Below are 410263 nucleotides of genomic sequence, written 5' to 3'. Positions count from 1 at the left end.
GAACAAACATAGAATTCCCAGATTTTAAATCCATTTGGATTAAAAAAAACCAATTCATCGAGGTAAAACATTCCATATAAGGTCCATTATTTTATGTTTTGCTAAAATTACCGCTCCTGGTAACCAATACTAACAACCCCTTTCACTTTTAAGCTGATTTTGTAAAATTAATTTTTGTCCAAATTTTCGCTTTTTTTGTAAGGGGTACCATCATCAAAATTTGCAAAAAAATGAAACATCCTAGAATTGCCAAACTTGAATGATCGATTGGGATTTAAGAAACAAACTCAACGAGGTATGACATTCCATATTTGGGTAATTATTTCGAATGTTTTGATCAAAATACCAAATATTTTTTTGACAAAAAATCTGGGAAAATATTTTTGGCAAAAAACTGAAATTTCAAATTGGCTTTTTTGCCTATAACTTGACTAAAAATGGTCACAGAGCAAAAAGGAGAACCATTTTGTACTCCTTACAACCAATACTAACAACCCCTTTCACTTTTAAGCTGATTTTGTGAAATTAATTTTTGGCCAAATTTTCGCTTTTTTTGTAAGGGGTACCATCATCAAAATTTGCAAAAAAATGAAACATCCTAGAATTCCCAAACTTAAATGCAGATCGATTGGGATTTAAGAAACAAGCTCAACGAGGTATGACATTCCATATTTGGGTAATTATTTCGAATGTTTTGATCAAAATACCAAATATTTTTTTCACAAAAAATCTGGGAAAATATTTTTGGCAAAAAACTGAAATTTCAAATTGGCTTTTTTGGCTATAACTTGACTAAAAATGGTCACAGAGCAAAAAGGAGTACCATTTTGTACTCCTTACAACCAATACTAACAACCCCTTTCACTTTTAAGCTGATTTTGTGAAATTAATTTTTGGCCAAATTTTCGCTTTTTTTGTAAGGGGTACCATCATCAAAATTTGCAAAAAAATGAAATATCCTAGAATTGCCAAACTTGAATGCAGATCGATTGGGATTTAAGAAACAAACTCAACGAGGTATGACATTCCATATTTGGGTAATTATTTCGAATGTTTTGATCAAAATACCAAATACTTTTTTCACAAAAAATCCTGGAACATATTTTTGGCAAAAAACTGAAATTTCAAATTGGCTTTTTTGGCTATAACTTGACTAAAAATGGTCAGAGAGCAAAAATGAGTACCATTTTGTACTCCTTACAACCAATACTAACAACGCCTTTCACTTTTAAGCTGATTTTGTAAAATTAATTTTTGGCCAAATTTTCGCTTTTTTTGTAAGGGGTACCATCATCAAAATTTGCAAAAAAATGAAACATCCTAGAATTCCCAAACTTAAATGCAGATCGATTGGGATTTAAGAAACAAACTCAACGAGGTATGACATTCCATATTTGGATATTTTTGGGAAAAAACTGAAATTTCAAATTGGCTTTTTTGGCTATAACTTATCTAAAAATGGTCAGAGAGCAAAAAGGAGTACCATTTTGTACTCCTTACAACCAATACTAACAACCCCTTTCACTTTTAAGCTGATTTTGTGAAATTAATTTTTGGCCAAATTTTCGCTTTTTTTGTAAGGGGTACCATCATCAAAATTTGCAAAAAAATGAAACATCCTAGAATTCCCAAACTTAAATGCAGATCGATTGGGATTTAAGAAACAAACTCAACGAGGTATGACATTCCATATTTGGGTAATTATTTCGAATGTTTTGATCAAAATACCAAATATTTTTTTCACAAAAAATCTGGGAAAATATTTTTGGCAAAAAACTGAAATTTCAAATTGGCTTTTTTGGCTATAACTTGACTTAAAATGGTCAGAGAGCAAAAAGGAGTACCATTTTGTACTCCTTACAACCAATACTAACAACCCCTTTCACTTTTAAGCTGATTTTGTGAAATTAATTTTTGGCCAAATTTTCGCTTTTTTTGTAAGGGGTACCATCATCAAAATTTGCAAAAAAATGAAACATCCTAGAATTCCCAAACTTAAATGCAGATCGATTGGGATTTAAGAAACAAACTCAACGAGGTATGACATTCCATATTTGGGTAATTATTTCGAATGTTTTGATCAAAATACCAAATATTTTTTTCACAAAAAATCTGGGAAAATATTTTTGGCAAAAAACTGAAATTTCAAATTGGCTTTTTTGGCTAGACCTTGACTAAAAATGGTCACAGAGCAAAAAGGAGTACCATTTTGTACTCCTTACAACCAATACTAACAACCCCTTTCACTTTTAAGCTGATTTTGTAAAATTAATTTTTGTCCAAATTTTCGCTTTTTTTGTAAGGGGTACCATCATCAAAATTTGCAAAAAAATGAAACTTCCTAGAATTGCCAAACTTGAATGATCGATTGGGATTTAAGAAACAAACTCAACGAGGTATGACATTCCATATTTGGGTAATTATTTCGAATGTTTTGATCAAAATACCAAATATTTTTTTGACAAAAAATCTGGGAAAATATTTTTGGCAAAAAACTGAAATTTCAAATTGGCTTTTTTGCCTATAACTTGACTAAAAATGGTCACAGAGCAAAAAGGAGAACCATTTTGTACTCCTTACAACCAATACTAACAACCCCTTTCACTTTTAAGCTGATTTTGTGAAATTAATTTTTGGCCAAATTTTCGCTTTTTTTGTAAGGGGTACCATCATCAAAATTTGCAAAAAAATGAAACATCCTAGAATTCCCAAACTTAAATGCAGATCGATTGGGATTTAAGAAACAAGCTCAACGAGGTATGACATTCCATATTTGGGTAATTATTTCGAATGTTTTGATCAAAATACCAAATATTTTTTCACAAAAAATCTGGGAAAATATTTTTGGCAAAAAACTGAAATTTCAAATTGGCTTTTTTGGCTATAACTTGACTAAAAATGGTCACAGAGCAAAAAGGAGTACCATTTTGTACTCCTTACAACCAATACTAACAACCCCTTTCACTTTTAAGCTGATTTTGTGAAATTAATTTTTGGCCAAATTTTCGCTTTTTTTGTAAGGGGTACCATCATCAAAATTTGCAAAAAATGAAATATCCTAGAATTGCCAAACTTGAATGCAGATCGATTGGGATTTAAGAAACAAACTCAACGAGGTATGACATTCCATATTTGGGTAATTATTTCGAATGTTTTGATCAAAATACCAAATACTTTTTTCACAAAAATCCTGGAACATATTTTTGGCAAAAAACTGAAATTTCAAATTGGCTTTTTTGGCTATAACTTGACTAAAATGGTCAGAGAGCAAAAATGAGTACCATTTTGTACTCCTTACAACCAATACTAACAACGCCTTTCACTTTTAAGCTGATTTTGTAAAATTAATTTTTGGCCAAATTTTCGCTTTTTTGTAAGGGGTACCATCATCAAAATTTGCAAAAAAATGAAACATCCTAGAATTCCCAAACTTAAATGCAGATCGATTGGGATTTAAGAAACAAACTCAACGAGGTATGACATTCCATATTTGGGTAATTATTTCGAATGTTTTGATCAAAATACCAAATATTTTTTTCACAAAAAATCTGGGAAAATATTTTTGGCAAAAAACTGAAATTTCAAATTGGCTTTTTTGGCTATAACTTGACTAAAAATGGTCAGAGAGCAAAAAGGAGTACCATTTTGTACTCCTTACAACCAATACTAACAACCCCTTTCACTTTTAAGCTGATTTTGTGAAATTAATTTTTGGCCAAATTTTCGCTTTTTTTGTAAGGGGTACCATCATCAAAATTTGCAAAAAAATGAAACATCCTAGAATTCCCAAACTTAAATGCAGATCGATTGGGACTTAAGAAACAAACTCAACGAGGTATGACATTCCATATTTGGGTAATTATTTCGAATGTTTTGATCAAAATACCAAATATTTTTTTCACAAAAAATCTGGGAAAATATTTTTGGCAAAAAACTGAAATTTCAAATTGGATTTTTTGGCTATAACTTGACTTAAAATGGTCAGAGAGCAAAAAGGAGTACCATTTTGTACTCCTTACAACCAATACTAACAACCCCTTTCACTTTTAAGCTGATTTTGTGAAATTAATTTTTGGCCAAATTTTCGCTTTTTTTGTAAGGGGTACCATCATCAAAATTTGCAAAAAAATGAAACATCCTAGAATTCCCAAACTTAAATGCAGATCGATTGGGATTTAAGAAACAAACTCAACGAGGTATGACATTCCATATTTGGGTAATTATTTCGAATGTTTTGATCAAAATACCAAATATTTTTTTCACAAAAAATCTGGGAAAATATTTTTGGGAAAAAACTGAAATTTCAAATTGGCTTTTTTGGCTATAACTTATCTAAAAATGGTCAGAGAGCAAAAAGGAGTACCATTTTGTACTCCTTACAACCAATACTAACAACCCCTTTCACTTTTAAGCTGATTTTGTGAAATTAATTTTTGGCCAAATTTTCGCTTTTTTGTAAGGGGTACCATCATCAAAATTTGCAAAAAAATGAAACATCCTAGAATTCCCAAACTTAAATGCAGATCGATTGGGATTTAAGAAACAAACTCAACGAGGTATGACATTCCATATTTGGGTAATTATTTCGAATGTTTTGATCAAAATACCAAATATTTTTTTCACAAAAAATCTGGGAAAATATTTTTGGCAAAAAACTGAAATTTCAAATTGGCTTTTTTGGCTATAACTTGACTTAAAATGGTCAGAGAGCAAAAAGGAGTACCATTTTGTACTCCTTACAACCAATACTAACAACCCCTTTCACTTTTAAGCTGATTTTGTGAAATTAATTTTTGGCCAAATTTTCGCTTTTTTGTAAGGGGTACCATCATCAAAATTTGCAAAAAATGAAACATCCTAGAATTCCCAAACTTAAATGCAGATCGATTGGGATTTAAGAAACAAACTCAACGAGGTATGACATTCCATATTTGGGTAATTATTTCGAATGTTTTGATCAAAATACCAAATACTTTTTTCACAAAAAATCTGGGAAAATATTTTTGGCAAAAAACTGAAATTTCAAATTGGCTTTTTTGGCTATAACTTGACTAAAAATGGTCAGAGAGCAAAAAGGAGTACCATTTTGTACTCCTTACAACCAATACTAACAACCCCTTTCACTTTTAAGCTGATTTTGTGAAATTAATTTTTGGCCAAATTTTCGCTTTTTTTGTAAGGGGTACCATCATCAAAATTTGCAAAAAAATGAAACATCCTAGAATTCCCAAACTTAAATGCAGATCGATTGGGATTTAAGAAACAAACTCAACGAGGTATGACATTCCATATTTGGGTAATTATTTCGAATGTTTTGATCAAAATACCAAATATTTTTTTCACAAAAAATCTGGGAAAATATTTTTGGGAAAAAACTGAAATTTCAAATTGGCTTTTTTGGCTATAACTTGACTAAAAATGGTCAGAGAGCAAAAAGGAGTACCATTTTGTACTCCTTACAACCAATACTAACAACCCCTTTCACTTTTAAGCTGATTTTGTGAAATTAATTTTTGGCCAAATTTTCGCTTTTTTTGTAAGGGGTACCATCATCAAAATTTGCAAAAAAATGAAACATCCTAGAATTCCCAAACTTAAATGCAGATCGATTGGGATTTAAGAAACAAACTCAACGAGGTATGACATTCCATATTTGGGTAATTATTTCGAATGTTTTGATCAAAATACCAAATATTTTTTTCACAAAAAATCTGGGAAAATATTTTTGGCAAAAAACTGAAATTTCAAATTGGCTTTTTTGGCTATAACTTGACTAAAAATGGTCAGAGAGCAAAAAGGAGTACCATTTTGTACTCCTTACAACCAATACTAACAACCCCTTTCACTTTTAAGCTGATTTTGTGAAATTAATTTTTGGCCAAATTTTCGCTTTTTTTGTAAGGGGTACCATCATCAAAATTTGCAAAAAAATGAAACATCCTAGAATTCCCAAACTTAAATGCAGATCGATTGGGATTTAAGAAACAAACTCAACGAGGTATGACATTCCATATTTGGGTAATTATTTCGAATGTTTTGATCAAAATACCAAATACTTTTTTCACAAAAAATCTGGGAAAATATTTTTGGCAAAAAACTGAAATTTCAAATTGGCTTTTTTGGCTATAACTTGACTAAAAATGGTCAGAGAGCAAAAAGGAGTACCATTTTGTATTCCTTACAACCAATACTAACAACCCCTTTCACTTTTAACCTGATTTTGTGAAATTAATTTTTGGCCAAATTTTCGCTTTTTTTGTAAGGGGTACCATCATCAAAATTTGCAAAAAAATGAAACATCATAGAATTCCCAAACTTAAATGCAGATCGATTGGGATTTAAGAAACAAACTCAACGAGGTATGACATTCCATATTTGGGTAATTATTTCGAATGTTTTGATCAAAATACCAAATACTTTTTTCACAAAAAATCTGGGAAAATATTTTTGGCAAAAAACTGAAATTTCAAATTGGCTTTTTTGGCTATAACTTGACTTAAAATGGTCAGAGAGCAAAAAGGAGTACCATTTTGTACTCCTTACAACCAATACTAACAACCCCTTTCACTTTTAAGCTGATTTTGTGAAATTAATTTTTGGCCAAATTTTCGCTTTTTTTGTAAGGGGTACCATCATCAAAATTTGCAAAAAAATGAAACATCCTAGAATTCCCAAACTTAAATGCAGATCGATTGGGATTTAAGAAACAAACTCAACGAGGTATGACATTCCATATTTGGGTAATTATTTCGAATGTTTTGATCAAAATACCAAATATTTTTTTCACAAAAAATCTGGGAAAATATTTTTGGGAAAAAACTGAAATTTCAAATTGGCTTTTTTGGCTATAACTTGACTAAAAATGGTCAGAGAGCAAAAAGGAGTACCATTTTGTACTCCTTACAACCAATACTAACAACCCCTTTCACTTTTAAGCTGATTTTGTGAAATTAATTTTTGGCCAAATTTTCGCTTTTTTTGTAAGGGGTACCATCATCAAAATTTGCAAAAAAATGAAAAATCCTAGAATTCCCAAACTTAAATGCAGATCGATTGGGATTTAAGAAACAAACTCAACGAGGTATGACATTCCATATTTGGGTAATTATTTCGAATGTTTTGATCAAAATACCAAATATTTTTTTCACAAAAAATCTGGGAAAATATTTTTGGCAAAAAACTGAAATTTCAAATTGGCTTTTTTGGCTATAACTTGACTAAAAATGGTCAGAGAGCAAAAAGGAGTACCATTTTGTATTCCTTACAACCAATACTAACAACCCCTTTCACTTTTAAGCTGATTTTGTGAAATTAATTTTTGGCCAAATTTTTGCTTTTTTTGTAAGGGGTACCATCATCAAAATTTGCAAAAAAATGAAACATCATAGAATTCCCAAACTTAAATGCAGATCGATTGGGATTTAAGAAACAAACTCAACGAGGTATGACATTCCATATTTGGGTAATTATTTCGAATGTTTTGATCAAAATACCAAATATTTTTTTCACAAAAAATCTGGGAAAATATTTTTGGCAAAAAACTGAAATTTCAAATTGGCTTTTTTGGCTATAACTTGACTAAAAATGGTCAGAGAGCAAAAAGGAGTACCATTTTGTATTCCTTACAATCAATACTAACAACCCCTTTCACTTTTAAGCTGATTTTGTGAAATTAATTTTTGGCCAAATTTTGCTTTTTTTGTAAGGGGTACCATCATCAAAATTTGCAAAAAAATGAAACATCTAGAATTCCCAAACTTAAATGCAGATCGATTGGGATTTAAGAAACAAACTCAACGAGGTATGACATTCCATATTTGGGTAATTATTTCGAATGTTTTGATCAAAATACCAAATATTTTTTTCACAAAAAATCTGGGAAAATATTTTTGGCAAAAAACTGAAATTTCAAATTGGCTTTTTTGGCTATAACTTGACTAAAAATGGTCAGAGAGCAAAAAGGAGTACCATTTTGTACTCCTTACAACCAATACTAACAACCCCTTTCACTTTTAAGCTGATTTTGTGAAATTAATTTTTGGCCAAATTTTTGCTTTTTTTGTAAGGGGTACCATCATCAAAATTTGCAAAAAAATGAAACATCCTAGAATTCCCAAACTTAAATGCAGATCGATTGGGATTTAAGAAACAAACTCAACGAGGTATGACATTCCATATTTGGGTAATTATTTCGAATGTTTTGATCAAAATACCAAATATTTTTTTCACAAAAAATCTGGGAAAATATTTTTGGCAAAAAACTGAAATTTCAAATTGGCTTTTTTGGCTATAACTTGACTAAAAATGGTCAGAGAGCAAAAAGGAGTACCATTTTGTACTCCTTACAACCAATACTAACAACCCCTTTCACTTTTAAGCTGATTTTGTGAAATTAATTTTTGGCCAAATTTTCGCTTTTTTTGTAAGGGGTACCATCATCAAAATTTGCAAAAAAATGAAACATCCTAGAATTCCCAAACTTAAATGCAGATCGATTGGGATTTAAGAAACAAACTCAACGAGGTATGACATTCCATATTTGGGTAATTATTTCGAATGTTTTGATCAAAATACCAAATATTTTTTTCACAAAAAATCTGGGAAAATATTTTTGGCAAAAAACTGAAATTTCAAATTGGCTTTTTTGGCTATAACTTGACTAAAAATGGTCAGAGAGCAAAAAGGAGTCCTTACAACCAATACTAACAACCCCTTTCACTTTTAAGCTGATTTTGTGAAATTAATTTTTGGCCAAATTTTTGCTTTTTTTGTAAGGGGTACCATCATCAAAATTTGCAAAAAAATGAAACATCCTAGAATTCCCAAACTTAAATGCAGATCGATTGGGATTTAAGAAACAAACTCAACGAGGTATGACATTCCATATTTGGGTAATTATTTCGAATGTTTTGATCAAAATACCAAATATTTTTTTCACAAAAAATCTGGGAAAATATTTTTGGCAAAAAACTGAAATTTCAAATTGGCTTTTTTGGCTATAACTTGACTAAAAATGGTCAGAGAGCAAAAAGGAGTACCATTTTGTACTCCTTACAACCAATACTAACAACCCCTTTCACTTTTAAGCTGATTTTGTGAAATTAATTTTTGGCCAAATTTTTGCTTTTTTTGTAAGGGGTACCATCATCAAAATTTGCAAAAAAATGAAACATCCTAGAATTCCCAAACTTAAATGCAGATCGATTGGGATTTAAGAAACAAACTCAACGAGGTATGACATTCCATATTTGGGTAATTATTTCGAATGTTTTGATCAAAATACCAAATATTTTTTTCACAAAAAATCTGGGAAAATATTTTTGGGAAAAAACTGAAATTTCAAATTGGCTTTTTTGGCTATAACTTGACTAAAAATGGTCAGAGAGCAAAAAGGAGTACCATTTTGTACTCCTTACAACCAATACTAACAACCCCTTTCACTTTTAAGCTGATTTTGTGAAATTAATTTTTGGCCAAATTTTCGCTTTTTTGTAAGGGGTACCATCATCAAAATTTGCAAAAAAATGAAACATCCTAGAATTCCCAAACTTAAATGCAGATCGATTGGGATTTAAGAAACAAACTCAACGAGGTATGACATTCCATATTTGGGTAATTATTTCGAATGTTTTGATCAAAATACCAAATATTTTTTTCACAAAAAATCTGGGAAAATATTTTTGGCAAAAAACTGAAATTTCAAATTGGCTTTTTTGGCTATAACTTGACTAAAAATGGTCAGAGAGCAAAAAGGAGTACCATTTTGTACTCCTTACAACCAATACTAACAACCCCTTTCACTTTTAAGCTGATTTTGTGAAATTAATTTTTGGCCAAATTTTGCTTTTTTTGTAAGGGGTACCATCATCAAAATTTGCAAAAAAATGAAACATCCTAGAATTCCCAAACTTAAATGCAGATCGATTGGGATTTAAGAAACAAACTCAACGAGGTATGACATTCCATATTTGGGTAATTATTTCGAATGTTTTGATCAAAATACCAAATATTTTTTTCACAAAAAATCTGGGAAAATATTTTTGGCAAAAAACTGAAATTTCAAATTGGCTTTTTTGGCTATAACTTGACTAAAAATGGTCAGAGAGCAAAAAGGAGTACCATTTTGTACTCCTTACAACCAATACTAACAACCCCTTTCACTTTTAAGCTGATTTTGTGAAATTAATTTTTGGCCAAATTTTTGCTTTTTTTGTAAGGGGTACCATCATCAAAATTTGCAAAAAAATGAAACATCCTAGAATTCCCAAACTTAAATGCAATCGATTGGGATTTAAGAAACAAACTCAACGAGGTATGACATTCCATATTTGGGTAATTATTTCGAATGTTTTGATCAAAATACCAAATATTTTTTTCACAAAAAATCTGGGAAAATATTTTTGGCAAAAAATGAAATTTCAAATTGGCTTTTTTGGCTATAACTTGACTAAAAATGGTCAGAGAGCAAAAAGGAGTACCATTTTGTACTCCTTACAACCAATACTAACAACCCCTTTCACTTTTAAACTGATTTTGTGAAATTAATTTTTGGCCAAATTTTCGCTTTTTTGAAAGGGGTACCATCATCAAAATTTGCAAAAAAATGAAACATCCTAGAATTCCCAAACTTAAATGCAATCGATTGGGATTTAAGAAACAAACTCAACGAGGTATGACATTCCATATTTGGGTAATTATTTCGAATGTTTTGATCAAAATACCAAATATTTTTTTCACAAAAAATCTGGGAAAATATTTTTGGCAAAAAATGAAATTTCAAATTGGCTTTTTTGGCTATAACTTGACTAAAAATGGTCAGAGAGCAAAAAGGAGTACCATTTTGTACTCCTTACAACCAATACTAACAACCCCTTTCACTTTTAAACTGATTTTGTAAATTAATTTTTGGCCAAATTTTCGATTTTTTGTAAGGGGTACCATCATCAAAATTTGCAAAAAATTGAAACATCCTAGAATTCCAAAACTTGAATGCAATTCGATTGGGATTTAAGAAACAAACTCAACGAGGTATGACATTCCATATTTGGGTAATTATTTCGAATGTTTTGATCAAAATACCAAATATTTTTTTCACAAAAAATCTGGGAAAATATTTTTGGCAAAAAAATGAAATTTCAAATTGGCTTTTTTGGCTATAACTTGACTAAAAATGGTCAGAGAGCAAAAAGGAGTACCATTTTGTACTCCTTACAACCAATACTAACAACCCCTTTCACTTTTAAACTGATTTTGTAAATTAATTTTTGGCCAAATTTTCGATTTTTTGTAAGGGGTACCATCATCAAAATTTGCAAAAAATTGAAACTCCTAGAATTCCAAAACTTGAATGCAATTCGATTGGGATTTAAGAAACAAACTCAACGAGGTATGACATTCCATATTTGGGTAATTATTTCGAATGTTTTGATCAAAATACCAAATATTTTTTTCACAAAAAATCTGGGAAAATATTTTTGGCAAAAAAATGAAATTTCAAATTGGCTTTTTTGGCTATAACTTGACTAAAAATGGTCAGAGAGCAAAAAGGAGTACCATTTTGTACTCCTTACAACCAATACTAACAACCCCTTTCACTTTTAAACTGATTTTGTAAAATTAATTTTTGGCCAAATTTTCGAATTTTTTGTAAGGGGTACCATCATCAAAATTTGCAAAAAATTGAAACCTCCTAGAATTCCAAAACTTGAATGCAATTCGATTGGGATTAAGAAACAAACTCAACGAGGTATGACATTCCATATTTGGGTAATTATTTCGAATGTTTTGATCAAAATACCAAATATTTTTTTCACAAAAAATCTGGGAAAATATTTTTGGCAAAAAAATGAAATTTCAAATTGGCTTTTTTGGCTATAACTTGACTAAAAATGGTCAGAGAGCAAAAAGGAGTACCATTTTGTACTCCTTACAACCAATACTAACAACCCCTTTCACTTTTAAACTGATTTTGTAAAATTAATTTTTGGCCAAATTTTCGAATTTTTTGTAAGGGGTACCATCATCAAAATTTGCAAAAAATTGAAACCTCCTAGAATTCCAAAACTTGAATGCAATTCGATTGGGATTCAAGAAACAAACTCAACGAGGTATGACATTCCATATTTGGGTAATTATTTCGAATGTTTTGATCAAAATACCAAATATTTTTTTCACAAAAAATCTGGGAAAATATTTTTGGCAAAAAATGAAATTTCAAATTGGCTTTTTTGGCTATAACTTGACTAAAAATGGTCAGAGAGCAAAAAGGAGTACCATTTTGTACTCCTTACAACCAATACTAACAACCCCTTTCACTTTTAAACTGATTTTGTAAAATTAATTTTTGGCCAAATTTTCGAATTTTTTGTAAGGGTACCATCATCAAAATTTGCAAAAAATTGAAACCTCCTAGAATTCCAAAACTTGAATGCAATTCGATTGGGATTCAAGAAACAAACTCAACGAGGTATGACATTCCATATTTGGGTAATTATTTCGAATGTTTTGATCAAAATACCAAATATTTTTTTCACAAAAAATCTGGGAAAATATTTTTGGCAAAAAAATGAAATTTCAAATTGGCTTTTTTGGCTATAACTTGACTAAAAATGGTCAGAGAGCAAAAAGGAGTACCATTTTGTACTCCTTACAACCAATACTAACAACCCCTTTCACTTTTAAACTGATTTTGTAAAATTAATTTTTGGCCAAATTTTCGAATTTTTTGTAAGGGGTACCATCATCAAAATTTGCAAAAAATTGAAACCTCCTAGAATTCCAAAACTTGAATGCAATTCGATTGGGATTCAAGAAACAAACTCAACGAGGTATGACATTCCATATTTGGGTAATTATTTCGAATGTTTTGATCAAAATACCAAATATTTTTTTCACAAAAAATCTGGGAAAATATTTTTGGCAAAAAAATGAAATTTCAAATTGGCTTTTTTGGCTATAACTTGACTAAAAATGGTCAGAGAGCAAAAAGGAGTACCATTTTGTACTCCTTACAACCAATACTAACAACCCCTTTCACTTTTAAACTGATTTTGTAAAATTAATTTTTGGCCAAATTTTCGAATTTTTTGTAAGGGGTACCATCATCAAAATTTGCAAAAAATTGAAACCTCCTAGAATTCCAAAACTTGAATGCAATTCGATTGGGATTCAAGAAACAAACTCAACGAGGTATGACATTCCATATTTGGGTAATTATTTCGAATGTTTTGATCAAAATACCAAATATTTTTTTCACAAAAAATCTGGGAAAATATTTTTGGCAAAAAAATGAAATTTCAAATTGGCTTTTTTGGCTATAACTTGACTAAAAATGGTCAGAGAGCAAAAAGGAGTACCATTTTGTACTCCTTACAACCAATACTAACAACCCCTTTCACTTTTAAACTGATTTTGTAAAATTAATTTTTGGCCAAATTTTCGAATTTTTTGTAAGGGGTACCATCATCAAAATTTGCAAAAAATTGAAACCTCCTAGAATTCCAAAACTTGAATGCAATTCGATTGGGATTCAAGAAACAAACTCAACGAGGTATGACATTCCATATTTGGGTAATTATTTCGAATGTTTTGATCAAAATACCAAATATTTTTTTCACAAAAAATCTGGGAAAATATTTTTGGCAAAAAAATGAAATTTCAAATTGGCTTTTTTGGCTATAACTTGACTAAAAATGGTCAGAGAGCAAAAAGGAGTACCATTTTGTACTCCTTACAACCAATACTAACAACCCCTTTCACTTTTAAACTGATTTTGTAAAATTAATTTTTGGCCAAATTTTCGAATTTTTTGTAAGGGGTACCATCATCAAAATTTGCAAAAAATTGAAACCTCCTAGAATTCCAAAACTTGAATGCAATTCGATTGGGATTAAGAAACAAACTCAACGAGGTATGACATTCCATATTTGGGTAATTATTTCGAATGTTTTGATCAAAATACCAAATATTTTTTTCACAAAAAATCTGGGAAAATATTTTTGGCAAAAAAATGAAATTTCAAATTGGCTTTTTTGGCTATAACTTGACTAAAAATGGTCAGAGAGCAAAAAGGAGTACCATTTTGTACTCCTTACAACCAATACTAACAACCCCTTTCACTTTTAAACTGATTTTGTAAATTAATTTTTGGCCAAATTTTCGAATTTTTTGTAAGGGGTACCATCATCAAAATTTGCAAAAAATTGAAACCTCCTAGAATTCCAAAACTTGAATGCAATTCGATTGGGATTCAAGAAACAAACTCAACGAGGTATGACATTCCATATTTGGGTAATTATTTCGAATGTTTTGATCAAAATACCAAATATTTTTTTCACAAAAAATCTGGGAAAATATTTTTGGCAAAAAAATGAAATTTCAAATTGGCTTTTTTGGCTATAACTTGACTAAAAATGGTCAGAGAGCAAAAAGGAGTACCATTTTGTACTCCTTACAACCAATACTAACAACCCCTTTCACTTTTAAACTGATTTTGTAAAATTAATTTTTGGCCAAATTTTCGAATTTTTTGTAAGGGGTACCATCATCAAAATTTGCAAAAAATTGAAACCTCCTAGAATTCCAAAACTTGAATGCAATTCGATTGGGATTCAAGAAACAAACTCAACGAGGTATGACATTCCATATTTGGGTAATTATTTCGAATGTTTTGATCAAAATACCAAATATTTTTTTCACAAAAAATCTGGGAAAATATTTTTGGCAAAAAAATGAAATTTCAAATTGGCTTTTTTGGCTATAACTTGACTAAAAATGGTCAGAGAGCAAAAAGGAGTACCATTTTGTACTCCTTACAACCAATACTAACAACCCCTTTCACTTTTAAACTGATTTTGTAAAATTAATTTTTGGCCAAATTTTCGAATTTTTTGTAAGGGGTACCATCATCAAAATTTGCAAAAAATTGAAACCTCCTAGAATTCCAAAACTTGAATGCAATTCGATTGGGATTCAAGAAACAAACTCAACGAGGTATGACATTCCATATTTGGGTAATTATTTCGAATGTTTTGATCAAAATACCAAATATTTTTTTCACAAAAAATCTGGGAAAATATTTTTGGCAAAAAAATGAAATTTCAAATTGGCTTTTTTGGCTATAACTTGACTAAAAATGGTCAGAGAGCAAAAAGGAGTACCATTTTGTACTCCTTACAACCAATACTAACAACCCCTTTCACTTTTAAACTGATTTTGTAAAATTAATTTTTGGCCAAATTTTCGAATTTTTTGTAAGGGGTACCATCATCAAAATTTGCAAAAAATTGAAACCTCCTAGAATTCCAAAACTTGAATGCAATTCGATTGGGATTAAGAAACAAACTCAACGAGGTATGACATTCCATATTTGGGTAATTATTTCGAATGTTTTGATCAAAATACCAAATATTTTTTTCACAAAAAATCTGGGAAAATATTTTTGGCAAAAAAATGAAATTTCAAATTGGCTTTTTTGGCTATAACTTGACTAAAAATGGTCAGAGAGCAAAAAGGAGTACCATTTTGTACTCCTTACAACCAATACTAACAACCCCTTTCACTTTTAAACTGATTTTGTAAAATTAATTTTTGGCCAAATTTTCGAATTTTTTGTAAGGGGTACCATCATCAAAATTTGCAAAAAATTGAAACCTCCTAGAATTCCAAAACTTGAATGCAATTCGATTGGGATTTAAGAAACAAACTCAACGAGGTATGACATTCCATATTTGGGTAATTATTTCGAATGTTTTGATCAAAATACCAAATATTTTTTTCACAAAAAATCTGGGAAAATATTTTTGGCAAAAAAATGAAATTTCAAATTGGCTTTTTTGGCTATAACTTGACTAAAAATGGTCAGAGAGCAAAAAGGAGTACCATTTTGTACTCCTTACAACCAATACTAACAACCCCTTTCACTTTTAAACTGATTTTGTAAATTAATTTTTGGCCAAATTTTCGAATTTTTTGTAAGGGGTACCATCATCAAAATTTGCAAAAAATTGAAACCTCCTAGAATTCCAAAACTTGAATGCAATTCGATTGGGATTCAAGAAACAAACTCAACGAGGTATGACATTCCATATTTGGGTAATTATTTCGAATGTTTTGATCAAAATACCAAATATTTTTTTCACAAAAAATCTGGGAAAATATTTTTGGCAAAAAAATGAAATTTCAAATTGGCTTTTTTGGCTATAACTTGACTAAAAATGGTCAGAGAGCAAAAAGGAGTACCATTTTGTACTCCTTACAACCAATACTAACAACCCCTTTCACTTTTAAACTGATTTTGTAAAATTAATTTTTGGCCAAATTTTCGAATTTTTTGTAAGGGGTACCATCATCAAAATTTGCAAAAAATTGAAACCTCCTAGAATTCCAAAACTTGAATGCAATTCGATTGGGATTTAAGAAACAAACTCAACGAGGTATGACATTCCATATTTGGGTAATTATTTCGAATGTTTTGATCAAAATACCAAATATTTTTTTCACAAAAAATCTGGGAAAATATTTTTGGCAAAAAAATGAAATTTCAAATTGGCTTTTTGGCTATAACTTGACTAAAAATGGTCAGAGAGCAAAAAGGAGTACCATTTTGTACTCCTTACAACCAATACTAACAACCCCTTTCACTTTTAAACTGATTTTGTAAAATTAATTTTTGGCCAAATTTTCGCATTTTTTGTAAGGGGTACCATCATCAAAATTTGCAAAAAATTGAAACCTCCTAGAATTCCAAAACTTGAATGCAATTCGATTGGGATTAAGAAACAAACTCAACGAGGTATGACATTCCATATTTGGGTAATTATTTCGAATGTTTTGATCAAAATACCAAATATTTTTTTCACAAAAAATCTGGGAAAATATTTTTGGCAAAAAAATGAAATTTCAAATTGGCTTTTTGGCTATAACTTGACTAAAAATGGTCACAGAGCAAAAAGGAGTACCATTTTGTACTCCTTACAACCAATACTAACAACCCCTTTCACTTTTAAACTGATTTTGTAAAATTAATTTTTGGCCAAATTTTCGAATTTTTTGTAAGGGTACCATCATCAAAATTTGCAAAAAATTGAAACCTCCTAGAATTCCAAAACTTGAATGCAATTCGATTGGGATTAAGAAACAAACTCAACGAGGTATGACATTCCATATTTGGGTAATTATTTCGAATGTTTTGATCAAAATACCAAATATTTTTTTCACAAAAAATCTGGGAAAATATTTTTGGCAAAAAAATGAAATTTCAAATTGGCTTTTTTGGCTATAACTTGACTAAAAATGGTCACAGAGCAAAAAGGAGTACCATTTTGTACTCCTTACAACCAATACTAACAACCCCTTTCACTTTTAAACTGATTTTGTAAATTAATTTTTGGCCAAATTTTCGCATTTTTTGTAAGGGGTACCATCATCAAAATTTGCAAAAAATTGAAACCATCCTAGAATTCCAAAACTTGAATGCAATTCGATTGGGATTTAAGAAACAAACTCAACGAGGTATGACATTCCATATTTGGGTAATTATTTCGAATGTTTTGATCAAAATACCAAATATTTTTTTCACAAAAAATCTGGGAAAATATTTTTGGCAAAAAAATGAAATTTCAAATTGGCTTTTTTGGCTATAACTTGACTAAAAATGGTCAGAGAGCAAAAAGGAGTACCATTTTGTACTCCTTACAACCAATACTAACAACCCCTTTCACTTTTAAACTGATTTTGTAAATTAATTTTTGGCCAAATTTTCGAATTTTTTGTAAGGGGTACCATCATCAAAATTTGCAAAAAATTGAAACATCCTAGAATTCCAAAACTTGAATGCAATTCGATTGGGATTTAAGAAACAAACTCAACGAGGTATGACATTCCATATTTGGGTAATTATTTCGAATGTTTTGATCAAAATACCAAATATTTTTTTCACAAAAAATCTGGGAAAATATTTTTGGCAAAAAAATGAAATTTCAAATTGGCTTTTTTGGCTATAACTTGACTAAAAATGGTCACAGAGCAAAAAGGAGTACCATTTTGTACTCCTTACAACCAATACTAACAACCCCTTTCACTTTTAAACTGATTTTGTTAAATTAATTTTTGGCCAAATTTTCGAATTTTTTGTAAGGGGTACCATCATCAAAATTTGCAAAAAATTGAAACATCCTAGAATTCCAAAACTTGAATGCAATTCGATTGGGATTAAGAAACAAACTCAACGAGGTATGACATTCCATATTTGGGTAATTATTTCGAATGTTTTGATCAAAATACCAAATATTTTTTTCACAAAAAATCTGGGAAAATATTTTTGGCAAAAAAATGAAATTTCAAATTGGCTTTTTGGCTATAACTTGACTAAAAATGGTCAGAGAGCAAAAAGGAGTACCATTTTGTACTCCTTACAACCAATACTAACAACCCCTTTCACTTTTAAACTGATTTTGTAAAATTAATTTTTGGCCAAATTTTCGCATTTTTTGTAAGGGGTACCATCATCAAAATTTGCAAAAAATTGAAACATCCTAGAATTCCAAAACTTGAATGCAATTCGATTGGGATTTAAGAAACAAACTCAACGAGGTATGACATTCCATATTTGGGTAATTATTTCGAATGTTTTGATCAAAATACCAAATATTTTTTTCACAAAAAATCTGGGAAAATATTTTTGGCAAAAAAATGAAATTTCAAATTGGCGTTTTTGGCTATAACTTGACTAAAAATGTAAAAAAAGTAGTACCATTTTGTACTCCTTACAACCAATACTAACAACCCCTTTCACTTTTAAACTGATTTTGTAAATTAATTTTTGGCAAATTTTCGCATTTTTTGTAAGGGTACCATCATCAAAATTTGCAAAAAATTGAAACATCCTAGAATTCCAAAACTTGAATGCAATTCGATTGGGATTTAAGAAACAAACTCAACGAGGTATGACATTCCATATTTGGGTAATTATTTCGAATGTTTTGATCAAAATACCAAATATTTTTTTCACAAAAAATCTGGGAAAATATTTTTGGCAAAAAAATGAAATTTCAAATTGGCGTTTTTGGCTATAACTTGACTAAAAATGGTCACAGAGCAAAAAGGAGTACCATTTTGTACTCCTTACAACCAATACTAACAACCCCTTTCACTTTTAAACTGATTTTGTTAAATTAATTTTTGGCCAAATTTTCGCATTTTTTGTAAGGGTACCATCATCAAAATTTGCAAAAAATTGAAACATCCTAGAATTCCAAAACTTGAATGCAATTCGATTGGGATTTAAGAAACAAACTCAACGAGGTATGACATTCCATATTTGGGTAATTATTTCGAATGTTTTGATCAAAATACCAAATATTTTTTTCACAAAAAATCTGGGAAAATATTTTTGGCAAAAAAATGAAATTTCAAATTGGCGTTTTTGGCTATAACTTGACTAAAAATGGTCACAGAGCAAAAAGGAGTACCATTTTGTACTCCTTACAACCAATACTAACAACCCCTTTCACTTTTAAACTGATTTTGTAAATTAATTTTTGGCAAATTTTCGCATTTTTTGTAAGGGGTACCATCATCAAAATTTGCAAAAAATTGAAACATCCTAGAATTCCAAAACTTGAATGCAATTCGATTGGGATTTAAGAAACAAACTCAACGAGGTATGACATTCCATATTTGGGTAATTATTTCGAATGTTTTGATCAAAATACCAAATATTTTTTTCACAAAAAATCTGGGAAAATATTTTTGGCAAAAAAATGAAATTTCAAATTGGCGTTTTTGGCTATAACTTGACTAAAAATGGTCACAGAGCAAAAAGGAGTACCATTTTGTACTCCTTACAACCAATACTAACAACCCCTTTCACTTTTAAACTGATTTTGTAAATTAATTTTTGGCAAATTTTCGCATTTTTTGTAAGGGGTACCATCATCAAAATTTGCAAAAAATTGAAACATCCTAGAATTCCAAAACTTGAATGCAATTCGATTGGGATTTAAGAAACAAACTCAACGAGGTATGACATTCCATATTTGGGTAATTATTTCGAATGTTTTGATCAAAATACCAAATATTTTTTTCACAAAAAATCTGGGAAAATATTTTTGGCAAAAAAATGAAATTTCAAATTGGCGTTTTTGGCTATAACTTGACTAAAAATGGTCACAGAGCAAAAAGGAGTACCATTTTGTACTCCTTACAACCAATACTAACAACCCCTTTCACTTTTAAACTGATTTTGTTAAATTAATTTTTGGCAAATTTTCGCATTTTTTGTAAGGGGTACCATCATCAAAATTTGCAAAAAATTGAAACATCCTAGAATTCCAAAACTTGAATGCAATTCGATTGGGATTTAAGAAACAAACTCAACGAGGTATGACATTCCATATTTGGGTAATTATTTCGAATGTTTTGATCAAAATACCAAATATTTTTTTCACAAAAAATCTGGGAAAATATTTTTGGCAAAAAAATGAAATTTCAAATTGGCGTTTTTGGCTATAACTTGACTAAAAATGGTCACAGAGCAAAAAGGAGTACCATTTTGTACTCCTTACAACCAATACTAACAACCCCTTTCACTTTTAAACTGATTTTGTTAAATTAATTTTTGGCAAATTTTCGCATTTTTTGTAAGGGTACCATCATCAAAATTTGCAAAAAATTGAAACATCCTAGAATTCCAAAACTTGAATGCAATTCGATTGGGATTTAAGAAACAAACTCAACGAGGTATGACATTCCATATTTGGGTAATTATTTCGAATGTTTTGATCAAAATACCAAATATTTTTTTCACAAAAAATCTGGGAAAATATTTTTGGCAAAAAAATGAAATTTCAAATTGGCGTTTTTGGCTATAACTTGACTAAAAATGGTCACAGAGCAAAAAGGAGTACCATTTTGTACTCCTTACAACCAATACTAACAACCCCTTTCACTTTTAAACTGATTTTGTAAATTAATTTTTGGCAAATTTTCGCATTTTTTGTAAGGGGTACCATCATCAAAATTTGCAAAAAATTGAAACATCCTAGAATTCCAAAACTTGAATGCAATTCGATTGGGATTTAAGAAACAAACTCAACGAGGTATGACATTCCATATTTGGGTAATTATTTCGAATGTTTTGATCAAAATACCAAATATTTTTTTCACAAAAAATCTGGGAAAATATTTTTGGCAAAAAAATGAAATTTCAAATTGGCGTTTTTGGCTATAACTTGACTAAAAATGGTCACAGAGCAAAAAGGAGTACCATTTTGTACTCCTTACAACCAATACTAACAACCCCTTTCACTTTTAAACTGATTTTGTTAAATTAATTTTTGGCAAATTTTCGCATTTTTTGTAAGGGGTACCATCATCAAAATTTGCAAAAAATTGAAACATCCTAGAATTCCAAAACTTGAATGCAATTCGATTGGGATTTAAGAAACAAACTCAACGAGGTATGACATTCCATATTTGGGTAATTATTTCGAATGTTTTGATCAAAATACCAAATATTTTTTTCACAAAAAATCTGGGAAAATATTTTTGGCAAAAAAATGAAATTTCAAATTGGCGTTTTTGGCTATAACTTGACTAAAAATGGTCACAGAGCAAAAAGGAGTACCATTTTGTACTCCTTACAACCAATACTAACAACCCCTTTCACTTCTAAACTGATTTTGTTAAATTAATTTTTGGCAAATTTTCGCATTTTTTGTAAGGGGTACCATCATCAAAATTTGCAAAAAATTGAAACATCCTAGAATTCCAAAACTTGAATGCAATTCGATTGGGATTTAAGAAACAAACTCAACGAGGTATGACATTCCATATTTGGGTAATTATTTCGAATGTTTTGATCAAAATACCAAATATTTTTTTCACAAAAAATCTGGGAAAATATTTTTGGCAAAAAAATGAAATTTCAAATTGGCGTTTTTGGCTATAACTTGACTAAAAATGGTCACAGAGCAAAAAGGAGTACCATTTTGTACTCCTTACAACCAATACTAACAACCCCTTTCACTTTTAAACTGATTTTGTAAAATTAATTTTTGGACAAATTTTCGCATTTTTTGTAAGGGGTACCATCATCAAAATTTGCAAAAAATTGAAACATCCTAGAATTCCAAAACTTGAATGCAATTCGATTGGGATTTAAGAAACAAACTCAACGAGGTATGACATTCCATATTTGGGTAATTATTTCGAATGTTTTGATCAAAATACCAAATATTTTTTTCACAAAAAATCTGGGAAAATATTTTTGGCAAAAAAATGAAATTTCAAATTGGCGTTTTTGGCTATAACTTGACTAAAAATGGTCACAGAGCAAAAAGGAGTACCATTTTGTACTCCTTACAACCAATACTAACAACCCCTTTCACTTTTAAACTGATTTTGTAAATTAATTTTTGGCAAATTTTCGCATTTTTTGTAAGGGTACCATCATCAAAATTTGCAAAAAATTGAAACATCCTAGAATTCCAAAACTTGAATGCAATTCGATTGGGATTTAAGAAACAAACTCAACGAGGTATGACATTCCATATTTGGGTAATTATTTCGAATGTTTTGATCAAAATACCAAATATTTTTTTCACAAAAAATCTGGGAAAATATTTTTGGCAAAAAAATGAAATTTCAAATTGGCGTTTTTGGCTATAACTTGACTAAAAATGGTCACAGAGCAAAAAGGAGTACCATTTTGTACTCCTTACAACCAATACTAACAACCCCTTTCACTTTTAAACTGATTTTGTAAAATTAATTTTTGGCAAATTTTCGCATTTTTTGTAAGGGGTACCATCATCAAAATTTGCAAAAAATTGAAACATCCTAGAATTCCAAAACTTGAATGCAATTCGATTGGGATTTAAGAAACAAACTCAACGAGGTATGACATTCCATATTTGGGTAATTATTTCGAATGTTTTGATCAAAATACCAAATATTTTTTTCACAAAAAATCTGGGAAAATATTTTTGGCAAAAAAATGAAATTTCAAATTGGCGTTTTTGGCTATAACTTGACTAAAAATGGTCACAGAGCAAAAAGGAGTACCATTTTGTACTCCTTACAACAATACTAACAACCCCTTTCACTTTTAAACTGATTTTGTAAAATTAATTTTTGGCAAATTTTCGCATTTTTTGTAAGGGGTACCATCATCAAAATTTGCAAAAAATTGAAACATCCTAGAATTCCAAAACTTGAATGCAATTCGATTGGGATTTAAGAAACAAACTCAACGAGGTATGACATTCCATATTTGGGTAATTATTTCGAATGTTTTGATCAAAATACCAAATATTTTTTTCACAAAAAATCTGGGAAAATATTTTTGGCAAAAAAATGAAATTTCAAATTGGCGTTTTTGGCTATAACTTGACTAAAAATGGTCACAGAGCAAAAAGGAGTACCATTTTGTACTCCTTACAACCAATACTAACAACCCTTTCACTTTAAACTGATTTTGTTAAATTAATTTTTGGCAAATTTTCGCATTTTTTGTAAGGGGTACCATCATCAAAATTTGCAAAAAATTGAAACATCCTAGAATTCCAAAACTTGAATGCAATTCGATTGGGATTTAAGAAACAAACTCAACGAGGTATGACATTCCATATTTGGGTAATTATTTGAATGTTTTGATCAAAATACCAAATATTTTTTTCACAAAAAATCTGGGAAAATATTTTTGGCAAAAAAATGAAATTTCAAATTGGCGTTTTTGGCTATAACTTGACTAAAAATGGTCACAGAGCAAAAAGGAGTACCATTTTGTACTCCTTACAACAAATACTAACAACCCCTTTCACTTTTAAACTGATTTTGTAAATTAATTTTTGGACAAATTTTCGCATTTTTTGTAAGGGGTACCATCATCAAAATTTGCAAAAAATTGAAACATCCTAGAATTCCAAAACTTGAATGCAATTCGATTGGGATTTAAGAAACAAACTCAACGAGGTATGACATTCCATATTTGGGTAATTATTTCGAATGTTTTGATCAAAATACCAAATATTTTTTTCACAAAAAATCTGGGAAAATATTTTTGGCAAAAAAATGAAATTTCAAATTGGCGTTTTTGGCTATAACTTGACTAAAATGGTCACAGAGCAAAAAGGAGTACCATTTTGTACTCCTTACAACCAATACTAACAACCCCTTTCACTTTAAACTGATTTTGTTAAATTAATTTTTGGCAAATTTTCGCATTTTTTGTAAGGGGTACCATCATCAAAATTTGCAAAAAATTGAAACATCCTAGAATTCCAAAACTTGAATGCAATTCGATTGGGATTTAAGAAACAAACTCAACGAGGTATGACATTCCATATTTGGGTAATTATTTAGAATGTTTTGATCAAAATACCAAATATTTTTTTCACAAAAAATCTGGGAAAATATTTTTGGCAAAAAAATGAAATTTCAAATTGGCGTTTTTGGCTATAACTTGACTAAAAATGGTCACAGAGCAAAAAGGAGTACCATTTTGTACTCCTTACAACCAATACTAACAACCCCTTCACTTTTAAACTGATTTTGTAAATTAATTTTTGGACAAATTTTCGCATTTTTTGTAAGGGGTACCATCATCAAAATTTTCAAAAAATTGAAACATCCTAGAATTCCAAAACTTGAATGCAATTCGATTGGGATTTAAGAAACAAACTCAACGAGGTATGACATTCCATATTTGGGTAATTATTTCGAATGTTTTGATCAAAATACCAAATATTTTTTTCACAAAAAATCTGGGAAAATATTTTTGGCAAAAAAATGAAATTTCAAATTGGCGTTTTTGGCTATAACTTGACTAAAATGGTCACAGAGCAAAAAGGAGTACCATTTTGTACTCCTTACAACCAATACTAACAACCCTTTCACTTCTAAACTGATTTTGTTAAATTAATTTTTGGGCAAATTTTCGCATTTTTTGTAAGGGGTACCATCATCAAAATTTGCAAAAAATTGAAACATCCTAGAATTCCAAAACTTGAATGCAATTCGATTGGGATTTAAGAAACAAACTCAACGAGGTATGACATTCCATATTTGGGTAATTATTTGAATGTTTTGATCAAAATACCAAATATTTTTTTCACAAAAAATCTGGGAAAATATTTTTGGCAAAAAAATGAAATTTCAAATTGGCGTTTTTGGCTATAACTTGACTAAAAATGGTCACAGAGCAAAAAGGAGTACCATTTTGTACTCCTTACAACCAATACTAACAACCCCTTCACTTTTAAACTGATTTTGTTAAATTAATTTTTGGACAAATTTTCGCATTTTTTGTAAGGGGTACCATCATCAAAATTTCAAAAAATTGAAACATCCTAGAATTCCAAAACTTGAATGCAATTCGATTGGGATTTAAGAAACAAACTCAACGAGGTATGACATTCCATATTTGGGTAATTATTTGAATGTTTTGATCAAAATACCAAATATTTTTTTCACAAAAAATCTGGGAAAATATTTTTGGCAAAAAAATGAAATTTCAAATTGGCGTTTTTGGCTATAACTTGACTAAAAATGGTCACAGAGCAAAAAGGAGTACCATTTTGTACTCCTTACAACCAATACTAACAACCCCTTTCACTTTTAAACTGATTTTGTAAAATTAATTTTTGGACAAATTTTCGCATTTTTTGTACCATCATCAAAATTTCAAAAAATTGAAACATCCTAGAATTCCAAAACTTGAATGCAATTCGATTGGGATTTAAGAAACAAACTCAACGAGGTATGACATTCCATATTTGGGTAATTATTTCGAATGTTTTGATCAAAATACCAAATATTTTTTTCACAAAAAATCTGGGAAAATATTTTTGGCAAAAAAATGAAATTTCAAATTGGCGTTTTTGGCTATAACTTGACTAAAATGGTCACAGAGCAAAAAGGAGTACCATTTTGTACTCCTTACAACCAATACTAACAACCCTTTCACTTTAAACTGATTTTGTTAAATTAATTTTTGGCAAATTTTCGCATTTTTTGTAAGGGGTACCATCATCAAAATTTGCAAAAAATTGAAACATCCTAGAATTCCAAAACTTGAATGCAATTCGATTGGGATTTAAGAAACAAACTCAACGAGGTATGACATTCCATATTTGGGTAATTATTTGAATGTTTTGATCAAAATACCAAATATTTTTTTCACAAAAAATCTGGGAAAATATTTTTGGCAAAAAAATGAAATTTCAAATTGGCGTTTTTGGCTATAATTGACTAAAAATGGTCACAGAGCAAAAAGGAGTACCATTTTGTACTCCTTACAACCAATACTAACAACCCCTTCACTTTTAAACTGATTTTGTAAAATTAATTTTTGGACAAATTTTCGCATTTTTTGTAAGGGGTACCATCATCAAAATTTTCAAAAAATTGAAACATCCTAGAATTCCAAAACTTGAATGCAATTCGATTGGGATTTAAGAAACAAACTCAACGAGGTATGACATTCCATATTTGGGTAATTATTTAGAATGTTTTGATCAAAATACCAAATATTTTTTTACAAAAAATCTGGGAAAATATTTTTGGCAAAAAAATGAAATTTCAAATTGGCGTTTTTGGCTATAACTTGACTAAAATTGGTCACAGAGCAAAAAGGAGTACCATTTTGTACTCCTTACAACCAATACTAACAACCTCTTTCACTTCTAAACTGATTTTGTTAAATTAATTTTTGGGCAAATTTTCGCATTTTTTGTAAGGGGTACCATCATCAAAATTTGCAAAAAATTGAAACATCCTAGAATTCCAAAACTTGAATGCAATTCGATTGGGATTTAAGAAACAAACTCAACGAGGTATGACATTCCATATTTGGGTAATTATTTAGAATGTTTTGATCAAAATACCAAATATTTTTTTCACAAAAAATCTGGGAAAATATTTTTGGCAAGAAAATGAAATTTCAAATTGGCGTTTTTGGCTATAACTTGACTAAAAATGGTCACAGAGCAAAAAGGAGTACCATTTTGTACTCCTTACAACCAATACTAACAACCCCTTCACTTTTAAACTGATTTTGTAAAATTAATTTTTGGACAAATTTTCGCATTTTTTGTAGGGGTACCATCATCAAAATTTTCAAAAAATTGAAACATCCTAGAATTCCAAAACTTGAATGCAATTCGATTGGGATTTAAGAAACAAACTCAACGAGGTATGACATTCCATATTTGGGTAATTATTTAGAATGTTTTGATCAAAATACCAAATATTTTTTTCACAAAAAATCTGGGAAAATATTTTTGGCAAAAAAATGAAATTTCAAATTGGCGTTTTTGGCTATAATTTGACTAAAAATGGTCACAGAGCAAAAAGGAGTACCATTTTGTACTCCTTACAACCAATACTAACAACCCCTTCACTTTTAAACTGATTTTGTAAAATTAATTTTTGGACAAATTTTCGCATTTTTTGTAAGGGGTACCATCATCAAATTTTCAAAAAATTGAAACATCCTAGAATTCCAAAACTTGAATGCAATTCGATTGGGATTTAAGAAACAAACTCAACGAGGTATGACATTCCATATTTGGGTAATTATTTAGAATGTTTTGATCAAAATACCAAATATTTTTTTCACAAAAAATCTAGGAAAATATTTTTGGCAAAAAAATGAAATTTCAAATTGGCGTTTTTGGCTATAACTTGACTAAAAATGGTCACAGAGCAAAAAGGAGTACCATTTTGTACTCCTTACAACAAATACTAACAACCCCTTTCACTTTTAAACTGATTTTGTTAAATTAATTTTTGGACAAATTTTCGCATTTTTTGTAAGGGGTACCATCATCAAAATTTGCAAAAAATTGAAACATCCTAGAATTCCAAAACTTGAATGCAATTCGATTGGGATTTAAGAAACAAACTCAACGAGGTATGACATTCCATATTTGGGTAATTATTTCGAATGTTTTGATCAAAATACCAAATATTTTTTTCACAAAAAATCTGGGAAAATATTTTTGGCAAAAAAATGAAATTTCAAATTGGCGTTTTTGGCTATAACTTGACTAAAAATGGTCACAGAGCAAAAAGGAGTACCATTTTGTACTCCTTACAACAAATACTAACAACCCCTTTCACTTTTAAACTGATTTTGTTAAATTAATTTTTGGACAAATTTTCGCATTTTTTGTAAGGGGTACCATCATCAAAATTTGCAAAAAATTGAAACATCCTAGAATTCCAAAACTTGAATGCAATTCGATTGGGATTTAAGAAACAAACTCAACGAGTACCATTTTGTACTCCTTACAACAAATACTAACAACCCCTTTCACTTTTAAACTGATTTTGTTAAATTAATTTTTGGACAAATTTTCGCATTTTTTGTAAGGGGTACCATCATCAAAATTTGCAAAAAATTGAAACATCCTAGAATTCCAAAACTTGAATGCAATTCGATTGGGATTTAAGAAACAAACTCAACGAGGTATGACATTCCATATTTGGGTAATTATTTCGAATGTTTTGATCAAAATACCAAATATTTTTTTCACAAAAAATCTGGGAAAATATTTTTGGCAAAAAAATGAAATTTTAAATTGGCGTTTTTGGTTATAACTTGACTTAAATTGGTCACAGAGCAAAAAGGAGTACCATTTTGTACTCCTTACAACCAATACTAACAACCTCTTTCACTTCTAAACTGATTTTGTTAAATTAATTTTTGGGCAAATTTTCGCATTTTTTGTAAGGGGTACCATCATCAAAATTTGCAAAAAATTTAAACATCCTAGAATTCCAAAACTTGAATGCAATTCGATTGGGATTTAAGAAACAAACTCAACGAGGTATGACATTCCATATTTCGGCAATTATTTCGAATGTTTTGATCAAAATACCAAATATTTTTTTCAAAAAAAATCTGGGAAAATATTTTTGGCAAAAAAATGAAATTTAAAATTGGCGTTTTTGGCTATAACTTGACTAAAAATGGTCACAGAGCAAAAAGGAGTACCATTTTGTACTCCTTACAACCAATACTAACAACTCCTTTCACTTTTAAACTGATTTTGTAAAATTAATTTTTGGACAAATTTTCGCATTTTTTTTAATCATCAAAATTTTCAAAAAATTGAAACATCCTAGAATTCGAAAACTTGAATGCAATTCGATTGGGATTTGAGAAACAAACTCAACGAGGTATGAGATTCCATATTTCGGTAATTATTTCGAATGTTTTAATCAAAATACCAAATATTTTTTTCACAAAAAATCTGGGAAAATATTTTTGGCAAAAAAATGAAATTTCAAATTGGCGTTTTTGGCTATAACTTGACTAAAAATGGTCACAGAGCAAAAAGGAGTACCATTTTGTACTCCTTACAACCAATACTAACAACTCCTTTCACTTTTAAACTGATTTTGTAAAATTAATTTTTGGCCAAATTTTCGCATTTTTTGTAAGGGGTACCATCATCAAGATTTGCAAAAAATTGAAACATCCAAGAATTCCAAAACTTGAATGCAATTCGATTGGGATTTCAGAAACAAACAAACGAGGTATGACATTCCACATTCCATATTTGGGTAATTATTTCGAATGTTTTGATCAAAATACCAAATATTTTTTTCACAAAAAATCTGGGAAAATATTTTTGGCAAAAAAATTAAATTTTAAATTGGCGTTTTTGGTTATAACTTGACTTAAATTGGTCACAGAGCAAAAAGGAGTACCATTTTGTACTCCTTACAACCAATACTAACAACCTCTTTCACTTCTAAACTGATTTTGTTAAATTAATTTTTGGGCAAATTTTCGCATTTTTTGTAAGGGGTACCATCATCAAAATTTGCAAAAAATTTAAACATCCTAGAATTCCAAAACTTGAATGCAATTCGATTGGGATTTAAGAAACAAACTCAACGAGGTATGACATTCCATATTTCGGTAATTATTTCGAATGTTTTGATCAAAATACCAAATATTTTTTTCAAAAAAATCTGGGAAAATATTTTTGGCAAAAAAATGAAATTTCAAATTGGCGTTTTTGGCTATAACTTGACTAAAAATGGTCACAGAGCAAAAAGGAGTACCATTTTGTACTCCTTACAACCAATACTAACAACTCCTTTCACTTTTAAACTGATTTTGTAAAATTAATTTTTGGACAAATTTTCGCATTTTTTTAATCATCAAAATTTTCAAAAAATTGAAACATCCTAGAATTCGAAAACTTGAATGCAATTCGATTGGGATTTAAGAAACAAACTCAACGAGGTATGAGATTCCATATTTCGGTTATTATTTCGAATGTTTTAATCAAAATACCAAATATTTTTTTCACAAAAAATCTGGGAAAATATTTTTGGCAAAAAAATGAAATTTCAAATTGGCGTTTTTGGCTATAACTTGACTAAAAATGGTCACAGAGCAAAAAGGAGTACCATTTTGTACTCCTTACAACCAATACTAACAACTCCTTTCACTTTTAAACTGATTTTGTAAAATTAATTTTTGGCCAAATTTTCGCATTTTTTGTAAGGGGTACCATCATCAAAATTTGCAAAAAATTGAAACATCCAAGAATTCCAAAACTTGAATGCAATTCGATTGGGATTTCAGAAACAAACAAACGAGGTATGACATTCCACATTCCATATTTGGGTAATTATTTCGAATGTTTTGATCAAAATACCAAATATTTTTTTCACAAAAAATCTGGGAAAATATTTTTGGCAAAAAAATGAAATTTCAAATTGGCGTTTTTGGCTATAACTTGACTTAAATTGGTCACAGATCAAAAAGGAGTACCATTTTGTACTCCTTACAACCAATACTAACAACCTCTTTCACTTCTAAACTGATTTTGTTAAATTAATTTTTGGCCAAATTTTCGCACAAAAAATTGAAACTTCCTAGAATTCCAAAACTTGAATGTAATTCGATTGGGATTTAAGAAACAAACTCAACGAGGTATGACATTCCATATTTGGGTAATTATTTCGAATGTTTTGATCAAAATACCAAATATTTTTTTCACAAAAAATCTGTGAAAATATTTTTGGCAAAAAAATGAAATTTCAAATTGGCGTTTTTGGCTATAACTTGACTAAAAATGGTCAGAGAGCAAAAAGGAGTACCATTTTGTACTCCTTACAACCAATACTAAAACCTCTTTCACTTCTAAACTGATTTTGTTAATTAATTTTTTAAATTAATGTTTTAATCAAAATACCAAATATTTTTTTCACAAAAAATCTGGGAAAATATTTTTGGCAAAAAAATGAAATTTCAAATTGGCGTTTTTGGCTATAACTTGACTAAAAATGGTCACAGAGCAAAAAGGAGTACCATTTTGTACTCCTTACAACCAATACTAACAACTCCTTTCACTTTTAAACTGATTTTGTAAAATTAATTTTTGGCCAAATTTTCGCATTTTTTGTAAGGGGTACCATCATCAAAATTTGCAAAAAATTGAAACATCCAAGAATTCCAAAACTTGAATGCAATTCGATTGGGATTTCAGAAACAAACAAACGAGGTATGACATTCCACATTCCATATTTGGGTAATTATTTCGAATGTTTTGATCAAAATACCAAATATTTTTTTCACAAAAAATCTGGGAAAATATTTTTGGCAAAAAAATGAAATTTCAAATTGGCGTTTTTGGCTATAACTTGACTTAAATTGGTCACAGATCAAAAGGAGTACCATTTTGTACTCCTTACAACCAATACTAACAACCTCTTTCACTTCTAAACTGATTTTGTTAAATTAATTTTTGGCCAAATTTTCGCACAAAAAATTGAAACTTCCTAGAATTCCAAAACTTGAATGTAATTCGATTGGGATTTAAGAAACAAACTCAACGAGGTATGACATTCCATATTTGGGTAATTATTTCGAATGTTTTGATCAAAATACCAAATATTTTTTTCACAAAAAATCTGTGAAAATATTTTTGGCAAAAAAATGAAATTTCAAATTGGCGTTTTTGGCTATAACTTGACTAAAAATGGTCAGAGAGCAAAAAGGAGTACCATTTTGTACTCCTTACAACCAATACTAAAACCTCTTTCACTTCTAAACTGATTTTGTTAAATTAATTTTTGGCCAAATTTTCGCACAAAAAATTGAAACATCCTAGAATTCCAAAACTTGAATGCAATTCGATTGGGATTTAAGAAACAAACTCAACGAGGTATGACATTCCATATTTGGGTAAATATTTCGAATGTTTTGATCAAAATACCAAATATTTTTTTCACAAAAAATCTGGAAAAATATTTTTGGCAAAAAAATGAAATTTCAAATTGGCGTTTTTGGCTATAACTTGACTAAAAATGGTCACAGAGCAAAAAGGAGTACCATTTTGTACTCCTTACAACAAATACTAACAACCCCTTTCACTTTTAAACTGATTTTGTTAAATTAATTTTTGGACAAATTTTCGCATTTTTTGTAAGGGGTGATGATGATGATTTTCAAAACTTGAATGCAATTCGATTGGGATTTAGGAAACAAACTCAAAGAGGTATGACATTCCATATTTGGGTAATTATTTAGAATGTTTTGATCAAAATACCAAATATTTTTTTCACAAAAAATCTGGGAAAATATTTTTGGCAAAAAAATGAAATTTCAAATTGGCGTTTTTGGCTATAACTTGACTAAAAATGGTCACAGAGCAAAAAGGAGTACCATTTTGTACTCCTTACAACAAATACTAACAACCCCTTTCAACTCTAAACTGATTTTGTTAAATTAATTTTTGGACAAATTTTCGCATTTTTTGTAAGGGGTAAGGGGTCATCAAAATTTTCAAAAAATTTAAACATCCTAGAATTCCAAAACTTGAATGCAATTCGATTGGGATTTAAGAAACAAACTCAACGAGGTATGACATTCCATATTTGGGTAATTATTTCGAATGTTTTGATCAAAATACCAAATATTTTTTTCACAAAAAATCTGGGAAAATATTTTTGGCAAAAAAATTAAATTTCAAATTGGCGTTTTTGGCTATAACTTGACTAAAATTGGTCACAGAGCAAAAAGGAGTACAATTTTGTACTCCTTACAACCAATACTAACAACCCCTTTCACTTTTAAACTGATTTTGTAAAATTAATTTTTGGACAAATTTTCGCATTTTTTTTAAGGGGTATAATCAAAATTTTCAAAAAATTGAAACATCCTAGAATTCCAAAACTTGAATGCAATTCGATTGGGATTTAAGAAACAAACTCAACGAGGTATGACATTCCATATTTGGGTAATTATTTCGAATGTTTTGATCAAAATACCAAATATTTTTTTCACAAAAAATTTGGGAAAATATTTTTGGCAAAAAACTGAATTTTCAAGTTGGCTTTTTTGGCTATAAATTTACTAAAAATGGAAAATGGTTTGAAAAACTGCATCATAATTTGATACTGTTTTCATTTTCACTCCCAGTAACATATACTATTTAAATATTATTATTTTAATATTATAACTTCCAAGCTGTAACCAGTTTCAGCTTCTCTTTCGACGTACTTAACTATTACACTGGCCAACAAAAGAGTAAGACTTCGCGGGAATGTGTTTCCTTTTCGCCGCCTGGCAATTAAATAGTTGTCGCCTACCTATAAAAGCGAGATATCGAGTTAGAATGGTGGAGCAAATTAAATTAAGCGAAAACTTTTGTCCAATCGAGAGTATACAGTCGTCGCAAGAAGTCCACAGACCTTCTCGTGAAGAATTGAGAATGTAGGATCAGGGCAGTGCTTTATTCGCTAAATTTCAGGAAAAGCTAAATTTTGAAAAACATATGTGTAACATCGCCATTGCGTCCGCCATTTAAATCAGTTGATCAGTTCGTCAAGAAACCACGGCACCCAAGTGACACAGCAGAACGCAGTAAAAAGAATCAGCGCGGGTCGCAGCCTTATCCTGCCCTGTATGCGATTTACTGCCATGAAGATGCCGGAAATCCCCATTGCGATTATAATGAAATGCGTCTTGACATTGCTTACAGAAAGCTTAGAATGGTAAAAAATATTTCAATGAGTATGTATAGAATTTTGGCTTATGTTTGCAGGGTCCTAATTACCACGGATATCAAGACGTAGATCATCTTCGCCCAAGTCCTTAAACCTAAAAGGCAATTGTAGATATGCAGGCGTCTCGCTTGGTGGTCAGTCAAAACCGTAAAATTTCTTGGCCGCCGCATTATCGTCATGGAAACTTCGACGAAATCTATAAAATGCACAATCTGCAAGTTTAGGGTTAGTGTGTAGTGAGTCCATCACTTGCTGCCCCACCAAATAAAGCAGGGCTTTCATTTACTCACCTTTGCAAGGGCACCGCTGGGGAAGGGTGCTGTGTAACTGGATACGGTTACCTTCATGTAGGTGCGCATAATGTAGTAAAACACACTACCGAACCACTCGATGGAACACATGGCGAAATGATGAAAGTTAGTACCAATAAATTTACAAATTTTATAAAAGATCTCGAAAATATTTTATAAATATATGTTCAGTGCTGAGTAAAAGCGATCACTGAATGAAAGGCAACGAATGGAAAACGAATAAGATTAGGGCACTAAATCATGGCCAACTAGTCCAGCTGGCTGTACTAGTGTCTCTAGGAGCTCCAATCCCAGCTCCAAAATTGGTCAAAGTTTGAAATCTTGGAAATCAGCAGAAATCTTTTTAAGTACTTAAGTACTTGTATACTATTTGCCTTTCACTTATCCTCTAATAATATAAAGAGACTCCTAAACCGCTCAACATAACCTTAAATAGAGCTCCAAGTTTTTATTTAATCTAGTTTCTTTTCGTCGTCGAAGTAAACTGATCGCAATAATGTAAAGTAACTTATCGAGGTACTAAGAATCTGAAAGAGATGTAATTAATTGTGTAATTGCTATATTTTCTTATTTTTGTAGACATACGGCCGTAAAACTCTGCAAGGACAACGTTGAGAACTTGAAAGCCGTAATCCTTACGGGCTGTTGGCTGCAGAGGATCATAAACCAAATCTGGTTTCGGATTCGCTTGCTGGTTGGCGTGAAGGAATGTATCTCAATGCGATCGGATCCTTCCCACTGGCATTCATATAGAATTTGCGCTGTTAAGGTAGACTGTTTATGGGAAATAGTTAATTAATAGCTTTAAAAAAACAATCTACATTCTTGCCTGTTTTATCAGTGCGTCGCCATTCTCGCAAAGAACGTATAATTGTGAAAGGGCCGATGATATGTAAATTATGAACTTCACATAGTCTCCAATGAACATATTTTTTCCCTTATGAAGTTTAGAAAGAAAAGCTAGTCACTATATTAAAATATATACTTCCTATGCTTACAGTAATTATTTGAAAGCCAACCATGCAAATAAGAACAGAGGAAATCGTTAGATTGGCCAGTAGAATTGGGTTGAAAAAGTCCTCTAGGCGCTTAGCAAAACTATTGGCAAAATCAAAGTAACATGTAATAGAATCATTGTAATAGAATCGTTGTAGTGGAATCATTGTAGTTTAATTTTGTAATAGAATCGTTGTAATAGAAACATTGTAATATAATCATTGTAATATAATTATTGTAATAGAATCATTGTAATAAAATCATTGTAATAGAATCATTGTAATATAATCGTTGTAATAGAAACATTGTAATAGAATCATTGTTATAAAATCATTGTAATAGAATCATTGTAATAAAATTATTGTAATAAAATTATTGTAATTAAATATTGAGACAATACCAACCTGATAATATTGTTGTGTTTTTCCACAATACATTTAAGTCGCTCCAGCTGAATGTTCTCGGCCAATTCCTCGTTGGAACCCGCAAATAGTCATGCAATTCGTTGGTGTAGCAACTGAAATTGGCCACAGGTGTAGGTTATGAAGAAGCCAAGAATGGTGTCCTCTGCAAACAAGGTGGTGACCACGCAGATTCCCGCGTAGGAGGTGAAGATGTAGGTCATTACATAGCGGATCCAACTGCTCTGTGCATCGTACGGAAAGATCATCTTGTAGGGAAACGGCTTATTCTGTGCATCGTAGGCGGGTCCAAAGAATATCTCCACCAGCGGCAGGACACAATACATTATGATCAGGCACGACAGCAAGGATGTCATTATGCTGAAGGTAACAATGCGTCTGCGACACTCCGCGGCAACATTGTTTTTGGAAGAACTGGAATCCATTATATATGTATTTATATAAATAAAGATTTTATTACAAATCCAGTTTGAAGATAGTATAGTTCCCATAAATCTCTATTATCTCAAAACCACTTTAAGGGTCCAAAAGCATGCTTAGAAAGCAAAGCTTGTTCTTTTGAACACAACAAGGAAGCAGACTTTTCTGCGCTTTTACTTCAACAAGATTGCAAACCTTTGTAGTGTATTGGAATGATCATTAAACATAGTTTGCGATGATCATTTGACATCGTGTATAATAACCCTCATGAAAAGACTCACTCAGGTATCCAAATTTCGTAGGAAAAGTTCTCAATAAGCTGGCGGAATTTCCTCTGATTGAGGCGAAGGTGAATGAGTCGGACAAAGTTGAGGACACCCATGAAGGTGGTGCAACAGTTTTCCGTGGTGATAATGATGTCCGAAAGGTTGTTCAGCAAAAAGGCCGTCTGATAGCTGATTGTTATGGCCACGGATGCAATGACGTACCACGCCCACACGATGTAGGCGGTGGCCAAAAAGGATTGGCTCCTCCATGGCCTCGATGATTCGGTTAATGGCCAAGAACCATTCAGTTTCAGCCAAACGCACTGAATGGGAAAGCTGAGTGCCTTGTAGGGATACGAATAGAACATGACTATCTGATAAATGCCACAGCACTAGGTTCATCTTTGGGCATTTCTTTCCTTTATAGTTTACTTACTACCTACCTACCTAAAATTACCCCTTTTTTTATAATTCTCCCTAATTGCACAGTAAATATTTTAGATAGCGTTTGCACACAAGGTATGTACTTACCACCTCATTAAGTGCTTAATATGAAATTTTGATCAAACGCATGTTCCAAGGAGGTGTGTGCCTGTGAAAACCATTAAACTATACTTCTTCAACGGCCACAAATAAGTGGCTCAAATATTTGTGAACACGTGTGCATTTTAATTTGCCCTTTTAATGGCTAAACACAACTGTACTAAGCTTTATTTTGAAGAAAAAAGTGCGTTTTGCTTTCAAAAAAAAAAAAAAAAAAAACACAGCTGCACATATTTTAATTTTGTTTCCAAATTAATTTATTAAAATTAAAAAGCAAAAAAGAAAAACTAAAAGTATAAACATACTACTTCTTCACTTAATAAATATAAAAAAAATAAATAAACATATACAACTGTGCCTGAAATCCGTAAAACTTGCATATATATATTATATATATTATATATATTATATATATAATATAACTATATATTTCTTATACTATTATTTCATTGTAATTTTCCATAATAGACAGCCCATTTATGTTGGCTAACAATGCAGTCTGTATTTATTTTTAGGCTTTCATTCACCCAAACTTCATTTCGAAACCAGTTAATTTAAATCAGGTCACAGCTGGCTGGGCGTAAAGGATATATCTTCATTGAATTAGGCGACGGGGGCGTGGCCAATCTGCGGCGTGAAGCAGTGCAGACCCAGTTCCCTGTCCATTGTTCTGGCCAAGATCTCGACGGCCAGATAGACAGGCAGGCAGACAGAGATACAGAGAGACAGACAGACACGTCTAGATGGAAACGTATGTAGGCGTAGGTGTATACTACACTTCCTTTTACAATTACGCACCTTTGCACGAATACAATATACCCTTTTGCTCCACATAACGGACATAAACAGACGTACCCGGATTGTAAGACTCGTCGGGGCCAAGGAGTGGATTTTTTTCCCGAGCGTTTCGGCGAGAGAGCCAGCAGCGGTTGAGTGAGAGCAGAGAGCCAAGGAAGCCGAACACCAACGCATCCATCCGAGGACCAAACGGACATGGCCCACACAGCCCGAGAGAGCCAAGATGCTGAGCTGTGACGTGACAATGGAAACGGAGAGCGAGAGATGTGGCCACTCGGCTGGGCTTGGTTTGAGATGGGCTGGTATGGGATGGGATGGCCGGGATTGGGAATCTCCCAGTTGAGATTCCGGTGCTCTGCGACTGCGTCGAACTTGGCTGGCTGAAGAATGGCTGGTCGACTGGTTGGCTGCCTGGTTGCCTCCGGTTGGCAATCGTTTTTCGCCTGGCCAAAATCCTGCAGACGTGTTCGAGAGCTTTAGAACGTTGTTTGCAATTGCGGAAAGCGGTTTGCGAGGCACGAGACACGGCGATAGTTTTTAATAGAAGAAGCAGCAGCAATAAAAAAAATAATACAAAAATTAAAAAAAAAAAAAAGAAAAGAACCAAATAAGAAAGCAGCAGAAAAGAGTGCAGATGCAAGAAGTAACCGTATAGTTCGCAGCCAGCGGAGCAATAGTTTATTGAGGAATAATCCACGAGTCGGCGCCCAAAAGATCCAACAAATACCCCAGAAACACAACTGAATAACCAGCCCAGGCAAAAGTATATACATATATATATATATTAACAAAGAATTTCGTTTTCAAATCCCAACACACCGTGAACTTTGAATATATATATACCTACGTGTATATATATATATATATATATATATGGGAAAAAGTAAAAGAAAGGAGGAAAAACGAAATGCCGAACGGGTGGGCAAAATGTGAAAACTCAACAAATAACTACTCAGAATCAAATGTTTGATATAGTAACGTAACGAAACGCAACGCAGCGCAGCGCTAAAATCGGCTACTAAATCAGCACATTCAAATCAAATATGGGAAATACAAAAATAGAATAAATATATATATATATATATATATATATATATGTGCACATATATGCGTGTATATGTATATGCTGAAGGCGAAAGGAGGAAAGATCATAAAATACATATTTTATGAACATTTTTTGCATATTTTTTTTACTGTTTGGCCAAAATAACAAACTGAGTGTGTTCATAAAGCAGTACAATGTAAACTTAAAAAGCAAACTTAAACGCAAAACGGATAACAAATAAATCATAACTACTACTCTCAACTACTCTTTCCAATGGATTCTGGCGATTTTTTTCGAATTTCCCGAATTCCCATAGGTGAGTACCGCAATTACGTTCACGTACCCAGGGTATTTCATGTCTATCAAACATCCCATGTACATACATACGTACATATTATGGGAAAATAGTATATTTCGGTATATGTACATACATGGCCTCAAGGATTCCAAACTCTGGCCAGATGGAACTGAATAGTTAGGCTGGCTAGCTGGATAGTTGGATTGTTTTATGGCCGTAATTATAAGGGGAAAATGTATACTTGGGCCAAAACACACACCACATGCCCAACATACTTACTATTATTGCGAATATGGTCCAAACTCCCGACTCTCGAGCGGAAATGAGGCGCGGCTGACTGCGCATGACCAATGAATAATAGCGATACAGAAATGCTTTTATCCCACACTTTGTATTCCAATGCATATCTGGATATCCTCTCTCCATCTCGACGTCTCACCAGCTCTCCGTCTCTCCATCTCGTCATCCCTTCTCCATCCATGCCGCTCCATTGGCATGCGAAGGAATTTGGTTTTTTGGGAAAAAGACTCTGGCAATTCGAAGTGTGTCAGGACATCATCGCTTGCACTGGGGCGGGCGCTCCTCCACCAACGCCACCAACTGAAGACACATTTGTCCACAATTATTGGGGGTCTGGGCATGCGTTGCCATTGACCCATCTACCTACCCGTACCCATACCCAAACCCATAGTTGTGCACGGCCAGAAATCTCAACGTGCCGCAGTGCTTTCGATTGTTTTTAAACAATTAAATCCACCGCATAATCCCATGCCAGCCAAACGAAACACGTAACCGGATTTGAGACGCTGGCGAAGTGATTCCCCCCGGACTGCCTGCAGTCCTTGAGCTTGTGAGTCTCTTTTTTAATGGTTGGTTAACTCGTGAGAAATCTGCGCTGGCAGAAAAGTAAACAAGCAGCGGGCAATTTGTTTATCAATCAAAGAAATGGTATCGGAATTCCCATTCGCGAGTGGTGACAACGCCCAAATGTTTGCTGATCCATAAAGGAGAAGAGCTCCGCCATTAGATCGCCCATCCCGCATCCTTTCAAGCTCGAACTTTTTTTTGTTTTGTTGGTAGCACATTGACTCCAGATGGGCTTATTGGGGCTCTAATCAAAACGCGGCAAAACAATGGGGCAAAGGCAGAGATTAGGTCAAATAACAATGCTGCTATACACACGAAGAAAAAAGGGATGAACTTATGAGGGAAAATAAATATGAATGGTTTGAATAGTTTAGGTACAATATTGTTTACTTTACTAACGGGTTTTGTACATTTAACGGGCTAAAAAAATCTTTCAAAACTGGAAATCATTTTTTTTTTGTGATTGATTAGTTTCTGGAATCCTTGAATTTTACTTCAAGTGGCCTGAAACTTATGTCTCTGCACTAGATTAGAAGCCATGACCCACGATTTGATATAATCAATTAAGGCTTGACTTGTTGCCGGTTCCATAAATATTCAAATTACCAATTTTCAGTTGAAATCATTTACAAAACGAGCAACTCTTTTCTGCGAGTGTAAAACTACAAAATGCTAGTGAGCAGATACTGCCCAAAAACTTGTCGGTATCATGGAGTGAGCCAACTTTTTGAAACATAATAAACTTAGTTTTGTCAAAACGAATAAATTAGGAAACAGTATATACGATGGAGCTTCATGTCCCGGAGCTGTTGTTACTCCATTTGATCGGGAATAGTTCAAGTTTTAATTGGCAAAGTTGCACAATGAGTGCAATCATTAGTCAGCAGACAAAAAAAGGAGGAATAACTCATTTTATTGGCCCACAGAGCCACATCCACAGACATGTGTGCAGTTCCCATCTTTGGAATGCCGTCTAGTCGGAGGCTGCGCATTCGGTCTTTGGAGAGCCAGCCAGCCAGCCGACGACCACGACTCTCGCGTCCTTAATTTTCATCCCTTTATTTATTTATTTTCCTGTCAGCTGCCGCTGTCTGGTGTGTCTGCCCAAGGTTTCTGTTTCTGAAGCTGAATTTGATTCTGAATCTGATTCTGAATCTGAGACTGAGACCGAGACTGATTCTGAGTCCGATTCGGCCGTGGACGCCCACGACAGCGAGGAAAATGTGTAGCCATCCGGCGATTAGATTACCAGGATACACCAGTTAGGGACCTCAGCTCATCTTCATCTTCATCCTCATCTCATCTCATCTCATCTTGGGGCTTTAAATTATGCGGCTTGGGGGGTGTGTTGGTAAGATGTTGTCATATGTGTGCGACCAGCCACTTGGCCTGGAGAAGCACTCGTGAAGGTGCCCAAAAGTATGCCACAATGTATTTAAAATGTGCATTCTCATCTTCAAGTTCCTTGGTGCTTGGGATTTGCTTGGGGTGTGTTTCTGAAAAATGGTCCATGTATTTCTTATATTTCATCAGTGTTGTTAAAGCACATGAAGAACTGTCTAAAAGTATGCTAGAATTGTGCGAATGGTTAGTCATAGCAAATTATTAGTCATATACATACTATATCTGTTGGTTTAATCACTTATAAAGGTTTCTTAAAGTCTGGTTCACTGTATTCCGAATCCTAAAGTGTATATCCATGTATACATTTTAAAATATCTATATTTCATTGCATACTTTTATGTGCCTTTAAAAGAGCATACACTTCTTTCTGCGACATGCCACAATTATAATTATAAATTACCATGTTTTATACTTGCATATAATATTTATGCAATAATAGTTTAGTAATTAATAACTAATAATGGCAAAGGTTGGTAAATAAACTTTGTTTGGATACAGCTTTCTATTAGTTGAAATTGCTTGTTTATTACATTATTAAAAGTAAATAATTGGATTTCGCTGAAATTTATTAGCTAATTCAAACAATCTCGTTTGCTATTCGCAAATTGTGAAATGCTTTCATCTTTTTAATGCAATTAAATGTTATGAATAAATCTGGAAAATAAGTTACTTCTCGCATGCTGTTCTACAAATTGAAACCATTTTCGTTATTATCCTTTCTTTAGTCCTTTATTCCTTGACTTTCCATGTGGGCCAGTGTCGTCTCCTTTTGCGGCAATAAATTATCTCCCTCGCCTTCTTGCCAAAATGACCCAAATTTCAGGATGCCCTCCATATAAGGGAAAATTCAATAAACTATTGCTAAGCTTTTGGAAATTCGCAGAACCTGTTGATTCAGCCGTCGCAACTAAGAACTTAATTAACTTTTAGTCGGAATTTTTACGTATATTTGATTTGATAGTTTAGAAACAAGCTAAGTCAAAAAATGTTCTCATATGATACTGCCAATAAGATACTATTTATGTTACGTTTTATTGAAGTCGAGCACAATTTCAATATCCGCTGGATTGCATAAGCTTATGTTTGAAACAAGTAATTTGAAACTGATTGCTCGCTGGGGCAAAAGAGAAATCACAGTAATTGCAGTAAAAGCAAACATTTAATTTGCACGAACGAACACTTAAACAAATTAGCTGGCCACACTTAGAAAAAAGAATGGTATAAAACGAAAATATAACTCGAATATCATTTCAAGCCAAGTGCACGTGTTCAATATACATTTAAAAGAATTTGTAATAAATTTTGTATTTTCGAGAGCGATTCTAGCTGAGAGTTTCGCCCAGTGTATGCAATAACTGGCGTCAGCAGCGCAGCTTCCAATTTTCCCCTTTGATCCTATAAATTATGTTCGGCTCTGCTTTTTAGTCTCTGATTATCTTTCTGTGCATACGATTGCTGAATTCTGGACGGACGAGTAAATTTTCGGTTAAATTTTTATTTTTCGTTGTGATTAAATAAACCATATAAGGTGCAATAGCAGTTCTTTTTTTTCGAGTGACTACTTCAAAAAGTTTAAGATACCCAAAGCGGGCTAAGCCGATAAAAAACAGTTGAGAAATATTCGAAATGAGTGTTATTCGTTGGCAACTTGGAGGCCTAATTGTTTGAATTATTTAAACTGATTCGTAATTCGATTGTTGCAACTACTCGGCGACATTCGGAAATGCATTCCCATTCGCAATCGTCTTTCCTACCTAATGAATATTAATTATTTAATAGGATTTTTCAGCTAATTGAATCTGCTTTCTACAATTTCTCTGTCACCGCTAAATGTCTGTCCTTGCCTAATTAGCGCAAATTAAAATTATGGGCTGTGGCCTCGGAGCGCTCTTCACTGTCCGGTGCCCAACATTCAGCATTTAGCATCCAACATCCAACATTCCGCATTGAACATTCACATTCACATTCACATTCACACTCACATCCACATTCGCATTCAAATCCACACCCACAGCAACACCCACATTCACATTCAGTGAATGTTAGTGCCAACGTGGCTTCTCATTAGTTTCGCTTGGGCAATCCCCTAATGCACAGTTCCAAACAGATTTAACCTTAGCTCTATCTCAAAATCATCGAAACTCTTTGATCCCTTAGAACAAAAATATCTAGATACAGAATCAATAGATACATATGACCGGATCGAAAGAGTGATTGCTGCAGAGTGAAGCAAATATAAAAAATGCATTAAGACAGAAGAACATCAAAAGATTCGAATTTAAATAATTAATAATACAAGTCAAGAGGGTCAGAAATGTGCAACTATGTGTTTTAAATACGAGTATATCGATAGTATTGCTTAAATCTAAAATAAGTGTTGCAAAATTCCTTAGTATGCAACAAAGCAAACGTTTTAGTTTTCAACAAGGAGAAGACCGATATTTACAGTTAAGACTTGGTGTTTTTAAACATCCTCTGTATAAATATATTTGAAATGTAGTAAGCACTGTCATGGAAGTTGAAATTGAAAGAAATAAGCAAATATACCGGAAATGTACGAATACATTTGTGATTCCTGAAATGAATGAAACCTTAAAGAACTATTTTATGCCTTCCTACTAACTATTAATAATTACACTTATTTAAGGAAGTTTTTAGTTTCCAAAATCCAAATGCCTGGCTAATAATACACCCATTTTTATTCACATTACAGCTCCAAAGGATATCGCTTGCTCATAACTTGGGGCGGATTTTGATGCATTTTAATCTAGCTACGGTTGTAATAAAGAGGCGTTTGCGGAAACGTTGCGAATAGTGAATATTAGAATATCATTGTCTTGTGTATTTCCCGAGCTTTCTTGAGCCAAGCCAAGTCAGGTGTCGGTGCGCCGTGTGATGAATGCACAATCCCAGCTGAATCCATATGCCGCCATTGAGAGCCTAGCCGCAGCCCCAGTCACGAACGCAAAACCACTGCCACAGACATCCAGCAGTACCCAGATACCAGCCCGATCCAAATGAGGATGATATTAAAACTGAAATTGAATTGGAGAATGTCTGGTTGAAGCGGTGGAGCGAATTCCCATTCTCGATATGGTTTAGAACTGCAAATCAATTCAATATAGCACAGGATACCGAATACCGAATACAGGATACAGGCTACAGATACAGATATAGATACTGAACTTGCTACTGATACTGAGATACTGAGATACTGTTACTACTGGAGGGAAGTTAACTAATGCAAACAGATAGTTTTAAGTACCATATGAAGGCAGTTTTCTATAAATTATTAACGCGAGGAATTAGGAGAGAAAACTAAGACTTAGAAGTGGGGCTGGATTCGACAACTTCACTTTTAATCACAATATCGCAGCCGCCGTCATGTGGATGAACATCGCCAATTTAATCCTCATCATTGCTCAGCTGTGCGTTTTCGTCACATCTGCGGGGGGTAAGTGAATTATTGAATTAATCATAATATATCATAACAACGTTATGAAATCCGAAATAGATTTCACCATCAACCGCATAAGTATTTAAATCATGCAAACGCTGCGATAAAACAATGTTTGAGCAGATTAATTAAATCATTGCAACATTATTTTATTCATTTCAAACGAAATTATTTGCTGCGCAACGAAAAAAAATTGACATCAAGTTGAACATGACATTTTACAAATTGCTTTTGCTGCACAATCACAACGGATAAGTGTTGCACAACTGAAATGCAATTTCATTTTATGCAGAATATTTTTGATTCATTAATTAAAACAAATGGAGACGCTTATTAAATCTATGGCAATATTAAATTGTGGATGCTGTAGAGTTTTAGAATTCCTACGCTTTACCGTCGCATACGAAATTCGGCAAAGCGTTTGGATTCTGAAACCCTATCGATCCATTATCATGTTATTAACAATGAAAACACTAATAGGTTAAGGCAATTATCGCATTAATGATGTTTTAAGTGCTTTAAGTTGATTGATTGCTTTCCTGTGCAAAATGAAAGGGGGGAGGGGCACATTTCCGCCCTTTTTGTCACATAAATTAAAGGAAGTATCTAGATCGCATTCATTCAAACAAGGCAGCAAATAATTTTTACTTTATTTCCACTTCAACTTAGCGAATAGTTCAATTTCGATATCACTCAAAGTGCTAAATATATGAATATTAACTTTTTGCAGAAGCAGATTACACACTAGATGATTCATTTTGGAATGAAGAAAGTCCTGTTGGTGAGTTCAACTTTGGTTCAACTAACTGGTGAAATTCCTATTTAAATGTGTGCCGCATTTCAGGAGAAGTGGAACGTTTACTTAAGGAGTACAGGCAAAACCAAGAGCTTGTCCGTCGAATCGGTGGTCACTATTACCAAATTATATATCCAGTACAGCTGCGCCATCACGAGAAGATGGGCATATCCACGCGCGAAGTCAGTCTCCCGAAGGTAAGAACTACCAGCGGTGGTGCGCTTCGTCACTACTCAAGTGGAACTGCCTCATCAAGTGAACTACATGATTAACCTTTGGTTATTTGCAGCCGGGACAAAGACCTCGACCGCACGACGACAGCGGCTTCAACCGGGGAAGAACAAAGGTATTAAAAGGGATTATAGACTTACATAAACTTTGAAACTAATTGGCCTGCATTTATGTTGCCATTTACAGAAACACTTCCATCGCACATCGTTGCTGATTAAAGCATTTAACCACAAATTTCGCCTGGACTTGGAGCTCAATTCGTAAGCTCTTATATAAAGTTAATTTAATTTATATTCAATGCATTGCACTTGCTCCTCGCAGACAACTTCTATCGCCAAACATACAACAGAAGCACTACCACGTGGGTGGATATCTTGTGGATGGAAATCGACATGTGAGTTAAGGTTTCAATAGTTCAGTACACTTGCCTGGTTTGTGTTTCATTACCAACGATATAGTTAATACATCTCTATAACAAAATTTAAAATTAACAAATGGCTTGCTCAACTCTTTGCAGGATATCGAGCACTGCTACTATCACGGCACCGTCAAGGATTATCCCGGAGCCAGTGCAGCATTCCATACCTGCAACGGCGTAAGTGGCGTCATCCACATCGGTAACGAGACCTTTGTCATCCATCCCTTCTACGGCGGAGATCTGTCCGTAAGTAGCCCACGAATGAACAGCTGCAGCAAGCTGGAGCACGTGGCAAATGCAATTATTTTCTCAATTTTCGCCCCAGAAACATCCCCATGTCATCTTCGAGGCGCGCACAAAGGCGAACAAAGGGTGCGCCAACTCGGGCAATCTGGACTCCTGGCGGCTATCGCGCCGCACAAAGCACTTGTCCGCCGGAGTTGCGGGCGTCGTGGAGGAGATCCTCCAGGCGGGCGTGGGCCGCAACAAACGGGATGTGCGCGAGGCCACCAAGTACATTGAGACGGCCATCATCGTGGACAAGGCAATGTTCGATAAGCGCAATGGCAGCACTCGTGCCGAGGTCATCCACGATGCCATTCAGGTGGCCAACATAGCCGATCTGGTTGGTAACCATCACTCGATGCTATTAATAGCCATTGGTCAACAATTAAACATATATTTGCAGTACTTTCGCACGCTGAACACCCGCGTCTCGGTTGTCTACATCGAGACTTGGGGCAAAAACCAGGCGGTTATCGATGGCAGCAAGGATATCAGCAAGGCAATATCCAACTTCAATGACTACACCTCCCGAAATCTGTTCCAAATCGAGCGAGACACCACACAGCTGCTCACGTAAGAGATACATCGACTTGGAGATACTCACATACCATATATACTATATCTTTTCCAGTGGCGAAACATTCGCGGGCGGTGAGGCTGGCATGGCTGTTCCCGAAACTGTTTGCACGCCCCGTGCTGTGGGCATCAGCGTGGATGTGAATGTGTATGAGCCGCACCTTTTGGCCGGCACAATGGCCCACATGATTGGCCATAACATCGGCATGGGACACGACGACGGACGTAAGAATTATCTCATCAATATCTCGCTCTGCTCCCTACCAAACCGAATCTCATTTTCTCCCTCTTCTTTTTGTCCCATTTTTGCAATTTTTACCATTTTTACCATTTATACCATTTTGGCCGTAGGCGAGGAGTGCTTTTGCCGTGACTGGCATGGTTGCATCATGGCCCAGTCGATTGTCGGCCAGGAGAATGTCCAGCCATACAAATTTTCCGAGTGCAGTAAAAAAGATTACATTGACGCATTGCGGACTGGCCACGGACTGTGTTTGCTCAACAAGCCAAATGAGGTGAGGATTCGGCGAAAAATGGTTCAGCTCGTACCGGTTGGGAATTATAGACGCGTAGAGGGAATATTTTCGAAGAAACTTCTTCTTATGCTCAATTCCCTTTGTTTCTATCAATCACTTTGCACCCTGTATAGATTGAGTTACGTCGAAACTGCGGCAACAAGGTGGTTGAGGAGGACGAGGAGTGCGACTGTGGAACTTTCGAGGAGTGTGCTCTGGACCAGTGCTGTGATGGCATAACGTGCAAGTTGAAGTCGGAGGCCCAGTGTGCCAGTGGTGCCTGCTGTGACCAATGTCGCGTAAGTTATCGATTGCTTTTCTCCGATTTGTGACCCGTCTCATCGATATATTTGCCCCAATTTCAGTTGCGGCCAAAGGATTACATTTGCCGCGACTCCAATAACGAGTGCGATCTGCCCGAGTACTGCGACGGCGAGATTGGCCAATGTCCGTCGGATGTCTTCAAGAAGAACGGCTCTCCATGCGGTCTAAGCAAGACTGGCATCTCAGGTTAGAGAGCTATAGATGTACATCTACATGTGACTATATGTAGATTTGTTTTGTAGGTTACTGCTTTCAAGGATATTGCCCCACGCTGAGTCTGCAATGTGAGGCGATTTGGGGTTATGGTGGCTCTGCTGCGGATCGCCAGTGTTATGAACAATTCAATTCTAAAGGCTCAATTAACGGGCATTGCGGTCGAGATGCCAATGAACACTACATTAAGTGCGAACCAGAGTAAGTGCATAGTATTCTACACACTCGTAGAAGATAGTATATAGCAGGGCTATTACAAATCAAGAAGAATCCTTGAGCAGTTATGAATGTATGTTATGAATTTGATTATGAATCTAAAGGTGGTTCTTTCGCATCTACCATCCCACAGGAACGTCCAGTGTGGAACCCTGCAGTGCAAGGATGGGGAACGTCAGCCAGTCAACGATGGCATCGACCAGCTCTACTCGAGAACCATCATTTCGATCAAGGGCCAGGAGTTCGAATGCAAGTGCGTAGCAACTGGCCAGCTGGCTGGAGGAGAGCAGGTGATGTCCGCATAGAGATAGTCTCACAATCGTTTGAGTATTCACAGGGCGACCAGCGGGCAAGTGGGCTCCAACAGCTATCCGGAGCACGGCCTGGTCAAGGACGGAACACCGTGCGGTGATAATCTAATTTGCCTCAACCAGACGTGCGTCAGTCTCTTTCCCCACGTGGATCAGACCAAGTGCCCGGCCAATTCACAGGGTCTAGAGTGCTCAGAACACGGCGTAAGTTCAAACAAAACAGTGCCATCTAATCTACATTACTTTTTGGGCGCATGCATGACGGGCATGTGACGAAGGATAACCATATAGCTATACTACTGTGCGATATTGTAGCATTACCCCGACCACACTTTGCTTCCCATCTCCGCCTTCCAGGTCTGCACCAATACGAATCGCTGTTTCTGCGACATGGGATGGGGCGGCAACGACTGCAGTTCTGTCGTGCTGCTCACAACAGCACTGCCAACCGAAGCACTGCCCACGCCGGAAAACACCATCAAGATGGAGAAGAAAGAAACCCCATATGGTAAGAAGTGACTACGGTGTCGAGTTCAGCTTCAGATGCTTGTATCTCACCTTGCGCCAGAGCTGGAAGAGACTTCTGAACATAATGTTGAAATCCATATCGAATGGAGCTGGTCTAATCGAATCCAAACTATTCTATCCTAAGATCCTCAGTACTAGAGCTCTGCTTGAATCAGTTACATTAAAGCCTAAGCTATAAACTACCTACTGTTTTGATCAATTATTCGACACTATCCTATTGTGTTGGAATCGATTCAAGCAGGGCTCTTTTCCAATCCAACACTGTGTTGTTGAACAAGGTCAGTATCGCCTGGTTTAATGACGTTGGCAACTCACAATTGAATAATTGGGTGCAATTCAGTTTTGTTACTTGTATGACAATGGTAGTCAGGTCGGTGATTTGTCGTTTCAACAGGGTAAGCCATTAAAAAATAACTAAAATTCATTTTCAATAAAGAACTGTAGGTTAGGACATGTTAAAATAAATGATCTAAAACCCTCCATCAAATCACACTCAAGTTTGGCAATTATTTAAATTTGTTACATTTATTACTTATCTTTTCGAGTTTTACCTCCGACTTTACGATGCATTTTCGACTACTAATACTAGTTATTATTTTCGTTACCTGTAAACTTCCCTGCCTGCCTTCACTCCAACGGGAGGTAACTTTGAAAAAAGCTTTTTTTTATACTCTCGCAGCCGTACAAAAAGTTCAAGCAAAGGATATTGTATATATTCAAATATCTACAAGATTTAATCTTTAAAGTCGTAAAGACTTCCCCTAAATATGAGATACCTTCTACTCAAATAGTATACTTATAAAGTCCTAGAAACATTTGAATGCCAATTAGTTGTATATCTCTATATGATATCATTCTTTCAGGACTTTCAAATGCTGTACGCAAACGGAAATAATAATTTATTTCTTTGTTTTTATTTTCGGAAATGTTATAATGTAATTTAAAGCCGAAATACGAACAATGGCGCATATATATTTATATACTTTGATTGAAAATAAAACGCAACCACCATTTGCAGGCACCTCTGACCAAAATAGGATCAGCACATTAACCATGGTCATCATTTTAACAGTTATCGTCAAATGTGTCTTCATTAGTTTTGCAACACTGGCCGTTTGCTACAGGTAGAGTACCGAGCAAGTCAAGCTCTTCCTCTTATGAATTTAGCAACACTACAATCACCACACATAAGATTACACACACATTTAACATGCCAATACTTTTCTTCGATCTTTAACCTCAAGCTTACCATTTGTAAAGTCCGAAATATCTCTGAACTGAAACAAAGAACTTTTTGAAATATGTTTTCCTATCTGGATAAATAGCTCTTAATCCTAGTCTGGAAAATGTATATTTTAAAGTTCAAAAAGTTTAGTGGTATGGCCTGTTTCTTCTAACATTTTCATAAGATTTGTAAAAGTCAACTTTTTGACCATTTCCAATACTTCCTTTGATAAGCTTCAATGAGGTGGCCATTTAAAATATACATTCTTCAAATACATTTTTCAACACTAACGGAACAGGCCTCTGTTTTTGAAGTTCCGATAAGGGTACTCCTTCTTTTCGTACTCATGAAATGCTGTACATAAACCTTTGCCACATTCTATCTTATATTTAAACTTGGAGTTACTACATACACCACATACAAACATCAAACATTTTACTTTTTGACTGCCCTTTGGATTTAATCGCTGTGTGTAAAATATTCGTAGTGCTTTTATAAGTTTCGAAATTGTTCGTGCTTGTAATTTGTCGTCGTAATCTAAAAAATGTCTAATATCCAAATTTTTTTTTTGTATAATTTGGGTTCTTAATTCCATTATGGTTTCTGTATTGTTTATGACAATATGCATATAAGAACATATCCGCCAACATAAAATGAAAAACACAGCAAAGCATTCGAAATAAATTGAAAACAAAAATTATTCTTTATGAATTTACTTAAAAAAATTCAATTGCCAGTTAAACAAGATGATTTGCAAGGTCATATTTTTTAGATTCTGATTTTTACTCACACCTCTCGTAGGCACACTCACCAGAACACATTAATCAGCCATCATTTATCGACTTACGCACACGATGTCAGAATGGGAAAATAAATAAACTTTAATATTTAAGGACGTAAAAATCCCAAAACGGTGAGCCAAAATTTTAAAAAGAAAAAAATTCATACATAAATACCTGGTATGTGTGATATGAAACTTCTTTACATGCTAAGTTTTCGAACTTTTTATAAACCTAACTTTTTACTGCACGAATTACTCGAAGTAATTGAAAATTAATCACAGCGTATTTGAAAATCAAAAATAAACTCAATCAATCTATGTTTAGAGTAACTTTATGCAAAAAATTTGGCGTAGACGTAAAGATTCGAGGGTATAAAAAACAAGCATTGCTTGCTTTTTCAACGTTACCTTCTATTAAAGCAAAATTGATTTAGTATTTCAATTAATACTTTTCAAAAAATAATATTTCCTCAATATGTAACAAGAACTTTTATGAAAGGGACTAAACCTTTCCTAAGAAGCCTTTATCGAAAACTAATGTATACAATTGGTAGTTTACTGCTTGCCACTGCTTGACAATATTCTCCCCCTGCGCGATCCAGTTTCGAATCTTATAGCTTTAACCTGCGACCTCCCAAACAAAAATAACGTTTATAAATAATATGCGAAATGTTGGTTGTTAGTGGTAATTAGCACAAATCGATTACCATTGTCATAGAAAAGCGAACAAAAAGCAAAACATTAAACTTACTTTTAAGCAATTGTGAGAATCGTTTATCCGTTTTTTGGCCATTTTATTAACTTTGGCAATCCAAAAGAATATTTCTCAATGAGAACACATACTACAACGTATGCATGTTATCGTTGTTATAAGTTTATGTTTTATATCTTTCGTAATAGTTAAGAGAAAATGAATTGAACTAACAAATCGGTACGAACAAAAGAAGCAAATCAAAATTCCCAAAAAGATTAAGTCAGATGCCTATTTTATCTTATTTCCCCCCAAATGCAACAAAACTTTGTATTTCCTTGTTTTTTCGGCTGACTCACAACCCAACTGCAATAATGAAATGAATAACTACGATAACATCGATAACGATATCACCATCGATCAATTCGATAATCACCTGGCGCTATCGCAACGCAACCCAACTAAAAATGGTATCGTACAATAATATGAAATCAAATCAAATCAAATGATCGAATTAAAATGTATTACTCCATTATACGAAACACTCGAACGAAACTGCACACACAAATGAATACAATGGGGCACATAACGAAAAACTTGGCTGAAAATTCCTCGTATAGAGAACTACCACGGCTCAAATACAGTGTTCCTAGTCGGTGTTCTAATGTCAGTTGTAGGGTTCGTTTTTATAACATTCACCTTGATGGCATTGTGCTACAGGTCAGTTGTAGTACATAGAAACTTCTCCCTGTGTCTAAGGTTAGTTGAAAAGAAGTAATGAAAAAGCCAGCTTTAAATACAAATACAAATTACAACCACAAAAAGAACAAGCAAAAAAAGTAACATAAAAATATATTTTTTAAAACTTCCAAAAAAAAAGAAACACTTGCAAATGCAAATATGAAAAAACTTTAGTAAATTTGTTTATTTCGTTTCGCATTTTGATAAATTTGTCTGTGTCGTTGCATTTAAACCATTGTCATTGTTCATTTTTGTTAAGCTTCATATCCAAAAAAAAAAAAAGAAAAAACCCAAAACGTACTTTCTTCCACCGTGTAATATCTGAATTCCATTATCAGTAGCGTACGCTGGATTTACTTGAATATTTTATTGATTGTATTCAGTAAATTGGTCCGTGTTTTGTTTCCAAGATACAAGAAATAAATTATTTACTCTTTGCTCAATAATCTGCGTACACAACTGCCTACCTCACACTTACCGCACATCTGTATACATCTTGCGATCTCTTTGATTCGTACACTCATACAAACATTTTTCCAAATTTTAGAATTATTCCTTGTGGCAGACTTTGAATTCAGACTCTAGATCTGAGTTCCTGCAAGAAATCTGTTTTCTTAAAACTAATTTCAAAGTAACCAGTTTTGAAAACAAGAAAATTATGTGGTTTTAAGGCGATTACAATAGTAAAATATTTTTTGAGGATTATAGTGATACAAATCGGCCTAATATAATATCGATTCGTTGCTAATTTTTGTATATATGTAAAATAATTTTTTTTGCGATTTTACAAATTGTCCGATTTGAAACAAATAATTCTAAATTACTAAAATATTACCAGGTTTTCTCAGGAATTTTAATATAAACTACTTAACAACCTAAAGATGTACATATATAATATTAATAATATAATTATAACAAGGACTATTAGGATTATGTTATTACTAATGAGTTTAAAAGTAACTTAAAAAATAATTACTTATAAAAAAGTACGAAGATTGGTTCCAATAAATATGTGACTCCTGCTTTTGAGTTCATATTTTTGTTCAACGAAATGTGGAAAAGACTGAATAAGGATTAGATACATTAACAAATTAAGTAGTTACGATATTGGTTTCATATTTTTATCTAACATGTTTCATTAATTATACCTTTTAGTTAGTCACCGATTCTGGCTTTAAATTCTTATAGTTTTTGAGTCAATAGCACACAATTTGAAAGCGGCTATACAAAGGATTGCCATTTGTGTATGTTATCGTTGTCGTCAGTACGGCGGTGATCTCGTTGACGTTTTTCATTACTACTTTTGTTCAGTTTAGTCTGTCCAGCACTATAATCATGCCAAAATATATCCATATATGTATAATCAACAAGAAAAATAATGCTGTTGTTTCTGCCACCACCATTAAACATACCTGCAGTACGAAACCGATACCGAACCCGAATCAAAATCAGAATCAGAATCAGAACCAGAACCAGAATCCGTAACCGAATCCGTATCCGAACCCGATACATGGGGCATAACCGCCCCATCGATTTAGATAACTTCATATATATAGTAACTCTCGTAGACCCGAACCCAAACTATTGAGTATGTGAATATGTATTCGTATAGCTAACCCCGCTAACTTGCAGCCCAAAGCCAAGAGTAGATATATACAATATACATCCACGACCATGCCCATATATCCTCCAGTTATATGGGTACGTACATACATAAAGCCAAGCTGCAAACAATATGGCTTGCGATCGAAGTCGATCGATATCTTGACTTCTCTTTGCGCTTAGGGCCCAACATAGATGAAACTGACTTTGAGCTATGGTGGTGCTTTCTGCAGAGTAAGCCTCCTGTGTTCCGAAGAGCCGTCTTTATGAAAGCGAATACGAATACAATGTACACACATAAAGCATTTATGTTTTGTTTGTGTAATATGGTATCAACATTGGGATCAAAAACAACACGCACCGACACAGATACAGATACAAACACAGATACAGATACAGATACAGATGCATATGCAGATACAGATACGAACACGATAACATTGAAACACGAACAGGTACAGTTACAAATTTCAGAACAGATACAACAGAAACAGATACAGATACAGATACTGTGGCCCAGCCCACAACCGATATGGAAACCGAATACACCCATATCTTACTACTGTCGCAATGCATTTAAATTGGATACACCCAGAGTACAAAATAACGACATAGCAATCAGTAACCGTTACCGATCATACCCGGTTCAACATTTCGAACATCCAAAACTTCTCGTGCATGCCGAACAAAATGAAACACATCCGCTGAGAATGTATGTTTTGAGAACTTGCCGTGCGAAGAACGTCGGCGGCTTTTCAGTACATGAACAAAGCAATTACATTTGAATTTCAATTACAATTATTTACATTTCGAATCAAAATTTTTTCCTTCCTTGGACGTTCACTTAAAGTTTGTGCCGCACTATGCGTAGAGTTGCATGTGCCTTTTCATTGAATTTTCGGTACTAGTTTCTTTATCCATATACCATATACCAGATTCCGCATGCGAAACATCTGCTAATTTGCTGTCCTTGTACTCTCATCGGTATTTTCATTTAATCTATCTATACATTCTCGAAATTTTACTTTTGTATTATTTACAAAGGAACTTCAAAGATTTAATACCTTTTTCTATCAACTTGGCGTGCATTTTACTTTGTGTATAGTTTTGAATGGCTTTCAACTTTTATATATATATATATCTAAGTGCCTTTGCATTGAAAATGTCAAATGTTAATGTTAAAACATGAAAATTGAATTTAGAGTAAAAGTCAATATAAGTCTGTGATGCAAATGTCAAATGAAACCTAAAAGATTGATGATTTTAGTAAATTTTATTGACTGCAAAGGCATTTGCTCTTCGGTTTACTGAAGCCATGTAGTTTTTTATCCTTTTTTTAAGACCCTCTAAAAAATATGCATGTTTGGGTGTAAATATATATTTTGAAAGACCAGGCGTATATCTCTGTGTGTTCATTTTTACAAAACATATATATACAATTCATAACAAGAATCTTTATATTCAACCCAAAATGTTTATTCAAAATCTGTAAGCATTTGATTAATTAAGACTCTCATTGCAACATTTCGTTTCCAAACAACAATCAACAACAACATCAATATAATGATCCAACAAAACAAAATCAACAAAAAACCAAATTAAACCTATTCAAATCGGTATTTATCAAATCCAAATCGAATCCATAATAAAATCCCTTTGCAATCAAAACATTTTTCAACGGGCCATTTCAATACACACGCATGCACACGCGATTATTTATGCAAATATAATTAAATAATAATATAAATAAATCCAAATAAAACAAATCGGGTGCATGCGTGTGTATGTGTGCACGTCTTTACCTCGTACTCTTCAAATAAACCATAAACATTGTTTATTTATTTACTAACCGAACCAAACTGAACCAACCCGAAACCAAACCAAAAACCAAACCAAAACCAAAACCAAAAACCAAAAAAAAAACATATACAAACCAACGAATTACCCATCCTGCCCCCATAATTACAAAACACTCTGACGTAAAATTGATTTTGCTGCATAATTCAATAAAATAAATACGATAACTGACTTCATATATCTGTAAAACACGCATAACCTTACGCCTTAAATTATTACACATACTATATACATTGGAGTGTATGCAAAATCTATAATATATATAACGCATATAAATGAATAAACAACGACAACAACTACACCGTGAATGTGGGCAACCCGATGGCCACCACATAGGCGAAAGACCACTACGCTCAAGTACGATCCGCCCTATTCGAAGAAGCCAATTGCCAAGAGCTACGGCGGAGCGGCGACGGCACCCAATCACCACTCCGTGGAGGAGGTCTCCTTGGACGGATCCAGCAAGTTAGTCTATGCCAATCAGACTGGCTTCAGGTGTGTATCCACAAAAGACAACATCCCAAATGGATTGTAAACGATGCAGCAGTCACTTGATCATGATAACCAGCTGATTAACTCGTTTACAGCCATCATATCTTTAAATGTCTGTTAGTGCACAGTGATGTACGATGCATCAGCAAGGCGACAAAATCTAACGGAACTTGCAAGCTGATACATCGTTTCTTATCGATATCGATATTCCTATTATATAAACGATGATAAAACTATTTGTAGGCTGCTGCTGGCTGATTCATCGTTTACCAACACCACAAGTAGCTTGGTTCCTCTTTTCCAACCGATACCATATGATATGCCCCCAATTTCATTATTATCCTTCACAGGGACAAGGGAATCCATGGACGACGCTACACGACATGTGGCGAGGACGATCAGTCACATGCAGGTTAATACATTATGTTTACAATTATTACATAACTTGTGGTTAGATTAGATTCACAAACAAAGTGGCTAAGGGGTGTCACCGAAACCTCTCAAATTCGAATTTCGACTAAAAGTCCCGAAACGGTGTCACAGAAATCGAAAATATGATAAAAAATTACAAATGCTTGCTATACTTTCCGGTTAAAAAGATATAGTTCAAATTATAACTTTACAGAACTGAAACACCAAAGGATTTTTAAGAGATTTTTCATACCTCTTGAGATTTCAGTGAGATCCCTGATTTCAATTTGTAATTGTATTTTAGGGGAGGTTCTCGTTCTATGGCCTCAAAAAGTTTTCATTTTCAAAAAAACAATATTCTAAATCTTGTAGGGAACACATTAGGTAACATCAAAGCAACATTTCTTACACATATTCACGGAAATTAGGGATAAAATCAGTTTTTGCAATACAGTGAACGGGAATTTCCCCCTAAAAACTAAGTAATCGTATATTAATGGAAGAACGGTTTGCAATAATTTGTGTTCCTATGTTTCCCGCTTAACAGTTTAGATGCCTTCCATGTTAACGAGCTAAATTTGAATAGACTAACTCTTGATTATCGTTTACTGCTTGTACTCTTCAGAGCTTCTATTATTGCAGTTACTGTTTGACATTTAATACTCTACTCAATAGCAATCATAAGTTTATTTTCAGCAAACATATATGTTGTTTATCTAAACATACGTACACTTTCCCAAAAAGCTTCTTTTGCCTTTTTAAGCGATCCGAGTTTTCAACTTTGTTTTTGTCGCAGCTTTTGTGAGAAGAATAAGTAAACTATTTGTGGGTTTCCTCAAGAATCTTAACCTAATTCAATTCATTCTTTATAATTCTTGTCAAAGAGGTTAACAAAACCTTTCGACCCTATTGTAGTTATATATGGGATCAGAATCAACATCCAAGTCGATCTTGTCAACTATCTTATTGAAATTACCTAAAAAGGGCTGAAAAGCATTGTCTACATATCTCTTGTGTTGGCATTTTAATATCCTGTTTTGATATTTACGTTAATAAAGATATAATTAAAAGGGCACTTTATTTATTTACTTTATGTTGTTTTTATGTCAACGGAACGCAAACCATCGAAAGCTCATGTCCAAAAATGACTTTTTAAATATTACTTTAAAGAATATGTACGCAAGACATAATAACTTTTCCGACCCTTCTTTATATACATATATATTCTTGATCAGCATCTGTCCGTATAAAACAGCATGTCCGTCCGTATAAACGCTGAAAGCTAGGCAACAAAGTATGCAAGTGTTGGAATTACAAATCACTTTTTGTTTTTAAAGATATTATAAAATTATATTTTTGAAGAAAACTAGTAGTTTTTGATCAGTTTTTTTGTTTAACCCCTTTTCAATTCTGAAAATTAGTTACCCAAAGCATATTTGACCTACTTTTATGTAACTTTGCATCGACTCGCATGATAATGGTGATCAGTAATATATAAACTTAATAGGGTTTACTACAACGAACACGCACACATACACACACAATTGACCAAGAATCGGGAATCTTTTTGCAAGGGACAAAGACTATTCACAAGTAGAAACTAATTGCTGTATGGAAATTGCATAACAAATTAGCCAAACCAACAGAGTTGAAGTGAATAACTTACATACATGTGTAGGTACACCTGTCTTGTGCAAATTAAGTATACGTACATACATAAGACAACCCCACTATAATCGCTGTTTTGCAGTCACGCGCCTATTCTCTACCTGAAAAATTTGTACTATATTCCCTTTACATGCACATTGGAACTAAATACTAACGTCAAACCTAATGCATTATTATTGGCTGCCACAGAAAAGGGTATATTAAAGAAGCACGGCTACGGTCTGGTGCACGGTGAGCAGCTAAAAGACAAATGGGGCGATGACAATCAGTCCGATAACCTCGAGCTTATTACCCAAGACGGCACCCTGGCGTCGACGAGCGGCGGTGCGGCTGCCTCCGAGGTGGAGCGGACGCTCAAGTCACTCAATGGCTATCATGAGGACATCTTGGAGGCGCTGCGGAATGCGGCCACGCACCGGGGAACCGGAACCGGAAACACGCCCGTCGGCAGCGGCAGCCTGAGCGAGGAGATGCTGCGCAAGACGCTGCAGGACTGCAACAATTCCCAGCTGGGCTACTCGGCGGAGCAGTACAAGCGTAACATTGGATCCAAGTCCAGTTCGCGGGAGAACATCTGCGACAATGCCGCCGTCCATGCGATCATCCTCGATGGCAGCGGCGGTGGACTCGGCGGCATGGGACTGGGCTCGAGCGTGGGAGCCGGCGGCGGATCGACGTCCATGTCGGGTGGTATGCCGGGCCATGGCGGCACCATGCTGCACCATCATCGATCCCAGCACCAGCTGCATCAGCCGTCGACGGTGGCGCTGCAGCCGCAGCAGCTGGATGACGATGATGCACCGTCGACGGGACCGCTGCGTATACGCAATCTGGAGGACCTGATCAGGCAGCTAGAGCACCACTCGTCCCGTCACATGAGTCCCAGCGGATCCGAGGATATACGAATGTCGGAAACAGAGGCCGATCGACACTATAGATTAGAAAGTTCCGCGGCTTGTAGTGAGTCATCTCAAGGGTTAGTGTTATTTTCTGCTTCAGAACTTAATCACCGTAAACCTCTTTAAGTATTGGCACCGAGTCAGTCAGACACCCGAAAAGCCTGTCCTGTTCTCTTCTCTTCTGTTCTGTTCTGTTCTGTCCTGTTCTGTCTTGTCTTGTCTCGTCCTGTCTTGTATTGTCTTGTCTCGTCCACATCAAACAATCGATCGAACCAATCGAACTAATCGAGCAATCGAGATATTAAGATATCGAGAAATCGAGAAATCGCACATTCGCTTTAAACACACTTCAACATATAAAATGACTAACTGCTGTGACTATGAATATATAATTCATAATTTCTTAGAAGTTTTTAACACCTACTATCTGTATTGCGCTTTGTAACATGGTAATGAACGTAGGCAGTGAACAGTTGCTTCCCATTAACCAACCGTATTCTTAATAGTCAACGCGTTTTAAGTTTCCAATAGTCAATCTATGTGATACCAAAATTTCCAATTTACCACCCACTACTAAACTAAATCGTAGAGCAAGTGATTAATAACCCAATATATATTCGATGGCTTGAGAGTATCTCACATGTTCATTCAAACAACTAACGAAGACTAAAGCCTCATTACTCATCAAAAAGCATATACAAACCACTCATGATGTTACTTTAAAACCGAAAACTACTGACCTACCTACTACCATTAAGGCATGAAAGCCACTGCTTGTTTGTACTGCAGTATATTAAAATGTAATTCAAGCCAATGCCAATTTATATTCGCATTTCTTGCAGGCTTCAGGCTGGAATACCTTGTGTGATAAAGGTTGGTTGCCCCTCTAACTAACTCACTTATGTAACTTACTACCATCTTGATCTTGTGGTCTTATTTCTTAAGGGTCTTGACTTCACATCGTTTTCCTATTTACTATTACGTAATCACTTGCACATCTCTTTTTAAACAACAACAACTACAACAACTACAACAACTAAAACAACAACAACAACAACAACAACAACTTGCATTGTAATAGATGCGTTGACATTGCTCTTAAGTTCTCCTCATGGCTATCGGTCTCTGTTTTGGTCTCGGTTTCAGGCTCCGTCCAAATCTCGTTTGCCTGTCGTTTCTACATAGCAGAACAATTAATCCAATAAAATTTCAAAAGAAAAAAAAAAAAATACTCCAAGTCCCAAGTCCGAAAAGCAGCAAATCCATAAACTCCCATGCCATTGAATAATTTGATTATTTGCTTGCCTTTTTCTTATCCTTATCGCCTACAGCTCCAATCAGCAAATACCACAATCTCAGAAAACCGCTACAATTCATGCGTCTTACAGCAGAAGCTGTCGTCCCCGTTCCGATGAGGAGTCCCGATTCACATTCGGTGGACGCTACCGACAGCCGGCATCTTCTGGACGCCATGCGCCGCACCAGTCGCACTCACCCCACGCATTCGGACACCACACGCATCACTCCCATGCCCACGGACATGCCACGCACGGTCCACACTCGTCCCATCACTCATCGCACACCCATTTGCAGCAGGAGGACGAGGGCATCTACGAGACCGCTGACCACCACGAACGCCAGGTGGTCGACGCTCGACTCGACTGCCACGAGACACCAGATAGCGAGAGGTAGGTCCGAGTCACTATTACTGTCTCTTGGTTCCATTGCCAGGCCATTATCCACAATCCTGACCACGTAGAGGGCGGCTCCTGAACGATGCAGCAGCTGAGCTATCAAATATGCTCATCCCATATGATATGATATGATAAGATATAATATAATATGATAAGCTGCTCAGAGGACCCTTCAGTTGAGAAGCTCTTATCCACCACCTCCATTTGAACCCAGCCGATCTGCTGCTGATGCATCGTTTATTGCCAGCTCAGCAGCTTGTAGCATTTGATTTATATCCAAATATGATAACCCACACACCCACAGTTTCCCCAACCCAATTGGCCTGTAACTTCTAGTTTATGGATAGTTTCATATTGATTTCATTAGATGCGTAATTCAAATTGAATAGCTTGATTGAGAACTAGACGTAGCATGTGACCATACCATATCCATCTAGCCCAATCCCAGACCCAATCCCAATCCGCTTCCTCGATGGCCCCCGTTTGATTTCTTACCATGTGCCGTTGTTCCTGCTACGATTATTATTTTCTAGTGATGACTTTATTCAAGCTCAACAACAGTTAGCCCGGTGGGCGAGTGAGGATGTGGTATCCGTCGTGGTATTGGACCAGCCGCCATCCGGTACAATGTCGGATTCCCAACCATACATCGACGTCGGACCCATTTCGGGGGCTATAGCGCAGCAGCAGCATCCGCATCAGCAGCAGCATCAGCAGCAGCATCCGCATCAGCACCACGGCGATCATCATCAATCCTCCGCAGCGGCAGCGGGATCGGGATCGGGAGCGGCAGCGGCAGCGGCGACATCGGTGGCCAACAGTTCTATAATGGCTTTGCCAATCGTCCCAAATGGTATAAGTGTAAGTCAGAGGGACTACTATCCATCCCCGCCCTCAACGGAAACGGAAAGCAGTGGAAGTGTTATCCAGCCGCCCATTCGTCGCGGTTTGCAATCGGCGGCAGCAGCAGCAGCCGCGGCAGACACGGCGGCACTAAGTCAGCATCAGCAGCAATTGCAGCTCCTTCAGCTGCCAATTTATCAGCAGCATCCGCATCAGCATCATCATCCGCAGCAATCAGGCGATACCAGCAGCAGCAACAACAGTCAGTCCGAACAAATCATCGAGAATGGCTGCTACCCGGAATATAAGCATTGATATTGTTATCTATATGATAGAGAAGATCATCCTCATGGTCCATGTGGTCCATGTGGTCCATACTGCATCCGAAATCGCGCATAGATCAACAATCAGCCACGCCCACTCCACTCACATGTGCCCGGAGCCAGCGCGCAGCTAGCTTTCTCTCTAAATAAATGAAATTTGTATCGACCTTTATGATTACTTTAGCATAGTTACCAATACGTTGCTCGTGTATAAGCACATAAATAAATGAATTTAGCCCTAAGTAGTTAAGTAAATAAATGTAAATGTGAAGACAGCAGACAAAAAACAAAAACCAAAAACCAAAAACCAAAAACCAAAACAAAACAAACCAAACTAGTTAACGTAAAATGGAGCGGAGTAAAAGTTAGCACACAAATTGAAGCGAGGTGGAAATGGAAAATGGAAAAGGGAAAATGGAAAATGGAAAAGGGAAAATGGAAAATGGAAAATGGAAAATGGGAAATGGTAAATGGAAATGAATATGGAAAAACAAACTTAACAAGCAACAAAAATGTGTATTCTTATGTGTGAGTGGTAAATAAATAGCCATACTTTATTCATAGATTAATAACAATTATTAAGTGAGTGCATCCCAATTTATATTCATAATCGTATAATGATACGTAAAATGATGAAAGACAACAAAAACCGAAACCGAAAGCAAAAGCTAACCAAAACCAAAGCAAAACCAAAACGGAAAACAACAGCAACCGCATTAACGAAATAAATAATTAAAAATTGGGAAATATTTACATATTTTTTGCATACCTCGGACCAAGCAATGCCAACGTTCGAGTAGGAAAATCTTTCAACAAAAAAAAAAAACAAAACAAAACAAACCAAAAAACAAAGACCGTAAACAGAAAACCACAAAAAAGAATAAATAACAAAAAAAAAAAAACAAAACCGAAAAGACACAAATAAAAATAAACACAAAACGCAGCTGTAAATATGAAAATTAATATTTATGCTAGTTAGTAAATTATACGATCCTTTGCTGGACGTGTAGAGAACTTGAACATTTCGATGGTCACGGATAAGCGGCAGGAAAAATACAATTGTGCACTGGGCCCAGCCCGGGCTTTAAAAAACCCCCTTATTGGGGCAATCTTACACCGACTGATAGAAAATTTTGGGCTATATTGCCAGTTCTCGTTCAATAATCTTAAAAAAGAAAAAACCGAAAAACCAAAAAACGAAAAGAAAAAAAACAACCAAATGGAATGAATAACAAAAACGCTATATACATAAAAATAATTAAAGTAATTCAAGAAAACGTGAAAACATGAAAGCGGAGAAAAATAAATCGGAAATATTAATATCTGTATGGTTAAAGTATGAATATGATCAACATAAAGTTAAGGACAATGCTAATGTTAATTTATCGGTTTTGAAACATCAGTAATATATCGTATTGTACCGTAAATTAAGCCATTTAGAATGAAACGTACGAATTAAAATTATTTTCCAGCTTTACAACATCCCTTTGTCTTCATTCGGGTGACCAGGTCTTTCTTCTCAGCTGAGTTTAAAAATATTTCGCAGCAATGATTCCCAGAATCGCACACCGATTCCAACCACTGTTGGACCACTGCCTCCGTTTGTCATCTCCTCCGCTCAATTGAGTTCATCCAGCTGCCCAAGAAACAGAATCCCTCACTGAACTCCAGTTCAAGGTGCATTGTTTCATTTTATTCGTGTGCACATGATGTCAGTAGTAGAACTTTTTACATTTTCGAAACTGGTTTAAGGCCTAGTATATAAAAGCATTGGCGCAACACAGCCGCAGTTGCCTCGCACATTAGAATCCGGCTATGATTGACCGCGATAATATCGCCTTGTTTGTTCTTTTCGATGCAATAACAAGAGTCATAGAATTCGGTGAACACTGTGCACACCTCGAAGCAAAACTCGCACAGGAAGTGCAGGAAGAGTTCCTTGGAGCACTTGATGAGTATGTCGTGGAGTTTCAGTAGAGTCTTTGCCAGCTTCCATTCCTTTTCGTGGGCCAACACAATGTTGGTCTTCTTCAGTATTTCGGGCAAATTGGTGAAATCTTCGCCAGAGTTTCGTGCAATGGAGCAAATACGTGTATAGGTGTAAAGTAAGTACACCGCAGTGTTGCCGCGATCCTCAAGCATCTTGTCAAACGAAAATATATAGTCGCTGATCCGATTGTGACATAAGTCCGAATACTTAATGCATCCATATGCCAGCGACTCTTGGGCGTCCTTCAGTTCCTGTGGCGTGAGGACCTTATCGCGGCCACGACTCTCCAATTGCTGCAGGGATCGCTTCATTCCCTCACTTTGTCTCTTAAAAAGTAACTGCGCAGGATGCGGTTTGTGTAACGATCGCCGATCGCTGGACACTTTATGCAGCGTCTTATCCTGCAACATCCGCTGCATGGTGTGCTGAATGATTGCAGCCCATCAGATTCCCACAACGATCCAATGCGCAGGATGGATGTAAATGAAAATCATCACACTATTAACTATTATTTATGTATCTGGCTTAAAAGGGAATCCCCAAAGAAAATGTCAATCTGACTGAATATCTGGTATGTATGAAGCTGTAATATAAATCTAAATAAATATAATTATATTTATTTAAATGCTAAGAAACTTAGCTAACTGTGCGTGTGAAAATTTTGTGATCAAGTGGGCCTTGAAAACAACATTTTGTGTGTTGAGACTTTCGTATCAGTAAATAGGACAGTTAACATTTGGCCAGCACCGAGGAAACAGCTCCGAAAAGGAAACAAAATTAAACCGTTGAAAATATTTTAGTAAAGTAAAAGGGCAAGAAAATTAGCCTTTTCTACGTTTATACAAATTTGGGAAAATGTACAATCAAAAGTATTTGTATCGAAGTTTATCGTAAGTTTCAAAATTGAACCAGCTACATTTTGCATTTTGTCGACACCAATCGCGCACTCTCACAACCTCAATCACAATCAAATTTTTCGGTTCCAAAAAAGAATAAAAAAAAGTGCAAATTTTCCAACTTTTTTTAGAAAAGCAAGCTTTGCGTAGATTATCGAACATTTATTTTAGTTCATCGCAGGCAGTTGTATTTTCCAGTTCGTTGTTTCGGTTCGACATTTCAAACATTTGGTTGATAACATTCAAGTGAAATAACTACTACCCCACATACACGTCTCGTACTCTTATTTCGAATTCAAAATTTCCCCAAACGAGAAAAACTAATAAGAACATATAAACCAAATCAATCAGGTGCACATTCAGTCCAAAGAAAGTGGCCAACGAAAGTAAGGCAGGACTCAGCACGGGTTCGGAGGTCTTCCAGGATACGAGTCCCAGCCAGATGGAATCGTTTGGCGAGGCTCAAATGGCAAACGCATCAACGCAACACTCCAATATGCCGATGGATGTGGATATGGATATGGATATGGATATGGATTTGGATATGGATTCGGATATGGATTGGGATATGGATTTGGATATGGATATAGATGTGGTTGTGCCTCTCCAGTCAAGGGACCGAACGGAACCCACGTTTGCCTGGTCCTAGAGGTTCTCGGTGACAATCTGCTAAAGGTCATCGAAAGATGCACTGACAAAGGTTTGCCCATCTGCAATATCAAGCAAATTGGCCAGCAGGTGCTCACGGGCAGGGTCATACACACCGATCTGAAGCCGGAGAACGTGCTGCTGGCGTCCAGCGAGGGGATCCTTCCTTGCTGCATCTGGCCGAACGTGGCCTCATCGAACCGATCACCGCCGCCATGGCCGTCTCCGATAACTTACCCTGCATTCCCTTCGGGTTCGACGGTCTTAAGATGATGAACGATAGCGATTGCCAGACGGTGCGCAATGCCAAGTTGCCCGAAATTAAGGACATGGTATACGAATGCGACAAGATAAGCCGGTGCTTAAAGAGTCCGGAGCTCTTCTTGCGACATGTGCTGGGCATTATCAAGAATTTGGATGAGAAGGAGCTTAGCACACAGGACAATCGGATGCAGGGCAGTGGACGTGGCCAGACCAAGAAGAATGCCAGAATTGAATGCCGATTGAGATCGTCATTGACTCTTCCATATACGGTATTTGTTCCACATTTTGCATCAAAAATTCCCCAATTGAATTAACCATATCTTTTTTACCTTCCAAAGACTGAAACCGGTGGCCGACCGAACAAAAGACTCAATTTGAACGATATTTACCCCATCGACCCGGCCAACAAGGAATGCAAGGTACTGGTGAAGATAGCCGACTTGACGTAATCGACGTAATCCAGACACGGGAGTATCACCTCCGGGCCTTGGAGGTGGTACTTGGTGCGGGATTTCTAAAATAATATTGATTTTTTAATGCCCGTCGGCTACACAAATTGACTTCTGATGCCGGATCCCAATTGGGCAAAGAAAATGATCGAAATGCATGTTAATCCAGTCAGGCACGTGGCACAGGAAAAGGCAGGCTGAGTTAATCGCGGCAACAGCGCTTCAAGGGCTCCTGCGCCGGTCTCTTCATTACCGCCCATCTGGACTTCGATTATCCCGGCGCCTGGGTTCACGTCGATATGGCCACGAACGTTTATTGTGGGGAGCGTGCCACAGGACACGGCCTTGCCCTGTTGCTGACCGTCTTTGGCCCCTTTGCTCCAATCCATCGCAGATTGGAGTCAGTGTGCCCGCCAAAGAGGGTCAGCAACAGGGCAAGGCCGTATCCAGTGGCACGCTCCTAACAATGAACGGGCGTGGCCATATCGACGTGGACCCAGGTGCCGGGATAATCGAAGCCAAGATGGGCTGCAATAAAGAGTCCGGCGCAGGAGGATTTGGCGTTCTGACGATCCGCCACCGAGTTTTTCATATCGGCAATGGCCGAAGCGAATTCCGAGAAATGCAATTCGGGGCAATAAATTATGGATGCCAATAAATCGCCGGACTTGCGTCGCCGGATATTCCGAGACCGCCGACATCTGGAGCGTGGCCTGTCTGTTGTGGGAGCTGGCCACCAAGACCTATCTATTCGATACCCAGTCGAAACGGGGCAAAGACGGTAAGGATGAGGCCCATCTAGCAAAAATCGTCGAGTACTGTGGTCACATACCGAGATATCTTATCCGCAATCGCCGAATTTCTTCAGGACCAACGGCGAACTATCCAACAGAGAAAGCCTGAGGCCCACTAAACTGACCAATTTGCTAATCAGATGCAAAGGATGGACGACTCGCAAAGCCACGGAATTCGTGGATTTCCTAATGCCCATGCTGAATACCGATCCATTGAAGCGCACCTCCGCTCGCAAAGCCTTGGGTAGCCTCTACTTATGCAACATTGTCGTTCGTGGCATTGACGGTTACAATTACTATAATAGTGAACGTGGAAGCAGGGACTGCACGCATACCAAGAGCGAGACATATAGCGATGAGGACAGCAGCATGTGCTCCATTGAGAGCAGTGAATTTTCTAGCAGCGAGATCGACTATGGGGATGATGATGACTCCAAAGCCGACGACAGTAAGTAATGTAAAGGAACAGCGAACTTTAACTCTTTTGGCCATCCAAAGGATGGAAACATTCATCATATATCATCCAAACTGCCAGAGAGGAACCCATATAACCCATATTAGCTATTTCAAGTCATAATAATGTGCTCCGGAAGCCATATATTATGATGAGGTTATTTTGTATCACTTTAAATGAAAATTGCTGGCTTTCGTCAGGCATAAACAATAAAATGGTATAAAGGGTATAAACATATAAAAAGATGGAAGCATTTTTAATATTTTACTAAAGTATATAAAATTCTTAAATGTCCGTATGAACGTCGAGATCTCAGAGATTCTAGAGACATAGACGCAGTGCAACTTTGGTGACCCATGATGCCACATGCCACATGCGGTAACTTTCGAACGGGGGAAGGATGCAGCACTTCGGCAAGTTTTGGCCGTCCAACTGTCCTTATCCACAGGAATAGTACGAGTATAACATTGAAGAAACCCACGAAGGATTCTCGTCAAAGAGGTAAAATCATTTTTGCCCTGCATGCGCAAAAAACTGGTGATAAACATTGCCCTGTTGGGGGAAATTCTTTTAGTAAAAGCAAAAGCGATGTCACTCTCTACCATAAGGATCCGTCGTTAACAGAACAAGGTGCTAATATACCCCTCGTTTTCCGGAAAAATTCTTTTATTAATAGAATTTTCTTCTACAGTATATACAGACGTTGTTACGACGCGGAATACCGCGATCCCAATAGGGATCAAGGAAGCCCAGGATAAATGGCATAACGCTGCGGACTCTGAGCTCTGTCAATCATATTCGTTCTTATAAAATAAAGATACCCATAATTCTGATTTAATTTATCTTCGTTTTCACGTAGAACGTTGTTGATGTTCATTTAAAAAAACTAATTGGTAGGCTAACGATTCTATCTTGTAAACCCAGTTTCATTAAGCTGTACTAACCTGACTTGTGATGAGTCGAATGCTTGTGACTGTTTTTTGGATGTGAGTGAGGAAATATCGTGTTTTCTGTACATTTTTAAATACCACTGTCATTGTCTAGCGTAATGACCAAACAAAGGCAAATGAGCCTCTTAAGCTGCTATGCTATCGAATGAAGACTTGGTGATATAAATTATTTAGGAGCTTCTTCCTTGCTTTTATTATATTGTTTTTCGGTGACCATAACTCCGTTCATGTCCACAAATCGTGTGTGGGTTCCAGCTGCGATAAATCGCTTGGCAGCGGGCATATCCAGTCTTGGCGCCGCCAGAGCTTCGTTTATTTCCTTATCGCGGGCAAGTAGGTCCCTTGTACGACGCAAATCGTGCATCACAGCATGCTGAAATGGAATCATCGAATGGTAATTGTCGCCATGTGTGTATTGTGTATTGTACTGCACTCACATTTGAGACATCTACACCCTGCAGTTTCTGGTATATGAAAAACAGTGTGCTGTTCAAGTATACCAGGTAACTATCCAATTTAATTTGTTCATTTGTGTTCAATGTGCGTGCGGCCTGTAGCGCCATTGCCTTCTCCGTTTCGGCTTCCAGGGTTTCGATGCTGCTGTAGAAGGTTTTCAGGATGCGTTGCACGTTATCGTCCTTCTGCAGGCTTGTGTCCAGGTAAGCGTTGCAGGGCAGTACATTGTCGACAGCTTGATTTTCTTGAGCCATGTTCTTTCAATGGAATTAAAATCGTGTGCGAATATTTATATCTGCGTTAGACTTACAGTGTGACCGTTGATTGAACATGAAAAGAACCCGATACTAAAAGAAGCAATTAAAAAAGCGCCGTTTCCACTTCAACATTCTACGCCTGCACTCTACTAATACACATATATGTGTACAAATTAAAAAAAAATAGCTTTTTAAATAAATTTTTATCAAACAATTTTGACGTCTTCTCGCCGCTCTCGTTTTGATTGCCAATGACAGTTCAAGCTTTAAGAAATAAATTTGGCCAAACAAAAATATCGTTATGGTAACTTTGAATGCATATAAACTTTTATTGCCCAATCTTTTCGTACACAGTACTTATGATGCATTTAATAATACTTTCACAACGTCATTTATTATAGGGATTTTTGCATTCTCTTGAAGTTATGGCCAATTAATTGTTATAATGAATAAAATAAATAAACGAACAAATGAACAGAAACAAACCGAGTTTTGAAGATTTGCGAATTCTTGTAGGAAAAGTACATGGATTTAAAATAGATCGGATGTATTTGACCAATATTAATTACTTTACATTGGTTTTTAGTTTAAGCTGTTAGCATTATGATTATGTCTTTTACGACCTTTGAGTTTATTATAAATGTTCATCTTATCTTTGCAATCACACGAATACCCAGTAAAAGTTTCCAGGTCGATTTTATTTATCTTATTAACAATACAGTAATTCCTTAAAGTACTGGGGCGACAAGAAACATAATTGAAATTTTTACGCAAGTTTTTAGTCATAATCCTTGTTGATAGCATACACTACCGTATTTTTTTATGATTGCCAGAATAAAATGAATAATGATTGAACGGCAAGAATATTTCAACCAAGGATAAAACTGTGGCATCTTCAAAGCATAATCAAGTAAACCTAAGTATAAATTGTATTTTGTTGACTATGTTATGACTAAAGATCCCACACGAGCCGATGCGTACCCCGAAATGAAAGAAAGCAGCTACTGCTTGGAAATCCCTCTCTATTAATACACGCCCTACTAGTACAGCACAGCTTGGCAAATTACGTGGTTAGATCATGTGCAGCTTCTGATCGTTGAGTTTGAATGCCGCCGCATCGCTATGGAGGTGAAAAGGCACGATATCGCCTGTTGTGGCCATATCAAATGATGGTGACATAGACGTTGCCGTAGCTGTTGCCGGACTATTGCTGCCACTGGTATTTGTGATGCCCGCCTTGAGATGTAGGCTGTCCATGGACATTTGCTGAGACTGCGTGTGAGGAAGGGGATTGGTGTGGATATGCGGATGGGCTGGGGGATGAGTTATGCTCGCTGGGACGGTTGAGAGTTTTCCTGAGTTTGTTGTGATTATTATGTTTCCGGCATGGGAAGCACCACGTCCACGTTTCCGCTTCGGAAGAATTCCTTTTCGCGCCATATAGAAACGAATGGTTGAGACAGGAATATTGAACATATTGCTGACAGTTTGGAATGTCTCGCCCTTCGAAACACATTTGGCCGCTTGTGCTAGAGATGCTTCTGAACGTCGAACGCGCTTATATGAAGTATAACCATCGATCGAGCTATGGCTCAGTCCGCCGGAAGTATTGGCCGATGTATCGAGATCAGTGTCAAGGCTGACGGATAGCCCGGATCCGCATGGCACTCCTGTCGCAAAACTGCTGTCATTGTTTTCATCATGAGCGGCCACATAGTTGTGGTCGTCCTCAACATTTGAATCCAAGTATTGCTGCTGCTGAAGCTGCATTTGCATCCTGTGAAAGGATATACATTTATCCAGAGATACTTGTTATATTAATGCAAAAACAAACCGCGATTGCTGCAGGGATAGGTGGACATTCATTTTGTTGTCAACGGCTTGCGCAGATATATTGCAATCCTCGAATTGCTCCCCGTAGGCATTCCAATTGTTCGGCACCTCGTCGCCGGAGTCGTCCTCGGTCGGTGCATTCGAGTGGCTGCCCAAAACGTTCGCAGAGGTGGCCTTAGATGGCTGTTGAGCATTACTGCCATTTATCTGGGGTCGCTGCTGTAATTGCTGCTGCTGCTGTTGCTGCTGCCGAGCATCGGGATTCTGGCGCTTCAATACTGTGGGTTGCTGATGGTTAACCGGTAGCGGTGGAGCGGAGGAGGTGGTCATTGTTGAGGTGGTTGAATTAGTGGCTGCATCGTCCGTCTCCGCGCTGTCCACATGCTTAAAACTTCGCGCTGTGGTTGCAGCTGGATCCTTAGCTGCCTCCAGACTAGCCTGCTGCAGTTTCTTGTAGTTTATCGGTGCCTCAGAGCCGTATAGACCGCGAATCTGCAGTTGTTCGGCACAGCGAAGCAACTGGCCAAGACCGGCTTGCGTGACATTGACCTCTCCCTTGTACATGAAGTCCACAAGCGCCTGGATCTCCCATAGCTTGATCTCCCTGGGCAATATGATGACCGGGTGCTTGCAAGGATGCTCCGCCAGTATCGCCTCAAAGTAGGTGGAACAGGCGGCCAACACCAGACGATGGCAGTGCACCTGTTGGCCTTCGCATGCGAGTGTTACGTCCACGAATCTCTGGCCCGCCAGCAGCTGCGGAAAAGCAGCTCCAATGCTGCCCAAATGGCTGTTCCAGCGTACACAAAATTCTTGTGTAGCGCCGCTCATCGTACTCAAAATATAGTTTGCGCCTTTAGTGTGCTCCTGAGTTTACGAAGCTATCGCTCATTTAAAGATCCTTGTATATCCTGCAATAGAGAAGTGTGTTAAAACGTGTTGGTAAATTCAAGGTTAAATTATAACTATCATGTTAATAGACAATAATTCGAGTAGACCATAATTTCGACTCTCTTGAATGAGCAAAGAATAAGGATCAAGTAATTTGACCGAATCTTTCTCGTAACATCATAATTCTAATTGGTTTCCCTTAAAAATATTGTATTGCTTATCAAGTATATATGTTATATGAACTCCTTTTCTGTGATTTTTGATATATGGAAACAAGGATATTATTTCTTTCTTTTGCATAGCATTAATATTTGCATTTCATTTAAAACTGGATTAAAAGAAAGAATATTTTAGCGAAATATATGGGTTCTACCAAGTTAAAGTTTAAAAATAGCATTGTCCCTTTTCGATTTTTTTTAATGTTTTAGCATGAGAGTTACGTTATTCCAAAGTTTTTATTTGCTTTCATTCTAGCAGTTGACCACTGTATATACATACACACACACACAAACACACGAGCATACATACAGGTGCAGAGTATATGCTTATTTACATTTGATAATCGTGCAAATAAATAATGTCCTCAGTATGAAACTAAGGGGGAGACCATGCGAATTTTCACTTGCCATGTTTTATGTACCCACATACATACGCACGCTTGCATAAATACATATGTACACCTCCACTGTAGATTTGCACAATTGGAATTACTTCTATATTTAGTAATAAGGATGTAAACAGTTGGATGTACGCGTTGTATACATGTACACATCCCTGCGAATCTGAATACATACCTGTTTGTTTGCCAAGGAACCCAAACTTCGCTGATTATTGCACTTTATTTCTCGCTTTTTGGGCGCTATGTAACACAATAGATGCGATGGCGTGAAAACGAACGAGAATTTTATGTTAGGACTGTATGTCCTGTGCGCGTGAGCTATGTACGAATGTATCAGCGCCAGAGTCTTGTTTAAAAATACACACTATTCTTGCATTAAATCGTGCACAACACAAAAAAATATGTACAATTCAGGCATTAACCGATGTCTCTATTTAAAATCCCTCATTGTTAGCCGTGCGACCCATTCAATTCGTTGCTTTATTAATGTTTATTTTAACTAGAAATGCTGCATGCGCGCGATTATATTTTCTTTTTTTTTTTGCACAACTGTTTGTTTTGACATACTATCGACAAATAAACGCCAAGTTCAAGTGCCAAATCGATTTGCGCGTTAAGCACTGAGTATCTGCCTTTTTCAACGCTGCCTTCAAACTATATTTAAATTATAAACTTAATATTGTCTTTCGCGCTGTCCGCTTCTGTAGCAATCAATTGTTATTTAAACTACGCGTTAGCCACATTTGCTGGCTATTGCAAGCGTTTCATAAACGCGTTTCTGAGTAAATGGTTCTCACGTACTGGGCTCTTATATTAAAGTTAGTATTTTTCAGTTACTTTATGCAAAATCGATGAAAATTATTTAGCTGAATTTTCAAGGAAACAAAATTATTCGTATTGTTAATAAAATATAGATAGTGATCGGTGGGATAACAGGTTTCATATGCGAATATATTCCAGTCGTTCCGCTTTGATATCCGCTGAGCGAAACTTGCCGCACGCAAACATATCGATCTTTAAATGTGAATAAGCTAACCATAAGCTAACAGGACAAATGTTAAATAATAGAATAAAAAATACAAATTAATTTTTGAGGTAGGCCGTTACAGAATGTTATTGAAGAATTATCGGTAATTATCGAAATGCCATAAGAAGTGGAAACAGCGTATTAACGGATATTTAAAAATGTATATAAAGTTTTTATACGTTGCATATATTTCTTCTATTGTTCTTTTACTAATAGATTAAGTTGCATACAAACACTTTATCCTATTAGGCGAAATATACAATAGCTCTTACATGACAAGTGTTTGCAGCTTAAAATTTGAAGTGTACATTTTTCGCTTTCAGTCGACTGGTCACACCGTTCAACCCAAACTGACTCGGGAATTTTAGGGTGAGTGCTTTTATTTTTATTTGAGGTCTAAAAAAAACTTATGGAAGTTTACCACTGGGCATCCACATATGTGTGGTTATTAAGTGCTTGGCTTTGACATTGTAAATTGTGCAGTCATAACGCAGCCGGATCCAACAAGACATTGTTGAAATTCCCAGTTTTCTGCGTTTTTAGAAGTAAACAAATGCTGATGCCTTCCACAACTTACATATCTACATTCGTATATAGTATCAATGTCTAATATTAAAAAATATTGTAAAAAATGAAGAAAACAGTTACACAGTAAGGTTTGCATATGATTTTGAATCCATTTACTTCTGCCATCTAAATGTACCGTTATGTGCTGTTCTTGCAACGATATCTGTAGGAATTAACTGTATTTTACGCATTTATTTGTTTCCAATTGGAGATCAAAAACGATCCCAAATGTATTGTAAATACACAGATGTAAAACGCACATTGGTACAATATGATAGATCGGAATGATAGTATAAGTCTAGTTAGGTGTCGAAAATGTTTTGCTACAGCATCCGCAGCTAAACTTACACTAGTTAACAAAAACGCAAATCCAAATCTAAAATAACTGCCCGAAAATGAATTTTTTGTCGGCGAACCGAAAATTCATCCATTTTATTACTCATGCCGTTTCCCTGATATTTGCATTTCTCAGTCAATTTGCGCTCAGCGGTTATCTTTAAAGACCCCTAAAACTGAATCTCATCGACAAATAAAAGCCTCGTAAGTCTGTGCCCAGTAAATCTTTATTTATTGGCCAATGCAATAATACTTTCGCACACAGTTGGATTTGCTTGATTATTTAATCAATTTTCTTTACGTACTATACGCCTCGCTCACTATGGAATTTAATAGAATATGGAATATGCGTTATAAAGTCGAGAAAAAATAGTTCCAGATGTAAAGATCCATTGAAGAAGATTGCAATATAACAATTAAAAGCTTGTTAACTTGTTAAGAGGATCCCTGAAATCAACAAGTACCATAATTACTCCCGAAACTAAATGCTGAATAGAAATATATATACATATGGTACACATATACTTCACAGGGCAAAAAAGCTTACTCTTTGAATATTACTCAGTCCCATATTACTTAGTTTTTAAGTTGAAATCTAGTTCTGCCACATTTCTGACATCTCTTTTTCTCATATATCATTGCAGGATATCATCAGTTGAAAACTATGACTTTCGCGAGCAACAAATTTAATTTGTAAACTTATAAGAAACCGAGCCGATTTACCGATTTAAAGGAGACGTATGCGATAATTTGTATTGAAGAAGTCCGCACACAACTCGTAACAATGCGAAAGAATACCATTTGGAATTACTCGTTAATATTCTTCTGCTGTGTGCTGAAGAGCATAAGTACGCTAGATCATGGCCCGCACACAGTATCAGTCGATTCGAATCGATACAACACACAGCATCAGTATAAGCAAAATCCCAATGTTGCCTCACAACGTCACTCATCCCACGAATCTGGTCAGAGTTTACACAATTCGCAGTCGGAACATGTCACCCATATCGCCGCATCGCACGCCGGAAGCGGCGGAGAGCACTCCACTCATCTGGCGCAAAATCTGCACAGGAGCTCATATAATCTTCTGAGCGAGGCCATGTCCCAGGCAGTCAGCAATGAATTTAGTAAGTTGCGCACGAGGCAAAGCACCTGCTAATCGGATCTGCCAAAACCAGTCATTAATAGCACGAACTAAGTCTATGCATAAGCTTAAGCTTGCAAGTTAAGAAGAGCATCCCATTTGTGAGCGGTACTATAAGGTAGATTTGAAGCATGTTTAAGGATATTTAGAGCCAATATATATAGCTACTGAACTTGATATACCCTTGCAGCGGGTAATGCAATCAATTTGGCCAGACGCTTGCAACGCCGCGACGAATATTCCAATCTTGTAAAGTAGATAGTTCTAGTATATATAAGCATGTCCGTATGTTTGTCTGTCTGTCCGTTGTTAAGCAAACCAGTCACTCCATTTTGAAGCCACCTGGTTGAAACTTTAAATATAGTCTTCTTTCTATTGCAGGTAGTATATAGGTCGAAACAGCCGAGATCAGACGACTATTTCATATATGTAGCTGCCATGTGAACGATCGGACTATTTACATATAGGACAATCTGGCCAAATTGGTAAAACTTCGTTTTTTTTTTTTTTTTGAAGTAATTTAAATTTTATTCCGAAATTTCTTGCTTTTTATTGATTTCTATTTCTTATCTTTGTTAAATTGATATTCGATGTGTGTTCGTTTTGTAGGAGCTCAGCAATTTATTTGTCATAGTTTAATTTCCGATGCCCATATATTATATGGGAATTTTCAGGGCGATTTTAGGACAAGATTGCAATTTGTGGGAAAATCGAACGACTATAACAAACTGCACTTTTTCTTTCCTAACTGCATCGGTATTTGAACTTTGGCTCGCCGAAGTTACCACCTTTTCATTATTATTTTTTTGTGTTATAACACAATTTCGCTAGCTATCATCTGATGGACGGGTTTTTAACAGTATGTATTATTATGTTTTGATTTAAATAGTCTCTTCTGGATTAGATTTAATAGCTTCTTTTATATATTTTGCTAACCGGATGCACTTTCAACAGGTTCCATGGGTAGTGGTTCAGCGGATGGAGCGTGTGCTGCTGATGATTTTGATTGCTACAGTGGAAGTGTTCAGGATCGCTTTGGTATGGAGGCTATTGCCAGCTTGCATCGCCAGCTGGATGATGACGATAATGGAAACATCGATCTGAGCGAGTCCGATGACGTATGTTTTAAAAGCCATTTGAACCGAAAGTCCAAAGTATATGAGAATCATGTTGCCATGACTAGAAATCGCTGCTCGTTAAGCTGACACAGATTATACACTAGAAAGCATATAGAAATTTCATTATTCAGATTATTATCATTCAATGAGCAGTGTTATAGGCGTGCGTTCTTGTTTTGCGAAGAATTTTGTTTCCCTTCATTGAAATATGTATATAGTTAAATATTACAACGATGTATCAAACTCGGCTTGCCGAACTGAGCTTCCTTTCTTGTTAATCGAAAAGTAATTTCGATAAGAATATTATAATTCATCCTAATCAACCTATATAATAGGCAGATAATATAATATCGTTCATGTTTAAAATCAATTCATTCATTCAGCATGACCTTTAATGTAGGCACACACTTGTTACTTCATCGTTCATTATTAATTTTAAATTTGCAACATTTCACATCCTTTATTTTATTTTCCCATCTTTAAACGAATTTTTCCAGTTTTTGCGGGAGGAATTGAAGTACGACTCGGGCTATGAAAAGCGGCAGAAAGCGTTTCACTTCAATGACGATATGCATATATCGGTCAAAGAACTTTGGGAGGCCTGGCTCAGATCGGAGGTGCACAATTGGACCATCGAGCAGACCACCGATTGGCTGGCTCAGTCCGTTCAGCTGCCCCAATACGTTGATCTGTTCAAATTACACAAGGTTACTGGCGCTGCCTTGCCAAGGTAGGTTATAAATCATTTTTAATTTGAGTTCAGCGTTGGGTTTTCTCATCATTTTAATGATTTCAAGTTCAGTTGTCCCATTTATAAGTAAGTTGTGCATCATAATCCATAAGTATAGGTTGTTTTACTGCTCTTCAGAAACTTTAAAATCGTGTGGCAATTGTTGAAACCAAGAAAGGAAGCTATCTTTGGCAAGCCAAAGTTTACATGTATTAATTAATCCTATGTTTTCCCTTAGGTGTCTTCTACTTTTGAAGAACTACTTATTCTTTTGGAAAAAGTTGAACAATTTTAGAAACTGTAGTTGTTAATTGTTATACTTAATGGATTTCACATTCTTTTCAACTATTTTCGACGTTTTAGATTGGCTGTGAATAATCTTCAGTATGTGGGCAATGTACTTGGCATCAAAGACCCTATACACAAACAAAAAATCTCATTGAAGGCAATGGATGTGGTTCTGTTTGGGCCACCGCGAGGTAAGAAGCTTATAGTCTCACCGAATATATAAAGTACTTATTGGATGCATATGTATTTGATATTTAATAGAAACTGGTACCCGCTGGAAGGACTACATATTGGTTACACTGTTGCTTAGTGCTATTATTGGTTGTTGGTACGCCTACCAGCAAAATAAGAATGCCAAACGGCATCTGCGTCGAATGGCCCAGGATATGGAGGGATTGCAGAGGGCTGAGCAAAGTCTACAGGAGATGCAGAAGGTTGGTAATAAGTAATTGATGATATAGAACGCTTATTTAACTAATTTAACAATACTATAGGAACTAGAACGGGCCAGAATGGAGCAGGAAAATGTGGCAACAGAAAAACTGGATTTGGAGCGGCGTCTAAAAGAAGCGCCCACTCTCAGTTCATCGAACTCGGATTTGGAAGTTCAGCAGTTGAAAAAGGAAATCGAGATGTTGCGCAACGAATTGTCTCGCGCCGAATTCGAGCTAGTGGACAACTGCTGGTCACCGCCGCCACAACTGCAATCGTGGCTCCAATACACATATGAACTAGAAAGTAAGAATCATCAGAAGAAGCGCACGTCGGCTGAGAAGCAGCTACAGTCGGCCAGAGAGGCTTGTGAGAAATTGCGTAAGAAACGGTCAAGTTTGGTGGGTGCGTTCGTTTCAACGCACGGAAAGAGTATTGATGATGTGGATCGGTCGATTGTTGAGGCACGGAATGCCCTCGGAGATGTAACAAACGAGCTGCAAGAGCGACTGCATCGCTGGAAGCAAATCGAGACGTGCCTTGGCTTAAACATTGTTAACAACAATGGTCTGCCCTACTTGGAGAATGTTCTGTACGGCCGAAATGGGGGCTTACAAAGTTCCATGGGCATGAGTTCAACCAAGGGTTCTAGAGGTGCGTATTATACTTACATAATAACTTGTAGAAACTCAAATAATATTCGTTATCTTTCATTGACAGCACGTATTACCAACAGCACCGAAGACCTGGACGATGAGTCCATACAAGGTAAGCTGAATTTTGAGAACTTTTCGCTGCTTGCCACGGAATAAGGCTTGTGCGCTCGGTCTGTGAGGACAATAAAACCCAGCTCTTCAGAAAAGCATACTACTTGACGAACTAAATAAAATTATAAAACCGCTTATTGAACCCTGAATGAAATCTGTTTTAAATTAAGCCACTGTATTAATGAAGGTCATATAACATTATGTGTGTGTATGATATTTTAATCTTTATATTTGTAATATATCCATTTTATTTTTGATGTATACAAAATGTCATCTACTTAATTTTTTGTCAAAAACAACGAAACCATAATGAGTTTTGTACGTAACAATGAACTTATGAATGGTGGTCCACTTAGTGGATTATTTGAATAAAGAAATAAAGTATTAATGGGGCCAGTATTGATTTGTTTATCAAATTTCAAAAAGCTTTTTTCGTGGGCAGGCCATTTGTTTTGTTTATTTAGTTCACTTCTAAAGGCGGAGCAGCTCAGTTTCTAACCTTTCGTGTTTGCAGGTTTTGGAATTCCATAACGGACAAACCATGGCACATTATACTGGTCCTCCGAGAAGGCTTAACTTCGATCCTCGCCCTTTTTAATTATATGCCGATTAACAAATCTTTTGCCTTGGCATGAGTTTTGTAATTGGCAATCAGCTGATCACAGATGCGTATGGATGACTGAAGAACCTTTTTTGGCGACCAGCACCTCACCCGATCCATATTCCGTAGAAAAACATAACTAAATTATTATTGATTTGATTCGAATAAACTTTTAGACTTTACCCTCAAACTCTTTATTATTGTTTACTCTTTTTAAATAAAATGAAATGTTATCGATAAGAACTGTGAGAATTCTTATGAAATATTGTTTTAGTTCCAAGAAAGTGTATATTGTAATCGGTGCATCTTCTCTTTATTATGCCAGGCTATAATAAAAATTTTAATAAGTCCTTAAAAAATCCGAAGCAGAGTGTTTTGGAACGAATGGTATTTTCAATAAATGCGAAACGTAGCAGATCTGCAGTTTTCGCGTAATGCAATACTCCCACATCGAACAACTGAAGGGAACGGATGGAATCTTTTGAAGATGTGAAGGCGGAAACGCATCCTTCTGCCTGTTACATACTTTTCAACGAATCTAGTATACGCTTTTACTCTACGAGTAACGGGTATAATTACATTACATACATAATTGCAAGTAATTATTTAAATTAATGTTTGTGTGATGATTCCTATATTAATTTAATTTAGCATTTATTTACTAATTTATTATATTAAATTTAGCAACCACGTAGTTTTGAGTACTACTTCATCTCTTATAGTAAGCAGCATACATATTTTCGACGTATCTACATTTTTTCCTTCTCTTTGGGCCATCAGCATTACTGATGGGCCAACAAACACTCGTAACCAAGATTATACTGCGTTCCTGCGTCGCAGTTCAACAAGTGCAAGAATACCGCGACTCTTTACATCTTGGCTGCCTTGGTCACACTTGCTTGTTTGTTTCCACAATTTGCAAGTTTATTTTTAAGCGAATTGCGGTGTTCAGCGTTATAGTATGGTATTTAATGCGCCTTGCTGACATAGAGTAAGTACACATAAGCTAACTAATTCCGTTCACAGGATATACAACAACTGGAGGTGCTGTGCAAGCAACTCTACGAAGCCACAGACGTCAGAATTCGTGCCGAGGCGGAAAAAGCCCTTGTCACATTCGTAAGCAGCCAGGATGCGCTGCCCAAATGCCAATTGCTGCTGCAAAGAGCCGATTCCAGCTACGCCCAGTTGCTGGCCGCCTCCACACTTACCAAACTCATTCAGGGATTGAGTCTGGAGGAGCGGATCGACATTCGCAGCTATGCCCTCAACTATCTGGCCACTGTGCAGAATCTGCAGCACTTCGTTGTCCAGGCATTGGTTACTCTGCTGGCGAAGCTCACCAAGTACGGATGGTTCGATTCGTTCAAGGAGGAAATGGTCTTCCAAAACCTTTTGGAAGATGTCAAAAAGTTCTTGCAGGTATTCCGCATATTCTCTGTGGTTAAAGAACTTATTCTAACTAGAATGATTAATCGATTTTAGGGCTCCGTTGAGCACTGCACCATTGGCGTCCAAATTCTATCACAACTGGTGTGTGAGATGAACTCACTTGTCGAGATGGACGTGCAGGTGTCCTTCTCCAAAATGCGCAAAATAGCCACATCTTTTCGGGACCAGCAACTCTTAGAAACCTTTTTGCTATCCTGCTCTCTGCTGATCTCGGCCCGTGATAACAGCAAAAACATAAACTTCATGGACGAGTCGCAGCAAACGTGAGTTAACTATGCTGTAGTATATTATCCAATGGGTCTGAATAAGATTTGCCAGTTAGTCCGTCCGTCAGTTTTAATGCATATGCTTTGCTATGCTTAATTTTTAACTAAGCTAAGCAGAAATGTGACCGACCCACAGCTTATTATAACTGAAAAGGGGTACGATTACTACTCGGTAATGCTTATTTTTTTTTGATTTTGTTATTTCAGGTTAATATCACACGTCTTACGTCTAACGAAGAATTGTCTGAGCTTCGACTTCATTGGCAGTTCGACAGATGAATCTGCGGATGATATGAACAACGTTCAGGTATGTACCCAAATGCAACTAATATATTTGGATTCTCTATTAAATTGACCTTGTACGTAGATACCCACAGCTTGGCGTCCTGCATTCTTAGATTCGAACACACTTAAACTATTTTTTGATTTATATCAAATTTTGCCCAATGGTTTAGCTAGCTACTCCATATCCTGCCTGGTTCAAATTACATCTGTGCGTCGCTCTCTTTTTAATAATTCTGAGAGAACAAAATTTCTAACCCACTTGGTCGAAGGAGTCAAAGATATTTTAACAACTCTGCACGTAAGTACTCGTCGCAACGCTACCCTAGACATATTTCGCTAACGATTTCTTACAGGGCTTGAGTGACCCAGATAACTATCACGAGTTCTGCCGTTTGCTGGCTCGCCTTAAGTCTAATTATCAATTGGGTGAACTTATAGCGGTGCCATGTTATCCAGAAGCAATCCAACTGATAGCTAAGTTTACTGTCGAATCCCTGCATGTATGTGTACTTCAATCTTGTGGGTCTGGTTAAATCTTACTCGCATTCTCTACCCTCAGCTATGGCTTTTTGCACCGAACAGTGTACATTACTTACTCACCCTTTGGCAACGTATGGTTGCGTCTGTACCATATGTTAAGTCGCCGGATCCGCATTTGCTTGGTACTTACACCCCGGAGGTTATTAAGGCGTATATAGAATCGCGCCTGGATGCTGTTCCTGTAATTATCCGTGACAATTTAGATGATCCACTCGACGATTTTTGCATGGTGCAGCAACAGCTGGAACAATTGTCGGTAATCGAAAGGTGCGAGTACAACAAGACGTGTAATCTTCTTGTCCAGCATTTCGATCAGAAGGCCCGAGAGTATGAGAATCTGTTGCAGACGCCTAACGCCAATAGCATAGATATTACCATACACGAGCTACAACTAACGTGGTTGGTGTATATAATCGGGTCGGCCATAGTGGGTCGACTCACGGTCGCGACCAGCGATGAGCATGACACAATGGACGCGGAGCTCGTGATAAGAGTCCTGCAACTGATGACCCTCACCGATGCTCGATTGCCCCAAGCTGGTTGCGAAAAGCTGGAGCTGGCGATACTGAGTTTTCTGGACCAGGTCCGAAAAATGCACAGCAGCGAGCAGGCTCAGAAAGCCAATTTGAACAAGAGACTTAGCGAAGTTTTTGGACTGACTGACGAGCAAATGCTTTTAAGTTTTATTAATCGCAAAATGTAAGTGGTATTTATATATATATTTCAAATTTGATCGGCCTAAAACCTTAACTTAACCAACATCTTTCAGCATTACAAATTTAAAGTTTTGGGGACGCTCTGAGTCGATAATCACAAAAACCCTAATGTTATTATCCGAACTCTCTGTGCATTTTAATTCTGTGCGCAAACTGGCACGTCTAGAAGAAGTCCAGTTTATGCTCACACATCACACAAGCGAACATTTCCCATTCCTAGGAACTAATTCCTCTTTAAGCGAGATGAGATGTCGCACCATGTTCTACACTTCATTGGGCCGCTTGCTGATGTTCGATTTGGGCGAGGATGAAGAAAGATTCTACAATTTTTTGGAACCCTTAACGAGTCAGTTGACGAATTGAAATGTCCTATACAATTCTTGCATTCTTTGATACTAATATCTCTTTTTTAACTAGATCAATTCGAGTCCCTAGGCTCAGTGATGATGGACAATAACATATTTTCTAATGAAGAGGCTAAGAAGGTCATTATTGGCTTGGCTCGAGACCTCCGTGGATTGGCACTGCCGCTCAACGCCCGCATTCAATACACCATGCTTTTTGAATGGCTATATTATGCGGACTATTTGCCCATACTCTTGCGTGCGATGGACCTGTGGGCTCACGATCCTGCCGTTACGACACCAATTCTCAAATTGTTTGCCGAACTGGTGCATTGCCGCACCCAAAGACTGGCAGGCAATGTATCCAGCCCAATGGGCATTCTCCTATTCCGCGAGGCCTCGAAACTTATTTGTATATATGGCAATCGCATTCTGCACCAGGAAGTTCCACGGGAACGACTTTACCCGATGAGACTCAAGGGAATTGCCATCTGCTTCTTGATATTAAAGAACTCACTTGGCGGTAACTATGTCAATTGTGGAGTATTCAAATTGTACGGAGATGATACATTGGACAGTGTACTCAATATTATCGCCAAGTTGATTCTCACCATAGAACAGAGAGATTTAATTGTGAGTAACTACTGTTCGATAAAGTGGATTATTCATGGTAAAACTATTTGTATTTGTATAATTTGCAGGAATACCCCAAATTATCAACAGCATACTACAACTTACTAAACTGTCTATCGCAAGATCATGTTTCTTATTTGGCTGCCTTGGAGCCAGCCGCATTCGTTTACATTTTGAAAAGTCTTACCAAAGGACTGGCCGCATTAGGTGTGTGTTCACAGTAAAAGGTAGCATTTAAATATATTAGTAACACATATTCAATTTCAGACTCCGCCACTTATATAAGTTGCTGCACAATTTTGGATAGTATTGTTTCGTACATCTTTAAACAGCTCCAGATGAAAGGTAAGCTGTAGAACATGAAATGTAAGACTTTGAAACTTAATCTTTATAAATTTGTTGCAGTTTCCACATTTCCAAACAAAAAGCTCCGTAGCTTAAATCAAGAAAATGTTCAATTCTTAAAAGTATGTATGAAAAGAATGAACGCGGAGCTCTATTTAATTACTTATTTCTTCACAGGTTGTTGAAATGAATTCGGAGTTACTGCAGAGTATGATGTCGTCATTACTTAACAACGTTTTGCAAGAGGATTGTCGGAATCAGTGGTCCATGTCACGTCCATTACTGGTTCTCATATTGCTCTATGAGGACTATTACCGGTAAGAATAACTCACAGCTAACGATGTAAACTAAACCTAATAAAAAATCTCTTTAATTATTGTATTAGATCGTTGAAGGACAGAATTATCTGCGCTCAACCAATTGAAAAGCAACAGACAATGGCGCAATGGTTCGATGATCTGATGGTCGGAATTGAGCGGAATGTTTCCAGCAAAAACAAAGAAAAGTGAGTCATAGAAGCTGATATTTCTGTTGCATTAATATTAATCACGTACTCTTATTTATTAGATTCACCCAAAATATGTCAACATTTCGGCGCGATGTGGTCAACTTGCCAAAGTCCACAGCAGGTGTGTAGTTTAACCTATTATCATTAGTTTGTTCCGTTTTCAAATGTTATTGTAAACTATCACTAATTTGTAAGTTACATAGGCGGTGCTGATTACATCGCGACAAACCCATCTTCTTCAACAGAGGAGCAAAATGAGAATTCCGGGAACCATTATTCCATGGTTCGGGTATGTCCGGTTGTGCAGTAGTGTTTTTTTTTTTTTTTTTATTATTTTTCCGACAGTATTTTAGAGAACTTAATGAGTAAATTCCCACAGAAACTAAAATGGTCCAATTAGGGTGCAGTGTTTTCTAGAAATTATCCAAGTTTTCTTTCTGCTGCTTTTCATTCACTTTATTTTGTTATTTATTATAATATATACTACTGCCGAAAATACTTGAGCTCTTAATATTGATTTTTGGACTTTTGGCTAGCGTTTTCGTGTGATCGACCAATGTGCGACGGTGGATTCGAACCCAGTGAGCCTGAGTCCTCGCCACATTAGTGCTAACGGAGAGCTCGAGGAGCATTGGTGGTTATTCGATTGAATTGAAGGAGCGGCTTGACAATGGATGCAGGATTATATATATATATAGAATCGCTAGACGTAAGACTATCTATAAGCGACTCCGAGTAGTAAACAGTAGAAACTGATAATCAGTGCGTTCTCAATGGAAATTTCGGGTGTCACGTAATTTGCTCATTTCCCTTTAGATTATGGATCATTAAATAGAATAGTCACATTTATCAATCATTCGGTAGTTTAAACATTTATACACCTGTGAATTTGGGGGGAGAAGCATAAAAATGCGTCGTGCTAATGATTCAGGTACGCCCAAATACTATGGCGAAGTCAATCTTTATTATGGAGGTTATAAAAAGTCGTATTTGGGATCTCATGGTTCTGTTGCTAGGGGAATTAATTACTCGTTCACGTTATACATATATATCATTCCAGAATATAAAACAGCCAGTAGCCAAGATTGAACGCAAGAAAACTGATCGGAAATATCATTCGGGAGTATTTGTCAATAATATTGACATCTTTGATCTTCGGTATGGTTGCCTTAATAGCAGAGGCGCCTCTCTTAAGGGCGTGCAACATGCGTGGGCGGGTGGAGATACCTTGAAATCGGATTTCAATATTAGTTAACAATTAGCTAATACATATACGCATAACATTCATGCATACCCCTTTGGGCGCGACGTCTAAGCTGGCTGTGTCCGGTGCCATAATTACGAGTTATTCGAAAACTTGGGGGGAACTTTCCTAGATTCATGGTCTCGGTGCCGATGGAGTCGAGGGTGGCATTGTAGGTACCTCTTCGCAAAGATGGTATAGGACTCATTCGAACGTCCTGCAGCTCGATAATGTCCTCTGTCGTTGAACACGTCTCGGATCTTTCGCTCTTTCCTGTGAGCATGGTTGGGTTTGAACAATAGTTATATTGTATGTATATTACACGAATTTTAGCGTAGACCTACCGATCTTGCCTGGACAACATTCTTTGACCTTCTTTATTTTCTTTTTAGCCCTTTTGCCCCAGTAAGTATAGTTAACGGCAGCGTATTCCAGGAGGGCTGCGAACACGAAAACGAAGCACATGACCAGATAAATGTCGATCGCCTTCACATACGAGATGCGCGGCAGCGAGCTGCGAACACCCGTGCTAATGGTGGTCATGGTGAGCACCGTGGTGATGCCCAATGCAACCCGGGCACTCGTCGCCTCGTGGTTAATCCAGAACGAGACCCACGACAGCATTACGATCAGAATGCTGGGCAAATAGGTCTGGAATACAAAGTATCCGATATTCCGTTGCAGTTTGAATGAGAGCGAGAGGCGTTGATAGACTCCAGTGGCCAGCCGCTCCTTCCGGTCATTCGTCTCGTACCCAATGATGGTGAACTGCGGCAGCTCCGCATCCTCCACTCCGCGCACTGGCGTTGGCTTCCAGTACATGACCACATCGCTGACCGTGTATCCATCTGCAATAGTTAAAGATATTTTACACACTTTTATACACTTTAGATATAAGTGAAAAAATAAGATAAGAATAATAGGAATAAGATAAGATTTTACTCGATCGAGCTGATTATAGAAACCTAATTTATCTGTCTGTAAGCTTTTTTGTCTTCTGTGTTAAACTAGCTACATATGTAGAAAGAAATTCTATTTTGATATATATATTTATAAGCATAATATCAGTTTTAGTTTATAATACCTAATAAATCTTGTGTAAGTCCTAAACTATCATAAAATGTAACAGGTAAATCCATCAACTAGGTGAGTAAATGATATTTCTATGCAACCAACGAGTGCGGAGTCTACTCACAGCTCTCAATTTCCACAGTGCAATTCTGCGAGTCCAATGGATAGTAGTGCAGATCCATCATGCAGGCGAGGGTCGTGGTGAATCTCATGCCATAGGTAACAGCTCCATCGCCGCCAAGTCGCACCAGTTTGTTCCTCTCGGTGACATCGTGCAGAAAGCTAAAACCGAATAGTTTAGAAAATTTACAAAAAAAGAAAGGAAAAGCATGGGTTTTACTCCACCTGTTTTTGTCATTGGCGAAGAACGTATCCGGTACCCATATCTTTTCAGCAAAGTCTCCGGATAATGTCAGCACATCGCTTATGCCATCGTCATTCTCATCGTCGAAATATTGTCCAAAGATATTAAATGCCAAACGCTCGTCGCGCCAGTACTGATTTAAATACATTGTTATCGTATAATCCTAATGATTTGATGGCCAAAATTTAATTAGAATTATTTGTTAACCTTTAAAAGTGTTGAATACACCTACCATGTTAACTTCTGATATGGCATCAAAGCTGGCGATGGTCAAATCCATGCCGACATGTAGTGGCTCTCCTCCGAAATTGGGCCTAAGTCGAATATCGTATCCTTGCAGTATGTTTGATATTGTTTGCGTGACGTTCTCAAGGCGGCCAGCCAGTACATCCTTTCGAATGCATCTGCAAAAATGGATTCGAAATTTGAGTTATTAGGCATAATATCTCTGATTGTAGTTATAAAATTTTTTAAATTTTAATTTTATTTTATTTTAAACTACTTAAACACATACCGTATCAATTGTAGCTGGGCGCCCAGTAGGAAAAAGAACAGGCTGCAGGATGCTCCGACGCGCGTAAAACATGTCATATTGACAGCTTTTGCTTGTGTCGTCTGTTGGGTCTCAACTTTTTGGAATCGATTGCGCTGTCATTTCCAGCTTTTGTTCTCGCATCGTGGTGGCAGAATCACAGGCATCTGGCTGTCTTACCCTGGCATGTTTCAAAAAGCTGTGGATTGCAAGGATTTCGTTGTTTTATAGTATAAGACACAGGAAATAATTAAAAACAGCAAATCTGTGCCGCGAATTCTTCAGCACTTGTGTATAATCTCTGAATGGTTTTGGGTATCAATGAAATGCATATAAATGCATTAGAACACTGCAATCCTAGCGGATACACTGTTCTTTAGTTCCTTCTCTTATGTAACGTGAGCGAAACAATTATTGTGAAGAATTTAATTGCAGCATAAGTATGTCCTTAAACTAATTGCAGTTCTTAAAACACCTGAACAAGGTGGCAACGCCAGGCGAGTGTCCTTGTTACACGCCGACTTTCTTAGTTTTTCCACCGAACACATTTTTCGAGGTCTCTCGCTTTTCATAACAACTATTGGGCCAGTTGATATTTTTTAAATGAAAACTATTATTCAAACATCAGTTCTTCTTAAACAAACACTAAATGAATGAATGCTTTCTATGCAAGCTTGCACTTTTAAAAAACGTTTCCGATTTTGGTAGACGAAAGCATTATGTTGATTTTGGGGGCACGTTACAATCGAATGCAAACAATTGAAGCTACTACTTATGCATTTGGGGCACCAGTTCCAGTTCCTCTTGCCCTTCACCCATATCAATATCAAAGCAGCAGCACCAGCGAATGCGAATAAAACGCGAATTGGCAAACGCATGGGCAAACTTTATCACTTTATCACTCTCCCGCTCGCACCTCGTTTACCCGTCTCTGTCAGTATTTTTGTATATTTGTATTTTGTATTTTGGTCCTTTGGTCCGTTCACGCGTAGCCTCGAACTGCTGCGAACTGCGTGCGAGCACCCACAGTATCTATATCTATCTAATGAATAATTGCTTATGGAGATGCTTGTGCGGGAGCTTCTCGGGTGGGTTCATTTCGCTCGGCTTGACCTGCATTGCGCATCCCTATTATTCAAGTCGTCGGTTCGTGTTATCAAATACATACGTAGGCCTGTGCTTTCCATGGATGTCCTTTTCATCCTTCATATTTGGCAATGAGGCTGTGCTTTTTGCAAAGCGACACCGCGCGATTAAGCTCGCGGAAAGCTTTGTGGCTTTTTGAAATTCTTTATATTCTGTATGCTGAATAAACACTCGAAAAATATGTATGCATCGATTTTTAGAGCTCCAAATTGTATGATTTACATTTGCAACTTTAATTTCCCAAATCCTTTTGAGGTGTTTATCCTTATTGCTTCGAGAAATGTCCTAGAAAAATGACCGACCATTGCATCTGAACACACTGACACAGATCCATAAATAAGTGCAGATTGATTGGCACTTAAACCACATCTATTGCGGTCACCCACCGCACAACGAGCTTTTTACCGGCAAAGCAGCATGCATTCAAAAAGCAATTCAATTCGGGGAAGCAACGTTTATTAATCTACTCTATGACTTCATATTGGACCATGAGAACTCCTTCTTGTACATGCCGTAGGCCCACCAGTACAGAAGGTTCAGAAATGCAAAGGACATGGGGAAGGCGATACGCGCCACCCTATCGATTAGGGATACACTATTGACATAGCAGTTGGCGCCACCTTGTTCGCTCTTTTGGGCCGCCGCGTTGCGTTCTCGTTGTTTCCGGAAACTGTTGTCGCTCTTCAGGCACATCCACATCTGATGCAAGCGGGAAACGGCCGGGGGCTCCGTTTGCGTGGTTCTCTCCATGGTGTTTGGCAGGATGTACGATGGGTCCTGATAAATACGCGAATTTCAGTTGCTTTCCGGAACATTAAAACTCACGTTACTCACGTTATATGTGGGACAAAAAATGGCATTCCTTTTGAGAAAACCAGCACCAGCTAGTGAATTCTGTAGCGAAACCTCATATTCCAGCCCGAGAGCATCGTTTTTGTTGCACACACAGACACCGCTCTTGGACTCAACGGACTCACTTGCTCCGCCCTCGTTTTCATCATTTTCGCTGCCATTACTGGAGTCCTCATCCGCAAATGGATCGGCGTCAGCTTCGCCATCGCCATCGACCTCGCCGGCATGATCCGATAATGAGTTGGCTATACAGATGTCCTCCCACTGATCCTCCAGCTGCGGACTCTCTCCGCTGCCGAGCTTGGTAAAGTAGTGGACACCGGCGAACTCCAACAGGGTGGCAATGCAGTAGAGAAAGCTCATCAATAGAAACCAATCCAAAGCTGTGGCATACTTGACTTTCGGCAAATCGGTTCGTGAGTCCAGACTAATGGTGGACAGGGTCAGCACCGAGGTGACGCAAAGACTCACTCTGTCGCTGGTGGCTTCGCGGTGTATCCAGAAGGAGACCCATGACAGCACCACGATCAGAATACAGGGTACATACACCTAAACGAAGTTCCACAAAATTGCATAGCATATTTTCAAGCACTTGCTCAATTATTAATGTGTATCTTACTTGAATGAGAAAATATCCTGTGTGTCGTTTGAGATTAAAAGCTACATGCAGGACCGAAAAATCGCCTTCCCGACGCACGGTTGTAAAATTGCGATGCATCATGCTAATCAGATCAAATTGATTTAGGGTCATTCCTGGCACAAAGGACACTGCATCGTCCTGGTTTTTCCATTCATAGATTAGCTGTTGATTGATATAGCCATCTAAGGATTAGAAAGGTTAACATGACTAGGGGAGTAAATATAAATGTTTATTAACTTACAACTTCCAATTACTAGGGGGCATGATTGTCTATCCATTGGAAAGTTTTGCAGCTCCATGGGACAAGTAGCCTTAATTGTTAGTCTATGTAGCCCAAAGTTACTAATTATTTAGGGAATTTAGGAAAAGGTTTCTTTCCTTACCTCATTGAATAAAGTATCCCGCCATTCTGATCCAGTCGCAGCAATTTATTGGGCACGGTAATCATGTGAATTTGCGAGTGCTTGCCATTGTAGAAATATGTATCTGGCCTCCAGATCTTGTCCAGCATTTTGATGCTCAGGGATAGGCTCTTGATGGGCCCCTTGAAGCTCAGCCGCTTGTCCCGCCAATACTGCCGGAAATAGCAGTCCATCGAGTAGTCCATGTCCAATTCGGACACTGGTCCCATGCTCCGGATGAGGATATTCGTTTGCACCACCGTCGGAACTCCTTGGCCATGAGTGGGTAGTTGGGATTGCTCGTAGCGCTTGAGTAGATTTTCCAAAATCATTGAGATATTACGACTGAGCATGTCGGCCGCTGCTTTTCGTCGAACTCGTCTTTGATTCGAAATCTCGGAGGAGTAACTTAAGTTCGTGGAGCTTTTACTGCGGTTAAGCGATCCATTTGTTGTTGGCTTTGAAGATGGCAATATGCGAAAAGAACTGAAAATTCTAGAACTAAACTCATTCGATATGTTCGGCATTTTTGTTAAAATCGCCGAGGGTCCCAATGTCTTCATATACAGAAGATCTGAGGATGCACCATCCTCACACGCACAGAAGTGAACCATAAATCTGAAACATGGTGATAAATTTGAATAAATGAACTGCTGTCCTTGGTTTCATTCACTTCCGCCCAGAGTGTAGGGATTATAAAATCAATCGACTGTTTGTCAACTTTTATTGATTGCTTTGCCTTTAAGCTAAATGACAAGCCATTGGGTACTTAGACATGGATTAAAATTTCATAGCTGCAAGTGTCAGTCAAACTAATTTCAGGCGGCACTTAGCTGGATTAAGTTTTGTATACCAAGAAATTTAGTACGTATACAGAAAGATACCTTCAAAACTAGAGTCTAGTTAAGAACTAACTTTTTGAAAAACTTACCCGATTATAAGGAATGGAACTAGCGATACTCGAACCATTTTCAATATCACTTTGAGCTTAAGGAATATTTTCGAATATATTTTTTACTGGATGTACTTTTCTTTTTTTTTGTTATAGCGCAGCACAGCGAAATCCTGACATTCTCATCACAATTTGGACTTTTCCGTATTGAAAGTGCTGCACGTTGTGGCATGCTTTATATAATGCAGCATCAATAGCCGCTGGCACAGTTTGTATTCGCCATGCGCAAAGCATGTTGCAATTAAGTCAAGACGCCTTTTACTTTGTGTCCATAAGTGGCAAAACCCTTTTTTTTCGCATTAGAACAGGCAGCACGCATGAAATTTAAGCGGACACCTGGTACATTAGTTCATTGCAAAAAAAACTTAGGCACAGAAAAGTTCATAAGCACGTAACATGGAATATTGAAAGTTAATTTTTTAGTAATTTATTATAAAAAAAAATTTTTTTTTTTTACATATTTACATACATCAATTTACGGTAAACTCACAATATAATCATCTATCATTATTGTTTAAATAAAAAAACTGCCCGATCGCATTTTGATCAAGCCAAGTTCCACGAACTCCAAAATGAATTCAAGATACGAATCCGCTCTAAATTGGAGCATTGACCTAGGTCCTGGCATCAACTCCCACGACGAAGACGACGAGCTTTTGCCGGCGAAACCTGTGCTCAAGCTAAGCCCAGACCAATTTCTTAAAAGCCCGATAAGTTAAAGATGTTTTTAAAATATATAAATTTAATAAAAGTATTATTTCTAAGCCAAAAATTCATCATGCTAGACAGTTTTGAAGACAAAATAGCAAAAAGGACAAAAAGCCCAGCTTTTGCAAAGCTCATCATGATAAAGCTTTGGCGACCTATTATCCTTATACAACTTGTGTATCGCCGCTTTCATTCTAATCCGTGAACTCTGCAAAACTTAATGGGATACTCAGAAATACTTACGTGCTGATACGAATGCTTTCCAATTGGTCAAATGCACTTTTATGTCGTTATTTTCGAAATGAAAGTCGAACAACACAAAAAATAAAACACACATTGGGATACACTAAGTAAATTCGTAACAACATTTAATGTAGATTTTTCCACATATATCCAGAATGATCATCCCCGATGGTAAACATAACCTTACATTTTGCATTCTCGCTACAAACACGAAACCTTTAACTCGTTTAGTACCTTTACAAAAATTACAATCTATTCTGGCCAAAACGTATGATACTCTCTCTCTCTGGATTCAGCTTAAAAATGCCAAGAACATAGGAAATTCATAAATTCGAAAAACGGATAAGACGAAAATCATGTTGCCCCGATATTGTTGAGCAAATAAAAGAATGCTTCTTTGTGTATTTAATAGTTTATACATCTGCAAGCAAAAAATATATTTACAAACACGGATAGAAAACTTAAGTTACCAGATATTTTGCCGAATCCCTGAATGGAATTAAGTCCGCGATTTTCGTATTTTGAAAAACATGTCTTAAAACAAAACCCGTTTAATAAAATGTATATGAGCCATGGTATTTTTGTATTCCTTGGACTCTGGAAATTGTTGTTAACACTTCTTCGTTTAATTACGTTGTACAATTTGGCATACAGACTTAAATCAACAGTCTAGCACATACATACATACATATATAAAATAAGAGAACTGGAAGTGTTTCGACATTTGCACTTAAAATCGCGACGCGGAAACGGAAATCGCTGAAGAACTTCCGCTTACACTGTGTTGTTTACGATTGGACTTGACAATGATTTGATCATTGGCAATCAGACATAAACATAAACCATGGTGTGTATGGTCATTTCAATTTTCAATATCAATTTCGTGATCAGCAAACAAAAAACGCGCCCAACAGTAGGATATTCTTTTGTTTCAAAGTTGAAGCACCCGAATTACTTAATAGTTATTACTTATTATTACAAAATAGGAAAATAATTTAGTGATTACATAATTGAATAATATATCATATTACATATATAATATATTCATTTTGTATTATCTTAAAACCCCCATTTTTGAGCTTTAACAGGACACGTTTGCACTTTCACAAAAAAAAAAAAAAAAAAAAAAAAAAATCGCAGAATTCTCTACTGGGGTTTCAAGATCAAATTAAAAACATTTCTAATTTTTTTTACATTTACAATCAAATCAATCACGATGATGGCATGAATCGGTAAATGGTTTCAGAGGATCCCCTTTGTGGGCCATTTGAACTATTTATGCCAACTATGTGATAGTCGAGAGCGTTGTCAGTTGGATTGTTTTGGTTGAGGGCGACGCCATCGGGGATGGAGTCGGGACGAAGAGGCTCGAGGATGCCGTCTCCGTGGTCAGACTGCGCTCTTCGTAGACGCCGGCTCGTTCCTGCTGAAAGGATTGCAATTATAATCCAGCACTTTCGATTCCATCCTATATGGTATCTTACATGGGTCTTGTCGTATTTAAAACGCTTCCATATATTCGTCTTCGGTTCCATCGGCGTGCCATCAACGTTGTAGTTTGGATTGGAGAAGGTTAGTACAGATCTGCTGGAGCCGCGGGAATTGCGTTTGTTTTTCTTCTTGCTCGTGTTGAAAGCGAGCACTGTAAGTACAGGATAATGGGTATAGTATCAAGATTAAGATCGAAACTAAATGTGGAACATTGTGAAGGTTATAGAAATCTCTAGAAGTGCTAGCATAGCTCCATTGCTCTATGGTTTCAAGGCTCCAGAGATTTCTTCAGCTCCACCGAACATCAACATTTTCTTACTGAAAATAACAAGTATAATGATGACCACCATAACAATGACCACGCCCAGCGCCACGAGGACAAAGAACTCTCGCTCCTGATCGCTCTTCTTCGTATGACCATCATCATCATGGTCATTGGACTCGCCCAGCAGCTCAGGCGGTGTGGAATCATCGGTGGACTCGTCGGAATATTCCAGCAACTGATCGTTCTCCAAGTTGGCGTGCACCAAAACTTTTGGCTTAATGGAGCATGCCACATCTTTGGGATCCATCACATCCGGACACGCACACACGTAGTCCACATTGCGATTGAGACAGAGATGCGTACAGCCTCCATTATCCTGGGCACAGTGATTCACACTCTTGGGTTGACGGCTCAGCGAGACAGCGCGAATATCGAGTGCGCCACTTAGGGCATCGCGCACCTCAAACGGATTGCCATATCCACTGCGCGCCAGTTTCTGGGATCGATACACCGACTTGTTGTACCAATCCGTCCAGAATATACTGTTTTCAAACTAAATGAATGATATATATATTATATATATTAGTGCATTTTGCTGGCTAATACATGTTAGTCAGCCTTACCAAAGTCAGACCAAAAGGATGCGGTGCATAAGGAACAATGGTCTGACGACGTTTACCATTGAAATCAACTTGACCGATGTTGTCCTCCAAGGCGTCGGCCCACAGCAATCGGCGATTGCTGCAAAATAATAATATGAATTTTGTAAATTATACAAATTAAATTACCGCATAGAGCAACTAACGTGAAATCTATTGTAAGGCCTGTTGGAAAGCCGATTCCAGATGTTATGATCACCGTGCGATTTGAGCCATCCAAGTAGCTGCGTTCGATTTTCGCCGGCGAGCTCCAATCCGACCAGAACAGGTAGCTGCAAGGGAATTGAAGTATACAAATATGAACTGCATAATAAAGTTGATCTTACGCTTTCTTTGGATGCACAATAAGCGATCGTGGGTCACCCAGGTTATCCTCGACGATCCGCTTGCGACAGCTTCCATCAAGTCGCGATACCTCGATTAGTTTGCGATCCGTGTCGGACCAATACAGATTATCCGCAATCCAGTCAACGGCTATTCCGTTGGGCGTGAGCACATCCGTACCGACAATCACCTTGCTTTCGGTTAAGTTCAACAGGTTAACTCTACGTATAACATCCAAATTAACATCGGCAAAGAAGAGTAGGTTCTTGCGGTAATGATAATCGAGCACGACTGCTCCATGCACTCCGTTTATGGGCAAAACGACGTCCATGAAATCTCCAGAGTTCAACGAGATCATGCCAATGCCCGAACGCAAGGCAATAAGAAGATAGTCCTGAAAGAAAGATCCTTTTAGTTGGTCTTGCTAATGGATAGAATAGAACATGAACTTTACCTCTGGCAGATTTTGGCACTGGGTTGTGCTATTCTGGCGCAATCGCAATCCAATGGGGCATTGACATGAATATCCGGATGGATTACGTAGACAGAGATGCGAACAGTTGCCGTTGTTGTTACCACAGGCATTTTTCATCGTTGATTGATTCTGATTCTGATAGATGATCTTGATGTCCATCAGGCCATCGATGTTGGTGATTATATCCCGCTTGGCACTGATGTTACGTCTTTCCGTCATGTGCAACGCCTTCGACTTCCAGTCGGTCCAGTAGATATTGTCATCCGATAGAGCTAGAGCGTACGGATGATGCAGAGATGACATGATCAACTTGCGTTGATTTCCGGTATAATCGCAAGAGTCGATGGTCTTCAGGCGGGCATCGACCCAGTAGATTCGCTTGCTCTTCAAATCGAGTGACAGACCATTGGGCCATCCCAGATTGGCGGTCACAATGCGAGACCTCTCGTTGCCATCCAAATGGGAGCGCTCAATCTTGCGATAGTGTCCCCAGTCGGTCCAAAACAAGAGGCCAGCTTCGTAATCCAAGGCCAGGCCACGTGGCGACTCCAGATCCTTGTAGGCAATCACATGACGATTGCTGCCATCCAGACTTGCCACCTCGATGGTGTGGCGACCGGCATCGGCCCAATATATGGTACGACCAATCGAATCGACAACGAGACCATCGGGATTCTCCAGGCTATCGCCAACGATCTTCTGAACGTGCAGACCATCTGGACTCGAGCTCATGATCACGTTCTCAATGGTGTCCGACCAATAGATGTAGCCCGTCTTCCGGTCGACATCCAGAGCCACTGCATTCGAGATCGGCGGTAGTGGAAGCACCACATCGATCAGGTGATCGAAATCCAATGATATCTGCCTTATATCGATCCTATGAGCGAACAATATGTACTGAGTAGGTCCTTCGGAGCATGTGTGCCTATCCTCCTTCAGTTGAACGCCCACCGTGCAGGCGCAGGTGTAACTGGTGGGATTCAGGAGACACAGGTGGGAGCATCCTCCATTCAGCTTGTCGCACGCATTGAAGATGCGCCTGCGGGTGCGATGGAACACCCGGATGTCCATCAGGTCTGTACTGTTGGCGATGATGACATTGGTGTCCTTGCCAGTCAGCTTATTGGCGCTCATCACCGACTTGGTATCCCAATCTGTCCAAAACACTCGGCCCTCGTTGACATCCAAGCCGAAGGGATGGCCAAGTCCATCTGTGCATAAGACGAAGTATGTTAGGATACAAGTTGTAGATACGATTATCCTTGGGTTTTATCAGTGAATACTTACTTAGAATCACCTGGCGACCGCTGCCATCGAAGTTCATGTTCTCCAACGTCTTTGTGCCACCATCGACGAAGTAGATCTTGCTCTTCTCATAATCAATCGCCAGGCCATTGGGATATATTAATTTCTTCGATGTGATGGTGACACGTTCATGTCCATCCATATTGGCACGTTCAATCATGGGATCATCACCCCAATCCGACCAAAACATGAAGCCCTCTTAAAATGGAGAGTAATAAACATTAGCACAATAGCTGTAACCATAGAAAATGCTAACTAATACTTGATTTATCTCTGGACTGAGTGTCACAGTGCCAATGATGAATCGACTTTAAGTTATAAGAGGAGTACCCAAAAGTACGTCCTTTTCATGCAGGACTTTAGCAAGTATCTTAATGAATACAAGGATCGATGGACTTTAATAAGATAAGTAATACGTGTTCAACTAACCAATTGGGTTGACAACGATATCCCGTGGCTTGTAAAGCTTCTCCCATATGAGCAAGGTTCGCATCTTTCCATTCGTGGTGGCGACCTCAATGCGATTCGTCGACGGATCTGTCCAATAGAGCTTATCGGTTATCCAGTCCAGGGCCAGACCCACTGGGGAAACTAGATTCGAGTGCACCACTCGCTGTTGGTAGCTTCCATTGAGATGCGCCTTATTGATGGTGCTGCGCTCCACGTCTGTCCAATAGATGAAGTCCGTGTCGCTGCACCAATCCAGGGCAACGGCATGCTTCAGGTTATCCAAGGGAACAATCATGTCCACATCGTTGGGATCCGCTTGATTGTCCCTCAGATGCCGCAAGCGAATGTCCTTTCGTCGCGCCACCAGCACCAGTTTATCGGCCGTACTCTTACAGGTCTTGCCGTCCTCCTTCAGAGAAAGTCCAATGGGACATCCGCATCGTCGTGATGTCTTGTTGGGTAAACAGAGATGGGAACACCCACCACGCAGACCCCGTCGATCCTTTTGGCAACGATCAGCATACTCCGGCTGACGAGCCGGATGATAGGCATGGATGTCCATCGGGAAATGGAAATTCTCATGGACCGCTCTGAACTCCTTCCCCGTTATCTTGTCCGCCGCCGACACAGTCTTCGTATTCCAGTCCGTCCAGTACATGGTGTCCTCGAAGAGAGTGAGGGCAAATGGGTGTGGCAAATGGGTGCTAAGGATCTTGTTTCGATCACTGCCGTCCAAATTGGAGCATTCGATGGCATGCTGCTTGGCATCGGCCCAGTAGATCTTGCTGTTGGGAAAGTCAATTGCCAAGCCATTTGGCCAGGTCACACCCTTTGATATGATTACTTTTCGCTGGGTTCCATCCATGTAAGCGCGCTCTATCTTCGGATTCGGTCCCCAGTCACTCCAGAAGGCCAACGCCTCGCCCGGATGCACCACAATGGCACGCGGCTTGTCCAGATCGTAGGATGCGATGACGGTGCGCAGGTTTCCCTGGAAGTTGGAAACCTCCACACGCCTCGTGCCCGAATCCGTCCAAAATAGCAGGTCGTGTATCCAGTCGACTGCTATGCCACCCGGCGACTCCAGACCCCATTTGATGACGTCTCGAACTCGCGTCCCGTTCATATACACCATCTTGATGACATCGGTGGACACGTCGGACCAAAACATCAGGCCCTTGCGATGGTGGAAGTCCAGTGCGATCGCATTGTGTAGTCCCTTGACAATCGCCGTGTATCGGTTATTACTCAACGTCACCCGTCGTATGTCCCATCGGTTGGCCACCAGCAGGGTCATCGCACCACCCAGTGCTTTGCAGGATCTGAGATCTGGACGAAGTATGTAGCCCGTTTCGCAGGAGCACTTAAAGGAACCCATTGTGTTGTGGCATTTTTGTGAGCAAACCGGACTGGTCAGGTACTGGCATTCATCTATATCCGTGCAGCTGATCAATCGTGGCATCACTTTAATATCATTCGGAATAGCCGGTAAACACAATCGTCTACTTACTTGACTTTGTTTTTGTCCATGACATAACCAAGTCGACAGGCACACTCGTTCAATCCTGCAGTGGTTTCAATGCAGAGTTGCTCGCAAGGACTCGGCTCCGAGCACTTTCGTTCCTTGGGACAGTCGGCCTCGTCCTCGCCGGCGGGGCATTCGTTGTGGCCATCGCAAATGTGCTTCTGATGGACACATATCCTGAAAAATGCAATCGGGAATCGGAAATGGGGAATTGGATTGCTTGCAATGAGCAATTCAACTTACTTAAGATTTGTTAGGTTTTGTTTGGTTGGGCATAAAAATTGTCCCAGGTCGCATTGTAGGTGGCACTCAACCTCATCCTCTCCAGCAGCGCAGTCTGGATAGCCATCGCAGAGCCAAGTTTTCTGGATGGACAACAGAAAACTCAATGAGGTAAAGAGGTTAAGGAGACTCCTCCAGAAGTCATACCAAAATGCAGCGGCCATTGTTGCAGGTAAACTCATCGGATCCGCAGGTCAGTGGATGCTCCGAGCCGAGACTACCGCAGTCGTTCTCGTCTTCTCCGCCGTCGCAATCCTGCTCCTTGTCGCACTTCCAGCGTTTAGGAATACAGGTGCCGTCGGCACACTTGTATTCGTTCGAGGTACATAGTGATGGCTTCTGGGGGCAGTTCTCCTCGTCACTCCAGTCGCCGCAGTCGTTGTCGCCATCGCAGCGGAAGCGATTGAGGATGCACTGGCCACTGGGACCTCCTGCTCCGCCCAATCCGCCGCGGCACTTGAACTCGCCCTCCGGACAGCTGTTGATGACCGCCGCGCACTTGAGCTCATCCGAGTTGTCATTGCAATCGTGCTCTCCATCGCAACGAAAGGCCAGGGAGATGCAGTAGCCATCGTTGCAGGTGAAGTGCTCATCCGTGCAGGTGGTGCGATTGCAGTGGGTCTCGTCGGAGAAGTCCTTGCAATCGTTCTCGCCATCGCATACCCAGGTTCGTGGAATGCAGAATCCGTTCAGACACTCGAACTGATCCTCTGTACAATTCGTCCTGGCTCCGCAGTGCGTCTCATCCGAGTAGTCACCGCAGTCATCATCTCCATCGCAGAGCCAATACTTGCTGATGCATCGAAAGGTTCGCGGGCACATCACATGTATCCCGGTCTTCTCGCAATCCCTTTGCAAATTCGGCACTGCATCCTCCTCGGGATTGCAGTTCTCGTCGGATTCATGGGAGTTCTGGCAATTGGAGTACGTCTCACCCGGTTGACTGGGATCGTCCTGCACCAGAACGGCCAGATTGACTCTAAATGGCTTCTGTTTGTTGCTCGGCCCACCTATAAAACCATCTCGACCACGTGAACTGATTCGATCAGCCTCGCGAACGCCGGCTATTTCGGTTCGACCCCTCTGGGCGCCAATGTTGCGGAACTTGGGAGTATCGTTCGAATTGGTGCCACCGGATATTCTAGTCTTGGATGGCACAGACGATTCCATCGTATGCAATTTACCCTCTCCACTATGATGCACCTCCTGGCTATCCTCGTTATTCTGCTGATACGGCGGATAGTTGGAGACGGGAAAGAGCTTCTCGCCGAACTTGCTCAGCTCCTCCGACAGCTGGTCCTCCCGCGACTCGTTGCCCGCCTCTAAATGCCCGATTCTGGCATCCGAGTGCAGCTGCTTGTGCTTATTCCAATCCCAACGACCCAGTGCGTTTGTCGGGTGAATTCCATAGTGGGGCGCGTTACGTTTCACAGCAATTTTCGTCAAGTCGCCTAGACCGAGACCTAGGATTTAAGGGATTTAAATCAGCACCATTTAACTTCTAATTAGCTCAAAATGCAGCAAAGGGTCGTGCCTTATCAAACAAGTTCAATCGTGTTAAGTTGAATTGCATGTGTCTACAAGTAGTTTAAGGGAAATCCCCCATTCTCATTCAAAGCAGATAGCAAAAGACACGTTTTGCTATTGTTCCCATGCCACTGCAATATTCTTGGAAAATACAACACCTTTCATATGAAAGGAGCATTGAATGCAATGCTTCTGATTTGATACGTACAAAGGTCATGTCTTGAGTTAAAAGGTTTTCCAATAGTTCAAAAAGATCTCACACCCATACAGCTTTACAATAACATGCATACATACATGTGTACATAGTCATGGACACCGTTTTGTATGCAAGCAATATCTTAAATAAAAAAGGTTCATTCAATTCGATGCAAGTTCTTTGATGCCTCCTGGCACATATTATAGATTGCATCTTCCTGGAAATTCGCATTACAATTAAGCCCCCTTGAGCTGGGAATTTTCTCAATTGGCTAGTTTTCGTGTGCAAGTTTTCATTGAGGAAAAGTGCTGTTGATCTGAGCGCATCGTGGGCGTTAACAGAGAGCTACCCTTCACCTGCCCCCCGAGGACGAACCATGTTGCGAGGACAATACTTACAGAGCCACACGAAGCATACCAATGGCCAAAAGGGAAAGGCTGTCAAATACATGTCCAGACATGTACACAAACTCGCCCACTCATAGGCACGTAACGTAGTAGCGCTGCGAGCTTTACTGCTTTTGCTTCCGAAGCATTTGCTGCTCTGCTAAGCGGATGCTGCTGCTGCTGCTGCTGCTGTGCTGTTGCTTTCTGCTAACTGCTGTTCCGATTCTGTTAAGAGAAAGAGAGGGAGGTAGAGAGAAGGAGGTTTTCGTATTGAGCGCTTGCGTATAACATATTTTGCTACCGAGGCGGATCTAGAGTTTTTTATTTTTTTGGGGGGGCGGGGCGTAACTTTTAAAATAATGAAATTCACTCAATGATTTTTTGTCTCTAGGTTTTGGATAATATAAAGTTAATGCAAAGTTTTGGGCTTGGGGAGGGGGGTTACTATGCGCAAAACCCGCCCACCTGATGTATATGTTGTGTATATGTTACACTTAAGCACACACTCGTTCTTTGCGTAGGTGTCACTCAATAGATTTTGCTCTATTCATCTTATTTGTAAGCACTTGGTTACTTCTGGTCTTTGTTGTTAGCTTATTGTGTCACTCGGTTTTTTTTTTAAGATTTACGTATATGTTTATTGTTAGTTAATAAATTTAAATGCCTGGCCCGTACGCCCTCAACATTTTTCACATTACGCTGTCTCACTAGACGGAAGGTTTTTATGGTGACTTTGTAGGTCCAGGAGCGACTCCTTGAATGGACCAAATATCATGCGGCACTGCACTCATGGCACTACTTCATTCAATGTATATCCTATTTATAAGTTGCGTGGGCTTGGCACTGCGTTTGCCATTTCCAGAATGTGTATAAAGGTGTTTATAACGTCCTGCGAAGTCTCCTCGCAAATGAATGCGATTTTTTCGGACTTTATTGGCATTTATGTATGTATGTCATGCGCACCACACACGCGAACATATGCATATTAAACACAGTATTATTAAACAAAAAGAACCTCCTGAAACTTTGACACTTTTCGATTCCAATTGGCAAGTGGCGGGCGAGAACAATTGAATCAGCTAATTGTTCCGCACACATTTGTGTGGGTAATTTACGTGAATGAAAAATGATTTTCGTACAGCACGTCTCTTGTCTTCTTCGGGAATATAACGAATATAAAATTTCAGGGGATTACAGCATCCCTCTGACGGAAAGCGAAGTCGGCGGACGCGAGTGTTCCACTCAACTCTCGTGTGCTGTTTCAAAGTTTTCTCTGAATCCTTAAGCTTTTTCTGCGAAGCGAGCTTTTGTCTGTGTTCCGAGAGTGGGGGTAAATTAATTTGCAACAACTAAGTTAGCAAAATGCGAACCCAATTAAGGATTGTATTATTGAAAGCATTCTCCACGCTGCAGTTATTCCAACGAACAACGAAACTGCAGCATCAAAATTAGGACAATGGACATGGAAGTCCATTTTAATCTCGATGTGTACAAATATTGGTATATCATTTCTTGGAAGGGATCCACAGGTTACTTTTGTTTATCCTCAACCTGGCATTCTTAAATCGCAAAAGCTTTTTATCATTTTATCAATTTCTTATTAACTATCAAACAAAGCAGCAAGGATTTTATCTTTTATAGGTTACAATTGCTTTTTACTTTAGTTTTGCACGTTTTTAGTGAAATGGTCTTAGGTTTCTTCTTTTAGGTTTCTAAAACTGTTAAAGTACAACCCAATATATCTAAAGAAAATACCAGCAATTGAATGCTTTTTGTAAACGATAAAGTGTCTTTAAGTGCAGCTTTCATTTATTTACGACACTTTCGAACAACCTGCCTTTTAATCAACAGGTTCCGGCCATTTAAACGGAATTTAATAAGGGTGTTTTGAACCAAGATACAACCTAGTTGGGTGAATCCGGTGAGTTTTGCATCACTGACCATTTTGTCGTGGACCAAGATCGTTGAATGTATGACATGCAGAAAGATCGACAATGCAGTACCATCCCTACATGAATTTAGTGTGGCAACGCCCTAGCATATTTTAGTATTTTTGATTTTGACAAATCCCAACTGGAGTGATTGGAACACTTGAGAGATGTGAAACTCGGATTATAAGTTGATCGAGCAACAAAAAGCTTCTTTAAGAAAAAAGTAGTGCAATTAGAAGAACTTCGTTTTTACTAAAAGGGTAAGACAGTTTTATGGTCCATCAAGCCCATTGATGGATTATAAGTTTTTAATATTCTAAAAACAACCCTAAGTGAAACATATGTTACAAGCAACAAGTTGGAAACGAAATGAGGAGGTTCCCCTTTTCAACGTGTTTCGCTTGCCTTTCATTTCATAAGATACTGCTATACTTTTATAATCGATGAAGATCGATATGTTTTCCTGATCGCAGTGAGCAAGAGATATAACTCCGACCACGGCATGCTGAACTAGTTTTTTTCAGCCACAAGGTGTAACTAGCTGGTTCACATAAATGCTTTGTCCACGCCGGTTAAGTGGCAAACGTGTGCAACTTCGAGTATACTTTTTAATAGTTAATTTATATTACTCTATGGAGTGCTGTGCCGTTTGTACATAACCAGAATTCCGAGAATAGGCGTAAGTGAAAACTTTTGTTCTCGAGCTGATCGTACATAGCCATGCATGTACATGTACATAAGTACATAATGTGAGATGAACAAGTTTTTTCTGAGCAGGTCGAAAACATATGTAAATAATGGCATGTAATGGGCATATGAATAAGTCAAGTCATTAGGGTTATATGCTATATTCTTGTGCTCACACAGGACTAAATACGCAGTGTGCCCATATTTGAGCAAATACTTGAATTAAATGTGAACAAAAGGTTGCAACATACGTATGTATGTATGTACTTATGTACGATCATTTCCTATTGTACGCAGTATTCCCATATCGGAGTTACCCAAAGTTCCTGATAAATCGGCACACATAAATGGCTTGAGAGTGAGGCAAGGAGAGAATCCATAGTTTTAAACGGAACGTATGGCCGATATAATGGATCTTTTATGCTCGGAAATCATAGTCTATGAATCAGATCCATCATTATATCGTCTGAACAAACGACAGCAGCAAATGTCCACGCCGGCGATCATTCGGGATCAATCATCGATATGTTCATCCTTGGGGGACGCGGAATCCGATTCCCATCCCGATGCCCAGAACAATGCCGTAGTGTGCAATATGAAGGAGCTGGTGTATATATACGCGTCGGTGGACTCGGCTGCGAAAAATCCAGAAGAATTGGAGCCCCCGCCGCCGCCTCCACCGCCGCCGCCACCACCACCGACAGCGACCCAATCAATCCAAAGTTATCCGCGTTACATCAGCCAGGACCCACCGACGTCACATTGCCAACGATTCGACGATCGCCTGACCACAACAGCCGATCCACCCGCAACCGACAACGTGAACACTGCCATCGGGGATCCCACATTGTACTCGGATCGTTGTCTGGAGAACTTCCTCAAGGTCGAGGAAAAGCACCACAAGATTCCCGACACGTACTTTAGCATCCAGAAGGATATTACGCCACCGATGCGCAAAATTGTCGCCGAATGGATGATGGAAGTGAGTAATCAAAATCAAATGTAGATACAGAATTCCTATCATATCAGGCTAGCCGACTGTGATATACCCTGTATTTATAATCTGTTAGAAAATGTTACCAAATAGATGGAAAAGTTTCCAATATAAATGTATTTGTTGCGACCCAATGAAATAATTCCAAGAATCTAGTTCCGGAGATATCAAAGTTCATATGCAGCTAATATGCCCAGCAAGCAGTAATGTCCGTCCATCCGTAATGTAAACAATGCATATTTTTTATGTATTTATTTTCATTTTAACTTGATTTTGGAAGAACTGTGGACTCCCAATTTCATAAATAAACTTCATTGATTAGTATTTGTTTTAGTGGTGTTTATCGCACACCCATTGCACTATTTCACTACCCTTTTCGTTCATTAATTGAATACGTGTTCACAGGTGTGTGCTGAGGAAAATTGCCAGGAAGAGGTCGTATTACTGGCATTAAATTACATGGATCGATTTCTTTCGAGCAAATCAGTACGCAAGACCCAACTACAAATTTTGGCCGCAGCTTGCCTCTTACTGGCTTCAAAGCTCCGTGAACCGAGCTGTCGTGCTCTTTCGGTGGATCTGCTCGTTGTTTACACGGACAACAGCATTTACAAGGATGACTTGATTGTAAGTACCTTCCTCGTAATACAATACCTTTCGATGGACATGCGGCTACATCATTTACTTCATTCCCAAGAAATGGGAGCTGTATGTGCTGAGCCGCTTGGGCTGGGACCTCTCATCTGTGACTCCCTTGGACTTCCTTGAGCTTCTGATGATGCGCCTGCCGATAGGCAGTAAAAACTTTCCGGACATAAACATTGGCAAAGTGCGTGGACATGCTCAGGCATTTATATCGTTGGCTGCGAAAGGTAAGCCGTATACAAAACTGGCCATCTTAAGTACTGACTTCTCTCCCTCCTTCCTTTGAAGAACATAAGTTTGCCAAGTTCTCGGCCAGCACCATAGCTGCATCGAGCATAGCTGCGTCCATGAACGGTCTAAAGTGGCATCTGCGCTCGGGACACAATCTGCACTTCCTGTTGAGTCTTATGACCGATCTGACCAGCGTGGAGCAAGTGAGTATGGCCAGGGAGCAGTGTTGTTATGTGCCACTCAATTGATTTGCAATGCACAGGCTCAGGTGCAGGATTGCATGCTGCACATGGAGGACATCTTTAAGGAGCACAGTCGGAATCTAGAGCCATATCTAGTGAACATTGACCCAGAGGAAATGTCAGCACTATACTACAAGGGGCGCTTCCAAATACATCAATCGCAGCACCTCTCGCAAATCTCAATAAGACCCTTGCCGCTGCCGAAAGCTCCAGCCGAGTGCGTGGAGCAGCACCAGCAGCAGCACAACTTTGGGTCCGCAGCGCCACATCGAACGCACACGTGCAAGATGCAGGCGCAGGCTCAGGCTCAAAACGAGATACAAGACGTTACATTTTGAGGTGTCAAATGATAGTTATACATACATGATAGTTATGTCAGACTTAAGTTGCAATTATATATAGGATCCCAATAGTCCGATCACTGTACGATTGGCCAATATCACACTATTTACATTTGAATCGATGTATTTTATATGTACCCAACTATTTTTTACCAAACTGTGGGTTTTTATCTTTAGCTATCATAAATATTTTGTATAAAATAGTTTTAAGTAATCATCATGAAACTTTGAAATGGATGAAACATAAAAACGAGACTGATTGTAAGCAGCAAAGCAACATTTTTTTGTATATATACGCTTTTCGAAATCCTACACAGATAACCAAAAAAGAACGAACTATTAAATGCAATTTTTTAAAAACCATCCAACATAAAGAGAAAAACAATATGTTAAAGTTACATTTGATAATAATTATATTAGTTGGCAAATAAATGATAGGAAAAAGCAATTTCTTTTCTGCCTATGATGATGCATGTATATTTTCGTATGATTTACTTTCAGATAAATCGCATTAGCTTACCAAATGGAATACCAGTAGTTAAAGGCAATGCGAATAATTTAATTTTCTTTATTTTCTTATTAACAAACGTCTATAAACAAGAATCGTTAAAGACCATAACCTTAACACACATAATATTTATCATTGATTAGGTTTTGTATAATTTCTTGCGGACATTGCGCTGCTAAATAATATTTGTTCGCATATAATTCATTGCTCTGAGGATAGTTTAGTTCATACAAGTTTTTAGAGTGAGTACATAGTTCGATTTTTACCATCAATGTAGAAGCATTGTAACACTGCAATTAACGATTTTCCTTTTTAGATATTTCTTCGGTTTTATTTGAGCTTTAAAAAAATACTGGCTTTATTGCATTCCTGCACTCGTCCGCCTCCTTCACTGCGATTCGAATATCATATATATGGTATATATGGTGATACCATCTGTAAACGAAAACTATGAAGCTAGGTACTGTTTTACATATACATAAATACTCGTTTTGGAAAATAAATTTTGTTTATTTCACGTTTAAATATACTTTAAAAAGTAAATGGTAAAGCCGATGAACTCAATTCGAAACCACTAAATTTCAATGTAGAATTTGTCCAAAAGATCATGTGAAAAACACCTTTAAAATTTTTTCATCGCATTTTCAAAACAACTGGATGATGAAATTGCCATCTTTTTGAGATTTGCGGGCGGTGTTACATCTTTGATAAAAATGATATGATATGGTGGAGGGGAGAGGGTAGAGGGGTCGCGTGCTGGCTCTAAGTTTCTGTAAATAATTTGCATACTCTGCGTGTTGTGCTCACAATCTCGCGGGCATTACTTGAATCGCGAACTGAAGGCGTTGGACAACTCATTGATGGCTGCCTGGCCAACCGCCTGGTTCACCTGTCCACGCATACTCTCCGGCACATAGCGATTGGCTCCCGACTGCTGGACAATGGCGCCGCCGACAGCTCCGGACACACGGCTTTGAAAATGAACAAGGGTATTATTTAGTTGTTGAAGTATGTGAAGTGCTTGAATTGAGGGAGCATATATGTATATGTAATCTATATAAATTCAAATCTTTCGGATCTGATCCGAAGTTGGATTGAGTATCACCTCTAGCACTACCCAACTTCTACTTCGCACAGACTTCGACGAGATACGCGCCAAACGTGAAGCAATAGGTAGCTGGTAGTCGAGTCGACTCGACTATTCCCCGCCAGTAAGCAATACACACTTATGTAATACGAACAATTTATGTATTTATTTATGCACTTTATTTGTGTGTATACGTAAACTGGTCATATGTAATTTAAGTTGTTGCATATTTCCATCGTCACAATCCATTTGAGTAAGTCACAAGAGTATTTTCATGACTTATATATTTGTAATCAACATTATAAATAATACATTGTACATAAAAATATTGGAAACACGTATTTCGTATATATATTTTTACATATATATATTTATATATATGTGTATATGTATATAGATATATTTAGGGTTGTTGTGGCAAAAAAGCGGTTTAATGTCAATTTAAAAGAAAATATACTTTTTGTCTTGGCTATAATTATGGTTATACATATAAATTGTTTTAAATTAGTTTTTGTTTCTTTGTATGTTCCTGGGAGGAATCGATACAAACCATGAAAAAAATCTCAGCAAATTTCGCAAATATTAACTATCGCAATCAAAATAACCAGCTTGCATCGAATTCAAATCAGTACTTTGACCTCTGACCTGAACAAACTTAAGCAAATATGTACCTACAAATACGAAGAGGAATGGACAATACAAATAAGCGTTAACTTAATCCTGTAACTTAATCGTTTCTTGGAAACGGGACAGCTGATGATTCCACAAATCCGAGCATCCGGATGGGGAATATGTACATACATACAAATAACATGTTTCTTACAGAAATTAATTGTATTTAATTCATGGCGAACAAATCATAATACGATATATAGCGATAAGCGAAAGCAAGTCCTACTTAATTAGTTTGAATCCCAATATGTAAATGCCGTGTGCATTTCCGTTAAATGGATGGGGTAATTTAGTGTTTAGTTAGTTCGCTTTTAGTTGTTAATTAATGTTAGCTTGCTTTTTAAGTTCAGGGAAATACTTTGTGACTGACTTGAAATGTTCTCAACGCTGCGTTACCTAACATTTTCTAATTTAATTGGGTTTTATAGTTTAACATCAACAACAACACAATGCAGTTAACGAAAGCTATTTATTAATAGTTAGCTATATAATTAAGATCATTGGTTAATATCGTCACTAAGCATCTGCCCATACAAATAGTTTACATAACTTTTGAGCTTATGCCGTTGATAATGGGGGGGACATCAATTACTCAATTAATCAAATAATAATAATAATAATTAATTAGGCATGCACGAACAAATGCACATACATTTGTACACATATGTATATATTGTATATATATCTACACGGGGAAGTAGACATTACGAAAAACATCTTATGGAATTAAAGAAATCATGTGCATCTCGACTAGTTGCTTTTCACATATTAAGAATTTATATCAGTTTCAACGCTTCAGATTATATATATATATATATATGACTACAATAATACGCAAGCGAATCAAATGTATCGATTTCCCATCGTTGTTGATTTCTGGATTTCTAGGATTTTGGGATCATTTTCATGGTTGTTTGTTTTTTTTTTTTTGTAAATTTCTGGATTTTGCCGGAATAATATCAAATTACAATTGTTGAAAGTATTGTTTGTGGTTGGTTAAATCGTCAGCAAGCTACGTTTTGCAGATTCATCCCCTAGATACATATGTAGATGTCTCTCGACGCTGACAACAATTTAACGACGCCTGTTCGTGTTAAATGATTTCAAATTGTATTGATATTTATGTTTTCATTATCAGTTTCGAGTTGGGTGTTGTGTGTTGAGTTGAGTGCGTTTTAATAGTGTTTTCGTTTTTAATCGTTTCACATAGAAAGAGAAAAAAGAGACAACAAAAGAGTTTTATTAAGTTGGTTCAGGAGTTCTGGTCCAAACACATTATTATTCAACTTAAATTTAACACTCATCCTCAAAAAATGACTGGCATATTCGAAAAAGATTTATTCGAAATGGGTTTTCACAGAAATCGCTTTTGATTGACTTTCTTAATCTCTTCAATTCCATTTTCCCAGTGCCACAGACAATAATTTCTTTCTTACTTTTTAATTCAAAATGAAAAGAGAATGTTATAGTCGAGTTACCAGACTATCAGATACCCGTTACTCATTTCAATATTTTTTGGAATATTGGTAGAAATTGTGAAAAAAATAATGAAATAAAAAATCCAAAATTATTGTGTTCAAACGGACGCTACATGGTCAGATTAATCCTGATCAAGAATATATATACTTTTATGGTCGGAAACACATTCTTCTGCCTGTTACATACTTTTCAACGAGTCTAGTATACCCTTTTAATGTACGAGTAACGGGTATAACAATCCGAGTCGAAATCATACTTTTTATAAATTAAGTTGAATTCCTGATTAGCAACAAAGACTTTAGATTTTAGTTAGATATTAGTACTTGAACATTTGGCGTTTTTAGTTAGTAATCATTAAGAATATAAGTGAGACACATAATGTGAATATAATCCCAAATCTACGTTAATTTCGCTTTTTCGATACCCATTTGCATGTATACCTAGGCGAAGTCAAGTTGGATAATGATAGAGTGAATACTCACGTCTTTGCTCGAGATTCACTTATTTTAATCACAAAAACCTAACCTTTAGTCATTTTTAAAAAGCAAACACACAGTAGATAAAACGAGGTCGCAACTGTCGTTTATGGATTTAAAAATATAACTTAATACACAGAGGTGCCACAAAAATCGCTTTCGATTGACTTTATGTATTATCTTTAGGTTCAATTAGGCATATGAGCAAGTTACAATGACTTAAAAGCTTGTTTATATCTACTCCCTTTGTGTTGCTCACCATGAATATAATCTCATTCACTATGCATTCATTCAATTATTCAATCAGTTCAAGGCATTTATTTATACGTAAAGGAGCTTAAAAGTTCCAGTTAAGTTGCCGCATAAAATATATTATTTTAGTTTTGTAAAAAAATAAACAAAATACAAAACCCTCTATTCTAAGCAGTCAAGTTTATGGAGCTTTGTTTTCTACGATTATTCATAAGTTGTACGTATTTTTCTGTGGCAATGCGACCATTTCGACTCATCGTGGTTTCCCAAATTGGTAAGGATTTCTGTGACACCCCTAATACGTGGATCATTATTGAGCGCAGAGATTTTAGGAAATGTTTCTATGAAATCAGGGTACAAATCAATACAAAAGCCAATTCAATAATCATCCACATATATCTTTGTGTATTCGGCAGTCAGAAAAGGATGGTGGATAGAAGGGTACTCACGATGGTAGCATTGGTGGGGGAAGAGATCCTCCGGGACGACCGCCGGGTAGTGGTGGTGCGCCACCTCCTGGGCGATTCGGAATCGCTGGCGCTGGGCGACCTGTAGATGGTGGCAATGGTGGGTTCCGTCCACCCAAGGAGCTCTGCAAGCGAACTTGCTATATGAAATTCCATTCAATAATGAGTAAACAAGTGGTTTTACCTGTGCGGGAGGTCCTGGCTTTCCTCGAACGCCACCCGGACTTGGAGGAGATAGACGTGGGTTGTCCAAGCCGCTGGGCAGCCAATCGTTCTTAACCGGCGGTGGCAATGGCGAGGACACGGTGGCCATTGATACATCGCCTTGAATTAGTTTCGACAATGTATTACAATCGTTTTCAATGGAACTCATGTTAGCTCTCACCTATGATCTGTAATGCATCCTTGCAAGCACGGTACATGCGCAGCATTTCCTCTCGCCGTGTGGCCGATTCAGCCGATTCCTCCATCATCTGGGACTGTAGACAAGTGGATATAGTCATGTTACAGTTACTGCCACAATCTTCTGGATTATCTGAAGCTAATTAGTTTACCTGATCGCCGGACGCGTACAGATGTGCCAGCAGCTCGCCATTGATAAAGTCCTTGGCATTGTTGATGATGAGCATCATAATTGCTTTGGGCACCATGTCACGGGTGGTCTTCGTAACGATCTTCATGTAGGAGTCGACCAGGTTACGGATGGTCTCGACCTGCCGCTCCAGCTGTGGATCGCTGGAACTCTCCTCGCTGGCCGACTGTTTAGTATTCGTATAGGGGTGGGTTGTGGGATATTGATAGTCCATAAATGATTGTTCGTAATTTTATAGAGTGCAATAAGTATTCAAAAACCCAATAGCCAACCGAATAAGTGTTTGAAAGCAAAATAACCAACTGAATCGTGCACATAAAAACGAGAAAGAACGCGCTGCAGTCGAGGGTCCGACTATAAGATACCCATTACCCACTTCCCACACTCAAAGTCAAATGCGTAACCAAAACCATTTCGAGTGGCTTTCTTCAAAAAAAAAGAGGAAAACATGCATATTGTAAATTTGCTGGCGGCGGAGGAACAAAAAGTAAAAGTTTTCGAAAATTTTAAAAAATCGTTTCAAGTTTTTCATTTTCTAGACTGGCGTAACCCCTCAACAGTCTGAATATTCCATTTCGAAGACACTGACCTTGTATTTTTCTCAACATATTTGAACATTAAGTGAAATGAAATCTATTTCGGTGATGCCACCTTTTTCGTATTCTGAATATCGGTATTATTGCAATTACTAAATAGGGAGCATTAACTAAAAAACTATACTGATACCATGGCCATTCTAAGACCTCGCCAGCATTAAAAACATTTGAGGGATTGAAAATCCCAACATTTTAACAAATGATAAACCAACGAAACTAGAAAAATACTGCAGATGTAACAGTTTGTAAACCCCAATCTTCTGAAACTTATATAACTCATAACATTTACATAAATATGATTGCGTTTTCGAATTCTCATCTTTGAATTCGAGTGCCATGCGTTTGAATATATTGATTTCAAACGTTGAGTGAAATAAAATAATCCAATAGTAAAATATAATACAAAGTGCATGCTCTCGACGACTGTCAAATTTAAGTAAAATTGGCATTAGTCATAATATAGATAGACCTTGCGTATATCTATATCTTTTATTTACTTAGATCGAAGACAAGTCATCTTGAAATTGATTAAAATCAAGGAGGAACGAAAAAGCCGAATATCCGACTACGTGATACCCGCTACTTTTAGCCCGTTTCAATATAGACTTCCCCTGCAACCAAATCAAGCCCAACTAACTTAGCTTTTATCGATCCCAAAGTCTCAACGATTATTCAGATATACGGACATGGATATATCTTGGAAATAATTACGTGTAATTGCAGTAGCGGGTATAAATGAATAATTATATTGTGAGAAAATGCAATAATTTAATAAGGAAAAGAATCAACGCAATATAAACAATTGAAATCAACATACTTTTTGCTAAATAAACCAACCGGTAGAAATTATTAATTTTGTGTGTATTTTGGCGTTTCATAGATAGATTGGTCGTTTTTTTGTTCGGTAGGTGGCGGTAAAATAGAAGAGAACAACATGTCCACAATCGTTATAAGAAACCAGTAACAATGCCATAGTCGAACAGCCGACTATCTTAATCAGTAATTCTAAGTTAGTTAAATAAACAAGATGGAAGACCGACAAACTACAACTTTGGCTGATGAAAAGAAAAGCATCACAAGCCGAGTAAAATGAATTCCAGTCAAGTGGAAAACTTTCTACAAGTTATTCAATTTCAACACAATCGTAAGTGATTTATATATAAAAATATATATCCATTTTGTAATACTCGGCTTGTGATGTGGTAATTTATCGCACCTTTAACCATTTAAGGGGTTACACCATCTGGAGATTTCGAGGTGTACTAGCTTTTAAGGAATACTCTGTTTTATAGAACTTTAATTTAATCATATGTATGATTTTTTGCAATGTGATGACATTTAAAGCCGCAGTTATTTAATTTTACCAAATCCTCAGCCGATTAACAATATGTTAGTAATTTACAATTTGGAGTTTCTATTTTCCAACAATAAAAACAATTTGTGTCTAATAACGGCTAAAATACCTCACCAGACTTTAAAAATGAAACAACAAAAATTAAACGTAAGCAAAATGATCAAAAGTATGTTAAAATAATGTATTAGTTATTAGTATTCAAAATCGCATACATTTATACGACATTTAATTGACGAGTTTACTAAATAATATATATATTCCGAAAAGTTGCAAAGATTAACAAACCTCTTGTCCTTCCTGGATGACGAATGCATATATAAAGCACCGATATTTGCGAGTTATTTTGTTGATTTGGTCAATGAAACAGTGGAAACAAAGATATATAAATATATAGATAATGTAGTAATCGGAAATGCTTTCAATTTAAGTGGAAATATCTATACGAAAAGTATGCGATCTAAAGCCCAACCTTAAACATATCAGCTTTTTAGGTCATATAGGGTCGAATTTATAATAATATAATATTTCTATAGAGCCACTAGTTCGTCTAGGGCTTCTTTCCTAAATCCAATTAGTGTCAAGTTGATGGATATTTCTAAGGATTACTGGTTACTATCTATGTACGCACCTCATCGCCGTTTTCCTGAGTCTCCTGCTTTTCGGGATAGACACCAGCTCGCAGGAAGGAAGCTTTCCAGGACTCCACATCCTCCACAGTCTCGCACGAGAGCTCCAGTTGTTTGTAGTCCTAGAATACCGGGTGTTCGAAGGCAGAGAATGAAACATTTTTGATACAACATCGCATGTTTTTGCTTAGCCTAATGGTACGCTACATTCAATTGAAAATCAGATCTGAAAGTTTGTTGATTTGCATAGTTGGGCGCGGTTCACTTTTGTCATAAAAACGCACATCCAAATGTGCTCGACCTACTCTGCTGGTCCTGAATTATAAAAGACTAACTCTTTGAAGATCCTTGAAGGCGGACGAGAATGTGGCAGATCCTGTTTTCAATGCGGACGGACTCACAGAAGAGAAAAGGTTTTCTCGATTAGTTGAAAATGGCTCAAAAACTTGTAATAAAATCAAATGGCAATATCACGTTATTTTTGTAGATATACCCATTGTGGATTTCACACTTTTCGAAAGTCGTTGTAGAGCAGTGTAGCCTTTAAAAAAGCAGGAATAGTTAATATAGTGCTGTTTCGCCTTTATTGGCAATGACAACAAAATTGGTTTATATTGCTTGATGTTTCATAAAAACGAAGGAAATTAAACGAACTAGCCTTAAAACATCCCTAGATGCTCTCAGTTTTTAATTGAATCAGACCATCAGTTCTTTTGAATCCAGGATTTCGCAGTCCGTGAAGAGCGATGCCTTGCTGAAAACGCGTTACATAATCTCAAAAACATATTTTTTAAATGTTCAGACGGTTTAGGTATTGCTTGTAGTGAGTGACTTATAAATATAAAAACCATTGACACCTTAAAGATAAACGTTTAATCTGTGTATTAAGTGATGTTTTAAGTGGTTAGACATTACACTAAGCAAAACTGTTTGTTAAGTTGTTAAGTTTAGTGTAAAATAGCCTAGCATAGTATTCAGAGGCAGGAAGGAAGTTTCTGGCATAAATGAGGGATGCTGGATGAAAGGTCGACTGGTGTACAATGAGTTGGAAGGAAACAGCATCCTAAAAGTCCCGAAAAGGAAGGAAATAGATAGTCATGTATAGCTGAAGCCTATTGCATTCACTAAGAACTAGCTCTTCATGCTGTTAATTCTATCGGAAAACTCGTTTTTTTGGCCAAAAAGTTGAAAGCTTTTAAAGAACTACACAGAGATTAAAGCAGTTTTAATGGAAATCGGGGAAAGTCACTTCTCTTAACCTTGTACAACCAGTATAAATCACAAGATTATATCATGAGCTTTATTCTGGCTGCGAACAAGGTTGTATTTCAAAAATCGTTATCGATCACTACGTTTTTGAGAGTGCAATATCGATTTGAAAATTATTTTGATGTCACAACGATTCCGTGCTGGGACGAAACAAAGTTTGTGGAAAGTATCAATAGCTTTTAATACAATCGAGAGGTTAGATAATGGATGGATGACTACTTTTTGCGCGATTCATTGTGAATCAAATAGAGCCGTGAACTTCTTAAGCTAATAGCACATCACGAAATCAAAAGGCAAAAGGAGTTTACGACGCGGCAAGCTCCTTTTCCTTTAATTCGACTTAAATGTTGATAAAAACATAGTAATTTTTATATTATACAAAAAAATAATTAATTGATCTCTTGCCCGACTATTTTAACCAAAGGATTCAAATTGGGGTTATATAATGAAGATTTGAAATATTTTGCGTAAAAATATCTTCAAAAATTGCTTTTGTTTGTTTGTTTAGTTATTTTGATTTAAAAGTTTTTCTCTGGTCTTGTTTTCTGAAATCATTTAAAATTCATTTTTTTGTATGTTAACAAAAATTACTAACCTTATAAACATTACGTCCATCGGGACTAAATAAAGCAAATGTAACACGTCTAGACATTGACATAAATCCCTGTTCAATATCACGCAATTTTAAACCATCCAACGGCAGCATAAACTTCTTCTCCTTCTCATCCTCGTCCTTATACCAGGAGATACTCTCGGATGTCAGCACAAACCAATACGGACGCGATCCACCTGCAAGACACACATGCGAAAATCAATACGTATCCATGAAATCCCTAATCAAAGAAACGAAACAGTTTTTGGGTCAGTAGATGCAACGCTCGTAAACAACTTCTTCACCTCATCAAGAAGTAATCATCTTCAATTTTGTTAGCTAAGCTGGATTTTGTACCTACGTAATCCTAATTTTATATCTTTCAATGACAAAGACAATATTCACATAAAAAATACAAATTATAAGAGGTTAAAAATGTCCACCACCAAGCGGTGACCAGTCTTAACGCACTTCATCTTCCATTTCGGAAACGTTGAAAACTAAATTTCTAACAAAGCATTCTGTCACCATTTACAAGGATACTGCCCCCCACAATCAATGTTATAGCACGTTGATTGAGAGTGTCATAGGGTGAAAGTGCATACCTTTCATGATGCCCAGGTTCTGGATGACCATGTGACCCTTGCGAATGACTTGGTTGCCCAGCTGACGAGTGCCAGTTTTGTTGGCATTCTCTGATTTGTTTTGAGCGCTATAATGAGAGCAAGATTTAGTTTTCCCTACGCTCCATCCAAAAGACCAAATACGCACTTGGCGAAGCCAATGAAGTCCTCATGGTTGGTGTTCATGTAGGCCAGCTCAAAGTCAATGAGCAGCAGGATCTGTTCCTTGCAGCTGTGCTCGCGTTGGCGCACATGTGTTGTGATAATACGTTCGGTCTCCTCACGCAGACGTGGGTATCGACTCATCTGTTCAAAGATGAAACAATATAAACTTGGTGCTTAGCTTGGGGCAGCAACTTAGCCAACTTACTTTAGCTGTGCACATGCGCACGACCACAGAAAGTTCCTGTACGACTAGATCGACACACTTGATAACCGGCTCCTTGAGCAGCGCTATCTGCCGCTTGACAATCGCCTCGAACGCCATGTCGGGTGTGAAGAGGCCAACGCGAATACCATGGATATTTCGAATTGCAAATGAGATCTCTCGTCGCAGTTCCTTTTCATCACAAGCCATCTTAACGATCTCAAAGCGCAGACTGAAGCAACGAGATGTTATCATGAGGTAGAGTTTTTTTTTTAAATGCACCACAAACACCTACCGTTCATGGAAAATGCGATTGATCTTGGCGCCACCTGAGAGCTCGTTTGTGTTCACCAAAGCTGAGCCGCTGCCCTCAATAGTTCGCTCAAAGTCTGATTGCAGCTGCTGAATCATTCTGCAGGAATGTAAATAAACCATTATAATCAATAGTTACAAACGGGAATCCCCTTTTTTTTTAACTTACTGGAGCATAGCTTTTGTTTTGATGCTGGCATCGCCTGGCTGAAAGTGCTTAAACTCCTCCACCTCCTTCTCCAAAGTGAGCATCTGCTTCTGCAACTTATCCCGCAGGCCAGGTAACGTGTCCCTGATGTGGTTGGTTAGTTGTTGGTTGAGCACGCGCTGCAAGTAGGGGGTGCCGAGACGGTCGGCCATGTGCCGATAGGAGGGATGGCTCAAGAAGAACTTGCGTTCGGCGGCCAACGCCTGGTGGATATCCTTGCGACCCTCGATATCCTTCTGGGATCTATTCACCACGCCAATGTAGCCACGTCGCAGCGGTAGCAGCTTGTTCTCCAGAATGTCGCGCGCATCGGTGCCCTCGTCCATCAGATCCAGCTTGGTTATAACGCCAATGGTTCGCACACCCTGTGGATCCACCTCCTTGGCCAGCTTGAGGGCATCCGAATTGGCCAGATCGGTATTGGCCGGGGTCACAGCCAGAATTAAACAAGTCTCTTTGCGAATAAATTGGAATATCATCTGCTTAATTTGCTGCTCAATATCCACCGGCTGATCGCCAATGGCCACCTTTGTCAGGCCGGGCAAATCGATCAGCGTTAAATTGAGTACGTGCGGCGAGTAGACGCGCAAATTAATTGGAATGTTTGAAATGCCTTTGTTACTACCGGTCACACGATCCGTTTCATCTTCGATTTCTTTTCTGATCTCATCGAAGCTGGAAAACTTCTTGCCTTTAATGTGAAGGAACTCTCCATATTCTGCAATAAATAGCAAATGTGCATTAGAAGATAGCTTCTCCTTGATCATATCAAATGTTCAGCTTACCGGTAACTCCATTGATAAGTTGCAAGATTAGTGGTCTGCGAGTCACGATGCCAGAGCCACGCGGCAAGAAATCTCTGTAAAATGGGGAAACGTTTTGTATTTAATAATGGAATTATAGAAGTATGTACTTTGGTTTTCGGATTGTGGGCTTAAGAAATATGTAGAAGGAATCAATCCATTTTGAAATTGCACTGAATAATGAGTATTTGAGTTGCCAGTACTACAAACTTAATGGAAATTCAACTTATGCCTTGCAGCTAGTGTTTAACAATCCCAGTTAAGGACAAGAGTGTTGTGTAAACATGTATTTTGTTTTGACCATGAAGGGTGTTGGGCATTGTTTAATACCTCGGAGTAATTAAAGAAAAGCTATTGGTTAGCTAGGCTAATAAATTGAGTGGGGGAAATGGGTAATTTTGACCACTCTGGTCACCTACATCCTGTTCGCACTGCCCAGTTAATAGAAGCCTTCATTTTCCATTGACATTAAGACTGTGGCCTGCTGGCCGTGGGTGGGCTGCCTCATTCGCTTCCGCCGACGGCTCAGTGGTGTCAGGTGGGCGGGGGGCGGTGGAACCACCCTAATTGACACACATACATACATACATACATATAAAGCACGGCGCATGCGAATTCTATCTGGACTATTTTGAACATAGTGGACTTATGTAAGCACAAACTTTACATGGTTTAATGCAGTTTGTAAATACATGAATGGGCATATTGATTAATGTTCTTTTTCAGCGCACCCCCCTCATTAGCAAGCAAGGCATGGAAAATTAGTAAGTCGACCCTAAAGGAGGTCAAACTTTTTCAAAATTATTCGAAAGTAAACATATAGAATGTGAGTTACTCTACAAATCGTTGGTAGGAGTGGGGGGAAAACTTAAATCGGCGACATACTATCATTGGTCTTATCTGCATTTTTTTGGGGCGTAAGCCATTGTTTTCGTTATATGTTTGTATTTAGAGTGGACACTAACAAAGAAAAATGAGAGACAGCGCAGGCTTATAGATACAAACACAAGAAATCGCATTGATACATACAATTTAGATTTCAAAATACGTATTTAGGTGTTCTTCAATGCATTTTGTGAATATAGTTTGTCGAGCTGCGGTGCTTTTGGATTTTCAACAGCTTTGTGCAGGTGGAAGATAAAATTCTTATCATCATAATTAAGTTAAGACCACTGATATGGTTTGGTCATTATGAGCAAGTGTACACATGTTTCGCAGACAGCAATTATTGATTGTTAATAAACAACCAAAAAAAACAATGGCTGAAAGCGAGTGCTATCAGCGATTAGTCATAGTGTTCCAGTAACGTTTAATTGGGCATTCCACGAAATATTTGAAATAATAGTGCTACTTTTCGCTGAGCACTGACGTGCAGAAAAATCGATTCGCGCTGCAGGCCAAAGGCGCCTTCAGGTCCATTATCAATCACCATATATGTAGGCTATATATTCGGGGTACTGATAGGGTGATATGGTATGATAGTATGATCCCATATGAGAGGGAAATATGCTGATAAGGCGTTGGGTGGGATACTCACTTGCCCACGAAGTTCTCCAAGACGGAACTCTTGCCAGCTGATTGGCCACCGACCACCGCGATCTGCGGCAGATCCAGTTGCATGTGGACGCCGAGCGATGTGAACGCATCTTGCAGCTTGTTAACAATTGTTATTAAACTATCCATTGCGGCGAGGTCCGATTTGCCACACAATTAGATTAGATTAGATATCAGATCAGATCAGATCGAACTGCGATCCCAACTCGTCCGGATGTTTGTGTTTTTGCTGCTCAGCTCCGCGGGTCTTGTTTTTCTCTTGCTGTGTTTCCTTTAATCGCTGGCTCTTCTTCACTGCACACACTCCTCTGCAAAATACAATTACTGCATTATAAATACTCTCATGCGTTCCATCACTTTTCATTTCGTTTGTAATAGATAACACAACAAAAAAAAATTGACAAAATTTGTGTGGGGCGGTGGGGTGGTGGTTAATAACAAATATGCGTAAGTCGTGGGGGAGCAGGGAAAATCGCAAACAGAAATCGTTATTGGAGAGCACTCATGAGTTACTCATTCTCCCACACGATTAACCCGATATATTGTATGTACCACCACAATAACCTTTCTTGCTTCTTCGGTTTATAATGGCGATGTAGCGAAATTTATTGAAATCGGAATTGGAATCGCGAAAAAGGTAAAGTTGGTTATGATTGCTGGGTTTGGAAGCAAAAATGTTTATCGACATTTACACGAAAAGAATTTGTATATATACTCCCAAACGAATTTATCATCGACTTTTCCAATTTTTCACTTATTTCTCAGGCGAAACTGTGTTGTGTTAGTGTAGATGTCATGTTTATCGCCACAAAGAGCGCACTGCTATTTGGGCTTTGGCTTGGTCTTTTAAACAAATATTCTTCTTATTGTGCAAAACTGACAACTATCACCACACTCCGCTTCCAAATCGGTTCAATGGATTTTTTCGACTAAAACTAGAGATGCAAGAAAGTAATCAATCTGTACCCGATAAGCTGGTCTGGTCTGATTTTTTTGGTATAATTGATAGGGCTGGGTGAATCACTCGCGATACATCGATATATCGAATAGCTTCCGTATGCCGAAGCTTAAGTGTTGGTTTCGATAACAAGTCAAGTGCTTTATCCGACATCGATATCAATTTAAGCGCAAGGTCGCCCACTATCGCAACTATTTAAAACAGCTGATTTGAATACATTAACTTGCAAGTAACTGTTAATCTATTTATTAAATTAAGTGCACAGCTACATAGGCATATCCTGATGGAAATATATTACCAATACTAAAAGCTTATAAAACTTTGCATTTTGTGCGCATGTCCGCCTCTTTGCTTTATATCGATAACGGATACAGATGCAGTGCGCAAGCTTTAAAAGCAGCATCATTCGATATAATCGATTATGGTGATGATTTGACCTTTGACATTCAATTTTAAGCCGTTAAAGCTTTTTTTTAGAAACGCAGTCGATACTCTATTTTAAAACCACTCAACATGATGAACTGGTTGGGGTCAAAAGTAGCCATCATTTCAAACTTATTGGAAAATGATCAAACGTTTACAGACCCTACACCTATTTCCAACTTAAGAACCCAATTTACATTGTATTGAATAACACTTTAATAATTAACATTATGTACATAAGTCGAGGGATTTAACAAACGTTAGGTTTTGGCAATATTTTGCCTATGATGAACCCAGGCCTCTTTGGACTTGCGCATCTTGCCGAGAATCTTGTCCATAACTAAGCTTTGGTTAAAACTGAGGAAATCCTGTCGCATCTCCGGCCATTCCTCATCCGCAGCCGGCTGACAAATCTGCGCGTCGCTTTCTTCAACTTCCACATTTGAACTAGAGTAACTATGCTGAAGATCGATCTTGGACAGCACCTCATGGACCTGATGGAGACCAGTGCTCGTTTTGTCCCGGACAAACTTGATCTTTGGCACTTCGCCCATCAGATGCAACTGCGACAATTCGTGCTGCAGTCTGCCGCTCATGCGGTTCAATGTGTTTTCGAGCTCTTGGTTCTCCCCGCCATCCTTGCCCATCCAATAGACATTGATGCGGGAGAAGTCGCTGGTGATCTTGACATAGGAAATCTGCACTCCCTGTCCCACGATGGAATCGGCAACTGCGCCGGTGGCCAGAATATCAGTGATGTTCGTCATGAACAACTTGTTCAGAACAGACATGCGTCGATTGTTGTGGCTGGCAGTTGTCTTCGAGTGTGGGGTTCCAAACTTCAAGGCGTGCATCGACTTCTGATTGCCTGATGTTCCTGCATCGGGCGATGGATACCAATGGCTTTTGCTGCCTTTAAGCCGATTTCCAAACAACGAGCCAAATATTTTTCCCTGGCGCGTTACGTTGGGTTTGCTCGAACTTTTGGAGCTCTTGTTTCGCGAAAGTGCCAATTGGCAGGCGTTGTTAAGAATGGAGTGCCCATTTTGTAGCCTTAAAACACGAATGCTCAGCATTTAGTCTAGTTGCCTTAAATATATTTGCTAGATTAGATAAACTAGAATACAATACAAAATATAATGTGGAATAACATGAGTGTGACCAGCCACTTGCGTTTTAAAAATGCGTTAGAGATGGACAATAAGTTTGAGCACTCTGGACCACTTTAATTCGGAGATAGCTTATTTGCACTTCATTTAACTTCATATCTAAGAATTAACAGAATAAAAGTTAATTTTTAACAGTAGATTGCAGAGTAACTTGCCATAAACTAGGTTATTTAAAACCAAGTTAGCTCATTTATATTAAATAATTTAAATTGTATTTTAGTAGCTCTGAATTTTCCTTCAGTGAGAACCGACGTTGATATATACAATTTTTCCCACCGTTCCATGAGAAAATTTCAGTGGAAAAACCGCGTTATATCTGCTTGGTGTTTGACAACACGCTGCTATCGCTTCTGTCGATTACTTTTCAGTAATGAAAGACCTTTAACCTACTAAAATCATTGTCACAATTTTCATAAGTAGTTCGTAAAATTGTAAATACAGTAAGTCGCAAAAGGTCGGTGCTGCTGAGCAATAAAGGTATTTATGAAATCATTGTTGCGCAGCAAAAATTGATCAGAGGAATATGAAAATAATCGAACCGAGACGGCACGTCTAAAAGGTAAGCTAATAAACTTTGGAATTTACATTGCAATTACATATGTACATATATTTTGGTCCATTACCAATGCGCTTACATATATTTACCAATTTTTCGGAATACCAAACCGATTTTTTACATAAAATCCGATCACGAAACGCATATTTATTAAATGACAGTATACACAATTCGCAGGTTGATGTACAATATTGTAACATTCAGTGCATAGCAACATCCAGTGCAGCAAGTAAATTAACCCAACAAGATGGATTCCAAAGTGGGTGCAGATCCTAGTTCGGCCTACGACAAAGAAATCGGCAACAATCTAAACAACGATGATTCCTCATTTCTGGGCAACATAATCCGCGAAATCCTGTACAGTCCAATGAACCTGGCCCTCCTGGCAATCATCTGCTTCCTGGTCTATAAAATCGTTCGGGATCGCACCGAAGTGCCATCCGTGGGCGTTGCAAAGCCATCCGAACCGGAGTTACCCAAAATCCGACGCGATTTCACCGTGAAGGAGCTTCGCCAGTACGACGGAACTCAGCCGGATGGCCGCGTTTTGGTCGCCGTCAATGGAAGCGTTTACGATGTCAGCAAAGGAAGGCGTTTTTACGGTCCAGGTTAGTGATAAGACATAAATATTTCAATTTAAGTTGTTCCTAAGCTTACAGTATAGCATATCCCATTAGCACTATTTTAGATTGATCTATTGCCGATTATAAGGAAGGGATTTTCATATTTATTATGTGTTTCATTGCCAAGATCCCCTTATTAATATCCATCGATGTCTATCTATAATTGCAGTGCTATATCACAATATTGGTTTTCCTGATATCTGTAACTTTCTTAATCGCATTTCATTTCTGTGGGAGGAGACATTTGCACGACATTTGCACGACATTTGCTCATATCTCTGCTATATTTCGTCATTTTTTTGCGCTAAGATTAACAGCTTATCAACAAGAAACTTTTCGTTTTGAGATAACGCAACTATCTAACCAAATTCAATAATTAAATAATGCCTATCAAATGTCGACTAGGTGTTTTCCGCATAATTTATTGTTAAGCATGAAATGCAAAAATAGTTCACCATGATCGTCATTTTCATAGAACTATTTATGAGATAGTGATTCAATTGTAGCCACTTTAGGTTATCCGCCCTTTCAAATCTAAATACTTCCTAATGCAAATGCCTTAATTGAAATGTTCAAACACACCATACAGAAACCAGTGGCATTTGAACAACGGATTGCACTTTTCCCTTAAGTATTTTAACTAAAACTAACAAGTGCGAGCAAGATGCACGACGCTTGTGACGTAGATGCGCAGAAAACCCTTAAGTTGCGCACTTGATTGTATACTATCTTCTATCTACGGTGCCGTGTTCATGATGACTAGACTGCTGACTCCAACAACCTAAAACTATATGATGATTATCTGGTTTTCAGGTGGACCCTACGCAACTTTTGCGGGAAGAGATGCCTCCCGAAACTTGGCCACTTTCAGCGTGGTTTCAATTGACAAGGATGAATACGATGACCTGAGCGATTTAAGTGCCGTGGAAATGGACTCTGTGCGGGAATGGGAAATGCAGTTTAAGGGTAATTAAATCGTATATATATGTATATGCTCAGATCCATAGGTAAACTAACGTTCTCATTATGTTATTTAGAAAAATATGAACTGGTTGGAAAGCTATTGCGCAAGGGCGAGGAACCAACCAACTATGACGATGATGAGGACGAGGAGAATGTTAACAATGATGAACAAGAGCGAAAGAACCTACCCAAGTCGAAAACTGAGACTGATGACACCAAACAAGAAAAGGAAAGTCACATTTTGCAAGGCAATGCAACAAACAAAAAAAACGCACAAGATCAGCCCATTTCTTCTACCGACTGTTAGCGAATCGGGTTTTTTGTTTTGCTTTTGTATGTGGCTGTAGTAGTTTATTTTCGGTTAGAAACACAACAAAACTAAATAGCATTTCCGACTCTTTTTGATGCTGCCTCTGCTCCTTTAAAATCGAGAACAAGACCTATTTGGAAAACATTTAAAGAACACGCCCCAATTTGAACCGTACAAATCAAGGCATTAAATTTATCGTGAACATTTCAGAAGAATTTAAAGCAGATAAAATCGTTTTTGAATGTTATTCTTAGAGTGCAGCCTTGACAAAAGCTATAGTTGTTACTATAATTCACGTTGTGATGTGATCTTGTTCCATATATTATAGTCGTATATTCATACAAATGTAACAAACGGAAATCATAAAATTATTTAAGGAGGAGGCCAATGTGTGGAGGGTATGGGAGTCATTTTCGTGGCAATATAAATTTAAATGTAACTATATTTGAAATACAAATTAAATACTTAAACATTCAATATCTTTATTTGGGAGGTGGGAGCATCCTGAACTGCAACAAAAACTAAAAACCGGTTTTTTCTAATAATTGATTTTATCTTATTCCATTTGTTCCCAGTATTTTTTGAAACCAACTTTTCGCATCTTGTTATCGGTGTGAAACGCCCGAAATCGCGGCCACCAGTGGAGACTGACCGCTGTTTCGATAGTTATCATAATGTTATCCCCTTGAAAATGATTTTCTGCAGCTATCGAAAATTTGGTCCGTCTCTGAGAGACTATGTTGGTTCTTTGTGGTTAACAAAATTTTCGGAAAATAATATTGGATTTTATGTAAAATATACATAATAGCCGTGATGACAGTTAGTTTGGTAGCGATGCATATAACGCGTTGATGCACAATCGATCGTTTTGGTCGTTCGTTGTGCGTTCGGTGTGTGTGGAAAATGTAAAAATGTACGAACAATCGCATACAGTTCACAAAAATTCGTCGTCGTCGTCGTCGTATTTGTATTTGTCGTTGTCGTATTTTGTATGTACGTATGTCGCAATTAGAAAAGTGTAAGTGTGAGCGAGATGACACTATTGTTTCTGTTTCTGCGCTGCTTCTGCAAATCTTTAAGAGAAAAGCCAACAAAAGTTCTGCGAAAGAGTAAAAATAAAAAGAAGCTGCTTCAAAATTTTCTCTTCTCATTAAAAAAAAAAAATTCTTTTATCGTAATTTTATTTGCAAAGGCAACGGTGTGAAACTCTGGTTAAATGGTTTGTGCACTCGCTAGCGGCAGACTTATAGACGGAACGAACACGGAGGCATAGAGAAAAAAAGGCCGAAAGAAAGAAGGAAAGCAAGAAAAAGCAACAGCAAAAGCAAAACCGAACTGGTGTATATAAATATACATACGTATACTCGTACGAATTTATATGTACGCATGCATGTACGTACATATATGTGCATACATATATTTCAAGAAGAAGAAGGAGAAGAAGCAGCAGAGGAGGAATACGAAGAAGAAGAAGAAGAGTATATGACGAATGATAAAGTGCTAGACAAAATAAATATGGACTATTTTCGGTGAATTCTCATATCGGCTTTATGTTATTTATTTTTTTTATTATATTTTACATCTGTTCTGAATTGTGTGCAATCCTGCTGACCCGAAAAAACAATAAGTGTTTGTTGTAAAAAAAAAAAGTGTGCAGAATTAAATATTATGTGTGTGTGTACAGAAAAAAGCGCAATAGGGAAGTTGACCACAAGGAAAAGAGCAAACGAAATGAAAACAACTTGTACAATTATTATTTCTAACCAAATTAGTGACTCTAATCAAATATGTTAACCGGTCGGAATGCGAAAAACCCCACAGTGGCCACCAAATAACAATATCACGTAAAAACAGTCGGCGCAGCATCGATTTTTTCAAAATACACGCGATTGAATCGGCCGTAGTAGCACCTTAAATCCAATATTTGTAAAGCTTTTGCCTTATCGATGGCATAGAAAACCCCTCCTTCCAAAGAAAAAAAAAGAAATAGAAAAGAAATATATAGATAAAAATCATAGCCGAATGCATTGGAAAAGGTTTGGTCCAGATAGCAATATACATAATAATGCTCATCGATAATTTGTATTCCCAAGGAAAAGGAACTGAAGTGTAATCCACTGGAAGCTTTACGTAGCAAAAGAAATGGACACATCAAATGCCAGCGCTAAATCAAAGACGTCTGCGTCGGGCAGCAGTAGTATTAATGGAATAGGATCCCAAATCAAGCATATATCATCGTCGCAGGACATTGGATCCTCCGTTCCCGCTGTCACAGTCCAGGATGAGAAGAGCGAGTCGCACTCCCACTCACATTCACACTCCAGCGCCAGCTCACAGTCGTCCCAGTCGCAATCGCAGTCACAGCCACAGTCCACAGTGCTTACGGTAGTGGGCCAGAGTATATCAAAGAGTTCGACCGGCGCCCTGGCGGTACTGCATCTTCCTCCGCCGACGGCGACCGCCTTAGTTCAAGCAAGTGCCAATATAGCCGATCTGGGCTCCATGCCGCGTGCTCGGCCATCGTTTGTATCGAACACCTCCTCGACGGCGGCGACGACGGCGACGTCGGCATCGGATGGCGGCAAACCAATGGCCGTGGCAGCGATTCCCCCGGCATCACCCGTCTCCATATCGGAGCCCACCTGTCCACCTGTTTCGGCGGTATCAATGGCTCCCAGTGCCTGTGACTTTGACTCCGACACGGAACTCTCGATTGTGGCAGCCGCAGCGGCAGTCTCCGCCTCAGCCGGCATAGATTCGCGATCCCCGACGTCTCCTCCGACGGCGGCGGCATCCACAATAATGCCACAACTGAATTCCAGTGCGGGAGGAGGAGGAGTAGGAGTAGGAGGCGGAGGAGGCACTGCTAGCATAGCCGGTAGTCAGTCCGGCTTCGGAGCGGGATCAGGAGCGGTGGCTGCTGGGAATACCAATGGCCACAGCACCACCTCTAGCAGCAGCACTCATCTGAGTCTGAATGCCAAGCAACAGCGCCAGCAGAAACGCCGGAGGGAACGTGCCCAGCGTTTGCAAGCGGAACGCGACAGTCGATGCAATGCCAGCTCGCTGAGTGGCACGTTCATAGCCGGATCCTCTGTGGGCAGTGCCATGAGTGCGGCCAACGGTGGTCAGGGAGGTGGAGTTGGCCTCGTCACGCCCAACAGCGGCGTCGGTGGCGGATCCTCGGCGGTTGCAATGGGCAACGGATCGGCGGCAGGACCCGGCAACAATGGGATGATCTATCACATCAACAGCGCTGGCAGCATGGGCGAGGATAGCAACAATTCAAATGGAAACTTCACCAGCAGCAGCAATGGCAGCAACAATCTGCTGCCGCCCACAGATAGTATTGCATCGTTACTCCTAAATCCACCACATTCCCCCGAGTGCAACTCGGGTCTGATGGCCACGCCTAGCGATAGCGAGGGTGAGTCGCTGGACGAGGATCTGCTCTCGACCTCGTCCTCGTCCACACTGCTCTTGCCGCGCGACAAGCCACCGCCTCGACCACCACCTCCGGTTCGAAGAAAGCTGCCACGATCTCCGGTGCTCGAGGAGGAAATCATCGATGGATTCGCTATACTGGAGTTTAAGACATACGAGGATCTTGAGGTAGGTTTCGTTGCCATTTCATTTTATCCGCGCACGCAGCCCACTGTAATAATCTTTCTCCACAACAGTTTGCCATCAAATTGGGACAGAAGCGGAAGGAGAAGCGCCTATCCGCACTGGACGAGCTAACTTGTACCTACAGTATAGAGGAAATGAAAATTCCAAAGGTTATAGATACTGGTCAATCGCAGCCGTTGCGTGTCACCAGCCTGTCCACTTTGACTGTTAACAATAACAATCTGAAGGAGAACCCGCAGCCAAGCCTTCATCGTGATCGTGGCGGCAATGTCATTAGCAACAATAATAACAATAACAGCAGCAACAACAACAACAGCATGATCAACAGCAATGGCCCCAACGCGAACAGCAATAGCAGCAGTTTATCCAACGTGGTCTACCTGCTGCCATCTGTGAACATGGTCGGCAATGTTCTGGAGACGGAAGCCGAGCCCAGGGATCACTGGCGATCCGAATATGGGCAGCAGCAAGACCAATTGCAATCGGACAATAGCGCGAACAGTAAAAGTAATAATAACATTAGTGATGATAATCAAATTAACAATAGTAGCCACCAAATAAACCACACAACCAACAACCAATCGAGCAAGCAACAACAGCTGGCGGCGGACGGTGGTTGCAATGCGTCGAAAATGCAAGTGAACAACAGTGCTACTGTTAGTACTCGATTTTTGGAGAACGACAACGATTCACTGATGTTGGATATCAGCCTGCCATCGCTGGGCGTTGGTGGCGCCGTATCGCATAGTCATGACCACATTGACGTTGGTGTGATCCACGCCAGTTGTACTGGCAGCAGCAGCAGCGACACCAAAAAATCTCACAATTCCCCCGCCACGAGTAATAACACTATTGACCAATTGCACGTAACAAAGCCGCTGCCCACGCACCAGCTCAATAATCTAATATCAAGTGATCTTAATGCCGCCGCGAATGCAAACGCAAACAGTAATCACCTGGGTGTCTGCAAACTGGGCTCGCAATCAGCACAGGTCGCAAAGGTGAGTCCTCATTAATTGTCCGATAAGATGTCATTTACTAATAGTTATCTTTACTCGTTCCCCAGAAGTCGATGGGTTTGGAGAACATTGAAACCGTGACGACATCAGCGGCCTGCCGCTCCCTGGATATCCAGGAGCTGGCCAATGTTTCGGCGCAATCCTTTGGGGCCAGCAGCAGCAGCAGCAGCAGCAGTAGCAGCATAAAGAAGGAAAACGAGCAAAGTGATCTTTTGAACGATGTAAGAATGCACTTCTTCAACGCAGCATATTTTGTTAAAACGAAACTTCTGTTTATGCAGGCTTCAACCAATTGTAGCAGCAACAGCAAAGGAAATAATATCGTAAGTATATACTGCAGCATTTTCAACGAATATGCATTCTAACATTCATTTCTTACAGTGTGATAATGTCAGCAATGATAAAAAGGTATGTCCTGCTTCTAATCGAAACTATAATATAGAAATCCTTTACATCGGTTGCACAACAATTGAACTAGGGACGCATGCATTTTATTTAGAATTAGGCTTAAATCATGCTTCTTATTGCGCATTAAAACTCGTTAATAAGTATTCTTCTCATGTCCAGGAAGGACGACACATTCATTTCTTCAGGCGTCCCAATTATTTCTATCTCATTCTTTTTCACTGCAAAAGAAATAGCTGAAGCAAACAAGCATAGAATGCCTTTTAATATATTCACAAATCGACCCAAAATGGGTTTATTTGATTTTTGCTATAAATATGAAGGTTAGCTTAAAGTTAGAGTATGCATTTTGACTTTTATTTGTGCGTAAATCTACAATGACTCGTTTTAATTGCTCGTTAAATGAAAATTACTTTTTTTACTTGCAGAATTCTGAACAAATATTTGATATTGACAACCCGCCAACGCCCATGAACATTTCAAATACTTCTTCGTGTTCGGATCGATCGTCTTCTCGCAAGTTATCCGACCTTCCACACCTGAAGAAAAAGAGTGCGGCGTGTGGAGATAGAGATAATGGCCCATATGCCGGAGTACCTTTTGCGCCAGCGATGGGCACAGTATCTCCGGACAGCGATCCAAGTAAAGCTTTAAACATCAAGAACGCATCGGAGAGCGCACCGGGCAAGGCGGTCCATGGCCATGCTGGTGCTCCGATTCCACCACCTGCGGCCAGCATGGGCGATCCTGGGAACAGAGAGCTGGGTGGTGTGCTGCAGAAATCCTCGCCCGACAAGCCGCTCTATCCCAGCTTGTGTGCTCCGCCATCGGTTTCGTCAGTGCAAGTAAGTTAAGATGCGGCATAGCCAACTGAAGTGGCATCTAATTGTTGTGTTTATCCTTGAACAGTTTCCCAACGTTGGAATATCAGCTGGAAATGAGAAAATTGCATCAACAGTTGCGTCTGACATCGATCAAAAGATTATTTTCAACAGCAAGGCAAATGCTTCCGTTTCGAACGGCTTGTCGTCGGGGGTGCAACGGTCAATTGTTCCATTACTATCTGCGGCGCCATCGCCGGCTGCAGTTACTCTAAGCAGTCCGTTTAGCGCACACATCGCAGCTGCACCGAATGCTGCCGGATTATCAATACTAACTTCGGCATCGAGTGTGATTCTAGCCAACAGCAGTATAAAATCAAACGATAGCTTTACGCGCGGTAACACCAACAATGGCAGCAACAATGGCAGCTCCAATGGCCAGGGACAACTGTCGTCGGTGGGATTGTCGAGCACTTCAGAAATTGCGAAAAGTAATTCGGTACCAACGACGTCCTCACCCCCCAATCCCATAGTCAATGGCTTCCTTAGTGTTTATCCGCCGCCTGCTACGATTGCAACGTCATCCGTAACTACAAGTGCGTTGCCACGCGTCTCGCCCAACGCAGCCAATAAATTAGTGCCACCGGTCTCCGCCACATCATCTATCTCGATAAACCCAAACTATGTTGGTATTTCTGGTGGAACGACGACAACTTCCGGCATGGGAAAGGTGGTCTTCGGCGCTGGCGGCAATGCCATTGTGGGCACAGGGTCTCCACTGCTTTTTCCTGGCGCACCGCCCGCACCCATTTCTCATGTGGCCACTGGCGTGCCGATGATCATACAGGCCCCGCCATACCGAGCACCGTACACGAATTACCCTCTCTACACTCCATATAGCGGCCTTACGCACGGGTCGTACCTGCCTCCAGTATTGCCGGTTGCCACGCCCAACTTGTCCAACTTACCGCCCACACAACACCGGAGCTCGGATAGTCGCAACAGTCGAGAGTCGCCAGCATCCTTGAAGTCAACGCCATCGAATATTGGATTAAGCGTATCCATGGCGCCGACCCTGCGATCCATCACGCCACTTAATAATAGCAGTGCAATTTCCAGCGGCGCATCGCAGCCCGTTGTGTCGGTGGTGCCTTCGGCGAACTCGGCTGCCCTTTCCATGAGCAATCCGCATATATCACATTCCCATCATGTGCCTGTCTACGCTTCAGGTGCATTCTCCTCTGCGGCCGCTGGGACGAGCACCCCGAACTCTGGACACTCAACACTGTCGGTTACCTCACTATCAACGTCGGCTGCTCCCCAACCGCACTCGCACTTCCCCCAGTCAACGCAGATGCTGCCGCAGAGCGGTAACTTTTCGTCAGTGTCCCATTTGCTGACCACGCACCCAATGTCATCGCAAAATCAGCCTATGGTTCGCTGCGGAAGTACACTATACTCATCATCGTCTGCAGTTGCAACTGCGCCGCCATCGGCTGCTGCTGCTGCTGCCGTCTCCAACTTCACGCCATCGGTTCTCGCTGTGCAAAGTTTGACGACAGCGGTCACGTCGAGCTCCTCATCTCCATCAACATTATCATCATCTGTGATCCAGAAGGTTATTTCCCCCAAAGGAGAGAGTCCTTGCAATAAAGATCGGGATTCCAGCTACAGGTGAGCGATAGCCATCTACATTTATTGATATGCAGTGTGAAAATAAATCCCTACGTTTGCAGTACAAATATCAGGTCACATGGTGCGTCAACAATGCTGCCTGGCGCATCCCAAGGCATTGGCCTGGGATCGTCGTTTTGTGGTATCGCGCCAAGTCAATATGGAGGTACAGGTACCCCAGTATTATCGTCAAGTTCTTCAATGCCGCCAGGACTGGGAAATCTCTCCTCGTACTCATCAAAGGCAGCACTGTGGTTGAAGTAATAATCAAATATTCATTTCGCTATGCATCAAACTAACGTGACCTCATTCTTGTTCTGCTGCAGCTCTCCTGCCAACGCAGTGGTGACGACATGTGCTCCCACAACGCCCATAGTATCGAGTGGTAGTGCCCGTCCGACGCCTCCGCTCTCCAACTGCACAAGCATGGGCATTGGCATGGTGAATGCGGCATCGACGGCGAGAAGTTCTTGCAATGCCATATCACCGCTATCCATACCTGCGACCGCTGGTATTCACGTGTCTGCTGCAAATCCCTCTTTTCAGTCGTCTTCATACTTCCCAGCACCTTTAGCGCCGCCACCATCCTCCCCATCACCAGCTACTTCTTCCGCGGCCATCATCAGCTCCTCCGCTTCGCAATTCAATCCAGCTGTGTCGCACTCGATGAGCAGTATTGTGACGACGGCGGGAGCCACTACGACCACGGCTTCATCTGTAACGCAGCCAACGGCTGCGGCTATATCGAACCCAGTTACCAACACGCCGCATCCCTTTTCTGCAGAATCGCTTTTTCAGCCCAGTAAAAGTATGTTGTTTGCACAGAATTTGCACTGAGCGGTGTGATCATTGAATGTATCATGTCATTGTTTTCGCAGATGATCAAGCTGATTTGCTGCGGCGCGAGCTAGATAGCCGATTTCTGGATAGATCTGGCTCGGCTGTTACCCCCACACCGCCATCATCAACATATTTACGAACTGATCTCCAGCATCAACAGCACGCACATCTACATCAGCATCCGCAGTTGCTTCCACCAGTATCGGCCTCATCAACTCCCCTAACTGCTGTGCAACCGAGCTCTGGACAAATTTTTCCCCCGCCACTATTCAAAGATATATCCAAAATCTCATCCGTCGATCCTCAGTTCTATCGCACTGGCATGGGATTGCCGCCGGGAGGCTACACTGGCTACACCTCAGCGGGCCTTTTGCACAGTGGCCTCGGTGGCCCGACGCCGTTCATGCCTCCCAACCACTTAACATCCTTTGCTCCAAAGGTAAGATGTTGCTGCTTACCAACCACATACGAGCTTTTAAATACGTATACATTCTCCACACTCGTTTCACGCAACAGAAAACTGGTCGCTGGAATGCCATGCACGTTCGTATCGCGTGGGAAATCTACTACCATCAGAACAAGCAAAGCCCGGAGAAGCAGCCAGGCTTTCCAACGGCGTCATCGAACGCAGGATCGATCAATGCACCAATACCTCCTGGCAACATGATCAGCGGCGGTGGTGGTGGTATGGCCAGCGGCGCCAGCACGCCGATCAACAATGTGGCAGCTATTCCGGCGGTCGGCGGTGGCGTGCTCGTGTCCAATGGTCCGCCCTCGGTGCTTGGCATGAAGACGACTCCCAATCTTGGCATGAGCTCGGCGCCACAGCATATTCTGCATCGAGCGAGTGAAATGCCGCCATCGGCAGCATTTCCAGGCGGTCTGCCGGGTCGCTTAGCATTTGAAACTTCTCCCCTGGCGGCGAGTTTCATTGGAGCGCCTCCTAGTCATATTGGTGAGTGGAATAGTTTGTGGCTTTAACCCAATTTCGTCAAGTAAACCAAAATCATTTGTTAACAGGAACCGCAGTGTCTCCATTTGGACGCTATGTGACTCCGTTTGGATTCACAGGGCTAACGCATTTTGGTGGCCACTTGGACTCGTGGAGGTAAATAAATGAAATTTAATTAAATAAGTGGTTTATTTATGATTAAGTAAACAAGAAATCCCATGCAGCATATTTAAGTTTTCGTTTTGCATTTCCAATAATATTAACTTCATTTTCTTTTAGAACAAATGCCATGCAACGGAGTGTCGCTTATCATCCCTCCTCCGCGGCGGCGTCACCCAACTGGCCGGTGAAGTCGGATCCTGGTCTGGACAATGCACGCCGCGAGGCGGAGGAACGCGAACGGGAGCTGCGGGATCGTGAGCAGCGGGAGCGGGACCGTCAGCGACGCGAACGCGAGGAGCGGGAAAGGAAGGAGAAGGAGGAGAAACTGAAACGCGAGCAACAGGAACGGGAGCGGGAACGAGAACGGGATCGAAAGGAGCGGGAACGCGAACGCAGGGAAATCGAGCGGCGGGAAATGGAGCGCGAGCGGATGTTGCAACAGCAGCGGATCAACGAGAGCAACAAGCAGGCTGCAGTCCAAGCTGCGGCTGCTGCGACGGCGCCCGTTCGTGACCGTTCGCCACATCGAAACGTGGGCGAGCTTAACACGGAGATTCGAATCAAGGAGGAGCATCCGCGCACAAAGGAGGAGCAGGACGTAATGCTTTTGCGAGCTTCAGCGGCGGCAGTCGGCGTTGGTGATCCGCGCTACCATTCCTCCTCGCTGGCCGCCGCACAGGCGAGTGCAGCTGCGGCAGCGGCACACCATCATCATGCCAACTTCATGGCGGCCAGTCGACACGGCTTGCCACCGCCACCCTCGCACCTCACGCGCACCATGATGCCGCCCACTCTGAGTGTCGGCGGGCCCATCACGCACTTCGGTGCACCGGCGCCTCCCGGCTGGGGAATAGATCCGTATCGCGATCCCTATCCCATTCTTCGCTACAATCCCATCATGGAGGCTGCCCTGCGACACGAGGCCGAGGAAAGGCAGAAGGCGATAAATATCTATGCAGCGCAATCTGCAGCCCATTTGCGCAGCAAGGAGCCAAGTCCTATTCCGCCTTCGGTTGGCTCTCTGGGCCCTCCGCCGCCACATCATCGCCTACAGATAGTGTCCAGTGTGGCGCAAACGGGGGTACAGCAGCCCGGTCCGCCCAGTCAGCAGCAACAGCAGCAGATGTCCAGTGGCGGCGGTATGGTAAAGAACTCAGGAGGGCCACCGGCACCAGGAAGCATTCCAGTCCAGCACATGATTAGCGTCGATTCGATGGGCCAGCAGTCTGTTAGCGCCAAGAAGGAGTCGGACCACACGATGGGCATTGTGTCGAATGCTGGTGTTGGGCTAAGTTCAGTACCTGGCGGTGTAATCGGAATATCTCCCGTGTCATCGGTGGCGCCCAGTCGATGATAGGCAAGTCGTTACTAAACACCATTGGCCAAGCGAATAAGACAAAGGAATTTTCAAAATTTCGATCATCTCCACCAAAAAATGTCATTACTGTCATGAGGAAAGCCCATGAATGAAAGTCCCATCCTAATTACCTCCTCCCAGCATCATTTTGAGCCTGAGAGAACACCGATAAATGAAGCGCAACGCTTTTGTAAACTACATAAAAATTCTTGAACAGATGAAACTGAGATTACGATGAAGATGAAGATTACGATACAGATGAAGATTACGATGCAGATGTAGATGCAGATGTTTGTGGCAAACAAAAATCAAATTAAAAGAGGTTAAGACTTCCTTATACTTCAGACCTAGCATTCAACCTAAGCACTGAGTCCCCACATTGGCAAAATACTTTCCTCGATCTTAATATGGTCGCGCGTTGAAACGTCACATAAGTAATACGAACCTTACTTATTTTTAATAAATACAAATTACAAGCATAAATGTAACTTTAGGTTCGCGTATTTAGTTTAAGTCTATTTGTATTATTTGTATAATATTAATATAAGCTTAAGAAACAGCCAAGAGACATGTTGAGCAAGAAACTAATTATAATTTGATTGTACATATACACATATACAAAGAACTCTCATAGTTATATATGACATCAACATGCAGCCTATGGAATCCAAACTATCATGCACATGATACATAACTCTATGTATATCAGTGACAGCTTCATTCCCTTTGTGCATTACGTGTTTAAGGACTAATTATCATATATGCAATTTATGTAAAAATTGATAAAACTAAAAATAGAATCATTACAAAGAAACGACGCATGTCTTTTCATTCAATTCGAATCCTTTTGGGGTCCTTGGTACCTTATTCTGACTTTTCTCAGCTTTCCATATGGAGGAACCTTCTTCGTGGATTCGGAATGAAGCACGTCTTAGCTCAGCACATCAAAATCGTGTGTTAATGGGTAGTACGTGATTGTTATCCATAAGAAATTCTGGTCTGGGAATGCATACGTACTTGGAATCGCATCCTTTGGGTTCCTAACCATATTGCAGCTAGAAAGAGGTCATTTTTTAAGCTGGCGACAAATCAATAATGTCAGCAGGACAATCCATATGGACAAGTACAAGTTTGACATGATGCAAACAAAAAAACTACAAAGCTATCTAATCTTGTTTAACTCTTCAGACGATCAGTGCCAGCTTCGAGAAAACCTTTAAAAAATAATACATATTTTCTCAACTATTTGCCTCTCGCTCATTTTCAGAACTGGGAAACCATTTTCCACGTTCTGCAGCAGTGAAAAATCAGAAGAGGATTTCCAATCCAATCGGATATGAAATTAAACTTACCTCTTTTTTTCAGTGTTGTGCAAAACCAAAAACTTGCAAAATCCCCTATTCTAAAAACCTTCAGTGATTTTGTGAATTAGAATCGATTGTTCGGATTCTTAGTAGAAATTCAAGAGTATACATTAAGGATTCCAATTAGAATCTTGAATAACGACAACAGTGAAAATTCCAATTTATAAGAACATTTTGGAGGAAAATTGTATATTTTCATCTTAGTCCAACTTATAATTTATATTGATAGATCATCGGAAAGGGGTATCATTTTGACATTTATTTAGTAGTTTGTTTTATTTATCTAGATTTTTAGTTTTAATTGTATCGGATTTTGTTTATTCAGAAAGGCATGCTAAAATAATGCCCGTGATCGGGTGCCACTCGAAATCTCTATAAAAACCTTGGTGGTCCAGAATTGTATGTCCCGGAATGTTGTGGATGTGATGTTGGCGATGGTTGTCCTTGCCGCAGGATTTCAAATGGCGAATTCGAACGCTGCATAAAGTGGTGATAGTTGTTTGTTGGCAGTTGATGCTTTAAAATAATCCAATTTAGAATTTGAATTCTATTTGAATGCAAAGAGTAGTTACTAACCTGTATATTTCGTAGAGTCATTGAACCGACAGCACTTCCGATTATATGAGGACTCGGACCATCGCCTAAATCTAGCTGCAAGCTCTCGGACATGTCGTTATTGCTGCTCACTGCGCGCCCGCCAATGTTGCCGGCGCATCCAGCTCCATTATTTGTCAAGTGGAGCTGGCCCAGCGAGGCGGTGGCCATCGCCACATCCGGCATCATTTCGGACAGATGGCTATTGGCCGTGTCCAGGCCGCAGGCACCGCCCTCGGCGCCCATGTCCAATCCCAGGCCATTGCCATGCGGGAACCGAAAGTCGCCCTCGGTGATGAGGGCGGGTAGGTCGTTGCGCTGATGCACCGACGAGGAGAGTCGCGAGTAGCTGCACTGCAGCGTCGGGCCAGAGCTGGACCCAAACGCATTGGCCACTCCGATCAGGCCATTCGAATGGTGGCGTGGGAAGGTGAGATTTCGACTGTAGCACGGGTGAGCGGCGTCGGTGCCGCAAGACGCCACGGAGGAGCCCATGGGCGATAAGAACGACGATGCAACGGTGGTGTGTCGCGACACTGAGCAAGTGGCCGCCGGCGAGGGTGGCGGACTTTGATCCTCATCCTCCAGCAGCGAGTCATCTTTCTGCGAGGTCGATGCACTTGTCTCCTCGGCGTGGCTCTCATTCCTGCCCGGATTGGTTTGCAGGGCAATTTCCAGAAGGTCGGACACCTCGTCGGGCAGATTGAATTCCCTAACAACGCGCAGCCGTATCTGCCGATCGATCTCACTCTTCGAGGAGAGCGGCAGCAGCAATGCCCGCTGGCACATGGGCGATTGGCGCAGCTTGTGCTCCCGCTTGCGCATGGCCAGCAGCGTTTGGTTGTCCGGTGGTGGAATAACAGCGGCGCCTACTAATATATCAACATTCCCGTCCGTACTACGATTTTCTACTGTGCTAAGATCACTATTCGCCTTTGAATTCATATGCGAGACCATGTACAGCGTATCGGGAATATCGGGAGGATGCCGACACCGGCGCATTCGCATTAGCTCGACCTGATGGTGTGACGATGACATGCGATCCTCCAAGAGCGCCTTCACCTCCTCGAAATAGGGCATGAACAGGCGTGGCCTCACGTACAGGCCCTGATTTTTGCCGCCGCGAATCCAGGCATTGATACGTAAATTCTCCCGATCATCGCCGATCATATGCGAAGGTGGTGTGCTGACGAGACCACGGCGGATCGCCTGGCAAAGGACCTCGCAGTGAGGCGGCAGGACGTGATCCATGCGCACCAGTGGCAACAGTTCCGAGAGTATCTCGCGTAATTCTATATCACTCAGGTCGCGTTTCTTGACACCCTTGCGCGCCACCGAGTGGGCTGTGTGGGACAGCAAGTTGGGCTCCCGATCCTCCATGCGGCGAATCAGCTCCTGCTCGCCCCATTTGAGAACGGCCTGCAGTACCTCCAGTTCGGATGCTTGTAGAAAGTTACTATGCAGAATGTGTATTAACTGAGATTTATCGAGTTGGTGCAACACCGGCGAGGAGCTAACAGCTGCGAATTCCTCGCGTAAATACTGACAAGCTTGGCGAAAGACCCAGGCGGAGCCATGCGGCTGGCAGCCCCACTTGAGGACCGTGGGTAGCGTTTCAATGGACAGCCATTCGAGAATCAAATCCTCACAGCCCTGTGCCAATATATCCAGCTCCAGAAATCGACCGATCTGATATAGCTCCATGGCCTCCTCCAGAGTCGTTGGCCGCACCCGGCCGGTATTGGTCAGTGCGTGCACCTCGCCAAGCGAACCGGCCGAGGTGCCGGAACCCACGCCACGCAAAATCAATGACAAGTCCACCGAGTCCAGGTAGATGGCCTGCAGCAATACTCGTGCATATCTTTTTGGTATAACAGTTTCGTCCAATACGATGCGCGTGGGCACGTGCAACGAGCGCTCCACATACTCGTCCATGTTGCGTGTCCGGCGCGCAATTAGATTGCGAAAGAATGGCGATCGCGCGCTCAATATCGCTTTATGGCAAGGTAGTTCGATCTTCGGCCGGAAGCCGTACTCCGAGGTTCCCGAGTCTTGTCGTAGATAGTCGTTGCTACCATCTGCCGTGAAGACGAGTGCTGCGTCAGCATAATCACCTGTTTCCAGCAGATAGCGCAGATCGTGCTCCAGTGGATTCGGAGTACCGAAATCCTTGCCCAATTGCCGCAATAGAGTGATGTCAATGTTAGGATCATGGGGGCACAGATCACCAGTGTATAGGTAGCGCAATAGCGACGAGAAGAGTTGTACATCAATGGGGGATGTGGGTAGTTCGAGACATATGCGCGCACCGAAACCAGGACATCCTGCCAGCAGGTCCCGAAAATATACACAGCGTGCCGACAATATTGCACGATGGACTGAGAATATCGTTCCACGAAAGACCAGATCACAATCGGTGCACAAGTTCTTCTCATAGATGGCAGCCAGGTCCTGTTTAAACGTTGCCGCCGGGGGTCGTGCCAGTTCAGCTTGCACCTGGAAAACGGGAATTGAACGAAAGGGAAGTGATTAACATGGGCGTACGCATTGTGTTCGATTTTCGTTTTGCTAACCGACAAATCCCTCAGAGCCGACAATGCCTCGAACTCCTCGCACAGAGCTGCCAGTTCCACGGGAGCCCAATCGGACACAAAGTCGCGCAGGACGCGAGCGTGATCACAGGCTTTCGAGGAGCGCCGTCGGCGTATAAACTTGCGTTTGAGTGTCGCAAAGCCGGTGGCACGCTTCCTTCGCTGATCCCGATGGTAGTGGGCGCCACTGATGACAATGCTCGGAGCTGCACCTGCATTCCCGCTGGGGCCACAACTACTGCTGCTTCCGAAAGCACCCGAGCATCCACCGCCGCCTCCTGGAATCTCCCCCATGCCCGGGGGCATGGCCGATAGGTTCCCGTTCGAGTTGCTGGCATTGCTATTGGCTCCGCTGCCCGACGAGGCCACCGTGGGATAGCTGCTGCTCGACGTGTTGGCTCCCATTTTGAGTGTAGTGTGCCAGGTTCAGATGCCAAATACTAAACTGTCTGCGGTACTTGGTGTAGGTGCTTCTATGCAGGACATGCACAGTGGGTAATATCTTTAAATTTCATGCTTCTAATGCCTGTATATACGGTTTGTAGCAGCGCGTTAATAACAACCTGGTTCTGAAAAAAACAATTTATAAGATATAACATAGCAACTATCCAACTTATTTGTTAGTTACCTTTTTGTGCAAGGATTCTTTCAGCATTTTATAAATTCAGCTTTTGGGAACTCCTTGAACCCTTAACAAAAAAGTATTTTCTCGTGAACATGATGACACCAGACAGGTCTATCTGAAATTAAGATAAAAACAAATACGTAATTTATTTTTAAGGAAAAGAGAAAACAATATTGTTACTATCAAAGTTCTTATATTATCTTTCTTTCTAGCTAAAAAAAAAACAGAAGGTTTCCTATAAACATCAATGTTAATCTGGTTGCTGCTAACATTTTAATGTTACGTTATCAAAAAACAAAAGTTAACAGTTGTTTTAAGTTGTGACCACGCCTTTTCCGCCCCCTCAAATGTAAAAAAAAGTCGCAGAACATGCATTTTTAATGTTTTTGGAAAAAATTTCTTGTTAATTTCGGTTATTCCCATACTTTATTTAAATAATTCAGTACAAACCTGTGCTATTGCATTCAGTCTTCGAGATCCAATTGTTTACTGTTTTTGATAAGAAGCCAACCAATTGGCCAGCTTAAAATCCTAGAGTCCCCAAAAGTTATTCATGTTTGCAGGAAAGTTTAGCCTTGAAAAATTTGTTTGGAGCCTAAATAATGTTGTTTATCTGGAAGATATTGTTTAAAAATATATAAATTAGCACACACATGCACGCATACATGGTAACATATCGACAAAATAAACAACGAAAAGAGCGACCGTTATATTATGTACATACATAGATTTTTGAATAGATGCTACATTGACCCACATATGTATGTATATATTTGAAACTAAATGGGACATTCCCACTTAGAAAAATAAGAAAATCAAATTTTAAAGCTGTTGCAGCAAATAAATTTGCATTGGAAACGAATTTGTTAAACAAAAGTAGTAATATTATGAATCTTTTAACAAACGTCCACTGTTACACTTTTAAAACCATTAAAAGCAAGCACTTTACATTCTAATATTTCGTTTCTCTCAAATCCTCATAATACATACACACATATATACACTCTTATGTACACACGAAGTTGCCAATACGACAGTGCCATATGTACATACATATGTATAAACAGTTCACATCTGCAGCCAAATACACATTCTTACAAGCGTTTTTTCAGCACCTTTAACCGTTGTTTAAATTGGACTATATTTTCCAAAACTCATTCATGAACAACATTGAAATGTTAAAATTACATACACAAAAATAGATGAGCATATGTATAGAGAAACGCACTGTTGCACATGTGCAACTGAACATCTATTAATATTTCTATACATGTGTACATTTCGCATTAAAAAACATTAAAAGTTGCGGTATAATGTTAACAAAGATATTCGAAATGTTTAGCCACCGTTTATAAATATTAATTATTAAAGCGTCCGCACATATATCTCCAACATACATACATATGTATATACCAATATGTATACAGATTTGTGTTCACTCTGCACATACGTAAGATGTGAACTCGAGATGATTTTAAACGATGCACTTATGTTTCATTATATTTCGTTGGGGAAAATGTGTACCACCTACACTGCACAATCGTTAAATTCGCTCGGAAAACATACTCTTTGTTCGCCTCGTCAGTTTTACACAAGTTATGGCGTTTTCACTCGGTAACTTTCATTTACATTCAGCAAAAACCAAAAGTCTTGAACTCTTATGCTGGTTAGTGTCCATTTGTTGCTACTGCATGTTGAATAATTCACATTTTATTTTAGGGTTTCATCAATTGATTATTTTATTTACATGCCAGTATTAAAATGTTCTGAAAATTAGTGTGCCCGTGTAAGAAAATTAATCGAAAAGTCAGTTTAGCAAGCGATTAAATATCGATAACGTCATAATGGTGAAGTGCTGTTGAAATGATGCAGTCAACAAAAATATTTTATGAGTAGCCAAGTATGCAAATATAAATCGGCAGAGAAACATTATTTTACCAGAAATGTATCCAAAAAGCAAGGCTTACATAAACAATATGTCACCGTTAGTCTCTCCGCATATCGATAACTTCTGTTTATACATTGCTTCAACTGAAGGCAACCCTGGGTTTAAGGTCGCTCTTATCGATGCCCGATTTTCGCCGATAACAATACCATCGAATCCAGCTCCTTTAAATTTATTTTAAAACTTTAACAAGTTATGTAATCATTTAAAAACCAATCGATTTAAAAAAAATACTGACACATTTCTGTCGTATATATATATAAATGTATATATATTTATATATAGTTGTTAGATATTACTTCCAAAAATAGTAACAGAAAAAAAAACAATTTAAAGTAATACTCAAACTATTTTAGGTATTTTAACGGTTTATAGCAAATAAAAACGCAAAAACAAATATTTAAATGCTTATGAGTCGGCATTTTTACAACTACACACAGAGTGAAACTTTATTCAACAACAGTAAACATATTTATGTGTATAATGAATGTATTATATTAATAATTTTCCAATGTGGCTGGTAATTGAAGAGCGAAAACAGAAGCATTTCAGAGCATAGCGCATATGTATGTAGGTGATGCTCCACCGGGGAGCTATATATATATAAGTTATGTGATGCCATTTTCCGGCCGTTTCTGAAGTGTCGCACCCCATTCTACCGCGCCCTAATATTTAACTTTTACGTAGAGTGTGGGTGGATGGTGTTCTTGGTGTTCCACATTTAATCCTTGCTCTGCATGTACTTGATCAGGTCGATGACGCGGTTGGAGTATCCAAACTCGTTGTCGTACCAAGAGATCAGCTTCACGAACTTGTCGTTCAGCGAAATGCCAGCCTTGGCATCGAACACCGACGAGTGGGTGTCGCTGAGGAAATCGGTGGACACGACCTCCTCATCGGTGTATCCCAGGATTCCCTTCAGGGGTCCGTTGGCGGCCTCCTCAACCTTGGCCTTAATTTCATCATAGGACGCACCCTTGCCCAAGCGCACGGTCAAATCGACCACGGAAACGTTGGCAGTGGGCACACGGAATGCCATTCCGGTGAGCTTACCATTGAGGGCGGGGATAACCTTGCCCACGGCCTTGGCAGCTCCGGTGGAAGCTGGAATGATGTTCTGGGCAGCGCCACGTCCATCACGCCACAACTTGCCGGAAGGTCCATCGACGGTCTTCTGGGTAGCGGTGGTGGCATGAACGGTGGTCATCAGACCCTCGACGATCTCGAAGTTGTCGTTGATCACCTTGGCCAGAGGAGCCAGGCAGTTGGTGGTGCACGATGCGTTGGAGACCACCTTCATGTCGGGCTTGTAGGCATCCAAGTTGACACCGCAAACGAACATGGGAGCATCGGCGGATGGGGCCGAGATGATAACCTTCTTGGCACCGCCCTTCAAGTGAGTGGATGCCTTGTCGATGGTGGTGAACACGCCAGTGGACTCCACGATGTATTCGGCACCAGCGCTGGCCCAGTTGATGTTGGCCGGGTCGCGTTCGCTGAAAACGGTGATCTTCTGGCCGTTGACCACCAGGAAACCGCCCTCGGCGGCAACGGTGCCCTTAAAACGTCCGTGGGTCGAATCGAACTTGAACAGGTAGACCATGTAGTTCACATCGATGAAGGGATCGTTGACGGCCACAACGTTGGCGCCCTTATCGATGGCGGCGCGCAGAACCAAGCGTCCGATGCGACCAAATCCATTGATACCAATCTTCGACATGGTTAACTATTTGTTTATCTGGAAAGTAATGTATGTATATGTAAAGCAGTTAGTACTTGGAAAGTTTTCCGCTGAATTGAGGGAAACACTACCTATCGGCTTGCTTGCAAGGAATCGACTGTGATGGCTGAGAAATTTTGAGCGCTTTCTATGGGCGAAAACTCGGGCGAAAATATTTTCAAAGTCAGATGAAGGACGTGCATGTCAAGCTGGAGAGCAGCTACCGCAATAAAAAGAGCTTTTGCTCTCAGTAATGTGAAAGCTCAATGCTACCCAATAGACTTTTAGCCACTAACATTATCTGAATACAATAAGTAGATATATACATAAGATAAACCTAACTTTAAAAACTAATGATCTTAGACAGTTAAATTGACCTATAAAGTATATGGATTTTTTAATTTATACGGGCAAGGATTTGTTGGGTTATGTTTTATGGCCATTTCACCTGCTCAATTTTGTTGACGGAAGTTGAGCTTTCTTGAGAGCTTAGTTGCCGGCAATTTTATACGTGCATACATAGCCACACCAATACATACACATATATGAGCACTTCTTGATGAACATCAATTGGTTATATTGTACATAAATACGTACATATGTAAATGCAAATGGAAAAATCCTTATACGTACATCCCTACATAAATATATATTCATCAATTTCATTAATATTAAAATTTAGGGGTCATATTCTTAGCAAATTAAATTTTCGCCGGTACGTGACATTAATCAGTACAAATACATATATGTATGTAAAAAGATACATATTCATGTATATATATTCCATGCATAACTACAATATTAGATGAAATAATTGTCTATGTAATTAAATTATCCGTTTGATGATTTCATTTAAGCAATTGAGCTGTTGTCATCCCATTGTTAAAATGAAAAACACCTGACAGCTCAACTAGGCATCCAAATTTCATGAATTTTGATCGCGAATGGTAATAAATTGTGTTAGTCACAAAATTCCATGTGCCTATAATAAAGAAATTGTATAACTTTATGATGAAATCTAAGTGAATGTGACCTTTCGAATCACGCAGAATTTATTTAGGTTTTTTATTATATATAAACATGTATATATGTATCTTCTTTAAATCAGCAGATCCCGTTTATATAAATATTAAAACATATGTATATGAAGCATACATAATCAAAATCAATTAATTGGGGAGCATTTTATTCATTCTATCATTTTTACTAAAAAAAAGTATCTACAAATTAATCATTTCTCCTTCCCCAAACTGAGTAATCGATATTGTAATCATTTGGCATTCTTTTTATTCGCTTGGTTTCATTATACTTTCCATTCAACCCAAAACAAAGCACAGCTGTTTGCTAAGCGATAGTAGGAAGCCTATCGTTATCGATAAGAGAACGGTAAATGCAATATGAATTTTGATATATGTCTATCGATTTGTGTTCAGTGCAACCCTTAAATATGGACAGAACAGTGAAAATTCAAATAAAGGCGCCAATATTAAAATGTTGAAATATGCAATTGGACAAGAACTCAACATTTCTGTTGCCTTATCTTTTACATTTCATAAATAATTTCTCACAATAAGCATCACATATTTCAGTGCGTCATGTTTATTTATTTATTTGGGCTGGGCAAATAAGTTCGTTCCTTTTCAGTGAGTCATTGGTTTTACTGATAAGCATCCATTTCACTTATTTTTAAACCTTTCATCCTTATATTGTTAAAACGATAAATGTATTTCAGCTTGGTGCTAAATTATTGCTGCAAAGTCAAAAACAATGCTTACATCTTACCATAAAGATCCATTGGAAGATGACTTCCAGATTTATACATTACCGAAAAAAAGTAACCGATTAGAAGAGTATCCCTAAGAGTGAATAAAACACCTGGCAATGTTGTGGATGTCTTACTGACCTTCGAGTTTGTGGGGTTTTTGACTTTTATGCCAGCATCCCAGGATGACTTCCTAACCTAGAAACCCCATTACAGATAGAAGCTTCTTGACGTCACAAGCTGAAGTAGGCTATCTATTTCTCTAAATAAAGAAGGATAATTCCCCCTCCCACGCGTACTATATCAGAAGATATATCTCTAGGATCTGGTCAAAGAAATAATATAATTGTGACTGCAAGCATTGATTGGTTGGAAATGAACTAAAATGAATTGCATATTGTTTGCATATCAGGTTCCTTTTAATATATCAAGCTTTCATATAAAAGATATCATATTAGTACCACATTCGGCAATAGTTTCGTTATGGATCCCCGAACTGCAAGCTAATTGCGACTACGTGGCAGGTTAAAGTTGATAGAAAATGAGCGGGTGGTTTGATTGAAAAAAAATTTAATTTGATTGCATATAAATGTATGACTATTAGCATGCCAGTTTTATTAACCCGTTAATCCTGACAGACCAAACTCTTAATTAATGTTTTCGGCATGTACATATGTGCACACGTACATTAAATGATATATGTATGTAGCATTTGCTTAACACAATTTTCTTTATTATTTATTCTAGATATAACGCTGAGTTGACGGCTATGACACAAATTATAAATTAATGTTAGTAATCTTCAGTTTTTTCATTTAAATATGTATGTTTGTATGTATGTTTATTACATGACCATGTTTTATTTTATTTAAATTTTCAATTTCTTTTTCTTGACAGCATATTCTGTTTCCACTTTTGTTTTCATCTCAATTATTGTTAATAACTAATTACAAATAAATCATTTCATTGAATTTGCCGATTTGTCGTCGGCAAATGAAAGAGTAATTAAATTACAATACATATATGCGCATATATATGATCGCGTGGCATATACATATATATATAAACATAACGTATACGTAATTAAATTTACACGGAAACACACATACATAGAGAAGGGTTCTGATATTAACATACTTGAGGGATGCGCGTTCTAATAACAAAGTACTCTTAACGAAAAAAAAATGATTAAAAAAGAAATAACACGTTACTTTGTTCCGTTTTGGGCTGTGATAGAAAAATAGTTTAATTAAACTGCTGGAGTACAAAATTCCTGACAATTCGTAAAGTGCGTTCGTAATTATGTATGTATTTTGTATTATGCATTATGTTTTATTAACCTTAGATGGACTTACTTTGGCGCATTTTTAATAATCGCAAAATAGAGCGGTTGATCAACACGTTAATTGCTCCTTGTTTAAGTTAAACAATGGGATTATCGTATTCGTATTATATTTTATTATTTAAATGTTACAAAGGTTTCTTTTCATAATTTATTCATAGTTTTGAAACAGCATTAGTTTTGAAATGGCCGTCCAGAATGTCCAGAATGTACTAAAATTAAGTAAGTCCATCTATGGCGAAAAAGCAGAGCCCAAATAACTGCAGCTGTTGTAAGCTTACCAATAGTAGTTACACATATACATAGGAATATATTCGGTTCAATATAATCAATCAAGCATCGAAAGTCGGTAGAAATACACAATAATTCTTTCCATTTGAAATGTTTTCATTTCGATATTTTGATTCGACTGGGTTTCTGGTTTTCTGGATTCTGGATTCGGTTTGGATTTGGTTTTTGTTTGCGGTTTAGGTTTAGATTTAGATTTAGGCTAATTCTCGTTGCTTGAAAAACTATTCACTTTAAATCACAATTTACCATTTACCTATCGGACCAAGATACTATAACGTTAAAGAATACTTCAAGAAGGTCAATAAACCAATCAGTTTATTACAGTTTTCAATGAATTTTGGTATTGCTAGGATCAGATTTCTTCAGATCTTTGATTTCAGAATGCTGGAATCGGTATTGGTATATCGGTATCGGTATGGGATCCGCGAATTTCCTATTACCACTTAAAATTAATTAAAAAGAACATAATAAAAATAGATAAGAACTTGATGATTCAGTATATTCGTAAGATAGCAAGACAATATCAGTATTTTCACAATATAAGCTTTAGTTTTTTGTTTGCATACTACAATCGTTTTGCTTCGCTTCGTTTCGTTTCGTTTGCTGCATTTTCAAACCTCATATAAGCCATACAGAGGTGGTCAAAAGTATTTTCACTTTTCACATTTCACTCAAATGCACTTTGTGAAAATAATTTTGACCACCTCTGTATATGTAAAACCTCATAGGAATTTAGGATAAGAATAAAATGAACAAAAATTCAACAGTATGCAATTAGAGTAAGAGTAGTGAGGTGAGGTGAGGTGAGTTGAGGTGAGTTGAGGTGAATGCTCAAATTATTTCCATGATGCTTTAATGCTTTAATGCCCTTACTGCCGCAATTCTATGAATGTATTTGTTAAGATTTTGTTAAACATTTATAAATGTATTATAAGATTTAAAGGTGTTTTTCAATTTATTGTTATAGCTTATATGGCCATCATATTATATATAAATAGTTTTCCACTTTTTCACTAATGCATAGTTTACATATATGTTATTTAAATCATTCTTATTTTTGTTTGTATATAAATTAGGGACTTAAACATAATAAGACAAAAATTTGTTATAGTGTTTTCTTTACTTTTTTTTGTTTTGTTTTGTTTTCATTACTTGATTTATAAAGTTTATTACGCAATTTTTGTTTTTGTTTCTTGTTTGGTTTCCTCCATCGTCATCTTCTTTTCTTTCTCTTTTTTGTTTTGCTTTACGTTTAGGTTGCCGTGATTCATTTTTTATTTTTTTTTTTAAATGCTTTAACTTTATTTGACTTCTCCACCATCCCACCTTGCATCAGGATCATCCACATCCACACATTCTGAAGTTTTATGTATTATACGCAAAAGAATATGTATTTACTTGTTGACATACATGATTACAATGATACCATCTTCTTTTTCTTTTACAAAGTGCAAACGACTGACTCACTGACTGACTGACTGGCTGGCCGGCCAGCACCACTCCTGCGGCTCCTGGGACTCGGATGCGGGATCAGGACCAGGATCGGGATGCCAGGAGTCCAGGGGCTGGCAGCCTTGTGCTCCCAGCTGCACGCACTCACCGCTGAAATGCGATTTGAACTAAGTTTAATTTACGTACGCTTTAAACTGTAGCTGTAACCGGAATTCTGACTAAACAACTGACTCTGACTCTTCTGACTATCAGCGGGCCGATCGTGTTACTCCATCAATTTCTTTATCGTTTTGGTTTTTTCTTGATCGCTTGTTCTTGGTTTTTCATTTTTTCTTTTCTCAATTTTCCATTTACACTAATAATATTCTTGTATGCGTGTGTATGTCTATTTGTATGTTGCTGCGTATGTCTGCGGTTTTTTTTTCGGTTTTTTGTTGTTTTTTTTTTTTGGTTTTATTTTGTTTTTTTGTATAATTTTAGTTAATAAGTATATAGCAATATAAATAATGTTGTATATAAAGTTCTTTGTTGTTGTGGTCTACGTTCTAGTCAACTAGCTGCGCCCACATATTCAAAACGTCCGGCACTCATTTAATATTTACCACAGAGGCGGTAACACCGAATCATATACATTAGATCACAATGTAGATGATGGGTGAAACACTATCCGCAGACTGCGCAACCGTTGACCTGACACCCCACCCCACCCTTTAATGCATTTTGAAGTTCTTTTTCTTTTTCCTCTTTTTTTGTTGTTCTTTGTTTGTTTGGTTTTCTCTGTTTTTTGTTTTGTTTTGTTTCTGTTTCTGCTTATGCTGCGTTTCCGTTTCTTTTTTGTTTTTAGTTCCATACACGCAAGAAGGAGTCCCACGATCCTGTTGCCACCGCCATGCCGTTCTCGGTGACGCCCAAACAGGATACACGGTTGTCGTGGCCAGCGAGTATGCCAGACCGTTCTGCCTTCATCGTGTCCCATACATTGCAGTTGAAATCGTCGTAGCCCGCTAATAACAGACGTCCGCTCTTCGAGAATGCCACCGATGTGATGCCGCATATGATGTTGTCGTGCGAATACATGGCCAACTCCTGATCGGCACGGATATCGAACAATCGACAGGTAGCGTCGTCCGAACCGGTGGCGAATGCCTGCCCATTCGGGAAAAATGTGACCGCATTGATATCGGATTCGTGGCCGGGGAAGGTTTGTTTACAGACACCCTCCCGGATGTCCCATAGCTTGGCGGACGCATCGCAGGCGCCGGATACGAACGTTTTGCATTGGGGCGCCAGTGAGAGGGCCATCACATCGCCGGTGTGGCCCAAAAACGAGGTTACCTGCAGGCCCGTCTCGATATCCCACAATCCGCACGACATATCACCGGAGCTGGTCACGATCTGATTGTCGTCCAAGAAGCGGCAGCACGATAGATAGCCACCATGGCCGGGCAGCTCACGGGACACCCGGACGTTGCCCTCGCGCGTCTTTAGGTTGTAAATTGAACACATGTTGTCGAGGCCACCGCAGGCCACATAGCTACCGGATGGGGCGTACGCACAGGTCATCACCCACGAGGATCGCAGTGGAATGGCATGGACTTTGTTCGTGGTATGCGAGTCCCAAACGATCAGTTTGCCGTCCTGTGAGGCTGATACGAGATTCCTTGAATCGTTGCCCCAATGCATGGCGTAGATTTTCGCCAAATGGCCGCGTAATGTACGACGGGTGCGCATCTGTATGCGGCCGATGGGTTCCAGCGAGGTGGCCGCTTGCAACAGTGATGTGTCGCAGGCCGCCTTCCGGGCATCCCGAATGGCGTTCTTTAGGGACTCGGCTTCCTGCCTGAGACTGTCTAGTTCATTCATCTTGTGATCGTTGAAGACAGCGGCGTCCTTATGGGATGATTTGGTTGAGGATTCGGTTACGGATACGTATTCGTATACGGAATCGGATGCGGGACTCGTCTAGCCGGCTTTCCAGATAGATCCTTCTTTGTGCGGTCGGTCGGTCGGTCGTCCAAGTCGATTCGATTCGCTCTCGTTAGATGGTGCTATACATATGGGGAAGTAGTAGATGTAGGCGTTCATTAACCTAGTTATATGGTCAGTTGTGGGTGTACTTACGCTTACTTTTTTTAAGCTGGCCAGTAGCTTAGTCGGATAATGAGCCTTGGATGATCACGCTTGCATACGGCGTTTATTTTGTGCACTCTAGTATGGATAAATCATGAACTTTGTTCTGCAAGAGTTGGTTTATTGCTTTTAGTTGGTTTGCTTTTCTTTTTATGTTTTATCGTATAGTACTATTCACGCATTATATTCTCGGTACGGTGTGCATTTATTTTAGACTTTAGTTCATAGTCGTCGTCCTGTGTTTGCTCTGCCAATTGAACTATTTGGTTTTTCTATTATTTCATTTTCATTACTTTTTGATTGGTATGTGCGATTGGTGTATTTCAGACCTCTGCAGAAAGTTCTTGGTTTGTTAAATACACATAAACTACGTTAGTGGGAGGGGAGAGAGAGGTTCCTATAGTTTTTTCGCTTTTCCGTCCCGTCTGATTTGTAATTAGGATTTTGGGCGTTTTGTTTAATACAGAACGTTATCTCGCGGATGGGATGGTATACTAAAAAAAAAAGAAAACCGAATTGGATGCATAAAAAGCGATCTGGTGCGAAGGGCAAGATAAAATTCGAATTTTTCGACGTGATTTATGCTTTTTATGTGCTGGATTTTGAATTCCGTTCTTCCGATGGATGGGTAGGATATATGGGATATATTCCTTTTGCTTTTTTTGTACACCAAAATTGCAATTTTTGCACCACCACCGCGGCGCAAGTGGCCCTTTCGATTGGAGCAAGGAGCACGACTAGTGGATGCGAGCCGTGCGCAATTGAAAGCGCGGCAGCGAAAGCAGGTCAGAAGTTCCCGAAAGCGGGCGGTGAGACAAAAACAGTCGCGGCAATCGGTTGTCTCATTCGCACGCGCAGCAACCGCGTAAGCGTACACATGACAAAGAGCAGGAGGGAAATAGATAAAAAAAAAAAATAATCAATTTTAAACGTTGAACATTTTTCGTTGGGAAGGCACTGGCACAGGCACAAAATATATAGAGCTCATTTCATTTGATTTTCCATGCCGACTGGCAATCGTTTAGAAAAAAAAACAACCAAATCTGTGCAATAGTCATACATATATGTAGGCGCAAAACTATCGAGACTGCATTTTCATCACTCGTCGTTCAGCGAGTATGAAAAATTTTTTTTCCTTTTAGCACATACACACACATTACCATAGATCAGTAATTTTTCTTTCAATTTTCATTCACTGGTCAGTTTGTTGCTGACGACAATACGTTACTTACACGCAGCGTTAACTTTTTATACGCAAAACAAATTCCCGTCTTCAACTACACAAATAACTGAAAATTTTGTTAACGAAGCCACCAATCTGTAACTTTTCATTTGCACTCTACAATTGGCAGCCAACACCTAGAAACAAATTAAGGGTGCAAGGAAGCAGTATCGATGTATGCGGTTATCGATAGCATGGATACATATTCGGCAACCAGGCTGTTCACACTGCAGGCGGAGAGAGCCGGCAAATTTACCAACTTGTCTTTATTTATTCAAAGCTTATATGTCAAAAGACGTTATATTTTGAAAGTATATTTTATTTTAATTAAGCAAGGTGTTACTCCTTTCTTTTGACCAGAGGGTGGCACGCCACCCTTTCATGAAACAAATATAACTACAACAACAAATAATAAATATACTATTTTCTTATTCCCACTCCTTATTTTTAATCTTAATTCATAAGAATATAAAAAATAAAGATCAATTATTGCTGTGAAGTGTAATGTTCCCACCTGATTATATTCCTTTGAAACACTGAGGACGTATCTTCGACCGAAAGAATGAAAACGATCACTATGAAAACGTAAACAATGAAAAAATCAGTCTCAAATCAACGAAACATTTCAAAATAGTTAAAAATAGTTGGATATCGTTCATATATCGATAACTTTATATCGATAGGAGTGGAAAATGAAATCACATATGAATCACCGCATGAAAAAAGGCTTAAAACTTTTTCTACAAAAAGGACATTCGAGTTTGTTTAGCAATGTCTCATATGAATTGCATTCATTTTTATTTTTTATATCTATCCTATAGTGTTTCCACCCCATGTATGATTTCTTAACGTGCTCAAATGCATTTAAGATTTCTCCAAGCGCAGTCACACTATTGTTATCGTTTATATTAACTTATTGTTTATATTGTGTATGAAGCATGTTCAAGCTAGTTTTTAAGCAGTATAAGTGCAAAAGTAACAGTCCCGATTTAACGGAAGTGGTTAAGATCGATGATTGTGTATTCAAGGGGAATGATCAAGAAAAGATTGATATTGTAAGTAATCGACCCATTGCAATTTAATTATGATTTATACATTTCCCTCAGAATATTGTTCAACGATTAAGTATCAGCAATGTAGAAAGCCCCCAGACAATGCCAGGCGTTAAATCGCCAAAAGATTGGCGATCCTATACATTAACTAACCATCCCGGCATTATTGTGATTCGGAATCCATTCTCGGAACGTGGCCGGCGTTATTGGATCGCCCGATGTCTGCGGGATTATCCGCGAACGCCAAATATAGTCAATTTGAATGAAAGGCTCTTCGATGAATCCGTCAGATCGGACTGGTGGAAACAGCTTAGTCTGTGCAGCGATGGCGCTGAGTTCCAACGGATAAAATCCGCGATGCGTTGGACGACATTTGGATATCATCACAACTGGGACACGAAGATCTATGATGAGGAGATGCAGTCGCCCTTTCCCGAAGATTTGAGCAGTCTATGCGGATTGTTTGCGCAAGCGTTGGGATACGCTGATTTCAAGCCAGAAGCTGCAATTGTAAATTACTATCCAGTTGGTAGTACGTTATCGGGTCACACAGATCACTCTGAACCAAACAAATCGGCCCCTTTGTTTTCTTTTAGGTAGTATATCACACAATACACATATGTGCACCTAATTTTTTTTAATTTTTATGCCTACAGTTTTGGTCAGACTGCAATATTTCTAATTGGTGGAAGATCTTTAGAAGAAAAGCCAACCGCTATCTACCTTCAATGCGGGGACGTTATGATAATGTCGGGAGAATCGCGTCTATGCTATCACGCAGTTCCCCGTATCATCAAAACTCAGACATCCGCGACTTCATCACTGATAAATGAAGATGCCGTCAATGCAGATATTAAAACTGGTACAATGGATAAAGATTTATTTCATAATGTTGGCGACCCCCAATTTTGGGAGCCTTTTTCGAGATATATGGACGATTCACGTATTAATATTAATGTACGTCAAGTGTTAAATCCAGGAGATGTTAAACTTTAACCCCTCCTTAGACAAGTTTTTAATTTTATAGCGTTTTACAAAATAAAAAATTGCATTTTAATTGAAAACTAAGAGAAACAGAAATTTACGTTGAAGTGATGCGTTCAATGGAAATATCTTAAATTTATAAGTGAAATTAACCGTTTTCTAAATATTTTTCAGTGGCTATAAGCGCTACTGACGACTTAATTTAGCAGTTCTGACAAAATTAATTTATCCGATAACCTAGGATGTCAACTTTTTAATAATATTTCCAAAAAGTTGATAGCTAAATATCGATACTATCCAAGCTATCGCACAAGAGATTGACTTCTAGTGAAAATGTGCTGATTGCCTAAGCGATTATTTATCGATATAATCGATATCGACGTTTAATCGTTTTAAATGACAACGCTAGCCCTAGTGTAACGGTCACACTAAATACTACATTTAAAATAATAAGATGCGACGCCGTAAAATTACAGTGTAAAAACGTGAATGAACTGATATAAAACACCAACATGTGTACCCATAGTCCAGCACTTTGAATTTGAAATAACCGTAGCACAAATTTAGATCGAAAAAAATGTGCGAGTGGTCATTTTTTTCCGCAGTTTTCCCCAGTGCTAAATATAGAGCATCAAAATGTTTGGCATGAACGCAATATCGTGAAACTATTATCTGCTTTTTAGTCCTCGCTGCCTGAATGAGTATGTCCACAAATATCTGTAATCTAGAAGTAATAAAGAACACAAATCCAAACCAAAATAACCGCGAGGACCAGCAAACAAAAACATTTGATTTCGACCGCACCGAGAGCGATGCGACGCACCCAATATTACGCAGAGATCATCGCCATAAGCCTGAACGGGTCGAATGCTTGACGTGCTGCTCTCAATTCGAGAGTTTCTCGTACAGCGACATTTGCTCGCACTACATATTCAACCATCCGCATAATTCGGATAATTTGCGCCATCATCTGCCCAAGTGCTTGTACTGCAAGCGCGACGTTCATCGTTTCCAGCGTAATAACAAGTCAGAGCCGGAGATCTATCACTTTTGTTCGCCCCGCAAGCAGTGTTAAAGATATACCCATACACATATATACATAGAGCGCCATTATACATATATATATTTACCTATATATACCCATAAAGTTGAGCTTAAGATGGCGAGTGCGAGCACTGAAAACGGCGAGGAGCTGATGAATTACGGCAGCAATTCGGATTCGGAGGAGTCCGAGTACTCGGAGAACGAGGATATCCAAGATGGCGACAAGGATTCGCAACAGAACAGTAATGCCGATTCGGGCTATCCACTGGACTCGCCCGAACTGCAGGACTCCAAGTCGACGGGGCAAACGCGACAGAACAAGAGCGGTAAGACGAACATCGGTGCAGTGCATCCGAACTATGGATTCGGCAAACGCTGGTCCAAGTCCGAGGATGTGCTGCTCAAGCAGCTGGTGGAGGCGCACGGTGAGAACTGGGAGATTATCGGACCGCATTTCAAGGATCGCCTGGAACAGCAAGTGCAGCAGCGTTGGGCCAAAGTCCTCAATCCGGAGCTTATCAAGGGTCCGTGGACGCGGGACGAGGATGACAAGGTTATTAAGCTTGTTCGCACTTACGGGCCGAAGAAATGGACACTAATTGCACGATATCTGAACGGACGAATTGGGAAACAGTGTCGCGAGAGATGGCACAACCACCTCAATCCGAATATCAAGAAGACGGCCTGGACCGAGAGGGAGGACGAGATCATCTACCAGGCTCACCTGGAGCTGGGCAACCAGTGGGCAAAGATAGCCAAACGTCTGCCCGGACGCACCGATAACGCCATTAAAAACCATTGGAACTCAACAATGCGTCGCAAATATGATGTCGAACGCAGGTCGGTTAATGCATCTGGTAGCGATTTGAAGAGTTCGCGAACCCATCTCATCACGCTGATCAAGTCCGGTGGCATCAGCAAGTGTATGAATAATATGCAACATAACAAGGAATCTGGTGGGGGAGCTAATAAATCCGAAAACGCCGATGGCGCTTCGGTTACTGGCGTGAAAGGCGGTGATCTGGCACAGGAATCACAAGACGATCATCAAAAGGGATCCAATCTGGCCCACCTCAGTATGCAGCATCTCATGAAGTTGACCATCCCGCGCCAAACACCGATCATATTGAAGCGTACACGCAAACACATTCCCGAAACTCAGCATCAGGCAGGATGTTCATCAAGTGGGACACTCAACCAGGAAGAAGCCGCCGGAATCGCCAGGCCGCGACCACCGAGTTCGCCCGTTATATCGCCCATTAAGTCGCTACCCTTTTCACCGAGTCACTTCCTCAAGTCGCCATGCCTGACCACCTTTGAAGATATGGATCTGCGGGCTAGCACGCCGGTAACCAAGGTCTATAATCGCGTTGGAATGGAGATCAAGAAGGAAATGGAGACATCGTCGATAGAAACTCCACACAAGAGTAAGTACAAGCCACTGTCGGCTTCAATGCATCTTGAATACACAGTCATCGTTTTATGTAGGTCAACTTGGGCCACGAACACCAACGCCCTTCAAAAAGGCACTTGCTGCCATCGGCAAGAAGAGGGACGGTCGTCGATACGAGCCATCCAGCCCATCCAGTCTGGTGGAGGATCTGGCCGAAATCATCCATGAAGAGCATCTGAGCAACTCGCTGACCGCAAACAATTCCAAAATGATGGGCGCCGCCGATCAGAACTCAACGCTAAACACCGAATACAATGCTCAGTCGCCGCCGCATATGAAACGTGCCAGGAAGTCATTGCTATCAACTTGGAGCTCCAATCATCCATACAACTCTGGCTCCGCCAAAAGGATTCAACCCTTCGAAACCGAGACGCCCAGCAAGTTTCTCACATCGCCGGGCGATATTTTGAAGGACACGCTGTGCAGCGAACAGGACCTGCCGTTCGACGAGGGCAGAAAGGAGAATCGACCATTCCATATTCGCAGAAACTACAAGTACCGCGGTGGCTTGACCTACGATCATGTCATTGATCCCAAGTGGGCACGCGTCGCTTGTGGCAAGTCCATAGATCAAATGTTTATGGAGGAGCAGGCTTATGCGTGCCTCAAAAATCTATCCTGTATTTCGCGCTCCCTGAACTTCGAGAAACAAAAGAGTTTGGGGAACCCGTTCGACCGCTTTGGTTCGCTCTAAATTCTATGTGTCTATATTAAGGTATTACAAACAAAATTATATGAGCATCATCTTTATCAAATTGTAGATATGAATCCCCAAATTTGCATCCAAACTGGATTGTTTTTAAAATTAAATTTATTGTGCTACATATTATTGGTTACATCCACCTTAAATTGTATCCCATTTTTTTCGGATATTTCATAAATAAATGCTTAAAGTAAATGATGCCTGTTTTTAACACAAGGGACTTACATACATATATTGGTTTTTGGCATTGTGGGTTACAGAAGAGAGATATATTTATTCAAAAATAAGTCCATCATATTACAGAGAATATTATTATTATTCGATTTCTAACTTTGTTCGTCTGCAATATGTTTATTAAATATGTCCAGATATTTTGGCACTAGTTCTTTCGCCGAAAAGCGATCGAAATTAAAGTTCTCAAAGAATTGATCGCGCTGCTTGCGAAAGACCCTCGGCATTCTACAGAAGTTGTAGAGCTTCTTCGTCAGCGCATTGGAGGTGTTGTAGAGGTTTTCCTTTGGGTAGATTTCCGGGTAGACCAATTTGTTGGGCGCAATGGGATAACAGCCGCAGAAAGTGGCCTCCAGCATTGCTACTCCAAAAAACTCATGGTCGGCAGTTGATATCACAATGTCCCCGGTGAGCAGGGTCTTCAAATACTCCTCACGCTCCAGATGGCCAAAGTTCACCAGCTTGCTGCCCAGCTTCTCCTGTATATGTTCAAATTCCTCTGGTATCTCCTGATAACTCTCGCCGCAAATAGTCACCTTGAAGTCCACTTGGCGCTCATGGAGCTCACAGAGCGTGTCCACCAGTAGTTTGGGATTCTTATCGTGCTCCCAGCGATGTGGCCAAATTAGATGGATGCATTTCTCATCCAGATCCTCAGCAGTCTCCCCCATTGCGCACACCCTCCGATTGGGAAACCGTTCGAAATTGACGGGAAAGTACAGCACTTGGCATTTCTTCTCGATTTGCTCGCGAATATGCTTAATTTTAAAGTCTGGCTGCATATTCAAAAAGGGCTGAACATTATCCAAAAACGAGTTGCAGTTGAATTGGGAATTGAAGAGCACCATGTCTGCGGCAAGACTAAAAATGGATGGGTTATGGATGCAAGTTGGGTATACAGAGTGGTCACCCACCAGGAGAGTATCTCATTGAAACCGTATTGAAAATCGCGTTGCTTCACCTCGCGCACCGGATAGATCAGCTGGTTCTCGTGGAAGTAGACGATCTTCCGGCAAGCGGCCAGATCCGGACGCAGACCAATCAGCTCGGCCAGGCTGAGCACGGAGCTGGCGAAGAGCACCCGGAATGCGTGATCGCGCGGAATCAGCTGGGCGAAGTAGAGGGCAGAGGTGCGTGCTCGCCAGTGCCATTTCTTGGCGGGAAGGCTGTATATCTTGCTGTCGCCGTGGTTGAGACCTGCAAATTGGCTAAGTTGGAGTGAAGTTTGTATGGCTAATTGTAATATTCTACATATATGTATATGTATATATGTACCCTCGATCAGTGCGCTGATCAGCTGTTTGTGACTGCCCCCGTAAAACGGTTCAATAATCAAAATATGCGGCTTTGCGCACGACATGATGCACGGAGTTGGTGTGTGACCAGATTGATTGACAATTTCCAAGTATATTAATTATTTTATGTGTGGCTTTAGTCAACAACAATTGGCTCAAAAAAAAAAAAATCAAAATTGTGGCCACAATAAGCTATAATTATGAAAAATTATAGGTTATTTATGTTAATAAATCTGTTTATTTTTGAATTAATAGCTTATGTATACGTTTTTAAAGCATTTATTTAACATAATTTAGTCAATTAAATTACCCCAATTGATTTAAATTAAACAATGAATGGTGTTTTTTATCAGCTGTTTGAATGCACAACCTGTGCAATACGAAAATATACCGATCAGTGGAGAACGCCTTGAATTGGCTGTTCACGCCATTCGCACGCTGGTCACACCGATTTTGTAAATGCAAAAATTGAGTATGTATAAGTATTTACCATCGTGTCGTTATAGGAAAATTAAAAATTGTGTCATCTCGGACCAAGATAAATGTTGAAGAGCAAACCAAAGTGAATCATAGGTATATTGTAGATCAAATTCTCTCTGCCTGCTGATTATGCCATCAATCGAAGCTGAAAACTCAGCGTACGAGGAAAAAAATCAAACGCGAAAGTGCTTTTTTTTTATCCAATACCAACTACACAAACACATACATACGTACATATGCATATGCGTATGTGTGTGTACAAAGGCATTGATATAAAATTGAGAAAAATTCAATAAGCTTACCATAGCATACCAAAAGCATTGATGTAATATCCGTGCTGTCGAGTGTTCGCATTCATAATCCTTGCTGTTTTTACATCATTTTAGTGTCTCCAAATTGTTCATAAACACATTCGCATATATATATACGTATATATGTGTATGCACACTGATTAGTGCGCAGATATATGAAGAAAACATTGAGAAAAAAAGAAGCAAAACAATCGGATTCATTGGAAAAGCCATTTGAACGCAATCCAATTAAAATTCAAGTGTATTTCAACCGAGCTATGTAGTCGTATTCTATTATGTACGATTGTAGAGCAGCCAGCGAATAATCGAATCGAGTTACATCAAATCCTGGTGGGTATCGCCAACGAAAAATGCTCGATGCTCCATGGAAATAGCAAAATGGCATTGGCAATTGATTGTGCTGATTACATACGACCTGGAAACTTGCCCATTTCGAAATCGGATGGGCAGTTAAGTCAGTGAATTATTGAATCACTTGAAGACACACAAAATACAAATACGAACTGCAACCCTCTCGCCATGTCGGTAACATCTTCGATTGAAAAGCCAACAACCACAGCAAGTGCAATTCAGCAACAACAACAGCATCAGCAGCAGCAGCAACAGAAGCCACAACAGCAACAACAACAGCAGCAGCAGCAGGATAAAATCAACACCATCGCAATCGCAGCAGCAGCAGCAGCAGGGCAGCAACAAAAGCGCAAATCCCTGAGTTCCAAGCGCTCGTACTCGCTATCCTCGTCGAGCGCCTCCAGTTCTGGTTCCTTTGGGGCGATAAGGTCTGCGACATCGCCACTGGTCACCACCGCCGAGAGGGAGAAAGATAAGGAGAAGAGCTCCTCCTCGGCCAGCAATAGCCACCATCAACATCATCAGCTCCATCAACACCATCACCATCATCAGCAGCAGTCGCAGCAGCAGCAATCCTTTTTGCCGTACTCATATTGCACCGATACCATAGCAGCCGTACATCATCAGCGACAGTCGTACGCGCTGGTCCAGAAGCCCCCATCGTTGCGCTACCAGGGAAAGCCCAATCATCAGCTGAGCAACTTCTCGCCCACGATGACCTCCTCGGAACCCTCATCCCCATTGGCCGCCGATGGTTGCGGATCCGGAATCCTTAGCCCATCGGAGGTCGCCACCCATTGTTGCGCCAATGTCAAGGCCAATATCACCACCCCATTGGCCACCACCACACAGAAAATGCACCGAACAATACCATCTGATAAAGTAAGTGTTATTTTAGGCATTTATTGAGCACAGTGGGTGGCTGGCTATTGAATAGTTGCAGCCAGTTACTTCTACAATTTGTGGTATAAATACCTGAGCGAAAATGCATATATGTAAAACGTAACATGAGCTAGAAGCAACCTTCGATTCCTTTTACGCAACTCTTAGCTGCAGTATGCATTTTAAATTATTTATTTACAAAGATGTTTTATTATACAAATCAGTTATCAGATTTATATTTGTGTAGTTGCGTAGCTTTAAATCTTTTTTTAATTTCATTGAGCTCTCATATTCAACTTCAACCTTAACTATATGAAATGCAACAATTTAAACGCAATAAAACTATATCATATAAAACAATTTAATTGCAATAATATCCGTTTGCTTTTCAGATTAACCTACGCCTCATTCTTGTTAGTGGTAAAACAAAAGAGTTTATTTTTAGCCCTTCAGATTCCGCAGGTGATATTGCACAAACAGTATTTGATAATTGGCCAGAAGGTGAGTGAATTCAGTGTTAAGTTTGACCCCGAATGATTTTTAATCACTAATGATTAAGTATGTAAGCTACGTAATACAAATAGAGTGAATATACTATATATACTCTACTCTCTATATCCATTTATAATGGCATGATATTGAGCTTTTCGCGTGAACTGCATTTATTTTGAGAACGCTTAAATCGTGGTCAAAATAATTACAAACAGAAAGCAATTAAGGAAGGAATAATTCCACGAAATATTTAATATTTATTGCATCTATTGGATATTCCAAATAAATGCGACTTTTGAAGTTTGTTCAAATATTGTCAGCTAATGTGCCTCTAAAATCCATTCTTTCTTAGTTGATTTGCTTTTAAAGTTAGACTATTAATGCGAAAACCGATGTAATACATTATTACGCACATATTTTGCAGATTGGACCCACGAAACTGTGTCGAAAGCCGAAATCTTGCGCTTAATTTATCAAGGTCGTTTTCTTCATTGCAATGTAACCTTAGGAGCACTGGGACTTCCATTAGGCAAAACGACTGTTATGCATTTAGTGCCACGTGATAATTTGCCAGAGCCCAATTCACAAGGTAGGTTTTCAAAAAGAAAAAGAAAAGAAAAAAGGTTTACATAATAAAGAGCTGCTCAGTTTTGAAGTCGCACTGCATACGAAAAAAAATCTTACTGAATTTCCCTCCTCTTTTAGATCAAAGACAAAATAGTAAAGGCGGTTCTGGACGATGCTGTTCGACAAATTGCTCTATTTTGTAACTAAATTATTATATAATAGCGTAATATTTAAACTAATTTGCATTAAAAGAAAAAGAAAAAGAAAACCCACAACCGAAATAAAAAGAAATATGAATGTATAAATTACATTTTTGTGCAGTCAGAAGTATATTTATTAAACTATAACAATGTATGTCTGGATCAACAAGGCGCTTTGTTTCAAATATTAATGTACATACAATATATATTTTATATATATACCACACAGGAATTCATGAGCATGAGCATGTGCAAAATGCGTATACTCTGTATTAAAGTTGCTAGACTGCATATTTATAACATGTAATATACGAATACAATGCTAATTGCTTTTAGAAACCGGACTTGTTAACCTAATTAGAGAATGGGTAATTACAACACTTATTTCAAATATGTCGAAAATATTGAAAACTAATTATGTGCAAGAATAAGTAATTTTCCCTTTGCGTTCTGCTTTTAAGTGTGCGTCAACCGAAAAACTAAATAAAATCAGCAATTACTTGTCAGATCGATTCTTTAATGCGTTAAAGAATATTGAAGCAATTTTTGTTCTGTATATATACACATTTAATTAGAACTTAAGTGTTTTCTTCTGTTAAGTTTTAAAATATTATCTGTAAAGTCTAACTTAAAGTCAATGATAAATAAATAATCTAATATATCCTTAAGCTTATCCTATTTTGGGTTGGTGGCATTTTTGGTTATTTGATTACTTGCCTAGAACTAAAAACAAATTTGAAGCAAAATTGGGAAATATTTTTTTTAAGTTAATGGTTTAATGTAATAATTTTTCAAGAAATGCTTTCTAATATGCAAGGCAGGTTGAACAATGTCTGCTAAATTATTTGTAATAGGTATGAATGTGTAGCAAGCTTCGTTCTTTCAAATAAAACAATTTGGTATATCCATCATATTTATTAGGGTTTTTTCGCAAAAGAAAAATAATAAGTAAATTAGCTTTTTGAGTATGGAAAAGTTTGAGTTTCGATATCGATTAAAAAATGTTACTAACAGTGCGTATGTTAAATAACAGAAGTCACAGACGTCGTCGCTATCTTGACGCACACTAATCTAGTACTTAAGGTATATGTGCGACAATCGACGGTATATTTCCGAGTTAAGTATGAAAAACTAGTTGGCCACACTGACCGGATTCTGAAAGGGAATATCTTATATATTTTTTGTGTAGCGTGAATATATTTCGAATAAACCGATCACAATGACTGCCTGGAGAGCTGCCGGAATTACGTAAGCATTGTATAAGTGCCTGCCGCACCAGCTGTGTTGTGGCAGCGTTCTCATGCAACTAAAAACACATTTGCTGCCCGATTACATAACAAAATTAATCCAAATATTACCGATTGCAGCTACATCCAATACTCCAACATCGCCGCTCGCATTTTGCGCGAGTCCTTGAAGACGGGACTGCGTGCGGATGCCGCCAAGCGCGACGCGAGCCATGTGAAGTTCACTCCCTGGGCAAACGGCAAGCCAGCTCGTACGTATCATAGCACTTTAGGCGGCCAAATAGCAGGCATTATATAAATTAACTTCGGATAATTGGAAATCCAAGGGGAACCGTCATCAATGAGTTATTCAGAATGTTTCGAAGTCATCCACAAGTGGTTTCCACACGATATTCTACCCAAAAGTTTCGGAAAAAAGCACCGTTTCGAAACGACAATGTGAAAAATACCGAAAATTGAACGTTTCACTCGTGTTCCCACTTTACTCCGAAAATGTTGCCAATTTAAAGGCGTAATGTCGCGCGTAGAAACTGTTCCCATCTAAAGACATTCGTATATTAGTGCATATATCATATATATTTTAAATCCTGATCAACATTGAAGCGTTCATACTCATCCACACAAATTCTAAAACTTTAAATTCAAAATTTTCTTAACTGTTTGGAATATTGAAACAAAATCTGGCAAAGTTGCTCAAAAACTGCACTTAAAGACCCATTCTTTGAAAACAAACGCTCCGTAGATTAATAGAAGTTAAATTTATGTTTCATATTGCGTCATATTTGAATATATTTTTCAGATGAAAGGGCTTAAGTGTTCCGCCGTCAAATTAATAATTTAAAAACTGGCGTAAGTGCCTGCCGCGGCAGACAAAACCCAAATTATCCCAGCGTTCACATTAAACTCAACGACAGTTTATGTATCTAACTTTGTTCCCAAAGTTTCTAACTACGCTTACGTGCTGATCTGCATGCAAATGCGATGTGTTTATATATTAATATAATATAGTTAATATGCATATATATCCCAAAGTGCCCGCCCCAAAAGTTTACAAACGACCAACTATTAACTATTTCTTTGTGATGAAAAACTATTATCCAAAGCGAATGCTGATTATTGCCATTTTTTCTGTCCGCAGAGCGTCAAACCCAATCGGAATCCTAGATGCTTTTCAGTGGCCCCTCGAGAATGATTCGCAACAACTGAGATCCCCCTAAGCTGCAATGTTGTAAAATCATGAAAAATAAATAAAATTAAATAAATGTAATTTATTTAAACACGATGACTTTAATTGTTCTTAAATGTGGCATTTATTTGGGCGTTCCGTTGAGAGATCGCGACCGATGAAACGGATTTCTAGCAAAAGATCAAAGATTCAAATATAGACTCAATAGAATATTGTATTTTTTGAAAAGAACTATTGGTCCGGTTTACCAGAGGCCTTTCAATTGGGATCAGTGATAGGTTTCTTGCTATAATTTTGTCAACGCATATTTGTATAGAATGATTTTATACACATAATGCTGAACCAATTGAATTGTTACTTATATTTTGCGCTTTAAATATACACATATAGACATTATTTATGTTAATTATTATCCAGTTAGTTTATATTTTAATTTAAATATATATATATATATTTTTAAGGTAGAGTATTTTGGATTATCCTTCAAAAATTATCGATTTACTACCACTAAGACCGATTAAATTGCTACCGAAGTGCTATTTCAATTGCAGCATGTTTATTTTTGTGTTGATGATGTCGTGTACTGTTTTCTATGTCATCGGGTGCGATCCTTCAATGGTTGGCGAGATTGCATTTCCCATCTTAGATCATAAGTCCTTTAGAATGGCACTCTTTGCGTTTTTCAACTTATCGAGGCGTTTCAACAAATGGTTGTTGGACGTTTCAGCTTCCTCCAACTTCTCCAACAGTTCCCGGTGCTGCGAAATGGAATAATAATGGAATCATAAACTGCTCATTTCGATTGGCATTCGAACCACTCACCTCGCGTTGCAGCTTGCGGCGCTCCAGCTTCAGCTCAGCCTCCGCCTTTTCGGCGGCTTCTGCGGTGCTCTTGTATCGGATTACTTGAGTTTCGGAGCGTGCTAGGCTCGACTGTAGGTTGGCGATTTCCTGTTCCGCCTTTTGCAGCTTATATTTATGGTCTGAAATGATTTTGTTTGTTTCCCCTGTCGGATAGTATAAGAAGAAGGAAGGGCTTGTAATATAGTACAAATTTGTTGCAGCTCTATAGTGCCAAACTGCAATATTTATATACAATTTATTGTTTAAAAAAACTGAAGATATATGGAGATACACAAAAGTGCGAGAGAATGTGGCCGATCAATGCGATCGGAAATATAAATGATATATATATATATATATATTACTTTAAGCCATGTTATCAAATAATGAAAACTACAAATAATAATTTAGCAAATCGTTCAAGTTTGAGCAAGAATCGGTTAGTTATAAAAAGGATAATCACTGTGGCGCACTTTACATGCTGAAAGTTTAGTTGGCATTAAGTAAGTATGGTACACGTACGTTGGGCCTCGTAATCATTCTCATCGCCGAAGGAACCTTGCGAAAGACTGCGGCGTCCGGAAATTCCATCACTTTTATACTCGTCAAGTTGTTCGTGAAGCTTTTGCACCTCCGCCAGCAGCCGCTGCTTCTCGTCACTGAACTTTTTAAGTCTAACGTCTGCAAAGAACTCCAACTGTTGTGAAGTGATCTCATCCAGGTGCAAATGGGGAATATTCACCTAAAGAACCCTGCACGGAGGCCAGCACCTTGGCATTCTCGACACTCACTAGAGCACGCTTGGCATCGCTGCCATCGGCATTTTCAACTGCTACGATTAGAAGGCCCTGTTCGGCGATCAACGAGTCGCGCTCGTTCAACTGCCCTTGTACTAGCTTAAGCTCGAGATTGGCGCGATCCAGGTTGCGTTTGAGCGCATTGCAGTCACGCATCTTCTCCTTGAACTCGCGCTGTAGTTGTGCATACGACTCTTCCATTATTTCGCATTTGTCCTTCAGTAGCTTAACTTCGTAGGCCTGCGAGGCGCGATCGTTGTCCAACTGGGCGTTCGTTATCATGGCTTTGCGAAACCGCTCCTCAACATCCTGAAAGCAGAACCACTTGAATCACATCGAAGTGATGGCTGCGATGTCAGCACCCACCTTAAGCTCGTGCTTGAAGTCGCGAAAACTTCTGCCCTCCTCCTCCACGGAGTCCTCACTGCTGCGGCGGGATGCTGATGCACGGGTCACGTTTAACAGTCCGCCGTAGGCGATGCGCACGGGATGCGCCGACAGGGTTTCGCTGCCCACTGCCGTGGAGTTTTGCATGTCGAAGACCCGATCGGCGGTGATCTCCTGCTCTTTCTGCTGCCGCTCCAGCTCCCTCATGCGAATCTCGCGGGCTTCGGCGCGCGCCTGTCGACGCGCAGCAAGTCGCGCTTCCGCCTGAAAAGAACGAATTCAGTTTCATTTGAATTACTTATGCGACCATTGTGGCTTTAATGTCCTTGTGTTTACCGAGCACGTACAAATTGCAGTTGTTAGTAACAATTTTAATATTTACATTTAATGCTATGTTTTGGGATGTAAAATACACACCTCTTTCGTAATTTGATCCAACGCATTGTCTTCGGCATTGATTCGCATGTTGTTCCGTCGCCGACCTGTGGTGCTGATACTTTCCATTGAATCTGTGCTCTATTTAACTATATTTTATATATTAATCGCAAGCGATCGCACGCTAAAAAGAAGCAACTTGTTAGTTTCAAGTCTATCAGAATGTAATAAAGTTTAGTTTCGATTTGAACCCATTGTAAGTGATAATAAGGATCATATTGCGATCATTCCAAAGGAAAGTCAATTGAAGTCAGCACTAACTTATAAACAAATATAATAGTTTAGAGATTGCAGAGACAGCATTTATAGTGCTGCTCTTTCGGTTTCCAGCTCGTTGAAACCCCCTACAATAGAAAACATTTTGGAATGTCCTAATTGATGATCGTGTGTGGTATGATAATGGATACCTTATCATCGGAACGCACTTTGTTATCTAGCAGAGCCGACTCACTTATATAAAAACCGGTGTATATATAGTCCCATTGTCACCAAGCAAGCGAACATGCAGACAAAATGCGTATCAGATGATGAAAATAAAGTAAACTTTTTTTTGCATTGCGCTGCATAATGGTTTTTTCTTTTTAACTTTTACAAATTCCCCATCGACACTTGGCAATTTTGTGGCACAGATGCAAGGAAACTAGTTTATCTCCTGTTTATAAATAGGACGTATCAGTCCGTCGTTCCCGGTGAATATGTTTTTATCCACTATTTATATTTGTAAAACAAAAAAACCGTCTGCATTGCAGTTTTAATTTTAATGGGAGCGGCGTTACACACATCTGTTTTTCCAAGTTTTCACGTACGTATCTTTCGGGGACTGTGTGCAGCACACATCAAAAAGTTTAGGTTGCGCCCCCACTAGACTTTAGGTATTTACACAAAGGTGACAAAATCTATAAATTAATTAAGCACACATACACATAAAAAATTTTAAGAGACACCTTAAGCGAAAGAACAATCACAATTAATCATAATAGAGGTGGTCGATAAATCGATCTATCGATACAAATCATAAGTGCTAGGTGCATCCGATGTGCTTTTTCCACCGCGCACAGCTGACATTTATCTAAGCAATGCTTTCTATTGTGCCATACATATATTTTCCATACTGACATCTACATTTTTAAGGCTGATTTTAAAATGCACATACAATAAAAATTGTCTTTCGCATAGTTTAACTGTCAAATGAGAAAATATTTTAAATGTCAGTGGGAAAAACGGCATCTAAGGAGTGACTGTGATGAGTGACATCACCAACAGTTATCGTCATCGATAGGCGACGTGTGCACACTACTTGCCATCCATGTGGCATCGTTGTGTTGTTGTTATTAATCAGCGGAGCAACAAGAGTCAAAATTTGGAAACATGTCCGAGCTAAATATGGAGCTGAAAAAACTCAGGGAGCTGGTAAGCGAATAGCTGATAATTTACGCCAACATTTTGACATGACATGCCGGCTTTAAAGGAACTGAAGACCCAAGGCCTTGCCGCCAGAATACAAACTGCCAAAAATGGTGAACAGTTGGACGTCGATCTTGTTCAGCTTCAAATTGAAAATAAGAAGCTGAAGAACCGCCTGTTCATCCTAAAGAAGGTGAGTTTATGGCCCCCAATGTGTTTCAGCTTAAGAATTTCATGTCTTTTATTTCCCTGTCAGTCCATTGCTGAGGAATCAAATGCCGGCGGCGGCGCCGCCGCGAAGCCCAAAGAATCTTCTTCGATCACCGAACACCTGGAAAGCGTCTTTGGCCAGGCGATTGCATCAGCTTTTCCGGAATTCAGAGATACGCCTGTTATAATTGCACCAGTTAACAGTACGTCTGCGAAATTCGGCGACTATCAGTGCAACAATGCCATGGGATTGTCCAAGAAACTGAAAGAGAAGGGCATTAATAAAGCACCACGTGATATTGCAACCGAGTTGAAAGGACACTGCCCAGCATCGCCAATCATTGAAAAGCTGGAAATTGCCGGAGCTGGTTTCGTAAACGTTTTCCTTAGCAAGTGAGTGACATAAGTACACAAAGTCCATTTTAAACTTTAAAAATGTTAATTTTTGCAGAGATTATGCATCTTCAGCCCTAAGCAATCTATTGCGTAATGGTGTCACGCCTCCAGAAGTGATCAAAAAGCGAGTCCTGGTCGACTTCTCATCGCCCAACATTGCCAAACAGATGCATGTCGGTCACTTGCGGTCCACGATCATTGGCGAGTCGTTGTGCCGCCTACTGGAGTTCCTGCAGCACGATGTGATCCGCATCAACCACCTGGGTGACTGGGGAACGCAGTTTGGCATGCTGATTGCCCATTTGGAAGATCGATTCCCCAACTACCTAAATGAAAGCCCTCCGATCAGTGATCTGCAATTGTTCTACAAGGAATCCAAGAAGCGGTAAGACTTGTAACGTTGCGAACTAATTACGATGTGCTCGAGGTAAATAATACTTCCCTGCAGATTCGATGAAGATGAGGAGTTCAAAAAGCGTGCCTACAGTCGAGTGGTTTCATTGCAGAAAGGTGTTCCGAACTCCATTAAGGCCTGGGAGCTAATTTGCAATGTGTCGCGAAAGGAGTTCCAAACGATCTACGAGCGATTAGATATTAGCGTCAAGGAACGGGGTGAATCGTTCTACCAATCACGAATGCTGTCCGTTGTGGAATACTTGCGTGGCAAGGGGCTGCTGGAAGTAGATGAAGGACGCGAGATCATGTGGCCAGACGATACGAAAACTGGCATACCTCTGACAATCGTGAAATCGGATGGCGGCTTTACGTATGACACCTCTGACATGGCAGCCATTCGCCATCGCTTGGAGGAGGAGCTTTGCGATTGGATCATCTATGTGGTCGACTCCGGACAAAGCACGCATTTCAACACCATATTCAAAGCTGCTGAACGATCTGCCATCCTGAATCCACTCAGCCATCGTGTTGACCACGTACAGTTTGGCGTCGTTCTGGGTGAGGATGGCAAGAAGTTTAAGACTCGATCGGGTGATACGGTTAAACTGGCCGATTTGCTGGATGAGGGAATGAAGCGATCCCTGCAGCAATTGGAGAGTCGTGGCCGCGATAAGGTCCTCACGCCACAGGAACTGAAGGACGCCCAAGAGTCGCTGGCATATGGATGCATTAAGTATTCGGACTTATGTCACAATCGGATCAGCGACTATATATTTTCGTTTGACAAGATGCTTGAGGATCGCGGCAACACTGCGGTGTACTTACTTTACACCTATACACGTATTTGCTCCATTGCACGAAACTCTGGCGAAGATTTCACCAATTTGCCCGAAATACTGAAGAAGACCAACATTGTGTTGGCCCACGAAAAGGAATGGAAGCTGGCAAAGACTCTACTGAAACTCCACGACATACTCATCAAGTGCTCCAAGGAACTCTTCCTGCACTTCCTGTGCGAGTTTTGCTTCGAGGTGTGCACAGTGTTCACCGAATTCTATGACTCTTGTTATTGCATCGAAAAGAACAAACAAGGCGATATTATCGCGGTCAATCATAGCCGGATTCTAATGTGCGAGGCAACTGCGGCTGTGTTGCGCCAATGCTTTTATATACTAGGCCTTAAACCAGTTTCGAAAATGTAAAAAGTTCTACTACTGACATCATGTGTACACGAATAAAATGAAACATTTTATAAAAGAAAAATGATATACCTTCAAATGATTTGGTAGTTTTATTTTCATATTGGGTTTATCTTTAAGATTACACCATATTTTGCCAAAAGCTTAACAGTGCCAAACTATTTGAAAGTTATCATCCATCTAACTATTTCTAACTTACGAGTTACGGGTATAAAAAATGGGACTTGCATTATTGGCTGCCACAGAGAAGGGTATATAATATATATTAAGCTAATCTAGGTAAACATGAAAACGAAGATAAATTAAATCAGAATTATGGGTATCTTTATTTTATAAGAACGAATATGATTGACAGAGCTCAGAGTCCGCAGCGTTATGCCATTTATCCTGGGCTTCCTTGATCCCTATTGGGATCGCGGTATTCCGCGTCGTAACAACGTCTGTATATACTGTAGAAGAAAATTCTATTAATAAAAGAATTTTTCCGGAAAACGAGGGGTATATTAGCACCTTGTTCTGTTAACGACGGATCCTCCCCCAATGGCGCTGGGTCGAGGGATCCTGGACGTCTGCGACGCCTCGCAGGATTGCGGTAAATTGCGAACGGCCAAAGCATCGAGCACTGGTCAAATTCGGACAAACCAGCTGGGGTTTTCCTTCGGAATAGTGTAAAACTTTCAGAAGTCCTTGAGGTATTGCTCATGGTAGAGAGTGACATCGCTTTTGCTTTTACTAAAAGAATTTCCCCCAACAGGGCAATGTTTATCACCAGTTTTTTGCGCATGCAGGGCAAAAATGATTTTACCTCTTTGACGAGAATCCTTCGTGGGTTTCTTCAATGTTATACTCGTACTATTCCTGTGGATAAGGCCAGTTGGACGGCCAAAACTTGCCGAAGTGCTGGATCCTTCCCCCGTTCAAAAGTTACCACAAGTCTGCGAGGCGTCCCATTCGCAGGACTCCTCGCCTCTATGGTATACGGAGCACCTGCCAACCGTTCGTTCGCCTACCTCCTCGCCCCATCCATCGTCATGCCCTAGATAAGGAAGGTATAGATTCCATCGCCGAAAGGTGCTTCAAATTGTGATACTGCTGCTTACCTTGGTTTTCCGCATGATATATACAAAAAAAAAAAGAAAATGTTAGGAGCAAATCCTAAAGGTGTTGTTTCTCGAGCACAACGAGTGTAAATGTCAAAAATAGTATTGAAAAAGAACAAAGTTAAATCATCGCCTACTTAAAAATAGTATTGGATAAGAACCTATCGCCTACTCATTATCCAGCACTTAAACAGGATACTAGATATATATTTTTTTGGAAAATTTCTTTAATGCCTCTTTTAAATTAGGATATAGCTTATTAATAAATCAATATTAACAAGAAACAACGGCGACAATCTTGGCGGGGTTTTGAGCGGTTTTAGGGCTTTATAGTGGGCGTTGCAAAAAGTATTTACATATGGCTTGGGCTTACAGTGTGACCGTTGACTAAACATGAAAAGGGAACAGATTCTAAGAGAAGCATTCAAAAAGCGACGTTTCCAGTTCAACATTCTGCGCCTGCACTGTACTAATCTACATATTAAAAAGGGGGAATAATATAGTCGAGTTCCCCGTCTATCAGATACCCGTTACACTACTCTACGAGTAACGGGTAAAATAATTTCACTTTCCAAATAGAATTGCTCTAAAAAAAAATGTTTCCAATTGGAGATTATATCCAATTGGATCAATCGATAACACCTGTTACCCACACGTATGTGCGGATATAATAAAAGAAATTTGTTGTCCCTAACAAAGTTATATTGCATTTACTGAAATAATAACCACATTTGAATACTATTATCGTGCATTACAAATATCGATTCGAATGATTAATGTGGTATCGATGTTTTTTCACTCCACGCAATTGCATATTTGCCGTATATATCGGCATTAATTGTATAACTTTCACACCTCTACCTTGTCTTGCAGTCAGTATTTAGTCAAACAAAAAAAATAAACTACATTTGTTAGAGCTTGATAAGAGCTCAGTTTGTCTTCAGTGTGTGTGCCCGTCATCTAGCAACAAACCGACGTGATTATTTCGAGTACGATAGTAACTTAGCGTACATCTTTGTTAAATTGCAGTAAGCATACGGGCTCCAAATATCTTTCGATTCATTGGGAAAAAATGTAAAGTGCCAAAGTGCGTGTGTGTGTGCGCTTGCAAATGCAATATATACATATAAATCTTGTTTATTTGATGTAAAAGCATCCGATTAATTTACCGTTTATCTAATTATGTTCTTGTTTATGTGGCATATTGCGGTACTGCAAGTGTGCGCGCTCATCTGTGAGTGTGTGTGCGCGAGTGCTGCTGTGTGCGTGTGAATTGGGAATTACCGCTACTCAATTGGATGTATATACACAGAATTTCGTTAATTTCCTGGCATTGTCCCATTGTTATCAGGCGCAAAACAGTGACATTTAAATTCGATTTTCGTTTTTCATGCACATCGCACACACAGGGGGAGGAAAAAACAAGAGCAAAATTGCCGTACATGTATTAGTCAGTGACTAATTGTTCAAAGCGCAACTCAACATGGCTGACTTTTTCTGTGGTGAGCAGCGATTTTTGATGATAATGCTGCCTCTTTTCTTTTCAAACTCTCTCTCAATTCGCTCGCTCTCTCTCTCTCTCCCTCGCTCACCTCAAATAAAATAAAGTGCTGGTAATTTTCCCGTCGACACGGCAAGTGCAAAAACGAAAAAAATACCGATACAAAGGATTAATCGTAGAAAATAAATTCGTCTATATATTTTCTTGCACAAAAGCGATTGGGCATACAATAAGAGACTCGGTGTTTTATTTTAAGGGCGTTTACATCCATATGTACATACATATAGGCCTTTATCTTTCATTTTTTCATCCGGTGACGCTGTCACTTTCTATCAACAATAAAATAACGCCCACAATTGGATTTTTCCTCATTCTTGCCGCATCAGTGCTGTCCATAACTACATGTTTTCCCAAAATCTTTTGTCTTTCGTGCAGCTAAACGTTCCAATGGAAACCGAATCTTAAACCAGAAACCGACTAAACTCGAACACAATTAAACAACAATAAATCATCGAAACAAATCAAATACAAACTGTTTGTTACCAAGTGTGCAATTCAAAAAAACATCGTATTGGCATTGTTTTCGCAAAGATACATTTACGTTGTAAAGGTCTGTCAATAACTAGACCTCACTGTAGTAGTAAAGATGACGCAACCACTGCCCATCCGCTTTCAGGAGCATTTACAGGTGAGTAATATTAAATATTTTGGATCTACCATCATTACATATCCACATACGTACAACCCACCAATATGCCACGATTACCTCCGATTATATCCAATCCATAAGCTCCCTACTTTTCTTGTGGAAATTTCACGGTTTCCAGCTCTAATTCAACGTGTAAACAGAAAATATGGGGGCTTAGGTCGAGCTTGTACTATGCTATCTATACCTTCTATTCAAGTCTATATACAGTGTATTTTCTATTGAACTAGATATAAACTTAAGCAAAGTATTGCGAATATCTAATAGTAAATGTAGGTCAATCCAGGCCAGTTCAATAATTAATAATGAATGGTTATATTGTGTAGTGAGTGCGTATGCTATGATTTTCGATTTATCAATTAACACACATTTTCAATCTCCACTACGCACAGCTCACAAATGTCGGGATCAACGCCAATTCATTTTCATTCAGCACGCTCACGATGGAATCGGATAAGTTTATTTGCGTGCGGGAGAAGGTGAATGATACCGCCCAAGTGGTCATCATTGACATGAACGATGCCACCAATCCCACGCGGCGTCCCATCTCAGCGGATTCGGCTATCATGAATCCAGCTAGCAAGGTCATTGCGCTCAAAGGTAACTGAAACCGATGGTGTCCAGTCGATCAGAATGTCCGAAGAGGATCAGATTTTAGCTTAAAGTCACGTAGACTTAGTAAACAGGTCCGCTTGATGTGACTACGTGTCTTCAATTCTTAAAACCTCAAATAATTAGAAAAGGTTCCTGTTCAGGGATGAAAGGTTTTTTCGGTCGGCTGGGATTATGCATTTTTGAACATGTATAACTTTAGAATATTTTTCTTTTAGCGCAAAAGACGTTGCAGATCTTCAACATTGAGATGAAGTCCAAGATGAAGGCGCATACCATGAACGAGGATGTGGTGTTCTGGAAGTGGATCTCCCTCAATACGCTAGCTCTGGTCACAGAAACGAGTGTGTTCCATTGGTCCATGGAGGGCGATTCGATGCCGCAAAAGATGTTTGACCGGCATTCATCGCTGAACGGGTGTCAAATCATCAACTACCGCTGCAATGCCTCCCAGCAGTGGCTACTCCTGGTCGGCATTTCGGCACTGCCAAGTCGCGTTGCCGGTGCCATGCAGTTGTATTCGGTGGAGCGCAAGGTCTCCCAGGCGATCGAGGGGCATGCGGCCAGCTTTGCCACGTTCAAAATCGATGCCAACAAGGAGCCGACCACGCTGTTCTGCTTTGCAGTGCGTACGGCCACTGGGGGCAAGCTTCATATTATCGAAGTTGGTGCTCCGCCGAGCGGCAATCAGCCGTTTGCCAAGAAGGCTGTCGATGTCTTCTTTCCGCCGGAAGCACAAAATGATTTCCCTGTGGCAATGCAAGTCTCTGCCAAGTACGACACCATCTACTTGATAACCAAGTATGGATACATACATCTGTATGACATGGAGACGGCCACGTGCATATACATGAATCGTATATCGGCCGATACGATCTTTGTTACCGCACCGCATGAGGCAAGTGGCGGCATCATTGGCGTCAATCGCAAGGGACAAGTCCTCTCCGTGACCGTCGACGAGGAGCAGATCATTCCCTACATCAACACCGTTTTGCAGAATCCCGACTTGGCCCTTCGCATGGCCGTGCGCAACAATTTGGCTGGTGCCGAAGATCTCTTTGTGCGAAAGTTCAACAAGCTCTTTACCGCCGGCCAGTATGCCGAGGCGGCTAAAGTTGCTGCCCTGGCGCCCAAGGCCATTCTGCGTACGCCACAGACGATCCAGCGTTTCCAACAGGTGCAGACACCAGCTGGCTCCACGACTCCGCCGCTGCTGCAATACTTTGGCATTCTCCTCGACCAGGGCAAGCTGAACAAGTTCGAGTCTCTGGAGCTGTGCCGTCCCGTCTTGCTGCAGGGCAAGAAGCAGCTGTGCGAGAAGTGGCTGAAGGAGGAGAAGCTGGAGTGCAGCGAGGAGTTGGGTGATCTGGTCAAGGCCTCCGATCTTACACTTGCCCTGTCCATCTATCTACGCGCAAATGTGCCCAACAAGGTGATCCAATGCTTTGCTGAGACTGGGCAGTTCCAGAAGATTGTACTCTACGCCAAGAAGGTCAACTATACGCCCGATTACGTGTTCCTTCTGCGCTCCGTGATGCGAAGCAACCCAGAGCAGGGAGCTGGTTTCGCCTCTATGTTGGTGGCCGAAGAAGAGCCACTGGCGGACATCAATCAGATTGTGGACATCTTCATGGAGCATTCCATGGTGCAGCAGTGCACTGCGTTTCTGCTGGACGCCCTCAAGCATAACCGACCCGCCGAGGGTGCCCTCCAGACGCGCCTGCTGGAAATGAATCTGATGTCTGCTCCGCAGGTGGCCGACGCCATCCTGGGCAACGCTATGTTCACCCACTACGATCGGGCCCACATTGCCCAGCTGTGCGAGAAGGCTGGACTGCTCCAGCGCGCCCTCGAGCACTACACGGATCTGTATGACATTAAGCGGGCCGTTGTGCACACGCACATGCTGAATGCCGAATGGCTGGTCAGTTTCTTTGGCACGCTGTCGGTGGAGGACTCGCTGGAATGTCTGAAGGCAATGCTTACGGCGAATTTGCGCCAGAACTTGCAGATCTGTGTGCAGATTGCCACCAAGTACCACGAACAGCTGACTAACAAGGCACTGATTGACCTGTTCGAAGGTTTCAAGAGCTACGACGGACTGTTCTACTTCCTGAGCAGCATTGTCAACTTCTCACAGGATCCCGAAGTGCACTTCAAATACATTCAGGCGGCCTGCAAGACTAATCAGATCAAGGAGGTGGAGCGTATTTGCCGCGAATCAAACTGCTACAATCCCGAACGGGTGAAGAACTTCTTGAAGGAGGCCAAGCTGACGGATCAGCTACCATTAATTATTGTTTGTGATCGTTTTGATTTCGTGCACGACTTGGTGCTTTACCTGTATCGTAACAATCTGCAGAAGTACATCGAGATCTATGTGCAGAAAGTGAATCCATCCCGCTTGCCAGTTGTAGTGGGTGGGCTTCTTGATGTTGATTGCAGTGAGGACATAATTAAAAATCTAATTCTCGTTGTCAAGGGACAATTCTCAACCGACGAACTGGTCGAGGAGGTCGAGAAGCGCAACCGTCTCAAGCTCCTCCTTCCCTGGCTGGAGTCCCGAGTTCACGAGGGCTGCGTCGAGCCAGCCACCCACAATGCCTTGGCCAAGATCTACATTGACTCGAACAACAATCCCGAGAGATTTCTTAAGGAGAATCAGTACTACGATAGCCGTGTGGTCGGTCGCTACTGCGAGAAGCGGGATCCCCATTTGGCGTGTGTGGCCTACGAGCGTGGATTGTGCGACCGCGAGCTGATCGCCGTTTGTAACGAGAATTCACTGTTTAAGAGCGAAGCACGCTACTTGGTTGGTCGTCGCGACGCCGAACTCTGGGCCGAGGTCCTTTCGGAGAGCAATCCCTACAAGCGTCAGTTGATCGATCAGGTGGTACAGACCGCTTTGTCCGAGACCCAGGATCCCGATGACATCTCGGTGACGGTCAAGGCATTCATGACCGCCGATTTGCCCAATGAGCTGATCGAACTTCTCGAGAAGATTATTCTCGACTCGTCCGTTTTTAGCGACCATCGCAATCTGCAGAACTTGCTTATTCTCACAGCCATTAAGGCTGATCGCACACGAGTCATGGACTACATCAACCGGCTGGAGAACTACGATGCACCGGACATTGCGAACATTGCGATTAGTAATCAGTTGTACGAAGAAGCCTTCGCCATCTTCAAGAAGTTCGATGTGAACACATCGGCCATTCAGGTGCTCATCGATCAAGTGAACAACCTGGAGCGGGCTAACGAGTTCGCCGAGCGGTGCAATGAGCCGGCCGTTTGGTCGCAGCTGGCCAAGGCCCAACTGCAGCAGGGTCTGGTCAAGGAGGCTATCGATTCGTACATCAAGGCTGATGATCCGAGCGCCTACGTCGATGTCGTCGATGTGGCCAGCAAGGTGGAGTCTTGGGATGACCTCGTTCGCTATCTGCAAATGGCACGCAAGAAGGCACGCGAATCTTACATCGAGAGCGAATTGATCTATGCCTATGCGCGCACTGGACGTCTGGCCGATCTGGAGGAGTTCATTTCGGGTCCCAACCATGCCGATATCCAGAAGATTGGCAACCGTTGCTTCAGCGACGGCATGTACGATGCAGCGAAGCTACTGTACAACAATGTGAGCAACTTTGCCCGTCTGGCCATCACTTTGGTCTACCTGAAGGAGTTCCAAGGGGCCGTGGACTCGGCGCGGAAAGCCAACTCAACGCGCACATGGAAGGAGGTGTGCTTCGCCTGCGTGGACGCCGAGGAGTTTAGGCTAGCCCAGATGTGTGGCCTGCACATTGTGGTGCATGCCGATGAGCTGGAGGATCTGATTAACTACTATCAGAACCGGGGATACTTCGATGAATTGATTGCGCTGCTCGAGTCGGCTTTGGGGCTGGAACGTGCGCACATGGGAATGTTCACCGAATTAGCTATACTTTATTCAAAATTCAAACCTTCCAAAATGCGCGAACACTTGGAGCTGTTCTGGTCTCGCGTTAACATTCCAAAAGTTCTGCGTGCCGCTGAATCGGCTCATTTGTGGTCGGAGCTGGTGTTCCTGTACGATAAGTACGAGGAGTACGACAACGCCGTCCTGGCCATGATGGCTCATCCCACGGAGGCGTGGCGCGAGGGGCACTTCAAGGACATCATCACCAAGGTGGCCAACATTGAGCTGTACTACAAGGCCATCGAATTCTATTTGGACTTCAAGCCGCTGCTGTTGAACGACATGCTGCTCGTGCTGGCACCCAGGATGGATCACACTCGTGCTGTTAGTTACTTCTCCAAAACCGGCTATTTGCCACTCGTCAAGCCTTATCTGCGTTCAGTCCAATCTCTCAATAACAAGGCAATCAACGAAGCCCTGAACGGACTCTTAATCGACGAGGAGGACTACCAGGGCCTGCGCAATTCGATCGATGGATTTGACAACTTTGACAACATTGCGTTGGCACAGAAACTCGAAAAGCACGAACTTACCGAATTCCGTAGGATTGCCGCCTACTTGTACAAGGGTGAGTTAACCATATGCACTTAACCATATTTGCAATTTTCAACTTATACAATATATTTGCATTGCAATTTCAGGAAATAACCGCTGGAAACAGAGCGTTGAGCTCTGCAAAAAGGACAAACTCTACAAGGATGCTATGGAGTACGCCGCCGAATCTTGCAAGCAAGATATTGCCGAGGAGTTGTTGGGTTGGTTCCTAGAACGTGACGCTTACGATTGTTTTGCAGCTTGTCTTTATCAGGTGGGTAGCAGAGTAATAATGAATGTTAATTGGATATTTGATTTTATTAATATGTATGTGTGAATTTCCAGTGTTACGACTTGCTGCGCCCTGATGTTATCTTGGAGTTGGCCTGGAAACACAAAATCGTTGACTTCGCCATGCCCTATTTGATTCAGGTACATCCATTTGGTTGCATAGCTACTGATGGCATACTAATTTGGTGTATGCTTTTCAGGTTCTGCGTGAATACACAACAAAGGTGGACAAACTTGAGTTGAACGAGGCTCAGCGCGAGAAGGAGGACGATTCCACTGAGCACAAAAACATTATTCAGATGGAGCCGCAACTGATGATCACCGCTGGCCCAGCAATGGGCATTCCTCCACAATATGCACAGAATTATCCACCCGGTGCAGCAACGGTAACGGCGGCAGGCGGACGCAACATGGGCTATCCCTACTTGTAGGACGTGCGCCCGATGATGAGAGCATCAAAACACCTTTAAAAACAAATGTATCAGCATTAAAGGAATACCAATAAAATAAGAAAAATAATCTATTAATTGCATGTGCGCCAAAAATTACCAAAACGAAACAACACGTAAACATAACTTCGAACATCATTAAATTAAAGCAATGCAATTAACAATCCAATTTTTGGTTTGTTTGTAGACAGTTAAAAATTGATTATATGTTTTGATAATTACAGCACTCTTTATTCAAATATAACAGAATATATTACTTTTTATCATAATTAACTATGTTATTGTCAGTCGGTTAAAGTATTGAGGGTGTCGAAAGGTTGGTTTTTTATTATTTTTAGTAAGTTAATTCGAAAACCAAATTGAATTTCGCTTTAGGACTGAAGCATAGGGCATTTGGGAAAGATAATTTTCTCGAAGGTTTCGTGGAGTTACTAAAACTGAAGGAAATTTACAAAATAGCTCGACCATTTACTGTTTGTCATTTTTATAAATCGTTAAAAGCGCTTTGTCTTACTAAAAAAAACTGGTTTTTGCGTTTTTCTTAGTCAATTTGTTTGTTTTTCGTGTGATTGATTGTAAAACCGTTAATCGTTTTAGATGTACAATATGGTAAAGTTTCCGTTGTTTTTGAGATGTTTTTTAAAAACGGTTTGATATTTATTCAATGTACGCATAAACTCTGTTCTCCGCATAAACGAAGCTGTTTGTGAAATGCTGCATGGTGTGAACTGGAAATTTTGCCTCACAAGCACGATTGATGGGTGTGCAGTTGATTGATTCATCGTTTTGTTTTAGTTTGGGTCCCAAAAAGGAAGTTGGAAGCTTTCTCCAATCAAGAATGGAAGCTTTTCAGCTGGCCAACATTGTATGTTGTCTTTGCTTCGATTTTAAACCAGTTTTCCTGAACGCAAATTGATCCATTATCTCCAAAAGGTTGCGTGTCAAGGTTTTCTATAATACCATCTGCCCCTTTTGCACGATATTATATGGTAGGCATATAGATACAAAAATCCAAGTACAAATTTTAAAACCAATCATTCTTGCTGCTTTTCCAGAATTTTTCGAATTTTGTGTCCATGACAGGAAAATTATTTGTTTTGTAAAATAATTGCATCTCTGATTGAAATTATATTGCTGAATTTAACTTATTCGGCTGCTACAATTTTGAAATCAAAGACTTTCGGTTAAATTTGAATTTATTATATTTACTCTCCACCTATATTTGCCAACCATATTCATTAGTGATCTTTAATAATAATATTTTTAAGTCTACAGCTTTAAAATATTTTTGTTGCTGGTTTTCTTAGCTCTCGAAATAAAATTCAACGTTCATTGTTGTGGAACTTTTTAGTATGCAATCATGTTATTCTTTTCACATTAACTTATCTTATCTACGAACAAAAAATCAAAAAATGCGTATTTGCTGTAGTCGTATATACTTTAGAGCATAAATATGTTATATTATTTGGTAAATATATATATATATATATATATATATATATATGTATATATAATCGTATTATTACTAATTAGATAATTTTAATTAGGCTGTTTTACATTCAGAATACATTTTAGTTATCTTTACCTCTTTACTTCGATCGGAAAATAAATCGGTATGCTATTTCTTCTGCATTTATGTATAATTTCTTACAGTTTTGGACATTTGATGTGTTCGAGCTTGTCTTCGGTGGATGCAGAAATGGCTAATTACATACCAGTAATTATCATATCATAATATATAAGCATTTTTAATACTAATGAATTTAAATCAGTAATCAATAATTTAATTAACGGTGGATCATTCGACACTTGCTTAATTCAATTACTTACATATCCATTTTTGCCACTACGAATACGAATGGATAGACAAAAACCATCGCGTAACACACAAGATCCTCCTACGCTCCCTCGCTCCTTGACCCTCCTCATCTCTCACCACTCGCGCTTCCACGACAGGATTTCGAAATCAATGAACAAATTTTGAATTTCACTTTCAGCTCCTCGCCAGCCAGGTGCTCGATGTCACCTTATCGCACCTTAGCTCCATATCAGCGCTCTCACTCCAGCCAGCAATCTAAACTAGTTGGCAACTTGGCCTTCCCTTCGACTGCTCAGCACAGTTGCTAAATGAAGATTAAGCTTGAGAGCTTGAATAAAATAAAACTAACGTATTATTTCTATACAATTTGTAGCCTTACGCAAGGGCTGTTATATAAAAAAAAATGGCTTAATCCTACTTGCACATGACCATGCATATCTAAATGGTAATTCGGAAAACTATATTGTATCTGTTTCTGTTGCGGCGTTCTTTGTTTCAAACATATTCAATATATATATACTCTTAGTTTGCTACTTTTTAAAATCGGCGCAGGACGACTCCTTCGTGCATTATTTTTTGTTTGTTATGCGTTTTTAGGATTTTGTAAAGTTTTCATAAAAAAAATTATACACAAAAAATATGTTTTAAGTAACTTTGAGATCATTTAAATGTATTTTTTTTTTATGTTTTTGTTTTATGTATTATAGTACAATTTTACAGAAAGCACTCTATGCTGAACTAAAGTCGGTTGTTTGAGTCTTTCAAATGATTGTAACATAAAATATGATACACTTTTTATTTTGCACAAATAAAAATCTGATTTCGATACTGAACACCAATCAATCATCTCTTGTTTTGAGGCTCTTCCATTGTCCCCTGCCATGTGGTTTTTTTCTTTTTTTTTTTTTTTTTTTTGGGTGGAAAACAAAAAGCTCTGATTGTGTCGTTCCTTGCAATCGTATTTCTAACCCTTAAAATTAGCCTCAACCTTGCTTAAAGGCTGGTGGTATTATATGGCGCTCACGGCTCACGGCCTTTGTTACTGATTCCATTGGCGTTGGGTCCTCGACGTGGATCCTCCGCCGCGGTCACTCTGACCTCTCGAAGCATCCGAAACTCTGGCGGATCTTCAAGATCCGCCTTGGATTCACCGACCAATGCCGCTTCTTTTTCGCCAATACTGCTGAGATTTAGAGCAGCCGCGGAGCGTCTGTCAGTTTCTGAATATTCATGAGCGGACAACTTCAGGAACTGCTCATAGCCCGCGTTCCCCAGTTGCTTCTGCTGTTCCTGGTCCAGTTCCAGTTCCAGTTCCTGTTCCTGGTCGTGTTCGTGTTGCTCAGCCTCGAATGGTTGTGGTTGCTTGTTGCCGATACATAGATTATACGGTGGCAGGACTGTCACTGTACGGTCCTCATAGGCGGTATGTTGCTGCTGGAGTGTTGGCTCTTGTACGTTGGGAGCAATGCTTGTTTCGGAGTCTAATTGATAACTGGTATTCCCTTGAGACTGTGTATAAATAACCTCCTCCACTTGAAGTGCTGTCAAGGCATCGATATCCGTATGATGTTGCGGTGAGGTGAGTGATTGCTTTATAATTGTGCCGCCAGCAACGGATAGGTTCCTGGTTTTCATATTGCTGTCGCCACATTTTAGTGCGATGGTGTTGCTATTGCTGCTGCCGATGCTGCTGATGTTGCCGATGTTGCTGGCGTTGCTGATGCTGCTGATACTGTTGATACTGCTGATACTGCTGATACTGCTGATGATGTTGCTTCTGGCACTCTTGGTGTTGGATATTGTGTTGGCAATTTCATTACTCGTCTTATTATCGCAATTCTTAGCCGTATTGATGATGCTACTATTATTGTTGATGCTGCTGCTGCTGTTGTTGTTGTCGGTATATTTGTGAACTTGTGTGTTGATGATGGGATTCGCAGACAGGTTGGGTTCTGCTCCATGCAGCTTTTGCTATTCCTTAATTAGACGGTATATGTGGTGGGTAGTGCCGCTGTTCTGGGCCGCCACCTCAAACACATAAGCTATGCACAACAGTGTCTCCTGCGTCTCGCGGGCCCTCATTACCTAAAATAAATTCATATATACGTGTCATTATGCGTATTTCAACCATGATGGGCCCAAGATCAAACTTACTTGCAATATTGTAAAGTTTTCCAGCACACTGTTCATCATATAGCGTTCCGGTAGGTTCTTCAGCTTCTGAATAAAGTTGATCATGTACTCGCACATGGGGGAGCGTTGGATGCGATAGACGTAGCGATTGTTCTCCAGTCGAGAGTACTCGCTTTCCACCTTCTCCACCACCTGCTTGCCAAAGGAGCAAACGATTGTGGAGCACACGAGCACGACATTCTCGTTGCTTTCGTATCTGCGGATGGAACGAGTCGCCATTTAAATCATTTTGTATTTTTGATTGTTTTTCATCAGATCACTCTAACCATATATAATCTAGGATGATCATCCAAATACATCGAATACTTACTGGCTGGTTACGCCATAGAAATCACCCGTTTCGCTGCCGGTTGTTAGATCGGTGTTCAGGTCCGCCCAGCATTTAACTAGGTAAAACGCATTCTGTGGACCCTTTTCGTAGAGATCTTTGAGTCCCCCAGATTTCTCCGGAAACTTGTCGAATATTTGCCGTATATCAACAGTCTGCGTTGGGAAAGAAGAGTAAGTAATACATTGCAGAACTACAATTTATTTGCCATGGAGTAGTACTCACCTCAAGCAATGGATCGGAAAAGGATGGCTTGCCGCCAAGTTGAACGAATAGATGCCGGTGATACTGTGGATATCGCAGATGGGGATTTATTAATAACACATTTTCGTTTGATTGATGGTGCACAGTGCAGCGCACAAGGGGATGGTGGCTTGGTAGCTTTTGGGGGAAGAGGGAGACGGTTCGTACGTACAATTTCATCTCTCTGGATTTCCATGAACGCCGTAAACTCGAGTAGGCGGAATTTGTGCGTGGCAATGGCTCGTCCTTCCCAGGGCAATTGTGAGGGCGGAATTCCAGTTTCGTCCCCGGAAACCGCAGTCGACGTTTTGCCAGCTGGATACGGCGGCTGGGGGAAGGGCTTGATGCTGTAATCATAGAAACTATTGGTCAATGCAAATGCGTTGTATAGCTAGCTCATAAAGTAGACGACGAGATGCCAACTTACTCTTGGGACGTGCTTGGCTGTAGTCCAGGTTGCCAGAATTGCTGTTGGGAAAAGTGCAAATATGCAAGTGATCAAAATCAGTTTCATACTCGTATCGATCGAATGGTTAGGCTAGCTTTGAAACTAAGACCCATCGGTGTCAGTAGATGATGTACAAGAGTGGTTAGACATATGGCGAGAGGTGATTTGTTAATCAACTGTTCACTAACCAACTGATTGTATCACTTAACTAAGGTTACCCAGCGAGTATGTTGTTACATACGATAGTACACACACAGATCTATAGCGAACTTTGAATTTGGTTTTCTTTTTTTCTTTTTTTTTTTTTTTTTTTTGGGGCGAAGCTACTTTTTTTTTTCTTCGCATAGCAAGTCAAAAGCAAGGAGTCTACTTCAAATGAGCAAGCGAGCGCATTGGGGTTTTGGCGTAGCAGTACGACGGGGGCATCTCATTTAGGCCATGATGGGCAATTTTGATGTTCGAGTGGTTTGGCGGGTGATAGGGTTGGGGAGCTCGATGGCATGGCTAGCTAGAGATGAAAACAGGAGGAGGAGAGGAGTGTGACGGTGCTGGGTTGTTTGAGATGAAAAGTGGAGTTCCTCGTCGAGGGCAGCAAGTTGGTTATATACACGGGTGCGATAGATCGAAAATCCCTTCAACAAAGTGTCCAAAAGTATGCTACAGAATATGGCGGCTATGCCATATTCTTCGTTGCGTACTCACGGACACCCAAAAGCCTACGAGGATTCGAAATCTCATTCAAAGAGGTGTCTACGTTAGTGGTCCTAAGATGATACACTTTTAAAGACCTTCCTATGAGGTTTAAAGCCCCTGAAGATGCAAGAGGTCTTTAAAAGTGAGCTTCGTTAATATATTAGTTGAAAACAAACATCTTATTGTAAGGAATCAAACCTCTTTAGATCCGAAATCTCTTGAAACGAGGTGTTCTCAAAAGCGAGCTACTTTAGACTTGGATGATGACATATCATCGAACAGCACAATAATCTAAGACACCTCTTTGAGCGATTTCAAATCTGTTGAGACTGGAGAAGCTGGGTCAGAGGTTCCTTCGGCACATTGATGTTTTTTTTTGTTTTTTGGGGTGAGCACACAAAACAGAAAGCTAAACAAGACAATTGCAAATCCTAAATGAGCATTGCGGATTATGGCAGTGATGATGGTGGTCGGTGGTGGAGCTACAATGATTCTCTTGTGCAGTTGTTTTTTTTCTTTCGATGCAACAGTAGGCGCGCAGTAGCTTGGTAAATGAGTTGCGTGTGTTTCAGTTTCTGCTTTTTGCTATTCGCTTTTTCGGCTTTTCGGTTTTTGTTTTGGATCGCGGTATGACAGCATACGGAGTGATTTGCACAAGGTTGTGGAAATCGAGAGGTGGAAATCGAGAGTTGGTTATAATAACGTTAACGTTAGCTTACGCCAGAATACAACGGCGGATGGGGCAGCGGCGGCGGAGGAGGTGGTGGCGCTGGCGGTGCTGGCGACGCCTCACTAGTGCCGCCGCCAGTACCCAGAGCCACTGGATCGTTGTCCGTATGGTTTGCCCGCTGCTGCTGCTGCTGCTGCTGCTGCTGCAGTTGCTGTTGTTGCTGCTGCTGTTGCTGCTGTAGATGGTATACCGCTGCAACGGCTGCCGCATGCTGGTGATGGTGTGGATGCATATGACTATGCGGTAGGTGCGTCAAATTGGGATGGGAATGGTGGTGGTGGTGGTGGGCGTGGGCTGGGTGGTGGTAGTGGTGCTGTTGCTGCTGCTGTATCTGTTGCTGTTGCTGCTGTCGTGGTGATGCAGAGGACGACGACGTCGACGTGGTAGACGGTATAGCCGGCGGTCCGGGGACCAACGCGGCTGAAGGGACATGGCTGCCTATTGCTGCTGCTGCGGCTGCTGCGGCTGCTGCGCCTGCTGCAGCAGCTGCTGCCGCTGCCGCCGACGAGTGTCTATGGTGGGTGGGGGGTGGTGGGAGACTGAGATTGAGATGCCTTGTGGTGTGGTGGACGCCGCCACCACCACCACCTGCTGCCGATAATGCCGAGGCAGCCAATGCCAGATTGTTGGCCGCTTGGGCGGACACGATTTGCGAACTGGTCATTGTGCTCATGACCTGCAACGCTTGTTCTTTCTCATTTAATAAATGCAAAGACACACCATTGGTTTCCTGCAAAAGAGTTTCAGTTGGTCGGAGGGTGTTCATATACGATATACGATATGGTGTTCACAGTCGGTTTGTGCTTGTGATTGCGATTGGATCGCTGGTGCAGTTTGCTGCAACATTTGCATGCTGTTTATTGCCACTAAGTGCGCATCACATCATCGCATTAACCAAGTTTGAATCGGTTGACCCTTCTGCAGTTTGAACGACCGGGAGTTCCCTATTGCTCGAATTCAATTCTTTGGGGGGATGTTAAGATGAGATGGGTGTTGCGATTTCCATCTGACACATTTGCAGCTCAACTGACAAGTCTTCCTTGCTTTTCATGCTCATCCAACCCAAGGATCTAGCTGTAAAATTCGCTTTCTATGGGCACATATCTAACCCTAGAGCCCTACAATCCCAACTACACTGTTCGTAAAACCCCCCACAGGCCACTCACCACTTTGATTTTCGCCTGGATCTCGCGGAGCTTGCGGCGAGCCAGCACTTGGATGTGCGAACTGACTTGCTTCCTGGTTCTCGTCTTGCCTGTGCGCAGTTTTATATATCGTGCGATTAGCTCGTTGCGACCTGCATTATAAAAGGATCAAGATTAAATGAGTTGAATTAATACATAGCGAATATAGCATTGTTAGTGTTACAGAACCTAGTGAAAAATGGATCTATTATGATGGAAGCACTTTCAAAATAACATTAACAGACTCAAACAGAACAGATAGTTTCCTCTGCAATGCTATAATTCCCAATGGGTTCTAGCTGCTATATGTCAGTATTCGTATGCAGAAGTATGGGTTTCCAACTATTTCTATACATTGGTAATTAGATTCCTTTGCACTTACCGTACATTTTACCCTCGTCGGATAAAATGATTTTTCTACGTCCGCACGGCGGATATATAGATAAAGCCTCTTGAAAGCTCTGCTCGATATCTGGGCTCCATACACCTTCGGCATCAGCGGATGACAAGTCCTTTTCGTCCTGGAATATTTATGAAAAATTTGTTTGCACTCAAGAGATGATAAATAGATTTGCCAGATCTTTGGCGTACAGTGCTATGTTCTTTGTTTACACAACAAGGTACTTTAAGTTTATAGTTCACCATAAACATTGCCAAAAAACTACATTTCTCAATCAGAAACAAGAAAACATTTAATTCGATTATGGGTAAATACTTTGTTCAAAATATTCCAAAATGCAGTTCCTGGACTTGATCTTAATCTTAAGAAAGCAAACTTACATCGCTCATATCACCAACATCCAGGTTTTTGCTATCCACCATGCTGCCATTTGTGTCTGCCGATCCAAGTGCGCCTGGAGGACCGGCATTCACTGGTGTCCACGGTGATGGTATGGTGCCGGGTCCAACTGAAAACATTATGAAAAATTAAATAAAATGTTTACTGTACCTATGATAGAAATGCCAAAGCACACACCTTTGAATGAAAGTGTGATCTTAGAATAAAAAAAAACATCGTATACATGATTGCAATTTGAAATACTATCGGAAATATCCTAGAAGGATCTCGGATCTTTAATGCCAAAATTCAAATAGGAATATTCGCCAACCATCTTGCAAATAATGAATAACTACTCTCAACCTTATGAAACATTTGAAACAATCCAATCAAAAGCGAGATACTTTGTTCATAAATCGGATCGAGGCTTTCGCCACACATTAAAAGTAAGATTTCCCAACTTCTCTGTCCATTGGAAAGGAAACCCATTTGGCGATTGCCTCCGCGCCCACGAGCCAATTAAAATTCTTTTCAAATGAATAGAAACTTAAATAGTTTCAACACACCATTGTTTACATTTTCGTAGTGGATATTTGGAAAGGGTTGAACGGCATTAAGCAGTGCGAATTGGATTCGAACATCCCCGGTGGACGGTGGACTCGATGAAAAATATTTGGCGCAGCTAAGGGATGGTGTATTCGCATAGGGTATTCGATGGTATGCTGTGTTTGTCGAACACCATGTAACAGGTAGAGAGGAAAGACTCAATTATAGGCAAGCCATACTGCAATGGTTTTTCAATTCGAAAAAAAGTATTTTCCAATTGAAAATAGTATTGTAGTGCTGATAAACATTACGCTTGCGTGTGTGCAACACTTTTTGAACAAGGTAATGAGTATTCTAAGAGTCGAGAGACTCCTTTTCTTCGACGATTTTAATTAAATGTTCAACGCTTTAGCATTATTGAAACTCGACTGACAAGAAAACCAATAAGATCTAGCCATAATTGTATATTTTCAAAGGAATCAAAGAATCTACATATATCCCACTGAATTGAGCATCAGATGCCAATCCACTCACCCGATAACTCCTTGAATTCCTCGAGGGAATCTAAATGATTTGAGAAGGGCGCCACTGTAAAGCCGATATCGCTTGGTGATATTCCAAAATAAGCTTCAAAAAACGCCTATGGGCTCTTTTTCGAACACGAACAAAATCTCGCTTCAGTTAAACATATCACTGCTGAGCGTACGAGTCTATATACACATCTATCGAATCATTATAATTTCAATTATTTTGTAATTTATTTTTGTTTTGTGTTCGACTTGCTTCTTCCACACAGCGTGAAAAAAAAAACAATCCCGGACGGCAGCGGCAAAGAAACAAAAACTAAAATGCGTCTGGTTAAGAGAAACGCGCACGTCAAACTGAAATGTGCCGTATAGTTTCCACATATTTCTATTCTTTGTTTTGGCCGGTTCCTTTTCTGCCCCTGGTGTTTCGCCCATATAAACCTATAGGGATGGTTGCTCTAGGCATTCGTGTTCGTGAGGCAGCGGATAGAATGCAGTGTGGCACATACCCTCGCAGCGTACTATTGATAGAATAGAATAGAATGGTAGTAGAAGCCTTCAAATAGCCAGCCTGCAGTGTGGGGCGTCAAGTGAGAGTCTGAGTTCGCAGGGGTATGATATGGTATGGCATGGTGTGGCATGGTATGGTATAGTCTATAGTCTATAGTCTATAGTCTAGCATAGGTAAAGGTGTGCTACGGAACTTCAGACAGGGGGCGAGTCAGCACAATCAAGGATCAGAGGCATGGTATGCTATGGTTATCGTATGATAAGGAATAGAATGTTATAGTGCGAGATATGGCATATAGGGTATAGTAGTTTGTAGTCAGCTATTCAGTTTGGAATAGTAGCTTATAGGTTATGTAATAGTGGAGTAAAAAATGGTATAGTATTGTATAGTTAAACTGCTATAGTAAGTAGAAACAGGGCTTAGTACGGTTCAGTTTAATAAAGTATGATATATATGGGTGTAGTTAATCATAGAATGGTGTTGTAAGGAAGCTTAGCGAACGCAGTTCTCCAGAATCAAGAGCAAGTTCAATCTATCCTAGGCACAATACCAGAAATTCCCGAAACGGAAACGACTGTATGGCTATCAAAAAAGTAGAATGCATATTGCACAGCTTGGAAATGCATGGCGCAGTGCAGGGGTTGTGATCGTTTTAGGGGGTGAATGTGCCATTTTTCATAATCTCGTAAGCACTCCACGCACACTCACACACACACACACACACACACACACACACACACACACACACACAAAAGGACGAAAAGGAGCGCAATGAAACGGACAAAATAGCTGAACCGTGCATTAATATTATCACATGGCATTTCAGAATTTCTGAATTCAAACAGCCAGCGGTTCAGTTCGGGATAATTTCCAATTAGAAAAACTAGAAACAGACTTTCGTACGCTTGAACTCAATTTCCGCCTCGAAAACTCAACACGCAGCTGCTCGTTCAGTTCTGTTCTGTTCTGTTCGGTTTTAATAAGGGAATGTGTGTTCTTTTTCCTGCCTTTTCCATTCCTACCCTTAGAAGCCGCAATTTTGTTGTGCGGCAATTGGAATTTATGGTATGCATTCTGCTTTTTCATTTTCTTTATGTATGCCCCGTCGCATACACATACATAATGTACACACATACATACATATATAAACGAAGAATGTGCCTGGATGGGATGGCAAGGAGCTCGGCGATGACGTACTTAGTACTTAGCGCACTCAGGATCAAAGTTGGGATCCGCAATCCCTATACACAGGCAAAATCATTTTGACCTTAAGCAGATACCATAACAGGTAAAAATGATTGTTCATATCTTTTCAGTGGCAAATAACATAAAAGGACAGCAGTGCAATGCATTATCAAATTATTGACAATATTTTTAGTATAGCACAATCCTTTAATTTTCTCAAAAGGATCACCTTTGGCTACATATACTACAGATCAATGTAGAATTGATTTTTTAGATCTTCAAATTATTCCCAAGTCGATAGGTTTATAGGAAAATAGGGCGACAATTCTAATTCTATAAAGTGTACATATATATATCTAATCAGCATCACAATCTGTAAACTTTAATTATTCACATATGTATTATATAACCTAAACTCCCAAGTATTACATCACTTCATATTAATTCATTGATTATTCATAGGGCATATAGAGTTCGGTGCGCTGCCCTTTCATAAATTCAACCCCTAAAACAGCGCACTCCATTTTCTGCTGCCGAAAATCTTTAGAAGTCAGCACAAACGAATTTGCAACCTGGCAAAGGTTAAAAAGGAATTTCTGTGAGGTGCAACGCCGAAATAATTAATAATACATCTTTTGTCCGCTTAGCTTCTAATGAAATTATGTGAGGCAATGTTAATAATGAACATAAAGAAATAAAGAAACTACGAAATACTTTACTCAGAGCAAGTGTTTAAGAACAGACAGCTAGAAAATGGACAACAAATGTGTGAAGGAAGTGAAAACTATAATGGTTCATTGGATATATTTACGATTTCGAGCGGATATAGGATATTTTAAGCTGAACAGCTTTACGTTTTCCTAAAACCTCTGTAGTAATAAGATCAAATATTGTTGGAAATTTACGTACGTTTAACTTAACATACGAAACTTAAGGCATAAAACCATAATTGAGTAAAGAATTCATAATAAGATGTGTTTTTTTTTTAAATTTATAATTCATCGATATGCTGGAAACACCATTATTGAGTAAGTAACGCAGCAGTCATAAGAACTAAATGGCCCGAGCTTGCTGTTTTTTTTTTAAGTAACTGCGATTAACTTTATCACAATCGGATATGTTTTCGTTGCTCTTAAAGATATTCGCCAATGACTCATGACATACTCATTTCGTAGGCTACTGAAACCCATAGCTGTGATAGCAACTGGTCAAATACCAACGTGAGTAATACATTTTGGCTGTAACTTCTAGAGTATGTGGTGTTCGGCTTATCCAAGCTGACTTCTTCATTGTTTTCACTTCATTTTTATCACTTATCAATGGTTGCGTTGTTTGGAGAAAGGTACGTGCGGGTATTACGATATTATTGTAAATATTTACAGCCCATTTAGAAATTCATTGTGTAGAATGCGATTCAGAAGTACAAGTATTAAGTGAATTAGTTTTGTTTCAAAGTTTTTGTTTAAAACCGAAAAGTTGTGAGTACGGCAAAGGATAGCCACAAGTGTGGGAAATCTTTTTCCGGTTATTTTCAACGATTCCAATAGGATATTCAGCTATTCGATCAATCTTCGTTGCCCACTATTGCCAGTAAAGTAATAAAAATAAAAGTATATGTCCATATGTATCTATTCTTAATGTGTATCTATGTGTATGTGGACAGCAGACAAGTTGATGGCTCTTAAACTGAGGTAATAAATATATCGTAAAACAGCAGATCGCGTGGACATGTCAACATATTTCGCCAAAATCCAGATCGACAAAATCCGTATGTATATGTATGATTTTTTTGATTTTTTTTGTGCTGCGAATTGTCTCCCACACTGCATTTACAAGCATCTGGCCAAAAATATGATTATGCAATGCTGTGCAAAATGAACAACACATGCGAGAAAAGCTCTTTTCGAAATCCGCTCGGTTGGCAAAATATTTTCGAGCTCCCCCCCCCCAACTTATAAGAACCATTGTGTTATCTTAAACCTGACTAATCCATTGAATTATTCATCTTGGCAATCGAAAGTTGGTGGCGGCGGCTTGCCCTCTCTATTCGGATTTAGAACGCTTAGATTTAGATTTGGGTATGTATGTTATGTATGTATGTATGGTGTATGTGTACGATATGTATGAGATATGTGCAGATGGGTGGAGAGTTTACTCTGTAGCGATGGAGAGAAGGTGCCCTGCAGTTCAGGTCTCCGTTTTCGGGTGACTTTCTCAAATGAAAACCCGCCATGCATGTGCATGTGCTTTGCATTGAGAACCCACGAGGAAAGTCACCAAAGAAAAACCAGAGATCGACAAACTTTTGGGCGGTGGATGGGGTATGGTGGGTATGGTGGGTGGGGGTGGAGGTGGAGGTGGAGGTTTATGGCTTAGCGTTTGGATTTACGAGGTGTGTCTTTGTATGACTGGGTGATTTGGATGGGCAACGGACCTGCCTGTTGTTCTGTCTTCTCGGCAACTTCCAACTCGCTGCAGCTCAGGTTGTTCTGCAATTGCAGCAGCCCGGTGCTGCAAGTGCTCGAGCTGGTGATGTTTTTCATGCAGCCAGCTTTTCTTCTTCGAAGATTTCGTTTAGGGTTCGCTATTCACGAGTGTGCCCGCCCGGAGGAATAGGAATACGACTTCGAGTATGGAACGAGTGCGGTACGAGTACGGTGCGTTGTCCACTAGTTCACGGAATTAAAAGAAATCTGTTCGCGCTAGAATTAGACTCTGATGTCACCGTCTTCACCAACAACATCAAACGTTGTCGTCGTCTCCGGCTGGTCAAAGGCAAGGCACTCACTCTTGTTATTATTATTCGCTTGTATCAGTAACTGTTTTTCAGCTTTTCAGCTTTTCAGTTTTTCAGGCTCTGCGCTGGGCGTGTTATTATCTATGTCGTTGATAACACGATGGAGCGGTTTGTTAATTTATATTATACATGTGTACAAGTTATGGCAGCGTCTTTGAGCGGGCCCGTTGGCGGGGGCGGGGGCGTGGGGATATTGTGCTGACTTTCAAACGAAAAACCGAACAAATGAAACCCTTTCGCTTTGGATTATGTGGCTCATTCGATACTTGTTTTTGCACTACTTTACTTTTCGATTCTACGCGTGCACACACACATGCAAACTCGCAATACTTACTCACATCTGCAATAATTCATGAATTGGTTCGGAGTTCTTAGGAAGTGAGAAAGATCTTTTTCGGATTCCGTTAAAGTTAAACAGGCAACACACACACACACACATCTGCATCTTCTCAATCTCACTCTATTCGCGCTCTCCCGCTCTCATCGCTCTCCCGATATATGTACATATATATATATAACTGTGTATATTGTATGAGCAGCTTTGTACAATATCGTCGTGGTCTTTGTGAAAGTGAGAATGTGTCAGTAAGCCTTTCAGTGGAAATAAGGCGCAGCTGCGGCAATAAGATGAAGAAAGAAGAATGGCCACCGGAGAGCCAACTATTGATGGGATAGGTTTGGTTTAGACTTTTTCCTACACTTCGTTAGTTAATGGAGGAGCTCGTAATTGAGATGGGGCTCCTAGGCGATGACGATTCTGATTCTGATTCTAATTACGATTCTGTTTCTGGTGATGAAGAAGACGATGACGATGACGATGGTATCCCGTACATGTGCATTTTCTCATCTGCTTGGGGCCTCAGCAAATAATCTGTTTTTCTGCACAAGTGCAATTCTAATTACATGCATGTGTGTGCACATGTGTGTATTCGCGTTTATGGGTGTGCAAAAGCGTACGCACATGTGTGCAAGCACATGTACATCTGTATTTAGATATGTATTTTTATGAAATTTTGATTTTTTTGATTTCTTTTTCGTTTTTTCTTTTTTTGGTGTGCCACCTAGAGGCATAGGATATTTTGCTTATAAAGCTACACACGTCCATATCTTGGGATGCCCTCCCCTCCCCATACACGCCTACTGTTTATGAGATAGATATAAGAAATAGATAAAACAAAAAGACCAGAGAGAGCGCAAACGAACGAGCGAGCGAGAAGGTGAACCAAAAAAGTAGCCACATCTTAAGATACATTTTCTTTAAATCTTTCCCATACAGATATTACAAACACAAAACAGAACAAAATTAAAAAAAAAAATAAAAACAAAAAAAAAGAAGCAGTAAAAAAACCAGAAGAGGCAGCAGAATATCCAAATGAAAATCGCTTTTAATAATCTTAAAAACCCACGCACACTTTTACAGCCGCTCACGGCTGTACGAAGCAAAAAAAAAAAGGGGGACGAGGCGTCTGCGGCGGTGGCAACGGCGACGGGGGGGCGCACTCACTATACACCACACACAACAACGAGGCAAACGAAACAACGATGACGACAACGAAAAATCGCGGAAACACTGCGAAAAACGCAACGCGCAGAAGCGAGAGAAACTCATCGACTGAATCCAAATTCGAATCAATACAAAGAACGACGCCGACGTCAGCGTCGATAACACACTATAGCTGGTCGGTCGGGTCTGGTTGATGTTGTTGCCGTTGTTGCTGTTGTTGTTTGGCTGGATTCGTGCCGTTGTTGTTGCCTTGCTTGGCCTGGCTAACTCAACTTTAACTCATTCTCTGCAAAATACAGCAAGAGCAGCAGCAGCAGCAGCAGCAACAACAACAATGTGGAGGACTGCCAGCATAACTATAACTGGTGGATCTGGTTGTTTAGTTTCAGTTTCCTAACACAAGTGATGACTACACTGGCCATAACACACACACACACACACACACACACGCGCGCGCGCAGAATACAACCCGATCAAAACCCAGAAAACAGCACTATATCACCTACACAAGTGCATCCCACACACGCACACACGCCCAGAATTGTGGGGCTAGAAGCAGAGCCAGAGCGTGAGAGCGCGAGAGAGAGAGCGACCGAGCGAGCGAGCGAGCGTCGCTCTGCCAGTTTAAAATACAAACACATACGCATACGCACATGCATATACGTACATTGCTCTGCGCTCTCGCGCTCGCTCTCGCTCTCGCAACGGGTGTGACTAATATCCAACGAACTCGAACTACAACTACATGCCGCTGGCGCCTTACCGCACGATTTCGATTTCGCTCACTTTGCAAGCCTTTTGCTTTTGGCTTTCGGGTGCCATAACTCTGGCCACAATTTTGCAACGGAAGTCAGGTCCTTAATCAGATCGATGGATCTGTGTGGTGACTGTGACCTCCAGCTAGCAGACTGAGCGAAGGATCAAGCGATGAAAAAGAGTACCGATATTTGCTTAGGATTTAAGTTTAAGGCGCCTTCATTAATACGCCAATGCCAATTCCACTTAGCACTTTCAAAAACTCTGTTTTCGAGACACAGCAATTACTGTGTAAATACATTTTTCGCCTGATTAATTATAAACGCGTCAATCTGCATGAGATATACACATAGAAAACGTTAGAACAAACTATACAGACAGGCCACTTCAAAAATCCCTAGTGATTTGAATTCGCGGAAAAGGCTATTTTTAAAATAATATAAACGGTTCTATTGCGAAAGCTTGGCACAATTTGACCGCGACTCGATGCAGACGAGAGAGCAACAAGATTTCCGAAATATCGATATCAAGAGTTCGTGTGAAAGCGATATTATTATTTTAAAATCCATAGTTCCAAGTTAGTTTAAACCAAAAACCGATTTGCGCCTGCGTGCAGACAAAAGTTTTGCGTCCCTTTTCCTATTCCAATAAGGTGAATTTGTTAAACATAAATAAAGCACTTTGGCAGGAAATTCGAAACACAAATTAATAAATCAGCTAGTTGGGATAACGTAAATATAAAATTCAAAAGTGCAGACCAATTTCCATGCAGTTAGCTTCCTCAGAAATTCACATATATTAATTGGATTGACATTTTAGTGACCTTAGTTGGCGAACGAAGTGAGTGAATCACGTCCTTTAACTTCGCGATCCGGGAAAAACATCTCGGAGTTTGGATCGTTCTCATCGACCAACTGTCGCATCATCCAGAGCCGCTCCTCCTCGCTATCCTCCGATTTGTTTTGAATCTTGGATCCCTGGAAGCCGAGAAAGGATTCCGGCTCCATGCTGACATATCTGCTGACCGGTGGCGATAGCTCCCATCGATTTTGCCCATGTTTCTGCTCGAGCTCATCCTCGTTATCCTTCTCATCCAGCATTAAGTGGGTGCCCAAGTATGCCCGTTGCAGAGGAATGATCGGTACAACCGCTTCGAAGGACATCAGTTCGCAGAAGATGGCTTGCTCTACGGTTCCGAACGAGGAGAGCACATGGTCGACGTAGTTGCGGTTCAATCCCCTGTAGACCTGCGGCCACGTGGGTATCGATAGGATGCTCCACAGCTGCAGGGCCACGCGGCTCAATGGACCTCTGCGTGTCTTCTGCAGGTGGTCAATGATTTCCAGCATCATGTAGTCCTGCCGATAACTGTCCATTATCTTCCCCTGCTCACACTGCATCGGCGAGAAGGGAGAATTCAGCGATAACTGGGCCGCACCCCACAGATACGGCAGAAAGTAGTAGTCTTCGATGGTGCACGCCGGATCCTTGGCAATGGTCAGTCCATAGGTGCTGATCAGGCGCCTTACCACATTCACATAGCGATTGAAGAGCATCAGTGCAGCGGCCACCGTATCCTTGGCCAGCAGGATACCGGCGCGAAATAGCCCGCAGAGAAAGAAGAGGAACATCAACTCGTTGGCGGGTCCAAAATCCAGGGTGTTCGCATTCCCAAAAGATCGACGAAGGTACTGTCCCAGTTCGTTGATGTGCTTGCAGTTCACATTGATGGCCTCGTCCAGTTTGCTGAACACATGCTGGTACATCTGCCGCATCCAAGTGCGATAGGCCTTGCTTCTGACCTGGCCGAACGGTAACGCCAGATTCGAGTCCTCCATCTTCGGTGTATGCTCCACGATCAGCTGCTCCAGTCCATCGAATATCTCGCCCAATCGACGCATCTGCTCCGTCACCGGAAAGGCCTGCGTCAAACGATGGCCCTGGATGGCCTTGCTGGTGTTGCTAATGTAGGCAATGATATCGTAATAGGCCTGCGAGCGAACCCAGCGGTCCAGATCCTCCAGGCTGCGAACCTGCTTCACTGGCCCGTTCTGCATGAACGCCGATGCCCGGAGTAATTGGACGGTGGGATCGGTCACATCGTAGCCCAGTTTGGTGCTCATTATGGCTTCAAATCGATGACTTTTTGTGTATTTTCGTGTCGAAAAAAAATGAACGTATATGGGTTGAATGCTTTCGAATCAATCGCCAGAACCTACTGTAATCAAACAAGTGCTTGATAACCATTTCCTCTATAATTGTCAGCAATCGTTTGTTTGGGTATCTATCAGATATCTCTGCTATATGTAGGTAACCGCTTTTAGTTAACCGATTTGCTATTATCACACCCTATATGCTATTATCGAATTATAATTGCAATCTCATTTGTATTTGTTATGATGACATAACATATATTTAACCAATTTGCTTTTATCACATTTTTACGCTATAGAAAAAATTAAATCGAATGCGAAGTTTCATTTTAATTACTTACTTATATAAAACACAGTTTTCAATTTTAAGTGACCATATTGTTTCTCCATAAACGTACATAAACAAACTATTTTTGGGACAAATGTTTAATGAATTCGCTAAACTTGATGGTTACCTATTAATAGTTTATGTTTTATCCGATTTTCTTCTAAATTGCATTCAATTTAGGGAATAATCATAACAAACCTGCCAAACCAAAAGTCTACACTTCTTGTGAATTATTTAAAACAACATCTTTTTAGCATATTTATATTATAAATATATACAGTTTGTCAAGAAACTGCTTACACACTGTGTAATAAGTTGAATATTTTAGTTTCTTGACATACTGTATTTATATTTCAGGCAAAGCCGCATTCTCCCATTCGAAAATAATCAGTTTCCATTGAAACAGGCTTACAGCTGTAATATATATTGCATATATGTACTATTAGCTTAGTTTTCTTGATATTTTCCAGTAACAAATGTAATGAAAAGGTGAAAAATAAAAGCGCCAAATGGTACATTACATACGTCAGATGGGCAGGCAGAAAACTGAAAGATCGTAATACAAAAACTATAGTTCGACTTTTAGAAACCAAATATTTTGTAAATGTGCTGTATTTGCCATTTAAAAGACACTGTTTTTTTTTAAGTGTAGGCATGAACACCTCTAAGTTCAAGTGAATACATTTTGATAGGTGTGCAATCCACATACATATACCATAAATACCGTAGGCGTATTGCCGAACTTGAACCACCTTCCGATACAGCTTAGTTTTAGAACACAGCATGTGTCACGTTCCGCAGACATGACAAAACGATCATTTTCAATTGTACGCGATTTACCTTTTCCATATTGGCATACAGTACAAACCGTTAAATGCCACATAACTCGCTTGGTTGTACGTCATTAAAAAAATGTACAAACTTTTCCATAGTTATACACACTATCCCCAACTCGACTTCTTCCAGATAATAATGCAATTCAAATAGAATCCTAATACAATATTTGACTTAATGTTCCTGAACCTGAACCTGAGAGCACTGGAAATGAGCATCTTTAGAATAGTTTCTAAAACGGGAGCAATTAGGAACGTTCCATTTCAGAATTATATAAATAAGGTCTTCGTTCCTCGTCATCACTGAGAAAAATAAAATCAAGCTGCACACAAAATTTTAGTTTCTCAAAGAAAGCACTTGACTTCCGTTTTTTTTGGAGTGTGTGGTCTGAAAACTTCAGATGAACCTTATGAAATCTGGTCACATTGAAGAGATGCCACTTGTTTCTCTGTTCATTCCCAGTTCATTTTCAAGTGGATTATGGCCATGGGAAGAAATCAAGACTCAGTCAGTTGAAAAGCCAGTCGATTGTGAACTTCTCGTCTGTATCCTTTGCAAGGATTCCACAAATTGGCCTGTCTCGACATGACTCTGGCCAGTTATTCACCGTTCGCCGCATGGACACACATGCACATATATGTATATATCGCATATATTTACCCCGAATGCGAGTTTCAAGCAGATCTTTGGTCCCCGGTAAGCGAACCATTTGTCTGTGTAAAAGAAATTCTTTGTGCCATACCAACGAAGATACGAGATACAACAGGAACGGCAACGGCTGAGAAGAATCGACGGACCGGGAACCAAAATAAATGCGCAATGCATACATGGAGCGCACAGCGGAGCGAGACGGCACTACAACGTGACATTCCTTAAATTTTTGTTTGTGTTCAGGGAACATTAAAAAATATTTTTATCTTGTGCAAAACCATGAGGAACCAACTTCTGATGGGAAGAATCCTTTTTTTCCAACTTGCTGCTGCTTGTGTCGCTTTGACGTTGCCGACGCTGCCGGTGCTGCTTGCTTTTCGCTTCTTCCGTCGTCTGCTTTTGTCGCTTTCAAGGGAAGCCGAAGCGAACCAAGCCGAATCCACCGAACTTTCTATGGAAGATATGGCAACAAGAAGACGCACAGTGTCCCGCTGGAATGTTTCGAAACTGAAAATACCTCTAGCGAGAAATGTGCCTACGAAATTGATAAAACCCCTTCTACTCACAGCCACATCATGGTCATCCATCCTCATTGGAAAAAAGCTAGCACGAGATTTTTATCGCGGAAAAGCAATGTGTTGTACGATTTCTGCTCTGATATTGTTATTTTCGATTATCAGATGAATTAATTTAGCATCAGAAACTGTGCTGGGGAATATGATCGAGCTAAATGTTATGTTTCAGCTAGCAACTATAGTTTTTGGGACTCCATTTTTAAATAGGCGGACAAACTTACGGACATGTCGATTTGATTCTTGACCCTTCTAGTTCTAGAACCTTGCATTCTGTTTCAATATAAAAGGTACTTGTGGCGTAGTTATGTTCTTCTGGAATCCAATTTTTAAATATGCGGACACACATACGGACAAATTAACTTGATTCGTAAAAAGCGCGAAACTAAAAGCAATATGTCTAGCCTTTTATATTCTATATTATTAGAATTTGTTTATTTCTATATTATTTCCAAAAATATGACATGTTTGTGAAACAAAATTCCCAAATTGGCGGACAAACATACGGACAGATCGAGTTGATCCTGTGAACTGAGCGACTTTTCCCATTTTATTGGTGTTTTATCAATGTATTTAACTTATGTATTGCTACTTTACGTTGCATATTAGGCAATCTACTTGAATATGTGTGTAAATATAATCTTAACAAATCCCAATAGAATTTAATTAAGACTTCTTTTATGTTTTTCCAGCGGAAAGAGACGATTTACCACCGACGCAATCCTGCTATGGCAATTTTCTAATCACTTAAAAAATCTTGTTATTTTAAGATTTGGAGAGGCACATAAAATGGGATTGTTTGTAGTGGCTAACTAGCTATTTGTTTAAAGATCTTTCGTCTTCAAGATTATTGCTTCTTATTTTATCGCAAAATTTTCAAATTTGTTTCCTCTAATCGCACTGTAAAAAGTAACATTAATCCCTCAATTATAGTATTAGTCAACATTTTTTCCACCTAATAGAACTTTTTTTGTTTTTCTCAGCATTCAAAAATTTTGTAAATAGTTGAATATTTCGTCATATTTCTAATTCTATGGCTACGACATTAAATACACTTTCATCATTTGCTTCTAAGAATTAAAATTGAAGATTATTTGAAAATTACAAATGCACAATAAATTGTAATTCTTCAAAATGAACGGGGCAAATTCAACTTTCGTTTGTGTAAGTTGCCGTCGGTAAATTCTAAATATTATCATCATACCTAATCGTAGTCTTACTTACTTTTGTACAGAAACTTCGAGTAATCACAATCCATATCGCATTGGTGTGAAGCTCCAGGATTAGATGCTACTTAGTGCGGTCGCTACGATTGGCTGGGATATGGTCTAGATGTGCGGGAAACCGAAAGCTGGAGGAGATCTCTATCTCTGGATGGAGTGCTGTGCGGATTTCGGGTATTCACAGCACCTTCTTCGGCGAACTTTTCGGATCGAGGAAGTAAACCCAAGTGCGGATGTTTATCAGTGAAAAGCGATCCATTTTCAGGACTTAACCGCACTGCACATTTTCCAACGTCGCGACTTCGATGATATTGTGCGGATTATACGGATTATGTTTATCTTTCGCGATTTACATGACCAATTGTGACATGAGCCCGGCTTTTTTGTTTTAATTTGCATTTATTTACTCGTCGCATATGTTTCTGTTTCTGTATCGGATCGCAATTGGTCGTTCATTGGCTGGCATTACTGAAACTTAAATCCACTTCCAAATAAGTGTATCGTGCGTTTTTTTGTTGTTTTTCCCCTGCAGGCTGAATTATTGTTCTTTTCGGGTTTACTTTCTGGTATTTACACAGTGGTAATGGGAGTCGAGTTTGCACTTGGCCGGTGTTTACCGAATCTAGTCGCTCGAGTCGATTGTTCGGCGGAATCGGAATTGGCTACCATATCTTTGATTTAAAGGCGGTAGTTAGGTTGTTCTGATATCAGACTGATTCCTTAATAAATGCACTGCAAAAAAAAGGCAACGTAATTATAATAGTAAAGGGCGGTGAACAATGGGCTCGGTAGCTTGGTTACTATTTATTTATTTGTATTTATACGTTTCTTCTTTTTTTTTTTTGCTGGCCCAACTCGCTTCAGTAGTTTTCCCGAAGACGATGTAAGGGTGTTTTTTGTGATCATTTATTTTTTTATTTATTTTTTTTTTGAATGGGGTGCAACAGTTGTGCTGCAATCAGCACAAATAAATCTTTGCGGGTGATTCATAAGCTGTCAAATAAACGCATACAGCACTGCACAGCACAGCAAAAAAAAGTTGAAAAAAAAGAAATAAAACAAAATAAAAACACGATGTAGAACAAAATATTGGTATTGGGCAGAATGGCCGAAAAGCGCTCCGAATTACCTGCGCATTAACAATAACGGCGCGAATCGGATAGGGATACTATCCAATCCAACACTATCCAATCCCAATCCACTCCACTCTCTATATGTAAACTTGGCACACACGAACGCAAATTTACACTGGCATACATGAAATGCAATTATTATTTTTTTGTTTCCACGGTCTGTTTCAGATCCGGTTGCAGCTTATGCGAAGCTAATTAAACTAAAACTATAACTACAACTTTGTTTACACAACACACCGCTGGCCGAATGCAACGTCGAATTGTGCTAAAGCGAACCCATTATTTAAGATTTCATTAAGACCGCGACGTTTTTTTTACTCCTCCAGGGCACATCATCTTGATGTTGATGGTTTTTCTCAAACTTTGCGCTTATTTTTACCGGCACACGGCGCAATCTGTTTGGCTTTGGACTGGGTACGAACTTGTACTTGTACGGTACACCGATAGAACAACATATCCGACGGATAGCGACGAACGAACGGAACGGGATGGATTGGCGGATGGCGGATGGCGGATGGTGGATGCGGATGTGGATGGAAATTCGGTGCGAGAAAAAAAAACCGCAATTCGATTATATCTTCTGGCTGGCGTTTGTTTTAATTTTAACTAATGTTAACTAGCTCTCGCAATCGAAATAACACAGACAGACGCAAGCGATGGCATAAACAGAACTACCAATAAGAAATTATCTCAAAATGTATTTCAGGCAAAAAGTAAAACAGTAAAAGCTCTTCTCATTGAGCATTCGCATTCGCACTCGGCTGCTTCCATCCAAAAATTTTTCGAAACTGAAAGCAGAAATATATTTTTCTGGCCATTCCAATTCGACTCGAAACTCTCTCGCTCTCTTCGTCGCTCTCTTTGTGCGCTGTTCCAATCGGAAGCAATTGTGGAACCCAAGAGAGCGTTAATTCTAAGATTTTCTCTTTCAGTTTCATACATTTTTATGTTTTCTCTTCCCTTAAATTATGTTAAAAGCTTAAACACCAAAGCTTTACTTTATTTGTACAGCTGATTCAATGAAGTTGGATTGCCGCCTTTTTCAAACTCCACTAAAAATACTTATTTTTGCATATTTGATTACGATATCTGTTGTTTACAATATATTTAAATTTTTTGTCCAATTAGCGGAAGTTATTTTTAATTTTAGTGCACTTTTTTATATGCTTTTAATTTAACTTTTAAATCAGACTGCGTCCCTGTTCGGATTACGGTCACACCGGAACAAAAACATAAACAGTCCTTTGAATGCATTCCACTGTGCAGTCAAAAGTAATAAATATAAACATCAAACTATCGCTTAAGCAATGTATCAAATGAGTTTATAAGTTCTTTACATTTTAGTTTATTCTCTTTTAATGGCTCTAAGTGAATATTAAATCCGTGTTTTGGTAGCTCTTTGGTTGGATTGAATAGCCAGCAGTAACTTAAAACAAAAATAAGGAAAGTAATTGAGAGGCTTGGAGGGAAGAACAGCGCATATGCGAGAGTGGTCGAGTGAATGTTTACAGCGCATGAATTAACTTTCGGTGGTTTATCTGAGTACCTCTAGCCCCATGACTAATGCTCAAAGATGGGCTGACTTGGGTGTAATCACTCTCCTCTACAGGTTTATTATCAAACACGGTGCAGTGTTGCAGTTAACTGCTTTGCATTAAAGCCCAATATAGGCAAGAGCGTTGGAAAGCTCGTCTTTTCCAGCACTGAGTGCATTGAACCTCTAGTCTATTTGATAGGTGAACCAAACTGGTTATATTCTAGCCGGTGATAAGGGGTTTTCAGCTCTGCACAAATCATATGACCTTTATATATTTTTATAGAAAAAAAATTTATATATGTCCAAAACGGTCAAAGAGGGATTTTTAAACTATTATTTTCGTTCGTATTTAAATTAAAATTTGTTGTAAGCTTTATAGGGTTAATCAATTACTTATCGAAATCTGAAACTCAACTAGTGGATCCGGCCCACTGTGTGTGCGATACCGTTAAGCTCGCTTCAAAGGCAGTGGAATTGTTCTATATGCGAACATCGATAATACTTATCGATATCTAGACTGATCCTCGATATCCATGACAATAATTAATACACATGACTAAATATGCAATAAAAAAAGCCCCAAGTCGACTGATATGCAATAAGGCATTTCACCACGGCACCTGCGCATATAATGGTGGATAGCCTGTGGAACGTCCTTATCTTATCGTGCGAGGTGGACACGACACGAGCACTAATCAGAGAATAGAACAGTTCTAACTCCCAATATTGATAAACAAAGTAGGGGCCAGCCGAGAGATACACGCGCATTTATTGACAGCAAACAGAAGCCAAGCTACGGACATGTCCGAATCGGGAATCAAGAAGTTGAGCCAGGAGCGGACTCGAGAATGGCTGGCCAGTCAGGAGGACGAGGAACTGGAGTCCATTGCAGAGTCCTCGGTTGTGGACAGCTTGGACTACGATTATACCGAGGAAGAGGACGATACCGATCAAAATACCAGCGAAGAAATCAGCACCATGACACTAGGCACTCAAATCGGTGCGTAGTACTTTAGATCAAGTTCCCACATTCAATTATTAAACATTCAATATCCCCTCCTTAAAGCTACCAAAAAGCACTCGATCATTAGCGACACCATAAGGGACCTTATGAACTCGATCAACAGCATTCAGACTTTGGGCAACGTTAATATAAGCAACTCCACGAACGTCCATATTGGCAATGTTACCAATATCAATGGAAATATACAAATCATAGCCGATGGCCTTACCCAAAACAGAAGAGATCGGCGGCACGTTTCGCCACCGAGAGATAGCGCTCCCAAAACTCCGACACATTTCGAAGACGACTATCAGGACGAGTCGGAGGAGAGGGTGTGCTCGGATGTGTTTATCAGGCGCCAGAGTAAGCTATCATTCAGCAGGGGATGCATACACGTTAACCATAGAATACTGATTTCACTTACAGAATTTAAAATACCCAAGGAGCTGTGTGCCATCATTCCGCGCTCTTCCTGGCTAGCACAGAAGCCCATGGACGAGCCAATGTCCTTGCAGCTGCCTGTTAAATATGTGGTTATCTGTGAGTATTCAAGTTTGCTGCACGTTTTAACGATTTGTTTGCCAACTGATTATAAATCAAGTTGTCTGTAAAAGTATGACGCAATAATTAAAACATTTTGTACTATTTGATCTGGCCATCATGCTTAGCACTCACTAACCTAAGATTATATCGTATTTTAAACCTTGATTAACTAATATTGTTCTTCCACGCAGTACACACAGCTACAGAAAGTTCAGAAAAGCGTGCGATTAACGTAAGACTTATCCGTGATATGCAGGTAGGTTAATACAATTACAATTAAATCTTATATGCTGCGAACTATGTAATAATTATGTATATATATTTCAGTGCTTCCACATTGAGTCGCGGGGATGGAATGACATTGCGTACAACTTCCTGGTCGGCTGTGATGGCAACATCTACGAGGGACGCGGCTGGCAAACGGTGGGCGCCCACACTCTGGGTTACAATAGGATCTCGCTGGGCATCAGTTTCATTGGATGCTTCATGAAAGAGCTCCCGACGGCTGACGCCTTGAATATGTGCCGCAATCTGTTGGCCCGCGGCGTTGAGGATGGCCACATATCCACCGACTATAGATTAGTTTGTCACTGCCAGTGCAATTCGACGGAGAGTCCTGGCCGGCGATTGTACGAGGAGATACAGACATGGCCCCACTTTTACCATATCGAGGAGGAGGAACAATGAAGGACAAAAGGAATGCACCATTTCACATACATGACTTAAATGCACCCGAGTTAGGTTTATAATGTTGAACATTAAATCACCTACTTTGGTATAGTTTTAATGCAGTTTCTGAAAGGTGGAAAAACCACAAGATGTTTCGGAACCAACATCGCCTACCTGTTTTAACTCACAACTGAAAGAGAAGCAACAATTATACTGCACAAATATGAGCGAGGTAGCACCACATAAATACACACATACAGTAATGCATTGGCTGAAAACAATCTATAATTAAACAAAAAATTGCGTAAAAACGCAAAAAATTGCGGTCAAGTAAACAATTAACAATTAGAAGTGATTTTCTTTAAGCTTTGGCGGAGCCGAATACTTTTCTCTAACGTGAGCGCGGTACTCCTCGTCATCATCGTGACACTCCTTATAGCACTGAGTGCAAAAGAGTTCCCCACCGCATCCGTGGCATCGGAAGTCGGCGTCTTCGTTACAAATATTACACCAGGGCAATTCTTCGATGTTGCCGGGCGACTCAGTAATATTAATTGGACTAAGTTCACTCTCGGAGGTTTCTGGTAAGCGCGATTCTGCGACATACTGGATGGGAATACGACAATGATGATTTGGCTTAAAAAAAATAATGCTAATATATAAATGCGAACCTTTTTCAATATGTTCTGTAGAAGTGTCTCGTCATCCTCTTCGTTGTCCGCGACAGTGTCCATCTGGGATCTCGATGGGCCTGCATCGGAATCGACGGGTGTGTCGCGCAGAGCTCGCAAACGTCTCTCAATGTCGGATATTGAGTCATCCCTCTGTCTGCTGATATTTTGATCCAGTTGGGCTTCGTCCACGAATTGTTCGAGCAAGTCCCTCATCTTCTCCTGATCGTTTCTTTGGTCGGTGGACAGAAGCAGATCTTTCTTATCGTAGCTTTTCGTATGCGGCATCCCAGTGAGATTGGCAAGACGGGCGCGGATCTCGTCATCGGTGGCATCAACTCGTTTATAGGCCTGCATTCGTTTGGTCAACTCACTGTCCAGGTTCTCATCAATATGATCCTTGTGGTCTTTGGAATGTGGTGACGAACTGGAACTGGGAACCAATGCCTGTGGCAGCTCCTCCACAGGCAGGCTGTCGCTGCAATAAATTGAATTATAGTTTCAGAATCGATTGTCTAATGTGGTACTCTACTTACTTGAATAGGGCATCGGCGCCCTCTGAACTTTTGGAGGGAGGAGGCAGGTTAATTTTGGTGACTAAGACCCCCGGCAAAGCCTCACAGTCTATAACTTTCTCGGCATCGGCGCTCGCCTGGAGCTTGGATAGCTTGTCGTAGCATATGAGGCACACATTGAGCACTTTTCCTGCGTGACGGGGCACGGGCATTGGTCTCTTCAAGCACTTGGAGCAGAATGAGTAGCCGCAGTTGGGGCATCCATACTACAATTTCGGTTTTAACACAATGTTAGTAGGTGATATATATTGGTTTGCATTGGCTTGATGACACTTGCCTCCTTGCAGAATAGGCCATATTTGCGACCGCATCCAAAGCAGCTCATTGCAACCAGAGGCACCAATGGAACATATAAATTGAAAAAGCTTTAAATTTCGTTTGCTTTGTTTTAAAAGAAGTCAGTTCTAATTAGGAATGGTCGCGTGATTTCTGCACAGTGGGTGAGCTATCGATTACGACTTAAACGTCTTATAGACGCATGCATCTATGATGCATGGGCATTGTACATATCAGCTGTTCCTTGTTTTTGTTTAGGCTAATATCAACAATATTTTTAAATTATTGAGCTTTGTTGTGACCAGATCGTTGGAACTAGAGATGGTCGAGTGATTCCTGGTATCGATTGTCCATCGCATGTTTTAAGTACTTTGTTTTGTGTCAATCGAGGACTGATTACTTTTCAAAAGATTCATTGAGACCCGTGATTTTTCGCCCAACTCGATAGTTATCGAACGCGAGCGTGGACTTTGGTCCGGTGGAGACGGGCTGTTATACAGGCAGCTATTTACCGATAGGGTAAAGGTCTATCGGCCTCGGTCAGGTATCGTCATTGCAATTGTTTTGAGGTGCTAAGACGTCAATTGATAAATTCCCAATTTTACCGTAACACGACGCACTTGTCCACACAAATAATTTAGCAACATTCTCTGATTCGGTTTAACAATAATTAGCACGGCAAGTAAAGGCAAACAGTGAGCGAAAACGAACAATAAAATGAGGGCAAACAAGTCAGGTTTTGCAAACAATACACTTACAATGTATGTAATTTCAAGACGTTATACTATTTGCTGTGCCCCAAGAAGTTATATATAGTATAATTAAGTTCTTATGCGTTTAAAAGCAATGGCTGGCACTCGATGTGTATTTGAGTAAACATGAGCATATAATTCCCCTTAACTCCAATAGGAAGTGCTCCATAAAAACATCATGTGACATCTTTAACAGCTATACGTACTGTATAAATAAGCATATAATCGCTTCCAATGTACATATGTAACAGGTAGATGGAAGCCTTCTCGCTCTATATACACGCGGGTGTTTGTGTGGGTATAGATGTGTACATAAGTACGAACATAGGTTCAGGTACATATGCAGGTCTACCGTCTTGTACCGTCTTGTTTGCCAGCGCAAAACAAACAAAATTGCACTTTTGCTGTTTTATTTATATGGGTGCAGTCAATGGGAATGTTCGGAGCATTATCCTTGAAGAGCTGGCGGTAAATACGCCCTTTGGGCGGTTTTCGTAGCCATAAACACCACCCCCTCGGGTCGGACAAATGCTGAATGCTGCGGAACTCGGGGGAAACCTACGCTTGAAGTATTTAATTAAATTAAGTCATATTCAAGAAAGTACGGACCCTAGTTGTCTAATCTAAGCAATCTAGGCTCTTGTCAATAGGGAGAACACAGACAGAAAATTCGGGTTTCTAAATCATCCAACCTTACGTTGCAGCTTGAACGATTAAAACTTTACCAGCATCCTGGGCAAACCATGGAGGAACCCAAAATTGCAACCCCAGCGGAGCTTCCCAGCACATCAACCGGAGCATCGTCGTCATCATCGACTTTGTCCAACAACGTGAGCTACGACAAGATCGCCTGGACTCGGGATATCACAGAACCCTTGGCTGAGGAGTCATCTACAAGTCAATTGCGCCCGCTGGGTAACTCGATTCCAACCGATTCGGCGGCATCGGAACTGAATACGTCCAACACTTCGTATTCCTTTACTGGAGACTATCTATCTGGTGGCAATAAGGCCGATCTGAAGGGTGGCTATCCATCCGGTGGCACCGATACGGACACGAAAGCCAATGAAAAGGACAAGGAGAAGGAATATAACGCAGATGACTCGCTCTACGAGTGCAACATATGCCTGGACACCGCCAAGGATGCTGTGGTCAGCATGTGCGGCCATCTGTTCTGCTGGCCGTGCCTGCATCAGTGGCTCCTGACGCGTCCCAATCGCAAACTCTGTCCCGTTTGCAAGGCTGCCGTTGATAAGGATAAGGTCATACCTCTGTACGGAAGAAATAGTACACACCAGCAAGATCCACGGTAGGTTTGGACCGCTTACAACATGAGTATTGTTCAATTACGCAACATATATGTGTTTTGCAGTAACAAAGTTCCACCACGGCCCGCTGGACACCGTACAGAACCAGATCCTGTTCCCGGGTTCCCTGGATTCGGATTCGGCGACGGATTTCACATGTCCTTCGGCATTGGAGCTTTTCCTTTCGGGTTCATAACATCTACGTTCAACTTTGGCGAACCACGTCCGCCTGGTAGGTTTTACATGACATCTCAATAGCTCTATGATTGACATTAAATAACAATTTATGTATTTAGTTGCTGTTCGGGGAACAAGGCAATACCAGAATGAACAGGCCCTGTCCAAGCTCTTTTTGTATCTGGCCCTTGTGTGCATAATGTGGCTGTTCTATGCATAGCAATCTGCGAACGCGTAGAGACATCACCCCGATAAGAAGAACCTATATTCAAATGTATATGGCAAGCGTCCGAAGTAATCATATAGCAGTATCCTCCAGTTAAATCAACAATATTCTTAAACTCGTTGGGCAATAGTCGTTGGTGTGATTAATTAACATAAAGTGTAAGCATTCGGTTATAATTGTAATTTGAGAATTCGCAAAACAGAAGTGGATTGGGTACCCCAAACTATTTCAAAAAGGCCGCGATACCCTACGACTCTCAGCGTAAAAAACTGAAATTTCGAAATCATTGGATCGTAATGATTTATTTAAAATGTAGATGTCAAAAAGTGTAAAAATATATATTTTAAACTCGATAAAACATTAAAAACATTTATTTCAATTCGTTTTCCGTGTAGATTATTATCGATGGGTGATTGGGAGCGATTAAATCAATAGTAATAAAATAAATTATGGGTATAATAGAGGGGCATTTAAAAATTAAGTTTATTGCTTAACTTAAACTACACAACATTCATTTTAACTTGAAATGGCCATTGCCTTAAGAGCAAAAAAATAAAACACAAAATAAAACTGGTGGCTACTTAAAATATTTTAGCTAAGCTAGGCGTTCGCCGAAACGGATTCCACGAACTGGATGAAACGCTGCCAGCGGGCCGCGAACTAGAGGATGTCTTCAGGTGGAGCTTGGGCTTGGCCGCAATACTTGTGGGACTGGGAAATCCGGATGAAATGCCCGATGAACTGGCCGCCGATAGCGTTGATAATGAGCCCTTCGACGACAATGGCTGTGCGTAAACAAGGTGAATTAGTGTATTAGTTTGCTTATTATTTACGTATGATTAATAAACAAAATGCACCTTCAAGTAGTTGCGATCCATGGGCGTTATCACTCTCAGCTCGAGTGTGGAGCCGCAGGATTGTATGAGCTGCACTACCTGCTGATGCGAGTACCACTTGACGTCCACGCCGGCTATCTCGACTATGAAGTCACCCTCCTTGATGCCGCCAAGCTGCAAATAATGCCTACATTATACGACGAATCGATGGAAGTGGCAATCACTTACGTCTGCCAATGAATTAATCTCAACGTGGGCAATGATAACCGGAGCATCGCCGCGCACATGGAAGCCAAAGTTCTCAAACTCCTCCTTGTACAGATTGTATCCACCATCGTGCTCCTCGTCATCATCGTTATCCAATGGGCACTTGTTGTTATTGCTGGGCACGCTGTGATACAGGGAGGAACCCTTCTGGAGACGCACACATCTGGGCGCTGTCCAGTGGCGTCTCGCCGAGAATATTGCAATCGGCCCGAGGCGCTTGAAGGGATCCTTAACCTTGTGCGATGTGAAGTCGGGTCCGGTCAGGGATAATGTGAACTTCGAAGATGCTGAGGATATGGATGTATGTACATGAAGACATCGGCTTATCTTGAGTAGGATATGTATGATATATGTACCTTCAACCGATCGCTCTAGAAGATCGCCATCTTCGATATTTTTGGCGGAAGCTTGCAGTCTGAACTTCTCGAGCTCCTCCTGCGATTTGGAGTGCACCTCCTTCATGACTTCAGTCAGCGATGCCTTGTTCTTAAAGATTCAAGTTAAAGGTTAGAATTAGGGTATAGGATATAGTAGGTATATTTACCTTTAAGAACCGACACATCCGCTGCAGTCGCTGGGCTTCCTCGATGCTGGCCAGCGCCTCCTTTAAGTGGGCCAGTTTGTTGGCAATGGAGGTGGACGCCTCATCGCTGGCTCCATAGTCGCCGGTGGTGATGCGCTCCACCTCCTGGGAATTGCCGATGAAGGATTCCTGGTTCTTTTGACTTGACTTGGATGCCTTCAGCTCGTCCGTCGCATCTATGCTCCGTGCCTTGTAGAAATGTGCGAATGCTGTTGGCGTTTACAATCCCACTTTAGTATGAATATTCCCATTTCGAGGTGATAACCCATTCTACCTTTGTAAAGTTCCGCCTTGACTGGCACTAGACCGGCCCAGCATTCCGGAAGATATGTGTGCGTATCGTTTGCCTGGATATTCTTGTGCATCTCATTGTACTCGTGCGATATTTGAGCAGCCTCGCCAGCCAGATCCCGAAACGCCTGGCAATCGTACTGTATGGTTATATAGATGGTACAATTGTACAATGCAACTACATACTATATATATATGATGACGGATACTCACGCTCATCGCCTCGATCTGCAGCTGGAGCTTCTCAAAGAGGCATTCTCGCGCCTGGGAAAGCATCAGCGAAACGAGCACGTCCAGGACCTGTGGCTTCAGGTCCATCGATGGCGCATTCGTGAACGTATCGTAAATGTGACGAAAGACCCCGGCGGCCCGTAGAAAACTATCCACGGCCAAGTCGAGACCCCGTTCCGTCGTGCGATCATGTCGAGCGCCGATCTGTGTATATATGCCACCCAGATTGAACAGGGTGCAGGCTTTCTCGAACGCGATGGTCCGCTGGCACGAGGGAACTCCCGTGAGCGAGTCGTACCACTCGAAGTACACGCCCAGGTTACGATCCGGCGGAAAGAAGCGACGCTCCACGTAATACAGCGTGTTGTAGTAGCGGAAAAGTAGCGCCACTCCCAGGGCATCTCGTGACGGTGTTTTGGATGCCTGTTAGAAATTGGATTAGTTGTGCATAAAACTCTGATATATATACAAGACATTACCTGTCTCGTGTCCGTCATATCTGCTATGGCATCTATGTACATTGAGGGCTCCTCGCTGTAGTGTTCCAGGATGAAGTCGGAGAATGGTTCCATGAAATTGATCTCCTTGGTTTCCTTCAGTCCCAGCGGTATCATGGGCATAATTCCATTGTGACTAGGTATTATTAGAGGATTATTATTATAATATCATCAAAGGAATAGCTTTAAACTGCCTGCTTCCTTGAAAGTTAGACCTTGCGGGTGGGTCTTTCCACACAGTTTCTTATCCCAGGAGCGGGCTTATTGTCTCACCTTTCGCTCTGATAGATTTCCACCGACGAATTCAACTCGGCCAGTTGCTCCTTCAGCAGTTGCAGATTTGAGTTGACAAAGCTTAATTCCAAGGCAACTGTGTCGCGCAGTTTGCGATTCGATGTGGCCTAAATATATATATATATACATAAAGATATGCATTTAGTTTTGGCATGGGCATAAATATGTAGGTTCAGAGTGATAAGGGTAGGTAAGGTGCCCACCTTATATAGATTCTCGGCACCAGCTCGAAGGCGGAGTTCCTTATTTATTTCTTTGTTTAATTTGCATCGCCTGTTTTGGAGTTTGCTGCGACAAGTGGCAGCTCGTGGATCTGAACCCTGGAAACAGGATGGCATATGATTATATAGATTATATCTAAATATATATATGTATATATATGAATTTAAGGCTATATTGTGGAGATATTTGCTTTTATTTGCGGATTCCTGTACGTCATTAGTCATGATAGCGATCCCTTAAAGTTATGACTCAGTGTTCAGAATCAAATATTCCATAACAAAGCTTTTGGGTGATACAATTATTTATGGTGTTTTAGGTGATAACAATTACAATTGGAAAATATTAATATTTAACAGTCTACATGATTAATACCACTTGGCATTTTACGCATCGCTGAATGCACAAAAACATAAATAAATAAATACTCACCCGAACAAAACAAAAGGATAACTCATTGAGCTTCTCGTCATCCTCGTTCTCCTCGCTTTTCGCCACCCGCGTCGACAATTCGTTCTCCTTTTCATCCATGGTTCAAAGATCCGAAATCCGAAATGATTATGAGCCAAAAGGACTGCCAATAAACACTGGATTACTTTTCAATTTGTGGTTAAATGCTGAAATAATAAACATCTAAACATCTAGACTTCCGACCTTCAAGACAAGACCAAGATCATGAAAATCCCATGCAGCACTTGTCGCGTTATGAATGGTGTAACTAACTAACTATTATAACACGAGCTGCTCGTTTTTCGTATGTATGCACATGGAGTAGCTAAAGATAGAACCGCATTTCTTCTTCTTCGGCTTTAGGAGGTCAAACTCATCAATCGCCTTAACGGTTTTCGATTCGAGCGAGCCATTTAAGTAGCGCCAAACATCAACATAATATAACCGTCATGGCGCTGCTCCAGGGCAAACTCATCTTGAGATATGGTGAATAAACACATAGGATTGCAATTATTCAATTATTATTATTTAATGCAACACTAGAAACTCACAAAGTGTCCGAATTTTAAAGGGTTTGAGCATAGACGAAGACCCAAACTTGTCAAGATCGTAAAAGTCCGTTTATATCTATAAAAAGTGTGGGCCAAGAACTGGAATTCTGGGACACCGAGATATGAAGCTTGTGATCGAACGGTATTTCTGGGACAGGCCGCTCGAAAACAATAGGAATTAACTGCCATTCGGTTGTCGTTGTCGTTAATTCTTTTTTGTTTCAACTAAACTATACACACATGCAAGCACGTCGGTTGGCTGGAGATTTCGATGTTGATTTCACGTATTCATGAGATCGCAGAATGCAAAGCATAAACACAGTGGTTTATCGGATCGCTCGCGATCGGAGGGGGAGGAATATACATAGTTATAGATATAGATATATATATACACATAGACATAGATATAGATGTAGACAAATATGTGGTTGGCCACTGGTTTCACTATTTTACACTGGCATTCCACAGAGTCCATGGCATATTTATGATAATCCGCGCTTGTTCCACATCATCAGTAGCATACTTTTGTACTACTTGTATGTTATGGCATAATTATTATACACATTATTATACACCACGGCTTACAACTTTATAAGCTCGATGGGCTCCACGAAAAAATAGAAGAAAATAACCGAGAAATACACTTGTTTGCCCACAAATGCTCACCGTATCCACATACTCCACGATCAATATTCAAGATTTTTCAGCACTCGCCCAACGGAATTTCGACTCAATATCAGTTGGGTTCGACTCTTGTCTGCACTACACTTTCCACTATTACCAAAAAAAAAAAATATATATATGCAACAGGTTACTGCTCCACCTTTTTGGACAACCGAAGCGCCAGGTACGAGTTCCCGAACCACCGTAAAGTCTCAAACTGGTTATTTACTCGAGCCTAACTATTCAGATCCAGTGTGACCGTCGCACGGCCGTTATAACATACCATACGGTTAGCTGGGACGTTACCGAAATAGTCAACAAGTGGTAACTTTTTTTAGCAATCCCAACTTTGAAATAGGACTATAAAGCTATTATCAAATATGTAAGACTACTATAATAAATGCGATAATACAAAATCAAGTTATTAATACATACATATTACCAGACTAAGTAAGAGCTTGAAGTGTACTTATATGGAATATCATATAAACCTTATGTTCAATTTATGATTTGGTAAAAAGATTTAAACTACCCTATAGCATTATAAACCTCTTTTACGTTCGAAAAATATTGTTCTGGTCCAGTGTAACCGCATTTCACCCACTTTTTGAGATAACTGCGGTATGTTTGCTGATAAATGAAATAAACAATGGAATCTAGAATAAATATGTGCTGCATAAACAATTAAATAATGATAACAAGCATTGCATTGGCAAGTTTTAGCATCATCAGCACTAATAATTGGCAAAATTCCAGGTATTTTTATAATCATATCTATTGGAAAGAATTTAAGATAAGAAAGACTACCTTATAAATTAACAGAAGATTTTATCGACGAACATAACAAAGTTAATAAATATATATATGTACTTTGTAAGGCACTCCCTTTAAATTTAACAAGACATTTATATTAAAAATCATTAAGATACTTAAGAAAGTTTGCGGAAAATTGAGTTAATCAAAGTTTAATGCAACTTTGTGCACCGATTCGTTCCTCCGAATCAGCAATCCTCTATTTCGCATTAAAAATGCTGCATTTTTTTAACAAGTGTAACCTTAGGAAGTGTTTATCTTTATTCATTTAAGGGTAGTACGTCTTCTTGAACCTGTTCTTATTCTTAGGGACGTCTGGTCGGACTGCCCGCGGCACATACTCCTTGTCATGTGTGTCCAGCGTTCGCTGCCAAGGATTGATGTTCAGCTCGAAGAAGCGTCTCTTAGCCTCCATGGCGCGATTTTTGTTATCGATCTTGTAAAGCTTCTCCCACAGGTAGATTTCGGGTAACTCCAAGTGTCGCGGTCGGTTTGATGCCAAATATTTGAAGGTCTTATTGATAAAGTCACGCTGTTCGGCGTTCTCATAGGCGGAAACGTCGGAGGCAACATACGGCTGTTGCTCCCCAATACTCCGCTGAATCGATGGCGCATTGGCATAGAAGTTGAGCAGGTGCCGCAGTGCGGTATCGTTGAAATCAACGCACTTGCCGCTCGCCGAAATCTCGGCGTAGAGTGGAAGTGGCTTTGTACCGCGACAGAAGTTGACACGGGGATTTTCCGCCACGTTCGTGCCGTGCAGCAGCAGCGTATTAAGCTGATACTCGTAAAAGCTCCATTCCCTGCCGTTCGTGATCACAGTTTGAGTGTTCATGGGATAGGTCAGTTCGTTGTAGGTGTTGAAGCCATTGTAGTTCGCCTGGGCCAAAAGCCAAGCGTATGACGATTTAATCGCCAGCGAATGCAGAGCCTCCAGCTGATCCTGCTCGCCGAACGATTTCGGACGGATCTGCAGGTGTGCACGCGATTGAAATGAGAGCAGGCCGAAGTTATGCTCATTTCCTTTGGGCCAATAGCCTGGCACATTGGTGGCGTGCTGATGCTTGGTGCTGTAGCCGAGGGTTCGCGGGTCGTGCTTGAAACGGGGCAGCTGTTTGCTCAGCTCGAGGTTTTCGCTTTCCGCTTCCGTTTTCCACGGCGACAATTGCTTGCGATGGCGCAGGGCAAGATACGGCGCTCCCGTATACTGAACCAGCCGATCAACGCTATCGTTTGCCATATCCTTTTGCCATTCCCGGCCCTTCTTCGATTTTTGCACGTTCTTGGGAGGATCTACGCCGCCAACCGCCCAGAAGGCTTCGTGGCGTGGATTGTAGTCGACCTCGAGCTCATCCAGGTGCTTGTACTCCTCGCTGAGCGACTGCAGCAGAGCTCTGTTCAGCTGTTCCACAATGATCTGCGTTAGGATGCGCTCACGTTCAACGGGGTTAGAATCGACAGAGTTGGGTTGCTTTTCCAGGTGCCTACGCTTGGTAATGGGGGAGAATACATTAATATCAGACGACCGAACTTGTAACTAGGGCCACTCCAACCAACCCGAGTTCTTAAGTGAGTTGGACAAGCTACTGTCCGCAAACTCGCCGGAGAACTTGGTTCGTTGGAAGACGACCTCGTTGTACCCACTTGTAGTAGTCGTGGGCAAACTCGAGGGCATCGATGACATCCCCGCGAGCCGCCTTGAAAAGACCATCCTCGCTCGGCTGCTGCTGCTCCTGCTCGGAGTCCTGAGCCTGTGCCTTCTTCTCCGTTTCTGATGGCAAATCCTCGAGCACTGTGCGCGTATAATGTTGCGTGAGCGGCAGTGCGTTGTAGGGAATTTTCGAGTCGTTGAAGTCGACCACCTTGAAGCCGTAATAGCGGGGCATATTGATTTTGATCATCTTCTCCTCCACCGTCGGCACCTGCCGGATTTCCTCGTGCCAGTTGGCCGCATCCTTCTGCTTGCGCGCCTTGAAGGACGTATCCTGAATCTCCGGATATACCGGCTCTGCGTCCGTGCTATTCAGCTGCAGCTGCGACTGGCCGGCCAAACAGCGCTTGTACGTCGTTCGCAGCTGGCGAACACGGTTAAGCTTCAACATGCCGTCGAACCTAACGCAAGTTGCGATTTATGTTTTCGAAGAAATAAAATTAACTTCAGTTTCTTTGACAATAACTAGGTTATGTCATTGCTGCAGTGTGACCGCACGCTGGATACGGAATCGGTTGCGCCAAGGTAGCGACGGAAAGTTTTGCGATGCAAGGGTAATGGTATATTGCTATTTATGCAGTTTAAAAATAATTCATGATAAATCATAGTCCTTTACCGTTTAACATGTTATCTTGCTTAATTTTAAATCTTTATATTTCTGAAATAAATCATCGTAATATTTTTTAAGCTCTCTAGAAAAAGCTAACAAAATAGTTTTGCTTCATTTATATATATTTGATATAATTAAAAAATCCAATAGTAAATAACAATTAACAGACTTCCCAACGATAACGCATTTGACAATTATACTTTGAATAAAATGCAGGTTACAAACGATAACATATGTGACCATAGAACGTTTTCGCTAACGTACCCAAATCTTATTCAGCTGTTCCAAGTGCAACACTGCTAGGCAACACTTTCCAGCCCTGGAAGAATACCAAACATCTACCATCTCTCTAAACACGAAAACATAAACGCTTACCAAGAAATCATAGAATTTCTATACCAAATTAAAATAAACTTATAAATCTTTCCAACCGTAATTCCCTGGCAATTTCCACGTACTCGAGTGTGGCCAAATAATTCCACGACATTTACGGGTGTTGATGTTAAGGTAACCTAAAACAAAAAAAAAAAAAGAAAAAAAATCTTCGCCATAAAAACGATCTATTAAAGTAAACACGGTACGGAGCTTTTTATGCTAGCGAAGATCAGTTGAATTGTTTCTCCACGACTGCAACGCTGTCACTGCAAGCCGAGCAGAACGCCCAAGTAGCCGGTAAGACTAAGCCGCAGCCGATGCCGCATTCATCCGCATGCTGAAACTGCAACTGAATCGAAATCGAAATAGGAATAGGAATCGAAATCGGAATCTTTAACTGACACTCAATCTAGATCTGCAACTGAATCTAAGCACGCCGACGAAATGAATCCCTGTGTGCTGCCCACCCCATTGCCCGATCTGGATGGCGACAAGCGTTGGCACAGCATACACCGCCGGTTCATCTCGGATTGTCGCGAAAAGGATCCGGATGTGATATTCCTCGGCGACTGCATCTTCGAGACCGTCCAGGACACGGAGGCCTGGAATCAGTACTTTGCGCCGCTGCACTGCCTTAACTTCAGCATTCGCGACGACTGCACCGAGCACGTACTGTGGCGCATCGAAAACGGTGCGCTGGACAATGTGAGTCCCAAAATCGTCGTCCTCCATGTGGGCACCAATAACGTGCGTAACAGCGCGGAGGAAGTGGCCGAGGGTGTGCTTGCGAACGTAACGAAAATCCGTCAAAAGCTGCCCAACGCCTACATCGTTTTGCCCGTAAGTAGTTGTGTTATTAGCCAGTCGCAGTAAATCCTCACCATTGCCATCTATCTCTCACTTGCAGTCGCTACTGCCGCGTGGCCAGCAGCCCAATAAGTTGCGCGAAAAGAATGCCCAAATCAATGAGGTGGTCAATGGATTGACCAAGGGCTTGTATCGCGTCCAGACGGTGGCCATTGACAAGGGTTTGGTCCAGAGCGACGGCAGCATCAGTCATCACGATATGTTCGACTATAAGAATCTGACCAATGCTGGAGCGAAAAAGATATTAGAACCACTCTACGATCTGCTTTCTCAAATTCTCAACGAAAACGAACCTGAAAACGATCTCACTCCCTCCGAATAAAAGGAACACCCAGCAGCTATCCATTATATATACATACATACACACATACATATACCACAAACAATTCCCAGAATATAACTTAAAACAAGAAATGTATTTTTTGAAATCTCAAAAGCTATAGAGCTGCGAGACTAACTCACAATTAAGCATACATTTTTCGTATCGAATAGTAAACCATCGCATATACCATTGCATAATGATATTATTTTACATTGTATTTATAAGATAAAAACCGAAATGACTGTCTCATTGGGTAAACTATAAGTTATCTTCAAGCATCAGACATTCATGGATTTTCGCTTGCATTCGTTCTTTTAACCATTTCCGTTTGAGCACCCACAAATTAACTTGTGTTTGTTTATAACATTGACAGTATTCTATATGTTTTATTACTATTTTATGCATTGACAATAAGAAGTAAAGTTGAATGCGAACCGTGGGAGACGTTTGATAAGTGTACAAGTGGTTGATTTTTTTGAAAGAGGACAAATCTTCAAATATGAAGTATGCGAACTTGGAGAAATAAAAAGAAAAAGAGTAAAACACAGTAGGCTCCGCAGGATCTGGTCTTGAATTTTCTTCAATAGTGCTCTATATTACATTTAGAGCGTACACCAAATATACAAAATATTTCCAAAAAGGTCGAAAACGGTTCAATTCTCATAAAATATACACAATGCTGCGCATTCCTGGAATGCCCCTTCTTCCGGGGACTCTCTTCCGCGATGTAAGTAGTTCGGATTGACCATCAATTGGGATTAGATAAGCATCTATGCGAGTAACAGGTATCCAAGGGACATTACCCCAAACCGCAATCGCTGGCCAATGTCCAAGGTCTGAGCATGCTGAGTGATCGACAGCAACCGCCTCCTGCGGAATCGGGCAGCGTTACGGTGGACATAAGCTGTCCCCCCGTTGGGGCATCCTCCATATATCCGCCACGTTCGGGTCCCCGGATGCCTCCATGGCTGGCGTACGACAAGAAGGTGATGTGCTTCCATGCCTACTTCAAGCAGACCCTTCAGGAGGTCTACCATGCGCCCTATCTGGTGCGCAAGGTCAAGATCTACTACTATCTGGAGGATGGTACCTTGGAGATCTACGAGCCCCGGGTGGACAACTCGGGAATTGTGCAGGGCTGTGTGGTTCACAGGCAGCGGGTCCAGAAGGCGCCGCCGTGCGACAATGAGTTCATGTCCCTCATCGATCTGAACGTGGATCAGACTGTTCAGATATTTGATCGTCAGTATCATATCACCGATTGTGATCCGTTCACAAGGAGCTTCTTGAACAAACGCGGCATAACCGTTCCCGATCCGGTCAAATCGCCATGGTAAACGATAATTGAACCGCGGAAATTACCCATTTATACTGTCCATTCTCATAGCGATCCCACCGAGGAGCAGCGCAAGCGTGAAAACCAACCGCGATCTGGAAATTTAATCCCGAAGAATCATCCATTTGCCCAGTTCCTCAAGTACGATAGGCAAATACTCAAGTTCCAGGCGTACTGGGACGATAGAACCGAGTTCGGAGACGTACGCAAGCTGGAGGTGTGCTACTACCTCTCCGACGATACCATCGAAATCAAGGAGCAGCACATTCGCAACTCAGGTCGCGACGGCCCAACCGTTTTTCTCAAACGCGGGCGCTTAGCGCGAGTAAGTAAATATAAGTATAGATGGTACCTGGTACTCACCATTACGACTTACGATACGATATTAGCAAAGTGAATTGGGATGTTGGAGCCCAGATACATGATATCTTCTTGGGATTCCCTGCTATTGAAATTTGTAGTTTCGGATCTCCTGATATTTGAAATCTCCCAATTTCCCTATAAACCTGTAGTTATAATTAAGAGTGTAGGTAATTCACCTTATTAGCAGTGCAAGACTGTAATTTTGACCAAATTATATCGTATTCCTGTCATAATATCGTATTTTTGCCATATTTATACATATTTTTAAGGAAAAATCAGTTGACAGCTTACTTGGCCAAGTTATGATGGAAAATCTGTTCGAAAAAATCATATTTTATGATTAATACTATATTTCTGTTTGTTAGGAGTTCGAAGGACTCCAGCTGCTGGGACAGATGACCCCGATGACGCTACTGAACGTCCTGGGCACCAATATGCGCAACGTGCGCTATTGCGTGGATCCGCTGAACACCGGAAACAAGGAGATCCATTACTATAGGGAAAAGGATCTCCAGATAGGCAGTGTGATAAACGTGTATGGCCGTGCGGTGGTGATAACCGAACTGGATCCCTTCACCCAGAACTATTACCGCCAGCGATATGGCATACAGGACTTTACCCCACTGCCGATCCCCGCCAGATCCGATGATTGTGCTGACCATAGATCGGAACGACAATTGCCGCCGTACAATGGATGGGGTAGCTACGAGGATTCGGTGGGCAATTGCATATCGGTGGAACCGAAGCCGCCAAAGTCCGATTTCAAGAAGTTCATCAAATACGATCGTTATGTGCTCCGCTTTGGCGCCAAAATGCTCTCGACCATTAAGGCGAACTGCGAGCGAATCTTTGTGATTAGCTACTATCTATGCGATGATACGCTGCAAATCCAGGAGATTGCGGTGCGCAACTCCGGATTCCTTGGTGGCGAGTTCATGAAGCGCACACGCTTGGAGTTGCCTGGCCAGGAGAGGTTCTCCTGCAAGCAGCCGCAGTACTATATGCCATGGAACTTCTTTGTCGGATCGACCATGTCGCTGAAGGACTTCATCTTTCACATAGTCTCGGCGGATGAGTACACGCTCGTGTACATGGAGCACCATCCGGAGACCTTTCCCCACGCAAATGTGGGTGTGATCATGGAGAAGGTGAAGAGTGCCCTGCAGAATCGCATGGCGGAGTTTGTGGGATCGTGTGTTCCGGACTGTACGGATCTTGAGAAGAAGCGTGATGTCTTTGTGTCCTTCGAGAGTTTCAAGGGCGCCCTGATCAGCATCATGGGTAACCAGATCAGCGATCACGAGATCATTAGCCTCTGCCGGCACTTTTCGGCGGAGAAGAGTCAACCAAATGCCTGCGATCGATCCACGGTGCGGGCGGCGGCTCATCTCGAGCTGAAGAGAACCCTGTGGAATGCTCGGGATGATCTGATGGAGCACTTCCATCACATCAATCCGACCAACCAGCCATTCCTGCCCGAGGTTAAGGTGAGATCGGCACTGCGGGGCTGTCGCCTGCCATTCTCCCTGGAACTGATCGACAATATACTCTCGATTCTGAATCGCAACGAGTGCGACGACATCGAGGTGTGCGACCTGATGAACTTCATCGACGTATCCTGCGGCAAGGGCTGCGACATGCTGCCCGTGAACCACGCCTTCGAGCTCTGCCCCAAGATCCCCTTCCTGAACAAGGGTCGTGTGGTGAACTTCACCTGCTTCCTGAGGGAGATCAACCTGCCCCTCAACTTGCCAGCCGGCGGCGAGAAGAACAACGATGCGATTGCCGAGGGTGGCAGGATAATGCCACCATCGGCCATGCCCGATACCGATGCCCACAAGATGCATGAGGAGGACGCACAGCACGTGGCTTGATTGAGACACGAATCCTGCAGAGCACACACACATTTTGTTCCAAATTATTTGTTGTAATTCCTAACTTTATCTTCAATCTTCAAAAAATATATTTTGAAAAATCGATTTTCTTAACTAGGATTGGAAAAAGGCAAAGATAGAATATATAGAATCTTGTTAATTTTAAATAACAATATTCAGCATTGGCAAAACTTAGTATATTTCGTACTTATATTAAAAGTTTTTAAGTTAGAATTAAAAAAAAAAAATATGCTTTTCATGCTGCATTTTTTCGAATGTTGCTTTGGTTTATTTTACCAATGGGTGTTATAATTGATTTATATATCTGATATAAACTGATATTTTGGGATCCAAGAACCAAGATCATTGAACATTAATTACGATATCCACATATGCTACTATGGCAACCATTGTATATTGTATCCGCTATTGGAAAACACGACTAATTCCGATTGACTGGGCAGTTCAGTACCAACTCGCGATCTTGGCAGGATTTCGTCTCCCGATCGAACCACTGATTCCGTGGGCAATTATGGCGCTTGACCCGATTCTTATGGCACATATAGAAACGACGGCAATGTTTGGGATCTGTCAAGTACTCGCCATCGTTTATTCCACGGCAATCGCTCTGGGATCTCAGCACATCGATTCTGTTGCTGAGTGGATACGGAGTAACATGTAACATGGAATGGCCATCATTTGCATCCTCGGCATCGAGCATAAGTTTCGATTTCTTGGTGGTCACTGCCGGTGTCACTGTCGTCGTCGGTGGATTAGTGGTGGTTTGTGTTGTCGTCGCGGTGGCCTCCTCCTTGGCCTTTCCGGTGACGTTGGCTTTGACATCACCCAGCACAGCACCGCCGCGATCCCCGTTGAAACATTTGACTAGTCCGGGCAGATTGCACGTCTGGATCTTTGGATCGTAGAACAGGCCATTGGAGCACTCGCGCCGAACGGCATTACCACGCTGGCACACAAAGAAGCTGGAGCAACTGGCGGGATCCGCGAACGACAGGCCATTGAAGCGATCCGCACACACGGTGCTGCCCAAGGCATCAGTCAATGGCACCGCCGAGGACACAAGGATCACCACAAATAGATGCTGTGCAATCCCTGAAGACGAAAGAATATGCAACAATTTTAATATAGATTTAACAATAAGATCTTTAGGCTAATGGTATATCATGTTTTATGGGCAGACATTATGATCATATCTTTGTAGTATCCATATAATCCAATCTCCTAATCCAATGATCCAATGAATGATTTAAACGATGTGCTATAATCCATTGTTCGACGTACAAACTTTCATGTTGGTAAACCGGCTTGGAGGTGCTGTTTCAAAAACGCGACAACTTTTGTCCAGACTCGCTTTTTATAGACGGCGGCGCCTCCTTATCGCCATCGCCATCGCCATCGGCAGACGGCGACGGTTACATGGACAACGTTCACTTCTTGTGTGGAAAACACGGCTTGGACAAACAGTATACTTTTCGCGCGTGCTGCCGGAACTAGCGTGTATCGCCAATGGAACCATTAGGAAATTGGCATGGAATATATATAAATATATAATGGTTTTTATCGGTGTCTGCTATTTTGGATGCTGCATCTCGAAATAGTTGCACTCGCATGTTTTACATTTGATAACAGCTTTGAAAAGAGGAAATTGAATTGATATTAGATATGAAATCCATGTTCTTAGAATAATAACACAATTACTTCCTGCACATAATTCTTTACTTAATCACTTTACACAATTCGTTTAGTAAGGATATGCATCCTTGTTGTGTTTCTGGCTATGAATGCTAAGGAACACACAGTTTACCGACGGCTGGGACACCGAGTAGGAATAGAAATCCTGCTTGTTGCGATGCAGTGTATCGACGATCCTGGCCATGGGGTACATGTGACTGGACAGCCAGAAGCAGACCCTGGGAAAACTAACATTCCTGCAGGTGTATAGAAAAGGAATGGGAATTTGAATTAGAATGGATATCTCAGATTTGCCTCACTTGATGATGGCATGTGGAAATACATTTTCGATGACTCCGCACAGCTTTAAGTACTTCCATCTGTCCGCGCTGTCAGTGAAAGCCGCGGAGAACTCCTGATGCCTGCGCCGCCATAACGTCCCAGTGGTCCCTGCCCTATCCTCCTTGGCCTCCGTCGATTGCGAGTCAAAGTCAATGGGACTGCCCAGCTTGGCCAGATGGATTCTCGTCTCCACCATGTAGTACGATGCGTAGTAGTTCTGCTGCAGCTCCTCGCGCTCGCCAATCACCGCGATGCCTGGATAGCTCAGCGTAGCCATTCGTAGGGCGGGCGTGGAGTACGCGGTGTCGCTGCATGTATAGATCACGCTGTGACCAAACCTGCGCATGTCGTGGATTATGTGCAGCATGCTGCGCTGCGACACGATGTCCAAATGGGTGAAGGGATCGTCCAGCAGGATGAGCTCGGCATCGCTTATCAGGGCTATGCCGAGACTCAGTCTTTTCAGTACGCCCTGGCTGCAGATGGACAGCGAGTAGAAGCGATACTTGTACAGCCCGAAGATTTTGCACAACTTCGTGGCCTCCGCCCGCAGGGAACTCCGCTTGGTGCGTCGAATGCGCAGTATCAGATACCACGTCTCCATTATGCTCAGCGATCGCATCGTTTGAAACTCCTGGGCACTGTAGCCCACCATATGGCAGGATTCCAAGTCCTTCGACTTGTATGGAACCCTCTTGGAGCTGATTATCCGTCCCGAACTGGGTGTGTAAATGCCGAGAATCGTCTTCAGCAGCACACTTTTCCCAGTTCCATTGGCGCCGAAGATGCTCATGACTTGATAGCTAACAGGATATGGACATTACTTAGTTGGATGGATATGGATATTATATGGATATGGTCATCCATTACCGATTGACCATGAAGTCAATGTGCTTGAGTGCCGCTTTTAGGCCAAAGAAGACGCTCAAGTGCTCCACATGCAGGGCTTTTGATTCTATGTGGTTGCGTTCCAAGGTGCTCACACGGGTTTTTTCATGGATCCAGGTGTTCTCCAGCTCGCTGGGCTCCATGATGTGCAGTATGTTCTGATTGTATTTGCTATCCGGACTTGGGAAACACGTCGGTTATAAACTATATACTGATTTTTGAAATGGAGGAGCAACACGGGAACTCGAACTCACTCACTATCCCAAAAGTACTTCGGTTGTCGTGGCCTTCGCTTCACCATATGCGATTTGAGGAATATGAAAATCGAGATCCACACCACGACGAGCAGGAGGTATACACAGCACAGGTATCGCAGGTGGTAGAACTCCTGTGCATCGTCATCTGCGGATAGTTAAAATAGTTGAGATTATGAAGGAACACTAGGTCACTAGCTGAACCCTTGATGGATGCCTCCTCACCACAACAGTTGGGAATCGTTTGGCACTGGTCCGCATAGACACTGGTCTCGTAAATCTGCCGATCGCTGCAGAGCCAAATCTTCTCCGAAATGCTGGCGATGCGCATTAGATTGTGCAGCAGGGCGTAGAACGGATGGAAGTCCAGCAATAGGAAGTGGGCTGTGTTGGGATTCGTAAATGGCCACAGTTCCTTCACTGCTATGTAAACCAAAATGCCCAGTGAGTAGGCAAGGAGCACGTTTAGATACACAAAGGGCATATCCGAGATCGGCATGATGATGGTTATCAAAATGTTCAAGCTAAACACACACGCCGCAATGAGGAACACGACATAGACGGAGTATACTGCAGATCATATTAGCAATATGCATGTATGTGTACGACGATGAACGTACTGTGTATATTGGAGTCCATAAGCAATTCCCAGTGAAAGAATATGACGGCTATGTTAATGGGGAACAAGGCGAGGAGCACCACCAACAGGTCGTAGATCAGGAAGGCCACGATGAGCACGATAGTCGGCATGCCGGCAATCAGTTCCACGTAGTTGTAGCGACCGTCCCTACTGAGCGTCATGTGGAGCAGGGGTATGCTCCAGATGCAGCAGAAGCAGAAGCTCAGGCAGCTGGCGAAGATCAAGTCGTATCCATCGATATTCAAGTGCAGTTGCAGCGTGTGAATGGTCGAGAAGGGCAGCACCTCCAGTTCCACCTTGATGCCCGCTTCGCCACCGATGAAGGCACTGAAAATGGATGCACAATGGTGAATTTGATGCGATATGACAACATGGAACATACACTGCCAGCGAGTTCAAAGCCCGAGCCAAGCTATCCGGAGCTGTGTGTGGCCACTTCGTGTTGAAGAGCACCTCGATCTGGGCATTTGAGTATATGACCGCCTCCATAATGTCCGCATCCGACAACAGACAGTTTTTGTACTCGTAGTTATAGATGAAGGTCGTGATGTCCACAGACTTGCCCACCTCTGTGACCCCCACTTTGGCATACTCCTCACTGGCCACCAGTAGTTCGCCATGTAGCAAATCCTTTTGCATGAGTATGATGCCATCGCCATGATCGGACATCGGAAAGGTAATGTGTCCCGGTTGCCGGCAGTTGTGCCAGAAATATGGCATACTCAGTGCCCAGACGACGACGAGCGATGGCAGAGTCAGCTTTAGAATTGGTATAAACCAGTTGCGCGTATCGGCGATCAGCAGCTGACGTAGCTCCTCCAGCAAGTGCATGATCGGTATGAGGAATCTCCACTTTGCGGGCTCTTCTTGTCCGCTTACTGGAAGTGTTTGTAGTCCGGGCTGGCCAAACTCTAAAGTGGACTTAACACGCGTGTATAGGCTAACTAAGATGTCATCAATGCTGCACTCATGAACTTCGAAACTATATACGTTTAGTTCATGTTTCACTCTGGCCAAGTTCTCGATCAAACTAATCAGTTCGGTATGGTATTTGTGCTTGATAAGGAAGGAAGCGCAGTCGGCCAAGATGGAGTCCATCTCCATTTCCGGTATAAAGTTCGCCATGAAGGCATACACATCCCAGAAACTGCACTTTTCGTTGCCAAAAATAAGCTGTTGGATTAAAAGTGTTTACTATTGAATATTATAATATCATATCATATCATATCACATCATACCAAACGATAGGACTCGTTTAACATCCGGCACAGCTTCTTTTCCGTTCCAAACGCCTGCAGTTTGCCCTTGGCGATTACAAAAATGCGATCGGCGATTCCGCTGGCCACTTTTTGATTGTTGGATGTGAAGAAAATGGAGCGGTTCTTCTTTTGATCCAGAATCAAAGTGTAGAACAGACTGATCCGCTGCTCATCGATTCCATCGAACGGCTTGTCCAGGATGACGATCTGCTTGCCTCCAGCGAAGGCGCATAGGAACTGCAGCACGCTCCGTTGCCCGATGGTCAGCTCATTGACCGGAGACTTTTCCCAATCCTCAAGCTTTAGATATCGAAGAAGTGCTTTAGCCTCTAGCTTGGCCTTGATCTTGCTGAGACCCCGCAGCCTGGAGAGAAACACTAGATGATCGAGCACCACGAACTCGGTGAACAGGCTTTTGTGCGACATAGAAATTGAGGCATTTTTCCGTGCCTCTTTTCGTTGCGTTACTATATTGAAACCGGACAGATAGATCTCGCCAAGCTTGGGCTTTGTCAGCCCATACAACATCTTTACGATCGTGCTCTTGCCCGATGAATTGTGTCCAAGTAGAGCGACCACCTCGCCGGAATACACACTCAGTGTGATGTCCTGCACGACAAAAGTCGATTTCGAATACCTTTGCCATACGCCACGAAATTCGATGAGAGCTTGAGCTGAAGTTTTTGAAAAACTAACTGCTGGAATCTCACGTTTCAACCTGCCCACGGCCGACTTGGTGGCATGGTACCTCTGCAGCAGATTCTTCACGCGAATCGCCAGCCAAACGTAGGTATTGTTTTCGAAAATCAGCGCGAGTAGGATGCAAAAAATGGTCTGTATGTAGAAACAAACGATCGGCACAAAGAGTCCGACATCGGAGTGGCTGACTCTGTAGAACATATACTTTCCTATTGTCACTCCCAGCGTGTAGTCCTCGATGTAGAAGATCTTCGAGAGCCCGCGACTGAATGATACGTTGCACAGAAGGACGGTGACGAATCCGTAGAACACATCTGGCCCATCGGACAGGAGTTCCTTCTTCGATAGAAGCGGCAGGGCCAGCAGTAGCCATATGATCGGTGCCATAACCATAGCTACTCTCGATCTGCGCATGGCCGATGCCATGAGTATTATCAAACTGGTGACAGCGCATCCATACGAGATGAGGAAGCATAGTAAGATGGGCCAGGGGCACTTGTTAATAGCTGCCGTCGCTCCATTCCATTGGATCTGAAAATGCCGAGCTGCATGTTGGATTCCTCATGCTGGATTCGAGAGTACATGTACATACCTTCAGCAGAATTGTGATGAGCAATGAGGTAATCAGGAAGTGTGCGAAGACATTGAGGAACCACGTTGCCATTTGCAATGTTGCACTCGCGTTGAGTGTCTCCAACATATAGCGCTGTCCCAGTTCGCGTTCCTCAACGATCAGCTAGAAAAGTGCGAAAGCGAAAGTTGAATGTAAGCTGGAATGTTTGGCTATGGAATTGGACGAACCGTAGTTAGGATGGTCACCGGGAACATGAAACCCAGAAGTATTAGCAATACGACCGAAGTTCCTATGCCCTCGGAGAGCAGCACGTTGGGATTCTCATTGAAGCGACGCATCAGGACCTTGGGTAACTTCTCCACTTTGGCAGCCGTGGCTCTCAGGAACTGCATGCTGATGTGGTACTGCAGCGGCACGAAGCCCTCGCCCATGTAGTCCGTGTAGCCATCCTCGTCGTACTCGTCGTCCTCGGCGACATCACGATCCATCAGCGTAGTGGTTTCCTTCCAGCTGTCGCCGATCCAAGTGTCCTCGTAGTTGCGCAACTCCGACGGCATGATTATGGCGAAGCTCAGCACGGTGGGCAGGCCATTCAGTGAGTCATCCACATTACGGAAGCAGACACTTGCCAAATAATGTTCGGAGGCGGCGTGGATGCGCATATCGTTGCAGTTCCCAAAGTCGACAATCTTATCTTCGGACATGGAAAGTTTGCCCAGGGCATCGGCCATCAGCTGTCGCAGTGCAGCATTTGAGTTGGGTGCGAATGCCACTCGAATGTCCGGAATGAATACGTTTGTTGTAAAACTACAAGTGGCGGAAATGGAGTGAATGATATGAGCCACTTCCATATCTAAGATATCAGATATTAGGTTCTACTTACTTTCGCTGCTTACTTGCCATTTTGGCGCGTCTCTCGTGGATTTTGTCAATGAGTGAGCTCCAGCTGAACTCCAGAAGTTCGGCTTCAGCTCGGATCGAGTAGTCTCTCATATTTGAGTCACTCGAGGAGCGAATGAATAGCAGAAATAAGGACGACATCACAGGCAAGACAAGCGACAGAACTAAGACTAGCTTGTGGTGTTTTTGTTTTTGAAAGTTCTTCCAAACCAGCAGGCAAAAGACATGGCAAATTTGGCCAGGCATTTGAATAGGCTCTACATTCACATTTATTTAAATACAAATATACAAATTAACGCCACTCACTTCTCAAGTTATAACTAATCTAACAAATGACAGATGAGGCAGTTAAACACCAGACAACACAACAAATGTACAAAAGTGCCAATTATCATTGGATCACGAAGGATACTCTCCTAAAGTATATCACTTAAGCGCACAGTCTGCAGTCCACATCCGTAGAAATACATTCGCTGATGAGCATCCAGGAGCATTCCTTTCACGTCTGCTATGCACGTATAACCAACTCGTTTATATTTATGCGTACTGAGATCTATTCTATAGATCTGCCGATCTATGCTGCAGGTATAGGCGAACAATCCGGATGCTGCGACACTTTTGGTGGAACAATGTATGGCCAGGGCATTAACTTGGGCATTGTGGAGACCCAAGTACTCGGTTTTTTGTTCCACATTATTGTTATTCAGGTTGAGTACCGTGTACTTAATGCTTTCATCATCCCCGCCGGATAGAATGTGCAACAGATGCCTATCCACATATATATCTATGGTATTTATACCAGTTACGTGCAATTGAAGCTGAACATATGTCGTTTCTAGGGTACGATCAAAACCGTAGATTCCGCCATTGGTTGTGGATACCAACAGCATTCCCTTGCTCGCAATCCACTGAATGCCCAGTGGGCATCTTTGTATATCTACAAAATGTTTTAGATCTAGTTGATTGGGTATATCAAGCGCCCACATATAGTGACTTATATTTCCATCGCCGCCTGCAACATATATGGAAAAGAGATCCTCATCCGCATGCTGGACAACATCTATGGCCATCAGTCGCGCTTCAATGGTACCCGTTCTGGATGCGACCACATTGTGCAGTGTGTGGCTGGATAGTTCACTTATCCAGCATTTATTGCTCGCATCTATGCTAAGTTGGCTAATGCACAATTGCGATCGTCCGCCGACGGAGAAAACAAGCCAAGTACTGGAGTCGCCGCCATTCGATTTGTATGGAATCGCCTGCAAACTTCGCACTGTAGAGATATGGGAATGCAATTCCGCACGTTGAGACAACGAGTCCTTGGTCACTTGGGTGACTTTTATGATATTATCATCGCCAGCGGAAAGAATAAAGGGATCGGATTGATTTCTCGGCGTAATGAGTCGAAGGACATTGCAATTTCGTACGTGCCAGTTATTGGGTTTGATATCCTTAATCCGATTGTCAACGGCATTGTAGAGCGAGTTGCGATAGAAGTACACACGCTTTTGCTTCACATACGCTATGGAAAGTTGGCTATCATCATCACTCAGTCGAAAGTCCCAGCAGCGATGGCCTCCGCCGCAGGCCAATTGCAAGAGGACATCATTTCGTCGCGACCAGGCCACAATGTGATTGTCGTTGAAGCCCAAGATCAAGTCCTCCGAGGGAGATGCTTCGACCCAAGCCAATGGAATGCCCTCACGTTGGCTGACACTTAGTGTTGAGTCAGAGAATCTCACATTTAGGTACTTTAAAAATGCCTCATGACCACCACTCATCACATGGGCATTGTCCGCATTAAGACTGAGCAACTTAAAGAAGTTCGAGCCCATTTTACCGTGTAAATACCGAATGGAGTCCTTCAATTGAAAGTCGTCGCTGGCACTGCTGCGGCAGTAGAGCATCACATGTCCCTCGCGGTTGCCCAACAATAGATATTGCTCCGAAATGAGCAGGGCCGCAGTTATCCACGGCTCGCGGTTATTGAATAGTGCGATGTGCGACTCTATATGCAGCTGGTGGGTTTGCAGTAGCAGGCAGTAGCCCAAATTATCGGACACTAGATAACGATCTCTGCTTAGGAATTTGAATGAGCGTATAGTGCCCTTCATCCTTATGCCATCGAATAATTGTTCGAAATCATTTGTATCTGTGTTATACCTGTGCAGTGTTATGCGCCGATGTCCACAGGTGGCTATAATGTTATCAAATACTTCCAAAACAGTGCGTTTGTACGACGGAAAGTCATTGACCATGAGCCACTCATTCTCACGCGAAGAATCCGTGGATATTCGGGTGTAATACAAGCGGTTTGAGCTACTCAAACCCACAATTATCTCATTATTGACAAACTTTAGATTTCTCACGAATTCATTTGCATCGCCCAGACTGCTCAACATAGCCGATTCGATTTTGGGTCGATTAAGTACTTCTTTAAGATTTTGCCCGACCAAATTTCCTGTTGAACTGGTGCTATAGAGGACTTGCGTATCCTGGCTAAAGCCTAGCCTCCAAATTGGCGCTCCGAATTGTTGACGACGCTTCAGGATTAATTCACCAAAGGAACTCCAGATGCAGACGTAGGAATCCTCACCGCCGCTGGCCACAAATGTACGGTCATCTGCAATGACAAGAATAGTTATAGAAAAACAACCAAATATAGTTATATTTCCAGCAAATCTTACCGATTTTAAGTATAACAACGCACATAACACGCGAACTGTGTCCGTAACAACTGAGCATGGGCTTTATTTTAGCTGTTGTCCAGTCGCCAGGCTTTTGTATATTCCAAAACTTGACCGAACGATCATCCGATGTGGTCACCAGTAACTGCGACTCCAAGTCAAACTCAATTGAGTGGATCACTCCATTGTGCGCTTCAAGGCGCAAGAGCAGGGGATATGTTTTCATTACAGATTTTGGATCGGATTCTGTGGGAAACTGCGTTTGCCATACCAAAAGTTCTCCAAAGGCATTGCCGCTTATGATGGCCAGTTTATCAAAGGAACTCCCATGGAGTTTAGTGTAATAGAGTATGGAACTGTCGGTGCATCGAGCCAGCTCCAAGACAGTGCAATCTGCATTCAACGTTAGATCATATTCCATATAAAGGAGAGCACTGTGCGATGTGTGAAGAACGAATCGTTTGCGATCCTCCGATTCGTTTTCATCATCCAAGAACAGAGCGGCATTAATCCAATCTTTGGTTTCGCCCTCGTAAACGAGCTGAAAGAGATCCTTTCCGGAGCTGGTGGTACACCTGATCATGGAGTATTCGTTCTCGCTATATAACAATAATAATCTTTGCGATTTACGAAAGGAACTCCACGCAAATCCTCGAACTTTTCCCTCGAGCAGCTGAACCGGCAACTCGACTTTGGCTTTTGAGCTATATACCACCGCCTGATCGCCATGACCTGTGTATATGATGTTTAATAGAAGGCGTTGCAAGGATTTGGCAATATACTTACCAACCAGAATCCCGTTTGGGGATATTTCCAGGCCAAATGCGTCAGAAATCAAAACCATAATTTAATAACAACACGTTGTTTTGATAAACAAGAGTTCAGTGTGACCATGTCGTGGCAGTTTATACATAAGCAAATGTGGAACGGCGGAATGTGAACCGCGCGGTTAATTCAAATTTGAATATACTACTAATAATAATAATTTCGTTATTTGCATAAGCAATTTCAATTCGAATTTAATTTCCGCAGCTAAGTACAATCTAGGTAAATTTGTTTAACATAGCTCGACAGAATAAAAATATGTACTATTTATTTATTTACATTTATCAGAATGATGGATCGGGCAGCTTCGATGCCCAGCGTCTGATAGATTTCGCAAATTTTGTTACTCCTGGTTTGGGAGGCCCACACCAGTATAACGTCAAGAAGGCCCGCTTCTTATGTGGTTTTGCTTGGCACCAGATTCAGGGAACTGCAGATGGTGGGCTCAATGGGTGGCACCTGTTTGTCCTCGTGGAGTTGTAGCAACTTGAAGATGCCAGTGCCAATGCACGCTGGCATTCCCAGGATAATGCGCTCCGAAACCCCATTGATGGCATCCGTCTGGCCGTAGTATGCCGCATCGAACAAGTGGTCCGCCGTCTTCTCAAACTGACGTTTCAAAAAAGAAGTACATTAATATACATACGTATGGCTTAGCAGAGTTCACTCTATCTATCCTTACCGATGCCAAATTGAAGACACTCTCACGCATTTTGGCCAAGCCGTGTCGCGTGATACCCAACACCTCGCCACGCGCCGTCATTTGGCTGGCCAGGAGCATGATGTGGCGCCAATCGACGCTCATACCGTGGCCCTCCATCACCTCGGTGATCTCGCTCATAATGATGGTTCGGGCAGCTTCGATGCCCAGCGTCTGATAGATTTCGCAAATGTTGTTACTCCTGGTGCGTTTGCCCACCACACCGTACGTGGCGATGACATCGCGAAGTCCATAGCCCTCAATGCACAGCTTATACGTGGGCGGCTGCCGTGCATCATCGACAGCAATGACGGCACGATTGATGTTTGGCAGTCCCGCCACCACGACGTTTTGCAGACAGAGCGCTAGGCGCGCCAACTCTGCATTTATGGTCGACGTTCGCGTGGCTTCCACACGAACCACAATGCGCGATTGGCTGGCAACAACCTCCACCTGCGTCGGCTTGACGCGCATACGCGACTTCAGAATGCTGAATACAATTGTGTCCAGATCAATGTGTAGGCCGAGTAGCTTAATTCTGGCCATATCGACACCGATCGCCAGGTAGCAGCTGTATGGTCCGCATACGACTTCAACGTACGAGGACAGCTCCGCCAAAGTGGTTTTCTCAATGCGCGCCTTGACTTGCCGCGCAAACTCCATGCTATGGCAATTCTCCAGCTCGGCAGTTATGATTGGCGTCGATATGGTTTTCGTCGCATTGATAATCTCCACAATACGTGGTACACCCTGGGTGATGTTCATCGATGCGACACCAGCGAAATGGAACGTCTTGAGCGTCATCTGGGTGCCCGGCTCGCCAATACTCTGCGCAGCAATGGCGCCCACTGCTGTGCCAGGCTCGGTAACAGCTCGGTTGTATCGATCATTTATCCGGCGCACAAACTGCAGCAGCTGCTCGGTGGTGAGGCACTCAATCTGGTGGCACAGGTTGATACACTTCTCGTAGCGTTTCTGCAATTGCCCAATGCGCTTGGACACTGTGTTGATGTGGTTCCTGCAATGCGAAGAGCATGGTATAGAGCATCAATTTTAGTAAATACGTTGTTGGGTTAGTTAACTCACCGCACATCCAATTTGAAATCGTCGCGGGCTTCGGCAAACTCAGGTGTTTTCAAAAGCGTTTCCAAAGCCTCAGACATTTCCTCGGCGTTAAGTGGACGATCCTTGCCCTGCGGATGCTGCGCACGCAGATTGTCATACTGATGGACTAGATCAACTGGTTTGTTGCGCGTCTCCATGGACACGGGATCCAGGCCATCGCCACCGTAGATGGTATCCACCATCTCGTTGACAGCATTGCGCACTGTGCCGTCGTAGTGGACCACCAGGTCCTCGAGGCACTTGACCAAACGTCGCTGCAGATAACCAGTCTCGGCGGTCTTCACAGCTGTGTCCACCAAACCCTCACGACCAGCCATTGTGTGGAAGAAGAACTCCGTTGGCGTCAAGCCGGAGTAGAAACTATTCTGTACGAAACCCCTGGCCGCGGGGATCGCAGCTGCAAGAAGAGATTAGTTGCTTTAAATCGGATATATATGCTGCTTTCGGCCAGACTTACAGTGCCTTTCGAAGTGGGGCAATGCACGATTCTCGAACCCATTGGGCACTCGTTTGCCACTAATGGCTTGCTGTCCCACGCACGCAATCATCTGGGATATGTTGATGTTCGAACCCTTCGAGCCGCTGAGCGCCATTATCAGTGCGCTGTTCGTGGGATGGAGCTCGGCGAAGCATGTCTTGGCAGCCTGTTCTCGGATGGCCGACAATTCCCGCAGCATGACGGACTCCAGGGTCTCCTCGGGCGTGCAACCAGGCTGGCACTGCAGGGTTCCAGCCTTGAGCAAGTCAATATACTCATTACACTTGGCGTAACCATTGTTCAGGAGCAATTCCTTGTGCTGCAGCAGTTTCTTGCTCGGCGTTACGTCGCTGATGCCAAATGAGAAGCCGCGATTCTGCAGAAAGTAGGATGCGATCTGGAAAGGAGGTTGCTATCAGTACGCTCATCCAATGCCCAATGCAAGTCAAGTATATATAATATAGCTTTCCAAATAATACGCGTGCATATAATCTTTAATCTTTGGGCAATCAATATCTGTCGCAGGCGAACGAAATACTTTTTGATAGACCCTTGAGGCAACAGCAAAAGTTAATTAGTGTTTTCCCTTCAGATAAGAAAACTGTCCATAGAAATCAGCGTTGAATACGTTATTGAGTAGCCAGATATTATAATACCCTTGGAAAGAGTACTCCTTAATGGTCGATAGCTTGGCCATGCAAAGTGCCAAATACTTACAAAAAGAAAAAAGTGGAAAGTAGCAAATGTTCCCAGAAACAATAGTCACAAATTACTTTTCCAAATGCCCATCTTCGTAGAAGTAATTAAAAATCGGTATTAATAACAATGGAATTAGCGAGATACCATTCCCTAGCGCAACCTACGTGGAAATTACTAAGTTAGCTCTTAATCTTATCAGAAAGTCACAATGTTAAAGAAAAATTCGCGCAAAATAAAGAGATAAAAGATAACTCGATCGAGTCCCTTGACTCATTTAATTGAGAAGCGTGAAATTGAAGTCAACTTCCGACAGAGCACAAGACATGGCGCTGAATAGCGAGCGATCCTTGGTGCTGGTTCTACTGGCTGCCATCTCCGTTGTTGGCCAACCATTCGATCCCGCCGACAATTCCCCGATGAAAATAGTGAGTGGTGCGCCGCATCGCTGGCCAATGCCCAGCATTTGAGTGTGTAAGCTTCAATAGTTGCGTTTCAACAGGATAATCGCATAGTGTCGGGAAGCGATGCGAAATTGGGCCAGTTTCCCTGGCAGGTCATACTGAAGAAAGATGCCTGGGATGATTTACTTTGCGGAGGATCAATCATATCGGACACCTGGGTGCTCACGGCGGCCCATTGCACAATAAACCGAAACTCCATCTTCCTGATGTTCGGCACTGTGCAGCTGTTCAACCCGAATGCCCTGAACATGACGTCCAGCAATATCATAATCCATCCGGACTACAATGACAAATTGAATAACGATGTCTCGCTGATCCAACTGCCAGAACCACTGACATTCTCGGACACCATTCGGCCCATACAACTGGTGGGCCAGTCGGCGGATTCGATCGATTTTGTGGGCAGCCTGGCGACCATCGCTGGATTCGGTTATACGGAAGATGAGTACCTGGACAGCTCGGAAACCCTGTTGTATGCCCAAGTCGAGATCATTGACAATGCGAACTGTGTGCCCGTCTTTGGTGAATATGTCGTAGTGGACTCGACCATGTGTGCCAAAGGATTCAATGGTAGCGACATGTCCACTTGCAGCGGCGACTCTGGCGGTCCTCTCATTACGTACAACAAAACCAACCAACAATGGATACAAATTGGCATCAACTCATTCGTCGCTGAGGATCAATGCACCGCCCGGCTACCATCTGGATACGCACGGGTCTCGTCCTTCCTCGGCTTCATTGCAGACAAAACGGGCATTGTTGTATGAAATAGGCACTGACTTCAATAAAAGCATTTACACTGCGCGTCACCAGGATAGCGCCCCTTGAGCAAACATTTTTGATCTGAGATATTTAGAAAACTGTTTAAGCAAGAGGTTTGGAAATTTTTTTCCATGTTTGGGAATTCAGGAAATTATTAAAACAATTAGCTGTGGCCCCATAAATCCATGAAAGGACACCAAATAAGTAGAAACTAGGTAAGCACACAAAAGAAACATGTCATACGAACCCTCGCCAGTCGCCACATGGCCTTGGTGGCATGCAATTCGCCAAAGTCTCTTAGCAGCAAGTAAAAGATGCACTGTTTGGTGCCCGAACCCATGGTGGCCTTATCCATGACGCCGCACATCAGCTCCGAGTTACGTATATGAATCCCTGGGCATAGAGCAAATACAATTTAGCATGGAACTTGTAATTTGAAATTTAATAATCAACTACTCACAGGAATCATTGCTGCAGAGATCCTTGTTGCCCGTGTAGTTGCGACCCTTGTTGACCATATTGAGACGCACTTGGGAGTCGTCATTAGGACGCATTAGCAGGCTGAACATTTGCTTGCCCGTCCACAGACGACGCGGCTTGAGAAGTGCGGGTGGTGGCAGCTTTATATGCATCGTCGAGTCTTCGTTGGCCAGAAAGCAGGCGGCCAACTGCATGGCCTCCTCTTTGGTGAGAAAGACCTCCTTTTGCGTGAGCAAATAGCCGCCGGTAATGAAGTCCTGTGTGGCGGCAATCAGAATCTCACCGTTCTTTGGCGTCACCAGGTTCGACTGGTTGCCCATCAGAATGAGTGCTTCGGCTCTGGCCTCCTCCGTTTGTGGCAAGTGTAGATTCATTTCATCGCCGTCGAAATCGGCGTTGTATGGTGTACAGGCACACTCATTGAAGCGGAATGTCCTCTGCGGCTGCACTTTGGCCCGATGGCACATAATGGACATCTTGTGCAGCGACGGCTGGCGGTTAAACAGCACGATATCTCCGTCGCGCAGATGTCGTTCCACGACATCGCCGCACTTCAGCTCCTGCGCCACCTTCTCACGATTGCCGTAGGCAAGGTACTTCTTAAAGCTCGATCCTCGCTGCTGCACATAGTTGGCGCCCGGGTGCATGCTTGGCCCGTTGCGCACCAGTTCCCGCATGTGCCTTATATTGGCTGGATTCACGCGCTCGGGGTATGTGAGAATCTTGGCCACGCGCACTGGTACTCCAACCTGGTTGATCATCAAGTTGGGATCTGGTGAAATGACAGTGCGTCCGCTGAAATCCACTCTCTTTCCCGATAGATTACAACGAAAGCGTCCCTGCTTTCCCTTCAAACGCTGTACGATTCCGCGCGTCGTCTTCTTTGGAGCCATATTAATGGGGATTCCGCTGATCTCACTGTGGAAATACAGGGCGACATGAAGTTGCAGAAAGTCCCAATCCTCGTGTATCAGCTCGATCTTTCCCCCGGTGGCCATGTGACGCTGAATTACATCATTGATGAGCAGAATTTCACTCTGTTTCATGGTCAGATCGTCCTCCGTGGTGCCGGCCTTTACTTCGGACAAAACCGACGGACGGATGCATGCGGGCGGCACAAATACGCGGGTGACAATCAAGTGCTTTGGATGAGCATCGTGCGAGCACATACCCAGCAGGGCCACGTCTCGCTGGGGTATCTGTTCGAAGAGGTCGAGCACCATGAGTGGGGTCAGCTCCTCGGCTGTGCTGTAATTGCCCAGCGTTGAGTTGAGGTCACGATTCGCCTGCGTGGAGTGCAGCATCTCGTTCATGTTGCTGGTGAAGAGCAAGTCCATTTTGCGTCCCTTGTACGGATCATGGAGGATTTTCAGGAGACCCGGCCCCTTCTTAACGCCACCATTTGGCGAGCCACAATGCGGGCATTTGGTTACCTTCTTGGCCTTGGCCAACATCTGCACATGCAGCGCCTTCTTGCCCAAATACGAGAAGTTCGGGTTGTGCAGCTTCTTCTCGTACAACTGCCGGTCCTCGGGCTTGAGCATCACATGGGCACAGACCTTGCAAATCATCTGCAGTATGTTGATGGTGGAACGAAAGTGGCCGATGTGAAAGACCGGCAGCGCCAGATCCAAGTAGCCAAAGTGGCCGATGCACTCGTTCAAGCCCTGTCCGCAGGTGTCGCACATGGCATCCTTGGTGCTGATGCCCATCCGGCGATCCAGGACGCCGTAGGGCACCGGCTGCCGCTGGGCCTGGTACAGATTCTTCGAGATAATCCGCACCAGAGCCTCCTGTTGGATTTCATCGGCGCCGCTGATTCCGAACTGCACATGTGAACTGAAGGTGTATCGGTTAATTTCTGTTATTCACTTTGCTTGGGGGCGCAACTCACATCTTTTTGTTCAGCGCAGATGCGCGAAACTGCTCCTTTGGCATGTTTCCAATTGGACAATTGTGCTCGCCTAAATAATTAATACAATTATAATATAAATAAATAAATAACCGACACGATGCTTAAGAAGTTTGATTTAGTGTGACCGCTTCGCGGCTCCACACTCGATTTCCATATCGCGGATATATCGATATACGATGGCAGTGTGACCCACGTGCGTGGCGGAACAACGGATTGGAGCTGCGATTTACGCCAATAAGAATAATAACTGTGGAGAGGGGTCGTTCAAAAATTCAATAAGCTTTAGTTCAAATGAGATTCCATTTAACAAGAATTTCATTAAAATTCCTAAAAAAATATAAATAGGACGAGTAAGAAACTTGACCATCTGAGGTCTTATTCGATTTAGTTTTGAATAAAACCTTTTAAACAAGTTGCAACCAACTTTAACACTCTGCAGGTATAAAATTAGTTATTTTTTTTTATTTCAAAACAAACAATTAGGTTTCTATAATACCTTAAGCACTAAAGTTATTCGTTTTCATACGTTATCGACTCGCTTTTGAAGTTGTGCAACTGTTCGTACCACAAATCATCCACATCTTGCTGCGGCTCGCCGTAAAACGTTGGGAACGGCGGAGCTTCCTTATTCTTTCGGAATGGCAAGATGGTATCGTATATGTAGACCAGACCGCCGGTGGGGCCGGCCACTGAGCTGCCTTGCACCCACATAACATTGTACTTGGTGTTAATGCGCCACACGCGCAGGCCCTTGATGATGCGCCACCGGTTTCCCATATGTCCCGGCATCTTTGTGCCTGGCCAGACGCGACCCTTCTCGCCACCACCCCCAATGTTGCCGGCACGTCGATGTGTTTTTGTCACACCGTGCGATGCTGGCATGCCCTTGAATCCGTGTCGCTTGACAACACCCTGGAAGCCATGGTCAACTCTGCAAAAGATAGGTAGAGTACGTACAACCAGGGTTTCCAATAATCCTCTTCAATTCTTAGACGTATGTACTTACGTTTTTCCGCGAACATCGACGAAGTCACCAATGCGAAAGTGGTTGACATTTAGTGGAGTGCCTGGCGCCAGTTGGGCCTCTGGAGAGACGATGAAGCGGGCCAGATTCTTCTTGGGGAGCACACCCGAGTTTCGGAAGATGCCCGCGTACTCTTTGGTCAACAGAGCTGGGTTCGTGGTCTCTGAGCCAACGAGAATGCAGCCGCGCTTGTGCAGATTGGCTACCTTGGGAACTTGGGCAGGTAAATACTCTTCCGGAGGAATGTATTTAATGACATGGTTGTCGGCGATTTGCAGCAGCGTGGTGCGAATCCTCTCGCCATTCTTTAGCCACAGCGGGTACTGGCCAATTTTGCGCGCTATAACGCCGCATCTTCGCAAATTCGGAGTCCACACAGCCTCATTGGCGGTTGGGGCTTCGGTCCTGACCAAACTATCCTTGATAACTGCCGGAACGCCAAAGTTATTGGTGCCCACTTCGTTGACGAACTGCTTGTTCTCCGCCGTCATCAAGTCGTTGTATTTCTGTTGAAATGTAACGCAAATTAGTGATTTGTTTATAGATAAAATGATATATGCCACATACTGTGATTTCCTTGCGCAGAAACCATTGGGGATTCCGCAGTCGAGGTCTGCTCAAATGGCCCTTATCGCGCACCTGCGTAACCAAAACACTGCAATTGCCACTGAGCCTGAATGAAGAAACCAGAATTTGGTAAATGGCCACTATAGCAACGATAAGTGTACCCACCGGAGACCCAGAAATTGATTAATAAAGCTCCGCATCATACTTATATAATATATTTTAACAATGCATAAAAACGAGCCGGTGCGGAATAACCAAAAGAGCTGTCAAAACATCGGCTACAGTATCGATATCAGCGATATTTGGGGCACGGGTGCTTGACCATCGATTATTTCTGGTTCGACTGCACATGCTTTTATACCGTTTCCCATCGGAGTAGTGGAAACATGATGTGAGACTTTCATTATCGCAACTATGTAAATCAGAAATTGTAGTTTTTAATAAATTTTTAACATTTGTAATAAAGTTTGGTAATGATTTCGCCGCTCTCTACTGTTCATTGTTGTTCATTGACAGAATAGATAATTAACAGTTCGTGCTAAGCTTTGCATTCTGCATGCTATAAACGCTTAATAAACATTTAATATCTATGAAAGAAGTTTTAGCGCTTCCATTTTGTTTTCTGTCACTGAAAGTTTGTGAAAGAGAGGGAGTAATGCGTTGAAATGCGAACAAGTAAGTAACAGGTGGTTGTTGGAACGCATGAGAAATAAATGGCACGGCAAAAGCTTATGGACACTCCAGCAAATGTTAGTGGCGCGGTGGAGACAGAGTATTTGGTGCGCTTAACAGCACAGTTAATATACCTAACAGCACGTTCAGATAACTTGTGTATTTTTATCAGACCTACATTAATTTTTTTTTTCTAATCGGAGATTTAACAGTCAAAGTAATATATATATATTGTGGTGCATTTAGAATACAATGAAACGAAATATGCAATTGATGCTGAATAATATCGCGTAATTGATGCGAAACGCGCGACACGGCACGGCCAATTTGCGTGCTTCGATCAGAGCGACATTAGATATTGGGAAATTACTCATACACTAATGTTTACTCTGTGAGTAATTTTAACACGGGCACAAATGTGTGTGCGGTTGCGGTACGCGAAAAACTACCGACGGTTGCCTTTCGTAACTAAGAGCATTTATTTTTGTACAAGTGAATTCCAATGGGCTAAAGTCATGAAAAGTGTCTAAACACGAGCCCCTCGACGATTCGTTTATAAGGATTTGATTTATTTATTTATTTGTGATTCCATTGCATTGCGTATGTATGTGTGCTGGTGTGTATCTACGTATATGTATGCTGATATATATATATTATTTAGTTTTTTAAACAACTACATGCATGCGAAATAAACAAAGGATTTGGTGCTGCAGTTGATTTTCATCCCAGGGGTATGTCCGATATCGAAATTATGGTGTTAGTGGCCTCGCAACCTGTTTTAAGATCGAATGTTTACATATGTACATCGAAATTTAACAAGTTTATGCAAAAAAAAAGAAGAAACGATATAAACTCTCGCCCACCCCTCCCTTCATAGCATTCTTATGCACATAGTGTTGTAAAGTGCGCATATGAGTTATTTATCAGTAAGCGAACATAAACTAAAGTTATTTTTAAATAACAAATGTACACAACATGCAAATACAGGCGGTGCACATCTGTATGTATGCAAGTATGCCTGTACATACATAGCTGCATGCAACAACTTTAAGCGGGCTTAACTGTAAAAAAAAACCGATAAGATAATTTAAAACGCGGAATGTTTAACTGTTTTTTAAGCCCCCAAAAATCCAGCATAAGTTCGTATTCAACAGGTATTAAGGTATATCTAGCGAAAATACATAGCAACAGCTGTGTTTTTACTCGTTGCGCATTCCATCAGTGGAAACTCGCCAGCAAAATTTCCCATGATCTTGAATTGCACTTTCTGAGCTCGGCTTTAAATAAGTACATACATACATATATATTGCATTATTTCAATGCCTAACATTTTCATATAGCCGTTGAATATATTATCTATTGCTTAGTTATCAAGGATTTTTAAAGTTGTTGTAGTCAAAGAAAGTGAAAACAGGTGATTAACTGGTTATCAGTAATCAATGGTCCTACGAGCCGGATAAAAGTACTTTGCGAATTTTAATGGAAACTACTCTATTATTGCGTAAAGGGTATATGTTTTGGGAATCGTATTAGTTGGGGTGTATATAACATATATCTGCGTCATTACTTGGGCCTGGAAGCCACTAAAATTTATTTAAAATATTTATTGATAAAGCGATTATTTCTGAGAATTCTCTATGCCTGCGCCTATCTATCTTAAGATCTGATAAGAAAGAAATCTGACAATGTAGTACAGAGGCGTCTGTAAGCAACTTTATGATTTAAATATTAGCCAATAAATCGCTTTCGCAATTTTTATTGAACATGATTTTCAATTGCCAAGTCGGTTTTGCATTTATGTAATGGCGACGACTTATCAGCCTGTGGCTGGTTTCACTGTGATAGGAAAGTGTTCGCAAGTGTATTTAAACTTGTTTTTGGTAAACGCTTGTATATGTTTGCGAAAGATAAGAAATTTACTAGAGTGTGGGTCTTGCTCGGTACACAGACGATAAGAAATAAACAATAGTCCGTTCTTGATGAAAGTTAGTCGTTGACTGCCCACTTATTATCGTCGCACATCGTTTCAAATTATCTTTTTATATAATCTCATAGGTTTACATTGCGGATCTGATATTATTTTCGAAATTTCACAGTTTACGAGTTTATCGAATGGGGAACCGCCCTTAAATCAAAATCACAATTGCCAGAATACACATAATACATAATGGACATCACTTGCTAATTATTGGTTAATTTAGGCTATTAATTATTCCAGTGATTGCTATATACTCAATATATCGTTTTAAAGCCACACAAAGCAATGGGTTCTCTAAAAGAGAGAATGCAAGTTCTTTAATACAAGGTTGATAAGACAAAAAAAAGAAAGGGAATCGAGTGAATCACGCTTTAAGATCAATTAACTACTAACAGTTAACTACTAACAGTTAAAAAAACATTTCCCAGTAACTTGGCGTATTCTTTGGCCACTCAGCCGCAATGCAAGTTGTGCGCAATTAACGCCACCTGTTGTTCAAAAACATATCTTATATCTGTTGTCTTTGCAGGAAGAATTACCAATATGCATCATCCACCAACTGATAAAACAGTATTTGGCTTGAATAGTAAATATATATAAAAGGAGCGCGATTCCAGCTGTAAATGTTGCAAGCACCGCAGTTTTCTCGCAGTCGCCCGGCAAATCTACACAATATCACAATATATCAGTCTCTGCGAATGCGCTTAACCCTGTGGACATTGGAAATTGGCATCGAAGCAAAAGCCTAAATACAACCGAAACTGAAAATCACAGCAAATATTCAAATTCAATATTATTAAAAGCAAACGCAAACATCATGGGCGGCGGCAAAAATGTACGCCGCGGCTTGGAGCCTCTGGAGTTCGAAGAATGCATCGTCGACAGTCCGGACTTTCGCGAAAATTTGAATCGACATGAAAAGGAACTGGACCACACTAGTCATCAAATCAAACGAATTATCAAAGAGGTCAAAGATCTTATGAGTGCGGCGAAGAGTAAGTGCAATCCATTTTGCCGGTGTACGTAAAATGTGTATTAAAGTAAACAAAAATGATTTATAACTAATTTGAACTTGCGAATTTAACATTAATCCAACTTCATACGTTCGATCCCCTTCATATTATTACGAATCTTGTGGTTCTTCTGATTTCCCATCCTCGGTATACTCCAAACACGCGTTGAATTCGGGTCCAAGCGTCAGGCGCTTTAGGTAATCTTGATATTCCTTTAGCGTTATGAAATGCATATTTGGACACAGCGGGGTCACCTGCCGATGGTAGGCACAGGTATGATCCTGTATCCAATGGCGTGACTCCTTTATCTTCACCTCCTTGAACTCCACTTGCGTCTTGAGTACACTCGGATCGTTGCGCACGCTTATGAGCAAACTGCTTTCGAACACTGCGTCCCGCAAATGTTGGACGACGCCGGGCGACTTGCTAAACTCCTTTAGAATGTCAATAAAATGGGGCATCTCCTGGAGTTCCTCTCCTCTGATCTTCTTAAGCATGATTGGCGGCATGAAGCAGTAGCGAATTTGATTCAAAACCGGATAGGTGCTCGAACGTCGTTCCGGCCAAAGATGCGCTAGCCACATTAGGGCGGAATATAAAAGCTGTGGATACATATATCACGGTTATACTTCTAGGTAGTTAAACAGATATATAGATATAGATATAGATATAGGACTTGCCTCTATTTCCGAATTGACTGCCAGAAAGTTGGACTTGAGTATGCTGCAAATTTGCATTTCGTTGAGGAACAGGAATTCCCGAGTCGATGCGACTGGCAAAATTGAAGTGGAGATGCGTCCCACAAGCTTATCGAATACATCCGACAAATTGGTGGCTGCCCGTAAATTAAACAATTGGCAAAACGCAGCGATCTCAGAAGATGCACACCTATCCAGGATCGCCCAACAGGCCTCGAGCAGCTCGGGTATGTCCAGGAAGTAAGCGGCCTTCAAAATGTCGTCCATATCGCACGGATTCACCTCGGCATCTGTGGATATCATCCATAGATAAGCCTCGCTGAATCCCTTCGGGGTCAAATCATTCGAATTGAAGACAACATTTTCAATGTCCTCCTGCAATATTTTCAGCATTCGTCTTGAGTAAATACAAAGTATGATAGTGTGGCACACGAAGACGCGTTCGTGAACAGTGACTAGTACATCCGCAGCCTCGTATCCCTGGATGAACGGTATCAGGTAGTCAACTGCCGGCTCATCGCGGTCTAATTTGATAATCTTGGACTGTTCCGGATCTTTCTTCCGTTTTGGTATACTTTTTGCAAAATTCACAAATGACTGTTCCAAGTGAGAAAGCCTTTGGCGTTTCGTAACATTATTGAAATGAGCATATGGACAGTGGGAATTCATTAGCTTACTTTCGTTTAGGAGCAGACCTCTTATTCTTTTCCAAAAAGGCCTTCGTATTATACATGTTTCTTTCGTTTTTGTAGATCTGTGCTGTATTTATGAGGTGCGAAGTGAGGCAAGGCTGCCTAGTTTGTTTTGTTCATTGACGTAAATTGATGTTTTCCTTTTGCTTTCATATTTATTTCAATGGCTTATCAAATTGCATTTAAATACTCTTTCAGTGCTGTCCACTCGAATGAAACAATTGGCCATTTTACTTAACGATTTTAACTTTGAGTGCATTGGCACTGCTCAGACCGACGATGAGAATGTCATTTGTGAAAGCCTGAAGCGATTTGGTGCTATAATTGGCAATATTGAAGATGAGCGCGAAAAAATGGTAAGTTGGGCTGGCTGGCTGGTTTGCTTTCCAAATTCGTTAGAGTCTGAACAATCTATTAACAATTACCAACTAGCTAACGCTCGCCGATAAACATATTATTGAGTCACTGGAGGATTTTCGAAAAAAGCAAATCGGTGGCGTCAAAGAAAACAAAAAGAAATTTGATAAAAAGACGGAGAAATTTTGTCAATCGCAGGAGCGTTTCCTCAATATGTCAACCAAAAAGCCCGAAAACACAATACAGGAGGTAAGTTATTTCAATTCAATGCAATTGCCATCGAATAGCTATAGTTTACACGCAGAACTTGTTGTGCAACGTACAAATAATGGATATAGAAAGGTTTTTTGAAACACTTCACTTAAAAATGTCATAGTTCTATAAATAAATAGTTGTACTACTTGTAATTTAGTGCTATAGTATTGATATTAATATAATTTCATTCTTTGCAGGCTGACGCCAGTTTGGGGATGCATGAACGCGAGTATATCCAGGAGTCGCTGAGCTATGTGCTGCGCATCCAGGAAGTGCAGGAACGCATCAAATTCGAATTTGTCGAAATATTGCTCGCATTTATCTCTGGCTGGCTGGTTTTCTACCACACGGCGCACGAACAGGCGGAGGATCATCGCGATTATCTGCAGGATTTGAGGCACAAAGTGCAAAAAGTAGGCGAACATTCGTTTTCCATTGTGATATATCGAAATAACGCTCCCCATTACTTTTAGACTCGGGAAAATTTTGAGGAGGCACGCGAAAAAGTGACTGAATTGAAAACAAAGTATATGGAAAAGCGCACAGTAAGTTGATACAGCATATTTCATACGCTTGAAAAGATTCTAATACTTTGTGTTAACAGAAGCCCGAGGAAATTTTTACAAAACGTGGCTACCTATTTCTAATGGAGAAAAGTACGTGTTTTCAACGATGGTTTCAATCACACATAAAAGCTTTATTTCTTTTCTGATCAAGAACTGCCTTGTTTGCAGAGATTGTTTATTTATTATTACAATTATCATTTTGATTATGCGGTCTTGTTGAACCGATAATAACTGATAGCCCATTGATAATAATATGTAAAGAATATAATATCTTTATAACTCTTGTAGTAGTCTTTTTGTGCCTATCTGCCAAACAAACAAACAAACAATGTAATAATAACGAAATTCGCTGCATACAACTAATTTATTTATTGCGAACGAATCATAGGTTCCATTCTGAAAATCTCCCTTTTAGAGCCATTCAAAGCCACCTGGACAAAATACTATTGTACATTCAAGAAGCAAAAGCGCGAGTTCACCATGCTCCAGTTCAACCAGATGAATCACAACTTCACGAGACCGGAGGCGCGTGACGACGAGAAACTGACGCTGTTCTCCTGCCAGCGACGGGCATCTGAGTTCGAGAAGAGGTTCTGCTTCGATTTGACCTTCAAGGAGAAGCCGGGCGTCGTCTACACATTTCAGGCATTGAGCGAAAAGGATCATCGCTATTGGATTAGCGCCATGGATGGCACGGAGCCGGTAAGTAGTCACTACTACTACTTAACTGAATCACTCGTTTAATTAATAATCCTTTTCGTGCCAACACAGACATATCTGGCACCCGGCAAAATCAAAGTCAGCGAGGCGTACCATCTGGATGAAGCCGGATTCATGTTCATCCGCAGATGCATTCAAGTATTAGAGATTCGAGGCCTGGAGGATGAAGGCATATACAGAAAGAGCGGCGTTGGAACCAAAATCAGCAAGCTGCTGGCACTGGGCCTCAATCAGAAGGAGAGCGACGATGTCTTCGTCGACGACAAGTACCGCGATCTGATGGAAAGCAACACCATAGCTAGCGCCCTGAAAATGTATCTTCGAAATCTGAATGAGCCATTGATGACGTATCAATACCATAGTGATTTCATTGAGGCAGCAAGTAAGCATTTCAACTAGCAGCGTCCTTGATGCACATAGTCTAAATGAGTGTTGCGTATTTTCAGAGCAAGAAACCCTCAATCAGCGCGTGAATGAGGTGCACAAGCTGGTCTACAAGTTGCCACAGCCCAATTTCCAGATGCTCGACATGGTTATTTGTCATCTGACTGAGTGAGTAACGCTGCAGAAAATGAATGGTGATAGCTTATGCAGTACTATATATATACTATATGTTTATATTCGCAGCGTTTCGCGCAAGTACGAGAAGAACAAAATGTCCGTATTTAATCTGGGTGTGGTGTTCGGGCCAACTTTGTTGCGTCCTCGAGAGGAATCAGTTGCCGCCATATTGGATATTAAGTTTAATAATATCGTCATAAACATTCTAATTGATAACTACGAGAGGATATTCAAGAACAAGCCCAGCGCCGACATCAAGTTGCCGGACGCGACGAAGGCGCCCAGCATCATGTACCCCAGTCGCAGCAGTCCACCGACCAGAATGCCACGAGCCTCTCAAATCGGCAAGGCCGCTTCTACGGGTGCCATGGGTAGCAGCGGTAATACAGCCGGCAATCCGATGTTCTTGAATCAGCAGAAAATCTACCGTGAGCCGATCTATGTGAGCAAAACCAATTGCACCGAGCCCACATTGTCATCCAGCCTGCAGAATATTCCGAATGGCGACAACTATGCCCTTGGCTCCTCGAACGCCATGAATAGCTCGGGCGGTGCTCAATGCATATCCCTGTCGCCGCCGATGCACATGCTGAACGGCATACTATCGCCGACCATTGGCAGCATCAATAATCTGCACACAATATCGAAAAATGAGGCCAGCACACGACGCTACGTGCCCAGTTCGTGCACCGACACTGAGATCGCGCCCGATTATGGTATTATAGGTGCCAACAACGGCGGTGTGACGCTGCAATCGCATCACGCCGTGCCGGTTAGTAGCACAAGTAACTTTCGACATCCCGAGTACCTGATGACCACGGCCAATCCAGTTACTCAGTCGGGCTCCAGTAGCCACATATATACGAACACGTCTAGTGCTGGTGCCAACGCAAGCAATCGGATTAGTCTAAGCAATGTATCCCCGCCAAATACTGCGATGCGCAAGGAGCGATTCCTGGGCAGCGCCAGTGGCCCGCAGCAGCATCCGCCCGTTCAACGGGGTCTGCACTCGTATGGCCAGACAAAACACTATTCACCCCTAATGCCAACGTCAACATCCAGCTCCAACGACAGCGTATGTGATTCACTATCTTCCAACAACGGCCTGGGCATCACCATTGTGGCCAATAGTGGCAACAGTGGGAATGTCGCCCAGCACTTGAGCACACGGAACACCAATGACTATGCGCTGATAACGTCACAGAATTCATCGCTGTCGCCGCATCTTGGACCCACCTGCGACGAGGTCGTCACGGCCACAACATTGCCCTCGGTTAGTTTAAGCTGTGGTGGTGGTGTTGGTGGCACCGCCAGCGAAAGCACCGAATATCCGCCTAGTAAAATGCATCGTAATCGTGACATTAACCAAATAAAACGTGATTTGTCAACGGGCACGGCGTGAGTATACAATTTAATATGGGTTCTAATTGCAAGTTAATCCCCTGAAACCTGTTGCTTTCTTCCTACAGTCGTGTGCGCACACTCTATGCTTGCATGGGAGAAAGCGAGGGCGAGCTTTCTTTCGAGCCCAACCAAATAATAACCAATGGTGAGTTTGTAGAGCAGATAGTGCAAGATTCCTTATTGACTATGATTTCACCGCTTACAGTTCGTTACTCCCACGAACCCGGCTGGCTGCAGGGCACACTAAATGGGAAAACAGGACTCATTCCGGAGAACTATGTGGAACATTTGAAGCCGCACCATTAGAATTTGGGTGCGATGAGGAGTTCGTGGAGTTCGCAACTATTTCGTGCATTCGTCGGTAGATACAATTAATAAGGAGGGTTAGGAAATCTAAACAATAATCGTTGTGTAAAAACTAATTTTGATTATGTGTACCCATGGGGGATTTACATGAGCTGCATTTTATTTTATGCTGGAAACCAGGAAACCACAATCTTACCTTATAAATATGTTAACCTTCATAATACCATGACCATACAATGTACTTATTTTTAATTATTTAATAAGGAGTATAAACTCAGTGCAACTGCAAAGATTTATTTACTAATTGTTACGCTCTTCATTTGTTGCTTATTTATACATAATTCGCGTAATTTGTGCAAAAATGGATTACCACGTATCTAATATCTACTACATATACAAATGTATAAAAATAAATAGCAGTGCTTCGCTCACTTTTAAAATGTAAACATTAAACTGAAGTCTGCCATATACCATATCAAAAAAAAAAATAATAATGATAATAAATATTTTCTTAGCAAGGCAAAGAAAACGTAGAATGTTGAAATGGTTGTTTTACTATTCACTTTTGGGCGGTTTTTTTTATCACAAGTTGCCTAAAAATGATCACAAACGTAAAAAACTGACTGTTTGCACAGAATATTACAAATGTGAACCATTTTTTAAGGATTTAGGGAAATTATCAAAATTTGCAAATTTTTAGCAAAAATAACATCAATTTTCACTTCAAAATTTTCTAAAGCAGCCGCCGTTTACTTTGCACAAAGCAATCAAATATATGTGCATAAATAAACATATTTCAAAACGCAAAATTATTATATTCAAACAAATGTTTGCCCTGCGACCCCACAAAAAGCATTCAAAATCGAAAAGAAAGAAGTTAAGTTCGTTTACAAAGCGTATTTGTTGATTTTCTATAAATAGTATAAATACAAATGCAAAATAAATATAAACCAAAGTTAGCTCAAATTGCAATTAGAATTGATTTCCGTTTTTCATAATTTTATTTAAAAATAGCCAATCATTTGTTCACCGGAATTCATAAATAAATAAAGTAAAAATAAATAAAGAGAATAAATTAAGGTGTTGCAATTGAGATATTCAAATTTGGTCACGTAAAAAAGAATAATCGTGCACATTTTAAATGTTTATATGTGCCCCATTGTACATTTTGGTCCATCCCACAATTTCGCATAAATATATTCTAAAAAATATTTCCTTTATAGAATTTCTGTGCCCTTCCTCATGCAATTCATTCTCAAAATAACTCTCATCACTCCAGCGGAAGTCCATTTATCAATAAACTATTATCAGCGCTTAATTCTCTTGGTCCTTCGCCGACTTTCGTGTGGATTATATATCTGAAAGCATTTTTAGCATGAACATCCAGTGAATCCAATTTGCTGCACTCAGCATCTTGCACTTTAGGAATGGGAAGACCTCGCAAGTAGGTGTCACCATCCGCCAGATCATTGGGGAACACCTTCTGGATAGCGCTCAAGAGATGCGGAACGTGCTCCGCCAGGACGTAAAGGCATGCATTTGGACCGGCATCGAAGGTGTACGCGGCATGATAGCTACCCATTCGATCGTTATAATCGTGAACGAAGGACACGATCCTGTGCGACACATCGTTCATGTAGACACACGGCGGATAGGTGTCCAGGGCGACGGCATGGAACTGATTTGAGTCCTTCATCGTTATCTCGGCGAATGCCTGAAAGTCATGGCTTGCGATGGCCTCCCTCAATCGGGTAATCCGGTCGGGAACCACTTGCTCCACGCGATGCTTGATCAACTGCGACGTCTTCACCGCCTGTTGCATGCCCCTTGTCGAGGCAGTCTTCTTGCGTGCATCGTTGACGACCAGGATGAGAACATGCATGTTGGGCCAGTGGTCGGAGGGAGCTATTTGCCTCGCCACCGAATCGCTGCCATCATCCAGTGCTCCGCGATGCCACTGCACAAAACCGCCATACAAACTGCGACATGCCGATCCACTGCCTTGCCGCGCCACCGTCGTCAGCTCCTCACTCAGCGGTATGTCGTAGAGTCGGGACAGGGAGTACACCAGACAGGCGTAGCCAGCCGCACTGGATGCCAGTCCGGCGGCGGTGGGGAAATTGTTAACCGATGCGATGTGCAGCTTCCAGGTTGGCGGAACCTTCTGGGAGCCATTCGCCACAGCTAGTCGATGGACTGCAAGTGCATTTTTATAATTAAGATTCTATACTTTTATATATTTAACTATAAACTCACCTTCTTTCAAACAGCGCTGCAGGCGGGAACCCTCTTCGAAGGGCACCTCCTCCCCATTCAGCCACATGCGATTCCTTTCAAAGGATTCCGATGCAGTCACTGTTGTCTTGGCGCACAGCTTGGGGTGGTGATGGGATCAAGAAAAGTAATTGTTCAAGATTTTAAAATTCTTGATAAATTGTTATTTAAAAAAAAAATTCGATATTACAGGATGTCGAACACATATTCAAAAACCCATTTTTTTAAGTTAGTAATTCCATTTTAATCTTAAAAAAATTCAGTGTCAACACAAATCGAAAGAGAATCGCTGAAAAGTGAAAATCTGTGAGATCTTCCCAAATTAAATAGAAAGTTTTCGTAATATTTACATTTGTAAGAAAATAAAAACTTCGACTACGCGCACTTTAAACATAAACCATTATTAAAAGGTATACAGCATCTAAGGTTTTTTTTTAACCACAATTTGTTGGCTTTAACACGCAAATAAATATTTAAATATCTTTCATATTTACCTCATCGGTGCTCAGAGTCATGCTAATTGAATCATTGACGGGCAGAATGAGCTCTTCGTGCCGCTTTCCCCCTTTAAAGGAATGCATATGCATAAGTTTATGCGCCTATAAGATATGTATTAATTTACCCACAATATTTGATGAGCGCTATGTTCACGGGCGCCACACAAGTAACCGAAAACATGTTTGAATATGTTTTTAACTCAGAAATTCACTTGTTTTCAGCTGCTTTCCAGCGAAAGCGACAACTGTTGACTGCGGTGTGACCAGCAGTGGACTCTTCAAATATACCATGTGCCTCCAAAGAAAAATGTTGTGGTGAGTATTCCCCAATTACCGCCCATATTAAGGTTTGCGTCACGGCTAAACCGCTATTTCCATTTATTTTTTAAACCAACGGATCGTGGTGAGTAAACATTTTTGTTAATAAAAGTAGAAAATACATTAGCGTTATATAGAATATAGTATAGAACTGTGTATGATTTTGTTTGTTTATTATTTGAATTGTATTTTTATTGTGAATACTTGCAGCCGCAACCATTCCTAGTTCATGTTTCCAAATTATTAACGTGTTAAGTTTTCTTTTGGTTGTGTGGCTTTGAGAGACGCGGGTTAAGGAGCATGTGGTGCATTAACTTAGTTAACTTGAATGGGTCGGATGAAATGATGGGGACTAGCCTTTGAGGCTCGTCATGCCCGCACGCATGACCTCGTCGACGAGAAGCAGGTTGCTGGCAATGATCGAGCAGGAGTTGAGGATCTGCTTCTTAACGATGTAGTTGTCGTAGACGCCCAGATCCACAGGCTTCATGGGCTCGCCGGTGGCCAGATCCAGGCCGACCAGTTCGGGACTCATGCGATCCTCGACTGTCAGCTTGACGATTGTGTCCTGGGCATCGTAGCCGCTGTTCACGGCCAGCGTCTTGGGAATGACCAGCAGAGCATCGGCAAAGGCCTGCACTGCCAGGCGGGACTTGCCCTTGATGGTATCCTTGAAGGCGACCAGCTCGTTGTAGGCGCGCACCTCGAAGGCTCCAGCTCCGGGCACCAGAGCCTTATCGGCAATAGTGTTGTTGATGGCACGCAGACCGTCCCTGATGGCGTCCTTGATCTGGGTGATCGTGTGCTTGTTGGGACCCTTGATCAGGATCGTGACCGACAGCGGGTTCTTGCAGTCCTCCACGAAAGTGTACTTATTCTCGCCCAGAACATGCTCGTACACCACACCGGCGTATCCCAAGTGCTCCTCCTGCAGATCGTCAAAGGAGTTCATTGCAGTGCCACCGCAGGCCAAAGCCAGACGCTCCATGTTGCGGCGCTTGGCGCGACGTAGGGCCAAGATGCCCTCCTTGGCCAGGGCGTCCAGCGAGATGGGGTCAATGCCCTTCTGGTTGATCAGGACGAAGGTTTTGTCGGTGCCATCGCACACGGAGCGCTTCAATTCGATCACCTTCTTCACACGCTGGTCGATGAATTCGCGCTCGGCGCGCACAAAGGCCTCACGCTCCTCGGCGGTCTTGTAGAAGAAGCCAGAGTTGACCTCGGCCTTCTCGTACTCCAGCGAGACATTGGCCGTAAGGATGTAGGCATTCTCCAAACGCTTCGGCATGTCCGGGTGGCGGGCACCATGGTCCATGACCAGTCCACGCACCAGCTGTGTATCGGTATCGGATTTGTGCTGCATCTCCATCAGCTCCACCATGTGGAGGTCCACGGGCTTGGTCTTATCGGCACTGGCAATGGTCAGCACAGCATTCACGCAGACGTCTGTAAGCAGATCGGCCAGGGCGGGATGCACCTTGGTCTTCAGACTTGTGTTGGCCACCTCCACCAGGTTCTTCTTGTTGATTTCCACGGGCACCTTGACCTTGTCGAGCACCTCCAATGCCTTGTCGCGTGCATTCTCGAATCCATCGGTCATGATGCGAGGATGCAGTCCCTCAGACAGATAGATATCGGCCTGCTTCAGGAGCTCGCCAATAAGCATCACAGTGGTGGTGGTTCCATCGCCGGTGGAATCATCCTGGGCCGTGCTGGCCCTGGCAATCATAGAGGCAGTCGGATGCTGAATCTGCATTTCGTGCAGCAGGACATTGCCATCCTTGGTGATCTTAATGTCGCCGGCGCCAGAAACCAACCTGCGAAGTTTCTAGAATTAGTATGTTTGTTTCACGTTTCACGGCGCGTGAGTCAAGTCACGCCTCTTTCGATGTCATTTTCTGAATCGCACGGTGCTGGATATGCCGTTAAACACACATTTCTTACTAAATTAAAACCTCAGGGCGCATCTTTCATTTAAGATTCTTTTTGAAATTGAATAAAAACACTTGGATTCTAATCTTTTTGCCGCAGACTTGCAACATTCCCTCTCTTTCTTTTGCGATGACGCATACCGCTAGTTCAAGTCTAACCTCAAACTTGCAGTCGCCGCAGCTGTGGCCAAAACGCTTGTTTTTTCGCCTATATACTTGCATTCTTACTCAAATTGCTAATGAAACGCAAAGTGAGGAATATTAGAGGCCCGTTTCAGTCACTTACATTTTGACGGTGCCCTTGGGTCCCAAATTGGAGCGCATCACATCCTGCAGTCCCTTGGCGGCACTGATATTGATGGCCAGAGCCTGAGAGGCGCGAGCAAACTCGGCCTTCGGGTTCAGCAAGCTAATCGAAGCCATCGCGTTTCGCAATTAAACAGAGATTTTCTTAACTGGGCGAATTAAATCAATAGGAATCGGCACAAATCCAAGCACGCTGAAAGTTAGCCGAATCGAAGAAATCAGATGACAAATGTGACCAGATGGAGGGAAAGACAACTAGAGACTTCAAAGCAGTACTATCGATAGTGTTGAGAACGATTTCTTAACATCATTAACGATAGTTTAAATCACTTCCAATTCGTAGCACTTTTATTTTTTTTTAATTAGATTTTTCGTTTGCACGCAACGTATTCAAGTGGTTAACATGTAAAATAACAATTTAAGAATTTGTCATATATTTCCCGCTAGTAATGGCTTCTTTCCCGCTAAATCACAGCAAAATAAGCCGCAAGATGTAATCGGCTCACCTGCGACCACCAATGGCGATTAGTGAATGAAATGCAACCGTGCGCCCAAACCCCAACACTAAAAAGTTTTTTTTTTATTGGCCAAATCGGGATAAAATCAAGTCAAAATAAGGCATAATACTAGAGTGCGCCAACCGCAGCGTAGAGTAACGAGAGACTTAATTGAATTCCGAACGTTAACCGGACAGGACGAGGATCCGCAGGCGGCGCGATGAGTGTCCTGGCGTATCCACGTACCAACGACGAGGAGATTTTCCGTCACTGTACCAAGGACTGCGGCATGGTGACGGCCACAGAGGACTTCCAGTACTTCGCCCTGCGTTGCATCTTCTGCAGCGAGAAGTTTCTCTACTTCGACTCCTTCATCGGCCACATGCAGACAGTTCACCTGGGCGACCAGTCCGTGGCGAATACCTCCTCCCGTCTCCCCTTCAATCTCGGCGAGCCCATGTCCCTGTCCGGTCGTAACGGGGATCTGCCCAACTTCCACGAGATCGAAGACTTAACGGACGCGGACACAGCGCTGCTGGAGCCCCAGATGGTCATTAAACAGGAGCTCCAGGATCTGCCCTGCAGCGATGATGATGTAGTCGCCGGCGAGGAAGACGACGATGAGCCACGGCTAAACGATTCCGAGGCCGATGAGGACGAGGCAATACTACCCGAAAGCGATGTACCGGTGATCAGTTCCAAGACGCGAGCGCGCAAAAAGGTCACAAAGCAGCGCCAGAGGAACATGTCTAGCGAGGTTCTCATCGCCGGCGACGGCGATTCCTCCATGGACGACTACGGTGATCCGGATCACAGCTATATGGACGACAATTCCGGAGAGTACATGGACTTTGCCGGATTCGACGGCGTTAACCACAGTGGCTTCGGACCCGAATCGGACTTTCTCAGCTATGATGAGATGGTGGAGGAGTCCCTGCTGGGAGTAAGTTATATTTTTATGCTATATACATACAGATATATATTTTGGGAGCGATTTTCGCCCATCGATTTAAAAGCTTCATTTATTTCACCCTTAATTTTCACTCATTTCCATATATATACCTATTTGTAATGATTTTATCATTTTCCCACCCCTTAGCGCGACCGGGAGGTTACGATGCACATCAAGGACCGCAAGATGATCCAGTTTCTCATCCATTCGTATCAGCGCAACCCCTTTCTGTGGGACCACGGCAATGCACAGTTCCGGGATCGCGTTAAGCGCGCCCGCTTCCTCGACTGGATTGTGCTGGAGTTCAAGAGCCGGTTTAACATCTCGCTGGCCAAGGACGCCATCACCCGCAAGTGGGACAACCTGCGCACGGTATACAAGCGGGAGTGCAACCGCATGGCCCTGGAGAAGACCAACATCAGTACGCTGTGGTACTTCAAGGAGCTGCACTTCCTCAACGAGGTATACAGCTACAACGATAAGATGTCCGATGCTGTTGTCAAGGTTAGTGGTTCTCCCTTGAATTCGATCCTATGCGTCCGCTTTTCTGAAATGGGGGTGGATTGAAAAGAAATCTTGTTAGCAGATTAATAAACATAAACAGGTGGGCGACTTGAGTCGAGAAATTATTTATTTATCCACCGACGTGATTAGGTGGTTAGCTACCAAATCCTTCGTTTACTTCAAACATCGTAATTAAAGTCTTGCAAATATAATGGTGGACTTTTCTACGCCACTAATTAATTTTTCAACTGAATTTCTCCTGCATATGCGCAGTAATAGATTCCTCTCCTCCTTCCCACCTCAGAATGCAACTCGTAAATGCCTAATCAAAGTTGTTAGTTTTGTGGGGCTGGCTAATCATATGGCAATCAATAACTCTCATCCTTTCGACAGGAAACCTCCTATCGCCGCCGCTTCTCGGCCATTTGGAACGATACGTCTACTGCCAAGCTGCTGAGCATGGTGAAGCGGTACCAGTGCTTCTACAACCGCTTCGATCCCGACTACCGCAGCAAGGAGCGACGCGGCGAGGGACTCCATCAGATGGCCATTGAACTGCAGCAGCTGATCGATGTGACCACCATCCAGATATCGAAGCGCATTTCCCAGCTGCGATTCGATTACTCCAAACAGAAGATGGAGCGCCTTAACAGCGAGCGGCTGGGCAAGAAATTCATTGCGAACTATCTGTACTACGATCAGATGCACTTCATGGACGACGACATTCCGCCATTTAAGTGCGCACACTGCCCGGAAATAGTGCAAACACTCAGGGAACTGGACCTCCACATGCTCACCCACCAGCCCAGTTTGGGTGGCGGTTACTATTGCAACATATGCAGCATACAGTTCCACAATGCCGGGGAGTTCGACAGCCACAAGCAGCTGCATTTGGGCGGCGTAACCGAGATCAAGTTCAACTGCGAATTGTGCACGGCCAGTTTCCGCGAGAAGGCCAACTATGATGAGCACCTGCGGCGCCATAACGAGGAGCTGTTCCTGCCCTCGCTGGCGCTTAATCACAGCATCATGGAGGGCGGCCTGGGAGATGACGAGATCGAAGTCGAGGCCGAGGAGTCCAGAGGTAGCGGCAGTCGCCGAAAAAGGAGGCACGCAGCGAAAGCAACCGATGACATGGTCGACGATGATGATCAAATTGGCGGCGGTGGTGGTGGCGGCAGTGACATTGCCAAGCCGTATGGATGCGATGTGTGTCGCCGCAGTTTCGCCACACCGGGCCACCTGAATGCGCATCGAATTGTCCACCAGGATGAGCGGGAGCGGTGCCATAAATGCGACTATCCGCAGTGCAATAAATCGTTTGTGGCACGCAACAGCCTGTTCGAGCACCTGAAGCAGCACTACAGCAACGAGGAGTTCAAGTGCGACATTTGCGGCAAGACATTCAAGTCGACAAAGAATCTGCAGAACCACAAGCAGATCCACGACAAGATCAAGCGCTACGTCTGCCAGATATGCGGTTCGGCGTTCGCCCAAGCGGCCGGTCTCTATCTGCACAAGCGTCGACACAATCGACCCAATGGTGCCGTCGGCGCTGTTGGGCGTTCGGGTCGTAGCAGTCTGTGAGATAGGGATTGGGAGAGGGACAAGGACAAGGACTGGTCCAAGGCCAAGAGTCGCGGTAGGGGGCGCGGACGTGGCCGTGGGCGTGGTCGCTATGTCAAATAGTTTTAAATTTAACTAAAATTGAAACTGTAACGTCTTTAAATTGCCAGCAACTTGGGCAACTTAGTTAGCTTTCATAATCTTAGTTTTAGACTCACTCCGATGTTCAGATATATTTTGCAATTTGATTCAGTTGAAAACCAATGCCAGGGAACTGAAATTACGCAGTAGCAATAACTAACAAATATCATATTTGTATCTCCAATATTGTCTGAATCGAAACCGCGAACAGGGTCTCATGTATTATTTTGTTTTATATTTATTAACTCTCGAAGCTACACCTAATTTAATTGTACTCTATTCGAATCCACTTACCTGTAGACGTACTTAAACGCAAAAAGTATTTAACAACAACGCCCATGAATGCAACTTTAGTTCTAAGAGTATGATAGAACACTTACACTTCCTTTGACTTCCCAATGATTTTTGAGTGAGTTCAAATTGACAGAGAAGGCGATAGGAAGGGCCAGAAAGAGAGGGGTAGAGAGGTACTTATAATTAATAACAAATGCTTAACATTTCAGTGCCAATTTCGAGTTCTTCTCCCCAGACACAAACAGCATTACAATCTGATTATTGATGTAAGAATTGTATACATTCCTTCCCGTCCCGCGATAATCGATGTGAGCGAGTAGATGCATTCCAGAACTAAGTATTTCATAAAGTATTCTATGTACTAACTATATATTTATACGCAAGAACCACAACTGCAGCAGCCAATTGCCATCAAAACTGATAGACCGAACCGAAAGCCCAGCAAGATAAGCCGTTGATTAACAGCAATAACTAAGTTACTAAGCACATCTAACAAGCAACTATGTATGTTTAAGCCACACAATGAGAAAATACAACCACACCACATAATGTGCAGCACGTTGCGTGGCCATTGGCGCATTGCCATCGCGCCTGATGGCCACGAAACGCACTGTCCACGAACGACTGAATCTGTAATACACTTCGAGGCGAATTAGGTTCTCGAACAAATATCGCGCCACTTCGTCCTGTAATCGTAACTTTAACCTATCCTACATATATGTAATCCTATCTGTAAATATATAACGCGAGCAGGCCGATTATGTAACTATAAACAGCATACGAATCGTAGCTATAGCCATGGCAATATGTATAGCGTACGGAAACGAGAGCCCAGTGTGGGACGAAGCTTCATCCTAAGCCTAAGTTCATTTAGCATAATTTCGCAGAGCATCCGGCTCGGCGGCTAACTCAGTAATGCGAAATTAGCCAAAATCCAAGCCAACGCCTATGCAAGGATTTGGGATTCGGGATTTAGGGGGCGAGCATTCAAACAAATTGTGAAATAGTTAACAGAGGCGAAATGCGAGGTGACAAAAATACAAAACAATTTAGAGCCAGAGGGAGATTATTAATCACAAGAATCGTAACAAAAGTGCGCTTCCAGGAGAATCAGAAGGAAAAGAAACAAACAAACAAAAAAAACACCACACACAACCTACAAAACAAGCAAAGAGAAACTCATCCGAAAAAAAGAACGAAATATTTAAACAAACTAGCAGCGTAATGAATATGTATTTTAAACCGTAAGAAACGTCTTCGAAACATGTAAATTAACTGAGAGAAATGATGGCAGAAGCAAATCACAATTTTATTTATCTTAGTAATATCGAATGAGATTTTAGTAACATACAATATATACACAAGCGTATTCGAAGTATTCTCGAATAAATAGGTTTAAATAATTATTTAAAAAGCAAGCCAAACTAGTTTCATTCGAGGGCGGGCTCTTACTTTAACTTTCCACAAAAACATATGTACATATGGAGGTGGAACCACCAGACGCGATGCCTTGGAATCATCTTGTTTGTTTACACCATTTAAGTAATATATTTGGAATTCTCTTGACGTCACAAAAAACGCAGCGTCATGCTGAGTTGGGTATTCGAAATTGTATGCCTATATGACACTGAAACAATCTGCTTGGTTTTTATCAAAATAATAAACAATATCTATATATCTATTTCAATATTTATTATGGCAAAGCAACAGATTGGGCTAGATCTTAAAGTTTCAAATTTATTTAATTTATTTAGATGTCAACAGTTGGTAGAACCACTTGGCATTAACTACAGACTCCGTGGGACTTACTATCTTCATTCCACGTGCCATCAGCGACCAAAATCCGTTGTTGTTAGCCCATTTGGGGGCATATCTCCCAGGGATTCGGCGCCTTAAGACGCAGAAACGATCACTCGACAGGGGCGTGTTTGTCATACTTATATTTATATATGGGGTATGCATTAGTGTCTAGCCCCAACGCCGTATCTATACCTACCAATCCGGCACATTTCACCATTGCGTCGGCAGGTCGGCAGTGTGCCAATTTTTATTGTTGCGGTAATTAGCACTCCCGGCTGTGTTTTGACCGATCCGATCAATTAGCGAGCGGCCACCGAGCCTCTCGACTTCTACCGGCTTCTAGGGCTCTCCAGATACATAAATGCGTCCACTGTTGACTGGGCGGGATTCAGAGTTTCGGGTAGCGTCTAGTATATATGCGTGTGCGTACACGGAAAAAAAAACCAGGTCAATATAGAATAGGCACGGCGTATATTGACAAAAGTGGCGGGCTTGTAGCCCAAAACTTGATGATTGTACATATACTTTAACATTTATATCAACAATTTAAGACATTTTGCTTTCTGTGTACCCTGATTAGATAGTCTACAGCGGAATAACAGATTTAGCCATATACAATGTATTTTTTTAGCTTTTGAACTGGTCGTTCCTTTAATCACTTTTTTAGGCATTACTCACGGCCCGAAACAATCAACAATTACAGTACAATTATTATATACAGCCGGCTGAGCTCGGAAACAAAATGTGGGATTCCGGTTTGCAGTTGGGTACTTGGGTGCTTGGTTGCTTGGGTTCAATGTGCCACCCCGTGTCGAGTGTGTCCTCCTCAGACACGGTTCGCAGGTTGACGGCACCAGGTTCTCACCTCTACTGATGCCCCTTTGACTAGAGTTCCTAAATCAGCTCGCCGCGCTCGTTCACCTTGATCACCCGGACGCGGGCATGCCGGTCGGCCAGCACCTGGTCGATATTCTTGCTGGTACTGATTCCAGAGCTAATGCTGCTATCGCCATCGCTGCCGGTGAACAGTCCCAGATTGTCCTTGATCAGATGGTCGACGGCACAGCCGTCGCACTGTAGGATCACCACGCCGCTGTAGTAGGCCTCCTCGCTGATGGTCTTCGTGTTGCGGGTGTTGCACAGCTTGCAGCGGTACACCAGCTCCATGCGGCGTTGCATGCGTCCGAAGCGCTTCAGTGTCGTTGGCGACAGAGAGCTATTCGCCTGGTTTCCGGACGTGGTGCGTCCCAGGTCAAACTGTTTGGCCGTGAAATGACACGCATCGAGTATGGAGCGCGGTATGGAAAGCGGTGCTGGACGCGACGATTTTAGCTGCTGCTCGGCATCGTTGGTCAACGGCACGGCGTCCACCGCCGGCTGCTGCTGGGTGGCGTTGAGGATCGCGTTTTGTCCATTCTGGCGCAAATAGTTGAGAGTTCGCGATGTGAAGATGTTGCGCAATGCGTTCATTTTATGTTGCTATTAAGCGGTGTTGCACACCCGCGTTGCTTTCTGCTCTTGTCGCCCGCTGCAGTGCGTCCTGAATTCAGGCGTCGCACGTGCTGAATGTTGGGTAGTTACTGCGCTTTGTTTTGCCCCAAATGAGGAAGAAAATGGTTAAGTGGAGCGATGAAAACAGCTGTTGGCTATCGTTATCGAAGCAGCGCAGGCGGTTGGCTGGAAAACACAGCTTTTTACCGCTAAAATTTAGTTCTCACACTTTATTTTGTAGCCAGGTTCGGTAATTTTTCTCTATTGGCAGAAGTTTATGTATTGCGAATTGAAGACTCGTAACAGCATTTCAAAAAACAAATTTGTAGTATAAATACCAAGCAATCATGGAAATTCATATCTTAGAAAAAGCTAACGGCTGAAGAACAGAGTTCACCACTGAGCACCTATCGAACCCGATAAACACAACAAAAGACAATCGGAGGCCGGCTACTATATTATATAGCCACCAGATACGATTCGTTACCAAGCCGATCTCATCCTCCAGAAATGGGCCACTAATTGCTGCTGGAGCATAAATCAAAAGCCATGAACTTTGCACGCCTGAGATTGGGGCAGATGGTCCTGGGAGGACTTCGAATTCCGCGCCAGCAGACGCAGACGCAGTGGATGATGGACCGGCGCCGATGGTTGGCCAGTGAAGCCACCTCATCGGCTGCGGCGCCACCTCAAGCAGCTTCTGCTCCTAGAACTCAAACGCAACCGCGGGTAAAACCATTGCCGCTAGCCGAGGAGCGCCTGGAGTCGATACTATCGCCCATTCGCACCAGGATCATTCGAAAGAAGCGCTTGGCCATCGATGAACTGTCCGCTTTAGGGTTTCTCAACACTCGTGGTTATACGACCGCCGAGGAGTACAATCTGGAGGATCTGCAGATAGCCCTTCGCGAGCAGAACCTGTACGAGACGAAGCGTTTCTTCTCCACAGACAATCTGGACGTGGAGCAGAATGTGCTCTTTGTGGCGGCCAAATATCCGACAGGTCAGCAGCCGCGGGAGATATTCTTTTTCCGCGAGGGCTCGGTGGTCTTTTGGAACTGCAGCGACATCGAGACGAACAATGTGCTTAGTTTCCTGCGCGCCTTCGAAAGGGAATCGTATGTGAGTGCCCTGGTTCACGGGGAGAGCGAGGTGATGCCCTATACCTACATTCCATCGACGGCGGTGGATGTCGAGGGCGATCTAGTGGCGGAGAGCAGCGACTTCAATGTCACGTCACGGGCATTCTTCCAGAATGGCAAGTTCTTTGTCACCGCCGATACGGATAGTTTTCTGTACAAGTACACCTTCTCCAATGCGATGGCACAGTCAATAAAGCTGGGCATGTGGGAGGCGACACTGGACCGCTACATAGACTCCATAGAGCATCTCACCGAGGATCTAAAGCGTGGTCGCCGATTAAGAATCTCGCGGGCGGCCATGCTGCGAAAAACCGGTGAATTATTTGCCCTGCGTCATGTAATCAACCTATCGTCGGATCTACTGGATGCACCCGATTTCTACTGGGATCGCGAGGAACTGGAGGCACTGTACCTGCAGGTGTGCTCCTACTTCAGCATCTCACGGCGCACCAAGGTAATGAACGAGAAGATCAACCACTGCGTGGAACTGGCCGAGCTGGTGTCCCACAATCTGAACGATGCCCATCATATCCGGCTCGAGTGGATGATCATAATCCTGATCATGGTGGAGGTGGGCTTCGAAGTGCTGCACTTCGTCAGCGATCACAGTGAACCGCATAAACTAGAGGTCCTGCCACTGGCTGCTCCTGCCGCCTCGATTCCCAATTAGCAAGTTGGCTTGGTCGACAGTTTTTCGTACTATATTTGTATTTTGCCGAAATATAGAATTGTTAGCGTTCCAAAAGATCGTTTGATCCGTGCTTTCATTTTATATGTTATCCTTATTTAATTTGTTGTAGACCGTTAAAAAATAACGATTTAAAAAATCTCGCCAGATCCAATCAAAAAAATGGCTAGATTAATCGACAGCACTAAAGCAGACGAAGTGTCATGCTATATGCTCTTTTTTCTCTTTTTATTAAGGTTTCAAAAGGAATCGTTCAGTAATTCCTCTGTACATAACCTAATGTGTGATAAAGATATATGAGACCAATTGGTATCTTAATTATAAAGTACAAAAGAAAGAAAAATCTAGTCTAGTTATCAATTACTTAAAATGCTATATGCTACAATACAATGCTATATTGTATATTGTATATATATTTTTATTGTATGATATTTGTATTTTGCCGAAATATAAAATTGTTAGCGTTTCAAAAAGTCGTTTCAATATAGTAAAAAACTTTGTTTGATATTTAATATGTTGTAGACTGTTAAAAACACCAAATATAACCATTTTAAAAATCTCGCTAAATTGAAAAAATTGCTAGATTAATCGACAGCACTAAAGCACCAGAAAGTGTTGTTTGTTGTCCTCTTCCGGAAAATGGTATAGATCCATGTTGAGGCCGATAAGGATGGCCAACGCTGTGGTGGTGTTGGACAACGGGGCGCACACAGCGAAAGTGGGCCTGGCCAACCAGGATGAGCCCCAGGTGGTGCCGAACTGCATCATGAAAGCAAAGAGCGAGCGGAGACGCGCTTTTGTAGGCAATCAAATAGATGAATGCCGGGACACATCGGCGCTCTATTACATTCTGGCGTTCCAGCGCGGCTACCTGCTCAACTGGCACACTCAAAAAACGGTGTGGGATTACATATTCAGCAAGGACGGCATTGGTTGTTCGCTGGAGAACCGCAATATTGTCATCACCGAGCCGCAGATGAACTTCCAGAGCGTCCAGGAGGCAACGCTAGAGATGCTGTTCGAGGAGTACAAGGTTGATGGGGTATACAAGACCACTGCTGCCGATCTGGCTGCTTTTAACTATGTGGCTGACAGCGAGGAGCGGACTACAATGGAATCGCTTAACTGCATCATCATCGATGTTGGCTACAGTTTCACCCACATTGTTCCCTTTGTGCTGGGACGGCGCGTTCTCGAGGGCATACGACGCATCGACATGGGCGGGAAGGCGCTGACCAACCACCTAAAGGAGCTAATCTCTTATCGCCACCTAAACGTCATGGACGAGAGTCATGTGGTTAACCAGATCAAGGAGGATGTCTGCTTTGTTGCGGAGGACTTCAAGCAGGCGATGCAGGTGCATTATTCGGAGGAGAAGCGACGCGAAATCACCGTTGATTATGTCCTTCCAGACTTCACCACCGTCAAACGGGGCTATGTTCGTGTTCCCGGAAAGCCACGCGAGGATGAGGAGCAGCAGCAAATGGTGTCACTGTGCAATGAACGCTTCACCGTGCCCGAGCTGCTCTTCAATCCCTCGGACATTGGTGTGCAACAGGTGGGCATTCCGGAGGCGGTGGCCGATTGTCTGAAGGCTTGCCCCTGGGAAGCGCACCGCGACCTCCTGCTCAATATTCTTATTGTGGGCGGCAGTGCCCAGTTTCCCGGATTTCTGCCGCGTCTAAAGCACGATTTACGTGCCCTGGTGCCCGACGATCTTGAAGTGTCGCTCATCTGTCCCGAGGATCCGTTGAGGTACGCGTGGTACGGCGGCAGGGAGGTGGCGACCAGCCCCAACTTTGATGAGTTTGTTTACACGCAAGACGACTACGAGGAGTACGGTTTCCTGGGTATAAATCAGCGGTAATATACACGTAGTCGAAGTATTTTTTCAATAATAAACTTGATTCGCAGATGTGTTTTCCAGAACATTCCTTGTCTATATATTGAACTAGGGCTAAAGAGGACAAACTGCCAGCCTGTGGCCAGGAAGCGGGTGCGTCACTTACCTAGCGCTACAACTAAAATTTAACTATAGAACACAACTTAACATTTAGAATTCGTTTGCGAAGTAAAATTTACAAAGGATACGGTGCTTTTGCCAACAACGCAATGAGATACAAGGTCGGGCCGCGTACTGCATTTAACTTGGTTAATTTAGGTCTGTCTGCGAGGCGGGTGCCGGCGGATCTCCTCCGGATCTCCATCGGTTTACATGCTGAACGATTCGCCGCAGCCGCATGTGCCCTTAATGTTCGGATTGTTAAACACGAACTCGCTAGACAGCTTCGATTCCACAAAGTCCATCTCGGTGCCTGAAAGCGAATTATAAAGTATATTAGCTGGCTTGTCCAATTCTATGTTGCTAAGCAGGTATGAACTTACCCAGCAGCGACAACTGCGCTTTCTTGTCGATGAAGACCTTGACGCCATCCTGGACCACCTCCTCATCCAACTTGTCTGCTGGCAAAAATTGAAACAGAAAGCTGAGTATTAGATCTTTACCGAAAAGCATTCTGTCCAGAGTGGCTTACCTTTTTGGCTGGCATAGTCCAACGTGTAGGACAGACCATTGCATCCTCGCTGCCGTACGCCCACCTTTAGGCCAACCTGTGGCAGAAACAACATCGAATTTCAGTTATTAGCTATGTGGTTTATTTATAGGCAGCCTTGGTTATTGGTCAAAAGTAAAGAACTCGAGCTTATTTGTGAAAGGCGATCTTTTGTTAAGGCCATATCCCACCATATCCCCACTAAAAGGTAGCATTGGTTCGATGACAACTTGTCAGCAGTCACTCACCATGTCCGGCTTGTCCTGCAGAAGCGTCTTGATGCGCAGCACCGCCGCGGGTGTCTGGAAAGGATTGGGTGAGATTAGAATCATCAGATCGAAGGGGACTGTTACTTCATCAGCAGCAGTACGCGCCGATTTCACCAGGTTTTAGTTTCCTTACCAGAGTCAGAGCGGCCCGCGTCGGGATTAACTTGCGGCCCTTGACCGCCCGCACTGTCGCCGTTGCAACCACACGTGTCGCCATCGGTTCACGCGCTTTATATAATTTGTTTTCCTCGAGAATTTCCACAAAAAAATTCGAAAATATGAGTGCTTTCTACCTAATGGTCGATAGTACTGTCGATAGTATCACGTGAGATGGCATTAACAGATGTCATCGATTGGCAGTGTCACGGGCTAGCGGAGAAACGGTTACTACCTATTTGAAAAATAAGTTCATTTTTAAGTCCAAGAGTCCGGGTGGACTCTTTAATTACTTAATATTTCTCAGTGGAATTTTTGTTTTAAATTTTTTTAAATGTATGTAAATTACAGCAAATTTTATCAGCACCAGTGACAGCTAAAGTAACTGTTTAAAATCGTGACTCGCGACTAATTTTGAAATGAAAGGAAGTGCCATCTCTTAGCTTAAATGAATTTCACACTTTTCGATCAGGTTAAATAATATCAACAAAATCGAGAATATGTCCGCCCTGAGACAATTTTATAAAATCAGCACAGGTGTGAGAAGAGGCGCACTACTTGCCAGTTCTCGAAAAACACAAATCGATGCCTTAAATAGTCCACAATTGCAGTTCCAAGTGCATCACTTTGCAACCAAAACACAAACAGCTGTTTTTAGCAGCAGCAACAACTACACGTGCATTTGCCGCAGTATACACTGCAGTAAACCAGTGGTATGTTTGGAAATCAGTTTTAAATATAAATAAACTATCCAATTGATATTAAAATAATAATTATTTACATGTGTAATTTAAAATATAATAAAAAATCAAATGCAATAGTTAAAATTATGTATAACAAACAAAAGTTAAGTATAACTATTTTGCTTTGCTCCCAGGATGATGCGGACAAGACGGTGGCCACGAATAGCATTCCCCTGGCGAAACTGGAGGCCAAGATGCAGCTGATCTACACCTGCAAGGTGTGCCAGACGCGGAACATGAAAACCATTTCGAAGCTGGCATACCAACGCGGCGTTGTCATCGTGACCTGCGAGGGCTGCTCCAATCACCACCTGATCGCCGACAATCTGAACTGGTTCACAGATCTGGACGGCAAGCGCAACATCGAGGAGATCCTGGCCGAGAAGGGCGAGAAGGTGGTTCGCATGACCGATGGCAACTGCGAGTTTTTGCCGAAACATGATTAAAATCGTAGTGTAGTTAAGTGAAAACGAAAGCCACTTTATTTAGCAGGTCCAGCAAATGTGTCCAGCAATTGGCGGGTAGTTGGGCACGCAGCTGCTGGGCGAACTGCCGGCGACATATGGATCCGGTGGCCAGCATCAGGTAGGTTATGTATGTGGCCTCGTTCACGGGCAGCTGCGAGACAGCCGTAACTGGCGCATCAGCGGTCAATTGCATCTCGTCCAAGTCTAAGTAGGGAAGGTGGCGATTCCAATGGTCGATTAGGTAGGCAATCAGGCTGCCAGCCAGACGTACATGCTCCATACTGGCCCAGAATCTCATCTCATTGCCGGATTGCGATACGAACAGAAAGATATTGTGCAGGAAGCCGGTGCAAGCGGTAGATCCGCCCTCCGTCAGGGTGTCGCAGATCATGTGGCGCATTAGGTAGCAATCGGTGTGAATGTCGCTGTCCTTTGGCTCCCTAAAAAGCTGCAGCCACACCTGGTACTCAATCAGCTCCATGGAGCGCTTTATTGCGGTCTGCATGTCCTCAAGGCTGGACAAGCGGCCAATCCGCTTGACTAGCCGTCGCATTTGCTGAAGATCGGGATTAATAAAATCGCTGGAAGAAAGCGCATCGGATTGGCGTATTGCCGACCAGTCCAAATCACCGATCACACTCCATGCCGGCTGAATCTCGGCCAATGTGCGATGCGAAAGGTGAAGAAGTGGTGCATGAGCTTCTCCCTTTCGTGTGTTCACAATGGTGGTGCACAGCTCACGAATGCACTTTCTCCGATCCTCCAGTGCGGAGCAGCCAGCGAAGAAGCCACGGCAATCGCAGCGCTCGGCCAGCGATTCCCCGAAGCGATCATAGCACTCGAACAGGTACAGATGAGCCTTTAGCAGGGATTCCACAACGGATTGGCTTAGTCGCAGATGCCGGTGCTCGGAGTGCATCTCCTCGTGGCAATCGTGCAGCCATGTGAGTAGCTTGCGACAGTGCGGCGCCACATCTTCAAGCGCGCTGCTCGTGGATAAGCTTAGTTCTTTTCGGATAAACAAATCCATACGGACTGCAGCTGTCAGCTGTCCGAAAATTCGATGTCACAATCGATAATGTCGATCGGTTTGCTGTGCATGAGATATCGATCTGACGTTGGACGTTGCGATAGAATCGAATTTCAAATGAAATGGCGCCCAATTCAAATAAGATCGACATTGAGACCTTATTGTATTTATAACGATGACGTACACGTACCCATCCTTTTCAGCCGCATTTATCTATGGTAAGCGTGTGAAGTGAATTCTGAAAATTTATTGTGATAAATGAGCTTGTTCTTTATTCCAGATTCTTTAAGTTACATCTGCGGCTCTTTATTTCAAAATTAAACATAAAATTCATTAACATAAGGACTTATCTCTTACATCAAAATACTTTAATCCATTTAAATGTTTTCTGTTGCCTCCCTTTATCTTCGGTACGTACATTCACTTAAGTAAACAAGTAACCCAAGTGTGTAATCTGTTTATGTGCATTTGCGATCTATATACTACGTTTAATCCTTTTCTATTCGGTTTCGCGTTTGGGTAAATGAAAATGTGTCAAATTGTGTGTTTCCTTATATAAATCCTTTTCTTTTGATAAAAATGTGCAAAACGACAGAGATAGATTCAAAAAAAATATAAAAATTAAGATGAGTTGCGCAGAGAATTTTAAATCGAATATACTGTTTCGCGTCTGTATCAGTTTTTCATTTTTTTGTTTTTTTTTTTTTTTTGTTGGGTTTCCTTAGATTTCTTCCGTTTTCTTTTGAAAATTTAAGAAAATATATATTGTATATATATAGGCGCGAAAATTAATAATTAATTCAACATTTTTATATATACTATATAACTATATGTACTGTTTATGTATGCAGTTTCTGTTGCCGATATCGCAAATTTGCAGTGGCTGTTCTGTTATTTTCCGTTCAATTCAAATCAATTATGCATTACTCGTCGTTGCGCCCGTGCATTTGATGGCGTTGTAGGAATAGTGTTGCGTCCGTAGTTGGTTGGTTACCGGTGGCTCTGCCGGCTGGTGGTTGGCGCTGTCGCCACAGTTGTCGCACCTTAGGCGAAGCCAAAGCCCTCGGAGCACTCGTGTATGGCCTTCAGCAGGCAGCTCCGCAGCTTGTCGTATGACTTGTACATGGGCAGATCCAGTTGGTTGAAGCTGCAATCGAACGATGGGTAAGTTAATACGGTCTATGGCATTGCAAACAGCTCATGCGACTTGTGGATCCCTACTCACCAGGTGTGTGCACAGGGCAAGCGATCAGTGGATCGATCGTCCCGATGGATTTGGAACTTTTGAATCCCGTTCATGCCCTCCAGCGAGCCGAAGCCCTGCAGTGGCACCTTCGATGTGCCAGTGACGAATTGCAGGAACTTGGCGCGGTCCGCTTGGTCAAAGCTACGCAGTGCACGCCAGAACCATTGAATCTAATGAATGTTTAAATAAGACATGGTTTAGAGCGGGATGGAGGATGGAGGAAGATTCACAATTATGGTCTCACCTGCGCCGATTTAGAGGTGTACTTGTGGTACTCGGTGTTCGCCTTTAGATCTTCAATGTCAATATCCGGCAGGCCGGATATCAGAAGTTCCAGTTCCTGTTCGTTGAATATCGAAATTAAATGCTTTGGAATTATGTCGTAGAAGCCTTCAAGGAATGCGTCCAATCTGTTGTGGGGAGTAGCTCGATTTAGAATCCATAGCATGGAATATAAATATATTATGTATACTTACTGCTGTCGAATGGAGCCGCTCATCTTGAGCTGGCACACAAGCTGCACATACTCAAACTTGTTCTCCTCGGTCACGGCGGTGTCGCGTCCGTTTGGCTTGAGATCCCGGATCTGGGTGACACCGAACTCCTGCACCTCGGTGGAAAAGGTCAGCTCGTAGCCCAGGGTGGAGATGTCGTTCTTCATCAGATAGTCGAGGCCCTTGTAGAACTCGTAGTCCTGCGACTCCATGTCCGTGTGCTTCACCTGCTTGCCCAGGATGTGCTTGTAAAATGAGCGAGTGAAGTAGCACTCCAGCAACTTGTTGTCGTGCACAGCCTTGGCTATTGAATAACATCAAAGGGGTTATAGAACGCCTGATATGGAAGGAGTATCTAAGAGACTTACCAATTACGCGGCCGACAAACTTGAAGTAGCTCAGGTGATTGGGGTTAGCATGGCTGGAGGGATTTATCATGTAGGTGACGCGATCGCCCGGCGATACGCAGAACAAGGCATACATCGGATTAAAGATCTCGCGCGATATGATCACATACCACTCGCGCAACAGGCCGCCAGCGTCCTGGCCTTCCTCATCTGTAAGGTAGATCGCAAGTATGAACATCGCTAGTTATTCGTTTATATTGGTCAAAAACGTACCCTCAAATACGATGTAGAAGCGGTTCTTCCACTCCTCCGGACCCAGACGGTACAGGACACGGAACGAGTCCTCAAAAACGGTTACGCGACGAACACTGACCGTGTGCTCCTCACGCCGTATGCCCTCGTCCAGCCGCTCCAGCTCCGTCTGGAAGTACTTGCGCTTGACATCAAAGTCGAGAATGCGTGTGTGGTCCACAAGCACGGCAAACGGCCCGTCGGAGAGATGAGTTGGTGACTGTCGCAGTATCTGGTTAAGCACGGTGCGGTGCTTCTCGGCGAATTGTAGGAATTTTTGCCGGTCCTGCCTGAGCTGCGCCTCGTGCGCGCTCAACGCTGTGCCGGTCGAGGCGTTGGCCAGCGGCGTATTCGTGGATGCATCTTGCATTCGCGGCTCATCTGGTGATTATAAATGTAGCAGATTGATTATATGAAGAATGTTTTGCATATTTCCTAAACTCACCATCGAAACTAGCAGAACTGGTGGTGTTGGCGCTGCTGACATCGTCCATCAAGGGACTGTACGCCTGGGCAGATGATGCGGTTGCTCCCAGTCCTCCGATTCCACCGCCGGCGGCTGCTCGCAGTCCAAAGCTCACAGTTCCAGGCATAAAGCTGCGACCCGGCTTCTTGGACGCACCGCGGTGCGAGGCGTGGATGAGGAAGAAGGCCTCCACGGTCGGTTGCAGCACCAGGACGGCGAACTCGTCCTTGGACTCCTCCAATGCCACCAGGCATTCGCTGAGCGTGTTCCACAGCACGTCCAGGCAGAGGATCTGACTCAGAGTAGGCTTGGTCGACTTGCTAGCGCTTGCCACGCCAACTCCCGGGAAAGATCTGGCCTCATCTTCTTCTTCCTCGTCGTCATCGCCATCTTGCGCGGTCTGATTGGTTTCCATTGGCGGTGGTGGAGATATTGTGCTGGCAGACCCGGGAGCCATATCCGAACTGCTGCCGCCGGAAGCACCTCCATCACCCTCAATATCGATGATATCGTCGTCGTTGTCGCCGGCACCACCAGCGATTCCACCGCCAGTGGACACGCCGTTCTGCGCCTCATACATGTCGCGTACCTGCATGAAGATCTTCAGGGTTCTCAGGAAGTACGGCTGGGCGGACGAGTTGGACATGAGTTTCTTCATCGACGGCAGCTGCAACTCGCAGGTGGGCTTGGCATTCTTTGGTGCCGAGATGATCACGTGCTCGGCGGTGAAGCGATCTTGCATTATGCCCTCGTGCACGGCCAAGTTTGGCAAGAGACTGGCTCCGGATACTGTGGGTACGTATGATGGTGTTGCTACAGCTGCCCCGGAAGTGGACGCCGCCTGTGAGGTGGTGCTGGCCACGCCTTGATGAATGTTATACATGCGAATCTCGTTGAGCAGCATCTGTATCGCTTGACGTACTTCCTCAGCCAATCCCAATATCGCAGCGGTCAAGTACTGAATGAAAATGGCAGTAGATGCCTGCGAGCACTGCGTTAGATTCACAATCAGCTTGGATACGTTGTCCAGGCCCTCGGTGGTGCCGCACTGGTGCGTCAGCACCTCAATGACCAGCTGGAGCTGCGAAAAGTTCTTCGAGTAGATCTTGCGACGCGGTTTCGATGGCGCCACCGGCAGGGCCACACTTAAAGTTGGCATTTGGGTGCGCTTCGCTCCCGCATTGCTATCACCGGAGGCAGGATTACCGCTGGCCGGAGCAGCTTGCTCCTCAATGTTAGCGGCCAGACCGTCACCAATTTCTGTAGCTGTTGCTGTGGGCTGGGTATTCTCGGCAGGTTGTGGTGGTGGTGCCGCTGCCGCTCTCGCCACCTGACTAATGGGTACCAGTGGGGGCATTTGATCGCTTAGCGGCAACAGCTCCTCCTCCTTGGGCAACTCTGTGCTGAGCGAGGCGAGCAGCTTGACCAGCATATCGGTAAGATGGGGCGATCGGCATATAACCTTGTAGGGAAGCATTTCCAGCAACTGGCCGAAGGGTGATTCGCTGAACGAGAGGAAATCAGCTGTATTCGCCTGCCATTCCCACGCCGGCTGTGAGGTGAGCGGAAACTGGGCCACATTGGCCAATCGCACTTGTGTCTGTTGATCGATGTTAAGCACAACATCCCAGAAGTTCTTCGCGTTAGTCTGGTACGGCACAGAGTGCTTATTCTGGCTCCCAGCAGTGGACACTTTGGCCGTGGCAGCTGCCTTTGCTGCCGCCGCCTTTGATGTGGAGGGTGCTTCATCCAAGGGCACTGAGGGTTTCGGGGCATGATGATCGTCGAATATGCTACGTAAACGATTAACCACCTGATAGCGACAGAATCTTGAGCGGAAGTCCAGAGTTCCACCTGGTGGCACGTCATCGTAGCCTGTCAAACCGCCAGACGCTGCAGATCCAGATCCAGATCCTGCGCCTCCACCTGATCCGGCCGTGGGCGATGGCATGCCAAATACCGCACTCAATATACGCCTGGCCTTCACATCGCGATTATAGGGCACAAAGCTGGACGGATAGTGTTTGGCCAGCACGAACAGCAGGTCCAGACAGTTTCGCACTATCATCTGTGCCGCCTGCGGATTGATGCTGATGCTCCGGGCACTACCCTCGTACAATCGGTTAATCAGGAATATGTTGCTCTTGTAGCCAAAGGCAGCGTCCACACGTAGCTTCAGCCACTCCGGCTTGCCACCCGCTTGGCCCGCACCGAAGTTTCCGTTGTCCTCGTTCGTCTTCTGAATTATGCTGATCAGGGCGCTGATGATCCAGTCGCGGGTGGGTTCGTGGTGGCACAGGTTGCGTATGACGCGATGCAGTCGCATGCTGTTTACCTTCTGATCCTCCACGAACAGGAAGAGCAGGAGTGTGGCCAACGAGTCCGGATCGAGCAGAATGTTCTCGTCCTCCATCATCAACAGGGCCAGTGGTTTGCCCATGTTTGGGGCATGATGTGCGTGGGCATGTTGATGCACAATCGTTGTATGCTGATGGTGTTGCGGCTGGGCAATGCCACTCGCATCATACCAAATGGAGCTGTGCCAGCGTGTGTCGTCCAGGCTCTGGAGCGTTGTCTGGAACCGGGCTAAAGAAATATATAGAGATCGTTAGGATTTATAAGCTATCAAGTAGGGGTCGTATAACCACACTTACATAAGGCATTGGTGGTCGGATGAGCGTCCATGCGGGCGCCGTTGCGAGATTCCCAGTCGCGACGCAGGAACTGCGCCTCGGCAGCCAGCTCCGGCGGCAAGCTGGCTATCTGTGACTCCTCCATGTCGGTGAGTATCTAAAATTGTAACCGATGTAAAGGTTTAGTTTGCTCGCAAGCTTTATTCATGAATGGAAAATGAAACTCACAGCTTGGCGCAGATTCTCTGGCAGGTTTTGGAAGAAAGCAGCTGTGTCAACGGGATCCTCCGGATTGGCAGTCTGAGCCGCCTGTCGCTGCTGCTCGATGCGCTGCTGCATCAGCACCTCCGACTGTATGTTTAGTGGCAGGGCGGCGAGAAATTCTGGGTTGACCTCGACCAGCGAGTCATGGGCAATTTGGATTGCATTCTGCTGCGCTCGCTGACGGATGCGCTGCATGCGAAGATGCTCTTGGATAACCTCTTCGCGCATCTCGCTGGGCAGAGCGGCCAGGAAGGAGGGATCCACGCCCTCGGGCACCTCGAGATCCCCGAGAGCAGCCCGCACCTCGGGACTCATGTCCGTTATGGTGGCTGTTGTTCCGCTCGCTCCACCAGTAGAGGCGGTCTCCTCTGTTGTTGATGGCGTTTGTGAAGCAACTGAGGCATCTACTGCTGCGCCTGGTTCCAATAGGGTTGGTTCTGCTGAAGGAGCCTGCGGATTTGGAGAAGTAGATTCGCTGCTTTCTGGCGTCGGTTCCGGTTGGTTTGAGTCGCTTACAGCCTCTGTGTTTTCTGTGGCTACTGCTGGAGCGGATGACTCCTCTCTAGTACCAGCACTGACCACCGTTCCGGGCCACAGTTCGTCCTCGGCGTGGACCAATGGCGTCGTATCACTGGGCGGTGGCGGCGGAGGTGGTGGCAGCAACAACTGATCGTCCTCTGGTTGCGCTTCCTGCTGCGGCAAGTCCAGAATACCAGGCAGCACATCCACATCAACCTCCAGGGAAGATGGCAAGGCAAAGTTTCTGTCTGTTCGCACCACATTCGGAGTGGTGATATTTATCTGCTCCAGTATCGCATTAGACATTGCCGTCGGGATGGACACAATAGTCGGAGCTGACGTTCTGTTCGCACTGGGTCGGGGGTAAATGGAGCCGGCCGGGTGGTCATGACGCTGCAGACAGTTGGGTAGGTCGCGATTAGGCCGGGCGTTAATTAGCGCCGAGCCTGAAGTGCGTCCGCTGGATCCTTGCATCCGGTTGCGTATCTGGCGATGACGGAATTTAAATTAGAATATGTACAAAAATCTAAACTGCACACAAATTACCTGCATGAGGAGCATCTCTCTCTCATCAAGACGCGAGTGGGGTCGCGATGGTCTTCCGCTGGACGGTAGGAGTGGCACCGGTGGATGGCGCTGATGATGATACTGAGGCACCGCCACCTGTGCCGCCGAAGAAGAGGAGTTATGCTGTGGCTGTGATTCAGCTCCATCCGCTGCTGTCCCTGTGGCCCCTTCGCTATCCTGTTCGTTAGTTAAATCAATCTCGGCGTAAATGTTGAAGGGCAGCTGACTGTGCTGACGCAATCCACCGCGTTGGCGTGACGATCGGGTTGTCGTTTGTGTCTCCGAGGTGATGCTGCTGTCAACGGACGCTGCAAGAATATGGTTACTTGAGTACATTTTTGCTTAAATGATTCGATCAGTACTCACAGAAAAGTCTGGTTGGTCCGCCAGTTGTTGTCGTGGCATCGTTGGTGGCACCGTTTCCCGTTGCACTTGTCGCGCTGCTAGCGCCACTAGGACCAAATGTTGACGGAATTAGCACAGGAATCGAACTGCGTCGGGTGCCGCCCGTGGCAGATGCTGCCACTGGTGGCACTACCAAACTGCTGTTTCCTGAGCCCGCAGAGATGGCGTTCGCCAGTAAACCGGACGCAATCGATGATGTTGCTGTGGGCGCTGCTGTGCCCACAGCTGACGTAGTGCTGGAGGATGTTGCAGATGCACTTGAACCCGTCACCGGTGATGTGGATTGGCGGGCGGCTTCCTCCTGCTTGCGCTGCTGGTGCGCTGTTTTCAGCTCCTTGATGAGATGTGGCAGCAGAAAATGTGCGGCATATAGACAGGCGTCCGTCTGGCTTTCCATATCGAGGAGCGTGGCCTCTTCTAGCCACCAGTGAAGAGCTGCGATGGGTGGGTAAGAATTAAGGTGTTCATTTGATGGCAAAGGTACGAGAATACTCACCATCCTGTGTGAAAGTCTCCATCTGGGTCTCTTCAGTGGGGTTCTGATGCGTGGGCATGCACACGCAGTACTGCTGGTCCAGATAGAGCAATCGACGCCGCACTCCGTTCGTGCAGAGCGTTGCATTCGGATGTTGTCCCGTGGTGCCACTGTTCGCACCGTTTGCCCCCACCCCGCCGACGCCGCCTCCGCCACCACCTGCGCCAGCCCCCGATGGTTGTTCGTTCAGCAGCTCACTCATAGTCTGGCCGCTGCCAGGTGCACCACCAGTGCGCTCTAGTGACATGGAGGGCGTTGGGAAGACGTTCATATCGCCACCGTTGGCGTTGCCACCAAGAGCTGGTCCGCTGCCCATGGAGTTATCCCCGATCGACATTCGAATGAAGTTAAAGTCCGGTGCCATCCACGAACCAGATGATGGGCGCAGTGCGGCAGAGGCAATTGCTCCAATACTGGCTGTTGTGCCGCCCGTAGAAGTTCTTTGGCCAGCGCCCCCGGACGATCCTGTGGCGCCCGCATTGCTTCCACTTCCCGCATTGCCGCCATTCACATCAATATCAAGTGGTTGGGCAATAGAGCTGTTCATTCGCACACGAAAACCAACCGGTGGTGTTGGCATTAGGCCGCTGCCTAATCGCTCGTACAGATAGGCCTCCGCCTGGGCTGCCGATGGTCCGCTAATTGGATCCACGTCCGGATCTTCATCGGGATCAGCATCTACATCGTCATCCTCATCGTCCACTTCGTCATCGGGATTGGTTCGATTGGCGGAACCATCGCCAGATGCATTAACCGCTGCACTGCGTCTGGGACGATTGTTTGAGGAGACCAGGGCGAGGGCGATATCGATTTGGTTCTCGATCTCTGCATCCATGACGCTCTGGACCTCCTCCCGAACAATATCGTCGTGGTCTTCGTCGTCATCATCGTCGTCGTCCACATCGTCCTCGTCATCATCATCATCGTTATCCACATCTGCATCGTTGGACGCCGTTTCAGATGATTCCGGCTCATAGATGTGATCGAAGACCTCGATAAACTGGCGCGATCGTTCTTCGTCCACATCCGTCTCACTGTGCTCATCCACATCCTCATCGGGAGCGTCATCATCCTCATCTTCGTCCTCCTCATTGCGCTCGTCGTTCTCTGTGGAAGGATCCGAATCAGATTCTGAGGTACTGACATCGCCAAGCAGTGAGGCGTTCAAATCACGAGCACCACCTGGAGCTCCCGTGTCTGAAGAGGTGGACGCACCATCACTTCCACCGCCGCCGCTGATTCCATTGTCGTTGACCACACCTGCGTTGGACCCGCTGCCGCTGCCATTGCCACTGCCTACATCAACGTCGGGATTGGTGCGCAAGCGAAGATTTCCGATCCCGGAATTGTTACCTGAGTTGGTCGAACTGGCTGTGGTGTTGCTTCCGTTCTGCTGCCCGGATGAGCTTGCTCCAACGGATCCACTGCCGGATCCGGCTCCACCGCCGCTCCGCGAAGCCAGACGCAGTCCCTCGCTCTGCAGGAAATCGTCCCACAATTGATCGAAGTTGACCACTGGACGCACTGGGCCGCCACTGGTCGAGGACTGTCCTGCACCAGATGATGCAGAGCTCACGTTTGCCGGAGGATCGTTGGTATCTCCGCCATTGCTACGCTCCTCGACTACGTCGATAACGGCTGCGGAACTGCTACCCGATACTGATCCAGACACGCCTCCTCCGACACTGCCCGGTCCAGAGCCACCTCCACCCACTCCAGATCCTGGAGCAGCTGCGTCCTCAGAGTCTACGGCCATATCGTCCGAATTGAAGATGAACTCGAAGGCATGTCGCCGATCCGACAGTACATTCCGTATGATATCTCGCAAAACGTGCTCTCCACCCATAGCATTGGAACGCTCCATAGCGGAACCGAAACCAGTGCGTGCCGCCAGACGAGGATATAGTCGCCGGTTAATAATGGTCCCGTACGTGTTGCCAGATCCTGGTCCGTTGCCACTGCTGCCGCCGGCAGTGTTGTTGCCATTGCCAGACGCATTCGGTCCGCCAGGGCCGCCACTGCCAAAGAGAATCCTCTTCGAGCCCAGCGTTGTGGTGGACACGCTGAATCTCAGCAGGATCTCCATCGGTCGCAGAATGGCCGCAAGGGTGCTTAGCGTATTGTGATTGGACAGATCCTTGTACTGCGCCACTTTCGTCAGATAGGTCATCACGCCCTGGCGTAGGAGCACCCGGTACATATTGTTGCGATGCATGTGCACCTTGTCGTAAAGCATTGGGGACTCAATGAGATTGGGGAAAAGGCTCATCAAGACCTGCAATCTTGTGTGCTTCTCGGCCGAATCCGGCTGGGCCAGGGCTCTGGCGACCGCAGCGTGCAGCTCCTCGGCGACATGCACCTGGACTCCGGGCTGCTGATAGCAGTCCGATAGGGAGCAGATCAGTACGCGGGTCATTGTGCTGACCTCGGGCACATGATGCCGTTGGGTTATGGGCAGGAAGCGATCAAGGAGCACGCCCAGGAACGTCTGTTGAGGTGCGGAGATCAGGGGGCTGTCCGCCGGTGTGTAAACGTGCGACAAGAGGACACGCGGCACCAGCGACTGGTAGGCCCGGGTTGAATCCGCCAGCAGTTTCAGCAAGGTTGCCCTCGAGATGGTCGGCTTGGCATGGGTGTGTCCGCTGGTCGGTATGTGCCAGGTGCAACAGCATGGCTCGAACTTTTCCGTCGCCTGGCCAGCTTGGCCAGCAGCTACAGCACCTCCGCCGCTGGAGGATTGCTTCTTGCTGGACACGGGTGCGGGAGTTTCCTGGAAGCGGAAATATAACTAATAAAATTTACATTTAGTGTATGAAAACTTTAAAAAATCAAAAGTAGTCAAGTATTTTAAGTACATATGCTGCATGGCTAGTAAAGTAAACTAAATGTTTCTTTGCGCAGATAGATCCGAAATCCAAGGAAACCAACTCACCTCATCATCGTGGCATCCCTGCGCCGTGCCTGGCGGCTGATCCGGCTGCAGTAGCTCCGCAGCGCCCTGTCCGCGATCGGGAGATCCAGTGCCGCCGTAATGCCAGCACGGCTGCACCAGTCCATGCAACAGTTCCTTGAGCACGGCCACCGATGACTGCACCTGAGGATCGTCCTTCAGCTCATCCTTGGCCGCTGGCGGTGGTGTCGGCGTCTGGTTATGTGGCGTGGCACCGCCAGCCGCCGCCGTCGGTTGCTGGCCAAACTTGGACTTGACCATGACACGGGCATCGTCTGTCAATGTGGTGCTGTTCGTGTTGATTAGATACTCGCCTTTAAGCATTTCCTTGGCGGCGGCCACGAAAATCTGCGGATTGCGCGACACCGCTGACGACACCTGGGTGAGCACGTAGATAAGGTCGCGATGACCCACAGGCACTATACCAGCTGCTCGCATGCCCAGTACGCGTTCCATGGCCTCCTGGAGCACGGGCGGTGCCTCCAGAACGTGACGCAGTATAATGTTCGCATAGGTAGGGAAACCCATGAAACTGCATGCCTGCTGCAGGTGCAGCAGCATTCGTACTCCGCCGCGTCGGATGAACACTTGGGCGTTATCGTAGTTCCGCGTCAATCTCGCACAGAGACGGAGCAGCGAAAGCTTCGTCTCGTTAAGCATCTGATGTGATGGCTGCAGTAGATCCACAATGCTGCCAATGATGCGGCCGCAGTCGAACTTGCTAAGGCCCACCTGCTCCTCGTTGAGTATGATTTTCTGGGTGCGCTTGGGTATGGGTGGCGAACCACCCGACTGAGACTTGTTCTTGGCAGCTGCTGCAGCAGCCGCGCTCTTCTGCCGCGTCTTGCTGCGCGTCGTCATTGTGGCTGGCGGAGATCCGCTATTGGCTGCAGCTGGGCCGTCTTCACTGGCCACCTCCTCGCTCGGATTTGCAGAATTCTCCGACTGCTGTGGTTGCTGGCCATCGGCAAAGTTGACCAGCTGTCGCAGTGAAATCAACTCATCGCTGTGCACAGTTCCTGATCCGTCGGGTGCAGTGCGCACCACGCGATTAAGTAGATGCTCTACCTTGTGGTGACCTACCGGATTGTTTAGAGAGGTAATGGCCTCGCTAAGTTTCAGGGCCGGGCAGACAGGTCGATGTGTTCCGGATGCTTCGCTCACCTGCGTCATGCAGTTAAGGCTTACGGTGCACCGCTGGCGTCCAATGTTGATGTACAGCCAGCGTTCGCCGGCCGCATAGGCATTGCGGATGAGTTCGTTGTTGGCCTCCGAGTAGGCATTCCACTTGCCTGTGGACGCGTCGTACCAGCGCCACACATCGCTGCTTACTGCACGCATGTTGGCCTTGCGCTGCAGGATGTTGCTGATGCTATCGATGGCATCGATTAGGTCCACCAGATTTTGCACCCAACGCGGCACCGTCGCACGCTGCTGGCCGGTATTCGTTTCGGTCGATTGTTCCAACATCCACTGGCTCATGCAGTCCAGCAGCTTGACCAGCGACACCATGGCATCTTGGGCGGTTATCGCCTCCACAAGAGGTCGGTGTAGATCACTGTAGTTCTCCTCAAGCAGCAGCGTAGATGTCTTGAGTCGTACAAACAGCCGGGTGGCTGTCATTCCGGTTAGGCATTCCTCTAGACGTGAGGCCTTCGATCCGGTTGTCTTGGCTGGTTCGAACAGCTGCAATGTGAAGTCCACCCACTGTATGATGTTGCGCACAAAGTTGGTGACAAAGACCTGCTTGTTGAGGTGATTGTGGCGTCTGTACAGCACGGCAATCAAATCAGCTGCACTGTTGACCGTATCCGGTATTGCCTCCATGAATTCAAAGGCCCTCGAGATGGCTTCGTCGCAGAAGCGATCAAAGATTAGCGACGGCATCAATTTAAGGTGCTTGTAGTCATAGCTAGAATTGGGCGAAGTGGAGGATTTGCTTTGCGTCGACTCCCCATCCGCGGGCACGTCCACGTCAATGTCCATCGTCGAAGCCGATGGCGGCGGCGGTGGAGCTGAGCCACCCGACTGACCGCCAGTCGTCGATAAGGAACTTGCCTCTGGGTTGTTAAGCAGGTAATCGGTTGCCTCTTCCAAAGACGCATTTGTTCTCAGCGCTTCGATTACATGGTAGTGCATGAAGCCCATGTCCGTCAACGTCTTGATGTGATCCGCATTCAGACCATCATCCGTGCTCCGGATGTAAAGGTTCTCAAACTTGATCTCCTTCATTCGCGTGTGATAGCGATCCAACAGCGTCTGGTGTGACTTGATCAGATGTTTTAGGATGAGAATCATGGTCTCAAACATGCTCGGTCCATAGTTGGGAATCGGGCGTCGTGCCCAGATTCTGCGCAGTGCTTGCATGGCTAACTGGTGGATGTGTATTAGGTAGAAGACCGGCTCAAATGGAACCGAGTCGGGCATGTAATTCAGCCGAGGACTCATCGTGTACGGCGAGTCCAACATGGCTCGAGGATTGACCATCTTCTCGAGCAGCTGCAGCCATGCATCGAGAAACTCGCCCGTGCCCTCCGGACAATCACGTTTGTCATCCTCATGGGATTGCATCAAATCCTCCATGGAAGCCCACTGATCGAACTCGAATTTCTGGGATACATTATCCAGCGACAGGGCCCAATAGAACATCTCAAAGAAGGCCTTCAGTCCGTTCTCGGCGCAGAATTGCGATATCATTAGATGGAAGGCGCTGCGCTTGTCGTCGAACAGCATTGGGCCCGTGAATCCCACCGAGCAAATGAGGAAGGTGAGCTTTAGTTTCGGCACAGGCTTGGGCAGAATGCTCTCGTGACTAAATCCGTTCACGAGGATCGAGCTGAGGATGCGGGCTATTTCGCGCGCTTCTGGTGTAGGAACTTTGCTGATATTACTGATCAAATCGTTGATGCGACGCTGCCGTGTTTGCGGTGATCCCACCGATAGTTTCACCAATGTGCCCAAAAGCTCAGCAAGGGCTCTTCCCAGCCGGGAGCTCGCCGCCAGCAGGGATTTGATATATCGGAACTGCTCCTCGGGTGTATACTTTGTACGGAATTCCGCAGCGCGTTCCAGTTTCCTCGAGAGCTCCGCCTCGGTTAGGGGATCCGCAGTACCAGCTGCCGCTGACATTTGGGCTGCGATCTCATCCCAGATAAGATCCGGATGCTGGGTGGGTTCATCGGAACATAAATTCAGCAGTATGGTGCTCTCCCACACCAGTGAGATGTACAGCTGCACGAGCTGCTGCAGCAATTGGACGCCGGTCTCGCGATTGACACCCCACCGCTTTAGAAGAATGGTTCGCATGTCGTTGGAGGCATTTCGGCAAAGATGCACCAGCATCACCACATAGCCGTGCACAAAACTCATGTTGTGCAGGATGGGTGTATATTCGGCGTTGGCAAAACCATCCTCCAGCCGCTGGCAGCAGACCAGCTCCGCCAGCAGGACACTGCCGCCGGGAAAAGTGAAGTGTTTGATCAGTGGCTTCAGCTGGGCCACAATGTCCGCCAGCTGCTTGAGTGCAACATCCAGCACCTTGGTTTCTTGCGCCTGGCTGAGTATGGCCTTGCAGACATTGGCCACCGCTTGGGAGGTGGTGGACACCGGCGAATCCACTGGAAGATTGGGCAGCGACAACAACTGCAGGATGGGCTTCAGCCCCCCATGGAGCACAAACTCGCGACAGTGATCGCCGTTAGGACTGTTGCTGAATATCGCCTCGATGAACTTCATCACATTGAGGATGTAGTCGATGAGAGGGATGGCCTCCCGCTCCGGTGGCGTCACTACTTTAACGGCTTGCGATGCGGCTGTCAGCGTTCCTGTAGAACCAGCTCCAGCTCCAACAACTCCACCCGCCTGTTGTGTCCTGGGTGTGGTTGGTCCTCCACCTTGGCCCGGTGTCGTGGGCTGCTGCTGCTGCTGTGATGCGGAGCTCATTTCGTCATCATCGTCGTCATCATCTCCGCTGCTATCGTTTGTATCCGCTGCACCCTGTAGGACCGATGAAGAACTTCCCGTGCCAGCTACCATGACCATCGGCGATGGTGTTGAGGCCACGTGATGGCCGCCGCCATGGCTCCCGGAACCAGAACCAGAGCCACTGCTTTCTTTGTTCGCTCGCCAGCAAATGAAGCTGGGATCAGAGCCAAGGCGAACCAGCTCGTTTAAGAGCCTGACAATCGCCTCAGTGGCATCGGCCCGCAAATAGGGATGGTGTTTGATCAGATCATCCATGGCATTGCCCAAGTTGGTTGCTGTATCGCCCAGCGGATCCGAGGAGCGGCGGCGTCGCATTGCCACCAAGTAGTCCGGCGAAAGCAGCACCTTGAGCACCTTGTCAAACGGATCGTAGGAAAGGAACTCGAACAATCCGCGCTCATTTAGACACAAAGCGGAAAATACGTTGGGTAGGGATCCCAGCACCTCTCGGGTTGCTGGCACATCCTTCTGGAGCAGCGCCTTTAGCATGACACTGGTAATGCCCAGATCCTGCAGCGAAGATAGCAGCGATGGTTCGTTAAACACGTACACAGTGACCACATCGGTGGCCAAGAGAAACAGCGACGGTCCGTAGTATTCCGCATTGGCGATGATATGGCGCAGCGATTGGGTCAGACTAGTCTCCATGATGTTGCGCATGTTGCTAAAGTGGGCATGATCTTGGATGCTCTTCTTCAAGAAGTTCAGCATTGACTTAAGTAGCGCCGCTCGCTGAGTGACGCAGGACGGCTTCTTCGGCGCCAGGCTGCTAGGCAGCTGCGAAGAGAGCTCCGCCTTGCGTTCGGCCAGTGGACGGGCGTAGTAGCTATTTGTGGGATACATAATAGCCGGCGGGCGAGCAGCACCCCCATCTCTGTTAATTGATCCCGCACCCATTCCGGATGTACCTGATAATCCGCCGCTAGACGAGCCGCGTGCTCCACCAATGTCCAGGAGTCCCGCTCCTGATCCAGCGCCACCCATATGCTCGTGGTAAGCTCTGTATACGATGTTGCTTGTTACGCCATCACTGTAGTTATCGCGACGCGGCGATGCATTTCCACTGGCCACGGATGCGTTCTCTCCGGAACCATCTGAAAGGGGGGAAGGGTAACCAAAAAAGGCATTATACACAGTGTTATTGATTAGATTGAAAATAAAAAATAAAAAAACGTTAGTCTACTGAGAATTTGCTATTAAATAAAATTTTATAAATTTGTATAATTGAATGTCTCATATATCAGATTACAGAACATGATTTTAATTGTTAGAAATTGCTTTTATCACTACGCACCTTCCACATCCTCGTCAACGGGGTCCAGCGAGGTGTCCAACTTGTGATCGTCGCGGAGTGTCGACTCCTTCAGCGTGATGCCAATGTCAGCCAATGCCTTGCAGCAGCTCTTTATCTCCTTCTCCAGCCGGTCAATGAACACGTTAAGTCCGTTGTTCTGGTGAAAACGGGCTATATCGATGTTGGTGATCAAATCGATCACACGCACTGCCCGCGTCACAAACGTGATGTGCTCGAGATCTACTCCTGGCCAGCTGATTACGCACAGCAGGGATTGCATCATGCCGCTTTTAACCAGAGCAGTGCCTCCCATTTCATAGCTCGCCAGGTGGTACAGCAAAGAGAAAAGCGAGGTGGCCAATATGAGCGGGTAACGCTCGGTTAACCCGTGGGTGGTTAGATTATCAATGCAGTCACGAACCAGCAGCGGCAGCGTCCCGCCCTGCCGCTCGGCTCCTGTGTAGTGAACGATCTTCATCAGACGCGACCCGGCCCTGCTGCACAGAAAACAAAAGAAGAAAAGCAATTATCGGGGAATATAAGACACAGACATCAGAGACGCTTTCAATCGCTTACCTTGGCACATTCGGATTGCGGTCGAAGTGCAGCATCGATGTGAGTGTGCGGAGAACTGCCGCCCTTATCTCTACGAGATGTACGTCCTCTTTGTCAATCAGCTCGCACAGCTCTTCGCCAAAGCCGGCATATAACACCTTGTCCGTGTTGTCCTGCAGGGCATTTGAGTAGATCAAAATGGAGACAGCCTGAAGGCGCGCCTGGACGAACTGAAGTCGCAGTTTGTAGTTGTTGAAGCCTGAGATCAAACGCACCCGATGGGCAATGCGCATCTATAGAAGACGTTCTTTAGTTTACAATCATTGAAGTGATTAATTTTTTGAAAACCCACCTTGATTGCCTCACTGGGCTTTGAGATCTGTCCGGCAATCGTTTTGATCACCTCGGGAGCTGATGCCGTATGGCAGAGGTCCATCATGTCCGGGATTTCTAGCTGGGCGGCGTGACCATGCTCGTCCACATAGTCGATACACAGCTGGTAGAGGAATTCCAGCTTTGGCTCGCCAATGCAGCAGTCCTTGAGCGACAGGCCATAATTAGGATCGCCCCAGCGCTAAAAAAAAGTATACAATTTATTATAAAAACAAGCACCGAAAAGCCACCACAACCAATATGACCCACCTCGGCTATGTTGAAGAGTTTGACGATCAGTAGCTCCTTCTTCTCGAACGGCAGGCGAGGTATAAAGTTGCTGCGCTTGGAGAACATGTAGAGCAGATTGAGGACGGCCAGGACAATGTCCATGTTCTGAGAAGAGAGCAGCACCGTCAGATGTTCGATGGAGTTGTACAGGTGACGCGAGAACGAGTGCTCGATCAGCAGTGTGGTAAAGTTGAGTACGTGCAACAGTAGTGTGACATCCTGAGAAGGATAAATGGAAATATAGATGTATATTCGTATTAACCGTAGGAACTTCAGGGTCTTTTGGCTTTCACATTCTCGGAATAAGAGCAAATTCATTTATTAACAACGTTTTGAAGAGCATACATTGATAGGTTTTAAAGAAACTGCTTTAGGTCAAATTGGGTCAAAAATAGTTCTTCTCATGCGGACTTTCTGAATTCTGCTATTCTTTTAAACAAGGAAATTTTCTCATAGATTAAAAGATAATGATATCTAATGAATCGAATGAATCCGTGGAAACCTGAAGACTTTTTCAATGGTACACCGTGAAAACTAACCGTTGTCCTTACCGTTTCCTGGAAGTTGGTGTCGCACTGCAGCACGAACTCGTTGCCGTTGACATGGCGCGATGCCTCCTCGAGGATCTTGTCGAAGCGGTCGAGGATCTCGATCCAGTGATACAGCTCGCACTTGCCATAGATCCAGACATGGACGGTGTCGAGGAACTCGAGGAGCTCGGCCCGAGTTCGCCGCTTTGTCAGCTCATCGATGAGCTCGCGGCATTCGGCCGTTAGCTCAGAGGAGCCCTTCTTCAGCTTCACGGTATCCACCTTCATTGCGGCAGTTGTTTGTGGAGCTTCTGGAGCAGCAGGTGGCCACCACTATGGGCGGTGCTCCTCCTCCTCCTCCTCCTCCGCCTCCTGCTTCCTCCTTTTGCCCCTCTTCCGTTCACTTATTGTTGAGTTAGTCGTTTGTGTAGAATATTTTTTATGGCTTAAAAGGTGTCGATTGCTTACAGCTTGGGTTCAAACGTGTACGTCCGCGTGTTCAATAAACTACAATGAAGTGAATGATAGACAAATGTAACTTGTAACTTGCGGTTGAGTATTACAAAATGGAACAAGAATTCGGGAACACAAAAAAACGAACGTAGAAAATACACTTGCGTTTGCTACGCTTCGATTGAGAGTTTCAATTCTTATTTTAAGGTTCTCCGCCGCGTTCGTTTCCTCGCGGAAACGGTCAGTCTCTTTTTCGCATTTTCGCAATCTAACTGCACTTGTCAGCTGAGCCAAGCCAATTTGACAGAAACTTTCAACTGGCAACAGCGCAAAGAATGGAAAAACAAAAGGAAACCCAAACAGAGCGCGCGCGCATTAACAGCTATTTGTTGTTGTGTTTTGGATTATAAAGGAACGAGGTGTACGACTTGGATTTCCGATTCAATTGTCGTTTTGCACTATTTTCTTTCACAAGCACGAACGCACACACAGCCACACACACACATGTAAAACGCAACATGTTTGAGCAAAATGTCAAATGAGCGCCAAGCGCAGAAAGGTGCAAGGCGAAAAGAGAGATAAAGGAGCGGAGGAATAGAGCGAAAATGAAGAGAAGTGAAGAGGAGATGCGTAAGTCAAGGTTGACTGCAGCAACTCCGTTTCCTCTCATACACGCAAGCACGCACTTTATTTCAGGGAAAACGCAAACTGTTTCCACGCCAATTTCCGCTTGATTCACAGTAAACAAGTGAAAATGAGAAATGTACGTATGTATGCCTGTGTCTGGTTCACCGAATTTTCATTATTGCAGCACTGGCAGTCACAGCAACAACAATAACACCACTTTAAACTCTCTCCACTCTCTTTGCTGCATTTCCCCTTGATTTCGGGGCTGTTTCAAGCAAACATACTCACATTTTTTTTTCACACGCGAATATATAGCGTATTTAAAAGTTTAAGAAAACTACCGTGGTGACTGTAATACAGCACTAGAAAAAAAAAATAGACGAAAAGAGAGCAGCGAAAAGAAATTGCCACTGTCAGAACAGAAACAATGCAGTGGGTGAGAGTTTGGCTGTGTGCGTGCGTGTGCCTGTTTCCGCGAGTCTTTTCTCGCACCAATGTCTGTGTGCGTATTTATGCGTTCTCGGAAATTCCACTAACGATACTCACAATTATATTTAACTGCACCAAACTGCTGCTTTTCTTACTTCGATATTAAACACTCTTATTTGCTTAACTTAACAAAGTCGGTTTTTGGGAAATGAAATTTACACAGACGAAATGCAAGCATAAATTGTGTGACCAAACACCGCAAACGCTCCAATTGACGGCAACTGTGAATTTCAATAGGCTTTGCCTATCGATGTCTATCGATATGGTTTAGTGTTAATAAATATTTTATTGTGGGAGACCAACATTAAATAACACTTTAATCGAATTTAAGCTGTAAGTCGCGGTCTGGTGACTTTTGAATAAATGTTCAATATGTATCGATAGTTATAATGCACAATAGTTTAGGGTTTTTAATATTCGCCTTTTGATTTGAAAATCGAGGAAGTTAAATAATTGCACAACTACGGTTCTTATATGTTTATATGTATGACTAAATTAGTCTTTTTATTTTGTGTCGATTTTTCAAATGTGCTTATTATTACTTCGAGTTCAGGCGAATTTAACTCCTTTTCATACAAAAATTGAACCCACATCTGTTTTACTACTTATAAAGTACTTATTTTATCTAGAAATTTTTAATTACTTATTAGAATTATATAAATAAATAAATGAATTTATTTTCGTAAAGTTTTTTTTTACATTTTATACTTAACTGTCAATCCTTAGAACTAGCTACAGACTACATACACTGAATGGCAAACGGGTTGATAAATATCCCCTGGAAATTAGACCAGGGTGGCATATTTCTGGAGATTTTGCCAAAACTGAGTACAGTGTTTAAATTTGGACTTATGGTTTAATAGGTATGCTGTAGTTGCGTGCTATTGACCTCGGTGCCCTGAAACTGCCCGGTTTCCGCCTCGAACAGCACCTGCTGGATACGCAGCTTAGCCACGGACCGAGAATATGAATCCGGAATGGTTCGCAGCTGGGAGGCGATGCTCTGGCCGAATATAATAAGATCATCATCTCCGGCCGAGTCCAGACTTGTAGTGTACTTTGATTTTCGTTTTACCGGCGGGAGAGGAAGCTGCTGGGAGCTGTTGAGCCTCTGAGGATGGTGTTCCTCCTGTGATTGGTCCGCCAGGCAGAGCGAGGACTCATCTTTGCAGATGCTTGCTGTTGGTCTGCTTTGCTCCGAAGGACACTCCTCCGGCTCGCCATTCACCTCTGCATCCTCTTCCTCTAGCGCATCCTCGCTCATAGTAATATCTGCGGCGGCAGTGCAAAGAAGCGTGCTCGTCTGCGATTTAAGCGGCGTTGATTGAGCACTGGGATTGTTTTTTCCCTGCTGGTGGTGGGTCAGAGGTTAACATTGACATAAGAATCATAGTATAGATCGCGAAATCCTACTCTTTTGCAGTGGGAGAGGGAAACGGAGCGTAGGAAGGAGTCGGCCAACTTAAACCAAAACAACTTGGGTTCGTAGCACCGGCCCAGCTCCTTCTCACGCATCCAGATGCGCAGCTCCTTAGAGTACACGGTACGCACGCTCTTGATCTTTAGCTTTATGTCCACCACGGTCAGTTGAGGTATCTTCAGGGACCGGATGATCGCTCCGTAGGCCTCCTCCCGGGACACACGATTCTTGTATGAGTCTAGCAGCGTGTTGTAGAGGCACGGCTGGCGACGGTATGCCTCCAGGAACTCCTTGATCGGGATCTTGGTGTCGCTCAGCTTCGACATGACCACCTTAGAATTGAGGCCTTTTTGGAATAATAGAAAACAAATGAACTTAAATTTTGTTTACACTTGATTAGTGAGGCCAGCCGATGCGCGTATTGGATGTGACCAACTTTCGAAAGCTTTATCAGCTGATATATCGTTTAGTATCCAAAACGAGTATTTTAACGTTCACTTCAAGCTATTTCATGTTTATAGATCTTTTGGAAACACTATAAAGAATAAGTTTCAAATGTATTTAAAGTTTTTAAGAAATTGTTATGTCTTCATTTCTTTGTTTATACTGGAAACAGCATATTAATATTATATTACTCAGAAATATAAAATGTATTCAGCTTTGGTAAAGTTTGTTTGAGCGAATCAAAACGATTGCTTTCATGAAATTATACTTATTTAAGTAATTAAAAATAACATGTTTATTTAATTTTACAAATAATTTAAGAATTTAATCCTAGCTGATCCCCTGCCCCTGCCTGTGTGCCCCAGTGTGACCCTAACGCATTGGCGACCGAATCCTCTCCCGCTTCACGGGTTCCGTGCCAAACGCCATCGCCACCACGTGGAGCCTTTCTCCCGTTCTGTTCCGTTCAGTCGTCTCTCTCTTTTTCTACCGAAAACGGTAACAGGCAGCAGGCACTTTTCAGCAGCTGCTCCGTGCGTGCGTGTGTGTGTGCGAGATCCGAACCGATCTGTTCCGTTACCGTAGCCGTACCGTTATCCTTCGCGAACTTCAAAGGAGACTCCTTCGCGCTGCTCTCGCCCATCGTCCTTGATTGTCAGTCAAGTCCAATCGACGCCAAGGTGAGTAATTGCACACCGTCGTCGTCATCTCGACGTGGAAAATTCAATAATTTGCGCAGCGCAACACACATGCAATTTTACCATTTCTGCGACTGACTGACTGCGTGTCTATGCCTGTGTTTGTGTCCGTGTGTGCGTGCTGTAACATCGGCCAGGTGTGTGTGTGGGTGCGATGGAGGTGGAGGCGATTGATGGTAACAGCAGATCGTGCAATGCAGTTTTTCCGCGTTTCCTGCAACTTCCCACTGCCATCAATGGGTTCCATTGTGGACAGTGTGTCCCAGTGAATCATGCATCCCATTCAGACATCCCGGCCGTACGAAGAAGAGGAAGAAGTATGCCCCTCGGCAACAGAGAAAGAGAGGGAGAGCGCGTGTGAGGGAGGCACAGTGGAGCGCAGCCAGCACAGTGGAAATTTTTGAGTTTTTGCTGACGCTGTCTAATTTTAAAATTGAGTTCAGATTTTATTTGTTCTTTGTTGAAACAGTTGGTTACACGTGATCTATTTGTATGCAAGTGTGGGTGGAGAGTAAGGGTGGTAGAGACAGGGAGAGAGCCAATTCCATGTGGCCATGAACATGATCCTGTTAATTGAACTGTGCTGCCCATGGAAATAATGGCGGGAAAAGACCGGGCACAGTGCTGCCCAGGATCTGCAAAATGTTCATTTAAAATCAAATGTATTTTAAAAAATACGACCATTTTATAATTTATTAGGATATGTTAACAACAAGTACCACTGTGTGTTTGATTTATGACTCCAAAACTAGGCAATGTGGACTTCTTTAGGTAGCTCACAAAGGGAAATAAACAAAGAACAATAGAACTTTTGAGTGTGCAAAGCAAACAATTTTCAATCGATATGTTGTACTTGACAATACAATTTTTAAGGGCTAAGTGCGAATGACAAAACTGCCTTTTTTCCCTTTTATTAAAAAAAAAAATTCTAAAGTTGGTGTAAACACGTTTAAACGATTAGATCGGCAATACTGAATCGTCGATGCCTCTGGGTTCTTTTATTACAATCTTTAATAAGGTAATCAACACGAAAAAAAGAGCGATCGTGTGTCTGGCTTTCGTAGATAAGGCAACCAACTACAACATAACTTGGAACCTATTCCGGTTCTACGACCTTGTGGGAAATGTCTAACCCTTTCCAGGAACTACTACTTGAAAATAAAACATTTTCAAAAAATGTAGAATTACAAAAATCGTTCGATCATAGTGTCACACACAAAACAAAATCCTACTAAAATCAGACTAAATAAGATCCCGATTTGATCCATTTGCAGCCGGAATAATGTCATCCGCCGCGAAGAAACGTGAGGCGCAGAAGAAGAAGGATGCGCGCAACAAAAAGATCCAACAGATACCCTCCACCAAGAAGGCCAATGGTGTCCCGGAACGCGAACTGACCGAGGAGGAGAAGCTGTGCGCCAAGCTGGAGGAGGAGGCCCGAATCAGTGCGGAGGCCCGATCCTGCACCGGATCGCTGGCGGTGCATCCGCGTTCCCGTGACGTCAAGATCGCCAACTTTTCGATTACGTTCTTTGGCTCCGAGCTGCTGCAGGACACCATGCTGGAGTTGAATTGCGGGCGTCGCTACGGTCTGATTGGCCTGAACGGATGCGGCAAGTCTTCGCTGCTGGCCGTGCTTGGCGGCAGGGAAGTGCCCATACCGCCGCACATCGACATCTTCCACTTGACGCGCGAAATCCCGGCCAGCTCAAAGAGTGCGCTGCAGTGCGTCATGGAGGTGGACGAGGAGCGCATTAAGCTGGAGAAACTGGCCGAGGAGCTGGCCATGAGCGAGGAGGACGATGCTCAGGAGCAGCTAATCGACATCTACGAGCGACTGGACGATATGTCCGCCGATCTGGCAGAGGTCAAGGCGGCCCGCATCCTTCACGGTCTTGGCTTCGACAAGGCCATGCAACAGAAACAGGCCAAGGACTTCTCAGGTGCGTAGAACTCTCCTTGTGCACGAATTCTTTCGTCAAGTGTAACGAATTTGTTATATTTCCCTGCCCTCCAGGTGGTTGGCGTATGCGTATCGCCTTGGCCCGCGCTCTGTTTGTGAAGCCCCATTTGCTGTTGCTGGACGAGCCGACGAATCACTTGGATCTGGACGCCTGTGTGTGGCTGGAGGAGGAGCTTAAGACATACAAGCGCATCCTGGTGCTCATCTCGCATTCGCAGGATTTCCTCAACGGTGTCTGCACGAACATCATTCACCTGACGAGCAAGCGACTCAAGTACTACACGGGTAACTATGAGGCCTTTGTGCGCACACGCATGGAACTGCTGGAGAACCAGATGAAGCAGTACAACTGGGAGCAGGACCAGATTTCGCACATGAAGAACTACATTGCTCGATTCGGTCACGGTTCCGCCAAGTTGGCGCGACAAGCGCAGTCCAAGGAGAAGACGCTGGCCAAGATGGTGGCACAGGGACTCACCGAGAAGGTGTCCGACGACAAGGTTCTCAACTTTTACTTCCCATCGTGCGGCAAGGTGCCGCCACCCGTGATTATGGTGCAGGTTGGTTATTACTTTAAATGATTTGATAATGGTTAATGGTTTCTAACTAATGAAATGCTTGCCGTAGAATGTGAATTTCCGATACAACGATGAGACACCATGGATCTACAAGAATCTGGAGTTCGGTATCGATCTAGACACACGTCTCGCTTTGGTTGGACCCAACGGAGCTGGCAAGTCGACGTTGCTGAAACTGCTTTATGGCGATCTGGTGCCCACCTCCGGCATGATCCGCAAGAACTCCCATCTGCGCATTGCCCGCTACCACCAGCATCTGCACGAGCTGCTCGATTTGGATGCCAGTCCGCTGGAGTACATGATGCGTGCCTTCCCCGACGTCAAGGAGAAGGAGGAGATGCGCAAGATCATTGGTCGCTACGGCCTCACTGGTCGCCAGCAGGTGTGTCCGATCCGGCAGCTCTCCGATGGCCAGCGGTGCCGCGTGGTGTTCGCCTGGCTGGCCTGGCAGGTGCCCCATCTTCTGCTACTTGACGAACCTACCAATCACTTGGACATGGAGACGATCGATGCGCTCGCGGATGCGATCAACGATTTCGATGGCGGCATGGTGCTAGTTAGTCACGATTTCCGTCTGATTAATCAGGTAAGCTACCTTTTCCTTTGCGAATAGTTAACACGTTTATAATCGGTGATTCTTTTTTTCCAGGTGGCTGAGGAGATTTGGGTATGCGAAAAGGAGACGGTGACCAAGTGGAAGGGCGGCATTTTGGACTACAAGGACCATCTGAAGAACAAGATCACCTCCGAGAACGAGAAGAAGGCCAAGGTGGGAAAGTAGATATATCCCATATCCAGTGGATAGATAGCTGCCAACGGCCACACACCCGCACACACACAGTCGCGCACCCAAAACACCCAAACACACAACCAAACGCATCCCCCAACCGAAAGGACATTCAGACCACTATCCCTTCTCTTCAAGAGGCGGCGGGCGACATCCGGCTATTGGGCTGCCCGTTCGTTGCAATCCATTCTGTGCGAAATTAAGTTTTGAGTTTACTCTACGTTATAGTGAAGTCACAATTCGATCGGCCAACCAGCAAAGCAATCAACAATAAAACTAGAACAGACCGAACACACCCAATCCAAACCCATCCAATCACAACCATGCGTAACACAACCGTTGACAACTCAACAGGAACACACAAATTTTAGCTGAATTTTTTTCTTTTTACGTTTCGAATTAAAGTTATAAAATTATAAATAAATACAATTACGAAGGCAGAAAGAACTATAACTTATAAATACAACCAACCAACTATATACAAAACTGCTTGTGATCTTGCGCTTATATAATTTCGTTTAATTCTTCGCTAGGTTTCATGTAAACATATATATAAAGAAAAAAGTGTACTTTATTTTTTTGTAATTTATTTAAGCCCTAACTATATATTTACAAATTAAACAATCTAAACTACAACAACAGACGTATGAATGTAATTAGAGTTCTGATTAAGCGAGTAGTCGCAGCAAATCGTTTGAGAAACGATGTTAAACTGCCCTCCCAAATCCGAACCGTGATTTAGTTGCTCGCGGATTCGAATAAGACGATGAAATATTCTTCGATTCGATTTAAAACACAAAGCAAAGTAAATGGAAATGGAAATAAGAGTGTGTAACAGGCTTAGGAAGGATTAATGGGTATTACATGAAACGTACATGCATACATATATGAAAATTTACAAATTACATAAACAAACAGATATTATAGGTTATTTAACAAATTGGAATTGTAAACTCCAGCGAAAAACAAAACGTTTTGTAAGCAAACAACACGAAGAAATCACGAAACATACTTAAAATGCGCTGTAGAAATCTATGCGATTCGATTCGGAATATCAGTTGTGGCACCCGAAGAAGAGTGTCGCATTAATTAGCTAACTTAATTGAGAAATTGCTAAGAAACAAAAACAAAAAATGAAAACAGAAGTTGCTTGACAAGGTAAATAAACAAATTAAATGACCAAAATACTGCAGTACTGCAAATCCCTTGGCTTCTTTATTAATGGTGGGTGCTTCATAGAACACATCTGTTGGGATCGATTAGAAACAAGTTGGTGGTTTGTTTAGTCATCTTTACATTCCTTCATTTATTGTACAAATCTCAAATCCATTTACATTTCTTTGCGCTTCGCACCTTCTGTTTATTGCTGCATTCACCTGGTCATTCGTTTGTTAATTTAATTCAATTTTTATGCGTGTAGGCACGTTCAAAGGTTAGTTGGTAGACTTGGTTACACTTAAGCGATAGTTACGCCATTCTCGTTCAGTGGTAATGATCCAGTAGTAAATAATGTACAGTACGATCTTAGGTCTAAAATCTAGTAGCTTCGGGCCAGTTCCGCATGCATCACCGCCAGCAGCTGCCTTTCCATGTCGCACAACGAACCAAATTCGGCTCCAAAGTCGCGCAGCAGGTGCTTTAGATCGCACATTTTACGCTCCACCCAAGCGCACGTAATCTCCGCCAGCGCATACTGCTGCTGTTCGGGCACAAATGCTCCCGGACGCTCCGCGGACCCACCGTCGTCCGCCGAGCAGGGGAGCGACTCGAACTGCGCCAGGTTGTAGTAGTACTCGATCAGCTTGATGTGGGCGGGTGACTGGCGTGCGGGAGGCAGGTTCAAATGGACTAGGAGCAGCAGACGCAGTACCTCCACGCGCCGCAATAGTTCACCGTACATGCGAGCACCGCGTCGCTCGTAAACATTGTCCACAATGTCGTCGTAATGCTGCAGTGCACTTCGAAAATCGCCGCGCTGGCCACTCGTCTCGGCGCTAATTTCCAGGTCGTGGATCTGATGGGTGGGCGAGGCGAAGCTGCTGGTACTGTCCAGCTGGCGCTGCAGCTGCTTCAACTCGCGCAGAATGGCCGCCTTGAAGACGCAACCGTCCACCGCTCGATCCGCCGCACGGTGATAGCAGTGCAGCGCTCCCTCGCGAAATCCCGAGTGGCGGGTGCGCAGATGCAGCCGCCCGGACTCGTTGTGCGCCGCCAGGAAGGATCTCGCTGCCCGCAGATAGGCCTCCGATTCGCGCTGCGGTGCGCCGCCGTAGGACTCGCACTTGGCATAGCCAATGTGGCACATTGCCGCATACTGCTGTATGCCCGACTCCTCAAAGCTGTACGCCAGTCGCTGGAAGTCCGCCTGCACATCGACCACGCTGGGCGCAAAGCGTCTGGGAATGAGAGAACCAGTGGAGTATTGAGATTGAGATTGTATTCAATGATTCAAGGGTTTCTAATACGGGTTTATATCTAAACTTGGTTTGAAGACGGAGGAAAAGCGATGAATTGGGCAATGACTTGGTAATAAAACGCAAAAAATGGAACTGCAGAGTATCTGATTGCCCAAACTTGTGCCGTAGCTACTCACTTGAAGAAGCCGGCCCGCTCGAACTTCTTTATCTTGCTGGAGGCCCTTAGATATTGCTCGATCAGGTTTTTGGGGTACTGATACTGCTCCAGTTGCTGGTGCTCCTGGCCCGGAGTCGTCGATGCCGCGCCGCTGGAGGATCCGCCGCCGACCAGACTGCCGCCGCGGAGTTTATCCATGCTACAGCATGTGGTTCACCGCGCAGGTTCCTTCGGGTCGCGCTACTTGTGCATTATATTTTCGGTTGTATTGTGTTTTTATTATTATCTGTGGAATCGTGAGTGGTGTGACCATGCCATGTGCCGCTGAGGAATATACTATCTCAGAAGCGGTATATAAAGACCCATTTACACTGCTCAACAGCTAATTGCAGTCAAAACTCATTTAATAAGCAACTACACTATTTGCCCGGTTTTTAAAGCTCATGTTAACTGATATATTAATTACTAAATATCTATTGGAAGAGAATAATAGCAACCATAACCATGTGTGTCAGTAGAAACCGTCTGAAATCTTGTTGGCCAGTATAGTTCGGTATTTTTCCGCAAAGCGTTGCTTGTTTTTTTCCAAAGGTCACGCTACGGTCACACCAGATACAGCAAATTCTGTTTCCACTGTTTTTTTTTCTGCAGCACTTTTGGCATTTAATTGGATAAAAACAAACCGCAAAGCTGGAAGATCGCAAAATAAACGGAGACCCAAAAAAGGCGAACAAAATGGCAATTGCCGAGCACGATAACGTCTTCATCTTTGTGCCAAATCTGATCGGTGAGTGCTGTTTGTAGTTTTTATTCTGCTCTCCAGCTAGGTAAACAAATCGCAGTCCGATTTATGCGGCGCAATAATAGCGATTCTAGTGTTCCCTAATTGGATTAATAGGGGCTGTTTGGCAGCCAGTGCAATGCGGAGCGCAAGTTCAGCGATAAGAGCCCCTTCGTCCACCCAATTGAGTCACCCCCAATGATTCCATACGTATGATGCACGCATATGTGATGATCTTTATATTGATCTTTTCCAGGCTATGCCCGCATCGTTCTGGCTCTGATCGCCTTCTGGTTCATGTCCACCAACTATGTGATCTCCGGCTGGTGTTATGTAACCTCCGCTCTCCTGGACGCCGTCGATGGACACGCCGCCCGAGCCTTTAACCAAAGTGAGCATTAACCATGCGAGATCGCCCTCGATATCGAAATGCCAGCTCATGCCAGCTATATGTCTGTGTTATTTGATTTGTGCGCGCACTTTGACCGCTAACGCACTGCAAACACCTGTCTCCTCCGCACTGGTTATCTGCCGATATTGTGGAATTGTAGGCACGCCCTGAAGAGCCCGATATGGTCACGGCTGGATAGCCAATCGATGGATGACGTGGGGCTGAAGAATAGATAGAAAGCATGGCTAATATTGCCTTGGAACTATGGAATTTAGTTAGCAATATAGGGGGGGAAACATTAGGAAAGAAGCCTTCTAAGAAACAAATTCCAGATACCATGCAATGTTTATGATATAGTAGTGTAGCAAACTGATAATTTTTATGTTTATAAAGGTATGATATTATACATGGATTTGTTTTATGCTAGCAGGATGAAAGGGCACTCCAACCAAAATATATCATGAAATCGTAATTATTATATGGTACTACGGAATCTTTACTAAATACTCGATTACCTCGCAGGCACTCGCTTTGGCGCCATGCTAGACCAGTTGACCGATCGCTGCGGCACCACCGGCCTACTAGTCACCCTGGCCTACTTCTATCCCCGGTACATGTTCTGGTTCCAGCTGTCCATAGCCATCGACGTGGCCTGTCACTGGCTCTTCATGCAGACGTAAGTGGGGCAGGGGAATGGGCAGGATCCAAGGAATGCAAGCAAACTAATCACTTGTGGCTTTGTTTTTTCGCAGGAGCGTTGTGGTCGGACGAAGCTCGCACAAGGTGAATGACAACTTCATAATGCGATTGTACTACCAGAAGGACATACTCACATTCATGTGCTGCGTCAACGAGCTGTTTTACGTGTGCTTGTACCTCTTGCATTTCACCTACGGACCGCTGAGTGAGTATACGCGCACACACACACACGCGTTGCATTCTAGCTGGCGGAACGTATCTAATCCGTTGATGGACTTCAATTGCAGTATTCGGCGCATCGCTCTTCAAGATACTCGCCTTCCTCACGGGTCCCTTTGCCGTGCTCAAGGCCCTGATCTCGGTGATGCACGCCTACGTGGCGGGCATTGATCTGGCGGCCGTGGATGTGCGCGAGCGGCAGGAGCGGCGCCAGAAGTCGGAGCCGGTGAGCGGCAAGAAAGTGGAGTGAAAATGGGATGCGGTCCGGGATCAATCTTCCAGCGGCAGTTCTATCAACAGAAAGTACTAAACGAGACAACTCTTGATTCCAAGCTTAAAAACAGAACTTTGAAGACGAATTGCGATCAGATGAAATATGGGCATTAGGCAACCAAATAGGCCGTAGTATGAATTTAATTAATTTTTAATGCGCTTTTGCAATGATTGTTGATTTTATTTGATAAATTTTAGTTAGACGGGTGGTGAAATCACCCGACAATTTGTATTTAATAGATTTTTGAATTGAAATTCAACCGATTCGTTCCAGTCAGTAGCTGTTGTATATTTATTTTGCCTTTAGTTAGCATAATTTACGATTTCTGTGACGCTTACACGCTATACATATATATGCGCATATATATATATATATGCGTACATGCAGGCCGATATACTATGAATGAGTGTCTATTTCCAGGATTTATCTCATTGTGCACGTTTTGGGTTTGACTAACCACCTTCTCCCAGCAACTCTCTCAATGTAACTAATGTATTTCTAATCGTAAGTTAAAAAATGTAATTGGAGACCTGCATGAAATATATACGACAAATGGATGTTAGATGTATTTGAAACATTAACATATATGTACCATACATGCCAGGCCTGGCAGACTTAGTCAAAATTGAAAAGTGAAAATAAATATATGTGGTTCTATGTGCTAAAATTTAGTTCAAACCTTTTGGCCCATCGATTTTTGAAATTTGCGCCAAACAAAATTTATCGTTAGACATCAAATTTATTGTTGCCGCATCCCTGGCTGGCCGCTCAGCTGCGCCGCCTGTGCAGCTCTGATTTTTACACAATATAAACATTCGATTTTGGAGGAGCTTTTTTTTCGGGAGAATACCAGGTCGTTGGACACGGGAGATGCTCTGATTAGGGGCGCATGTGGAGCAGCCAACGCCGGAATCGCCGACATGAAGGTCCTCTCCCGTCTGGGCTGCCTGATGCGCTACACGGTGGCCTACGCGGCAATCACACACTGCACCTTCGAGTACATTGGCGATTTCGTCCTGGTAAGGCGTCTAGGATGAAGTTCCTGGGCGGGTATACTTGCCCAAAATGTGCCAGCATCACATAGTTCGTGTGAATGCATTAAGGTACTCTCCACTTGTTTTTCCACCTTGTGTACTTCCACTTGAAATCCTTCTTTAGTGGAAAAGTGCGTACAGTCACATTAATATAACCATTTCCAGTGCAAAGGACCCTCCATGGAGCCCACCCTGCACTCGGACAACGTTCTTCTCACCGAGCGCTTGTCCAAGCACTGGCGAACCTACCAGCCCGGCGACATAGTCATAGCCATATCGCCCATCAATGCCGATCAGTTCATTTGCAAGCGAATCGTGGCCGTTTCCGGTGATCAGGTGCTAATCCAGAAGCCCATTCCCATTGAGGCGGAGTTTAGCGGTAGTTCGGATAACAAGAAGAAGCCCGTGATGGTCAAGGACTATGTGCCGCGCGGATACGTTTGGATCGAGGGCGACAACAAGGGCAACAGCTCGGATTCCCGCTACTACGGACCCATTCCGGTGGGCCTCATCCGGAGCCGCGTACTCTGCCGCATTTGGCCGATATCCGAGGCCACGGGTCTATAGATGGATTCGTTGAACAAAGAGTTTAAAATCAACTTGACCCTATTAAATGGCCCATGTTTTGTTTGGAAATTATAGTACATTAAACCAAAACTTCTCAGAATCATTTCGTATGCGAGTTACGTCTCATTTTTGCGACTTCTGGCTTTTGCATATCATTGAAAGTAAGCTAAAACATATGAATCTCAACCTTCTAGATTTTAATGTTCCTGAGATCTCGACGTTCATACGGACAGATGGACAGACGGACTTGGTCAGATCGACTATTGATCCTGATCAAGAATATATACACTTTATATGATCGCAAACGCCTCCTTCTGACTGTTACATACTTTTCAACGAATCTAGTATACCCTTACGAGTTACGTGTCACAGAGAAGGGTATATTATTTGATTAACAACAACGTTTTATATGTAAATATATATTAAACTAATCTAGATAAACATGATCTTGGTAACTTTAGGTGCTGATAACTTCATCATTTTCCAGGGAAATTAATTTATTAATAGAATTGTCTATTAATAAAGGAATTTCCCTAGAAAATGAAGAATTTATCAGCACCTTGTTCTGTTAGCGACGGATCCTCCCACAATGGCGCTGGGTCGAAGGATCCTGGGCGACTGCGACGCCTCGCAGGATTGCGGTAGACTGCGACACATCGAGCACTGGTCAAATTCGGACAATACAGCTGGGGTTTTCCTCCGGAATAGTGTAAAACTTTCAGAAGTCCTTGAGGTATTGCTCATGGTAGAGAGTGATATTGCTTTTGCTTTAAATAAAAGAATTTCCCCCAATAGGGCACTGTTTATCACCAATTTTTTGCGCACGCAGGACAAAAATGATTTTACCTCTTCGGCGAGAATTCCTTCGTGGATTTCTTCAATGTTATACTCGTACTATACCTGTGGATAGTGCCAGTTGGACGGCCACAACTTGCCGAGGTGCTGGATCCTTCCCCCGTTCGAAGGTTACCGCAAGTCTGCGAGGCGTCCCATTCGCAGGACTCCTCGCCTTTATGGTAAAAGGAGCACCTGGTAGGCGTTCGTTCGCCTACCTCCTCGCCCCATCCATCGTCATTCCCTAGATCAGTCAAGTCAAGAAGGTATAGATTCCATCGCCGAAAGGGGCTTCAAATTGTCTCTGCTTACCTTATAGATTCAGTTTTTATTGTTGGGACTTGGTTTTCCACATGATATATACAAAAAAAAAGAAAAAGTTAGGAGCAAATCCTAAAGGTGTTGTTTCTGGAGCACAATAAGTGTAAATGTCAAAAATAGTATTGAAAAAGGACAATGTTAAAATCATCGCCTACTTAAAAATAGTATTGCATAAGAACCTATCGCCTACTTATTATCCAGCACTCAAACAAGCTACTATTTTTGAAAATTTCTTTAATGCCTCTTTTAAATTAGGATATAGCTTATTAATAAATCAATATTAACAAGAGAGAATTCTATAGTCGAGCTCCCCGTCTATCAGATCAGATCAGCATACATTTACTTACACTCGAACAAAAGGTATTTATCGTTTTTAATAAACATATTGTTTAAAATATAAAGTTTACATCTTAAATCCTATTTGGCTTACCTTCTAAGGAAATATTTACCATGTCTGGGCGTCATATTTAAAATAATGCCATCAAAAATGTGTTTCTAAAAATGTTATCGAAAGAAAAGGTTTTTTAAAAGGCTGCGTGAGCTTTAATTGATATATTCATATAATTATATACAAAAAAAAGCATTTATTGACTACATTGTGAACATTTGAATGCGCAGTTGTGCTGCTGCTGGCTTTTGGAAGAAAGGACTTTATAAAAATTGCACTAAGGATTTAGCCAGTGCACCGACAAGTCTCACGAATTCTTTTTATCCTGCTGCTCCCGATCCACGTAATACAAATTGTATTTCTTCTTCAGCACCTGATGCACTTCGTCGCGACAGGTGAGGGTCAGGCCGCGCTTCTGGTAGTCCAAAAAGGTGCAGACGAACTGCCTGTTCGTCTCGTGGACCTGCGGATGCTTCAGATACTCCGCGATGGGCATCCACTGGATGCGCGCTATCTCGCGTTCGCAGCGCGTAAAGTCCAAATTTAGTGGCTTTAGGGCGATGACCACGTACATGTCGGAGCAGCCGAAGGTGCCGCCATGGGCATGCCGCAGACTGACCACTGAGCGGAATTCGGTGCGGATTCCCGTCTCCTCGGCCACCTCGCGTATCGCCGCATCGATGAGATTCTCCCGCGGCTCCACATAGCCGCCGGGCAGCTTCCAGCTGTTCGGTATCATCGCATAACGATCGGACACCACCAGCACCTCGTCCTGTTCGTTGATCACCAGTCCACCGACGCCCATCAGCGTGTGGGCGTAGGTGGGCAGATTGCTGGACTCGTGCTCCGGTAGCCAGCGGTACATGACTACCACACCGGTCTTGGCATGATGGAAATCAAAGCCGTTCTCCGCCAGAATGGGAACCCAATCGGCCTGCTCCTTATACACACGGAACCAAATGGCCCGGTTCTTGTTCGTCGTCCAAAAGTCCAGGGATTCTAAAGTTAGTTATTTCGTTATTAAAATAGCACTTGATAACACAGATCTAATTAATAATATAAGTCGCTTATTGTCTATGCCTTTTTATAGTCGGACAACTTTTAAATTGATAAAAATGGAGAGCAAAGATTTTTGAAATTTAATTTAGTAACCCAATTTTAGATAGATTAGCTTTCGATCAACTTATGATAGCACGAAGAAGATACAATGCTACAAAAATATACGTGCAGGCAAAGATACCGACATATTTTAAGATCTACTTCTATTCTTACTTGTCAGCTTGTCCCGGAAACTGGCTTTGTCCACGTTCTCCTCGCGTCCATCGACTGTGACTCCGGCAAATCGATCCGTAATGCCGCGGAATACATCCGCGAGCGTTTCCATGACTTTGGAGCTAAATCGTGGGATACAAATAGTTTTCAATCATGTGTTAAATGCATATGTATGTACATCTTTCAATTCTTACGACGAGTATGCTCTTGTGAATTGCCGCTGTGACTGAAGCTTTAGTGGAACTCTGGCAGCAACCGTGGATGTGGGTCGTTTTCTAGCGGTCCGGAGGAGTGTGCTCCATGAATTGAACGCCGGCTGGTTAAGTACGGTTCTGCGAGCCAGAAAACCGGTGGCCAACATTAAATAATCTCACAGTTCGACGAACACAACGTTGTTGATGACGACAACGGCGATCGACCACGTTGGCGTCACTACTAGTTCGCAACCGGAGATCTGGGTGCTGCCCCCTTGGTGGGCGTGGCGGAGGCGGTGACGGCGACAACGACTTTAGCGTCTCAGTTTATCCACAATGCGAGGTGAAGCCAATCCCTGGGCATGCTGTGTGTGTGTGAGAAACGAGGCAAACAGACAGGTGAAAGAGGTGAAATAGCCGCATGGCTCCAAACAACGATGCAAATCTGCTGCGATGGGCGGAGCAGAGCGAGGCGGAGGAGCAGGTAGCCACTATCTACCGCCGGCGCTAGATAAGCGATATGCCCGCTGTTACGTTCGGATTTCTGTTCTTGGCATTTCGAATTTGGCGCTAACGTCAGTAACAAAAAGTGGCGATAGAGATGCGCAGAACAGCGTGACTTTGACAGAAAAACGGTGACATGAGGATAATGAAACTATAACATAGATTCACTTATATATATATGTACATATATATATATAAAACTGTGCTTTCACTATACTCAATACTGATATTACTGTCAATCACGATAGCAGTCACTGCTTCCTGCTCATCTCTAGCGCAACCTTGAGCGACAACCCAAGGTGCGTGTGGGTGGTGGGTGGCGGTGTTGTGGGGTCATTTCAATTGTTTCCGCATGGGTTTGTGTATGTTTATCAGCTGAATAGCTGCTGTTATCAACGCGCCAGAGAATTGATACGCGTTTTACATAACAAACCAAGCCAAACATATTTTTTTCCATATCTGCGCTAGAATAGAACTCGAACTCACTAGGAAAGCCAATGGCTAATGGTGTCACTGAGCCAATCCGTCCAGTTCCAAACGACTAATTACCATGGACTTTGGCATAAACAAGCGAATAGAGCAGCGCGCGATTTCAATTCGCTTCCACTTCCACCAGCACGTTGATTACTAGGGATGGCGCACAGTCAGCTGATCCGACAGTGCTGCCAACCTGGCTAGAAAAGCCTGTTCAGCCTTATATGCAATAGTTAAAAATCAAATGTGAGCAAATCAAAATCTTTTTAAATATATGGCTTCCGGAATTATTTATTATATCTTCAAAAAGCTAATATGGGTTAAATGGATTACTGGCTAATATATGGAATGTTTCCATCCTTTGGAACATTAGCCATGTTCGCTGTTCTTTAATATAACGTATTGGGGTCGCCTTTGTTGTCCTCATCCTTAGAGTCGATCCCGTTGTCCTCATCGCTTAATTTCTCGCTCTTGGGATGCTTGCAGTCCTTGCTTTCACGTTCAATGCCACGAACGACAATGTTGCATAAGTAGCGGCTACCCAAGGCTTTGCGAGCGGAGGTGCGCTTCAATGGATCGGTATTCAGCATGGGCATTAGGAAATCCACGAATTTCGTGGCATTGCGAGTCGTCCATCCGTTGCATGTGATTAGCAAATTGGTCAGTTTAGTGGGCCTCAGGCTTTCTCTGTTGACTAGTTCGCCGTTGGCCTTGAAGAAATTCGGCGAGTGTTTGCCGTTGCGGATGAGATCTCTCGGTATGTGACCACAGTACTCGATGATTTTTGCTAGATGGGCCTCATCCTTACCGCCCTTGCCCCGTTTCGACTGGGTATCGAATAGATAGGTCTTGGTGGCCAGCTCCCACAGCAGACAGCCCACGCTCCAGATGTCGACGGTCTCGGAATATCCCGCACCGAGTATCACCTCCAAGGCACGGTACTCCCGTGTCTGGATTTTGTCGATTAACTTATGATTGAAATGACACGCATTGCCCAAGTCGGCTATCTTCACCAGTACCTCGCATTCCTTGTTGGCCGGGTCGATGGGGTAAATATCGTTCAAATTGAGTCTTCTTTTCGGTCGGCAACCGGTTTCAGTCTGTGGAAGGTAAAAAAGATATGGTTAATTCAATTGGGGAATTTTTAATGAGTACGCAAAACATCTAATAAGAAATACGACCAGCTTTAGAATTAACATTCTGATTAGCAGAGCCTTGAAATCGTTCATAAAGACGCCTAGAAGTAGACTACAAAATATTCAAATGCAATTGGAATTCAATAATCCTAGAACTTAAGCTAAGCTTTCCAAATTTTAATGGAAATGTGGAATAAATACCGTATAAGCAGTCGATGACGACGTGGCATTCTTCTTGGTCTGGCCACGTTCACTGGCCTGCATCCGATTGGCCTGTGTGCGAAGCTCCTTCTTATCCAAATTCTTGATAATGCCCAGCACATGTCGCAAGAAGAGCTCCGGACTCTTTAAGCACAGCCTTATCTTGTCGCTTTCGTATATCATGTCCTTCATTTCGGGCAACTTGGCATTGCGCACCGTCTGGCAATCGCTATCGTTCATCATCTTAAGACCGTCGAACCCGAAGGGAATGCAGGGTAAGTTATCGGAGACGGCCATGGCGGCGGTGATCGGTTCGATGAGGCCACGTTCGGCCAGATGCAGCAGATCCTCGATGCCCTGCCTGCGGAGCAACCGGCGATGATTCCTGAAGAACGATAAAGCCTCCTTGGTCTTTGGCTGCATCCGTCCCTTGTCCGTATTGGTCATCTTGGAGCTACTGTTCATACGTTTTGAGATGTGTCTGCTATACGAGTATAGTTAACATACCAAGGTGTTTCCTTTTCCTCGTTGGCCTCCAAATATACTTCAATTGCCTTCCTGGCCTCGGTCCGAAGGATCCCCTCGTTGGACGCCAGCAGCACGTTCTCCGGCTTCAGATCGGTGTGTATGAGCCTGCACTCGTCGTGCATAAAGTGTAGGCCCGTGAGCACCTGCTGGGCAATTTGCTTGATATTGCAGATGGGCAAACCTTTGTCAGTGCATCTTTCCATGAGATCTAGCAGATTGTCACCAAGAGCCTCTAGGACCAGGCAAACATGGGTTCCGTTCGGTCCGGCGACTTCAAAGTAATCGTAGAAACCGACCACGTGGCTTCTGTACTTATGGTTATCGTGTAGCTTTTCAAAGAGCACTACCTCATCGGTACCATCTGATTCCGAATTGGCCACCTTGACGGCACAGTAGCGATCCATCTGGGAATCATAGCATAGCCACACGGTGGAGAAGTTACCCAAGCCCAGCTTTTTGAAGACATGATAGCGTTTCGCGAGGATATCGCCAATGGCCACCGGATGATAGCCACCGCTAACATAATCGCTGCAGTTCTCCTCCGTATCATTTTCACTCTCAGAATGCTCATACTCCCGATCGTCATTGGTGGAGTATCCATTGCTCTGTGGTTTCATTTTGTGCGACATGTTAGATTCGTTTCCATGGCCGAGTTCACCAACGGCGTCGCAAGGGGGATTAAGGCCCGTCAACTGGTCATCGGACAGCAATGGAATTCGTATTTTCTGTTTAGATGATTTCTTTGGTATTTTGTCGAACGGCTCCTGGTGGTCGGATGGGGATGGGGATTGCTTTTCTTTTTGCATTTTCGATTTCAAATCGGTCAAGCTCGACAATTGCTTTTGATCCTTGCAACGGGCTGGCACTTTGACCGTATTTGATAGATCAGTCATTCGATCTTTTGCCATTTTACGTTTCAAATTCAAATCTGTATCCATTTCCGCATCCATCGTTGATGCGTTGGCCATTTGAGCCTCGCCACACGATTCCACTTCCGGTGACCTGAATTTCTTCATGATCGACTCACTTGGATTACTAGACTTGGATTACTAGCTGCCGAAGAATGGTTTAGTTTTTGTCATTTGGGGAAATTTTCAATTCGAAATATGTATGTATGTACGAATGTTATCAACCAAATTAAATGAAATGTCAAACCCAATTTTTTTTTTTTTTTTTTTTTTTTGGGACCAAAAATTTTGATTGTGATTGAGGTTGTGTGAGTGCGCGATTGGTGTCGACAAAATGTTCAAATGTTTGAAACTTACTTTCTGATTCTTAGATACCAAGACTTTTGTTAGGAAGTTGTTTTATAAACGTAGAAAAGGCTAATTTTCTTGCCTTCTTACTTTATTAAAATATTTTCAAAGGTTTTATTATGTTCCGTTTATGGAGCTGTTTTTATAGTGCTGGCCAAAAGTTAACTGTTCGATTTACTGAAACGAAGGTCCCAAAACACAAAATGTTGTTTTCAAGGCTCACTTGATCAGAAAATTTTCACACGCACAGATAGCTAAGTTTCTTAGCATTTAAATAAATATAATTATATTTATTTAGATTTATATTAAAGCTTTTATTTCATAAGTTGAATACGGAAATATACAAATAAATATATATTTATACGGAAACCGTATAAATCGTTTAAATAGGCCTTTAAATTGTATAGTTGAGATCCCTTTGGAACTTTATGTTTATATCCTTTTTGGCTGCGCGCCCAGTTTGGCCCATTTCTCTCCACTCCTCTTCACTTATTTTATTTTATTTGATTTGATTTTTTTTTTTTTGAAATTGAAATAGTTGCGCAATTGAGGGCGAGTCCTTTGTGCGAGTCCAGTGATTTGGAAAGGGCTATTTAGAGCAACAAAGCGCCAGCGACCAGGAAACCCGGGGAATCAGGAACCAGTTAGCAGTTTAGCGCGCGATTGAAGGGATTACGAGTAGAAAGGATCGTAGATGTGTTGCGAAATGCACATTTAAACCGTGAAACACCAGGGCGGGGGGTGGCTTGGGGTGGGGGATGTGTCCTTGTGCCATAAATTCAGGTGCTTCAGTTGGACGACAATGGTACTCATTCAGTTTCGCCTGTTGTTTGCAATTTGATTGCCGGCTTAGCAATTTTCAATTTCTTTTTTTTTTTTTTTTGGGGGGGAAATTCCCGAAAAAAAATATGCGAAGAGTTTCCAAATAGCAGCGTACATAAAAAAGTTACCCCTCTCCAGCGGGTGATATTTGCTCAGTTGTTTAAACAAATTTTCCGCTTAGGGTTGCTAACCAACCTCCTGTTTGCACACAATGGATTTCCATGCCGTGGCTTAAGTGAAAATGCCAGGTCAAATATTTATTAAAAAATCTATGGATGTTTGGGGACACGTACATATATATATATATATATATAAATATATATCTGTTTTCCATCGCCGGCTTATCGAAAACTTCCACTTCAATGTCGAAGTTGGTGGAAAATCGGGGTTATTAGGTTCCCAGGCGCGATCTTCGTCAACCCTTTTCTTTGTATTTCCTTCACTATTTTGCGCGCACCCGGAAAATTCTTGTTTGTAATTAGGGAGTTTTCCTTATCATTTATACCCAAATGCCCTCGGCGGCATTCAGCATTGTTTCGCCGCCAATTAAGCGTAATTTCAAGTGTCCCGTTCTCGTATTTGTCCAATAAAATTTCGAAAAACTCCTAGGGAAACTGGTTGGTTTCGCTAACGAACTGTTTATATTCAGACAATGGTTGGGAAATTGAAATAAATTAACGTCGATTTTTCCCCATTTCCAGACGGTGGGTGGTGTGTGCCTTTGCCAGCTGAAGGCATCAGTTTCTTCTTTTCTTTTTCTTTTTTTTTTGTCGCAGTGCATAAGCTTTATTCAAATGAGTAAACGGGTAATGAGCAATATTTTTTTGTTGGATTTTTCCCTGGAGGCGTGACAAGCGGAAAATTAACTACTATTAAGCCATTTTCACACCCCCTTTAGCCAGCGATACTCTATAAGCATATAACTGGCTTAACTGGTAATTACTTTAGATATATTTATGAAAATAGAAATGGCCAAATTTTTTCATGTCTTGCAAGCTTTTGATTCTCTCTTTAAAAGAAAAAACAAAAAGGTTCGTAACCCATTTTGCTGCCCATCGAAGTGATCCCAAGTAGGTTGGCAACGTAATGAAAATCCGCTGCGGGACAGTGGAGATGGCCGCGGGCATGTTTTCTTAATTAATTTTCCGTGTTCGTGTTTTTCCCCGGGCTGCAAAGGGCCATTCCCCGATTGGCGGCAGCTTCCATGCGAGGGGTCGAAGGGTCAGGAGGAAGGGTCAAACGCCGGATGCTGCGCAAGGGTTGAGCGGATGATTGGGCATGCCCTAATCCAATTACCGCCATTGACCGCGATTTGCATTTCAAAAACAAAAAAAGGGCAAAACTATGCACTTCAAATGCAACACATGCTACCGAAGTTTGCTAATAATTTAATCTAATTAAATTAAAATTTTAAATCTACATTATAAATTAACAACTAATTTGCATTTACACAAATGTGCGAGAATCAAGTTCATTTGATCGATTCAAGGAGCTGCAGGATCTCTTGTTTCTTGCGGGGAATCACAAACAGATGGAGACGCAGACAGCTGTCCTTTGGGTGTTGCCTCCGCCGAAGGATTTTTCACTTTTCCATTGTTGCGTCGCTTCCTTTTTGTCAATGTGCAGTTATGTATGTACGTACATTGCCGACTTGTCCCTGTTTTCCACGCTTTTTTTTTTATTTTATTTTTTTTGTTGGTTTTCTTCTTCCCTTCAGTTGCCCGATTTCCTATTCATCGGGCATTTGATTTTGTTTTTCTCTCTTTTCGCCAGAGTGTGGCATGTGCCGCTCCATTGTGTGCCAATTGGCAGAGCAGCTGCTCCTCCGCCTTTGTTTGTCCTTCGAGTCCTTGCCAAATGCGCCAATTGCGCTGCTCATTATCTACCGACTTGGCAAAGGAATTGGCTGTGGATGGGGTTTGGGATCAGGGACCACCTCAGCTGCCGGGCTTTATCAGCTATCAGCTTTAGTGCTCCTTCTCCATGGGCAGATCCCTGAAACAGTATCAAAATAGTGGCAATTAGATAATAGCCAGGCATCATTGATCAGAGTTACATACCAGATATTCAATCAGAGTTTCCTTTTTAAACCAGTTAGTTACATATATGATTTTCATTTACAATAGCTACTATGCATCCCATCCTGGGCATTGAATCGTTGTGGGAATCTGATGGGCTGGGATCATTCATCACGCCATGCAGCGGATGCAGCAGGACTTGCCGCAGGATATGACGCTGCATAAAGTGTCCAGCGATCGTAGATCGTTACACAAACCGCATCCTGCGCAGTTACTTTTTAAGAGGCAACGTCCCATTGTGTGGATGCTACCAAATGTCCTGGAAATCGTAACGAATCCACGCATTCCGGCCAAGTTGTCCTGCAGCAGCTGTCCGGCGGGATCGTGTGATCCTGTCGCCCTGCCATCGCCGGCACCACAAAGTTCGCGCCCATGTCGCGGCCGCTGTAATCCTTTGACTGTGCCACAAAGCCAAAACAAACATCGCGACATCTTGCCATCCGTCGTCCGTCCGTCCGGTGAACCGAGTGACCTCTTCATTACCTCACGGCGACATTCTTGGCGGGTCACCGTGGCAAATGCAAATAAAAGGGGCGGTTCAGCGGGTCGGAAAATTACGCAATGCGACAGGAGGATGGCAGGATTAGCGCACAGTCCTGATTCCTTCATACCCGATACCAACCCAATTCCCACAGCCAAAGGGCCAAACTGACCCCTGTGCTCTTGTTTTTATTGCTCGTGTCGGACAATTGATTATGTGACGTAAATTTGGTGTAAACAGCTTTGGTCAGCTTGGCTACCTGAACGGATGCAGAATCTGGAATGGAATTCAGTTGTCAGTGGACATAAATCAGTGACACGTCGCCGTGATATATAGCCCATACATAATACATAATACATAATGCTAATCCATAATAATTACATCCATGTGAGTGTTTACAAAGCATCATCTGCAGAACAAAAACTCTTTAACCATTATGAAATACAATAGGTTTATTGAAAGTGCAATGCTGAATGAGTGCGAAAGGTCATAGTTGTTTGCAACTTTTGTGAAGTATCTATATATAGTATCTGAAGTACAGGCAACTCCTTGAATTCTAGAACGTACATTAAGTTTTTAAACTATTTCATAGATGTTTTGAATCTCAACACAATTTTGTGTGAACAGTAAAAACTTTTGTAATTACGCTAGTAGATAGCTTCGGCTACGACTTCCTGTCCAGAAAACAATGGGACATGCCACAGATGCATTAGAACTCACTCGATATGCAAACATACATACTTGCATAATTGAAAACTGTCAACGTTTGACAAATTTCCCGTCGTAAAAAAACGGCGGCGTGTAACCCTAAATTAACCCCACCCACCCAACAACCAACAATGTCAAGGGCATTGCACCAAAACGTTGTGGAAAAGCGAACGAACAGGAGTCATAAAGTTGCGATCGACAGTCAGGTCCTAGCTACACGCTCCTTGATCCTTGGGCCGTGTTAATGTGTTGGGCGCGTGGGTACCACCGATCCGATCCGACCTGCCGGTGCTGATGGTGCTGATGGTGCTGGTGGTGGTGGTTTGCTCCTGGCCAGCGGGGATTGCAATCCGCAGATATGATCTGGCATATCGTGTAGTTTTGACAGTTTATCATTATTATGCCAGCCCTCATCATGGGCGACTGATGTGGTGGTGGTGGTGGTGGGTCAACCGGTCACTGGTGGTCGGTCATTACATTGTGGGCATGTTGCTCCTTGTATTTAATTGATTTTCTGCACTGGCCCAAGTGGTCGAGTGGCGTCATTAGCTCCTCGCGGCTCCAGATACGGGTTGAGATGAGTTCTGTTGCGATAGTGGGATGATAAATGGAAATACTAGGAAATACAAGTCAGTTACTTACGTTTATGAAGGGTTATGAGCGGAGCTGTTCAAAGGACCAAGATCAAGTAATGATAATGATCCTAAAGCTAACGGAGAGTGGAGAAAGGATGGAGAAAGGAGCGTTCAATATAAGCTACAATAATGATAATGATCCTAAAGCTAATGAGAGTTCCTGGTGTTAGTAAAGATCCATCTTCGTTCATAAAGAGCCGCTCGTTTTTTTCAGTTATTAGTGGGTACTAAAGGTCTGGAATACCTGGAATACATGGCTATTCTAGTACACATCTTAAACTTTGACCCCCCTCCCCACTCCATTTGGGCACTTTCTCACGTCATCCTTGTGGAGGTCCTTTGTGTTTCCTTATCGCTGCGCACTGCGAAATAAAAAAAATTTCGCACACTCGGCACCGAATTGCTATTTGGCAAACAAGGGCACACACATAAATCTCAATCTGTCTGAAAAATATGTGAAATCGAAAACGAAATCGAATGCATTGTGCCGAAATCAAAATTTAACCGCAAATTAGGCAATAAACAATGGCTGAAGCGGTCATGGGTTAATACGTTTAGCATCAGGATCAGCATCGGCAGACAATCGCCGGGGTCACAGCCATCTCGATTCGATTGGAAAGGGTTAAAAGCGGCGCGGGGTTAAGGGTTGCGATACCCAAACCCTATCGCAATCAGCATTTAAAACGTGCGAAAAAAATGGATTGTGCTGCTCCAGTTTTGCCTGGCGGTGTGCAAAAGTGCCCCTTTCAATATTCCAAAAAAGAACATCACACATCAGCACTTTCGAGTCTGACGAATGCCGAGATGTGCGCCATTTTCGAAAAATTCCAAAATTCGAAAATTCGAATATTCGAAAATTCGAAAATTCGTTTTCCCAAATGCCAGCTAACCGATTATTTTATTCAGCAGATACAAAACCGTATTCAAACCGAATGTATGTTCAAGCTGAACCAGGACCTGATTTCATCGTCGGTGGGACAGGGGAAGTAGTAGTCGCTATCATCGGAATCGCTAATGGTGGATTCATAGTCGGGTATATCCGCCATTAGATCGACATACGGAATCTCATCATAATAGTAAACTTCCTCCATTGCTTCCTCATCATTCTCTTCGATCTCTAGCTCTGGTGGACCATTGATGCCATCCGATACTATGCGAAAGTATACAGTTAGGTTATCATGGTACTGATCTATGTATTAACATACCTGGATAGCTATACCAGACGTCCGGAATCGGCTCTGATCTCATTCTGAATGCTGGGCTTCGTACAGATAGTTGAAACTTAAGCAGTTCTGCAATACATACATTTTAAGTATATTAAGACACATTTCTAAGTAACTAAATTAAATATTAGTATACTAATATTAAGCTAGGTATTACGTGGTATTACTCCACCCAAAAATATCAATTTCTGGGCTAGAACCGACAAACTTTAGGTAAACAAACATACATATTAGCAAGCTGATCCACCTTTGCACGCCATATGGAGGATACCCGTTTAGGTCCTCGACGGAGAGGGGTCGGTTGGATGGTAATTTCCTATAATTGGGTCTGGGTCACAAGTAGCGACGCCTGGACATGGGTCATCATCATCATGCGAACGCTTGGTGGTGGGCACCTACGAGAGTACGAAGGAAAATGGAAAATCCTGTCCCGTGCGCCGCGGTCTAATCAATTACGCAACCTTTAAGAAAAGCGCGCGAGGCGCCCCCTCCCCCCTCTCCGCCCGACCATCAGCGCCCGATAACTTCTACATTTTATTCACATTTAATTGCAGCCCAGACATTCATTTTCCTAAACCTGACGGTTTCGCTGTCAAACGGTTGACAAACTTCCCCGGGGATGACATGTGATGTGACGGGACTGGGATTCCGTCGTCGAATCCCCGAATGAATTTCTAGTCCGCGGATCACGGGAACCCGAAATTCCGAGGCCCATGCCGGAATCTACATACATACATAAATACATACATTAATACATACATTCATACATACATACATACACGTATCGTAATTTGCATTTTCTAACCCTTTTCTTTGTCTAATGACTTGCCTTGCGGTTCCCGTGTCATCTCGCTCGCACTTGCAATCCGGCTGTAACTGTAGCTGTGCAACCCACTTGCACCCATTGCACGGCTAGGATCGTGCCCCCTCACTCGCACCCCTATGCTTTGCAGTAGAAATTCTGATTTTCGCGGCCTTCTTTTTGCCCCGTTTTCGCTGGATTTTATTTGGGTAATTTTCATTTCAATTAAATATGCAAATGCGCAAGCGTTAAACGTTTAGTCTTTAAGGCGTTTGTTGATATCATTTGGATATATCTAGGGTCCCAAAAATACATAACCTACAAAAATCTCGCGGAAACGCCGGCAATCTCGCGGAAACGCCGGCAACATCGAAAATGCAAGTTATTTGCGGTAAACTGAAGAAACATGTGCTCATTTTCATGTTTTGGTCACTTACCGTAAGAAAAGGGTTTCCTAAACTCTGTGTTAGACACTTCTTATATTAATGTTAAAAAAAATAACAATATAAAAAATTAGCTTTGACTCGAAAGACAAACAGTTTGCGACTGCTAACACGAAAGTGGGCAGTAGAAAGGGGAGAGGGGGAGAGCACTTGACTGAGATGCCACTTGACCCTAAGGACGAGCACATCAATTATGCAATCGGTTAATCGGTTAACAACACTTTTATCGGGATCTACAAGTTCCGACCCCTAACTACTGATGTATGTCTTTTAAGGTTTTACTGTAATTATGTAATGTAAAATCAAATTTGTAATTGTAATTTGTAATATGACAACCAAAAACACATTCAATAATAACAAACAACAAAATTTAAAAGAATAATCAAAAAATATTATTATATTAATAATTAATAATATATTAATAATATATTAATAATTATTTAATAATAATAATCATATAATATAATTTTAAAAATGCATAAATTTATTAATTTGTTTATAAAAAATGTAAATCTGTTGAAGATTACAGGGATATACGGCATTGAACACATTTTCCAAAATAAATATTAGTGCAATTTTTTTTTTGCAATGTATGCAACGCCATTTTAGCTTACTGTAGAATAACGTTTTAAAACACTACACTGCGTTGCCACCGTGTCGCTTTTAGTTCCTTTTCCGGAAACTTTTGCGGAGTCAAGTCGAGTAACGCAACGTCCAACGGGTGTTTAAAATAACAAGATGACAAATCCACTGTCTAACCCAAACGTAAATATTAATTAAATTGTTTAAGTGCACGTTAAGAGAATGTGGCCATTAAATTACAGGTAAATCGGCAAGTTTCAGCAAATCCGCGCGCGCACGTGGATGAAAGTCTCCATGTGCATGGGCGCGTGCGCAATCTCCTCCTTGCGAGTCGCCCCATATACCGCCAACCGAATCTTGTGACTGTGGCAGCGCTTTGCCTGCCATTGTATTCCGAACCAGGAGATCAGAATACCACCCCTGCGCGTTTTGGTGACACCCAGGGCTTTTACCGCAACGGTTGTTGGTACAATGGCCAATTAAATCAGGAGCCACCATCGACTAATAACCAACAATTTTATCTATTGGCCTATCTGCCATCAATCACCAATGTCCAGCCTGTTCAAATGATATGGCACGTGGCTCCAACTCAAGGGTCACCACCACCACCACCGCAACCGCGCTGTTGGTTGCCACCAACACCACCACCGCCACCGCCACCACCCCAGTTTGTGCTAAACGGTCTCCCTGTGCCGGTGAATTATATAATGGGCGCGCAGCCTCAAAGTCCTGTGTATGCACAGAATCCACAGGCACAGGCCATGTACGCAATGCAAAGAGCTACCGTGCCACCGATTCCACCAGTGCAGACACTTCCACAGCAAGCCCCTTCATCGAATCGACCGATTCAAGCTTTAGCTCCAATGATGGTGAGCCGAGGGGTTCAGGTACCCCCACGTCGTCGGCGACCATCATTTAGACACCCGTCTCAGCAAAATCCAGCTCCACCAACAATAGATCATGCTCCATCGCGGATGCATTTACCAGGCGCTGGAGGCCGCAACCTTGCATCCCAGAATCCGGGGCAATCCGATCCTGCTCCATCGCAGATGCATTCACCAGGCGCTGGAGGTCAAAACCTTCCATCCCAGAATCCCTCAAAACATCGTCAATCTCCACTTACGCGTGGTAAGGGGCAATCCGATCCTGCTCCATCGCAGATGCATTCACCACGCGCTGGAGGTCACAACCATCCATCCCAGAATCCCTCAAAACATCGTCCATCTCCACCTACGCGTGGTAAGGGGCAATCCGATCATGTTCTATCGCGGATGCATTCACCAGGCGCTGGAGGCCTTAACTTTCCATCCCAGAATCCGGGGCAATCCGATCCTGCTCCATCGCAGATGCATTCACCACGCGCTGGAGGTCACAACCATCCATCCCAGAATCCCTCAAAACATCGTCCATCTCCACCTACGCGTGGTAAGGGGCAATCCGATCATGTTCTATCGCGGATGCATTCACCAGGCGCTGGAGGCCGCAACTTTCCATCCCAGAATCCGGGGCAATCCGATCCTGCTCCATCGCGGATGCATTCACCACGCGCTGTAGGTCACAACCATCCATCCCAGAATCCCTCAAAACATCGTCCATCTCCACCTACGCGTGGTAAGGGGCAATCCGATCCTGTTCTATCGCGGATGCATTCACCAGGCGCTGGAGGCCGCAACCTTCCATCCCAGAATCCGGGGCAATGCGATCCTGCTCCATCGCGGATGCATTCACCAGGCGCTGGAGGCCGCAACCTTGCATTCCAGAATCCGGGGCAATCCGATCCTGCTCCATCGCGGATGCATTCACCATGCGCTGGAGGTCACAACCTTCCATCCCAAAATCCCTCAAAACATCGTCCATCTCCATCTACGCGTGGTAAGGGGCAATCCGATCCTGCTCCATCGCAGATGCATTCACCAGGCGCTGGAGGCCGCAACCTTGCATCCCAGAATCCGGGGCAATCCGATCCTGCTCCATCGCAAATGCATTCACCAGGCGCTGGAGGCCGCAACCTTCCATCCCAGAATCCGGGGCAATCCGATCCTGCTCCATCGCGGATGCATTCACCACGCGCTGGAGGTCACAACCTTCCATCCCAAAATCCCTCAAAACATCGTCCATCTCCATCTACGCGTGGTAAGGGGCAATCCGATCCTGCTCCATCGCAGATGCATTCACCAGGCACTGGAGGCCGCAACCTTGCATCCCAGAATCCGGGGCAATCCGATCCTGCTCCATCGCGGATGCATTCACCAGGCGCTGGAGGCCGCAACCTTGCATCCCAGAATCCGGGGCAATCCGATCCTGCTCCATCGCGGATGCATTCACCAGGCGCTGGAGGCCGCAACCTTGCATCCCAGAATCCGGGGCAATCCGATCCTGTTCTATCGCGGATGCATTCACCAGGCGCTGGAGGCCGCAACCTTCCATCCCAGAATCCGGGGCAATGCGATCCTGCTCCATCGCGGATGCATTCACCAGGCGCTGGAGGCCGCAACCTTGCATTCCAGAATCCGGGGCAATCCGATCCTGCTCCATCGCGGATGCATTCACCATGCGCTGGAGGTCACAACCTTCCATCCCAAAATCCCTCAAAACATCGTCCATCTCCATCTACGCGTGGTAAGGGGCAATCCGATCCTGCTCCATCGCAGATGCATTCACCAGGCGCTGGAGGCCGCAACCTTGCATCCCAGAATCCGGGGCAATCCGATCCTGCTCCATCGCAGATGCATTCACCAGGCGCTGGACGTCACAACCTTCCATCTCAGAATCTCTCTACACATCGTCCATCTTCACCTACGCGTGGTAAGGGGCAATCCGATCCTGCTCCAGTGCGATCCGATCCTGCTCCCAATGTCCAGGCCATGGTGGAGCCCGAGGTGGCAGTAGCCGGATCCGGATTGAACGGTCCAAGTGGAACCATTGACGCCCGACCATTGACTTCTGATCATCCAGCCCAAGCTGTTACAGTTGTCGAGCGTAAGCAATATTCTTACGAGTCCGATATATCAATGGAGGATCTATTTATCAAGGCGGTCCAAAATGTAAGTACCTATATATATATACCTGTATATCCTAATCATAAATGTATCACATGGTTTTATAGCATATGCCGCAAAGCCATTTAGTGCCAGCCGTAATGGTAGCCCAACCAGACAATGTTGTAGTTAATGATAATACCAATTGTACACCAATGCCGGTTAATCCACCACCGACTGGAGCTTCCAATGTGGCTGTTGCCCATGAAAATGATTCGAATTCGATTCCAAACTCCGTCTTGGTGCATTGTGCTAATGCTGATGAGTTTGAAAAGCCCCAGATGGAGATTGTTAATAGCTCTGATGTAAACCAGCAGGTGGTTATGCCAACGAATCAGCCAGAATCTCCGAAACTAAAGCTAAAGAACATGCAGCAGTCAAAGATTCAAAGCGCTGATACAACACCAGAAGCGAAAACTGAGGAGGCACCCACTATCACTGCCCATCCGGAGCCAATTGACGAGGCACATGCCATCAATTCCTTGCCGGAGCAGGTACCAAAGCCAACGGACACCAGTGCATCCCGTCCACCTGTGAAAGAAGCTATGCTGGATGCTATCTGTGCGAACATGAAAGCATTACGAATCTCGGCGTCGCCCAAAAGCAATGTAAGCTTTAACACATTATGTCTGATCAAGTACCTACGTACATATTTGTTTTTTCAGATCCCAAGGAATCCAAAGGTCAATATGAATCATTGGCCCCCATTGGAGAGCAGCATCCGAAAGAAAAAGGCTGCCAAAAAGGATAATGCTCAACTGAAAAGGAGGTTCCCGAAATTAGTAACAGTAATTTCATTTAACTCGAACGATAGGCCTCCAAAAAGCCATACAGCGGCACAGGAGAGGCAACTAGCAGCAAATAGCGATCGGCAATCAGGATTAGTTAATTCATCGAACTCACATGCTAATAATCATATGATGAGACAGAAATCTGGTGGCCAAAAGACACCAGAAACCGATTCAAAGCGTCGATCAATGGCCACAGAAAAACGCAATTATGATCCACCATCGATGGACACAAAGAAACGGTCATACGATCAGGTTATGGAACAAAATCCTCAAAGGAACCTGGTGCTGCGCAACAATTCGCCTCGGTCGCCAGCGGCTTCACAATCCGTGCCCGTGGTGGTCGAAAAACGTAATATTCCTGATAATGTTTCGAAGCCGCCAGTGGTTAAAAAACCCTTACGTCCCAATAATGTGCAGCCAAAAAAGCCATTGGATGAACTGAAAACTCTAGGATCGAACATGTTTGACCTTCTGGTAGAGCCGGATATGGAGGATGACAACGACGAGAACACTTTCGAGCAAGATAAACCGGACGCCGACGATGTTAGTCCACCAAAGCGTTCCAACTCGCAGAAGGAGAAGAGGCGCTTCAAGAAACAGAAGACGGCCCTTGAAAAGCAGATCAAACTCACGAAATTGGCCGAAAAGGAGGCGAAGCGGGTCGAAAAAGCAAAGGAAAAGGCCAAGAACGCGAATGCGGAAAACGCTTTGGCGGCTATACAATCCAATCAAACCCAATCAGCTAACGAATCCGTTTCGGGTGGCACACTTGGCAACTTTGCTCAGGAAACCATATTCTTTCATCAACTGCCCGACGTGGTGGGAACTCCTCCGCCATCTCAACCAAGATCTTGTCCGTCGCCAAGTGTTGCCCGTTCGGAAGTGAATTCCAAACAGCGTACGATGAAGAAGCCCACCAAGTTGAGCACATTCCTAGCGGCTGTAACCAATGCCACATTGAAAAAAAAAACCCAAGCTGGAATTAACAAAGATTTACCAACCCAAACATGTACAGATCCCGCTGCAGGAGTTCCTTTGCGTTCCAACGCATCAGATGCTGAATTAAAGCTGGCAATGCCGGTTTCCAAGCCCGATGCAGGAGTTCCTTTGCGTTCCAACGCATCAGATGCTGTATTAAAGCTGAAAATGCCGGTTTCCAAGCCCGCTGCACGAGTTCCTTTGCGTTCCAACGCATCAGATGCTGAATTAAAGCTGGCAATGCCGGTTTCCAAGCCCGATGCAGGAGTTCCTTTGCGTTCCAACGCATCAGATGCTGAATTAAAGCTGGCAATGCCGGTTTCCAAGCCCGCTGCAGTAGCTCCTTTGCGTTCCAACCCATCAAATGCTGTAATAAAGCTGAAAATTCCGCTTTCCAAGCCTGCTGCAGGCGTTCCTTTGCGTTCCAGCGCATCAGATGCTGAATTAAAGCTGGCAATGCCGGTTTCCAAGCCCGATGCAGGAGTTCCTTTGCGTTCCAACGCATCAGATGCTGTATTAAAGCTGGCAATGCCGGTTTCCAAGCCCGCTGCAGTAGCTCCTTTGCGTTCCAACCCATCAAATGCTGTAATAAAGCTGAAAATTCCGCTTTCCAAGCCTGCTGCAGGAGTTCCTTTGCGTTCCTACGCAACAGATCCTATATTCAAGGCGACAAATCCGATCTCCGATCCGCTGGCACAACCGTCCCTGCTGTTGCCACATAGGGTGTCAAAAGCGACATCGATGACCAAGGATAATTTCGAACGAAATCGAGATGTGGTGAGGTCATCCCGATCACCGCCATCATTGAAAATCGATATGACCAAGCGAAATGCTGATAAGCTGGCAACAGCATCTTCATCTTCATCAGGAACAGCACCAGCACACCCTCAAAATAATTCATGGAAATTTGACGTCCGTCCTGGCAAAGTTGTTAGCCTGCCACTTCTTAAGAATGCTGAAGATCCGAATCGTGGGGAAATACAGGAGCCAATTGTAACCAGTGAACCAGGACAGAATCCACCAGAAGAATCCACCACGAGAATCCACCGAAAACCACAAGAAGACTGAAGCAAAGCCGCACTTCAATCATTTCGAAGATCAAATAATACTTGTGATAGAACTCTAAGTCATCTCTATAATCACCATCACCTTGCCATACAGAATCAATCGTTCATTGACCAGAACAATAACAACATTACACTGCCTTTTGTAAACTTACATATATTTTGATTAAATAAAATTTGTTATATAACTATATCTAAACTCGTTCTGCTAATCCATTTAAATACCCCCTGGTGCACCAAGCTTAGGATTGGAGAACGTGTGAGTTTGCACGACTAGGTGAGATAATGCACACAACTGACAACTGCCCTATGAACTCATCCCGTTTGCTCTAATCTCTTCCAGATCTCGTCCGGTTTCATTCAAGACGAATGCCGATTGCAATGCTTCTTAGGCTAGGAGCTTAGCCGCAGTTTGAACTAATTAAGTGTCGAAAGGATTACCAACGCCTACCCGTCGTGTGTTGTGATTTACGAGTCGAGCTGCCAACTAACTACCTGCACATCTGGGTGCTACCTGTACGGTGATCCTCATTAGCATGAGACGACGGCACCGTAGGAGGTGCCATCCAATGGGACTTAGTCGTGTGCCATTCCATTCACAGAGTTCCATTCATGCACAGCGTATGTAGAATTGATAATCCCATACCATTCTAAATTTTATATTCTTAGTTGTTAGTTTTTGAGTCCAAATCCAAATCCAAATACCCATCCCATTTGGCTTAGCAGTTGCTTTCGTATTGCAGGCGAATCCTGCAATCCATTCGAAATCCTTTCGCCCGTTGCACAATGTCCCTTCTGAATCTGATGCAGCTGCTCCAGTGCTCGAATGGTGAACGGTGGTCGGGGTGTGGGTGACATTTGCATCTGGCCCAAGACGACGATCCCTAAGACGCTCTAAGCCAAATGGATGGTCGCATTGTGTGTTGTTTACTCGTCTCTTCCCTCCTTTTGTCCATTCAACCAGCTGGTCTCGTCGCCAGTTGAATTGACAATTGAAGAATGCTCCCGTTTCGTGTAGAGAAGTTCGTGGAGAAGTTCTTATCCAGTGCCGAAAATCGGAATTTATACACATTATAATAATAATAATCATAGTAAGAGATTTAGATACTAATGCTAATGGTTTGCTTTTATGAATCCGTTATTAAGATTTTGTTATTCACTTTAAACGATTTGAATCGTTAAGATTCCAGATTAAGATTAAAGTAATCTTTTCATATCCTATTATCTACATAATTCTACATATTTTATGTTATGTTATATAAAACTATTATGATATATACTTCGATTTGTATATTTAACGTTTATTTTGATTGCTCACACATTTGTGGCCATTAGTTTCCTATTTCATTGGACTTTCTCCACACTGGAATCAACTGGAATCCAATCGACTTTCCCTCGCCGTTGCAGTAGAAATATCTTCATTTGCGATGATGGGCAGACTTGAACTCCGCCTGTCAGCTGCACGTGGCCACGTGGTCACCTCAATTTGGGCCCATCAAACGGGCGACTAACTGCTATAATTGGCCCACTTCACTTCTTGGCCATCGGAGTGGCTGGCTATCGCAATTGGATCTGGCTTTTGCTGTTGCTTTTCCGACTGCGTCATGTCACATGTTGTGACTATACATATGTATGTACATATGCGTATGTATGATGGATTCGAGGAAGGACTCACGCGTATCGATGTCCCTGCTGCTTTGATGACTCGATCCCGATCCCAATGACCCTCGAACAATTTATTGCTCAATTTATATTTGCTTAGACTGCCAATAGTTCAATAATTCATAAAAAAGAAAAAACACATGAAAAACGCAAGAAGCTATCGTGTGTCCTGGGAATTTGCATAAACGTGATTTGCATAAGGCAGCTGCCTCCTGGGAGTAGGCATCACCATCACCATCTCCAACTCCAACTCCATCTCGATTCTGCCTCCTTGGCAGGGGAGAAAATCAAAGGGCAAAAGGTGTGAGCTCATGTAATGGCACCGAATTTGACTCTACCTGGACTTTCCTCCCATCCGTCAATGGGTCCTTTCATTTCCATTTCCATTTCCATAACCATTACCATTACCATTCCGCTCTGTTGTTGTTTGCCATCCGTTGTTTTGATATGTAAGTTGATATATGATATTTGATTTCTTGGATAGACTTCTGGGTGTCGCCGGGGTCTCAACTTCAATTACGGCAAATGGCAATCACGACGTAGCTAGTTAGGCCGATAGTCATGGACTTCCATCCTATCCGTATTTTTTTTTCTTTTTTGCCAGATTGAGGTTATCCATACACATTTCAGAAAAACGTCTATTTGAAGATATAGCAATTGGTAGGGAAACTTGTTTGATTACTAACCAATGCAGGTATTTAAAATAAGTCTATAAGAAATAGCACATTCAACCTTATAATACCATAATATCATATGTAATAAAGATGTTGAGCTTGATGATATATACTATATATAATATTTAGTTAAACATTAGCTACAATATGGTTTTATTTCGATTGAGGAAATTGCGATTGTGCTGTGTTTTATGGTTCTATATTGTTATATATTTTTTATTAACAACTATTTCTTTATTTTAGCACAGCCACAGCTGCCGTCGAGTCTGGAATTCTATGCAAAATAGTCCTGGGCGGCGACTTTTAGTCGCGCCTGTCAAGTCAGTCCATGTGGCCACATGGCCACATGGCCGGGTGCAGTGCATCGCGGATCGCTGTAGCGGAACGCACGCCACTGCCTACCTACCACACACTACCTGTACAGGACGCACCCCCTAAGCCCGACGCAAGTCGCACAAACACACAAGGAAGCGTAAAAAATACGAAAAACTAAAAACGAAACAAACAGGCGACCTTTGGTGAAGTGCGTTTGTAAATTTGTTTGCCAAATCAGATGGAAAACAGGATGCAAGGAAGTGCCAAGGAGGAAGGATCCCATCACTTGGCATATGTCACCCTGCCGAAATGAACCCTTTTGTGCCCGATCGATTTTCCATTTTCCATTTTCGCATTTCCTTTCATTAGTGCAACGCGGAAAATTGCAAATGATTCAATTCTAATCCGATGCCCGCCGCTTTTCGTCTCATTTAAATTTTTGCGCACTTCAAGTGATTGGGTAAGTCCCACGAATCGGGTCTTCAAGAAAGGGTTTGGAAGGGATTCAAGGATGATTTTGTCACATCCCGGTGGACTGCTGTCAAGTGAGCCGCACTTAATGAAGTAAGCAAAAGGATCCCGATAGGGAAAGATTGCAACGAAGATCGTCTGAAGTTTCGCACAATTGTTACAATAATATTTTCAATGACATGACAGTCCCATAGATTTGCATTAATGATATTCGCCCCGTTGCGTCCCAAAGATGATGATGATGATGATGTGCAACATTTGTTCGTCCTGCCCTCTTTCCTCATGGCAGAAAACAGAAAAGGGTTGCTCCTTGGGTTCCTTTTTTTTATAATTTTAATTTTGTTTTTTAGAAGTGTTGGGTTCGTCGAGGAACTCGCAATATTGGCAATTATGGCAGTCGACCAGCAGGATGGATGATGCATGGCGATATTATGCAGAGCATATGCAAAGCAGGGGGAGTTAATCCAGATCTAGGAATCTGGCAAGGAGTCCCTAAGATTGATTATGGCTACTATACTCATGGAACTGTCCGCAATCCTCTCGGTTTCGGATTGAGTTTAGATCGGCGGCCCAAGAAATTGATTGATTATTTTCGGCGCATTCTGGGATTATATTGAAATCATGCCGCCGCCTTGATGCATCTTCTTTGGACATTTTCGAATGGAGAAGATGCTAATTTCTGGCGGTTTAAGGTTCCCATCATTATAATAATTATTAAAAATTGTATTATTGTTAATACATTTCTGTACCAGTTCTATAGTGCAAAAGTAGCTTTATTATATAAATAATATGTTAAAAATATTTGAAATAATAATAATAAGCATTTCTAAAGGTAAGCGAAATGCTTACATATTTTAAAATATATTTTAACCTTTATTCTACAAAAAATTTACATCTATTTTACATTCATAGAGTTGCTTGACATATTGCTGGCCTAGTTTGCACCGTTTCCATGGACTTTCCCATCGATTGGTCTGGATTTTCAGCTGTGACCGCAGGCGCAGGACCTTGGACCCGATCCTTGGGTACTGGCCACCACTCGTGACCTTTACACCTGCCATTGGGCTTGATGATGTGCGGTTTGGCAGCCCAAATAACATGTTATGTGCGGCCTAATTGGACCGAAACAACAAAACAAAAAACACCGATCGAGGATGAGACGAGAGAGCCACGGAATTCAAGGACTTGCTGCAGGAAGCGCAGGCAGCGAAGGACATTGCCCTGGCCAACAGGTGAAGTTCGATGTTTCGAGGGATACGGCTTGTTAGAACCTCGCTAGAAGTCCTTCAACTAAAAAAAAACACGAAGGTGCTAACTTCGTGATGTTGCACCATTCCACCTACACACCGAATTCGAATACACTTTGAGGAAATTGCTGCCACTTCATTAATTTCATTGCATATATTTATGTTTTTCATTATTGGTGAGTTTATATAATATATATGTAATATATATATAATTTATAATAAATATTTGCCTTGCAGATTACATTTCTCGGACTTCTGGGTGAGCTAGTAATCGTATGAATATATATGTTTATATATAATAGATATTTGTATTCCGCAGGCGCGGAATTCTCCATTGATGACCAATTTTTGGCAACATTTCTCCCAATTCAAGTGGAGGGGGCAGCCCGCAGGACTCGGCAGCACAACTGTTAGGCGCTGAATGTCCTTCGTGCTTGTGGGTCTCCTGTTTTTGCACATGTTGACACATTCGCGAAGTGACGTTGACTTCCTGACATGCAGGACATGCAGGACATGCAGGAACCAGGGAAAAGGGAAAACCGCCCTCAGGTTCGCTTGGTCCTGCGGGGTTTCCCGGTCCTTGGCTGGCTGTTTTTGCAACTGTTCAGCCGCCGATCGATCAGATCGCCAGGCGATAATGGAGCAGGCACGTGTGCCGCCTGCCCAGCGGATCGCAAGCGGGCAATGGGATTCGGCAGAGTGGCAACAAAGTGCGGGTCGAAAGGTGCGTTGGCCATTGTCAATCGGTTCGGTAGTCTGTCCATGTCCGATCCCTCACTATGTATGCTTGTATAAACCCCCGATCCGAAAACAGCGACACGACTTTTGTCACTATGTCGAAAATTAAGCGGGTGTTTCCATTTTCGCCACTCGAGAAACGTTTAAATCGCAATTAGAGTTTTGGAGTGTGCCCGCTTTTAATGGGCGATTTTTCACAATTTTCTCAATTTTCACAAAATGGGTTTCGAATTGAGTGCAGATCGATGGATTTCATTGTTCACGCATCCAAAGTGTGTCCACAACATCGAATTGGGAACCACAATTCAATTGAAATTTGGCACTTTTCATATATCAATTAGGTTTTTTGGGATAATAATGAGAACTATAGTTGAAATTACTACAACTACAATAAAACTATATAAACTATATTCTTAAAATAGTTAATAATCGCAATTAAAGCTATAAAACACCAAGGAAACGCACTTCATTATTTATACATTTCCAGATTTTCCCTATCGTTATGGATCTCTGCTCCGACTAACACTCCACTCATTACTCGTCAACCAAGCGAAACCGGAAGATATGTATGATATGATATGATATCATATATGATATGTGGTGGCAAGAATCCCAGCTACGTGGTTGCCAAACTTCCGGATTTCGGAGTGCGTAAGTATCCGTTTCACTTTCAATCAAAACGAAATTAAAGAAATGCATGTTTAATGAGACGTTGCCGTCCGGAGCGGGAAAACTGAGCGCTGACGAATGAAAACATGGAACATTTCGGCAGTGGTCATTAGCCGGACGGACAAGAACCAGATAACAACAACAATAATAATAGTAATAATAATAATAGTAATAATAATAATGGGCAGGAGACCAGAGCAGCGCATTGTGGAAAACTGAAGAAAAGCGAGAGTCATAAAAAATAAAGCAGCTACAACGGCGTGAACCTTCTTCTTTGGGAAATTGTTGGGAAAAGTTCAGAGCGCGGACGAGGGTTTGACAAGGAACCTGCCCTGATTTCGGCGGGTTATCCATATGTACATTTGTATGTATGTCAGGGATATTCCCTCGGGCGGGCTGCTTGACCGCTCGACCTTAGTTCGGCGATCGGAACTTGAGTTCTGGAGTTCGCCCGGGTATCACATAATAAAGTATTTTACATTGTTTTCCCTGTCACATGGCACAATGTACTCAGCACTGATGGTCAACCCATCATCTGCATAGGAAAGTTTCACGCTCTACTGAGCATTTGCCATGGGAAGTGGATGTGGATGTGGCTGGATATGGCTATGGATTGCTGGTTCCTTGGCAGACGTGTTAACGCTTTTGGCTTAACCCACTCCTTTCGTCTCAGGGGTTGGACAAAATGTTATGACAGCTCATTTAACGCCGCGTCGCAGGAGCGGATTGCTGGCCCATCGATCGCATGGCCTGCTCTCCTTGGCATCCCCATCTGACCAGTTGGCTGGGCTAATGAGGCTCGCACGGCGGGTTGCGATCCTTGGGTAGCGGGAGCTGTGGGAATGTCATAGGTTCCATCTCTGCTGGAAGCCTGGTTATCCCCCCGTTCGCTAATGAGTTATATCTCGTTTTTGAGACCATTATGTAAGGATTATCAAAGAAACTAGGTTGGTATCTTCAAATCTTCCATAATTTGTTCCTTCATAACCCTTTACTATGACTTTATGATACTTTCACAGAATTGTTTCCGCTGAAACCAGTGGTAAATCGCAGTTTCCCGGGAGAAAGTTAGGCGATTTCCTTGTCCAAGGGTCGCTTAGAGCTAATAGCACCTGAGAGGAGTTCCGAGCAAGTGGTACCTGTTCCATTTCCAGGTACTAGACCCTATCGCGTTAGATCGCACATAACTTGGCGGCTGACTACCCATCGAATTCGTGGGCATTTGAAGCGTAAATAATATTTTTTCTTGCGACAATTGTTGTCGCACAACCCCTTCCTTTTTGGGCCCTCATTACCGCCAAGTTCCATGTGGCCGAGGAATCCCCTATAGCTCGCTATCGGAGCATTAAAACGCTCATTAACCAGCTCGCTGTGAGAAAGAAGACCACTTGGGCAGACGACGGAAGGGAAGACCCTCTGCTCTGGAGGAATTGCTTTCCACGCACCGCTGAGCTTCAAGAGGTGTTTAGCATAAACTGCTGGTGGTTCCTTGTGGTTTCAACCGAATTATGACAGTGCCCCTCAGTGAATTTGGTTCTTTTCGTACATTCTGCATTCCAAATGATTTATTCTGGCCAAAAAATGGTAATAAAAAAAAAAACGTTCTTAGGGCTATGAAAAAAATGTCTTATGCTTATGGTATAGGAATATCCTTGAGGATTAGCTTTCTTCCACTAGGGAGAAGTTGAGGCGTCTCTTCGTTGCGTCTCTGGCCTGCACTTGCAGCCACATGGCATCCAGCTGACAGGCGTCCTCCAGCTCCTCGCCACCCAACTCCAGGCCGCGACTCAGCTGGCAGTGCTCCTCCTCCAGCTCGCAGTCGCTGGTGGAATTGTGCCCACTGTCCGGACTGATGTGGCGCATCTTCTGGGCGGGAGCTGCTACAGATCCGGACCTGGCCGCTGCGAGCAGCTTCTGTGCCGACTGCCTGACGCTGGAGGAGATCTTGGTGGTGATCTTCCGCTTGCGCCGCACCACCCGCTGCCTGCGCAGCTGCAGGGAGTGCCGCTTGGCATCCTGCGATTCGGATTCGGTGGGCACGGGGGAGCGCACCTCCCGCTCCTCGAAGCCGTCCGCTGGCAGGGAATCCCTCCGCGAGGGCGACTTCCAGTACTCGCACAGATCGCTGGCCGGATCGAAGGCGGGGCGGTAGGTGGGCGATGGCGTCTGGGTGGGGCCGTGCCCGTGTCCATGGCTGCTCCGGAGCACCTGCTGCCTGAGCCTGTGCCGCTGGCGGAGATGCTGCCTGGGCTGGCGGTGCTGATGCTGGTGCTGTCTGGCGTTCGGCAGCACCTTGCGGTTGCTCTCGAGGATGGCATCGATCATGCGCTCCAGGGTCACATCGCCCATCTGGCTGGAACTGAGCGTATTCTGTTCCCCGGTCGGAGGAGCTGGATGCGGATGCGGATGTGGTAGTGGCTTCTGCTCCAGGTAGCGCGGCTTCTCGAAGTAGCTGTCCGGGATGCCCATGCCACGCAGGGCGATTAGGGAGCCAGGGATGACGGCGGCATTGGGCGAGTACTCCGCCTCGAAGGTGGGCAGTGTGCAGGCGAACTTCAGGGGAACAGCAGCTGCTCCTCCAGTTGCCCCACTGGCGCCACTTGCTCCTCCCGATGGCGGTGTGGCCAGGATGTTGCTGAGGTCCTTGAGCAGTGGTGTGCGGGCATGGAGGCTGGAGCTGGCCGGCAGCGGCGTGGAGGTCAGCTGGTTCTCCTTGCCCGGCGCCACTCCGATCGACTTCCTCTTGAGTTTGCCACGCAGGGCGTGGAACTCGCTGTAGCTGGAGCCGACCGCCTCGCTGCTGGTGGCCATCGCCTCATCCCTGGCCAAGTACGAGGGTCGTGGCTGGTTGACGGCCCACTTGAGCATCTTCTTTGTCTGATTTGGACTTGCCCCTTACTTTTTCGGTTTTGTAGTGGGTGCTGCAAGGAAAGAGCAAAGGAATCGGGTTAGGAAGGGGCGGCATTTCTGGTTCTGGCATTCCAGAACTTGACTTTCTGAAGCAGCAAATAAATAAAGAGGGCAGCGGCAAAGTTGCCGGGCGAGTTTTCGGCAATTTTGGCGCGCTTTTTCCGCGATAAATGTGCATGTAGACAAACACATACATATATATATATATATATATATATATATATATATCGATTTGGCGAAATCAGCGAAGCGGCAAAAATTAAATCAAAAACGAAATCAACCACTCCGCTCACGGGCAATTAAATGGACGACGGGCAGCCTTTGGCTGGACCTTAAAATTTTAATTGACTCTGAACTTGATATGGTCAATTATTTCTATAAAATCTTAATGAACTTTTAGGTTGCATTGAAATTTGGCTCTTGAGTGGATTCAAAAAAAAAAAAAAAAAAAATCACAAATTAACCGAAAAATTGAATTTTTGTGCACTTATATTGCATACAGTTATGTTGGGCATTATTTGAAAAGATATTCAAAACCATAAGTGAATGAATTCATGAATCTTACAGGCACTTAAGTAATTTATGATTTTATTCTAGGTACATATATCCATTTATTTTTATGAGCCTTTAGATCTCATACATGACTGCATTTTTAGTTTCAATCATCTTTAGACGTTTCGTTCAATCACTTGAATTTACCTTTTTCAGTAGTTTATTGTTTTCGGCACTGATATTTATTTCCAACAGCAAAAAAAATAATTGGTTCGCAGATTTATTTTGAGAATTGATTGATTGGTAGTTTGTATATGTAGGTCGAGCGATTTTTTTTTTTCCAAGTGTTGCGTTTCACCCGTCGCGTTTTTCTGGCAGAGATCGACTGCGTGCGTTCCCTTCGCCGGTTGTTGGTTGACTGACTGACTATCGCCTTAACCGGGGGAAGGCAGAAGGCGACGAACGGACATGTTGCGCATGCGCAGACGGAGAGACGGAAGAGAGCGAGAGCGGAGAGATCGCCAGTTGAACGGCAGGCTCGTTCAACCAGCGGCATTGAAAGCGGGTGGTAAAGGTATTTCGCGTGTGATGTCAGCCCACTTGACTTCAAAAACTTATTCAAGATACTTTGCAACATGGATAATAATATAAACTATTTAAATAAGTTGTTATATTCGTAATTCTCACTTTTCCCATGATAACAACTATAAGTATATGATTGCCCTAACCTTTTACATACCTTTTATCGAAACTAGTATATATTTTATAATAATACCTCTTCTCGTAGACTCAAAAACTATCTAATATATTTATATTTATGAGTTAATGCGGCACAAATTGGAAAGCCGAAGGCTGCGCTTTGATCTACAATAACGTTATCTTGATGTTCAGTTTTTATAACCGTTTACCGATCGATTTACGATCTGGCAACAGCTGTGCGAATCTTCCATGATCGTGAGATTTTTTAATGGCCACCGAGAATGATCATGATCAGTTGGCCAAGGATTCCTTCGTGCAACAAGAAAGGGACGGCGTTAGGAAGCGTGTGAGGGGGACGGAGCATAGTTGGCCAGCTGTTCTCATCGCCGCTTGCGCCACAAAACATAATTTTCAATTACCTTTCTCGCAGCGTGTGGCTCCTTTCACCTTGGACTCCTTAAGATACCCTGTGTTTTATTTTGGGATCCTGGGAGTATACTAGACTTGTGATTGTGTGGGTAACAGGAAGGTAGAAAAAAATATTGAGTCTTTGTTAAAGGATCTTTAGTTTTTCACTTGATATTGAAAAGATGTTCTGTTTTTGTTAAAAAAAGTTCATTGGGATAATGATTACAATTATTTAGTTTAATTGATGAAACTGTTTTGCATCATTTGTCAACTTTTTCTAATATAAACATATAAGTTTTAAATAAATAGTGCAATTGTTAATAGGTATCTTATAGTCGTCACAACCCAACACAGCAATTCTTCCCGATTTTTCCTTCCTTCTCTCAGGATTTTCGCCAAGAAAAGGACAACACAAACAGGAACTTGGGCATTGTACAAATTTGGCCCATTGTTTATGGGACATCGCTGTCCTGTGGAAATTGTTGTGGAAAATTGTGCAATTGTTTTGCAATTTATTGGTTAAAGGGCTCCCGGTCCGTCCTGCTCCTACCTTCCCTCACTTTCCCTCCTGCTTTCTCTGCTGATCTCAAATTTATGATATTTTCGCAGCCGCCGATTGTCCGTTTGAGAAAAATAGAATTAAATCTCAACCGTACATCTGCCCAATTCTTCAGATTTGGTATCTTTACGATTTACTTTCGCTTGCTAAATTTATTTGACAGTTATGTGCAAAAACTAAACACAACTTTTTGTTCATTGAGGAAGTGCAGGACCTGCTTTAGCATTTCATATGACCACTGCAGTTCCGGACCACCAAGTGCTACAGATAGATTCAATATATGTGATGTACATAAGTGATGTAAGTTCATCGAGTCCAAACAATGAGATCGTAAATATATCAGTCCCAAAGGGAATTTCCGAGATACAAGACATCTTCATAGGGCAAAAACCATCAAGAGATGACAGAACGTTTTTTTTTAATAGATCCTAATACAGTTTTTTATATCAACCATAAATATTTAAGATCTATTGCTAGCTAAAATTGGCTAGTTTTAAAATACCTGGACTTTGAACCAATTTGAGTTCTTTACGACTTTTTCCCACAATCGTGTATTCAAATTAATCTCAAACCTTCGTTTTGCCAAATTGACATTCGAGGGGCACTACTTTCCCAGACCAAATTGAACTGAGTCCTAATTTTCCATTCCCATTCATAGGGAAAACAAATCGTGGATATTATGGACATGGATCAGCAGCTGAGTGACCAACGATAAATCTCGGAAAAAAACGAAGCAAATTGAAATAAATCAATAATATTGGGCGGAGATCAACGAAGATGGCCAGCAGCAGCTGTGTGCCCGAAGATCTGCGATCTTTCCAATAATAATCCGTGCCAGTCCTTCCTGAATCAATGGCAATTTAACGCATTGGTCACTGGGCCAAAAAGGACCAAGGATAATGCCGAAGGGATCGATGAGCGACAGAAGAGAAATCGAAGGAGAGGGTGACAAGAAAGATAAATTAGGGCAGGAGGAGCCCCTTTCCGCTTCATTCCCATCATCCAGTTCCTCGTCCAGCCCAGCCGCTAATAAATTGCCCAACAATTGTGCAATTTTTCATAAGGCTAAGACTTCACGCTCGGATTTGCTACCGTTTTCCAATCGCTTTTACCAATCAATGGTATTTTCTTACACACGTCGAGAAAATCCTAGAACTGGCTTTTTTTTTCGAATTTGAAGAAGAATTTCTTAAATAAAAGTACTAGTACTATAGGTATTTTAAAAAGATATAAGATTTTAAAAAGATATATATAATATGTATAATTTGATTTGAAAATGAGATAGTAAATATTCCAACACTCCAACTAACTACTAGCTAGCTAACTGAATCTTGCGCATAATCTAGCATATAACCTTTTAAAATATGTGCCCATAAATCTAAGCTAATGTATATCCTTTTCCTCGCTGTGCAGGATCCCATTCCGCTGGCCATCGCTGGCGAAACGTGCGGCGGCAAGGACATCTAGATAAAGTGGAAAGTGGGTAGGGAAAAGGTAATCTCGAATCACAAGCCGCACACTGATAGCGCCAGGACAGAGCGGCTGAGTCTTGAGAAAATCCGAGGAACCACACATAAGGACCCACAATCCACAATCCTTGGGCCGGACAGCTGTTCGCTCGGGGATTAGCACGGCTAGCCGAGCTCCTCTGCTCCCTCACCTTCTGCTTCTGCTTTCTCCCATTACTTTCGCCGGCGGGGCGCGCAAAATTATTAAAACCTGGCCCTGAATTATGGGCCATAATTTAGAATTTGTATTTGCTCAGAGCTTCCCTCTGGCTGCTTCGTCCTTCGTCCTTCCATTTCCACTGCTTTTCCTTTTCTTCCGCTTACCCACTCGATAAGCCTGGCGGGCAATGGCAGGGGGTGGGGTTTGGTGTTCAGAGGACCCAGATCCTTTGATTGATTTGGGATCGCCGTGAAAAGCTGGCATCCATTGACAGGCAGGCACTTCAAGGACCAGAGGCTCTCCGATCGGCTTATTTGTCCAGGATCAGGCGAAATGCCAAGGAAAGGGATCTGCAGATCAATAGGTGATGCGAAACACAGGGAATAATTGGATCTGGCTGGGGAAGACTATATCGCGTATTGTTTAGACTAATTCTATTGTCAGTGCCTTGAATTTCGCAGCCTTAAATCTTAAACATTGAAATCTAAAATTGAAAGCAAACTACTTTTAAAGTTCTCATTAAACTAAACATATTTCTAGACTTTCAGAATCCGCAGGATATAATTCTAAAAAGTCATTTCTGACATCTTCCCAAATCAAATCTCAATCAATTTGGGAATATGTATATCAATCGCACAAATTATGGCCCAATGGAAGGTCCCTTGTGGGCCATTAATATAATAATATATGCCGATCGTTAGCCGGGGCATTTGTCAAGCATTATACGATGGAAATCCGAACTTGACAAATGCCAAGTGAAACGCCATGTGAGATGAATTGGAATGCAAAGCATTCGATTTCAATATCAACCCGATCGCTGCCGCTCCGGGGGGCGGGACGAGTTCAAATTGCCGGGGTAGTGGTGGTGCTACTACGTTTTCAAGTTCAGTCCAAGGGAATGTCCTTTCCGAGTCCCGAAATTCCACAGCAGTCAACAGGGGAGAGAAATCGGGAGAGCGAACGAGCGGCAATCTCACCTTCAATATTGAAAGGTGCTGTCGAAAAGGTGGTTGTTTCCATTAGTACACTGTCAGAAAAGACTGGAGTTCAATACTTTTAAATGCACTAAAAATATGTAATAAACAACTATGATATATATTTAGGATATATTTCATTTGTATTATACAAAATTCCTAAATGTTTTCTATATATGCATAGTACTAATTTTTAAATAGTTATCAAAATCTTTTTCAAATAGATTCAATATTCAATGTTCAATATTTTTAAATTAACTAAAAACTATGATATATATTTCATTTGTATTATATTATATTATATGTTTTCCTAAATGTTATATATACATAATATATATATAACATATATTTACCAATTTGTAAATAGTTATCAAAATCTTTTTCAAATAGTTGGGTATCTTCTCTTTCAAAAATCTGTAATAAATTTTGAAATATTTCTATAACTGGCCCCATATTTGTTTTCAGTGTGCCTGCTGAGACCGGGTTTCAAGCTCTGCGAGGTGAGCACGCAACCTTTGCGTGCGAGGGTAGAATCAGTCACTTTTCGTCTGTTGCAGCGACAGGACGTGTATTTCTCTGCGATCGCGAGCAGGAAATAAATTTCAAAATTTACAATTTTGATTTCCCAACACTCGTCTCGTTACGCCTACCTTCTTCTTTTTTTTTTTACCGTGCAAAGAAAAAATACAACAAAATTGTATATTATTTTTGATTGTGAAACGAAGCAATTTCTTGACTTTGGATAACCCGCACAAAAAACGAAGAACGCGAAAAATTCAAAAAATTTATATATATACAAATAAAAAGGTAAAGATAAGTGAAGTGCATGAAATGGAAAACGAAAGGCCAGTGTGCATATTTTTCGGCTAAATGTGCATTAAAAATGCATTAAAGCAGAAGTGTCTGGGCAGCGGGCTTTAATTAAAAACACCCCATTAAAATCGCCTGAAAACGTATAAATTGTGCGCGTGCGATTTTGGGTTTGGGCTATGGTCAATGGAATATGGGCAATGGGCTATGGGTTAATGGGTTTTCGAACTCGGGCCACTTGGCCAAGTGCTCGAGAGTGCTCTTCAGACCAAAACGAGAGCGGCGGCTGCAAAATGCGCAAAAATGCTAGCACGCACGCATCCCGGGAATCGAGTAGCGAAGAGCGAAATCCCTCACTCCTGCGGATCCCCCTAATGGCCATCACTCCTCGAGTGGCCGGAGATCGACACCACTGGAGGATGGGGCAGAGGAATGGGAGTAGGACGAAGCACCAGAGTGTGCCGGCAGCAGCACCACCATTTTGCCCAAGTTCACACGGCAAAAAATATATCACTTGAATCTTCAGTCTCAAAATCATTCAGCTAAACAAAATAATATTCAAAATAAATATATAATATTAGTAAATTTCTTAGGAAACTTAGTTCCTAAATTTCTGATGAGTTGCAAATTCAAAGAAATGGTATATTGCACAGCTAATATCTAATTTGACTATGACAAATATTAAATATTTTATTTTAATAGTAAAGAATGTTGTAAACATTTTTCATTTCTATTGAAATTTGAACACCTTATTGCTTTTATAATTTAGGTCTAATAAATCGGGTAATAAATCCACCAAACCAAATATTAATATCTCCCTTATTATAACAAATCCATTTGGATGCCAAATAATAACCCAGATTCTGAACATATATGAACAATAGCTTATCAGTTAAAAAATAATATAAATTAAATATAAAGATATTCAGACTTCTACATATAAGAAATCCATCTAGATGGCGCATAAATCCCCAAATTCCGTCCTGATTTTGGGTGATAATTTCTCCCTGTGCCGGCACACCACCCGAGCACACGATTCTGGTTCCCCCGAGTCGCGATTCGAGGCAGAACCTCGGGCTAAATCGCAGCTGGAGGGCAGTGCGATGGCATGGCGAACAGGACCGAACCGGAGGCCCAGAAAATCGCGAAGCTTTAGCGCGCTTTTCCTTTGTTTCCGGGCTCTTTGTGCCAGCTCAATTGTTCGCAAGGACATGCGGAACCAGAAACTCTTGCGGAAATCGGGAAGCTGGCGTTCAGCTGTGCGAATCCTTGCCGAAATCCCAAGGAGACCCCTGTGCAAACTCGTTTCGCTACAAGTTAGTCGGGTTTTTGCTCTGCTTTTTTTTGCAATTCCCATTTCACATGCCCATTCTGATTCTCGAGAATCTTTGCAAATAGACAATCGCTAACTAGCCCTATCCTTTTTGCCACTTTTCCAGATATCTTGGCACCGCAGGAGCGACTGACAGCAGCTGCCAGGATGCTCAAGTGGGCTGTCAACCAGCCGCGAAACTCGTATCTGGCCAAGGAGCTGGCCATGGGATCGCAAACAGGATCGGCATCCGGATCAGGATCAGGCTCCCTCGAGCAGAAGGCCGAAGTGGTCGGCTCCAGCTACAGCGAGTTTCACGCCCTGCGTGGCAAACTCAAGAGGAAGTCGATCGGAGTGGCGCCGGGCAAGGAGAACCAGCTGACCTCCACGCCGCTGCCGGCCAGCTCCAGCCTCCATGCCCGCACACCACTGCTCAAGGACCTCAGCAACATCCTGGCCACACCGCCATCGGGAGGAGCAAGTGGCGCCAGTGGGGCAACTGGAGGAGCAGCTGCTGTTCCCCTGAAGTTCGCCTGCACACTGCCCACCTTCGAGGCGGAGTACTCGCCCAATGCCGCCGTCATCCCTGGCTCCCTAATCGCCCTGCGTGGCATGGGCATCCCGGACAGCTACTTCGAGAAGCCGCGCTACCTGGAGCAGAAGCCACTACCACATCCGCATCCGCATCCAGCTCCTCCGACCGGGGAACAGAATACGCTCAGTTCCAGCCAGATGGGCGATGTGACCCTGGAGCGCATGATCGATGCCATCCTCGAGAGCAACCGCAAGGTGCTGCCGAACGCCAGACAGCACCAGCATCAGCACCGCCAGCCCAGGCAGCATCTCCGCCAGCGGCACAGGCTCAGGCAGCAGGTGCTCCGGAGCAGCCATGGACACGGGCACGGCCCCACCCAGACGCCATCGCCCACCTACCGCCCCGCCTTCGATCCGGCCAGCGATCTGTGCGAGTACTGGAAGTCGCCCTCGCGGAGGGATTCCCTGCCAGCGGACGGCTTCGAGGAGCGGGAGGTGCGCTCCCCCGTGCCCACCGAATCCGAATCGCAGGATGCCAAGCGGCACTCCCTGCAGCTGCGCAGGCAGCGGGTGGTGCGGCGCAAGCGGAAGATCACCACCAAGATCTCCTCCAGCGTCAGGCAGTCGGCACAGAAGCTGCTCGCAGCGGCCAGGTCCGGATCCGCAGTGCCCAGCCAGCGGTTCGCCCAGAAGAGGCGCCACATCAGCCCGGACAGTGGGCACAACTCGACCAGCGACTTTGAGGAGGAGCTGGTGGCCATGGGATCCTGCGGCGGGCGGGTGGAGGCGGTCACCAAGCGGCGGCTGAGCTTCTCCTACGCCGAGGATCTGTTCGTGGAGAAGTGACCCCCAATTGGGGACATGTCCATATGTTGATTTTTGACTTCTGTTTGGTTATAACTTAAACCTTTTTTTTTTGAGTGGCTAAAAGCGCAGCATTGCCTTGGAATACGTATGTTGAAACAGATCCTATAATTACCTAAGAATCCTTTTTTTCTGACAAATAAAAAACCGATTTGAAAAACTAGTTGAATTTCGAATTTATTATTCCTAATATCCTAAAAAAAGGAAAGTTCGATTTGTTACCATTAAATACGAACATTTAATTCTTAAAAGGATGTAAAGGTCCTTTTGCCGCGTAAACGCAATTGTGTCCTTGTTAGCGTTAGATAAGTACAACCATTAATTAGGGATAAGCTGTCTTCTACGTGGGGATTACTTGGCAATATTTCAGAGGCAATATTCTAGAGGTGAAGGTAAACTGGATTCTCACGTTCCGCCCATGAATTCATCACCGTCGGTCGACCTTTCAGTTCCAACCGGCGAGCTGGCAGGATATGCAGGATAATATGCAGTGAGTTGGGGGTGCGGGAGTAACAGTTGTGGTAGTAAAAATGTTGCGGCATATCCTGCGAGTCCTTTACACGGCACTTATCACGCACCTGTGCACCACCAAATGGCGAACCACCAACTACAAACGACAAACGACAGGCTACAAAACGGTGGGCATTTGCATAAATTTGCATAGAATCGACCAAATTGTACGGTCTACGGCTTGTATCGTGGGTTTTGAGCCAGGATTCGAGGTCCTTGTTAACTGTACTCCAGATCTACAACGGCGAATCATCGATCCATAACTACACGGAGAAAAAAGAACTTACAAAGTTTGTGTATCTAGCTTAATTACTAGATTACCCATCATAGATTTCAAGCCTTTGTTTTGTTAAAACTTTTCATAGTATAATTTGAAGTACATTTACAGTAGTGCGTGCACTTTTCTCTCAGTGCATCTGGGAACTGTGACTCTGCAAATTACCCACCCATAACTAAGTTATGCCAGTTATATGCCAGCCGATCTTGAGGGGGCGGCGATATATATATATATGTATATATATATACGGTTTGATCCTTCAATGCCAGCTGGCAAGGATGTCGAATAAAAACTGGAACAAGCTGTCCTGAAAAGCACAGAGATAAATTATGGTTGGTGTTCCATGGCACCAATGAAAGTACTGCAAAACAACTAGAGATTTCTAAGTGATTCAAGCTATATATCATTGCAGATAAGATCTGAATAAATCTGCATAACCATGGATTCCTTGAAATGTATTCAACAGGTAGAAGGAAGCATTTCCGATATATATATATATATATATATTCTTTATAAGGATCACCAGTCTAGTCTGTCCGTCCATCTGTCCGTATAAACCTCGAGATCTCAGGAACTATAAAAGCTGGAAAGGTATGCAGATTTTATGGATGGATTGTTTCTTAAAATCTATTGGGTCCTTCCACTAGCTGAGTAACGGGTATGTGATAGCCTGAACTATTCTCTTTATGTTCTTAAGCTGGCTGCTGTTTTTTAACAGTCGTTAGATGTCTATTAAACGTCTTTAGGTAAATTCCTTTGGACTTTGGCCATAGTTACGTCCTGTTCTATTCTGTTTTTGATTTTGATTTTATCCTCGTTTTTCGCTCCTGTCGCACATCGAATGCAATGAATTGATCCATTGTTGGACCACTGCCTCCGTTTCTCATTTTCTACGCTCAATTGAGTTCAACCAGCTGCCCGAGAAATTGAATCCCTCACTGAACTCCAGCTCAAGATGCATTGAGGGTGGAGTTGGAGTTGGGGGTGTACCTACTCTGATTCGCTGCTTGCCAAATGTCGCATAAGAACAGGGTCAGGCCAAGGATCGGGATCGTGATCGGAATCGGAATCGGGAGCAGGATCTCGAGAAGGAGCAGGCGCAAAAACACCTTTTCGAAAAGTGCGCCAAAAGGGAATATGCGAGAATGCCGAGCACGAGTCAATGGCAAACAAGAAACGAAAGGTGGAATGGGCAACAAGGACGAGAACAAGGAGCAGGACCATGAAAAGGACACAAAATCGCATCGTGGCATGCGTCGGCGGACAAGGAGCGGGGCGGGTGCAGGGGCAGGGGGAATCCTCGGGGACAGCTGTCGTCGCAAACACCAAGGCAAGCGTACACTGAAATAAATGGGAGTGGGATCGTGGGATAATAACTAAATGAAATAACAAACGTATTGCATGACATACGAAAAAATATGATGTATGTATGAATCGAGAGAATAGATGAATAGAATGTAAGAATTTCCTAAATGCATAAATATTGAATTATTAATAAACTTTATCCCAATTAAAAAGAGGCTTTAAAAGAAAGTGTTAATATATATATATATCTAGTATCTTGTTTAAGTGCTGGATAATAAGTAGGCGATGATTTAACATTGTTCTTACGCAATACTATTTTCAAGTAGGCGATGATTTTAACTTTGTTCTTTTTCAATACTATATTTGACATTTACACTCATTGTTCGCCAGAGACAACACCTTTAGGATTTTCTCCTAACATTTTCTATGAGATAAGCAGCAGTATCGCAATTTGGAGCACCTTTCGACGATGGAATCTATAACTTCTATACTGGATTGATCTAGGGCAGGACGATAGATGGGCCGAGGAGCTCCACGAAGGCGAAGAATCCTGCGAGTGGGACGCCTCGCAGATATGGAGCAGGTTGTGGATGGACGAAGGATCCAGCACCTCGGCAAGTTGTGGCCGTCCAACTGGCCTTATCCACTGGAATAGTACGAGTATCACATTGGAGAAACCTACAAAACATTGCCCTGTTAGGGGGGAAATTCTTTTATTAAAAGCAGTGTATACATAAGTTGATTATTTTTCTTACCGTGCAGTCGTTGCCTAGCGAGGGGTGGGGTGGGGATGTGGGCATGAGTCGCGGTCTTGGGATCTAAGGAGCCCAGGATAAAGGGAAGAAGGAAATTGAGTTGAAGGAGTTGCTCAAGTGCTGCCACATGTTGCCGCTGTAAATTGGTCGACAATTGACAGCCTAATAGGGTTAAGTGCCGGAAATTACGCGAACCGAAAAGCGGCAGAGGCTGCGAATTCGCGCAATCTATTGCCACACTTATAAGGTTGCTGGTCCCAAGTACATACATATGTACATATGATATCATATAATAATTTCATAATGATAAACATAAGCATAAACATCATATATTTCATACATTTAAGATAAGTAAAGACATTTAAGATAAAGTAAAGATAAGAAAAAATATGTATTCTTATAATATATATCTCGCTTTAGGTTATAAAAATCATAATTTGTGGAACTAAATATAAAAGTTACTATATGCTAATATGTACTTTCGATAAGCTACAAACTCTTATAATTAGGAAAGACAAAAAGTTGAACATATATTTAATAATCAAGGTAGTATGTAGTATTTTTGCTTTGCCATTATTCAAAGAGCGAGGAAACTCAATACTGCAGAAGTAGTTCAATCCTTTGTGATATAATTGCATTCTTCTTGTTAATGGATTAAAAATAGCGCTAATGGAGTGAAATCGCAGCATCTCCTCCATCTCCGAATATTTTCACGGAGTGCTCCGAACTGATAACGATCATTAGCGAAGCTGTGAGATGACAGGACTCAAGATGCCCAGCGAACTCAATCAGTGTCAGGGGGAAAAGGTGTGCTGTATGGGATGTCCTATATCCAGGACATCGGGGTGGGGGAATCGAGCCGAATGAATCGCAACTGTCAATAAATGGAGCAGAGTGGCGGGGAAGCGTCCTGTAAGGGACACGGCTCTAATCTCATATGACGTGAGCAATGTGCCTCGCCTGTGTGGAAGTGGCCCAAGAAACCAGACTAGATTAGATCAGGGGAGGATCGGCGAGGAAATTGCGAACTATTTGTATTTGTCAAAGGCTCTGATTTCACGGCAGCTAGGAAATCCAGACATTTCCAGATTCTCGACGATTAATCAATGTGACGTGAGTGCCTCTGCCTCTCCCTCTCCCTTTCGCCCTATCTCTGTCTTGCTCTGTTGCTTGCTCGCTCTTTAAAGGGAGGACATCTTGAGTTGGTTTGCGCGCCAAACGAATGTCCTGGCTGTGGTTTTCGGTAATCCCCCTGCGTTCACTTCTTTAAGTCATCATCTTGGGGATCCAATCCGAAATACTCGCACTTTCTTCAGAGGGATGAGGTGAGGCGAGGTCAGGAGTCGGGGCACACCGCAGGATCAAAGAATCCAATCGATTTGCATAGCAGACGGCAGGCAAAGGGTTGCCTCAAATCTCAAGATCTTCAGATTGCGATACCGATTGCCTATGTAAATGTTGTTTGCCCGACAAACTTTAGCTCTCGGCACAATGCCAAATGCAAACTAATAGATACATTTTGATCGCCGTCCATCCGGGGGTAATTAAGCATATTTACGGTCAGCCGAAAGGATCAACGAGGTTGAGGATGCTGTGCAAGGACGAATTGCGAAGGGGGCTGGACTTTCGGGTAAGCACTTAAGCCAATTTGATGTGAAGTGAACTTATGCGGCTTTGTTTACCCTGCGGTTTAGATCTATGTATCTATGTATTTAGATCTATGAGTTTTAAATGCTCCATAATCTACGATGAGCTGCGAAATGTATTCACTTATTTTTTAAACCGGTAGGCAGACTATTGAAATGCATTGCGATATCCATATAGCAGTCTATCTGCAAGATAAGGCAATATATTACATTAAAAACATACAGGATTTTCGCAATATCATATCATATTTGATATAAAAAATGAAGACTTAACTCGGAAGAGCATTAATGAAGCTAATTTAATTGTTTATAATGCATTTGTATTATCTTTGTAGTATTCCAGGCGTTCCAAGCCTTTCATCAATTAACATGATGAGATGAAAAGTACCTCCCATTGATTTTCCTCTTTAATCCTTTGGGAAACCTACAAGTGGCCCAAACGCATCCATTCCATTCATTATAAACGCCAACAACGCAGCTCTACAAACAAATGGAATATGAATATAATTGTTTAAAAATCAGTTTTGTGACAGTGACAATGTAGTGAACTTTTATAAAATGTTCATGGCTGTTTCACCATTGATCGGCAGCTTCTGCTCCGCGATGAGCATATCGCTCAGCACGCGACGTGTCCACCTGCGGAAACGCTCCTTGCTGTGATCGCTCAACGATTGGAGTATGGGCACCATGCTGAGCATGAATTGGAGGTTCGATTCGTTGGTTATTTTGCATTCGGATGATGGCGGTGGCGCTGTATAAATGGGCAGTAAGGCATCCAGATTGGTTTGCCGCAACCATTGATCGCTGCCCCATAGCCTGGTCGCCTCCTCGTCCACATCCAGACCGAATGGCGGCTCGTCCGTAACCAGGAAGAGCCTCTCCTCCGCCTCGAATTCGATGCCACCCTTTTTGAACGCCGAATAACTCTCCACCGATTCCAGATATTTCTGCGGATGCAGAAATAGCTTGCGTTCCTTCACCCGATCAACCCGTTGCATCCGCTTAGGAGTCTTGGGGTTGTGTGGCGGGAAGACGTCGCGCACGAACTCCATCTGCTTGGAATGCTGCCAGCACGAGTCATTGCCTCGATGGATCTTGGCGCGGTAGTTGTTCCGCAGACTCTTCCAACGCCGCTTGCACTCGTCCACGCAAAGTCCCATCGCAATGGACACATTCATCCAGTCCAAAGGGATTTGCGGCCGGCGCTCGGAGAATTTGATGCGACTGTCCCAGATCGATGGACGAAGTGAGACCTCGCGGAGAAGGTGTCTTGTCTCCTCATCGCTGGGCTGATAGTTGATATAGACAGAAGTCATCGCACATGCACGTGGTTATGGAGATACGAATAATAATAATTAATTAAAAATCAAGAATCTCAACTAATTTTGCACATGCACGTGGTTAAAGAGTTGCGAATAGAGGGATAATTTTAAATCGAGAATCTCAACTAGTTCGATAACGGCTCAATTGACGTTGCTACAGTTTTGGGGTCATTGAACTTTTGCTGGTTGGCATTTATTGCGGTTATCGATAACTAATTTTGCAAAGCTACCTCTAACAATCAGTGTTGCCTATATTTTAATGCAGCTTGTTTGAATTCGCAAAAAACGCAACTAAAAGTTGTATGTTTTACATTTATTCTTTGAAAAGTTAACAGCCCAGGAAGATGGAAACATAAAATGCTTAATGAAAAACAAATTGTGCATTTAATAAAGACCAAACATGAAAAAACCCCCATTAAAGTAATATTCCCCTTAAATGCTGTCTAATCAGTCCTTAATCTCATAAAGGGTCCTTACTCCTCGAAAACCCAAAAGATATCCATTGTCTGCGGCTGCACACAATGTTTGTCCACAAAAGATGGATCGTAAAAATGCGTAAAAAGTTTCGAATTCAATATGTGTGTGCTTAATGAATTGTTTGTACCCCAAATCCGTGTCGTAAAACACTAGAAATTTGTTGGGCCGGGACGGCAGCGAATAAAAGTGCAGTAAATGTGCACTAAAAGTGCACTTAAAATCGCCGATCAATTGTTTTGCCTTTCTTCTACAGGGATTTATCATTTGGCATTTACGAGCGGGCTGAGAATTTTAATGATCGCACACTTCATTCGTCGCCTTTGGAGACTTTATCAAATTGCCATTAGAATCGGAATCGGAATCGGAATAGCAATAGGAATTCGAGTCCTTCAGGGGCGTGTGGCAGCGGAAGAGAAAGGACTATTGTGATTAGTCCGTGATCGGCGACAGGATCGCATCCTGGCGGAGTCATAAAACTGCACCTTGGCAACGCGGCAGCTGATGATGCGGGCCTCTTTCCCCCGCCTCCGAACATTCTGTGTAATTTCCCATGTCATTGTCATTGTGCAGTCACTGGGACATGTGCGAAATCCCTATCCCAAATCCCCATTGCCATTCGATTCCGAATTTTATGGCAATATTGGAAATTAGCGTATGCGACGGCGGAATTAGCCGCTGAATTATGCTGGTTGGCGGGTATCTGGGATGCAAATAGAATGTCCTGCCATAATTTAACCTGCCTCGGTGCAAACGATGTGGGTACACTGCCCCAAAAACATATGCGAAATGTATATGCAAGTACTTTATATAAAAGGTTAAAGCTCGCAAACGAAACTCTTATAGAGTATTCATCAGTGTTAAAACAACTTTTCTTAGATATCCATCTGTACCCAAAAAGTACTGTAAGCAAATAAATGTTTATTATTTCATAAAATGTTAAACGTAGTATATAATCAACTTATAAGTTTGGGTTTTCAATGATTAGTGTGATTGCAATGCGCTACAAATATACTAAGTAGTATAAATAACAAATGCATTTCTTGTTACTTAGTTTTAAATATTATTTATATATTATACAATCATATTATACAATATTCAGATACAAAAAAGCTATGTTGATTTGTGTATGTTAAAAGTTATATTTCCTGTATAAAATCTAGTTTTTAGACATATTTTCGAGCAGTGTACACGCCTTCTTGCTGCCAATGATCGAGTGTATTTTTTTGGCTATCCTGTTATCCTGTGTGAACCCTTGGCCCGTGGCACCTGTCTTCATTAGTTGGCCTTCATTTCCCCGACTCAGTCCACTCGATAAGCAATCAATAGAGCGCGAGGGAGACGCGTAGATCGGGCGAGAAAGAGACGGACGAGGCGTGGCACCTACAGGTGCAAGTGTTTGCTCCAATTTGTAGAACGGTCTGCTCACTCGACGACTCCATTCGGCTTTTGCATATTGATGAGTCCCAGTTTATGGCTCCCAAACTCACCTGTAGATCGATAAGCGGAGAAAACCAAGTGGCGAGTGGAAAGTTGAAAGGCTTAGATGGCCACATGCCGGGCAGATCAAATCGGAAATGGAAGAGTGGAAGGGAAAGCGGGCCACAGTAGCGGGGAAATGCTTTCTCGATAATGAACAGGTAGTCTCCGGCGATTTCCATTAGGTGGCTAAAACGAAAGGACCACATGGGTGGAAAGAACTAACGAGCTCTATGTAATGTACTAACTTAAGCAATACAATCAAAAACACAACTATGTGCAATGGATCAGTGGACATTTAGTACTCCTAGCGAGGTTACATCATTTCCCCATTTGTTATCCTTGAAGGATAAGCACTCTCTCCTCTCCGAATTCTTCAGCTCTCGCTTAGCTAGTTCTCAGTTCTCGTTTCTCAGTTCCCGATTCTCAGTTCCCGTTTCTCAGTTCTCATTTCTCATTTCTCCGCTCTCATTTCCAATTTTGCAGTTCTGGTTCCAAGTCCTTCGCATACCTGACTCGACTTTTAATCCTGGCGCAGGATTCCTTCACTGTCCTGTGTCGAATGCGAACCAGTTTTCCGCTTCGCTGCAACTGACGCATAAATTGCGGCACTTTCCCGACCCATTTGCCGACTAAACAGGACGAAACAGGAAGAAACAGGACGGAACAGGACTGTGGATTATACACCTAACAAAATAAAATAACTATTAATTTGTAATATATACAATATGATAAGTTGCAGTATGCTATTTTCTATGATAGCTTCAAAATATATTTTAAATTTAAAACAAAATTAAAAGGATTTTTTATTGGTCCTTGAAATATGGTATGTATTTAAATAACTAGATCTGTATTTTATTTTTCTATAAGCAATATTCGTTTCCTTAAAATTCTTTTAATACTTTTTATACAAGTTTAACTCTTATTCATATGTTTTACAGTACATATGCAGCCAATTTCTCGCTGTGTATCCTTTCCAGTTGGTTTTTCCTTAGGCCAAAATTCCAGCTTTCCTATTCAAATTGTTTGAACTGGCAATGCGGCACGGTGATTTTTCATTTCCTCGCCCGTGGAATAGGGTTCCTTTTTTTTGGTATAGAGATCGTTAAGTTAAGGACCAACTCCATCGATCACTTGTACGGCATTTTCATGGACGTATGGCACCTGTTTTTCCCCGTTGCCCGCGATTTTTCCACAGCAGCAGAAGGAGCAGCAGGTGCCAATCGAATTGTTCCCCCCACCGATGATGACATTTACATATTGCTATCCTGTCCGTGGCTCCACGTTCCCTACTCCACTACCCATTTCGATCTTTTCCCGATCTCCGCATGACAATGCTAAGTGGAGGTCCTCCTACTCCACATCCTTAGCTTCCTCCATTTCCTCCTCCTCCTCCTCCTGTCGTCGTCGACCCTCATCAAACGAGTCGATTTTATGTGTTCTTTCCAATTCTTCACGCTGCATTTTCCGCTGCTGCTGCGGCTGCTGTTCTACTGACCAGCGGGAAACTCAGGCAAGGGTTGTAAGTGTCCGAGTTTGCCCCCTCCATGCTTTTCCATTTCCTCAAGACTTTTTCCGTTGGCACGCGCTTTTGGTCAGTTGGTCAGCGATTGTTTTTCCACCCTTTGACAGCGGTGTTGTGACATCGGAAAACGGACAATGGAAAATGGAAAAGCGAGCTGAATGGAAACGAATAAATGCAATATGAGTCATTGGACAATTAAGGCCAAACCGCGATATGACAGCTCGCGAACGCCCAAAAGTATTTCAAAACTTGTTGATTGCGTATACGGGTTTTAAGAAAGGAGACAATATGTGTCAGAAAACCATTGTATAATTTACAATTTTTTGTTTATTTTATATATATTTATTTTATATATTAAAGGTTCGTTTTAAAAAGAGGAATCTTTCAAGTGCAAATATATATTTCTGCTTGATTTACTCGCCTTGCTGCTTGTACATATATCTCAAACTCAAATTTAATCCGAATCTTCTTTCATTATCTGAGTGAGGAGTATCTATTAGTCGCATCCAGTATTATATAACGCGTATACTAGAAAGTTAAAAAGTGGGCAGCAGACTAAAGGAATTACTGTTCATATTGGGTTTGATGTCTGGTGTGCTAGTGAGGGGTATCTGTTAGTTGACTGCAGCGGCCTCTCTAGTTTTTGACTTCTAAGCAGCTGCCAAAGACAGCGGTCTAGAGATACTTCCCTCCAAAACTCCCGATACCCATTTCCGCTGTACGGGCAATTAGTTAATTAGGCGCAATTTCAAGTGTCCCACTTGGAAATATATCACACGAGAATCGCTTCTTGTTGACATTTCTGCAGCATCATCCAGATAATTTGCATATTTAATTGAAGAATCCCATGTGCCCATAGAAGGAAAACAACGAATTTTTTCTTCATTCGTTTTTTAATAAAAAAAACAACGAAAATGTCAAGTAAATTTCTCGAAGGCAAAGGAGGTTAAAATTTGGGAACCAGGAGATGGAGGATCTCCTTCGGATGGTGACGAACGAGTGGAAACCCCGCGGCGACCATCAACAAAAGGGTTAAATGCAAATGAACACACGCATCCTTCGAGATTCCCGATTCGCAGCGAGAGTGAGTGGAAAAAACTGGGCGATCCGGGAACAGGACACACGGACCTCGGACTCGATCCAACCCCCGAATCCCGGCCAGTTGTCAACCGCGCTTGACAGATCTCCGTGCCCGAAACTGGATTTTTGCCACGGCGATTGAGATTCCCTTGCCTTCCTCCATTACTTAAACATTACTACATACATGGGTCCTCCACGAGCAATTTATTTTCCTTCAACTTGATTCGGAAATGGGACAGGCAGCAGGATCACCCTTCCCCCAGGAACACGGATATGCATACGTGGCGAAGGTAGTTGAACACGAGGTGGACTTTCTGGGAAAGGCTGTAGATTGTGTATATATAAATGTATAAACATTTGAAAATGGATTACTTACTATATATCCTGCTCTTTTAGCCAAACATATCTTGCATTTGTCTTTAAAAACATTTTATAGCTTTGAATATATAATTGAATTATAAACATATAATAGCTTAAAATTTTACATCTTTGAATTTATAAATATATTCTAGCCTTGAATTTAAAAACATATAACAGCTTCGAATTTATAAACATATTATAGCTTTGAAATGAAAAACATATTATAGCCTTGAAGTTAAGACTTAGCTAGTAATTTAACCTCAAATTTGAATTTTCTGTAAAGTTGCAAGCTATTATTTTCAGTGCATCTCCAGGGGTTACAATGTTCTTTTATTTTTCCGACAGCAGCTTTTCCCACTTTCGCCAAGCTCTGTAATTTTTTAATCAAAACAAAAACAGCAACACGCAAAGGGGGGCCGCCCAACTGAAATCCATAGACGATCCTGCCACGGATGCCATTCCGCATCCGAAGCCGAGTTCGATGCAACGCCCATTGCGGCGCCGTGTCGATAATTTAGAAATTAAATGTAGTTCGCCCGACTGTGAGAAGGGGAAAGAAATGCCGCAAACACACAAATCAAATCTAATCAAGCAAAGAAAGCGCACTTTCCCAAGGACGCAGGACGAAGGTCGCAGGACCAAGGCAAGGGGTAGCCACCCCTCCGCCGAAAGGATCACCCCTCACAAGGAAGCAAAATAACAAAAAAAAAAGTAAAATAGAGAAAACGAAAACACCAAGGCATTGGTCTAGTTTTTTGTTCTTTCCTTGTCGCAACTGCAATTACATTTAATTTTTGGGATTTCAATTTCGTTCTCGTTTTTGGTTTGGACCCAGGACTCACGCCACATCCGCGGACGGGGTGTCCTTTTGCCATGGGTGTCAGGATCTGTCCGTCCACCTATTATTATTGTTGTTGTTCTTCGTATTTTCTTTTTTTTGCCGTGGCCCTCGACCGACGGGCCTCGTAATTATTTAGTTTAGGTTTTTTCATTTCGTCCTTGCTCCCTGGATTTCGTATCCTTGATTGCAACGGCAAATCGGATCAGTGGCTCGGAAACTTTCAATTTCATGCTTAGTTTTTCACCGAAATCAAGGAACAATGCCAACAGGATATAAATTTACACGAACGTCGGATTGGCAAAATGCCAGGATCGCAGCTTGAGAACATTTTACATACTAAATTAAGTTAAGTATTTCGTATTTTTCTTCATTCTTTTCCTTGCTTTGGTTAATTGGTCAAAAAGTACCTAAATAATTAAATATATATAGAAAGCGTATAAAAGGTACAATATTGCACAAAATTAAGTGAGAATGGAAATCTTACCCTTTTAGAGCTAACTTGCCTTTTATTTTATTTTCCCATACTTTTAATCATTCGTTTAGTATTAAGTTTCAACAATATAACACATGATTGGCACTGGAACCCACGTCACTCTTCTTCCTCGGCAGCATAATGAGGCAATTTAAATGCTAATACTTTGCCCGACAAAATATCAAATTATAATCCTTCGACGCGCCAGGGGGTTGGGATTTATAATTTTGGAATATGAATACGAATGGTGAATTAGTTTGGCATTATTCGGAATTGGCTTTTTCAGCTATTCTCATTCAAATCGCAGTCGCCTAATAAGATTGCAATCGAATGAGTGCACATCATAAAATTAAATATCACTTAAAATTTAATCTTTTAATATGAACTATAGCATTTTGATTAAAATTTTCCTATAAAGGATATACATACATTCTGGAGCAGCATCACTAGCCATGTCCGTCTGTCCGTTCATCTGTCCGGTCGTCTGTCCGTATGAACTTCAAGATCTCATAAATGCTATAAAGTTGAGATTAGCCATTGTATTATGTATATTTTTCCCCCAATTCCTATACAAATTATAGAAGAAAGTTGAAATTTACCATTCACCCTTCTACTAGCTGAGTAAGGGGTATGTGATAGTCGCCTTCTCTGCTTTTTATATATGCATATTTCATGTTGTTAAATGTATATCTGCGATTTTTGTGGAGTCCGTTAAAGTCGGTCTTTGTAAAGTTTGTTTTGGTGGTTAGCTGGTTGGCTGGCCGGAAATGGAGGACACGCCTAAACAAACACAGGAGCCGCAGCCACCACTGCCGGAATATTGGATGAAGCTTGTGATGAGGGCACAATGAGATCTCGATCGCTAAGCTGCTGGACCTGCTGACCGCAGGATGACCGCGCAGCAGCGTGTGCCGGGGTCAAAGGTCGCATCCGCGTCGTTGCAGCTGACTTTCCCGACTGCCGAACAATGGAAAAGTCCTGACCGCTCTTTGTTTTCCCATTTTTTTAATAAATGAAACAAATAGCGGAAAATGCGTGCGCGCGCGCTTTTCATATATTGTGTTTGCTTTTCGATAATTTCAACTGCTCAACGAAAAGGCAAAAAAAAAATTAAATAAATAAAATGGAAATGACAAACGATGTCGCTAAGCCGCGACAATATGAGGCTATTAGGGTAATAATTTGTGGGATTAGAGCGGAAAACTCAGCCACCCCAACTGGAGGTCCTTTGGCCATGTCCGCATATAACGATTGCATGTTTTGACTCGAAAAAACGCATTTTATTAGCAAAAAAATCGAAGTATTAAAGCTCTCTTGTTGCGCAGGATAATAATTTAAGCTATAGTAACAAAATATATTAACAAAAGTGTAAAATAAATGTAGGGATTCTAGGGATTTCAAACAAAAAGATACTAAGTTACTATACTATTGTTATTGAAAAAAAGCTATTGTATAAAGAATTGACCAACGTATTTCTTGTATGTGCCGTCTAGTTTTGCATTTCCGTTGGCTCAGCGGGTCCTTGGTCCTTATCGTCCTGTCGGCCCCTTGGTGCGAACTACTTGCCTTTGCGGTTTTGGGAAATTATTTCGAATTATGACATATTAAGATTTATGCATCGGGGAGAGTGTAAATCGCCGCGGCGAGGGGATAAAGCGTTTGCCAAAATGTGCGAGCGCAGAGGAGGCGACCGCAGGATGCTGCTCCTTGGTCCTTCGTCCTGCGTCCTACATCCGTGCATTTCCATGGCTGGATCGCCCGAAAGCCTGATCGGGTTTCAAGCGATCGCACAATGGGCGCTCCGTGACTTACAGCTGTTGCTGCGAGAAGGAGGGAATCCTCCACATCCACATCCACATTCACATCCATATCGTCGTCTTCGTCCTTTAACTCGAGTCGTGTATCATCCTGGGCCGCGGGCAAGGCGACGAGCACGCTATTATTATTTCATATTTTGATTTATTGTTTGGCTTATTGTTTTGCCACACATTCAGCACGATGGCGCCGCAATTTTTGGCAAATGCCAAATACCTTATGCCCTATGCCTTATACCTTCACCACCGCCTTATCCTTTTGTCTGTGCGTCCTGCGGTCTTGGTCTCCTTTTTTTCGCCAGCGATTTATGTTAATTTTTTGCGCTGAACTGAACTGAAATTTCATGTCGTCTTTTGTTTGCCTAGAGTTTCGCACAAAAGAGGTCAATAATTCAAAATTCCATCAGGCTGATAGCTATGATATATGGTATTTTTAGGGCAACGCAGTGGGTTAATTGATTAACCCTATGTACGTACACCGTTTACATTTTAACACATTTTATTACATAAATATTACATATAATTATTATTACAATAGTTCTTTAAAAATAAATGTTTGCTTAAATTCAAACGACTTAAAATATTCACATTTTGAGTTGAAATGCAAACGCTTAATCGATTTGCTGAATAGCGACACCTATGGCTGTAAAACTGCACCAACCTCGGTGCTTCGACAAACTGACCATAGGTGTCGCTCTGCCCGTGTGTGAAGGTATTTGTAAGATGTATATCTACATCTTACATACAATATACTTTTGACAAATGTGTAAAAATTAAAAATTTATTATTTATTTCTATCGATATGCCACTAGCTGAATAAGGGGTATCTAATGGTCGGGTAACGCGACTTTAGCCTTTTCTCTTATTATTTAAATTGAATTTCACGTGAAATGGCTATGCCCTCATATTTCCTGTTGCTAAGAGGCATTAAAAATAATGTTTGATAATCTTTAAACAAACTGCAAAGGGGTCAATTTCCCGCGAAATTCTAATATTATTTGACTAAATTCATTCGGAATAACTTATAACCATTTCCGATTGTAGTAGCGATAATTGACGAGCATTAATTTTATTTGGACTACTCATTTGTTGAGTGTTTCAATATTGATGGATTTTGTGAGCGGCTAGATGAGCTCTGGATGCTGAGTGGGATGTTGATCGATGTTGGTCGAATAAATATACAGAAACTAGCCCCGACACTGAGAGAAAATAAGTGGCAAGTTAAAAATACCTACGACTACTTTACTTAATAAATTTTAAATTATTTCTTACTTTCGTATTGTAACAAGTTATTTTATTTTATGGAATTCCAGGATACGATTGTACTTAAAACCATTTTAATAAAATATGCTAAACATTTATTACTGGCTGTCAGTGTGGCAATTTTCTAGATCGAATCGATTGTTTAGGAAATTCACACACATTGCTCACCCGCGGGGATCTCGTTCTCATCCAGCTGGATGACATCATTTTCAGTTCATTGTGAATGAAATCCATCGCATGAATGACCTAATAAATACAACAATGAGTGCCATGAATCAACGGCGGTGAATTTTCCACACAATGGGAAAATTTGCCGTCCAATCAATTGCCATCCCATTTCCCAAATGCCATCCAGAGCGTTGCATTTCACCAGAAACAGACGCGGTGTCGCCAGCACCACCCACTGCACCACCCATCGCACCACTGATCCCCACTCTCAATTAACAATCGCTTGGCATCGAGTGACGTTGGCCAGTTCGAGTCCGTGTTAATTAATCAATGGAAAATGCCGTTTCACTCTTAATCACTCTTAAATGGTCGCACATAAGCCAGCCACTTACAACCACTGACCCACACAGCCACTGGGCTACCACCTCGCCGCACCTCATTTCACCCACTTGGATAAGTTGGATCACTTGGATTACGCATTTCATGAATTGCCGATTTCGTTGAAAGTCGCTTCATTTAATTCAGTTTTACTTAACCTGTGTACGATGACTGGTATCCACGAGTCACTAACGTTCTAAGGTGCAAGTATCTTGTATCTGGCGGATAATCGGACGTGCATCTTCTATAGATTTATGCACTCGGTCGATGCTGCGGCTGAGGAGTGGGATTAGAGTCCCTGCTCTGCATCATGCTCCTGACCTCTGGCCAAAGGAATCTGCAGGTGCCCAACTTTGGAGGAGTGAGCTTCGAGAGCAGCGAGAGCCAGGAGACCAGCGAGTTCATGCAGGAGCAACTGAAGCAGCTTCTGGGCGACCAGCTGGCCATTCCCATTTCCAGCACCTAATTACGAATGCACTCTCTTTTTCCTTTTTTTCTTTGCTAATTAGCCCATGTTTATTTGTTAATTGGCGGCAGCGCCTACGCATTCGATAATTTTTGGTGAGAAATGGCAATTTGAGGCAGATTACTCATACGCCGCGTGGTCCACTTGCTGTTACAAACGTGTAAAAGCGGCGCCGCCGCCAGCGAAACGAGTTTCCCCCGCCCCGAGATGGCCACCACTTTTTTTATGCTTTTTTGATGATGTGTGATATATGGACACGCAATGAAATGGCAACAATTATTATGCAAATGCGACGTTTTGTTTTATGAGCCATAAAAAACAGAGGCGCAGGCCAGACAAACACTGTGTGTGCGTGCGTGTGTGCTTGTGTGCGTTTTCCGAATAGAAATGGCAGGCAAATTAATTGAAGCTAATTACGAGCAGGAGGAGGAGTAGGAGGAGTAGGAGTAGGAGGAGGAGCAGCTTGAGGATTGGCAGGCCAAGATTACGCCAGAGTGGACCACACGTGCTGGCGATGCTGGCGATTTTGCACCCGGAAGATGATGTCGCAGATTTCCAGGCACTCGTCAGCTTTTCAGCCGCGCAGCGTTGATTAAAGCAAGTTGCAACAATAAATGCAGTTTCATTGGAGTTAATCAGCCAAGGCAGTCGCTGAACTCGCTTACGGGCAAATCAAGTACAGGCGCACTTCCGTAAAGCGAACCAGAGCAAATGTACAGGCCAATTATGAAGCGAAGGGAATCGCTGATATTAAAACAGGATTTATGTTTCACTTTTGAATGAGTGGTGTTATGTAGTCTAGTTAAAAATTGATTGGTAACAATAGTCTTAAGTTGGTTAGAGAGTTGAAAAAAAGAAGCCTTGCTGTAGTGAACAAATTAGCAAATTGAGCAAGGGTGATAGCTTGTTGTCGGGAGCGAGATGCGGCGTCTGGTGGCAGGGTCAACTTGTGGCATGTGTCTTCTGTTCGCCGTTTTGCTGGGCATTTGATTGGAATTTATGGCTCGCCGGTTGCATATTTATGCGCTTGTCAAGCGGCAGCACCACCCACCCTGCACCACCACCCCGCACCACTGCCCTGCACCACCACCCTGCACCACCACCCTGCACCACAGTGCAGCAGCAAGTGAACTGCATTAAGATGAGACGTACCGATAATGACATTTGTGCCGCATCTTCGCCAGCCACTTGAGCTGCATTTGCAGCTTTTCAGCTTTTTTCGCTGGCATTTGAATCGCAATTGAAATTGAAATGACTTTGTTGCAATGTCGTTGTTCTGCCATCGCGGCCAATAAATAAAGTCACATCTAGCATTGAAGAATCCAGAGGAGGAGAAGGAGGCCCAGATACAACTAGATACGCAAAGACAGTCGATAAGTAGGCGACTGGAATCGATTGATCTTTGCGATCGGCGAGCCAACCAAATAAACAAGATACTCCCAATATTTTCGTGTTGCAGACCCAATAAACAACTGCCAGTCCATTTCCCAGTCCCAATTTGATTACTCAACTATTTGCAGCGCCTGAATGAAAATTCCATAGAGCGCAGTGCCAATAATAAATTCTATAAATATGCAAATGTGCAGTGGGCCAAACGATGCCAATGGCCTTAAGTGCTGCGAGTCCAACACCACCCAACCACCCACCGCTTTTCCGCTTTTCCAGTGGCTTTTCCACCCTTTGCTATCGCTGATTGGCAGCGTACGTGCGCTTTTCCCATTGTGGCAATTGAAAAATTGAAAATTTTAACAAAAAAAAAAGCAAAAAACAGAAATAGGCGTTTGAAAAGTGGCAAAAGAACTGCCGACAGCTGCAACATTTGGCCAAGTGCCGATTGGCAATAATTTATGCACCACTGCAAATATGCGCGCACGGCGACGATCAATCCAACCCAATCGAATCGAATCGCATCGAATTGAATGGAATGGAATGAAATGATATTGAATTGAATTGAATCCAATGCGATCCAAGGAGCCATCATCGCGCCGCTGCCAAACTATCGATCACCACCGGTTTGCTGGCCAACCCGAAGAAGTGTCAAATAAATAACGCGAACAGGCCATAAAAATGGATGACACCGGGAGCAGCCAAATCGAGCGGAGGTGCAAATGTGGCAGTTTTAATGAAAACAATAAATCTTCATCACTTTCAACTGAATCGAAACGAAACGAATCGAATCGAAATGCAAAGCAATCGAATGAAAATGCCAGTGCAAAGTCCAGTGGCGTGGTCATCAAAAAAAATAGAGAGAGGGGGCTTATCCTCTCGCAATTAGTGATACAAATAAAAATAAAAGGGTTCAAACCAAAGAAAATTATTGCAAACAAAAATGTAATAAATCTTAGATGGCAAGTCACAACGGGGTATGCGTTAGCCTAACAAAGAGGTATTTCTGAGTGGATTCTGTTCAAAATGCTTTTCGATAGTTTTTTTGCATAGTTGTAGACACTATTGCAAGTTTTTTTTTAGTGAAGAAAACCCGCCAATTCAAAACCCCCTTTTTGGGGTCGCACTACGCACCTGATCGCCGTGATAATTTATTGGAAGCGAAGTGCACTTGTTAACTTACACAAACCGAAGCTCGTCAATTGATGGAGCTCTCGCCACCCGATGCTTCCTGTTCCGCCCTTCCCGTGGGCGAAAAAATTGAAACGGAAGCGCAAATTTTGATTAATTGAAATGGAAATCCAACGAACAAAATGCCAAAAACAAAGGCGAAACTAGGCGGCTACAAGTGGACAGCCGGCGGGGGGGGTGGGGAGTGACGCTGGCGTAATTGGCCAACGGTGGGTGTGTCCATGTCCACGAAACCACCGATACGCTAGCACCACTGGCGTCATCGCCACTGACGCATAAAAAATAATCGTGGATCGGAGGAGCAGGAGGAGGAGGAGCAGGAGGAGGAGGAGGAGGAGGAGGAGGAGGAGGAGGAGGAGGAGGAGGAGGAGGAGGAGGAGGAGGAGGAGGAGGAGGAGGAGGAGGAGGAGGAGGAGGAGGAGGGCTGACGGTTGATGGCTCTTCTGTTCGATTTTCATGGTTGTCAGCCAAACGATTATGCACTTTATTTTCATAAGTGACCAGCCAGCAATCGCCACCCACCACCCACAGCCACCCAGTCAAGGTCGCTGCCGAATGCAAATTTATTGTTACCCATTCGAACATTAATCGCCACGATCGTTTGTCAATCAAGGAAAATGACGAACCGCCCCACGCCATTTATTCGATCCCCAATCGATGCCACTTGAGTTATGCAGCGATCGTTCCCGTTGTATTTTGTTCCTTTCTTCGATGAGATCACTGGCTGAAAGACTTCCGGCAAGGTAGATGGATGGGATGGGGCAAATTCCTATGCACTGCAATCTATTGCTTCCCGATTGGATCTTGGATCTGCAGATCGTTTATTTTAGTTAGGGGTATCGATGGGGTCTAGTATGGGATCTATAAATTAGAAGTCCCGAAAAGCCATTGTCGCCTCATTTAAACTAAACAATTTCCCATTGCGACAGATTAGCTTAATATTATATTAAAGAATCTATACACTTGTTTATAAATATATGTTACCTATTCGGTTGATTCTATTCCATCTATGAATGCTTTTCATTACTATTACTTAAAATTGTATATATCCCATTTCTCTTGCTACAGCAGCTGACTCTCTCTCTCACATTATCCCAGTAAGAGGTATCTGATAGTGGTGTCACTCGACTATAGCTTTCCACCTTGCTTTATGTATAGAGTATACGCTATCAGTGCCATTAGTAGTTAAAAGTATATAGTATTATTAAGTAATTCACTCTATTATAATCGCATATCGACTTTTATTATCAGAGTAATGGGTATCTGATTGTCCAAGCACTCTTTTTTTTTATAGTTTTATATTATATAGTATTTTTGAGTTGGTCAATCGATTAAAATTACCTCTCCAGTTGCACAGATCAACAGGGTAGTCCACATTCCAGAGATCGAAAGGAATTCCACGTATTCGCTGGGCGTTTCGGGGGCGGACTGGGGACATGGGCGTCGTGGGAGGGGATGGGCGTGGCCACACGTGATTTACATGTTTCAAGCGGCTAATTTGTTGATGCAAATGCGGGTGTGGCCTGTTCTCGGATCGGAGTCCCCAGCACGCGCCCACAAATAAATAAATGGCTGGAGATGGAAATGGAAACCGGTGACGGGGGCTAGGGGGTAGGGGGAGATGGGGATGGGGATTGGGGGACTGGGGTCTTGGACCGAGATCGCAGCCAATGGCGACAATTGGCATTCACCGTCGCAATTAATCATCATCACCGTCCGATTGACAATCGGGCCACAAATAAATCAAAATCAAAGCCATAAGAAAGCGAATGCAGCGTCGGCACACAACTGCACTGAAAGAAAAAATGTATAGCGCTTATAGAGCTCTAGTAATCTGCAAGAAGCGCATTTAAGCTAAAGATGTCATAGATCAAGTATGATATTAATTGTTTAGAATTATAGATATCTAATTCAAAATCGCTTTCTTTGTATTTTTGCCAGCATTTCCCCAGAATTTCGTTGAGTGTAGTTCCCAATCATTGCCACAATTCATCAAGTATGCAAACACACGCGGCCGAATCAATCAATGGCGAGGAGTAGGAGTGCATGGAGAAGGAGGAGGATGAGGAGGAGTTGGTTGAGAGGTCATCGTTGCGATTCTGCGATTCAGCAGTTCCACAGAAGGTGTCGTAATCCTGGACGCAAGGGTGCACGGCCCAACTGGCAGGGGCAAGTGCGTGCTGTGCCACCAGATGACGCACGATGCGGCCGGAAAAACCCAAACCCAAACCCAAAATCGAAAACCGAAAACCTGGTCAGAGTTTCCGAAAACCGAATAGCCAAAATCGAATGCGGCACAATAACCCGATTGTCTGCGAATACCCACGATGATCTAGAATCGCACGGAGCACTCTCACGCATCCGTGGCCATATGGGTGCGGCCGGATCGGAAATTCCCAGCACAGGTAGAATGCATTGGATGGGATGTGGATTGGAATTGGGATTGGGACTAGCACCAGGTCGCCACGCCCGCCAAGAAGCCAATTTAAATAAGCAGCATAAACAAAAGCGACAGCGTTTTATGATCCCCGCTCCTTATCCTTGCACAAGGATATCGCCATGGCCGCGCAGGTAGGAAGAGCAGACATGGCGGCAATGATGCGCCAACCGCACTGCTTCGTCCTGGTCCTGGTCGGATGGGCTTTTCCCACGCAACCGCGACCTTATCTGCGCCCCTTTTATGAGGCTGCATCTGTTTTCGCACCTCGCTGCCGTTGGCATTATAGCCACATGTGTATGGTGGGAATTTCCGCTTGACCAGCCTACCTGTTCCGCTGAAACCCGTCGATCTCCCGATCCTGAGCTTCCACACACAGGTCAGTGGGCATCAATTGGCCGCCATAAACGTATAACAATCAATAGTGAATCCTTTATGGTCAACTGATGTCGTAGATACTTTAATACTTCGATTAAATGGTGGCTCAAATGAATAAAATGAGTTGCTAGCTTCAAAAGTAGGTGAAAACTGGATGATAGGCAATAGGAAATCCTTTATGATTAGATATTCTATATAATATATTATATATATTCTATATTAGATATTCTGGCATTTAAATTAAATAGTAATTAAATACACAAATATGTTAGTGAGTAGCTTGTAGTTTTATAAAGGTATTACTATTAAACCTCTAATAAATACCAATTTAAATATGTAATAATCGTAATTTCATTGGATGTGGTACTAAACTATATAGCTTTACCTGTATCTGATCGCTTACTTTGACTGATCCCCCAGATCTGCGACATAATGCCAAACACAAGCAACTTGTTCGCCTGATCTTCGCAATCCCAGCCGGTTAACTACCCGATTTAATTGAGCACCGGCAAAACTCTTTGAACTGATTTGATATATTTCCATGTCCATTTCCCATTTCCCATTTCCATAACCATTTCCGTGTCCATGTCCAAGTCGTTGTCCATTTCGTTGTCAGTAATTCATTTTTGTGCTCGACTGCTAATGCCTTAAAGCCAAAATCCATTTGGTCGTTTGGCCATATAACCCAACATTATACATCAAATATGGCACTTGAAAGCACCGCGCGTCTGCATGCCAATTTCAAGGCATTTCATACCATCATATCCCACCGGAATTTTCCGATTTTCCCCCATTTTCCCCATTTTCCACCAGCACCATCCACCTTGCTGCGATCGCACTTGTCGCTGGCGCCGGCGCCTTCAGGGTCGTCAATTTTTTGAGCGACATTTCGAACCGGTGGCTAATATCACAAAAGCCAAACAGCCAAATGAAAAAAAGCAACTAAGCAACAAATGAAATCCGAAAACAAATAAGCGATTTTGTTTGTGGGGGAAAATGATGATGATGATCGGCGCCAGACGGACATAAAAACGCCAAAATGAAACGGAAAGGATGCCTGGGAAAGGCGCATTTCCACTTTGTTTATTCGGCGCCCTGAGCTCTTTTTTTTAATGGTTTTTTGGCCAAATGGCCAATTAATGTGATTTACTTGATACGCTTTTGCATTTGGCTCGCTGCGTTTACGACGGCGGATATTAATTAATTTGCCCGTCTCCGGGGAGCAATTCCCATTGTGCCCGTCAAGAGTCCACCTAGCATCCCAGTTCGCAGTCCAAACCTGAATCCCAATCCCCATAACCGAGTCAATGTCGTTAATGTGGCCATAAAGCAAATGCTTTAACTTCTATAATTTGTCTGCACTTGGGAACGACCCACGCTTGCTAAAACATACGACTTTCGTGGCTGTTTTATCTGCTTTCGCAGGCGAACAAAGGAGCATCGATCTATATGCACTTGATGGACTCATTGATACCCTCTGGATTGAATATGGTTTTTATGTCATGCAATATATTTCCATAATATGTATATATGTTTTTGTGAAAGTATTATTTACATTGAGGCAGGCAACAGGAAATCAGTGGGGTATGGGTATGTATGAGTTACTGTGAATTGTGTGCGTTGGTGTGTGTGGTATCCAGCCATGTGAGGTGACTCCATCCAGGAATGTCTAGCTCTTCCAGCGATTGCCGCAATCATCGCACATGACGAAGGTGATGAGCGGTTCGTCGCCATCCCGGATATGCAATTGGGTGCAGTTGCGCTTTTGGCAGCGCTCACACTTGAACAGATTCGTCTTGGTGCCCTCCACGTTGCCCAACTGAGCCGCATTGATCGAGTCCTGGACGTACTGCTGGCGCATCTGCTTCAGATCATCGCTGGCCATCTCCTCGGGCGTCATGCGGGACAGCTCCTGGGGTGTTATTAGGCCAACAAGGAACTTCTCGCGCAGGCCAGGATTCTTCGGATCGCGCAAGTTGGCCAAACGCGATCGAATCCGATTCTTGTATTTGACCTGGCAGCTGGACAGCTCCCCGTAGATGGCATCCTCCAGTTGGGCGGCCTTGTCATGTGGATCGCCACATCCTGGCGGCATAGGGCCCGATTTCAAGGCGGCAGCCAACATTTCGCGGCACTTCATGCGAACTTCAAAAGACATGGCGGCAAAATCGAAAGAAAGTGCAGTGAATTTATTCAACGAAAACAGAAAGCACAATTGTTAGATTGTGATTGTTAGATTGTGATCGTTGACAGGAGAATGAGAGATGTCTAAACTGAGAGAAATGGCAAGGATAACGATGTTTTCACTCGACATATCAACTCTGAATAAGGATTTATTGTGCAATATTTCTACTTATTCATTTCATAGTAATTAGTATTAGTTGAAATAGATAAATCTACCTATGTATAAATGTTTGAGTTGGGAATCTCCGTCGTAATATATCACTATTCCATAACGCCCGAAATGTGCTAAAATTGAACACTGAAAGGAAAACCAAACACAAATGGAAATCGAAATTGAAACCGAAATGGAAATGATATTTCCCATTTAGTCTATATGTTTGTGTTTGTCGTTCCGCTTTCTTTGTGCGCCGCTGGCTTTTGATTTCGCTAATCGTCTACAACAAACAGCGCGGAGATGATCTAATTATTGACGCACGAATCCCGCAGAAGCGCCAAAAACAAAAGGAAAATGAGTAATAAAAAAAGGAAAATGGGAAATGGAAAATGGTAAATGGTAAATTGAAAATTGAAATATTGAGAAGCCAAACAACAGCCGCAAAAGCGAGCGAAATTGAAAACAAAATCGAATTCATTATCCAAGTCATTAGCTCTTTAGCGAGTCGTTCTTTTTATTGTTGCCGGATATAAATCTGCTAATGTACTTAAGCACACAAACACCCGAACCAACCACCCACCCACACCCCCACTCGCCCACTCGTCCCACTTGGCTTCGCTTTCGTCCCACTGTGCGTGCGCGTTTTTCTAGCGTTTTAAAACGCCTCCGCCGACCTTCAACTGTTAAACTTGACGACCTCAGCGAAACATAAACAGCCGCCACCGATTCGAAGCTACCCAAATACAAAGATACAAATGTATCTATCAATGGTCTGGGGAATTGGTTCACGGCCGTTAACTGACCTTGGCGGCCTTTTGTCTTTCGCCTTTCGGGCAGCAAGATATTTGGAATGGTAAACAAGCCTCAGAACAATGGGAAAACCTCGAACCTTTGTGGCCAAAAGAAATTAATTTCTTCTGATTGAAGAAAATGAAAAGAAAGTGTGGCAAACAAAGAAAATCAATGAAAATATCTCAAATAAGTTCCTGTTTCAAAATACTGTTTATAATACTTCAGCTATTGCCATTCTTACTAAATATGAATTAAAATCAAATTGAGGAAAAAAACTTTAAAAATAATAACTAAAATATTTGACATAAATTTTGCCATTCATATTACCAAATATTTGAATGATTACATGAAAATTGATGAAGATTTACCAATGACAAGAGCTACAACTCCTGCAGAATAATCAATTATGTGTGAACAAAAACTTAAAATTTCCCACTTAAATAGTTAAATCGCAGTATGCAGCAATTTTCCACTAATTTAGCTCGATCAATTTGCATTTTGCAAGTTTTCTAAAGTCCAATTGTTGGCTTGGCTGGCTGACTGGATAGATGAATCGATGGCTGGAAGGATGGACGTTTCCCATCGCCGGTGTGCAGTTACATTCGCTGCCTATTTGTCTCCCGTCGCAGCCAGCCCACTGCCACGCCCACCCGCCCGCTACGCCCCCGGCGTGGCCTTCTTTCACCTTGGCTACGTGATGCCATGGCGTGATCGTGTAACAATGCGAGTGATTAGTACGCGCCGGCGTTCAAAATGCGCAATCCGCCGATGGCAGCGAACTTGCCTTGTTTTTTTTTTTTTTTTACCCCTTTAACTTTTTTTTCAACGTCATCGTTTTTTGTTGTTGTTGTTGTTGGACTGTAGATGCAGTTTTTGGATGCCGCTTGGCCACAAGCGAATCATAAACGGGCTATATGCGATTTCCGGGTCATTATGGCAGTTTATTGGGATGCAAAAAAATTAAAAATAAAACAACAAAGCACAATATTCTATTAGATGATTTATTGTATTAATATTTCTGTTTAATAATTTTATAAGAAATATATTTGCATTTTTATGTTAAATATTTAATACTAGTACAAGTAGTCTGTTTAAGTTATATGAGATATGCCTCGACTCCACTGGGTATTCGGATGTTGTCACGCCCCTTTTTTTCAAAATCCCTCGCTGTTTTGTTGTGTTGTGTTTCGCAGCTTTTGCAGTGGCCTTTGTTACCGCTGACTGTCTGTCTGTCTGTGGGTTTGCAGCTCCTCTGGCCGCCGATCGACAGCCGCATCCACAGCCACATCCACTGGATGGCCGACTGGTCGACTGGATGCATTGCAGCATGCGCGCATGCGCCGTGCACTCCACTATGCGACTGGCGGTCGAGTGAAATGATTTAGTGTGATTTATCTGCGAATTCCTTCTTTCAATCTCTTCTCACGCCACAGATCGCTACGGAAAAGGGCCTCTGGCCCCAGGATTTGTGGAACGGAGCAGTGGAAGGCGGAGGACAGGCTGGCACAATGCAACAGGGAACATGGAGCATGGAGCATGGATTATGGAGATGGCCATAGTCGGGTTAAGCCCCGCTAAATGGAAGGAACGGGCCACGCCCACACCGCGAAAGGAAGGTGTTATAAAAGCGATAATAAAAAATTATAAGCTATGCCCCATAAATTGGCATTTAATAGTTGAAATTTACACTGAATTGACAGTGGCTCGCAAAAGTCGGCGGCGGCGTGAGTGGGCATACTAAATTATCACAAGCTGTTCGTTCAGGTAGGTCCTCGTGTATAGCCCAGATCCACATCCATACATATGTACATCCACCCGCCGCTGAAATGCTGGCGAGGATCAGACGATCCCCATTTTGGTGGAGCCGCTGCCGAGGGCAATCGTCCGCGATTTATGATGCATCATTATAACAATTTTTACTATGGTTATATTTTGATACGCACGCCAGCGAAATCATGACCATTTATGAAAAAATACGCCAAGTGCAGTGCGGGCAATTTTATAAGCTCATTTTCCAACTTCCTGCGCCTTTTCTCAGTTACAAAGACTTCAATACTTGCCTTTTATGGCCGCCATTTATTGATTGATTTGCTGCAATAAAAGAATCTATAAATAATTTGAATTGGATATAGTAATGAGAACCTTCCCACACTTAATGGCTGCATTTATCTAATCTAATATTTAAAAATAAAATACACACCCTCAATACCAACTACATTCGTTTTGAATAACGATTGCTTTATCTTCGGCGACAAGCTAAAATAAATAACGTACGCAACTGATTAATGAATTAATTAAATCATTACCATAAATCAAATCAATGCCCAGTTTTGTTTTGTTAAACGCTTTGTGGGCTGTTGATTGTTATTATTTGTTGAAACTAACGCCAAATACGACCTTGAGTTTAATAAAAAAGACGCTGGTATAATTAACCATGTCCAAATTTACACGCATTTCAACCAAAAATAACTAGAATGAAAAAAGAAAAATACCCAGATCATTTCATGCGAAATTCCGCACTTAAAGGCCTACAGTTTCGTCACGCACCTTCCGTTTCGCTGTAGTATCGTCTTCGTTTTTGGGGGGAGATCTTATCAGACTTTTGGCCATTTTATCTGGCACACTCCTTCCATCCGATCATCGTAATCATCCTCATTACAGCTGATAGTGGCCAGAACAACTTTATCTGATTCGTGTTGCAATTCGCTGACCTCGTCTCGTCTCGCTGCTCCGCTCCACTTTGTCCCGAGATATATAAAAATATGTACATTAATATATATAAATACATATATATATATATAGCTAGCTATAGTTACTTCTTTGAGCTGTGAAATGTGAAATTTCGGAGAAATATTTATCTGCTTTTATGACTGACCATCAAAGTCTTAACACATTTTCGAGTCTGTTTGTTCTTGATTCGTGTGTCTTATTTGCCTTCTTTTTTCTTTTTATTATTTCTTGTGTACATAATTTATTTATTTGTATGTTTTTTTTTTTTTTTTTTGGTTTGTTATAGCTGCGTTTTTGTTGGAGTTTCGAGTGTCAATTAGCGCGGCATTCGCTAATAGAGTACTTAGGGCCGATTACCGGGGTGAATCGAATCGGTTAAGGCCCAGTTAATCGCAGTGACATGATCGGCGGTCTGGCAAGGGGCTTCTCCTTCCGCTCCTCCCCCTCCGGCAGCATGCCCCCTCCGAATCACCCTTCTGTGCTCTGGCAGACAAGCAGGCACAGAAGCATGGGGGCACTCGCACAAAGTGGAAGTGGAGTGCATGTTGTTCGATGTATTAAAATTCCAACAATTAGGGAACATTTCACATGCCTTTCTAATAGCCAACAACGTGCTTGGCAACCCAGAGGGATCCGTGGATCCATGGATCGCTGGCTTGGTGACTTGCTAGATCGCTGCTGGATGGATAGATGGCTGGATGGCTAGATGGCTAGATGGCTGGATGTGTGGATGGGTGGTGTGGTGTGGCATGGAGTGCCATGGTGTTTTGTGCACTCAGATGCAACAAGTTGATAGCCGGAGCTAGTCAAACCGCTTTGCTGCTCACTCACTATGCAATTTCACAGCGGCGAAACATGGGCGGTGGTGGAAAAGCGGAGGAAAAGTGGTGGAAAAAGGAGCAACTGCGGCAACAAAGGAACAGCAAACTGGAAGCAGAACATCAGCATGTTGGCATGTCAATAATCTTGTACCAGTCGTGTTGGAGGAGTTCCACGTGCACTGGGAGAAAATGCTTACTAGGAATATGATTGCTGATATGCTTTTTGGTTTCTGCTGTTTAAACATACACAATTTATCCTATCCTTATCCAAGAAATACTATTAGTTATGTATAAAAATTCCAAGTATGCATGTATTTTTCCAAGTGTAAATGGAGTTGGGAAAAGCAAGAGCAAAAGCAAAAGCAAAAGTGGCAACAAAAGCAAGACAAGTTGCAAGTCAGCCAGGCCGACGACTCACATCGATCGATGAGACTGCATCCAGATCCCTGTCGGAAAGTCCCCGACCGAGATATCGATCTCGTTCTCAGTTCCAATTCCAATTTCAATTCCTATTCCGAATCCGAATCATTCGCCATTGGACGTGACTTGCCACTTCCGTTTCCAGTTTGCCACGCTCTGCATTCAATCGAATCGAATTGAGTTCAGTTCGATTGAAAACGAAATCCGAATTGTGCCATTCGGTGCGTCGTCGATCCATCAATTATATTCGCACTTTCCCACTAAGATCTGGGAACTGCGGTTCCCTTTCCTCGCACATCCCAGAACTCACATCCCAGTTCCCACATCTCGGGATTCTCCTTGTTGTGTCACGCTTTGGCCACAGGCAACACCCTGCAGCGCGATCGCAACCAGGTACGCCCACCCATAGAAACGCTGATACGTGACCGGTACAGTGGGCACGCACAGAGTGACAACGGATGAGCTGGCGATCAATAGAGTCTTCTGCGGAGAAACACAGCCTGCTAAACAGGGTGTCTATTTGGAGTAAATCGCCATCTAACCAAATGTGTAACTACAACTAACATATATCTCATATAACTAACGCAAAAGTAATCTAAGCAAATATCTATAAACTTATTAAACATTTCAATGTTTTTGTAGATTTTATTTGCTATTAAATTTTGTAAGAAATTACTCATGTCATTATATTTCGCATATAACATTATAATATATATAAATATCTGTAAATTATCTTTAAATATAAAATATTATGTGAGTTGGGATGCTATTCTTTTATATTTTTAAGAACAGCCGGAATTAAAATGCAATTGATTTGCTGCCATTGAATCTTAGACCTTGTCGTGCTGTTATCACCACGATCCCTGAGATTCCGTGTCCCCATGCCTCCATGTTTTCCATTCCGTTTCCATGCTGCCGACGAGACATTTTGGGACGTGGCCAAGCGAAATGACGCGAAGGTGGCCAAAAACCAAAGCCACATTTAACAGCCAAATAGCAAAAATCAAAAGCAATAGCAAAGCCTCAGCACCGTGCCAAGCATCAGCCATCAGCCATCAACCACCAACCACCAAGCAGCGAGCAGCAACCACTGAGCATTGAGCACCACCACGTATATAGCGCATATAGCACATATGTGGCATACAGTATATATGCTGTATGGCATATAGCAACCACCGACATCGACATCGACCCTCGCACGTTCCACGCTCCATTGACAGAAAACAAATTTGCATTTGCCAGCCAGTCATTCTGCAAAAAACAAAAAAAAAACAGGGCACTCAGAAAAGAATCGAATTTGAAATGGGGAAGCATCGGGTTTATGCCAATCTTCAGTAATTTTAGCTCAATTGGAACTACAATTAGTAGTTATCAAAATAAGTGTTTTTATTAGTAATTTATTATATAAAAATATTATTAGTAATATTACAAAACTGTATGCTTTGCCAAAGAATGATCTTAATGATATCTTAATCTGTTTTCACAACTTATTTCTTGCCTATTTCAGTGAAAAACTACAGGGTAGAATTCCAGTCCAGAGGGAATATTGCGAAAGCATTTCCCTGACTAATCATGGCCGAAGAATCCCATTAGCAAAGGTACAAAATAATTCGCAAATTATTTGAGTTAAGCTGAAGATTATGTGCTAGAAATTAATAACGCGCTGAGTCAAGCATGAGAATGGCGACATAAATCTTGTGATGATTTTAAAAAGATTTGCATATAATTTCCTCGCTAGCCTGTTGCTCATATAAACATAACCATGTTCATGTTTTTTATTTTTTATTTTTTTTTTAAATATTGCAATATGTTGTTTGATATTTAATTAGGAGCAGACAGTTTAGAAACTATTTTCGTATTTTTTTTTGTCTTGTCTAATCATGTGTCAGATTTGGTTAAAAGTTTTTCGGGAAACTACGTAAATCGAATATTTGGCAAAAGCACAGAACTTGTTCCAACCAGAAATCATCTAACCGATGGGGATTTTTGGTAATCCTAAAATAGGGGCTTTCCTTACGGCGGCTAAAGCTAACCTACTGTCCACATTGCGTATACGCACTCGAATGTTGCGCATACGCCGCGTATGCCCGATTAGCGAACTAGTATTTAAAATACATAAATAATTGGCCAACAATTTGCGCTGTCTGCGCACACTGATTTCACTGATTAGGCCATCCTCCGCCTCCTCCTCCGCCCCCTCAATCTCAACCTCCTCCACCTCGTCCCGTCTCCATTTTTCTAGTTTTTTAGTTTTGGTTTTTGGTTCTGGTTCGGCATTGTTTTGTTTTTTGCTTAATTTTTTTGATTTTTTTCTTGTATTTGTTTTTAGCCCTGTTATCTCGACGATATATCTGCGCTGGCCGGTGGTCAATGCTCGATGTTGTTCGATGTTCGGCTGTTTCTGGCTGAGATGCTCACTGTGCCGTCTGGCCATTGTGGCATTGTCTTAATTATCTGCGGATTTCGTACTCAGGCCGTGACTATCTATTGCCGCCGCCGTGGCTTGACTCATCGCCATCATCATCACCTCGATTCGCATCTAGCATCTAGTATCCTCCTCATCTTCGTCTGCATCCTTGTCCACACACACAACCACATCCACATCCACATCGTCGTCATGCCCATTCCTCGTTCGCATTCCCAGTCTCATCATCATCGTCACACGGCAAGAATTTAGATGGTTTTGGAAAATGTGTTAATCCGCTTAAATGTAATTAGATGTTTAAATAGGGAAAATATAATACAGTAAAAATATAAGATAATTTATAAACATTTTAAATAGCATTTCAAATAGCTCCATAGTGAAATTAATCTTAATCTTTGGCAATTATGAGTTAGGATAACATTTCGTTTATAAATGTTTTATCATTCAAAATGTGCTGTAACCAGAATTAGCCATTGTTCGTTATTAACTATTATTGTTTTTTTATTTTTGAGCTGATTTTTATGAAATGTTTGCCGTGCAGTGAAAAGATCAGCGGCTACACAATCAACGTCACCGTCTTGCTTCTATTTTTCTCTGGCAAGATCACGCGCATCTATGCGATCGCTGATAAAATTCTATTTTTTGAGCCCGTCTGTCTTTTTTGTTCCTATTATATTCTTCACCTTTTTGCGGATTTATTGTGTTTATTTTGTTGTTGTTTTTTTTTTTTTATATTTTGGACAGCATAGTCGCCGTACTGTGGCCATAAACATTTGCATTCGCTTGGATTGCATTTATTTATTGAATTTGCATCATGTGCTTGGTTCGATTTATAGGTAGTTATGTATAGTAGGTAGTAATAAATATAGATATATATATAAATATATATATCTGTATATAAGGATATGCCCCCGCACGTGCCCCTGACTTTATGATCGCGTGCTGTTTGTTTGCCCGTCGCTCTTTGTTTGTTTCCTTCTCCGCCGGCTTGTTTGCACCCCTTTTGTATTGCCCCCCTTCTGTATTTCCCCCTCCCCCCTCCTATTGTGCCCCCCCTTGGACCAACGCCCATGCCAAAAGGCACTAATTGCCGCCGCATTTGCAGCTGATTTGGCGCTAAGCGAATGCGAGCTGCCAGGCAAATATTTATGGGGTCATTCCCGTCTCGTGTCAGCCGCTGGCCAAAAAGCCAAAACAACTAAAAAGCTTCAACATCAGCTAGCTAGCATGGCCCTGAAGATTCCAACCGAGTTGCTAATTTGGTAAATAACAAATTTGATAAGAGTGGGGAGCAACCTGGTTTATCTACTAATTGTTAATCAAGCTAAGATGCAAACGTTTAGTGCAAAAACTAAATTACAGCAATAAATGCCAACTTATGATAGTTGCGATAATTGAAAAAGGCTCCAATTCAATTTAATATGCCATTTGCTACTTATATGTGCACATCTTATGGTTGTTATGTATGCTATGTATATTATATGCTTGAAAATATTTGCATATGTAATTATTAAACATATATTTCTGAGCAGAATAATATCTGCAATGTCAAAAATATAATAATAATAATTAAGCAGAGTGTAAAGCTTCAAGTGCTATTTTGAATATTTCAGCACAATCAATCAGCAGCTTATGACACATTTAATACACATATTTGTACCACTTTCATATTTATGATATATTTACATATATTTATATATTTATTTCTATTCAATGCACTTTTGTGCCAGCGGAGCATTGCCCAATTTCCCTCGAAATCGCAGCCATTTTCGAGCTTCTCGCCAATTTCCATCACGTCGCAGAATCGATAAGTCGGAAATTCAGAAACTGAGAAAAACAGAAATTCAAGAAGTCGGGACTGTGACTTCGACGTTCGATCGTGACAGAATATGAATTGAAAGGGAAACCAGATTGCTGGCACTTGGACTATGGGTATGGAGATAGATGGCAGAGGTACTGGGCCTGTCCATAAGGTTGGATCCCATTGCGATGGTGTGTGTGTGTGTGTGTGTGTATTAATAGTTACACACATTCCCGAGCCGGTGAAAATGTTCTACACAACTTTGCTATGCGAGTGACTATTTTTAGACGTCCAGCACGAGCACTTGGCTGGCAAAAATGCAGTAAAAAAAATGAATAACTTGGCCAACAGTTAGTTAGTTGTTGTGTGGCATTTGTTGTTTGCCTCGCCCCGCCGCACATTTTTTTTGATGGATCATCGCCGTCGTGACGTCAGCAAATGTTGTTTATTCGCTGCAACGAAGGCGCAAAAATATTCGGCATATTTGTGTTGATCCCTAGCCGTCTCGAGTTTCAAAACCCGAGCGTCATGAAACGTAATGGATACAGCTCCTTCCGCCTGGCCACATCCACGGCACTGTGGGCTGTCCTAGGTTAGTTTTCACTGTACTCGAGTCGAGTGGGCGAGGCCAAACGCCTCACTAGCCGCCAACCAAAAGCTTCTGGCTTCCACGGGAAGACAGCGAAAGCCTCTAAAATGCCAAGCTGCACTGAAAAAAAAACAACGAAGTTAAATAGTTGTTCATGAACGAAGCTTTTGTAAATATATGCATTGTAAAGTAAGTACAAGTTAAGCGTTTTGTTTAAAAAATATATTTTTAATATAAAAAAATATGCTTACTTACTGCAATAAAACCATTTAAGCTTTAAGGTGTTTATTAAATCTTATGTTTGAAAAGAAGTTCTTAATCATTAGAAAACTCAAAAGTATTCATTCATATTCATTGCATTTTTATCCTGAAAAGTTGAAAAGGAATTGCAAATAAAATAAATGATATATGATGAGATAATATGATAAATCACCGTTAGTTTCTAATAAAGCTAGCAAAAAAGCGTTCCATAGATATCCCCAGGAACCAAATGTATTCGAAAGTCGTAATATCTTAGATCCTAACGTAATGCTCTTGGAAATGGCTTTCTGTGGCTACACACACACACACACATGGCTATGGAGTGGAGAGAAGAGGAGAGAAGAATCCACTTGGAGCCCGTCTATGTCTATTTTGCGAAGGGGAGATGGTGAGGTGAGCGATGCGGCGAGAGTGGGTGGCGACAGTGGGAGCGGAGAGTGATGGCACGAAAGAGAGAGAGAGAGAGCGAGAGATCGAGTGAGAGAGCAAACCGCTAGGTCTAGATCTAGGTCTATATGATTATATGCTGAAAACTTCAGTTTGTCAAAGATCGCGACGACCGAACGAACGACGCTAGAGAAACGCGCACCGAAATCGATGACCACTCCAAACGATAACGATTGCCAGCCCGCAGGAGTCATTTCGAAAATTGCGCGCGCGTTTTTGGCGACGTATTGCATATAAATCATATGTATATGTCCGCATATATGTATAAACGAAACGAACTTTTGGAACTCTTACCCATAATCTCGATATTCTATTTCATTGTTTCTTTTTTTCCTGTAAAACGTATGTATGTGCGCGCGTCTGTGGAATGGTGCAATTACAGTCGTAGTTATTGGTTTTTAATGAACCTCTTAAATTGCCATTGAAGAACGTGAAAAGTGCCCGAAAGCGAAACGGAAATTATGCTTTACACTCATGATTATTAGTTGTGGAAATTGCAGCTTAAATCACCATTAATCGACACACACATATGGGCGTGGGTGAATCGTTAAATAGTACTCATAGTGATTGCACTGCTACACTGCGTTTCGGCATGTTAAGGCTATAAGCTATAGCCAATTAACCGAATTCTGCTTTTGGAACTTAAATAACTAAATAACACATAGCGACTTGCCAACGAAGTGCTAGCTCTTGAACCGATGAAGGTAATGATAAGAGTGTCTTATGCGATACAATTCTGAAACGCACTGTACCTGCAGTACCTGAAAGCTCTTTCCCCTCTGGATTATAAGTCCGTCACTTTCGGTTTTAATGATCGCATTGAAATGGAATGTCATCGACCAATTTCAATTCCAATTCCAATTCCATTCCGATTCCGATCCCGACCCAATATCGTCGAGATCGGGGCGACACACGCCCCAAAAACGAGACAATTACCCAGGAATGGGGCATGATTTCTTTTATTATTACTGTGTTTAGATCGAATCTGACGCCAAAAGGGCGACCAAAAACAAAAAAAAAAACAAAAAACAAGACAAGAAAAAACGTAATCACAAAGAATGGGTAAAATCAATCGAACATCGATTCGATGCGGACCAGTTGCAGAACGGTAAAGGGGGCAGATCGTTTGATAGCTGGGATAGATAGATAGATAGATAGATATATAGATATATAGATATATAGATAGATAGATAGATAGATAGATCGATCGATCGATCGATCAATCGGGCGGTCGGGCGAATGATGAAATTTCCAGAGCGTTTCAATAGCAACCGGCAACGGAAAGAAAAAGCAACGGCGACCGACAACGAACCATTTACAATTCCAATCGAATGGCAATTGTTGTCGACATGCAGCATGATTCAAATCGAGGGCGTGGCAGAGGAAATGGGGCGGGGGGTAAATACCTAGATTGGCGATACTCGATGACGCAGCCCAGGTACTCTCGATCGCTTGAAAGTCGCCAGATACTCGTAGTATCTAGCGACAGGGATGAAGAGTTTAACTGCGCTCGGGAAATGCATTATTATCATGCCACTGATATGATAACCAAGCATTGAAATGGCTAAACAACAATCTGTTAGTTAGATTGTATGGTTTTATTTCCACCATTAAGCTGACTAAAACTTCCATCACATATTCAAGCTTCAGCTTGTCACAAATCCCATTCCGACCATCAACTGATCAAACAATCGATCGACGGATCGTTTGAGATTGTTTGATCGTTCGATGATCGCGATAAGAGGAAGAAGAAGCAGCAGAAGACGAGCAAAACTTAACGATGTTGGCCAGTTGGCTAACTGCGGTTTTATTGCCACTTTACTTGCTGTTTCGTCTGGCAAACAAAACATTCGCACACACATGACGTATACGCGATATTTTTGGCCTGCTCTCGCACAGAAACAGCAAAACGTAGGGGTGCGAGTGGGACGGGTGGACTGGCGAAGGGAGACAGAGCTACACGAATCTCTGTTGCTAGGGTGGCACTTTGTATGTGGGGGGTTAGTCAGCTTATAAATAATGGAATTTCATCTAGGTGCCTTTTGAGGGCCGCAAACTATGGTGAACTTTCGTGCGATGAAATCTCCGGAAAATTACTCAATCGAATCGCACAGCATTTCCCGGAAATCTCCCATTTCATTTGATGCCTTTTACAGGTCTGATCTCTTTAGATTTTTAACTAAGAACTTTGAACTTAGTACTTGGTCTCTTTTCCATCTGCTCGCTCTTAATTTGTCCACTGTTTCTAACTGGTCCACATGGATGTCTCAAATGATTGGACCTTCTGGCTTCGATGACCATCAAATCAATTGCATGTGACTGCAGTGAAATAGTACTCAACCACACACGCATAAGTGCATATTTATGTAGTACACTTGAACAAATTTTATTAAACAAATAATTAAAAACGAAAAAATACTTTTGGCTAAACGATTTTATTGCAAATATAAATATTTGCAGATTGAAATACTTCATTATATGATTTTGTTTATGTTTATTACCTTGAAATATAATATAATATAATTTCCTTTTAATAAATTAAAATTCTCGTAAATTTGTACAAGCAACATACTTTTTAGCTGTTTAAACTAATGACACATTAATATTGATTCATCAACATCTCCGTACTGTTTGTTGAAGTCAAGTAAGTAAATTTTCTCGCAGTGTGCGCATACTTTCTGGGCTGTTATGCAGTCAAAAGCCGTCACTTTGTCGCTTCTGTTTCATTTGATGTCTTTCTGTGTGCGTTTGCCGTTCGCCATTTGCCATTTGCCATTTAAATGAATGCAGGCAATTTTGCGCTGGTGGCGATGTTGTTGCTGCTGTTGTGATTCGCTTTTGATTGGCATCCAATTTATGATTGACAGTTACATTAGAAACGTCTCGGAACAGCAAACAATCGGAATCGGGGGCCTACCGCAAGATCTCGCCAAGATCTCGCATCTCGAAAAAGCATCGCCAGCCGAAGCATCGAAGAGCAGAGACCTTATGGTCGGATATCGACTTAGCTCACGCTTGTCAATCAAGCTATTAAATAATTTACAATCAAACACACACACACACACACATAGATGAGCACACTGAGAATCGAATTTATGAACTAACGTCTTGATTTACGTAGTCTTCGCTGGCTGAATGCGATTTGAAGCTTTGACACCTTGACGGGCATTGTCAAAGAGTTTCACACTCAGCGGCACTCGCACACACCGGCTACTGTTCTATCGGATTACGCGGCGTATGCGCAATGCGGCCCGCGCGAGAAGCGATCGAGTATCGAACTGCCAGCTAAGGCGGCAAGTGGAAAATGCAGTTTATCAGTTAAGTCACTAAGTCAGTTAGTCAGTTAGTCTGTCTGTCAGTTAGTCAGTTGGTCAGTTAGTCACTTAGTCAGTTAGTCAGTTAGTCAGTTAGTCAGTTAGTCAGTTAGTCAGTTAGTCAGTTAGTCAGTTAGTCAGTTAGTCAGTTAGTCAGTTAGTCAGTTAGTCAGTTAGTCAGTTAGTCAGTTAGTCAGTTAGTCAGTTAGTCAGTTAGTCAGTTAGTCAGTTAGTCAGTTAGTCAGTTAGTCAGTTAGTCAGTTAGTCAGTTAGTCAGTTAGTCAGTTAGTCAGTTAGTCAGTTAGTCAGTTAGTCAGTTAGTCAGTTAGTCAGTTAGTCACTTAGTCAGTTAGTCACTTAGTCAGTTAGTCTAGTCAGTTAGCCAGTTTGTCAGTTGGTCAGTTAGTCGCTAAGTCGGCTAGTCAGCTAGTGTGTCTGTCAGTTAGCCAGCTAGTCAGTTTGTCAGTTCGTCGCTAAGTCGGCTAGTCAGCTAGTCTGTCTGTCAGTTAGTCAGTTAGTCACTTTGTCAGGTAGCCAGCTAGTCATTTGGTCAGTTAGTCGCTAAGTCGTCCAGTCAGCTAGTTTTCTGTCAGTTAGTCAGTTAGTCACTTAGTCAATTAGCCAGTGGGTCAGTTAGTCAGTTGGTCATTTAGTCGCTAAGTCGGCTAGTCAGTCTGTCAGTTAGTCAGTTGGTCACTTAGTCGCTAAGTCGGCTAGGCAGTCTGTCAGTTAGTCAGTTGGTCATTTAGTCGCTAAGTCGGCTAGGCAGTCTGTCAGTTAGTCAGCCCCCACAGAACAAAGTTGTCTGCCCGATATAGGCCACAATGTGGGGCTGTAAACAAAACTTGAACACTCGACGGAGCACTGACATAACCGCTCTGCAATCGACTGATAAGAAACTGCTATAAAATGTATATAGATACATATTTATACATATATATACATATATATGGGCCTGCAATTGCCTGGTAGGTGGGTGCCGTAATATTAATTGCCAATGAACCGCGAATGGAAATGGGAAATGAATCTGGCCATGGAAATATTATTTTGATAAACTAGTAAGCAGTAATTAGTTGTAAATAATATTTATTTACCAATTGTATTATTTAATAGTATTATTTAAACTTGGCCGGAAAACAAATAGAACACACACTTTTCCCCAAAGGAAAATGCCCACCGAGCATTTCCACTGGCATACAAAGTGTATTTGCCATCGCTGAGTGCGCACAGATTGTTCAGATATACTGGGCGGCTATATGGCTATATCTTTGCATGGATATAGATATGCTGTGTGTGTCATTTTGCTGCTATGCTGGCGACGCTGACGCTGGCGTCGACGTCGGCAGAGCTAGCTAAAACTACATAAATCAAAGGAAAAGCATTTTTCTGTTTTCTGATCGTCTAGCTGAAATTTGCTTTTGTTTTTGTTTTTTTTTTTGGTTCATTTATATTTCTCGCAGTCGTTTTTCTCTTTGCTTTTCTTGGCGATTGTTGATTGCTATCGTTGTTGCTATTGCAATGGCATTTTGTACGCATGTTTCAGACATTTAACATTTCGTTTTTTTTTTTGTTTCTATATAGACAAGAGACAGATATCGTTCATATACATACATATAGAGGCAGGTTTTTTTTTATTTGTTTGCGGCGGGGCCGTGAGGCCAAAACATTTATAGGAATATTTCAAATTGCAGACGACGACGCCTCAAATGAGGCTGACAAAAATAAAAGCGACAAAAAAGCCAAACATAAATAAAGCTGAAGGGAAATATAAAATTGGGGGTAGAGCAGGCGAGATACCCTGTAATGTGGTGGCCATAATAGCAAGCACTCGGCAGGGGAAATGCCCATTAAAATGGTGCTCAAGTGCAACAAAGAAATTAATTTATTTATTAATTAATTTATGAAAATTATTGAAAAATGCATTATTTTCATTTGCAAAAGAGTCGAATGCGTCGTTTTGAAGAAAAAGTCCTGCGGCATTACTCGCTTTTCTTTGATGTTCGCCAACGTGAAAACACATCACTATCAAAAATAAATATTTCTATACAATTAAATGGCAAAGCTACCTCCTGAACTTTTTCCATATATTTAAATGTATTAAAAGTCGTGAAGATTATGCCATTACGATCTGGTTAAATATAGCAAGGCAGCCAATTTAGATGGTTTTTATTTTTATTATTTTTTTTCTAATAGGAGATCAGCCGAGAGATTTAGGAAACCCTGGACCAGTGATAAGTATATCAAATATGAAACTAATGAAATTTGCGGCTAAAAGCCAAAGCGTGTTGTTTGCTTTTCCTTTCTTGATGCCGTCTATTTTGGTGCATATTATTTCATACGCCTTACATTCTTGGTTGCTTCGATTTGGTTGCTTTTAATAAACCGAAAAAACTATTTTAATATGTTTTATTTATACTTAAAATGTGACACAAATGATTGCTAACGATATTGCGAGATGTTATGTGTGGCGGCATGATAATAAAAACGCAACTGTAGACCAAAATAAAGTAGAGAAACAAATCAAAATGCAATGGAAAGGAACCGAAAACCGAAAGCAAACCAATTAATTAGCGAAATCCCCTTGCAAAACCGCAGAAATTTTGTCACATACCAAATAATATGTATGTATATATGTATGTTTTGGATCGGCAGCTCCAATTCGAATATTTCAGCTTGTCATATTCGCGCGCATTATTTATTAGCAATACTTAATATATAGTTGACGATGGCTCATTTTTTTCGCCTCTTCTGCCTTTTAATTGCTCTCACACGTGCCGTCTGCTTTTTGTGTGAAGAACACTTATACCTATGATGATATCTGGTCTGGGCAATGATGATATGTGGAATGTTTCGGCCATAAAGGGACGCGCTGCGCCGTTTTAGCCAACTGATGAAGAAGTGCCTCCTTTCCTGGCGAAGATTCGCAGAATGGCAGGCAAATTCCTTTTCGTTTAATCAATCTTTTTGTTGCAGGCCGGTTTTGTTTCGTTGCGTTAAGTTTACTTTAGTTTTGGTTTTCACGATCCCTGCGACTCCTGCGAATTTATCGCACTTGACACTTTTTCGAGGAATTTCACTATCGTTTTTTTTTTTTTATCCAGGTACTAAAGTGTAGCATTGTTTAAATGGAAAACGGGGCAACTTGATGGGGCTATTGGATTATTGCATTATGCTAAGACCGTTTGTAATTGTTTGGTTTTTTCATTCGAACAAGCAAGCTGGAAAAACTATGTTTAGAATATATTTTCAATTTATTTGAAGGTCGATATTTTTTAGGATATACTTTTATTTTGTGATATTTTAATTACTCTACTTTTCTGTTTACATGTTTAGATTATCAGCATTGCACGCTGACCGTAGTTAGAAAAATACAAAAGTCTGCAAATAGACTTCGAAAATATTTCGAAAATACTTTCTAGGAAGGATTCAGACACGAGGAGTTTTCATTTCGTGTTTCGGATTTGAAAAAATGGTTGAATGGTGCCCTTTTTGATTGGCCAAAAAGGCCGATTGCGAAAGAGAGGGAAGAGCGCGAGAGGCAGAGGGAGATAGCTAGAGATAGATAGAGGTATTGCAAAAAAAAAACTAAAGTAGCGAACCAAATGTAACTAAATATTATAATATATTATAATACTTTCAATATAAATTATGCTTTTTATGGGTTTGATAAACTAAATTTACACATTTTCTATAATTTTTATTGTTCTTCTCATTGATTACGTCTTGTTACATTTTGAATAATAATATATTATATGAATATAAGATGGACATGCATAATTATTATTCATGTAACAATGTGATTATAATTTTATACGATGTAATAAAATGTAAAAAAATTGCAATCACGGCTTATTGTACATGCTTATGTATGCGATCTCATTATTATTATTATTATTATGATAATGTAAAGCAGCTGTTCAAATCATCAAGAGAAAATTATTTAAGAGAAGAATCATAAAATTTAAAATGTTAAAAATTGAAGCAGTCTTATTTCTGTCTGCAACATGTTGCTGTCGATCGTTAGATGTTGCTGCTGCATGTTGCCGCAGCATGTTGCCGCTGCATGTTGCCGCCGCCTGGCAACTTTATAAACACGGAGCGGATTCAGTCGTTCAGGTTCAGTCGCTCTTGAATTGCGTGGGATTGCACATCGGTCGTTCGGCTTTTTGGGTTCGGCATTTAGAGAGATACGATACGATACGATACGATCCGATACGATCCGATCCGATCCGATACAAAATCAAATTCAAACCGCACACTCCCGATCCGGTCGCCATATACACGGCGGCTCGCACCGCCAGCTATCTAGTAGATAAAAAGTCGCCGAGAACGCAGAACGCATATAGCGAAACGCCAAAAAAAGTCGCGTTGTCGTAATCCCTCATCCGAGATCGACTCTATTTTCCACAGCAAGCAACGCACTAGTGCTAAACCATAACTGTATATCCTAACTAAGGAAAACTAAGTCTCGAAACTGAAAACGAAAGGCGCAAATTTATGCAGCCGCCAAATAAAAACTGTAACCAAAACACAAAATACAAAACAAAAACAGCGAATCAAATAGTATAAAAAAAAGAATATAAATGAGGAATACAAACAGGCAAATAGAATAAATCCAATAAATCGGCGCGCGAAACTCGCGTGTGTTATCTAATCTGCAAGAGAAGTACAAGAATCGGGTATAGAATCGGTTCTATACTATATCTATACACCTGATATATCTATATCCATTGTGTGTGCGCCAGTGTGTGCGTGGCGACCTTTGTTTTTATATATTTTTTGTTGTTGTTCATACTGTGAAACGTGCTTTTTACAAGCCGGTCGTTCAAAATACATACTACAAATCCAATCAAATCAAATCAAATCCAATCAAATCAAATCCAATCAAATCAAATCATATACACATACATATCAGTAATAACAAAAAAACACATAAACATGGCCAACAAGCTGAGGAAATCGAACGCCATCGAATGGGCCACGGCCACCGGCACAGTGCCGCTCCTGGAAAGGAGCTGCTGCCACAGCGAGGACGCGCCACTGGAGCCCCAAGCGAACAGAACCAGCCACAGAGAACAAGCCCCCATCCTGCGCCACCTGAGCCAACTGAGCCACCTGCTCATCATCGCCGGACTGCTGATCGTCTGCTTGGCGGGCGTGACGGAGGGCCGCCGGCATGCGCCGCTCATGTTCGAGGAGTCCGACACGGGCAGGCGGTCCAACCGACCTGCGGGTAAGTCACCTCCAACTATTCCCAACTACCATATCTCTATCGTATCATATGTCACCAGCACCCATTAGCCGGTGGGCAAACAGAAACAGCGCCGGGTTGCTCAAATAGTTTGGGATTCTGTTTATCAAAGGCGGGGCAATCACTAGTTATAATATTCCAAATCAGCAGCAGAGTTTTTAATGGGTTATAAACGCATATTTTGAGTTAGGATCACTAATTTATTTATCAGTGCTTAATCTACTTTCAATCGAACAAATTTAAAACTAGTTAAAATCTTTAGTTAAGTTAGCCTGTTGCTTTCGACATTTCTACCTCCGCTGCGATTGCATAAGTTGCCAATGCCATTGCGCATACGCCGTGTCGTCTATATGGCTATATGGCCGTGTATGGTGCGGGGAAATCCCCGTAATCGCAGGTAGAATTCCAGCCGGTGCCGAGGCGGGACCTGCTCGCACCTCTAATCCCGCCAGGGTTTTCGGGACATGGGATATTCCCGACGGCACAGCATAGCCCACACTCCCTTTTCTTTTTTATTATTGTACCCAGTTTTAATCCGGAAAGCGGGAATTCCCTTCCGCTCGCTGCCTGCACTGCGCTGCGCAGACGCGTCGGCGTCCGTAAGCCGCTTACCAAAAAGATATGGGTATAACCAAATGGATGCCTATATAGACCATTGGGTATGGACCAGGGACCATAAAGCGGCACCCAATTGCAATTTGTTGCAACTCACACGCTTGATTAGCTGCATTTCCTGTTTGGCCCCCCAATACTCCCTACACACACATACCAATATATTATATATGCATATATAATATGCATGTGCATATTGCATACTATTATGTTCCCAAGTTGCAGTTTTTTTTTCCTTTTTTTCCACTATTTCTTTCTTGGTTCGCTGCCGTTGTTGCATTTTCAATTAAAAACAGATTGCGGTTTACGCTGCAGCGACTTTGAAACGTTACTCGGCTTACACACAAAATGCAGCGCGAGTAGTATTGATGATTAACAGGTTATGTTAGGGCTTAGTTGATTCGCGCCGTAGATCCCGGGATTTGTGCCGGAACCGGAACGAATAGCGAATATGCAACAGGCATACTGCAAATCTTAAAGTTAATCGGGCAGATCTATAGCTAGACATTCACAACCCACTAAGATAACTCGTAAACTAAGCCAGCTAGTTGGAAACACTCTTTTGCGAGCCTCATCTTGCAATCTCCGCTGACGTTCATCAAAGTTTCGCCCAAATCGTTGGTCGTTTTCATAATGCAGAAACGGCGAAATGAGTTAAGCACGGTAATTGGTTCGGGCCACGATCGTGGGCAATCGTAGATGGCACACTTTGACGCCCACGCGCAACTTGGCTTGCATCCTACCCAATTCGGCACCCACTACCCGAGATCTCTGTTTATACAAAGTCTTAGCATAATTTAGTCGTTATATGGCCGCGAGCCCCCAGACCCCAACCACCACCAGACACACTTATCCGCCGTCGTAGTCGTCTCTCGTTTTTATTTTTAAAGAATGAATGAATGAAAAGCCAACGCACGGGGCAGAGTAGCAACAACTACGCCAAAACAGTTCTTTTTTGGGCGTTCGCTGTTTTTCCCCCATTCCCCCCAACCACCACTAGCTTTTTTTTCGTATTATTATTATGTTTTTTTTTTTGGTTTTGGATTCGGAACCCAACTGGTGGCTAATCAAACGTCAAAGACCACGCAGACAGAGCCAGCTAACTACCAGCCAATTCGTTTTGTTCATTTCGCATTTAATTTAACTGATTAACAAGCTGACCGACCCCTTCGCCATCCACCATCTACCGTGCTCCATCCACCGTGCTCCATCCATATCCAACCATACATATACCATTCCCATCAGCTACCCACGGTGCCGCCATTCGTCAGCATAATTCATTTATTCAACTGTCTGCCGCCCAGTTAGGTGTTAAAAAGTTGTTAACTTATTTTTAATGAATGCGTGTAAAAACACAACACTCACACAGCCAGGCAAAAAGCGAAAAAAACGGAAAAAAACGAAAAAAGCGACCGACAAAAAATCCGAAAAAAGGCAACGAAAAAAAAAAGATCAAGATGTGGTGGATGTGCCTACAACAAGCCGCCGGCAACGGCAAAAAAATCGTTCCGTTCATTTCGTTTCGTTTCGTTTTGGGATCTCGGCAAACATATCATGATCAGCGGCGGAAAACGAAACGAAACGCGAAGAAGATGGAAGAAGCGGGAGCTGCATGGCCAAAACCGAAGCTTCAGATACACTAACGCTCAGATACATTTCAGTATTCAGTGGGCACCAAACTTCAAAAGCAATACCATTTCTAGTTAGATACTTCGATATTTCGATTAATTAACAATCGATTATTAATTATAGAGCTTGCTGATTTTATTTTGAGAGATCTATGGCCACTTTCATTGGACTTTAAGCCAGGGTAGCCAAATGGTGGGGTCGGCACGAAACACTTTAAGAAAGAGCGATCCAGGGGCGTGTTCCAAGGGGGGAGTCAAAGCCATAGCCAAAACCAAAGACTGTCTGACGTTTGTTTGGGGCCGTCTGCGACAGCCACCCGAAATGAGCCACCGTCGTCGTTGTCAGTCGCATGTCAGCTGGCCAAAGAGGGGGACTTGGCCCGGTCCGGAGGTGCCTCCAATGGCTGCGATGGCATCAATCCCTCTTATGCCCGATCCCGATCCCCCTATCCCCCAATACCAAGCCGCCACGAGGAGGCAACGGTGCCAGGCGAAATGCAACCAATTTGTTGCATTTGCCACACAGACGCGTCGCCGCAGCGTGTGGGCAGAGGAAGCACTTAATGCCCACAAGGTGTCAAATTGCAGAAAACTCCGCTTCGCCCACCCCGAAAAAAGCCAACTCATAGGAAAAACAAAAAATAACCAACCAACCAAGAAAACACAGAAAAAAAGGCAAATCAGCCTATGTGTCTGGCGTAAATTAATTTGGCCAAGAGCGTAGGCAAAATAGATACGATACGATCTCATTGAATCGAATCCGTAGGCTCCACGCCGTTTCCGTTCCAATGAATGAAGTTGCATTTTGATTGAGCCAGCAAAAAAAAAAAAAAAGCAACGAAGATATAGAAATAAATGACAGGAAACCTAAAAAAAGAGATAGGCATAGCCTTAGCCGAGAAAGAGACGGACGTATGTTGAAAAGTTGACAGCTAATAACAGATTTGCGCTGGGCTCCTTCTTTTTTTACGGGCGCCATCCATCTGCATCTCTCAGTGGCAGTGGCATTTGCCATGCCTTTCATTAGCACATGCCGCATTCTTGCCATGCATTAATTATCAAGGCGCAATCAGCGCCACATCCCCCCCCCCCCCCATATCCTAAAAAAGCCCCATCTCAAAGGAACCACCTTATCTCGGGTCTTTCTCTAAATGAGAGATGCATTCGCACGCATCATCTAAATTGCGGATCGCTGATAGGCGGACTCTGAGAAGCGCACTGAAGGTTCTATCAGTGGCCGAGCATCAATTTGCGATTTTTCTGTGGGTATTTTATGATGGGGAATTGTGGGGGGATTGGGAAATTAAATTCAATGGTTCAACAAGAATGGCGAATCAACTGAAAAAACCTCCACAAATAAGCAACAGCATTGTTGATTAAAAACAAGAAATCAACAACACTCGAACATCTCGCTTTGAATTCATCAACAACATTGTTGACTTTTTCAACAACTCAAATATATACATGGGTTACCCAAAAACAGACCTAAAATGCATTCAATTGAAACACAAAAACCTCATATATATAGTCAAAATATCTCATAGATGTGCATCGCAACCCCTTTGATGAGCATTTCAATGGCCAAGGCAAAAAAATATAATGAGTAGGCTGCATATTATTCGAATCGAAATTTTTTGGCCAACACTAAATATTTCGTATGAAAATTGCTGGCAATTTTTGCCGCCAAACCGAACCATTCGCAATTGGGCATGCAATTGCATAGCTCGACAATTAAATCTACCCTTTAATAGTCGCACATGGGGCAAATCTTTTGGTTAGCATCTAGTTCTCATTCGATTTTATGTCTTTTTTTTTTGCCGTTTTTCGATCTTTGCGCTGAAAACGCCCACCAAAACAAGAAGAAAACCCAAAAATCGCCCGCAAATCGCGTGTCGCGTGACGCGTTTTTGCCGGTTGTTGTTGTTGTTGTTCTTGTTGCTTGCTGCCCATTCATTGCAACCCCAAAAAAAGTACGAAATACAGAAATAAAAATAAAGTAAATTTAAAATACAAATAAAATAAAAAAGAATACATCCTCAGCATATTTGTGCAACTTATCAGCGCATTTAAAATTAGCTAGCAACAAGAACAGCAACAACGAACACCGCCAACCTATTCGGTTGTTGTTGTACTTGTTGGTGTAGTTGTTGTAGTTGTTGGTGTAGCTGTTGTTGGTTTAGACATCTGTGCGGGGCAAGTCGCAGTCGCGTGATTTGGTTTGTAAATGGGAAGGAAGGCGAACACGAACACGAATGGCAGTGGGGTATACTCGCGTACATACGTATGTGCAATATACGTATATGTTATATGTCCATGGTGGCGGGGTGCGGCGAGGGGTTTGTATGAAAAATGCAAAAACTAAAACCAAAAATAAAAATAGTCATTGAAAATGTTTACGGCCAGGACGGGTCCTCATTGTTGTTGTTGTTGCTTGCCGCCAGTTCCAAAATAGCAAAAAGTTGAGAAAAGAACAAAAAAAGAAGGCAGAAAAGCAAACAAACTCGCACGCAACAAAAGCGGAAAAATAGGAAGATACAAATGTACATACATATGTACATAAGCTGCAACACAGATACTATGTATGCATGTATGTCGTACATAAACGATCCATAGATCGTTTCGTATTCACCGACGGCAACCGAATTGCAGTCATATCCCATAGACTTTAAGATCCAGCGATTTATGGCCCAGTCCGAAAATGAGTTTATCGGGGATTATACCAATTTAATTGCCAAGACAGCTTGGCTCACCCATGCAGTTAACTCTGAATTATTGAATGGCTGCGACTTCTTTCGCTTATCCAACGAAATGCCCTTCCTTTACATAAGCCAAAATGCAGCGTAGGGAAAAATGCTTTCTTTCTTTGATTTCGGTCTCTCGCTTTTTTGTGTTAGCAAATCTTGGCTGCAAAGCCAGAAGAAACGCAAGTGAAAAGAAAAGAAAAGAAAAGAAAAGAGAGAGGAGAAACCGTAGCAAGCACAAGAACTGAACGAGCCCCCCTTTTTTTTTGATCTTATGGCTTTTTGGGGCGTTTCGCAGCGGCTTTTTCACTTTTGAACTTTGTTTTCCCTCCTTCCCTTGGAGCAATCGGTGGTGTGGGGGGTGTGTGGCGGTGGGTGGGTGTCACACCTGGGTGGTTGGGGTAGGGGGGTGTTGTGTGATGGTCATGTTTGCCCATCGGTTTGGTTTTGTTATTGTTTGCTTTGTTGCCACCGCCATACGATGTTTGTTTGCCCTCTCTCTTTCTCTCTCTCGGCGGCTGTCATAAATTATCAGCGACCACAAGCAATGACGCCCCCACCCCCCTGCCCCACCCACTCGGACTACACTTGGGAAAAATGAGCTGCAGTTTGGCATATATGTGTGTCCATTAAACAATACCTATGACTACAAACTTTCCTCATTATTCTAGCTTCCAAATATCAAAGTGTCTATAAACCTAAGCAAATCTCATAAGCGCACCCTCGTTTCTCGCAGTGCATCGTCTGCGAGCGACGCACTTAATCAACCATTAGAAATCTTCATTAGAACTGGCGTGTCCCCAAAAAAAAGAAAAAAAAAATTCAAAAAAAGAGAGAGCGTTTTGACTCTGTTTGCTTAGCACTTAAATAATTTAATTGCTTATAAAACAAACAAGTTGCGCTGGCGAACCATTTGAACAAATATTTCATTTAGTTTTATCGCCCCGTTTTTGTTGTTCGCCGCCTCTAACTCATTCCAATCATACCGACCGACCGACTGATTGATTGATTGATTGACCAATGGACTGATTGACAGTTCAACACTCGTAGCTGTCAAATTTGAAGAGCTTGAAAGACGCAATCATCAGTTTTCCAAAAACCACATCCTTTTCCCTGCCAAAAGAAAAAGCGAAAATTATATCAACATTTACTTGTGCTGGCCGCTTTTCATTGAATTTTATGATGGCCAGCGTTGAGCTTTAACATTTGCGCTAATTATTTTGCCACAATTAATTAAGGCGCAAAATAAAAATAACATTAAACAAGAGCAGAAAATAGCGTGGGGGGGGGGGTTGGTAGCAGATAAATAAATAAATATACATATGTGTAGCAACAAACATACATATATGCGTGCTATAGATAAATGAAAACAGATTCGGCCTGGTCTATATATCGCGCCAAAAGCTATATGCACCGATCTGTGCTGATCTTTTAACTCAATTAAAAGCGCGTACGAGCGCCAAAATGTTCAAAGGCACTTCGCTCTGTCCCTGTATATACCCAGCTATATGTACATAAGGCATACATATGTATATATATATATATTCAGATGTGTGTGTGTGTCTACAAAAAATAGCCGACAATTCGACGCCGCTGGTTCTGCGTCATGTGAGTCAGCGGCGTCGACTGCAACGCATTTGGCAACAGGCGAAAATCTTATGGTCCACTTTCCTTTTGGCCACCAAAAAGGCGACTGCACAACTGCCCCCTCACAGCCACGCCCCCTTGCATTGGTAGGCCATTTTCGAAGGTCCTGTTTTCTTTCGACTGTAATTAGCACATTGCAGAGCCATTAGTTTGTTGTCTTAATGCCGCAAGATGCAATGGCGCACCACACAAATTGGTCAAAAAAGGAAGCTACAATTATAGTATATGTTTAATTAATTAATTAAGATAATTAGGGTTGCAACAGCATATAACTTAGTAGCTGCTATATTTTCCACTCTTCATTTCTTACCAATTTGAATTTGTTACCAAATGTATTGTCGCCTGGCAACTGCAAGTGCTGCCAGCGAGAATGTCTTTAGTATTTTTAACATTTGTTTGCTAATGACTCGTATGCCACAAACTTTCGAGTTGCGTTGCCTCTTTGCCGTTCGTGCAGCATAATTTGTTGCACATCTCGCTGTGAGTGCATTGCACTGCGAGAAAATGGGCAATAATTGCGTGGACAGACGTGGCGAGGAGCGAGTACAAGTATGAAAATTTATTTCTAGACATTTCGCCTTAAATCAAACTTAAAAATAAAGCTTGTGGAATGCTCGTGCTGCTGTTTGTTGTTTCGCCCACGCTGCAATTTTGCAAACATTTTTGCACAGAATATTTACACGGATATATGGTATATATGGCACGAAAATTTCGATGTTATTCCCAATCAGCTTGTCAATCAAATGGAAACGATCGGAAATTAATTCGTCCATAGCCGAAAATCGAATTCGTTTGGCTGTTAAGTGCATGGGCAAACAAACAAGTAGCTCAATTTTGCACAAAAACAGAAATTGGGCAATATTTTTATATTTTTTTTATTTTTTTTAAATATTTTTTTTATATTTTTTTTATATTTTTTTTATATTTTTTTTATATTTTTTTCTATTTATTTTTTTTATATTTTTTTCTATTTATTTTTTTTTTGTTATTATTTCGCGGTCATACATCAAATGTCTAGACAAATTGTGGCAACACACACACACAATGGCCATATTGGCAAATGGCAAAAACAACAGCTGAGTCGAAAAAAAAAACAGGAAGTGGAGTGTCAGTCAGTAGAGCGAGATAGCGCCAAAGATGGACCCACAAAAGATTGGGCCAACTTTTCCACTTTTTACCAATTACGCTGTTTGATCCACAAACAGTCGTAATCACAATTTTCTTAGGCCCAATTGTCATTTGGGCCCTATTTGTTTGGCCCTCTTTTTTTGTTAGCCACTTATCATATCGCGGGTAGCTCAAGTTCGAATTTGTTTGCTCACAATTAAATGAAATTTCGATTTAATTAATTTGATTGTTATGCGAGAAACTTTCTGTGAAATGTGCGACGGGGCGAGATCAAGACTTGCAGTTCGATTAATGGATTTGCCTCGGGATTATCGCCTGCTATATGCTATACTTAAACCTATACTATAATTATAAATCTATTGCGCTCGTTGCTTATTTTCATTGATTCGCCGATGCGTTCTTGTTGTATTTAAATTGTTTCGCACGCAAATAAAACTGGCGCCAATGACAAGGGGCAGCAACAACTACAACAAAATTGATAAACGTCGCGCGTCGTTAGCGCCACTTATCACGTATACGCCATGGCGCCCTCGCCAGATTCGGTGGTTTTTCGCCGCTTTTCGGTTACGCTGCTTCTTCGCTTAGCTACTCTCAGTGGTTCAGGTGGTTCAGGTGGTTCAGGTGGCTCAGGTGGTTCGGGTGGTGCAGCAAAAACAAAAATAAAAGATACCCCAGCTATCACGTGTATTTGGCTAATTAGTTTATTGTCGCTCCCCCATTTTCTTCGCTGTCTATTTAGTTTTTACTACTCTTTTGGCGAGCAAATGCGAAAAAGCCAAAGGAGCTGGCCGATTATCAGGGCAGCAGCAGGTGTCAAGGTCAAGCGGCGGTGAATGAATACACACAGAGAAATAGGCAACTTAAATTTATAATTGATATAGATATACTTAAAAAATATTCCATTTCGTTTGCTATGCAATTGCAAAACCTAAAAAAAAAACCAATTAACTTGCAAAGTTCGTAAAAATACATTTTAATATGTTAGCGTTTTCGGCGCGTTTTCAGCGCGACTTTGGCGCGTTTCTGTCGCGACCTTTTGTTTTAATTTAATTAATTTTCCACACACACCAAAAACTCATTGCCATGCGACTACGAAAGTTACCGATTTTGGTTCGTTTGTGGCGTTTTTTATTTTTTATCGGCGGCTTTTTCCTTTTGTTTCGTTTACATTTTTTATGAGTGGCGCCAAAAGTTTTAGCATAATTTTGCTGCGACACCGGCGAAGGTACATATATTAATAATATAACGCGTCGCGTTTTCGATTTGCATACGATTTGTGGCATTTTGTGCAAAGTTTTGCCGCTCGCACGCAGCCAATTAACAAAAAAAAAAAAATAAATAAAAAACGTAATCCCAAAAATGTTTGCTAATGAAATTGAGACTATCAAAGTGGATGGATGCTGATGAAGCTCCTCGTGGTCGTATTTTTCACTATTTCTTCGATCTAATCCCACAATTTGACACTTGTTGGCGCCCCAGAGAGAGAGAAGCCGCTTCTTCTTAATCCACTTAGCTACACTGCAATTAATTCGATGTTAGTTTTATTATTAAAATATTTAAAATGATATATAACTTAAAAATAGCATAGTTTATAAAACGAGTTATCTCTTAGTACTTTTGCTTCCCTAAACAGCTTTTTTTCCCATAGTAAACAGCCTGAAATATTTCTCAGTGTATTGCCTTGCATTTGTAATTGAAAACGCTGCCGGAAGCGACTCAACGCCTCTCAGCGAATGTGGCGCCAGTCTTTTTTTTTTTCAATTCGCCGCTTTTGGCTGAAAACGTTCTGCAATTCTGATTGCATCGGTCTGCCCACCCGAATTGGATCTTTGTATCTTTGTATCTGTATCTTAGTATCTGAGTATCTGGGTAACGCAAGGAAGCGGCATGGAAAACCTGAACCGAAAACCAAATGTGTACGAGGATGGGCTTCCAGCTGCGAGGAGCTCGATTGAAGTTAATTAGTTGCTGATCGATTGGCAATTCCGCCATTGGAATTCATCCTCTTTGTGGGCGTCTGTCATTAGAATTTTATAATTAGTGGAACCGCTTTGCATCATCGCCGGCTGATGATAAATAGGCATCGGCTGTTCATATATGTAGACTCGCTTACAAATCTATATAGAGTCAATTGCAATTGCAATTGCACTGGCGCCAGCAACCTGAAAAAATAGTAAACATATAGATACGTACAATCCCATAGATCTTAAATGGCAATTGAGGAAACCGAACGGAATGAGATATTTATTTTTTGCTTATTTTTTTCAGTCACCGAATGCCAGTTTGGCAAAGTTTTGCGCGAATTGGGATCCACCTGGTATGCGGATTTGGGTCCACCCTTCGGAGTTATGTACTGCATCAAGTGTGAATGTGTGGCGGTAAGTGAAGAGTTCATTAAATATTAGCATATATTCTTTATATTAAGTAGTGCTTAAAAACAGTTTGGAAAATGAAAATTGAAATGCCGTGTGATCTTGCTGAGAAAATTGACTAATGATCGTCGACATTCGCTACAAGCTGCGGAAAATCGCTGGGAAAAGTGGCACTAAAAATGCGAAATGAAAATGATTGTGTTGCTCGCCTAATTTATGGCATTTCCACGCATGATTAATATCGATTTTAGAGCTCTTTACGCGATCTGTTACGAATCGCAGCCAAATACAAAACAAATTCACCATTTTCGTGGATGTTCGATTGAATTACGCAAAAATGCCGAACAAAATGTTGCACTACCAAGAAAAAAAAAAGGGGGAACGAGGGCAATACTGGGCAATTTTCCCAAGCGACACATAAAAATGTCACACTCGTGTCCTCGCCGGGTAAAAAACATGAGGTCCCACATAGATATAGATATATAGATACAGATACAGATACAGATACAGATACAGATGCGTATTCGTGGTCGGAAGACGAAAATTAATTGACGCCACCGGGCGGGCGTGACTTGTTGTTGCTAGTCTGCGATGGACCAGACGGGCCAGATATATATATATACTACTATATATATATATATAATATATGCAGATATGTACTATATGGATAAATGGTCTGCTCGCAAGCTGCGATTTCTCCAGTGCGCATATACTGGCAAATCGAAATGTGTTTCGTCTTTGGTTAACTTTTTAATGTGCATTGCATAAAAGTCAGCTTTGAAATTAATTAATTATAATTTATGTTGGCTGCAAGCATCGCAAATGAGCACATCATAAAATTATTTAAAACATGTTGCTGCTGTTGAACTTTAAGCACGGCGGCTACATCATCATCAGCAGCAGAAGCAGCAGCACTGGCGACTAATAAAAATTAATAATAAAAACAAAACACAAAAAACACTGAAAACTGAAAAGCGATGGGGGAACATCAAAAAAAAAAAACAGCAACAGCCAGCAAAGAGCGCTGGCGAATTCATAAAAATATAATTATAAAAAAAGGCTATATCTACAATATTTTCGATTTTGGTGGAGATCTTAGCTTGATTCGGCTGCGATTTAGACCAGATTCGCATAAATCAGTGTGGCAGCTGACAGGCCTGGGAATCTGCACCACTAATGCCAATTAGTTGTTATATTTTTTATTTTTTAGCATCGCTCCCATCTCATTATGTTTTTTATTTTTTAATTTCAGATACCCAAGAAGCGGCGCATCGTTGCACGCGTCCAGTGTCGCAATATCAAAAACGAGTGTCCACCGGCCAAATGCGATGATCCCATCTCGCTGCCCGGAAAATGCTGCAAGACCTGTCCCGGCGATCGAAACGGTAAGTCTATAACATATCCATTCCACATCGATACCAACAAATGCAAGCAACAATACAGTAGCTATATATCCCTACGAGATCTGACTAGATATACAGATATATAGCCATTTCGCAGCTAATGTTTCAATATTTTGACAACGACAACGAACGTTCTGTTTGATAACATAAATCGGGATTAGCTCACATCTGAGCAGATAGATCGGTCATATAGATCGCCGCTATATCTGTTTGCCCCATGAATAATTATGCGTAGCGTCCACGGCAGCTGCCACACAAAACAAGATGTTGTGATGCCCCCAAACACCTCTCTATATAGCCGCCATATATACTCGCATATATTCATATATATATATATATATATATATATGAAACGCGTAAATTGTTTATGAAAAATTACTTGGCCCGAAATGAAGGTCAGCGCTACGCAATTTATATTTCGTTTTTATGTCTGTCGCCGCCGATGATTCCCATTGCTATTCCTATTCCGAATCCAAATCGGATTCCTATTCCTTGGTCCACTACTTCGGATAATGGCCACATTCTTGTTCTTTTTATTTATTTAATTTTTTTTTTAATTTTTTATTTCGTTGACTTTTGCATTTACTTATTTGCGTGCCATGCTTTTTTCGTGTAGTTCGCTCGCTTTGTTTTTTTATTTTTTTTATTTTATTTTCAATCTATTTTATATCGCCCGAACGGCGCCTGAAGTTGTTGCTATTGCTGTTCTTGTTTCTGGGTTTATAATATTATCGTGGCGGATCCGCCGGGCGGTACAATGTATTTCAAGTATTTATTCGAGCACTTTGAAGGGGTCCCATTGGGGGCGCACGTGCCGCATTCGCAACGCCTTAATAGACCAATTACCGGGATAAGTTATAAAGTCGAAAACTGAACAACTGAAAGAACCAAAAGAACCGAAAGACTCACAACCTGAACAACAATCGCTTTCCTTCGCCATTTTCTTCGGCACGATTGTTAGCCGTGTGCTCTGCATAATTTATGTTCGCAGTGATTTGGCCAATTTAACGCCTGAATTGAAAATCAAAATGGTTAGGTTTTTTTTTTTATTATTTCGAGGCAATGTGACGAACTCTGTGGCTATTTTCTCGGTGACATTTTTCACATAATCAGGCGAGTGCTGTCTGAATTCCAGTTGCTGCTGCTGCTGCTGCTGCTGCATGCTGCATGTTGCATGTTGCTGCTGCCTTGTTGCCAGTTGCTAGTTGCCGGTTGCCAGTTGCTGGTTTACTGGAAGTTGCTGTGTGGCATGGGGCAAACTGGTTGCCACCGAACGGGAATGGGGTTAAGAGACGGGGCCGGGGCGGTGGGCGGGCGGAATGCGGCACGGCGGTGCGGTTGTGGGGTTAAGGCGGTCGCTGCATCACATCATTAGTTTCCGTTTTGCGGCAATTTTTCATTTGGCTTATGCAAAGAGCCGTTGACCCGCGGACCTTCCAACCCGAAAACAATTTCACTTTTCCAACGCAGCTCATGGCTTTTCTTTTCTCGTTTTTCCTTTACTTTACTTAGCAATTTGTTGGTTTTTTTTTGCTATATTTTTTTTTTTTGCTTTGCACCGCTTCCAAAAAGAAAACTCCCAACGCAACTCGTTTGCCATAAATAGTTAGAAGGCACGGGCGCGGCTTTTCCAGCGAGACGCTTTGGCTCTCACGCAGTCACCGGCTGACTAGTCAGCCATCTATCCAGCAGCATCTAGCATCTAGCCACTAGCTAGCCAGCTAGCCATCTAGCCATCTAGTATGGCCTGGGCTATTGTACAAATATTTTGCGGCAACAACAGCAGCAACAATGCGAGTACAGCAGCCTGGCTCGCAACGATCGCTTCCAAAGTTATTTTTTGCCTAACTTGGTTTTTTGCCCCATACTCCGCATATTATAGATGCACTCAAAAAAAAAAATTGGTCATAGAAATGTAGAGTAAATCCAAGCAACTATTTTGGCCACTTAAAAATCACGTTCAGTCTGCAAACCGAGCTGAGTTGCGTTTAGAAAACATTAGAAATATCTTCTTGGTTGCATGAAACCGAAATTGAAAACTAAAACCTCACATTCAAATGAGCGTTTGTGAGCGCGAAGCTTCACTGTAGCTGCTGCTCGTCCTGGGCAAGTTGTCAGGCCCGAAGAGCCGATGCCTGGAGCTTGAAGCTCATGACATGGCCATATAATCAACATCAACAATTGCCTACCTTCGTTAAATGTCCATTTTTGGGCTCAAATCTTTTGGCTCTGCTCCTTGCGCCCCGCCAACTCCGCCAGCTCCTCCTGCTCCTCGGAATCCCCCAAGATGCCGCGATCTGACCGCGAAAAGCAAGCGGCATTAATTTATGCCTGGCATTTTTTGTTCGTTCATTTTTATAATGACATAACTCGGGCATTTTAACGCTTATTAAATTATCTCATTTGCCGCCACAAACGGCGGGCGGTCCCCGATTGAGAGAAATGTGGAAAGAGATGGCCGATCGGGGCCATATCCCCAGGTAGACAATAAAAGTTAATGCTTCTCGATTCCATCCACTCGCATCGAATCGAATCGATCCCATTAGGCGGAGTCGCCAGAGTTGACAATTCAACTTGATGACATCTTTTGTGGTCGTGGTCGGTCCATCCCTTTGCCCTCACCCATGTCCACACAGATGGCAAGATTCAAAGATCCGAAGATCGGAATCCAGATCGAAGATGGCGATCCCAACTCCCAGCCCAGCAACAGCAGCAACTTTGTTGTGCCACAAAAGGATCGGCGGGCCAAATTCATTTTTATGGCCGGGCGTGAGGTGCGCCATCGAAACAATAAAATCCTCAACTTTATCTTTATCTGTATCTGTACCGTATCTGTATCTGTATCTTTATCGGCTCTGCATCGGCAGCGGCGAACGGAACTGTCTATTATATTCCCACTCTCCGGCCTTTGAATTTTCGTTGTCCGAGCGAAGATTGTGGATCGCGATAAGGCCGAGAAATAGAGCTAACAAGGCGTCGTCGGTTTGGGTTCCGAAAACCTATCTGAATCGAATGATCTAAACCGGAGATTATAATGGGATTTTATACTTCTCGAGCGGCGGACGAGGGGCGAAAGAGTTGGGTATCGCTTATAATGAACTTGATGATTTCCTAATGGTTTCCCCCCACAAAACTGACCAGAACCTGTGATCTTCGTTGCCCATCTCTTACCATTTTTACTATTTAATTCGTGCAATAACTGTTCAGCATAATTCCTGGCACATCACCCACTCCACTGGTCCATTTTATGAGTGCTCATGGTGTTGATCCCGCACCTGGTAATATGACATGAAATTCGAGACTGATTTATCAAATCATTCTCACGTGCTCGGGATTTCCGTGGAAACCGTATATCTCCAAATGCCGCACATTTGGGAAACACTTTCAAATGATTCTATTTTCTGTTTCTTATATAAATTTTTTTTCGGTTTTTGGTTTTTTGTTTACCCCATTCCAATTCTTCAGTTTTGTTAATGAGCTGCCGCCGAGATTCTTTTGGGGCCGGCCCCACATACCAAAGCGTTGAGTCAATGCCGAGGTGTCGTTTGTCTTTCGGTCGCGGCTTTGTCGGCTCATGCCCCCCTACATCTGTCCCGCTGTCCCTCTGTCCGCGTGTCCGTTTGTCCGCCAGTTCGTTTGTCTGCTCAAGGGGTAACCCCATCCATTGCGCACTGCTCGACGTGTCGTCGTCTTTGTGCGCACCAAAACTCATTTATCTTGGCTTACAGCAAAGACCTACGAAATGGAAAAAAAAAGAACGAAAATTTCATTCATCTGCAAGCGCGATTCAAGGGCAGAGATGCCTGCGACGCCGTGGAGAAGACACCACCAATAAGCCCCAAGAATGTAGAGCCACAAATTGAAAAGCAAAGGCGAGAAGCGATTCGAGAAGTTGGGGGCAGGGAAAAAAGCCCAGTCTAAAGCCAAAACTGGCTGGCTGGCTGGATGGCTAGCTGGCTGGCGAAGTGGCTCGTATTAAGATCAGGCGATAAGATCGGACTGCAGAAGCCGCCGAGGAGGAGAAGCAGCAGCAGCAGCAGACGACAAGGGGCAAGACCAAGAGGATGTGGAAGAGGAAGAGGAGGAAGAGACCCTGGTGCGGCGGGGCTCTCAATAAAATGCTATACAAGGTGTCAGATTTGTCGCCCTTCATTATGCGATGCCGGGCCGAAGTTCTCTTTCAGTTCATTCCCTTTTTCCTTGATTTTTTTTCGTATATATCTTTTTCTTTATTTCTCCTTATTTTTTATTTTATTTTCGCGGCTTAAAGGCCGGGGATTTGAGTTGAAGAAGAAGGAGCAGCATAAAATAATCGAAATGCCAATGCGGCATCATCGACAGCGCGAAGAATCAGAGGTCCAGTCTTCAGCTTCAGACCGCAGTCTGCCTCCCCAGCTTCTCCATCTTTAATCAGCTTTTGTCGCTGAACTGCCACTTCTAACGAACTGACTGAGATTCTTCGATTCGGATTCGGACTTCGATTCCGATTCCAAATCCGATGTTGATTTTGATTCGATGATGGTGATTTATGCGCAGACTCTGCCGGTGGTGTCAATCAGCGGGACAGCGGAAATATGTCCACCCACTGTCACGCGAAATGAGCGTGTCATGTGGATTCCGGGAATCCAGATACACAGAGTCGCACATCCTCAAATACAAAGCACTTCCCTACTTAGATGTAGGTTAGACTTCCCGTTCGAGAAACTCTACCTTCTACCTGCCCTCAATTTATGCACGATTAATGAATGCCACCTGGGTGGAAGCGAGAGGTGGAAATGGAAGGTCTTAGTTCGGAGGTGGGATCTCTACCTGGTTGCATTGCCATTCATGATGATCCCCTGGCATTCGTCCATTCAGCCATTCACCATTCACCCATTCAACTGGAATTTTGGTTGAATGCCGGAATTGTGTCCACAAATTATGGATGGATGGATGGTTGGCTGGCTGGATGGAAGGATGGATGGTGAATGGCTGGCGGTTCGGTTGCTTTGAAGCATTTGTTGCTATCTAAATTCCATTTAAGGTCGTACCTTATCGCCCAGCATCATCTCATTCTCTATTTGTATTCCCTCCATCTTTCAGATACGGATGTAGCCTTGGATGTGCCCGTGCCCAATGAAGAGGAAGAGCGCAACATGAAACGTAAGTACAAAAGCCCCGGACACCCACTCAGATCCCAGTAGATTTCGCCAAATCCTGCGGAAAATTGTAATCCCATTCGCCAAACTCCCACATTTAATAAGCAGGAAAACCATTTATCTAACACCTGGATTATCTCCACTTTCCATTCGATCCCTCTTTATAGATTACGCTGCGTTGCTAACGGGCCGCACCTCCTATTTCCTCAAGGGTGAGGAAATGAAGTCCATGTACACCACCTACAATCCGCAGAATGTGGTGGCCACCGCCCGTTTCCTGTTCCACAAGAAGAACCTCTACTACTCCTTCTACACCTCATCGCGAATCGGTCGTCCGCGTGCAATTCAATTCGTTGATGATGCGGGTGTAATCCTGGAGGAGCATCAACTGGAGACCACCTTGGCGGGCACTCTCAGTGTCTATCAGAATGCCACGGGCAAGATCTGCGGTGTCTGGCGACGAGTTCCACGTGATTACAAGCGCATCCTGCGCGACGATCGTCTCCATGTGGTCCTCCTCTGGGGCAACAAACAGCAGGCCGAGTTGGCTCTGGCCGGAAAGGTGGCCAAATACACGGCCCTGCAGACGGAGTTGTTCAGTTCGCTGCTGGAGGCACCGCTTCCCGATGGCAAAACGGATCCCCAGCTGGCCGGAGCCGGCGGCACAGCGATTGTGTCCACCAGCAGCGGTGCCGCCTCATCGATGCATCTCACCCTGGTCTTCAATGGCGTCTTTGGTGCCGAGGAGTACGCCGATGCCGCGCTGAGTGTGAAAATTGAGCTGGCGGAACGGAAGGAGGTGATCTTCGATGAGATTCCACGTGTGCGCAAGCCCTCTGCTGAGATCAATGTCCTGGAGCTGTCGTCGCCCATTTCCATACAGAATCTTCGACTGATGTCGCGTGGCAAACTCCTGCTGACCGTGGAGTCCAAAAAGTATCCACATCTGCGCATCCAGGGACACATCGTGACCCGAGCCAGCTGCGAGATCTTCCAGACTCTGCTGGCGCCGCACAGTGCCGAATCTTCGACCAAGAGCAGCGGTTTGGCGTGGGTCTACCTGAACACTGATGGATCCCTGGCCTACAACATCGAAACGGAGCACGTGAACACCCGGGACAGGCCGAACATCAGTCTGATTGAGGAGCAGGGCAAGCGCAAGGCCAAGCTGGAGGATCTGACGCCGAGCTTCAACTTTAACCAGGCCATCGGTAGTGTGGAGAAGTTGGGTCCCAAGGTCCTCGAGTCGCTGTATGCCGGCGAACTGGGCGTGAATGTGGCCACCGAGCACGAGACGAGCCTGATCCGTGGCCGCTTGGTTCCACGACCAGTGGCCGATGCTCGGGACTCGGCGGAGCCCATTCTGCTGAAGCGACAGGAGCACTCGGATGCACAGAATCCACATGCCGTCGGCATGGCCTGGATGTCCATTGACAACGAGTGCAACCTGCACTATGAGGTGACGCTCAACGGTGTGCCCGCCCAGGATCTGCAGCTGTATCTGGAGGAGAAGCCCATAGAGGCGATTGGAGCGCCGGTAACGAGGAAACTGCTCGAGGAATTCAACGGCTCTTATCTGGAAGGCTTCTTCCTCAGCATGCCATCCGCCGAACTGATCAAGCTGGAGATGAGCGTCTGCTATCTGGAAGTCCACTCCAAGCTCTCCAAACAGCTCCTGCTGCGCGGCAAACTGAAGAGCACCAAGGTGCCGGGTCACTGCTTCCCCGTCTACACGGACAACAATGTTCCCGTGCCTGGTGACCACAACGATAACCATTTGGTGAACGGAGAAACCAAGTGCTTCCACTCTGGACGCTTCTACAACGAATCGGAGCAGTGGCGCAGTGCCCAGGATTCCTGTCAGATGTGCGCCTGTTTGCGTGGCCAATCCAGTTGCGAGGTGATCAAGTGTCCGGCTCTCAAGTGCAAGTCCACGGAGCAGCTGCTCCAGCGGGAGGGTGAATGCTGTCCCAGCTGTGTGCCCAAGAAGGAGGCTGCCGACTATTCAGCGCAATCCTCGCCAGCCACCAATGCCACCGATTTGCTGCAACAGCGACGCGGCTGCCGCCTGGGCGAGCAGTTCCATCCCGCCGGTGCCAGTTGGCATCCATTCCTGCCGCCCAACGGCTTCGATACCTGCACCACCTGCAGCTGCGATCCCCTGACCCTCGAGATCCGCTGCCCTCGGCTCGTCTGCCCGCCGTTGCAGTGCAGCGAGAAGTTGGCCTATCGCCCAGACAAGAAGGCATGCTGCAAGATCTGTCCGGAGGTCAAGCAGAGCAGTTCCAATGGACACAAGACGGCGCCGAACAACCCCAATGTTCTGCAGGATCAGGCCATGCAGCGATCGCCGAGCCACAGTGCCGAGGAGGTCCTGGCCAACGGCGGCTGCAAGGTGGTCAACAAGGTGTACGAGAACGGCCAGGAGTGGCATCCCATCCTCATGTCCCACGGCGAGCAGAAGTGCATCAAGTGCCGCTGCAAGGTGAGTTTCAACAGTCTTAATTACCTTCTTATTCGTTGATTTGGCTCAAGTGCAAGGCACTAGCATTATGTTTTTTTAATGAATTTGTTAACTAATTGATTTACTCCTTTCGTTTTAATTGCAGGACTCCAAGGTGAACTGCGATCGCAAGCGCTGCTCCCGCTCCACGTGCCAGCAGCAGACCCGCGTGACCAGCAAGCGGCGTCTGTTCGAGAAACCGGACGCAGCTGCTCCGGCCATCGACGAGTGCTGCTCCACCCAGTGCCGGAGATCGAGGCGCCACCACAAGAGGCAGCCGCACCACCAGCAGCGATCCTCCAGCTGAGCGGCTCCACGTGGCGGATGGGATCCCAATCCAGTATCAGATCCTTTGCGGCAGGGGAGCGAACCAACCACTCACTCACTCACCACCACTCAGTGCACTCGGTGTGCACCACCCAACCACACACAACACTCACACCCACATCTACACACACACACACACACACACAGCCACAAAAGCGAGCACATACACAGACTTGTGCAAGGAGTTGCATAGATCGTTGTTGCCATCATGTGGCAGCAATGAGAACTTGTATTATATATATGAAAACGGAGGAGAAAACGCAGGAGAGAAATCTCACAAAAAATATATATCTTATGTAGGAAAACGGAGTAATAGAGAGAGGGAAGGAGAGAGCTAATGAGATCCTTGGAAAAGGACATTAAAACCAGTGCAGTTTGCTTTAAATTCTCCAGCGCAGAATTTTCTATTGAAAGCATTTTCTGAATTTCTTTTCGCAGCCCGCCACCCATGTAACCCAATCCCCTCCCCTCCCCATCCCACGAACACCCAAAAAACAAAAAAAAAACATTAAAATACAATTTTAATTTATTACAAAACATAAAACAAAAAAAAATACCATGAGAAACCACAACCAAAAACAAAAAGAATTCGAAATTGAAACTGTACTGAGTTTTGAAAACACACACACACACATATTTGACTTATTGAAATACTTAAACCTTTTCAATTCATTTAAATTGAATTTTAAATTGAAATTGAAAGCGAATCGATGGCGCAGCAGTTGTCGTGGTAATATTAACTTAAATCTAATTATTCTGATTATACATATATACAATATTTTTTATATATACATATATATATATATACATATATATCTATATAATTTATGAGAAACAAAAAAACAGTGGGAAACGCATTATGTGGTTAAGTCGACATTTGTATCGATGGATATATTTTAGCAACCCGAAAGTTTCAACTGATTGACTGAATGGCAAAAATAAAATTAGCTTTAAATATGTTTTTCGCAAGCAAGAAAATGAAGGAAATTGAAAACGCAGCTTTTCAATGTGAAATTATTTTGTACTAATTGTTACTCACACCAACACATACACACACACACACACATTTAGAAACGACATGCACACACATACACATTGAAATTTTTGTATTTCTTTTTAGAAGTATACTTTAAATTAAATTACATTTTTTGGAAAATTTTCATTGATTATGTACAAAATTTGTTAAAAAAAACGAAAACTATTTCAAAAAATGCCATGTACACATATTTATACACAAACGCACACATACACACACATGAAAAGAAAAAGAACAAAACGAAAAAGAAACAAAAAGAGGAGAAAATCAACCGCATACACAGACAGAAATTGTATTAATTTTTTATTCTATTAAATTATTCTTATTATTATTTTATGTTTATTATTATTGTAATGATTTTTTTTGTAGCTTGTATAAAAATATATATATACATACTCTATATTTAGTAACTGATTGATTAATTTTAAATAATTAATCAATGGCGAGCAAACATATTTAATTCAATGGAGAGCTAAACAAACTTATACTAATAACTTAAATTTAGTGTTTACGAATTAAACAAAAATTGAGAATCAAAAAACCAACAACAAAACACACACACGGAGAATAAACAAAAACTACAAAATCATAAAGCCTTTATTTTTTTTATTAATTACGACGATCGCGATCAGTTAATGAATTTATTCGATTTTTGTTAAATGCGCAAAAGCAATAACAACGAAACAAATCAAACCCGAACTATGAAAAAAAAATGGAACAAAAATGCAAATGCATAAGAGTAAATTGAAATATAGACAAAATATATTCGAAATATACTCAGATATATATATACATATATATATATATACACAATAACAATCAAATTCTGCTCGTTTTACTGATCTGTGGGCCAACGTTCTTCTCTCATCGACCATTTTTATTAGCCAACTCAATTTTCGAAATGGCATTTCGCCGCAGACAGTCAGACAATTAAGCCCATAAATTAAATTATGGAGCAATTATATCTCGCTTTTTATAACCGACACACCAAATTATCCAAATGACTCTAATGGCCCAAAAAGCTGATTGTCAAATGACCTATTTCGCAGATCTTACAGATTTTTTTTTGGGTTCTTTAAACATCCGGCCAAACTTTTGATTAGATTGTATGTTTTTTGTTTAGAGAAATATATCAAAATGATGTCTATAAATAGAATAATTGTATAGTGAGTTGGGTTCAAGATCCTTGTTCTTGGGATTTCCAATCCTTACCTTTAATCTACAACTATTTTGCTATAATAACTATATACGTAGACCTACTGAGTACCTATGCGCTATCAAAATGCTTTCGAAATTTAAAATCCCGCCAGATTAGCGAAGTGAAATCAGTTAGCCTGATCGAATACCAAGTTGTTGGCACTGCCGCTGATGTTGTTGCCGTTAAATGAAATCGAATAATTAAATATTGGCATAGTCACACCTTGTTGACAATTATTGACAGGCTGATTGGCAAACAAATGAATATACTTTACCCATTGCCGTTTTTGAACTGTCGAGGGGCGCGGCCAGTGGCACGACAATTGGCCCTGTGACTCTGGATTTGTGGCACTGAAAGAAATGCTTCAGCTCGATCTTATCAACACTGAAATGTGGACTCATTGAAGAGTAAAAGTTTGTCCTTCTGCTCATTTTCATTGCAGTTATAAATAAAATACAGTATAACACAATAAAAGTATCTTCATATCTCAATTCATTCGAGTGCCAAAAATGCCCTTGTAATACTCTTTTTTCTCGCCGTGTAGCGTGTGTGGGTGGGTGGTGGTGGGTGGTGATTGGTGGTGGCTGTGGGTGTGGCGGCTACCGAAAGACGCCCAGCTCGACGGAGATCCGAATCCGCAGCATCCGTCATCGTCATGGGACGCAGACTAGATCCAAGCATTGAGCTCTGCCATAGCCATTGGCGTTGGCGTTGGCGTTCCACGATTCGTGTTGACACTATCTCTCGAAAATCGATCGTTGGAACATCTGGGAGCTGGCATTTGGATTTGCATTTGTGGCGCTATCAGCCGATTGAGTTGGCCGGGCCAAACCCTTCGGATCCGTCGATTGGACCCCAGCCACACCATACGTATCCATAATAGCCATAAAATCCAACGCAGAGATGGTATCTGCCAAAGGCTTATTTATGTGTCACACCGGACACGCTCACGACATTTAAGCAGCACTCAATGGCGTACTACTCGTATTCATACTCAAACTCATACTCGCACTCACAGCCACACTCATAATCATCAATTATCCGACGCTGTCTGATTTTTTCATTCGCGGTCGCGCGGGTAATTGCCGCAAATATGCAAAGCATGTGTAAAACTTTATTGATATACAATGTGAATAAACGTTTGCCTAACTTTGTTTTGATTGCAGCTGTCACTGCACCGCACTCACTGAAATCAATTCACCTCTCGATTGCTCGGCCACGACTTTGCGATACACTTTTATTGGCGATCGCTGGCGATTTCACGCTCAAATAGATCATGAAACGGATGCACTGAAAGAACCGAAATCAAATCAGGAATATCTTCTATAGAATACATATTCTACATATTTTATAGAATATGTAAGCATATTCTTGGATGTTCATTAGGATATTCATTGAAGAAAGCGATGCTAGTTGAGTGCACATATACTTCTCTTAACTTGGCATATCAGCCACATTTAGTTCCTAGAACTTTTTCCCAGTGCACCACCCGATTGGCCCATTCACGAAACAGTTTATCGAATCCAACTCTCGGACAACACAAGATCACGCGAGGCTGGCAGGTCTTTTTCGATATGCTTGAGCTGAATGTCGAGCCTGGGCTAAAGCTAAATCGCAAGTGTACGTATCTGTCAGATACGAGCGCACTTGTTCGGCGGACAGATAGAGGAAACGAAATAGAGAAATCGCCGCTAAGACAGGCGATGACTTCATCTATCAGCACTGCAATTGCTCCCCAAGCCGATCCATATATCAGGCAATGCGAGATCATTAAAACGGAATTAACTGAAATGGAAATGGCAACAAATCGAACGCCATTATAATCGGTATATCAAATGGATGCAACTTATGGAGTTGCATTTGAAGAAACATGCTAACTGGTTTCCGCTAACTCGCTTATCAATAATCAATATCAGTCCACATTTCTGCCGCCTCTCCTTTTGCGAATTCCGCCCACTCGAGTTTATTTGTGTCACTCCCGCAATCAGTGAACTTGCAGCGCGAATGTATCTAGTATCCCGCGGATCGCCTGGCAGCCTGATTGTTAACTGATTGCATACAAATGCGCACCAAGGAGGTCAAATCATGTTGACACTCGTGTCGCCGACTAATTGCACCAACAAGCTCAGCAGACCAGATCAACTCGGGTTATTTGGGTTATTCCGGGTAGGGTATTGATCAGCATAAGTTAACTCAGTGAAGAAATGATTAAACATAAGCTGCAAGCGTTATTTCGGCTAAGTAAAATAAATGAACAAACTCAAAACAAAATGTGGGCAGGACAAGTTGGGCAGTGGAAACACATCTGATATCACCACAAATTGGATCTCTCAAATGAACAGATTCGCATCGGAAATAAACAGAATAGCGATATGTATGGCTGAAGAATTGTAGAACCGATTCGATTAGCAAGCCGTAGATTTCTGCGTAAAATTAACACGAAACCCGAAATTCTCCAAATGCCACGCTCCAATTCGAATCATCCGTCGAATGTTTGAAATGTTGATTGTTTCCCTGGCCACGCGATCTGACATAATAATAATAATGAACATAAAGCCTGAGGAAATTTCAATTTCAATTTCGATTTTATACATATTTTATTTTTCGTTTTGTTTCGATTTTATGAATTAAAAACCAATTTGGACGTGGGGACCTGGACATGGCCAAAAAAGGGGCCAAAACAAATCATGGCGTCGACAAATTTGGAACTAATTATAAATGCAGGCGGCTCGGCCAAAAGTGGAGCGCTCCGTTCCAGTTTCAGTTTTCGGATTTCAGTGCTTAGTGTTCGTTTCCAACTCTGAAATTGAAAAGAAGTGCACTGAGAAAAATGAAGTGAAC

The 410263-nt window shown here is 42.1% G+C and overlaps 66 protein-coding genes, 3 long non-coding RNA genes and 1 pseudogene across 138 annotated transcripts; 29 read left to right on the top strand and 41 right to left on the bottom strand.

The window, feature by feature from the left end:
* Positions 1 to 33741: 33741 nt before the first annotated feature.
* Positions 33742 to 34673, bottom strand: LOC116802246. Its single transcript, XM_032726077.1, has 3 exons — positions 34326 to 34673; positions 34086 to 34247; positions 33742 to 34014 (listed from the first exon to the last, which is right to left on the bottom strand). The coding sequence occupies exons 1-3, from the start codon at positions 34434 to 34436 to the stop codon at positions 33838 to 33840; spliced, it is 450 nt and encodes a 149-aa protein (XP_032581968.1). The 5' UTR covers positions 34437 to 34673; the 3' UTR covers positions 33742 to 33837.
* Positions 34674 to 34779: 106 nt separating this feature from the next.
* LOC6620022 (odorant receptor 13a) lies at positions 34780 to 36857 on the bottom strand. Its single transcript, XM_032726076.1, is given in 6 exon segments — positions 34780 to 34873; positions 34932 to 35120; positions 35176 to 35283; positions 35345 to 35444; positions 35747 to 36178; positions 36466 to 36857. Coding segments are annotated over 6 exon segments (1257 nt in total). The 5' UTR covers positions 36819 to 36857; the 3' UTR covers positions 34780 to 34798.
* Positions 36858 to 38240: 1383 nt separating this feature from the next.
* LOC6620021 (disintegrin and metalloproteinase domain-containing protein 11) lies at positions 38241 to 63984 on the top strand. 7 transcript variants are annotated; one of them, XM_032726786.1, is made up of 25 exons: positions 38241 to 38554; positions 39027 to 39152; positions 44119 to 44859; positions 45593 to 45643; positions 45707 to 45855; positions 45948 to 46004; positions 46076 to 46149; positions 46211 to 46283; positions 46407 to 46553; positions 46633 to 46932; positions 46996 to 47165; positions 47224 to 47393; positions 47520 to 47683; positions 47818 to 47982; positions 48049 to 48193; positions 48250 to 48421; positions 48570 to 48689; positions 48774 to 48951; positions 49105 to 49255; positions 52593 to 52731; positions 56509 to 56667; positions 57015 to 57076; positions 58933 to 59719; positions 60974 to 61330; positions 61870 to 63984. In XM_032726786.1, the coding sequence occupies exons 3-25, from the start codon at positions 44790 to 44792 to the stop codon at positions 62492 to 62494; spliced, it is 4485 nt and encodes a 1494-aa protein (XP_032582677.1). In that variant the 5' UTR covers positions 38241 to 38554; positions 39027 to 39152; positions 44119 to 44789; the 3' UTR covers positions 62495 to 63984. The 7 variants fall into 7 exon arrangements, with proteins under 7 accessions (XP_032582677.1, XP_032582675.1, XP_032582681.1 ...); XM_032726784.1 differs by having other exon boundaries at positions 39024 to 39152; XM_032726790.1 differs by lacking the exons at positions 38241 to 38554; positions 61870 to 63984 and adding an exon at positions 60485 to 60515 and having other exon boundaries at positions 38891 to 39152; positions 52593 to 52692; positions 60974 to 61057.
* Positions 63985 to 65778: 1794 nt separating this feature from the next.
* On the top strand, positions 65779 to 68835 carry LOC6620016 (annotated as a pseudogene).
* A 274-nt stretch (positions 68836 to 69109) lies between these two features.
* Positions 69110 to 69727, bottom strand: LOC6620014 (nuclear nucleic acid-binding protein C1D). Its single transcript, XM_002044190.2, has 2 exons — positions 69385 to 69727; positions 69110 to 69320 (listed from the first exon to the last, which is right to left on the bottom strand). Exons 1-2 carry the CDS (start codon positions 69655 to 69657, stop codon positions 69114 to 69116), a joined length of 480 nt encoding a protein of 159 aa, XP_002044226.1. The 5' UTR covers positions 69658 to 69727; the 3' UTR covers positions 69110 to 69113.
* Positions 69728 to 70337: 610 nt separating this feature from the next.
* Positions 70338 to 73723, bottom strand: LOC6620013 (protein tramtrack, beta isoform). Its single transcript, XM_002044189.2, has 3 exons — positions 73179 to 73723; positions 71495 to 72404; positions 70338 to 71437 (listed from the first exon to the last, which is right to left on the bottom strand). The coding sequence occupies exons 2-3, from the start codon at positions 72322 to 72324 to the stop codon at positions 70732 to 70734; spliced, it is 1536 nt and encodes a 511-aa protein (XP_002044225.1). The 5' UTR covers positions 72325 to 72404; positions 73179 to 73723; the 3' UTR covers positions 70338 to 70731.
* Positions 73724 to 74312: 589 nt separating this feature from the next.
* On the top strand, positions 74313 to 80203 carry LOC6620012 (stromal interaction molecule homolog). Of its 7 annotated transcripts, XM_032725251.1 has the most exons (9): positions 74313 to 74399; positions 75578 to 76060; positions 77032 to 77195; positions 77693 to 77925; positions 78289 to 78404; positions 78475 to 78647; positions 78708 to 79299; positions 79366 to 79413; positions 79927 to 80203. In XM_032725251.1, exons 2-9 carry the CDS (start codon positions 75718 to 75720, stop codon positions 79941 to 79943), a joined length of 1686 nt encoding a protein of 561 aa, XP_032581142.1. In that variant the 5' UTR covers positions 74313 to 74399; positions 75578 to 75717; the 3' UTR covers positions 79944 to 80203. The 7 variants fall into 7 exon arrangements, with proteins under 7 accessions (XP_032581142.1, XP_032581143.1, XP_002044224.2 ...); XM_032725252.1 differs by lacking the exon at positions 79927 to 80203 and having other exon boundaries at positions 75578 to 75781; positions 79366 to 79811; XM_002044188.2 differs by lacking the exon at positions 79927 to 80203 and having other exon boundaries at positions 79366 to 79811.
* Positions 80204 to 80882: 679 nt separating this feature from the next.
* Positions 80883 to 87455, top strand: LOC6620009 (ran-binding protein 16). 4 transcript variants are annotated; one of them, XM_032725016.1, is made up of 17 exons: positions 80883 to 80977; positions 81040 to 81435; positions 81499 to 81728; positions 81939 to 82038; positions 82099 to 82314; positions 82370 to 82516; positions 82576 to 83255; positions 83326 to 83618; positions 83690 to 84249; positions 84318 to 84456; positions 84517 to 84594; positions 84655 to 84716; positions 84772 to 84911; positions 84980 to 85099; positions 85162 to 85223; positions 85306 to 85391; positions 85639 to 85861. In XM_032725016.1, exons 1-17 carry the CDS (start codon positions 80975 to 80977, stop codon positions 85750 to 85752), a joined length of 3426 nt encoding a protein of 1141 aa, XP_032580907.1. In that variant the 5' UTR covers positions 80883 to 80974; the 3' UTR covers positions 85753 to 85861. The 4 variants fall into 4 exon arrangements, with proteins under 4 accessions (XP_032580907.1, XP_032580909.1, XP_032580908.1 ...); XM_032725018.1 differs by lacking the exons at positions 85306 to 85391; positions 85639 to 85861 and adding an exon at positions 86738 to 87455; XM_032725017.1 differs by lacking the exon at positions 85306 to 85391.
* On the bottom strand, positions 86023 to 89343 carry LOC6620008 (gamma-aminobutyric acid receptor subunit beta-like). 2 transcript variants are annotated; one of them, XM_032725021.1, is made up of 8 exons: positions 89229 to 89343; positions 88295 to 88511; positions 88013 to 88184; positions 87762 to 87943; positions 87541 to 87698; positions 86690 to 87193; positions 86397 to 86618; positions 86023 to 86329 (listed from the first exon to the last, which is right to left on the bottom strand). In XM_032725021.1, the coding sequence occupies exons 2-8, from the start codon at positions 88369 to 88371 to the stop codon at positions 86154 to 86156; spliced, it is 1491 nt and encodes a 496-aa protein (XP_032580912.1). In that variant the 5' UTR covers positions 88372 to 88511; positions 89229 to 89343; the 3' UTR covers positions 86023 to 86153. The 2 variants fall into 2 exon arrangements, with proteins under 2 accessions (XP_032580912.1, XP_032580911.1); XM_032725020.1 differs by lacking the exon at positions 89229 to 89343 and adding an exon at positions 88788 to 89153 and having other exon boundaries at positions 86154 to 86329.
* A 564-nt stretch (positions 89344 to 89907) lies between these two features.
* On the bottom strand, positions 89908 to 92565 carry LOC6620007 (gamma-aminobutyric acid receptor subunit alpha-2). Its single transcript, XM_002044183.2, has 6 exons — positions 92283 to 92565; positions 91334 to 91969; positions 91192 to 91274; positions 90930 to 91132; positions 90293 to 90859; positions 89908 to 90235 (listed from the first exon to the last, which is right to left on the bottom strand). Exons 1-6 carry the CDS (start codon positions 92318 to 92320, stop codon positions 89927 to 89929), a joined length of 1836 nt encoding a protein of 611 aa, XP_002044219.2. The 5' UTR covers positions 92321 to 92565; the 3' UTR covers positions 89908 to 89926.
* A 788-nt stretch (positions 92566 to 93353) lies between these two features.
* On the bottom strand, positions 93354 to 103300 carry LOC6620006 (low-density lipoprotein receptor-related protein 4). Of its 3 annotated transcripts, XM_032726394.1 has the most exons (14): positions 102605 to 103300; positions 102152 to 102364; positions 100178 to 101493; positions 99992 to 100113; positions 99734 to 99925; positions 98203 to 99668; positions 97756 to 97971; positions 96448 to 97679; positions 95996 to 96387; positions 95816 to 95941; positions 95634 to 95751; positions 95065 to 95563; positions 94739 to 94896; positions 93354 to 94680 (listed from the first exon to the last, which is right to left on the bottom strand). In XM_032726394.1, exons 2-14 carry the CDS (start codon positions 102201 to 102203, stop codon positions 94540 to 94542), a joined length of 6030 nt encoding a protein of 2009 aa, XP_032582285.1. In that variant the 5' UTR covers positions 102204 to 102364; positions 102605 to 103300; the 3' UTR covers positions 93354 to 94539. The 3 variants fall into 3 exon arrangements, with proteins under 3 accessions (XP_032582285.1, XP_032582284.1, XP_032582286.1); XM_032726393.1 differs by having other exon boundaries at positions 102152 to 103300; XM_032726395.1 differs by having other exon boundaries at positions 93354 to 94677; positions 102152 to 103298.
* A 1315-nt stretch (positions 103301 to 104615) lies between these two features.
* Positions 104616 to 107658, top strand: LOC6620005 (G1/S-specific cyclin-D1). 2 transcript variants are annotated; one of them, XM_032726404.1, is made up of 6 exons: positions 104616 to 104749; positions 105055 to 105739; positions 106157 to 106378; positions 106449 to 106623; positions 106685 to 106830; positions 106890 to 107658. In XM_032726404.1, exons 2-6 carry the CDS (start codon positions 105155 to 105157, stop codon positions 107205 to 107207), a joined length of 1446 nt encoding a protein of 481 aa, XP_032582295.1. In that variant the 5' UTR covers positions 104616 to 104749; positions 105055 to 105154; the 3' UTR covers positions 107208 to 107658. The 2 variants fall into 2 exon arrangements, with proteins under 2 accessions (XP_032582295.1, XP_002044217.1); XM_002044181.2 differs by having other exon boundaries at positions 104616 to 105739.
* Positions 107659 to 108204: 546 nt separating this feature from the next.
* LOC6620004 (dynamin) lies at positions 108205 to 122018 on the bottom strand. 7 transcript variants are annotated; one of them, XM_032726398.1, is made up of 17 exons: positions 121929 to 122018; positions 121031 to 121355; positions 119476 to 119549; positions 118652 to 119408; positions 118466 to 118582; positions 118174 to 118402; positions 117952 to 118109; positions 117786 to 117892; positions 117184 to 117377; positions 115322 to 115441; positions 114979 to 114990; positions 114157 to 114162; positions 112706 to 112909; positions 112537 to 112630; positions 112336 to 112475; positions 112134 to 112276; positions 108539 to 108689 (listed from the first exon to the last, which is right to left on the bottom strand). In XM_032726398.1, the coding sequence occupies exons 2-17, from the start codon at positions 121174 to 121176 to the stop codon at positions 108539 to 108541; spliced, it is 2652 nt and encodes an 883-aa protein (XP_032582289.1). In that variant the 5' UTR covers positions 121177 to 121355; positions 121929 to 122018. The 7 variants fall into 7 exon arrangements, with proteins under 7 accessions (XP_032582291.1, XP_032582289.1, XP_032582288.1 ...); XM_032726397.1 differs by having other exon boundaries at positions 121740 to 121960; XM_032726399.1 differs by lacking the exon at positions 121929 to 122018 and adding an exon at positions 121763 to 121903.
* Positions 122019 to 122620: 602 nt separating this feature from the next.
* Positions 122621 to 123590, bottom strand: LOC6620003 (putative ribosome-binding factor A, mitochondrial). Its single transcript, XM_002044179.2, has one exon. The coding sequence runs from the start codon at positions 123502 to 123504 to the stop codon at positions 122689 to 122691; it is 816 nt and encodes a 271-aa protein (XP_002044215.1). The 5' UTR covers positions 123505 to 123590; the 3' UTR covers positions 122621 to 122688.
* A 371-nt stretch (positions 123591 to 123961) lies between these two features.
* LOC6620002 (membrane-associated progesterone receptor component 1) lies at positions 123962 to 126493 on the top strand. Of its 2 annotated transcripts, none has more exons than XM_032725328.1 (4): positions 123962 to 124156; positions 124315 to 124761; positions 125590 to 125742; positions 125814 to 126493. In XM_032725328.1, the coding sequence occupies exons 2-4, from the start codon at positions 124401 to 124403 to the stop codon at positions 126044 to 126046; spliced, it is 747 nt and encodes a 248-aa protein (XP_032581219.1). In that variant the 5' UTR covers positions 123962 to 124156; positions 124315 to 124400; the 3' UTR covers positions 126047 to 126493. The 2 variants fall into 2 exon arrangements, with proteins under 2 accessions (XP_032581219.1, XP_002044214.1); XM_002044178.2 differs by having other exon boundaries at positions 123965 to 124156; positions 124331 to 124761.
* A 281-nt stretch (positions 126494 to 126774) lies between these two features.
* Positions 126775 to 137726, top strand: LOC6620000 (serine-rich adhesin for platelets). Of its 4 annotated transcripts, none has more exons than XM_032724303.1 (14): positions 126775 to 126962; positions 128143 to 129661; positions 129730 to 130680; positions 130746 to 130919; positions 130980 to 131021; positions 131080 to 131106; positions 131532 to 131948; positions 132013 to 133598; positions 133661 to 133858; positions 133925 to 134406; positions 134477 to 134877; positions 134955 to 135393; positions 135459 to 135546; positions 135670 to 137726. In XM_032724303.1, the coding sequence occupies exons 2-14, from the start codon at positions 128192 to 128194 to the stop codon at positions 136904 to 136906; spliced, it is 7512 nt and encodes a 2503-aa protein (XP_032580194.1). In that variant the 5' UTR covers positions 126775 to 126962; positions 128143 to 128191; the 3' UTR covers positions 136907 to 137726. The 4 variants fall into 4 exon arrangements, with proteins under 4 accessions (XP_032580194.1, XP_032580193.1, XP_032580192.1 ...); XM_032724302.1 differs by having other exon boundaries at positions 126775 to 127042; XM_032724301.1 differs by having other exon boundaries at positions 126775 to 127067.
* A 785-nt stretch (positions 137727 to 138511) lies between these two features.
* LOC6619998 (BTB/POZ domain-containing protein 7) lies at positions 138512 to 143824 on the bottom strand. 2 transcript variants are annotated; one of them, XM_002044174.2, is made up of 6 exons: positions 143615 to 143824; positions 142534 to 142696; positions 142087 to 142198; positions 141441 to 142027; positions 138850 to 141363; positions 138512 to 138789 (listed from the first exon to the last, which is right to left on the bottom strand). In XM_002044174.2, exons 4-6 carry the CDS (start codon positions 141861 to 141863, stop codon positions 138646 to 138648), a joined length of 3081 nt encoding a protein of 1026 aa, XP_002044210.1. In that variant the 5' UTR covers positions 141864 to 142027; positions 142087 to 142198; positions 142534 to 142696; positions 143615 to 143824; the 3' UTR covers positions 138512 to 138645. The 2 variants fall into 2 exon arrangements, with proteins under 2 accessions (XP_002044210.1, XP_032580368.1); XM_032724477.1 differs by having other exon boundaries at positions 143650 to 143824.
* A 601-nt stretch (positions 143825 to 144425) lies between these two features.
* Positions 144426 to 145933, bottom strand: LOC6619997 (glyceraldehyde-3-phosphate dehydrogenase 2). The gene is made up of 2 exons (XM_002044173.2): positions 145841 to 145933; positions 144426 to 145766 (listed from the first exon to the last, which is right to left on the bottom strand). The coding sequence occupies exon 2, from the start codon at positions 145746 to 145748 to the stop codon at positions 144750 to 144752; it is 999 nt and encodes a 332-aa protein (XP_002044209.1). The 5' UTR covers positions 145749 to 145766; positions 145841 to 145933; the 3' UTR covers positions 144426 to 144749.
* Positions 145934 to 148216: 2283 nt separating this feature from the next.
* On the bottom strand, positions 148217 to 154089 carry LOC6619996 (guanine nucleotide-binding protein subunit beta-1). Its single transcript, XM_032724651.1, has 3 exons — positions 153958 to 154089; positions 152717 to 152831; positions 148217 to 152643 (listed from the first exon to the last, which is right to left on the bottom strand). Exon 3 carries the CDS (start codon positions 152456 to 152458, stop codon positions 151436 to 151438), a length of 1023 nt encoding a protein of 340 aa, XP_032580542.1. The 5' UTR covers positions 152459 to 152643; positions 152717 to 152831; positions 153958 to 154089; the 3' UTR covers positions 148217 to 151435.
* Positions 154090 to 154713: 624 nt separating this feature from the next.
* Positions 154714 to 156040, top strand: LOC6619995 (nucleic acid dioxygenase ALKBH1). The gene is made up of 3 exons (XM_002044171.2): positions 154714 to 155002; positions 155054 to 155595; positions 155656 to 156040. The coding sequence occupies exons 1-3, from the start codon at positions 154886 to 154888 to the stop codon at positions 155993 to 155995; spliced, it is 999 nt and encodes a 332-aa protein (XP_002044207.1). The 5' UTR covers positions 154714 to 154885; the 3' UTR covers positions 155996 to 156040.
* Positions 156041 to 157125: 1085 nt separating this feature from the next.
* On the top strand, positions 157126 to 159378 carry LOC6619994 (myb protein). Its single transcript, XM_002044170.2, has 2 exons — positions 157126 to 158454; positions 158516 to 159378. The coding sequence occupies exons 1-2, from the start codon at positions 157143 to 157145 to the stop codon at positions 159172 to 159174; spliced, it is 1971 nt and encodes a 656-aa protein (XP_002044206.1). The 5' UTR covers positions 157126 to 157142; the 3' UTR covers positions 159175 to 159378.
* Positions 159274 to 160800, bottom strand: LOC6619993 (glycosyltransferase-like domain-containing protein 1-like). Its single transcript, XM_002044169.2, has 3 exons — positions 160690 to 160800; positions 160329 to 160611; positions 159274 to 160275 (listed from the first exon to the last, which is right to left on the bottom strand). The coding sequence occupies exons 1-3, from the start codon at positions 160772 to 160774 to the stop codon at positions 159510 to 159512; spliced, it is 1134 nt and encodes a 377-aa protein (XP_002044205.1). The 5' UTR covers positions 160775 to 160800; the 3' UTR covers positions 159274 to 159509.
* Positions 160801 to 161187: 387 nt separating this feature from the next.
* On the top strand, positions 161188 to 164531 carry LOC6619992 (mastermind-like domain-containing protein 1). 2 transcript variants are annotated; one of them, XM_032724837.1, is made up of 5 exons: positions 161188 to 161282; positions 161576 to 162733; positions 163126 to 163234; positions 163650 to 163814; positions 163931 to 164531. In XM_032724837.1, the coding sequence occupies exons 2-5, from the start codon at positions 162020 to 162022 to the stop codon at positions 163993 to 163995; spliced, it is 1053 nt and encodes a 350-aa protein (XP_032580728.1). In that variant the 5' UTR covers positions 161188 to 161282; positions 161576 to 162019; the 3' UTR covers positions 163996 to 164531. The 2 variants fall into 2 exon arrangements, with proteins under 2 accessions (XP_032580728.1, XP_002044204.1); XM_002044168.2 differs by having other exon boundaries at positions 161190 to 162733.
* A 593-nt stretch (positions 164532 to 165124) lies between these two features.
* Positions 165125 to 166516, top strand: LOC6619991 (protein stunted). Of its 2 annotated transcripts, XM_032724844.1 has the most exons (4): positions 165125 to 165240; positions 165360 to 165490; positions 166039 to 166088; positions 166378 to 166516. In XM_032724844.1, exons 1-3 carry the CDS (start codon positions 165212 to 165214, stop codon positions 166050 to 166052), a joined length of 174 nt encoding a protein of 57 aa, XP_032580735.1. In that variant the 5' UTR covers positions 165125 to 165211; the 3' UTR covers positions 166053 to 166088; positions 166378 to 166516. The 2 variants fall into 2 exon arrangements, with proteins under 2 accessions (XP_032580735.1, XP_002044203.1); XM_002044167.2 differs by lacking the exon at positions 166039 to 166088 and having other exon boundaries at positions 165129 to 165240; positions 166378 to 166510.
* A 247-nt stretch (positions 166517 to 166763) lies between these two features.
* LOC6619990 (leucine-rich repeat flightless-interacting protein 2) lies at positions 166764 to 169857 on the bottom strand. 2 transcript variants are annotated; one of them, XM_032724836.1, is made up of 7 exons: positions 169809 to 169857; positions 168870 to 169011; positions 168432 to 168716; positions 168011 to 168374; positions 167791 to 167949; positions 167248 to 167432; positions 166764 to 167183 (listed from the first exon to the last, which is right to left on the bottom strand). In XM_032724836.1, exons 2-7 carry the CDS (start codon positions 168954 to 168956, stop codon positions 167073 to 167075), a joined length of 1191 nt encoding a protein of 396 aa, XP_032580727.1. In that variant the 5' UTR covers positions 168957 to 169011; positions 169809 to 169857; the 3' UTR covers positions 166764 to 167072. The 2 variants fall into 2 exon arrangements, with proteins under 2 accessions (XP_032580727.1, XP_002044202.1); XM_002044166.2 differs by lacking the exon at positions 169809 to 169857 and adding an exon at positions 169694 to 169789.
* A 321-nt stretch (positions 169858 to 170178) lies between these two features.
* LOC6619989 (probable arginine--tRNA ligase, cytoplasmic) lies at positions 170179 to 172571 on the top strand. Its single transcript, XM_002044165.2, has 5 exons — positions 170179 to 170297; positions 170356 to 170484; positions 170548 to 170894; positions 170953 to 171282; positions 171346 to 172571. Exons 1-5 carry the CDS (start codon positions 170256 to 170258, stop codon positions 172493 to 172495), a joined length of 1998 nt encoding a protein of 665 aa, XP_002044201.1. The 5' UTR covers positions 170179 to 170255; the 3' UTR covers positions 172496 to 172571.
* A 259-nt stretch (positions 172572 to 172830) lies between these two features.
* LOC116802008 lies at positions 172831 to 174891 on the bottom strand. Of its 4 annotated transcripts, none has more exons than XR_004362405.1 (4): positions 173593 to 173782; positions 173298 to 173528; positions 173003 to 173224; positions 172831 to 172941 (listed from the first exon to the last, which is right to left on the bottom strand). It is a non-coding gene; the product is annotated as an uncharacterized LOC116802008 (long non-coding RNA). The 4 variants fall into 4 exon arrangements; XR_004362407.1 differs by lacking the exon at positions 173593 to 173782 and adding an exon at positions 174877 to 174891 and having other exon boundaries at positions 172835 to 172941; positions 173298 to 173592; XR_004362408.1 differs by lacking the exon at positions 173593 to 173782 and adding an exon at positions 173949 to 173966 and having other exon boundaries at positions 172835 to 172941; positions 173298 to 173592.
* On the top strand, positions 174444 to 181886 carry LOC6619988 (clathrin heavy chain). Of its 2 annotated transcripts, none has more exons than XM_002044164.2 (7): positions 174444 to 174581; positions 175529 to 175781; positions 176192 to 176399; positions 176630 to 180931; positions 181005 to 181171; positions 181243 to 181329; positions 181389 to 181886. In XM_002044164.2, exons 2-7 carry the CDS (start codon positions 175740 to 175742, stop codon positions 181617 to 181619), a joined length of 5037 nt encoding a protein of 1678 aa, XP_002044200.2. In that variant the 5' UTR covers positions 174444 to 174581; positions 175529 to 175739; the 3' UTR covers positions 181620 to 181886. The 2 variants fall into 2 exon arrangements, with proteins under 2 accessions (XP_002044200.2, XP_032580708.1); XM_032724817.1 differs by having other exon boundaries at positions 174472 to 174620.
* Positions 181887 to 185025: 3139 nt separating this feature from the next.
* LOC6619987 (protein scalloped) lies at positions 185026 to 205535 on the bottom strand. Of its 11 annotated transcripts, none has more exons than XM_032724832.1 (12): positions 204770 to 205535; positions 203642 to 204656; positions 190056 to 190183; positions 189658 to 189796; positions 189258 to 189388; positions 188081 to 188821; positions 186648 to 186688; positions 186393 to 186582; positions 186203 to 186265; positions 185960 to 186132; positions 185611 to 185845; positions 185026 to 185541 (listed from the first exon to the last, which is right to left on the bottom strand). In XM_032724832.1, the coding sequence occupies exons 2-12, from the start codon at positions 203673 to 203675 to the stop codon at positions 185428 to 185430; spliced, it is 1989 nt and encodes a 662-aa protein (XP_032580723.1). In that variant the 5' UTR covers positions 203676 to 204656; positions 204770 to 205535; the 3' UTR covers positions 185026 to 185427. The 11 variants fall into 11 exon arrangements, with proteins under 11 accessions (XP_032580723.1, XP_032580721.1, XP_032580716.1 ...); XM_032724830.1 differs by having other exon boundaries at positions 203642 to 204372; XM_032724825.1 differs by lacking the exons at positions 203642 to 204656; positions 204770 to 205535 and adding exons at positions 195257 to 195821; positions 197030 to 197440.
* On the bottom strand, positions 198269 to 200475 carry LOC6619986 (serine/threonine-protein phosphatase 2A activator). The gene has a single exon (XM_002044162.2). It carries the CDS (start codon positions 200000 to 200002, stop codon positions 198704 to 198706), a length of 1299 nt encoding a protein of 432 aa, XP_002044198.2. The 5' UTR covers positions 200003 to 200475; the 3' UTR covers positions 198269 to 198703.
* Positions 205536 to 206855: 1320 nt separating the features above from the next.
* LOC6619985 (peptidoglycan-recognition protein LE) lies at positions 206856 to 208836 on the top strand. The gene is made up of 6 exons (XM_002044161.2): positions 206856 to 206983; positions 207053 to 207310; positions 207377 to 207676; positions 207740 to 207853; positions 208048 to 208112; positions 208184 to 208836. Exons 2-6 carry the CDS (start codon positions 207112 to 207114, stop codon positions 208541 to 208543), a joined length of 1038 nt encoding a protein of 345 aa, XP_002044197.2. The 5' UTR covers positions 206856 to 206983; positions 207053 to 207111; the 3' UTR covers positions 208544 to 208836.
* On the bottom strand, positions 208789 to 210334 carry LOC6619983 (abscission/NoCut checkpoint regulator). The gene is made up of 4 exons (XM_002044159.2): positions 210049 to 210334; positions 209733 to 209977; positions 209197 to 209674; positions 208789 to 209131 (listed from the first exon to the last, which is right to left on the bottom strand). The coding sequence occupies exons 1-4, from the start codon at positions 210094 to 210096 to the stop codon at positions 208871 to 208873; spliced, it is 1032 nt and encodes a 343-aa protein (XP_002044195.2). The 5' UTR covers positions 210097 to 210334; the 3' UTR covers positions 208789 to 208870.
* Positions 210335 to 210573: 239 nt separating this feature from the next.
* Positions 210574 to 212850, top strand: LOC6619982 (E3 ubiquitin-protein ligase RNF185). Of its 3 annotated transcripts, none has more exons than XM_032724839.1 (4): positions 210574 to 210591; positions 211504 to 212108; positions 212172 to 212338; positions 212403 to 212850. In XM_032724839.1, exons 2-4 carry the CDS (start codon positions 211543 to 211545, stop codon positions 212501 to 212503), a joined length of 834 nt encoding a protein of 277 aa, XP_032580730.1. In that variant the 5' UTR covers positions 210574 to 210591; positions 211504 to 211542; the 3' UTR covers positions 212504 to 212850. The 3 variants fall into 3 exon arrangements, with proteins under 3 accessions (XP_032580730.1, XP_032580729.1, XP_002044194.1); XM_032724838.1 differs by lacking the exon at positions 210574 to 210591 and adding an exon at positions 210594 to 210808; XM_002044158.2 differs by lacking the exon at positions 210574 to 210591 and adding an exon at positions 210594 to 210725 and having other exon boundaries at positions 212403 to 212849.
* Positions 212851 to 212956: 106 nt separating this feature from the next.
* On the bottom strand, positions 212957 to 217618 carry LOC6619981 (rhophilin-2-A). Of its 4 annotated transcripts, none has more exons than XM_032724823.1 (12): positions 217395 to 217618; positions 216160 to 216301; positions 215712 to 215828; positions 215488 to 215615; positions 215197 to 215350; positions 214700 to 215140; positions 214470 to 214614; positions 214157 to 214404; positions 213969 to 214098; positions 213574 to 213899; positions 213367 to 213519; positions 212957 to 213294 (listed from the first exon to the last, which is right to left on the bottom strand). In XM_032724823.1, the coding sequence occupies exons 2-12, from the start codon at positions 216256 to 216258 to the stop codon at positions 213091 to 213093; spliced, it is 2145 nt and encodes a 714-aa protein (XP_032580714.1). In that variant the 5' UTR covers positions 216259 to 216301; positions 217395 to 217618; the 3' UTR covers positions 212957 to 213090. The 4 variants fall into 4 exon arrangements, with proteins under 4 accessions (XP_032580714.1, XP_032580712.1, XP_002044193.2 ...); XM_032724821.1 differs by having other exon boundaries at positions 214470 to 214626; positions 216160 to 216314; positions 217395 to 217617; XM_002044157.2 differs by having other exon boundaries at positions 214470 to 214626; positions 217395 to 217617.
* An 809-nt stretch (positions 217619 to 218427) lies between these two features.
* On the bottom strand, positions 218428 to 220409 carry LOC6619980 (39S ribosomal protein S30, mitochondrial). The gene is made up of 2 exons (XM_032724835.1): positions 219849 to 220409; positions 218428 to 219688 (listed from the first exon to the last, which is right to left on the bottom strand). The coding sequence occupies exons 1-2, from the start codon at positions 220304 to 220306 to the stop codon at positions 218473 to 218475; spliced, it is 1674 nt and encodes a 557-aa protein (XP_032580726.1). The 5' UTR covers positions 220307 to 220409; the 3' UTR covers positions 218428 to 218472.
* Positions 220410 to 220845: 436 nt separating this feature from the next.
* LOC6619979 (platelet-activating factor acetylhydrolase IB subunit beta homolog) lies at positions 220846 to 222372 on the top strand. 3 transcript variants are annotated; one of them, XM_032724843.1, is made up of 3 exons: positions 220846 to 221197; positions 221314 to 221740; positions 221808 to 222372. In XM_032724843.1, exons 2-3 carry the CDS (start codon positions 221345 to 221347, stop codon positions 222087 to 222089), a joined length of 678 nt encoding a protein of 225 aa, XP_032580734.1. In that variant the 5' UTR covers positions 220846 to 221197; positions 221314 to 221344; the 3' UTR covers positions 222090 to 222372. The 3 variants fall into 3 exon arrangements, with proteins under 3 accessions (XP_032580734.1, XP_032580732.1, XP_002044191.1); XM_032724841.1 differs by having other exon boundaries at positions 221270 to 221740; XM_002044155.2 differs by having other exon boundaries at positions 220846 to 221740.
* A 267-nt stretch (positions 222373 to 222639) lies between these two features.
* Positions 222640 to 225767, top strand: LOC6619978 (EF-hand domain-containing family member C2). Its single transcript, XM_002044154.2, has 4 exons — positions 222640 to 222816; positions 222875 to 223422; positions 223477 to 223750; positions 224154 to 225767. The coding sequence occupies exons 1-4, from the start codon at positions 222766 to 222768 to the stop codon at positions 225660 to 225662; spliced, it is 2382 nt and encodes a 793-aa protein (XP_002044190.2). The 5' UTR covers positions 222640 to 222765; the 3' UTR covers positions 225663 to 225767.
* Positions 225768 to 225915: 148 nt separating this feature from the next.
* LOC116802007 lies at positions 225916 to 227024 on the bottom strand. The gene is made up of 2 exons (XM_032724840.1): positions 226965 to 227024; positions 225916 to 226775 (listed from the first exon to the last, which is right to left on the bottom strand). The coding sequence occupies exons 1-2, from the start codon at positions 226972 to 226974 to the stop codon at positions 226105 to 226107; spliced, it is 681 nt and encodes a 226-aa protein (XP_032580731.1). The 5' UTR covers positions 226975 to 227024; the 3' UTR covers positions 225916 to 226104.
* Positions 227025 to 227153: 129 nt separating this feature from the next.
* On the bottom strand, positions 227154 to 233160 carry LOC6619977 (ATP-binding cassette sub-family A member 3). Its single transcript, XM_032724816.1, has 11 exons — positions 232894 to 233160; positions 232238 to 232817; positions 232029 to 232172; positions 230717 to 231967; positions 229861 to 230651; positions 229459 to 229805; positions 229064 to 229408; positions 228839 to 228986; positions 228567 to 228764; positions 227675 to 228499; positions 227154 to 227611 (listed from the first exon to the last, which is right to left on the bottom strand). The coding sequence occupies exons 1-11, from the start codon at positions 233154 to 233156 to the stop codon at positions 227425 to 227427; spliced, it is 5079 nt and encodes a 1692-aa protein (XP_032580707.1). The 5' UTR covers positions 233157 to 233160; the 3' UTR covers positions 227154 to 227424.
* Positions 233143 to 236499, bottom strand: LOC6619976. The gene is made up of 3 exons (XM_032724820.1): positions 236384 to 236499; positions 235598 to 236329; positions 233143 to 235533 (listed from the first exon to the last, which is right to left on the bottom strand). Exons 1-3 carry the CDS (start codon positions 236439 to 236441, stop codon positions 233327 to 233329), a joined length of 2997 nt encoding a protein of 998 aa, XP_032580711.1. The 5' UTR covers positions 236442 to 236499; the 3' UTR covers positions 233143 to 233326.
* Positions 236500 to 236649: 150 nt separating this feature from the next.
* On the bottom strand, positions 236650 to 243156 carry LOC6619974 (DNA-directed RNA polymerase III subunit RPC1). Its single transcript, XM_032724818.1, has 7 exons — positions 243022 to 243156; positions 241108 to 242966; positions 240895 to 241040; positions 238705 to 239122; positions 238209 to 238644; positions 237105 to 238140; positions 236650 to 237031 (listed from the first exon to the last, which is right to left on the bottom strand). Exons 1-7 carry the CDS (start codon positions 243063 to 243065, stop codon positions 236819 to 236821), a joined length of 4152 nt encoding a protein of 1383 aa, XP_032580709.1. The 5' UTR covers positions 243066 to 243156; the 3' UTR covers positions 236650 to 236818.
* LOC6619975 (brachyurin) lies at positions 239692 to 240718 on the top strand. Its single transcript, XM_002044151.2, has 2 exons — positions 239692 to 239849; positions 239924 to 240718. Exons 1-2 carry the CDS (start codon positions 239748 to 239750, stop codon positions 240650 to 240652), a joined length of 831 nt encoding a protein of 276 aa, XP_002044187.2. The 5' UTR covers positions 239692 to 239747; the 3' UTR covers positions 240653 to 240718.
* Positions 243157 to 243484: 328 nt separating the features above from the next.
* On the bottom strand, positions 243485 to 244909 carry LOC6619973 (39S ribosomal protein L3, mitochondrial). Its single transcript, XM_002044149.2, has 4 exons — positions 244799 to 244909; positions 244634 to 244739; positions 244049 to 244572; positions 243485 to 243973 (listed from the first exon to the last, which is right to left on the bottom strand). The coding sequence occupies exons 1-4, from the start codon at positions 244834 to 244836 to the stop codon at positions 243553 to 243555; spliced, it is 1089 nt and encodes a 362-aa protein (XP_002044185.2). The 5' UTR covers positions 244837 to 244909; the 3' UTR covers positions 243485 to 243552.
* A 633-nt stretch (positions 244910 to 245542) lies between these two features.
* On the top strand, positions 245543 to 254399 carry LOC6619971 (rho GTPase-activating protein 26). 4 transcript variants are annotated; one of them, XM_032724340.1, is made up of 14 exons: positions 245543 to 245909; positions 245967 to 246036; positions 247813 to 248278; positions 249885 to 250042; positions 250119 to 250292; positions 250496 to 250711; positions 250772 to 250843; positions 250903 to 250954; positions 251280 to 251566; positions 251636 to 251966; positions 252031 to 252136; positions 252212 to 253543; positions 253615 to 253694; positions 253755 to 254399. In XM_032724340.1, the coding sequence occupies exons 3-14, from the start codon at positions 248101 to 248103 to the stop codon at positions 253853 to 253855; spliced, it is 3087 nt and encodes a 1028-aa protein (XP_032580231.1). In that variant the 5' UTR covers positions 245543 to 245909; positions 245967 to 246036; positions 247813 to 248100; the 3' UTR covers positions 253856 to 254399. The 4 variants fall into 4 exon arrangements, with proteins under 4 accessions (XP_032580231.1, XP_032580228.1, XP_032580230.1 ...); XM_032724337.1 differs by having other exon boundaries at positions 251253 to 251566; XM_032724339.1 differs by lacking the exon at positions 245967 to 246036 and having other exon boundaries at positions 245543 to 245696; positions 251253 to 251566.
* LOC6619972 lies at positions 248285 to 249839 on the bottom strand. The gene is made up of 3 exons (XM_032726646.1): positions 249811 to 249839; positions 248960 to 249697; positions 248285 to 248854 (listed from the first exon to the last, which is right to left on the bottom strand). The coding sequence occupies exons 1-3, from the start codon at positions 249837 to 249839 to the stop codon at positions 248407 to 248409; spliced, it is 1215 nt and encodes a 404-aa protein (XP_032582537.1). The 3' UTR covers positions 248285 to 248406.
* Positions 254400 to 254732: 333 nt separating the features above from the next.
* Positions 254733 to 256880, bottom strand: LOC6619970 (diphosphomevalonate decarboxylase). Of its 2 annotated transcripts, none has more exons than XM_002044146.2 (4): positions 256756 to 256880; positions 256624 to 256694; positions 256112 to 256229; positions 254733 to 256051 (listed from the first exon to the last, which is right to left on the bottom strand). In XM_002044146.2, the coding sequence occupies exons 1-4, from the start codon at positions 256805 to 256807 to the stop codon at positions 255126 to 255128; spliced, it is 1167 nt and encodes a 388-aa protein (XP_002044182.2). In that variant the 5' UTR covers positions 256808 to 256880; the 3' UTR covers positions 254733 to 255125. The 2 variants fall into 2 exon arrangements, with proteins under 2 accessions (XP_002044182.2, XP_032580232.1); XM_032724341.1 differs by having other exon boundaries at positions 256752 to 256844.
* A 216-nt stretch (positions 256881 to 257096) lies between these two features.
* On the bottom strand, positions 257097 to 259419 carry LOC6619969 (T-complex protein 1 subunit zeta). The gene is made up of 2 exons (XM_032725450.1): positions 259162 to 259419; positions 257097 to 258761 (listed from the first exon to the last, which is right to left on the bottom strand). Exons 1-2 carry the CDS (start codon positions 259296 to 259298, stop codon positions 257297 to 257299), a joined length of 1602 nt encoding a protein of 533 aa, XP_032581341.1. The 5' UTR covers positions 259299 to 259419; the 3' UTR covers positions 257097 to 257296.
* Positions 259420 to 259727: 308 nt separating this feature from the next.
* Positions 259728 to 264553, top strand: LOC6619968 (putative zinc finger protein 840). 2 transcript variants are annotated; one of them, XR_004362354.1, is made up of 4 exons: positions 259728 to 260621; positions 260778 to 261134; positions 261528 to 263308; positions 263371 to 264553. XR_004362354.1 is itself a non-coding variant. In XM_032724468.1 (3 exons), exons 1-3 carry the CDS (start codon positions 259899 to 259901, stop codon positions 262719 to 262721), a joined length of 2274 nt encoding a protein of 757 aa, XP_032580359.1. In that variant the 5' UTR covers positions 259728 to 259898; the 3' UTR covers positions 262722 to 264553. The 2 variants fall into 2 exon arrangements, 1 of the variants encoding a protein (XP_032580359.1); XM_032724468.1 differs by having other exon boundaries at positions 261528 to 264553.
* An 836-nt stretch (positions 264554 to 265389) lies between these two features.
* On the bottom strand, positions 265390 to 266561 carry LOC6619964 (DNL-type zinc finger protein). Its single transcript, XM_032724469.1, has one exon. It carries the CDS (start codon positions 266403 to 266405, stop codon positions 265830 to 265832), a length of 576 nt encoding a protein of 191 aa, XP_032580360.1. The 5' UTR covers positions 266406 to 266561; the 3' UTR covers positions 265390 to 265829.
* A 288-nt stretch (positions 266562 to 266849) lies between these two features.
* LOC6619963 (required for meiotic nuclear division protein 1 homolog) lies at positions 266850 to 268335 on the top strand. Its single transcript, XM_002044139.2, has one exon. The coding sequence runs from the start codon at positions 266976 to 266978 to the stop codon at positions 268236 to 268238; it is 1263 nt and encodes a 420-aa protein (XP_002044175.1). The 5' UTR covers positions 266850 to 266975; the 3' UTR covers positions 268239 to 268335.
* A 542-nt stretch (positions 268336 to 268877) lies between these two features.
* LOC6619962 (actin-related protein 6) lies at positions 268878 to 270344 on the top strand. 3 transcript variants are annotated; one of them, XM_032725383.1, is made up of 2 exons: positions 268878 to 270119; positions 270184 to 270344. In XM_032725383.1, exons 1-2 carry the CDS (start codon positions 268909 to 268911, stop codon positions 270209 to 270211), a joined length of 1239 nt encoding a protein of 412 aa, XP_032581274.1. In that variant the 5' UTR covers positions 268878 to 268908; the 3' UTR covers positions 270212 to 270344. The 3 variants fall into 3 exon arrangements, with proteins under 3 accessions (XP_032581274.1, XP_032581273.1, XP_032581275.1); XM_032725382.1 differs by having other exon boundaries at positions 270171 to 270344; XM_032725384.1 differs by having other exon boundaries at positions 268878 to 270187.
* Positions 270174 to 271395, bottom strand: LOC6619961 (iron-sulfur cluster assembly 1 homolog, mitochondrial). 2 transcript variants are annotated; one of them, XM_032725388.1, is made up of 5 exons: positions 271211 to 271395; positions 271057 to 271110; positions 270791 to 270866; positions 270642 to 270719; positions 270174 to 270571 (listed from the first exon to the last, which is right to left on the bottom strand). In XM_032725388.1, the coding sequence occupies exons 1-5, from the start codon at positions 271292 to 271294 to the stop codon at positions 270468 to 270470; spliced, it is 396 nt and encodes a 131-aa protein (XP_032581279.1). In that variant the 5' UTR covers positions 271295 to 271395; the 3' UTR covers positions 270174 to 270467. The 2 variants fall into 2 exon arrangements, with proteins under 2 accessions (XP_032581279.1, XP_002044173.1); XM_002044137.2 differs by having other exon boundaries at positions 270642 to 270716; positions 271211 to 271393.
* Positions 271396 to 271572: 177 nt separating this feature from the next.
* LOC6619960 (mitochondrial protein import protein ZIM17) lies at positions 271573 to 272446 on the top strand. The gene is made up of 2 exons (XM_002044136.2): positions 271573 to 271946; positions 272111 to 272446. The coding sequence occupies exons 1-2, from the start codon at positions 271734 to 271736 to the stop codon at positions 272420 to 272422; spliced, it is 525 nt and encodes a 174-aa protein (XP_002044172.2). The 5' UTR covers positions 271573 to 271733; the 3' UTR covers positions 272423 to 272446.
* Positions 272010 to 273497, bottom strand: LOC6619959. Its single transcript, XM_002044135.2, has one exon. It carries the CDS (start codon positions 273471 to 273473, stop codon positions 272436 to 272438), a length of 1038 nt encoding a protein of 345 aa, XP_002044171.2. The 5' UTR covers positions 273474 to 273497; the 3' UTR covers positions 272010 to 272435.
* Positions 273498 to 273718: 221 nt separating this feature from the next.
* On the bottom strand, positions 273719 to 293001 carry LOC6619958 (E3 ubiquitin-protein ligase HUWE1). 4 transcript variants are annotated; one of them, XM_032725380.1, is made up of 20 exons: positions 292843 to 293001; positions 291226 to 291723; positions 290666 to 290905; positions 290376 to 290597; positions 290045 to 290316; positions 289469 to 289965; positions 284173 to 289268; positions 281202 to 284028; positions 280667 to 281140; positions 280280 to 280608; positions 279731 to 280219; positions 279179 to 279664; positions 278972 to 279107; positions 276297 to 278903; positions 275834 to 276232; positions 275582 to 275770; positions 275196 to 275517; positions 274964 to 275129; positions 274699 to 274889; positions 273719 to 274620 (listed from the first exon to the last, which is right to left on the bottom strand). In XM_032725380.1, exons 2-20 carry the CDS (start codon positions 291502 to 291504, stop codon positions 274518 to 274520), a joined length of 15324 nt encoding a protein of 5107 aa, XP_032581271.1. In that variant the 5' UTR covers positions 291505 to 291723; positions 292843 to 293001; the 3' UTR covers positions 273719 to 274517. The 4 variants fall into 4 exon arrangements, with proteins under 4 accessions (XP_032581271.1, XP_032581272.1, XP_032581269.1 ...); XM_032725381.1 differs by having other exon boundaries at positions 279179 to 280219; positions 281202 to 282347; positions 282456 to 284028; positions 292843 to 293000; XM_032725378.1 differs by having other exon boundaries at positions 279179 to 280219; positions 292843 to 293000.
* Positions 293002 to 293437: 436 nt separating this feature from the next.
* On the bottom strand, positions 293438 to 294631 carry LOC6619957. 4 transcript variants are annotated; one of them, XM_032725385.1, is made up of 2 exons: positions 294199 to 294631; positions 293438 to 294136 (listed from the first exon to the last, which is right to left on the bottom strand). In XM_032725385.1, the coding sequence occupies exons 1-2, from the start codon at positions 294529 to 294531 to the stop codon at positions 293642 to 293644; spliced, it is 828 nt and encodes a 275-aa protein (XP_032581276.1). In that variant the 5' UTR covers positions 294532 to 294631; the 3' UTR covers positions 293438 to 293641. The 4 variants fall into 4 exon arrangements, with proteins under 4 accessions (XP_032581276.1, XP_002044169.1, XP_032581277.1 ...); XM_002044133.2 differs by having other exon boundaries at positions 293438 to 294133; XM_032725386.1 differs by having other exon boundaries at positions 294337 to 294631.
* Positions 294632 to 295117: 486 nt separating this feature from the next.
* LOC6619956 (ATP-binding cassette sub-family F member 2) lies at positions 295118 to 299318 on the top strand. Its single transcript, XM_002044132.2, has 5 exons — positions 295118 to 295329; positions 296622 to 297290; positions 297365 to 297870; positions 297938 to 298474; positions 298538 to 299318. Exons 2-5 carry the CDS (start codon positions 296630 to 296632, stop codon positions 298667 to 298669), a joined length of 1836 nt encoding a protein of 611 aa, XP_002044168.1. The 5' UTR covers positions 295118 to 295329; positions 296622 to 296629; the 3' UTR covers positions 298670 to 299318.
* Positions 299319 to 299951: 633 nt separating this feature from the next.
* Positions 299952 to 301579, bottom strand: LOC6619955. The gene is made up of 2 exons (XM_002044131.2): positions 301269 to 301579; positions 299952 to 301071 (listed from the first exon to the last, which is right to left on the bottom strand). Exons 1-2 carry the CDS (start codon positions 301445 to 301447, stop codon positions 300213 to 300215), a joined length of 1038 nt encoding a protein of 345 aa, XP_002044167.1. The 5' UTR covers positions 301448 to 301579; the 3' UTR covers positions 299952 to 300212.
* A 274-nt stretch (positions 301580 to 301853) lies between these two features.
* LOC6619954 (CDP-diacylglycerol--inositol 3-phosphatidyltransferase) lies at positions 301854 to 304175 on the top strand. The gene is made up of 5 exons (XM_002044130.2): positions 301854 to 302036; positions 302287 to 302421; positions 302944 to 303097; positions 303174 to 303325; positions 303408 to 304175. Exons 1-5 carry the CDS (start codon positions 301985 to 301987, stop codon positions 303587 to 303589), a joined length of 675 nt encoding a protein of 224 aa, XP_002044166.1. The 5' UTR covers positions 301854 to 301984; the 3' UTR covers positions 303590 to 304175.
* Positions 304176 to 304387: 212 nt separating this feature from the next.
* LOC6619953 (mitochondrial inner membrane protease subunit 1) lies at positions 304388 to 305324 on the top strand. The gene is made up of 2 exons (XM_002044129.2): positions 304388 to 304632; positions 304813 to 305324. Exons 1-2 carry the CDS (start codon positions 304534 to 304536, stop codon positions 305212 to 305214), a joined length of 501 nt encoding a protein of 166 aa, XP_002044165.1. The 5' UTR covers positions 304388 to 304533; the 3' UTR covers positions 305215 to 305324.
* Positions 305325 to 305617: 293 nt separating this feature from the next.
* Positions 305618 to 306501, bottom strand: LOC116802326. Its single transcript, XR_004362690.1, has 3 exons — positions 306361 to 306501; positions 306061 to 306292; positions 305618 to 305981 (listed from the first exon to the last, which is right to left on the bottom strand). It is a non-coding gene; the product is annotated as an uncharacterized LOC116802326 (long non-coding RNA).
* Positions 306502 to 306888: 387 nt separating this feature from the next.
* Positions 306889 to 309350, bottom strand: LOC6619952 (nudix hydrolase 8). The gene is made up of 4 exons (XM_002044128.2): positions 309214 to 309350; positions 308224 to 308588; positions 308030 to 308151; positions 306889 to 307756 (listed from the first exon to the last, which is right to left on the bottom strand). The coding sequence occupies exons 2-4, from the start codon at positions 308388 to 308390 to the stop codon at positions 307065 to 307067; spliced, it is 981 nt and encodes a 326-aa protein (XP_002044164.1). The 5' UTR covers positions 308391 to 308588; positions 309214 to 309350; the 3' UTR covers positions 306889 to 307064.
* Positions 309351 to 309486: 136 nt separating this feature from the next.
* Positions 309487 to 312372, bottom strand: LOC6619951 (SRSF protein kinase 2). Of its 2 annotated transcripts, none has more exons than XM_032726525.1 (4): positions 312332 to 312372; positions 311046 to 312119; positions 310539 to 310995; positions 309487 to 310301 (listed from the first exon to the last, which is right to left on the bottom strand). In XM_032726525.1, exons 2-4 carry the CDS (start codon positions 312080 to 312082, stop codon positions 309591 to 309593), a joined length of 2205 nt encoding a protein of 734 aa, XP_032582416.1. In that variant the 5' UTR covers positions 312083 to 312119; positions 312332 to 312372; the 3' UTR covers positions 309487 to 309590. The 2 variants fall into 2 exon arrangements, with proteins under 2 accessions (XP_032582416.1, XP_002044163.1); XM_002044127.2 differs by having other exon boundaries at positions 310539 to 310992.
* A 7880-nt stretch (positions 312373 to 320252) lies between these two features.
* Positions 320253 to 326102, top strand: LOC6619949 (protein piccolo). Its single transcript, XM_032725120.1, has 4 exons — positions 320253 to 320279; positions 320339 to 323140; positions 323203 to 323742; positions 323800 to 326102. Exons 1-4 carry the CDS (start codon positions 320253 to 320255, stop codon positions 325969 to 325971), a joined length of 5541 nt encoding a protein of 1846 aa, XP_032581011.1. The 3' UTR covers positions 325972 to 326102.
* Positions 326103 to 333290: 7188 nt separating this feature from the next.
* On the bottom strand, positions 333291 to 335546 carry LOC6619948. Its single transcript, XM_002044124.2, has 2 exons — positions 335353 to 335546; positions 333291 to 334664 (listed from the first exon to the last, which is right to left on the bottom strand). The coding sequence occupies exon 2, from the start codon at positions 334609 to 334611 to the stop codon at positions 333403 to 333405; it is 1209 nt and encodes a 402-aa protein (XP_002044160.2). The 5' UTR covers positions 334612 to 334664; positions 335353 to 335546; the 3' UTR covers positions 333291 to 333402.
* A 4469-nt stretch (positions 335547 to 340015) lies between these two features.
* LOC6619947 lies at positions 340016 to 343136 on the top strand. Its single transcript, XM_002044123.2, has 2 exons — positions 340016 to 340260; positions 341703 to 343136. The coding sequence occupies exon 2, from the start codon at positions 341744 to 341746 to the stop codon at positions 342953 to 342955; it is 1212 nt and encodes a 403-aa protein (XP_002044159.1). The 5' UTR covers positions 340016 to 340260; positions 341703 to 341743; the 3' UTR covers positions 342956 to 343136.
* Positions 343137 to 347997: 4861 nt separating this feature from the next.
* Positions 347998 to 348782, bottom strand: LOC6619946. The gene has a single exon (XM_032725119.1). The coding sequence runs from the start codon at positions 348780 to 348782 to the stop codon at positions 348018 to 348020; it is 765 nt and encodes a 254-aa protein (XP_032581010.1). The 3' UTR covers positions 347998 to 348017.
* Positions 348783 to 366006: 17224 nt separating this feature from the next.
* LOC6619942 (transcription elongation factor S-II) lies at positions 366007 to 366772 on the bottom strand. Its single transcript, XM_002044118.2, has one exon. It carries the CDS (start codon positions 366656 to 366658, stop codon positions 366170 to 366172), a length of 489 nt encoding a protein of 162 aa, XP_002044154.1. The 5' UTR covers positions 366659 to 366772; the 3' UTR covers positions 366007 to 366169.
* Positions 366773 to 369950: 3178 nt separating this feature from the next.
* On the bottom strand, positions 369951 to 370539 carry LOC116802005. The gene is made up of 3 exons (XR_004362404.1): positions 370447 to 370539; positions 370178 to 370368; positions 369951 to 370099 (listed from the first exon to the last, which is right to left on the bottom strand). It is a non-coding gene; the product is annotated as an uncharacterized LOC116802005 (long non-coding RNA).
* A 14005-nt stretch (positions 370540 to 384544) lies between these two features.
* LOC6619941 (dorsal-ventral patterning protein Sog) lies at positions 384545 to 406272 on the top strand. The gene is made up of 6 exons (XM_002044117.2): positions 384545 to 385671; positions 395714 to 395823; positions 397070 to 397202; positions 402303 to 402362; positions 402526 to 404843; positions 404968 to 406272. The coding sequence occupies exons 1-6, from the start codon at positions 385377 to 385379 to the stop codon at positions 405166 to 405168; spliced, it is 3117 nt and encodes a 1038-aa protein (XP_002044153.1). The 5' UTR covers positions 384545 to 385376; the 3' UTR covers positions 405169 to 406272.
* The last annotated feature ends 3991 nt before the right edge of the window (positions 406273 to 410263 follow it).

This window comes from Drosophila sechellia, chromosome X (genome assembly GCF_004382195.2).
Source record: "Drosophila sechellia strain sech25 chromosome X, ASM438219v1, whole genome shotgun sequence".
Taxonomy (NCBI): domain Eukaryota; kingdom Metazoa; phylum Arthropoda; class Insecta; order Diptera; family Drosophilidae; genus Drosophila; species Drosophila sechellia.
This window is presented reverse-complemented; position numbering and strand designations above follow the sequence as displayed.

What these genes read in the sequence shown, in the direction of transcription:
- LOC116802246 (XM_032726077.1), bottom strand. Translation starts at nt 34,436, where the DNA reads ATGTGTTCCATCGAGTGGTTCGGTAGTGTGTTTTACTACATTATGCGC. An exon ending in CCAGCGGTGCCCTTGCAAAG is followed by an intron (nt 34,248 to 34,325) that starts GTGAGTAAATGA and finishes CTAAACTTGCAG; the next exon opens with ATTGTGCATTTTATAGATTT. An exon ending in TCTACGTCTTGATATCCGTG is followed by an intron (nt 34,015 to 34,085) that starts GTAATTAGGACC and finishes TACCATTCTAAG; the next exon opens with CTTTCTGTAAGCAATGTCAA.
- LOC6620021 (XM_032726786.1), top strand. Translation starts at nt 44,790, where the DNA reads ATGTGGATGAACATCGCCAATTTAATCCTCATCATTGCTCAGCTGTGC. An exon ending in GAATGAAGAAAGTCCTGTTG is followed by an intron (nt 45,644 to 45,706) that starts GTGAGTTCAACT and finishes GCCGCATTTCAG; the next exon opens with GAGAAGTGGAACGTTTACTT. An exon ending in CATGGGACACGACGACGGAC is followed by an intron (nt 47,394 to 47,519) that starts GTAAGAATTATC and finishes TTTTGGCCGTAG; the next exon opens with GCGAGGAGTGCTTTTGCCGT.
- LOC6620014 (XM_002044190.2), bottom strand. Translation starts at nt 69,657, where the DNA reads ATGGCTCAAGAAAATCAAGCTGTCGACAATGTACTGCCCTGCAACGCT. An exon ending in AGGGTGTAGATGTCTCAAAT is followed by an intron (nt 69,321 to 69,384) that starts GTGAGTGCAGTA and finishes ATTCCATTTCAG; the next exon opens with CATGCTGTGATGCACGATTT.
- LOC6620013 (XM_002044189.2), bottom strand. Translation starts at nt 72,324, where the DNA reads ATGAGCGGCGCTACACAAGAATTTTGTGTACGCTGGAACAGCCATTTG. An exon ending in CTATCCCTGCAGCAATCGCG is followed by an intron (nt 71,438 to 71,494) that starts GTTTGTTTTTGC and finishes ATCCTTTCACAG; the next exon opens with GATGCAAATGCAGCTTCAGC.
- LOC6620012 (XM_002044188.2), top strand. Translation starts at nt 75,718, where the DNA reads ATGCGAAAGAATACCATTTGGAATTACTCGTTAATATTCTTCTGCTGT. An exon ending in TCTGTTTGGGCCACCGCGAG is followed by an intron (nt 78,405 to 78,474) that starts GTAAGAAGCTTA and finishes GATATTTAATAG; the next exon opens with AAACTGGTACCCGCTGGAAG. An exon ending in TTCAACCAAGGGTTCTAGAG is followed by an intron (nt 79,300 to 79,365) that starts GTGCGTATTATA and finishes TTTCATTGACAG; the next exon opens with CACGTATTACCAACAGCACC.
- LOC6620009 (XM_032725016.1), top strand. An exon ending in TTACTGTCGAATCCCTGCAT is followed by an intron (nt 82,517 to 82,575) that starts GTATGTGTACTT and finishes CTCTACCCTCAG; the next exon opens with CTATGGCTTTTTGCACCGAA. An exon ending in CTTGCCAAAGTCCACAGCAG is followed by an intron (nt 85,224 to 85,305) that starts GTGTGTAGTTTA and finishes TAAGTTACATAG; the next exon opens with GCGGTGCTGATTACATCGCG.
- LOC6620008 (XM_032725021.1), bottom strand. Translation starts at nt 88,371, where the DNA reads ATGACATGTTTTACGCGCGTCGGAGCATCCTGCAGCCTGTTCTTTTTC. An exon ending in GCCCAGCTACAATTGATACG is followed by an intron (nt 88,185 to 88,294) that starts GTATGTGTTTAA and finishes CCATTTTTGCAG; the next exon opens with ATGCATTCGAAAGGATGTAC. An exon ending in TAGACGTCGCGCCCAAAGGG is followed by an intron (nt 86,330 to 86,396) that starts GTATGCATGAAT and finishes TCCGATTTCAAG; the next exon opens with GTATCTCCACCCGCCCACGC.
- LOC6620007 (XM_002044183.2), bottom strand. Translation starts at nt 92,320, where the DNA reads ATGGTTCGAGTATCGCTAGTTCCATTCCTTATAATCGG. An exon ending in GGGATACTTTATTCAATGAG is followed by an intron (nt 91,275 to 91,333) that starts GTAAGGAAAGAA and finishes TGGGCTACATAG; the next exon opens with ACTAACAATTAAGGCTACTT. An exon ending in TTTTTTGTCCCACATATAAC is followed by an intron (nt 90,236 to 90,292) that starts GTGAGTAACGTG and finishes CGTATTTATCAG; the next exon opens with GACCCATCGTACATCCTGCC.
- LOC6620006 (XM_032726393.1), bottom strand. Translation starts at nt 102,203, where the DNA reads ATGTATTTGACAGCCTTTCCCTTTTGGCCATTGGTATGCTTCGTGTGG. An exon ending in CGGTCGCCAGGTGATTCTAA is followed by an intron (nt 97,680 to 97,755) that starts GTAAGTATTCAC and finishes TCTTATGCACAG; the next exon opens with ATGGACTTGGCCATCCCTTC. An exon ending in CATTATACTTGTTATTTTCA is followed by an intron (nt 94,897 to 95,064) that starts GTAAGAAAATGT and finishes CTGTACTTACAG; the next exon opens with TGCTCGCTTTCAACACGAGC.
- LOC6620005 (XM_032726404.1), top strand. Translation starts at nt 105,155, where the DNA reads ATGGCCGATATAATGGATCTTTTATGCTCGGAAATCATAGTCTATGAA. An exon ending in TCGCCGAATGGATGATGGAA is followed by an intron (nt 105,740 to 106,156) that starts GTGAGTAATCAA and finishes ACGTGTTCACAG; the next exon opens with GTGTGTGCTGAGGAAAATTG. An exon ending in TATATCGTTGGCTGCGAAAG is followed by an intron (nt 106,624 to 106,684) that starts GTAAGCCGTATA and finishes CTTCCTTTGAAG; the next exon opens with AACATAAGTTTGCCAAGTTC.
- LOC6620004 (XM_032726398.1), bottom strand. Translation starts at nt 121,176, where the DNA reads ATGGATAGTTTAATAACAATTGTTAACAAGCTGCAAGATGCGTTCACA. An exon ending in TTGGAGAACTTCGTGGGCAA is followed by an intron (nt 119,550 to 121,030) that starts GTGAGTATCCCA and finishes CCCATTTTACAG; the next exon opens with AGATTTCTTGCCGCGTGGCT. An exon ending in AAAACAAAAGCTATGCTCCA is followed by an intron (nt 118,583 to 118,651) that starts GTAAGTTAAAAA and finishes ACATTCCTGCAG; the next exon opens with AATGATTCAGCAGCTGCAAT.
- LOC6620003 (XM_002044179.2), bottom strand. Translation starts at nt 123,504, where the DNA reads ATGCTGAGCATTCGTGTTTTAAGGCTACAAAATGGGCACTCCATTCTT.
- LOC6620002 (XM_032725328.1), top strand. Translation starts at nt 124,401, where the DNA reads ATGGATTCCAAAGTGGGTGCAGATCCTAGTTCGGCCTACGACAAAGAA. An exon ending in AAGGCGTTTTTACGGTCCAG is followed by an intron (nt 124,762 to 125,589) that starts GTTAGTGATAAG and finishes TCTGGTTTTCAG; the next exon opens with GTGGACCCTACGCAACTTTT. An exon ending in ATGGGAAATGCAGTTTAAGG is followed by an intron (nt 125,743 to 125,813) that starts GTAATTAAATCG and finishes TATGTTATTTAG; the next exon opens with AAAAATATGAACTGGTTGGA.
- LOC6620000 (XM_032724303.1), top strand. Translation starts at nt 128,192, where the DNA reads ATGGACACATCAAATGCCAGCGCTAAATCAAAGACGTCTGCGTCGGGC. An exon ending in AGACATACGAGGATCTTGAG is followed by an intron (nt 129,662 to 129,729) that starts GTAGGTTTCGTT and finishes TCTCCACAACAG; the next exon opens with TTTGCCATCAAATTGGGACA. An exon ending in GCTTTTTCAGCCCAGTAAAA is followed by an intron (nt 134,407 to 134,476) that starts GTATGTTGTTTG and finishes TTGTTTTCGCAG; the next exon opens with ATGATCAAGCTGATTTGCTG.
- LOC6619998 (XM_002044174.2), bottom strand. Translation starts at nt 141,863, where the DNA reads ATGGGAGCCAACACGTCGAGCAGCAGCTATCCCACGGTGGCCTCGTCG. An exon ending in CGGCTCTGAGGGATTTGTCG is followed by an intron (nt 141,364 to 141,440) that starts GTTAGCAAAACG and finishes CCCGTTTTCCAG; the next exon opens with GTGCAAGCTGAACTGGCACG. An exon ending in TGACTCTACGAAATATACAG is followed by an intron (nt 138,790 to 138,849) that starts GTTAGTAACTAC and finishes ATTATTTTAAAG; the next exon opens with CATCAACTGCCAACAAACAA.
- LOC6619997 (XM_002044173.2), bottom strand. Translation starts at nt 145,748, where the DNA reads ATGTCGAAGATTGGTATCAATGGATTTGGTCGCATCGGACGCTTGGTT.
- LOC6619996 (XM_032724651.1), bottom strand. Translation starts at nt 152,458, where the DNA reads ATGAATGAACTAGACAGTCTCAGGCAGGAAGCCGAGTCCCTAAAGAAC.
- LOC6619995 (XM_002044171.2), top strand. Translation starts at nt 154,886, where the DNA reads ATGTTCAAGCTAGTTTTTAAGCAGTATAAGTGCAAAAGTAACAGTCCC. An exon ending in ATCAAGAAAAGATTGATATT is followed by an intron (nt 155,003 to 155,053) that starts GTAAGTAATCGA and finishes CATTTCCCTCAG; the next exon opens with AATATTGTTCAACGATTAAG. An exon ending in GCCCCTTTGTTTTCTTTTAG is followed by an intron (nt 155,596 to 155,655) that starts GTAGTATATCAC and finishes TTATGCCTACAG; the next exon opens with TTTTGGTCAGACTGCAATAT.
- LOC6619994 (XM_002044170.2), top strand. Translation starts at nt 157,143, where the DNA reads ATGGCGAGTGCGAGCACTGAAAACGGCGAGGAGCTGATGAATTACGGC. An exon ending in GATAGAAACTCCACACAAGA is followed by an intron (nt 158,455 to 158,515) that starts GTAAGTACAAGC and finishes CGTTTTATGTAG; the next exon opens with GTCAACTTGGGCCACGAACA.
- LOC6619993 (XM_002044169.2), bottom strand. Translation starts at nt 160,774, where the DNA reads ATGTCGTGCGCAAAGCCGCATATTTTGATTATTGAACCGTTTTACGGG. An exon ending in GATCAGCGCACTGATCGAGG is followed by an intron (nt 160,612 to 160,689) that starts GTACATATATAC and finishes GCCAATTTGCAG; the next exon opens with GTCTCAACCACGGCGACAGC. An exon ending in TTCAATGAGATACTCTCCTG is followed by an intron (nt 160,276 to 160,328) that starts GTGGGTGACCAC and finishes ATCCATTTTTAG; the next exon opens with TCTTGCCGCAGACATGGTGC.
- LOC6619992 (XM_032724837.1), top strand. Translation starts at nt 162,020, where the DNA reads ATGTCGGTAACATCTTCGATTGAAAAGCCAACAACCACAGCAAGTGCA. An exon ending in ATTTGATAATTGGCCAGAAG is followed by an intron (nt 163,235 to 163,649) that starts GTGAGTGAATTC and finishes CATATTTTGCAG; the next exon opens with ATTGGACCCACGAAACTGTG. An exon ending in GCCAGAGCCCAATTCACAAG is followed by an intron (nt 163,815 to 163,930) that starts GTAGGTTTTCAA and finishes CTCCTCTTTTAG; the next exon opens with ATCAAAGACAAAATAGTAAA.
- LOC6619991 (XM_002044167.2), top strand. Translation starts at nt 165,212, where the DNA reads ATGACTGCCTGGAGAGCTGCCGGAATTAC. An exon ending in TGGAGAGCTGCCGGAATTAC is followed by an intron (nt 165,241 to 165,359) that starts GTAAGCATTGTA and finishes TACCGATTGCAG; the next exon opens with CTACATCCAATACTCCAACA. An exon ending in GGCAAACGGCAAGCCAGCTC is followed by an intron (nt 165,491 to 166,377) that starts GTACGTATCATA and finishes TTCTGTCCGCAG; the next exon opens with AGCGTCAAACCCAATCGGAA.
- LOC6619990 (XM_032724836.1), bottom strand. Translation starts at nt 168,956, where the DNA reads ATGGAAAGTATCAGCACCACAGGTCGGCGACGGAACAACATGCGAATC. An exon ending in TGGATCAAATTACGAAAGAG is followed by an intron (nt 168,717 to 168,869) that starts GTGTGTATTTTA and finishes CGTTCTTTTCAG; the next exon opens with GCGGAAGCGCGACTTGCTGC. An exon ending in GCCGCAAGCTGCAACGCGAG is followed by an intron (nt 167,184 to 167,247) that starts GTGAGTGGTTCG and finishes TCCATTTCGCAG; the next exon opens with CACCGGGAACTGTTGGAGAA.
- LOC6619989 (XM_002044165.2), top strand. Translation starts at nt 170,256, where the DNA reads ATGTCCGAGCTAAATATGGAGCTGAAAAAACTCAGGGAGCTG. An exon ending in TGAAAAAACTCAGGGAGCTG is followed by an intron (nt 170,298 to 170,355) that starts GTAAGCGAATAG and finishes CCGGCTTTAAAG; the next exon opens with GAACTGAAGACCCAAGGCCT. An exon ending in GTAAACGTTTTCCTTAGCAA is followed by an intron (nt 170,895 to 170,952) that starts GTGAGTGACATA and finishes TAATTTTTGCAG; the next exon opens with AGATTATGCATCTTCAGCCC.
- LOC6619988 (XM_002044164.2), top strand. Translation starts at nt 175,740, where the DNA reads ATGACGCAACCACTGCCCATCCGCTTTCAGGAGCATTTACAG. An exon ending in GCTTTCAGGAGCATTTACAG is followed by an intron (nt 175,782 to 176,191) that starts GTGAGTAATATT and finishes CACTACGCACAG; the next exon opens with CTCACAAATGTCGGGATCAA. An exon ending in TTGCAGCTTGTCTTTATCAG is followed by an intron (nt 181,172 to 181,242) that starts GTGGGTAGCAGA and finishes GTGAATTTCCAG; the next exon opens with TGTTACGACTTGCTGCGCCC.
- LOC6619987 (XM_032724825.1), bottom strand. Translation starts at nt 195,365, where the DNA reads ATGAAAAACATCACCAGCTCGAGCACTTGCAGCACCGGGCTGCTGCAA. An exon ending in GAAGACAGAACAACAGGCAG is followed by an intron (nt 190,184 to 195,256) that starts GTCCGTTGCCCA and finishes TAATGTTTTCAG; the next exon opens with TTGGACCCGGCACCATACCA. An exon ending in AAAACTTTACAATATTGCAA is followed by an intron (nt 185,542 to 185,610) that starts GTAAGTTTGATC and finishes AATTTATTTTAG; the next exon opens with GTAATGAGGGCCCGCGAGAC.
- LOC6619986 (XM_002044162.2), bottom strand. Translation starts at nt 200,002, where the DNA reads ATGAGCACCAAACTGGGCTACGATGTGACCGATCCCACCGTCCAATTA.
- LOC6619985 (XM_002044161.2), top strand. Translation starts at nt 207,112, where the DNA reads ATGTCCGAATCGGGAATCAAGAAGTTGAGCCAGGAGCGGACTCGAGAA. An exon ending in TGTGTTTATCAGGCGCCAGA is followed by an intron (nt 207,677 to 207,739) that starts GTAAGCTATCAT and finishes TTTCACTTACAG; the next exon opens with AATTTAAAATACCCAAGGAG. An exon ending in TGTTAAATATGTGGTTATCT is followed by an intron (nt 207,854 to 208,047) that starts GTGAGTATTCAA and finishes TCTTCCACGCAG; the next exon opens with TACACACAGCTACAGAAAGT.
- LOC6619983 (XM_002044159.2), bottom strand. Translation starts at nt 210,096, where the DNA reads ATGAGCTGCTTTGGATGCGGTCGCAAATATGGCCTATTCTGCAAGGAG. An exon ending in ATGGCCTATTCTGCAAGGAG is followed by an intron (nt 209,978 to 210,048) that starts GCAAGTGTCATC and finishes CCGAAATTGTAG; the next exon opens with TATGGATGCCCCAACTGCGG. An exon ending in GGCGCCGATGCCCTATTCAA is followed by an intron (nt 209,675 to 209,732) that starts GTAAGTAGAGTA and finishes AATTTATTGCAG; the next exon opens with CGACAGCCTGCCTGTGGAGG.
- LOC6619982 (XM_032724839.1), top strand. Translation starts at nt 211,543, where the DNA reads ATGGAGGAACCCAAAATTGCAACCCCAGCGGAGCTTCCCAGCACATCA. An exon ending in ACACACCAGCAAGATCCACG is followed by an intron (nt 212,109 to 212,171) that starts GTAGGTTTGGAC and finishes TGTGTTTTGCAG; the next exon opens with TAACAAAGTTCCACCACGGC. An exon ending in TGGCGAACCACGTCCGCCTG is followed by an intron (nt 212,339 to 212,402) that starts GTAGGTTTTACA and finishes TTATGTATTTAG; the next exon opens with TTGCTGTTCGGGGAACAAGG.
- LOC6619981 (XM_032724821.1), bottom strand. Translation starts at nt 216,258, where the DNA reads ATGGATGAAAAGGAGAACGAATTGTCGACGCGGGTGGCGAAAAGCGAG. An exon ending in ATATGACGGACACGAGACAG is followed by an intron (nt 215,141 to 215,196) that starts GTAATGTCTTGT and finishes AATTTCTAACAG; the next exon opens with GCATCCAAAACACCGTCACG. An exon ending in AGATTAATTCATTGGCAGAC is followed by an intron (nt 213,520 to 213,573) that starts GTAAGTGATTGC and finishes CATTATTTGCAG; the next exon opens with CTTGGCGGCATCAAGGAGGG.
- LOC6619980 (XM_032724835.1), bottom strand. Translation starts at nt 220,306, where the DNA reads ATGTTGAAGCTTAACCGTGTTCGCCAGCTGCGAACGACGTACAAGCGC. An exon ending in TTTGCCCACGACTACTACAA is followed by an intron (nt 219,689 to 219,848) that starts GTGGGTACAACG and finishes TACCAAGCGTAG; the next exon opens with GCACCTGGAAAAGCAACCCA.
- LOC6619979 (XM_032724843.1), top strand. Translation starts at nt 221,345, where the DNA reads ATGAATCCCTGTGTGCTGCCCACCCCATTGCCCGATCTGGATGGCGAC. An exon ending in ACGCCTACATCGTTTTGCCC is followed by an intron (nt 221,741 to 221,807) that starts GTAAGTAGTTGT and finishes TCTCACTTGCAG; the next exon opens with TCGCTACTGCCGCGTGGCCA.
- LOC6619978 (XM_002044154.2), top strand. Translation starts at nt 222,766, where the DNA reads ATGCTGCGCATTCCTGGAATGCCCCTTCTTCCGGGGACTCTCTTCCGC. An exon ending in CGGGGACTCTCTTCCGCGAT is followed by an intron (nt 222,817 to 222,874) that starts GTAAGTAGTTCG and finishes TGCGAGTAACAG; the next exon opens with GTATCCAAGGGACATTACCC. An exon ending in AACGCGGGCGCTTAGCGCGA is followed by an intron (nt 223,751 to 224,153) that starts GTAAGTAAATAT and finishes TCTGTTTGTTAG; the next exon opens with GAGTTCGAAGGACTCCAGCT.
- LOC6619977 (XM_032724816.1), bottom strand. Translation starts at nt 233,156, where the DNA reads ATGCCTGGCCAAATTTGCCATGTCTTTTGCCTGCTGGTTTGGAAGAAC. An exon ending in ATGGCAAGTAAGCAGCGAAA is followed by an intron (nt 232,818 to 232,893) that starts GTAAGTAGAACC and finishes CGCCACTTGTAG; the next exon opens with TTTTACAACAAACGTATTCA. An exon ending in TAAACGAGTCCTATCGTTTG is followed by an intron (nt 230,652 to 230,716) that starts GTATGATGTGAT and finishes TTAATCCAACAG; the next exon opens with CTTATTTTTGGCAACGAAAA.
- LOC6619976 (XM_032724820.1), bottom strand. Translation starts at nt 236,441, where the DNA reads ATGGTTTTGATTTCTGACGCATTTGGCCTGGAAATATCCCCAAACGGG. An exon ending in CCCAAACGGGATTCTGGTTG is followed by an intron (nt 236,330 to 236,383) that starts GTAAGTATATTG and finishes TCATATACACAG; the next exon opens with GTCATGGCGATCAGGCGGTG. An exon ending in CGTTGTTATACTTAAAATCG is followed by an intron (nt 235,534 to 235,597) that starts GTAAGATTTGCT and finishes TTGTCATTGCAG; the next exon opens with ATGACCGTACATTTGTGGCC.
- LOC6619975 (XM_002044151.2), top strand. Translation starts at nt 239,748, where the DNA reads ATGGCGCTGAATAGCGAGCGATCCTTGGTGCTGGTTCTACTGGCTGCC. An exon ending in ACAATTCCCCGATGAAAATA is followed by an intron (nt 239,850 to 239,923) that starts GTGAGTGGTGCG and finishes GCGTTTCAACAG; the next exon opens with GATAATCGCATAGTGTCGGG.
- LOC6619974 (XM_032724818.1), bottom strand. Translation starts at nt 243,065, where the DNA reads ATGCCAAAGGAGCAGTTTCGCGCATCTGCGCTGAACAAAAAGAT. An exon ending in TCTCTGCAGCAATGATTCCT is followed by an intron (nt 241,041 to 241,107) that starts GTGAGTAGTTGA and finishes CTCTATGCCCAG; the next exon opens with GGATTCATATACGTAACTCG. An exon ending in GTGTCTTCAATTTGGCATCG is followed by an intron (nt 237,032 to 237,104) that starts GTAAGGATAGAT and finishes TTGAAACGTCAG; the next exon opens with TTTGAGAAGACGGCGGACCA.
- LOC6619973 (XM_002044149.2), bottom strand. Translation starts at nt 244,836, where the DNA reads ATGATGCGGAGCTTTATTAATCAATTTCTGGGTCTCCG. An exon ending in TTCTGCGCAAGGAAATCACA is followed by an intron (nt 244,573 to 244,633) that starts GTATGTGGCATA and finishes ACATTTCAACAG; the next exon opens with AAATACAACGACTTGATGAC. An exon ending in GTCGATGTTCGCGGAAAAAC is followed by an intron (nt 243,974 to 244,048) that starts GTAAGTACATAC and finishes TATCTTTTGCAG; the next exon opens with AGTTGACCATGGCTTCCAGG.
- LOC6619971 (XM_032724339.1), top strand. Translation starts at nt 248,101, where the DNA reads ATGGGCGGCGGCAAAAATGTACGCCGCGGCTTGGAGCCTCTGGAGTTC. An exon ending in TCTTATGAGTGCGGCGAAGA is followed by an intron (nt 248,279 to 249,884) that starts GTAAGTGCAATC and finishes ATACTCTTTCAG; the next exon opens with TGCTGTCCACTCGAATGAAA. An exon ending in AGTATATGGAAAAGCGCACA is followed by an intron (nt 250,844 to 250,902) that starts GTAAGTTGATAC and finishes TTGTGTTAACAG; the next exon opens with AAGCCCGAGGAAATTTTTAC.
- LOC6619972 (XM_032726646.1), bottom strand. Translation starts at nt 249,839, where the DNA reads ATGAAAGCAAAAGGAAAACATCAATTTAC. An exon ending in AAAGGAAAACATCAATTTAC is followed by an intron (nt 249,698 to 249,810) that starts GTCAATGAACAA and finishes TTTTTGGAAAAG; the next exon opens with AATAAGAGGTCTGCTCCTAA. An exon ending in GAGGCAAGTCCTATATCTAT is followed by an intron (nt 248,855 to 248,959) that starts ATCTATATCTAT and finishes TCTTTGGCCGGA; the next exon opens with ACGACGTTCGAGCACCTATC.
- LOC6619970 (XM_002044146.2), bottom strand. Translation starts at nt 256,807, where the DNA reads ATGTTTTCGGTTACTTGTGTGGCGCCCGTGAACATAGCGCTCATCAAA. An exon ending in TGACTCTGAGCACCGATGAG is followed by an intron (nt 256,230 to 256,623) that starts GTAAATATGAAA and finishes CACCACCCCAAG; the next exon opens with CTGTGCGCCAAGACAACAGT. An exon ending in GCAGCGCTGTTTGAAAGAAG is followed by an intron (nt 256,052 to 256,111) that starts GTGAGTTTATAG and finishes ATGCACTTGCAG; the next exon opens with TCCATCGACTAGCTGTGGCG.
- LOC6619969 (XM_032725450.1), bottom strand. Translation starts at nt 259,298, where the DNA reads ATGGCTTCGATTAGCTTGCTGAACCCGAAGGCCGAGTTTGCTCGCGCC. An exon ending in CCCAAGGGCACCGTCAAAAT is followed by an intron (nt 258,762 to 259,161) that starts GTAAGTGACTGA and finishes GAAACTTCGCAG; the next exon opens with GTTGGTTTCTGGCGCCGGCG.
- LOC6619968 (XM_032724468.1), top strand. Translation starts at nt 259,899, where the DNA reads ATGAGTGTCCTGGCGTATCCACGTACCAACGACGAGGAGATTTTCCGT. An exon ending in TGGAGGAGTCCCTGCTGGGA is followed by an intron (nt 260,622 to 260,777) that starts GTAAGTTATATT and finishes CCCACCCCTTAG; the next exon opens with CGCGACCGGGAGGTTACGAT. An exon ending in TGTCCGATGCTGTTGTCAAG is followed by an intron (nt 261,135 to 261,527) that starts GTTAGTGGTTCT and finishes TCCTTTCGACAG; the next exon opens with GAAACCTCCTATCGCCGCCG.
- LOC6619964 (XM_032724469.1), bottom strand. Translation starts at nt 266,405, where the DNA reads ATGAACGCATTGCGCAACATCTTCACATCGCGAACTCTCAACTATTTG.
- LOC6619963 (XM_002044139.2), top strand. Translation starts at nt 266,976, where the DNA reads ATGAACTTTGCACGCCTGAGATTGGGGCAGATGGTCCTGGGAGGACTT.
- LOC6619962 (XM_032725382.1), top strand. Translation starts at nt 268,909, where the DNA reads ATGTTGAGGCCGATAAGGATGGCCAACGCTGTGGTGGTGTTGGACAAC. An exon ending in TTCCTGGGTATAAATCAGCG is followed by an intron (nt 270,120 to 270,170) that starts GTAATATACACG and finishes CTTGATTCGCAG; the next exon opens with ATGTGTTTTCCAGAACATTC.
- LOC6619961 (XM_032725388.1), bottom strand. Translation starts at nt 271,294, where the DNA reads ATGGCGACACGTGTGGTTGCAACGGCGACAGTGCGGGCGGTCAAGGGC. An exon ending in CGCGGGCCGCTCTGACTCTG is followed by an intron (nt 271,111 to 271,210) that starts GTAAGGAAACTA and finishes AATCCTTTCCAG; the next exon opens with ACACCCGCGGCGGTGCTGCG. An exon ending in TGCAGGACAAGCCGGACATG is followed by an intron (nt 270,867 to 271,056) that starts GTGAGTGACTGC and finishes TTTCTGCCACAG; the next exon opens with GTTGGCCTAAAGGTGGGCGT.
- LOC6619960 (XM_002044136.2), top strand. Translation starts at nt 271,734, where the DNA reads ATGTCCGCCCTGAGACAATTTTATAAAATCAGCACAGGTGTGAGAAGA. An exon ending in TACACTGCAGTAAACCAGTG is followed by an intron (nt 271,947 to 272,110) that starts GTATGTTTGGAA and finishes CTTTGCTCCCAG; the next exon opens with GATGATGCGGACAAGACGGT.
- LOC6619959 (XM_002044135.2), bottom strand. Translation starts at nt 273,473, where the DNA reads ATGGATTTGTTTATCCGAAAAGAACTAAGCTTATCCACGAGCAGCGCG.
- LOC6619958 (XM_032725378.1), bottom strand. Translation starts at nt 291,504, where the DNA reads ATGAAGGTGGATACCGTGAAGCTGAAGAAGGGCTCCTCTGAGCTAACG. An exon ending in GAGAGATGCTCCTCATGCAG is followed by an intron (nt 280,220 to 280,279) that starts GTAATTTGTGTG and finishes CGTCATCGCCAG; the next exon opens with ATACGCAACCGGATGCAAGG. An exon ending in TTGCCCTGTGCACACACCTG is followed by an intron (nt 274,621 to 274,698) that starts GTGAGTAGGGAT and finishes GTTCGATTGCAG; the next exon opens with CTTCAACCAACTGGATCTGC.
- LOC6619957 (XM_032725385.1), bottom strand. Translation starts at nt 294,531, where the DNA reads ATGTCGAAGCTGAGCGACACCAAGATCCCGATCAAGGAGTTCCTGGAG. An exon ending in CCCTCTCCCACTGCAAAAGA is followed by an intron (nt 294,137 to 294,198) that starts GTAGGATTTCGC and finishes ACCCACCACCAG; the next exon opens with CAGGGAAAAAACAATCCCAG.
- LOC6619956 (XM_002044132.2), top strand. Translation starts at nt 296,630, where the DNA reads ATGTCATCCGCCGCGAAGAAACGTGAGGCGCAGAAGAAGAAGGATGCG. An exon ending in CACCCGTGATTATGGTGCAG is followed by an intron (nt 297,871 to 297,937) that starts GTTGGTTATTAC and finishes TGCTTGCCGTAG; the next exon opens with AATGTGAATTTCCGATACAA. An exon ending in ATTTCCGTCTGATTAATCAG is followed by an intron (nt 298,475 to 298,537) that starts GTAAGCTACCTT and finishes CTTTTTTTCCAG; the next exon opens with GTGGCTGAGGAGATTTGGGT.
- LOC6619955 (XM_002044131.2), bottom strand. Translation starts at nt 301,447, where the DNA reads ATGGATAAACTCCGCGGCGGCAGTCTGGTCGGCGGCGGATCCTCCAGC. An exon ending in GAGCGGGCCGGCTTCTTCAA is followed by an intron (nt 301,072 to 301,268) that starts GTGAGTAGCTAC and finishes TCTCATTCCCAG; the next exon opens with ACGCTTTGCGCCCAGCGTGG.
- LOC6619954 (XM_002044130.2), top strand. Translation starts at nt 301,985, where the DNA reads ATGGCAATTGCCGAGCACGATAACGTCTTCATCTTTGTGCCAAATCTG. An exon ending in CTTTGTGCCAAATCTGATCG is followed by an intron (nt 302,037 to 302,286) that starts GTGAGTGCTGTT and finishes GATCTTTTCCAG; the next exon opens with GCTATGCCCGCATCGTTCTG. An exon ending in CACTGGCTCTTCATGCAGAC is followed by an intron (nt 303,098 to 303,173) that starts GTAAGTGGGGCA and finishes GTTTTTTCGCAG; the next exon opens with GAGCGTTGTGGTCGGACGAA.
- LOC6619953 (XM_002044129.2), top strand. Translation starts at nt 304,534, where the DNA reads ATGAAGGTCCTCTCCCGTCTGGGCTGCCTGATGCGCTACACGGTGGCC. An exon ending in ACATTGGCGATTTCGTCCTG is followed by an intron (nt 304,633 to 304,812) that starts GTAAGGCGTCTA and finishes AACCATTTCCAG; the next exon opens with TGCAAAGGACCCTCCATGGA.
- LOC6619952 (XM_002044128.2), bottom strand. Translation starts at nt 308,390, where the DNA reads ATGTTGGCCACCGGTTTTCTGGCTCGCAGAACCGTACTTAACCAGCCG. An exon ending in TTCACAAGAGCATACTCGTC is followed by an intron (nt 308,152 to 308,223) that starts GTAAGAATTGAA and finishes CCCACGATTTAG; the next exon opens with CTCCAAAGTCATGGAAACGC. An exon ending in TTTCCGGGACAAGCTGACAA is followed by an intron (nt 307,757 to 308,029) that starts GTAAGAATAGAA and finishes AACTAACTTTAG; the next exon opens with AATCCCTGGACTTTTGGACG.
- LOC6619951 (XM_032726525.1), bottom strand. Translation starts at nt 312,082, where the DNA reads ATGAAGAAATTCAGGTCACCGGAAGTGGAATCGTGTGGCGAGGCTCAA. An exon ending in GAGGAAAAGGAAACACCTTG is followed by an intron (nt 310,996 to 311,045) that starts GTATGTTAACTA and finishes ACGTATGAACAG; the next exon opens with TAGCTCCAAGATGACCAATA. An exon ending in CGTCATCGACTGCTTATACG is followed by an intron (nt 310,302 to 310,538) that starts GTATTTATTCCA and finishes TACCTTCCACAG; the next exon opens with ACTGAAACCGGTTGCCGACC.
- LOC6619949 (XM_032725120.1), top strand. Translation starts at nt 320,253, where the DNA reads ATGACAAATCCACTGTCTAACCCAAAC. An exon ending in ATCCACTGTCTAACCCAAAC is followed by an intron (nt 320,280 to 320,338) that starts GTAAATATTAAT and finishes ATTAAATTACAG; the next exon opens with GTAAATCGGCAAGTTTCAGC. An exon ending in CGGCGTCGCCCAAAAGCAAT is followed by an intron (nt 323,743 to 323,799) that starts GTAAGCTTTAAC and finishes TTGTTTTTTCAG; the next exon opens with ATCCCAAGGAATCCAAAGGT.
- LOC6619948 (XM_002044124.2), bottom strand. Translation starts at nt 334,611, where the DNA reads ATGCTCAAGTGGGCCGTCAACCAGCCACGACCCTCGTACTTGGCCAGG.
- LOC6619947 (XM_002044123.2), top strand. Translation starts at nt 341,744, where the DNA reads ATGCTCAAGTGGGCTGTCAACCAGCCGCGAAACTCGTATCTGGCCAAG.
- LOC6619946 (XM_032725119.1), bottom strand. Translation starts at nt 348,782, where the DNA reads ATGACTTCTGTCTATATCAACTATCAGCCCAGCGATGAGGAGACAAGA.
- LOC6619942 (XM_002044118.2), bottom strand. Translation starts at nt 366,658, where the DNA reads ATGTCTTTTGAAGTTCGCATGAAGTGCCGCGAAATGTTGGCTGCCGCC.
- LOC6619941 (XM_002044117.2), top strand. Translation starts at nt 385,377, where the DNA reads ATGGCCAACAAGCTGAGGAAATCGAACGCCATCGAATGGGCCACGGCC. An exon ending in GCGGTCCAACCGACCTGCGG is followed by an intron (nt 385,672 to 395,713) that starts GTAAGTCACCTC and finishes TATTTTTTTCAG; the next exon opens with TCACCGAATGCCAGTTTGGC. An exon ending in TCAAGTGTGAATGTGTGGCG is followed by an intron (nt 395,824 to 397,069) that starts GTAAGTGAAGAG and finishes TTTTAATTTCAG; the next exon opens with ATACCCAAGAAGCGGCGCAT.